General features: G+C 43.8%; 4 protein-coding genes and 1 pseudogene across 20 annotated transcripts; 4 read left to right on the top strand and 1 right to left on the bottom strand.

Moving 5' to 3' along the window:
- Positions 1–1,950: 1,950 nt before the first annotated feature.
- UBAC2 (UBA domain containing 2) lies at positions 1,951–222,047 on the bottom strand. The gene is made up of 10 exons (XM_038759511.1): positions 222,002–222,047; positions 194,395–194,522; positions 191,810–191,929; positions 191,027–191,133; positions 82,267–82,390; positions 80,216–80,263; positions 41,569–41,814; positions 19,446–19,571; positions 3,657–3,765; positions 1,951–2,339 (listed from the first exon to the last, which is right to left on the bottom strand). Exons 1-9 carry the CDS (start codon positions 222,030–222,032, stop codon positions 3,658–3,660), a joined length of 1,038 nt encoding a protein of 345 aa, XP_038615439.1. The 5' UTR covers positions 222,033–222,047; the 3' UTR covers positions 1,951–2,339; position 3,657.
- On the top strand, positions 103,113–120,222 carry GPR183 (G protein-coupled receptor 183). Its single transcript, XM_038759510.1, has 2 exons — positions 103,113–103,156; positions 119,025–120,222. Exon 2 carries the CDS (start codon positions 119,053–119,055, stop codon positions 120,136–120,138), a length of 1,086 nt encoding a protein of 361 aa, XP_038615438.1. The 5' UTR covers positions 103,113–103,156; positions 119,025–119,052; the 3' UTR covers positions 120,139–120,222.
- Positions 116,183–116,282, top strand: LOC119939881 (annotated as a pseudogene).
- GPR18 (G protein-coupled receptor 18) lies at positions 179,242–187,526 on the top strand. Its single transcript, XM_038759512.1, has 2 exons — positions 179,242–179,307; positions 185,986–187,526. Exon 2 carries the CDS (start codon positions 186,014–186,016, stop codon positions 187,001–187,003), a length of 990 nt encoding a protein of 329 aa, XP_038615440.1. The 5' UTR covers positions 179,242–179,307; positions 185,986–186,013; the 3' UTR covers positions 187,004–187,526.
- An 86,317-nt stretch (positions 222,048–308,364) lies between the features above and the next one.
- On the top strand, positions 308,365–553,847 carry DOCK9 (dedicator of cytokinesis 9). 17 transcript variants are annotated; one of them, XM_038759098.1, is made up of 56 exons: positions 373,766–374,347; positions 425,913–426,029; positions 452,046–452,135; positions 454,527–454,609; positions 456,417–456,486; positions 457,508–457,603; positions 458,332–458,466; positions 464,149–464,323; positions 465,027–465,094; positions 467,562–467,636; positions 467,739–467,879; positions 468,666–468,869; positions 469,582–469,704; positions 470,916–470,998; positions 471,290–471,412; positions 479,108–479,187; positions 479,274–479,461; positions 479,568–479,633; positions 480,982–481,074; positions 482,025–482,148; positions 482,452–482,573; positions 486,077–486,163; positions 486,689–486,778; positions 487,200–487,315; positions 487,493–487,562; positions 488,749–488,874; positions 489,387–489,458; positions 491,434–491,580; positions 492,123–492,206; positions 493,606–493,717; positions 497,079–497,257; positions 498,726–498,839; positions 500,043–500,163; positions 500,670–500,803; positions 503,355–503,469; positions 504,622–504,688; positions 506,045–506,092; positions 508,812–508,948; positions 516,684–516,799; positions 519,602–519,739; positions 519,865–520,047; positions 522,054–522,167; positions 522,587–522,802; positions 525,094–525,151; positions 527,621–527,727; positions 539,564–539,686; positions 540,646–540,759; positions 540,970–540,975; positions 541,422–541,457; positions 542,325–542,471; positions 543,739–543,949; positions 545,400–545,590; positions 546,974–547,074; positions 547,245–547,383; positions 550,624–550,631; positions 552,530–552,689. In XM_038759098.1, coding segments are annotated over exons 1-56 (6,246 nt in total). In that variant the 5' UTR covers positions 373,766–374,185; the 3' UTR covers positions 552,531–552,689. The 17 variants fall into 17 exon arrangements, with proteins under 17 accessions (XP_038615024.1, XP_038615015.1, XP_038615030.1 ...); XM_038759096.1 differs by lacking the exons at positions 373,766–374,347; positions 550,624–550,631 and adding an exon at positions 308,365–308,503 and having other exon boundaries at positions 508,881–508,948; positions 552,530–553,847; XM_038759087.1 differs by lacking the exons at positions 373,766–374,347; positions 550,624–550,631 and adding an exon at positions 308,365–308,503 and having other exon boundaries at positions 552,530–553,847.
- The last annotated feature ends 5,505 nt before the right edge of the window (positions 553,848–559,352 follow it).

Here is a 559,352-nt window from a genome sequence, read left to right as displayed (position 1 = left end):
ACTCTGTAATCTCCCCAGCGCTTAGAACGGTGCTTTGCACATAGTAAGCGTTTAATAAATGCCATTATTATTATTATTATTATCACGTGAGCTCCAGGTTGCAAGGTCGACCTAAAGTAGTTTTCTGACGCCCCCTACTGGCAGAGGTGATGGACGTGGGGAGGAATTTCCATTTTCCTCCAAGGGCTGGGCCTGCTCTGGAGGAGGTGTGCGCTGTGCACTTGTGTCTTCACAGGTGTGTGCTGTGCACTTGTGTCTTCAGAGGATCACAGCCCCATGGACCTGGGCTTCTCTGAGGCACACGCCACGCTACAGCTCCTCCTGGCCAGCCGACATGCCCGGGGAGGTCAGGGTGGAGGAGCACTCCTCCCTCTTACTTAACTCCAGGGCTTAACACAGTGCTTGGCACAAAGTATGCCCTTATTTATTTATTTATTGTACTTGTACATTTCTATCCTATTTGTTTTATTTTGTTGGTATGTTTGGTTTTGTTCTCTGTCTCCCCCTTTTAGACTGTGAGCCCACTGTTGGGTAGGGACTGTCTCTATGTGTTGCCAATTTGTACTTCCCAAGCGCTTAGTCCAGTGCTCTGCACATAGTAAGCGCTCAATAAATACGATTGATTGATTGATTAGCAAGTACCACAGTCGCTTCTCTGGGGGTAGACTGCATGGCATAGCAGATAGAGCCCAGACTTGAGAGTAAGTTGTGGGTTCAAATCCCCGCTCCGCCGCTTGTCAGCTGTGTGACTTTGGGCAAGCCACATAACTTCTCAGCTACCCCATCTGTAAAATGGGGATTAAGACTGTGAGCCCCACGTAGGACAACCTGATAATCTTATATCTACCCCAGCGCTTAGAACGGTGCTTGGCACATAGTAAGCGCTTAAAAAATACCATCGTCATTATTACTATTAATTTCTTCCTGGACATGGAAGAGGGTGGAGAGGTGGAATGTTCTCCCACCTTCTTAGTCTGCGGTTCTTTTAGACTTAGTCTTTTAGTCTTAGTCTTTTAGTTCTTAGTCTTTTAGTTCTTTTAGTCTTAGTTCTTTTAGACTGTGAGCCCACTGTTGGGTAGGGACTGTCTCTATATGTTGCCAACTTGTACTTCCCAAGCGCTTAGTACAGTGCTCTGCACACAGTAAGCGCTCAATAAATACGATTGATGATGATGATGATGGGCCCCATGTGGGACAGAGACCGTGTCTGACCTGATTTCTCTTGTCTCAGCTCCAGGGCTTAAAACAGTGCTTGGTACATAGTTAGCACTAACAAGTACCACAATTATTCTTATAGTTATTGTTATTATTAAAGCTTCCCTGGTATGCCTTCAGGGCCAGAAGATGGTGCAGAAGGGGAAGGGTCCTGGGCTGGAATTTCAAGATGGGATAATCAGTGAGGGGTTATGAAGAAAAAGGAACAAGGTGGCAGTTGGGAGACTAATAATAATAATAATGGCATTTGTTAAGTGCTTAACATGTGGCAGGCACTGTATTAAGCGCTGGGATGGATACAAGCAAATGGGGTCACAGTCCCTGTCCCACATAGGGCTCACAGCCTCAATTGACTTTACAGAAGAGGTAACTGAGACCCAGAGAAGTGAAGTGAGTTGCCCAAGGTCATACAGCAGACAAGATGCGGAGCCAGGATTAGAACCCAAGTCATTCTGACTCTCAGGCTCCTGCTCTATCCACTAAGCAACACTGCTTCTCTGTTTCTTGTGTTTCATACCCACAGACTATGGAACTCACTAATGGGATGATACTAATGGGGCTGATACTACAATGCTCACCTTGATCACATGGATCAGGAAGCTTTCTTTTTCTTGAGCGAAACGCTGGAATTTATTTTCCAAGAGTGGAGAATACCCTGTTGGATTCTATTAGAAAGTTCCCAGGCCAGGAGAAGGCTTTTTTTTTTTTGAATGAAATCAGGTGAATCAAAATGACTAAAAGAGAAAACAAGTGAATGTTTTTATTATAATGAGCATCATACGCCTAGATTTGCATCAATTTGATACATTTCTGCTCACTGTGCAGAGTACAGCCAAGTTATACCTTTCAGGGTTTTGCCCTCTATCTACTTGTTTAGGCGCTGGAAACACCATTCCCATTCCTGGTTCTGTTTCCCTCGTCAGTACCATTCCTCCCCCTATTTCCGGCCCTCTGTCTAGGACGACTGACTCTGGAAGCTGATGCTCGGCCCGTCTGCAAGGGTAACTTGGCCATCCTGGACGCCCCTCGGCTCAGGGCTGGGCTCAAAAGAGGTGGGTCCCGGGCTGGCCAAGAGACGGGAAGGGTTGTCGATCCAGGACCGCGACAGCCAGGGAGCAGTCGGTCTAGAAAATTAGACAACAGGCAGGTTGGAATATCTAGCCCCATTTTTTTTTTCCCTCAAAAATGGATGATCTATTCCGAAATCTCCTGAGGGGTCCCAATGGCAGCCACCTGGGCAATCCCAATTAACGTCCCTCTGGCCCTGCTGGGACCAGCTGATACAGCGCACATTCTCAGTTTCTTCCTGTCTTGATGGAAGTCACCCACCTCCCCTCTCGCTTTGGCTTTCTCTCTCACTTGCAGTTGATCGCTCTTTTCAAGGTTTAGGTGGCCAGGGCTTTTCTAGGATGTCAGGGCTGGGGTCCTACTTCGGAGGATATGAGAAGGAACGGCATTTGACGCTCACCCAGGTGGATTGGGGGTTGGGGGGTGTGTTGGAGAAAGGGAGAGGATTCAATCCATTTTCCCCACACTCCTTCCACTCGGGCCCCGGCTACCCTAGCAGCGTGGCTCAGTGGAAAGAGCTCGGGCTTGGGAGTCAGAGGTCATGAGTTCTAATCCCGGCTCTGCTACATGTCTGCTGTGTGACCTTGGGCAAGTCACTTAACTTCTCGGAGCCTCAGTGACCTCATCTGTAAAATGGCGATTAAGACTGTGAGCCCCGCGTGGGACAACCTGATCACCTTGTATCCCCCCCGGCCCCCAGCGCTTAGAACAGTACTTTGCACATAGTAAATGCTTAACAAATGCCATCATTATTATTATTATTATTATTACCCTAGACACTCTGCCCACACACTTGGCATGTGTAACGCACTCAATTGCCCATTGAGTTTAAAAAGGATTTCTGAAATAAACTAAAACAGTACTAAAAGCCCTTGGGAAAAGAGAAATCGGATATCGCCTACAACTCTCGTGAAAGAGCCGTACCTCTTTTCTCCATAATGATTACTGTGATCGGAGCAAAACACAGGATCAGATTTTTATAATGAAAATCGCGACAGCCGCAGCACTTGGCTGCCTGCAGAAGCCTGTACTACCGCTGCATTTCTGTATGGATTAGGGATGGCAAGTTAGTTGCCCAGTGTTGATTCCCGAGACAAAGAGACAGGTCCGATTTCTCAGAGTGAACCCAGACGACATTACGCCAGTTCAAAATGGCAAAATGATTTTAGCTCAGTCGGCTGTCACCTCCTTGAGCTTCGGGAAGAGGAGGAGCATACACCGTCCTTTTCCCAACATCGTTACGTGGCTCCTGCGGAAGGCTCCTCACCCCTGGGATGGTTTCAGGGCGGGTGACCACTTGGCTTATCCCCCAGCTTGTCACGTTGCCCCGCTCTAAAATGCCCAAAGGAGGCATTGGCTGGGTTCCTCGGTACCTCAGTGCTGGAGTAGAAAGTTGGTGGCTACGTTCAGGTCATTATTTGAAGCTCTCAGAGCCTCCAACGCATCCACCCGGGAAAATCCCATCTCCATAAGCCGGGCAACCTGCAATGGAAAACACACAGAAATATTCTTTGGTGGGTATTTGATTAAAGAAAAAAAAAAGAGACACCGTATCACATTATTTTCATGGCCCAGTGGAGATAATTACTGAGCGAGAAGCACAGAAGCCGTGTGGCCTAGTGGAGAGAGCACAGGTCTGGGAGATAGAAAGACCTAGGTCCTAATCCTGGCTCTGCCACATGTGTGCTGTGTGACCTTGGCCAAGTCACTTCATTAGGCCTCAATTCCCTCATCTGTAAAATGTCTTGGCGATTTTTTTTCCTAAAATTATTATTGTTATTATTATTGTGGTATTTATTAAGTGCTTACTATGTGTCAACCACTGCACTAGGCGCTGGGCTAGATACAAGATTCTCTGGTCGGACACCGCCTCTATATGCTGCTGACTTGTACTTCCCAAGCGCTTAGTACAGTGCTCTGCACACAGTAAGCACTCAATAAATACAATTGAATGAATGAATCATCATCAATCGTATTTATTGAGCGCTTACTATGTGCAGAGCACTGTACTAAGCACTTGGGAAGTACAAATTGGCAACATATACAGACAGTCCCTACCCAACAGAATGAATGTTGGGACTCACAGTCTATGTAGGAGGGAGAATAGGTATTGAACCCCCATTTTGCCGCTGACGAAACTGAGGCCCAGAGAAGTGAAGTGACTTGTTCAAGGTCACACAGGAGACAAGTGGCAGAGCTAGGATTAGAACCCAGGTCCTCTAACTCCTTGGCCCGTGCTCTGTCCACTAGGCCACGTGGCTTCTCTAACTGTCCCATTACAGGGCCCACTTTGCCTGTAGTTTTACTATTAAATTAACTTGGGCAGCAATTCCGCCCCTGCGGGTTTCTTACTTTTCAGTCTCCATCCGGTAGCGGTTCCTACCCTCTGTCCGCCATGAAGAGACTGAAAGCTGGCAAGACACCAGGCCAGGCCAGAATGTGACTGCGGGGGGGTGGAGGTATCTGTTGCCGTTTCAGCCCTGTTCCTTCCCTGGGCCTTTGGGGACCCCTGACTGAAAGAGATGTGCCTGGCCCAGAAGGGACCCTCCTCCACTCATTCAGGTTGTCCCTGCCCCTAGGGTGGCTCTTTGTCCAGTTTGTATTATTATTATTAATGACTGTGGCATTTGTAAAGAGTTTACTATGTTCCAAGCACTGTTCTAAGTGCTGGGGTAGATACAAGTTAATCAGGTTGGACACAGTCCCTGTCCCACATGGGGCTCACAGTCGTAAGCCCCATTTTACAGGTAAGGTAACTAAGGCACAGAGAATGGAAGTGATTTGCCCAAGGATACTCAGCAGACATGTGGCAGAGCTGGGATTAAAAGCCAGGTCTTTCTGACGCCCATGTCCAAGCTCTATCTGCTCAGCCACGTGGACAGTCAGGTTTACAACTGGTCTGTCCTCAGTCAGGTACAGATTCAGCTCCAAACACCTCCAGGTCAGGAATTTTTATTTTAGGCGGTCAGTTTCCTTCTTCCTCAGCTCTTGCTGTTGATGTGTATATGTATATATGTTTGTACATATTTATTACTCTATTTATTTATTTATTTATTTATTTATTTTACTTGTACATATCCATTCTATTTATTTTATTTTGTTAGTATGTTTGGTTTTGTTCTCTGTCTCCCCCTTTTAGACTGTGAGCCCACTGTTGGGTAGGTACTGTCTCTATAGGTTGCCAATTTGTACTTCCCAAGCGCTTAGTACAGTGCTCTGCACACAGTAAGCGCTCAATAAATACGATTGATGATGATGATGATGATGTGGGGGGCTCCAAAGTGACGCTCACGTTCAGGGGGGTCTGGAAGGGGAATGCCAAAGCTCTGAATAGGCTTCTGCAAAATATTATGACATGATTAAGCTCTGCTGTGTGTGTAGCTTCACAAAAGCGATATCAACATGTATCTGGGTGTCTGGTATATGCCGTTGCTGTCACTGGTATCCCCTAACCACCCCTCCCCCCCATTTCACCCATAACCCACCTAGCAGTAGTTATAGCAGTAATGGTATTTATTAAACTCTTTTTGAAAAACACTGTGCTAAACATAGGGAAAGAATACATGGATGAGAATTCGGTAAGGTCCCTGGCCTTCAAGAGGTTTACAATTTAAGAAGAAGGGGGTAAAGTGGACTGGGGAGGGACACATAAGGTGAAGTTACAAAAATTATAACAGAAAATGAACATAGATGAGGACAGGGCTAAACACATAATTAATTCAAATATAAGCTGTAAGGTGGTGGGGGGGCTAGAAGAGCAGAATTTCAGGCTTCTTGAGCCTCAGAGACCAAGAACTTCTCTCCCTTTTAGACTGTGAGCCCACTGTTGGGTAGGGACTGTCTCTATATGTTGCCAACTTGTACTTCCCAAGCGCTTAGTACAGTGTTCTGCACACAGTAAGCGCTCAATAAATACGATTGATGATGATGATGATGATGATGATGAACTTAAGCCAAAGTGGCCCGGCTGCGGCCTTCCTGGTGGTCTACATTCTGCGGAGGGGCCTGCCTGCAGCCTGCCACCACCACCGCCCTGTTTCTGTCCCTCCGTGGAGACGGAGCAGGGCAGGTCAGGAAGAAAGGCCCGGGAGGACATGGTGGAGGGGGGCGGAGCAGCGTGGGTTACCTCTAAACGGCTCAGTGAGCTGCTGATTTGAGAGGTTTGGCCCTTGCTGCCTGCTGCTGCTGCTGCACCTGGCCCTCTAATAATTTTGTCCCACCCTCACCCTCCCATCCCTTCTGTGTTGTTTGGGTGGCTAGCAACTCCTCCTCTGCCCGAGCCCCTCAGGAGATGGCACAGTGACCAAAATGGGGCCAGGAGAGGGAGGGAGGCTACTCCATCATCAATCGTATTTATTGAGCGCTTACTATGAGCAGAGAACTGTACTAAGCGCTTGGGAAGTACAAATTGGCAACGTATAGAGACAGTCCCTACCCAACAGTAGGGACTCACAGTCTAAAAGACTCCAGTCCTGTTCTGGTTCTATGACCTCGAGAGGCCCAGGCTGTCAGGGAGGGACTGAAGTGGTCATGGAGAGATAAGATATAAGGGTGTTTCAAGTGACTTCTCTGCACCCTTCTCGCAGCCCCTCTCTCCCTCCCCTCCCCTGTTTGGGACGGTCTCACACCCTATTAACCCCGGGACTTCTGAAGCCGTGGGGATGGACCAATCTTGACCGGATCAGGTCTAGGGCAGCGGCAGTCCTCCCCTACTTGGTCCACTCCAGTTCCATCCCACAGATTTTTAGACCCGGGAAGGAGCACCTGCAGTGCAATACGGTGGGTTTGGGCTGTGGGTGTGGGTGTGGAGGAAATACAAAGCAGCAGGGGACAGGAGGAGTAGGTAAGTTCACAGAGAGTTGTAGGGATGGAGGCTTAAAATTATTAATAATGATGGTATTTGTTAACAATAATAATTACGGTATTTGTTAAGCCCTTACTATGTGCCAAGCACTGTTCTAAGCACTGGGGTAGATTCAAGGTAATCAGATTGTCCCACATGGGGCTCACAGTCTTAATCCCCATTTTACAGATGAGGGAACTGAGGCACAGAGAAGTGAAGTGACTTGCCCATGGTCACACAGCAGACAAGTGGCAGAGCCAGGATAAATCAATCAATCAATCAATCGTATTTATTGAGCACTTACTATGTGCAGAGCACTGTACTAAGCGCTTGGGAAGTACAAATTGGCAACATATAGAGACAGTCCCTACCCAACAGTGGGCTCACAGTCTAAAAGGGGGAGACAGAGAACAAAACCAAACATACCAACAAAATAAAATAAATAGGATAGAAATGTACAAATAAAATAAATAAATAAATAAATAGAGTAATAAATATGTGCAACCATATATACATATATACAGGTGCTGTGGGGAAGGGATAAAGCGTTTACTATGCGTCAAGCACTGTTCTAAATGCTGGCTTATTAAAGGATGGACAACCACTGGAGGCAGGGGGTTGTGCGAGGAAGGTAGGGACTTGTAAGAAAAGAAAATTTTCTATTACTGGCAAAGAATGATTTTTTTTGAAATGGCTTCATTAAAAATTTTAAAAAGCTCCCGTTAAAGGTTTAGCAGTCCTGTTTTCTGATGAATTTGTTCTAAAAAACTGTCATCATATGTGCTCACCCTCATTTGTCAATGATGAGGCAATCAGTTTATGCATCGTGCCTTGACCCTCAAAGATTTTAAAAAGCATTCATTCAGCTTTAGGATTCAATTTGGCTGCATTTGTGTGCAAATAAGATCTCTCTATCTTAACTTTTACCTGCTCTAGAGCTATTTTTAACCATTCTGTTATGTCTATATGTCTGGTCTGGGTGTCCGGTTCAAACCCTGAGGTATAACTAAGAGATGTACGTGCTGGGATTATATATTAATGTCTGGCGGCTACAGCCCAAAAACCATTGAGGGAGAAAGTTAGACAGCTATGCTATCTATGAGATTTGGGCTGCTAAAAAAAAATGGCAATTTTGGAGTGGATATACACCGAGAAGTGTCTTGGCAACCTTGGTAAACTGTACTTTGCCTTGATAAACTACCTTAATGATGATGTGGGTTAGGTGAGAAATGTGTAGGTTAGAAAGAAGGTTTTTTTAAAATGACAAGCTGTGTGAAACTGACTCCGACAGACTTTGTGATAGAATCTCACGGTCCACCTTTGGTGATAAAGAAAAATGAGACAAAACCATTGTCTTTCTGGCTTTTCTCCTAATTTAGCTAGGGATTTTATATACAGCATGCACTTATTACTTGTTTCTCCTTCGCTTCTTTTCCCAGGTCTGCTTGCTACGTCTCGCAGTTCTTGGATATTACCTAATTAAGGTGTTTTCAGAAGGAAACATTCGTCTTTGTGAACAACATAATCCTGGCCCCTAACTGAAGGAGGGTGTTATACAGTGGTGGCTCTGGGAGTTTGGACACGGCATAGCTCCAGGACCTGAGAAATATGTGTCACTTTGTCATGCAACTGTCATGGCTCTGAACCTACCTGAACCTGTTCAGGAAAGGAGAAGATTGCTCTTGTTTTAGTTTTCTGGGTTTTTATTGGGGTGGGGAGGGGGCGGGAGGGCAGGATGTTGCATGAACTGTTCTGGTCAGAGGAAGGATAAACAAGGGTGTTTTTATTGCTACAGGCTGCTTCGTTCAAAGTCCCTAACCTAGATCACCTTTCTCCCAAACCTACCCTGACTCACAGCCTTCTCTGCCCACAATATTTATCTCTTTCTCTTTTTTCTTTCTTTCTTTCTCATCTTTCTTTTTCTTTCCCTCTTTCTCTTTCTTCCTCTCTCCTTTTCTTTCATCCTCTCTCTCCCTTTCTCTCTCTCTCACTCTCTCTTTCTCTGCATTTGTTAAGTGCTTACTATGTGCCAAAAACTGTTCTGGTCAGAGGCAGGATATACAAGGGTGTTTTTATTGCTACAGGCTGCTTCGTTCAAAGTCCCTAACCCTAGATCACCTTTCTCCCAAACCTACCCTGACCCACAGCCTTCTCTGCCCACAATATTTATCTCTTTCTTTTTTCTTTCTTTCTTTCTCATCTTTCTTTTTCTTTCCCTCTTTCTCTTTCTTCCTCTCTCCTTTTCTTTCATCCTCTCTCTCCCTTTCTCTCTCTCTCTCTCACTCTCTCTTTCTCTGCATTTGTTAAGTGCTTACTATGTGCCAAAAACTGTTCTGGTCAGAGGCAGGATATACAAGGGTGTTTTTACTGCTACAGGCTGCTTCATTCAAAGTCCCTAACCCTAGATCACCTTTCTCCCAAACCTACCCTGACCCACAGCCTTCTGTGCCCACAATATTTCTCTCTCCCTTTTTTCTTTCTTTCTTTCTTGTCTTTCTTTTTCTCTTTCCCTCTTTCTCTTTCTTCCTCTCTCCTTTTCTTTCATCCTCTCTCTCCCTTTCTCTCTCTCTCTCTCTCTCTTTCTCTGCATTTGTTAAGTGCTTACTATGTGCCAAAAACTGTTCTAAGCCCTGGTAGATATAAGTTTATCAGATTGGACACAGTTCATGTCCCGCATGGGGCTCACAGTCTAAGTAGGAGGGAGAACAGGTATTTAATCCCCATTTTACAGATAAGGGAACTGAAGCACAGAGAAGTTAGGTGATTTACCCAAGGTCACACAGAAGACAAGTGGTGGAGCTGGGATTTGAACTCACGTTCTCTGGCTCCCAGGCCTGGGCTCTTTCCACCAACTAGGCCACGCTGCTTTCTGTTGGCAACTTTATGTTGCCAACTTGTACTTCCCAAGCGCTTAGTACAGTGCTCTGCACACAGTAAGCGCTCAATAAATACGATTGATGATGATGATGATGATGTTGGCAGCACGTTCTTTCTGGTCTCAGCTCTACTCTCCCCATGGCTCTATCCTGGGACTAAAACTCTCTTTAGCTTGTCTTCAAACTACGGGTTTCCCACCTTGCTTCTGTATTTACTGGACCCCTCGTAATTCCACAGAGCTGCCTTTCAGTAATGGTATTTTAAAGTTTTTCCCTCTCTGACAAAAATAGCGAGATTTAAAAAGGAAGAAAAGTGACATTTTTCATGTACTTCTAAATATAACATCGTCACAGGATTAGAAATAAGAATCTTTTTGATGGTTCTAATTCAATAAAATTCCAGCCCAAATGCAGCATTGTAAAAAAAAAAATGAATATAACAAAAACCACTGCACTGCAAATGTAGTTCAAACTAAATGTTCACACTAAAATAACACACACTTTAATAATTAGAGCTACTAAAAGATTATGCATGTTTTTATTTCCTTTGGCAATTGTTTCCTACTACTCATTTTGGTAATCCATTTAGTGGAAACACATCTTTTGCTTGGTCAGACAAAACGGGATGACTAAAATGTTTCCCTTATACTGAATCCCCTCTGTAGCACCAGAAGTCATTTCCCTCTACATCAACCCTCTTTTACATGAAGAACAATCTCAGGATCGAATTTTCCTCTTCGACTTTCCGACCATGAGAAACACAGTTTTAAATCTTTTTGCTTTGCCAAAAAACTACTGAAGATTAAACAATGTCTGAAAACACTTGGAAAAAAAGAGACTGCAGAAATACAAATATACAGGTCATGTAAAATATATTTTCTGTTTCAAACATGGCCTATACCAAACAAAAAGAGATGGTATTCTAAATGTATTCTCAAGCCAATCAATGGTATTTATTGAGTGCTTATTATCCACACTGCATTAAGTGCTTGGGAAAATAATAATAATAGTAATGATAATAATAATAGTGTCATTCTGTTACGCGCTTACTACAATACAAGAGTTGATAGACATGTTCTCTGTCCATAATGAGGCCAATAATAGGACTGATTATAGTGTTAAGGTAAAAAAGTGTTCATTAATATTTCCAACATCTTTCAAACATGCTAAAATCTTCTCTCCCAACTGCATGCAGAGAACTCTTTTCCCTCACCTTGGAAACTCTAAGTTGCGCCTGAATTTAAATTATATTTTTGTTGCTTTCCTAAGGAACTTTTGGGATATGAAAATCCTTTTACTTAAACATGTTTTAAGAAAATAATTAGGCGTCATTAGTTAATGCCGGATTTATTTCCACTGTTTATTTTCTCTCTTTTTTATGGTATTTCTTAAGTGCTTATTATATGTCAAACACTCTTCTAAGCGCTGGGGTAGCTATGAGTTGATTAGATTGGACCCAATCCCTGTCCTGCACAGGGCTCACAGTCTTCTTTCTTCTTTCCCAGGAGCTTGCTTTTCTCAAAATGAAGCCCCTGATTAATTGAAAGTCATCTACATTTAAACATTTCCAACTCCTAATTCTTCCTGTTTTTGGAGTGGCAGGAAGAGGGTATCAGCCTGAAAAGGTATGAGGGAAGGGTTTTATTGCAAAAATTGCAATTCTAGCTTTCCTGATACGTGAACAGATTTCTAAAAATGTCTAGGGTGCCTTATTGGGAGCAAACCATGACACTTTTTTATGGCATTTGTTATGCGCTTACTATATGCCAGGCACTGAACTGAGCACTGGTGTAGATACAAGTTGGACACAGTCCATATCCCGCATGGGGTCACAGTCTTTAATCCCCATTTGACAGATGAGGAAACCGAGGCTGAGAGAAGTGAAGTGACTTGGCCAAGGTCACACAACAGGTAAGTGGCAGAGCTGGAACTGGAACCCAGGTCCTTCTGATTCCCAGGCTCACGCAATATCCACTAGGCCATGCTGCTTCTCTCGGAGAACAAGAAGACTACATCCTCTAACAATGTGTTTTTCTAAGAAAATGCTAACACTGGAGGGCATAAGATGTTCATATAAATGAAAACAAGTCTCCACCACAGATTGTTTGTACATCTGCTAAGCAGTGGGCCAGGGATCTGATGTTTCACTAAATTGTAAGCTCCTTGGCGGAAAGGAATGTATCTTTTAGTTCTGTTACACTTTCCCCTGCGCTGAGAACATGCACTGCACCCAACATGTAAATAAAGACAAGTCTATACCACAGATTGCTTTTCAGTTTGTTGTGAAATGGGTCAGTCCTCTGGTGGTTCGCTAGATTGTAAGCTCCTTGTGGCCAAGAACATACCTCTTGTTTCTGTTGCACTTTCTCCTGGGTTTAGTATGTGCTTTCCATTCAGCACATAAAGACAAGTCTACACCACAGACTGCTTTTAAGTGTGCTGTGTGAGCTGGGCCAGGCATTTGATGTTTTCCTAGACTGTAAGCTCCTTGTGGGCAGGCAGTGCATTGCTCGCTTCTGTTTTACTTTCTCAGAAGCAGCATGGCCTAGGCTAGGTCACAGGCCTGGAAGTCAGAAGGACCTGGGTTCTAATCCTGGCTCTGCCACCTGTCTGCTGTGTGACCTTGGGCAAGTCACTTCACTTCTCTCGGCCTCAGTTGACTCATCTGTAAAATGGGGATAAAGTCTGTGAGCCCTTTGTAGGACAGGGACTGTGTCAACGTGTCAACTGTTCAGCGCTTAGAAAAGTGCTTTGCAAATAGTAAGTGCTTAACAAATGCTGACTATTATTATTATTATTATTACTTCCCAAGCGCTTAGTACAGTGCTCTGCACACAGTAAGTGCTCAATAAATACGATTAAATGAATGAATGAACCCAATTACCTTGTATCTACCTCAACGCTTAGAATAGTGTCTGGCACATAGTAAGCACTTAACAAATACCATTATTATTATTATTCTCCTTCACTTGGTATGTGCATTGCATGCCACTACTACAACTAGGATAACATGATCTTCATGTTAGCTCATTTCCAGCTTCTCTTCAGCAAAATCACTTAATTCATGGGCTCCAATTTTCTTAGCAATATTAGCAGTGTGGCCTAGTGGGTTTAGCAGTCAGAAGACCTTGGTTCTAATCCCAACTCTGCTATCTGCCTGCTGTTTCACCTAAGGCAAGTCACTTGGCTTCTCTATGCTTCAGTTTCCTCAACTGTAAACTGGGGTATTTTTGTCCTCTCTCCAAGACCGTGAGCCTCACGTGAGACAGGGATGGTGTCCAATCTGATTACTTTTTATCTATCCCAGCACTTAGAACAATGCCTGACAATGAGCATTTAAGAAATCATCATCATCAATCATATTTATTGAGCGCTTACTATGTGCAGAGCACTGTACTAAGCACTTGGGAAGTACAAATTGGCAACATATAGAGACAGTCCCTACCCAACAGTGGGCTCACAGTCTAAAAGGGGGAGACAGAGAACAAAACCAAACATACTAACAAAATAAAATAAATAGAATAGATATGTACAAGTAAAATAAATAAATAAATAAATAGAGTAATAGAAATGCCATTAAGAAAACCAACTCCTCTTCGAATCAATCCATAAATGGTATTTATTTAGCACTAATTGTGTGCCGAGCACTGTACTAAGCACTTGCCTACAATAGAGTAAGTAGACACAATCCCTGCCCTCATGGAGTTTACCATCTAGCAGGGGAAAGCAAGCAAATTATATATTATCAATTATTTATTTATATTAATGCCTGTCTTCCCCTCTAGACGGGCAGGGAGCAGGTCTGCCAACCCTGTTGTATTGCACCTTCCCAAGCACTTAGTACAAGACTCTGCACATAGTAAGTGCTCAGTAAATACCACTGATTATTGATTAGGGGAAACAGACATTAGTGGCAATCGTTAAATGCTTACTATGAGTCCAGAATTGGATGAACAGGACATATTATATGTAGGAGAAACAAGTGAGCATACAGATCTGTACGTAAGTGCTGTAGGGCAAGAGGGAGGGGTGAGTTCCTAAATGCAAAGGGAGGAGAGAATCAAGTTCTTAAGTTGAGAAGCAGCATGGCCTATGGGCTAGAGCACAGACCTGGGAAATCCTGGGTTCTAATTCCAGCTCTGCCACTAGCCCGCTGTGTGACCTTGGGCAAGTTGCTCCGCTTCTCTGTGACTCAGTTACCTCATCCGCAAAACGGAGCTCGAGACTGTGAGCCCCATGTGGGACATGGATTTTGTCCAGTCAGAGTGCCTTGTATCTACCTCAGTGCTTAGCACAGTGACTGGCACATAATAATAATAACAATGATAATTATGATATTTGTTTGTTAAATACTGGGGTGGATCCAAGCAAATTGGGATGGACGCAGTCTCTGTCCCGCACGTGGCTCAACAGTCTCAAGTCCCATTTTACAGACGAGGTAACTGAGGCGCAGAGAAGTGAAGCGACTTGCCCATGGTCACACAGCAGACAAGTGGTGGAACCCATGACCTTTTGATTCCCAGGCCCATGCTCTATCCACTTTGCCAAGTAAGCGCATAACAAATACCAAAAAAAAAAAAAAGTTTATGGGTGACAAAATAGGGAGGGAAAATAGGATGGGGAGATGAGAGATTAGTCCAGAAGGCTTTCTGGAGGAGAAGTAGTTTGAATAGGGTTTGGAAGATGAAGAGAGGAGTGAGCTATTGGATGTGAGTTTCAAGCAGAAGAGGAGTGAGCAAGATATTAACGAGATTTTTGAGAAGGTAGTGCACAGAAATTATAAGAATAACAGTTATAATAATAATAAGGGCATTTGTTATCAATCAATCGTATTTATTGAGCACTTACTGTGTGCAGAGCACTGTACTAAGCGCTTGGGAAGTACAAGTTGGCAACATATACAGACGGTCCCTACCCAACAATGGGCTCACAGTTATGCACCTATGTACCAAGCACTGTACTAAGCGCTTGGGAAGTACAAGTTGGCAACATATAAAGACAGTCCCTACCCATCTGTGGGCTCACAGTTATGCACCTATGTACCAAGCACTGTACTAAGCGCTGGGGAAGATACCAGGGAATCAGGTCCCATACAAGGCTCAGAGTCTAAGTAGGAGAGAGAACTCCCATTCTGCAGATGGGGGAACTGAGGCCCAGAGAAGTTAAGTGAGTTGGCCAAGGTCACCCAGGAGGTACGTGGCAGAGCTGAGAATAGAGACCAGGTCCTCTGACTCTCGTCGCCCGTTCTTTCCACTAGGCCACACTGCTTCTCTTAGGTTAGTATTAGAGGAGTGAAGTGTGTGGGTTGGTCCTCTGACCTGTGCGCTTTCCATTAAGCCATGCTGCTTCCCAAGTGCTTACTATGTGCCAAGTACTATACTAAGTGTTGGGGTAGATATAAGGTTATCATGACCCACATGGGGCTTACTGACTAAGTAGGAGGGAGCACAGACAGGTATTGAACCCCCATTTTGCAGATGAGGGGACTGAGGCAAAGAGAAGTTAAGTAACTTCTCCAAGGTCACAGAGCAGGCGGAGCCAAGTCCTCTGGCTCTCAGGCATCAATCAATCAATCAATCGTATTTCTTGAGCGCTTACTGTGTGCAGAGCACTGTACTAAGGGCTTGGGAAGTCCAAGTTGGCAACACATAGAGATGGTCCCTACCCAACAGTGGGCTCACAGTCTAGAAGGGGGAGACAGAGAACAAAACCAAACATATTAACAAAATAAAATAAATAGAACAGACATGTAGAAGTAAAATAAATAGAGTAATAAATACGTACAAACATATGTACATATATACAGGAGCTGTGGGGAAGGGAAGGAGGTAAGGCAGGGGGATGGAGAGGGGGAGGAGGGAGAGAGGAAGGAGGGGGCTCAGTCTGGGAAGGCCTCTTGGAGGAGGCATGTGCTCTTCCCTATTCATTCATTCAGCCAACAGCATTTATTGAGCGCTTCCTGTATGAAGAGCGCTTCTTCTCTGAAGAAACCTTTCCTTAACCTGGGATTTGGGTGACCTCTTTTTACAATAGAGGGTGTGAACGAATCAATGCCAATATGAAATGGTACCAAAAAATGAGGCCTATTTTAGGAAAAGAAATGCTTTCCTTGAAATTGATCAATCGCATTTATTGAGCCCTTATTGTGTGAAGAGCACTGTACTAAGTGCTTGGGAGAGTACAATATAATAGAGTTAGTAGGTACGTTCCCTGCTTGCTCACAATGAGCTGATAGCCTAGAGGGGGTAGTAGATCATATTTTAACAAAATAAAATAAATAGAACAGACATGTACAAGTAAAATAAATAAATAGAGTAATAAATACGTACAAACATATATACATATATACAGGAGCAGTCAGCTATCATGTTGTCTTATAATTACTGTCATTTTTTCTCCCATAATCAGAAAGATACCAAAACAAAATGACCTTACCCTCAATGTGTCACCTTTATAACGGCTGGGCCCAGTACAGATTATTACTCATTGCCCACATGGAAATGAGACCCGCCCTTTCAGTTTTACAGTGGGTTTTTCTTTTTAGAGACATTTTCCCGCCACCAAGAGAAACGATTTTAAGAATTTGTCCAAAGGAAACATAAGCTGGAAAACCAATTCAGAACATGTGTTCCAAGGAAAATGCATTCTTAAAGTACGGCTAATTTGGTTTTAAATCTATATATGTCACCCTTCGGTAAGGTAGAGGAAACTGCTCTTCTAATCTCTTTAGATCAATGCACAACAGTTCTCTAGGTGGAGTAGGAAGAAAATGCATGCGTGTGCACGCGTGCACAACACACACAAATACACACAAACACACACTCTCTCTCTCCCCAGAAAAATTAAACTTGTTGAAATGAAGTATGTTGATGGTGGGACTGGTGCCTCAACTAATGGAAAGGCACACTCTGCTACACATTTTGGCATTCTTTACCCTTTAGTATTTTAAGCAGCATGACATAGTCGATAGAGCACAGGCTTGGGAGTCAGAAGGTCATGGGTTCTAATCCCGGCTCTGCCACTTGTCTGCAGAGTGGGCAAGTCACTTCACTTCTCTGTGCCTACATTACCTCATCTGTAAAATGGGGATTGAGACTGTGAGCCCAATACAGGACAGGGACTGTATCCAACCCAATTTGCTTGGATCCACCCCAGCACTTAGTACACTGCCTGGCACATAGTAAGCGTTTAACAAATACCATAATTATTATTATAATTATTCTTTGGAGAGCTCATTAGCCACTCACCCAGTTTGAATCGCATCAAATTCACATAGCTTGGTGTGCTTCTCAAATCTACATTTTCAATCATCACTACTCCCTTCACACTCACATTCAAATCCCAGCTCTGCCAACTGTCAGCTGTGTGACTTTGGGCAAGTCACTTAACTCTCTGTGCCTCAGTTACCTCATCTGTAAAATGGGGATTAAGACTGTGAGCCCCACGTGGGACAACCTGATCTTGTAACCTCCCCAGCACTGAGAACAGTGCTTTGCACATAGCAAGCGCTTAATAAACACCATTATTATTTATTATTACTCACTCCAGGCTCAGATCAATCAATCAATCAATCAATTAATCGTATTTATTGAGCCCTTACTATGTGAGAAATACCATACTAAGCTTACAGTGTCCAGACTGTAAGCTGGTGGTGGGCAGGGAATGAGTCTGTAATACTGTTATAGTCATTCAATCATATTTATTGAGCACTTACTGTGTGCAGAGCACTGTACTAAGTACTTAACTGTACTCACCAAAGTGCTTAGTAAAGTGCTCTGTACATGGCAAACACTCAATAAATGTGACTGACTGACTAAGCTCTTGGGAGAGTACAGTGGAGTTAGTCGACATGATATCTGGCCCTGAGGAGTTTACAATCTCTTGGGAGAGTCAGATATTTAAGTAAATTTCAGGTCGGGAAGAAAACCAAGTATAAGGATCAGTATATACATGCTGGGGGGGGGGGGGGGGGGAATTACCTTCAACCTCCACAGCAAATGTAATTTGATGTTTTACCATCATCTTAACCACATGTGAAAAACTGGAACTCCTCTTCTCTCTATCTTTCTCATCTCAGCGACATCGTTATCCTGCTTTTCCTACATACTCATCTCTGACTCTTCTCTAATGTGACATAGGGGCCCCCAAAAGGCTTCTGAAATAGCAGCATCGATTCATTTTTCTCAACTAATCTGATCAAATCATCCGTCTCCTCCAAACCCTGAAATGACATACTGCAGTCATGTATAGGAAGCTAAAAATTCTTGATTGCTAGCTTTCGACACTCTTCACTGTACCCGGGACTTTCGCTTTTAAGCCGTCGCACAAATCCTCTCCCCATCAGGAATGTCCCCACCCCCATTTTGCCAAACTACATCCCTCCTGTCCTTCAAAGCTTTCTGCAGAAAGTGGATTTTGAATAAAGTCTTCCTAGAAGAAGCCCACTTCATTTCTAGTTAGTCCTTAGAACTTCCTTCTACATATCTTTGTAGGAGTCCCTAGCGCACAGTTTTTTAAATTGCTCATTCAATTTCTTTTGTGCTGTCCCATCTCTCCCATTAGTTTGAAAGCTCACTGTGGGCAGGAAATGTATCTGTTGTTTTACTGTACTTTCCCAAGCGCTTAGTACAGTGCTTTGCACATAGTAAGCGCTCCATAAATCTGACTGAACAAATGAAGGAATTAGTTTGACAGCTCCTTGAGGGCAGGAGCCATATCAAGTTTCTTTGTCAAGTCAACTTCGTGCTCTAAAATCTGCAGTCTTCAATCTATTAATCTAGAGCTGAATCTGGTGGTTCTATGAGCTATCAATCAATCAGTGGTATTCATTGAGCCCTTACTGTGTGCAGAGCGCTGTACTAAAAGGTTGGGAGAGTGCAATATGACATAGTTGGTAGACATGTTCCCTGCCCACCACGAGCTTACAGTCCAGAGCGGGAGGAGTTGAATGAGGCTGTCAAGGAGGGCCTTGGGCTAAGGGGGATGTGTGGGGATTCGCCCACTAAACCCCCTCCAATGTGCAGAGCCAGGCGTAGCGCTGAGGTAGGTATAAAATAATCCAGTTGGACACAGTCCATGTCCCACATGGGGCTCACAGTCTTCATCCCCATTTTACAGATGAGGGAACTAAGGCCCAGAGAAGTCAAGTGACTTGCCCAGGGTCACACAGCAGACAGGTGGCAGAGCTGGGATTAGAACCCATGTCCTCCAACTTCCAGGCATGTGCTCTTTCCACTATGCCAAGCTTCTTCCCATTTTAAACTGCATATCCGCTAGTCTGCATTACCATCCCCTCTAGACTGTAAGATCCTTGTGGTTGGGGAACTTGTCTAATGTACTGACTCCCAAGCACTTGGTAGAGTGCTCTGCACAGAGTAAGCACTCAATAAATATGATTGATTGTTTTCAACGAATTGAGTCATAAGTGGAAAGTCTCTGGTTACCTGTTCTTCAGAAACCTCCAGGGGAGGGGCTGCTGCTTCTTGCCCTGATGGTGGATTATCCTGATAGTTGGCATTTCTCCTCTGGCGTAAGGAAGGAAATAGTCGATTCCAATTGATCATTCCACCCTAAAACAAGAAAAGACACGTGTGGTTGCTCTATGGAAAGAACGGGTCTGTTTTTATTTTGCTAAGCAAGACGTTATAATTGGCAGCAGAGGAAACACAGTATCATATTTCTAATCATTAAACACTTCCCAAAAATGATACAGTAACATAACCTAGACTTTAATAGTTCAGGATAATGCTAGTTTATGGCAATTCAAAAGTGAAAAGTTGCCCATTTTCCTTTTTAGTTTTGGAGAGTATACACTAAGCTTGCTGGGAATCTGCCTATGGACGACCACTCTTAAAATAGAAACTTCCAGTAGATTTTCTGCTGGGACTGTAAGTCCTAACAGGTATCCCAAAGACCTGAAAGTGTTACACAACCTGGAGGCACTCTCTGCGTACCTATCTATGGAGAGGGCTAAATTCTGATGACTACTTGCCTCAGTCAGAGCATTGGCGAAAGGCTGGAGACCGGGATACATGGCAGACAGGAATAAAGATAGTGAGCATGATACACAGAATTTAAAAATATTTATCTGCCCAGCTGATTCACCAAACGGTCACGATGAGAATGGAGAGGTTGGAGCAGAATTCCCTCCTCTATTACATTTTGAAGTGTTGCCTGAGGGATATCAGTGAGAGGAATGTAAAAGGGAAATACTGAATTCATTGACTACATCTTTGGGGGTGAGGTTTAAACAGTGCCACATTTCCATGTAAGTCAACTGCCGGGCCCAACCTGCTCTTTACACCAGACTTTCTACTCTGCCAAACTGAGTTCCATCAACCCTAGGGAGCAGGGGGAAAAGGAAACATTAGCTAGATCTAAGTCTAGGTTCCTTTTTAAGAATAATAATTAATGTTAGAGAAGTTTACCTACCCTTCCTATATATCAACTGTTAACTTTGTAGTTCCCAAACTGGATCTCTAAAAATTACCTTGGGCCAGATCTTACAAATTCCAATGTAAACAATCAATCGATCATATTTATTGAATGATTACTGTGTGCAGAGCACTGTACTAAGCACTTGGGAAAGTATGATTTAACAGAGTTGGCAGACATGTTCCTTGGCCAAAAGCAGCTTACAGTCTAGAGGATGCCCAAATAATGCCTAATTTTCAATCTTGGGGAGCTAGCTATGGGTCAGTGAACTGACCAAATAATGATGAAAGCTAATAACTCTGAAGTTTTTCCATTTAAAAATGATCAAATATGCTTCCGAGTTCTTATTCTGGCAAGACTTTAGAAAAGTTTTAAAATATAGAAATGTTTTTAAGCACTCTGCTTTCTTCTAAGATGTTTTGCTATCACTATCTCATGCTGTTGCTTAATAAAGACTTGCCATCTGTTTCCACAAACAGGAAACACCTTCACCTTCAATTTTCTTCATATGCGCAACCTCACAGACACTTGAAAAAGGGAAACAGCTTTGGTCTCAAAGAGTTTTCAAGCCTGGAAAGCTAACACAAATTTAACTTTAGTTTTTCAGAGCTCTAGATGGACCTCTCCTAAGAATGATCAGTTTGCTTTGAAGACTTTCAAAGTAAACACAAAGCATCCATTGTAAAGAACCACCAGTTCACTCTTTGCCTGAGAACAAGGCTTCAAATTGAGGAACTGGTACTCTGGAAACTTACACACTTTGAAAAAGTTGACAGAGAGAATACTGCTTTGTGACAGAATAGTTTTTCAAAGAATTTAACATGACTTTTTTGGGTGCTGTTGATCTAGCCTTGACTAGTATTAGTCTTTTTGATTCCACTGACTGTAAAGGTCCCGTGATTCTTTCCCTTTTAAGAGAAGAAAACAGTTGGACCTTCCATAAACATAGAGAAGGAAGGTCATCATCTGTTGCACAATGGTGGTGGTGAAAAAAACAATGTTTGCCTTATGTGAAAGTCTTCTGAACCCAGGGTTCAGACCTTCTCTTAGCCCTCCTTTTCCCTACTTCCTCTCCCTTCTGCGTCGCTTATGCATTTGTCTCCGTGCCCTTGATATGCACCCCTTGATAGAGAAGCAGTGTGGCTCAGTGAAAAGAGCCTGAGCCTGGGAATCAGAGGTCGTGGGTTCTAATCCCGGCTCTGCCATTTGTCAGCTGTATGACTTTGGGCAAGTCACTTCACTTCTCTGTGCCTCAGTTACCTCATCTGTAAAATGGGGGTTAAGACTGTGAGCCCCACGTGGGACAACCTGATCACCTTCTATCCCCCCCGGCGCTTAGAACAGTGCTTTGCACATCGTAAGCACTTAATAAATACCATCGTTATTATCATTATTATTATTACCTCACCCTCAGCCCCACCGACCCCCCCACATATATATATCCATAAATTAACATCTGTCTCCCCCTCTAGACTAATAGAGAATACTCTGTGGTACTGTACTTTCCTAAGTGCTTAGTACAGTGGTCTGCACAGAATAAGTACTCAATAAACAACACTGATTGACTGATTTAGGCGATGACTGAACTCAACATTCTCTTGTCATGGGCAACACAATGCATGCCTGATTTCTAGATGTAAAGATAAAGTCCCATATCAACGTACATTTCCTGTTTCATTTTTGCCTGGTGGCCACTAGGAATGAACGTGTAGATTGTTATAAGGAATGCGCACTTCCACTTTAAAGAGCAATACATTTAGACAAAATAAAAGCCTGTCCATCTATTCACTCATAAGGTGAATATTGACTCTGTCAAGACTTCCTTATCATTCATTCATTCAATCGCTTGGGAAGTACAAGTTGGCAACATATAGAGACGGTCCCTACCCAACAACGGACTCACAGTCTAGAAGCGGGAGACAGACAACAAAACAAAACATATTAACAAAATAAAATAAATAGAATAAATATGTACAAGTAAAATAAATAGAGTAATAAATATGTACAAACATATATACATATATACAGGTGCTGTGGGGAGGGGAAGGAGGTAAGGCAGGGGGGATAGGATGGGGGAGGAGGGGGGAAGGAAGGAGGATGCTCAGTTTGGGAAGGCCGCCTGGAGGAGATGAGCTCTCAGTAGGGCTTTGAAGGGAGGAAGAGAGCTAGCTTGGTGGATGTGTGGAGGGAGGGCATTCCAGGCCAGGGGGATGACATGGGCCGGGGGTCGATGGCGGGACAGGCGAGGATGAGGCACGGTGAGGAGGTTAGCGGCAGAGGAGCGGAGGATGCGGGCTGGGCTGGAGAAGGAGAGAAGGGAGGTGAGGTAGGAGGGGGCGAGGTGATGGACAGCCTTGAAGCCCAGGGTGAGGAGTTTTTGCCTGATGTGTAGGTTGATTGGTAGCTACTGGAGATTTTTGAGGAGGGGGGTAACATGCCCAGAGCGTTTCTGCACAAAGACGATCCGGGCGGCGGCGTGAAGTATGGATTGAAGTGGGGAGAGATAGGAGGATGGGAGATTGGAGAGGAGGCTGATGCAGTAATCCAGTCGGGATAGGATTAGAGATTGAAGGAGCAGGGTAGCGGTTTGGATGGAGAGGAAAGGGCGGATCTTGGTGATGTTATGGAGGTGAGACCGGCAGGTTTTGGTGATGGATTGGATGTGAGGGGTGAACGAGAGAGCGGAGTCGAGGTTGACACCAAGGTTGCGGGCTTGTGAGACGGGAAGGATGGTAGTGCCGTCAACAGTGATGGGAAAGTCAGGGAGAGGGCAGGGTTTGGAAGGGAAGATATGGAGTTCAGTTATCATGAGATTGGACCCAAATTCTTATCATATATCGACAATAATCGCATAAGCATTTTGTTTTTTAAAATGTTCCAGATGGCAAGAAATGATTTAGTGAGCATCTTGGATTACCTGTTCATTTACAACCCATTCATTATAAAATGAGCATCCTGATATATACATAGAGAGAAAATCACTAGGTTTAAAATGGTTTCATGTGGCCTAAAGTCCTTTTTAGACAAAGGTATAGGCCAAATGACTAACATTAAATTCAGCTTGCCAGTTCACTGAGAAATACCATGAAATAGCATGAATGTGGCTCCTGGTGACTCATAGAAGCACCTTGATTTCTGAAAACTGAACCTTAGAAGGTGCCACATTGACCTAAACACTCCCTCCCCCTCATCTGTGGTCCAGAGGAAAGAACATAGCACTAGGAGTCAGAGGACTGTGTCTGCTCTGATTATCCCTTATCTACCTCTGGTGCTTGGCACCAAGTAAGCACTTAATAAGTGCTACAATGTTATTATTATTCACCATCGACAATGCCAGACCATAAATTAAGAAGGAGAGGGAAAGGATGGGGGGGCGGTGATCACGCAGTTAGCATTTTTATGATTTCTATGATGTGTGACAGGAGTTAGGCATACTTAGGATGGGGAAGAGAAAACTCAGGTTTGGTTAGCTAATGTTCTTTAAGTACTCTCTTGCTCTTAATCAGTTGTAAGGACAATTGCAGGGAGAAATGGGATCAGTTATTTCCAGTTTTACCTCTAGAAGAAAAAATAGGTCCAAAGAGATATTTAGGTTAGCTATAAATATGAGCTTTCTATTAGGTTGCTAAGATACCAAGCAGCTTGCTGAAGTAGACTATGGGTCTTTTTGTTCCAGTGGAAATCTCATTACTAGGGTACATATTTTTAGGGTCTTACACCAATTTAACCCAACTGCTACCCTGTGAGGTGCTGTTTAAAGTTAGGACAAAAATCCAAATTTATGAACAAAAATTTTAAGTTTTTCTTAACATTCTGCACGGCCGAAGTGGGGCACAGATATCTGGTGGAGGAAGGGGAAACGGGAAAAGCAATGATAGGAGCAATAGCATTTATTAAGTGCTTATTGTGTACAGAACACTGTGCTAAGCACTGGGAAAGAAGACACAGGAAGGAATTAGACATGGTCACTGTTCCCCGAGGGTTTCACAATCTAAGAATGTAAGCGAGAAGGGCACATAAAAAGTGATGAAATAATAAAACACTAAAATAGCATAAAACACAAGACGAAAACATAAAACAAAAGCAAAAATCAGTAGGGGCTGTGACTAGAGGAGAACGATTTCAGGCTCCTCATGGTTAAGAGTCCAAAGCACACCCAGCCACAGTGACTGCTACAGCAGTCACCAATCTTCCCAATCTTCCTTGTGGATGCCTCATGTTGTAGGTGCTTTTCTCTTTCCCATCAGGGTGATGGAAAACAGGATGGGCTGGCATCTCCTCGGTGGTGTGGAGGAGATCTGGTGCCAGTTTCCCGGGGGAGACAGCACAGCTGGCTGTCTGTCCGGGGTTGAGGGCGACAACAACTCTGAGACTGGGCGGTGGCGGCTTTTATCAACCCATCACATTTATAGAGCACTGTTTTAAGCACTTGGGAGAGTTAAATATAACAGAGTTGGTAGATACATTTATAATAATGATATTAATGGTATTTGTTAAGTACTTACTTTGTGCCAGGCAGGCACTGTACTAAGCGCTGGGGCAGATACAAGCAAATCGGATTGGACACAGTCCCTGCCCTGCACAGGGCTCATAGTTTTCATCCCCATTTTACAAATGAGGTCACTGAGGCACCGAGAAGTGAAGGGGCTTGCCCAAGGTCACACAGCAGACAAGTCGCTTGTACATATCTAGTCTCTTTATTTTATTTTGTTAGTGTGTTTGGTTTTGTCTCCCCCTTTTAGACTGTGAGCCCACTGTTGGGTAGGGACTGTCTCTATATGTTGCCAATTTGTACTTCCCAAGCGCTTAGTACAGTGCTCTGCACACAGTAAGCGCTCAATAAATACGATTGATGATGATGATGATGATGATGATGATGAAGTGGCAGAGCCGGGATTAGAACCCATGGCCTGCTGACTCTAAGGCCTGTGCTCTATCCACTACGCCATGCTTCCTGCCCACGACAAGCTCCATGAAAGCTGGTAGTTACCTGTTGCTCTGACCAGTCCCGGCAGCCAGTCTTTATCACCACCTATGCAAGGCTAAATATATTTACGAATACTTCCAATTCTACTGCTGTTTATTTAAGTTAATTTAGGGTAGGAGGCTGGGGGAATGTGGTCCACAGCCTGGCCAGTGCTGCTGTATTTCAGAAAGGCAGCCCCTTCTGCCCGAGGAGGCTCCTATCTGGCTCCAAAAGCTTGCCCCTGGCAAACCGAGGGCTCAGGGCCACGGAGGAACAAATGTCAGTGGCAGTGGCTGCCCTTTGGCTGTTTAAACTCCCATCCTCTCTGCTCTTTAGGTGACCTTTGGGAAGCCTATGAAACATGGTAAGTCACCTATAGGTCAAAATAATTGCCCACCACTGAGAGAACGCATCCGTGGGCTGAACTGTCATTATCTCTACTCTTGGCAACAGAATCAATGTGAGTTTTGGAAAGTGACAGACATCAGACGGTTTGGTCATGTAAAAATGTATCATGCATCTTTATTTTTTTTATCCCGAGGGGCTTTCCCTTCTCCTCACATGTAAAGAGTCTCTGGAATTTCCTCGGGTTATGAGCCCCTGTGGTCAGTTCTTTCTGCTTATCTCCTGTCTAGCGCCGTCATTCTTCTCTGCCAGAGTAGAACCCTGACCTCAAACCAAGATTAGGTCATTGTTATGCTTATGTCATTGAGGCCTGGTACCCTAAATTAGTGCCTGGTACCCTAAATTAGTGCAGCTGCCGTTGAGAGCTGGAGGGGCTATCATAAAAATTAAATCCAAATTTTTGGAAACTAAAACACAATTTTTACCTGAACTGACAAAAAGTAACAAGCCGATAATGACCGCCTGAAAATATCTGTTTTCTGAAGCCCCCAAACCCTCCTACTTACAACCAGTAGGAGTAGTTGATGACATGTCACTCATTCATTCAATTGTATTCATTGAGAATTTACTGCGTGCAGAGCACTGTACTGAGCACTTGGGAGAGTGCAATACAACAATAAACAGACACATTCCTTGCCCACAATGAGCTTACAGTCTAGAGGGGGAGAAAGACATTAAGATAAATAAATTGCAGCTATGTACATAAGTGCTGTGGGGCTGGGAGGATGTGGTGAATAAAGGGAGCAAGCTAGGGTGACACAGAAGAGAGTGGGAGAAGAGAAAAAGGGGGCTTAGTCAAGGAAGGTCTGACTAAATTTCAACCTCCTCCTTTGGCAATGGAAGTAATGTCTATATGTGTGAGAGGGTCGCATCACCCAGTGTAGACGGCTAGCAGGGAAGCTGCCTCAGTCTCACTCTGAGGGGAGAAGCAGAGGCTGATATGGTGTTCAGGATCAGACTGGGCTGGTGCCAGGGAAACTGGTATAAGACCTCCTGTGAAGCCACTTCCTCACTTATGATTCTAAATGTCTCGGCTCCGCTCTTCTGCCTGACACCCACATTTCCACAACAGCAAAATAGCCTCACTTAGTTGGGGAGAGAATCTGGGCCACCCAGACTGCTTTTCAGCTAAACAGAAAAATACCTCCTCAGGGATAAAGGTCCATCAGTAAGGAGGCCAATAAGCGCAGAGGTTACGTGCTTCTTATACTTGCTGAACTCCATTTGTTGGGCTACACTAGCTTTGCCACCCCGTGCTTGGGTCTAAAGCCAGGTGTGTTTTTTTTCTTTTACATTTGCCTCATTACTGCCATTGTTCCTCCATGTTTCCCCACTCCTCAAGAACCTCCAGTGGTTGCCCATCCACCTCCGTATCCAACAGAAACTTCTTCACCATCGGCTTTAAAGCACTCCATGATAATGACAATAATGGTGGTATTCGTTAAGCGCTACTCTGTGCCAGACACTGTCCTATACAAGCAAATTGGGTTGGATACGGTCCAACAAGGGGCTGTCCCTGTCCCATGAGGGGCTCACAGTTTTAATCCCCATTTTACAGATGCGGTAACTAAGGCACAGAGAAGTTAAGTGATTTGACTAAGGTCACACGGCAACCAAGTGGCAGAGCCGGGATTAGAAGTCAGGTGCTTTTGACTCCCAAGCCAGTGCTCTATCCACTAGGCCAAGCTGTTTCTCAACTTCTTTTTGTTATTGGTATTTGTTGAGTGTACTGTGTGCCAGGCTCTGTACTAAGTACTGGGGTAGAAAAAAGCTATTTAGGCTGGACCTAGTCCATGTCCCATATGGGGCTCACAGCCTTAACCCCCATTTTGCAAATGAGATAACTGAGGCACAGAGAAGTTAAGTGACTTGCCTAAGACCACCTAGCAGACAAGTGGTGGAGCTGGGATTAGAACCCAGGTCCTTCTGACTCTCAAGCCCATTCTCTCAATCACCTTGCCCCCTCCTATCTCACCTCGCTGCTCTCAGACTATAACTCAGCCTACACATTTGGCCCCTCTAATAATAGTAATAATAACGATGGTATTTGTTAAGCGCTTACTATGTGCAAAGCACTGTTCGAAGCGCTGGGGAGGATACAAGGTGATCAGGTTGTCCCACATGGGGCTCACAGTCTTAATCCCCATTTTACAGACGAGGTAACTGAGGCCCAGAGAAGTTAAGTGACTTGTCCAAGGTCACACAGCTGACAATTGGCAGAGCTGGGATTTGAACCCATGACCTCTGACTCCAAAGCTCTTTCCATTGAGCCATGCAGCTTCTCTAATGCCCCTCTGTACCTCCATCTTGTCTATCTCACCGCCAACCTCCCACCCCTGTCCTGCCTCTGGCCTGGATCACCCTTCCTCTTCATATTCTAGACTGTGAGCCCGTTGTTGGGTTGGGACCGTCTCTATATGTTGCTGACTTGTACTTCCCAAGCGTTAGTACAGTGCTCTGCACACAGTAAGCGCTCAGTAAATACAACTGAATGAATGAATCTGACAATTACTCTCCCCAGTTTCAAAGCCTTATTGAAGGCAAAACTTCTCCAAGAGGTTTATCCTGACTAAGCCTTTTCTCCCACTTCCTTCTATGTAGCCTTTGTACTTGGACTTCCTCCCTTTAGTTACCCCTTCCTCAGCCCCTCAGCCCTTTTTCATTCATTCATCCATTCATTCGTATTTTTTGAGCGCTTATTGTGTGCAGTGCACTGTACTAAGTGCTTGGAAAGTACAATTCGGCAGCAGATAGAGACAATCCCTACCCAACAACGGGCTCACAGCCTAGAAGCGGGGAGACACACAACGAAACAAAACAAGTGGAGAGGCATCAATAGCATTAAAATAGATAAATAGAATTATATATACATACCATTAATAAAATAGAATAATAAATATGTACAAATATATACAAGTGCTGTGGGGCTGGGGGGTAGAGCAGAGGGAGGGAGTAGGGGCGACGGGGAGGGGAGGAGGAGCAGAGGAAAAGGGCGGGCTCAGTCTGGGAAGGCCTCCTGGAGGAAGTGAGCTTTCAGTAGGGCTTTGAAGCGGGTGAGAGGGTTAGTTTGGCGGATGTGTGGAGGGAGGGCATTCCAGGCCAGAGGTAGGACGCGGGCTGGGGGTCGATCATCATCATCAATCGTATTTATTGAGCGCTTACTATGTGCAGAGCACTGTACTAAGCGCTTGGGAAGTACAAATTGGCAACATATAGAGACAGTCCCTACCCAACAGTGGGGGGTCGATGGCAGGATAGGTGAGAATGAGGCACAGTGAAGAGGTTAACGGGCTGGGCTCTAGAAGGAGAGAAGGGAGATGAGGTAGGAGGGGGCAAGGTGATGGAGAGCTTTGAAGCCAATAGTGAGGAGTTTTTGCTTCATAGGAAGATTGATAGGCAACCACTGGAGATTTACTTATTTTTATTAATGTCTGTCTTCCCCTCTAGACTGTAGACTCATTGTGGGCAGGGAATGTGTCTACAACTCTGTTATGCTGTACTCTCCCGAGCTCTTAATACAGGGCTCTGCACACAGTAAGCACTCAATAAATACGATTGATTCCCTGCCTTTTAACCTACACCTTCTGGGCCCCCCAAAGCCTGTGAGATGGGGACCGGCGACGAAGAGTGGGCAGAAGCTGTTTTTCCCTCCTAGAACTTCTCCCGCACCCAATTCCGTCCCCGCAGCTTTGGCGTTCTTCGGGCGTGTAGGCTGTGAGACAGTGAAGGGATAAGTGGATTGGGGAATGCAGAAGCCATGGGTAACCAGAGTTTCAGAGTCCTGTGGAAATGCAGGGGGAGAGCCATGCTCACCCACAGGGATGGGGAATGGAAGCCAGCATGGTATGTCTATAAACCTGTTTTTGCCCACAGCTTAAGTCGGCCACACTGCTGAGTATCCCGCTGAATGCAACAGAGGAAGTAGACGTGGCCCCTGTCCTCGGGGAGTTTTCAATCTAGAGGGGAGACAGACATTAACATACCTTACATCTAAAGGTGCTGTGGGGACGGAGTGTGTAGAGCCAAGTACTAAGCATGGGAGAAAAAATACACAGGTGAAAATATCCTGGCTCTCGAGGGATCAGAATCTAAAAATAATGGAGAAGAGTGGAACTTGGAGACAGACACCTAAGGAAGGGTGAAACACTGCAAACCCCAAACAATATAAAGACAAAGACGACACGGAACGACAAGAGGGACTGAACACTGTGACTAGGGGAGCAGTGTTTTAGGTCCCCGTGAGGCCAATGATCAAAGCTGTGGTTAGGCATTGTCTTCCCAACATTATGACAGCTGGATGGGCCATGCTTAATCACCCTCCCTGCTGGAGAAGGGGGTGGGGGGAGTATGGGGAGGGAAATGGGATCTCTTTCCCACGCAGCAGACTCTGTCGAGCTATGGGCTTTCGCTGCCACTGCAGAGATGGACAGATATCTTAGTTTTATTGTTGGAAAAGATGCAGGTGGAAACCAACATTGAGGTCATCAATGCTGTGATTAACTTTGTACACTCAAATGAGGATATACAGTATATCAGTTGTGGCATAGGTTATTGGTAATCTGTTCCTTCAATTCTTCACCAGTTTATTCAAGATCAACAGTGCGTATTTTCCCATTCACTTGCCCTTTTCAAGTGAGATGGTCAGAGGGCTTTTTCGCCAGTGACATTATCAGGGCTTGGGATACATTTACCATAGGGAAACTGTTCATTAGGACTGACAATTCTAGGTAAAGTTCAGCAGGGAACATTTCTACCAATTTTGTTAGATTGTAGCCTCCCAAGCGCTTAGTACAGTGCTCTGCACAAAGTATGTGCTGAATAATAATAATAATGGTATTTGTTAAGCGCTTACTATGTGCAAAGCACTGTTCTAAGCGCTGGGGAGGTTACAAGGTGATCAGGTTGTCCCACGGGGGGCTCACAGTTTTAATCCCCATTTTACAGATGAGGTAACGGAGGCACAGAGAAGGTAAGTGACTTGCCCAAAGCCACACAGCTGACAGTTGACGGAGCCAGGATTTGAACCCATGACCTCTGACTCCAAAGCCCATGCTCTTTCCACTGAGCCACGCTGCTTCTCAGTGAGAATGAGAAGCAACATGACCAAGTGGATAGAGCATGGACCTGAGAGACAGAGGGACCCAGGTTCTAATCCTAGTTCTGCCACTTGTCTCCTGTGTGACCTTGGACAAGTCAGTGAGTCACTCATATTTATTAAGCACTTACTGAGTGCAGAGCACTGTATTAAGCACTAGAAGACACTTAACTTCCCTGTGCCTCAATTCCCTCATCTGTAAAATCTGAATTAAGACCGTGAGCCCCATGTGTGACATGTTGTGGCCAACCTGATTAGCTTGTATCTACCCCAGTGCTTAGTATAGAGCCTGGCACATCGTAAGCTTTAACAAATTTAATAAAAATAAATAAATGATTGATTGATTCATCAGCTTCCTTTCTATTTGACAGGAAATTACCTCCAACCAACATTCCTACACCAAAGGGGAAACAGCTGTCTCCTTTCACTGTCAGGAGGTTTTTAATAGCCAGGTTTAAAGCCACCAGATACTCACGTCAAATCCTGGTTGATAAGTCTAATGATCCCCCTGCACAACTGTACAGATTAAGAAGAACCTGAGGCTCTCAACGCCTCAGGAAGGAAAGGACGTGGCGTTCACAACAAGAGCTCAAGAGCGAAAAGGGAAGCAGTAAATTTTTCATAATGGCTTTACACAAGAACCAAGTTTTCCATCATTTCAGTTTTCCATCATTTGCACGTCAAAGACTATACGGCCAACCTCATCTTTGGGTTCCTTCCATTTGGGGAACGTCGGCCTGAAGAGAAATTAAGTGGTCTGGGTTTACGGGTTGAACGAATTTCCTGTTTTAAAACAATTCCCCCTCCAATTTTATACAGTGTAGAATGTGTTTCTTGTGGGTATGACTATAAGCCTCTGAGTGGAGGCTGGTCTGAGTGAGGGGGTTACTTTGATGACAGTTTCCTTCCTTTCCATAGAAGAGTTCACCTTGAAGAACTTTGCAAAAAAAATAACCAATATGCATTAGAGTGACAGCACGTGATACTCAGGCAAAGTCCTACTGAGTTATTCAGGGGCTTTTTATTCATTCATTCATTCATTCAATTGTATTTACTGAGCGCTTACTGTGTGCAGAGCACTATACTAAGTGCTTGGGAAGTACAAGTTGGCAACATACAGAGATGGTCCCTACCCAACAATGGGCTCACAGGCTAGAAGGGGGAGACAGACAACAAAACAAAACATATTAACAAAATAAAATAAATAGAATAGTAAATATGTACAAGTAAAATAGAGTAATAAATCTGTACAAACATATATACAGGTGCTGTGGGAGGTGAAGGAGGTAGGGCGGGGGGGATGAGGGGAGAGGAAGGAGGGGGCTCAGTCTGGGAAGGCCTCCTGGAGGAGGTGAGCTCTCAGTAGGGCTTTGAAGGGAGGAAGAGAGCTAGCTTGGCAGATGTGCGGAGGGAGGGCATTCCAGGCCCGGGGGATGACGTGGGCCGGGGGTCGACGGCGGGACAGGCGAGAACGAGGCCCGGTGAGGAGGTTAGCGGCAGAGGAGCGGAGGGTGTAGGCTGGGCTGGAGAAGGAAAGAAGGAAGGTGAGGTAGGAGGGGGCGAGGTGACGGACAGCCTTGAAGCTGAGAGTGAGGAGTTTTTGCCTGATGCATAGGTTGACTGGTAGCCACTGGAGATTTCTGAGGAGGGGAGTAACATGCCCAGAGCGTTTCTGCACAAAGATGATCCGGGCAGCGGCGTGAAGTATGGATTGAAGTGGGGAGAGACAGGAGGATGGGAGATCAGAGAGGAGGCTGATGCGGTAATTCAGTCGGGATAAGATGAGAGATTAAACCAGCAGGGTAGCGGTTTGGATGGAGAGGAAAGGGCGGATCTTGGTGATGTTGCGGAGGTGAGACTGGCAGGTTCTGGTGACAGATTGGGTGTGAGGGGTGAACGAGAAAGTGGAGTAGAGGATGACACCAAGGTTGCGGGCTTGTGAGACAGGAAGGATGGTAGTGCCATCTACAGTGATGGGAAAGTCAGGGAGAGGGCAGGGTTTGGGAGGGAAGATAAGGAGCTCAGTCTTGGACATACTGAGTTTTAGATGACGGGCAGACATCCAGATGGAGATGTCTTGAAGGCAGGAGGAAACACAAGCCTGAAGGGAGGGAGAGAGAGCAGGGGCAGAGATGTAGATCTGGGTGTCCAGTTTGCGGATTATCCATGCTGTTTGCTGGCTCTTCCTCCTCCCTCCTGCTTGTCTACCTTTTGCCCATTTTGCTGCTCAGTAACTCGTGGCAAAATGAAACGACATGAAATGGAAGTTATTCAATTTTGAGCAGCTTTTGGGAAAGTAAAGAGAGGCAGCTGGAACTCTTACTGAAGTGAGAATTTTTGTTCCCAAACCCAGGGACAGATTGGTCCACCAGGGTACTGGAAAATTCCCGGTTTACTGCTGTGAGCTTTATCCAACTCCAACTGCTTGCTTGTAGATAGATCTCCTCCAAGAGGTCTTCCTTAAACCCTCTTTTCCTCTTCTCCCACTGCTTTCTATGTCGCCCTGATTTGCTCCCTTTATTCACCCTCTCGCTTCCAGCCCCACAGCACTTTGTACATATTTGTAATTTGTTTATATATATTAAGGCCTGCCTACCCAGCATGGCTCGGTGGAAAGAGACCGGGCTTTGGAGTCAGAGCTCATGGGTTCAAATCCCGGCTCCGCCAACTGTCAGCTGTGTGACTTTGGGCAAGAAACTTAACTTCTCTATTCCTCAGTTCCCTCATCTGTAAAATGGGGATGAAGACTGTGAGCCCCCAGTGGGACAACCCGATCACCCTGTAACCTCCCCAGCGCTTAGAACAGTGTTTTGCACATAGTAAGCGCTTAGTAAATGCCATTATTATTATTATTACCCCTCTAAACTGTAAGCCCGTCGTGGTCAGGAAATGTCTGTTCATTGATATATTGTATTCTCCAAAGTGTAGTACAGTGCGCTGCACATAGCAAGTGCTCAATAAATTAGATTGAATGAATGGTTGCCAGTTAGAGCAGTGTGGTAACCACCCTCTCGACTGTTTCTCAAGCACTCTTGATGGAATTTTCTGAGAATGATCTTGGAGTAAATTTGGCACTGCTCATATTCCTTTATTAAATAGTATGGGTGTCTACTGGAAGCAGAGCACTATATTAAGTTCTTGGGAGAGCATAATCCAATTAAAGATTGTTCTCTGAGGAATTACTGGGAAGCTAAACAATGAGAAAGATACACTAAAGATAGATTTAGAAAACGCGCCTCTCAAATGTCTATATTTCCGAGCTTCTTCTTACTGATTGGCTTGCATATAAAATGCTCAATTTCAAGTACTTAGAACACTGCTCTATACCCAGTAAGTGCTCAATAAATATGACTGATGGATCGATTGCTTTAATAAGCAGCGTGGCTCAGTGGAAAGAGCACAAGCATGGGTTCTAATCCCGGCTCTGCCACTTGTCAGCTGTGTGACTCTGGGCAAGTCACTTAACTTCTCTGTGCCTCAGTTACCTCATCTGTAAAATGGGATTAAGACTGTGAGCCCCACGTGGGACAACCTGATCACCTTGTATCCCCCCCAGCGCTTAGAACAGTGCTTTGCACATAGTAAGCGCTTAACAAATGCCATTATTATTAGTATTAAAAGGTTTTTAAAACTTCTTAACTACAAAAGTGTGCTTTCAAGAAACCTTCAGGGCAGTGATTTAGATTTTCTCAATAATAATAATAATAACAATAATCATTATTACGGTATTTGTCAAGCACTTACTACGTGCCAGGCACTGGACTAACCGCTGAGGTGGATAGAAGCAACTCGGGTTGGTCACAGTCCCTGTTCCATGTGGGGCTCACAGTCTTAATCCCCATTTTAAAGATGAGGTGACTGAGGCACAGAAGTAAAGTGACTTGCCTAAGGTTAGAGAGCAGACAAGTGAATATATTGCAGGCCAGCAAACCATCATCTTTATCTGAACTTTCTTAAGTATCGTAAGCAGCCAGAAACCTGGAAAACATCTGAATAAAGGTTTGCTGATGTTCATCATTGAACAGTCAAAAACCGGCCGTGATTTTATTTCTCACAGTTACACAGTCTCAGATTTATACGGTTTCTGGTAATGGCAATAGGTATCTCTAGACTGTGAGCCCGTTGTGGGCAGGGACTGTCTCTCTCTGCTGAACTGTACTTTCCAAGCGCTCAGTACAGTGCTCTGCACACGGCAAGCGCTCAATAAATACAAATGAATGAATGAAGTGGCGGAGCCGGGATTCGAACCAATGACCCTCTGACTCCCAAGCCCATGCTCTATCCACTCACCATGCTGCTTCTCAAGACTTGCAATGTTGTCCTGTAGAAGATCATTTACCTCTTCTGGGCCACTGGGTATTGTCTAGAACACTGAGCCCATCACTTTGTAGGTTGAACCCCAAAGATTCAAAAGTGTTAATTCTGCTTCCACAGATTCCTAAAACAACCCTAAAAGAAAAAGCTTCTGCCGCAGGAGAACCTAGATCTCCATATACCTGTTAGCACCTCACTGATTCTTGCTCAAATCTTCTATCAACGCTTCTCCATGTAAACTGTCTCACAATACCAGTGGATCGACGCTTCTCCATGAAAACTCTACCTAACAATACCAGTGGAAATTACTGCACCTAAAGCATTGCCTTCCTCTCCAGCGCTTAGAACAGTGCTTTGCACATAGTAAGCGCTTAACAAATGCCATTATTATTATTATTTATTATTATTATTAGAGGACTAAAGCCTTGGGGAGAATTTTCTCCCCAGTCTGTCTTCTCTGGCTTAATGCTAGTAGATAAAAAGAAGAGATTCAAGATTTTCTAAGTCATTCGCTGCAGAGGATGAGCTCGTCCTAGACCGCAAGCTTGTCCTGTAGGCTGTAAGCTCACTGTGGGCACGGACTGGGTTCACCATCTCTGTTGTACTGTATTTTTCCAAGCGCTTAGTACAGTGCTCTGCACATAGTAAGCACTCAATGAATACCACTGATGATTAATCATATCCTTTCCTCAACCCCATGAGAGTGAAACTGAGCTGTGTATTGAGTCTAGTTCCAGTCTATCTATTCTATGTAGGATAAAGAGAGGATGCAGTAAGGAATCTGGAAACTATACAACGATGACTGTGGTCTGTAAGCATCCACACAAGAAGACATGTACAGAATTTGCAGAATCAGCAAGGCATTATGAATCAGCAAAGCGTATGATTTGCAAAACCTGGAAATCATCTCCCATGATAGACTGTAAGAAGCTTAAGGGCAGGGAGGCGGTCTACTAATTCTATGTACTTTCCCACGCTCTGAAAGTAGTAAGTGCTCAATAAGCAGCGTGGCTTAGTAGATAAGGCACAAGCCTGGGAGTCAGAAGGACCTGGGTTCTAATTCTGACCCTGCCACATGTCTGCTGTGTGACCTTGGGCAAGTCATTTAATTTCTCTAGGCCTCAGTTACCTCATCTGTAAAATGGGGATTAAGACCGTGAGCCCCATGTGGGACAGGGATTGTGTCTAACCTCATTAACTTGCATCAACCCCAGTGCTCAGAACAGTGCTTGATCCAAACGTGAGTGCTTAACAAGTACCATAGTTGTTATTATTATAATTAAAAACTAATGACTGATTGCGGATGGACAACGAATCTGAATCTGCTCCCGGCAAACCCTACACAAAGCCAAAGATGCACACCGAAGACACAGAGTGGGATGGTGTCACTGAATTCTGTCACCCAGATAGCACACTGTCAAACAACGGAAAGATAAACGAGGAAGGAGAAGCCTCGTGTTTTCTTACGGAGGTTAGGAGACCAAAGTGTAGCACCCACACGGCATCAAGATGCAGACCAAGCAGAAGGCATACAGGGCAAAGGAAGTTCCATATCGCTTGTCCTATCTGGATAGACCGCCATCATCTATATAAAAATACTGAACATCAAGCTCCTTATGGGCAGGGAATGTGTCTGCTAATTCTGCTATATCGTGCTCCCCCAAGCGTTTAATACAGTGCCCCTGAACAGAGTAAGCGATCAGTAAATACGAATGATTGATTGGTTGATTGATCAAGTGCCAGGACATTTTCAGAGATGGCTCTGAAGCAGAGACTGGCTGGGATGGCTGGGCCACCAGAGGGGAAAATCAATCAATCAATCAATCGTATTTATTGAGTGCTTACTGTGTGCAGAGCACTGTACTAAGCGCTTGGGAAGTACAAGTTGGCAACATATACAGTCCCTACCCAACAGTGGGCTCACAGTCTAAAAGGGGGAGACAGAGAACAAAACCAAACATACTAACAAAATAAAATAAATAGAATCGATATGTACAGGTAAAATAGAGTAATAAATATGTATAAACATATATACAGGTGCTGTGGGGAAGGGAAAGAGGTAAGATGGGGGGATGGAGAGGGGGACGAGGGGGAGAGGAAGGAAAGGGCTCAGTCTGGGAAGGCCTCCTGGAGGAGGTGAGCTCTCAGTAGGGCCTTGAAGGGAGGAAGAGAGCTAGCTTGGCAGATGGGCAGAGGCAGAGGGAGCTGGGCCGATAAAAATGTCGAGGTCTGAGCGACTGAAGCCAGAAGGGCAGTTGGAGGACAGCAAAGTGGCCGAGTCTGGAGGGAGATTTGATCAATCTATGTTATTTATTGAGCATTTTCATTCATGCATTCATTCTATCGTATTTACTGAGCGCTTGTCGTGTGCAATGCACCATACAAAGAGTTTGGAAGAGCAGACTATAACAACGAACAGACACATTCCTGCCCTTGACGAGCTCAGAGTCTAGAGGGGGAGCACTTACTGTGCAGAGCACTGGACTAAATGCTTGGGAGAGTGCAATATAACAGAGTTGGCGGACACGTTTCCTGCCCACGACGAGCTGACATCTAGAAGGGCAGATCGACATTCATTTAGAGAAAGAAATCAATTACAGGTTCAGAACCTTTTCCCAGGGGCTGATTCTGAGGATGACACCAGAGACAGTAACAAGGTGAGGGCAGAGGTCAAGTTCACAGTTAGGGTTCACATGCAGACTAGTATTTCCGCTAGTTCTGGATTCGCTTGATTAGTTCAATTAATTTTTACTGTATTTTCAACTGTACTCTGATTAATCAGCATTGCTAAGCCTAGGATTTAAAAGATATATTTAAAATATATATATAAAAACATATATATGATGGTGCTGACTTTGTTTCTTACTTTACAAGTTGATCGATGAGCAGATTTCCAGATCAGATCTGGAAAATGGGAATTAGATTGTGAGCCCCAAGTGGGACAACCTGGTCACCTTGTATCCTCTCCAGCACTTAGAACAGTGCTTTGCACATAGTAAGCGCTTAGCAAATGCCATTATTATTATTATTTATTATTATTATTAGAGGACTAAAGCCTTGGAGAGAATTTTCTCCCCAGTCTGTCTTCTCTGGCTTAACCGGGAAAACCAAGAAGTATAACAATAGTCTAGTCAGTGAGGTTCCACAATGTAGGCCTGTTAACAGGAAGACACTGTGGTTTTCTCTTGATAAAAATCCAGATAAATATCATTTCTTGTTAACTGGGTTGGTGTTTCTCCAAGAAACAAGACTCGCATAATATAAGTAGAACAAGAAAATCCAGATGGTCTAAGCAGCAATTGAGGTGAACGGGTTTCCCTCCCCAGCCCCTGGGGTGGCGGTTCCTGAAAGTCCCTGTGGTCGGGACAATTAAAGGCTAATGAACAAAAATACAGTTAGGGATACTGAGTCATGTCGATAAAGGAGGGAGTCAGAAGGTCACTTGTCTGCTGTGGGACCTTGGGCAGGTCACTTCACTTCTCTGTGCCTCAGTTACCTCATCTGTAAAATGGGGATTAAGACTGTGCACCTTATGCGGGACAAAGACTGTCTACGTGTTTTGTTTTGTTGTCTGTCTCCCCCTTCTAGACTGTAAACGCGTTGTTGGGTAGGGACCGTCTCTATCTGTTGCCGACTTGTACTTCCCAGGCGCTTAGTACAGTGCTCTACACACAGTAAGTGCTCAATAAATAAGACTGACTGAATGAATGAATATTAGCTTGTATCCTCCCAGCACTTGGTACAGTACCTGGCACACAGTAAGCGCTTAACAAATACCATAATGACAATAATTATTTATTATTGAGAAGAGAAGCAGCGTGGCTCAGTGGAACGAGCATGGGCTTTGGAGTCAGAGGTCATGGGTTAGAATCCCGGCTCCACCACATGTCTGCTGTGTGACCTTGGGCAAGTCACTTAACTTCTCTGAGCCTCAGTTACTTCACCTGTAAAATGGGGATTAAGACTGTGAGCCCCACGTGGGACAACTTGATCACCTTGTATTCCCCGCAGCGCTTAGAACAGTGCTCTGCACATAGTAAGCACTTAACAAATGCCATTATTATTATTATTATTATTATTATTAAAGTCCAAGAAGATCTGTGAGAGGAGGCAGCCTAAACCTGCAGTGAGCATGACAAATGCAAACATATGGGTTTCCAAAATCATTTTTACTCACCTTTAATGCCACACAAATACAAGCACAAATTCCTCTAGAAAAATCTGAATCTTTGTGGTTAAAAGCAAGTTGACTTTCCCTGCTCTCTTCACAAAACTGCTTGCTTACTTTTCGCTTCAGCACCGTGATTGAGGTTGGAAAAGGAAATCACACCATGAGATCAAGAGAAAAACACTTAGGGCTGAGTGACACTTTACTGGCGTGAAGCACGACAAGAGGCGTAATGGGTGAGGTGTTTGATGGTATTGACACCTGTCTACTTGTTTTGTTGTCTGTATCGCCCTTCTAGAGTGTGAGCCCATTGTTGGGAAGGGATTGTCTCTATCTGGTGCCGCACTGTACTCTCCAAGCGCTTAGTCCAGTGCTCTGCACACAGTAAGCGCTCAATAAATACGATTGAATGAATGAATGAAGGTGAGGAGACCCTAAACTTGGATTTCTTCCTGCAATGGGGTCCAGTGGCAAGGGAGAAGAGGATGGGTTTGGGAGCTCTAATCCCAGCTCTGCTACTCGTCTGCTTTGTAACCTTGGGGACTACACTTCTCTTGGCCTCAGTTACCTCATCTGTAAAATGGGGGTTAAGATTGTGAGCTCCACGCGGGACGTGATTAGCTTGTATTTACTCCAGTGCTTAGTACAGTGATTGGCGCAGAGTAAATGCTTAACAATACCATTTTTAAAAAAGCGGGGGGGGGGAAGAAGATGGGCAGTGATAGAGGCCCTGGGAGTTGGTGGCATTTTGAAATGGCAGCTATGGGTAGGGACCGTCTCTATTATGTTGCCAACTTGCACTTCCCAAGCGCTTAGCACAGTGCCCTGCACACGGTAAGCGCTCAATAAATACGATTGAATGAATGAATGAATGAATGAAGGCAGCCACAGAAAATTGTGATCATTCAAAACCACAACCCGAAAGAGGTAAAATGGCCTAGAGAATATTAACAAAGTGTGATCAGAACCAGAGCTGGTGAGAGAAAACTTTATTTGATTCTTATAACGTATATTTTTTTTTAAATCTGGAATTTGTGGGGACCTTTATTCTTTCCAGAACATTTTCATTTCAATTATGTCGCCCTCACAATACCTCTGTGAGGCAAGGAATGACCAGTATTACGACTCCTGTTTTATAGATGAGGAATTTGAGGGTCGGAGAAATGAAGAGTTTGTTCAGGAAAGCAGTGGCCCAAAGGGGAGACAAAATCGAACTTTGTGATTCCTACAGTCACGCTACTGACTATGCTCCCTTCACATACTCTCTAAAAACACTGAGAACAGCCACTCGGAAACAAATATCATCTCATTGGAATGTATACTGAAATCAGAATAATGTCTTGCAAGAATAGATAAGTTATGATTATAATAATAATGATTATGGTATTTATAAGTTATTACTGCGTGCCAAGCCCTTTACTAAGCATTGGGGTAATAATAATAATAATGATGGCATTTATTAAGTGCTTACTATGTACAAAGCACTGTTCTAAGCACTGGGGAGGTTACAAGGTGATCAGGTTGTCCCAGGGGGGCTCACAGTCTTAACCCCCATTTTACAGATGAGGGAACTGAGGCACAGAGAAATGAAGTGACTTGCCCAAAGTCACGCAGCTGACAGTTGGCGGAGCCGGGATTTGAACCCACGACCTCTGACTCCAAAGCCCGGGCTTTTTCCACCGAGCCACGCCGCTTCTCAGTGGAAGTAGACAGGAGATAATCAGGTTGGACACAGTCCCTGCCCAACCTGGGGCTCACAATCATCATCATCAATCGTATTTATCGAGCGCTTACTATGTGCAGAGTACTGCACTAAGCGCGGGGGAAGTACAAACTGGCAACACACAGAGACAGCCCCTACCCAACAGTGGGCTCACAGTCTAAAAGATCATAATCTAATAAGAGGGAGTAAGACTTAATCGCCATTTTTCAGATGAGGAAACTGAGGCACACAGAAGTTAAGTGACTTGCCCAGGGTCACACAGCAGGCAAGATTAGAACCCGGGTTCTCTGATTCCCAGGGCTGTGCTCTATTCACTAGGACCACTGCTTTCCTGGTAATATTGTAAAAATTATATTAAGGCTGAATAAAGTTCAGTCCCAGTTCTCTCTTTGTTACCAAGAAAAAACAGAAACAGTTTACTTGGGAAGTCTTTTTCTTGTCAATCACGTTAAGTCTGTTACCTGTTGCTGTCTCTGCCGTCTCATCTGGGCGATCTGAGAGAGCATAAGCTGACGATCAAGTAGTTCCATCCTTTGCTGTCTCTGGATATCTACCGTCGCGCCCATTCCGATTCTGACTTCACCGGCGGGTTCCGCGGATGAGAACAGGGGCTCGAGGGTCGAAGAGAAAAACCTTGCCATCCAGCTGGGCACCCCAAGCACTTGGTGAACTTTTAAAACGCTACTGTCGTAGCACGCACCGGAAATCTACAAGACAAAAAACCCGACAAAATAAGCAGTGGCCACCCGCTTAAGATAGGATTCATCCCCATCATCGTCATCAATCGTATTTATTGAGCGCTTACTGTGTGCAGAGCACTGAACTAAGCGCTTGGGAAGTACAAGTTGGCAACATATAGAGATTTAAGAGAGCGTACATTCAATCTCCTAATACATGAAAGAAATGTTTTTACCTTTCATTTATTTACCCTTTACCTATATTAAGCAGCGTGGCTTAGTGTAGAGCACAGGGCCGGGAGTCAGAAGGACCTGAGTTCGAATTCCAGCTCCACCCCTTGTGTGCTGGGTGACCTTGGGCAAGTCACTGAGCTTCTGTATACCTCAGTTACCTCATCTGTAAAATGGGGATTAAGACTGTGGGCCCCACGTGGGACAACCTGATCACCTTGTATCCCCCCCAGCGCTTAGAACAGTGCTTTGCACACAGTAAGCGCTTAACAAATACCATTATTATTATTATTATTATTATCTTTAAAAAAATCTACCAGCATCTGCACACATACCCTACTGTTACCCCTTCTTCTCACCTGCTCCCCAAGCAAAACCGTGGATTTGAACATTGCCTCAGTACTGGTGATTACCTTGTATCTACCCCAGTGCTTGACGCACAGTAAGCGCTTAACAAATGCCGTCATTGTGGATACTTTTTATTTATCTTCAAGGAGTTATTTTTAAAAAGTAACATTTGAAAGGGCTACTAATGTAGCTAGGAATAACAAGGATTATTGTTACACTATAATAATAGCGGAGAAGCAGCATGGCTCAGTGGAAATAATGTTGGTATTAAGCGCTTACTATGTGCCAAGCACTGTTCTAAGCACTGGGGTAGATACAAGGAAATGAGGTTGTTCCACGTGGGGCTCACAGCCTTGGTCCCCATTTTACAGATGAGGTAACTGAGGCACAGAGAAGTGAACTGACTTGCCCAAAGTCAACCAGCTGACATGTGGTGGGGGCAGAATTCGAACCCACAACCTGCGACTCCCCAGCCCGGGCTCTTCCCCCTGGGAAACGCTGCTTCTCAAAAGCCACTTGAAAAGGCTCGGCTTAGAAAAGGCACGGGCTTTGGAGTCAGAGGTCATGGGTTCAAATCCCGGCTGCGCCAATTAGCTGTGTGACTTTGGGCAAGTCACTTCACTTCTCTGGGCCTCAGTTCCCTCATCTGTAAAATGGGGATGAGGACTGTGAGCCCCCCCCCGTGGGACAACCTGATCATCTTGTAACCTCTCCAGCGCTTAGAACAGCGCTCTGCACATAGTAAGTGCTTAATAAATGCCATCATTATTATTATTATAGGAAGAGGCGAAAGGCTCTGGACGACGAATGGCCCTGGGTTCATTCCGTCCTGCAGTTCTATTTATTGAGCGCTGATGTATTTATTATTAATTACTAATAGTAACTAATTACTAATCACAAATAACAGATTCATTATTCATTAATAAATGATCAATTATCATCATCATCATTATCAATCGTATTTATTGAGCGCTTACTGTGTGCGGAGCACTGTACTAACTAGATCGATAATAATTTTTATTTATTATTACAAATGGAGTACTTATTACTCTATTTTACTTGTACGTATTTATTCTATTTATTTTACTTTGTTAATATGTTTGGTTTTGTTCTGTCTCCCCCTTCTAGACTGTGAGCCCGCTGTCGGGCTCTCTCTAGGTTGCCAACTTGTGCTTCCCGAGCGCTTAGTACAGTGCTCCACACACAGTAGGCGCTCAATAAATACGATTGAATGAATGAATGAATGAATGAATGAATGAATGAAGGAATGACTGTGCGCGGAGCGCTGCGCTCTGGGCCCCCCCCCGGGGCGAGGCGGCCAGCAGGGGGCGCGCGGCAGCGCAGGGTCACGTGGGCAGCGGGCGGGCGGCCCCTGCGCTGATCACGTGGGCCGCACGGGGGGCAGCACAGGGGCCGGGGCCGGTTCCGGCTGTTGCCGGCTTGTACTTCCCAAACGGTCGGTACAGCGCTCTGCACACGGTGAGCTAGCGACCGCTCAATAGATGCGATTGAAAGACGCCACCGTCACGTGCCGAGCGCCCGCCCTCTCCGCCCCTCCCCCCCCTCCGTGCTGGTCACGTGCCCCGCACGCCGGGATCGCGAGCGTTCACGCGCTCCCCGGGCCGCCATCACGTGGCGATCACGCGCTCCCCGGGACGCCATCACGTGCCCCCACGGCGCCATCACGTGACAGGCACGCGCTCCGTAGGCCGCCATCACGTGATGATCACGCGCTCACCAGTGCGCGATCACGTGACAGGCACGCGGTCCCCAGGCCGCCATCACGTGGCGATCACGTGCTCCCCAGGCCGCCATCACGTGGCGATCACGTGCTCCCCAGGCCGCCATCACGTGGCGATCACGCGCCCCCTACGGCGCCATCACGTGGCTATCACGTGCCCCAGAGGCACCATCACGTGGCAGTCACGCGCCCCCTGGGGCGCGATCACGTGACAGGCACGCAGCGCCCAGGCCAACACCACGTGGGGATCACGTGCTCCCCCGGCCGCCATCACGTGGCGATCGCGCGACCCCAAAGGCACCATCACGTGACGGTCACGCGCTCGCCAGGCCGCCATCACGCGGCGATCACGTGCTCCTCGGCCGCCATCACGTGGCGATCACGTGCCCCTACGGCGCCATCACGTGCTCGCCAGGCCGACATCACGTGACAGTCACGCGCTCGCCAGGCCGCCGTCACGTGGCGGTCACGTGCTTCCCAAACCGCCACCACGTGGCGATCACGTGCTCCCCAGCCCACGATCCCGTGACAGCCACGACCCCCCCCCCCGCGATCCCGTGACAGTCACGTGCTCCCCAGGCCACCATCATATGGCGATCACGTGGGCCCCCTAAGGCGTCATCACGTGGCGATCACCCGCTCCCCAGGCCGCCATCACGTGCTCCCCAGGGCGCAATCACGTGACAGCCACGAGCCCCCCCCACGATCCCGTGACAGTCACGTGCTCCCCCAGGCAGCTATCACGTGTCTTTAATAATAATAATAATAATAATAATGACGTTGTTAAGCACTTACTATTCATTCATTCAATCATTTATTGAGCGCACTTACTGTGTGCAGAGCACCGTACTAAGTCCAAGTTGGCAACATATAGAGACGGTCCCTACCCAACAGTGGGCTCACAGTCGAAAAGGGGGAGACAGAGAACAGAACAAAACATTAACAGAACAAAATAAATAGAATAGTAAATATGTACAAGTAAAATAAATAGGGTAATAAATCTGTATAAACATCTATACAGGTGCTGCAAAGCACTGTTCTAAGCGCTGGGGGGAACACAAGGAGATGAGGTTGTCCCACGTGGGGCTCCCAGTCTTCATCCCCATTTTACAGATGAGGGAACTGAGGCCCAGAGAAGTGACTTGCCCAAGGTCACACAGCAGACATGTGGGGGAGGCGCGAAGAGCTTGTGGGCTAAGATCCAATTCCATTGTTGGTGGAAGTGGCGGCCAGAAGGGACCCGGGCACAGAATAATCAATCAATCAATCAATCAATCAATCGTATTTATTGAGCACTTACTGTGTGCAGAGCACTGTACTAAGCGCTTGGGAAGTACAAGTTGGCAACATATAGAGACAGTCCCTACCCAACAGGGGGCTCACAGTCTAAAAATGATCTGTTTAGGAAAGTGGTGCGGGCCGTGGGGGGGGTGGGATTCAGTAACAAGAAAATGGGAAGGCCCCAAGCAATCAATCAATCAACCAACGGTCTCACTTGAGCACTTACTGTGTGCACAGCACTGCACCTCAGTGTTTTAACCCCTGATTAGCAACCATCAGGAGCACCAGGGAAGCAGCGTGGCTCAGTGGAAAGAGCATGGACTTCGGAGTCAGGGGTCATGGGTTCGGATCCTGGCTCCGCCACTTGTCAGCTGTGTGACTTTCGGCAAGTCACTTCACTTCTCTGGGTCTCAGTGACCTCATCTGTAAAATGGGGATGAGGACTGTGAGCCCCCTGCGGGACAACCTGATCACCTTGTATACCTCCAGCGCTTAGTGCCTTGCACATAGTAAGTGCTTAATAAATGCTATTATTATTATTATTATCAGCACGCTCTACCTTTCTGTTCTTCCCCTGGCCCGGAATGCACTCCCTCCACACATCCGCCAAGCTAGCTCTCTTCCTCCCTTCAAAGCCCTACTGAGAGCTCACCTCCTCCAGGAGGTCTTCCCACACTGAGCCCCCCTTTTTCCTCTCCTCCTCCTCCCCATCCCCCCGCCCTACCTCCTTCCCCTCCCCACAGCACTTGTATATTCATTCATTCATCCGTATTTACTGAGCATTTACTGTATGCGCTGTACTAAACTGCTTGGGAGAGTACAGTATAATAAAAAAACAGGCACATGCTCCGTCCACAATGAGCTGACAGTCTAGAGGGGGAGATTGACACTAATATAAACAATTACAGATATGTACAGACCGCACATAAGTAGACAGAAATAGTGGGGTTTTGCCTTTTTCAAACTCAGGGGTGGGAAAATCCATAACCTCATTTATGGAAGCAAACAATCCTCTCTTCCCTGTTAGGACTGGCCTAAAGTCAAAAGTACCGTACTTTGTTTTTAATAAACATTCTGACAATGTGCCATCATCTGTGTTTGGATGTACCTGTAGATCGTGAATCAAACCAAAACGCTGCCTTCACCAATTCCCCAAACTTCCTAAACTGTGAAAAACATGGTTCTTTGGATAAACACTCTGTGGATTTCAATTTTCCAAGACCTGATTACTTCTCCGTACTTGTGCCTGATCTCATCTTTGGTGGAGTAACAATCAGTTTGTAGTCTTCGTACTTGGAGGGCTCTTCAGTTCAGCATTTTAACACTACAATATGATTTCATGTATTTCTAGGAACATTTAAACACTAAACAAAGACTGATTTTAGCAGTTGATAGCAATATACTACCATGAGCAAACCTCCCCCCCAATCCCCACAGAAACCTTAAGATAATGAGAAGACTTGGAATAGAAAAATGTAAGATAAAGCATACAGGAGTTAGAGATTTGGTAAAGAGTACAAGATCAAATACTTTTATTCTTGCAAGGCAATATTTTTTCACTGACAACAAAAATTAAGATAGAATCAAGCAGAACTCTAGAAAATTCTAAGTCACTTCATTAAAAGCAGAAGATAAACTGATTTACTTTGTTCTCCGACAAAACAGCCATGGTGCAAAACATACTCTACACTCTTGTGTTTTGGCTGTGCTAACCTTTATTTAAAGATATTTTACTGACCTAGAATTCACAACGTTGTTTTTTTTCCAGTCTGGTAAAAACTAGTGGAATGGTGCCCATTTTGTTTCAATGGTACATAATGTCTGAAGAGATACTGATTTTAATAATGCTACAAAAATATCTTTTAATTATGGGCTAAACCATCCCCATATTTGTTGACTAAAAGAGAAACTGACAAAAAATGAGCAGTCATAATAGGTAAGGTTGGGGTAGAATTGGTATTTCTGTGCTATTTGAAAGAATACTAAAGGTCAGTGCAATGACCAATTAGACTCTTACCCCAAGAGTCTGCTGTTTTGAGGAAGAGACTGTTTTTATACCTCAGCTTTAATTTCATCCTAAAAGTAAATTGTAAGAAACTGTAAGAGTTCCCCAGCTGGATAAGGTAAAAAGCCACCAATTATGAGAACTACTTCTAAAACCTTAGGTCTGCATTCTGGCTTGGGGTTCAGAATGGTATTCAACTGGATTCCTTATATCGGTGAGTATTTAGTGTGTCCTTGCCATTCTGCTTTTAATTGTTTTATAACAGTATTCTTGAAGCGCTTACTATATGCCAGGTGCTGTACTAAGCGCTGGGGTAGATACAAGCTAATTAGGTTGGACGCGGTCCCTGACCCACACAGAGTTCACAGTCTCACTCCTCACTTTACTTTTATTTTTTTAGTATGTTTGGTTTTGTTCTCTGTCTCCCCCTTTTAGACTGTGAGCCCACTGTTGGGTGGGGACTGTCTCTAGATGTTGCCAACTTGTACTTCCCAAGCGCTTAGTCCAGTGCTCTGCACGCAGTAAGCGCTCAATAAATACGATTGACTGATTGATTGACTTTACTGATGAGGTAACTGAGGCACAGAGAAGTTAAGTGTCTTGCCAGTGCTCTGCATGCAGTAAGCGCTCAATAAATACGACTGATTGATTGACTGACTTTACTGATGAGGTAACTGAGGCACAGAGAAGTTAAGTGTCTTGCCTGAGGTCACACAGCAGACAAGTGGCAGAGGCAGGATTAGAACGCAGGTCCTTTGACTGCCAGGCCTGTGCTCCACCGGTCCCTGCTGATTCTTTACTTTTCATTTAACTGATCTTAGACTGGCATCTTGAAATTAGACCATTCAACTTGTCTGCTTTAAGTCACCAGAGGATCAGTCAGAATCTTTCAAAGTGACTCATGGGCTTCCTGGACAAGGACGTTCTTGTTTGCACGTCCTCTCAATCAATCAATCAATCGTATTGATTGAGCGCTTACTGTGTGCAGAGCACTGTACTAAGCGCTTGGGAAGTACAAGTTGGCAACATATAGAGACAGTCCCTACCCAACAGTGGGCTCACAGTCTCAAGTTTTGGTGTATTCCAAATTTTGCTTTCATCTCAGGGATTCCTACGTGAAGAGAAAAGGGTGTCTCGCCTCCTCCGCACTACGGTTCTCTTCTCCCCGAGGCCTCGGTCTTACCTGGCTTTTTTAAGAGCCCCCACTAAACAGTGAAACAGAAGTGACGGGTAGGCTTGCAAAATGGTTTTGGGACCGAAATGGGTCTTTACCTGGAACACCTGTTTGATCTCGCAAACACACTCTCATTTGCCTCACACCCTCTTGCTGAGGTCTCCAGGCAACAGAATTAGAACCAAACAACCCGGAGATGAGGGAAAATTCAGGGGGCAAATAACCATCTAGGTCTCTTGCCCAAGAGAGGGGCAGCCCTAAGACAAGGGGGCCAAACCAAGGAAGGTCTATAGTAGGAAGAAAAGTGAATTGGGCCTAACTCTGGAAGGAGCAAGGACCGGGGGGGAGTTTGAAGAGTCTCTGCAGGTTGGTAATTCTGTTACACTGATAGATATGAACGACCCCGTCATCCCCCAGGCCTGGAATGCCCTCCCTCTGCCCATCCGCCAAGCTAGCTCTCTTCCTCCCTTCAAGACCCTACTGAGAGCTCACCTCCTCCAGGAGGCCTTCCCAGACTGAGCCCCTTCCTTCCTCTCCCCCTCGTCCCCCTCTCCATCCCCCCATCTTACCTCCTTCCCTTCCCCACAGCACCTGTATATATATGTATATATGTTTGTACATATTTATTACTCTATTTATTTTACTTGTACATATCTATTCTATTTATTTTGTTTTGTTAGTATGTTTGGTTTTGTTCTCTCTCTCCCCCTTTTAGACTGTGAGCCCACTATTGGGTAGGGACTGTCTCTATATGTTGCCAACTTGGACTTCCCAAGCGCTTAGTACAGTGTTCTGCATACAGTAAGCACTCAATAAATATGATTGATGATGATGATGATGATGATGACCCCCGCTGCCTCCCCCCAACCATCCTTCAATAAGGGAGCAGCACTCAGCCAAGCTATAGCCTGGGGAGAGAGGGAACAGAGCCCACATATTCAATCTGTCACTAAATCCTGTCGGTTCAACCTTCACACCGCTAAAATCCACCCGTTCTTCTCCATCCAAACTGCTACCATGCTAATCCAAGCACTTACCCTATCGTGTCTTGACTTTTTCATTCAATCGTATTTACTGAGCGCTTACTGTGTGCAGAGCACTGTACTAAGCGCTTGGGAAGTACAAATTGGCAACATATAGAGACGGTCCCTACCCAACAGCGGACTCACAGTCTAGAAGGGGGAGACAGACAACAAAACAAAACATATTAACAAAATAAATAGAATATGTACAAATAAAATAGAGTAATAAATACGTACAAACATATATACATATATACAGGTGCTGTGCTGACCTCCCCACTCCAGAACTCCCTCTCACTGTACCTCAATCTATCTCCCCAGTGACCTCTAACCATGTCCTGCCTCTGGCCTGGACCACCCTCCCTCTTTATATCCGACAGTGACTCTCCCCACCATCCAAGACTTAAAGAAGGCACGTCTTCATCTTCTATAAGTGAGCGAATGGGGACCTAAGGTTTTATGGAGGAAGGAGAGTGGGAAGGAAGAAGGAAAACGAAGACGGGGGCGTGGGATCCGTCATTACTCTCGGCATCTCCTTCCGTTGCTACCAGGAGCAGAGCGGATATCCTGCAATTGAATCTGTCAAGCCTGAGACAGTAACTGTTTTCCCCACGTGCCTATCAAGATAATTTATAGATCAAATGACCGGGTGAGTCAGTTTGATTTCCAGCCATTACTTCTTTGGAAAGGCATTGACATTAAAAACTTCCCCATCATTTTTAATCCCCCGACTTGGATTTGTATGTCAAAAACTGGACCCGCCAGAGAATTGGTCTGGAAAACACACGTTGCCTCTCTTTCCGCCAAATCACGCTTTCGATTGATCTCTAGTGATTGCCCGTGACGGATTCCTTCCACTCCCCCTCGTTCCCCTCTCCATCCCCCCATCTTATACCTCCTTCCCTTCCACACAGCACCTGTATATATGTATATATGTTTGTACACATTTATTACTCTATGTTACTTGTACATATCTATTCTATTTATTTTTTTTGTTAGTATGTTTGGTTTTGTTCTGTCTCCCCCTTTTAGACTGTGAGCCCACTGTTGGGTAGGGACTGTCTCTATATGTTGCCAATTTGTACTTCCCAAGCACTTAGTACAGTGCTCTGCACACAGTAAGCGCTCAATAAATATGATTGATGATGATGATGATTCTGTAGGCAAGCGCCCATTCCTTGGGAGCTGTTCTGAGGGCAATCGGCATCTCTGTTGTAATTGGCTCCCTGACCCCCAATCGATCAATCAATCAATCGTATTTATTGAGCGCTTACTGTGTGCTGAGCACTGTACTAAGCGCTTGGGAAGTACAAGTTGGCGTTGGCAACCTCCAGACATTTTGGCTCTCTCTAGAGACCGAAAACATTGGTTGGCAGTTCGTCTAGTCCTTGAACATGGAGGAGGGCTGACACATGTCCTGTTACCACAGACTGCGCCCATTCTCCCTACCACAAATGGCACTGGAGAGTGTGGATGACTCACCACAAACCACCACTACTGCAAAAGCAACTTAACCGCATGTCCTGCTGGCGGTAGGCCATTCCTTCCCCCTTTTAATCATCCCGAGTGGCAACTGGCCAGAAGAGATGCATTGCTGTATTTTCCTGGGCACCGAGAGGAGAGGAAGCAATTCTCAGGGTGATACTCACACCTATGGCTAAAATCTCATCTTCAGAAGTGTCATCTTCAAACGAAAGGACAGCTCTATATACAGTCACAATGACCAAATTCATTCATTCAGTCGTATTTACTGAGCGCTTACTGTGTGCAGAGCACTGTACTAAGTGCTTGGGAAGTACAAGTTGGCGACATATAGAGACGGTCCCTACCCAACAATGGGCTCACAGTCTGGAAGGGGGAAATGACATTCATTATTAAACACCAGATATCATGAAAAGATCTCAGTATCTCTCTGACCAGTGGTGAAGAGATCCAACGGTATCTTGCGGTTAAAAAGAAAAGGATTATGTTTTAAGTGTGTGCAGATTGTACTTTGTGAGACTGCAAAGGAACGAGTGTTGCAAAGAGAAGTACGTTGCCACTGTTTTCTGGTTTATGACACTTTCGCCTCATAAAACCCCATGAAACTCAACTTCCATTCTCTGAATGTATAGCGTAATGGAAGCAATTTTTAGCTCAAAGTGGGTCAGAAAGAGCCTGAAATTATGGGGCTAGAATGCCAGTGCCTGAGCAGGGTCTCTTTCAGTCTTGTGCTTAGCCCTCTGGATTTGCTAAGAGATAGTTTACTCCATACCATGTACCATCAGTAATGTCTAACTGGCGGAGATCAACAGCCCATCTACCCTAGGACCCTTAAACATGGTTTCAGAGGAGGTTTGGAGGAAGGAAATGTAATAGCTGCCTTTTTTTTTTGGTATTTTTTAAGCACTTACTATGTGTCAAGTGCTGTACAAAGCAATGGTGTAGATACAAGTTAATCAGGTAGACAAAGTCCGTGTCCCACATGAGGCTTGAAGTCTTGTGACATTAACAATATTGGTAGGAATGCAGTGTTTAGCATACAAAACTCTTCCCTTTAATAAGTCATTTTAGTCCTGTTATTCATGACTTTATCCCAACTCTTTCTTGAACCTATTGATATTTTTTGCTTCAACACCTTCCTGTGAAGGATTTTCACTGCTTTGTGAAAACATGTCTGTCTTGAACCTACCTATTTCAAGCATTCACAGGACCTCCCTCACCCAACAAACTGTAGGATTTAATGAATAACTCTTCCATGTATTTATTCATTCATTTATTTATTTATTTATTTATTTATTCCATTTATTTATTTATTTTACTTGTACATATCTATTCTATTTATTTTATTTTGTTAGTATGTTTGGTTTTGTTCTCTGTCTCCCCCTTTTAGACTATGAGGCCACTGTTGGGTAGGGACTGTCTCTATATGTTGACAATTTATACTACCCAAGCGCTTAGTACAGTGCTCTGCACATAGTAAGTGCTCAATAAATACGATTGATGATGATGATGATGATGATGTATACTCACTGACCCAAAGCTTTAGAAGAGTCTACCAATTGTCCAGATATAAAAATGAGACTTATTTGCCTTTAATGCCAAGGCTACCTTTGAAACACTTCTTACAGAGGCCTTCCCTACCTAAATCCTCATTTCCCCTACTCTCTCTCCTTGTGTGTCACCTATGCATTTGGATCTGTACCCTCTATAAGGACCTGACATTCTTCCCACCCTCAGACACATTCCCTGCCCGCAAAGAGCTTAGTCTAGAGGGGTAGACAGGCATTAATATAAATAAATACATTACAACTATGCGCATTAAGTGCTGTGGGGCTGGGAGGGGGCATGAATAAAAGGAGCAAGTCAGGGCGATTCAGAAGGGAGTGGAAGAAAAGGAAAAGAGGGATCAGTCAGGGAAGGCCTCTTATAAAAGATGCGCTTTCAATAAGGCTTTGAAAGCGGAGAGAGTAATTGTCTGTCGGATTTGAAGAGGGAGGGCGTTCGAGGCCAGAGGCAGGACGTGGGCAAGAGGTCAGTGAGATAGAAAAGATCAAGGTAGGGTGAGAAGGTTAGCATTAGAGGGGTGAAGTGTGTGGCTTGCTTGTGGTAGGAGACTAGTGAGGTGAAGTAGAAGGGGGCAAGGTGATTTAATGCTTTAAAGCCGACAGTAAGGAGTTTCTGTTTGATGCAGAGTTGGATGGGCAACCATTGGAGGTTCTCAAGGAGTGGGGAAACATGGCCTGCACATTTTTGTAGAAAAATGATTTGAACAGCAGACTGTAGGATGGATTGGAGTGGGAGGAGACAGGAGGCAGGAAGCCTCCTGCAAGCAAGGAGGCTGATACAGTAATCAAGGTGGGATAGGATAAGGGCAGATTTTAGCAGCATTGTGAAGGTCAAACTGACAGGACTTAGTGATAAACTGAATATGTGGGTTGAAGGAGATGAATCTGTGCCCCAAAGGATGGTGGTGCTATCTACAGTGATGGCTGGCAGCATGGCCTAGTGGATAGAGGCTTGGAAGTCAGAAGGACAGGGATCTAATCCTGGCTCTACCACTTGTCTGCCGTGTGACCTCAGGCAAGTCACTTCACTTCTCTGTGCTTCAGTTAACTCATCTGTGAAATGGGGATTCAGACTGTGAGGCCTATGTAGGACAAGAACTGTATCCAACCTGATTAACTTGTATCTACCCCAGGACTTTGTACCGTGTCTGGCACAGAGTAAGTGCTTAACAAAAACAATAAAAAAACAACAACAGGGAAAACACAGTACAGTGAAGAAGCGTGGCTAGTAGGGCTTTGAAGGGAGGAAGAGAGCAAGTTTGGCGGATGTGTGGAGGGAGGGCATTCCAGGCCAGACGTAGGGCGTGGGTCATAGTAAGCGTTTAACAAATACCATAATAATAATCATCATTTTAATAATAATAATAATTATGATTATTATTATTATTAAAATCACTGCCAGTTTCTGGCTATTCAATGATGAACATCAACAAACCCGTACTCAGATGTTTTCCAGGGTTCTGGCCACTTCCAGCACTTAGAAAAATTCAGATAAAGAGGACGGTGTGCTGGCCTGCATTATATTCAGCAGGCCTTTTGGTCACAAAGTCCGATTTTTGAACACGGCTCATTCAGGGTTCATGGGAAACAACTTAAAGAAATCACCAAGATCTATGGCCTTTTAATGACACTCAGCTGGAAATCATTCTGTTCTCAGTCAAGCACCCACTCTGAGTGGAGAAAGAACCATACAAAGATCTGAGGGGAACTAAAACGCAAATTCAAAAGAAGGTCCTTGCCCTCAGATAGTTTATAAGCTCAAGGGGAAGTAAACACAAGTTCAAATTCATTCGTGCATGTGAAAAACCTCCACCCATGTAACCATTTTCCACTCCCTGAGGGCGGGGACCATGTCCACTAATTCTAATGACTTCTCCCAATATTTCAGTTCAGTGCTTGGCACAAAGGAGGCACTCGAAAATATTAATGACTAGTTGACTGATTGATGACTCAGAAAAATATTTAACTGGTTAAGTTTTCAGGAAGCAGAAAACAAGCACGGAGCAGGAGCCACCTACGGTTAGTCATTCCAGGTGGGGGGAACGGCAACCGATCCATCTTCCGTCCGGATGATGCCACCATTATCGTCCCTTATGTGGTCCAATGGGATCCATATGCCCTGAAAGAACTCAGGCTCCCGGAGGCCAGCAGCCGGGACCCCGTCCACTTTGGAAGCGCAGTCGAGCTCTGGGAAAATGCTGACCCTGTGCCTTCCGGGTGCCGTAAGGACTTCATTCAAGTCGGAAGGCCCATAACCTCCACTCTCTCTCTCTAGACTGTCAGCGTTCCAGACTGCAAGCTCCTTGTAGGTAGAGAACATGTTCACCCACTCTGTAGTTTTGTACTCTCCTGATTGCCCACGGTAAGCGCTCAACAAATACCAATGACTGACGAAACAATCAAGTGAGGGAGAAGGCGACAACAGTGTCTTCAAAGTGATCCAAATTCCTGAAAGCAGGTCACGCTAGTGGGAAACTCAATCGAGCTCATGGTTCCTTTGGGACACTGACAGTGTGGAGCCGACATGACGGATTAATCAGGAAGCAGCTTAACCTAGTGGAAAGAAAACTGGCCTTGGGAGTCAGAGGGACATGTGAGGGAACTGAGGCATAGAAAAATGAAGTAACTTGCCCAAGGTCACTCAGCAGACAAGTGGTAGGATTAGAACCCAAGTCTGCTAACTCCCAGGCCTGTGCTCTTTTCGCGAGGCTACAGTACTTCCCTAAATTCCTTCCCCCCTTCCCTTCCCCCTCCCGCCACCATTCCCAAATTATGAACAGCAGGTTGGTAAATTTCCTGGCAAATTTGTACCCACGATATTTGCACACCTCTTCGGGAATGAGATCTGGGTAAGCGGGATTTCCTCTTGAAACTTGATTTATAGCCTTCAGTTCTTCTAACAAGCTTGTTCTGGGCAGGGAATGTGTGTTTGTCCCTCTAGATCGTAAGCTCATCCCTCTAGAGTGTAAACTCGTTGTGGGGATGGAAGGTGTCCGTTTATTGCTATATTGTACTCTCCCGAGCACTTAGTACAGTGCTCTGCACACAGTAAGTGCTCAATAAATACGACTGAATGAATGAAGTCTACCAACTCTGTCATACTGTACTCTCAGTGCTCTGAACACAATAAGCGCTCAGTAAGTACGACTGATTGGTGGAAAGGAAGATGGCTATTTGGAGGAAACTGCTCCTGATCACTTATTGTCTGAACAAGGCCCCGGTGCTGGGCAACTGAAAACTCTGTTGAGTATTCAGTTCACACACCCAAGACTACGGTGTGAATAATCACTCAAATTTACTGAACACTTATTGGGTGCATAGCTGAACTGAAAGCTTGGGAGAGATCAATATAGCCGATACATTCCTTGCCCACAATGAGTTTATGGTCTGTCAGCAGTTATGACTCATCATCACTAATGATGGGATTAGTGCAATCAGATTTAGATATGTTGACTGAATGAAGCTCTTTAAAAAAAACTTTTTGTCCAGCTTGTGGTAAGCTGTTCTCTGCTGCTCAGTGCACTGCTAGGCCCCCTTTTTTGGAGCAGAGATCCTGCCCCGATCCATGCCCATTGCTGATTTTGCATGATCCTCAGCGGATGCATTTTTGCTACGCCAGTCCTAGCATTTTCTCCAGGAAAAGCCAAGAACATCTGCAGATGTGTTGTATATGAAGAGAAGCAACATTGTCTATTGGATAGAGCATGGGCCTGCAACTCAGAAGGACCTGGGTTCTAACCTTGGTTCTGCCACTTACCTTCTGTGTGACCTTGGGCCCTTCAATTTTCTTTGCCTCATCTGTAAAATGGGAATTGGGACTGTGAGCCCCATGTCAGTCAGTCAATCATATTTACTGAGCTCTTACCGTGTGCAGAGTACTGTGCTAGGTACTTGGCAGAGTACATTATAACAAGAACACACTCATTCGCTGCCCACCAGCTTACAGTCTAGAGGGGTTGGCAGACATTGATATAAATAAATTACGGCTATGCACATTGAGTGCCATGGGGCTGGAGGGGGGTGGTGGTGAATAAGAGGAGTGAGTCAGGGTGATTCAAAAGGGAGTGGAAGAAAAGGAAAAGACGGCTTAGTCAGGGAAGGCCTTTTGGAGGAGATGTGCTTTCTATCAGACTTTGAAGGTGGGGAGAGCAATTGTCTGTGGGATATGAAAAGGGAGGGTCTTCCAGGTCAGAGGCAGGACGTGGGTGAGAGGTCGGTGGTGAGACAGACGAGATCGAGTTCAGTGAGATGGTTGGCATTAGAAGAGTGAAATGTGTGGGCTGAGCTGTAGCAGGAGAGTAGCGAGGTGAGGTAGAAGGAGGAAAGGTGATCAAGTGCTTGAAAGCAGATGGTAAGGAGCTTCGGTTTAATGCGGAGATGGATGGGCAACCACTGGAGGTTCTTGAGGAGTGAGGCAACATGGTCTGAACATTTTTGTGGGCAGCAGAGTGTAATACGGACTGGAGTGGAGAAACACCGGAGGGAGGGTGGTCAGTATGGAGACTAATACGGTAACCAAAGTGGGATAGGATAAGTGTTTCGATTAATGCAGTAGTTTGGGTGGAGAGGAAAGGGCTGTTTTTACCAAAGTCGTGAAGATCGAACCAACAGGATTTAGTGAGGGATCGAATATGTGGTTGAATGAGAGAGAGGAATCTAGGACATTGCCAAGGTAATGAGCAATATGAGACAGGAGGGATGGTGGTGCGATCCACAGTGATGGGAAAGTCAGGGGAAGGGCAGGGTTTGGGTGGGAAGATCAGGGGTTCTGTTTTCGACATGTTAAGTTCGAGGTGACGGCGGGATATCCAAGTAGAGATGTCTTGAGGACGGGAGGAAATGCTAAATTGCAGAGAGGGAGAGCGATCAGGGCTGACGATGTAGATTTGGGTATCATTTGCATAGAGGTAGTAGTTGAAGTCAAGGGAAAGAATGAGTTCTCCAGGGGAGTGGGTGTAGTTGGAGAATTGAAGGGAATCCAGAACTGAACCTTGAGGGACCCCAAAGTTAGGGGATGGGAGGTAGAGGAGGAGCCAACCAAAGAGACTGAGAATGAGTAGCAAGAGAGATAGGAGGAGAACCAGGAGAGGACAGCGTCAGTGAAGCTGAGACTGGATAATGTTTCCAGAAGGGGATGGGTGACCGTGTTGAAGGCAGCTGAGTGGTCCAAGAGGATTAGAACGGAGTAGAGGCTGTTGGATTTGGCAAGAAGGAGATCGTTTGTGACCTTTGAGAGGGCAGCTTCTGTGGAGTGAGGGGATGGAAGCCAGACTAGAGGTAGACAAGGGGAGAACTGGAGGAGAGGAACTTGAGACATCAGGTGTAGACAACTCGCTCAAGGAGTCTGGAGAGGAATGGTAGGAGGGAGATGGGGCAGTAACTGGAGGGAGTCATAAGGTCAAGGGAGGGGTTTTTTTTAGGATGGGGAGACATGGGCATGTTTGAAAACAGTGGAGAAGAAGCAATTGGTGAGCAAACCATTGAAGACAGTGGTTAAGGAGGGAAGAAGGGAGGGGAAAAGTGATCTGATAAGGTGTGATGGGATGGGGTTGGATGTGCAGGTGGAGGGGGGACAGATCTTGAGACAAGGGAGGACATCTCCTCTTGAGATACTGCTGGGAAAGACGGGAGAGTTGAAGAAGGGGCAGGAGAGGGGAGGGCCTGGAGAGGGACAGGGGAGATTTTAAGGAGATCACACAGTGCCAATTTTTTCAATAAAGTAGGTGGCCAGGTCATCAGAGGCAAAGGATGGGAGAGGCCAGGGAACAGTGGGTTTGAGGAGGGAGCTAAATATCTGGAACAACTGGTGAGGACAATGGGCATGGGTGTCAATACGGTTGGAGAAATCATTCTGCCGGGCACAAGAGAGGGCAGAGTTAAAGCACGCAGGTATAAACTTGAAGTGGACGAGGTCGGCCTGATAGATTCCTACCAGCCATGCTCTGTGGCTTGTGCACGAGAGCAAAGGAGACAAGGACCGTGTCCAGCCTGATGATCTTGTATCTATTCCAGCGTTTAATACAGTGCCTGGCACATAGTAAGCTCTTAACCAATACCATAAAAAGCCAATCAATGGCATTTATTGAGTGTTTACTGTATGCAGAGCACTGTACTAAGCACTTGGGAGCTTACAATATGTAACAGAGTAGGTATAGACTATCCCTGTCAACAAGGTACTTAGAGAACAGGAACCTGAGGAAGATTTGATGCTAGGGCTGGTGGTTTTGCAGCATCAAGTGAACTCTCTCGTCTCTGCCAGCCAGGCAGGTAGGTAATAATAATAATAATAATAATAATAATAATAATAATAATAATAATAATAATAATGGTATTGGTTAAGTGCTTACTATGCACTGTACTAAGCACTAGGTGGATACAAGCAAATTGGTTTGGACACAGACCCTGTCCCATGTGGGGCTCACAGTCTCAATCCCCATTTTACAGTTGAGGAAACTGAGGCACAGAGAAGTTAAGTGACTTGCCCAATATCACACAGCAGACGAGTAGCAGGGCTGGAATTAGAAGCCCGGTCCTCTGGCTTCCTAGCCCATACTTTATCCACCAGGCCAGGATGCTTCCCTGCTATTTCGAGATTTCTGCTGAGTCTGTCCACTTTGTGAGCAAACTGTGGCTCTCAGTTTGGGTCAGGTCCACACCTGAGGGGAGCGGGTGTTTCAGCTAAAAGCAACGACGTGCCTTCTGGAGGTGAAGTTTGTCAGTCAAAGAATGATCCAAGGCAACTCAGCTTAGTTCCATTTTGGATACCCCGCTAACCTGGAATTACAGAAATACCCTACCTGCTGAGGCACATTTTCAGAAATAGGCTATGCAAGTGACTTTGCAGTACCAGGAAGTACCAGAGTAATTAATTAATCAATCATATTTACTGAGCACCTACTATGTGAAGAACACTGTACTAAGCGCTTGGGAGAGTACAATATAGTAACAGTATATGCTTAATGAATGCCATTATTATTATTATTATAACAACGGACACATTCCCTACCCACAGTTAGCTCATACGCCAGATGGGGAGACAGAATTGATATAAATAAATGACAGATATATATGTGCGTAAGTGCTACAGGGCTGGGAGGGGGAGTCATTCATTCATTCATTGTCGTATTTATTGAGCGCTTACTGTGTGCAGAGCACTGTACTAAGTGCTTGGGAAGTACAAATTGGCAACATATAGAGACGGTCCCTACTCAACAATGGGCTCACAGTCTAGAAGGGGGAGTTAGACAACAAGCAGCATGGCTCAGTGGAAAGAGCATGGGCTTTGGAGTCAGAGGTCACGGGTTCAAATCCCGACTCTGCTAATTGTCAGCTGCATGACTTTGGGCAAGTCACTTAACTTCTCTGTGCCTTAGTTACCTCATCTGTAAAATGGGGATTAAGAATGTGAGCCCCCCGTGGGACAACCTGATCACCTGGTAACCTCCCCAGCGCTTAGAACAGTGATTTGCACACGGTAAGCGCTTAATAAGTGCCAACATCATTATTATTATTAACAAAACAAAGACAGGTGTCAATACCATCATAATAAACAGAATTTTAGCTGTATACACATCATTAATAAAATATGTACAAATAAATACAAGTGCTGTGGGGAAGGGAAGGGGGTAGGTTAGAGGGAGGGAGGAGGGGTGAATACAGGGAGCAAGTCAGGGTGAGGCACAAAGGAATGGAAGAAAAGGAAAGGAGGCCTTAGAGGGGAAGGGCTTTTGGAGGAGATGTGCTTTGAGGGTGGGGAGAGTAACTATCTGTCAGATGTGAAGGGGGAAGGCATTTCAGGCCAGAGGCACCACGTGGAAAAGTGGCTGGTGGCGAGATAAGACAAGATCGAGGTACGTTAGCATTAGGTGAGCGAAGTGTACTCCAGCATTACCTCAAAGTAGCGCCTCACGACAGGTTGAAGCCACTGAGCTGTGTTAGTGTGTAACAACCATTTCCTTTCTAATGTGGAAAGGAGGTGTAAAGTTATAGAAATAGCTCAATATTAAACCAATCTTTTTCAACACCTCCTTTGCAAACAAAGATTCATAAATGTAGGAAACCCTGTCACCAATTAAAAACCAAAGGGGATGATGATTCACTTGTGTCTGAAAAGCAAGGTCTGTGTTTAAAAACAAATTCAGGCAACTTCAAAATCAGGGACGAAGTAGGCCAATGAATCACACAATTGAACTAGTTAAAAGCATGGCCTCTAAAGGAGCAGGACTCCTCTTCAGTTGGACAAAAGTATTGAACTGATGGAGAATAAATCATTTTATCAGGAAAAAGCGAATTAAATGCAGTGAAAGAGAACACTGTTGTCAGAGAATGTGGCACATGCATTTTAATCCCTTAAATGGCTAGTATTTATTATTAGTAATAATAATAATGATGGCATGTATTAAGCGCTTACTATATGCAAAGCACTGTTCTAAGCACTGGGGAGGTTACAAGGTGATCAGGTTGTCCCACGGGGGGCTCAAAGTCTTAATCCCCATTTTACAGATGAGGTAATTGAGGCCTAGAGAAGTTAAGTGACTTGCCCAAAGTCACACAGCTGACAAGTGGCAGAGCCGGGATTTGAACCCATAACCTCTGACTCCAAAGCCCGGGCTCTTTCCACTGAGCCACGCTGCTTCTCCAAAAGAAGATAAAGAGATAGGCTTATATCACACCAGGACACTTGCACTGTAACAATATTCTGATACAACAAAAATGAGAGGACATTTTCAAATATGCATAATGAGAGTCATAAGCTGAATTTAGGCACTTAAGGATGAAGGACTTGACAGTTCTTTGTACATATGAATTGTACCATGATACATTAAAAGAATATTTCACCAAACATTTCCATACAGGGCGTTCACTTGCCTGGACAGAAAGTGACATTTCAACACAATATGCTCCAAAAGGGGAACAAGACAGGCCATTTTCATTTTCTTTGTAGAAAAAAACAACCGGTTAAAGTGATAAAGAAAACCATGACGAGAGATATCGAATCTCTGTTAGGATAACAGTGTGAACATACAGTGTTAGAATTCTCATGTGGTGTAACTGATATTTAATCTACTAGCGGGAATCTAAAATTAGCATTAGACAAAATAACAGACCTTTCAACCACCTCCTCACCAGGAGCCTTATGTCCTTCCTTATGCTTAGCAGATTTTGTAGTTCCCCGAGGCTCCTCAGAATCAATCGATCAATTAATGGTATTTATTGAGAGCTGGCTGTGAATAGAGCACTGGACTAAGAGCCTAAGTCCTAAGGGCCGTGAAAATGTGGCAAGGGGAATGGAAAACTGCAGCTTAGTCTAGGTCATATCATTCCAATTGTTGGGATTATTTGGGTGTCTCTGCACTGTGTCCTGGAGGGTAACATCCATCTGCTCTGAGATGAAGCGGGGAGAATTCAGGCCTGCTTGGTTCTAGTTCTGGCTTGGTCCCCCATTTGAGGTTCCTGGTCACCCTAATTAGCTTATTTTGAGCCCGTTGCCTCAGTTGCCAGGGGAACATTAACACACACCTAGAAAGCCATGCAGTTCTGCTGTGGGCAACCCAGCGCCCTGTCCTTCGCACTCCCCACATGGGGCTTGAAAAGTCCCTTCTAGACGGTCAACTTGCTGTGGGCAGGGAAAGTGTCTATTTATGGTTATACTGTACTTTCCAAGCACTCAGTATAATGCTCTGTGCATAGTGAGCACTCAATAAATACGACTGACTACAGTTGGAGCAGAACATATCATCCCGTGGATACGTGTATATATGCTCGTACGTATTTATTACTCTATTTGTACATATTTATTCTACTTGGTTAGTATGTTCTGTTTTATTGTCTGTCTCCCCCTTCTAGACTGTGAGCCCGCTGTTGGGTAGGGACCGTCTCTAGATGTTGCCAACTTGGACTTCCCAAGCGCTTAGTACAGTGCTCTGCACACAGCAAGCGCTCAATAAATACGATTGAATGAATGAATCCCACCTGGTATTTCAGTTGGGGACTAATGATAATAATAATAATAATAATAATAATTATAACGATAGCATTTATTAAGCGCTTACTATGTGCAAAGCACTGTTCTAAGTGCTGGGGGGTTACAAGGTGATCCGGTTGTCCCACGGGGGGCTCACAGTCTTCATCCCCATTTTACAGATGAGGGAACTGAGGCCCAGAGAAGTTAAGTGACTTGCCCAAAGTCACACAGCTGACAGTTGGCGGAGCCGGGATTTGAACCCACGACCTCTGACTCCAAAGCCCGGGCTCTTTCAACTGAGCCACGCTGCTTCTCTGATCTCACTTGCTGAAACAACAAGGGACGAAAAAGATATCCAGAAGATACATAAAAGATCCCAGCTCTGCCACTCGTCTGCCGCGTGGCCTTGGGCAAGCCAGTTGACTTCTCGGTGCCTCAGTCACCTCATCTGTAAAATGGGGATTAAGACTGTGAACACTATGCAGGGCAGAGATGGTGTCCAACCTGATTTGTTTGGATCTACCCCAGGGCTTAGTAAAGTGCCCGGCACATGGTAAACGCTTAACAGATACCATAATAATAATAATAATTATTATTATATATGGGTAGCAGGGATAAGAATTATGGAAAGGATGTTATGAAAGAGATGCACCACCAACATGAACGGCAAGAACCAGTCCCAATTTTGTGCTGACATAAGTGCTGGGGTGGATACAGGATAATCAGGTTGTCCCATGTGGGGTTGACACTTTTAATCCCCATTTTACAGACGAGGTAACTGAGGCCCAGAGAGGTTAAGTGACTTGTCCAAGGTCACACAGCAGACAAGTGGTGGAGTCGGGATTATTACCCATGTCCTCTAATTCCCAAGCCCGGGCTCTTTCCACTAAGCCACTCCGCTTCTCATCCATACAGGTGACTTCCGTTTTGTATTGCAGTGGGCGTCTACTGGACTCAAAGCACTGTACTAGGCGCTCACCATGTGCAGAACACTGTAATATATGCAGGGCAGTGAATCAGGTGTATGGGAATATATGATAGGCCTAAATGTGCAATCCTAGACCTTGAAGAACTTACTAAAGAAGCATACTTGTGAAACAACAGTGTTTCTGTGATACATAAAAAGTAAAGAAAATTTAACAGAGTTGAGAGATCACTGAAAACCTCTCAAACCAAAATATGTCCTAGCTCAAATTCAGAGCAAGTCTGTTTCTCTATTTATTTTTAACTGAAGACTCTTTAGAATTGGGATGTGAACACACACATTCACATCCCCATGACGATGAGTCGTTATTATGTTCTTAAAACAGCATAAAAATGAAGAAGTGGTAGAGTGTAGATAGGGTACTGACATCTTTCTAAACAATCCAAAAAAACCAAAAACTTTTCAAATAAAACTGTAAGAAAAATAAACCAGGATTTTTTGTGAAAATCTAAAAAAGGCCTTTATGTGAAAAGGCTTTTAATGAGAGTATTAATTGACTGGATATTTCAAAATAATAATCAATGCACAAAATATAAATAATATAGTTCTGCATAGATGAATAATGGTCTCAAATTTTGGATTTTTTTAATGGCATTTATTAAGCGCTTACTGTGTAAGCGCTTAATAAATGCCATCATTATTATTATTACTACGTGCAAAGCACCGTTCTAAGCGCTGGGGTGGTTACAAGGTGATCAGGTTGTGCCACGGGGGGCTCACAGTCTTAATCCCCATTTGACAGATGAGGCAACTGAGGCACAGAGAAGTGAAGTGGCTTGCCCAAAGTCACACAGCTGACAACTGGCAGAGCTGGGATTTGAACCCATGACCTCTGACTCCAAAGCCCAGGCTCTTTCCACCGAGCCACACTGCTTCTCTAGATTCTCTCAGAGTGAATCAGGTCACGGCTAATAGTCTGGAGAAAACAGCCTACAATGCTGTCTGACGTATTACTGTAAACACGCTTTCAATTCAATTTCAAAATGACCAGACTTGGAGGGAAAATTGAGTAACACAGAAAGGTTTAGATACACAGTATTCGTGAGCCAATTCTATAATTAGCCCTGAGGACAAATTATGACCAGTTTTCCATGGGGAGAAGGAGCTGGACTCTCATGGATAGATTCCAAAAAATGGAACTAGAGTAATAGCATCCCTAAAGAGAATTTTTTAAATATTCCTCTTTTACATGTTCATTTACAACCTGACAGCCTGTAATCAGCTTAGTACTTGTTCTTTCCTGTGTTGTTGAAAACATGAAAGTGGACTTCTGCTCCGTAAAATACTAATGCAATTTATAAGCTTCCTTCAATTTTTAATCAATAGAAGCATTTTAAAGTTGCCTATTAGGAAATGTATTTCTAGGCCTGGAAAAATGAATGATACAGATCTTTATCCACATAGAAGAGGAGCACCCTGACTAGGAAACAAGAACTAAAATAAACTAAAGGCTGATGATACATTTCTTGAGAACAATGTTTTTTGGTCTCTATGGCAGCAGATAAAATGTCACGTGCTGTATATTTCCACCTATGAAATAAATAAATTGGCTACTATGAGGTTTCTACAATGGGGTTGAACCATAACTTGCAAAGTTCTTCCTTGAAATAACACAGGCACTGTATTACATTTACTTTTTAATTTTAAAAAGTGATGCAAAATCATTAGATTGAGTAGAACTTTCCAAAATGTAAAGAAACATAATTTATCATTTTGTCTATAAAAATTATCCTTCATTAAGAGCAAAACCAAAAAGGGAAGTCGCTCGTACTAGGAGGCATATTGTGCAAGAGGCAGCTGAAACACAAAAACTGTGGTTTCCTAAATTTCTAATTTTTAGCTTATAGTGAGTGCTTTAGGGACCAATCATTTTTTACACTTCAATAATTACCCTAAGCTAATTACAGGACACCTAGTCTTAGTATCTCACAGTAATAAAATGAGATTTCCCTGGAAGAGGCCCCAAGCAGAACATTTTTTTTTTCCTTCATAAAATTGACTGTTCAGGTCAAATTTACAAATTCATTCACTCCCCCCGATGAAAAATCATACATGGCAGCTTTATCATATATTTGCACCAATATCACAAACCCTCATTTACCTAGATCGATGATAAATAGGTATGTGCCAGAGAGTTAAAAACATGGAGTCTGGAAAGATAAGTTTAAATGAGCTTTAATGCAGACTTAACATTTAATGAAATATAGAGTAGCAGCTCATTGCTGGCAGCAGGAAATTGCTGGTAATCTTGGAATACAACCCGACTGTAAAACCCACACAAATCAAAACACACCCGGGCAAACACCACCACGGCACCTGACTGTGCTTGGAGCTCAAAATGGTCTGTAGAAATTGGGGCTCAGATAAAAAGGGACAGAAAACCAGGGGGGAACAACAGTTTGCTTTAGAAGAAAAACTGAAGACCAAAAGAGAAAATTTTTCCCGTCTTCTCCAAAAAAAAAAATCACTTCAATACACTGAAGATCAGTGGAAAGAGTACGGGCTTTGGAGTCAGAGGTCATGGGTTCAAATCCCGGCTCCGCCACTTGTCAGCTGTGTGACTTTGGTAAGTCACTTAACTGCTCTGTGCCTCAGTTACCTCATCTGTAAAATGGGGATTAAGACCATGAGCCCCATATGGGACAACCTGATCACCTTGTAACCTCCCCAGCGCTTAGAACAGTGCTTTGCACGTAATAAGCACTTAATAAGTGCTATCATTATTATTATTATTAGTGGATAAATCAGAAAACACTTCTTCCCAGAAGTTCCCTCATGGTCCACAGTCAAGGAGCTAAGTGCCCGCCTCACTCCTTTAAGAGTTCGGACACAGAACTTTGTTCCCAAGAGAATAGAACTGACCAAGTGCTACTGCAACTTTTCTTATTTATTTCATCACTACCAATAGCCACAGCCTTAATTAATTGGCCCCCTTGGTGCAGAGAACTGAACTAAGAAAATGGCAAATATGATGACGACAGTAGAGTCTTTTTATGACCTCACTTACACTCCCATCCCCCATCAGTCACGTTCCCATTGGGTCAGCAAACAAATGTGAGGCAAAAGTAGTGGTCTCTGTTCTTTATTACCCACACTTCTGATTACCCATTGGTCTAATATTGCTAGTTTCTTACTTTTTCCTGGCTTTACCCTTCCCTGTCACTCTTAGGATTTGATTTTTGGGACAAACTGTCACAAGGAATTTAGGGTTATTCTTTGGAGATTGGTGGAACTACTGTTGGCCAAGAAGAATAACTGAAAATGCAGAGGAGGTAATAATAATAACTATAATAGTAATAATGATGGCATTTGTTAAGCGCTTACTATGTGCCAAGCACTGTTCTAAGAGCTGGAGTAGATACAAGGTTTTCTGGTTGTCCCACGTGGGGCTCACAGTCTTAATCCTCATTTTGCAGATGAGGTAACGGAGGCACAGAGCGGTTAAGTGACTTTCCCAAAGTCACACAGCTGACAAGTGGCATTGCCAGGATTAGAACCTACGGGCTTGGGAGTCAGAGAAGCCACGACCTCTGACTCCTAAGACCATGCTCTTTCCACTAAGCCACACTGCTTCTCTGCTTCCCTTAATAATAATAATAATAATAATAATAATAATAATAATAATAATAATAGGCATTTGTTAAGCACTTACTATGTGCAAAGCACTGTTCTGAGTGCTGGGGAGGATATAGGGTGATCAGGTTGTCCCATGTGGGGCTCACAGTCTTAATCCCCATTTTACAGATGAGGTCACTGAGGCCCAGAGAAGTTAAGTGACATGCCCAAGATCACACAGCAGACATGTGGTGGAGTCAGGATTCGAACCCATGACCTCTGACTCCAAAGCCCGGGCTCTTTCCACTGAGCCACGCTGCTTCACTTCTTTTCAAGGAACCACTGCCATCTGGCCTATATCTGTTCCTGTCAAACAAAACAGGTCCGGGGAAGCTGGGTTAAAGAGGAGGAAGCAGTTAGGAAGAATTTTTATTTTATGGTATTGGTTAAGCACTTAGTCTGTGTCAAGCACTGTTCTAAGCGCTGGGGTGCATACAAGCTAATCAGGTTGGACACAGTCCCTGTCCTACCTGGGGCTCACAGTCTAATTAGGAAGGAGAACAGGTACTGAAGCCCCATTTTACAGCTGAGGAAACTGAGGCAGAGAGAAGTGAAGTGACTATCATACCAAGTGGTGGAGTGGGGATTAGAACCCAGGTCCTCTGGGCTCCCAGACTCCTGCTTTATCCACTAGGCCATGCTGCTTCCCTAGGTTGGTGGCATCAGTGGCAGTAGTGTCATCAAGAAGAGAGGCAGCAGTCCCCCCTGACTGAGCCCCTTCCTTCCTCTCCCCCTCGTCTCCCTCTCCATCCCCCCCATCTTACCTCCTTCCCTTCCCCATAGCACCTGTATATATGTTTGTACATATTTATTACTCTATTTATTTTACTTGTACATATCTATTCTATTTATTTTACTTTGTTAGTATGTTTGGTTTTGTTCTCTGTCTCCCCCGTTTAGACTGTGAGCCCACTGTTGGGTAGGGACTGTCTCTGTTGCCAACTTGTACTTCCCAAGCGCTTAGTACAGTGCTTTGCACATAGTAAGCGCTCAATAAATACGATTGACTGATTGATTGATCAAAAAAGAGAATCCACAAAGAAGCAAACCGGAAGAAGAAAATCAAAAGTTGTTGCAAAATGACTGATGATGCACCTAACGTGCTCTTTGCAAAATATGGCCAATCTGCCTGCTCCTTTTTGGGGGTAAAAGGAGCTAATCTAAGCAATAAGTTTGCACATTCCTCGGACTCACTTCTGGACTCTTTAGCCTCACTGTATACTTGAAACGGATTCATTCTGAGCCTGCTCTGTCTTTCCAGGACCTAAAGCTCTCCTCTGAATTGAGTCAATTCACCCTGAAGGTGAATTCACCTCACTTGCCTCTATTTCTCATTGATCCCTTCTAGACTGCAAGCTCCTTGTGGGCAGGGAACTTGTCCATCAACCCAATTTTACTGTACTTTCCCAAGCACGCTGCGCACTGTATGCACTCAATAAATACCACTGAAACGATGATGATTCTCTTCACGTCTGCACAGCCACTTAATTCACTGATTGGGACAACTGCTGGAATCACTTTCAAATCACAGAAATAAGACTGAGTCAGCAACATGGTTTGAATTATACCTCTGATCTATTTTTTTCAAGGTTTAAGGAAATAAGCATGGAAGACTACAAGCCTAAAGAACAGCTTCAGAATCATTGCCTCTAAAATGTAAGTTCATTAAGGGCAGGGAAGATGTCTGCTAATTCTGTTGTACTCTCTCAAGTGCTTAGTACAGTGCTCATGCACATAAGTGCTCAATAAATAAGACTGACTGACAGATTGCTCTCAAGATGAGCTAGAGAATTTTTCAAGATGTGCAATTTTTTCAAGATTTTTCAAGATGAGCTAGAGAACACAAGCCTTAATTTTGCAGGCAAAATGAGAACTCATTTTCTGAGGACAATAATGATATGGTCAAACACTCCCTACCTTAAGTAAAAATACATGTATTTGAAAAATTGAGAAAATACAAGCAGCCAACCTAAGTCAGTAAATGTGAGATTCAGCATAAATGAGCATGATGCAATGAAGTTCAGCATCAGGACAATCAATTTTCAGTAATGTTTACGTGTGGCTGCGGCTATCACCTCAGTGGGTCCAAGAAATTTATTGAAAACATGCCTGACTCAGTTTTCAAAAACCCATTTTTGCCTTTAACCCAATAAATAAACTCAGTGGACAACTAACATGAAAATTCAGGAGTCCTAGACGCTGTGAGATTCTGTTCCTAAGAGTCCAGTTCGAAACACCCTTCATTAAATGAGTGAAGCAGAAAAAAATTAAGTCACAAAAGGAAAAAGACATGGTTATATTGAGTTCTAATTACCATAAATGTAAAACAAAATGCAAGATGCTTGGAGCAACTGTTCACTGTTCTGCTATCAAATTTTAAAATTAGTATCAAGAATACTCATTTTTACCTACTAGGGACTAAGCACCGCTTCACGGGGCACAAGGGAATATTCAAAACGAGTTAAATCTATATGTAGCTTCTGCCCTCGACAAGCTTTCACTCCAGGATACAGAAACTGGTGAATATACAAATGTTAATTAGTAAGAGGCTCAAAAAAACCCCACAATCCTGGTGTCATCTCTTGACTTCTATCTTCCAACTCTCACATTCCAGCAACTGCTAAAACCGTTGATTTCTTCTATACGCCATTTCCTGTATCTACCCTTTCCTCTCCACCCAGACTACCAACAGCTTGACCCTAAGCTCTTGTGATTTCATGGCTGGACTCCTCTTCTAGTCTCCCTGCCTCCAGCCTCTACTGCTCCCCAATCTATACTATATGACGCTGCACAGGTCACCATTGTCATCTTTCCTCTGGATTTCTGCCAATGGCATCCCATTTCACTCTACATCACGCAAAAACTCCTCATGATTGACTTCAAGGCCCTCCACCAACTGGTCCCATTTTACATGTCCGCCCTCTTCACCCTCCACTGTCCAGCCCAACCTTTGCTCCTCTTCTCACTGCACTGGAACTCCCTCCCAAACTCATCCAACAGACTACAGCTCTCACCAACTTCAAAGTTTTCCCCAAATCCCACCTCCTCTAACAAACCTTCCCCATTTAAATGCATGTCAACCCATCAGTTACCTCTAGCAGGTCCAGATTTATTTGTACCCTCCCTCAGGGCATGACTGATTGTACTGTAAATGTATTATTTTACCTCACTCAGAAAAATATGTCTGTTTCCCCCAATTAGAAGGTAAGATCGTTCTGCGGAGGAAACGGGGTCTCGTGCTTTTGTTGTACTTTCCCGAGCACTTGGTAATAATAATAATGAAGGTATCCGTTAATCACTGACTTAGGGACAGGCTTTGTACTAAGCACTGGGGTAGAAATAAGATAATCGGGTTGGACACAGTCCCTGTCCCACATGGGATTCACATTCTTAATCCCAATTTTACAGATGAGGAAACTGAGGCCCGCTAGAAGTGAAGTGATTTGCCCAAGGTCACCCAGCAGACAGGTGGCAGAGCCAGCATTAGAACCCAGGTCCTCGGACTCACAGGCTCATGCTCTTTCCATTAGGCCATCGTACTTCTGCAGTGGTGCAGTGCATTAATAATAATAGTAATGATGGCATTTATTAAGCGCTTACTATGTGCAAAGCACTGTTCTAAGCACTGGGGAGGTTACAAGGTGATCAGGTTGTCCCACAGGGGGCTCACAGGCTTAATCCCCATTTTGCAGATGAGGTAACTGAGGCACAGAGAAGTGAAGTGACTTGCCCAAAGTCACACAGCTGACAGTTGGCGGAGCCGGGATTTGAACTCCAAATCCCGTGCTCTTTCCACTGAGCCACACTGCTTCCCCAGCATTACATCCAGTGGGTGCTCAATAAATACCTTTACTACTCTCACTACTTTTCATATTTACCAGCATTAAGGACTGATTTTTATCTGTCCTCAGTGGAAAGAGCCCGGGCTTTGGAGTCAGAGGTCAGGGGGTTCAAATCCCAGCTCTGCCGATTGCCAGCTGTGTGACTTTGGGCAAGTCACTTAACTTCTCTGGGCCTCAGTTCCCTCATCTGTAAAATGGGGATTAAGACTGTGAGCCCCCCCACGGGACAACCTAATCACCTTATAACCTCCCCAGCGCTTAGAACAGTGCTTTGCACATAGTCAGCGCTTAATAAATGCTATCATTATTATTATCTGTAAACCGGTTGTGGGCAGGGAACGGGTCTCCCGCCTCCATTGTATTGTACTGTCCCAGGTGCTTAGTACAGGGCACTGCACATCATCATCATTATCAATCGTATTAATTGAGCGCTTAATGTGTGCAGAGCACTGTACTAAGCGCTTGGGAAGTACAACTTGGCAACATATAGAGACAGTCCCTACCCAACAGTGGGCTCACAGTCTAAAAGGGGGAGACAGAGAACAAAACCAAACATACTAACAAAATAAAATAAATAGAATAGATATGTACAAGTAAAATAAATAAATAGAGGTAAGCACTCCAGAAATTTGATGGACTGATTGACCGCTCTTGCCTTGTACTCAGTAAAAAACTAATACCAGGATACCATGTTTGTTAAATGAAAGTAATGACGGCGGTTGTCCCGGAAGATGAATGCCACTCACTGAAAGAGAATTCGCCAAACGTGTTTTTCACTTTGAGGCCCTGAGTGAAACCAGACTAACTGATGAAGAAGAGCTCATTGAGCCAGGTGTTAAATGCTAAATATACTTTCTTCTGGAGAAGTCTCTGCCATCTTGTTAGCTTTGAATTTGCAGGTTTAGACGCTACTTAGTGTCATTCCTCCCAAATTTACCAAAGTGAGCACTTGATGATCTTGCTTCTAAAGTAGAAGTGCTTTTTTTTTCTTTAAATGGTATTTGTTAAGTCCTTACCATATGTCAGGCACTATAATAATAATAATAATAATGATAATCATAATGTTGGCATTTGTTAAGCGCTTACTACGTGCAAAGCACTGTTCTAAGTGCTGGGGGGATACAAAGTGATCAGATTGTCCCACGTGGGGCTCACAGTCTTAATCCCCATTTTACAGATGAGGTAACTGAGGCTCAGAGAAGTTAAGTGACTTGCCCAAGGTCACACAGCAGACATGTGGTGGAGCCGGGATTCCAACCCATGACCTCTGACTCCAAAGCCCGTGCTCTTTCCACTGAGTCACGGGTGCTTCACGGGTGTCTACTAAGTGCTGGGGTAGACACAAGCTAATCAGGTTGCCAGTCAGTCAGACAATCATATTTATTGAGCACTTCCGGTGTGCAGAGCACTGTATTAAATGCTTGGGAGAGTACAATATAACAACAGGTCGGACACAGTCTGTGTCTCCCTACGTGGGGCTCACGGTCTTAATCCCCGTTTCACAGATGAGGTAACTGAGGCACAGAGAAGTGAAGTGACTTGCCCAAGGGCACCCAGCAGACAAGCTGCGTGGCTCAGTGGAAAAGAGCCCGGGCTTTGGAGTCGGAGGTCATCGGTTCAAATCCCGGCTCTGCCACTTGTCAGCTGTGTCACTTTGGGCAAGTCACTTGACTTCTCTGGGCCTCAGTTACCTCATCTGTAAAATGGGGATGAAGACTGTGAGCCCTCCATGGGACAACTTGATCACCTTATAACCTCCCCAGCGCTTAGAACAGTGCTTTGCACATAGTAAGCGCGTAATAAATGCCATTATTATTATTTATTTATTAAGTGATGGAGTCAAGATTAGAACCCAGATCCTTCAGTACCCCAGGCCCCTGCTCTACCCACTAGGCCATGCTGTTCTTCATCAGGCCCCATATCTTTGTTCTTTTTGCTTTGTTCTGCTTTATCAGCGCTTATGTCTCAACCCCAATGAACACTAATAAAGAGGAAGAAAAATACTATAAATATTTCAGATTCATGACAATGGAGCCGCAATCTGACAAGCTGATTCTCAAAGGGAGTTTACATGGGCAGTGATGACTAAAATGTGGAGCAATGCCACAGGATGACAAAAGCTTGGAAAGCTAAATCACAATGATTTACTCCTGCTTAATGAGTGCCAAATATCAGGTTATTTTTAATATGTTTAATATTAAAATTTATTAATATTAATATTTTTAATATCATAATCAGGTTAATATGACTGATTATGATACTTGTTAAGCATTTTCTATGTACCAAGCATGGTCCTAAGCACTAGGGTGGATATAAATTACTCTGGTTGGACACAACCCCTGCCCCACATGGGGCTCACAGTGTAAGCAAGAGGGAGAAAGATTTAATCTCCATTTTACGATGAGGCACAGAGAAGTTAAGTGACTTGCCCAAGGTCACACAGCAGACACATGGCAGAGCTGGGATTGGAATCCTTTTCTGCTGCTTCTCTTCAGCTCACGATTAGCACAATCACCTTCCCCGACTCAAGAAAGAAAAAGATGCTACGGATCCATTCATTATGCATGTAGGGGAAGCAGCATGGCTCAGTGGAAAGAGCCCGGGCTTTGGAGTCAGAGGTCAGGGGTTCAAATCCCGGCTCCGCCAATTGTCAGCTGTGTGACTTTAGGCAAGTCACTTCACTTCTCTGTGCCTCAGTTCCCTCATCTGTAAAATGGGGATTAAGACTGTGAGCCCCACGTGGGACAACCCGATCACCTTGTAACCTCTCCAGCGCTTAGAATAGTGCTTTGCACATAGTAAGTGCTTAATAAATGCCATCATTATTATTATTATGTACCCAAAAGTAGCTTTCTCATTTTATCATCAGTAGGGCCTGAAAGTTGTACAGTTAATGGGACGTGACAAGGGCAGGACTATCAAATGATATACAAGCAGTGAACAAAAAGGGCAACCAAACCACCAAGATGACTCCAAGTCAAGTTCCTCCAGAAAGATGACACCTGAAAAGAGCTTTGTGATAACAAAGTAGCACCATTTTTACCTGTTCTCCTTTTTTTGATTTTCACAGGCTAAGTCTAGTCTGTTCACTGCAATGACCTGGAAACTGCACTGCCATTATACATTGTTTGGAACTACACTTCACTACATCTTTAGGGAAGCAGCGTGGCTCAGTGGAAAAAGCCCGGGCTTTGGAGTCAGAGGTCATGGTTTCGAATCCCAGCTCCACCACATGTCTGCTGTGTGACCTTGGGCAAGTCACTTCACTTCTCGGAGCCTCAGTTCCCTCATCTGTAAAATGGGGATGAAGACTGTGAGCCCCACGTGGGACAACCTGATCACCTTGTATCCCCCCAGCACTTAGAACAGTGCTTTGCACACAGTAAGCGCTTAACAAATACCATCATTATTATTATTATTATCTTTAAAAAAATCTACCGGCATCTGCACACATACCCTACTGTTACCCCTTCTTCTCACCTGCTCCCCAAGCAAAACCGTGGATTTGAACATTGCCTCAGTACTGGTGAGCTCACTGATGATGATGATGGCATTTTAATAAGCGCTTACTATGTGCAAAGCACTGTTCTAAGCGCTGGGGAGATTACAAGGAGATCAGGTTGTCCCACAGTGGGCTCACAGTCTTCATCCCCATTTTACAGATGAGGGAACTGAGGCCCAGAGAAATTAAGTGACTTGCCCAAAGTCACACAGCTGACCAGTGGCGGAGCCGGGATTTGAACCCATGACCTCTGACTCCAAAGCCTGGGCTCTTTCCACTGAGCCACGCTGCTTCTCTACTGGATGAACAGCATAACTTGTAGATGACGTGTAGATAACGAGCAGCAGCACAGCCTAGTGGAAAGAGCAGGGGCCCGGTAGTCGGATGACCTGGGTTCTAATCCTGCCTCTGTCACTTGTCTGCTGTGTGACCTCGGGCAAGTCACTTCACTTCTCTGTGCCTCAATTATCTCATTGTAAAATGGGGATTGAGACTGTGAGCCCCATCTGGGACATAGACTATGTCTAACCTAATTATCTTGAATCTATCCCAGTGCTTAATACGGAGCCTGGCATATAGAGTAAGCGCTTAACGAATACCATAAGAAAACGACACAACTGACACAGTTCAAGAGGCCGGTTATATCTTCTGAAGTGGGTTCAGGTCTCATAGCCAAATATACTGGACGACACAATGCACAATGACACAACTGACACAGTTCAAGAGGCCAGTTATATCTTCTGAAGTGGGTTCAGGTCTCATAGCCAAATATAATATACTGGACAACAGAATGCATACACACACACACACACATATTCTCCTACTTAAAGATGATGCTCCAAACCTGGTGATGAACACAAAAAGACTGTTCTGTGTCAGTGGCCATTAAACAAAATGTGTTCGCGAATCCCCAATAGCAGGCATCGTTTTCTCTCACCCAGTGTACGTACCACTGCCGAGTGAGACACTCCCATGTGCCGTACAGATCTCTGACATCGCCTTTTTGTTTCCCCGTGGTCACCACTACAGCTTCGAAGACCTTTGGTTTAGCCTGGGCTTGATAAACTGCTGTTACCAAAGTCTCTCCATCAACCTCCCACGGGACTTCTTGATTCAGTCTTCTACTACTTGCCTATTTTGGCTTCGTCGGCGAGCAAACCGCCAACGGATTGAGGGCCTTCTCTGGTCCAAGTACTGGAGTAGGGGCTTGCGAACGTACAATGATAGTAGAAGCCACCAGGCCCTGCCTCTGAAGAGCTTACAACTGAATGAGGAAGACCAGCGGGCAGCAACTTGCAAACATTCAATCATTTTTAAAGTACGCACAGAGATCCAGACGATAAAAGTAAAAGTAGGCAAATAAACACACCGAACGATAAACCTGAGAGCTACGGTAGCCAGTAAGGGGTCATGAACCCAAGTCACCTCTCACAGATTTCTTCTTGGAAGTGGTGATTCTAGTGCCATTATTAATTCCTGTGGCATTTTCGGCGTAAGGCAGGACGGCAACTCCTGAACTCAGCTGAACCTACACACGTGGAGAGACTTTCACCATCGGTCCCATCAGTTTTGACTGAAAAGAATATCCCTCACTCAGGCTGAATGTGAAAAAGCCTCCTAGAGTGAAGGATCTCTGTACCAAGCTCAAGAACAGCTCCGCTGCAAAACACCAAGAACTCTGTGTTTTTGAGCCTAAATTATGGTATTAATAAATTACTTTACACAAACTTACCAGGGAGTCATTTATAGTATTATAGTGAAAGGCAAAATTCTTTGGAAGCTAAATACTGAACAGAATTTCCAACTCGCGTAACAGTGCTGATTTCCTGAATTGATCATTACCTGCAGAAACAAGGAAGTGTGCTATTCATTACGGTAAAAGTTTACTGTAAAATGTAAGTGGGTTGCGTAGGTTTCACTTGAACCCTATCGAGGCTGGGAGCCTCACCTCCCCTGCTGCAGAAGCTGGTGGGGGAAGGGCATGAGTTTGACTTCTGAATGTCTGGAACATCATGAAGCATGTGACTTACTCTATTACTCTATCTATCTATCTATCTATTTATTTATTTATTTTACTTGTACATATCTATTCTATTTATTTTATTTTGTTAGTATGTTAGTATGTTTGGTTTTGTTCTCTGTCTTCCCCTTTTACACTGTGAGCCCACTGTTGGGTAGGGACTGTCTCTATATGTTGCAAACTTGTACTTCCCAAGCGCTTAGTACAGTGCTCTGCACACAGTAAGCGCTCAATAAATACGATTGATGATGATGATGATGACTTTTGGACCTGGGGGGACGACCCTGCCTGGAGCGGTGAGAAGCCCAAGATTACTCCCTCCTGGCAGTGATGGACAGCTGTCATCCTTATCGCTGTTCTTCTTGTATTTCTCATCTGGTGGAAATGCTGCCATTCACTGAGTAAACTGACCCTGTTACTATTTCTCTGGGTATTTTCTTCCCCTAGCGCTCTCCCATCTAGATTATATGCCCGCCACTGGTCGGAGATTTATTTCCTTACTAAATACTCGATCGATGTTAAAAAAAATCAATCAATCGTATTTATTGAGCGCTTACTGTGTGCAGAGCACTGTACTAAGCGCTGGGGAAGTACAAGTTGGCAACATATAGAGACAGTCCCTACCCAACAGTGGGCTCACAGTTTAAAAAGTTAAGAGCCGGCATGTTATTCTAAAGCAACATTACTCCTACAGCTCAATTATTTTCACAAGCAACCCCAAAGGATATTACGTTTGTCTGATAATTTTTAAAATTGACGATGTTGGTGTTAGAGTGAGAAAACACTTGAATGTTAATGTGGTTTTACCATCAACAATCTGGGGTTATAGCCCAAAAATTTCCCAGGCCTCCCCCCCCTTGTACTTAGGTCAGTCTTCCTCTCTCCCGTATTCTAGTATGAATGCAGGTGGGTCCTCAGGATTGTGGCCAATATTTATGAAAACTAAAACTCGGTTTTCATGCTCTAACCACCTTTACACACACGTGGCCGTATAATACTAACTGTGAGATTACCACAGGGATGAATGAATGTATTGCTCAATCAGTTGCTGGTATTTTCTGAGTGTCTGCTATATGCAGAGTACTGTAGGAAAGGCTTGGGAAAGCACAACTAAATAAGAGACCCTGTCCCTGTCCTTAGGCTACAATAAGACAAAGTAAATCTGATTCCCTTTGTTCTGCTCGCTCTTCCCCTTCCCTCTTTGTCTGGGTCCAGCCACAGACAAGACTTTTGCATCATCAAATTCGTAAAACTCATGTGATTTTCCTATTCGTCTTGGGCTTCACTTGACCCATTCTTCCCCTTTTGCTCCAAGCTGCTTTTTTTCAGTTCTGTTTCTATTCTGAATCAAAGTCCTTCATTCTTCTCTTCTGCTGTTTTCCGCTTATTCATCATCTAATGTAACTCTGTGATTTGCAAAAATCCCAAACCTAAATCAAGTGGATAGTCAACACCTGTATGGTGTTTAAAGATTAACTGAGCTCATCAGGCATCATCAACAGCATTTATCTAGGACCTATCTGTGTAAAGGCCACCATACTGGAGACCCAAAGGATACAAGGTACTGAATAATAATAATAATAATCATGGCATTTGTTAAGCGTGTGCCAAGCACTGTTCTAAGCGCTGGGGGAGATGCAAGGTAATCAGGTTGTCCCACATGGGGCTCACATTCTTAATCCCCATTTTACAGATGAGGTAACTGAGGCACAGAGAAGTTAAGTGACTTGCCCAAGGTCACACAGCTGATAAGTGGCGGAGCCGGGATTAGAACCCACGACCTCTGACTCCCAAGCCCGGGCTGTTTCCACTGAGCCACTCTGCTTCCCCAACTGTGGATGAAGGACTGAAATGAGTACTTACCACATGCAAAGTCTCATACTAAATGTCTACTTTTTTCAGAGCTATATATTGAGCGTCTACTGCCTGTAGAGTATTATCCTGAAGGCCAACTGGATACAGAACACTGAATGTCTAGACTGTGAGCCCGTTGTTGGGTAGAAACCATCTCTATATGTTGCCATTTTGTAATAAAAATAATAATAATAATGGCATTTGCTAAGCGCTTACTATGTGCAAAGCACTGTTCTAAGCGCTGGGGCAGTTACAAGGTGATCAAGTTGTCCCATGGGGGGCTCACAATCTGAATCCCCCCCCATTTTACAGATGAGGTAATTGAGGCACAAAGAAGTGAAGTGACTTGCCCAAAGTCACACAGCTGACAATTGGCAGAGCCAGGGTTTGTACCCACAACCTCTGACTCCAATGCCTGTGCTCTTTCCATTGAGCCAAGCTGCTTCTCTAATGATGAATTGTACTTCCCAAGTGCTTAGTACTGTGCTCTCCACACAGTAAGCGCTCAATAAATACAACTGATTGAATGAACTCGGCACCTAGTAAGTGCAGAGCACCACACACATCACTCTATCTGCACTCATTACCTACAGAGTATGGTACTGAACATCAGAAACAGTGTAGTGGGTGACTTTAGGATATGATTTGCACTCAATAATAATTATGGGATTCGTTAAGCGCTTACTACGTGCCAAGCACTGTTCTAAGCACTGAGCACTGTTCCAAGGATATGGTGACTGCTTGAAGGGAGCTGAAGGGAGAGGTAAGTGTAACCACGTTGTCAAATACAAGATGGCTGAAAGACTACTAGCATAGATGCAAATGATTTAAAAAAGAAAAAATGCAAATAAATCACTATTAACCAGGTAGACACATGAGTGTCATGATAGCTCTCTTCCTCCCTTCAAAGCTCTACTGAGAGCTCACCTCCTCCAGGAGGCCTTCCCAGACTGAGCCCCCTTTTTCCTCTCCTCCTCCCCATCCCTCCTGGCCCTACCTCCTTCCCCTCCCCGCAGCACCTGCATATATGTTTGTACAGATTTATTACTCTACTTATTTTACTTGTACATATTTTCTATTCTATTTATTTTGTTAATGATGTGCATCTAGCTTTATTTCTATTTATTCTGATGACTTGAAACCTGTCCACATGTTTTGTTCTGTTGCCTGTCTCCCCCTTCTAGACTGCGAGCCCGTTGTTGGATAGGGACCGTCTGTATATGTTGCCAACTTGTACTTCCCAAGCGCTTGGTCCAGTGCTCCGCACACAGTAAGTGCTAAATAAATACAATTGAATGAATGAATGAATGAATGAATGAATGACCAGGAAGGTGGAGTATTAGGCAAGAAAGATTTTTTCAAAGAGGTAACTTTTTAAGAAGTTTTGAAGGAGGAGAGGGACACAGTTAGGCCAAGCTAAGTAAGGGAGGATGGAGGTTAGGTGGAGCTGCATGGGGAGGGAATTCCAGGCAGGAAGAAAGGCTTAAACAAGAGGCCAGATATGGGGAAACCCCAATAAGGTACGATTACAATGAGAACTGAGAACCCAGAAAAATGCAAAGGATTCAAGAAGAACAGTTTGGTAATCATTTTAAAATTGGTAGCTGCCAAATTAAGACTTTATATTTTTAACTCTACAGTGCTGAATTTGTGTGACAAACTGATTTATTAATATGTTTGGAGAGCACAGTATTTTAAAAATGTGTTATCTGCAGGTTATTTTATTTATGCTCTAATTCGCTTTTGCCCCCACAAAATTTTCTAGACGAAACAATGATCAGAAGAAAATTACACACTTACCAGCCCACTTATGGCTACAATCCAGATATAGGTCCCTGAGGTTAAAAGCTATAAAGGAAACAAAAGAATTGATTTAAGAATGTTCTCATCGATCACTGAACTCTACAGCACATTTGTCTTCAAATGGTCCTTTAATGTAAGTACAACTAGTTCAGATTTTTTTTTACATTTTGATTCACTTCACTGTAACCGGCACTTTAACAAAGCACTAATATTAAATCGAAGTCATTTGGGGCAGGGGAGTCTTTCAATAAAGGCTGTACCTTGGCAACAGAATTAATTGCATCTAACAGTGAAGGCCAGAACCACACTTTTAACCAACTGTGACTTCTTGGGGTAACGACTACTCTTTATTCCAAGAGTAACTAGAGTGTCCATAATATCAAACACAATAAACATGAAACGAGGAGGCTCTTAAGTAAATATATTAATATAAAACTGCTGAGTTGTAGTTCTAAAGAGTTAAATAATTAAAATTAAATTAAAATTACAACCATATGCAAACTCAAATGACATTAGGACAATAACGTGTTAAAACAAAATCTTATGGTTTAAAAGAAAACTTAGGGCTGGATTAAATCCATAAAACAATGGTAGTGACGGAGCAGGAAGATATCAACAAAAGTATGAAATGAAAGAAGAAATCAGGAGGAAAAACTGCTGAAAATAGAAAGCTGCTGAAAATGGCAAGGAACTATCTAGTGGGATGAGCGAAATGAAAAAATGGAATCCTGAATGGAAGAATTTCCTCTTTCATTTTTAAACCTAGGAATTCCTAGGTTACAGAAGTCTTAGGTTAATTCCTAAACTGAGAAGCAGCAAGGCCTAGTGGAGTCAGAAGGACCTGGATTCTAATCCCAGCTCTGCCACCTGCCTGCTGTGTGACCTTGGCAAAGTCACTTCACCTCTCTGTGTCTCAGTTCCCTCAAATGTAAACTGGGGATTAAGACTGAGTCCCATGTGGGAGATGGACTGTGTCCAACCTGACTATCTTGTACCTACCCCGGTGCTTAGTACAGTGCCTGACACACATTGAGCGCTTAAAAAATACCTTCAAAAAAGGCATTTCCCTCTAAACTGTGAGCTCGTCATGTGCAGGAATGTGTCTGTTGTGATACTGTACTGTCCCAAGCGCTTAGTGCATGCACACAGTAAGCGCTCAGTAAATACAACTGAATGAAAAAGATGAAGGGGAAAAGGTGTATTTTGTTTGGGAACAAAAAGGCAGGATTGCTTTATGTGGGAAAAGGAAAACTAAGTGAATGGGTCCAATGGCAAAGGCATGGATGACATCAAAACTAACAATGAAGTTTTTAAGCTCCAGTTGATTAAGGAAACATCAGAGTCACAAATAGCAGTTAAGGGAAGGCTGGACGTCATTTTGAAATTAAGCTGTTCATTTAAGTGTACCTGGCAAGAATAAAACCCTTTAGAACTTTTCAATGCATTCCAATAAGGAGTGTTATTTAATGAGCTCACTAATTAATCACTTTCCTTTAAGTATAAGTTCCCGAAAAGCCAATGAAGATAGCTGTGACACCAGGCAGAAAAAAGTTATCATGTCTATTCATTAGAGAAGAAAGACATTGGAAAATTCACATAATTGACAAAGATTTTGTGAAGCCTGAAGGTTTAGGTATATAAAGCATTTCTGACTTGGGCATAAAGCACTGTTTCACAGCATGTTCATAATTGTTAACCCTGACAATGATTTTCCGTTTCCTACCTTTTAATACTTCTAATGTGTTTCCACATCGTAACATGATTTTTAAGGTACCTAAAGCATTACAGTCTTATGAAATTAAAATGTTTTCCACTGGTACCCTGATGAAGAGAACACTTACTGCGAAAACAGTTATCTGATTGCTTATTGACTATGAAAGGTTTCAAGAATCGAGTAGCTATTGCACTTCTTCCAGTAACACTTCCCTTAAATGTTGATAGAGATCTCAAGACCAAATTTCTGGAGTAAAACTTTGAGAGAAATGAGAAAAAGCATAAAACACTATCTTGTTACAGGGAAAGGTGAACATGTGAAAGACATACTGTACCTGAAGGCCCAAAATGTAAATCAATGTCTTGTTTGTGATGGAAAACTGGCCCAAAATTTGTGTCACTTGCATTCTTGGAATGGAGCGATAAAATGGTACAAATAGAGCAAATATGGGTCCCAGACTGTAGGAGGGAAAAAAGAAAGAAAAGTTATTAAATATAAAAAAATGGAACAATCAGAAGCATTAGCTTCTGCCCTGTCACTTCCTCCTGATTTTTAGAAATCATTGCAAAGTATTGCACAGATTTAACTGAAACGTACTTTGCTACTAGTTTCCTACACACTTTTATAAAACTAATATTGTTTTAACATTAATTTATGCAACAGAAATCTACCTTCTTGAAAATAATTTCCTAAGTGCATAAACTCATCAGTAGCCAAAGTGCTCTTTAATCTTTTCTAGAGAGCAGGACAGTATGAAGGAAAGCAGTGGAGTTAATTCCAGTTGTCTTCCTCCAGAAAAGAATGCCTCATATTTTCCTATGCTTTTAACAGTAATTTCTTTTCTCTAAATAGTGTTGAGTAAAGATAAAATGAATTAATCCTTTATTATCCCCTACTAAAACTTCACTGTAACTGGTAAAGTTACACTGGCTGGCTGATGCAGTTAGAGGTGTTATCAGAATCACTTTTTGAAACTTTTTTCCATTTGCTGTGAAATAGCTCTCTGAATCATTATACATTATTGAGAAATATGTCTTCGACAAGCTCAAAGGAATTCTCAAAAAAGAGAACACATACCAAAAATTGAACACAAGCCCACACAAACCAGACACACGTCATCACTAGTAGTGCTTGAGAAAGCTGAAAAATGTGCTTAAGTGCAAATAACTCAGTGGAACGAAAGGTAGAAAAGAGGAATAAAGCACGCTAAAACCACTTAGGAACCCGTATCAAGGAGAAAGAAGCACTAGGCATTTAGCTCAAGGGATCGGGCACAAATCTTCTTCAATAAGAAAATACCATATTTGGGTTCCTAGAAGAAAATGTGCCCAAGGCAATTGAAAAGAAATGAACAAAACAAAGTGAAGTTTTGCATGAAAATTTCTACGAAAGCAGTGGGATAAAACACTAAGAAAATTCCTATCCCCTGAGGTAACTGAGGCATAGAGAAACGAGGTGACTTGCCCAAGGTCACACAGCAGATAAGTGGCAGAATCAGGATTATTTACTATTCTATTTATTTTGTTAATGCTGTACATTTAGCTTTAATTCTATTTGTTCTGATGACTTCGACACCTGTCTACATTTTTTGTTTTCTGTCTCCCCCTTCTAGACTGTGAGCCCGTTGCTGGGTAGGGACCGTCTCTATATGTTGCCAACTTGTACTTCCCAAGTGCTTAGTACAGTGCCCTGCACACAGTAAGAGCTCAATGAATACGATTGAATGTATGATTAGAACCCCTGTCCTTCAGAGTCCCAGGACTGGGCTCTATCCACTATGCCACAGGGCTGTGCACTAAGATAACTGTCTGTTGATGGATGATTTATATTTTATAACCCTCAGCACTTCTAAGTCTGGACCCCTATCCCTTTTCAAGTGCTGCCAGAGTTCTGCTGATATCTGCACCCTAATTCACATACACACATCTTTTCCTTAGCTGCCCAGGCCTCTGCAAGTTTATCTGCCTCCCAGCTGCAGGAATAATAATAATAATGGCGTTTATTAAGCGCTTACAATGTGCAAAGCACTGTTCTAGTAATGGTAGAGCCATTCCCCACAGCACCTGTATATATGTATATATGTTTGTACATATTTATTACTCTATTTATTTATTTATTTATTTTACTTGTACATATCTATTCTATTTATTTTATTTTGTTAGTATGTTTGGTTTTGTTCTCTGTCTCCCCCTTTTAGACTGTGAGCCCACTGTTGGGAAGGGACTGTCTCTGTATGTTGCCAATTTGTACTTCCCAAGCGCTTAGTACAGTGCTCTGCACATAGTAAGCGCTCAATAAATACGATTGATGATGATGATGATGTGTGCACCTTCATGTGTATTTCCTTTTCTCCAGCAGGGACAAAAATACCTTGCCTGAGGCAATTTCTGTTCTCCCTAATAGTACACCTATTACAAATCTGTCGAGCATTTTAACATTGGGTATGCTAAAAAAAAAATAGCATGGTAAAGTGGGTAGATCATGAAATGGGGAGTCAGAAGGTTGCGGGTTCTAATCCTGGCTCTGCCACTTGTCTGCTGGGCAAGTCACAACTTCTCTAGGTCTCAGTTACCTCAATGGGGTACCGAGTGTGAGCCCCATGTGGGACAGGGACTGTGTCCATCCCAATTTGCCATAGCCACTCCAGTGCTTACTGCGGTGCCTAGCACATAGTCAGCGCTTTAACAAAAACCACAATTACTATTATTTGCTTGAATCCACTCCAACACTTAGTACGGTGCTTGGCACATAGTAAGCACTTAACAAATACCCCAGTTATTATTATTCCGACCCACAAGGTTTGTCTTAATCCCAAGCAGATACACAACCCACAGTTATTTTTTAAATACTTTGGGGTACTCCTGGTAAAGCTCTCCACGTAGTTAGTGCTCAATAAATACAATCGATTGACTTTTGTATAATGCTTTTAATCCCAAAGCCCTTACGTTACTTATCTCTTCTTTCCCAAAGCCCTTCCATTACTTATCTCATCTTTGCCCTCATATGAAGCCTGTGCGGAAGGCAGAAAGGCAGGTATTGTCATCACCATTCTGCAGATGTCAGCCAACTGCATTTATTGAGCACTTACTGTATGCAGAGCGCTGAACTAAGTGCTTGGGAAAGTACAATCGTGGCTCAGTGGAAAAGAGCCCGGGCTTTGGAGTCAGAGGTCATGGGTTCAAATCCCAGCCCTGCCACTTGTCAGCTGTGTGACTTTGGGAAAGTCATTTCACTTCTCTGTGCCTCATTCCCTCATCTGTAAAATGGAGATGAAGACTGTGAGCCCCACGTGGGACAACCTGATCACCTTGTATCTCCCCCAGCGCTTAGAACAGTGCTTTGCACATAGGAAGTGCTTAATAAATGCTAGCTTGGTGGATGTGCGGAGGGAGGGCATTCCAGGCCCCAGGGAGGACGTGGGCCGGGGGTCGACAGTGGGACAGGCGAGAACGAGGCACAGTGAGGAGGTTAGCAGCACAGGGGCGGAGGGTGTGGGCTCCTGGGATCATAATGATATTTATGATCAGCATTGGCATTTATTGAGCACTTACTGTATGCACAGCACTGTACTAAGCACTTGGTAAAGTTTAATAGAGGTGTAGACACGATACCTGCCCACAAGAACCTTACAGTCTACCGGAGTAGGTTGTAGCATAGTAGATAGTATCGTTAGCAAATGCTATTTAAATATCCTTTTAAAATATGCCTTTTTTCTACTACCCTTTAAAAGTATTATGGGCTTTCATAAGCCTGCATAAGGGTTTTGGTTTTAAAACAAGGAATAATTACGTGATTTGAAACACAGAAACTAATTTGCCTGGAGAAAATTATATTTTGTATTTATGATCTTCCAGAGTCTCTGTACATTATTCTACTTCGTAGTGGTTCTATGCTTGCCTACTAAATAGTGACTTTCTAATTAATCATCTTTGAAGTAAAATTTACATCTGCGATTGTATCACATGCAATTACCGAAGGGAATTTTTAAAGACATAACTGAAATCTCTCTCTGTTCATGAGAAGCTTTAAAAAAAATCCCTTTACTCACTGCCTATTTTGGAGAAAGATAATGGAATCCCTGCCATGACACATGTGCCGGGCACTGAACTAAGTGCTGGGGAAACGCATGTCCCATGCAGAGCCAAAAGCTGCATATCACCTACCCTCTTCAATAAGAAGAGAAAGTCATTTTTTTATATCTTCTAAAACAACTCTGCTTTCCTCTCACATAGCTCATTGAGTTGTTCCCCTCCTTCGTTTTGGGCAGATCATCAGTTATCCTGCACCCAAACTTGCACTTTTCATGAGAAATGAAGTATCTGCTTAGTAATCTCCAGATAGCAGCACAATTAAACACGTACTTGTCAGAGCAAAAATGTTTCTTCAGGGTATTATTCAAGTGTTTTCTCCATTTTACTTATGAAATGTCAGAAATTTCTCTATTAATTTCTTGTTAATCACTACAGGAGAATTTCCCTCAAGCGTATATTTATTTTAGACACAGGGTACATACATAGGCCAGTGCCTAGACACAGTAAGCACAAAAGCAACACAGACGATATTGTTACTAATATAGAAAACCCTATGACAAATATTGGCAATTCCCTATGGCAACTCTCTCACTGCAATATGCAGCAAAGGACAGCACACCTGTTCCTTCCCCAGGACAATTATACCCTTCTAAGAAGGGGGCAGCCAGTATTCTGAAGAAGAAAATGGCATGATTATGCACGGAGGCTAAACTGGGATTTTTCTTTTGTTTTCTATGAAGTTCCTGATTCACCACCCCCTTCTGTGTATCAATTCACTTGGATCTGTACCCTTTAAGCACTTGATATTCACTCACACTGCACGTACGTACATATCTTTATTATGTCCCATTTCCTCTAATTTCTTTTAATGTCTTCCCTTGTAGACAGTAAGCTCCTTTTGGACAGGCATTGAGTTCACCGACTCTATTATACTGAACTCTCCCAAGCACTAAGTACAGTGCTTTGCACACAGTAAGTGCTTAATAACAGCCACTGATGGGCTGACTGTTATGTTGCCGACTTGTACTTCCCAAGCGCTTAGTACAGTGCTCTGCACACAGTAAGCGCTCAATAAATACCATTGAATGAATGACTGGTGATGATGATGATGCTCGGAATTGCGTTAGCCTCCTAGCTACCACTGCTCACTGACTCAGGGACTGAAAGGACAGCTAACATGACTAGAAGATTGCTTTCGTAAATCATTACCAAAACCTCATAATCATCCTCGTGTATTCTGGATTATTTTTCCCTATAGGCATTCCTGACATTACACCTGTTCATGTTAAAGCTCATCTTCCAAATGTCTGCCTAGTCACAGCTTTTTGAGAGCCTCTTGATTCATTTCCATCAGGCCGGCATTTCACCACTTGGAAGAGGTTAGTGTCATTTGCAATGCTGATTTCACTACCCATTCCTTCTTCAAGATCACTTGAAAATATGAAATAAAAATATTAAATAAAACTAGTCTACACACATATCTATTTCCACTTCTCCATCCCCCCAAATTGCTATTCATGTCGTTTTCCTCATCTTGTACCCAGTTTTTGTTCTCTCCAAACTCCTAATTAACTTTTTTTTTAAAAAAAGCCTTTGGTGTAGAACTTAAACTACGGCCTTTTAAGAATCTAAATAATAATGATGGTATTTGTTAAGCGCTTACTATGTGCAAAGCACTGTTCTAAGCGCTGGGGAGGTTACAAGGTGATCAGGTTGTCCCACAGGGGGCTCACAGTTTTAATCCCCATTTTACAGATGAGGTAACTGAGGCACAGAAAAGTGAGGTGACTTGCCCAAAGTCACACAGCTGACAGTTGGCGGAGCGGGATTTGAATTCATGACCTCTGACTCCAAAGCCCGTGCTCTTTCCAAGCGCTTAGTACAGTGCTCTGCACACAGTAAGCGCTCAATACGACTGATTGATTTCCATTGAGCCATGCTGCTTCCCCATGCCGCTAAATCAATTATGCTAACTTGTTACCATTTCTCCACATGTTGTTGACTCCTTCAAACAAAACTATTAATTAATCAAGTGCATTTATTGCATCTCTCCAGTGTGCAGATCACTGTACTGAGCATTTTAGAGAGAACAGTAGACAGACATGATCCCTTCCCTCAAGGAATTCGCAATCTAAAGAGATAGATGCATTATTTCTCCTTTAACCCTTTCATAAACTTCACATCTATTTTACAAAGTTTAATTTAATGTCTATGTGTGTTCATTTTCTCTGGCCTTCCCTCCCATGCAGGGGAATCATTCAACTGCCTTCTGAACCCTGCCCTGGCACTGCTCAGTTGTGTCAACTCAACCAGCTTCGAGTGAAACTAAGTTTTGCAGAGTGGTGAAATGTCATAACTGAAGAGGACATGTTGCAGGAAAACCTTCTAAGACATCTAAGTGAGTGAATGGGAAAGTCACAAATGAATTTCAATGAGACCCTTTCTTCCCCGGCAAGGATGTCAGATTTAATTGGGGCATGACAATTACATGACAATTATTGTAAAGGGGCTCCGCCACACATATTCCTTGCACCAGGTCCTGTCCTTTTTTCAGGATTAAATCTAATACATTATTTTTCCTTGGGGATGCAAGGTCTAGCTATTGTGGACAGCCACTGTTTATCTTATTCAAAATATCGGTTCCACTGCTAGTCCAGAAGAGAAATACTACCTTTCCTTAGCAACCAAGGTTTCATCAATTACTGTTTTGAGTAGCCATACTTAACACTTTGCATGTTATTTTGGCAAAACTATGCTGTTTTGAGTAACCATGGGTCTCATGGCAACACATCAGCTCATCACCTAATCTTTTCCTCGCTTGCCAGCCCAGGGCGCCTATTTGCATTACACGTAACACCACTATGACTCTCGCTCTCTTAACGTTTGAAATTTTTACTGTGTTCTAATTGCCCTTAACTACAGTTTTACATTGAAGAGAGAACATATGATTGGAGAGCGATGAAAATGATGTTCTTGAGTTGACATTGACATGCATTGTCTGTGGGAAGGAATATTGGTGTTGACTCAATTTTAGAACCATGAGGCTACATGAAGTGACACTCCCCAGCGTAATTTGAAGCCACAGAGTCCTTAACCCTATTTGTTCCACATCCTTTTAGTCTTCCCAACCACGGTTTTGCCAGCCACAAGGAATTCCAAAACCTAACCCCAACGGTTGGCAAGAGAAAGTTTAACCATGTGAGGATAAATGAAGTCTCCCATTACCTGCCCTACTTTTGCAGGATCCTTAATTTTGTCTATTTCCTTGTCTACAATTACTGTATTTTTCCAGTTTGTGGGCAGAATTGAAGCTCTCGATTTAGCCAAAAGATCAAGTGTCTGCTGTGCTTAAGCACATTTCGAAAGTAATCTCCAGGTGCATACAAAGCATTTCACTTGGATCAGTTCTCTGGGCAGTAATTTAAATTACCTCAGAGGTTGAGGCTTCTTTCTGTTTGCTCTACGTTCACAGCAGTGAAACCTGAGTCGCTAACAATGAGGATAATTAAATAATCTCCTTTCTTAAAAGAGTGTAGAACCAAGATGGCTATCACCTCATCCTCACGAAGTCATTTGCTGGAAGTCTGTTCAGATTGTTCAGATTGACAAAGACTATCATGGCATACAAAAAAATCTCAGGCATACATAGGAATGGAGGGGAGCAATAATAAATCAATCATATTTATCGAACCCTTACTGTGTGCAGAACACTGTACTAAGCACTAGGGAGAGTACAATATAACAGAGTTGACAGACACTGGGTTGACGTTCCTGGGCACAACTCTAGTTTACAGTCTTAAGGGGCTGGGAATGTGGATGATTAGAAATGAAATGCTTAATCCTTATCTACAGCATGTTTATGTGCTGACATGCGCGTATCTCATTCATTCATTCAGTCGTATTTATTGAGCGCTTCATGTGTGCAAAGCACTGTACTAAACGCTTGGGAGAGGAACAACAACAAACACATTCCCTGCCCATAATGAGCTCACAATCAAGAGGGGGAGACAGACATTAATTTAAATAAGTAAATACGTATCTTCTTGATATGACCCCAACGACCAGCATCTTGGGCTTTTGCGGTGGTGCATCATCCACTTTGATCCCTGACTGATGGAAAAGCTGCCAGAACTTAGTGGGTGAGGAGGGGAAAACTGCCTTGGATGGCATGACAGTTTTCCAGGTGGGTCCGGGAGGATAGGGAAGGGGTAGAAGAGGAAAGGTTAAAGGATTGGATAGATAAAATGGTCCCTGGATCCAACCGGGTGCTGTGTGGTAGGGGAGGCTGCCCAGAGGTAGAATAGTTTTGAATCTGGGCAGTGAATAATAATAATAATAATGATGATGGCATTTGTTAAGCGCTTACTATGTGTGAAGCACTGTTCTAAGCACTGGGGGGGATACAAGGTGATCAGGTTGTCCCACGTGGGGCTAACAGTCTTAATCCCATTTTACAGATTAAGTAACAGGCACAGAGAAGTTAAGTGACTTGCTCAAAGTCACACAGCTGACAAGTGGCGGAGCCAGGATTAGAACCCAAGACCTCTGACTCCCAAGCCCGAGCTCTTTCCACTGAGCCAAGCTGTTAGAGAAGCAGTGTAGCCAAGGAGATAGAGCTCAGGCGTGGGAGTCAGAAGGACCTGGGTTCTAATCCAAGCTCTGCCACTTGTCCGCTGTGTGACCTTGGGCGAGTCACTTCACTTCTTTGTGCCTCAATTCCCTCCTCTGTAAAATGGGGATTAAGACTTTGAGCCCCACGTGAGACATGGGGCTGATTAGTTTGTATCTCCCTCAGGCTTAGAACAGTACCTGGCACATAGCAAGTGCTTAACAAATACCATAAAAAATGGGAATAGATCATTCAGAGTGTACTGAAGAATGAGCATTTAGAACAAAAATTGAGTGTTTCAATTGATAGTAGGATAAAGGAATCTATGGGAAGGAGCATGGCCTAGTGGCAAGAGCACGGGTTTAGGAGTCAGAAGACGTCGGTTCTAATCCCAGCCACTTGTCTACTGTATGACCTTGGGGAAGTCACGTCACTTCTCTGTGCCTCAGTTACCTCATCTGTAAAATGGGGATTAAAACTGTGAGCCCCATGAGACAATCTGATTGCCCTGTATCTACTCCAGCACTTAGAACCGTGCTTAACAAGCAGTAAGTGCTTAACAAATACCATAATTATTCTACTTATTATTATTATTACAGTGACTCCATTATTATTTCCACACCTGGGCCCAAATAATAATAATAATAATAATAATAATGACACTTATTAAGCGCTTATTATGTGCAAAGCACTGTTCTAAGTGCTGGGGAGGTCACAAGGCGATTGGGTTGTCCCACGTGGGGCTCACAGTCTAGCTGATTCTTTACTTTTTATGGTATTTATTAGGTGCTTACTACGTGTCAGACACTGTTCTAAGCAGCAGTCACAAGCTAATTAGGTCAAATGCAGTCCCTGTCATTCATTCGTTCATTCAGTCGTATTTATTGAGCGTTACTGTGTGCAGAGCACTGTACTAAGCGCTTGGGAAGTACAAGTCGGCAACATATAGAGACGGTCCCTACCCACATGACAGATTATCTAGTTTGACACTGTCCTATACACATGATCACATCTGCCTTCACAGATTTGCACACAGCCCATTCATGCAGGGAATTCACCCTTTTCCTGACTGCCCGCACTGCTGCTTTGTCAAATTATTTGGACAACTTTTTTCCGCTTAGCCACCAGTTCAACACATATGCTCATCAGCAGTCTCCAGGGAGGTTCTTGCAAGTTTCGTGTTAAATGGACTTCAAGGAGTATCGATCCCAGAAGACAAATTTCAACCCATAGTCCGGCTGAGTCATAATGGGACCTCCTCACAGGCTTGCAAATCAAGTTTTCAAACTTCAATGAAAAAATGTTCTTATCACATTAAGTGCTCTAAAATGCACTTCTATAAAATCTATTAGTACTCTTTAATCATCCCTGACTTTCCCCTAGTTCAAGATTTCTTACATTTTTGCTATTTCATCACTCAGTATCCCTTCCCTCAGTGAGTAGGACGGGGGAGTGCAGAGGAGAAATTCAAATCATTCCATTTCATTTGTAACAGCTAAAAAAGGGTTTGGGCTTATCTGCCAATATTGATCCGTATACCTCTGCTCTAACGTGAAGCTTGTGGTGGGCAGGGATCACCTCGACCAACTCTGCTATAGTGTACTCATCCAAGCACTTAGTACAGTGCTCAACACAGTAAACGCTCAATTAATATGATTAACTCCATCTCATCTCTAATATTATTGATTATGAATTGTCTTGGGCACTGCATGTAAAGCTCCTTCTCCTCAAGGGTAGGGATCATGTCTGTCTACTCGACTACTTTCCCAAATGCTTAGTTCAGTGCTCTACACACAGCAAGCACTCTGGCAATACTGACTGATTGGACTGCTTACAGGTCCCCACGGTGGAGATGAATTTTACCTAACGCAGGTTGCTTATAATAATAATAATAACGATGGCATTTGTTAAGCGCTTACTATGTGCAAAGCACTGTTCTAAGCGCTGGGGAGGTTACAGGGTGATCAGGTTGTCCCACGGGGGGCTCACAGTCTTAATCCCCATTTTACAGATGAGGTAACAGAGGCCCAGAGAAGTGAAGTGACTTGCCCAAAATCGCACAGCTGACAACTGGTGGAGCCGAGGTTTGAACCCACGACCTCTGACTCCAAACCCCGGGCTCTTTCCATTGAGCCACGCTGCTTCTCTAACATATTCCCTAGTTACAAACTTCTCTGCACCTAGTCAGCCTTTCTATAAGGAAGTCAATCTACAGTCCTCTCAGGTGTCACATACCTAGTGGTTTTGTGTCCCACCACCCATTTCTAGCTATTTTTTTTTTAGCATTACTATGTGCCAGGCACTGTACTAAGTACAGGGGCAGGTACAAGATAAACAGGTTGGACAGAGTCCCTGTCCCACACTGGGTTCCCAGTCTAAGTCAACAGATTTAATACCCTCTTTAATTATGAAGTACCTGAATAATAATAATCACCATGGTATTTGTTAAGCGCTATGTGCCAGGCACTGTTCTAAGCGCTGGGGTAGATACAAGATATTCGGGTTGGACATAGTCCCTGTCCTAGATAGGGCTCACAGTCTTAATCCCCATTTTACAGATGAGGGAACTGAGGCACAGAGACGTGAAGTGACTTGCCCAGGGCCACATAGCAGACAAGTGCTGGAGCAGGGATTAGAACCCATGCCCTTTGGACTCCCAGGCATGCTCTATCCACTAGACCACGCTGCTCCACTGAAGCATAGAGAAGTGAAGTGAATTGCCCAAGGTCACACGGCAGACCAGCGAAAGAGCTGGGATTAAAATCCAAGTCCTCCGACTCCAAGGCCTGTGCTTTCCACTAGCAGGTGAATCTTCAAAGTCACCCTAAAATCCCAACAACCTAACCATTGTCAACCCAACAGCCACCCCTAATATTTAAGTATTTTATACCTATCCTCCACATTTATGCACACATACGTGTGTGTTTTTATGTGGACATTCAATTATATCTTCAATGATTTCATCCTGATATATTTATACTACTACCTCCTGCTGTACCCTTGTTCTTCCTTCAGCTCATACTATTTGTAAATAAGTTGTTGGGTATTTTACGGCACTTGATAAGGACTTACGATGTGCCAAGCACTGAGCCAAATTTGTCCGTTTCCCCTAATCTGATCATCTTTTTGAGGGAAAGGGATGGGTATTTTGCTTCTGTTGTAATTTCCCAAGTGCTAAGTATAAAAGGTTCACAACAAATACCTCTGATGAATTAAATTTTTCCCTCTGACTGAGAAAAAGTCACAGTGTTCCAAAGCACGAGATCCAGACTGACACCAAATCCTCCTTCTAGTCCGTAAGCTCAGTTATATTGTACTCTATATTAGTACTCTTCCAAGCGCTTACTACAGTGCTCTGCCTGCAGTTATGTGCTCAGAAAATACCACTGCCTGGGAGGTGACTTGAGGGCATAGGAATACTGGGGACCTTGGAAGAAATCCAACTGGGCATTTGGGGCAATGAAAACGAAATTAGGCTGTCAACAAATTGAGAAACTGATGGCTGTAAAAATGCATACGAAAAGAAAGGGCACATGGGTCTGCTCTAACGCTATGCGTCTAAAAAAATGAAATGGATGAAATGGAATGCTTTGTAGCTAATATAACTCTAGTTCAATTGGCACCATGGAGATTTGGAAGAGGGAAGGAATGAATGTGACAATATTTTAAGGATACAGACTCTTTATGTAAGATGTCAGTGGGCAAACAAGTGGAAGGGGGCCACTATGTATGAGGAACAATGTTGGAATTTAGTGCTGCTAGTCCTGTGAACTCCACAGCAAGGATTGTGAGGAACCAAAATAACATAAATATTATTAGAAGACAAGGAGTACCTCACTTTAGTACGAACTGAAAAAGACTAAAAATATCATAGTATGACCTTCACAATATCGTTAAAATTCGCCCTTACTTCTCCATCCAAACTGCTACTACATTAATCCAATCACTTATCCTATCCCGCCTTGAATACTCTATCAGCTAACCTCCCTGCCTGTCTCCTGTCTCTCCCCATTCCAATCCATACTTCACTCTGCTGCCCGGATCATTTTTCTACAAAAATGTTCAGGCCATGTTTCCCCACTCCTCAAGAACTTCCGATGGTTGCCCATCGGTAGGTTGCCCACCTACCTCCATGCCACACAGAAACTCCTCACCATTGGCTTTAAAGTACTCAATCACCTTGCCCCTTCCTACCTCACCTTACTATGCTCCTACTACAACCCAGCCCGAACACTTTGCTACTCTAATGGCATCCTTTCACTGCATCTCAATCTTGTCTATCTTGCCACAGCCCACTCGCTTACGTCCTGCCTCTGGCCTGGAAAGCCCTCCCTCCTCAAATGCGATAGACAATTACTCTCCCCATCTTCAAAGCCTTATTGAAGGCATATCTCCTCCAAGAGGCCTTCCTTGACTATGCCCTCCTTTCCTCTTCTCCCACTCCCTTCTGCGTCACCCTGACTTGCTCCTTTTATTCATCCTCCCTCCCAGCCCCATGGCACTTATGTACATATCTGTGCTTTATTTATTTATATTAATGTCAGTCTCCCCCTCTAGACTGTAAACTCATTGTGGGCAGGGAATGGGTCTGTTATATCGTTATACTGTATTCTCCCAAGCTCTCACTACAGTGCTCTGCATACAGTAAGCGCTCAGTAAATATTAATGACTGACTAAAATGGGGGGATTATAATAATAATGATGGCATTTATTAAGCACTTACTATGTGCAAAGCACTGTTCTAAGCGCTGGGGTGGTTACAAGGTGATCGGGTTGTCCCACGGGGGGCTCAGAGTCTTCATCCCCATTTGACAGATGAGGGATCTGAGGCCCAGAGAAGTTAAGTGACTTGCCCACAGTCACTCAGCTGACAATTGGCAGAGCCAGGATTTGAACCCATGAGCTCTGACTCCAAAGCCCAGGCTCTTTCCACTGAGTCATGCTGCTTCTCAAGGATTAAGGCTGGGAGCCCCATGTGGGACATGGACTGTGTCCCACCTGATTAGTTTGTATCTACCCCAGTGCTTAGGACAGTGCCTGGCACATAGTAAGTCCTTAACAAACACTGATTTAAAAATAATAATAATACCATTGATTGACTGGGAGACAACTTCTTCTGTCAGTCAAGGTTACTGACTGAACACTCAATGTGTGCACCCTCCTATAGCATGCCCTGAGGGGTTTTACAGTGCTCTGCACATAGTAAGCGCTCAATAAATACTATTGATTGATTGATTGATTTACAGAGGAAGAATAATATGGCACAGTTCTTGCTCTCAGAGAGCCCACCCCCGACCCCAACAAGTCCCCCGTCTGCAGCTAAAGCTCTCTGGTTCCTACCCATCGTCTGGGTGCCCCTGCCCACTCTGAGGAAGTGACACAGGTAGATCAGGGGCTTTCCATCACTGGAGGGGGCTTTTACCAACTCCACAACCCCCTCACTTAGGGGTCCTAGCTGGTACCCAGTGTGGTGAAGGGGAAAAGTCCCTAAATCCACAGATGTCACAGTCTTGGCCTACATTCAGCCCCTCTAACCATCTTAAAGTAGTCTGCAGGGCAGCCGGCTGCCCTAGGGAGAAGGAAGAAGAGGACCATTTTGCTATTCATCCCCCACCTCTGACAAGTAGATTTTGATCTGGCTCTGTGCTGAAGGGATTGCTATATGCTGCCGCTTCTTTTCCTGCTCAGTTTCCAGAGCCCTGGGCCGGCGAAATGGGGGGCTCTCGGCATGCCGTCCCTTTGCTCGAAAGCTAGGGAACAGTGGCAGCAGAAGCAGAATCATTCCCTCATGCCCGGCACATGCAACTAGGCTATTCAAAATACGCAAGGGAGAGGGCATTTTCCCTGACAAGCAATCAATGAGAAGCAGAGTGACCTAATGGGTAGAACATAGGCCTGGGGAGTCAGAAGGACCTGGGTTCTAATCTAGGCTCTGCCATTTGTCTGCAGTGTGATCTTGGGCAAATTACCTCACTTCTCTGTGTCTCAGATTCCTCATCTGTAAAATGGGGATTAACATTGCGAGCCCCGTGTGGGACAAGGAACTATGTCCAACCTTATTATCTTGTATCTACCTTAACGCTTAGTTCAGGTCTTGGCACACAGTAAGTGCTTAACAAATAAAATTAAAAAAATGATATTTATTCAGTCTGCAGAAGCTGCTTCTCTGCTGTCTTTACTGGGTGAGGAGTGAGTCTGAGAGGCAGGGGCATGATGGTGAGAGCTTAATCTCCCACCTTTGACTCTTCTGTGTCTTTCTTTTTCTTTCTCTCCCTTTCCTGCTTTCTCTCTCCTAATCCTGGTTCAGTCCCATGGAAGTCCAGCCACAGATACTGTATTCCAGAACACAATACAGGATTTTATTAACACATTTCATTTTTCTATTTAATAACAATGTGTTAGATTGCTATTATTCAGTAGTGTATTTAGTAAGTTCCAGATTTTAAAAATATACTCAGTAACAAATGTATAAACCGCAAAGTGGTCCACTTCTTGGAATAAGTGAAACCCACCTGTGCAAATCATCAATTTTCACAAAATTAACTAGCCCCATGTCTGAACAATTTCTACAGGTAATTTTCTCCTGGGCCTAAACTGGGCTGTGTGAAGAGGAATATTTTTCAGATCATCAGTATTAAGAGTTTTCTTTGTGCAGAGCAGTATGGCCTAATGGAAAGAGCATAGGACTGACAGTCAGAGGACCTGGGTTTTACTCTGGACCTCAGTTCCTTCATCTGTAAAATGGGAACTTAATACCTGTTCTCCCTTCTACTTAATACTAATGATGATATTTGTTAAGCGCTTACTATGTGCCAAGCACTGTTATAATCACTGGGGTAGATACAAGTAATCAGGTTGTCCCACTTGAGGCTCACAGTCTTAATCCCCATTTTACAGATGAGGTAACTGAGGCCCAGAGAAGTAAAGTGTCTTGCCCAAAGTCACACGGCTGATAAGTGGCAGATCTGGGATTAGAAACCACGACCTCCGACTCCCAAGCCCAACTGACTCCCAACTACTTAGACTGTATGCCTCATGTGGGACCCGATTATCTAGACCCTACAACTGTACTTAATACAGTGCTTAGACACATAGGAAGCACTTAACAAATACCATTCATCACTATTATTATTAGAACCCTGTATTCCTTACCTAGGAACCGACAACAGAATCAGAAGACCCAATCCCCGGCCTCAAGAAGCACGTGGTATACCATTTCTCACTAAAATTCAATCTTTGCAGATCTGAGATTTACTTTTTCATGTTGTAGCTGATGTTTCCCTAAATGAGAACTCAGAATGCACAGATGTCCCTGAAGCTCCTCCTGACAACCATTGTACACATCTGTAAATTTTTATTTATATTATAAATAATAATAATAAATAATAATAATAATAAATAAAGCTCATTGTGGGCAAAGAAAAAGTTATATTGTTATATCGTTCTCTCCCAAGTGCTTAGTACAGCGCTCTGCACACAGTAAATTCCTGTCTAAAGCTAGGAGGTCCCTGTCCACCTCTGAGGAAATGACATGGGTCCACCAGGGGCTTTCCAATAGTGCATGGGGTTTTTGAGCTTTCCACAACGCGAACATTTAGGAAATCCAGTTGGGCTGGGGAGAGGGGGAGATGTCATGCCTGAGGCCCACAGTCCGCCCCTCTAAGCGCCCATAGGAAAGCTAACTGACTCAGTGGAGCAGGATGCAGAAGACCACTTGGCTACCTCTAGCAACTAGATTTCGGGCTCCGGCTCTGTGCTGAATGAAATGCTACTTCTACAGGGTTTCCAGTGTCCTGGGAGTTTCCAGGAAGGCAGCCTCCTTGCCAGAAAGCTAAACAACAGGAGCAGTGGCAGCAACTGCCCCTGACACCTACGGCAAGGAAGTGGGCCAATGGGAGGGAAAAGGCGCTTACTCCAGCCTTCTGCTGATGCTGCAGCACTTGACTTTGCTTCCTGAGGGATGACTCTGAGGAGGCGGCGTGAGAGTGAGGGGAATGTTTCTCATCCTTGTCTTTCTCACTGGGACCCTGTATTTCTCAATCACCCATTTCTATCTCTCTCTCTTAATCTCTCTGTGACCTGGGTGTCTCTGTCTCTCCCTTTCCTACCTTGTCACTCGTAATCGTGGCTCACCCCTATGGAAATGCAGCCACAAACACAATATTCAAGAAGAGCAGCCTGACCTACTGCGAAGAGCACGGGCCTGGGGGTTAGAGGACCCGGGCTCTCATCCTGGCTCCGCCACTTGTCCGCTGTGACCTAGGGCAAGTTGCTTCACTTTTCTGTGCCTCAGTTCCCTCACCTGAAAAACAGAGATTCAATACCTGTTCTCCCTCCTACGTAGACTGTGAGCCCCATGTGGGACCTGATTATCTTGTATCTACCCAAGCGCTTAGTACAGTGCTTGGCATATAATAAGTGCTTAATACCATTATTATTATCTTCATTATTCATATTAAGAAAATAATATAGTTTTGTTCATAAATTTTACTTCGTTGTCCTCTTCAACAGCAATGTGTCAGATTGCTAGCACTGCTAGTATTTACCAGCCATCCCTAATTCAAATTTTTAAGGGATGGCTGATTTTGAGTGCCTAAACTGCTGGAGTGGCCTGGGTATGAGTATGACCATCTGTGTGAGTCATTAATTCTTACAAAATTTAACTGGTCCATGTCCAAACAATTTTTTCAAAGGTTTTCTTTTCAACAGCTATTCTTTTCCCAGGTAGAAATTGGGAATTTGAAGGACCATATTTTCAGCTGACCAGTATTTCTGAAGGTTTGCTCTGTGCACAGCTCTGTCCAAGTACTTAGGAATCTACAATACAGTTAGTAGACAATTCCTGCTCTCTAGGAGCTTCCACTGCAATATTTCCTCCCTAAATTTCAATATTTGCAGAACTGAGACCGGCCTTCTTAATGACGCAAACTGATTCCTTGAGGCTTCTTATATAAGCTATAGTTCAGAATGCACAGATGTCACACACTTCTGACAAGCCTAGCCTCTAGACTGTAAGCTTGCTGTGGACAGGGAATGTGTCTGTTACATTGTTATACTGTATTCTCCCAAGGGCTTAGAACAGTGCTCTACACACAATAAGTGCTCAATAAATATCATTGATTGATTGACTGATTGACTGAAGCCACCATCCAGAGAACAAAAACAGACTCTCCCTCCTGGACTGTAAGCTCATTGTGGGTAGGGAACATGTCTACCAATTCTGTTGTACTGTACTCTCCCAAGCACTTAGTACAGTGCTCTGTGCATAGTAAACACTCAAAAAATACCTTTGATGATGATGATGATCCTTGGATAGAGGATCAGGAAGGAGACAAACAGAGGTTTTTCAGCAGTTTACTTCCTAAATGAAAAATTTCTCCTCTGGAATTTCCTCTGAAACGTACTGTAGGGTCAGGGAAAATTCCCAAAGCAAGACTCATAGATTTCAGTAAAAAATTACAGACAGTCACTCTCCTCTCCCTCTCGTCCATTCCTCCTCTCCCGCCAACCCAATATGAGCTTTCCATTGCCCAGAGAAACTGCATGAGGGTCACTGAGTTTTCAAAAATAATTGACATCTAGTCAATCCCTTGTCGTAGACAGAAAAATGTATCCATTATAGTGTTATATTTTACTTCCCAAGTGCTTAGTACAGTGCTCTGTAATAATGGTGGCATTTATTAAGCACTTACTATGTGCAAAACACTGTTCTAAGCGCTGGGGAGGTTACAAGGTGATCAGGCTGTCCCTCGGGGGACTCACAATCTTAATCCCAATTTTACAGATGAGGTAACTGAGGCCCAGAGAAGTTAAGTGACAGCTGACAATTGGCGGAGCCAGGATTCGAACCCATGAACTCTGACTCCAAAGCCCGTGCTCTTTCCACTGAGCCACGCCGCATCCCCACACAATGAGTGCTCAATAAAAACAGTCCATTCATTCATCCAATCATATTTATTGAGCACTTACTGTGTGCAGAACACTGTACTAAGCACATGGGAGAGTACGATATTGACTGACGGATTATGTGCTCTCACAAATCATCAAGTGATGGTGTCCTATGAGTTGTTTAATAATAACACTAATAATAGCTATTAAGAGTAGTATTATTAGTAGTAGTAGAAGTAGTATGGTATTTGTTAGGTGCTTACTATGTGCCAGGCACTGTACTAAGCTCTGGGGCGAATTCAAGGAAATCAAGTTGGACACACATGGGGTTCACAATCCCCAATTTAAAGATGAGGTAACTGAGGCCCAGAGAAGGGAGGTGACTTGCCCCAGGTCACGCAGCAGACAAGTGGCTTAGTACGGTGCTCTGCACACAGTAAGTGCTCAATAAATACGATTGAATGAATGAAAAAGTGGCGGAGCAGGGATTAGAACCCATGACCACCTAACTCCCAGTCCCTTGCTCACTATGCCATGCTGCTTCTCATTTTGCTGTCTGCCCCTTCTAGACACTGAGCCCACTGTGGGCAGGGATTGTCTCTGTTGTTGAACTGTACTTTCCAAGTGCTTAGTACAGTGCTCTGCACACAGGAAGCGCTCAATGAATACGATTAAATGAATAAATGAATGAATGAATTCCCTTCTCAAGTGCTGACGATGTGGAATGCCCATATACATTATAGGCTTCCCTGTTATGTATAAAGAACAATACTATAGCATTGATCACACGCATAATAATTTGGGGGATGGTTAATGGGGCTTGAAAAAGTTAATACTTAGGGATAATTACTGAAAATTTTTTTAACCACATCGAACTATGGATTTCAGGTGTGTTTTAGGGTTGACATTCCAATTCATTTGAAATTAACATCCCATGAAGTGGTTCTTTGGTAATGCAATGCCCACTGGGCATTTTAAAGTGATGCAGTTGGTTAAATGAAAGTTTGATCTCATAGGTCTGTGTTAATATGAGTAGTAATGTAAAGGCAACTGTCCTTAATTTAGAGCACAGGACTCAAGTGCAGATCTAAAATTTAACACTACCCTAATTCTGGTTTCGAGGGGAGGGCTGTCTCTAGAAGGGAGAATGACCTCACACATGAGTAAAGCAAAAACTGACCACAGGAGCCAGTTACTCAAAAACTTTCATTCTGCTTTTATGGCATTTGTCAAGCGCTTACTATGTGCCAGGCACTGTACTAAGCACTGGGGTAGATGTTAGCTAATCGGACTGGGCATAGTCCATGACCCATATGGGGCTCAATGTCTTAATCCCCCTTTAACAGATGAGGTAACTGAGGCATAGAGAAGTGAAGTGACTTACCCAAGGTCACAGAGCAGATGAGTGTCAGAGTCGGAATTAGAACTCAGGTCCTTCCAACTCGTGCTCTATCCACTAGACCACACTGCTTCTCCAACTATCCCTTAATTATTAGTTGTTGGATCAGTGCTACAGCATAGTTCTCTAGTGAGCTTTATACATAATAAGGAAGCCTATATTGTGCTTGGGTATTCCAGGGCTTTTACTGATTGCGGGATACGGAAATGCCCCAGAAAATAACATTTATGTGCATTTAAACCCCCCAGATATCACATTCCAAGACACTGATCAACTACAGTGATGATATTAATATTTGATCATCCAGATGAAATCAGCTTGGCAGCTGTAACAGAAGTAGGATGCATCTATAAACTAATTTAAATCTATACCAGTAATGATCATGCTAAGAAAATGATGAGATTTTAAAATAAACTTTTGTGGCTATTTTGGATTTTTAATCCTCATATTTTTAAAAAAATGACTAGGGGATAGAAAGTAGAATAACTCGCATAAATCCCTAGTCCAGGCTATAATAAATCAATCAATCAGTAGAGCACTGTACTAAGCACTTGAGACAGTGCAAAAGTTACTAGACATGATATTTACCCTCAAGTAGTTTACAATCTGGCAGGAGAGATGAACACTAAAATTAATTACAAGTAGGGAAAAATGATACACTATAAAGATATAAAGATTGTATGCATGTGTATGTTGACACCTGTTTACATGTTCTGTTTTGTTGTCTGTCTCCCCCTTCTAGACTGTGAGCTCGTTGTTGGGGAGGGACTATATATGTTGCCAACTTATACTTCCCAAGTGCTTAGTCCAGTGCTCTGCACACAGTAAGCGCTCAATAAATACGATTGAATGAATAAATGACAGTGTACCATGGCGGATGGAAGGGTAAGTAAGTGCTTAGATGAACCAGAAATGCACAAGTGACAGTTCAGGGGAATCTATAAATACTTGTGACTTAATTTTTTTTTTTAATTTTAGCTGTAGTCAGGAATAAACATATTTTGCAAAGTTCCACTTAATGAAATAAAAGCCAAAGATAAATTCCAAGGGGTTTTACTACAGTCTAAAAGTTACAGAAAATTATTTCACTTCCCTTAAGAAAAACCTACCATTAAAAATCCTTTTTCAATAAAACAAAGGATTAAGGGGGGGGGGGGGGAAAAAGAGAAGCTGATGACATAAAAGGATGCCTACGTAGTCACCCTTAAAAGACTGTAGCAAGGGAAACCTACTATGATTTGCTAAACCACGCAGCCAAGTATCACTACTACACCAAGGACAAAGAAGCCACTGACATGTAAGTACTTAAATACTTTTTGCTTTGGAAATTGAACAACAGTTTTGTAAACTGCAAAAGTCTATGAAAAAAACCCAGATATTTCTGGTGTATAGGGAAGTAATAATTTTACTGCTTGCAGAAACAAAGTGATTACATTATTCTTTTTCTGTTATCTGGCAGAGAAGTTGATTTAAGATTAACATTTAAGATGCTCTATATAAATCAATTCCGGATGGTAATCCATCAATCAGTGGTGTTTTTTGAGCACTTCCTATGTGCAGGACATTGTTCTAAGCACTTGGGAGAGTATTATTATTATGCAACTGAATCTCTAGACATGTTCCCTGCAACAAGAAACAAAAGTGAACCCTCCTCACATACCTTCCCGCCAAATCTCTCTGTAGCTCTCATGTACCTATCTTTAAACTCTTCCCCCTATTTGTTAATTTACTTTACTGTCTGTATCCCCCACTAGATTGTAAACTCCTTGAGGGTAAGAACTGTGTCCTCTAGACTGTATGCTAGTTCATTCATCCATTCGATCGTATTTAGCTGTAGGCAGGGAACGTTTCTATCAACTCTGTTATACTGTACTCTCCAAGTACTTAAAATGCTCTGCACACACAGTAAGTGCTCAATAAATACAATGGATTGATTACTCTCATACTCTCTCACACATTTAGCTTGGTGCTCTGCACAGGGTAAGCGCTCAATAAATACTAAAGACTGAAAAAGTGCTTTTCACTATATATAAATGAAGCTGATGCACCATTATGAATAATATTCAGTAGATCAATGAATCAAGAGGCTTAGAAAATATTCAGACACATCTAGGGCTTCTAAATACCTTACTCACAAAACCGTATTGCACTTGATTTAGGTTCACGAGGTAGTATAGAACAAAGGTGGCATTAATTAGAACATGGGGTGATTTTTATGCGCTTAAACACATTTAGTCCGAGAAATTCCAAAGGGAAAAATTTGGAAGCATCTTCCAAAACCCAAGAGAACATAGCTCATGGCAAGGTTGGACTTTAGGGGAAAGAAAAATGTGACAAATTCTAACATAATGTGGATTCACTGTTCCCCAAAAAGGGTCTTCTGACTCTATAAAAAAAAACCCTGGGTTTTTGAACACGGCAATGCTTCTCGTGTATTTTTCTCTTTTAATGGTATTTGTTAAGTGCATCTTATGTGCCAGGCACTACTCTGAGTGCTGGGGCAGACCCAAGATAATAGGCTGGACACAGTCCCTGTCCCACGTGGGGCTCACAGTCTTAATACCCATTTTACAAATGAGGTAACTGAGGCACAGAGATGTTAAGTGCTTGCCCAAGATCACCTCAGACATGTGGCTTTACCCGGAGAACCTAGGTCCACTACTTTCACATTGCATCAGTCCAGCATTTTGAAATGAGTACTTGAAACAAGTGGTGACTAACTCGTTTTCCCTAAAATTTTTCAGTGCAGATTTCAAAAGCCAAAAAGGTCACAATTTCTGAAAAATTTTAAATGTAAAAATATACCTCCATCTCCTTTACTGTATTAACTTACTGTAATAGATCACATGTTAAGGATTTAACACTTCTGAACTTTCTCTGGCTTTGTGAAACAGTCTTCAAGCCATCACATTTATTGAGCACTTACTGTGCCCAGAGCACTGTACTAAGCACTTGGGAGAGTACAATATAACAGATTCGGTAGACATGTTCCCTGACACAAGAAGCCAGCTGTATCAGGGGACTTTTTATTTGTTTACTAAACAAATTATAATTGTAAATTGTATAATTGTAGCCCTATCCTACACATAAAATACCAAACTGGCACAAAATGCCAGGGATGGGACTGAAAATATTCCATTAAGCCTAATTAAAGATCCGATAAAAACATAAAATCTGAAACAACTGGTATGGTCTTTAATCCATACTTTTGTTGACTGCATCAAGAGCCAATAACCTGTCTAACGGCAAAGAGCTAATGATCAAGCACTCCCTGAATTTTCTATTTCAACTGTGATTTCTTACACTGCATATAATTAAAAGTGTCTGAGTAGACGTGTTTCCACTGACTCTCCATGGAAACTTTTAAAATAAGCTTAGCTTGCGGTGATTAAGTGTCCGCGATTCCATAGTAACAAGGAACAGGGGCCAAGTCTAATTTCCACCTGTGTACTCTGTCCTTATGGTTAGCAGGTACGTGTTCTTAGGATCCTTAGGATCCCATAAGAAATGATTCCTAGATTATCTGTATGTTTATACATTAAGCCTGGATATCTATGGGAGAAAGGCAAAAGGGTGTGAGGCATTAGTTCATTCATTCATTCAACTGCATTTACTGAGCGCTTACTGTGTGCAGAGCACTGTACTAAGAGCTTGGAAAGTACCATTCGACAACAGAGACAATCCCTACCCAAAAATGGGCTCACAGTCTAGAAGGGGGAGACAGACAACAAAACAAGTAGACAGGCATCAATAGCATTAGCCAGGAGAGCAAAACAATGATACTAGTAATTATTAAGCACATAGTAAGTGCCTGGTACTGTAGTGAGCGCCTGCGTAAATACAAGATAATCAGATTGGATAGAGTCCCTATCCCAAGTGAGGCTCACATCCACGTTTTTTCAATCGTGCACAACATGACAAGAAATCCATACATTTACAAGCCACACCAATTTTTAATTGAAAAATGGCGTGTTATTCAAACCTGTGGATTTTTTTTATCACTAACGAAGAAGTTTAAGGAGGGATAAATCAACTTTGTTGATGCTAAAGTAGGCAGTCACAGATGTTAGCGATTGATTGAACTGGATGAAGTCAATGAGAATACTGAATTTACAAGAACTATATGGTGCATTCAGTCAGAGCACAGCTTGATTCTGAGTTCAGTTTTTTTGGTTATCATTATCAATAATTACAATATTAACAGTAGTAAGTGCTTAAAATAGTGTTATTTCGTGCCAAGCACTGTACTAGGCTCCAAGGTAGGTACTAAGATAGTAATAATAATAATGATAGCATTTATTAAGCGCTTACTATGTGCAAAGCACTGTTCTAAGCACTGGAGAGGTTACAAGGTGATCAGGTTGTCCCATGTGGGGCTCACAGTCTAAATCCCCATTTTACAGATGAGGTAACTGAGGCACAGAGAAGTTAAGTGACTTGCCCAAAGTCACCCAGCTGACAATTGGCGGAGCCAGGATTTGAACCCATGACCTCTGGCTCCAAAGCCCGTGCTCCTTCCACTGAGCCACGCTGCTTCTCTAAGATAATCGGGTTGGACATTGTGCCCATCCCACATGGGACTTAGACTAAGTGGGAGAACAGCTGTTCAATCCCCATTTTACAGATGGGGAAACTGAGGCACCTCTAGACTGTCAGCTCATTGTGGGCAGGGAATGTTACTGTTTATTGTTGTATTGGACTTTCCCAAGCGCTTAGTACAGTGCTCTGCACACAGTACACGCTTAATAAATATGATTGAATGAGTGAATGAAAAGTTGAGTGACTTGCCCAAGGTCACCCAGCTGGCAAGTCTGGATTAGAACCCAGGTGTAGTAGTGTTTATTTATAGTATTTATTAAGTACTTACTGTTTGCAGAGCTCTGTACTACGCACTGAAAGAGAATCACAGGTGGGAATTAAACACAGCCCCTGTCCCTCATTCTCTGACTCCCAAGCCTGTGGCTCTTTCTACTAGACCACACTACTTCCCTGATGTACTAATGAATTATATTACTTAAGGTCATGATGTAATTGCAGTGGCGCTAAATGTGAACAGCTCAAAAATCATGTAATTAATTACAGTCAGCTTCAATTACAACTGCTAATTGATTTACGCCTCGTAGCAGACCCCTGCTTCACAGAAGCAATGTGGTCTAGCGGAAAGGGCACGGGTTTGGGAATCAGAGGACCTGGATTCTACTTCTGGCTCCTCCACTTGTCCGCCGGGTGACCTTGGGCAAGTCACTTAACTTCTCCGCACCTTGGTTACCTCATCTGTAAAATGGGGAGTGAGACACTGAGCTCCTTGTGAGATATTTTGTGAGCTATGGATGGTATCCTACCTGATTAGTTTGTATTTACCCCAGCACTTAGTACAACGTCTGGCACACAGCCCTCCAAAAATCCAAAAACTTGAGGCACTCAGTTACAGAACAAAAGTCCGGTAGTTCATGTGTGCTAGCTAATGAGACTCTTTTCATTAATCGATCAATGTTATTTATTGAGCACTCACTGTATGTACAGGACTGTGCTAAGCGTTTACTGTGTGCTCAGCACTGTACTAAGAGTTGGTGGACACGTTCCCTGCCTATAGTTCTCAGGAGAGACACATCATGCAGTCAAATGGCCGCCTGTTGGATGCTCCTTAATTAGGGACATTAATTGAGGACTTTGGCAACCCGCCAACAGATGATCATATATCTTTCCCCAAACTCTTTCATTCTTGGTTCAAATACGTAAGTCCACTTTGGTTCGCCTCCATGCTTTTATCCTTTTCTTCCACTGCTGATTTCTCTTCCTCATACAACTGTCAATGTTCCTCATAGCTCAGCTTCTGTTTTCTTCAGTTGCTCACCACGTGGAATTTCAACTCTCACTATCCTTTCCAAATCTATACGTCTAGTCTCCATCGCTCACCTTCCCTCCACTCAATATGCCCCCATTTCTAAGTTGACTCAATTTGTTTATCCACCACCACCCCAAGCATAATTTCTAAACCTTGACCACTTTAAACTCTCCTCTTAATAAATCAATCATATTTATTGAGCACTTACTGTGTGCAGAGCACTGTACTAAGTGCTTGGGTCCTCCAAACTTCACCCTAACAATAGCTCCCTGCCCTCATGCTATGGGAAACCTTGAAATGTTCTTTTATTTCATTTTTATTTGTCCCTCACAATGCATCTGACACAAGTTGAGAAGCAGCATGGCCTAGTGGATACTGCACAGGCCTGGAAGCCAGAAGGACTCGGGTTCTAGTCCTGGCTTTGCCCCTTGTCTGCTGTGACACCTTAGGTAGGTCACTTCACTTCTTTTTGCCTCAGTCACCTCATCTGCAAAATGGGGATTAAGACTGTGAGCCCAAGGCGGGACAACCTGATTACCTTGTATCTACCCCACTGCTTAGAACAGTGCTTGGCACATAGTAAATGCTTAATAAATACCATAATTATTAATTATTATTATAACCCAAGCAGGCAGAATCATGACTAGAACTCAGGTCTCCTGGCTCCCAGAGGAGTGCACTTTCCACTTCATAATAACAGTAATAATGATAGCATTTGTTAAGCGCTTACTACGTGCAAAGCACTGTTCTAAGTGCTGGGGGCATACAAGGTGATCAGGTTGTCCCACCTGGGGCTCACAGTCTTAATCCCCATTTTACAGATGAGGTAACTGAGGCTCAGAGAAGTTAAGTGACTTGCCCGAGGTCACACAGCAGATATGTGGCGGAGCTGGGATTTGAACTCATGACCTCTGACTCCAAAGCCCGGGCTCTTTCCACTGAGCCATGCTGTTTCTCTTGATCAAAAGAAGTAGTTATAATTCTAAAAAAAAATCTCCCTGAATGAATTGATCAATGTTCTCTATTGAGCACTTATTGAGTGAAGAGCACTGTACTAAGCAGACACTATCCCAGCCCTTAAGGAGTTCCCAGTCCAGATGGGGAGAAAGACATTGAAATAAATTACTGATATGCATATAAGTGCTGTGGGCCTGCAGGGCTGGTAAATATTGAGTGTTTAAAAGGTACAGGTCCAAGTGCACATGACACATAGAAGGGAGAGACATATCTAACCTACACAAAATCAAATAATCTTTTTCAAACATTACTGGACCCCATATAATGCTCTGCTCACAGTATTCACCTGCTCAATAACCACTACTGACTAATCATCACAATCCTCAACAGACTCCAGGGACATCCTGCTGCCACTTCTATCAAATTTAGACTCCTAAAATGTGCTCTGCACACAATAAGGGCTCAGTCAATAAATGTCACTGATTTATTGATTAATAATAATAATATTAATGGCATTTATTAAGCACTTACTATGAGCAAAGCACTGTTCTAAGTGCTGGGGGGATACAAGGCAATCAGGTTGTCCCACGGTGGGCTCACAGTCAATCCCCATTTTACGGATGAGGTAACTGAAGCACGGAGAAGTTAAGTGACTTGCCCAAAGTCACACAGCTGACAATTGGCGGAGCCGGGATTTGAACCCATGACCACTGACTCCAAAGCCCGTGCTCTTTCCAGTCAGCTTCAAGATTCTCTATCTGCTGGGGAAATGCGTGCATATGCGCATGTGGAAATCTTTTTCATGAGAATTTCCCTGCTTCTTATGATTCCTCCATTATTTTCATTCTTCCACATACTCCTATACACGATAGCAGTTCAAAAAAGAACCTGAAAATCTGAGCATGGGTGAAAGAATAGGAGGGAAAAAACACATGGAAATACGAAACTGTATTACAGATTTGAATGCTCTGTTAATTTAAAATTTTAGGATTTTCTTTTCTTGATTTATGTGAATGCTTGGTTACTACCAAGAAGCTAGCTTACCCCAACCCTCAATTATCTGATTTGTTTCGGCCCCAGTTAATCAGGAATATCTTCTTCCTGCCGTATTCCCTTTAATCACTGCCTGGACCTGGAGTCTCACGGAAGAGAAACTTACTTTATAAGTCTAAAAACATCTAGCTAGCATGACAGGCTCCAGCTGTGGGCTCTGTGCCGGATCCCATGTCGCTGTTTCTGGATTTCCCAGTCCTGCCACCACTATGCTGGAGTCCCACACCAGTATTTCTGGTCCCACCAGAACTCTAAATAATAAAAATAATTGCGGTATTTCTTAAGCGCTTACTGTATGCCAGGCACTGTACTAAGTACTGGGGTGGATACAAGCAAATCAAGTTGGACACAGTCCCTGCCCCATGTGGGACTCACGGTCTCAATTCCCATTTTTCAGGTACAGAGAAGTGAAGTGAGGTTACGCAGCAGACAAGTGGCAGGGCTGGGATTAGAACCCATGACCTTAGGACTCTCAGGCCTGTGCTCTATCAACTAGGCCATTCTCTCCTCTGGCTTTCTCTCCTTATAGGCCAGGGGCAGGATGGGGGTCTCAAAATGGTGCTGTGGGATCTTGGAGGGGTAGACACGGTATCTTAAATCTGGAAGACGTACTGTAGCCACGCTGTGGCTGCAGCTGACAGTTGGGTTCCTGGCTACACCCAGATCACTTCTCCAAATTCTCACTTCTCCTCCTTACCCCGCCCCAGACCGTAAGCCTACTTAAAGACATCACTCATGCTGAATCTAGTGATCCATTTCCAGGCGCTAGTTCCTAAATCAGTGGTTCCACTTTACGATGTAAAACTCAGTTTGAATACAGCTTAACGTTACTTCACGAATCAATCACATTTACTGCGTGCTTACAGGATTCGGAACACTGTACTGAGTGCTTGGGAGAGTACAATAGAACAATCCTCAAATGATTTTTCATAAATTTTACACCACTCCCCACGTGCGTTTGCAGTTGTACGTGCGACCTGACACAACATTCAAATTCATGTCAACATGTGCGGTTATGCAAATGTGAGCCAGTAACATCAAAAGAAATCTTGGGTTATCTCCTACAATCAGTATCTCCTCTAGTGCCCAGGGACAGCTTTCCTAACAATCATACACACCTCTCCAACCACACGACAGCTCAGCGCTTAACAAATGCCAACATTATTATTATTATTATTACCATGTGTTCTGCTCCAAAGCCACTGGCCAGCTATTCTCACAAACATATATCCCTCCCCACCACCCCCACACAACCACATCCGCAAATTCCAGAGTTTCACGTTTCACTGTATCAAAATGTTTCGGCCACAAGCTATTGCTACAGACATAAAGAATTTGATGGGGGTAACAGTCATATTAGCTAATACTGCCCTCCAAAGCAATAGAAGATACAGCAGGAGCTAAGTTCCAGATAATTTCTGGGGTAACTGTCAGAGAAAAGGGCTGAATCCCAGTGATTTCAGAAGACCAACGTGGTTTAGTGGGAAAGAGCATGAGCCTGAGAGCCAGAGGACCTGGGTCCTAATCCCAGCTCCACCACTTGTCTACTTTGTGACCTCTCGCAAGTCACTTAACTTCTCTGGGCCTCAGTTTCCTCATCTGTAAAAGGGTGATTCAATGCCTGTTCTTCCTCCTAATTAGTCTTTCAGCCCCATGTGGGACAGGGACTGAAACCTGCCTGATTAACTTGTATCAACCAGTTAGAACAGTGCTTGGTAAATACCATTATCATTATTATCTTCATTGATAATAATATTCTTAAGTGCTATCTGGCAAGAAAAAATGTAAACGTGGTTGATGAATGTTTACAGTGTCTATTATGTAGATTCAAAATTTACAATCCAGCTCATATTTAAATTCTGACTGAACAAAATCCATCACCAACAACATTTAGGTCCACCTGTAACCTGACATGAAGACCTCTCACATTATCATATACTTCAAAAAAATCAACTTATTGTAAAAATAATAACAAATACAACACTTATTAAGCACATACTCTGCCCTAAGGGTAGACACAGGATAGAATCAGATCGGGCAGTCTCTTTCCTCCTGAGAGAGGGAGGGAAGGTAGACATTTTAGGACCCCTAAACAGCTGTGGAAACTGAAACACAAAGAAATTCACCAACTTATCTATGGTCACACAGCAGGCCAATGACCGAGCTGGGACTAGAATCCAGGTCTCTCGATTCCCACTTTCTCTCCTAGGCCCCAGTGCCTCCCACTCTAAGGGGTTACACGCTTGATGTTCTTCAATCTTATTGTCATTCCTCATTTCCTACAATTTCCTTATTCACAAGACTTCATAAATATTCATGCTGCTCCTCTCATTTATTTCCATAGCATTTTATTAATTGGAAACAATCGTACCGCCAAGAACTTCTGACTCTTCAGCCCAGTCATCAGACTAATAAAAACCAACTCAGCCAGCATGAATTCAAATTTCAATCCCATCTTTTATTCCAAATGTCCAAGACAGAATGGTCTCTCCTGAAAAGTGGAACTCCAGAATTGATTTCTGTCACTCAGGCCTCCAAATTTTCCTACATCTCTCCTTCGATCTGGCCCGCTCCAATCTAATTTTCATGGCACGCCATGGAACTTGTACTTCCCAAGCACTTAGTACAGTGCTCTGCATACAATAAGCGCTCAATAAATATGACTGAATGAATGAATGAACCAGGACCCTTTCAGCCTAGGTAAAATAAGTCCTCCCACTTAAATGGGAGAACTAGGAAAGATAGAAAATGGATTGGGAAGGTGAGCAATCAAGCTGGAATAGCAGAAGAGACAGGGAAAGGCTTTAAACAGAAGAGATTTATTCAAATGTTGATTCTGTCTTTGTTCATTCATTCATTCATTCATTTAATCGTATTCATTGAGCACTTACTGTGTGCAGAGCACTGTACTAAGTGCTTGGAGAGAACAATTCGGCAACAAATAGAAACAATCCCTAACCAACAACAGGCTCACAGTCTAGAAAGGGGGACACAGACTACAAAACAAAGCAAAACAAGTAGACGTGCAAAGTCACGGAACGATATCCCGGGGTTATCAGGATGATAATTTTCAGTTTCCTCTGACAGTGAATTTGGGATTCAGCTTTCTGCAACCTCTACATTTACAACCAATGGATCTGAGGAGCTACTTCACTCATGGCAGTCATACCTATTTCACTATGCATGAGCTACTTTTCTATATTGTTGCAACCTATGAGTCCAAAACAACTGAATAAAATCATTTGAGGACAAACAACAAACATTTTTTGAAAACTCAAAGAGAGCTAAAAGAGTGACTGTATTTTAAAAAGGAAAAAAAGGCTGATCAATCTTGTCAGTTTAACTTCTGGATCTGGAAAAATGCTTGAAAAAAAACCCAAACCACCCTGAGATAAATGTAAATGCAAAGAAAAACAAATTATTTCAGGTAGCTCTGAACATAGCTATGAACGGACTTTGCTTTGGGGGATTTATCTTAGTTCCTTCTATGACAGAGAGATAGGATCTGATGGGCCATGATTAAAACAACATATGCAATCCAGCTTGAATTTAAGAGAATTTATGATTCTTTCCCGCACATGATACACTCTTCTATAAACTGGGAAAACAGTATCTAGCTTTAGATGATAAAACTGTTAGAAAGGTATCACAGTCACAGGAGTTTCCTATCCGGGGAGTGGTTTTCAAATAAAACCAAGTTAATAGGGTGAACATACGGAAACAGCATGGCCTAGTGAATACACCACAAGCCTAGGAGTCAGAAGGACGTGAAGTCTAATCCCACCTCTGCCACTGGTCTGCTGTGTGACCCAGGGCAAGTTCTTCACTTCCTTAACTTCTCTGTGCTTCAGTTACCTCAACTGTAAAATGAGAATTAATGCCTGAGCCTCTTGTGGGACATGGACTGTGTCCAATCTGATTAGCTTGCATCTATCCCAGAGCTTAGTACAGTGCCTAGCACGTAGTAAGCCCTTAACAAATACCACAACAAACACAAAACAAAACAAAAAACAAGCAGCGTGGCTCAGTGGAAAGAGCATGGGTTTTGGGGGCAGAGGTCATGGGTTCAAATCCCAGCTCTGCCAATTGTCAGCTGTGTGACTTTGGGCAAGTCACTTAACTTCTCTGGGCCTCAGTTACCTCATCTGTAAAATGGGAGGAAGACTGTGAGCCCCCTGTGGGACATCCTTATCACCTTGTAATCTCCCCAGCGTTTAGAACAGTGCTTTGCACATAGTAAGTGCTTAATAAATGCCATTATTATTACTATTATTAAGTGTTGTTCTGAGGGAGTTCCATCAATAATATGGCTAACAGGGACTACTTCACATAGAAGTACCAATCAATCGATAGTATTTACTGAGCATTTACTGTGTGCAGAGTACTGTACTTAATGCTTGGGAGAGTACAACAGAGTTGGTAAACATGTTCCCTGCCCACAACAGGCTTACAGTTTAGAAGGGGGATATAAACATTAATATAAATTAATGGGAAGCAGAGTGGCTCAGTGGAAAGAGCCCGGGCTTTGGAGTCAGAGGTCATGGGTTCAAATCCCGGCTCTGCCAATTGTCAGCTGTGTGACTTTGGGCAAGTCACTTCACTTCTCTGTGCCTCAGTTACCTCATCTGTAAAACGGGGATTAAGACCGTGAGACCCCGTGGGACAACTTGATCACCTTGTAACCTCCCCAGTGCTTACAGCAGTGCTTTGCACATACTAAATGCTCAATAAAAGCCATCATTATCATTATTATAAATTGCAGGTATGTAGTTAAATGCTGTGAAGCAGAGGGAGCAGTAAATAAAGGTGCAAATCCAAATGGAAGGGCGATGCAGAAGGGAGTCGGAGAAAAGGAAATGAGGGTTTACTCAGGGAAGGCCTCCTGGAGGAGGCTTTCAAAGTAGGGAGCAAGATCATCTGTCAGATATGAAGAGGGAGAGCATTCTCAGCCAGAGGCAGGATGTGGGTGAGAGGCTGGTGGCAAGTTAGATGAGATCAAGGTACAGTGCGCAGGTTGGTATTAGAGGAGCAGTGTGCGCAGGCTGGGAAATCAGGGAGGTAAAGGTAGAAGGGGGCAAGGTGACTGAGTGCTTTAAAGCCAACTGTAAGTGTTTTTGTTTGACATGGCAGCAGATAGGCAACCACTGGAGGTTCTTGAGTAGTGGGGAAGCATGAACTTAATGGTTTTGTAGAAAAATGATCCGGGCAACAGAATGAAGTATGGACTGAAGTGGAAAGAGACAGGAGGTGAGGTTGTCAGCAAGAAGGCAGATACAGTAGCCAAGGCAGGTTAGGATAAATGCTTGGATTACGGTGGTAGCAGTTTGGATGGAAAGGAAAAGGCAGATTTTAGCAATGTTGTGAAGGCTGAAGCAACGGGATTTGGGTAGAATGAGAGAGGAGAATATAGAAGAACGCCAAAGTAAAGGGCTCGTGATACAGAGTGGATCGTGGTGTGGTCAACAGCACTGGGAAAGTCAGACGAAAGACAGGGCTTGAGGTGGGATGATACGGAGTTCTGTTTTGGGCATGTTAAGTTTGAGGTGTCAGTTTGAGGAGTGGGGAAGCATGAACTTAATGGTTTTATAGAAAAATGATCGGGGCAACAGAATGAAGTATGGACTGAAGTGGAAAGAGACAGGAGGTGAGGATGTCAGCAAGAAGGCAGATACAGTAGCCGAGGCAGGTTAGGATAAATGCCTTGGTCAACGGTGGTCAACAGTGTTGAAGGCAGCTAAGTAGAGATGTCCTGAAGTCAGGAGGAGATGTGAGACTGCAGAGAAGGTAAGAGATCAGGACACAGAGGTGTAGATTTGGGAATCAGCTGCATAGAAGTAGTAGTTGAAGCCATGGAAACGAATGAGTCCTCCAATGGAAAGGGTGTAGATGGAGAATAGAGGGGGACCAAGAACTGAGACTTGAGGGACACCCACAGTTAGGCGGTGGGAGGCAGAGGAGGAGCCAGTGAAGGAGCCTGAGAAGGTGCGGCTAGAGAGATAGGAGGAGAACCAGGAGGGGACAGTGTCGGTGAAGTCAAGGTTAGATAGTGTTTCCAGGAAAAGAGGGTGGTCAACAGTGTTGAAGGCAGCTAAGTGGTCAAGGCAGGTTAAGGTGTGGTAGAGGCCACTGGATTTGGCAAGATGGAGATCACTGGTAAACTCTGAAAGGCTGGTTTCTGTGCAGAAAAGGGGGCAGTAACCATATTTGAGGGGGTCAAACAGAGAACTGGAAGAGAGGAAGTGGAAACGGCAGGTGTAGACAACACGCTTAAGGAGCTTGGAGAGGAATGGTAGAAGAGAGATGGGGTGATAACTGGAGGAAGCTGGGGGGCTTAAGGGAGGATTTTTTTCAAGGTAGTGGAGACATGAGTATGTCTGAAAGCAGTGGGGAAAAAGCCACTGGACAACAAACAGCTGAAGATGGCAGTCAGGGAGGGAAGAAGGGAGAGGCCAAGTGCTCTGATAAGGAGTGCTTCGGCAGCACATATACTAAAATTGGAATGATACAGAGATTAGCATGCCCCCTGCGCAAGGATGACATGCAAATTCGTGAAGCGTTCCATATTTTTTTCCTCCCTTCAAAGCCCTGCTGAGAGCTCACCTCCTCCAGGAGGCCTTCCCAGACTGAGCCCCCTTTTTCCTCTCCCCCCCATCCCCCCACCCTATCTCCTTCCCCTCCCCACAGCACCTGTATATATGTTTGTACAGATTTATTACTCTATTTTACTTGTACATATTTACTATTCTATTTATTTTGTTAATGATGTGCATCTAGCTTTATTTCTATTTATTCTGATGACACCTGTCCACATGTTTTGTTTTGTTGTCTGTCTCCCCCTTCTAGACTGTGAGCCCGTTGTTGGGTAGGGACCGTCTCTATATGTTGCCAACTTGCACTTCCCAAGCGCTTAGTACAGTGCTCTGCACACAGTAAGTGCTCAATAAATACGATTGAATGAATGAATGAATGAATTAATGAATGAGTGAAGGGATGGGTGGGAGGTGCAGGTGGAGGGGGTGGATTTTGAAAGGAGGCAGGAGATCTCCTCTTGAGATTGTGCTCAGACAGATGAGAGTGTTGAAGTAGAAGCAAGAGGAGGGACAGACTGGAGGGGAGTGGTATTCTCATTTAGTTCTTTCATTCAGTTGTATTTATTGAGCACTTACTGCGTGCACTACACTGCACTATATTAAGCACTTGGGAGAGTAGTTATAGCAACAGACGCATTCCTGCCCACAATGAGCTCACAGTCTAGAGAGTATACAAATGACCCCAGATTAGGGGCGGGGCCGGGGTCTAGCGTCATGGAATACAGGATCAAAATGCAAAGGGGCCTTGATATATTGGAGAGGAGGTCAGGAACCAATACTGTTTTGTGAAATTGTGTCAATAAGGGCGTAAAGTGGTATTCCACGTGAAAAGGGAAAAAAAAAAACCCCAAAACTGAACAAATGCAAGATAAAAGTTAAAGGAATGGAATTATTCTGCTTTGGACGAGAGAGCTAAAAGGCAATTTAATACTGAACTTGTATGAAGGACTCTTACTCTGAGGATGGTGGCAAACTGCCCTTAAACTGCTGCATGAGGGATTTAGATTCATTCTAAGGAAGAATTTTCTCATATGAAAACTTTTTAATTATCGGCACACGGACTATCCTCTGGAGTTGTTTCTCTTCTTTCAGGCCTAAATCCCTTTCCGAAGGAAGATTTTCTAATTCTATACCAGAAGTGTCTAAGTGCCAGGATCATACTCCGCTGATCCACTTCCACTGTGAGGTGATCAGCTAAAATACTGGGGGAAACAGCCAGGGACTAGAGCATGCTAAACGCCTCTCTCCCTCAGGGAAAAAACTAGAGCTCTTCAACTGAGTGGTAGGCCTGACCCACCAAAGGCCTGGAGACTGTAAGCTCATATGCTCCAGGAAGCAGCATGGTCTAGTGGGTGACAGCACAGATCCGGGAGACGGAAGGACCTGGATTCTAAACCCGACTCCGCTACCTGTCTGCTGTGTGACCTTGGGCAAGTCGCTTAACTTCCCTCTCACTTATAAAACGGGGATGAAGACTGTGAGTCCCACGTACGATAGGGACTGTGTCCATCCTGATGAGCTTGTACCTACCCCAGGGCTTGATACGTAGTAAACACTTAACAAATACCATCATCATTATAGGCAAGGGACGTGCCCACTAATTTTGTTGCATTGTATTCTCCCAAGCGCTTGGTACAGTGCTCTGCACTTAGTAAGCTCTCAATAAATACCACGGATTGATTGATTGGAGACAAGCCTATTGCTACCCTGGGAGGCACTGCATTTGGGTACAGGCACTGTATTCCAGATCCTCCCATCTGGAATGTGCACGGAAAGTGGCCCATCTCCGACTCTACTGGTTGTTGGTGTTTCGTTCAATGATCTGATGGAAATTTACAGCAGCCAACAGTGACCCGAGGACTCTTTTTGAATCCTCTTGATTGCTTTCCTCGTCCCACTTTCCAAAACAGCATGTTTATATGTACTTATCTACCAGATTAGGATCTCTGTACACGAGGTTTTGGGGACATTTTCCAGAGGCTTGAGAAATTTGCCTTTTAAAGTATTTTGTAAATATGAATACGAGGAGAAACCTACTCTTTTGGCAAGGATTTTTTTAAAACTGAAACATAGTCAAGAAGTCATAAACTTACAAAAACTCTGTGGCAGTATGTTCTGTTTCCTATGTTATTGTGGCAATAACTTATCTATCATCCTTCTGCAGTTTTATCCAGTACATGCATGTTCAATTTCTTTTTCCTATTTGTTCATTTTAGAGATTGTAAACACAACCCCCAGTTCTTCACAAGGTCACCCGTAAGTCTTGTTTTTCAAACTTAGTTGGTTAACACAAATCAGATCACTGTGGTTTAAGTTCACACTTCACCGCACGTTATATATCTGCCATTTCGTTTCCTGATCATACCGATGCTGTGTTCCCCTGAAATGCAATTAAAACCAAAGTCCTCTGCTCACTGGAAATTTGGGGAGCTCCGTGTTTGATTTTATTGATTCCGTCAAAGGGGATTTCTGAATGTGAAGCTAGTGCTTTCCCTTAACCTATCTGAATCATTACATTCCCCCGGCTCGCTAAATTATGATTAGCAGTATGACAGATGGTTTGTAATCTTTATTTTTGTTCCTGACGTCCACTTTTGCCTACCAGGATGTTTCATCATGGTAAAAGCGCTCTTGGATTGGTACCAGAAAGATACCTTCCGATTAGCGGCAGTTGATGTTCGGTTAGCAAATTAAATACTCCTTTTCATTATTCTTCCTAGAGAACCAACAACCAGACCGGATGTGAAAATGGCTAATGAATTCACGACACCCTTTATAACTCAATCACTTTTAACTGCTGCGGCAAACAGCTGTGACTTTTACGTGCACCAAAGAACTGCCAGGATCCTAATGCCTCTGCATTACAGCGTCGTTTTCATCATTGGACTCTCGGGAAACCTACTGGCCTTGTCTGTTGTATTTCAAAACAGGAAGAAAATCAACTCGACCACTCTATACTCGACAAACCTGGTCATCTCTGACATACTCTTTACCACGGCCCTGCCCGCTCGGATAGTCTACTACGCATTAGGATTCGACTGGCAAATTGGTGAAGCCCTGTGTCGAATAACTGCTCTTATATTCTACATTAATACGTACGCAGGTGTCAATTTTATGACCTGCTTGAGTATTGACAGGTTCTTTGCTGTCGTCCATCCTTTGCGCTATAACAAAATCAAAAGGACTAAATATGCCAAATGTGTGTGCATATTTGTCTGGGTTCTGGTATTTAGTCAGACACTCCCGCTACTTGTGCATTCCATGTCAAATCAAGAGATTGACAGGATTACATGTATGGAATATCCAAACTTTGAACAAATAGACCACCTCCCCTGGATTCTCCTGGGCGCCTGTTTTATAGGGTATGTGATTCCTATTGTCATAATACTAGTCTGCTATTCTTGCATCTGTTGCAAACTCTTTGAAAATACCAAACAAAACCCACTCACGGAAAAATCGGGAGTAAACAAAAAGGCGCTCAACACCATCCTTTTAATCATCGTCGTGTTTATTGTCTGTTTCTCGCCTTACCATGTGGCAATTATTCAACACATGATTAAGAAGCTTCGGCTTTCAGACCATCTTTCGTGCAACGCTCAACAAACGTTCCAGATTTCCCTCCACTTCACGGTGTGCCTAATGAACTTTAATTGCTGCATGGACCCTTTCATCTACTTCTTCGCGTGTAAAGGATATAAAAGACGGGTTATGAAAATACTGAAACGTCAAGTCAGTGTTTCCATTTCAAGTGCTGTTAGATCAGCACCTGAAGAAACTTCACGTGAAATCGCTGAAACGCAAATGATGATTCAACCCAGGTCTTTAAATGGATAGTAGCGAAGGATAAAATTGGGGGCTTTCTGTAAATACTATTTAAGAGGAACTTCACAAAACTTCTTATCAGTGAACTGTCAATGAATGAAGCCAATGAAATAATATTGGATACAGTGGGGGTTTAGATAAGAAAAATTCAGTATACCTCACATACAGACCTTTATGTGGAAAAGGTAATACTGAAGTACATTTAAAAACAATTACTCTGTGATATGTGACAGAGCTTGTGTGATCCTCTATGTGAAGTAAAATTAAAAAGAGTGGACAGTTGTGCACAAAAGAGATGTCAAAAATATGGAAGTTATTGTGTTGCAGCAAATTTAAAGTGTTTCCTATTGATCATTTGGACAACTACAACTTGATAATTCAGGGCTTAATTCATATCATCTGGTTATGAAAGTCCAACATGAGACTTTCGGGAAAATAGGATTCCAGAACTAGATATTAAAACTTGGAGTAAAATGCCATGTTTTGGATCCGAAAAGCAGCACGGCGTAATGGATAGAGGATGGGTCTATGAGTCAGAAGGTCATGGGTTCTAATCCCAGCCCAGCCACTTGCCTGCTGTGTGACCTTGGGCAAGTCGTTTCACTTCCCTCAGTTACCTCATCTGTGAAATGGGGATTAAGACTGTGAGCCCTATGTGGGATGGGGACTGTGTCCATCCTGATTAGCTTGTATCTACCCCAACGCTTAGTGTCTGGCACATAGTAGGCGCTTAATAAACACCACCATATACTGCAAGCCCATTTTACCTCAAAAGTTGGGTTTCTGTCTGAAAAACAATGTTCACCTCTGCTTGAACTTTCACATTCTTAACTAGGACTTCATTAAAGAGAAAAAGAAAAAAATCGACTTGTCTGAAAATGCATTAAAGTCTGCACTGAAAATTCTGCATTGTAAATGAACAGCTCACCATGAAACCAACTTGGAGCATCTCTATTAATCTCAAATCATGAAGCCGTGGACCATTATTATCAAAAGCTTTCTAACGGAAATAGACTAAATTGAAAAATGGAAATTGAAAAAAACCTGAACTTCCCCCAAATGGACCCCATTTTATCACTGAGGGAATCTGTGTCTTTTTAACTGGAAAAACATTCATATTGTAATAAAACGCCTTTAAAAACATCTTTGTGTGTGTGTGTGTCTCTCTCTCTCTCTCTGTTGGAGGGAACTACAGGCAGGGACACAGACCTGAGCAATATGGCCTTGGCGGCAGAAGAGTAAATAAAAAATCGGAAACAACCACCTTCTTACTTGTTTAGTTCTCTATCTTACAGAGCAAATGTTTCAGCATTAGTGATACTTCTGCCAGGAGTTACCATTTGTATAAAAGGGACATGTTTATTTAGGTGATCCCTTACACTGATGTTGCAATTTACGCACTCATTTGGGCTCTTTTCTTGGGCATTCAGCCTATTGACAAATCAATCAATCAATCATATTTATTGAGCACTTACTGTGTGCAGAGCACTGTACTAAGCACTTGGGAAGTACAAGTTGGCAACATATAGAGACAGTCCCTACCCAACAGTGGGCTCACAGCCTAAAAGATAAAGGTGGAAATGGATCATTACAGATTTCTTCTATGTCCCTTGGTTGGGGGAATTGACAAAGGAGATCAGAGGGTGATGCACGACTGATAAAGGACCAAAGACGTAAGTACAGAATGAACGAGAGAAAGCAGGAGACTCTCTAGACTGTAAGCTCACTGTGGGCAAGGAAGATGCCTACCAACTCTCCCAAGTACTCTGTATAGTGCTCATAAGGTTCTCCTTACATATCAAGCTACTTGATTGAGAAAGCTCCCAGCATAATGTATTCTTGGAGTTTGGGCTAAAAAAAAAGGAGCATCTCCCAAATATTTTTCCAGTCCCTAAAATTTTTCCAACTGATTTCACAATAAGACTTTTATTGAGACAACACATAGGATGGCAACCCCAAGATGTCTAATTCCAATGCAAATGACTGTGGTTCCATTTTTATTAGAACCCTTCCTTTTCCCAAGCCTAGTTTCTTTCAAGCCCGACCTAATTATTCCCGAGGTCTTGGCCCATGGACCCACGTAAATTTCTAAAACTGAATTGACTTCAGCCCAGCTATGTTTGCTATGGAAGTGATATAGAAAGGAATAGAGAGGAGTTTGAGACTCTAGACGAAACTCAAGTTCCTGGTTTTAACTGTGTTTTTACTGTAACATTCCTGGGGCATTCTTTTTTCAAGCTTTTTAACTTTTTTAGAGACAGTTAGGGTTAATCATCATAATGTAGCCTGGTATGAAAATACCCAATTTTTCCCAAAATGTTGGCCTTTTTTTTACTTCCCTGGTTCAGAAGCTCCCTTCAACAGTGCTTAGAAGAGTGCTCCAGCGCTTAGAACAGTACTTTGCATACAATAGGTGCTTAATAAATGCCATCACAATTATTATTAATATTAAAAGGAGCCATGGTCAAGGGCAGACCCCAGGTCACTGCCTGTTCAGGAGAGGTGTGGAGAAGCAGCATGGTGTGGTGGATAGAAGACAGGCCTAGGAGTCAGAAGGTTCCGGGTTCTAATCCTGGCTCCGTCCCGTCTCTGCTGTGTGACCAGGGGCAAGTCACTTCTCTTCTCTGTGCCTGTTACCTCACCTGTAAAATGGGGCTGGAGACTGTGAGCCCCACATGGGCCAGGGACTGTGTCCACCTCAATTTGCTTGTTCATTCTCCAGTGCTTAACACTTGTGTGCCTGGCACACTCCAAGTGCTTAACAAATACTATTCATTCATTCAATCGTATTTATTGAGTGCTTACTGTGTGCAGAGCACTGTACTAAGCGCTTGGGAAGTACAAGTTGATAACATATAGAGACGGTCCCTAACCAATAGCAGGCTCACAGTCTAGAAGGGGGAGACAGACAACAAAACAACACATATTAACAAAATAAAATGAATAGAATAGTAAATATGTACAAGTAAAACAAATACAGTAATAAATCTGTACAAACATATATACAGGTGCTGAAAACTCCTCATCCTCGGCTTCAAGGCTGTCCATCACCTTGCCCCCTCCTACCTCACCTTCCTTCTTTCCTTCTCCAGCCCAGCCCGCACCCTCCGCTCCTCTGCCGCTAACCTCCTCAATGGGCCTTGTTCTCCCCTGTCCCACCGTCGACCCCTGGCCCACGGCCTCCCCCTGGCCTGGAATGCCCTCCCTCCGCACACCCGCCAAGCTAGCTCTCTTCCTCCCTTCAAAGCCCTACTGAGAGCTCACTTCCTCCAGGAGGCCTTCCCAGACTGAGCCCCCTCCTTCCTCTCCCCCTCCTCCCCCTCCCCATCTCCCCACCCTGCCTCCTTCCCCTCCCCACAGCACCTGTATATATGTTTGTACAGATTTATTACTCTATTTATTTTACTTGTACATATTTACTATTCTATTTATTTTATTTTGTTAATATGCTTTGTTTTGCTATCTCCCCCTTCTAGACCGTGAGCCCGCTGTTGGGTAGGGACCATCTCTATATGTTACCAACTTGTACTTCCCAAGCGCTTAGGACAGTTCTCTGCACCCAGTAAGCGCTCAACAAATATGACTGAATGAATGAAAGGAGGTAGTGATAGTGACAGGGGCAGGGACTCCTGGAGTTAGATTCCCCCCCACCCCCAATCTCATAGACTGGGGGAAAGAGAGAGGACTCTGCGCATGCTCTGGCAGGCCTGTCTTGAAAATAATAATATTAATAATGATAAGGATGATCATGGTATTTGTTAAATGCTTACTATGTGCCAGGCACTGTACTAAGCACTGCGGTGGATACAAGCAAATCGAGTTGGACAGAGTCCCTTGTCCCATGTGGGACTCAAGGTTTCAATCCCCTTGTCCTTCTTTCTTCGGCCCAGAGCACCCCTGGCAAGTGAACTGGGAGGGGAGGAGAAGCAGGGATGGATGAGAGCAGGAAAAGAGAAGGGGCTGAGCTACAGAGTTGAGAGGGGGCAGCAGGAGAAAAGAGAGGGAATAATAGAGGAGGTTGCCTAGGGGTACTGGAAGAGACTGGGAGGAACAGAGTAGGGCTAGAAATTGCAGCAGGCAACTGAAGCAGCCAAACTGAAATAGAGCAGTAGGGAATTTGGAGACACATGCCATTTGGCCGGGTAGGGGGGGAGGAGGGGTGGCGTGGGGAGAGAGAGAGAATGAATGAATGAATGAATTGGGATAAAATTAGCTAACCTGAAAACAAAATTCACACTGAAAAACAAATTAACTCTATGGAAAAACATCATCTTATAAAACGTCATATTAAAATACATCATTTAGTTGATTAATGTAATGAGTCTGGGTCACATTCCTCGTTTCTTCCTACTTTTTCAGGTAGCTCCTCAAAATGCAGAGCTTCCTGGCTACTGGAGAGGACCACAGTACAACCAAGGCAGAAAAGTTCTAAATTATCCAAACTATCCATCAACTTGTACTTCCCAAGCACTTAGTACAGTGCTCTGCACACAGTAAGCGCTCAATAAATATGATTAAATGAATCCATCATACTCAATAAATTGTATTTACTGGGCATTTACTGAGTGGAGCACTATACTAAACGCAGGGGAAAGTACATTACAACACACTTGCTAGACACCCTCCTTGACCACAATGAGATTACAGTCTGGCAGGAAGACAAGCATAAATATAAATAAATGAATTACGTTTATGTCCATGAGTGCTGTGGAGCTGAGGGAAGGGTGAATGAAGTGGGCAAAGCTAAGTTTAAGGGGAACACAGAAGGAAGTATACTTAAACCTTTGGAATAATTTTACCACAGAAGAAATGTAATCCCTATAAGAATTCAGAGTTTTTGTGAAAATTAGGTTTTCTGTAGTAGTAAAGATATTTACTGAGCATGGAATATTTACTGAGTACCTACTAGTGCACTGGAATAAAAATTTAGGAAAGTAGAACAAGAAGCAAGAGACATCATTTCTTGCCTTAAGAATCAGTCAACCAATCAATAACACTTATTAAGCACTTACTGTGCGCGGAGCACTGTTCTAAGCCCCTGAGAAAGTAATCAATCAACCCTACTTTCTAAGTGTTGACTATGTGCAGAGCATTGTACTAAGCACGTGGGAGAGCACAAGGTACGATATAAGCTTACACTCTATTTCCATTGTGTGTGGGTATGTTGTTTTACTAAAATGTGATTCTTCATGTCTACCCACTCCAAAATCTCAAATGGTAATACGTTCCTTTCGATCCATCAGTCATTAGCATTTATTGCACAGCACTGTATTAGTACTTGGAAGATTACAACGGACAGAGGAGATATAATTTCTGTCCTTGGGGAGCATACCCTCTAGCAGGGAAGACAGACATTTTATTTTTCTAAAATAAAAGACAGGTATGAGGAAGCAATTGCGCTTAATGACATGGACCTAAGTCCTTCAGGGGTTGGGTGAAGGAGTGAATACTCAAGTGCTCTGGTGTGAGCTAAATTCCAAAGTGGCAAATTAGGGGCATAAAGGGTGGAACAGTGGGAGATAAATTCCTCTTCACATCAAGCAGAAATTTCTTAGCACTAGTTTTAAGGCTCTCTCTCTCCTCCTAACCCACTGTCATCTCCCATTAGGCCCCAGTTGGCACTCTCCATTCCTCCCAAGATAATGTTTAACTTGGATAATTCATTTGCTCCCATGCCTTCAACTAACATGGATGATTCCCAAATCTACCTCTCCAGTTCTGACCTCTCTCGACCTCTGCAATCCTGAATTTCCTGCAGCCTTCAGGACATTGCTACCTGGATGCCCCTTTTTTTTTTATGGCATTTATTAAGCGTTTAGTATGTGCAAAGCACTGTTCTAAGCGCTGGGGTGGATACAAGGTAATCAGGTTAATCTTAATCCCCATTTTACAGGTGAGGTAACTGAGGCTCAGAGAAGTGAAGTGACTTGCCCAAGGTCACACAGGAGACATGTGGCGGAGCCGGGATTTGAACCCATGACCTCTGACTCCAAAGCCCGTGCTCTTTCCACTGAGCCATGCTGCTTCCCTCTTGATATGTCAAGCTAAACATGCCCAAAACAGAACTCCTCCTCATTCCACCCAAATCCCATCCTCCCCCATCTTCTCCATCACTGTAGACAACACCATTCATTCATTCATTCAATCAAATTTATTGAGCGCTTACTGTGTGCAGAGCACTGTACTAAGTGCTTGGGAAGTACATGGCAACATATAGAGACGGTCCCTACCCAACAATGTGCTCAAAGTCTACTCCCTTCCTTACTCATTCATTCATTCAATCGTATTTATTGAGCGCTTACTGTGTGCAGAGCATTGTACTAAGCACTTGGGAAGTACAAGTTGGCAACATACAGAGACGGTCCCTACCCAACAATGGGCTCACAGGCCCATAACCTTGGATTTACCCATGACTCATCCCTCTCATTCCACCCACATATTCAATCTGTCACCAATCCTGTCGGTCCCACCTTCACAATATCACTCATCACTAAAATCTGCCCTTTCCTCTCCATCCAAACTCTGATCCAAACACCGATCATATCTCGCCTTGACGACTGCATCAGCCTCCTTTCTCTTTGAACCACCAGCCTCCTGGCTCCTGTCTCTCTCCAGTCCAGATTTCGCTTTGCTGTCTGGATTGTTTTTTCTTAAAAAAAAAATTCAGTCTATATAATAATGATGGCATTTATTAAGTGCTTAATATGCGCAAAGCACTGTTCTAAGCACTGAATAATGGCATTTATTAAGCGCTTACTATGCGCAAAGCACTGTTCTAAGGGCTGGGGAGGATACAAGGTGATCAGGTTGTCCCACGTGGGGCTCACAGTCTTAATCCCCATTTTACAGATGAGGTAACTGAGGCATACCTCCTCACTCCGCAGGAACTTCCATTGGTTGCCCACCCACCTCCACGTCAAACAGAAGATCCTTACTTTTAAAGCACTAAATCAGCTCACCCCCTAATACCTCGCCTAGCTGATCCTACTACAACCCAGTGCAAACACTTCACTCCTCTAATGGCAATTTATTCACTGTACCTCCATCTCATCTATCTCACCACCTTGCCCATGTTCTCCCTCTAGCCTGGAAATCCCCTCCTCTTCATATACAACAGACCAACACTCTTCCCACTTTCAAAGCTTTACTGAAATCACATCTCCAAGAGGCCTTCCTTGATTAAGGCCTCTTTTCCCCTACTCTCTCTCCCCTCTACATTACCTTGCACTTTGATCTTTACCGATTAACCACTTGATATTCACCCCACCCTCACGCCCACGGCACTTACGTGCGTACCTGTAATTTATTTTAACGCCTATCTCTCTCTCTTGATTGTAAGCTCCTTGTGGATAGGCAACATTTCTAAAAACTCTGTTGTAATCAAAGAATCAGTGGTATACATTGGTGGTATACACTGGTATATAGCAGTGGTATTCATTGAACCCTAAGCACTTGGGAAAGTACAACTGCGCATAGTACAGTGCTCGGCATACAGCAAGTGCTCAATAAATACCATAGGTTGATTAATTATACATTCCTTGGGAGTGAGGACCAAATTTTTTACTTGCACTTTAATCTTCCATGCTCGACAGAAGATTATGCTCGATAAATACTACTGAAATGTATATAAAACCACGTAACGCACCCTACTTGAAGACAGTGAAGACCTTCATATCCCAACAGTGAAAAATGGGAGGTAGGAAGTGTTTTTTAAAAATTTAGTAATTAAGCAGGTTCTTTTTTTGAAACAATACTGCATTTCAGGAGACCAAAATGTTACTCCCATCATAGTATAAAAATAATAGGTATGATATGCCATGTAGGGCCACTCTCCCTTGCCCTACAGAATCATGACCTTCTAAACCTTCTTCTAGACTGTGAGCCTGTTGTTGGGCAGGGACCGTCTCTTTATGTTGCCGACTTGTACTTCCCAAGCGCTTAGTACAGTGCTCTGCACACAGTAAGCGCTCAATACATACGACTGACTGAATGAATGAATAGGTGTTTTAAAAGGGGAAGCACAGAGATTAAATTAGACTTTAAAAATTCCACTGCTAAACATTTTTATCAGTTCCCCAGTTGTTTAAATTATTCTATAAAAGGTAAAAACCTTTTTTCTTTTCTACATTTTATTTCCAGAGAAAAAGTATTTAGTTGAAAAATGAGGAAACTAAAAGTCACAGAATTTCCTGGGCCAGTCCCATACCCCTAGGAAACGGCCTGGTCCTTTTAGAAAAAAAATATCTGAAATAGTTACTTTGGGGTTCATTACTCAAAACTATGATTTTTGCTTTAACAGGAAATTTAAAAAATTCAGCCTACTTAACAATGCTCCCCCATGACATTCATCTCTGAAAATCTAAGACTTTCCTCTCACAAAGAAATACGGTAGTTGTAATGTTCATGACATTAAAGTAGTTTGGGACAATCAAAACAAAAACCCCACTTGGTTTCTGAATCAGGTACAGACAATTCTTAAGAAAAAATATGTCACAAATTGAAACTACATGAGGCTGCGTAGCTGAGATTTGCCAACCTTTAAAAAAAGGAGCACTTTAATGTCACTTATTTCTTGAGAAATTTCACAATATTTAGTTCCTTAAGAACTACATAATAATAATGATGACATTTATTAAGCGCTTACTATGTGCCAAGCACTGTTCTAAGTGCTGATAGCCCTCGTAAATTCCTATATTAACCTGCAGATATAATCCAATGCCATAACTTGGACAGTAACCAGAGAGCTCCCCACTACCCTCTCCTTCCACATTACACCTGGTGATGGTGTAAATCATCATCACTTACAACAGGCATTAATTTTCAACCTTTTTAGGTATTTAAGTGAAAACTAGTCAAAGTCTAATTCTGATGATAACCCCAGGAATTGAAAGAAACGATAGCCCACAGAGTGCCAGGCTTTCTGTTGCTTCAAGCTGTTGATCTCTCTGAGGGACTGGGTTCTGCAGTGGGGCCCTCTCCCCTCCCCACAGCACCTGTATATATGTATATACGTTTGTATGTATTTATTACTCTATTTATTTTATTTGTAAATATTTATTTCATTTATTTTATTTTGTTAATATGTTTTGTTCTCTGTCTCCCGCTTCTAGACTGTGAGCCCACTGTTGGGTAGGGACCGTCTCTATATGTTGACAACTTGTATTTCCCAAGCGCTTAGTACAGTGCTCTGGACACAGTAAGCGCTCAATAAATACGATTGAATGAATGAATGAATGAATATGCAGACTGGAATAGCCGTATTTCTTGGCGAGGAACGACGAAAACAATTCAACATCACACTGTTAGAGCAAAGAGCTGAGAAACAGTGGACCAAATTGCATGGTATTGCCACAGTCTCCTATCCTCCTGCTTCAATCCTGTAGTAGCCCTTCCCTCCGCCCATCTCAACCAAACCAATAAATCATCAGGAGAGAAGCATCTTGACCAAGTGGACAGAGCACGGGCCTGGAAATCAGTAGGACTTGAGTGTTAATCCCTGCTCTGCCACTTCTCTAGACTGTAAACTCATTATGGGCAGGGCACGTGACTGCTACTTCTGCTGCACTGCACTCGCCCAAGCACTTAATATAGTGCTCTGCACATAGTAAGTGCTCAATAACTTGACTGATTGATTGACCTGGAAGCCACTTCACATCTCTGGACCTCAGAGCATACTGAGAAGCCATGGTTTCTCTGATAATTCTTCAAGATGCAGGAAGCTAAGTCAACCTGATTTTTAAACTTTGCACTTGATTTTAGTTTCCAAAATTATGAAAACTATTTCCCCAATTTTTCAGAATGACAGAGAGTCTAGGTTCCAGATGTTGGTTTTTTCCTTTTTTTTTTGGTTTTTTAGCATATTTGTTAGGCACTTACTATGTGCCAGGGACTGTACTAAGTGCTGGGGTTACTTCATTTGCAAAACGGGGATAAAGACTGTGAGCCCCACGTGGGACTGTGTGCAACCTGATTAACTTGTATCTATCTCAGTGCTTAGTGCATTGCCTGGCACACAGCAAGTGCTCGGCAAGTACCATAAAAGAAATCAATCGATCAAAGGTATTTACTGAGTGCTCACTGTGTGCACAGCACTGTACTTAGTGCATAAGAAAGACAAGGGTGCCTCTCTCCCCAGCACATAGAACAGAGCGTGACACATAATAAAGCAGTAAACAAATACCATAAAAGCAACAACACTGCCCTAGCAACAAGTCAAATTACAAACAATGGAGCATACTGAGAAGCCATGGTTTCTCTGATAATTCTTCAAGATGCAGGAAGCTAAGTCAACCTGATTTTTAAACTTTGCACTTGATTTTGTTTCCAAAGTTATGAAAACTATTTACCCAATTTTTCAGAATGACAGATAGTCTAGGTTCCAGATGTTGCTTTTTTCCTTTTTTTTTTTATCATATTTGTTAGACACTTACTACGTGCCAGGGACTGTACTAAGTGCTGGGGTAGATACAAGCTAATCGGGTTGGATACGGTCCATATCCCATGTGGGGCTCACAATCTTAATCCCCATTTTTTGAATAAGGTAGCTGAGGCACAGAGAAGTAACTTGCCCAAGGTCACACAGCAGATAAATGGCAGAGCCAGCATTAGCACCCAAGTCCTCTGACTCCCAGGTCTGTGATGATGATAATAATAATAATAATGATGGCATTTATTAAGCACTTACTATGTGCAAAGCACTGTTCTAAGCGCTGGGGAGGTTACAAGGTGATCAGGTTGTTCCACAGGGGCTCACAGTCTTAATCCCCATTTTACAGATGAGGTAACTGAGGCACAGAGAAGTTAAGTGACTTGCCCAAAGTCACACAGCTGACAATTGGCAAAGCCAGGATTTGAACCCATGACCTCTGACTCCAAAGCCCGTGCTCTTTCCACTGTGCCACACTGCTTCTCCAAGCACTTTGGAGATCACAAGACTGTGATCCTTCCACCAGACCACATTGCTTCCCACATTTCTTCCATTATCTTTGCTATCTTCATTATCAAGAATGAAGATACAAGATTCAAAGATCCTGAATGAAGATACAAATGAAGATACAAAGATTCGCTTTGTACAAGATTTTTGAAAACTTGGAGCCAGTACCTTAGAGAAATATTTCCCAAAATGCAGTCACTGCAGAATTTCTTTGTAGCCATAGATATAACAGAGACCAGACGGACAGAGACAGGATGAGAGACAAAGATCAAAAGACCAGAGACCATGAGGCATTGAGAGACAATAACAGAGTTAGCCTGCTATAAAAATATTATAACTTTCAAGAGTTTTTGCACATTTTTCCCAATTATGGTGATATTTGCTAAGTGCTTACTATATGCCATGCGCTGTACTAAGCGCTGGGGTGGATATGAGCAAATCAATCAATCAGTCTTATTTATTGAGCGCTTACTGTGTGCAGAGCACTGTACAGTAAGCGCTTGGGAAGTACAAGTTGGCAACATATAGAGACAGTCCCTACGCAACAGTGGGCTCACAGTTTAAAAGGGGGAGACAGAGAGCAAAACCAAACATACTAACAAAATAAAATAAACAGAATAGATATGTACAAGTAAAATAAATAAATAGAGTAATAAATATGTACAAACATATATACAGGTGCTGTGGGGAAGGGAAGGAGGTAAGATGGGGGATGGAGAGGGGGACGAGGGGGAGAAAAAAGAAGGGGCTCAGTCTGGGAAGGCCTCCTGGAGGAGGTGAGCTCTCAGCAGGGCCTTGAAGGGAGGATCAGCAAATCAGGTTGGACACGGTCCCTGTTCCACATGGTGCTCAGTCTTAATCCCCATTTGCCCAATGAGGAAACTGAGGTAGAGAGAAGTGAAGTGACTTGCCCAAGGTCACACAGCAGACAAGTGGCAGAGCTGGGACGAGAACCCAGGTTCTTCTGACTCGCAGGCCTGTGCTCTGTTCTTTAGACCACGCTGCTTCTCAATCACAACTTTCAAAACGCAGATGCCTGCCACTTTGGAACTGTTCATCTAAAACAACATAAGGGATATAAGTGCTTGCACAACTTTAAGGCCCTCACTGTTAAATTACCACGTGTCAGAGGGATCTGAGGATTTCCCCATTTAATAATAATAGTAATAATGACGATGATGGTATTTGTTAAGCACTTACTATGTGCCCGGCACTGTCCTAAGCGCTGGGGGAGATACGAGGTAATCGAGTTGTCCCACGTGGGGCTCACGGTCTTCATCCCCATTTTACCGATGAGGGAACTGAGGCCCAGAGAGGTGAAGTGACTCGCCCAAGGTCACACAGAGGACAAATGGCGGAGCTGGGATTAGAACCCATGACCTTCTGACACCCAGCCCCGTGTTCTGTCCACTATGCCGTGCTGTTTCCCTTAACAGACTCAGTCAACGGGATCTGGTGACTCTGCCCTGCCTAGTATTTATTTCTGTGGTTGACAGCCAGGTTCTGCTAAGTGAGGTGGAAATGCATGATTGGTTTACAATTAGGAACATATGAACTGAAAATAACAATATCTTTAACACTTAATAATAGTAATAATAATCGTGGTACTAGTTAAGTGCTTACTATGTGCCAGGCACTGTACTACGCACTGGGGCGGATACAAGCAAACAGGGTTGGACACAGTTCCTGTCAATCAATCAATCAATCAATCATATTTATTGAGCGCTTACTGTGTGCAGAGCACTGTACTAAGCGCTTGGGAAGTACAAGTTGGCAACGTATAGAGCCAGTCCCTACTCAACAGTGGGCTCACAGTCTAGAAGGGGATAATAATGATGATGGCATTTATTAAGCGCTTACTATGTGCAAAGCACTGTTCTAAGCGCTGGGGAGGTTACAAGGTGATCAGGTTGTCCCATAGGGGGCTCACAGTCTTAATCCCCATTTTACAGATGAGGTCACTGAGGCCCAGAGAAGTGAAGTGACTTGCCCAAAGTCACACAGCTGACAATTGGCAGAGCTGGGATTTGAACCCATGATCTCTGACTCCAAAGCCCGGGCTCTTTCCACTGAGCCACGCTGCTTCTCCTACATGGGCCCACATGGGCTCCTAAGTCTGAATACCCATTTTACAGATGAGGGAACTGAGGCACAGAGAAGACAAGTAACTTGCCCAAGGTCACCAGTTTATTACTCTATTTATTTATTTATTTTACTTGTACATATCTATTCTATTTATTTTATTTTGTTAATATGTTTGGTTTTGTTCTCTGTCTCCCCCTTTTAGACTGTGAGCCCACTGTTGGGTAGGGACTGTCTCTATATGTTGCCAACTTGTACTTCCCAAGCACTTAGTACAGTGCTCTGCACACAGTAAGCGCTCAATAAATACGATTGATTGATTGATTGATTGACAAGTGGCGGGCAGAGAAAGGATTAGAACCCAGGTCCTTCTGATTCCTGGGCCTGTGTTCCAACCACTAGGCCAAGCTGCTTCTCTACTTGCAATGTACCCTCCAGTAGTGAAAGCGGTGATTCTTGGTTCGAGTTTGAGACCATCTCCTCAATTTCCATTCCTCACAAATAGTTCACATTTGGGGCTGTCTACAAATAATAACTTTACTACCAGAGACAGAGAGCAGGAAACAGGGGTGCATCTCCATCTATAGTTCCAGCTTCACATTAAAGCCCTGAGAATATGAAATCAAACCAGGGTTTACCGGAGAGAATGTGTCTGTCATAATTTTGGGGTTTTTTTTTGCTCTATTGTTTTCTGTTTTTATGATATTTTAAAAATGTTTAACGTGTGTCAAGAACTGTTCTAAGTGCTTGTTTTAACTACAAGTGAAATCAGGTCAGACCCCATCCCTGTCCCACATGGGGCTTACAGTCTAAGTTGGAGGAAAGACAAGTATTAAGCACTTGGTACGGTGCTCTGCACGCAGTATGCGTTCAATAAATACGACTGAACAAGTCAAATCCCCATTTCACAGTTGAAGAAACTGAAGCACAGAGAAGGGAAGTGACTTGCCCAAGGTGAAACAGCAGGCAAGTGGCGGAGCCGGGATTAGAAACCACATCCTCCTACTCCCAGGCCCTTCCTCTTTCCACTAGGCCATTTTGCTACTCTAATAATTCAAATAGGCCACATGGCTATTCCTGGCACCTGGGGCCCCTCAGAAGCCTGAAGTCTCACACCTAATCTGGGACTTCAAATTCTTGAAAGAGCCCTAGATTGTTCCCTGCCCAGGGAACATGTCTACCAATTCCACTGTAATGTATCACAACTATATTTCTGTACTCTCCCAAACACTAAATATAGTGCTCTGCACGTAAGTAAGAACTTGACAAATACCACTGATGACTGACTGATTGGTATTGGGAACATATGGTCTATAGGGTGGAGTCTATTTATTATTACTGTATTTTACTTGTACATGTTTACTATTTATTTTGTCAATGATGTGCTTCCAGCTTTACTTCTATTTATTCTGATGACACCTGATCACATGCTTTGTTTTGTTTTGTTGTCTGTCTCCCCCTTCTAGACTGTGAGCCCGTTGTTGGGTAGGGACTGCCTCTATCTGTTGCCGACTTGTACTTCCCAAGCGCTTAGTCCAGTGCTCTGCACACAGTAAGTGCTCAATAAATACAACTGAATGAATGAATGAGACCAATCCACCCAAACCTCAAACTACATATTTTTTATGGTATTTCTTAAGCACTTACTCTGTGCCAGATACTGTCCTAAGGGCTGGGGTAGATGCAAGCTAATCAGGTTGGACAGAGTCCACGTCCCACACGGGGCTCACAGTCTTAATCCCCATTTTTAATAATTACGTATTTGTTAAGTGCTTACTACGTGCCAAGCACTGTTCTGAGTGCTGGATGATGTAACTGAAGAACCCCTGCCTCTGTAAGGTTTTCTCATTTGAGGATGACCAAGGGTCATGTTAGACCCTTGAGTTTGCTCTGGTGTCTGACCCGGATCCATCCCTAAAAGGTAGGCTGCCATTTTGAAGGAACTTAGCCTTGGTACATCATCATCATCATCAATCGTATTTATTGAGCGCTTACTGTGTGCACAGCACTGTACTAAGTGCTTGGGAAGTACAAGTTGGCAACATATAGAGACAGTCCCTACCCAACAGTGGGCTCACAGTCTAAAGGGGGTACAGCAGTTGGACTTGATATGTCAGGTGTTCACTCAATCAATCGTATTTATTGAGTGCTTTACTGTGTGCAGAGCACTACACTAAGCGCTTGGGAAGTACAAGTTGGCAACATATACAGTCCCTACCCAACGGTGGGCTCACAGTCTAGAAGGCGGAGACAGAGAACAAAACCAAACATATTAACAAAATAAAATAAATAGAATAGATATGTACAAGTTAAATAAATAGAGTAATAAATATGCACAAACATATATACAGGTGCTGTGGGGAAGGGAAGGAGGAAAACACTCCCTTCCTTTAGATGTTTTCCATTTAGTAATTTTTTTAAAAAAAAACTTCTGAAGTCTCTGTTAAACTGTAGGTCTCCTGCTGGGCTCCCACTAAACTGGAAGGCCCATGAGTTCGGGCATCCTTTCACACTTGCTCCGAACTCCAGTGATTAGAAAATCAAAGGCTCATCCCGGCCTGGAACGGCCCTCCCTCCTCAAATGCGGCAGACGATTACTCTCCCCCTCTTCACGGCCTTACTGAAGGCACACTTCCTCTTAGAGGCCTTCCCAGACTAAGCCCCTCCTTTCCTCTTCTCCCATTCACCATCATCATCATCAATCGTCTTTTTTGAGCGCTTACTGTGTGCAGAGCACTGTACTAAGCGCTTGGGAAGTACAAGTTGGCAAAATATAGAGACAGTTCCTACCCAACAGTGGGCTCACAGCCTAAAAGTACTTACTACCATTCCCCTTCTGCGTCGCCCTGACTTGCTCCCTTGGTTCTTCCCCGCTCCCAGCCCCACAGCACTTATAATAATAATAATAATGACATTTATTAAGTGCTTACTATGTGCCAAGCACTGTTCTAAGCGCTGGGGAGGTTACAAGGTGATCAGGTTGTCCCGCGGGGGGGCTCACAGTCTTCATCCCCATTTTACAGATGAGGTAACTGAGGCCCAGAGAAGTGAAGTGACTTGCCCAAAGTCACATAGCTGACAACTGGTGGAGCCGGGATTTGAACCCCTGACCTCTGACTCCAAAGCCCGGACTCCTTCCCCTGAGCCACGCTGTTTCTCACTTATGTGCACCTCTGTCATTTAGTTATTCGTATTGATGTCCGTCTCCCCAGCTCTAGACTGTGAGATCGCTGCGGGCAGGGATTGCGTCTGTTTCTTGTTGTATTGTACTCCCCTAAGCGCTTAGGATAGTGCTCTGCACACAATAAATCTGATTAAATGAATGAATAACAAAACCCTTTCACTCAACGCCTCATTCAGAAGGATGGCAGTGGGAGGAGGGGAGAGTAGGGGCCCTTGGGTAGGTTAGGCAGAGGTGGAAGGGCAGGGAAGGTGGAGCGGGCTGAGGTGGCAGACAATCAGAGGAAGTTGGGCAGAAATAAAGGAGGGAACTATGTGGGAGAGGCCGCCGCCAAAGCGAGTGGGCAGAAGTGGTGTGGAAAGAAATCGAGGTGAGCCCCGGGGGCGGTGGCTACAGTCACGGCAGGGGCAAGGAGTGGACAGGCAGCATGGCCTAGTGAAAAGGGCACGGGCCTGAGCCCACTGTTGGGTAGGGACCGTCTCTATATGTTGCCAATTTGTACTTCCCAAGTGCTTAGTACAGTGCTCTGCACACAGTAAGCGCTCAATAAATACGATTGATGATGATGGTGATGGAGTCGGAGGACCTGAATTCTAATCTTGGCTCTGCCACCTGCCTTCATCAAGTGACTTCTCTGGGCCTCAGTTACCTCGCCTCTAAAATGGCGATGAAGACTGTGAGCCCCACGCGGGACATGGCGGTGTGTGACCCAATTAGCTCATATAATAACGTCGGCATTTGCTAAGCTGTCTCTATATGTTGCCAGCTTGTGCTTCCCAAGCACTTAGTACAGTGCTCTGCACACAGTAAGCGCTCAATAAATACGATTGATTGATTGATTAGGCGCTTACTATGTGCAAAGCACTGTTCGAAGCGCTGGGAGGATACATGGTGATCAGGTTGTCCCACATGAGGCTCACAGTCAATCCCCATTTTACAGATGAGGTAACTGACGCTCAGAGAAGTTAAGTAATAATAATAATAATAATAATAATAATGGCATTTATTAAGCGCTTACTATGTGCAAAACACTGTTTGAAGCACTGGGGGGATACATGGTGATCAGGTTCTCCCACATGAGGCTCACAGTCAATCCTCATTTTACAGATGAGGTAACTGACGCTCAGAGAAGTTAAGTAATAATAATAATAATAATAATAATAATAATAATGGCATTTATTAAGCACTTACTATGTGCAAAGCACTGTTCTAAGCGCTGGGGAGGTTACAAGGTGATCAGGTTGTCCACGGGGGGCTCACAGTCTTAATCCCCATTTTACAGATGAGGTAACTGAGGCTCAGAGAAGTTAAGTGACTTGCCCAAGGTCATACAGCAGACATGTGGCGGAGCTGGGATTCAAACCCACGACCTCTGACTCCAAAGCCCGTGCTCTTTCCACCGAGCCATGCTGCTCGACAACCGTAGTGCTTAGTACAGTGCCTGGAACATTATAAGCACTTAAGAAATATCTTTAAAAAGAAAGACAAGTCAAAGAGGACTGTGGTAGAAGCAGCGCGGCTGAGAGAAGCAGCGTGGCTTAACGGATAAGAGTGTGGGCCTGGAAATCAGAAGGACTTGGGTTCTAATCCCAGCTCTGCCACATCTGCTGTGTGACCTTTGGCAAGTCACTTAACTTCTCTGTGCCTCAGTTACCTTATCTGTAAAATGGGGATAAGAGTGCGAGCCCCAGGTGGGACAGAGCCTGCACCCAACCTGATTAACTTGCAGCTACCCCAGTGCTTAGAACAGTGCTTGGCGCATAGTAAACACTTAAGAAGTACCATAATTATCATTATTATTATTATTATCCAGAGAGAGCTGACCAAGGTGGGCTTAGTGGAAGATGCAGGAGAATCAGTAAAAGACTAGGCTTCCCCGCCACTTCTCCCTATAGCCTCTGTAATAATAATAATAATAATAATAACAATAATAATAATAATAATAATAATGGCATTTAGTAAGCGCTTACTATGTGCAAAGCACTGTTCTAAGTGCTGGGGAGGTTACAAGTATGTTGCCAACTTGTACTTCCCAACCGCTTAGTACAGTGCTCTGCACACAGTAAGCGCTCAATAAATACGATTGATGATGATGATGATGGTGATACAAGGTGATCAGGTTGTCCCACAGGGGGCTCACAGTCTTCATCCCCATTTTACAGATGAGGTAACTGAGGCACGGAGAAGTTCAGTGACTTGCCCAAAGTCACACAGCTGACAATTGGCAGAGCAGGGATTCGAACCCATGACCTCCGACTCCATAGCCCGTGCTCTTTCCACTGAGCCATGCCGCTTCTCTGTAGGCCCGGCTCACTCCCCCGCCCTCAGCTACAGATTGCTAACTGCACCTGGCCTGCATTAATAGAAGGGACTCTCCTTCCCCGGCCACCGCTACTTTAAACTTTCAAAACGAGCATCTGGCTTCAAGAAAATTCTTACAGCATCATTTAATGCATGTGGTCAATCTTGCAAGCGGGTTCTAAGAGACGTGGTTAGCGTTTTGAAATTTTTTCTTAGAATAACATGGAGATCTGAATCTGAGATCTTTCAAAAGGCAGAACTTTCCAATGACAAACACGAACAGGAAGTGAATTTTATTTGCAATTATTTCACTTAGTTCCCTACACCAATCAAAGCGTGGCCCACTTTCCTTCAACCTTGATAATCACCCTGAATGATTTAATCACCCTGAGCATTTTTCTTAAATCTACTAAAAACAAGTAGTGACATCTTGTACAAGAGGTTACCTGAAAACCTTCCACCACTTCACTTGATCTAATAGTTTATAGCAACACTGCATTATTGCCTGAATAAGGCTTTTCTCCTCCAACTGGCCATTCTGAGACACAGAACTTTAAACACTTCATGCTCTCTCAGGAAAAACTGACAGTTTCAATAATAGCTATCACAGCAACTTATTCTAAAAAAGCAGAAATGAAAACGGATGTTATGACTTAATAAGTTATTATTAAATTCCAGCCCGCGACCAAGTTGCTTTAAAAATTAACCCGAGTGGGGCCTCATTAGATTGTAAGATTGGGAATCTTAAAAAAAAAAAAAGTCATCTGCATTTATCACTATCCCCTGATATCAGCAAGCTTGCTTACTGCAGGTCCCATGAAAACAGGGTCTCACACATACTACCATCAAACTCACCTCTTAATTAAAAAGCACGTAAGCTTACTTCTCTCCGTTGAGAGAAGGACAGCCCAGATAAAATCTGAGACAGAACACACTTCCCTATCACTGAACTTTGGAGGTGTGGTGGTGGTGGTGGGGGGAGTCCATGAGGCAAAGCATTTTACAAGATTCATTTTTAGACTTTGAGCCCACTGTTGGGTAGGGACTGTCTCTATATGTTGCCAACTTGTACTTCCCAAGCGCTCAGTACAGTGCTCTGCAAACAGTAAGCGCTCAATAAATACGATTGATTGATTGACTGATTCATGGGTATAACAAGATGCCTTCGAATAGGGCCAATTATATTAGAAATGCCCGGACTGGGTTCCCAAAGAGCTCACAATTCCAACGGACAGAGAAGCAGCATGGCATAGTGGATAGAGCACGGGCCTGAGAGTCGGAAGGTCATGGGGTTCCAATTTATTTATTTATTTTATTTGTACCTATTTATTCTATTTATTTTATCTTGTTAACATGTTTTGTTTTGTTCTCCGTCTCCCCCTTCTAGACTGTGAGCCCGCTGTTGGGTAGGGACCGTCTCTATAGGTTGCCAACTTGGACTTCCCAAGTGCTTATTACAGTGCTCTGCACACAGTAAGCGCTCCATAAATACGATGGAATGAATGAATGAATGAATAATCCACCACTGGTCTGCTGCGTGACCTTGGGCAAGTCACTTCACTTCTCTGTGCCTCAGTTATCTCATCTGGAAAATAGGGACTGAGACTGTGAGCCCCACAGGAGACAGGGACTGTGTCCACCCTGATTTGCTTGTATACACTCCAGTGCTTAGTATGGTGCTCGGCATGTAATAATAATAATAATAATAATAATAATGGCATTTGTTAAGCGCTTACTATGTGCGAAGCACTGTTCTAAGCGCTGGGGGGGATACAAGGTGATCAAGTTGTCTCCCGTGGGGCTCCCAGGCTTCATCCCCATTTTACAGATGAGGTTAACTGAGGCTCAGAGAAGCAAAGTGACTTGCCCAAGGTCACACAGCAGATATGTGGCGGAGCCGGCATTTGAACCCATGCCCTCTGACTCCAAAGCCCAGGCTCTTTCCACTGAGCCATGCTGCTTCTCTGTAGTAAGTGCTTAACTTATACCACAATTATTATTATTATTATTACCCTTTCCAGTCAAACTGAATTCTTTTTTGATTTTCCCATTTCTCAACCTTTCTGGTTTACTTTTATTGACAGTTATACAGCTGTAGATGCTCTCTAGTTGTTCGCAACGTGGAAGGGAACAAATCCCACCTGGTTATGGGTCACCATAGGACCCAACCACTGAGGCAAGAATGGCAGCTTCTTCCCCTCCCATCAACTCCCAACTCATAACTGAAGCTGCTGTCCTCCCCCATTTGCTTAGCAAATTTTAATTTCCATCTCAGTCTAATGCTGCGTGGCCTTGGGCCGGGTCCCTTCGCTTCCCCGGGCCTCGGTGGCCTCGTCTGGAAAGTAGGGACCGTCTATGTTGCCGACTTGTACTTCCCAAGCGCTTAGTACAGTGCTCTGCACGCAGTAAGCACTCAATTAATACGATTGAATGAATGACTGAGCCCCCTCCTCCCCCTCCCCCCGCCTTACCTCCTTCCCCTCCCCACAGCACCTGTATATATGTTTGTAAGTATTTATTACTCTATTTTATTTGTATATATTTATTCTATTTATTTTATTGCGTTAATATGTTTGGTTTTGTTGTCTGTCTCCCCCTGCTAGACTGTGAGCCCGCTGTTGGGTAGGGACTGTCTATGTTGCCAACCTGTACTTCCCAAGGGCTTAGTACAGTGCTCTGCACACAGCAAGCGCTCAATAAATACGACCGAATGAATGAATCAACTGCTGTTTGAAGATTCCCTTCCCGAAGATTCAGTCGTAAATAAGATGAAGCTATTTTCAGGAGCGGACTCTATCAGGGGCAGTGTGACAGGAGCGAAACCTCCGGAGGAAGGCCTGAGACGGGCAGGAACACAGCCAGACAGGGATGACAAAATCAGAGACAGGCAATTCCATCTGCTTCCTTGCTGGTCCCCCTCCCCCTGACCCCACCTCCCGTGTCTCCTGACCTCAGATGTCCCATCCTTGTTCCTGAAACGCTGCCCGGAACGCATCTCTGCTTTCCTCAGGACCCTCTGACGGCGGCCCATCTCTCTCCACAGCAAACAAAAACTCCTGGACATTAGTTTCATGGCTCTCCACCATAAGCTCTCCTCGCTGGCAAAATCCCCAGTCAAACTGAATTTTTTTTTTGATTTTCCCATTTCTCAACCCTTCTGGTTTACTTTTATTGATAGTTATACAGCTGTAGATGCTCTCTAGTTGTTCGCAACGTGGAAGGGAACAAATCCCACCTGGTTATGGGTCACTATAGGACCCAACCACTGAGGCAAGAATGGCAGCTTCTTCCCCTCCCATCAACTCCCAACTCATAACTGAAGCTGCTGTCCTCCCCCGTTTGCTTAGCAAATTTTAATTTCCATCTCAGTCTAATGCTGCGTGGCCTTGGGCCGGGTCCCTTCGCTTCCCCGGGCCTTGGTGGCCTCGTCTGGAAAGTAGGGACCGTCTAAGTTGCTGACTTGTACTTCCCAAGCGCTTAGTACAGTGCTCTGCACACAGTAAGCGCTCAATAAATACAACTGAATGAATGAATCAACTGCTTCATTCCTCTTAAGCCTACCTCCCTGAGAAGCAGCATGGTGCAGCAGATAGAGCACGGTCCTGGGAGTCAGAAGGTCATGGGTTCTAATTCCGGCTCCGCCACTTGCCTGCTGTGTGACCACTTCACTTCTCTGGGCCTCAGTTACCTCATCTGGAAAATGGGGATTGAGACCGTGAGCCCCACGTGGGACAGGGACTGTGTCCAACCTGATTTGCTTGTATCCACCCTTCTAGTCTTCTAGACTGTGAGCCCGCTGTTGGGTAGGGACTGTCTCTATGTGTTGCCGACTTGTACTTCCCAAGCACTTAGTACAGTGCTCTGCACACAGTAAGCGCTCAATAAATACGATTGATTGATTGATTGATTGATTGATCCACCCCAGTGCTTACTACAGTGCCTGGCACATGGTGAGCACTTAACGAATACCATAATTATTACTATTAGCTCCTAGGTATTCTTCACTCTCGATGCCCACTTCCAACCCCTTGCTTACAATGTCTTCTTTCTCATTTTTTTAATGGCATTTAAATGCTTACTATGTACTAAGCCCTGGGGTACATACAGGACAATCAGGTTGAACATACTCCATCTACCGCCAAACTTGCAACGTTTAGTACAGTACTCTGCACACAGGAAAAGCTCCATACATACCACTGATTGACAGTGGGCTGAGCTGAAAGCTCCTCTGAAGATCGCAAGCGACTTCTTCTTTCGTCGTCTTCCTCATGGTATCTGTTAAGCGCTTACTATGTGTCAACCACTGTTCTAGGTGTTGGGGTGGGAACCTATTCATTAGGTCAGACACAGTTCCTGTCCCTCATGGGGCTCACAGTCTAAATAGGAAGGAGAACAAGTATCCCCTTTTAAGAGTTGAGGAAACTGAGGCACAGATTAGTTAACCACGGTTATATGGCAGTCAAACGGCGGAGGCAGGATTAGAACCCAGGTCCGCTAACTTCTAGGCCCATGCTCTTTCCACTAGGCATCCTCTCATCCAACTGCTACAGTGCTCAGCAAAAGTAGGCGCCCAATACAGTGCCTTGTATACTAGACTGTAGGCTAGTTTAGTCTCCCAAGTGCTGGGTAATAATAATTATGGTATTTGTTAAGCGCTTACTATGTGCCAGGCACTGTTCTAAGCACTGGGGTATTACTATTACTATTATTTTCATTTGTTAAGCGCTTACTATGTGCCAAGCACTGTTCTAAGCACTGGGGGAGATACAAGGTGATCAGGTTGTCCCACGTGGAGCTCACAGTCTTCATCCCCATTTTACCGCTGAGGGAACTGAGGCCCAGAGAAGGGAAGTGACTTGCCCAAAGTCACACAGCTGAGAAGTGGCGGAGTCTAGATTAGAACCCATGACCTCTGACTCCAAAGCCCGGGCTCTACCCACTGAGCCACGCTACCAGGTTGTCTCACGTGGGGCTCACGGTCTTCATCCCCATTTTCCAGATGAGGTAGCTGAGGCCCAGAGAAGTGAAGTGACTTGCCCAAGGTCACACAGCAGACAAGTGGCGGAGCCAGGATTAAAACCCATGACCTTCTGACTCCCAAGCCCCTGCTCTATCCATTAGGCCACACTGCTTCTCTGGTACAGTGGTCTCCACATAGTAGGCACTCAATAAATATCATTGGATTGTTTGGCTGTACCCGGTGTGTACCACACCACACACGGGAGGCACTCAGTCTATGCTGTGGAAATTGGTAACGCTTTCAGTCGCATCTGGGCCACGTGCCCACGGTTGTGGATTACCCATTTGCAACAACCACAGAGGATTTCTGGAGGCTTCCCCGCCACGGCCACAGTGCCGTAGTCCTAGATGAGACGGAAACTTTCGAGCAATGGCCTGGGAGGACTTCGAACTCAGCGGCGATGGCAGTGGCAAAGGCAGCTGCCCCCCAACCCACCCTGCTTCTCCTCTTGCTTACCAAGACACCAACAAGCAACCCCGCTAGCCATCACTGGGATCCGAGAAAACGTCCCCCAAATTCAACACGATCCCACGGGGTGGATGGCCACTTTCCCTAAAGTCCAGTTGCTATGGTCACTGTACAAATCCCCTGCACTTTCAAAATCATTTTTCCAAAACAAATTTATTAATGGTACTTGTTAGGCGCTAGCTCTGTGCCAGGCCCTGTTCTAAGAAATTAGAGCCAAGCTAATCGGGTTGGAAGAGTTCCTCTTGCCACCGAAGCATACTGAGTGGAGCATCTGTCCCAAATCCATAGCAAAGAGGTATATTCTTTATAATTGTTAACTGTCATTAGTGCTATCCATGCCACAATACCCACATCCTCTGCAAAGCTGTTTGTAAGCTACCATCATCCGGCTGACTCTTGGCTTCAAAGCATCCAAACTTCGAGGGCTTATGAAGTTGTGCTATGACCACCACCACTCCACTTAGTGTCCCATTTCTATCAAATATCAGAACGAAGACGAAATAACACTGCCAATGTTCTCACCAAGTTGGTAACTCAAGTGGAAGGACGTTAGAAGGAGCTATGTTCCAGGCTTGCCATTCGTGTACATAGCCGTAATTTATTTATTTTTATTAAAGTCTGTCTGTTTCCCCTCTAGACTGTAAGCTTGGTGTGGGCAGGGAGTATTTCTACCTACTCTGTTGCACTGTACTCTCACAAGAGGTGAGTACTGCGTGCTCTGCCCACAGTAACCACTCAATAAATACAATTGGATTGAATTCCCACCTCTAAAGAGGTTAGGGAATCACATTAGTCTCCAGTAGAACCTTGTTCCCCACTACTAGGGTATGCATATAAAGAGTTGGGCTTATTTGCTTTCTCAATTTCTCAATAAATTTTCTTTATTTGCTTTTTCAGACTGTGAGCCCACTGTTGGGTAGGGACTGTCTCTCTATGTTGCCAACTTGTACTTCCCAAGCGCTTAGTACAGTGCTCTGCACACAGTAAGCGCTCAATAAATACGATTGATGATGATGATGATGACTGTCTCTATATGTTGCCAACTTGTACTTCCCAAGCGCTTAGTACAGTGCTCTGCACACAGTAAGCGCTCAATAAATATGATTGATTGATTGATTGATCATTTTTTTCCCAGCAAGCTCAGAGCGGTGGTCACTGCCCCTGCCACTGGCTTCCCAGGAATCAAAAAGTACCCTAACCTCTCCCCAGAAAATGTGGCCCTGGGCCTCCCAAGAGAAAGCTTTAGATGGTTTGTAGTTCCCAGGATGGCAGTCCAACTCCTATTTCTCTGTCCTGGGCCTATATCCAAAACCCTCCACTCTGGGCAGAAGCAAAACATGTACTCAGGACAGCCACCTTACTCTCTGAAGTTCCTCATTTCTCCAGTCAGGGTGTTACTTTAAGCAACAGGAGACTGTAATCTTGTGTAACCTTGAGGCACCAAAATATCTTTCCTCTTAAGCGTCCTCATAATATGCTACTGCGAGATCCCACCTTCGAAGCAGTGTAATATATATATTACACACATACACACACACATGCACACGTGTTGAGTCTCCTGTGGAGACCCAATGGACAAACCTCAATCGTCGGGACCAAGAACTTGTGAGAAGGAACTGGTTATAGCGAAAGTGGTTTGTGCAGTTCCCCTCACCCTCTCTTTTCACGGCCAGCCATTCCGCCACAGAGCGTGGAGGTCAAAATCCTCAAACCCTGCCATTTCCCCAATCTCTAATTTATATTCAAGTCTATCTCCCTCTCTAGACTATAAAGCTCCTAGTGGGCAGGGAACATGTCTACCCAATCTATTGTCTTGTACTCTCCCAAGCATCGAGCACAATGCTTTCCACACAGTAAGCCCTCAATAAATACCATTAATTGATAGGTGGGCTAGGGAGGGTGCGGCACATTGCCAAGTAGAGATTTTACACATGCAGATTCTATTTATGGCAAGAATGACTGCCACATATTACCGACATGTGCAAGGGCCCATAATCAATCACTGGCATTTATTGAGTGTTTACTCTGTGCAGAGCACTGTACTCAGCACTTAGGAAAGTACGATACGATAGAGTTGTCAGACATGACCCCTGCCCACAAGGAGCTTACACTTTAGCGGGAGAGACAAACACGAAAATAAAAAAGGAAAAGGGAAATTGGCAGTGTGTGAGCTCACTGTGGGCAGGGAGTGTGTCTGCTTAATGTTATACTGTACTCTCCCAAGCGCTTAGTACAGTGCTTTGCACACACACAGTAAGAGCTTATTGAATACAACTGAATGAATGAGTACCAGTGTGCTGCAGGACTGAAGGTGGGGTGACAAGTGCTCAAGGGGTGCAGACAGTGCCTGGCAAAGAGTGAGTTCTTAAATACCACAACTGTTATCTGGGCGCCCAACCCGACAGGCAATGATCACATTATTATTATTACTATTATTATTATGGTATTTGTTAAGTGCTTACTATGTGTCAAGCGCTGGGGCAGATAAAGATTGGACACAGTCCATGTCCCACATCATCATCATCATCAATCGCATTTATTAAGCGCTTACTATGTGCAGAGCACTGTACTAAGTGCTTGGGAAGTACAAATTGGCAACATATAGAGACAGTCCCTACCCAACATTGGGCTCACAGTCTCCCATGAGGTACAGAATCTAAGATGGGGGGAATAGGATTTACTTCTCATTTTACAGTTGAGGAAACTGAGGCACAGAGAAGTCAGGCAACTTGGCCAAGGTACACAGCAGGCAATTGGCAGGGCCAGAATTAGAACCCAGTTCCTCTGACCCTCAGGCCCATGTTCTTTCCACTGGGCCATACTGCTAGCCACTGTGGTCAGTTTTACCCTGCCCACATTAACCTTCTATTTCACAGAATGGTTGCCTGGTCTGGCAGCCTCTTGGAGCTCCCATCATCATCAATCGTATTTATTGAGCGCTTACTATGTGCAGAGCACTGTACTAAGCGCTTGGGAAGTACAAATTGGCAACATATAGAGACAGTCCCTACCCAACAGTGGGCTCACAGTCATGGTGGCTTTTCAGCCAGAAATCTTTACCATTGCTGGCCGAGTCCCAACTAGAAGCAGCACCGCTATAATTCGGGCTCTGCTTCCCAGAGCCATCTTCGTTCTGCTGGTTTACCAGCAGGCCTACAGCAGATGGAAAAGTCAACCTCAAGCCGTGATCTGAAATTCTGTATTGCCAATTTCCACAGACAAACTCAGAGTGCTGAAAAGGAGGGGCAGGAATCCTGCAACTTCACTCTACTTTGTTCTCCGGGCCCCTTCATACTCATCAATCGTATTTACTGAGCGCTTACTGTGTGCAGAGCACTGTACTAAGCGCTAGGGAAGTACAAGTTGGCAACATATAGAGACAGTCCCTACCCAACAGTGGGCTCACAGTCTAAAAGACTGTACTCGAGACTGTAAGCTCGTTGTGGGCAGTGTCTACCATCTCTGATTGTTCTAAGTGCTTAGTACAATGCTCTGCATGCAGTAAGAGCTCAATAAATACCATTGATCAATTGATAGTAATTTATTTCCTGGTAATCTCCTTGTGGGTGGGGAATGTGTCTACCAACTCTGTTGTTGTGTACTCTCCCTAGCGCTCTGTGCAGTAATTGTTCAATAAATACCATTCACTGATGACCCTCTTGATAGCTTATATCAGCCCTTCAACTGCCATCAACTACTCTGCCAACGGTTTCAATGGGTCCCAGTCTAACTGACAATCCCTGCCTATCATTGTCTAATACCTAATTACCTGCCGCAGGCATTCTGACTAGGAATCAGGGTCAGCTGTACTTTAGAAGAAATCCAGTTCTTTGCTAGAGTTACAGACTTAACATCTCCTCTCTTGATATTCCGATCCACGCCTTCGACCACTCCCTCTCTGTTGAATGCAACTCCCTCACCCACCTCGTCCTTCCACTGATCATGAACCAGCCCCTTGGCTCTGGATCACCTCCCAAGTATGCTTTTTTTTCATGTATTTGCTAACTACCTACTATGTGCCAGGCTAATCGGGTTAGACACAGTCCCTGTCCCACACGGAGCGCTCACATCCTCTGCCCCTGCACTCATGTGACTGAGCCAAGCTGCTAGAAGTCTGGGCACCAGGCTCACTTCCTCCTCTTCCCATTCATCCTTGCTTTGCTCCGTTCTCATGCCCACTCCACCAATTATTCCCAACCTTTAACAACCTTTCAAATCCTCCAGTGCTGCCCTCGACCTTCCCATCTCTCTCTGTGCCTTGCCAATTAATTTGCTGACAAAATGGAAACTATCGGCTGTGAACTTCCCAATTCCCTCTCACCCCCAAATCCACTCTCTCATCTTTCTCAATTGGGTTCCGAGGGATTCCCAGTCTGTTCTCAAAATGTAACCCCTCTACCTATTCCTTACACCATCCACTCTCCCCTTCTAAACACATTTATGCCATCTCTTCTTTCCCCGCAACTGTCATCTTTAACCACTCAGTCGCTGATAATAATAATAATAATAATAATAATTGTGATATTTGTTAAGCACTTACTATGTGCCAGGCCCTATACTAAGTGCTGGGGTATATACAAGGTAATCAGGTTGGAAGTTAAGCGACTTGCCCAAAGTCACAAAGCTGACAACTGGCGGAGCTGGGATTTGAACCCCTGACCTCTGACTCCAAAGCCTGTGCTCTTTCCACTGAGCCACGCTGCTGATGGTTCCTTCCCTCTCCAAACATGTTCACATCTTCCCAGTACTACATAATACCTCTCTGGATCCCACTTCCCTGCTCGGATTCCTGTCCAATCTCCTTGTACACATCTCCTGCCTCAGCTTCCTCTCTGCCAACTCCCTTGCACCCCGTCCCTCCGCTGACCCCCCCAGCCCCAGCCTGTAGCCCTGGATCACCCTCCACAGTACAAGTACACTTCCTCTGCTCACATGCTCATCCTGTGAAGTGCCAGTGGTTCTAATCCAGACATCAGGTTGACCTTGCCAGCCTCAAACTCACCCTCATCTGCTACAACTCTGCCCACTCCTCTGCCCAGCAACACTTCTCCTCCCTTACCTCCTTCCAGACCCACTGCCCCCCATGCCAACTGTTTTTGACTTTCAACTCCTTCCTTCAACCCTGAGTCCTTCACCTTCCCCACATCTCTTGCCTCTGATGACCTTGTCATCTATTTCACTTATGCAATTGCAACTCTCAGGTGTGAATTTCCTAAAATGTTCCTTCACCTCCCCAGTCCCACCCCCATCCTACCTACTCTTTTCTCCTTTTGGGCCGTGTCCTTGGGCGGGGAAATCTCCCGTCCCCGTTTCAAAATCTACCACCGTGACATGCGCTTCCAACCCCATCGTCTCACATCCTGTCAAAACGCTTACGCCTTCCCTTCTTTCTCTGACCTCCATCTTCAATCACTCACCCTCCAACAGTTCCATCTCCATTCCTTTCAAATATGCCCATGAAGCCCCAAAGCTTAAACCCTCCCTTAACCCCAATGCACCCTCCAGTTATCACTCCATCTGCTTCTTACTATTCCTTTCCAACCTCCACAAATGAAGTATTTTAAACCCACTGCCTCTTACTTCCCCCTCCTCCAACTCTCTCGGACCCCCTGCAATCTGGCTTTTGCCTCCTCCACTGCAATCAAACTGCTCTCCCCAAAGTCACCAAAGATCTCCTCCTTGCTAAATTCAATGGAATCCACTTCATCCTAATCCTCTTTATCTTCCTTCCCACCACGATTTCACACTGTGGACTACCCCCTCCTGGAAACGCTATCTAAGCCTGGATACGCTGACAATGTCCTCCCCTGTTGCTCTTCATTTGTCTCCGACTTCTCCTTCTCTGCCACTCACGTCCTGTCTGAGTGCCTCAAAGCTCAGTTCTGGGTTCCCTTTTATTCTCTATTTACACCCACTCCCTTGGAGAACTCATTCATTCCCTTGCCTTCCACTGCCATACCAAAGCAGATGATTCTCCAGTCTACAACCCTGCTGACCTCTCTCCAGCTCTGCCACCTTGCATTTCAACCTGCCTTCGGGACATCTCTACTGGCATGTCCTGCTGACACCTCCAACTGGACATATCCTATACTGAATTCATCTTCCTACATAAGCCCTCTCCCTCCCACCTCTTGCTCATCACAGTTTATTCATTCATTCATTCATTCAATCGCATTTATTGAGCGCTTACTGTGTGCAGAACACTATACTAAGCGCTTGGGAAGTATAAGTTGGCAACATATAGAGATGGTCCCTACCCAACAGCAGGCTCACAGTCTAGAATGACACCATCACCTCCCTCCCTGCCTCACAAATCTGAAACTTTGGCAATATTCCTGACTCATTTCTCTCCTTCACCCCATATATTCAGCCTGTCACCAAATTCTATCAGCCTATCTTCACAGCATCTCTAGAATCCACCCTTTCCTCTCCTCACAGACTGTTAGTTACCACCCTTGTCCAATCACTTATTACATCCTGTCTCGATTACCACAATGCCCTCCTCGCTGGCTTTCCTGCCTCTAGCATCTCCCCACTCCAATACATATTTCACTTTGCTGCCTGTAACGTTTCCAAAAATAAAACTCTGCTCACAGTTCCCCACTCCTCCAACACCTCCGATGACTGCCCGTCCATCTCCAAGTCAAATGGAAACTTCTCACCAAGCAGCTCTCTCCCTCTTACCTATCCTCACAACTCAGCCTGCGTTCTTGGCTCCTCTAACATCAACTATTCGTTCTGTATCTCGAGTTTGTCTTTCTCACTACTGAACCCTTGTTCAAGCTCTCTCTCATGTCTGCAATTCCCTCACCTTCATGTCTGACAGACCACCACTCTCTCCATTTTCCAAGCTCAACTAAAATCCTATCTCCTCCAGGGAGCCTTCCCTGACAAACCTCTCATCTCTTCACCCTATTTGCCTATACCTTTGGATCTGTATCCCTTAAGTCCTTTGATACACACCCCACCCTCAAAGCACTTACCTACATTTTCTTATCCTCAGTTACTTCCCCTACCTGTCAGTTATTTTAATGTCTGACTCGCCACCTAGACTGTGAGCTCCTTGAGGGTAGAATTCGTGCCCACCTACTCTATTGTAACTTCCCAGTCAGTAATAATAATTGTGTTATCTGTTAAGTGTTTACTATGTTCCAAGCACTGCACTAAATGCTGCGACAGATACAAGATAATTAGATGAGAAGCAGCATGGCTTAGTGAATACCGCACGGGCCTAGGAGCACTAAGAATCTGGGTTATTATCCCGGCTCCATCACTACTCTGCTGGGTGACTTTGGGCAAGTCACTTCATTGCTGTGTGCCTCAGTTACCTCACCTGTAAAATGGGGATTAAGACTGTGAGCCCCATGTGGGGCAGGGATTGTGTCAAGCCTGATTAGCTTGTGTCTACCCGAGGACTTAGTACAGTGCCTGCACACAGTAAGTGTTTAAAAAATAACATAAAAAAGCAGCATGCTTTGGACCTTAGGCCTGGCTCAGTTCTTAACTGGCATACTGCAAATGTCTATAGGGAATACTCATAATAAAACAATTCCCTTGAATGGAACTGAAGCAAAGACAATTAACCCTACTCATAGCATAACCCAATTTGTACTTTCCAAGCGCTTAGTACACTACGCTGCATACAGTAAGCGCTGAATAAATACTATTGAATGAATGAATGAACCCACTGATTAAAAAGCCCTTCCTGGCTCTTCTCAACTCCTATAGTTAATGTATTAGGAGTTCAATCAACTTTAATAAGTCACACTGGCGCTGGAAAAGAGACAGTAACACCCACTTGATGCATAAGTCATCAAAATGTGTTTCACGCCAGGAGCTTGGGGAATTTAGAACGATTCTTAAGTTCACTTCAAGGAAGATAATAATAATAATAGTGGCATTTATTAAGCGCTTACTATGTGCAAAGCACTGTTCTAAGTGCTGGGGGGGGATTTACAAGGTGATCAGGTTGTCCCACGTGGGGCTCACAGTCTTAACCCCCATTTTACAGAGGAGGGAACTGGGGCACAGAGAAGTTAAGTGACTTGCCCAAAATCACACAGCCGACAAGTGGCGGAGCCGGGGTGATAAGATTTCTGAACTAAAAGCAAAACAGAAAGCCCCAAAAGGAAAATACAGGAAAATGAAAGAACAACATGACCCTAGGTGACAATGACAGTGTCAAGGGTGGAACTTGTGGGCAGGAATGTGTCTGTTTATTGTTTTATTGTACTCTCCCAAGTTCTTAGCACATAATAAATACAATCGATTGAATGAATAAACAACCTTGCAGCTGTCCAGCCCTGGAGTCCTTACGCTCACGATTTGAGATGTTGGGAGGGAGTTTGGAAGCAGTGTGGTCTAGTGGAAAGAGCACAGGGCTGGGAGTCAGAGGACTTGGGTTCTAATCCTGGCTCTACCACTTGCCTGCTGTGTGACCTTGGGCAAGTCATTCAACTTCTCTGCACCTTAGTTTTCCCTTCAGTAAAATGGGGGATATCTGTTTTCTTTCCTACCTAGACTGCGAGCCCTATGTGGGACAGGGACTGTGTCTGATCTAATTATCTTGTATTTACTCCATGCTTGGCACGTAGTATGAGCTTACTGTAAGGACTTATTACTATTAATTAGTACTTCTATCGTTACTGAAAGGATTGCTGGGGTTCAAAGATTTCCCCTCCCACTCTCACCACCCAGGGCCCATCATCAAATGCCAGCCCAGCTTAGTACAGTGCTCTGCACACAGTAAATGCTTAAAAATTACGATTGGATGAATGAAGAAATAGTAGAGTATGTCCTGGTGGAAAAAGCCCAGGATTGGGAGTCGGGAAAACCTGGATTCCAACTCCAGCTCCGCCACTTGCCTTCTGGGTGACCTTGGAGAAGTCAATGAACTTCTCTGGGCCTCAGTTACCGCATTTGAAAAATGGGGATAAAATTCCTGTTCTCCTTATCCCTCAGATTGTGAGAGCACCATGTGGGAGAGGGACTTTGATCTGATCATCTTGTGCTGAGCACAGTGTCTACCACATGATAACTGCTTAACAAAATACCACGATTGTTATTGTAATGGCTGAAAGATTTCTGGAGCACCCATTTGGAGTGAGACACTTTTACTGGGAGCCCTGAAGCCAGTGAAGGAAGGAATATCACCCAAACTCTCCATCATTCATTCATTCATTCAATCATATTTATTGAGCTGCTTACTGTGTGCAGAGCACTGTACTAAGTGCTTAGAAAGTACAATTTGGCAACAGTTGGAGACAATCCCTACCCCACAATGGGCTCACAATCTAGAAAGGGGGAATTACAGCTTAGCGGATAGAGCATGGGCCTGAGGTCCTACTGCAGGCTCTGCCACTGGTCTGCTATGTGTAGCCTTGGGCAAGTCACTTCATTTCTCTGTGCCTCAGTTACTTTATCTGTAAATCAGGGATTAAGACTGTGAGCACCATGTGGAACACAGACTGTGTCCAACTTGATTTGCTTGTATCTACCCCAGTGCTTAGAACAGTGCCCGGCACAGAGAATGCCCTTAATAAATACCATAAAAAGAGAAAAAGTCTAAATTAGCTGGGGACTTGAAACCTTATCTCCCAACTCAAGGAACACAAGATACTAACATAGCCACAAGTCTCCCACACTGGATGAAGTGGATGAAGAAAGGTGCAAGGAACCTTGGAAAATATTTAAAATGTTGGAATATCTCTGCTAGTGAAATGGGAACAGTGGAGAAAGCCAGCGTGGCTCAGTGGAAAGAGCCCGGGCTTTGGAGTCAGAGGTCATGGGTTCAAATCCCGGCTCTGCCCCCTGTCAGCTGTGTGAGTTTGGGCAAGTCACTTCACTTCTCTGTGCCTCAGTTACCTCATCTGTAAATTGGGGATTAAGACTGTGAGCCCCATGTGGGACAACCTGATCCCCTTGTAACCACCCCAGCGCTTAGAACAGTGCTTTGCACATAGTAAGCACTTAATAAATGCCATTATTGAGAAACAGCGTGGCTCAGTGGAAACAGCATGGGTTTTGGAGTCAGAGGTCATGGGTTCAAATCCCCATTCCGCCAATTGTCAGCTGTGTGACTGTGGGCAAGTCACCTAACTTCTCTGTGCCTCAGTTCCCTCATCTGTAAAGTGGGGATTAAGACTGTGAGCCCCCCGTGGGACAACCTGATCACCTTGTAACCTCCCCAGTGCTTAGAACAGTGCTTTGCACATAGTAAGCGCTTAATAAATGCCATCACTATAAAAGGGAGAGCAGAGTACGTGGGAGAAAGGTCAGAGGCTCACACTCCCTTTGAGCAGCAACTGTCTTCAATGTAGCTCTGTTTGGTATATTTCAAAACGCCTAGTATGGTGCCATGAACAAAGCGGGTGTTCAATATATGTCAGGAATAATGATAGGTCATGATAATTCATAACCCCGGCTCCACCACTTACCTGCTGTGTGACTTTCTAGACTGTGAGCCCACTGTTGGGTAGGGACTGTCTCTATATGTTGCCAACTTGCACTTCCCAAGCGCTTAGTACAGTGCTCTGCAGACAGTAAGCGCTCAATAAATACGATTGATTGAAGTAAGTTACTTCACTATGCCTCAGTTCCCTCACCTGTAAAATGGGGATTGAGACCGTGAGCCTTATGCGGAATAGGGACTGTGTCCAACCTGATTAGCTTGTACCTATCGCTGCGTTTAGTACAGTGTCTGGCACATGGTAAGTGCTTAAATACCATTAAAAAAAAAAGAAAATGACTGACTGCTGGAACTGTTGCGACCTTGTACTGAACATGTTCCGAACACAAACAAGAAGTCCAAATTCCACACAGGGCCCAAGTTATTCCATGTGGAGCCAGGTTTTGGAGTGGCCCCTAAGATTCAGGGAGAGGCCCCCGGAAGATGAAATGGGTATCCTAAAATGATCTCCGTCTTGGTGCAGCTGAACTAATTCAACAGCCATAATTCAGCATGGCCTACTGAAAAGAGAAAGGGCCTGGGAATAAGAGGACCTGGGTTCTAATCCCCGCTAGCAGCTGGTCTGCTGTGCAACCTCGGGCAACTCATTTAACTTTTCCGTGCCTCAGTTACCTCATCTGTAAAATGGGGATTAAGACTGTGAGCCCCAGGTGGGACATGGACTGTATCCAAGCTGATTCACCCCCATCTATCCCAGGGCTTAGTACATAGTAAGCGCTTTGCAAATGCCATTAAAAAAAAAATTCCACGCCAATCAAAGGACATGCTTGCAGACAGTTCAAACTGCATCCAACAAATTGGAGTTGCCCGTAGGAATTCCAAAGTGACCTCGTCCAGGTTTATTTACGCAAATGGCTGGTAAACTGAGAACAGCATGTCAACTGGGTTTTTTTTTTGTTTTTTGTTTTTTACAAAAATTGTAAAATTGACAATTGCCCAATACAGTCATCTAGTGGTTGACAGTTAAACTGCAAAAGAAACGCTAACGAAACCACAAACCTACAGACCGCTCTGTAAAACTCAGCTTCATCAAGAAAAAATAAAATATAAATGTCCTTTTAGGATTCTCATATTTTTTGCAAGGTTAAGTTATTATAGAATTCACAGCTGTAAAAACAAACTGTCACCTCCAAGAAATTGAGATGTTCTGGCTCCAAGGATTAATAATTGTGGTATTTATTCATTCATTCATTCACCATATTTATGGAGCGCTTACTGTGTGCAGAGCACTGTACTAAGCGCTTGGGAAGTACAAGTTGGCAACATATAGAGACGGTCCCTACCCAACAGCGGGCTCACAGTCTAGGAGGGGGTGACAGACAACAAAACAAAACATATTAACAAAATAAAATAGTAAATATGTACAAGTAAAATAGAGTAATAAATCTGTACAAACATATATACAGGGTGGCTCAGTGGAAAGAGCCCGGGCTTTGGAGTCAAAAGTCATAGGTTCGAATCCCGACTCCGCCACATGTCTGCTGTGTGACCTTGGGCAAGTCACTTAACTTCTCTGAGCCTCAGTTACCTCATCTGTAAAATGGGGATTGACTGTGAGCCACACGTGGGACAACCTGATCATCCTGTATCACCCCCAGCGCTTAGAACAGTGCTTTGCACATAGTAAGTACTTAACAAATGCCATCGTTATTATTATATATACAGGTGCTGTGGGGATATGTATATATGTTTGTACATATTTATTACTCTATTTATTTTACTTGTACATATCTATTCTATTTTATTTTGTTAGTATGTTTGGTTTTATTCTCTGTCTCCCCCTTTTAGACTGTGAGCCCACTGTTGGGTAGGGACTGTCTCTATATGTACTTTCCAAGCACTTAGCACAGTGCTCTGCACACAGTAAGCGCTCAATAAATACGACTGATTGATTGATTGATTGATTGAGGTAGGGCAGGAGGGATGGGGAGGGGGAAGGAAGTAGGGGGCTCAGTCTGGGAAGGCCTCCTGGAGGAGGTGAGTTTATTAATGCTCATTATGTGTCAAACACTGTACACTAAGTGCTAGGGTAGATACAAGGTAAATAGAGAGAACAGGTACTGAATCTTCATTGGGCAGACACAGAACTGAGGCACAGAGAAGGTCACAGCAGATAAGTGGCGGAGCCAGGATTAGAACCCACGTCCTCTGACTCCCAAGCCCAAAGACTTTCACTAGAACACACTGTCCCCTTGTAGTTATGTGGTCATGATTATTCACATTTATTGAGGTCCAACAGCTGTACCAGCTCTTATTGGTGGACACAGAAATGACTTTGGGAACATACATAGAAAGATTTTATGAAAACAGTTCCAAGCCACGAGGGGCTCATTCATTCATTCATTCATTCAATCATATTTATTGAACGCTTACTGTTGCAGAGCACTGTACTAAGTGCCTGAAAAGTACAACTTGGCAACAGAGACAACCCCTACCCAACAACGGAAGGGAGATAAACAGAAACAACTGAAAGCCGAACCACGTACTTTCGATATACTCAAGTGTTACACTGCGAGAAGCACCAATGCCTAGTGGAGTAATCATAATAATGATGATGGGATTTATTAGGCGCTTACTATGTGCCTGTTCTACTGTTCTACGTCCTGAGGTAGATACAAGGTAATCAGGTTGCCCCACGTGGGGTTCACAATATTAATCCCCATTTTACAGACGAGGTAACTGAGGCACAAAGAAGTGAAGCGACTCGCCCAAAGTCACACGGTGAACAAGCGGTGAAGCCGGGATTAGAACCCACAACCTGTGACTCCCAAGCCTAGGCTCTTTCCACTAAGCCATGCTTTTTCTCTTAGTGGAAATGAGCATGGGCTGGGAGTTAGAGGACCTGGGTCCTCATCCCAGCTATGCCAACTGTCCCCTGGGTGATCTTAGCGAGTCACTTACCTTCTTTGTGCCTCAGTTACTTCATCTGTAAAACGGGGATTGCAGAGCACTGTACTAACTGCTTGAAAAGTACAACTTGGCAACAAATTGAGACAACCCCTACCCAACAACGGAAGGGAGATAAACAGAAACAACTGAAAGCCGAACCACGTACTTTCGATATACTCAAGTGTTACACTGTGAGAAGCACCAATGCCTAGTGGAATAATCATAATAATGATGATGGGATTTATTAGGCGCTTACTATGTGCCAAGCACTGTTCTACATCCTGAGGTAGGTACAAGGTAATCAGGTTGCCCCACGTGGGGTTCACAATATTAATCCCCATTTTACAGACGAGGTAACTGAGGCACAAAGAAGTGAAGTGACTCGCCCAAAGTCACATGGTGAGCCAGTGGTGAAGCCGGGATTAGAACCCACAACCTCCGACTCCCAAGCCCAGGCTCTTTCCACTAAGCCATGCTGTTTCTCTTAGTGGAAATGAGCATGGGCCTGGGAGAGGACCTGGGCTCTCATCCCAGCTATGCCAACTGTCTGCTGGGTGACCTTAGCGAGTCACTTACCTTCTTTGTGCCTCAGTTACTTCATCTGTACAATGGGGACTGCAGAGCACTGTACTAAGTGCCTGAAAAGTACAACTTGGCAACAAACAGAGACAACCCCTACCCAACAACGGAAGGGAGATAAACAGAAACAACTGAAAGCCGAACCACGTACTTTCGATATACTCAAGTGTTACACTGTGAGAAGCACCAATGCCTAGTGGAATAATCACAATAATGATGATGGGATTTATTAAGCGCTTACTATGTGCCAAGCACTGTTCTACGTCCTGAGGTGGATACAAGGTAATCAGGTTGCCCCACGTGGGGTTCACAATATTAATCCCCATTTTACAGACGAGGTAACTGAGGCACAAAGAAGTGAAGTGACTCGCCCAAAGTCACATGGTGAGCCAGTGGTGAAGCCGGGATTAGAACCCACAACCTCCGACTCCCAAGCCCAGGCTCTTTCCACTAAGCCATGCTGTTTCTCTTAGTGGAAATGAGCATGGGCCTGGGAGAGGACCTGGGCTCTCATCCCAGCTATGCCAACTGTCTGCTGGGTGACCTTAGCGAGTCACTTACCTTCTTTGTGCCTCAGTTACTTCATCTGTACAATGGGGACTGCAGAGCACTGTACTAAGTGCCTGAAAAGTACAACTTGGCAACAAACAGAGACAACCCCTACCCAACAACGGAAGGGAGATAAACAGAAACAACTGAAAGCCGAACCACGTACTTTCGATATACTCAAGTGTTACACTGTGAGAAGCACCAATGCCTAGTGGAATAATCATAATAATGATGATGGGATTTATTAGGCGCTTACTATGTGCCAAGCACTGTTCTACGTCCTGAGGTGGATACAAGGTAAACAGGTTGCCCCACGTGGGGTTCACAATATTAATCCCCATTTTACAGACGAGGTAACTGAGGCACAAAGAAGTGACTCGCCCAAAGTCACATGGTGAACAAGTGGTGAAGCCGGGATTAGAACCCACAACCTCTGACTCCCAAGCCCAGGCTCTTTCCACTAAGCCATGCTGTTTCTCTTAGTGGAAATGAGCATGGGCTTTCTCATCCCAGCTAAGCCAACTGTCCACTGGTTGACCTTAGCGAGTCACTTACCTTCTTTGTGCCTCAGTTACTTCATCTGCAAAATGGGGATTCAATCTCTGTTCTCCATTCCACTTGGACTGTGTGGACCAGGGACCATTTCGGACCTGATTATCTTGTATTTTTCCAAACAGAACAGTGCTTGACACACAGTAAACACTTCACAAAAACAATTATTATTCTTTTGTTAGAGTTAGTAGGTTAATGGGTTAGAGAAGCAGCGTGGCTCAGTGGAAAGAGCGCGGGCTTGGGAGTCAGAGGTCATGGGTTCAAATTCTGCCTCTGCCACTTGTCAGCTGTGTGACTCTGGGCAAGTCACCTAACTTCTCTGTGCCTCAGTTAACTCGTCTGTAATATGGGGTTTAAGACTGTGAGCCCTACGTGGGGCAACCTGATCACCTTGTATCCTCCCCAGAGCTTAGAACAGTGCTTTGCACATAGTAAGCATTTAACAAATGCCATTATTATTATTATTATTATTATTATTATTATATTACTCAGTCTCCTCATCGGCCTCTCTGTCTCCAGCTTCTCCCCTCTTCAGTCCGTACTCCGGCTCAGATCACCTCCCTGAAATAAGATTCAGCACACATTTTTCCAGTCCTCTAATACATATGATCCATCAATCGTATTTACTGAGTGCTTATTTCATGCAGAGCACTGCACTACGTGCTTTGAAGAGTAAAATACTGAGAGCTCACCTCCTCCAGGAGGCCTTCCCAGACTGAGCCCCCTTTTTCCTCTCCTCCTCCCCATCCCCCCCGGCCCTACCTCCTTCCCCTCCCCACAGCACCTGTATATATGTTTGTACAGATTTATCACTCTATTTATTTTACTTGTACATATTTACTATTCTATTTATTTTGTTAATGCTCTGCGTCTAGCTTTACTTCTATTTATTCTGATTCACTCATTCATTCAATCACATTTATTGAGCACTGTACTAAGCGCTTGGGAAGTACAAGTTGGCAACATATAGAGACGGTCCCTACCCAACAATGCGACTTGACACCTGTCCACATGTTGTGTTCTGTTGTCTGTCTCCCCCTTCTAGACTGTGAGCCCGTTGTTGGGTAGAGACCGTCTCTATATGTTGCCAACTTGTACTTCCCAAGCACTTAGTACAGTGCTCTACACACAGTAAGCGCTCAATAAAGACGACTGAATGAATGAATGAGTGAAAATAGAATATGCAGACATGGTCCCTGCCCTCAAGGAGTTTGCTTTGATAAATATCAATCAATCCATCGTATTTATTGAGCACTTACTGGGTGCAGAACGCTGTACTAAGCACTTGGGAGAGTATGATATAACAGTTGGCAGGGGGAGACAGACAGTCATACTAATAATAAGAAATAAATAATGATGGCATTTGTTAAGCGCTTACTATGTGCAAAGCACTGTTCTAAGCGCTGGGGGGGATACAATGTGATCAGGTTGTCCCACGTGGGGCTCACAGTCTTAACCCCCATTTTTACAGATGAGGGAACTGAAGCTCAGAGAAGTTAAGTGATTTGCCCAAGGTCACACAGCAGACTTGTAGTGGAGCCGGGATTCGAACCCACGACCTCTGGCTCCGAAGCCCGGACTCTTTCCCCTGAGCCACGCTGCTTCTCTTAATAAACTCTAATAAACTTAATCAACTCTAATAAACTGGAGATAGGCACTTAAGTGCTGTGGGGCTGAGGGAGGGGTGAGTAAAGGGTGCAAATCCTACGGTGATGTAGAAAGGCAGTGGGAGAAGACAAAAGGAAGGCTTAGTCTAGTGAGGAAGACAAACATTTGCAAACTATAGGCAGGGGAAAGCAACGGAGAATAAAGATATGTCGACAGGTGCTCTAGGGTCCGGGGTGGGTGAGTTTCTAAGTGCTTAGGGGGTCCAGACTCAAGTGCTTGGGTAACGGTGAAGAGGTGAGAGATTAGCCAGGGAAGGCTTCCCGGAGGAGACGTAGTTTGAAGATAGGGAGAGTAGTGGTCTGATGGGAGGGGAGAGGGATTTCCAGGCAAGAGGGAGGATGTGAGCAGGAGGTCACATTTATTAAGGACGACTGAAACCAGGAGTAGGACGAACAATGAGATTGAAGACATCACTTCGAAAAGAACCAAAGCATCAGGAATTGGTAAGCTGTATAGGATGGACTACAGCTGAAGAATTATATTCATGTAGTGATGATCATCAGATAGTGAAATGGAACTTGTTAACTAATGAGACCGTTCTAGTAGTCAAGCTTCCAGATGATATCTATCCTGTAGATCTTCACTGGTTTCCCAAGGCTACCGGTGGAAAGAAGCAGACACAAGCAGAAAGTTTTGTTCTCACAAATTCTGAGGCTGCCACAGATGTGTGATCGTGACAAATCACTGCTAGGAAAATGATCCGAGCCCACAGTCTGCGTTTGCTTTGAAATTATACCGTGGATTTCTGACCTTCACCGTCTCATGCCACAGAACCACATTTCTCCTGAAGGAGGAGGACAGAATGTCTGTTTTTGTATGGTATTTGTTAAGCACTTACTATTCTATTTATTTTATTTTGTTAATATGCTTTGTTTTGTTGCCTGTCTCCCCCTTCTAGACTGTGAGCCCGCTGTTGGGTAGGGACCATCCCTATATGTTGCCAACTTGTACTTCCCAAGCGCTTAGTACAGTGCTCTGCACACAGTAAGCGCTCAATAAATACAATTGAATGAATGAATGAGGTCAACGAGAGAGACGAGGCCCGATGAGATGCTTGATACTAGAGGGATTCATTCATTCATTCATATTTATTGAGCGCTTACTGTGTGCAGAGCACTGTACTAAGCGCTTGGGAAGTACAAGTTGGCAACATATAGAGACGGTTCCTACCCAACAGCGGGCTCACAGTCTAGAAGGGGGAGACAGACAACAAAACAAAACATATTACTAGGATGTGCGAGGGCATAGGTGACTGTTTAGGACCAAGGATTCAAAACACTTAATGTGGGGCTTTGACGAGAGCACTCGAATTCTGGAAAATGGGTAAGAAAGAACAGCAGTTTCAAAACCGTGTTCAAATCCACTTTCTGTTAATCGTAGCCAGAATGTTTGGGGATCTAATAGAACATGAATGCCCACTGTCCCTTTCCTTTATGTCCCAATTATTCTAAAGCTTTAACTCCCTCCTGAAGTCCACAGGGCCCCCCACTTCATGTCCCAGATGACTCTGCCAATTATTTTGGGGAATTCTGAGTGTTTGCTTTGTCAAATCTCCCTTCTCAGAGTGTGCTGGGGAGTAGAGGTAGAAAAACAAAGGTGTAAGTGGGGTGAGGGAGCAGGGGAGTGGAGAAAGCAGCATGGCTCAGTGGAAAGAGCCCGGGATTTGGAGTCCGAGGTCAGGGGTTCATATCCCGGCTCTGCCAATTGCCAGCTGTGTGACTTCAGGCAAGTCACTTCACTTCTCTGGACCTCAGTTCCCTCATCTGTAAAATGGGGATGATGGCATTTTTTATTAAGCGCCTACTATGTGCAACGCACTGTTCTAAGCGCTGGGGAAGTTACAAGGTGATCAGGTTGTCCCACCTGGGGCTCACAGTCTTAATCCCCATTTTACAGATGAGGGAGCTAAGGCACAGAGAAGTGAAGCGACTCGCCCAAAGTCACACAGCTGCCAAGTGGTGGAGCCGGGATTTGAACCCATGACCTCTGACTCCAAAGCCTGGGCTCTTTCCACTGAGCCATGCTGCTTCTCTAAGGATGAAGGCTGTGAGCCCCCCGTGGGACAACCTGATCACCTTGTAACCTTCCCAGCGCTTAGAACAGCGCTTTGCACACAGTAAGCGCTTAATAAATGCTATCATTATTCTTCATTATTAAAGGAAGAGAGCTGACTGCCTTAAAGGTGACGGTCAAGAGTTTCCGCTTGAGGCGGAGGTGGATGAGCAACCACTGGGGGTTTTTGATGAGTGTTTTAGAAAAATGATAAGTAAAGTATGGACTCGGGAGAGGAGAGGTTGGAGGCAGGGAGGTGAGGGAGGATGCTGTTGCATTATGACTGCCCTTCGCCCTCTGATTCAAACCAAAAAACTCCATTTTACACAATCTCTCTTTTCTCGCTCCTCCCGAGTTCACTGTCTTTGCTCCTCCTAAACCCACCTCTTCATTTATTCATTCAATCGTATTTATTGAGCGCTTACTGTGTGTAGAACACTGTACTAAGCGCTTAGGAAGTACAAGTCGGCAACACATAGAGACGGTCCCTACCCACCAAGGGGCTCACAGTCTAGAAAGGCGGAGACAGACAACAAAACAAAACTTAGAGAAGCAGCGTGGCTCAGTGGAAAGAGCCCGGGCTTTGGAGTCAGGGGTCATGGGTTCGAATCCCGGCTCTGCCAATTGTCAGCTCTGTGACTTTGGGCAAGTCACTTAACTTCTCTGGGCCTCAGTTCCCTCATCTGTAAAATGGGGATTAAGACTGTGAGCCCCCCGTGGGACAACCTGATCTCCTTGTAATCTCCGAAGCGCTTAGTACAGTGCTTTGCACATAGTAAGCACTTAATAAATGCCATCATCATTATTATAAAACATGTAGACAGGTGTCAAAATCAAACAAGAGAAGCAGTGTGGCTCAGTGGAAAGAGCCTGGGCTTTGGAGTCAGAGGTTATGGGTTCAAATCCCGGCTCTGCCACTTGTCAGCTGTGTGACTTTGGGCAAGTGGGCCTCAGGTACCCCATCTGTAAAATGGGGATGAAGACTGTGAGCCCCATGTGGGACAACTTGATCACCTTGTAACCTCCCCTGCGCTCAGAACAGTGCTTTGCACATAGTAAGTGCTTAATAATAATAATAATAATAATGTTGGCATTTGTTAAGCGCTTACTATGTGCAAACCACTGTTCTAAGCGCTGGGGTAGATACAAGGTAATCAGGTTGTCCCACGTGGGGCTCACAGTCTTAACAATAATAATAATAATAATAATAATGTTGGCATTTGTTAAGCGCTTACTATGTGCAAAGCACTGTTCTAAGCACTGGGGTAGATACAAGGTAATCAGGTTGTCCCACGAGGGGCTCACAGTCTTCATCCCCATTTTACAGATGAGGGAACTGAGGCTCAGAGAAGTGAAGTAACTTATATATGTCATCATTAATTAAAATCACCAGAATAAATGGAATTAAAGCTATATGCACATCATTAACAACATAAATAGAATAGTAAATATGTACAAGTAAAATAGAGTAATAAATTTGTACAAATATATATATACACAGGTGCTATGGGGAGGGGAAGGAGGTGGGGCGGAGGGGATGGGGAGGAGGAGAGGAAAAAGGACCTCTTCACGTCTTGCTGTTACCGCAGCCACCTGCAATCCCTCGACCACACTGTTCCTCTGGCCCTTCCCGCCCCAAACCGCAACCCTTCTAATAATAGTAATAATAATAATAATTGTGGTATTTGTTAAGTGTTTTCTATGTGCCAAGCACTGTTCTAAGAACTGGAGTAGTTACAAGGTAATCAGGTTGGACACAGTTCTTGTCCCACATGGGGTTCACTGTCTGAATCCCCATTTTAAAGATAAGGTAACTGAGGCACAGAGAAGTTAATGACTTGCCCAGGGTCACACAGCACATAAGCGTGCAGCGTGGCTTAGTGGGAAGCAGCATGGCACAGTGTATGGAGAACAGGTCTGGGAGACAAAAGGTCATGGGTTCTAATCCTTTCTCCATCCTCCACTTGTCTGCTGTGTGGCCTTGGTCAAGTCACTTGACTTCCCTGTGCTTAGTTACCTCATCGGTAAAATGGGGATTAAGACTGTGAGCCCAATGTCCTAACCAACTTGCTTGTATCCACCCCAGCGCTTAGTACAGTGCCTGGCACATAGTAAGCGCTTAAATACCACAACTATTAAGTGGTGGAGTGGGATTAGGCTAGGCCACCCCCCTCAAATCCCCCTTCCTCTGACAAGTGTCCCTTTCATTCATTCATTCAATCACTCGTATTTATTGAGCGCTTACTTTACTGTGTGCAAAGCACTGTACTAAGCGCTTGAGAAGTACAAGTTGGAAACATATAGAGACGGTCCCTACCCAACAGTGGGCTCACAGTCTAGAAGGGGGAGACAGACAACAAAACATATTAACAAAATAAAATAGAATAAATATGTACAAATAAAATAAATAAATAGAGTAATAAATATGTACAATGGAGAGAGGGAGGTGGGGGAGAGGAAGGAGGTGGCTCAGTCTGGGAAGGCCTCCTGGAGGAGGTGAGCTCTCAGTAGGGCCTTGAACGGATTGATTGATTAATTAATTAATCCCACCATTCCGAGTGGAATCAACCCAACAGCCACATCAAATCCTATTTATTGATACTCATCCTCCTTCCCTAGGCATATATGCAGCTCAACTGTACATTCAGTTATCTATTCTGATTCCACTATTGTAAACATTTTGACAGATATTCCCTCCATTATCATGTAACTCCTTGCAAGTAGGGAACGTGGCAGGGGATGCAGTTTCCCAAATACATTTTACTGAATACACTCAAAAGACACCATCACTATTTTTCCCAGAAACCAAACTCTCCCCAGCACTGTTTTCAATCAAATAGAACAGGAAAGTAGGACTTTTATCGCAAGAATGGAAAGTGTTTAGTTGCGCTCCTTCGGGAAGGAAATAGTCACCCAGAAACACCTCAGCCCAAAGCGTTTCAGCTGCTCCTTACTAACTGAGAAGCAGCACGGTCTAGTGTCTAGAGCACGGGCCTGGGTGTCAGAAGGACCTGGGTTCTAATCCTGGCTCCGCAATTTGCCTGCTGTTTTACCTTGGGCAAGTCATTTCACTTCTCTGAGCCTCAGTTCCCTCACCTATAAAAAGGGGATGAAGGCTGTGAGCCCCATGTAGGACATGGACTCTCTACCGCAGCACTTAATACAGTGCCTGGCATATAGCAGGAGCTTAACAAACACCATCTAAAAAAACAAAAACAAACTGCAACAAAAATTTCCAGTTGCCCAAGTTTTCCATCTGGCTTCCTGTTCGTCAAATATTGCCAGAGTGCTGGATCCTTCATTCCCATCTGGTGAAAATTTGCATGGATTTACAGACGTGCAGTAATCTCAGCTGCAATAAGAAGAAAACTTGAAGACTTACTTTCTCTGAGAAGACGGTTCTTATTGTGACACTGCTGTTTAACCTCGGAGCGAAGAAAAGAAGCTCGGCTTCCCTCTATCCCGACCCCAACCCGGAGCCGAGCCTGTCCGGATCCCAAGGCTTGTTCATGGCGGAAAAAGAAGATGGGGAAGAGAGGGGGAGAATAGCCTATTGAGAAGGGCACAGCCCTGGGAAACAGGAGGCCCAAGTTCTTGACGCTGTTCTGCAACCAGACTGCTGTGTGGCCCTGGACAAGTCAGCTTGGCTTAGTGGAAGAGCATGAACTTGGGAGTCAGAGGTCGTGGGTTCTAATCCCGGCTCTGCCACTTGTCAGCTGTGTGATTTTGGGTAAGCTGCTGAATTTCTCTGTGCCTCAGTTAACTCACTGTAAAACGGGGATGAAGACTGAGCCCACGGGGGACAACCTGGTTACCTTGTACCCAGCGCTTAGAACAGTGCTTGGCACATAGCAAGCATTTAACAAATACCATCATTATTTAACCTCCCTGGGCCTCATTTCCTCCTCTTCAAAATTATAATCCAACACCTGTTTTTGCTCCCCTTTTACACTGTAAGCTCCAAGCGGAAAAGGCACTGTATTCATTCTGATTCAAACTAAACACGTCCAAAACGGAACTCCTCATCTTCCCACCGAAACCCTGTCCTCCCCGTGTTTTATTTATCATTGTAGACAACACCGCTATCTTACTTCACGAGCCCGTAATCTTGGCATTGTCTCGACTCATCTCCCTCATTCAACACACATATTCAATGTCACCAAATCCCGTCGGTTCAATCCACCCTTTCCTCTCTATCCAAACTGCTACTACACTGACCCAAGCCTTTAGATCCCACCTTGACTCCGGCATCAACCTCCTCGCTGACCTCCGTGCCTCCGAGGTCTTTCCCCACTCCAATCCATATTTCACTCTGCTGCCTGGGACATTTTTCTTAAAAACTGTTCAGTCCACATCTCCCCACACCTCAAGAACCTCCAGTGGTTGCCCATCCACTTCAGCTTCAAATGGAAACACTTTAGCATTGGCTTTAAAACACTTAATCAGCTTGGCCCCTTCTACCTTTACCTGGCTGATTTCTTACTACAACTCTGCCTGCAAACTTCGCTCCTCTGACACCAACCTACGAACTGAATCTCAATCTTGTCTCTCTTGCTGACAATTCCTTGTCTATATCGTCTGGACTGTTAACTCCTTATGAACGTGTCTACTAAATCTGTTATATTGTACTCTCCCAAGTGCTCTGCACACTGTGCTCTGAGCACAGTAAGTCCACAATAGATACCACTGAGATTGACTGATGATCTTGGGCTGGAAAATACGACCTGTAGACCAGTGCATAGAGCAATCTTCATTACTGCCAAATTGATGCCAAAAGTTACAGTTTTTCCCATGTAGATTCAGGTCAGAAAAGGAGGTTTTTATTGGAAAATGATATTTCAGTCAATCAACCAACCATATTTATTATTTACTGTGTGCAGAACACTGTTCTAAGCACTTGGGAGAGTACAACTGAGTTGGTAGACACGTTCCCTGACCACAACTAGATTATGGTCTAGAGGATAAGCTTAATAATAATAATAATAGTATTTGCTAAGTGCTTACAATGTGCCCAGCATTGTTCTAAGCGCTGGGGTAGATAAAAGGTAATCAGGTTGTCCTATATGGGGCTCACAGTTCCTAATCCCCATTTTACAGATGAGGTAACTGAGGCACAGAGAAGTTACAGTCTAGAGTACTGAGTGCTTACTCAGTGCAGAGCACTGTCCTAAGTGCTAGGGAGAAAACAGTTGAGACCTTACGCTCATTTTGGGCAGGGAACACCTCTACCAGACTGTGAGCCCACTGTTGGGTAGGGACTGTCTCTATATGTTGCCAACATGTACTTCCCAAGCGCTTAATACAGTGCTCTGCACACAGTAAGCGCTCAATAAATGCGATTGATTGGTTGATTGTATTGTACTCTCCCAAGCGTTCACAGTACAGTGCTCTGCATCCAGAAAGTGTTCAATAAATATCACTGACTGAAAAATAAAGTACACATGACCCCCGTGGCTGAGAAGCAGCATGGCTCAATGGAAAGAGCCAGGGTCTTGGAGTCAGGGGTTCAAATCCCGGCTCCACCAATTGTCAGCTGTGTGACTCTGGGCAAGTCACTTCACTTCTCTGTGCCTCAGTTACCTCATCTGTAAAATGGGGATTAAGACTGTGAACCCCCCCGTGGGACAACCTGATCACCCTGTAACCTCCCCAGCGCTTAGAACAGTGCTTTGCACATAGTAAGCGCTTAGTAAATGCCATTATTATTATTATTATTATTATTATTATTATTATTACTGTGGTTGAGGTGATATATCTTCCCACTTGGCGATAGTGTCCCCTTAAACTGTTTCCTCACAGATAATCCTCTAGGGTAGGTAATTAACTAATTCAAATAAACCACACAACTCCAGGAGCCCTGGCTTTTTGACACAGAGGCTTAAGTATGCATATCAAGGGTGGAATGCAAATCAGAGGCATTCTGGAACCACCAGATGATGACTCAGTTTACTTCATGCATAAATCAGAGAGACTTAGCCAGTGGTATACATTTGTTCAGGCTCTTATGAAATCTCCTGATTCCATTACTCCCTCGTTTCCCTAAATCCAGAGTAGCACCTGCATGACCATTCTCCATCAATCAATAGTATTTACTGATCACTTGCTTGCTGTGTAGAGTATTATGCTAGGTGCTTGGCAGAACAATCAATCAATCAATCGCATTTATTGAGCGCTTACTGTGTGCAGAGCACTGTACTAAGCGCTTGGGAAGTACAAGTTGGCAACATATGGAGATAGTCCCTACTCAACAGTGGGTTTACAGTCTAAAAGATAAAAGAATAAGATAAACAGAGTGGGTAGACATGTCCCCACACCACAATGAGGCAACATGGCCTAGTGGAAAGAGCACAGGCATGAGAGTCAAAGGACCTGGGTTCTAATTCCGACTTTGCCAACTATTTGCTGTGTGACCTTAGGCACGTCACTTAACTTCTCTGTGCCTCAGTTTCCTCAGCTGTAAAATGGCGATTAAATACCTGTTCTTCCTCCTACTTAGACTGGGAGCCCCATGTGGGACAGGGACTGTGTCCAACCTAAATAACTTGTACCTTCCTTGGCGCTTAGAACAGTTTTTGACACATAGTTAGAGCTTAACAAATACCATGAAAAAGAGCTTGCATTCTAGAGAGGGAGACAGACATTAATACAAAAAGATAATTTGTCCTTCTTTATAAGGGCACTCCCACTTGCTAGTGAGATTTGCCCCTTTTGGTCCCCAGTTCTACTCTCCGAATAATAAAAATAATAGTGATACTAATTGTGATATTTTAGTGCTTACTATGTTCCAAGCACTGTACTAAGTGCTGAGGTAGATTCCAGATAATCAGGATGGACACAGTCCCTGTCCCACATGGGGCACACAATGTAAGTAGGAAGGAGAGCAGGTACTGAATCTCTAATTCACAGATAAAGAAACTGAGGTCCAGAGAATCAATCAATCAATCGTATTTATTGAGTGCTTACTGTGTGCAGAGCACTGTACTAAGCGCTTGGGAAGTACAAGTTGGCAACATATAGAGACAGTCCCTACCCAACAGTGGGCTCACAGTCTAAATGGGACTTTCTCTAAAAGAGAAATGAAGTGACTTGCCCAAGGTCACACAGCAGGCAAGTGGTGGACAGGGGATTAGAACCCAAGTTCCCCGGCTACCAAACAGGTTATTTCCACTAGGCCACACTGTTTCCCCATTAACTATTCTACCTTTATTCAATATTTTTCAATTCAACTCAATCATATTTACTGAGCGCTTACTGTGTGCAAAACATTGTGCTAAGTGCTTGAGAGAGTGCATTATAACAATCAACATCTCTAATAGCTACACCCTCCTAACCAGCCCGACCTTCTTCTTCTTTTTTTTTTTTAGTGATGCTTGCCAGCCCAACCTTCTTCCATATTGTTTTTTTTAGTGATGCTTGCTAAGCGCTTACTATGTGTCAAGCGGTCTACTAAGTCCTGGAGTAGATACAAGATAATCAGGTTGGATACAGTCCCTGTGCCACATGGGGCTCACTGTCTAAGTAAGAGGGAGAACAGGGCCAACTTGTACTTCCCAAGCGCTTAGTACAGTGCTCTGCACACAGTAAACGCTCAAATACGATTGATGATGATGATGATGAACAGGTATTGAATCCCTATTTTATAAATGAGGAATCTGAGACACAGACCCAAGTGCCTTGTCTAAGGCCACACAGCAGGGATGATGCAGTAGAATTAGAACTTGGGTCCCCGACACCCCAGGACCATGTTCTTTCCACTAGGCCATCCCTCAGCATAATTTTCCAGTTAGGATATCAATATTTACTCTTCCCTCTCCTCCATTACCCCTCCAAAACTCCAGCTCTAAAATCATTCTCTAGACTGTAAACCTGTTAAGGGCAGGGAACACGTCTGCTCATTCTATTGTACTGTACTCTCTCAAGCGCTTAGCACAGTGCTCTGCACAAGCTAAGCACTCACTAAATACCACTGACTGATGGATCATTGTGATCACATTCCTCAAAACATTATTTTCGCACACGTTCTTTAAAGAGGGCGATAGTCTAAAAATCCCATTAATGCAGTCTAAAAATTCTTCTAATCACCTCACACCATAGGGATATAGCTGTAACTATTTTTAAAAACAGCTGGCACGTTTTCTTGCTTTACCAATTGACTATGTAGAAAAATAGTTTAAAAAGAATGGTTTCAGAATGATGGTATTGGGCAACTATCTGTAGAGGGCACCACAGGCATAGTATATTTTTTGGTGCTACTGTTTCAGCAGGCTGTGAAATGTAATTTCATGCACAATTAAATATGTTTGAAGTTCCATGTTCAAGTAAATTACTTCAAGTTGTAAGAATTTCTATTTGCCAAATCTGACTGAGTGGCAGACAAGTGGATAAATATAAATAAATAAATACTGTTAAAGTGCATTTAAACTATAGGATTGACTCTTTGCCCGCCAACTACTTCGGGATTTCATTTCGTTTGGCTTTTTTTTTAATGGTATTTTTTACACACTTACTATTTGCCAGGCACTGTACTAAACCCTGGGCTAGATACAAGTTAATCTGGTTGGACACAGTCCACGTCCCACAAGGGGCTCACAACCTTAACTCCATTTTAAAGACGAGGTAACTGAGGCCCAAAGAAGTTAAGCGACTTGCCCAAGGACCCACAGCGGATAAGTGGCAGAACTGAGATTAGAACACAGATCCTTCTGATTCCCAGGCCAGTGCTCTCTCCACTGGCCCACACTGCTTCTCTCTTTCTGGCTCCCCCATTTGTCACATTAATCTTATTATTAGCTTCCCAAGAGAGTGAATGCAAATTGGGAGATGTGGACCAAGAATAAGGCCTACCAGAATAACCACAGATAGAGGGTTGAAGGCAAAAAAAAATATGGTGAAAGAGCCCAGCAAGGGTGAGCCAGAAAGGAAAGGGGAGAACCAGGAGAGAATTGAATCAGGGAAATCAAGGTTACACAGAGTTTCTAGGTTTCAAGGGCAGCTGAGAGGTCGAGAAAATTTCGAACAGAATAGAACTGTTAGATTTGGCAAGCACAGTGGCTTTTTACTGTTGCTTAATGTTCATACTTTCCTTGATGTATGAAGATAATGCTATGGGCAGAGTGGCCAAAAGGATGGCCTCTTCCCCACACGTAAGTTTTATGCCACTCATTCACTTCTTCCCCCTCATCCCAGCTCACATTCTTCATTCCTCTCAACCTAAATCAATGAATGCTTAACAAGCACTTAGTTTGTGCAGAGCACTGTACTAAGCACTTAGGAGAATACAAAAAAAAATTCTCTACCCACAAGGAGAGTACAATCTAGAGGAGGGGCAAAGACATCAACATAAATCAACAAATGTTACAGATGTGTAGGTAAGTACTGTGGGTTGGGTGACTAACAAGGGAGAGGGAGTAGGGGAAAAGAGGGCTTTAATCAAGGGTAAACTATTCACTCAACTCTCCAACCTCTGACATCTGCTCCTTAAGGGCACAGTCTGTCTACTGATTCTGGTGTACTCTCCCAACCACCTAGTACAGTGTTTTGCATAGAGAAATCACTCAATAAACACTACTGATTGATTGACTGATCATGTCTATGGCCAAACACCTGCCTTGAATTGCCTCCCTCTTCAAATCTGCCGTATCCCAGTTCTCACCACCTTCAGAGCCCCGAAACCCCATTTTTTCTAGGGCCTTCACTAAATCCAACAGGCGATTATGGTAGAGCCTAGAGTCTTAGATGTACTTTAGATGGATCTGAAAATAAACTTCATCTGGGATGTCCGAAAGGCGGGCAAAGGAGCAAAAAGAGAAAAGAGGGTGGGGAGGAGCTGTGTGTGCTATTTTCTGACATACATTTACCAGCAAAAAGGATTGTCCCCAAAATACCACTTCCACCTCTCCCAAGCTATTTTGTCCAGTTCTCCTTCAGACCAAATAACAGTCAGAGTTTCTTTCTTCTCCATGTTAACGAAGGATTTCCACATGCCAGAACTCTATTAAGTGCTTGGGAGAGTACAACAGCACTTATAACAGTGCTCTGCACATAGTAAGCGCTTAATAAATGCCATCATCATCATCAACAGAATTACCAGACACATTTCCCACCCATAATAAGCTTTCAGTAATGCCAAATACCACCTGACACGTGGCAATCCTTCGCTAACATGGAAAAGGAAGAAAACTTGTTGGTAGTCCTAGAAAAGACCGATGTCAGAATGTGGCTTTGACTTTCAAAATGAGTCAAAGTTCTCAGAGGACACCAGTGGCCTGCTGAGAGAATGTGAAGATTCTCAAACCGGTCATAGTTTCCAAGTGTTCAGGGTGGTAATGACCTTTCTAACCTGTGACATGTACATAAATACCCCACCAAAGAGCAAATAAAAATGCATAAACATTTCATACTGTACTCTCCCAAATGCTTACTTGGTAAGAGCTCAATAAACACCTTTGATGATGAAGGTATTCCTCATTCCCTTCAGTGAAAAAATGACTCAGGAGTTGGAAATCACACTGGCTTGCTCCCTTTATTCATTTCCCCCGGCCCAGCCTCACAACACTTACGTACATATCTGTAATTTTATTTATTTAATGTCTTTCTCCTCCTCTAGATTGTAAGCTCATTGTGGGCAAGGAATATGCCTGTTATATTGCTTTATCGTACTCTCCCAAGTACTTAGTACAGAGCTCTGCGCCCAGTACAGCTGCATCCACTCAATAAATGCGACTGACTGACTGACTCTGAATCTTTTGGTTATGGTACACTATGAAGGTAAAGGTGAACTTGGGGTGGAATACTGAGTGGAAAAGTGAAGCAGCATGGCCTTGTGGAAAGAGAATGGGCCTGGGAGTAAGAGGTCATGGGTTCTAACCCTGACTCTGCCATACGTCTGCTGTGTGACCTTCGGCAAGTCAGTTAACTTCTCTGTGCTTCAGTTACCTCATCTGTAAAATGGGGATCAAGACTGTAAGCCCCATGAGGGACATGGACTGTGTCTAACCTGATTACCTTCTATCTACCCCAGTGCTTAGAACAGTGCTTGGCACGTAGAAAGTGCTTAACAAATACCACAATTGTTGTTGCTGTTATTATTATTATTATAATAAGGCTTTCAGAGGCAAAATGAGGTGAGAAAAATGGGAGTGGGGGAGAGGAAAAAGGGGAGGAGAAGAAAAAGGAAGGGGAGAATAAAAAGGTGAAAGGCTGAGGGGAAGAGGGAAATGAAAAGAGGGAAAAATTGAGAGGAAAGTAACGAAGAAAGCGCTGTAAGGGATATGAGGAATATCTCTTATTGGTACTGAAATCAATTCCTCAATGCAGGTTCAACTCTCATTTGGCTCCAGACAGGAAGACTCCATCATCACTACCAGTCTTCCAAGGGATTCTTTCACCCTCTGTACCCAGTAATAATAATAATAATAGCATTTATTAAGTGCTTACTATGCGCAAAGCACTGTTCTAAGAGCTGGGGAGTTTATAAGGTGATCAGGATTGTCCCACAGGGGGCTCACAGTCTTAATCCCCATTTTACAGATGAGGTAACAGGCACAGAGAAGTTAAGTGACTTGCCCAAAGTCACAGCTGACAATCAGCAGAGCCGGAATTTGAACCCATGACCTCTGACTCCAAAGCCCATGCTCTTTCCACTGAGCCACGCTGCTTCAGTAGGTATAAATCCTCAACAAATTCAAACATAACTGCCTGCAGTGGGGTGAGCGTGCACCTTCCCTTCACCCACTGGCACTGCAGCTGCCCCCACCACTGCCTCTTCCTTAGTCATTTGAAAAGCAGACCCCGTTTGTGACTAGAGAAGCAGCGTGGCCTATTCATTCATTCAATCGTATTTATTGAGCACTTACTGTGTGCAGAGCACTGTACTAAGCGCTTGGGGAGTACAAGTTGGCAACATACAGAGACGGTCCCTACCCAAAACAGGCTCACAGTCTAGAAGGGGGAGACAGACAACAAAACAAAACATGTGGACAGGTGTCAAGTCATGAGAATAAATAGTGGAGAGAGCACAGCCTGGGAGTCGGAAAGACCTAGGTTGTCATCCTGGCTCCGCCATTTGTCTGCCGTATGACCTTGGGCAAGTCGCTTCACTTCTCTGTGTCTCAGTTCCCTTCCTCAGCTGCAAAATGGGGATTAAGACTGTGAGCCCTATGTGGGACAGGGACTGTCCTACCTGATTTCCTTGTATTCACCCCAGTGCTTAGAACAACGCCTGGCATGGAGTAAGCGCTTACCAAATGACACAATTATTATGATTACTATTATTACCCCCGATTGGGGCACATGGGAACAAACCACCGGACTTTCCTGCCACCCACGGGGGCTGCGTTCAGCGCATACACTGTGAGGTCTGTTAAGGCTCTCTCTCCTGCTCCAGCCCACCACCCACGGAGGCACTTAAGCCCTTTGCCCAGTGAACTGTGAAACATGTCCAAAGTAGAACTCCTCACCTTCTCACTCAAACTCTGTCTTCCCCATGACTTTCCCATCACTGTAGACAGCACCACCTCCCTGCCTCACAAGCCAGTAACCTGGGCATTAACCTCAACTCATCTCTCTCATTCAACCCACATAATCAATCTGTCACCAAATTCTGTCAGTTCAACCTTCACAACCTCGCTAAAATCTTCCCCCTTTCCTCTCCATCCAAACTGCTACCACGTTAATCCAAGCACTTATCCTATCCTGCCTTGATTACCGTATCTGTCTCCTTGTTGACCTCCCTGCCTCCTGTCTTTCCCCACTCCAGGCCAAAATTCACTCAGCTGCCCATATTTTCCTACAAAACCATTCAGTCCACGTTCCCCCACTCCTCATGAACCTCCTGGGGTTGCCCATCCACCTCCACATAATAATAATAATAATGGAATTTGTTAAGCGCTTGCTATGTGCAAAGCACTGTTCTAAGCGCTGGGGAGGATACAAGGTGATCAGATTGTCCCACATGGGGCTCACACCCCCATTTTACAGATGAGGGAACTGAAGCATAGAGAAGTTGTGACTTGTCCAAAGTCACACAGCGGATATTGGCAGAGCCGGAATTTGAACCCATGACCTCTAACTCCCAAGCCCAGGCTCTTTCCATTGAGTCATAAGCTCTTTATCATGGGCATTAAAGCATTTGATCACCTTGCCCCCAGCTAACTCACCTCACTGCTCTCCTACTACAATCCAGCCCACACACTTCACTCCTCTAATGCCAGCCTACTCGCTGTACCTCCATCTCATCTGTCTTGCCACCGACTTCTCGGGAATGCCCTCCCTCCTCGCCTCCGACATATGATTACACTCCCCACCTTCAGAGCCTTATTAAAAGCACGTCTCCAAGAGAATCTGATTAGGGAAGTGTCATTTTTCAAGAGAATCAAAATGCATCTGCATCACCTTCTAAAATCTCAGAGGGGAAAACAGCAGACTGAAGTAAAATGCAAATAAGGGAAGCAGCGTTGCTCAGTGGAAAGAGCACGGGCTTTGGAGTCAGACATCACGGGTTCAAATCCCGGCTTCGCCAATTGTCAGCTGTGTGACTTTGGAGAAGTCACTTCACTTCTCCGGGCCTCAGTTCCCTCATCTGTAAAATGGGGATTAAGACTGTGAGCCTCACGTGGGACAACCTGATCACATTGTACCCCCCAGCGTTTAATAAATGCCATTAAAAAAATACACAATGAGAAAATTATCTGGAATTATTATACGAGATTTAAAATTGGAATCCAGGCAGAGAAATATTTTATTGGTTAGAGATCCAAAACTAAGTCCTCATTTCCTCTTCTCCCACTCCCTTCCACGTCACCCGTGCATTTGGGTTTGCACCCTTTACTCATCCCTCCCTCAGCCCCTCAGAAATTATGTACATATCCATAATTTATTTATAGTAATCTGTCTCCCCCTCTGGACTGTAAGCTCACTGTGGGCAGGGAATGTGTTTATCAATTCTGTTATACTGTACTCTCCCAAATGCTTAATATGGTGTTCTGCACACAGTAAGCGCTCAAAAAATACCACGGACTGATGGAATTGCATGGAGAGTGCGGGAGATGGTGGGGGCGGCAATGGGTGGGATGGGCTAGAGGAGGCTGTTCCCCGCTGTAGAAGGGGACAGATCCCACTCTGCACATAGTAGGCGCTCAATAAATACCTCTGATTGATTGATTGATCACCCCAACATGATTGAGGCAAACCAAGAGTTCTAGCTTGCCCTGCAACACAGTAAGGATGATGGCAATTCCACAGGTAGACCACATTTGCCAACAAGAGGGCAGAGAGGGCAGACAGTCAATTGCATTTATTGACCACTTACTCCGTACAGAACACTGTACTAAGTGCTTGGGAGCGTGAGCACCCCCTTCTACACCGTGAGCCCTTTGTTGGGTAGGGACCGTTTCCATAAGTTGCCAACTTGTACTTCCCGAGTGCTTAGCACAGTGCTCTGCACACAGTAAGCGCTCAATAAATACGACTGAATGAATCTAACAATATAAACAGACACATTCCCTGCCCACAGCGAGCTCGCAGACAAGACTTCTCAACTCCACTGCTGGTTCTTTTGGCTCTAATGGAAAGGCTAGCTAACGCCAGAGACCACTCCTGTCCAAAATGCTGACAGGGTGAAAAGCCAATGTATCACTGCCATGATTCTAAGGCCATGGTGGGTGGGCTATCACTCCCACCCCCCCGGGGTGGCAGTTGTCCGAAGACAGGTGTTTTAGTCTAGTTTTAAAGGTCAAAGACGTGTGGTATCGCCTACTTATATAAAGCTTCCTATTTAAAAGTGCTGCTGTGAAACCAGCTGACCTACATCACTTCCACCTTAGCTCCTGCTAAGAAGTCTCTTAACTGCTGCTGATTTGTTCTGAAAGAGACTGTAAGCTTGTTGTGGGCAGGGGACATTTCTACCAACTCGACTATACTGTGCTCTCCCATGTTCTGCATACAGCAAATGCTCAATAAATACCATTGATTCTGGAGAGAGAGAGAGAGAGAGAGAGAGAAAGAGAGAGAGAGAGAGAGACTATGAATTAGAACTGTCTGTAATAAAATCAAAAAATGTCTGCCACTAAAACAAGAAAGAGGTGTGAGATTAAGAAAATATGAATGTTAACTGAATTGCTATTACAGCGTTTAGTACGGTGACTGGCACATACATCATGCCTGGCATCTAGCAAGCGCTTGCCAAATACCACTAAACTTTTTAAAAATGTAAATAAAAGGAAAAACAAATGAAAACCAATGGTTCCCATTCTATAAGGAAACAAAATCATCTTGGGCAAAAAAAGTGAGTGAAAACTTTCATTCTGAGCCCAGACTTCCCTTCCCACCAATCTCCTCTCCTATTTCTGGATATCATGTATGGAGTATGCATTGTACATACAGTATGGAGCATGTACTGTAAAGAATTCCTCCTCAAACCCTTTTCCGCTCTTGTTTATATCTTTCAGCGAAGACAGGGTTTTTTTTTTTTCCTAAAAAAGAAAAACCATCCACAGGACAGGGACGATCTATCTACCCTTAGTCTTCCAGTATTTAGGCCCAGAAGAAAAAGTTAGAATAGAGGGGAGGGGTAAATCAGCAGATGCAAAGTGGAGAAAGAAGGAAGTTGTTCGAGGGTGGTTTTCAATGCTTATGCAACAAAGCCAACCAAGGAATAAAGTAAGAAGAAGGCATACAAATTTCATGAGTGTTTCCTAAAAATATTTGCAATGTTGGTTTTCCGTTTTTATTTATAAAGGAAAGCAAAATAAGAGTTAATTTTAGATCTCTACCAAAATATTTCCCTATTTTGATTCCAATTGTAAATCTCATAGAATTAACTCCAGATAACTTTCTTTTTTGCTATCTGCATTTTACTCTGACCAGCCTGCTGTTTTTCCCCTGAGATTTTAGGAAGTGATGCAGGAGCACTTTGATTTTTTTAAAAACTGTATTTCACTAATCAAATTATCAGCTACAGTATAAGTTGTACATTTAAAGAGGCCTATCTTTTACTTTTCAGAAAACACATTCACTCAAATTTTCTTTCACTTTTCACGCTTAGTACTTGTATTTGGCTACTAACCATCAATTAGCTAGGTGGGTCTGGGTTAAGTATGACATTTACAATAGAAGCGATGAAAACCACATCCAGAATAAAGTCTTGAACACAAGGAACCTTATTTCAAAGAACATTTCCGGAGAGAGGGTGGAAATGCTAGTGACAACTAAGCCAAATAAGACGTACAGCCCTGCACCTCGTGCATGAGAAATTTTTTTTTAAACTAGGGAGAGAAACCAGAAGTAAGATGTAATAATCATTTCCTCACTTTAACACTGAAGGAGTGAAGAGCTGTTTTAGCACCGGCTAAAACAAACAGTTGGAGAATGGTTTATCGTTAACAGAGCTGAATATACTCCCAAAATGTACGTCCCTGGAATAATTTCTGAAAGGAGAGAAGGTAAGGTATATTTGACCAACTCACTACAGCTTTTAATAAGAATTGACAAAATGAGTAACTTGAAAAATGCTGAAGATTGCCGTGACATTCTACTGACCCTGGTGTACCTATTTTAAGGCTCTAAAATGCATCTACATGTTATTTTATATGTAAATACATGCATATACTTTAATCACTAACAAGCTTCTACTTGTTGAAGAGATATTGACAATTCCAAATGAAGATGAAAAACTGGGTTGTAAAATTGAGGTGGGCAGGGAAAACTTTAATTCCTAGCTACATCATCATCATCATCATCAATCGTATTTATTGAGAGCTTACTATGTGCAGAGTACTGTACTAAGCGCTTGGGAAGTACAAATTGGCAACAAGAAGAAAGTATTCTGAATTCTTTAATTGATGGACCAGAGTTGCTTTACTTCAAACTCCTTATTGAACTGAAGCAGTGTGGCCTAGTGGAGAAGTAACAGCCTGATAGACACAGGCTTCTAATCACAGCTCTGCCACTTGCCTGCTGTGTGACCATGAGCAAGTCAGTCAACTGCTCTGTGTTTCACTTGTAAAATCTGTAAAATGGGGATTAAATACCTGCTCTTTCAACTCAGAATGTGAGGCAGCGACTGTGTCGGACCTGATTATCTTGTCTCTACGCAGGACTTAGTACAGTGGTTGGCACAGAGGAAGCACTTAAATGCCAGTATTATTATTATTATCATCAATGTTATCATTATCATCATTATTATTACTGCCGGAAGCAGCATGGCTCAGTGGAAAAAGCACGGGCTTTGGAGTCAGAGGTCGTGGGCTCAAATCCCGGCTCCGCCAATTATCAGCTTCTCTGTGCCTCAGTTACCTCATCTGTAAAATGGGGATTAAGACTGTGAGCACCCCCGTGGGACAACCTGATCATCACCTTGTAACCTCCCCAGCGCTTAGAACGGTGCTTTGCACATAGTAAGCACTTATAAATGCCATCATTTTATTATTACTGTTATCTGCAATTCGCAAAATACAGAAAACAGGAGTCTCACAAATCACAATTTGAGCTGATGTGAAAATAAAGTCCATTTCAATATTAATGGAATGTATTTAAAGTGTCAACACTTTTTGAAAAGTCTATAGATTTATGGGCTTCTAGTCTGTAAATGTTAACAAACGGTGTGAAATGTATCTAGTGGCTAGAGAAGCCACTGTATTTTTTTTAAAGTGATTTACTTATAAACCCATAGGACAGAGTTGAAGCGAATCCTCAAGACAATCAGACCAATGCTAGAGGTCAGGTAGAACCTGAGGTAGAGTATTTCTTTCCAAGTTTCCCATTAAACGTCTTTAACTCAAGCATTGTGCTATTTTGCCAGCCGTAATTCTACACAATGGTTTAAGTTCTCAGAAACTGCTCAACGTTAGTGACCACGCTTGGCAGAATTTGTTGGAATTTTCACTTTTTATTAACCTTCCAACCTTACTCACGCTGATCTCAGAGGTTCATGATCTTATCAAACTCAGAAAATATTTACTACCTAAATGGTAACTGTTTCACTGAAATTACTGCCAGACCTAGAATTACATCTACCAAAAGAAAAGAGAAAAACACTGAGCTCCATGTCATAATCAGTATCTCTGATCTCTTCCTGCCCCAAAGCAATCCTGGTTGTCTTGCTCATCCCACAAATTCTGAAAGCTGCTGTAGATTTTTCTACATTGTGTGACTGAGTTGGGCAATGGTAAATTAAGGCCAGGTTGTAGGTCTGCCCACAGTGGAGCTTTGGAGGGAGCTGGGGGCTCGGAGGGGGGAAACTCTTGCTCCCTTGGATTTCCATCTGTGAGGGTGAAGTGTGAGAGTGAAGCTATTTTCCACCTTTAAGGCCTGTGGTCTGGACGCCCACTCTCTCGCTCCCTTCAGGTCTCGACCAAGGTGTGAGGGCTTTCAAACAGGGCTAAAAAGACCTACAGTCGGATCTTCCTGACCCACTAGATCTTCAAAGTCAGACTGTCACTCCCAAGCCATCCCCCTGGTTCATGTCTTCAAGCTGTATCCCTTCTTTCATTCTGTCCTTTCTCCGGTACAAGTTGGTAGCTCCACATCTGTCTGCACTATTCTTTTCTTGATTGGAAAACAGTATGTCACAGGGATGTCTTCTGCTAAGTGGCAGACCACTGCGATTTAAGGTAGGAGACTTGGTTTCTAGCTCCTGTTCTCTCCTCAACTGTGTGTCACCTTGGAAGAGTGATTTCCCCACTCTGTGCCTCCAGCTGTACAATGGGGATCAAAACACCTCCCCATCTCTAGCTCCAGGACTGGGAGCTAGTGAAGTATGTGGTCCAGTGGAAAGAACACGGGCCTGGCAAGCAGAGGACCTGGGTTCTAATCACAGCTCTATCACTTGCCTCCTGGGTCACTACTTCTCTGGGCCTCAGGTTTCCTCTTCTGTAAAATGGGAATTCATTACCTCTTCATTTTCCTATTTAGACTGTGAGCCCAAAACACTTGTTTTGCTTTGTTGTCTGCCTCCCCCTTCTGCACTGTGAGCCCGTTGTTGGATAGGGACCATCCCTACATGTTCCCAATTTGTACTTCCCAAGCGTTTAGTACAATGCTCTGCACCACAGTAAGCGCTCAATAAATACGATTGAATGAATGAATGAAAATTATGTCCCACCTAATCAGTTTATACCTACCACAGTTCTTGACACACAGTAAGCACTTAAAGACTATAATTATTATTATTATAATATAGGATATTGATCAATTTGGACCATCTAATTTTATCTACCAGTACTTTACCATTTATCACAAAATGCTAGCACAGGGTGATAGCACAGCTAAACATCTGCATGATCATCTTCTCGGAGTAGAAATGAAGTTAAGGAAGACATTTTCTTTAGCACATGATTTCAGGAGGATGCCCTCTCGTTCCATTTTTAAGTCACATGCTCTTAGTGCTGTACCATGAATGATAAACATTTAGGGCTAAGATCTGGTTGACCGACAGCATTTACTGGTTCTTAATGACCAATCCTTTAGATTTCACATATCCATCAACCAAAGCACCGTATATTCTGCTCACATATGGCCAGGAATCTGCTAGTTTTGATAGAGGGACTTTTACATTGCTTGCTTTTCATCAGTGTTGATTTCTCTGAGCTTATTTGTAGTGCAGGTCCAATCCCACAATGATTCTAAAACACCAAATGTACAGTTCGTCCTCAAAATGCAAATCATTTTAAGCATCATAATCTCAAAATTGTTCAGTTTTTTAAAAACGGTATTTGTTAAGTCATCATCATCAATCAATTGTATTTACTGAGCGCTTACTGTGTGCAGAGCACTGTACTAAGTGCTTGGGAAGTACAAGTTGTACTTGCACAACTTGTACAACAAGTTGTACCAGTTAAGTGCTTACTAGATGCCAGTCACTATATTAAGCACCAGAATAGATACAAGCTCATCATGGAACAGTCCGTGTTCCACATGGGGCTCCCAGTTTTAATCCACATTTTACAGATGAAGCAACTGGAGCCCAGAGAAGTGAAGTGACTTGCTCAAGGTCATACAGCAGACAACTGGCAGAGCTGGGATTACAACCCAGGTCCTTCTGATCCCAGATCTGAGCTCTAACCACTGGACCATGGTGTTTCTAATTGGAGAACTGGAACTGGGGAAGACGTGCTCTGTATCTGCCTGTAATACTAACCTCCCCAGTGCTTAGAACAGTGCTTTGCACGTAGTAAGTGCTTAATAAATGCCATTATTATTATTATTATTATTATTATTATTATTATTATTATGAGGTCATCAAGACCTTCATTTCAAAACTGTAAGGGAACTCTTCTTAGCACCCTCCATTTCCCTTCCTCAGTGAGCAGTTTAGCCTTGTATCCTGTCACCAGAGTAAAAGGTTCTTGTCTGCTAGGGTTTGGAGAGGAAACCGCTTTATAACAGACCACTCAACACTGTGGGAGGCAAGGGGTGATTTTGAAAAGAATTGCCTATGGAAAATTCAAGTTTAGTGTCCGATATCTATGTAGGACAAATCTAACTTTAATCAGCAATCAGTGAGTGGTATTTACTGAATACTTTGCCCAGAGCACTGATTTTTGTGTTTCCTTTATTATTTGCAAGTCTATTTTCATTTACATAGAATTAAAATAACCCAGAGTAATCATTCTTGCTGCTTAATGTCACAACATTGGAGGATGGGAAAATTTCTATTAAAAAGCTATCATCCAGGTTGCAACCATTTTAACCAGTTCATCACGTGCTAGCAGGAATCCTTTAGGAACATGAAAGTTGATGAAACATAATGATGATTTAATGAAGGTTACATATTTAGCATATATTAATAAGTGCTCAAATTATATTTTTCGAGTGGGAAAACCTTTCATTCAAAATGATAAATCAGTGATGTTTGAGTGCTTACTGTGTGCAAAACACAACGAATAAACTTGAGAGAGTACAGTACAGCTCTAGACTGTTAGCCTGTTATTGGGTAAGGATTGACTCTGTTTGTTGCCGAATCGTACTTTCCAAGCACTTTGTACAGTGCTCTGAACATGGAAAGCACTCAATAAATGACTGAATGAATGAATTAGCAGACATGAGCCCTATCTCAAGGAGATTACAATCTAGTGCGGGGAGACAGGCAGTAAAATAAATCAGACAGGAGGAAGTACTAAGAGTATAGAGATAAAAATATAAATACCTCAGGGGTTGCCTGAGTGGCACACAAGTGCTGAGAGGCACAAGGGGAAAAGGAGGATAAATAGGATGGGGAAATGGGAGATTAATCAGGGAATACCTCCGGGAGGATATATGATTTCCAAAGGCCTTTGAAGATGGGGAGAGAAGTGAAGTATGGACTAGAGAAGGAAAAGACTAAAGGCAAGAAGGTCAACAGGAAGCTGATGTGACAAATATGAGATGATATGCTATTTATGGTATAATAAATAGGATATGACAAATGTCCAGCCCAGCAGAGTGGCAGCAGAAATAAAGAGGAAAGAGCATATTCTAGAAATGTTGTGGAGGAAGAACTGACAGGGCTTTGGGCCAAAGAGTGGGAGGAGCCAAGTAAAATGCCATTAAAACGGGCCAGAGTGCCAGGGAGGATAGTGGTATCATCAACTGTGACAAGGAAGTTAAACAGAGGAGAGGATTTAGAAGAAAGAATAAGTTCAGCTTTGGACACTTTGAGCTTTCAGTATCAGCAGGACATCCTTTTTTTATGGCATTTGTTAAGCATTTGCTATGTGCCGGACACTAGACTGAGCGCTGGGGTAGATACAAGATAATCAGATTGGGCAAAGTCCATGTCCCACATGGGGCTCACAGTCTTAACCCCCATTTTACAGATGAGGTAACTGAAGCCCAGTGAAGTTAAGTGACTTGCCCAGTGCCACACAGCAGACAAGAGGTGAAGCTGAAATTAAAACCCAGGTCCACTTACTCCCAGATCTGTGCTTTTCCCACTAGGCCATGCTACGTATAAAAAGGCAGGAAGAAATCTTCAAGAAGAAGAAGAAGTCTTCAGGGGAGGAGAGAGGTCAGACACAGAGAGGTAGATTTGGGAGATAACAGGATAGAGGTGGTAACGGAAGTCTTGGGAACACTCCTAAGGGAATTAGTGTACACTGAGAAGAGAAGGAGACCTAGAACTGAACCTCTGGGATAATCACAGTTTAGGAAGTGAGAGGCAGAGCAAGATCACACAAAGGAGACTGACACCTGTTCCTCTTTAGCAGAGTGATTAGTATCCTCACCTGTCATGAGCGAAACTGGGTTTTGTTTTCCCAAGGAGGCAAACTTTTATTAATAATAATGATAACAACAATTTTGGTATTTGTTAAGCCCTTACTATGTGCAAAGCACTGTTCTAAGCACTGGGGAGGTTACAAGGTAATCAGATTGTCCCACGTGGGGCTCACAGTCTTAATCCCCATTTTACAGACGAGGGAACTGAGGCCCAGAGAAGTTAAGTGACTTGCCCAAAGTCACCCAGCTGACAATTGGCAGAGCCGGGATGTGAACCCATGACTTCTGACTCCAAAGCCCGGGCTCTTTCCACCGAGCCACGCTGCTTCTCTACAAGTACTCTGGAGAAGTACTGTGGCCTAGTGGACACAGCGTGGGCCAAGACGTCAGAGGGCCTGGGTTCTAATCCCACCTCTGTTATTTGTCTGTTATATGAGGTTGGGCAAGTCACCTAACTTCTCTGGACCTCAGTTACCTCAACTGTAAAATGGGGATTTAGACTGTGAGCCCCATCTGGGACACGGACTGTGTCCAATCTGATTACCTCAGTGCTTAATACGATGCCTGGCTCATAGTAAAATGCTTAATACTATCAAAAAAAAAGAGCATGGGCTTGCGAGTCAAGAGGACCTGGGTTCTAATCCCAGCTCCACCGCTTGCCTGCTGTGTGACCTTGGGCAAGTCATTTAACTTCTCTGTGCCTCAGTTCCCTCATCTGTAAAACGGGAATGAAGACCGCGAGCCCCATGTGGGACAACCTGATTTCCTTGTATCTACCCCAGCACTTAGAACAGTGTTTGGCACATAGTAAGCGCTTAACAAATACCATAATTATTATTATTATCATTACTATACTCCAAATAAGAGATTCATTAGAGATATTTTAAATGAATCTCATTCCTCATACTATCCTTGATGTTTTTCAGTTTCTAGTTATGCTTTTTGAAGAAGAAGATGGCCAGCCAATGCAATCAAAGTCAGTCTATGTTTTCTGACAACTCCCATCCAGAGGAATACAAAATTGCGGCACTGATCTTCTACAGCTGCATCTTCACAATCGGATTGTTTGTTAACATCACCGCCATATGGGTCTTCAGCTGCACGACGAAGAAGAGGACGACGGTCACCGTGTATATGATGAACGTGGCACTGCTTGACTTGGTTTTCATCCTCTGCTTACCCTTTCGCATGATCTACTATGGGAAGGGAAACTGGCCTTTTGGAGATGTTTTCTGCCGGATTATTGGAGCCCTCACCGTGTTCTATCCAAGCATTGCCCTCTGGCTTCTGGCTTTCATCAGTGCCGACCGGTACATGGCCATCGTGCAGCCCAAGCACACGAAAGAGCTAAAGAACATAAGCAAGGCTGTGCTCGCCTGTGTCGGAATCTGGATAATGACTCTGGCAAGCACAACTCCATTACTCTTTTTATACGACGATCCGGACAAAGATCCGTGCACCTGTCTGAAAATGCTTGATATCATCCACTTAAAAAGGATTAACATGCTCAACTTCACTCGGCTCATTTTCTTTTTCCTGCTTCCTCTGTTTATCATGATCGGATGCTACTCCACCATCATCCACAGCCTCATCCATGGCAGGAATTCTAAGCTGAAACCAAAGGCCAAGGAAAAATCCATACGGATCATCATTACTTTGATCGTGCAAGTTCTTGTCTGCTTTGTGCCCTTCCATATCTGTTTTGCTTTCCTAATGCTGCACGGCGGAGAGAACAGGTTCGATCCATGGGGGGCCTTCACCACGTTTCTCATGAACCTCAGCACGTGCTTAGATGTTATCCTGTATTACATTGTTTCTAAACAATTCCAAGCTAGAGTAATCAGTGTCATGCTCTACCGTAATTATCTCCGAAGCGTGCGCAGGAAGAGTTTTCGATCAGCCAGTTTACGGTCCCTGAGCAACATCAACAGTGAAATGATTTAAGAGCCCGCGGACGTTTTTTTAGCGAATTTAACAACTGAAGCCTGAAAGATGTTCCAGTGAGAAGTACATAAAATCCACCGCATTATAAGATTACCTCGATGAGGAAAAACTTTCAAAATAAGACTTATCTTCATCTTACAATAAAGCCAAGTCTTCCTTGTGATTTCAATTACCATGTTCTATTCACTACTTTCTGGTGTCCTGGCAAGTGTGGAGAGGAACCAAAGACAGGAGACGTCATCTCTACCACCTGAGGTTCCCACTGATCTGTTTTTCTCATGCAGACAATCTTAATTTCTAAGGGTTCACCTTGAATCCACTTTCCTTTCCCATATTGAAGCTTGGGAATGCCGGCCTGGGAGGCTGATATGATTTTTCAAGCTCTGGCTTGGGTGAGCTGGAGAGTTGTACTCTGGACCACAAATTCTTTGCTTCACATTTGTTTCCTAGCCCTTGGCTCATTCTTACGGGGCCTCTCTCCCAGATTCCCTCTGTTTGACGACAACCACATAACACCCAACCTGAATTTCTGCCCTATAAATGAAGCATGACATATATATATATGTCATATATATATATATATATAGGTTTACTCCTCTGCCTCAGTGATGAAACATAGCAGGGTGCCTGTCTAAAAATTAACGAGATTATCTCTCTGTAAAAGGAAGCCCCAGATAATATTTCTGAATATTGAGAAGTCGGAAAGGTAAATCCCCTATACTACAAAAAAACACTTCTCTCACTACAAAGCAACCAACTTTTATTAGGCTTGTGGATGCCCTGAAAATATTTTTCAAGAAATACAAGTTCCTCTGGACAAGAAGGTAGTAGATATTTTTTTCCAAGAATAAAATACAACCATGTCTGTTTTTATGGTACAAGCTGCTTACACCACATAGTATACAATATAGGAACATATTTCTAGAACTATTGGAAAAAGATCAAGTCATTAAATTTGCCCCACAAAAAATTGCTTTCCCATGCAAAAAAAAACAACCAAAAGAATTTAGATATGCTGTTTAAATTTAATCTGCAATTCTGAATTCAGCCTTGGAACAAAAATTCACAAACTTTTGGACTGTGTCCAATCTTATTAGCTTGTCTCTATCCCATCGCCTAGTACATAATAAGTACTCAACAAGTACCATAAAAGAATTTAAAAAAACTAAGAGATAAATTTAAAATAATTGAAGCATTCATTATTTCATTCACGTTCCTGTATTTACTATCTCTCTCTCTCCTTCCATTCTCTTGCCACTTGCCCCTTTGCGTTGCGATCCCACTGTATCATATGCAGGTGAGTAAACAATGGTTGGATTACTGTACTGTACTACCTAAATGGGAAAATTTAACCGAATACCACAGTGTTCATAACAGAGCCTAGCCAGTGATGTCTCGGTACCGAACAACTGCCTTTGAGCCATTAAGGATCTTTTCCTTCTTATTTTTCGTGAAAACAAAAGACACTTGGGACTTCAAGGATAATTCTGATTCCAGAATTGGAGTCTGATGGACTCAACTGAATAAATTATGTGTTACATTTCCTTTGCAGTTTCAGTTTCCCCCGAAGTACTGGACGAGGTCGCACATTTTTTAACAGTAGACATTCTAAACTCAAGGCCGGCTACACATCAGCGTAGCGTGAGAGGTAAGCAATGACCTCAGCCTATTTCCCAATAAATCAGGCACACCAGGGGTGGACAATGACTTGAACCTGAAAGCCTTTTAGCACATCAGTTGGCACAACACACAAAGTATTTGAACCCAAGACTTAACAATCAAATGATTACGGCTTTTATTGGGTACGGAATCTTTCATGTAGCGTTCACACACTTTACCACACTTATAACTTTGCCATCAAACTGGATGTGGACACTGCCTTGTGACTGATGCTATTATGTATCATTTACTTTCTAGCACATAGTTGTGGCTGAATGGAATGTACACCACGCAATCAATCGGTGGTATTTGTTAAGCGCTTACTGTGTGCAGAGCACTGTACTAAGTGCTTGGGACAGTATAATACAGAGTCGGTAGATGCAGCCCTATGGTGGGCTTATGGTGCCCACCCCTGATATATGGGAACAGGAATTTTGAAGTCAGTTTTCAAAACTGAAATCATGCCGAATCTTCAACACTTGTAGAATATGAAAGATAGGGTGGCTCTGTTCTAAGATGCTTCTCTGATACCCTCCGTGATGTTCCTGACTGGTGCTCATAATTCCCTGACAATGGGACTGGGAGTCAGAGGTCATGGGCTCTAATCCCAGCTCAGCCATTTGTCTGCTGGGTGGCCTTGGGCAAGTCATTTCACTACTCTGGACCTCAATTACCTCATCTGTAAAATGGGGGCTAAGACTGGTAGCCCCAAGTGGGACAGCGACTGTGTCCAACCTGATTAACTTGTATCTACCCCAGCAATTAGAACACTGTTTGGCATAAACTAAGCACTTAACAAATACCATAATTATTATTAAATCCATACTCAAGGAGCAGTGACCTGCATTCCACTGCCCCAGGTGTTAGAGAATAAATTCCCATTCATAGGATAGGAAAACTGGATTTTTTTCATTTTTGTTTTCTAAATTCAAAGCTAATTCTTAGGGATTTAACCCCATAGAAAACAACTTCATGGGGAAAATTCCCCAATAGAAACTCAACCCACAAGGAAAATTCCAATCTAGAAAAAATAAAAATACACAAACGTTGTGGGCAGGGAGCATGTCTACCATCCCTGTTGTACAGTACTCTTCCCAACGCTTAGTACACTGCTCTGCACAAAGGAAGCACTCGACAAATACCACTGATTGATACAAAATGGTTTTCTACATGGCAACTTTCCATGCAATCGGGGACTACGCCAGCCAATGTGGAGAGTTTTGATTTTTTTAGTAGAAGAGGACATACATCCTGCTTCTTCTTATTCCAAATGTGATGATGATAATAATAATTGTATTTCCTAAGCACTTACTATGTGCCAGGTATTGTACTAAGGGCCGGGGTAGAAACAAGGTAATTGCGTTGGACACAGTCCCTGTCCTACGTGGGGCTCCCAGTCTTAATATCCATTTTACAGATGAGGAAACTGAGGCCCAGAGAAGTGAAATGACTTGCCCAAGGCCACCCAGCAGGCAACTGGTGGAGCCGGGATTAGAACCCAGGTCCCCTTGACTCTGGGGCCCGTGCTCTCTCCACTAAGCTACGATGCTTCTCTTGGCAGAAAGCAGGATTGAGCCCTGAAATTGGGGAGGGGGGGAAGGGAGGGGTTCCTGCATCACCCAGCAATCCTGCTCAGGTTCCCTCAGGACTGCATTCATTCATTCATTCATTCAATCGTACTTATTGAGCGCTTACTGTGTGCAGAGCACTGTACTAAGCGCTTGGGAAGTCCAAGTTGGCAACATATAGAGACGGTCCCTACCCAACAGCGGGCTCACAGTCTAGAAGGGGGAGACAGAGAACAAAACATATTAACAAAATAAAATAAATAGAATAAATATTTACAAATAAAATAGAGTAATAAATACATACAAACATATATACAGGTGCTGTGGGGAGGGGAGAGGGCCCCACTGCAGAACCCAGTCCCTCAGAGAGATCAACAGCTTGAAGTAACAGAAAGCCTGGCACGGCTCCGCAGACTTCACTGCAGGTACCCCTTAAAAGGTGAGCCCCCTTTTAGACTGTGAGCCCACTGCTGGGTAGGGACTGTCTCTATATGTTGCCAACTTGTACTTCCCAAGCGCTTAGTAAGCACACAGTAAGCGCTCAATAAATACGATTGATTGATTGATTAAAACCGAGGGGGCAAATCAATGTTTTCAGTCAGTTCTATTTTTAGAGAACATTGAAAAAGTGAGCAATATTCAGGAACATTCTTCACTTTGACACATTATCCCGTGATTTTACTTCCTCCGAAAAGCTCAAATCATTTTTAACACTTGACGCTTGGGCAGAGGAACCCTTCCACCCATCCCTATTCACGCGGCCCTAAACCGAGCCGAGCCACGAAGAGTCACTTACAATCCAGAAGGCAGACTGCTGGCCGGGACCCCAAATGAATAGTACAGTGCTTCTGCGAGGATCAAGTCAAACAAGGCTGACAGAATCCAGGAACCCAATAAAAAGGACTGGAGAGGCAGAAGAAAATGAGAGAATTTCAAAAACATGAACTAGTAAGTTTGTCTGGATCTAATTTAGGTATACTTTCAAACGTCCAACTTTTTTTTTCCTATTAAAATAGACTATGCAGACTTTTGGCACATGGCAAATGTCTTGGGTAAGTATAGTTTCTAAATGCGTTGAGATCACGTATCTATTTATATTATGTCAACCTGAACAGCCATCTAACATAAAAAAAAAAACTAACAACTAGTCGGCCTGTCAGTCAACTGTATTTATTAAGTGCTTACTGTGTGCAGAGCGCTATAGGAAGCAGTTGGGAGAACGGAATATAACAATATAACAGAGTTTCCCTGCCCAAAACGAGCTTACAGTCTAGAGATGATAAGACAAGATAACTAGACTAGATGAGACTCTCTCCACTTAAATTCAAGAATCAGTAAGACAGCTTTAATTATATTTGCTGCAGTCAAAAAGCTGTTCAACTATTTAAGTACCTGGCTTAGAAAAAAACCCTTGTTCCTTTATGTTATCTTTAACCTGCATTCTAAAACATCACCTTCAAGAGTCACATCAAAAATGTGATTGTAATCATACTAGAGAAACTATTCCATGGAAAATTAAACAGACATAATTTCTGTAATACATAATCAAGCCAAGAGTCAATATAAACGACAAGCTTACTGCAAATTTTCTGCTGCCGTATCTTCTTTCAAATATCCGAAAGTTATAAATGAGCAGGCTGCTGCAGAATGTGTCCTTCAAATCAAGACAAATGATTCTTCCACTTATCAATCTCCATATCTACAAAGAGAATAATAATAATAATAATGGTGGTATTTGTTAAGCACTTACTATGTGCAAAGCACTGTTCAAAGTGCTGGGGAAGATACAAGGTAATCAGGTTGTCCCAAGTGGGGCTCACAGTCTTAATCCCCATTTTACTGATGAGGTAACTGAGGCTCAGAGAAGATAAGTGACTTGCCCAAAGTCACATGGCTGACAAGTGGCAGGGCCGGGATTAGAGCCCATGACCTCTGACTGCCAAGCCCGTGCTCTTTCCATTGAGCCAGGCATAAGAAAAGAACCAGGATAGTTCAGTTTCTTCAGTTTCCTTAAATAAACTGGTTACTTGGAACTTAGATAGCCCATATTCTCGACAACTAATAGCAAATCAATACAGTAAAATATAAGATTCAACTCACATTTCTGCTCCCTAAGCTACAGGGACAATTGTTTCAGATAAACCATCTCCTTTCAGGAAGCACTAAGATGCAAGTTAAATTTTTTTTTTTTTTTTTGGTAGGGGGCATTTTATTTTTTTGGTAATTCTCAGAGCTAACACACACTACATCAAACTCCACCCAACATTCCTGGCTCTGGGAGGAGAAAAAGTGAAATGATTTCATCAAATATGAAACAAAGTTTTGGAAAACGATTTTCCTTTATTGCTGAACTAAGTTGTACCTAAGCGGTTATCATTTAGGACTACAAAGTCCAAGAACATACTTCCTATGCAATTTACCAGAATGACGGCTTAAATAAGGAAGCTAATGAAAATCTAAAAATCTCCTTCAATATTCGTCTACAGGCACTTCAGTGTTGGGCTTGTCACAAAAATAATATTGAAAGCAAATGAAGTTGGTGACGGATGGTAAGCAGAAAGATTGGCAAACAAGGAGGGACAAATGAAATGGAATGCACCGTTTCTTCTTGGTAGAACATTAAGAAAATGCCCCAATTCTTGTGGTTCCCAAAGGAGGTGATTTGCAAACTCATACAAAGCCACTTTAGATTAGAACAGAGTCCCATTAAGCCCAGTGTGGGCAGGGATTGTCTCTCTTTATTGCTGAATCGTACTTTCCAAGCATTTAGTACAGTGCTCTGCACACAGTAAGTGCTCAATAAATACGACTGAAGTGAATACTACTTTACTCCATCCATCAGAATCTATCATTGAAGGAATATCTTGTGAGCCGGTTTCACTGACCACATCTATGTGACCTTTTCAAGAGATGTCAGAATCCACATAGTTCCCTTTTGCTTATTGCAGCAAGAGGTTTTTTTTCTTGGTACTTCCAAATTGATACAAGATGGTGTTTGATCCATTCTCATTCCCCTCACTTCCCTGTATCAAAGGGGAAGACTACTGACAATTGAAACAGAAATATGCTGTCTTTAGCTCAAGTACCACATTTCTTCAGTTCCATATTTCTCACTAAGCCAAATTTAAAAAGGTCACTGCAACAATTACTTCTATTTACAGAATTTGCTTTGGGAATCAGTAACTTCTGAACATTCTTTCTTGATATCATTGCTTACAGCAGCTTTTTTTAAACAAATTTTAGGGTCTGAAAAGGCATTTGTGTCCATGTACAATTGAGATCAATTTGAATAATGATGATAATAATAATAATTGTGGTACTTGTTAAGTGCTTACTATGTGCTAGGCACTGTACTAAGCGCTGGGGTGGATACAAGCAAGTCGGATTTTCCTCCCATCTCCCATCAGCCTTAATATTTATTAATTCAGTCTTTCAACTGTATTTATTGAGCATTTACTGTGTGCACAGCACTGTACTAAGCGCTTGGGAGAGTACAATATAACAATAAACGACACATTCTGTGCCCACAGTGAGCAGAGGCGGAGACAGACAGCCTACAAATTAACTCCACCAAGCCAATGCAGTAATACACAGGAAATCTTGATAATAAGGTTGGCCCATAGGGAGACCTTCCTTAAAACCCAAGGAAACAAAGACATTACAACATGACCTTTTCATTATCATTAAATATGAGCAATAATTCTTTACAATGAGGTTGAGCCTGTGTTACCGGCAGGAGGTCTATTTTTATAAGCTTAATTTTTTCTGGCAAATTCCTCACCTGAAAATATGATCCCGATACGGTAAATGTGCTACATTTATTTCCTAATAATAATAATAATGGTATTTGTTAAGCGCTTACTATGTGCCAGGCACTGTACTAATTTTCTAGACAACATCAGTCACTTCCCTTGAAAAATGATTTGCTAATAGTAGGTAACTGGGACAATACTGTGATACCTGCTCATGTAGGCTGTTTCTATGGACCGTGTCTAATTGAAAAACTGCAAATAGCAAGCTATTAGATCCCAAATAATCTTGGTACCATAAAGGAGGAAGCCCCAGAGCCCTGAACAAATTGCAAATTCATGGCCCAGCCCCACTTCTTCATTATTTTGCCCTCCTTCACACATTCCCTCTTGAAAAGTGCAGCAAAGTACTTACCTGAAAATCATCCTTTACAGCACGTAGATTATAAACGAAGTACTTCTGGTAATGTTGAAGGAGCAGTGTCAATAAAATGGACAGGGCACTTGGAACTAACAGGAGGCTCTTCGACAAAGGTGCCTTATCTTTAGGAGAGAAAAACAAAACCATCTATCAGCATCATTTTTCTTGACATCTGAAAATCGAGTTAGTGGCTAACGTATTTCTTGTAGCTACACTTTATTTTCCTTATAGAATGAAATTACAGCATTTCTTTCTAATTAAGTCAGGTCCCAACACCACCCTCAATATCAATTTTCTACTCCAACACCCTAAAACCCCACCCCACTACACCTGTGAAAGATCTATTAATCTTAGGAGTCAAGAAAAATTCACCTTCCCAGTCCCTCGATCGATGGCATTTATTGAGTACTTACTGTGTGCAGAGCACTGTAATAAGCACTTGAGAGAAAGTACAATATAACAGAGTTAGTGATGAAACATAGCAGGGTGCCTGTCTAAAAATTAACGAGATTATCTCTCTGTAAAAGGAAGCTCCAGATAATATTTCTTAATATTGAGAAGTCAGAAAGGTAAATCCCCTATACTACAAAAAAACACTTCTCTCACTACAAAGGTCCTTCTAACTCCCAGGCCTGTGCTCTAGACACTAATCCATGCTGTTTCTGATTCATTCATCCATGAATACATCATGGACATTATAATAATAATGGCATTTATCAAGCGCTTATTATGCACAAAGCACCATTCTAAGCGCTGGGGAGGTTACAAGGTGATCAGGTTGCCCCACAGGGGACTCACAGTCTTAATCCCCATTTTACAGATGAGGCAACTGAGGCCCAATGAAGTCCAAAGTCACACAGCTGACAAGTGGCGGAGCCAAGATTTGAACCCATGACCTGGGACTCCAAAGCCCGTGCTCTTTCCACTGAGCCACGCTGTTCGGCTTGTGCATCCCACTGCCTTATGCATTTCTACTCCCAGATGAATCCGGTGTACTTGAAGAGTAATGGACAGATAAGGAGCAATTTATGGGACCTGCAGGCAATGCAAATCCTCGCACTTGGCCAATCCGCCAGTTCACAATTCATGCGTGTGTGCTTCTCCGTATGGGTGGATGTGTTTGCGTAGGACCAGAAGGGCACATACACATATATTCCTTGACCATGGGAGAGAAGCAGTGTGGCTAGAACACAGACTGGCTGTCAGAAGGACCTGGGTTCTAATCCTGGTGACCTCGGGCAAATCACTTAACTGCTCTGTGTCTTGTTTCCCTCACCTGTAATGGGGATTAAGACGGTGAGCCCCATGTTGGGACACGGACTGCGTCAAACCTGATTATCTTGTATCTATCCCAGCGCTTAGTAGAGTAACTGGCACACAGAAAGCGCTTAACAAATACCATTAAAAAAATAAAGACCAAAGTCAAAAGACTTGGAGTACTTTCGAGGCTTCTCCTGGTCAAGCAGGACCTGAAGAATGACAACGTGTCTGTCAGTAAACCTTTCTTCCCCTTCATCCACCAGCTCATAATGTGAACCAGCTATCAGGATTACAGCACCAGAATAACACTAATAACAATAATGATGGCATTTATTAAGCGCTTACTATGTGCGAAGCTCTGTTTGAAGCGCTGGGGAGATTACAGGGTGATCAGGTTGTCCCACGGGGGGCTCACAGTCTTCATCCCCATTTTACAGATGAGGTAACGGAGGCACAGAGAAGTTACGTGACTTGCCCAAAGTCACACAGCTGACAAGTGGCAGAGGTGGGATTTGAACCCCTGACCTCGGACTCCAAAGCCCGTGCTCCTTTCACTGAGCCACGCTGCTGCTCGTAATAAATAGCACCATAAATAGAATTACTCCGTGAGACTTGACTTTCACACAAGCACACAACAGAACCTCCAGGAATGATGAGTGCATGTTGGACACTGGGAGATATTTAGGCCCTCGTGGAAGTTTGTGTGGTGCGTGCAATATTTTTGTGATTCTTCACGGTCTCTACATGACTGTGAGTAGACAAAGCAGTGAGAATGCTGTCCTATGCTTTAAAAGTGAGTAGAGAGTATCTCCATGTAGATGCTTTTCTCAGTTTCATCCCAAATATGGCACGAACCCTTCAGTTATTTCACCAGAGAAAGAATTCAAATTCTTAGATGCCCACTTCCTCTTAATGCCTGGGCATAACAGTGCAGGTGACACCAATATTCAAGAAGTGTTACACAGGCTACTAATTTAAGGGTAAGTTGTGCCTTCCACATTGCAGGTCTGGCTATTTACTTGGTCCTGTTAACCTAATTAAATGACATTTTCAGATCCTGGCAGCCCTGATTGTCAGAGCTCACTGTGGGCAGGGAATGTGTCTGCTGTTGTACTGTACTCTCCCGAGCGCTTAGCTCAGTGCTTTGCACATAGTAAGTGCTCAATAAATACAACTGAATGAATGAATGAGATCACAACAATGCACTTGGCAAATGGAATGGCATCAGATTTTAATTGCCTCTTGCTTCAGGTGAAAAAATGAGTAGGTGATTTTGTTTCAGAAGCCTATGTGTACGACCAAAAAACCTTCCCCAGGTTAGCACTTTTTGACCTTTATCATCATCATCAATCGTATTTATTGAGCGCTTACTGTGTGCAGAGCACTGTACTAAGCGCTTGGGAAGTACAAGTTGGCAACATATAGAGACAGTCCCTACCCAGCAGTGGGCTCACAGTCTAAAAGGGGGGGGGGGGGGGGGGCGGAGGGGTTGAGCTTTCTCTCTTTCATATCAATCAACTGTATTTACTGAGTGCTTACTATGCGCACAGCACTGTAATAAGTGATTGGGAGAGTTCAATGCAAAACCTCCGTCACCAAAACCTGCTGGTTTCACCTCCACAACATCGCCAAGACCCACCCTTTCCTCTCCATCCAAACCGCTACCTTGCTGGTTCAATCTCTCATCCTATCCCATCTGGATTACTGCATCAGCCTCCTCTCTGATCTCCCATCCTCCTGTCTCTCCCCGCTTCATTTTATACGTCACTCTGCTGTCCAGATTATCTTCGTACAGAAACGCTCTGGGCATGTCACTCCCCTCCTCAAAAATCTCCAGTGCTTCCCTGTCAACCTACGAATCAAGCAAAGACTCCTCACTCTCGGCTTCAAGGCTGTCCATCACCTCGGCCCCTTCTACCTCACCTCCCTTCTCTCCTTCTGCAGCCCAGCCCACATCCTCCGCTCCTCTGCTGCTAACCTCCTCACTGTGCCTCATTCTTACCTGTCCCACTGCCCACGTCCTCCCCCTGGCCTGGATTCCCTCCCTCCACACATCCGCCAAACTAGCTCTCTTCCTCCCTTCAAAGCCTACTGAGAGCTCACCTCCTCCACGAGGCCTTCCCAGACTAAGCCCCCTTTTTCCTCTTCTCCTCCTCCCCATCCCCCCTCTGTCCTACCTCCTTCCCCTCCCCACAGCCCTTGTACAAATCTGTAGAGATTTATTACTCTATTTTACTTGTACATATTTACTACTCTGTTTTATTAATGATGTGCATATAGGTATAATTCTATTTATTCTGACGGTTTTGACACCTGTCTACATGTTTCGTTTTGTTGTCTGTCTCCCCCTTCTAGACTGTGAGCCCGTTGTTGGGTAGGGACCGTCTCTATATGTTGCCAACCTGTACTTCCCAAGCTCTTAGTACAGTGCTCTGCATACGGTAAGCGCTCAATAAATACGATTGAATGAATGAATACAACTGAATGAATGAATGAATACAACAGAATTAGCAGACACATTCCCTGCCCATAATGAGCTTAGAATCTAGAGGGATAAGCAATAATATATAATTTAATGATTCACTGATTCATTCAATTGTATTAATTGAGCGCTTACTGTGTGCAAAGCACTGTAAGAAGCACTTGGAAAAGTACAATATAACAACAGACACACTCCTGCCCACAATGAGCTCACAGTCTGGGGGGGCGTGGGGAGATAGACACTGATATAAATAAGTAAATAGATAAATAAATACATTACAGATAAATTAAAGATATGTACATAAGTGCTGTGGAGTTGGGGTAGGGTGACTATCAAGGTCACAGAGTCATTTTCACAGGCTCAAAATCCATGTGTAGCTCTGAAGATGAAGACACAATTGATTAAGAAGAATCAACTTAGCACTAACTGTTACTTTGGAAACAGCTTGGACTATCACGCCTTAGAAATTATTATTTTAAATAGGCTGCTTTAAATCCCAAACCCTACTAGTGGAAAACCAACTCCTGAGACTGCCACACTATCTGTTCTGGTTTTTCCAATCTTAACAAACACTGGGAGATCTAAACTTAAAATTCTTACTTGGGCAAAGCGAAGCTTTTAATCCTCACGGTGACACTGAAAAAGTGTATAAGGGGCTGCAGTGACTGTTATTCAAATTAATTTCTATTGGGTGATCATCACTTCTACAGCAGGGCTATCACTGTGGTTTGTCTTTTTGTTTTTTTTTTAAACTTAGTGAAGTACACAAAAATAGCCCAGCACCATTTCCTCTAGGTGTGGTTTTAAAATCTGAATTGAAACATACTAAAAAATGGTTTTAAACCTTCCTCATCAGGTAAAGGTATTATGAACAAATTTAAGATATTAAAAAACACATGCATTATGCATCCACATGCCAGCCAAGTAAGCTTCCCCACACTTTCATTCATTTAGTAGTATTTATTGAGCTCTTACTGTGTTTAAAGCACTGTACTAAGCACTTAGCACTGTACTTGTCCTCTAGACTGTAAGCTTGTTTTAGGCAGGAAATGTGATTCCTTCTCATGAGGAGTTTACCATCACAGCAGGAGACAGATATTACAATAAACTGCATACAGGGAAATAGTGGAGTGTAAAGGTATGACATGTACATAAGTGCTGTGGGGAGCTAGGAGACGTGATCTGACCTGGTTATTAAAAAAAAATGGTATTTATTAAGCGCTTACTATGTGCCAGGCACTGTTCTAAGCTCTGGGGTGGATACAAGCAAATCAGGTTGGACACAGGTTGGGCAGGGAGGAAGTTAGAGCAAAAGGAGCGAGTTGGGGGGAGGTGGAGCTGAGGAAAATGGGGGCTCAGTCTGGGAAGACCTCCTGGAGGAGATGAGCCTTCAGTAGGGCTTTGAAGGGAGGAAGTGTGATTGCTTGGTGGATTTGAGGAGGGAGAACATTCCAGGCCAGAGGTAGGACGTGGGCCGGGTGTCGACGGCGGGACAGGCCTTTTAGACTGTGAGCCCACTGTTGGGTAGGGACTGTCTCTATATGTTGCCAATTTGTACTTCCCAAGCGCTTAGTACAGTGCTCTGCACATAGTAAGCGCTCAATAAATACGATTGATGATGATGATGATGATGATGACAGGCGAGAACGAGGCCCATTGAGAAGGTTAGTGCCAGAAGAGCGGAGTATGCGGACTGGGATGAAGAAGGACAGAAGGGAGGTGAGATAGGAGGGGGCGAGGTGATGGAGAGCTTTGAAGCCAATAGTGAGGAGTTTTTGCATGATACGGAGCTTGATAGGCAACCACTGGAGATTTTGGGGTGGGGGGGGGGGGGTGACAATCAATCATATTTATTGAGCGCTTACTGTGTGCAGAGCACTGTACTAAGCGCTTGGGAAGTACAAGTTGGCAACATATAGAGACAGTCCCTACCCAACAGTGGGCTCACAGTCTAAAAGGGGGAGACAGAGAACAAAACCATACTAACAAAATAAAATAAATCGAATAGATATGTACAAGTAAAATAAATAAATTAATTAATAAATATGTACAAACATATATACATACATACAGGTGCTGTGGGGAAGGGAAGGAGGTAAGAGACGTTTCTGTACAAAGATAATCTGGGCGGCAGAGTGAAGTATAGACTGAAGTGGGGGGAGAGAGAGGAGGTTGCGAGATCAGAGAGGAGGTTGCGAGATCAGAAAGGAGGCGGATGCAATAATCCAGTCCGGATAGGATGAGAGACTGTACTAACGTGGGAGCGGTTTGGATGGAGAGAAAAGGGCGGATCTTGGAGATGTTGTGAAGGTGAAACCGGCAGACAGGTGTGTGGCCTTCCCAGACTGAGCCCCTTCCTTCCTCTCCCCCTCGTCCCCCTCTCCATCCCCCCATCTTACCTCCTTCCCTTCCCCCCAGCACCTGTATATATGTATATATGTCTGTACATATTTATTACTCTATTTATTTATTTATTTTACTTGTACATATCTATTCTATTTATTTTATTTTGTTAGTATGTTTGGTTTTGTTCTCTGTCTCCACCTTTTAGACTGTGAGCCCACTGTTGGGTAGGAACTGTCTCTATATGTTGCCAACTTGTACTTCCCAAGCGCTTAGTACAGTGCTCTGCAAACAGTAAGCGCTCAATAAATTCGATTGACTGCTCTTTCCATGCTGATTGATTGACAGCAGTCATATTGACAGAGTACTGGTTCTCTGAGAGCAGGTCCTTATGTCCAAGGGGCCACCCTGATGGCAGGGCTTTTGGGGCTCCAGACTCTTTCTTTTCACCACACTGAATTCTGCTGTAACTACAGCACAGAGAAGTTAAGTGACTTGCCTGTGGTCACACAGCAGACAAGTGGTGTGCTCAGACAAGCAGAGAAGCAGCGTGGCTCAGTGGAAAGACCCTGGGCTTTGGAGTCAGAGGTCATGGGTTCAAATCCCGGCTCCGCCAACTGTCAGCTGGGTGACTTTGGGCAAGTCAGTTAACTTCTCTGGGCCTCAGTTCCCTCATCTGTAAAATGGGGATTAAGACTGTGAGCCCCCTGTGGGACAACCTGATCACATTGTAACCTCCCCAGCGCTTAGAACAGTGCTCTGCAAATAGTAAGCGCTTAATAAATGCCATTATTATCATTATTATTATTATAAAGCCACACTGCTTCTCTCAGGGTGAATAAAAGCCTTATGGCCCCACTATAGGAAGTAACTGCTTGTTCTGTTGGTAAATTTCACTCATTCAATCGCATTTATTGAGCACTTACTGTGTGCAAAGCACTGTATTAAGCGCTTGGGAAGTACAAATCAGCAACACATAGAGACGGTCCCTACCAAACAACGGGTAGGAGGAGGACCACAAAACTGAGTCCGTCAAAGGATAATTCCTCTAAACTATAAAATCTACAGGAATCAAGCAACTAAATTTAAGGTGCTAATGATTACATAATGAGTGAAATAGACGCCATTAATGCAGTGACTGTGGCCCACAGAAAGCTTGCTAGACCATGTTTACCATCTTGTTTCGGGAACTGAACTGTCCAGATCACTGCAGGACTTTGATACAGTCCTAGAAACTTCACCCCCCAAATTTCAATGTGATAAAAAAAAATCAATCCATCGTGTTCACTGAGCACTTACTGCTTGCAGGGCACTGTACTAAGCGCTTGGGAGAGTGTAACACAACAATATAACAGATCCAATCCATGCCCACAACGAGCTTACAGTCTAGAGGGGGAGAGAGACATTAATGTAAAGAAATAAATTAAGGATATGGACATAGTGCTGAGGGGTTGGGGAATAAAGGGAACAAGTCAGGACAACACAGAAGGGAGTGGGAAAAGTGAATAAGAGGGCTTACTAGGGGAAGACCTCTTGGAGAGGATGTGCCTTCACTAAGGCTTTGAAGCGGGGGTACAGTAATGATGTGTTGGATATGAAAAGGGAAGGCATTCCGGGACAGAGGCAGGACGTGGGCGAGAGGCTGGCAGCGAGACGGATGAAATCGGGATACTGTGGGAAGGCTAGGATAAGAGGAGCAAAGTGTGCGGGCTGGTTGTAGTAGGAGAGTAGTGACATGAGTTAGAGAGGGGCAAGCTGATTGAGTGTTTTAAAGCCAATGGTAAGGAGTTTCTGTTTGATGCAGAGGTGGATGGGCAATGAGTGGAGGTTCTTGAGGAGGGAGAAATCACGGACTGAATGTTTTGGTAGAAAAACGTTTCAGGCACCAAAGTGAAGTATGGAATGGAGTGGAGAGACAGGAGGCAGGGAGGTCAGCAAGGAGGCTGATATAGTTATCAAGAGAGGGATAGGCTAAGTGCTTGGATTAACAAAGTAGCAGTTTGAATGGAGGGGAAAGGATAGTTTTGAACAATGATGTGAAGGCTGAACAGACACACTTGTAATATATGGGCCCAATCCCTCCAGTTAACAGCAATTCTGTGAATCCAAACTCAGCCACGTCCTGAGGCAATGATGTAATTATATCTTTTTTCCTTACAGGATGTTTGCTCCTGTAAGGAAATCAAAATCAATCAAAATTGTTCCCTTCCACTCCAACCCATAGCCCTTAACCAATTTTTGCATCACTACAGACTCAGGTTTCAGTGGGACAGGTAGTACTTGAAGTATTCACCCCATCTTGCCGGCAGCAGCCCCGCTAGAACAAATAAACCACTGAGCTCACGCTCTGGTTGTCTTCAGAGATACCCCCGCAAAAAACCTTCTGGGGTTGACTTTAAAGACCTCTCTAGGTGACCAAAATATAAACTCACTTGGTTTCTAGAAACAAAACTCTATTAGGTTGTTTTTAGGGCAACAGCTTGGCTCACTTGCCTGCCACGTGGCCTTGGGCAAATCACTTGACTTCTCTGTGCCCCAGGTTCCTCATCTGTAACATGGAGATTCAATAACTGTTCTCCTTCCTATTTATTCATTCATTCAATCGTATTTATTAAGCGCTTAATATGTGCAGAGCACTGTACTAAGCCCTTGGGAGAGTACAACACAACAATAAACAGTGACATCCCCTGCCCACAACTAGCTCACAGTCTAGGGGCGGGAGACAAACAGCTATACAAATAAATAAAATTACAGATATATACATAAGTGCTGTGAAGCTGGTGGGGGCGGGTGGGAAGAGCAAACGGAGCGAGACAGGGAGACACAGAATGGAACAGGCAAAGAGTAATAGAGGGGCTTAGTCTTAGCGCTTAGTACAGTGCTCTGCACACAGTAAGCACTCAATAAATACGACTGATGATGATGGAAAGCCCCAGACTAAGGAGATGTGCCTTCAATAAGGCTTTGAAGGGGTTCACGAGGGAGGGGGATTGTGTCCGGCCTGATTGTCTTGTACCTATCCCAGCGCTTAGTACAGTGCTTGGCACATAGTAAAGCCCTTAAAAAACACCACAACCATCAATATTATTATTGTTGTTGTTTTTACTACCAATCCACTGGTTCCACCCATTGCCTAAGAGGGCTGGGCATGACAAGTTCAATTTCCTCAAACCTCTCCTTTGCTCAACAGCCTGGTGGCAACTAGGAACTACTAAAAATTGGCTATTCTCTAAATCTGCAATTAGCACTATTCAAATTATCTGTGGGTTTATTTACCTGCTACCTTTAGTTCCCATCTAACTCCAATACTGGTCAGTTGGGAAAATCGCTTTAATCTTACAATATATATTGGATTACTTAAAAGAAAATAATACAGAAACAAAAATACTTGACTGAAAGGTAAACTTAATAGATAATAATAATAATAATAATAATGGTGTTTGTAAAACGCTTACTATGCTCTGGGCTCGGTACTTAGCACTGGGGTAGATACAAGTTAATCGGGTTGGACACAGACCCTGTCCCACGTGGGGCTCAGTCTGAATCCCCATTTTGCAGATGAGGAAACCGAGGCCCAGACAGGTGAAGTGACTTGCCCAAGGTCAAACAGCTGACAAGTGGTGGAGCCAGGATTAGAATTTAAGTCCTTCTGATTCCCAGGACCATGCTCTGCCCACCAGGCTATGCTGCTTGATTCATTTGCTTGTATTTATTGAGCGCTTACTGTGTGCAGAGCACTGTACTAAGCACTTGGAGAGTACAATTCGGGAACAAATAGAAACAATCCCTACCCAACAATGGGGCTCACAGTCTAGAAGTGGGGAGACAGGCAGCAAACAAAGCAAAACAAGTAGACAGGCAAAGTCACGGAACGATATCCCTAAGTTGACAGGATGACAATTTTCCAGTTTCCTCTGACAGAAAATTTGGGATTTAGGTTTCTGCAGCCTCTACATGTGCAACCAATGGATTTGAGGAGGTACCTCACCCATGGCAGTCATACCTATTTTACTGTGCGTGAACTACTTTTCCATATAGGTAATGGCAGCGCTCAGCCCCACAGCTTTCAGAGCTGGACTCCCTGAATGACCCTTCCTAAGTTTCTGACAAGACCCGTGAGAGAGTTTCCAATCAGGACTGAAAAAGCCCCCAACTACGGCTTCCTGGTATAATAATAATAATAATAATAATTGTGGGATTTGTTAGGCACTTGCTATATGCCAAGCACTGGACAAGATACAACTCAACTGAACCACACAGTCCCCGCCGTCCAAGGGCCTAGTAGAGAGGGAGAGGGAACAGGTGCTTAATCCCCATTTTACTGAGGAGGTGAGGCACGGAGAAGCGAAGTGACTTCCCCAAGATCACACAACAATTAAGTGGCAGAACCGGGATTAGAACCCAGGTCCTCTGATTCCCAGGTTTGTGCTCCTTCCATTAGGCCACCTGCTTCTCTATCAGCTCTTTGAAACCTGTTCCCTCCTAGTCCTCATCCCTACTAAAATCCTTTGAGCCCCAGGGCTCAAAGTGCAAGGTGACATACGGCTTTCTACTCAAATTGTTATTAACGTTACAAAAATCCTCATTGACACTGGCAAATCCTAATGCTTAGAAACATGCACTTCTCCTTTCTTTCAGCACACACTTTCCGGGCTTGGGGGCCGGTATACAGTATAAAATGTTCAGTTACGATTTGCAAGTTGCATTTCCTGTTTTAATTTTTAATCGGACATTTACTACAGTAAATCACATGATGGGAGCGGAAGTTCACTGAGGTCTTGAGGAGGAAAAAAAAAGGGAGAAAAATCTACCATCCTTAAGAGATGATTTTATTCTGGCCCCATTTCCCTTTGAAGGCAGCATTCTCTCCTCTGTGGCAAACAAGGGAAATACCCTGGGGAATCAGAAGGAAGTGAGGAGAAGCCCAGTAGATTAGCTCCAACTCCCTATTTGCCTCTGCCAAATACAGCCATATGTGTTCCAAAGTCCACAACTGCCACCAAGCTCCAGAGTCTATTCAGTTATGTGTCTCTTCCTCCAGAACCAGGCCAAAACACCAGGGAATGCTTTACGGATGTGGGTGAAAAGCAACAGATTTGCTTGGCAACCAAAATGAATCTGAAAACCAATCTGGATCCTCAGAACGACTAAAGGGATTGTTATTATCATTATTATTAATAATAATGATTAACAAACATTAATGACAATAATGGTGATAGCAATAATAATTAGGGATGATAATAATGGTGTTTAGTGATGATGATGATGGCATTTATTAAGCACTTACTATGTGCAAAGCACTGTTCTACGTGCTGAACAGTTTTTACTATGTACCAAGCACTGCACTAAGCACTGGGGTAGATATAAGATAATCAGATCCCCCATGGGGCTCACAGTCTAGGTAGGTGGGAGAACAGGCTTTGAACCCCCATTTTGCAGATGAGGGAACTGAGGCACAGATTAAGTGCAGTGACTTGCCCAAGGTCACAGAGCAGGTAAATGGCGGAACCAGGATTAGAACCCAGGTCCTGAACCTTGCTTCTGGGAAGGAGAAACACAAGCTACGTGAAGCAGGTATCGAGGCCCGCAGAACCACCAATACTGGAGACGCATGATGTTCCTGAATAAAGACTGTAACTTTAATACTAATTCACCCTTGATCCAAAGTACAATAAAGGGTTTAAATGTAACAATTCCATTCTGTTCGCTGTTGGGTAGGGACTGTCTCTATATGTTGCCAACTTGTACTTCCCAAGCGCTTAGTACAGTGCTCTGCACACAGTAAGCGCTCAATAAATACGATTGATGATGATGATGATGGCTCTGGCATGTATAGCCTCTAGTGGGCTGTGCGTCGCACACCCTGGCCTCCAAACACGCACCTTAAAAAAGCATCAAAAGTGACAAGACCAATGCTCATTTGTCATTCTCAGCAAGGGACAACACCACAAATGGGACATTACATTCTAGTTTTCCAGGGATCATCTTGGTTTTCGCAGGCTGCCTCTGGCTGTTTTAGAAAATATTCCAGAGTTGGGTCTGTCCTCGTTAAACTGGTCTTGTGAAGAACCTTGGGTACTCTTCAAATGCTAGAACTTCCAGTTTGGACTCCATCCCAGGATTCCTCAGTTTAGTTCCCTGGACATTCTGGGATTGGACATTTGAACCATTTTTTTTTTTAAATGGTATCTGTTAAGCATTTACTATGTAACAGGCACTGTACTAAGGGCTGGTAGTAGATAGAAGATAATCAGGTTGGACACAAATGGAGCTCACAGTCTTAATCCTTATTTTAAAGATGAAGTTACCGAGGCCCAGAGATGTGAAGTGACTTGCCAAAGACCACACAGCAGATACGTGGCAGAGTCAGAATTAGAACCCAAGTCCTCTGATTCAGATGGCTCGGGATCTTCCCACTAGGCCCACTTGCTTCTCTGTAATTGTTCTGGAGACGGCATACAAGCTTGGAGTAATGTCATGGTTTTCAATAAAAACAATACGGTCAGACAAATTATGAAGCAGTTTGTTCTGATATGCTATCACCATTTTTATTTATATATAAAATATATAAAATATTTATTTTATTTTGTTAGTATGTTTGGTTTTGTTCTCTGTCTCCCCCTTTTAGACTGTGAGCCCACTGTTGGGTAGGGACTGTCTCTATATGTTGCCAATCTGTACTTCCCAAGTGCTCAGTACAATGCTCTGCACATAGTAAGCGCTCAATAAATACAGTTGATGATGATCACCAGATACGCCGGATAAACATCTATCGGTCAAACTGTGTCTGCAGACATATGATATTCACAAACATAAAGCAAAACCCAATACACCACAGAATAGACGTTAGTTTCGCAAACATCTGCACAGAGGACTCATTGCACACGAGTCACTCCCTCAGTGCTCAAAATTTTCTGACCCTAACCTCAAAAGTCACATTTTAATAAATAATTCAGTAAATAAATGTTTCTCCAATTTCTGGACTAATGTGTAAAGAAGTACAGTGAATCAATCATTGGTGCCTTCCTGTCTTTAGCCGTAAAGTCAGGAAGTGGAACAAACACACAACCCAGGTAGCAATCAAATGGAAAGTAAAAATACCAGCCCTCCTTTCCGCAATAAAACTTCCCACCTCTGAGAATGAGGGCGGGTTTAGAACAAGTGTGAACAAAATGTTGAATAAAACAAAAAATGGAAAAAAAAACTGCACTGAGCTGAACAAAAATAGCCCCAAAACCCAGTATATGGACAAACTAGCAGTTTTTCGGTCCCCAAGGTCTATTTATATAATCCCTAGCGTACATCAATCCTATTCAAAGCCTTACTGAAAGCACATCTCCTCTAAGAGGCCATCCAAGACTAAGACCCACTTTTCCTCATCTCCCACTCCCTTCTGCATCACTTTGATTTGCTCCCTTTGCTCTTCTCCTCTTCCAGCCCAAAAGCACTTATGTACATATCTGTCATTTTATTTTTTGTATTGATGTCTGTCTGCCTGACTCTAGACTGCGACCTCGTTGTGGGCAGGGAATGTCACTGTTTATTAGTGTACTGTACTCTCCCCAGTGCTTAGTACAGTGCTCTGCACAGAGTAAACTCTCAATAAATATGACTGAATGAATGAGAAAGGAAAGATGTGCTGGAGTCTGAGCACTCTGGCTGTAGGAACAGGCGTAGGCACAGCAGCAGTTATTATTATTAGAATATTATTATTATTAAGCACTTACTATGGGCCAGGTACTGTTCTAAGCACTGGGGTAGGTACAAGTTAATTAGGTTGGACACAGTCCCTGTTGCACTTGGGACTCATGGTCTTAATCCCCGTTTTACAGATGAGGGAACTGAGGCAAAGAGAAATGAAGTGACTCGCCCAGGTTCCCCCCCCCCCGCCTAACCTCCTTCCCCTCCCCACAGCACCTATATATATGTTTGTACAGATTTATTACTCTATTTTCCTTGTACATATTTACTATTCTATTTATTTTATTTTGTTAATATGTTTTGTTTTGTTGTCTGTCTCCCCCTTCTAGACTGTGAGCCCACTGTTGGGTAGGGACCGCCTCTATATGTTGCCAACTTGGACTTCCCAAGCGCTTAGTACAGTGCTCTGCACGCAGTAAGTGCTCAAAAATTACGGATGAATGAATGAAATGGCAGAGCTGAGATTAGAACCCGGGTCCTTCTGACTCCTAGGCCTGGGCTCTATTCACTAGGCCACACTGCTTCCCTTTCTGTCACAACCCTCTGTGAGCCTTGGTCTCCTGATGCTATTTGTCTCTGATCAATCAATCAATGGTACATATTGAGTGTTTACTATGTGCAGAGCACTGTACTAAGCACTTGGGAGAGCACAATACAATAGAATTAGCAGAAACATGAAGCCTCTGGGGAAACATACACATTTTTGCACATGGCTGGGTACGATGCAGGTATATAATTACTTGCTCCCTTGGTTCTTCCCGCTTCCCAGCCCCATAGCACTTATGAACATATCTGTAATTTATTTATCTGTGTTGACGTCTGTCTTCCCTCCTCTAGAATGCAAGCTCTTTGTAGGCAGGGAATGTGTCTGTTTATTTTCACACTGTACTCTCCTAAGAGCTTAATACAGTGCTCTGCACACCGTAAGCGCTCAACAAATACGACTGAATGAATGAATGAATAAGTGCCCCAGTTTGAGATCTCTTGCATCCCTCTATGTCTGTGCATTTCCTGTCTGGATATGCGTCCCAGACTACATATAATTATGGTCGACTTTTGTGCTCACAGGTATATATGTCTGCATACCCCAAATTGGATTAGGAGGATGGAACAGTGTTACATTTGCCACCCATTATCAAAGGGTTGAACTGTCACATGGTTTATTCTTGATAGTCACTCTTCTGGCTACTCTCTGGCATGATTTAAGTGCACAGCCAAACCTTTCAAGGCCTGCCCACCAGGCAGATGAAAAGTGCGGTGAGAATTTCGAGGGACTGTTCTCTAAAGTTTCATAAAATATGAACTAAAAAAGGGGTATCAAACAGTTAATTGATTGTGAGCAATATTTATGCTCTGGTTTTTATAATACTTTGAGATATCCTGTGCATTCATTAAACACCCTTCAAGATCACCCAGACTCTGCAAACCCTAAAAACACTACTTATGATTAGCAAAAGCAGTTTACCTAGTAGAGGGGGGCAGCAAGAATACACTAGGAGGTCAGTAAAGTACTTAAATTAGAGACGGGGGAGTAATGACATATATGAGATGCGTACGTATCATTGGCATAAAAGGACTGGGGTGGCTTCTGGGGAATATAAAATGGAGGGGAAGAGAGATTACTCAGGGAATAACTCTAAGACACATGATCTCAGAAGGAGTTTGAAGGTGGGGGTTTTAATAATAATAATAATAATGTTGGTATTTGTTAAGCGCTTACTATGTGCAAAGCACTGTTCTAAGCGCTGGGGTAGATACAAGGTAATCAGGTTGTCCCACATGGGGCTCACAGTCTTCATCCCCATTTTACAGATGAGGGAACTGAGGCCCAGAGGAGTGAAGTGACTTGCCCAAAGTCACACAGCTGACAAGTGGCGGAGCCGGGATTTGAACCCACGACCTCCAAAGCCCGTGCTCTTTTCCACTGAGCCACGCTGCTTCTCTACTGTCTACTCTACTGTTTTACTGTCTGTCAGATGTGAAGCGGGAGGGAATTGCAGTGAGAAGCAGCCTAGTGGACAGATCTTGGGCCTGGGAGCCAGAAAGACCTGGGTTCTAATCCCTGCTCTGTCTGCTGGGTGACCTTGGGCATGTCACTTCACTTCTCTGTGCCTCGGTTACCTCATCTGTAAAATGAAGATTAAGCCTGGGAGCCCCAGGTGGGACAGGGACTGTGTCCAACCTGATTAGCTTGTATGTACCCCAAGCTTAATATACACCACAAAAAAAGTGGAGGGGGAGGATGCGAGCAAAAAGCTTGTTAAAGGGAAAAATAAGAACAAAGCACAGAGAATAGATTATTTTAAGATTAATGAATATCAATGAATGAGGTGTAGTGGGAGAAGAGAGAATCATTTGGGGCAAGACAATTGGGCGCTTTAAAACCAGTGAACAAGAGTTTCTGCTTGATGCAGAGAGAGATGGGCAAGCACTGGCGTTTTTTGAGGCGTTTGTATTTGTACACGGGGGTCATTTTAGAAAAGCGATTCAGGCAGCAGACCGAAGTACAGACAGGAGCGGAAAGAGACTGGAGGTGGGGAAAGGCCGGCACTGAGGCAGATGACTACAGACAAGAAGGAACTCTTCCCATCAGTAGGATCGTTTTTTGAACAAGAAGGGCAGCTCCACATAATCTTCATTAGAGGCTACTCTAAGTTTAAGATGTGCCATTTCCTCTCTTTGTCTAACTGATAATAAACTCCTAAAGAAGACATGAGCAATGCCCAGCATCTGGGTCAGCGAGGGGAATGCCCACTGGGCATTCTATCTGGTTCATCAGCTTCTAGACAAAACTTGACCAACAACCCCCAGACCACCATCCTATGTCCAATACTAGTTCTCACACCGTTGATCCCTTCTGTCTCCCCTTCCTTCCCTTTGAAGGGCAAGAACACCAGGCAGCATGGGCAGGGGAAAGTTAGGGTGGGACAGGTCAATCAACTGTATTTACTGAGCGCTTACTGTGTGCATACAGCACTGTACTGAGCGCTTGGGAGAGTACAATATATCAGAATTGGTAGACATGTTCCCTGCCCACAGTGAGCTTGTAATAATAATAATAATAATAATAATGGCATGCATTAAGCGCTATGTGCAAAGCACTGTTCTAAGCGCTGAGGAGGTTACAGGGTGATCAGGTGCTCCCACGGGGGGCTCACAGTCTTAATCCCCATTTTACAGATGAGGTCACTGAGGCACAGAGAAATTAAGTGACTTGCCCAAAGTCACACAGCTGACAATTGGTGGAGCCGGCATTTGAACCCATGACCTCTGACTCCAAAGCCTGGGCTCTTTCCACTGAGCCATGCTGCTTCTCTTAGTCTTGGGGGGGGAGACACATTAATATAAATCATGGATATGAATGAATTGTATTTATTTTATTTTTTTTTTTTAATGGCATTTATTAAGCGCTTACTATGTGCAGAGCACTGTTCTAAGTGCTGGGGGGGATACAAGGTGATCAAGTTGTCCCACATGGGGCTCACAGTCTTTATCCCCATTTTACAGATGAGGGAACTGAGGCCCAGAGAAGTCAAGTGACTTGCCCAAGGTCACACAGCAGACACGTGGTGGAGCCGGGATTCGAACCCAGGACCTCTGACTCCAAAGCCCAGGCTCTTTCCACTGAGCCACGCTGCTTCTCGAGCACCTTGGGAAGTACAAGTTGGCAACATATAGAGATAGATGGTCCCTACCCAACAGCGGGCTCACTGTTTATTGTTGTATTGTTCTTTCCCAAAGCGCTTAGTACAGTGCTCTGCACACAGTAAGCACTCAATAAATATGACTGAATAAATGAATGAACCTCTTGATGGCTGCAACCAAACTAACATACACCTTGCACTTTCCCCAATTCCTCTCAAAATGTTGAGGCGACTAAATAAAGATTGCCAGTGTCTGTTCAGGATCTGAGATACTATCCTATCAGCCCAAAGTTGCTGCTGCTGCCAAGGACAAATGAAAATACTGTATACACTACGTAATAAATCACTTTCAAAGTCATCTGAAAAATAACAAGAGTTTTAAAATGAGGGTCACTGTACTCCTACTTGAGTCTTTACTTGGGTTTTTTTGAAGTTTCGAGATCTATCAAACCATTTGCTTGGGGTTGTTCAAAACCTAATTTCGGGGATCAACTTTAGAACCGAGTTACATGCACAAAACACAGGGCTTTAAAATTCTCAGAGTAAATCTGCTCATCTGAAATGAATAATTGTTCAATTGTGAATGCTCAAATGCCAAGCTTGCCTTATGAGTAGCCAGAGTTGCAGTTCTCCAACAGTTCTATCCCTCATGTTTAGAAAATCTCTTCTGAAAGTGCTCAGTAAGATCCCGTCAATGGTATTACTTCACATAACTCGTTGTGGGCAGGGACTGAGTCAGACAACTCTGCTGTACTGTACTCCCCCAAGCACTTAGTACAGTGCTTTGAACTTAAGTGCTCAGTAAATAACACTGATGATGATCATTGGGAGATATTAAAATAACTCCAAGACCACTACTCAAACTCAATATGCTACTTATAATAACCTGATATCCCGGCTCTCCCCACTTGTCTGCTGTGTGACTTTGGGCAAGTATCTGTGCCTCAGTTACCTCAAGCACTTAGTACAGTGCTTTGCACTTAAGTGCTCAGTAAATACCACTGATGATCATTGTGAGATATTAAAATAACTCCAAGACCACTACTATATGTTGCCAATTTGTACTTCCCAAGCGCTTAGTACAGTGCTCTGCACATAGTAAGCGCTCAATAAATACGAATGATGAGATGATACTCAAACTCAATATGCTACTTATAATAACCTGATATCCCGGCTCTCCCACTTGTCTGCTGTGTGACCTTGGGCAAGTATCTGTGCCTCAGTTACCTCATCTGTAAAATGGAGATTAAAACTGTGAGCCCCGCATGGGACAACCTGACTACCCTGTATCTGCCCCAGTGCTTGGCACATAGTAAGCGCTTAACAAATACCAATTAAGAAAAAAAGAGGAAATTTTGCTTAAACTGTATTTAGTATAAGTGCTCTCAGATGGTTCGGTCAGATTCAAAATTCCCTCTGTGTGATCCTATAACTCCTCACAATACCACCAATACATTCACAACAGGTCAAATCCCCAATTCACACTGTAATGCTGACAGTATTAATCAACAGTGACCGTGAAGTGCTTTGAGATCAACAGAGGGAAGGGTCATAAATCAATAAAATGAGAAGTTATACACAAGCCCAAATGCAAATTCTTCTAGACTGTGAGCCCACTGTTGGGTAGGGACTGTTTCTATATGTTGCCAACTTGTACTTCCCAAGCGCTTAGTACAGTGCTCTGCACACAGTAAGCGCTCAATAAATACAATTGACTGATTGATAAATTTAATCTGTACTGTACTCCCCCAAGCACTTAGTACAGCGCTTTGCACTTAAGTGCTCAGTAAATAACACTGATGATGATCACTGGGAGATCATCAATCGTATTTATTGAGCGCATACTATGTGCAGAGCACTGTACTAAGCGCTTGGGAAGTACACATTGGCAACATATAGAGACAGTCCCTACCCAACAGTGGGCTCACAGTCTAAAAGATATTAAAATAACTCCAAGACCATTACTCAAACTCAAAATGCTAGTTATAATAACCTGATATCCTGATATCTCATAAATTTATGAGAAGCAGCGTGGCTCAGTGGAGAAGAGAATGGGCTTTGGAGTCAGAGGTCATGGGTTCAAACCCCGGCTCCACCAATTGTCAGCTGTGTAACTTTGGGCGAATCACTTAACTTCTCTGTGCCTCAGTTACCTCATCTGTAAAATGGGGACTGAGACTGTGAGCCCCACGTGGGACAACCTGATCACCTTGTAACCTCCCCAGCGCTTAGAACAGTGCTTTGCACAGAGTAAGCGCTTAATAAATGCCAGCATTATTATTATTATTATTTACTGCCAGCGAACTGGAGACGCACGATGTTCCTGAATAAAGCCTGTAACTTTAATACTAATTCACCCTTGATCCAAAGCACAATAAAGGATTTAAATGTAACAATTCCATTCTGTTCTCTTCTACTTAGACGTTCGTAATATCAAGGATATCTACTATTATGATTCCCATGCTGCTGTCGCAAGTTCACTAGCACAAATCTACGAAGTTTTAACAGCTGGTAGGAAATTATGGGCTGAGGAATTTAAGTGTTTCCACATCACTGCTAAGTCTCTGGAATGTTTCTAAGGGAAACAGTTCATTCCTTTTGAGAGACTCAATCCTGGTACAGCACCAAACGAAGGCTGAAAAACAACTGAAAGACTATCCTCTTCTGCCCTCTGCCTGATTTTTTAGGTTTATTGTTAGACACTTCTCAACAGCGGCTTACTTAGCCTTCTTCCTAAAATAGCACCTTGACCTTGAAGGGCCATTTTATTTTTCCAAACGACTTTCACATCAACCCACTTATCCTCATTTTCCCTAAATTTGACTTGACGAAGAGATAGTCCTAAAATGTGGATTCCCCCTGCCCCTCACCTTTGTCCCCAGCCTCAACTAAGTCGAGCTGCAGACCCCCTCGCTTGCAATCCATTCAAGGGACAAATACCAACATTTATTATTATTATTATTATTATTATTATTATTATTGTTGTTGTTATGGGACCTACTGGACTGTCAGCTCCCCGTGGGCAGGGAACATGTCCACCAACTCCGGTGTATTATACTCTCCTAAGCACCCGCAGAAGCAGTGTATTTTAACGGATACATCACAGGCCTGGGAATCAGAAGGACCTGGGTTCTAATCCCAGCTCTTCCGTGTGTCTGCTGTGTGACCTTAGGCAAGTCATTTCACTTCTCTGACCCTCAGTTACCTCCTCTGTAAAATAATAATAATAATGATGGCATTTATTAAGCGCTTACTATGTGCAAAGCACTGTTCTAAGCGCTGGGGAGGTAACCAGGTGATAAAGTTGTCCCACGGGGGGTTCACAGTCTTAATCCCCATTTGACAGATGAGGTAACTGAGGCACAGAGAATAATAATAATAATAATAATGGCATTTATTAAGCACTTACTATGTGCAAAGCACTGTTCTAAGTGCTGGGGAGCTTACAAAGTGATCAGGTTGTCCCATGGGGGGCTCACAGTCTTAATCCCCATTTGACAGATGAGGTAACTGAGGCATAGAAAATACTAATAATAATGGCATTTATTAAGCGCTTACTATGTGCAAAGCACTGTTCTAAGTGCTGGGGAGTTTACAAAGTGATCAGGTTGTCCCACGGGGGGCTCACAGTCTTAATCCCCATTTGACAGCTGAGGTAACTGGGGCACAGAGAAGTGAAGTGACTTGCCCAAAGTCACACAGCTGACAGTTGGCAGAGCTGGGATTCGAACTCATGACCTTTGACTCCAAAGCCCAGGCTCTTTCCACTGAGCCAAGGCTGAGTGCCCCAAGTGGGACAGGGACTGTGCCCAACCTGATTAACCTGTATCTACCCCAGTGCTTAAAACAGTGCTTCCCAAGCACTCTGGACTTCCCAAGCGCTTAGTACAGTGCTCTGCACACAGTAAGCGCTCAGTAAATAATAATAATAATAATATATAAATAATAATAAATAATAATAATAATAACTGAAAGAATGAACAGTGCTTGGCACCATAGTAAGCGGTTAACAAGTCCCATAATTATTATTTTATTATTATTATTAAGCACCTGGTATAGTGCTCTGCACATTCATTCATTCAATCGTATTTATTGAGCGCTTACTGTGTGCAGAGCACTGTACTAAGCGCTTGGGAAGTACAAGTTGGCAACATATGGAGACGGACCCTACCCATAGAAAGTGCTCAAAAATTGCCATACACATAACATAGAAAGTGCTCAAAAATTGCCATCGATTACTATTGATTCAAGGGTCCTTAGGGTGACCCAAAGAAGCAGCGTGGTTCAGTGGAAACAGCACCGGCTTGGGAGTCAGAGGTCCTGGGTTCTAATCCCGGCTCCGCCACTTGTCAGCTATGTGACTTTGGGCAAGTCACTTCACTTCTCTGGGCCTCAGTTACCTCATCTGTAAAATGGGGATGAAGACTGCGAGCCCCAAGTGAGACAACCTGGTTACCTTGTCCCCCCACCCCCCCAACACTTAGAACAGTACTTGGCATGTAACAAAGCGCTTAACAAATGCCATCATCATTATTCATTCACTCAATCGTATTTATTGAGCGCTTACGGAGTGCACAGCACTGTACTAAGCGCCTAAACCCAGTAGGTTTCCAGAGAAGGCTGTCCCTCTGAGGCCTATGCCTGCCCTACAGCCCTTGAACTCGGAGGGCCATTTGATTTTTCCAAACGACTTTCACATCAACCCACTTTTCCTCATTTTCCCTAAATTTGACTTCACAAAGAGGTAGCCCTAAGGTGTGGATTCCCCCCTGCCCCTCACCTTTGTCCCCAGCCTCCATTAAGTCGAGCTGCAGACCCCCTCGCTTGCAATCATTCAGTCATACGTACTTATTGAGCGCTTACTGTGTGCAGAGCACTGTACTAAGCGCTTGGGAAGCACAAGTTGGCAACATATAGAGACGGTCCCTACCCAACAGTGGGCTCACAGTCTAGAAGGAGGAGGCAGGGAACAAGACAAAACAATCCATTCAAAGGGCCTTAGGGTGACCCTCTAGACTGTCAGCTCCCTGTGGGCAGGGAATAATAATAATAATAATTTTGGTATTTGTTAAGCGCTTACTATGTGCAAAGCACTGTTCTAAGCGCTGGGGGGGATACAAGGTGACCAGGTTGTCCCCCGTGGGGCTCACACTCTTCATCCCCATTTTACAGATGTGGTAACTGGGGCCCAGAGAAGTGACTTGCCCAAAGTCACATAGCTGACAGTGGGCGGAGCCGGGATTTGAACCCATGACCTCTGACTCCAGAGCCCGGGCTCTTTTCCACTGAGCCACACTGCTTCTCTAACATGTCCACCAACTCTGATCCATCCATCAATCGTATTTATTGAGCGCTTACTGTGTGCAGAGCACTGTACTAAGCGCTTGGGAAGTACAGGTTGGCAACATATAGAGACAGTCCCTACCCAACAGTGGGCTCACAGTCTAAAAGGGGGAGAATTATTATGTATGATGTATTATTATAATAATAATAATGGCATTTGTAAAGCGCTTACTATGTGCACAGCACTGTTCTAAGCGCTGGGGGGGATACAAGGTGATCAGGTTGTCCCACGTGGGGCTCACAGTCTTAACAATAATAATAATAATAATAATGTTGGCATTTGTTAAGCGCTTACTATGTGCAAAGCACTGCTCTAAGCGCTGGGGTAGATACCAGGTAATCAGGTTGTCCCACAAGGGGCTCACAGTCTCCATCCCCATTTTACAGATGAGGGAACTGAGGCTCAGAGAAGTGAAGTGACTTACCCAAGGTCACACAGCAGGCATGCAGCAGAGTCGGGATTCAAACCCATGACCTCTCACTCCAAAGCCCGTGCTCTTTCCCCTGAGCCACGCTTATACTCTCCCAAGCACCTATAGAAGCAGTGTGGCTTAGTCAGTCACTTCACTTCCCTGTGCCTCAGTTCCCTCATCTGTAAAACGGGTATGAAGCCCGTGGGACGATGATTTGTGAGCCCACCTTTTAGACTGTGAGCCCACTGTTGGGTAGGGACTGTCTCTATAGGTTGCCAACTTGTACTTCCCAAGCGCTTAGTACAGTGCTCTGCACACAGTAAGCGCTCAATAAATACGATTGATTGATTTGTGTCCAACCAGATTAGCCTGGACCTACCCCAGGGCTTAGAACAGTGCTTGACAGAGAGTAAGCGCTTGACAAACACCACCATCATCGTTGAATTTACTGAGTGCTTACTGTGTGCACAGCACTGTACTAAGCGCTTGGGAATCCCAGGGCAGATCCCTGCACAGCCCTAATCAATGGGATTGATTGACCACTTACTACTTGAGGAGCATCAACCAATCGCACCTACTGAGCACCGTACTAAGCGCTTGGGAGCGTGCAACAGAATCAGCAGACTGCATTCCCTGCCCACAAAGAGTCCTTACTATGCGCAGGGCACTGTACTAAGCGCTTGGGAATGCCAGGGCAGAAATGAGCGGTCCAGAACGGCCGTGCCAGACCGTCCGCCTCCGACACGGCCTTTCTCTGGGCCGGGCACCTGACGGAGCCCCTGGGGGGAAGCGGTGCCCACTCTGCCCACTCAGTGCTATCTATTGAGTGCTTTACTACATGTAGAGCACTGTACTAAGCGCTTGGGAGAGGACACAAGAATTTGCAGACGCGTTCCTTGCCCATAACGAGCCTGCACAGCCCTAATCAATGGGATTGACTGACCACTCACTACTTGAGGAGCATCAACCAGTCGCACTTACTGAGCACTGTACTAAGCGCTTGGGAGCGTGCAACAGAATCAGCAGACTGCATTCCCCGCCCACAAAGAGTCCTTACTATGCGCAGGGCACTGTACTAAGCGCTCGGGAGAGGACACAAGAATCTGTAGACGCGTTCCTTGCCCATGATGAGCCTGCACAGCCCTAATCAACGGTACTGATTGACCACTTACTACTTGAGGAGCATCAACCAATCGCACTTACTGAGCACTGTACTAAGCGCTTGGGAGCGTGCAACGGAATCAGCAGACTGCATTCCCTGCCCACATAGAGTCCTTACTATGCGCAGGGCACTGTACTAAGCGCTTGGGAATCCCAGGGCAGAAATGAGCGGTCCAGAACAGCTGCACCACAGCAGCCGCCTCTGACATGGCCTTTCTCTGGGCCGGGCACCTGTCGGAGTCCCTGGGGGGAAGCGGTGCCCACTCTGCCCACTCAGTGCTATCTATTGAGTGCTTTACTACATGTAGAGCACTGTACTAAGCGCTTGGGAGAGGACACAAGAATTTGCAGACGCGTTCCTTGCCCATAACGAGCCTGCACAGCCCTAATCAATGGGATTGACGGACCACTTACTACTTGAGGAGCATCAACCGATCGCACTTACTGAGCACTGCACTAAGCGCTTGGGAGCGTGCAACAGAATCAGCAGACTGCATTCCCTGCCCACAAAGAGTCCTTACTACGCGCAGGGCACTGTACTAAGCGCTTGGGAATCCCAGGGCAGAAATGAGCGGTCCAGAACGGCCGTGCCAGACCGTCCGCCTCCGACATGGCCTTTCCCTGAGCCGGGCACCTGACGGGGGAAGCGGAGCCCACTCTGCCCACTCAATGCTATCTACTGAGTGTTTTACTACATGCAGAGCACTGTACTAAGCGCCTGGGAGAGTACACAAGAATCTGTAGCCACGTTCCTTGCCCATAACGAGCCTGCACAGCCCTAATCAATGGAATTAATTGACCACTTACTACTTGAGGAGCACCAACCGATCACACTTACTGAGCACTGTACTAAGCACTTGGGAGCGTGCAACAGAATCAGCGGACTGCATTCCCTGCCCACAAAGAGTCCTTACTATGCACAGGGCACTGTACTAAGCGCTTGGGAGACTACACAAGAATTTGCAGACGTGGTCCTTGCCCATAACGAGCCTGCACAGCCCTAATCAATGGGATTGATTGACCACTTACTACTTGAGGAGCATCAACCAATCGCACTTACTGAGCACTGTACTAAGCGCTTGGGAGCGTGCAACAGAATCAACAGACTGCATTCCCTGCCCACAAAGAGTCCTTACTATGCGCAGGGCACTGTACTAAGCGCTTGGGAATCCCAAGGCAGAAATGAGCGGTCCAGAGCGGCTGCGCCAGAGCGTCCGCCTCCGACATGGCCTTTCTCTGGGCCGGGCACCTGACAGAGGAAGCGGAGCCCACTCTGCCCACTCAATGCTATCTACTGAGTGCTTTACTACATGCAGAGCACTGTACTAAGCGCCTGGGAGAGTACACAAGAATCTGTAGACACGGTCCTTGCCCATAACAAGCCTGCACAGCCCTAATCAATGGCATTGATTGACCACTTACTGCTTGAGGAGCATCAACCAACTGCATTTATTGAGCCCTTACTATGTGCTGATCACTGTACTAAGCGCCTGGGAGCGTGCAACAGAATCAGGAGACGCGTTCCCTGCCCACATCGAGTCCTATGTGCACAGCACTGTACTAAGCGCTTGGAAGCGTGCAACAGAATCAGCAGATGCGTTCCCTGCCCACACCGAGTCCTTACTATGCGCAGAGCACTGCAGTAAGCGCTTGGAAGCGTACAACAGAATCAGGAGACGCGTTCCCTGCCCACACCGAGTCTTTACTATGCCCAGGACACTGTGCTAAGCGCTTGGGAGCGTGCAACAGAATCAGCAGACGCGTTCCCTACCCACAGAGAGCTCTTACTATGCGCGGAGCACTGTACTAAGCGCTTGGGAGCGTGCAACAGAATCAGCAGACACGTTCCCTGTCCACAGAGAGCTCTATGCGCAGAGCACTGTACTAAGCGCTTGGGAGCGTGCAACATAAACAGGACACGCGTTCCCTGCCCACACTGAGTCTTTACTATGCGCAGGGCACTGTACTAAGCGCTTGGGAGTGTGCAACAGATTAGCAGATGTGTTCCCTGCCCACAGAGAGCTCTTACTATGAGCAGGGTACTGTACTAAGCATTTGGGAGCGTGCAACAGAATCAGGAGACGCGTTCCCTGCCCACACCGAGTCTTTACTATGCGCAGGACACTGTACTAAGCGTTTGGGAGCGTGCAACAGAATCAGCAGACAAGTTCCCTGCCCACACCGAGTCTTTACTATGCGCAGGACACTGTACTAAGTGCTTGGGAGCGTGCAACAGAATCAGGAGACGCGTTCCCTGCCCACACCGAGTCTTTACTATGCGCAGGACACTGTACTAAGCGCTTGGGAGCGTGCAACAGAATCAGCAGACGCGTTCCCTACCCACAGAGAGCTCTTACTATGCGCAGGGCACTGTACTAAACGCTTGGGAGCGTACAACAGAATCAGGAGACGCGTTCCCTGCCCACACCGAGTCTTTACTATGACCAGGCCACTGTACTAAGCGCTTGGGAGCGTGCAACAGAATCAGCAGACGCGTTCCCTGCCCACACCGAGTCTTTACTACGCACAGGACACTGTACTAAGCGCTGGGGAGCGTGCAACAGAATCAGCAGGCGCTTTCCCTGCCCACAGAGAGCTCTTACTATGCGCAGGGCACTGTACTAAGCGCCTGGGAGTGTGCAACAAATCAGGAGACACGTTCCCTACCCACAGAGAGCTCTTACTATGCGCAGAGCACTGTGCTAAGCGCTTGGGAGCGTGCAACAGAATCAGCAGGCGCGTTCCCTACCCACAAAGAGCTCTTACTATGCACAGGGGCACTGTACTGAGCGCTTGGGAGCGTGCAACAGAATCAGGAGACGCGTTCCCTGCCCACACCGAGTCTTTACTATGACCAGGACACTGTACTAAGCGCTTGGGAGCGTGCAACAAAATCAGCAGACGCGTTCCCTGCCCACAGAGAGTCTTTACTATGCGCAGGGCACTGTACTAAGCGTTTGGGAGCGTGCACCAGAATCAGCAGACATGCTCCCGACCCACAAAGAGCTCTTACTATGTGCAGAGCACTGTACTATCTTTACTATGCGCAGGACACTGTACTAAGCGTTTGGGAGCATGCAACAGAATCAGGAGACACGTTCCCTGCCCCCAGAGAGCTCTTCCTACGCGCAGGGGCACTGTACTGAGCGCTTGGGAGCGTTCACCGGGATCAGGCGGCGCGTTCGGTGGCCATCGGGAGCCCTTCCCGTCGGCAGAGCAGTGTACTAAGCGCCCGTGCGGGGGGCGTTACTCACAGAGCCCGCTGGAGCCGGTGCTGGTGAACATGGTCCCGGGGGGGGGCCGGAGGGGAGTGCGCGTGCGCGCGCGGGGGATGGAGCGCGCAGGCGCAGACTCGCCCGGGATCCGCGCGTTCGCAAGACTGCCCCCCTCCACCGCCGAGCCTCACTGGGCATGCGCGCCCCCAACGGCGCATGCTCCGTTCAACGCGTCGGGGGCGGGGGGCGGGGCGGGCGTGTCTCCTGGTTGCCCTAACGACCAGGGCGTGGCTGGGATGGACGTGGAGGGCGGGGGGGGCGGGGCCCATCCGGGCACTTTTGCCCATCCGGGCACTTTTGCCCATCCAGGCCCCGCCCCATCTCCTCCCTCTTTTTCCTTCCATCGTCTTCACGCGGTGTCCATCCGCTTCCATCCCAAATTCACAGGGTTTTCCCACGGCCCCTGGACTTTCCCGCCCTTCGATCCCACCTTCTTCTTCCCTTCTCCCCCATCCTTCCGAGGAATCAATCGTATTTATTGAGCGCTTACTGGGTGCAGAGCACTGGGCTAAGCGCTTGGGAAGTACAAGTTGGCAACATACAGAGACGGTCCCTACTCAACAGTGGGCTCACAGTCTAGAAGGGGGAGACAGAGAACAAAACCAAACATACTAACAAAATAAAATAAATAGAATAATAAATATGTACAAACAAGAATCAATCAATCAATCGTATTTATTGAGCACTTACAGGGTGCAGAGCACTGTGCTAAGCGCTTGGGAAGTCCAAGTTGGCCACATAGAGAGACGGTCCCTACCCAACAGTGGGCTCACAGTCTAGAAGGGGGAGACAGAGAACAAAACCAAACATACTAACAAAATAAAATAAATAGAATTGATATGTGCAAGTAAATAGAGTAATAAATATGTACAAACAGGAATCAATCAATCATATTTATTGAGTGCTTACTGTGTGCAGAGCACTGGACTAAGTGCTTGGGAAGTCCAAGTTGGCCACAGAGAGACGGTCCCTACCCAACAGTGGGCTCACAATCTAGAAGGCGGAGACAGAGAACAAAACCAAACATACTAACAAAATAAAATAAATAGAATAGATATGTGCAAGTAAAATAAATAAATAGAGTAATAAATATGTACAAACAGGAATCAATCAATCGTATTTAGTGAGCGCTTACTGGGTGCAGTGCACTGGACTAAGCGCTTGGGAAGTACAAGTTGGCAACATGTAGAGATGGTCCCTCCCCAACAGTGGGCTCACAGTCTAGAAGGGGGAGACAGAGAACAAAACCAAACATCCTAACAAAATAAAATAGAATAGATATGTGCAAGTAAAATAGAGTAATAAATATGTACAAACAGGTATCAATCAATCATATTTACTGAGCGCTTACTGGGTGCAGAGCACTGGACTAAGCACTTGGGAAGTACAAGTTTGGCAATATAGAGAGACCATCCCTACCCAACAGTGGCTCACAGTCTAGAAGGGGGAGACAGAGAACAAAACCAGACATACTAACAAAATAAAATAAATAGAATAGATATGTGCAAGTAAAATAAATAGAGTAATAAATATGTACAAACAGGAATCAATCAATCGTATTTATTGAGCGCTTACTGTGTGCAGAGCACTGGACTATGCGCTTGGGAAGGACAAGTTGGCAACATCTAGAGACAGTCCCTACCCAACAGTGGGCTCACAGTCTAAAAGAGGGAGACAGAGAACAAAACCAAACATACTAACAAAATAAAATAAATAGAATAGATATGTACAAGTAAAATAAATAGAGTAATAAATATGTAGAAACAGGAATCAATCAATCGTATTTATTGAGCACTTACTGTGTGCAGAGCACTGGACTAAGCACTTGGGAAGTACAAGTTGGCAACATAGAGAGACGGTCCCTACCCAACAGTGGGCTCACAGTCTAAAAGGGGGAGATAGAACAAAACCAAACATACTAACAAAATAAAATAAGTAGAATAGATATGTACAAGTAAAATAAATAAATAAATAGAGTAATAAATATGTACAAACACATATACATATATACAGGTGCTGTGGGGAAGGGAAGGAGGTAAGATGGGGGGGGGGGGATAGGAATGCCCGCTCTAGAAGTAGTGTAATCAGAGCAGAGTAAAATAGTATCTATCTTGTGACAATTCATTCATTCAATCGTATTTATTGACCGCTTACCGTGTGCGGAGCAATGGACTAAGGGCTTGGGAAGCACATTCATTCAGTGGCTTTTATTGAGCCCATACTGTGTGCAGAGCACTGTACTAAGCGCTTGGGAAGAACATTCATTCATTCATTCAATCATTTTTATTGAGCGCTTAGTGTGTGCAGAGCACTGTACTAAGTGCTTAGGAAGCACATTGATTCATTCATTCAATCGTTTTTATTGAGCCCTTACTGTGTGCAGAGCACTGTACTAAGCACTTAGGAAGTACATTCATTCAATCGTATTTATTGAGCGCTTACTGTGTGCAATGCACTGTACTAAGTTCCTGGAAAGTACAGTCATTCATTCAATCGTTTTTATTCATTCAGTCATTTATTGAGCGCTTAATGTGTGCAGAGCACTGTACTAAGCGCTTAGGAAGTACAAGTTGGCAACATATAGAGATGGTCCCTACCCAACAGCGGGCTAACAGTCTAGAAGAAGAGTAATGGCATTTATTAAGCACTTACTATGCGCAAAGCACTGTTTCAAAAGCTGGGGATGATACAAGGTGATTAGGTTGTCCCACGAGGGGCTCACAGTCTTCATCCCCATTTTACAGATGAGGGAAACTGAGGCCTAGAGAAGTGAAGGGACTTGACCAAAGTCACCCAGCGGACAATTGGCGGAGTCGGGATTTGAACCCATGACCTCTGACTCCAAAGCCCGGGCTCTTTCCACTGAGCCACGCTGCTTCTAGCAAGTTGGCAATATTATAGAGACGGTCCCTACCCAACAGCGGGCTCACATTCTAGAAGGGGGAGACGGAGAACAGAACAAAACATATTAACAAAATAAAATAAATAGAATAAATATGTACAAGTAAAATAAATAGAGTAATAAATACTTACAAACATATATACAGGTGCTGTGGGGAGGGGAAGGAGGTAAGGTGGTGGGATGGGGAGGGGAAGGAGGGGGCTGGTTTCAAAAGGATTCAAAGTAAAACTTCTAGAGGGGAGAGACCTATTTAACAAAAACAGTGATATTAAGCAGTTACAATGCAGATCAATCCTTCCTTCCTCTCCCCCTCGCCCCCCTCTCCATCCCCCCAATCTTACCTCCTTCCCCTCCCCACAGCACCTGTATATATGTATATATGTTTGTACATATTTATTACTCTATTTATTTTACTTGTACATATCTATTCTATTTACTTTATTTTGTTAGTATGTTTGGTTTTGTTCTCTGTCTCCCCCTTTTAGACTGTGAGCCCACTGTTGGGTAGGGACTGTCTCTATATGTTGCCAATTTGTATTTCCCAAGCGCTTAGTACAGTGCTCTGCACATAGTAAGCGCTCAATAAATACGATTGACGATGATGATGATTGAGTGCTTACAGTGTGTACAACACCGTACTAATTGCTTGGGACAGTATAATGCCACAGAATAGATGCAATCCCTGCCCTCAGTGAGCATTCATTCATTCATTCAATCATATTTACTGAGCGCTTACTGTGTGCAGAGCACTGTACTAAGCGCTTGGGAAGTATACGTTGGCAACATATAGAGACGGTCCCTACCCAACAGCGGGCTCACAGTCTAGGCTCACAGTCTAGATTCATTCAATCTAGTTGGAGAGTCAGATGTTAATATAAATTACAGGTGAGGGGAAGCAACAGAGTCTAAGAATGGGAACGTAAGTGCTGATAAGTGGTGATAAGCTGAATACCCAAGTGCTTAAATGGTACAGACTAAGTACAATCAGGTCAGACACTGAACCATCAGGGACCACATTCTAAAGGGGAGGGAGAACAGGTATTTAATTCCCATTTTACAGATGAGGAAACGGAGGTAGAGGTCGAGTGACTCGCCCAAAGTCACACAACAGGAAAGAGGCAGAGCCGGGATTAGAACTCAGGCCTCCTGACTTCTAGTCCTGTGCTCTTTCCACTAGGGCATGTTGGGTCTCTTAGCTAGAATTAGTCTGAATTTTATAGCACTTTAAAGAGACATTCAGGCCAGAATTTACTCAAATTATTGCGTTTTAATCTACCATTTCTGATCTTTTTCCATAGTATGCTAATGATTAATGATTGTTATATTTGTTAAGCACGTTTTGTGTGCAAAGCACTATAATGAGTACTGGGGTTTAGACACGATTATCAGTTCAGACACAGTCCCTGTCCCATAAGGGGCTCGCTCTAAAATGTTATAAAAGGGGTTGGCTCCCGGACGCGAGCCTCCAAGCCTCACCCCTTGGACCCCAGAGCCACAATAAAATAATGAAGCTACATTGCAGGGAGGACTCTTAAGAAGGTAGTGGCTGATGCCTTTTCTCAGTTGGCAGATAGGAGCAAGTAGAGTTTAAAAGATATGCTTCTGAACCAGTCATTTTCTCCTTGAGAAAAAAGATGCAGACGATGGGCCAAAAGACTTTGGTAAAGTTAAGATTCGACCAGAGTTTTTCTATGCTGGGCACTTGGGAAAAACTTGGATTTCCCTTCCCCTTCCCTTCCCTTCCCCACAGCACCTGTATATATGTATATATGTTTGTACATATTTATTACTCTATTTATTTTACTTGTACATATCTATTCTATTTATTTTATTTTGTTAGTATGTTTGGTTTTGTTCTCTGTCTCCCCCTTTAAGACTGTGAGCCCACTGTTGGGTAGGGACTGTCTCTATATGTTGCCAATTTGTACTTCCCAAGCACTTAGTACAGTGCTCTGCACATAGTAAGCGCTCAATAAATATGATTGATGATGATGATGATGATGATTTCATCATTTTTCTTTCTTTATTTCTGGAATTTTTTCCAGAATAATTTATTATTATTATTATTATTATTATTGGAGTTTATCATTTTTCTTTCTTTATTTCTGGAATTTTTTCCAGAATAATTTATTATTATTATTATTATTGGAGTTTATCATTTTTCTTTCTTTATTTCTGGAATAATAATAATAATAATGGCATTTGTTAAGCGCTTACTATGTGCAGAACACTATTCTAAGCCCTAGGGGTGATACAAGGTGATCAAGTTGTCCCACGTGGGGCTCACAGTCTTAATCCCCATTTTACAGATGAGGTAACCGAGGCTCAGAGAAGTTAAGTGACTTGCCCAAGGTCACACAGCAGATGTGGCGGCGGCGGGATTCGGGCCCATGAGCTCTGACTCCAAAGTCCGGGCTCTTTCCACTGAGCCACGCTGCTTCTCTGGAAAAGAGAAGAACCACTGGAAGAGGGCAACAACCAGAATAATACCAGCTACCAGAGGTACCAGTGTCTCTGGGGGCTCAGCTAGGAGATGCATCAATCCATCAATCAATCAATCGTATTTATTCAGCACTTACTGTGTGCAGAGCACTGTACTAAGCGCTTGGGAAGTACAAGTTGGCAACATATAGAGACAGTCCCTACCCAACAGTGGGCATCAGCCGTAGCAAACTTGTCCAAGGAAGTGGGTAGTCAAATTCCAAGATGCTAAGGAGAAAAGGAGTAGAAAGGGAAGAAAAACAGGCAGTGTGGAGTTGCCAACTTGTACTTCCCAAGCGCTTAGTACAGTGCTCTGCACACAGTAAGCGCTCAATAAATACGATTGATTGATTGATTGATAGTAGTAAGACCACAGGACGGGAAGTCATCATCATCATCAATCGTATTTATTGAGTGCTTACTATGTGCAGAGCACTGTACTAAGCGCTTGGGAAGTACAAATTGGCAACACATAGAGACAGTCCCTACCCAACAGTGGGCTCACAGTCTAAAAGTCACCTAAAAGTCAGGTGACCCAAGCTGTTGTCCCAGCTCTGCTCTTTTTTTAATAGTATCTGTTAAGCGCTTGTTTTGTGTCTCGCACTGTACTAAACGTTGGGGCAGATACAAACTAATCAGGTTGGACACAGTCCATGTCCCACATGGGGTGCACAGTCTCAATCCCCATTTTTCAGATGAGGGAACTGAGGCACAGAGAAGTGAACTGACTTGCCCACGGTCACACAGCAGAGAGGTGGTAGAGCTGGGATTAGAACCCACATCCTCTGACTCCCAGGGCCGTGCTCTTTCCACTGGGAATGCTGCTTGAGCCCCATGTGGGATGTGATTAGTTTGTATCTACCCCAGCGCTTAGCAAGGTGGCTGGCACATAGTAAACGCTTAACAGATGCCATTTAAAGAAAAAAAAAAAAACTATCCAGCTTCTTAAACCTGTCTGTTGATCTGTCTGCCTGTCTCCCCCAATAGACTAAGATCGTTATGGGAAGGGAACGTTTCTGCTAATTATGTTGTGTTGTATTCTCCCAAGCACAGTGTTCCATACATAGTAAACACTCAACAAATCTGATTAATTGATCGATTAAGCCATGTCAAGAGCAGAAGGTCCTCACAAAAAAAGAAGTCCTCACGAAGGCTGCCCCAGGCCCCTGTCGAGTTGGATTCAATCAATCAATCAATCAATCAATCGCATTTATTGAGCACTTACTATGTGCAGAGCACTGTACTAAGCGCTTGGGAAGTACAAATTGGCAACACATAGAGACAGTCCCTACCCAACTGTGGGCTCACAGTCTAAAAGGGGGAGACAGAGAACAGAGCCAAACATACCAACCAAATAAAATAAATAGGATAGAAATGTACAAGTAAAATAAATAAATAAATAAATAAATAGAGTAATAAATATGCTCTATTCATAAGCGTCCCTAGTTAATCCCGGGCCACCAGAGTGGAAAGACTTACCACCAAGAACGTAAATAGTCAGAAAGCTCAGTTAACTTCAAGAATTTTCTTTTCAGGACCTCCACCAAAGGGGATTTCTGTGCAGGGGGTAGAGAACCAAAGAAACAGGGGTCTTTCCCATGGTCTGTTTTGGACGTGTGCATCGTAGCACATGTACTAATTAAGATTGCAACATGGTTTCTATTAGAATCCATTGTCTTTCTCTTACTGGCAACAACTAGAAGAATATTTTCTTTTAGAACTGAGAGGGACATGGGAAAAAAATCATTCCAACATGCATTCAAATTTTAGGGCATTTTCCCAGGGATTGAGGAAATAGAGAAAATATTAAAAAAAAACCAAATGGCAAGGTTTTTTTTTCCCACATCTCCTCACCAAATGCCCCTGCCTTGAAGAGGGAACTGGGTTTCCTGGACAATTATCATCATCATCATCATCAATCCTATTTATTGAGCTCTTACTATGTGCAGAGCACTGTACTAAGCGCTTGGGAAGTACAAATTGGCAACATATAGAGACAGTCCCTACCCAACAGTGGGCTCAGATGGATAGCCTGCGCAGAGAGATGGTTCTTGAGTCTTGAATTAACACAGTGATCAATATTTTAAAATGTTGCACTGAATATTTGCGATTGCTCTTCTCACTGCCGCGCATCCAGAAGTAAGGTGGAGCCCGAGGCTGAGGACCAGTAAAGATGGACATCTCTCCGAGTGGAATTTGCTTCCAATTAATCTAAAGGTTGCAAGCACAGTAGGAGAAGCGCTTAGAACAGTGCATTGCACATAATAAGCGCTTAATAAATGCCATAAAAAAAAAAAAGAAGCAGCGTGGCCTGATGAAAAGAGCTCTGGCCTGGGAGACTGTGAGCCCGCTGTTGGGTAGGGACCGTCTCTATATGTTACCATCTTGTACTTCCCAAGCGCTTAGTACAGTGCTGTGCACACAGTAAGCGCTCAATAAATACGATCGAATGAATGAGTCAGAGGACCAGACCTCTTAATTCTGGCTCTGCCACATGTCTGCTGGGTGAACACGGTCAAGTCACTTAACTTCTCCGCGCTTCAGTTTCCTCATCTGTGAAATGGGGATTCATGACCTGTCCTCCCTCCCCCTTAGCCTGGGAGCCCTGTGTGGGGCAGAGACTGTGTCCAACCTGATTATCTTGTATCTATCCCAGTGCTTGGTACAGTGCTGGGCATAAAGTATGTGCTTATCGAACACCACAGTTATTAATAACTGAGTAATGAGAGTCTTCAAAATTATAAAACAGTGGGCTAGAGGGACTTCGGAGCAATTGAATTGGACCATTCCGTTCAGGATTTTTCAAGCCCAGGATGCTTTGGATTTCTATTTCAAAATATCAATTAATTAATATTAATAATGCCATTTATTAAGCGCTTACTATGTGCAAAGCACTGTTCTAAGCGCTGGGGAGGTTACAAGGTGATCAGGTTGTCCCACGGGGGGCTCACAGTCTTAAATCCCCATTTTACAGATGGGGAACTGAGGCCCAGAGAAGTGAAGTGACTTGCCCAAAGTCACACAGCTGACAATTGGCGGAGCCGGGATTCGAACCCGTGACCTCTGACTCCAAAGCCCGGGCTCTTTCCGCTGAAAATATGACTGGATAGCGACATTTTTTTTAATGGCATTTGTTAAGCACTTACTATTTGTCAAGCACCGTCCTAAGGGCTGGGGTAGATACCAGCTAATCAGGTTAGGCACGGTCCTTTTCCCACGTGGGCCTCACAGTCTTAATTTCCATTTTACAGATCATCATCAATCGTATTTATTGAGCGCTTACTGTGTGCAGAGCACTGTACTAAGCGCTTGGGAAGTACAAATTGGCAACATATAGAGACAGTCCCTACCCAACAGTGGGCTAGATGAGTATCACAGAAAAACGAAGTGACTTGCCCAAACTCACACAGCGGACGAGTGGCAGAGTCGGTTCCCTCTGATTCCCGAGGCCCGCGCTCTAACCATGGTCTCACCCCAGGCAGTGTGTTACCTTCTGACTGGTCAGAATAATAATAATAATAATAATAATAATAATAATAATAATAATAATAATAATAATAATATATTATTATTATTATTATTATTATTATCCCAACCACGGTCTTGGGAAGCAGCGTGGCTCAGTGGAAAGAGCCCGGGCTTTGGAGTCAGAGGTCAGGGGTTCAAATCCTGGCTCCGCCACTGTCAGCTGTGTGACTTTGGGCAAGTCACTTCACTTCTCTGTGCCTCAGTTCCCTCATCTGTAAAATGGGGATTAAGACTGTGAGCCCCCTGTGGGACAACCTGATTACCTTGTATCCCCCCAGCGCTTAGAACAGTGCTTTGCACATAGTAAGCGCTTAATAAATACCATTTTTATTATTATTATTATAACATTCCTGTTAACCTACCTACTCACAAATATGGTGAGTTCTTTTCAGGAGGACTAGATCGGAATTGGGCTTGCTGATCAGAATCATTAATTAATTCATTCATTCAGTCGTATTTATTGAGCGCTTACTGTGTGCAGAGCACTGTACTAAGCGCTTGGGAAGTACAAGTTGGCAACATATAGAGACGGCCCCTACCCAACAACGGGCTCACAGTCTAGAATACTGACCAGTCAGAGGGTAACACAGTGCCTGGGGTGAGAAATTAAGATTCTTGGAGAAGCAAAATACTCCACATTTCACTCATTGCTTTTCATATAGAGACGGTCCCTACCCAACAACGGGCTCACAGCCTAGAATCAGGGTGGCTCAGTGGAAAGAGCCCGGGCTTTGGAGTCAGAGGTCATGGGTTCGAATCCCGGCTCCGCCACATGTCTGTGTGACCTTGGGCAAGTCACTTAACTTCTCTGAGCCTCAGTTCCATCATCTGTAAAATGGGGATTAATCAATCAATCAATCGTATTTATTGAGCACTTACTGTGTGCAGAGCACTGTACTAAGCACTTGGGAAGTACAAGTTGACAACATATAGAGACAGTACCTACCCAACAGTGGACTCACAGTCTTAACTTCTCTGTGCCTCAGTTCCCTCATCTGTAAAATGGGGATTAAGACTGTGAGCCCCACGTGGGACAACCTGATCACCTTGTATCCCCCAGCACTTAGAACAGTGCTTTGCACATAGTAAGCGCTTAACAAATGCCATCATTATTATTATTATATAGAGACAGTCCCTACCCAACAGTGGGCTCACGGTCTTAACTTCTCTGTGCCTCAGTTCCCTCATCTGTAAAATGGGGATTAAGACTCTGAGCCCCACGTGGGACAACCTGATCACCTTGTATCCCCCCAGCACTTAGAACAGTGCTTTGCACATAGTAAGTGCTTAACAAATGCCATCATTATTATTATTATATACAGTCCCTTCCCAACAGTGGGCTCACAGTCTTAACTTCTCTGTGCCTCAATTCCCTCATCTGTAAAATGGGGATTAAGACTGTGAGCCCCATGTGGGACAACCTGATCACCTTGTATTCCCCCAGCGCTTAGAACAGTGCTTTGCACATAGTAAGTGCTTAACAAATGCCATTATTATTATCATTATTATTATTATTATTAGCTTTGCACATAGTAAGCGCTTAACAAATACCAACATTATTATTATCATTATTATTATTATTATTATTAGAATACTGACCAGCCAGAAGGTAACACAGTGACTGGGGTGAGAAATTAAGATTCTTGGAGAAGCAATTTCACTCATTGCTTTTCAGCGAGCGGCACATACAGGATCAATTCCTCTCTCATTAGAAAAGCAATAAGCAATTAAATAGTGAAGTGGAAGAATAAGGAGTTTTCCCCTGCCCGATGATGATCCGATCACAGGCTAAAATGCAAAACTGGAAAGCTGAAAGACAACACCTAGGAATCACCCGCAGGTGGCTCTAGCAGCCACCCCTCCACTGCTAATGATGGCATTTATTAAGCGCTTACTATGTGCAAAGCACTGTTCTAAGCGCTGGGGAGGTTACAAGGTGATCAGGTTGTCCCACAGGGGGCTCACAGTCTTCATCCCCATTTTACAGATGAGGGAACTGAGGCACAGAGAAGTGAAGTGACTTGCCCAAAGCTGACAATTGGCAGAGCTGGGATTTGAACCCATAACCTCTGACTCCAAAGCCCGGGCTCTTTCCACTGAGCCACGCTGCTTCTCGCGAACTGCAAATTCTTGGACCATTTGGGAACAGGGATTAGTCAAAATTGACCCAAGCTTCACTTTGGAATACCTCTCTGTGGCATCGAAGTCAATTACTGCCATGAGGCTCCGGGATGAAAATGAAAAGAACAGATCGTGAGAAAGGACAGTTGACTACGGCAATGCTAAGGAGTACCACTAAGACAATTAATAATAATAATAATGACATTTATTAAGCGCTTACTATGTGCAAAGCACTGTTCTAAGCGCTGGGGAGGTTACAAGGTGATCAGGTTGTCCCACAGGGAGCGCACAGTCTTAATCCCCATTTTACAGATGAGGGAACTGAGGCACAGAGAAGTGAAGTGACTTGCCCAAAGCTGACAATTGGCAGAGCTGGGATTTGAACCCATAACCTCTGACTCCAAAGCCCGGGCTCTTTCCACTGAGCCACGCTGCTTCTCGCGAACTGCAACCATTTGGGAACAGGGATTAGTCAAAATTGACCCAAGCTTCACTTTGGAATACCTCTTTGTGGCATCGAAGTCAATTACTGCCATGAGGCTCTGGGATGAAAATGAAAAGAACAGACCATGAGAAAGGACAGTTGACTACGGCAATGCTAAGGAGTACCACTAAGATAATTAATAATAATAATAATGACATTTATTAAGAGCTTACTCTGTGCAAAGCACTGTTCTAAGCACTGGGGAGGTTACAAGGTGATCAGGTTGTCCCACAGGGGGGGCTCACAGTCTTAATCCCCATTTTACAGAGGAGGGAACTGAGGCACAGAGAAGTGAAGTGACTTGCCCAAAGCTGACAATTGGCAGAGCTGGGATTTGAACCCATAACCTCTGACTCCAAAGCCCGGGCTCTTTCCACTGAGCCACGCTGCTTCTCGTGAACTGCAAATTCTTGGACCATTTGGGAACAGGGATTAGTCAAAATTGACCCAAGCTTCACTTTGGAATACCTCTCTGTGGCATCGAAGTCAATTACTGCCATGAGGCTCCGGGATGAAAATGAAAAGAACAGATCGTGAGAAAGGACAGTTGACTACGGCAACGCTAAGGAGTACCACTAAGACAATTAAAAATAATAATAATAATGACATTTATTAAGCGCTTACTATGTGCAAAGCACTGTTCTAAGCGCTGGGGAGGTTACAAGGTGATCAGGTTGTCCCACAGGGAGCGCACAGTCTTAATCCCCATTTTACAGAGGAGGTAACTGAGGCACAGAGAAGTGAAGTGACTTGCCCAAAGTCACACAGCTGACAATTGGTGGAGTCAGGATTTGAACCCATGACCTCTGACTCCAAAGCCCGGGCTCTTTCCACTGAGCCACGTGTTTTCGTAAAGTTAAAGAGGTCCAGTAGCTGAGGCCAAGATAATAGAATGGGCTGCCCCAAAATTACATTTCTTCAAGAGAAAATCACAGATGTCAGAGCAGTGACAAAGCATTTCAAGAAAATGTCCTCATGCAGAAACCTTCTCAAAGCTCCAGCTCCCTCCCTCCCTGCTCTCACACACCACTTGACAAAGTAAGCCATTGGCCCCCCAAAGACCACGTACTTGATCGTGCTGGTGATTTTGAGCTTTCGGATGCCGGGCGTGGGGAACTGACAGAAGTTCAGGTAGGAAATGTGCTGCATGGCCTTGTCGAACCGGTCGACGTCATCTCCCTCCAAGGTCAACACTGACTGGCCGGGGTTTGCTTGGATCTGAAATCATTCCAAGGTGACAGGCAGGATGAGCGGTGTTCTAAAGAGCAAGACCTTCCAACAGACAGCAAACAGTCGGCACTGCTTATGGCGACGGGATCGGAGACCCTAGAAATCCTGGCACCTTATACTCAAACTGGGCCCAGGACCCCAAGAGGTTAAATCAATCATTTTAAAACACTTTACTACCTTAAACCTGGCACCAAAGGAAAAGAAGAGGAAAACACGGCGAGCCTGGAGAGGAAGATAGCAGCTCATTCAGGCACTGCTGTTCTTCCACAGTGTGACCCAGATGTAGGGACTAATGCATCAGCCCTTTTACCCTCGCTGGGGTCCCTCCCTGAGGCTGACCGTGGATCTGAGGGTGAATACTGCCTTAGAGCAGCATGGCCTAATGGAAAGAACACAAGCCTGGGTGTTGGAGGACTTGGCTTCTAATCCTGGCTTCACCACTCACCCCATCTCTAGACTGTAAACTCGTTGTGGGCAGGGAATGTGTCTGTTCACTGTTGTACTGTACTTTCCCAGGTGCTTAGTACAGTGCCCTGCACACAGTAAGCACTCAACAAATATGACTGACTGACTGAATGAATGCTGTGTGACCTTGGGCAAGTCATATCCCGAGGCCTCATTTCCCTCACCTGCAAAATGGGGATTCAATAGCTGTTCTCCCTCCTACTTAAGACTGTGAGCCCCATGTGGGACCTGATGACCCCTCCTCCCCCTCCCCTTGGCCTTACCTCCTTCCCCTCCCCACAGCACCTGTATATATGTTTGTACGTATTTATTACTCTATTTATTTGTACATATTTATTCTATTTATTTTATTTTGTTAATATGCTTTGTTCTCTGTCTCCCCCTTCTAGACTGTGAGCCCACTGCTGGGTAGGGACCGTTTCTCTATGTTGCCAACTTGTACTTCCCAAGTGCTTAGTACAGTGCTCTGCACACAGTAAGCGCTCAATAAATACGATTAAAAAAAATAAAATAAAAAAAAAAAGAAAAATATCAGCAAGGTATTACAGAGTCAAGCACTCAGAGCTGGAGGTAGCATACCCTATGCTCAGAAGCTTTTGAGAAATACCATTTCACATATTTTTTTTCTGATTCTGTAACATACATCTGCAAGACTGCTAAACTTTCCAGGGTAGATGAGCCCACTGTTGGGTAAGGACCGTCTCTATATGTTGCCAACTTGTACTTCCCAAGCGCTTAGTACAGTGCTCTGCACACAGTAAGCGCTCAATAAATACGACTGAATTGAATGAAAGCATCTAAAGTGGGGTAATCACATTAACCCTTGCCTTGCCATCCAGAGTGCTTATCAGATAGGGCACCATCAATGAGCACATTAGTTATTTTTCAGGCTTTAAAGGAAATATTTCAAAAATCAAATTCCTCTGAGTAGTTCTGTTTGGGCTTGCATGATCCCAGTGCCTGAATGCGATTCAGGACAAATGTTTGACCTTTTCACAATTCCAGCATTTCTTTAGCCATGTCCCGGTGGCACTGTCATCAAAGGAGAAAGTGTATTTCAATTTCTGTTCCCCCAAATACAAGGACAGAAACCTTGCTTTTCTAAGGAAATGCCTATAGTCTACAGACTCAATTTTGAATATATTGATGTTCTCAAGAAGGTGAGGTAGATTTTTGTATTGTATTGTTCCCTACTGCTAAGTTAACTACAGTGAGAGTTAATTATTTTGGCAGTTATAAAGTAAAAGATGATGAATTAAATGAGAGTTTGTCATGTCTCAGAAGGAAATGAAAAGTACCCCAAACACTGGCTGTATTTGGAGTTAAACTTGCCCGTGAAGAATTCATCATGTCTCTGCAGTCAGTGTATGCCAGAGTGTATCAGTTGATCATATTTAATGAGCGCTTATTGTGCGCACAGCACTATGCTATACATTTGGGAGAGTAAACTATAACAGAGCTGGTAGACACATTCCCTGCCCATAACAAACTTACATCTAGAGTGTAGTTAATAAGGATGTATTTAAGCCCTGCGTGGATCTTAAAACCTCCATCAACATCTCTCAGAATCTTTGGAAACACTCTACTATACAAATTTCAGGGAAATAGAAGAGATCTGGGATTTCTCCACCTCTCCTGGAATAGATGTGCTGTTTGAAAGATTTTCTTTAAAACATAGTACATCAAATAGTATTCGGTCATCTATGACGCTGCCACATCCTTGCTGACCCTCTAGAAACAGATTTCTTTCATACCAAAGACTCATTAAGCAGACTGGATAGAGACATGGATGTCATTTAGAGGGTTATCTGTTTTTACTCAGATTAGAAGCTTAAAATGTTTGTATCTTTTTATGGCATTTGTTAAGCATTTACTATGTACCAGAAGCAGCATGGCTCAGTGGAAAGAGCCCGGGTTTTGAAGTCAGAGGTCACGGGTTCAAATCCCAGCTCCGCCACTTGTCAGCTGTGTGACTTTGGGCAAGTCACTTCACTTCTCTGTGCCTCAGTTACCTCATCTGTAAAATGGGGATTAAGACTGTGAGCCCCACATGGGACACCCTGATCACCTTGTAACCTTCCCAGCACTTAGAACAGTGCTTTGCACATAGTAAGAGCTTAATAAATGCTGTCATTATTGTTATTATTATTATTATGTACCAGACACTATGCTAAGTGCTGGGGTAGATACAACCTCATCAGGTTGGACACAGTCCATGTCCCACGTGGGGCTCACAGTCTTAATCCCATTTTACACATGAGGTAACTGAGGCACAGAGAAGTGAAGTGACTTGCCCAAGGTCACCCAGCAAACACGTGAGAGAGCCGGGATTAGATCCCAGGTCCTCTGACACCCAGGCCCGTGCTCTTTCCACTAGGCCATGCTGCTTCTCTTTCGATCTCCCTATATGATTTAACAATATGTCTGTGAAGCCTAGACTGATTTCCTGGTTTCCATGAAACGGTTATTAATTAGAACTTCCCGTGCACCTCCGCACTTAAAAATCTGATTCTTTTTTGTTTCTGATTATAAATGTAATCAACTAGCTTCCTAGCTTAACTTGGGTTAGTTACACCCTTTCCTTTTAGCATAAAACTAGAAAAAAAAACAATGGGTAAAACTCATCCTAGCTTGGAAAATGGGAAAAGCCCCTTCATACTTCCTGTCTTTTGGTTTTATTGCTGTGTTTTCCCTGAATCACTGCAACAGTGTATTAAAAAAACCTTCGAATTAACAGAGCAGAGAACTTGCCTGTCTCCATCACAGTTTCCGAGAAACTGTGGCATTTTCACCTCCTTCTATTTACTCCTTCCAAGACTTTTAAGGGATTTAAGCATTATAAACTTATAATGCTGACCGTAGACTGTTAAATCCTTGTGGGCAGGGAACGTATCTGCCAACTCTGTTGCAGTGTACTCCCCCGAGCGCTTAGTACAATACTCTGTACATAGGAAGCACTCAGTAAGTGTCATTGCTAATGATAATGCTGATTAGGTGTATCAGAGATACTCAGCAACCAAAAGTCTCACTAGGAAGATGGGGTAGATACTGTGCTCGGAAGGTGACGAGTCCAGACTTGGTTAAAAAGATGGATCTCATGGATCTGAGCCTACAGAGATGTTTTTTTTTTTCCTTTCTGTGATATAGGAGGAGCTACGGACAGCATGTACCTGCAGGTTGGATCTGATTACTATCTGCTTCCAGCTTCTAAAAAGAAAACACCTGGGCATGAAGGAAAGGAGAAATCAATTAAGGAATAGAAGAACCAGTGGCAGAGGAAAAAGCCGAGGAAGAGGAAAGGAGAGGTAGGAAGAAAATGCAGAAAGGAGACTCCACGGGGGGGGGAAGTACTACGTTTTCCATGAAGTCGTAGGAGACTCTGTGACTGCCTTGGCTTCTTACGCACCATGAATTAACACAGTTGTTGCTTCCACACACCCAGAAATGATTTCTCTGAAGTGGGAATGCTAGATGAGGAACATACACCCATATACCTATGCCAGCGTCCCTCTTCCCTCTCCCTTCCTGAAGTTTCCATCAACCCTTTGAAGGTGGGGCTCAGAAGAGTGGCCACTCATCCAGTTTTATACAGGTCAGTCCTGTTTTCAAGTGGTTTGTCTCATCATAATTGACAGCATCACCATCCTCCACATCTCCAAAGCCCACAACCTTGGCCTTCTCCCTCCCTTTCAACCGCCATCCGTCATTTGTCACTAAATCTCGTCGGCGTTTCCTCCGTGATATTTTCAAGATCCTCACCTCCTCTCCATCCAAACGGCCACCACGCTAGTCTACGTTCCTCTCATTTTCCCACTTGACTGTACTGCAGCGGTCTTCTCACCGGTGTGTCTGCCACTAATCTCTCACTACTCCAGCCTTTTCACTGGTTTTTCTGCTGCTAGTCTCTCCCTACACTGCACCAGCCTTCTCACTGGAGTCTCTGCTACTAGTCTCTCCCTTCTCCAGTTCATTTCCTAGCTGACAAATAGTCCACACTTGGCTTAAATCCTTTCATTAGGTGTGGATCCACAATCCCTGCTCTCTCAGGGCTTCCAGCTGGTGCTTCAAGTGGGAATTTCTCCTTTTGTTGTAGGCAGGGTCAGCTATGTCACTTCTTACTGTTGCCACATTATCAATCAATCAGTGATATTTGTCGATCACTTACTGTGTGCACAGTACTGTACTAAGCGCTTGGGAAAGTACAATACAACAGAGTTGGTAGACACATTCCCTGCCCACAGCGAGCTCACAGTCATTGCTGACTTCAGGCTTCAAGGTGGCTTCAGTGAAATGAAACTCAACGTGGATTTCAGTTTGGATTGTATCTGAAGGTGGTTTTTGGCAGTAGTGACATAAGGACCCTGGAGCCCGTTCAGATTTTTTTACGGCATTTAGTAAGCACTCACTATGTGTCAAACACTGTTCTAAGTACTGGGATAGGTACAAGTTTTTTAGATTGGACACCGTCCCTGTCCCGCACGGGGCTCCCAATCTAAGTAGGAGGGAGAACAGATTTCACGGTTGAGGAAACTGAGGCCCAGAGAAGTGAAGTGACTTGTCCAAGGTCACACAACAAGCAATTGGCAGAGCCAGGAGAAGAACCCAGGTCGTTCTAACTCCCAGGCCTGTGCTCTTTCCCCTAAGCCATGCTTCTTTTCTGTTCACATGGGGGGTCCTGCCCTCTCTACGGTCCCATCTTTAGCCACTGTTGTGGACGTCAGGGAGGCCAACCATCACGTTTCCTCCAAATATCCCATAATCTATCAGAGAGTGAATACTGGGACCACTGTTTGGACCTAGTAATGTTTTTGCTCACGAGCTTATGGGGAGCAAGCGAGCAGAATTTTAATGGACTCTTTTTAGAGAACCTTCTTGTAGAATGTCTTTTCATCACTGGCACAATCCCATTTTATAGGCCTTTTGTCTCTCGGGGACCTAGGCAGTGCTCTGCATGAGAAAGCCCCCGGTAATACCAATCATGATGATCATCAATGCATTTATTGAGTGTGCAGGGCACTTGGGAGAGTCCAATGTAACAGACTTGGTTTGGTTTTTTTTATCATTTTTTTAATTGTATTTGTTAAGTGCTTACTATGTGCCAAGCCCTGGGGTAGATCCAAGCTAATCAGTTTGGACACAGTCCGTGTCCTACATGGGGCTCACAGTTGGTAGATACATTCCCTGCCCACAGTGAGTTTACAATCTAGAGGATGATGCTAATGAGGATGATGTCATTGTAGCATTTCTGCCGACAAAGCAGAACCAAAGAGCAGCCCTTCCCTTTCTCCCGGGGTCTCCTGATAGTTAGGGGTCCTACCAACCCCTACCCCTCAATAGGTTACACTGGTAGTAAGGCCTTGATTTCTATCTGTCTAAAAAGCTAGAATGTCCACCATCATGAGGTTTGGGGTGGCAGGGCACATGTCTGTTTACTGTTACATTGTACTCTCCCAAGCACTTAGTACAGTGCTCTACACAGAGTAAGCGCTCAAATTATAACTATCATAATTATGGAATTTGTTCAGCGCTTATTGCATGCCAGGCAATGTACTAAGCACTGGGATGGCTACAAGGCAAACACAGTGGACATGTGGGGCTCACACTCTCAATCCTCATTTTACTGAGGTCACTGAGGGACAGAGGAAATGAAGTGACTTGCCCAAGATCACACAGCAGACAAGTGGTGGAGCTGGAATTAGAACCCAAGACCTCCTGATTTCTAGGCCCAAGCTCTATCCACTATTCTATGCTGCTTTGGAGAAGCAGCGTGGCTCAGTGGAAAGAGCATGGGCTTTGGAGTCAGAGGTCATGGGTTCAAATCCCGGCTCCGCCAACTGTCAGCTGTGTGACTTTGGGCTAGTCACTTAACTTCTCTTTGCCTCAGTTCCCTCATCTGCAAAATGGGGATTAAAACTGTGAGTGCCCCGTGGGACAACCTGATCACCTTGTAACCTCCCCAGGGCTTAGAACGGTGCTTTGCACATAGTAAGTGCTTAACAAATACCATCATTATTATTATTATTATCAATATGATTGACTGAATTAATTAATTAATTAATTAATGTCTTCATTCATTCACATCTTCATATAGATGGAAACCCAAGGCAATTACTGACTGGTTAATCTGACTCAATACTTCTTCATAGGGAAGGGCTTGCAGTAAGCGATGAACCAAATAGACCAGAACACAGGCATGCTATAAAACCAGGCAGGTAAAAGCATGTGCCCCAAAAGAATGAGTAAGGATGATGGATTTTTGCTAATCTTAAAAAAAAACCCAACTGCATTGGCACAAGGAATAAAAGTAGCATTAAGTATATTGTTAACATTCAACCAAGTATTCCTTTGCCCAAGAGCAACATCAAGTCAGGTTTTCAATTCGGTAATGACACACTGTAAATGGAAAGGAATAGAAAATGGGGCTGTTTCAAACTTTTTTTTTTCAGAAATGTTAGACAGCCTGTGGATGTGATGGAAACATTTTGTTTGTGTGGTTTCCAGCGGTTGGTATATGTTGCCAACTTGTACTTCCCAAGCGCTTAGTACAGTGCTCTGCACACAGTAAGCGCTCAATAAATATGATTGATGATGATGATGATGGTAGTAGTAAAGGCAAAGGTATATAATGAGCACTCATTCCGTGATATATGCTTTATTAAGTATTTGGGAAGCATGAGCAATATTCCCTGCCCACAAGGAGGTTACACTCTAATTCATTCAGTCGTATTTATTGAGCGCTTACTGTGTGCAGAGCACTGTACTAAGCGCTTGGGAAGTACAAGTTGGCAACATATAGAGACGGTCCCTACCCAACAGCGGGCTCACAGTCTAGAAGGGGGAGACAGACAACAAAACAAAACATATCAACAAAATAAAATAAATAGAATAAATATGTACAAGTAAAATAGAGTAATAAATACGTACAAACATATATACATTCATCGCTCCAATGGGAGCGATGAATAAAAAAAATTTACAAATAGGATAATTGAAATAAATAAAGGTATGCATAAGGGCTCTGGGAAGGAATGAGCAGTGATAGTAATCATACTAACATTATTACTACTAATTATAATAATAACAATAATGGTATTTCTTAAACAATTACTGTGTGCAGAGCACTGTACTGAGCGCTGGGAAAGAATACACATTTGGGAATTAGACTCGGTCCTTGACCCTTGTGTGACTGACAGTCCAAAAAGGGCATCACATCTTCTCCTTTTCACCTACCTCCCTGGGCCGGTCCTCACTTTTGGACACTTGAATGGAATGAGAGATATGTAAATAGCAGATATGGCTGGTGGGTAGATGTGGTTCGGTGTATTGGGTGAGGTTTATCGCAGGAGGTGGGGTTTTATGAGGGCTTTGATTATGGGCAGAGCTGTGGTATGTTGGATTGGTGGGGAAGGCGTTGCTTTTACCCTCTGTAGGTTTGGGCTAGATTCCCAACCACACTGATCCCTGGCCTCCAACAAGGTCTGAAAGCTCTGAGCAAGGCTGAAAAGACCCCAGTCCTCACTCATTAGCCAGTGTTCCACTTCCAAACGCCATCCCACTTTTCCCAACCTTAAGGGGCCTTACCTGTATATATGCTTGTACATATTTATTACTTTATTTATTTATTTATAATAATAATAATAATGGCATTTATTAAGTGCTTACTATGTGCAAAGCACTGTTCTAAGCCCTGGGGAGGTTACAAGGTGATCAGGTTGCCCCACGGGGGGCTCACAGAATGAACCTGAGCCCACATCAACCAAGGGACGCTTTAGAAAGCTAGGAAGACAAATTGCTGAGGATGGAAGATTTATTTCACTTGTACATATCTATTCTATTTATTTTGTTTTGTTAGTATGTTTGGTTTTGTTCTCTGTCTCCCCCTTTTAGACTGTGAGCCCACTGTTGGGTAGAGACTGTCTCTATATGTTGCCAACTTGTACTTCCCAAGCGCTTAGTACAGTGCTCTGCACACAGTAAGTGCTCAGTAAATACGATTGATTGATTGATTGTACAAACATATATACAGTCTAGAAGCACTGTACTGAGCACTTGGGAGAGTGCACCACAAGAGAATTAGCAGACACATACCCTGTCTACAATGAGCATTCAGTCTAGAGGGATTACGGTGCAGTGCTCTAAGGATTCCCATCCTGTGAACATTAGTGCTCTCCAATATTTACCGTTGATCTCTGATCTAATTCCCCCTACTCTTCCTGCCCCTCCTTCCCTGTAGCCATCGCTACCACCTTCTTTGTAGGAACAATAGGGCTTTGTGGAAATTGACTAGGGAAGAGATCCAACTGATTCAATTTCCTCTTTCAGCAACTTTTATTATCATGGCCTACAAGGAGCTGCTGACTCTTGAACTGCCCTTCGTCTAAACTATGCCCCTTTGCTTGTAAGAAGCCTTAAATGTGGAAAAGACCAGCCCTGTTGTAAATACCCACGTAAGGCCTCTCTTCTCCACTTCCAGTTCCAATTTAGAAGTTTCCAGGATGATCATCTATGATCATTGATCGCTTGATTAAGGAGCCACTGGCCTTGTCTTCATAGCCCAAGACAAGCGGGACAGCGGGGCCTCGAGGATACAGTAACAGGCCTGGGACTCAAGAGGCCCTGAATTCTAATCCCAGTCCACTACTTGTCTGCCGGGTGACCTTGGGTAAGTCACTTCTCTGTGCCTCAGTTACCTCATCTGTAAAATGGCGATTGAGACCGTGAGCCCCAAGTGGGACATGGACTGTGTCCACCTGAAGCACTCATTCAAGGGAGTTTTCCTCTTTTACCTAGCTAATTCTGGCCTAGTGGGGTTTGGGGTGGGTTTTACCTTGCCTTCTGGCCTCATATTGACTAGGGAGACCAGCAGATTCCAAATGATATTGGGCACACTGGTATATCTGTATTATTTATAAATATTTATTTATTTGTTTATCTTACTTGTATATATCTATTCTATTTCTTCTATTTATTTTATTTTGTTAGTATGTTTGGTTTTGTTCTCTGTCTCCCCCTTTTAGACTGTGAGCCCACTGTTGGGTAGGGACTGTCTCTATATGTTGCCAATTTGTACTTCCCAAGCGCTTAGTACAGTGCTCTGCACATAGTAAGCGCTCAGTAAATACGATTGATGATGATGATGATCTGTACAGGTACCAAGGCATGGGGTATATTTGGGCACAGATGTTTCCGACTGTATAGTACGGTATTCCGATGGTACTGCTCACGTATTTCAGCCTCATTAATTATGGATGGAATGAGAAACTAGATTGAAGGGAGCTTTCTGGCTGAGACATTAGGTAGATAAAATACAGTCATGGTTATTGGTAGGGAAGTCATTTGGAGCAGTGAAGGAGAATGTTTGCCTGGTTTTCGCAAAGTATGTTTTGTAATCTTCAGGAAGTAGACCACGTTAGTGGAAAGAGCATGGTCCTGGGAGTCTGAGGACCTGGATTCTAATCCCAGCTCTGCCACTTGCCTGATGTTTGACCTTGGGGAAGTCACTTCACTTCTCTGTACCTCAGTTTCTTTGGCTGTTAAGTAGGGATTAAACACCTGTTGTCCCTTTCACTTAAACTGTGAGCCCCATGTAGGACAAGGACTGTGTCTTACCTTATTATCTTGTCTCTTCCCCAGTGTTTAAAATAGTGCAGGCACATAGTGAGCACTTAACAACTACCACAATTATTATTACTATTAACAGTAGTAATGGTGTTATCATTATCATTAGGATTTCACTGGACCCATTATTCTAAAATACACGGTAGTCATAGGCACCTGCAATTCTTTCAAATTGGCAGTTCCTACATAATATTCTTGGAGAGTTGCCCCTCAGCTTCAGAGATGACACTTCACTGATGGTGAAGTTCATATTTGCATGTGTGTGTGTTTGTGTATTTGTGTGACTCACTGCACGCACAGGGTCACTGAAGGACCCACAGCCCCAGCCACAAAGTGCACAATAAAATACTGCCCTTTGTCGTGTCATAGTGTGCGACGTTCACAGTGCCTGATGCTATTTTCAGTTTTGTTTCCTTATCTCTTGATTTTTATGAATTGCCTGGTCACAAAGAGCTGCTCCTTTCTACACTGCAGTGCACCATGCTGGTTTATCTGTGTCACACAGAAGCAGCGTGACCCAGTGGACACAGCATTGGCCTGGGAGCCAGTGGGCCTGGGTTCTGATCCTGGCTATGCCACTTATCTGCTGTGCAGGTCTTGGGCAAGTCCCTTCAGTTCTCTGGGCCTCAGTTACCTCATCTGTAAAATGGGGACTAAGACTGGGAGCCCCACGTGGGACAGGGACCGTGTCTAACTGCATTATTTTATATCTCCCTCAGAGTTTAGTACAGTGACTGGCACATAGTAAGTGCTGAACAAAGACCATTTAAAAAAATAATGATTCCCAGGACTAAGGTGGGATGCAACTTAGCTTTGTATTACTAAATGTTATAAAATGTCACCTCTGGCCTTCTTTAGGTTTCCCATTTGCAGCTGACCGTAGAACACCTATTTGGATAACCTGTTGTTGTTCATTCTCTTCATGTACCCCACCCGGGGTAGCTCTACTGAAGTGATCATAGTGTCAAAACTAGGAGACTGACTATGTTCCAGAATTTCATTGTCATTCATTCAATCGTATTTATTGGGCGCTTACTGTATGCAGAGCACTCTGCTAAGCTCTTGAAAAATACAATTCTGTACCCCTTGCATCAGTGTCTGAAGCCAAACAACTACATGTCCAGCCAGGGATGTCTTTTTCTTTAATTTTATTTGTTAGTCTCCCCTCCTCCTCTACAGTCCCTTTCTCTTCAGCCCTGTCTTTGTCTCTCTCATCCATCCTAGCAGTATCACAAGGGATCTTCCTTCTTCTCTCAAATTCTACCCCCAACACAGGTGCTTCAGACGGCAACCCTTCTCACCTCGTAAAAGTAATTGCCCTCAGCTTTCTTTCCTCCTAACCCCTCATCTTCACCCCTCACTATCAGATGGCTCCTTCCCCACTGCTTTCAAGCATGCCCATGTCTCCCCATCCTAAAAAAAAGCAAAATCTCCTTTGACCCCCAGCTCCCTCGAGTTATCGGCCCACCTTCCCCCTAACATTTCTCTCCAAACCCCTTGAGTGAGCTGTCTACACTCTCTGCCTTCATTTCCTCACCTCCAATTCTCTCTTTGACCCTCTCCCATCTGGCTTCGCTCCCTCCCGCTTCTTTTGGAGCTCTGCCTTCTTACAGGGCTGCTCACCCACGGAGGCACTGAGAGCTTCTGTGTTGGCCTTCATCCCTATTTCTGAGACACACACTGATTTATGCACCGGGGCTGGGTTGAGTCAAACAGATGGCACGTATCCCTCAGTTCAGTTTTAAGGAGCTCAGCAGTGATCTGCCAGTCTTAAACCAATGACGGTGCCCAGGGAGACTGTAGAAGGTAATTCTGATCCATAGACTCTACACTTGGATAGTTTTGTTTGCTGAATTGGAAGCTATATTTAGTGTTTGAGTTATTCATTCATTCATGCATTCAATCGTATTTATTGAGCACTTACTGTGTGCACAGCACTGTACTAAGCGCTTGGGAAGTACCACTCGGCAACATATAGAGACGGTCACTCCCTCTTTCTTCTATGTGCCTGTCCTCTTGCACTTGGGAGCCCTGTGTGGACCCGGGATTATAACAATAAGAATTATGGCATGTGTTAAGCATTTACTATGTGCCAAAGCACTGTACTATTCAGTTGTTCATTCAATTGTATTTATTGAGCACTTACTGTGTGCAGAGCACTGTACTAAGCGCTTGGGAAGTACAAGTTGGCAACATACAGAGACGGTCCCTACCCAACAGCGGGCTCACAGTCTAGAAGGGAAAAAAAGGATTTAATATCAACGCCCTTAAGTGCACAAAATCGATGCGAAGTAACGACACTTCAAAATTCAGTGTGTAAACTTTGAATTATCCTTGCAGTTTGATGATAAATTCACTGATTTGTACAAGATTTTTTAAAAATACAGAAATCTAAATGGAAGTCCGTGTTAAACTGCAGAGTCATTAAAGCCACAACCACATCACCAGAGTGTACATTAAAAGGGAAAATCATATTAACTTATCACAATGAGCAGCGTTCCCATAGACATCTCTGAGGCTTTGAATCACCCTATTCTAAACCCTGCCTGGAAGGGAATGTCTTCAACTGCGATGACAGGTTTTTCAATTCTGTAAACTCGTCCTCTGGACTGTAAACTTGTTATGGACAGGGAACATGTCTGTTAAATTTTGTTGTAGTGTACTACATGCTGCAGTAGATATAAGGTAATCAGGTCAGACACCATTCTGTCTGAATTGATTTTCTCGTAATGATCCCAGCACTTAGTATAAGGCTTTGTACATTGGACGCACTTAATAATTCTTAGTAATTATAAATGAATCATGGGCAGAAGTCTCTCATCAGATCTTCTCATTGACCTTCGCTAAGTCCTTAAAGGTTTGCAGGTTCACTGTTTCGTTTGGGATTGAGTTTGTAATCACTGCTCCTTGGGAAAGGTTTTGCTGCACGATTCTGGATGAAGAAATGCAGCTCCCCAGGAAAGTCACACACCAAGTGTGTCTCCCCTAATTTACCGTTCCACACTCTTCCCCTACTATAAGCTAGCTCACACTCTTTGCTCCTCCCTAACGAACTTTCTAACCTTGCTTGGCTTTTAAATCGCCCTATTTTTTTAAGGTATTTGGAAAGTGCTTACTTTGTGCCGAGCACTTAACTAAGCACTGGGGGAGATACCAGTTCATTAGGTTGGGCACAGTCCATGTCCCACATGGGACTCCCAGTCTTAAAATCCATTTTACAGTTGAGGGAACTGAGGCCCAGGGAGTAAAGTGACTTGCCTAAGGTCACAAGGCAGACAAGCGGCGGAGTCAGAATTAGAACCCAGGTCCTCTAACTCCCAATCCCATGCTCTTTCCACCAAGCCACGCTGCTTCCCTTCTCCAACCACTTGTTTATGTCCTTCCCTCTGCAGGGAACTCCCTCCCGGCTGAAATCTTGCAGACTATGTCACTCCCAACTTTTAAGTCTCTCAGAGGCCATATCATCGCATTATCCATCCTTAGCATTCAGATGTTTACTTATCTTGGAATTTATTCCATTTATTCACCATTTCTTCATTTTTTGCTCTTTGTAATTTCTGCCGGCTCATTCCACCCCTCTTCTCCATTAGAATAATCTCCTGGAGGGCAAGGCCTTGGCTTTTAGTTTTGTTGTATACTCCTATGCATATGTTGCCAACTTGTACTTCCCAAGCGCTTAGTACAGTGCTCTGCACATAGTAAGTGCTCAATAAATACGACTGAATGAATGAATGAATTTAGAACTGCACTTGGTAAGTGCCGATGCTGATGCCGAGGCAATGGAAAGATTCTAACTTCCTGAGAGATCACAATTTTGCAGCTCCTTTTAAGAGTGATGAAGAATTTAAGTCCAACCTGCAACTCTGACAGTCCTCCCTAATGTTAGAGATAAAATAGTGATCGGAATAATAAGGTGAGGCCCAGACAAGTGACTTATCTAAGGTCACACAGCGGACAGAGTCAGGATTAGAACCCAGGTCCTCTGACTCTCAGGCCTGGGCTCTTTCCAAGTGGTCACACTGCTTCCAGAATTGTTCTTTTCAGTGAATGGTGGCCCTGCCCACCTACCTACTCACCTGTTGCAGGCCATGCTGTAGCAGAAATACAACGGGCAGGGACAAGGGCGTACCAGCGGCACGGGGCAAACCACGAGCACTATAATCAATTCCTTCATGTTTAAGGATCTCAGGCCTGAAGCCTCAGGACCAAAGCTCATCTGTGTTTGACGGGAGATTCCACCATCATCATCATCACCGTCATCAACATCATCGTCATCATCTTAAAAATAATTCTCTAAAGGTTCATAAGGACTAACATCATCCAGACCATGGAAATGTAGGCTTATATTGTCATCATGCCAACTTGTACTTCCCAAGCGCTTAGTACAGTGCTCTGCACACAGTAAGTGCTCAATAAATACGATTGATTGATTGATCTTAAAAATAATTCTCTAAAGGTTCATAAGGACTAACATCATCCAGACCATGGAAATATAGGCTTATATTGGGAAGCTCTTGAAAATCCTCAACAGATGCCTTGAGATATGAATATATGTTTGTATGTATTTATTACTCTATTTTATTTGTACATATTTATTCTATTTATTTTATTTTGTTAATATGTTTTGTTTTGTTCTCTGTCTCCCCCTTCTAGACTGTGAGCCCACTGCTGGGTAGGGACCCTCTCTATGTGTTGCCAACTTGTACTTCCCAAGCGCTTAGTCCAGTGCTCTGCACACAGTAAGTGCTCAATAAATACGATTGAATGAATGAATGAATGAATGAATAAGGTCACGAGGTGGAAAAAAACACTAGAAGAGGATGAACAGTGACCCATTAAAATATGTCAAGCTGATGAAATAAATTCGTTAATATGTAATGGATGGGAAACAATAATAGGCGAGGTTATGGGGTGATCCAGAATTGGTTTGAGGCGTATCAAATAAGAAAAAGCACAACAGTGGAGTGACAACAGAAAGGATATTACATGGGAAAAAATATGTCAGGCACAGAAATGTCTGGCATTTGGAACAAAGAAAATATCAGTTCCTGCTAAGATCAATAGAGATACTTTACATTAAGAATATGAGTACCAGAAAGAAGCAGCATATACTATCCAAATGATAGCAGCATACTTATGCAATTTATAGTGGGCAAGGAAAGAAAACAGCAGAATGAGCAACCGACTCTGGAAAAAAAAACTGGAGGAAGGAAGTCGCAGGTTAAAAATGCGAAGGGAAAGCATAAGGAATAAATGACTGTGAAGGGAGGAGAAAATAGAAGACAAAGACTTATGTAGACTGTTGAAACGTTTTAAGGTAAACAAAATTAAAATATGAAAAAAAGCTACAATGTATTATGAAGGGAATGTGTTGCATTAGTACACTCTTAAGAAAGGAACAAAAGAATTACTGCAACAGAGGGCAGAGCAGAAAGAAAAGCGACTGAACAAAACTTGACACAAGTCCACCTGCAAATCATTTAATGACTTGGAGCAAGGTTCAGGTTAGGAGTAGCAGGACGCTATCAATGCCGAGACACCTCTTATCTTTTTTTTTATGGTATTTGTTAAGCACTTACTGTGTACCAGGCACTTAAGTAAGCTCTGGGATAGCTAGAGCTAATTCATTCATTCATTCAATTGTATTTATTGAGCACTTACTGTGTTCAGAGCATTGTACTAAGCGCTTGGGTCGGCAACATATAGAGACGGTCCCCACCCAACAATGGGCTCACAGTCTAGAAGGGGGAGACAGACAACAAAACAAAAAATGTTGACAGGTGTCAAAATTATCAGAACAAATAGAATTAAAGCTATAGGCATATAATAAACAAAATAAATAGAATAGTAAATATGTACAAGTAAAATAAATAGAGAAATAAATCAGTACAAATATATACAAGTGCTGTGGGGAGGGGAAGGAGGTAGGGCGGGGGGATGGGGAGGAGGAGAGGAAAAAGGGGGTTCAGTCTGGGAAGGCCTCCTGGAGGAGGTGAGGTCTCAGTAAGGCTTTGAAGGGAGGAGGAGAGCTAGCTTGGCGGATGTGGGGAGGGAGGGCATTCCAGGCCAGGGGAAGGACGTGGGCCGGGGGGTTGAAGGCAGGACAGGCGAGAAGGTGGTACAGTGATGAGGTTAGCGGTGGCAGAGGAGCAGAGGGTGCGGGCTGGGCTGGAGAAGGAGAGAAGGGAGGTGAGGTAGGAGGGGGCGAGGTGATGGAAAGCCTTGAAACAGAGAGTGAGGAGTTTTTACTTGATTTGTAGGTTGACAGGCAGCCACTGGAGATTTTTGAGGAGGGGAGTTACATGCTAATCATGTTGGACACAGTCTCTGTCCCACATGGGCTCACAGCCTTAATCCCCATTGTACAGATGAGGTAACTGAATCACCGAGAAGTGAAATTTCATTAATTCATTCAATCGTATTTATTGAGCTCTTACTGTGTGCAGAGCACTGTACTAAGTGCTTGGGAAGTACCAGTTGGCAACATATAGAGACGGTCCCTACCCAACAGGGGGCTCACAGGCTAGAAGGGGGAAATGACTTGCCCAAGTCTTCACAGCCGACAAGTGGCTGAGCCGGGATTAGAATTTAGGTCCTTCTCATTCTCATCAATCAATCAATCGTATTTATTGAGCACTTCCTGTGTGCAGAGCACTGTACTAAGCGCTTGGGAAGTACAAGTTGGCAACATATAGAGACAGTCCCTACCCAACAGTGGGCTCACAGTCTAAAAGTCTAAAAGTCATGCCTGTGCACTATCCACTAAGACACAGTACTTCTCTTACCTCTTCAGGTGGGAGTCCCTTTAGAGCAAAGGAGAATGGAGTATCTTTGGCAGCCACGTTGTACTCAACATTTTTTCCATTTCCAGAGCACAGGACAAACTAAACAAACCTCAGCTGGATTTCTGATCTAGCAACCCGGGCCCAGGGAACAATGTCTAGGACTTACAGGCAGTTTCCCAACTTTAAAGGTCAAACAGTCACAACCTTAGGCCTGCCTTGACAAAAATGCAGATTTTTCCCTCTTTTCTTCTGCCCAACTTGGTCTTTAAAATTCCCGCCGATGGTACTGGACATTGAAGACATTTGCCTCCAGGTAAGTGCCACTAAGAATAATAATAATAATAATGGCATTTATTAAGCGCTTACTATGTGCAAAGCACTGTTCTAAGTGCTGGGGAGGTTACAAGGTGATAAGGTTGTCCCACAGGGGGCTCACAGTCTTAATCCCCATTTTACAGATGAGGTAACTGAGGCCCAGAGAAGTGAAGTGACTTGCCCAAAGTCACACAGCTGACAATTGGCGGAGCCGGAATTTGAACCCATGACATCTTACTCCAAAGCCTGTGCTCTTTCCATTAAGCCACGCTGCTGCAACTTCCCTTTTGCCTTAGTTTCCTTTTGTCTTTTTTCCCCCCGCACTTTACATTCTTTCTGTTTTCCACACCTGCAAGCACAGGCCTAATGGCCAAATTTTCACCAGGTGCAATGCCATAGTTACTGAATTTTAGTAAAGTATAAAAAATTTAAATTTATTAGCAATCAATCCTATTTATTGAGCACTAACTGTGCATCATTGTTACCTGTCTAATAATAATAATGTTGGCATTTATTAAGCGCTTATTATGTGCAAAGCACTGTCTAAGCGCTGTCTGCCCTCAAACTGGACACAGCACTGAATTTTGGGGAACAGTGAACTTCAAGCAGTCGCTGTAACTTTTACCGAATGGCAAAGTTTTTGAGGATTCTTCCTGTCACCTATATAGCAGTGAATCTAACAGTATTTTAAAGGAACATTTTTTTCATCCATGATGCTTTCTTCATTCATTCAGTCATATTTATTGAGCGCTTACTGTGTGCGGAGCATTTCTTGTCCTCTTTCATCACGTTTCCATATTTAGAACAGGCTTAGAATGCTATTTTTGAAAGCCACAGATCTTTTCAAATGGTACTGGTGAACCTAGAACTGCAAACGGGTCAATCAATCTCAGAGATTTAGAGGACCTGAACTCCTGTGACTGCACATAGGTAAACTGCCCACACCCCACTTATGTACCCATCCAGGTACATTTATAAATTTATATTCATGTCTGTCTCCCCCGTTTAGACTGTAAGCTCACTTTGGGCAGGGAACATGTCTTCCAACTCCCTAGTGTTTAGTACAGTGCTCTGCCCACAATAAATGCTTAATAAATACCATCGATTGCTTGATTGCAGAGGAAAGTTGATTATGTAGTTGTTTGGCTTCAGAGACTGATGCAAGGGTACAGAATTGTACTTTCCAAGCGCTTAGTACCATCCCCCCCATCTTACCTCCTTCCCTTCCCCACAGCACCCGTATATATGTTTGTACATATTTATTACCCTATTTATTTATTTTACTTGTACATATCTATTCTATTTATTTTATTTTGTTAATATGTTTGGTTTTGTTCTCTGTCTCCCCCTTTTAGACTGTGAGCCCACTGTTGGGTAGGGACTGTCTCTATATGTTGCCAATTTGTACTTCCCAAGCGCTTAGTACAGTGCTCTGCCCATAGTAAGCGCTCAATAAATACGATTGATGATGATGATGATGCTCTGCATACAGTAAGCGCTCAATAAATACAACTGAATGAATTAGCTCCATTTTGGAAAAACATGCCTCATTTCTCTGTGTTGTGTTCTCTACCAGAGCAAGAATATGAGTACTTGTAAAAGATTTAATTTACCCTTTCAAACTCCAGCACTTTGCTGAGGGAACAACTTTTCATTGTGAGCATGGGGATGAATTTGGGGTGGGGCTTTTACTGTCAGCTCATTTTGGGCAGGGAACGTGTCTCTCAACTCTGCTGGATTGTTCTTTTCCCAGGCACTTCGTACAATGCTCTGCAAGCATTGTAAATACCATAATATTATGTACCATAATGGTACATAATAAATACCATTAATTGATTCATTGATCAATTTTGTTCTCTTATTGCCTGTATTTCCTTCACAAGACCATTCCGGTGATTTCTTGTCATATCATCTAAGGCCAACACTCAGAAAGTCCACTTTTCCTTTTTCAAGCACTGTTTTTTTGATAACTGTGGGTTTTTTTTAACCATATTTAAGTTCTTACTATGTGCCAGGCACGGTGCTAAGCACTGGGATAGAGACAAAGTAATCAGGTTGGACCTAGTCCTTGTCTCACACTGGGCTTCCAGAAGCAGCATGGCTCAGTGGAAAGAGCACGGGCTTGGGAAGTCAGAGGTCATGGGTTCTAATTCATTCATTCAATCATATTTATTGAGCGCTTACTGTGCGCAGAGCACTGTACTAAGCGCTTGGGAAGTACAAGTTGGCAACATATAGAGATGGTCCCTACCCAACAGTGGGCTCACAGTCTAGAAGGGGGAGACAGAGAACAATACGAAACATATTAACAAAATAAAATAAATAGCATAAATATGTACAAATAAATAAATGGAGTAATAAATGTGTACAAACATATATACAGGTGCTGTGGGGAGGGGAAGGAGGTAAGGGGGGGAGGGGACGATCCCGGCTCTGCCTCTTGTCCGGTGTGTGACTTTGGGAAAGTCACTTAACTTCTCTGTGCCTCAGTTACCTCACCTATAAAATGGGGATTAAGACTGTGAGCCCCTCGTGGGACAACCTGATCACCTTGTATCTCCCCCAGTGCTTAGAACAGTGCTTTGCACATAGTAAGAGCTTAACAAATGCCATTATTATCATTATTATTTTACAGATGAGGTAACTGAGGCACAGAGAAGTTAAGTGACTTGCCCAAGGTCACACAGCAGACAAGTGGCGGAGCTGGCATTAGAACCCAGGATTGTTAGGCAGGGTAGGCCTTTCCCATTTTTAGCTATGCCTTGGCTTCACCCTGTCGCCCCCTCTGACATTGTGAAATAGCTGAATAAATTATTGAACGTACAAATAAAACTATGCATATTTACTTGGCACGCTTGATTATCATGTGTGATTACCTTGTGTAATTACCAGGGTGAAACCAAACCTGCCCATTCCAGAGTTAGAACGCGCCCTGGAAATTTTTCCCAATATTTGGAAGCTTGCAAATACATTAATACAATAAACACATCTGGATGAATCCTAAATCTAATCTAACATTAGCAAGAAAAAGCATTACATCTCCCAACTTTTCACGAAGCAAAATTTTTAACCTCACACCTCTGTGGAAAATGTTATTTTTGCCCGTGGCTGCAGGAAACCGTGTCTATTTCCCTGCTGCACTATCTCTCCACAGGGCTCTCCGTTCTCCAGAATCCATTCTTTTGTCTGCCAAAAGACTTATTTCTCCCTCCTATATTGCCACCAAATAGCAACACCTCTCTTAAATTTCCTTTAGGGCTCGGTTTGGGTGGGTTGAAAGCCACGAGAATTTCATTGCCTTAAAAGAACAAAAAGTTCGCTTAGGCGAATCGTGTGGCCTATAGTCGGAGGAGTGAAAAGGATTCTGCATTCCACCTCTGCCTCACAGTGTTATCTAGCCCAGGGCACAACATTTAACCTCTCTATGACTCAGGTCCATATTTATCAAAAAGAGGTTATATAATACTGCCTCAGTATTATACGAGGGTGAATGTACAAATAAGTATTAAGCATGTTATACCGTTAACAATCCTAAGATTAAAATCAATCAATCGTATTTATTGAGCGCTTACTATGTGCAGAGCACTGTACTAAGCACTTATAATGGCATTTATTAAGCGCTTACTATGTGCAAAGCACTGTTCCAAGCGCTGGGGAGGTTACAAGGTGATCAGGTTGTCCCATTGGGGGCTCACAGTCTTAATCCCCATTTTACAGATGAGGGAACTGAGGCCCAGAGAAGTGAAGTGACTTGCCCAAAGTCACACAGCTGACAATTGGCGGAGCCGGGATTTGAACCCACGACCTCTGACTCCAAAGCCCGGGCTCTTTCCACTGAGCCACGCTGCTTCTCTAAAATGATGCAATTAAAATGATGCAATGGTCTTGGGTTTTACAGCATTTTCATTTATTTTTGACTTGGACTGTGAGAGTCTAAGAGTCTAAGACTTCTTTTAGACTGTGAGCCCACTGTTGGGTAGGGACTGTCTCTATATGTTGCCAATTTGTACTTCCCAAGTGCTTAGTACAGTGCTCTGCACATAGTAAGCGCTCAATAAATATGATTGATGATGATGATGATGACGATTAAATGATAGCCTTGCCCCAGTCACTCGGCCCTCGGGATGAGCGCAGACGGGAATTGAACTCCACATGGGCCCGGTTGAAAGGAGCCCAGGAGAGTTTAGATAAGAAGACTGGTTTTATGTTTACCCCAAATAATAATAATGATAGCATTTATTAAGCGCTTACTATGTGCAAAGCACTGTTCTAAGCGCTGGAGCACTGTTCTAAGCTCTGGCCGGGGGAGCCATTTCTGGAAAGCAGGCTTAAATGGGGAAAGAGAGTAGGTTCAGTCGGAGCTCTTCTCTACACTGTGAGCTCATTGTGGGCAGGAATGGGTTTTTTTTGTTGTTATACTGTACTCTCCCAAGCGCTTAGTACAGTGCTTTGCGCACAGTAAGTGCTCAATAAATATAATTGAAAAGAAAAAGATAGCAAAAGAAAGGAAACAGGACAGGGAGGGGAAAAAGGAAAGACGAGAGATGAGGAGGGATCCAGAGAGTGGCAGAGAAGGGAGAGTGTGATTAACCAAGTCTTCCCAGTTGCTTCTGCCATCACTGGAGAAGCAGCGTGGCTCAGTGGAAAGAGCCCGGGCTTTGGAGTCAGAGGTCGTGGGTTCAAATCCCGACGCCACCAATTGTCAGCTGTGTGACTTTGGGCAAGTCACTTCACTTCTCTGAGCCTCAGTTCCCTCACCTGTAAAATGGGGATTAAGACTGTGAGCCCCCAATGGGACGACCTGATCACCTTGCAACCTCCCCAGCGCTTGGAACAGTGCTTTGCACATAGTAAGCGCTTAATAAATGCCATTATTATTATTATTATTATTACTAGGCTTAAGTGGCAAGGGAGGTTGACTTGGCGGCTACTTCAGCTAAACTAGCCTATCATTCTCTGGTGTTTACAACCCAAATACTTGCCAGGGCAGCCACAGTCAATTGCGTTTATTAAGCGCTTACTGTGTGCAGAGCACCATACTAAGTCCTTGGGAGAGTACAATATAACCATGTTAACGGAGCTGGTAAACATGTTCCCTGCCCACAGTGAGCTTATAGTCTGGAGAGGGAGACAGGCATTAATATAAACAAGTCAGTTACAGATATGGACAAAAGTGCCGTGGGCCTTAAGGAGAGGTGAATGAAGAGAGAGAAGCAGCGTGGCTCAGTGACAAGAGAGCAGGCTTAGGAGTCAGAGGTCGTAGGTTCTAATCCTGCCTCCACCACTAGTCAGCTGTGTGACCCTGGGCAAGTCACTTCACTTCTCTGTGCTTCACTGACCTCATCTGTCAGATGGGGATGAAGACTGTGAGCCCCGCGTGGGACAAGCTGATCACCTGGCATCCCCCCCCCCAGCGCTTAGAACAGTGTTTCACACATAGTAAGCGCTTAACAAAAGCCATGGAGAGAGAGAAGAGAGAAAATCCAAATATGGGGGTGATGCAGAAGGGAGTAGGAGAGGAGGAATTGAGGGCTTAGTGAGGGAAGACTTCAATCAATCAATCAATCAATCAATCGTATTTATTGAGCACTTACTGTGTGCAGAGCACTGTACTAAGCGCTTGGGAAGTACAAGTTGGCAACTTATAGAGACAGTCCCTACCCAAAAGTGAGATGTGACTTCAGTAAGGCTTTGAAGTCAGGTAGAGTAATTATCGGTTGTATTTGAGGAGGGAGGGTGTTCCACGCTACTACTATTATTACCATCCGGCCCGGTGCAGGTAGTGGAGGTAACAGTGCTCTGCACATAGTAAGCGCTCTATAAATACGATTGATGATAATAATAATAATAATAATGGCATTTATTAAGCGCTTACTATGTGCAAAGCACCGTTCTAAGCGCTGGGGAGGTTACAAGGTGATCAGGTTGTCCCACGTGGGGCTCACAGTCTTAATCCCCATTTTAGAGATGAGGGAACTGAGGCACAGAGAAGTTAAGTGACTTAACCAAAGTCACACAGCTGACAATTGGTGGAGCTGGGATTTGAACCCATGACCTCTGACTCCAAAGCCCACGCTATTTCCACTGAGCCATGCAGCTTCTCTATATCCACCTTGTTAGGTTTGGACTTTCACATATTGCTTTTTCCAATCTGGAAAAATATCTGCAAGAAAATTTCATATCCTAATCCAGAAAAGAGTGACGGAAAATGTTTCAAATTTTAAGAATAAACTCTACGTATTCATACATTTTGTCCATTGATACCTGCAGTGTTGTTCTGTATTGGATTTTGAAAGAATACTGCTGAAATCTGATACCATACGTACACGTTTAATCTTCACTGAATCCTGAAATTCAATTAGCACACCACCCAGCATTAAAATAAGGTTGTGGGGGGCGGGGGTGAGGGTGGTATCTACTGCCCCCTCAGCTGCTCAAACTGAACCATCATCATCATCATCCATCGTATTTATTGAGCGCTTACTGTGTGCAGAGCACTGTACTAAGCGCTTGGGAAGTACAAGTTGGCAACATATAGAGACAGTCCCTACCCAACAGTGGGCTCACAGTCTAAAAGGGGGAGACAGAGAACAAAACCAAACATACTAACAAAATAAAATAAATAGAATAGATATGTACAAGTAAAATAAATAAATAAATAAATAGAGTAACAAATATGTACAAACATCTACGAAGGATTCTTAAATAAAGTTTGCCAGGGTAGTTCGGGGAATTCCTACCTAAAGTCCGTACGTCACAATTCAACCGTCTAAAGTCGCTATTGGGTTTGACTTACTTTTTCATGGAAAACCAGACATTGAATCTTTTACTGCATCTTTCTGGCTTGATGAGAAATGCATCGTTCGGCTGCACTGAAATCCCCGAAAAGGTCCCCAAATGGGCCAGTTCAGTCACAATGGTGGGGTAGAAGAGGGGCCTGAGGTCTTCATGGAGGAGGAGGAGGAGGAGGCAGGGCAGTATCTCCCCACTCCTCCCAACCGTCGGGCCACTATCACTGTCACCGTGGTTGTTAGGTCCCTTCGAGCCCCCCGACCTAATGAGTCTTTGGGCCTTTTTGGGGGGTGGAGAGAACCCCCTGCCCTGGATGACAGTCCCTCTGAACATGGGATGTCTGGTTTTCCATGAAAAAGTAAGTCAGCCCCAATAGCACATTTAGAAGACAGAATTGAGATGAACAGACGTTATGAACTACTTTGGCAAATTTATTTAAGAATCCTTTGTATCCTTCTTGGTGCTCTATTGGAAAATCTGACCACTTTTAAAACCTGTGGTCATAAATCTTCCATTTGTTCAAATTATTTTAGCAGGCCCGCAACTCTAAAATTGGCTCTAGCCTTGAGTCAGTAGATGAAAATCCAGTTTGCCCATGGCCAATACACCGTAAGTGAAATATTTGCCTTAAAAATATTCTCCATCAGACGGATGAGCACTTTACCATACAGTTTAAGATTTTCACATCATGTTTACGTGACCATTATCACCCCAGCGATTTATTACGCTCACTACTGGGGATCGAGCAGCGTACCAGGTGCTGGAAAAAACATTAATGAAATTTAGCACGTATGGTTAGTTCCCTCCAGAAGCTCGTAATATAATCAACCTTAGAAAAATATCAGTGCTTGCCAAGCAACACCTAATAAAATTCAGTTCAAACAGGCAAGAATTCCTCCAAATTCAACCATCAGCTCAGGAACTCAGAGGTTTCAATTTTTCCCAAAGATCCCAAAATGCAGCTGTATGCGTCATCTTTTTTTATTGTTGTTTGGAATCCCCACTCCCTTCCTTCTGATTTTCCAAAGGTTACCCATTTCTTGCGTAAATACAGCCCCTCCTAAACATTGAATACTAATATTAATGATGGTATTTGTTAAGCACTTTCTATGTGCCAAGCACTATTTAAGTTTAGACTCCCCCGGACTCCTTTACATTCTGATCTCAACCGTAGAAATAGCAGGTGAAGATTTATTTCAGTTGTTACAGATTTAAGTTGCCGATGATGGCTCAATCTTTTCCTCAAGAGATATCTTGGAATGGCCTCTCTCTATTTTTCGATAGTCCTCTTCCAGTGTCTCAAACAAACAAAAATCATTCCTCCCCTTTTCCTAAAATGCAGCATGGCTTAGTGGAAAGATCATGGGCTTGTGAGTCTGAGGGTGTGGGTTCTAATCATGGCTCTGCCACTTGTCTGCTGTGTGACCTTGGGCAAGGCACTTAACTTCTCTGTGCCTCAGTGACCTCATCTGTAAAATGGGGATTAAGACTGTGAGCCCCACATGGGACAACCTGATTACCTTGTATCTACCCCAGTGCTTAGAACAGTGTTTGGCACATAATAAGCGCTTAACAAATACTATAATTATAAATTATTATTATTAAAACTTTAATCTCTCACTGATTTCATTTTTCTTTCAACTTTATAACTGGAAGTAGTGCTAATATAAGTTTGATATGTTTACCAAATGAAATCTTTATTACTCTATTTATTTATTTATGTATTTTACTTGTACATATCTATTCTATTTATTTTATTTTGTTAGTATGGTTTTGTTCTCTGTCTCCCCCTTTTAGACTGTGAGCCCACTGTTGGGTAGGGACTGTCTCTATATGTTGCCAATTTGTACTTCCCAAGCGCTTAGTACAGTGCTCTGTACACAGTAAGCGCTCAATAAATACGACATTGATTGATTGATTGATTGAAATCTGGTCCTCAGATTAAGCAACAACTTCATATGCAGATCCACGGGCATATGTTCGGCTTGAGGTCTATTGATCTTCCATATTTTTTCATGATTACCCTACTTCTAAAGCCATAACATATCCTGCCTGCCCTTTCCAATTAGAGGACTCCCTCCTCATCGGTCTCAATTCTATTAAATATAGAACAGTTTCACAGTTAGGTCAACAGCTCCTTTTTTAGGTGTCGATTCGACTAAACGTACTAAAAGTAGGTTATGTCCTATTTCTCGAAGGGGAAATATGGACATTTAGGAAGACAGTGCAGGAAGATGTTTAAATAGAATGCTGTTCATTCCACCCACCCTTAGCTCTTTTGCGTTTTATTCCTAGCATCAGAATTTATGTAAACATATATTGTATTTATTCATCTACTTATCTGTATATTCAGTTATTTATTCCACGATTTCAGCCTAATATAACTGTACTCCTTGCTGCTTTATCCTTATTTGTCATTCTGCTTTCATTACTGTCTGTCTGCCCCGTTCAGTTGTTAGCTCCTTTGAGAGTAGGAAATGTGTGTCTTACCACTGTTAAACACTACCAATACACCACTTAGCGATCAATCTATCAGTCAGTCATATTTATTGAGCGCTTACTGTGTGCAGAGCACTGTACTAAGAACTTGGGAGAATTCAATATAACAATAAACAGAGACAGTCCCTGTAGGTACTCAGGAACAGATCAACCAAACATTAAAAACGTGAACACTGGAAGAAATGACCTACCATTCATTCATTCAATCATATTTATTGAGTGCTTACTGTGTGCAGAGCACTGTACTAAGAACTTGGGAGAAGTCAATATAACAATAAACAGAGACAGTCCCTGTAGGTACTCAAGAACAGATCAACCAAACATTAAAAAAGTGAACACTGGAAGAAGTGACCTACCATTCATTCATTCAATCATACTTATTGAGCGCTTACTGTGTACAGAGCACTGTACTAAGAACTTGGGAGAATTCAGTATAACAATAAACAGAGACAGTCCCTGTAGGTACTCAAGAACAGATCAACCAAACATTAAAAAAGTGAACACTGGAAGAAATGACCTACCATTCATTCATTCAATCATATTTATTGAGCGCTTACTGTGTGCAGAGCACTGTACTAAGAACTTGGGAGAATTCAGTATAACAATAAACAGAGACAGTCCCTGTAGGTACTCAGGAACAGATCAACCAAACATTAAAAAAGTGAACACCGGAAGTGACCTACCATTCATTCAATCATATTTATTGAGCGCTTATTGTGTGCAGAGCACTGTACTAAGCGTTTAGAAAGTCCAATTCAGCAACAAATGGAGACAATCCCTGTCCCCAGCGGCTACCAGTTGGAAGTGGGTAAAAGACTGTGGATTTAAACAGATAAAAATTGAAATTCAGGAAAAACAGTAATTTTAGAGGTCAGCTGCTTCATGAAAATAACCAGGGAGATGAGCTGTGGGCATAAGGAGAAAATGGAAACAACCCCTAATATAAATCAGTTCTACTTCTTCATCTGCACAATGGGGATTTAATGCCTGTTCTCCTTCCTACTCAGACTGTGAGCCCCATGTGGGACAGGGACTCTGTCCAACCTGATTAACTTCTGTCTACCCCAATGCTCAGAACAGGGCTTGACACATAGTAAGCGCTTAAATACCTGTCCACATGTTTTGTTTTGTTGTCTGTCTCCCCCTTCTAGACTGTAAGCCCGTTGTTGGGTAGGGACCGTCTCTATACGTTGCCGACTTGTACTTCCCAAGCGCTTAGTACAGTGCTCTGCGCCCAGTAAGCGCTCAATAAATACGATTGAATGAATGAACGAATGACCCGAACATAGACTTCCTGCTAACTCAATGGGTGATTTTTCACCAAACCTCCTCCCTCCATTTACCTTTCCCACCTCAGATGCGTTCTCCCGTCATTCATTCATTCAATCGTATTTATTGAGCGCTTACTGTGTGCAGAGCACTGTACTAAGCGCTTGGGAAGTACAGGTTGGCAACGTCTAGAGATGGTCCCTACCCACCAGCGGGCTCACAGTCTAGACGGTGGGGACAGACAACAGAACGAAACATATTAACAGAGTAAAATCAATAGAATAGTAAATATGTACAAGTAAAATAAATAGGGTAATAAATCTGTACGAACATCTATACAGGTGCTGCAAAGCACTGTTCTAAGTGCTGGGGGGAACACAAGGAGATGAGGTTGTCCCATGGGGGGCTCCCAGTCTTCATCCCCATTTTACAGATGAGGGAACTGAGGCCCAGGGAAGCTTGCCCAAGGTCACCCAGCTGACGTGGGGGAGGCGCGGAGAGCTTGTAGGCTAAGATCCAATTCCATTGTCAGTGGAAGCGGCGGCCAGAAGGGACCCGAGCACAGAATAATCAATCAATCAATCAATCAATCGTATTTATTGAGCGCTTACTGTGTGCACTGTCACATACTAATATTGCCTATTTTCTATTGCTGCGTCAACCCCCACTTACCTGAGCCGGTTCTCCCAATTCCACATAAAGGTACAACAATTACACAGGCAGCGGGCCGGGGGCACAGCCCATGACAAGCCATGTCCCTGGGCCACAAGGAAACACTGGAGGATAACCTCACGGAAAAACACGCCTCTTTTGCTATCCTACTGAATCACCACAAAGAGGAGGTACGTACAGCACATCCTCTGCTTGCTCATTCCCTTTCCATCTGCCTCTAGGTGTGTGTCAGTGTGGATGTGGCCAGTTGGCACAATTGGACGTTCAGCTTTCACGCCCTCTCTCTATTTCAGCGTTTTATGTCTACTGGAGGTACTGGCAATGGCGATCGATCAAGGGAGTCACGGTGTTTATAGTCCCACCCTGTGGGTTAGTTAAATAAGCACTTCTCTCCTTCTACAGCCCAGTCCGCACCCTCCGCTCCTCCGCCGCTAATCTCCTCACCGTACCTCGTTCTCGCCTGTCCCGCCATCGACCCCCGGCCCACGGGGGTCATCCCCCGGGCCTGGAATGCCCTCCCTCTGCCCCTCCGCCAAGCTAGCTCTCTTCCTCCCTTCAAGGCCCTGCTGAGAGCTCACCTCCTCCAGGAGGCCTTCCCAGACTGAGCCCCTTCCTTCCTCTCCCCCTCGTCCCCCTCTCCATGCCCCCATCTTACCTCCTTCCCTTCCCCACAGCACCTGTATATATGTATATGTTTGTACATATTTATTACTCTATTTATTCTACTTGTACATATCTATTCTATTTATTTTATTTTGTTAGTACGTTTGGTTTTGTTCTCTGTCTCCCCCTTTTAGACTGTGAGCCCACTGTTGGGTAGGGACTGTCTCTATATGTTGCCAATTTGTACTTCCCAAGTGCTTAGTACAGTGCTCTGCACATAGTAAGCGCTCAATAAATATGATTGATGATGATGATGATGATAAGTCATCTTGCCTGAATTTATTACTTCCAGAATAAGAAGTGACTCAAAAGATCACGTCCTTGAAAGCGTTGTGAAGACCAGAGGCTCTTGGCACCGGAGCCCATAGCTCTGAGGCACGGTGTGGCCTCGTGCAAAGTGCACGGGCCTGGAGATCAAGGGCCTGGGTGCTCATCCTGGCTCTGCCACTTGCCTGCTTTGTGACTTTGGGCAAGTCATTTTTTACTTGTACATATCTATTCTATTTATTTTATTTTGTTAGTGTGTTTGGTTTTGTTCTCTGTCTCCCCCTTTTCATCATCATCATCAATCGTATTTATTGAGCGCTTACTATGTGCAGAGCACTGTACTAAGCGCTTGGGAAGTACAAAGTGGCAACATATAGAGACAGTCCCTACCCAACAGTGGGCTCACAGTCTAAAAGGGGGAGACAGAGAACAAAACCAAACATACTAACAAAATAAAATAAATAGAATAGATATGTACAAGTAAAATAAATAAATAGAGTAATAAATATGTACAAACATATATACATATCATCATCATCATCAATAGTATTTATTGAGCGCTTACTATGTGCAGAGCACTGTACTAAGCACTTGGGAAGTACAAATTGGCAACATATAGAGACAGTCCCTACCCAACAGTGGGCTCACATAACTTTTAGACTGTTAGCCCACTGTTGGGTAGGGACTGTCTCTAAATGTTGCCAACTTGTACTTCCCAAGCACTTAGTACAGTGCTCTGCACACAGTAAGTGCTCAATAAATACTATTGATTGATTCTTGGTGACTCAGTTTTTTCATTCATTCATTCAATCGTATTTATTGAGCCCTTACTGTGTGCTAAGGCACTGTACTAAGTGCTTGGAAAGTACAATTCAGCAGCAAATAGAGACAATCCCTATCTGGGGATTTGTAAATAATATTAATAATAATAATGTTGGTATTTGTTAAGCGTTTACTATGTGCAAAGCACTGTTCTAAGCTTTGGGGGAATACAAGGAGATGAGGTTGTCCCATGTGGGGCTCACAGTCTTAATCCCCATTTTCCAGATGAGGGAACTGAGGCCCAGAGAAGTGAAGTGACTGCTCAAGGTCACACAGCAGACATGTGGGGGAGGCGGGATTCGAACCCGTGACCTCTGACTCCCAAGCCCGCGCTCTTTCCACTGAGCCACGCTGCTTCTCTAAGTAAAGCACTTACTATGTGCCGGGCACTGTACTAAACGCTGGAGTCGATACAAATTAAGCAGACTGGACACAGTCTTTGTCCCACATGGGGCTCACAGTCTTAATCCCCATTTTCCAGATGAGGGAACTGAGGCCCAGAGAAGTGAAGTGACTGCTCAAGGTCACACAGCAGACATGTGGGGGAGGCGGGATTCGAACCCGTGACCTCTGACTCCCAAGCCCACGCTCTTTCCACTGAGCCACGCTGCTTCTCTAAGTAAAGCACTTACTATGTGCCGGGCACTGTACTAAACACTGGAGTCGATACAAATTAATCAGATTGGACACAGTCTTTGTCCCACATGGGGCTCACAGTCTTAATCCCCATTGTACAGTTGAGGTAACTGAGGCACAGAGAAGTGAAGCCACTTGCCCAGGGTTACACAGCAGACACGAGGTGGAGGCGGGATTAGAATCCAGGACCTTCCACTCCCAGCCCCATGCTCTATCCACAAGGCTGCTTTCCAATGCCTGTTCTCTTTTCTACTTATACTCTGAGCCCCGTGTGGGTCGGGGACTGTGTCCAACCTGATAAACTTAGAACAGTGCTTTACACATAATAAACATTTAACAAATGCAATAATAATCTAATTGCGCCTCTCTGTGTCTCGATGCCGGTCAGACCAGCTGCCTTCTATAATTCATTCGACTCCCAGGATTTCAGTGGGCGTTTCGAAAACATGCCTGCTGAAGATTTAGACCTACAGGGTTGGAAATGAAAATGGCACCTCAACTACAATGCTAGCTTTGCTCTACCAACCCTACAAAGATACACACAATAATGAGGTGAAACAGAATCCAGATAACCGTGCCAGGAAATAAGCACTTCAGATACAATCTGCCCTTAGCTTGGGGCAAAGATTAATATGTTTTATCCTTACGCTCCGAATAAGGAGTTTCACTGTCCTGATTCAGTAGTCCTTAGTGGGTGTCTCTTGGGGGACAAAAAGAAATAACTACTCCCATAGTGTCAGGTGATTCTAAAGACTGGACTGGGCCTGCAAACCGTTTTTTTTAGGAGGGTAAGAAAAAGTGCATTATTCAAGTTTAAGGTACTAGGGCCATAAGTATTAGAACGGTGGGTCGGGGACTGTGTCCAACCTGATGAACTTAGAACAGTGCTTTACACATAATAAACATTTAACAAATGCAATAATAATCTAATTGCACCTCTCTGTGTCTCGATGCCGGTCGGACCAGCTGCCTTCTATATATTCATTCGACTCCCAGGATTTCAGCACATAGTAAGCGCTTAATAAATGCCATCATTATTATTATTATTATTATTATTATTTTAGATAACCTTCCTGCACAAATTCAATCAATCAGTCATATTTATTGAGCGCTTACTGTGTCCAGAGCACTGTACTAAGCGCTTGGGAAGTACAAGTTGGCGACATATAGAGACAGTCCCTACCTAACAGTGGAAATTCACTCAAAGCACGCCAACCCAGCTCTAACCCCACCTACGCACATTCCACTGTAATTGTCATGTGTACTACTATGTATAGGTGTACGCATGGACATCAGTCAGTTTACTGTGTTTTTACAATTTACTGTATTTACTGTGTGCAGAGCTTGTTTTAAACACTTGGGAGAGTATTCATTCATTCCATCGTATTTATTGAGCTCTTACTGTGTGCAAAGCACTCTACCAAGCACTTGGGAGAGTACAGTATAAGAACAGATACATTTATTTTGTTAGTATGTTTGGTTTTGTTCTCTGTCTCCCCCTTTTAGACTGTGAGCCCACTGTTGGGTAGGGACTGTCTCTATATGTTGCCAAGTTGTACTTCCCAAGCGCTTAGTACAGTGCTCTGCACACAGTAAGCTCTCAATATATACAATTGATGATGATAATATATTCCTGCCCATAAGGAGCTCACAGTCTAGAGGGAGTACAATACAATACAGTCTAGAGTATAATACAGGAGAGTTGGTAGACATGTTCCCTGCCCACAAGGAGCTTAAGGTCTAGAGGGAGAGATAGATATCGATCAATCAATCATATTTATTGAGTGCTTTCTGTGTGCAGAGGATTGTATTAAGCGCTTGGGAGAGTACAATATAACAGAGTTAGTAGACACGTTCCCTGCCCACAGTGAGCTTACAGTCTAGAGGGGAAGGCAGACATTAATACAAATAAATTCCCGATCTGTACATCAGTGCTGTGGGGCTGGGCGATCATCATCATCATCATCAATCGTATTTATTGAGCGCTTACTATGTGCAGAGCACTGTACTAAGCACTTGGGAAGTACAAGTTGGCAACGCATAGAGACAGTCCCTACCCAACAGTGGGCTCACAGTCTAAAAGGGGGAGACAGAGAACAAAACCAAACATACTAACAAAATAAAATAAATAGAATAGATAGGTACAAGTAAAATAAATAAATAAATAGAGTAACAAATATGTACAAACATATATACAGGTGCTGTGGGGAAGGGAAGGAGGTAAGATGGGGGGTGGAGAGGGGGACGAGGGGGAGAGGAAGGAAGGGGCTCAGTCTGAGAAGGCCTCCTGGAGGAGGTGAGCAGAAGCAAGTGGGAGGAGAAGAAATGAGAACCTAATCAGGGAAGACCTCTTGGTGGAGGTGTGCCTTCAATAAGGCTTTGATGGTGGGGAGAGTAATTGTCTGTCCACCATGAAGAGGGAGGGCGTTTCAGGCCAGCAGCAGGAGGTGGGCGAGAGGTAGACAGCGAGATTGATGAGCTTGAGGTACAGCAAGTAGGTTAGTGGAACAAAGTGTGCTGGCTGAGTTGTAGTAGGATTGAGTGCTTTGAAGTCGATGGTAAGGAGTTTCTCTTTGATGCGGAGGTAATTAAAATAAATTATGGATATGTATGCAAGTGCAGTAGGGGCTGAAGGTGGGGTGAATATTAAGTGCATAGGTGAAGTAGAAGGGAGAGTAGGGGAAATGAGAGATTAGTTGGGGAAGCCTCCTCATTGACTCTCCTCTCAGTGAGTACTAGTAAGAGTAGTTTCAGCAGCAGTAGTAGTAGTAGTAGTAGTAACAGCATTTATTAAAAATACACAGGGGTGAATTAAACACAGTCACTGTCCCTCCAGGGGCTCACAATCTTACATACCTTAGAAGAATAAAGCCTGACTGACTAGAACCAACGATTTTATTTGACTAAGGAAATGATTGTATGTACTGAATGACCAGAGATTAGTCGACATCTAGCCAGAATCAGGTAAAATACCCCACCAACACATCTGCCAACTGCAAATTGAAATTTCCCAACCACAGATGGAAATTTCCACATGCCACTAATGAGCAAACGTGGCATCAATAATTCTGTGTACAGGCAATTTGTTCACCAGCCTTTTTAAGAGTGCTCCTTTACTTCCTAAAAACAGCGCTTGACACATAATAAGCATTTAACAGTTCAGATGAAGGTTGGAAGAGAGAATAATAATACTAATAGTGATATTTTGTAAGCTCTTTCTCTGTGCCAAGCACTGTACTAAGTGTTGGGGTAATCAATCTATCTATCAGTAGTATTTATTGAGCACTAACTGTGCAGAGTACTGTACGAAGCACTTAGGAGAGTTCAATTCAAGTTGGTAGACACGTTCTCTGACCACAACAAGCTTACAGTCTAGAATTGGAGACAGATATAAATTTAAAAAAATTATAGCTATGTCCATAAGTGCTGACTAGAGGGGGAGACAGGCCTTAATACAAATAAATAATTTATAGATATGTACATAAGTGCTGTAGGGCTGGGGATGGAGTGAATACCAAACACCCACAGGGTACAGAGCTAAGTGTAGATAAGATGCAGAAGGGAGAGTGAGCCGGGAAAAATTAGTGATAATGGGATTTATTGAGCACTTACTACGACTGTTCAAAACACTGGGGTAGACGCAAGATAATCAGGTTGGACACAGTCCCTATCCCACATTGGATTCACAGTCTGAGGAGAAGAGAGGACAGGTATTGACTCCCTTTATCCAGATGAGGAAACTGAGGCACAGAGACATTAAGCGACTTGTCCAAGGTCACACAGCAGACAAGTGGAGGAGACAAGTAGAATCCAGGTTGCCTGATGCTGAAGCCTATGCTTTTTCCACTAGACCACACTGGTTCTCAGCTACCAAGAAACAGAATGAGAAAGAACATCACTTCTGTTGGACTAATACTGTCTGTCCGCTGCAGCAGGGAATAGCGATAGGCGTGTGGGGGGCCGAAAGGTGAGCAAACATCTTTCCCTCCTCAAACAGCATGAGAGCGGCATGCCCTAATGGAAAGAGCATGGTCCTGGGAGTCAGAGGACCTGGGTTCTAATCCTGCCTCCGCCGCTCGTCTGCTGTGTGACCTCGGGCCAGTCACTTCTCTGTGCCTCGGTTACCTCATCTGTAAAGTGGGGATTCAATCCTCCTCCCTCTTACTTAGCCCGTGAGCCCCATGAGGGACAGGGACTGTCATCATCATCATCATCATCATCAATCGTATTTATTGAGCGCTTACTATGTGCAGAGCACTGTACTAAGTGCTTGGGAAGTACAAAGTGGCAACATATAGAGACAGTCCCTACCCAACAGTGGGCTCACAGTCTAAAAGGGGGAGGCCGAGAACAAAACCAAACATACTAACAAAATAAAATAAATAGAATAGATATGTACAAGTAAAATAAATAAATAAATAAAGAGTAATAAATATGTACAAACATATATACATATATACAGGTGCTGTGGGGAAGGGAATGATCTTTTATCTACTCTGAATGATCTGTACCCTTTGGGTGTTTCGTATTCACTCCATCCTCAGCCCTACAGCACTTATGTACATATCTATAAATTATTTATTTGTATTAATGCCTGTCTCCCCCTCTAGTCAGCACTTATGGACTTATCTATAATTTTTAAAAATTTATATTTGTCTCCTATTCTAGACTGTAAGCTTGTTGCGGTCAGAGAACGTGTCTACAAACTCGAATTGAACTCTCCTAAGCGCTTAGTACAGTACTAAGCACAGTGCTTAGTAGAGTGCTTGAAACATAGTAAGCATTTAATAAGCATCATAATTGTTATTATTATTCTCCCACTACATCCCAGCTCACATTCCACATTCCTCCCAAACAAAATTCCGCTCCCATCTCCAAGGTTCTTGCCTTTCTCTCTACTCAAATCTTCTCAACCACCACCTTCTACCTCACCTGCACATCCTCCTAAAAGGCCACCTCCTCCTGGAGGCAGTCTCTGACTAATCCCCAACTTCTTGGACAATCCATCCCATCAGTTGCTTTGGCATTTACGAGTACAGGTACTTCCCACAACACAATTATGACTTGTTCATCAAGAATGAGGGTGTCCCGTGAATGGCTAAATCGGGAGCTATATTTTCCCCTAGATTGGAATATTACAAATTGGGTTCCGTTGCAGAGTCTCTGGAAAAATAATATGGAGCTCTTTTATTTTTCTTGACTGTTACATTAAGCAATGGAAAAATAATATGGAGCTCTTTTATTTTTCTTGACTGTTACAGAGAAGCAGCGTGGCTCAGTGGAAAGAGCCCGGGCTTTGGAGTCAGGGGTCATGGGTTCGAATTCCGGCTCCGCCACGTGTCTGCTGTGTGACCTTGGGCAAGTCACTTAACTTCTCTGAGCCTCAGTTACCTCATCTGTAAAATGGGGATTAAGACTGTGAACCCCACATGGGACAACCTGATCACTTTGTACCGCCCCCCAGCGCTTAGAACAGTGCTTTGCACATAGTAAGCGCTTAACAAATGCCAACATTATTATTATTATTATTATTATTATTAAGCATCACTAAACATTCATATAATCTTTTTTTAAGATCATTTAAAGCATCATAGTATTAACTAAATGAAGGGTTATAATATGACAATGAATATTTGCTAAAGGCTGCAAAAGTAGAAGCTCATTCTTTCGACTGGAAGAGGTTTTTCTATTTTAGTGAAGAATTTGTCCAGTTCGTATTGAACAACGGACTTCTTCTTAACTTCATTAAAAAAAAAAAAACTTTGTAACTCCTTCCGAACCCTCTTCACACCTTTGAATTATTTCCATCAGGGTCGACTTTAATAATCTCTGTAAATTCGTCCGCTTTCTTGAAAATAGAGTCAACACTTCTTAATCCCCAAATCTTGGTTGGTGGTGGAGCATAATTGTAAGATGCCCAAAACGGTGAAGAAATTATGCTCCACCACCAACCAAGATTTGGGGATTAATGAATTGCAGGTATTGTGGGGTAAAATATGAAACCATAATGGCTTTATTGCTGGGTTGTGTGCATCATGGGGAGGCTGCGACCTGAGTTATGTCTATATACCAATTTCTTTTAATTTTGTTATTTCCCCCTTACTTTTGTTTCTACCAGTTGCATCAATCAATCAATTGTAATTATCGAACGCTTACTATGTGTAGAGCACTGTACTAAGCGGCATAATTGATTTCTTATTTCCACTGTGTGTAAGCAGCATGGCTCACAAGAAGCAGCGTGGCTCAGTGGAAAGAACCCGGGCTTTGGAGTCAGAGGTCATGGGTTCAAATCCCAGCTCTGCCAACTGTCAGCTGTGTGACTTTGGGCAAGTCACTTAACTTCTCTGGGCCTCAGTTACCTCATCTCTAAAATGCGGATTAAAACTGTGAGCCCCCTGTGGGACAACCTGATCACCTTGTGACCTCCCCAGCACTTAGAACAGTGCTTTGCACATAGTAAGCGCTTAACAAATACCATCATTATTATTACACAATCTGTATCTTGTTGCCTTCTCCATGGTAAAGTTCACAGAGGCAGCGATGATGTCTTCTACTCAAACACCACACTGCTAGGGACAGTACAGAGTTCTGTCCTTTAGAAGGTGCTCAATTAATACTGATGATGATAATTGTATTTGCTAAGCGCTTGCTACGTGCCAATCAATCAATCATATTTATTGAGCGCTTACTGTGTGCAGAGCACTGTACTAAGCGCTTGGGAAGTACAAGTTGGCAACATGTAGAGACAGTCCCTACCCAACAGTGGGCTCACAGTCTAGAAGGGGGAGACAGAGAACAAAACCAAACATATTAACAAAATAAATAAACTAAATAAAATAAATAAGTACAGTGCCAGGCACTGTACTAAGCGTTGGGGTAGATAATAATAATAATAATAATGGCATTTATTAAGTGCTTACTATGTGCAGAGCACTGTTCTAAGCGCTGGGGAATTTACAAGGTGATCAGGTTGTCCCACGTGGGGCTCACAGTCCCCATTTTACAGATAAGGGAACTGAGGCCCAGAGAAGTTAAGTGACTTGCCCAAAGTCACACAGCTGACAAGCGGTGAAGCCGGGATTTGAACCTATGACCTCCGACTCCAAAGCCCGTGCTTTTTCCACTGAGCCACGCTGCTTCCCTACAAGGTAATCAGGTTAAATGCAGTACTTGTCCCACCTGGGGCTCACAATCTTAATCCCCATTTTACAGATGGGGTAACTGGGGTACAGAGAAATGAAGCGACCTGCCCAAGGTCACCAGCAGACAAGTGGCGGAGCTGGGATTAGAACCCAGGTCCTACTGATTCCTAGGCCCGTGCTCTATCCACTAGGCCACACTGCTTCTCTGTTGATGATGTTGATGATGACAATAATAATAAGGTGGAATAAGAGCAGAAAAAGCTGGCCCAGTCATAAGGTAGCATTGTAATTCTTTCAAATTAGAGTAGGAAAGATTGAACGGAAGGCATTCAAGAATCAAAGTACTCCAGCTCAACAATTGAGGTGTGGCTCCGTGGTTGGCAAGCAGCTGATTGCCTCTCCCCCACTGCAGGAGCGGGGCCAAGGGGGAGTTTATGAATCTGCTTCCTGCCCTCCTTCCCCGGCAGGGCCTGGGCCCAAGGTTTGGTGACTGAGGGGCTGGATCCCGTCCAATTTTCAAGGAGGGAGTTTCAGATGTGGGAAACACCCAGAGAAACTCTCAATGCCTTCGGCCCGTGGCAAGTCGGGAGTCATCGCTAAGCCATTTAGGGAAAAGCAGGAGGAGTTAGAATGATGGTGAGATGGCAAGGATTTGTTAGTAGGGATTCAGGGCTTAGACTGCTCCCCATACACGTGACGGCACGGACCGTGTATGAAACGGCATGAACTGTGGAGACGAAACGACCCCCACCTTCCTTTCATTTAATGGTTTTCCAAGATTCTGTTGCACCCCTTGCCCCAGCGACAGCGTAGCTGGCGAGGACAAGAGCACGCAAGTGGTGCTGCACAAAACACTAGCACGATCACCATCTCTTCTGCACAAGTTCTCCATCTCCTGAAGCCTAAGAACTGAGTCTTCTCTGACGGCCTCCTTATTATCCCCTTCTTCCTTTTGAAGAAAGAGGGAGCAAAATGGGACGAAGAGGAGAGAAGCCCCCCCCCCCACCCCACCCAAACTGTTGGGAAAATAACAGAGGGACCAAAATGGCACGGCTAGGGAAAAGCGGCAACATCTCGGTCCCAGGACTGGGAAAGTCTGGCTTGTCCTGGGATCGTGACATTTGAGTAAGTCAGACCTACAACCTGTCCAACCTAAGGCTCGATCTCTGTTTGGTGTTATGGGGAAAGACTGTGAGACTGGTAGACCAAATTGGATTATCACACATATCCGGCTGATAGTGGAAATTCCAAAATGAAAATCACACCTTGCAACCATGCACCTTGAAGGACAGAATACAAATGCAATATATATGGTATTTATGTCCCCGAGTAGTGATTAGATTAGCTTTACCACTGACTTCTTCATTCATTTCTCCTCCTGTGTAGACACTCGGTTACACAGCTATTTTTTGAAATAGGACAGGATTCTCTTTCCTGGATTCCTCCATTCTCTGCTGCATTCACACAGCAGGATTCTACTTGGAGTAAAGGGGATGCCCCATTGCTAGCTTTAAAATACCCTCTCTCTCTCTTTGCCAAAGAATAATGGTGGGAGGTTAGGGTCATTTTTATTTTAGGCTGCTATACCTAGCCTACCATCATTGAAAACTGGAGAAAATGTTTGCTAATTCATTTGTGTGAATCTGGTTTCTTGCCATTCCACTTAGGCATTCCCACGGCTGGGGCGGGACCGTCTCTACATGTTGCCAACTTGTACTTCCCAAGCGCTTAGTACAGTGCTCTGCACACAGTAAGCGCTCAATAAATACAATTGAATGAATGAATGCCAAGGCTCTATAGAAGCTGGATGTGCACAGGGAATGTGTCTGCTAATTCTTTTGTGTTGTACTCTGCTGAGCGCTTAATACAGTTCTCTGCACATAGTTAGCACACAATAAATACCATTGATTGATCTCTAAATCAGACTAGCATATCAGTCATAATAATAATTATTATTAATAATAATCATATTTATTGAGCACTATACTAAGCACTTGGGAGAGTACACTATAACATCAAACATATTCCCTGTCCACAACAAGCTCACATTATTATCATCATCATTGTATTTGTTAGGTGCTTATTTTGTTTCAAGGACTGGGGTAGATACAAATTAATCAAGTTGGGCACAGTCTCTGTTCCACTTGGGGCTCACATTCTTAGTTAGGAAGGAGAAGAGGTAACACAAATCTTATCTAAACCAGAACCACCCAGGAGTGGAAATAAGTGTTTCGGACCGGTTCTTCTTACCGGCCTGTGTAATTACCGCTTTAAGGCATTTTAAACAAGAAGGACAGGGCATCAGAAACAGTGGACACAGAAATAGAAGTTGATAATTGGAACAATACACATCTGCTAAGCTAAAATGCTTTAAGTCCTGAAGAAAGTAACGGAGGTAAGGCGAGTGAGGGGGAAAGAAAACCTCAGTTAGGAATAACCTCTAGGCAGTGTCCATTTTTCACTAGCCCAAATGGCTCTCCTCTTTGAAAGGCCAGTGGCACATTTGTGCACCTGAATCTAATGCTTTTTCTCTTTGCCTGTTCGGCAGTGGATTTAATTGCTAAAATATTGGAACCTTGAATGTGTAAATGAAGAATAGGTGGAGTTTAACAACTTCCTCCTTTCTCCCTCCTTGAGGAGTCAGGCAGGTTAAGGCAGGAAGTTCAGTCATGAGGGGAAGGAACTCTCGTTAACTGTTGCTTTCCTGTGTAGCCTGAGGATGAGGCAGGGAGAAGGGGAGTCTGTGGTTGTAAGGTCTGTAAAGTGGGGGTCAGATTGACAGGGTGACCTCCCGCAGGAAAATGTTTTGTTCTAAAAGCAAAGTATCTTTAGGCTTTTGTGCTTGAAAAAAAAACCAAACAAACAGGAGGGCAAATTTACCGAATATGAAGTCTGGGACAAGCTGTCTTCGGACACATTAGGGTCACACCCACTTCACAGATTCCGATAACTGAGTTTCTCTGTGCAAAAGCCTGGGAATAAATATTTGGTTGCAAGTGAACGTTTTCTGGGCAGCCTGACAAAGAAATACGTCTCTAGCCACTAAGAAGGCCGGTCTGTGTAGATTTTTTTTTCCATCTCATAACAGAAGTCTGTATTTATCTCTTTCATTTATAATAAATCAGTTCCTTTCTGTTTTCCCAGTGATTCAGTCTTCCGCTAGAGCCAGGTTTTTGTCCTCTTCCACATCCCTGGGCAACCGATCCAAGCCCAGATAATAATAATAATAATGATGATGGCATTTGTTAAGCGCTTACTGTTCTAAGCGTTGGGGGGGATACAAGGTGATCAGGTTGTCCCATGTGGGGCTCACAGTCTTAATCCCCATTTTACAGATGAGGTCACTGAGGCTCAGAGAAGTGAAGTGATTTGCCCGAGGTCACGCAGCAGACATGTGGCAGAGTCGGGATTCGAACCCATGACCTCTGACTCCAAATCCCGTGCTCTTTCCACTGAGCCGCACGGATCTCTGCCTGCCATTCGATAGTCCAGCCTCAGATCAACTCCATGGCGGAGGGAGCTGCCTAGGCCGTACCGAGCTTGTTCTCCAGAGATTTCTTAGTGGAAGCCCTTGGAGGGGTCATTTGTATGTGAGCCCCCGGGGTATTCCTCAGTAGCAGTGTGGTCTAGTGGAAAGACCCAGGGCCTCGGAGTCGGAAGCCCTGGGTTCTAATCCTGCCTATGCCACCTGTCTGCTGTGTGACCTTGGACAAGTCACTTGGCCTAGTAGAAAGAACCCAGGTCTGGGAGTAGGAGGACCTGGCTTCTAATTCCCGCCCCGCCGCTCGTCTGCTGTGTGATCTTCGGCAAGGCACTTGGTCTAGTAGAAAGAGTTTGGACCTGAGAGTCAGAGGACTTGGGTTCTAATCCCTGCTCCACCCCCCGCCTGCTGTGTGACCTTGGGGAAATCGCTTCACTTCTCTGTGTTTTAGTTCCCTCGTCGGCAAAAAGGAGATGCAAGGCCTGTTGTCCCTCCTACTTGGAGTGTGAGCCCCACGTGGGGCTTAGACTGGGGGACCTGACGATCTTGTAGCTACTCCAGCGCTTAATACAATGCATGCCAAGGAATATAGTAAGCGTTTTACAAATATCACGGTTAAGGAGGTTGCAGACCAGTGGAACAGCAGGAGAAAGGGGACGGAGGTAGGAGAGGTTAAAGTAAGATATAGCTAAGAGGCCAGCTTGGGAAGAACAAAGAGAGTGAGCTGCGGAGAAGCGGGTGAACTGATCTGACCTGGAAGATGGGGAAAGGTGGTGGAGAGCTTTGAAGCTGATCACGAAGAGTTTTTCCTTGTTGAGGAGGGATACAGAAAGCCGATGGTGGTGGTGTACCTCGTTCCTCGTTCCTCCTCCTCCTCCTCATCAATCGTATTTATTGAGCGCTTACTGTGTGCAGAGCACTGTACTAAGTGCTTGGGAAGTACAAGTTGGCAACATATAGAGTCAGTCCCTACCCAACAGTGGGCTCACAGTCTAAAAGACTCATTCCTCACTGTACCTTATTCTCGCCTGTCCCGCCGTTGACCCCCAGCCCACGTCCTCCCCCGGGCCCGGAATGCCCTCCCTCTGCACATCCACCAGTCTAGCTCTCTTCCTCCCTTCAAAGCCCTACTGAGAGCTCACCTCCTCCAGGAGGCCTTCCCACACTGAGCCCCCTTTTTCCTCTCCTCCTCCCCATCCCCCCCCACCCTACGTCCTTCCCCACCCCACAGCACCTGTATGTGTTTTTGTACAGATTTATTACTCTATTTATTTTACTTCTACATATTCACTGTCCCGGGCCTGGAATGCCCTCCCTCTGCCCATCCACCTAGCTAGCTCTCTTCCTCCCTTCAAGGCCCTGCTGAGAGCTCACCTCCTCCAGGAGGCCTTCCCACACTGAGCCCCCTCCTTCCTCTCCCCCTCCTCCCCCTCTCCATCCCCCCCATCTTACCTCCTTCCCTTCCCCACAGTATAAATATGTTTATACATATTTATTACTCCATTTATTTATTTTACTTGTACATATCTATTCTATTTATTTTATTTTGTTAGTACGTTTGGTTTTGTTCTCTGTCTCCCCCTTTTAGACTGTGAGCCCACTGTTGGGTAGGGACTGTCTCTATATGTTGCCAACTTGGACTTCCCAAGCGCTTAGTCCAGTGTTCTGCACACAGTCAGCACTCAATAAATACGATTGAATGAATGGTGGTGGTGGTGCGTGTCGGGGTAGGGGTTTGAAGGGAGATGTGAAATGAATGCCACTTACCAGAAGATGATCCGTGCAGCGGTGTGCGGAATAAATTGGAGGAGAGAGGCTGGAGGCAGGAAGAACAGTAAGGAGGCTGACCTAGTGGCTAGAGCATGAGCCTGGGAGCCACAAGGTCATGGGTTCTAATCCCGGCTCAGCCACTTGTCTGCTGTGTGACTTTGGGCAGGTGACTTAACTTCTCTGGGCATCAGTTCCCTCATCCCTCGTGTGGGATGTACACTGTATCCAACCCGATTAGCTTGTATCTACCCCAGCGCGTAGTACAGTGGCTGGCACGTAGTAAGGGCTTAACCGATAACATAAAAAGTAGAGTTTCAGAGGAAGCGATTTAGGTTGTTGCAAGACGTGAACAATATAAAGGACCAAAATGTCCATGCCCTGGCCACATTAAGATTGATTACCTGAAATAATGCAACAGTCTTTTGGCACTCACTTCAAGGGAGGCAGATACAGTCTTTTAAGGTCAGTTCTCTGACAGTCTGGAGAGGAGGCTGACTTTCAACCTATGCATTATGGTCTCAGTTTAATTTGGCAAGTTTATCCACTGTCATCAGTTTCAAAACAAAGCAAGTTACTCCTTCAAAACATCTCTAAAAAAAGCCCTTTGTATTTCTAAAGCTGCTTTCTATTTGGTTTCAAAAGAGCTGAAGGCGAAAGCACCAGGATTTTAATTACTTTCTAATCTTACTGTGTATGCGTCTATCCATCTGCCTTTACATGTCTACCTCCCTTCTTCTCCATTAGATAAAATCTTTCTCACCCAGAAGAGAGAAGCTCTTTCTTTGCTCTTCCCCAGAGTAAAATAACCATCTATTCCACCCCCAGTTACCCAGTCGGGGAGCTAGCCACGGTCCAGGGGCCTGCAGGGGTAGCTGGAGCCAGAAAATCAATCAATCGTTTTTATTGAGCACTTACTGTGTGCAGAGCACTGTACTAAGCTCTTAAAGTAGGCGCAGAGCCCGCCAGCACAGGGTCTGGAACTGTATGCTATCGGGACGCTGGGCTGTGTTGGGGGGTACGTGAGGCTGTGGAGTCTCCCCTCCCCACCCCCCTGGCCTGCCACTGCCTGCCAATATTATTATTATTATTATATTGTATTATATATATTATAGAGAAGCAGCGTGACTCAGTGGAAAAGAGCCCGGGCTTTGGAGTCAGAGGTCATGGGTTCAAATCCCGGCTCCGCCAATTGCCAGCCGTGTGACTTTGGGCAAGTCACTTCACTTCTCTGGGCCTCAGTTTCCTCATCTGTAAAATGGGGATTAAGGCTGTGAGCCCCACGTGGGACAACCTGATCACTTTGTAATCTCCCCAGCGCTTAGAACAGTGCTTGGCACATAGTAAGTGCTCAATAAATGTCATCATTATTATTAATAATCATAATAGTATTCATTATTATTAATAATAATCATCATAATAATGGTATTTTTAAGCCCTTGCCAGGCACTGTTCTAAGTGCTGGGGTGGGCAGAGTTGATCAGGTTGGACACGGTCCCTGTCCCATATGGGGCCCACAGTCAAAACTGGAGGGAAGAGGATCATCATCATCATCATCATCTATCGTATTTATTGAGTGCTTACTATGTGCAGAGAACTGTACTAAGCGCTTGGGAAGTACAAATTGGCAACATATAGAGACAGTCCCTACCCAACAGTGGGCTCACAGTCTAAAAGGGGGAGACAGAGAACAAAACCAAACATACTAACAAAATAAAATAAATAGAATAGATATGTACAAATAAATTAAATAAACAAATAAATAGAGTAAAAAAAATATGTACAAACATATATACATATATACAGGTGCTGTGGGGAAGAGAGGGAGGTAAGATGGGGGGATGGAGTGGGGGGGATTTAATCCCCAATTTACAGTTGAGGAATCAGTGGTATAGGGAAGCGAAGTACCTAGCCCAAGGTCATGGAGTTGGACACGGTCCCTGTCCCATATGGGGCCCACAGTCAAAACTGGAGGGAAGAGGATTTAATCCCCATTTTACAGTTGAGGAATCAGTGGTATAGGGAAGCGAAGTACCTTGCCCAAGGTCATAGAGCAGGCAAATTTCAGGATTAGAACTCAGGTCCTCTGCCTCCCAGGCCCAAACACTTTCCACTAGACCATGCTGTTGCCCACTTGCCCGCTGTGCGACCTTGGGTAGATCACTTCACTTCTCTGGGCCTCCATTCTCTCATCTATAAAATCAATCAATCAATCAATCAATCAATCGTATTTATTGAGCACTTACTATGTGCAGAGCACTGTACTAAGCGCTTGGGAAGTACAAATTGGCAACACATAGAGACAGTCCCTACCCAACAGTGGGCTCACAGTCTAAAAGGGGGAGACAGAGAACAGAACCAAACATACCAACAAGATAAAATAAATAGGATAGAAATGTACAAGCAAAATAAATAAATAAATAAATAGAGTAATAAATATGTAAATATTTATTACGTAATTAATAAATTAATATTAGTAATAATGCTAATAAATTGGTATTAATAAATATTTATTATGTAAATAAATATGTAAATAAATAAATAAATAAAATGGAGAATGAATACCTGTTCTCCCTCCCTCTTTGGTTTTGAGCCTCGTACGGGACATGGGTTGTGACCGATTTGATTATCCCATATCTCCCTCAGCACCTAGTACAGTGAGCACATAGTAAGTGCTTAAATACCACAGACGTTATTGTCAACCGGGCAGGCATGTTAACTGCCACCACCTGTGGTGATGGGAGCAACAGGCGCAGTGAAGAAGCAAAGGCCCTCCTGACTACTCATTCATTCACTCAATCGTATTTATTGAGCGCTTACTCTGTGCAGAGCACTGTACTAAGCATTTGGGAGAATACAAAATAACAATAAACAGACACATTCCCTGCCCACAATGAGCTTACAGTCTAGAGGGGGAGACAGACATTACTATAATCAATCAATCAATCGTATTTATTGAGCGCTTACTGTGTGCAGAGCACTGTACTAAGCGCTTGGGAAGAACAAGCTGGCAACATATAGAGACAGTCCCTACCCAACAGTGGGCTCACAGTCTAAAAGGGGGAGACAGAGAACAAAACCAAACGTACCAACAAAATAAAATAAATAGAATAGATATGTACAAGTAAAATGAATAAATAGAGTAATAAATATGTACAAACATATATACATATATACAGGTGCTGTGGGGAAGGGAAGGAGGTAAGATTGGGGGGAATGGAGAAGGGGACGAGGGGGAAAGCTATAAATAATTATAGGGCTATAAATAATTTACAGATATGTATATAAGTTCTGTGGGGCTGGGAAGGGGGATGAATAAAGGGAGGATGTCAGGGTGATGCAGAAGGGAGGGGAGAAGAGGAAAGGAGGGCTTAGGCCGGGAATGCCTCCCGTGGGCAGCGGGATCCCTCGGGAGAAGGAGAGGGAGGCGGCAGTGGTGTCTTTCTCCTCGGTGGAGTGTGTCCAGTGAGAACCCGTCACCGCCCCTGAGCACGAAAGAAACCCTTCCCCACAGCACCTGTATATATGTATATATGTTTGTACATATTTATTACTCTATTTATTTATTTTCCTTGTGCATATCTATTTATTTTATTTTGTTAGTATGTTTGGTTTTGTTCTCTGTCTCCCCCTTTTAGACTGTGAGCCCACTGTTGGGCGGGGACTGTCTCTATATGTTGCCAATTTGTACTTCCCAAGCGCTTAGTCCAGTGCTCTGCGCACAGTAAGCGCTCAATAAATACGATTGATGATGATGATGATGAATGGCTCCCTGGCACGGCGGTCAGGGAAGTCATGTAAAGGCACAGGTAGTTCCGCTCTACAAATCACCTTCCTCTCCCCAGCTCTTCGAAGGCCGGCTGTCCAAAGCGCTTCATCCCTCGGGGATGGTCCTACCAATTCCTTCTGCTTGGCTCTGCCCAGGAAATGTATATATGCGTGGCGGTCCGTGTTTGTGGGTTAATGTGATGGTGTCCTAATGTCTATTCTGGAGTATATGTGGCTGTGTCTGCGTGAGGGCCAGCGTCTGGCTTTGCCTCTTTCTGTCTACTTGGGTTTGTCATCCTTTGTTTCTTCGTCTGTTTCTTCCTCCTCCAGCCTTTCCTCCACCCCGCCTGTACTTAGACCGCTGACCCTGCAAACCCTGCCATCCTGCCTCGCTTTAAGATCCCAAAAACGCGGTCAGTTTCATCCAAGAAGTCCCGGAGTCGAAGGGGGCGGTGGAGAAGGTTGATCCGGAACATATGCAGCATGTTAGGATCTGGTCATGCTGAAGCTGTTTTTCCTCACTGGAAAAATTCTAAGGAAACCCTTCTATTTAGGAAAATATTGCGTCTCACGTTGTGGTTGGGATTTTTATACGCCCCCCCAAATTTAAAGATATTTAGAGAAGCAGTGTGGCTCAGTGGAAAGAGCACGGGCTTTGGAGTCAGAGGTCATGGGTTCGAATCCCGGCTCTGCCCATTGTCAGCTGTGTGACTCTGGGCAAGTCACCTCACTTCTCTGGGCCTCAGTTACCTCATCTGTAAAATGGAGATTAAGACTGTGAGTCCCCTGTGGGACAACCTGATCACCTTGTAACCTCCCCAGCGCTTAGAACAGTGCTTTGCACATAGAAAGCACTTAATAAATGCCATTATTATTATTATTAAAGAGACTATGCTTTATTTGTTTTTTTCCGCTAAAAACAGATTAATAAGACTGTTCTCCTATTCCTCCTCCTTTCTGGATCACCTATGCACTTGGGTCCTTAAGCATTTGATATCCCCTGAACCCCCAGCTCCACAACACTTGTGTATAAGAGAAGCAGCGTGGCTCAATGGATAAGAGCCCAGGCTTTGGAGTCAGAGGTCATGGGTTCAAATCCCTGCTCTGCCAATTGTCAGGTGTGTGACTTTGGGCAAGTCACTTAACTTCTCTGGGCCTCAGTTACCTCATCTGTAAAATGGGAATTAAGACTGTGAGCCCCCCGTGGGACAAGGTGATCACCCTGTAACCTCCCCAGCGCTTAGAACAGTGCTTTGCACATAGTAAGCACTTAATAAATGCCGTCATTATTATTATAAATATCTTCATACTCACCCATTCCTCCATCATGCATTTATTTTAATGTCTGCCCTCCCAACTAGACTGTAAGCTCCGTGTGGGCAGGGCACGTGTCTATCATCTCTCTACCAAGCACCTAGTACACTGCTTGCCGCACAACAGGTGCTCAGTAAACACCACTGATTGATAAATGCGTCCTGAAAGTGTAGAAAGCCTGAGAGTTCCCTTTCCTGAGACGCTTTTTCCTAGTGAGACACATCAGGGTGGCTGGCATATGAGCACACTTGTTCCTTCTGCACATGCCAGTACCTAGTTGATTCATTCAATTCATTCATTCATTCATTCAATCGTATTGATTAAGTGCTTACTGGGTGCACAGCACTGTACTAAGCGTTTGGAAAGTACAATTCGGCAACAGATAGAGACCATCCCTACCCAAAAATGGGCTCACAGTCCCCCTTTTAGACTGTGAGCCCACTGTTGGGTAGGGACTGTCTCTATGTGATGCCAATTTGTACTTCCCAAGTGCTTAGTACAGTGCTCTGCACATAGTAAGCACTCAATAAATACGATTGATTGATTGATTGATTGATTGATTAGAAGGGGGAGACAGATGACAAAAAAAAAAGCAAGTAGACAGGAGTAGTAGCCCCCTCCCAACTCCACCCCACAGATGCTTTTCTGCTTCTGGGGGAGTCAGCAAGGTCCCCTGCTGAGTCTAGGCCAGGGGTCCCAGAAAAATAATCCAAACCACCCCGGTGGGAAAGCCCCATCCTGGCAGAATCTTCCAGAGGATTCCCCATGGCGGGTGATCAGTCAATCAATTAATCAATCAGTTGTATTTATTGAGCGCTTGATCGGACCCTCCCGGTGAGAGACTCCATGGCTGAATCAGAGAGCTTGGGGTCTCTGAGGGCAGTGGGTGCCAGGAGGGAAAGGAGGGAAGCAGAAGAATGCAGACCTAGCTCATGAACAAATTCTTTTGTTTTCCGTATCATCATCATCAATCATCAATCGTGTTTATTGAGCGCTTACTATGTGCAGAGCACTGTACTAAGCGCTTGGGAAGTACAAATGGGCAACATATAGTACAAATTGGCAACATATGATTTGCCAATTGTGATTTGCCAACATATAACTCCGTATCTGGAGTTAGGCCCTTGAAATCCTGATGCAAACACGCAAACACCTATTCATTCATTCATTCAATCGTATTTATTGAGCGCTTACTGTGTGCAGAGCACTGTACTAAGCGCTTGGGAAGTCCAAGTTGGCGACATATAGACAGTCCCTACCCAACAACGGGCTCACGGTCTAGAAGGGGGAGATAGACAACAATACAAGTAGACCATCAGAATAATTAGAACTATAGCTTATTCATTCATTCATTCAATCGTATTTATTGAGCGCTTACTATGTGCAGAGCACTGTACTAACCGCTTGGGAAGTACAAGTCGGCAACATATAGAGACGGTTCCTACCCAACAACGGGCTCACAGTCTAGAAGGGGGAGACAGACAACAAAACAAAACACGCAGACAGCTGTTTGTGTGTACGGCACTGTACTAAGCACTACAGAGTACGCAACTTAATATATCAGACACATTCCCTGCTCACAGTGAGCTTACAGTCTAGAGGGGGAGACAGACGTTAATAGAAAGAAAGAAATTAAGGAGATGTAAGTAGATCCTTTGGGAAGGGCATTAATTCTCCGAGTTCTTGGCATTTCTGCCTGTGCTTAAGTGCTTCCTAATAAGAATAATGATAATTAGGGTACTTGTTAAGTGCTTACTATGTGCCAAGCAGCACTAGTCTAAGCTCTGGGGTTCAGGTTGTCCCACGTGGGCTTACACTTTTAATCCCCATTTTACAGGCGAGGTAACTGAGGCACAGAGAAGTTAAGTGACTTGCCCAGGGTCACGCAGCAGACACGTGGCAGAGCCGGGATTAGAACCCATGCCCTCCGACCTATCTGGCCCTGATTCTTTCTCAACAGAGGTGCAGGTGAAGGGGAGCTGGCTCCAAGCCAAAGCAGAGGCTGGGACTCTCAGCTCCTCAGCGACTCTGCCCGCACGGTACCCAACCCGGCTGAGTCCTGCCAGCCTCGCCCTTCGGCTGTTTCTTCTTATCAGAAGCAATCTGGGGACGGGGGATCATCATCAATCGTATTTATTGAGCGCTTACTGCATGCAGAGCACTGTACCAAGTGCTTGGTAAGCACAAATTGGCAACATATAGAGACAGTCCCTACCCAACAGTGGGCTCACAGTCTAAGAGGGGGAGACAGAGAACAAAACCAAACATACTAACAAAATAAAATAAATAGAATAGATAGGTACAAGGGATCGACTCTGGGGCCTCTGACAAGAAGTACAGGTTGTGGCGGTGAGGAAGGGAGGTGGTGGGAGCTAGAGAGAAGAACATCTTCTCTTCAAAGCCTTATTGAAGGCCCATCTTCTCCAAGAGACCTTCCCCGACTAAATCCCACTTTTCCTCATCTCCCACTCCCTTCGGCGTTGCCCTGACTTGCTCCCTTTGCTCTTACCCCTTCCCAGCCCCAAAGCACTTATAAACATATCTGTCATTTTATTTATCCCTTTGCTCTTCCCCTCTCCGAGCCCCAAGGCAAAGCAGCGTGGCTCAGTGGAAATGGCACGGGCTTTGGAGTCGGGGGTCATCGGTTCGGATCCCAGCTCTGCCAATTGTCAGCTGTGTGACTTTGCACAATCAATCAATCGTATTTATTGAGCACTTACTGTGTGCACAGCACTGTACTAAGCACTTGGGAAGTCCAAGTTGGCAACATATAGAGACAGTCCCTACCCAACAGTGGGCTCACAGTCTAAAAGGGGGAGACAGAGAACAAAACCAAACATACTAACAAAATAAAATAAATAGAATAGATATATACAAGTCACTTAACTTCTTTGTGCCTCAGTTCACTCTTCTGTAAAATGGGGATTAAGACTGTGAGCCCCCCGTGGGACAATCTGATCTCCTTGTAACCTCCCCAGCGCTTAGGCCCTCGTCGCCCTCTCCATCCCCCCCCCCGTCTTACCTCCTTCCCTTCCCCACTGCACCTGTGTATATGTATATATGTTTGTACATATTTGTTACTCTATTTATTTATTTATTTTACTTGTACATATCTACTCTATTTTATTTTGTTAGTATGTTTGGTTTTGTTCTCTGTCTCCCCCTTTTAGACTGTGAGCCCACTGTTGGGTAGGGACTGTCTCTATATGTTGCCAACCTGTACTTCCCAAGTGCTTAGTACAGTGCTCTGCACACAGTAAGCGCTCAATAAATACGATTGATGATGATGATGATGACAGTGCATAGTAAGCGCTTAATAAATGCCATCATTATTATTATTATATCTGTCATTTTATTTATCTGTATTGATGTCTGTCTCCCCAACTCTAGACTGTGAGCTCGTTGTGGGCAGGGAATGTCGCTGTTTATTGTTGTAATGTACTTTCCCAAGTGCTGGTTACAGGGCTCCGCATACAGTAAGCACTCAATAAATATGATTGAAAGAATGGTTGAACATCTATTAACTGTGCCTCCCCCTCCAGCTGCAGATGGGGCTGCACAGGGGCAAAGTCTTAGATCAAGGAGTAGCCTTCAAGTTTGCAAAGCACCCAATTAGTGACTCTAAAAAGACTATTTGCCTCCAGCGGGTCACCCCTTTCTCAAACAAAGCCCAAAGCCCAGTTATTTTGTCTAGAGTGCCTTTCTTCTTTGACTCGTTTGTGGCCTGTGCACTTTTAGACTAAAATATCCTCGGGGAACCGCATGGCATAATGGATAGAGCATGGGGCAGGGAATCAGAAGGTCATGGGTTCTAATCCTGACTCTGCCACTTGTCTCCTGTGTGACTTTGGACAAGTCACTTCCCTTCTCTGTGCCTCAGTTACCCCATCTGTGAAATAGAGATTGAGACTGTGAGCCCCACATGGGACAGGGACTGTAGCCAACTCAATTTGTTTGTATCCACCCCAGCATTTACTACCAGCTCTTAGAACAGTGCTTTGCACATAGTAAGTGCTTAATAAATGCCATTATTATCACAGTGCCTGGCACATAGTAAGAGCTTAACAGATACCACTGTTATTATTATTATTCTATTGAGAAGCAATGTGGCCTCGTGCAAAAAAATCGGGCCTCGGGGTTAGAGGACTTGGGTTCTAATCCAGCTCTGCCACTTGCTTGCCATTTGACCTTGCACTTAATTTCTCTGTGCCTCAGTCTCCTCACCTGTAAAATGAGGTCTAAATTTCTCTCCCCCTTAGACTGTGTGTCTCAAGAGGGATGGGGACTGTGTACCTACAGTGCTTGGCACGTAGTACGTGTTTAACAAACACCACCAGTATTCTAGTTGCTGTCTGAATCTGTCTTGCATTTGAGACAGTAGGGATACTAAAGAGAGGGGTTGGATTGTTTCCCAAGGCAGTGCCTCACCACTTAAATACTACTGGTGGCTGATTTGTATGCAACATCTAGCACCAAAATATAGACAGATTTCAAAGCAAGCGGGAGTAGGAAATGATGCTGTAATTATTTCTTCACACTTAAGGATGGGTAATGTCGGAACGAATAAATTCTTCGGCGAGGCTCATTCATTTATATGCAAAGTGCTGATGTACACTAGAATTAGATCTCATCCGTACCACCCACCACATTTTCATCATTCATTCATTCATTCAATCGTATTTATTGAGTGCTTACTGTGTGCAGAGCACTGTACTAAGCGCTTGGGAAGTACAAGTTGGTAACATATAGAGACGGTCCCTACCCAATAATGGTCTCACAGTCTAGAAGGGGGAGACAGACAACAAAACAATACATATTAACAAAATAAAATAGAATAGTAAATATGCATAAGTAAAATAAATAGAGTAATAAATCTGTACAAACATATATACAGGTGCTGCGGGGAGGGGAAGGAGGTACGGCGGGGGGGGTGAGCGGGAGAAAAAACCTCACTGCAGACCTCACGTACAAAGAACTCACGGCAAACGATCCCTGAGTACAAATCAGGAGTTTCCCTAATGTGTTTTAGCTACTGTTCCCTAGGCTGACGTTTACCTTGGTGCTTCTTCAACCACCTTTTGATTTCTTCTTTGAATTGAGCACTCTCTTTCATTAAGCCGCAAAGCATTTCCATGCTGATCTCCCAAAACCTGGATTTCTATGTCATCGACCAGCGAGCAAAGGGTTTCAGCAGCGGCCAGGTGACACCCGGGCTAAGGTTGGCCAATCCATCTTCTTTCACACCCTAGAGACAACAGTAATTGTCCTCAAAAATCTCCAGTGGCTACCAATCAATCTGCGCATCAGGCAGAAACTCCTCACCCTGGGCTTCAAGGCTGTCCATCCCCTCGCCCCCTCCTACCTCACCTCCCTTCTCTCCTTCTACTGCCCAGCCCGCACCCTCCGCTCCTCCACCGCTAATCTCCTCACTGTACCTCGTTCTCGCCTGTCCCGCCATCGACCCCCGGCCCACGTCATCCCCCGGGCCTGGAATGCCCTCCCTCTGCCCCTCCACCAAGCTGGCTCTCTTCCTCCCTTCAAGGCCCTGCTGAGAGCTCACCTCCTCCAGGAGGCCTTCCCAGACTGAGCCCCTTCCTTCCTCTCCCCCTCGCCCCCCTCTCCATCCCCCCATCTTACCTCCTTCCCTTCCCCACAGCACCTGTATATATGTATATATGGTTGTACATATTTATTACTCTATTTATTTATTTATTTATTTTACTTGTACATTTCTTTCCTATTTATTTTATTTTGTTGGTATGTTTGGTTCTGTTCTCTGTCTCCCCCTTTTAGACTGTGAGCCCACTGTTGGGTAGGGACTGTCTCTATGTGTTGCCAATTTGTACTTCCCGAGCACTTAGTACAGTGCTCTGCACATAGTAAGTGCTCAATAAATACGATTGATTGATTGATTGATTAATTGAAGACAGTGCCCGACCTTGCAAGTGGCCCCTGCGACAATTCAGCAAAGGTCTGAACCTCACTTCACCTCACCTTACCTCATGGCAGCACAGGGCCACGGCTGCTCCGTTATCACCGGAGTGCAAAGCTTTGCCCTCCAAAGAGTGAGAGGGAGACTCAGCCAGGAGAGGGAGGATGAGGCGGAAGTGTGAATGAGGCCTTTCCAACTTTCAGAACGCCGGAAAGCCGGTAATAATAATAATAATAATAATAATAATAATGTTGGTATTTGTTGAGCACTTACTATGTGCCAAGCACTGTTCTAAGCGCTGGGGTAGATACAAGGTGATCAGGTTGTCCCACGTGGGGCTCACAGTCTTAATCCCCCATTTTACAGTTGAGGTCACTGAGGCCCAGAGAAGTGACTTGCCCAAAGTCACACAGCTGACAATCGGCAGAGCCGGGATTTGAACCCATGACCTCTGACTCCAAAGCCCAGGCTCTTTCCACTGAGCCGTGCTGCTTCTCCGATAATAAATACAAATATACAAATACAATAAATAAATAATAAAAATATAAAAGCAGTGTGGCCTAGTAGATAGAACATGGGCCTGGGAGTTGGAAGGACCTGGGTTCTAGTCCCAGATCCACCACCTATCATCTACTTCGTGACCTTGGGCAAGTTACTTCACTTCTCTGGGTCTCAATTGCCTTATCTGCAAAACGGGGATTAAGGCTGTGAGCCCCATGTCGAATAAGGACTGTGTCCAATCTGATTACCTTGTAATAATAATAATAATAACAATAGTAATAATGGTATTTGTTGAGTTCCTACTATGTACCAGGCCCTGTACTAAGCGCTGGGGTAAATACAAGCAAATCGGGTTGGACACGGTCCCTGTCCCACGTGGGGCTCACAGTCTCAACTCCCATTTTACAGATGAGGTACCTGAGGCACCGAGAAGTGAAGTGGCTCACCCACGGTAGCACAGCAATCAATCAATCAATCATATTTATTGAGCACTTACTGCGTGCAGAGCACTGTACTAAGCACTTGGGAAGTATAAGTTGGCAACATATAGAGACAGTCCCTACCCAACAGTGGGCTCACAGTCTAAAAGACAAGTGGTGGAGCTGAAATTGGAACCCATGACCTTCTGAATCCCAGGCCTGTGCTCTATCATCATCAATCGTGTTTATTGAGTGCTTACTGTGTGCAGAGCACTGTACTAAGCACTTGGGAAGTACAAATTGGCAACGTATAGAGACAGTCCCTACCCAACAGTGGGCTCACAGTCTAAAAGGATCAGACCTTTGCTATCCACTGTGCCATGCTGCTTCTCTACTTACCCCGGCACTTAGAACAGTGCCTGGCACACTTAACAAATAACATAAAATAATGATAATTTTTTAAAAAATAATGATGGTATTCATCAGGTTGTGAACTCCACGTAGGACAGTAAATGTGTTTGATCCATTATTCCAAGGCTGAAACAGAGGTTGGCACATAGTAATTGCTTAATACTCTATTTAGCCCCCTCATAGGTGACCAGATACCCTGCATAAATAAGGTGGGACTGTCACGGTTTGGGGGGTTCAGTTCCACCACTGACTAAGGGTCCTACGGACCAACCACAGCGGCAATTACTGTTGCTGACAATGAAGAAGCTAAATATAAGAAGCTGACAATGAAGAACCTGTATATATGTATATATGTTTGTACATATTTATTACTCTATTTATTTATTTATTTATTTTGCTTGTACATATCTATTCTATTTATTTTATTTTGTTAGTGCGTTTGGTTTTGTTCTCTGTCTCCCCCTTTTAGACTGTGAGCCCACTGCTGGGTAGGGACTGTCTCTATATGTTACCAACTTGGACTTCCCAAGCGCTCAGTACAGTGCTCTGCACACAGTAAGCGCTCAATAAATACGATTGATGATGATGACGATGAAGAAGCGGAGGAGGAAGAGGAAGAATCATCTTCTTCAGCGATGACCATCACCAGCATCATCCTGGCTCAGTCAGCATTGCTGGACCAGGATGGATGGAAGTTTCTGGTCTGGCTGGAAACGCACAATTAATCATCATCATCATCAATCGTATTTATTGAGCGCTTACTATGTGCAGAGCACTGTACTAAGCACTTGGGAAGTAGAAATTGGCAACATATAGAGACAGTCCCTACCCAACAGTGGGCTCACAGTCTAGAAGGGGGAGACGGAGAACAAAACCAAACATGCTAACAAAATAAAATAAATAGAATAGATATGTATAATCAATCCATCGGTGCTATTTACTGACCGCTTTACTGTGTGCAGGGCACTGTACTAAGAGTTGGGGAGAGTACAATACTACGGAATTAGTAGACATGTTCCCTGCCCACAACAAGCTCTGGTCACATAGGAGATTTCCATCCTCGGTCAGGAAGAGGCAAAAGATACCTGCTACTCAGCCCTGTCCGCAAAAGGCAGGAAGCAGCAGAGGAGGGAGAGGAGAAGGAGAAGAAAGTACGCTTCCCCCCTCCCTATCCATATCTCTCATCTCTCCTTTCTCTGTTTTTCTCTTCTTTGATGTCTTCCAGTCATGAGTTTCCTCCACTCTCCCTCTCACCAACCGAGCTCTTCCTACATCTTTGTTTACTGTCCCGTCCTTCTCAGACGCTTCTCAAGCAGCTCTCCCCTCTGCTTTCTAAACCTACCTCCTCTGCCTCCGACCCTTTCCCTTATCACCATATCAAAACACTGGAGCTCACTTTTCTTCCCTCTCTGACAGCCACCTTTAATTTCTTCAACAGAGAAGCTGTGCAGCCTAGTGGATAGAGCCCCGGGCCTGGGATGCAGAAGGACTTGGGTTCTAATCCCGACTCCACCACTCGTCCGCTGTGTGACCTTGGGCAAGTCGCTTCACTTCTCTGTGCTTCTGTAAAAATGGGGATTAAGACTGTGAGTCCCACATGGGACGGGGATTATCTTAATATCTACCTCAATACTTACTACATTGCCTGGTACTCAGGGCTTAACAGATGCCATTAAAAAAAAAACAGAAAGAAAAAAAAAATGGAAAAGAACCTAAACTGTTGCCTCTCTGATGGCTTCTTCCTCTCTGACTTCAAACATGCTCATATCTCCCCATCTTAAAAAAAAACACCAAAGCCTTTTCTGGCTGCCGCTCCTCATTCATGCTATACCTACCACCTCATCTCCCTCTCCCATTCTTGTCCAAATTCCTCAGTTGGTTTGTTTGCAGCCTCTGCCTCAACTTCTTTCTCCTTTTTGACCTTCTAAAATCCAGATTCCACTTCATTCCACTGAGACCTGCTCCTTCTTGCCAAATCTGACAATTAGTCCATCCTAATCTCCCTTGACCTCTTGTCTGCCTTGGACGACCCACTTCCTTCTCCTGTAAATACCATCTAACATTGGTTTCTTTAACCTTTCTGCTCCTGGGCCTCCTGGCCACTTAAGACATACCTCTCTGGCTGCTCCTTCAGTCTCTTTGGCTAGTTCTTTCTTTTCCTACCACCCTTTCCTTAAATGTGGGTCCCCTTTGGGCCATCCTTTCAATCTAAACTCTCTTGAGGTCATCGTCCGCTCTCATGGCGTCAACTATCACTTCTAACATGGATGACTCCCAGATCTACTTCCTAGCCCCAATCACTCTCCTCACCAATCCTTCATTTCCCACTGCCTCCAGGGTCATCTCTAGATAGACAGCAACAATAATAACAATAATGATGGTATTTGTTAAGCACTTATTATGTGCCAAGTATGGGGGGGAGATACAAGGTTATCAGGTCGTCCCGTGTGGGTGCACAGTCTTAATCCCCATTTTACAGATGAGGTAACTGAGGCACAGAGAAGTGAAGTGACTTGCCCAAAGTCACACAGCTGGTCAGTGGTGGAGCCAGGAGTAGAACCCATGACCTCTGACTCCCAAGCCCGTGCTCTTTCTACTAAGACACGCTGCTTCTCTAATTATAGATATTCCACCTGCACCTCCAGTTCAATATATCCCAAGCTGAACCTTCATTTTTCCTCTCAAATACTCTCCTTCCCCTAATTTTCCCATCACAGTTGGCATCACCGCCATTCTCCTTCTCTCTCAAGTCTCCACCCCAATAATACTTATGTACATATCTTTATACTTGGTTCCTCCCCCTACCTGAAAATCGTTTTAATGTCTGTCTTCCCTGCTGTATTCCAAATTCCTTGTTGGCAGGAAAGAGCATGGACCTCAGAGTCAGCGGACCTGGGTTCTAATCCAGGCTCTGTCACTTGTCTGCTGTGTGACCTTGGGTTAGTCACTTCACTTCTCTGTGGCACAATTTCCTCATCTAATACATAAAAATAATAATAATACCTGTTAAGCACTTTACTATGTGTCGATCACTGTACTAAATACAATACGGTCAGGTTGGACACAGGCCTAGTCCCAAGTGGGGCTCTGAGTCTGATTAGTCTGAGTCTAAATATGATTGATTGATTGATTGTACGTATGGCAAAAAGAAGATGCGCAAGGATGACACGCAAATTCGTGAAGTTTTCCATATTTTCCGCCAACCTAGCTCTCTTCCTCCCTTCAAGGCCCTACTGAGAGCTCACCTCCTCCAGGAGGCCTTCCCACACTCAGCCCCCTCCTTCCTCTCCCCCTCTCCATCCCCCTGCCTTACCTCCTTCCCTTCCCCACAGCACCTGTATGTATGTATATATGTTTGTACGGATTTATTACTCTATTTATTGATTTATTTAACTTGTACATATCTATTCCATCTATTTTATTCTGTTAATATGTTTTGTTTTGTTGTCTGTCTCCCCCTTCTAGACTGGGAGCCCACTGTTGGGTAGGGACCGCCTCTATATGTTGCCAAATTTTACTTCCGAAGCGCTTAGTACAGGGCTCTGCACACAGCAAGCGCTCAATAAATACGACTGAATGAATGAATGAATGAATGAATGAATTAGGGGAGAGAACAGGTAATATCATCATCATCATCATTCATATTTATTGAGCGCTTACTATGTGCAGAGCACCGTACTAAGCGCTTGGGAAGTACAAATTGGCAACATACAGAGACAGTCCCTACCCAGCAGTGGGCTCACAGTCTAAAAGGGGGAGACAGAGAACAAAACCAAACATACTAACAAAATAAAATAAATAGAATAGATATGTACAAGTAAAATAAATAAAAATAGAGTAATAAATATGTACAAACATATATACATATATACAGGTTCTGTGGGGAAGGGAAGGAGGTAAGAAGAGGGGGGATCACCTTGTAACCTCCCCAGCGCTTAGAACAGTGCTTTGCACATAGTAAGCGCTTAATAAATACCATTATTATTATTATTATTATTATTATGAAGACGGCGATGAGGGCAGGGGCCTCCTCGCAACCATGTTCCCTTCTACTTAGACTGTGAGCCCCTTGTGGGACTGGGACTGTGTCCGATCTGCATCTACTGTATCTACCCCAGAACTTAGTATAATCAGTCCATTAATCGTATTTACTGAAAGCTTGCCGTGTGCAGAGAAGTGCTCCATAAATATCATTGATCTGATCGATGATTCTCAGCTTTCGTTCCTGTCCCACGAGAATACGCCTCGGGTTCTTCCTCACGGCTACCTCGCCGTCTCCTGCACCACTCTCCCAGACTGGTCATTTCCACCTGCGGTGGAGGTCGGCTCCCCCAAGACGGATACCAACTGCCGGATGACTTTTCCCAGCTGCTTAACATTCCCTCCAAAATGGGACACGGAGACAGCCGAGACAGACTGGAGAATCAATAGGAGATAGGAGAATCAATAGTGGAGATGAAGTGTGGCTCAGTGGAAAGAGCCCGGGCTTTGGAGGCAGAGGTCATGGGTTCAAATCCCAGCTCTGCCAACTATCAGCTGTGTGACTTTGGGCAAGTCACTTCACTTCTCTGTGCCTCAGTTCCCTCATCTGTAAAATGAGGATTAAGACTGTGAGCCCCCCGTGGGACAACCTGATCACCTTGTAACCTCTCCAGCGCTTAGAACAGTGCTTTGCACAAAGTAAGCACTTAATAAATGCCATTATTATTATGTGTTGGCTACCATAGCAGGGGGATGGGAGAGGATTAAAAGAAATATGCCAGGCTGTGGAGGTTTAGGAGCCCGAAACTGAAACTAGAGGTCCCAACCCCTGAGGGCCTGGGGTGGGGCCGGAAAACTCCTGCAATTCCTGAGGGTCAGAGGCCCAAAGACTCTCTTTCTGCAGCAAGGCAGTGAATGGTATACTGCAGAAGCAGGGTGGTCTAGTGGAAAGAGCCTACTGAGACTACTGGGAGTCAGAGGACCTGGGTTCTAATCCTGGCTCTGCCACTTATCTGCTGTGTGACCTTAGGCAAGTCACTTCACTTCTCTGGACCTCATCATCTGTAACATGGGGATTACCAGGAGCCTCATGGGAGACATAACCTGTGTGCAACTGACTAGCTTGTAATAGTAATAATAATAATAATAGGAATGATGGCATTTGTTAAGCACTTACTATGTATCAGGCATTCTACTAAGCACAGGCGTGGATACAAGCAAATCGGGTTGAACACAGTCCCTGTCTCGTTTAGGGCTCCCAGTCTTAATCCCCGTTTTTCAGATGAGGTAAATGAAGCACATCATCAATCGTCATCAATCGTATTTATTGAGCGCTTACTATGTGCAGAGCACTGTACTAAGCGCTTGGGAAGTACAAATTGGCAACATATAGAGACAGTCCCTACCCAACAGTGGGCTCACAGTCTAAAAGGGGGAGACAGAGAACAAAACCAGACATACTCACAAAATAAAATAAATAGGATAGATATGTACAAGTAAAATAAATAAATAAATAAATAAATAGAGAAATAAATATGTACAAACATACAGATGAGGGAACTGAGGCACAGAGAAGTGAAGTGACTTACCCAAGGCCACAGAGCAGACAAGTGGCAGAGCTGGGATTAGAACCCATGACCTTCTGTTTCCCAGGCCCATGCTCAATCCACTACACCATGCTTAGCGTGGCTTAGTGGAGAAGAGCCCGGGCTCTGGAGTCGGAGGACATGGGTTCAAATCCCGGCTCTGCCACCTGTCAGCTGTGTGACTTTGGGCGAGTCACTTCACTTCTCTGGGCCTCAGTTCCCTCATCTGTAAAATGGGGATGAAGACTGTGAGGCCCCTGTGGGACGACCTGATCACCTTGTAACCTCCCCAGCGCTTAGAACAGTGCTTTGCACATAGTAAGCGCTTAATAAATGCCATTATTATTTATTATTTATTATTATGCTTGTACCTATTATGGTGTCCGGCACATAACAGTTGCTTAACAAATACCATAAAAAAGTATAGTAAATATAGTTCTTGATTTTGAAATGAGAAGGGGCAGAAATAGCGTGACTAGATTTTTTTTCCAAGGGAGATGAGGCAGAGAGCCAGCGGGTTGAACATGTGTGTGAAGGAAGGTGAGAGAAGGGGGAAAGGGGACAGGAAAGGGGAGGGAGGAGAGGGAAAGAGAGAGGCAGAAAGAAGGCTCATTTCTCATTCATTCATTCAATCGTATTTATTGAGCGCTTACTGTGTGCAGAGCCCTGGACTAAGCGCTTGGGAAGTCCAAGTTGGCAACATATAGAGACGGTCCATACCCAACAGTGGGCTCCCAGTCTAGAAGGGGGAGACAGACAACAAAACATATTAACAAAAGAAAATAAATAGAATAAACACGTACAAATAAAATAAATAAAAAATGAGGTAACTGAGGCACAGAGAAGTGACTTGCCCAAAATCATTCATTCACTCAATCGTATTTATTGAGCACTTACTGTGTGCAGAGCAAGTCACACAGCTGACAATTGATGGCGCCAGGATTTGAACCCATGACCTCTGATTCCCAAGCCCTTGCTCTTTCCACTGAGCCACGCTGCTTTAAACCTGGGTACAACACTCTCCTCCGGCCCACAGGCCCGGTTCTCTGCGAGCGGACCCTGCTGCGATGACCTCTCGCTCCCATTCCTGCCCTGGCATTGCCCTCTCTCGGGCTCACTGCCCCATTTGCTCCTGGATCTAGCTGGCGCCAACCGTCGCTGCCAACCGTTGCTGCCTTCCCGCTGACTGGGAGCTTTGACAAAATGGTTTGAGAACTTGTGCACAAGTTTTTCTTCCCCGGTCCCCTGCTCAGGGGTCTCTTCCTCCCTTCAAACCCCTCCTCCAGGAGGCCTTCCCAGACTGAGCCCCCTCTTTCCTCTCCGCCGCCCCATCCTCCCCGCCCTACCTCCTTCCCCTCCCCACAGCACCTGTATATATGTTTGTACAGATTTATTTTACTTGTACATATTTACTATTCTATTTATTTTGTTAATGATGTGCACCTAGCTTTACTTCTATTTATTCTGACGACTTGACACCTGTCCACCTGTTTTGTCTTGTTGTCTGTCTCCCCCCTCTAGACTGTGAGCCCGTTGTTGGGTAGGGACCGTCTCTATACGTTGCCGACTTGTACTCCCCAAGCGCTTAGTACAGTGCTCTGCACACAGTAAGTGCTCAATAAATATGATTGAATGAATGGGAGAGGCAGGGGGCAATCCAGTTCTGGGGCCCCTCGCTCTGAGCCAGAAAGGCAGACAGCAGGTCTGGGCACGGATTCCAAGTCAGGAAGGAAACACCTCTATTCCGGGGCCACCATGAATCAGTGAGACAGATTCATTCATTCGATCGTATTCACTGAGCGCTTACTGTGTGCAGAGCACTGTACTAAGCGCTTGGGAAGTTGGCAACATATAGAGACGGTCCTGCAGATGGTCGGAATGTAGACTGGGGCTGGAAAAGCACTGGGATCGGGCAAGTTGGTCACCCAAAGTATAAATTGTGTCCAAGTAGGGTCTGCAGGGAGGGATACCTATAATAGGAGGGGCTGTTGGCATTCAGTGAGGTGCCAGAACTCCCAGGCCCCCACAGCCAACACAGAGTTGGGCGTGCTTAGAAAAAGACCCCAGAAAAGTTGGAGAGGGGGAAGCCAGGGAGCTTGGTGCCAGTACTCTCCGTCCCCCGCTGTGAACGGAAGAAAAGGCACTAACTAGGAAGGGTGTGTGAGGGTGGAGGCTGCCGTTGGCTGACTTCGAAGCTCAAACTTTGAACTTATGCCACCAAACGAATGCTGCTCTGGAAAGGCGTTGAAGGGTGTGTATCATCATATCTAAAAATTCGAGCTTGGATTTATTCATTTCTCCTTGAAATGGTCCATTTTACATTATTTCTAATAGCACTTCCTTGTATTTATAGGGGACAAGCTTGAGAGGTCCCAAGGGTTTCACTGTTTTGCTTTCATTGAGTACACACAATACGATATCCCTTTCAGACGGCAGGGGGTAGGGGCGAGGAGGGTGGAAGGGAGTTCAATGGCAGAGGAGGAAATGGAGGCAGGGAGAGAGGCTCCTTTTCCTCTGTGTCCGTGGCCCAGCCGGGAACGGAACTCGGGTTTCCCAAATCCCAGTTGGAACCAGAAATCCCAGTTGGGAACGATTCCAAAAACATCCAAGCCCTTCATCCAGAACCCAGGCCCGGGCCGTGGAAGACTGCAGCGTCCATGCTGCCTGTCGGAGAAGAGCAGCCTCGGCTCTTACAGCCCTCTGGACTGTAAGCTCGTTGTAGGCAGGGAATGTGCCTGTTTATTGTTATATTGGACTTTCCCAAGTGCTTAGTGCAGTGCTCTGCACACCGTCAGTGCTCAGTAAATGTGATTGAATGAATGGCTATAGAACAATCTTCCAAGCCCCCGTGGGGGATAGGCGGTTGGCCCCACCTCCGCAGCTTGGGCTAGCGCCAAAGAACAATTCCCCCTTGTCATGATGTGCCGCCCAAACCAGGAGACATGGGAAGCGGACGCCTGGTCCTCAACTCCTTGGGACAGGAGAGAGGATGCATCTGCCTCTTACAACTTACTCATCCCTCTGTCCTGGGCCATGGGGTGGGAAGGAGGGAGAAGAAGGCAGGGAGGAGGGAGAGAGGTGGGAAGGAAAAGGGGACATGAGGAGAAAGTGGGGAGTGAGGGGGAGGGGGAGTGGGTGAGTGGGGGCAGAGAGAGTGATAGTGGGGAGGAAGAGAGAGTGAGAGAGTGGGGAGGCAGAGAGAGTGGGATGAGATAGGGGAGAAAGTGGGAGAGGAAGAGAGGAGTGAGGGAGAGTGGGGAGAAAGAGTGAGAGAATAGGGAGGGAGAGAGAGTGGGATGAGAAAGGGGAGAAAGTGGGAGAGGAAGAAGGAGAGAGGGAGAGAAAGGAAGAAAGAGAGGTTGCATCTAAATCGAGGGAGAGGGTGAGATGGAGAAAGGGAGAGGGAGAGAGAGGGAGGGAGAAAGAGAGGGAGAGAGGGAGAGGAGAGAGAGAGGGAGAGGGAAGAATGAGGGAGAGAGAGGGAGGGAGAGGGAAGAAGGTGGGAAAGAGAGGAAGAGAGAGGAGGGAGAGAAGCAGGGAGAGGAAAGAAGGAGGGAGAGAGAGGAGGAGAGAGAGAAGAGGGGGGAGAGAGGGAGAGGGAGGAGGAGAGAGAGAAGGGGGGAGAGAGGGAGTGAGAAAGAGAGAGGAGGGAGAGAGGGAGGGAGAGGGAAGAAGGGGGGAGAGACAGAGAGAGAGAGAGGGAGAGGGAGAGGGAGAGGGAGAGAGAGAGAGAGAGAGAGAGAAGGGAGAGGGAGAGAGAGGAGGGTGGGGGGAATGGGGTCAATTTGAGCTCCGGCGCCTGAGGCCGGCGGGGCAGGTAAGGCGGTTGACAATCAGCCGGGGGAGGGGGGGGAGGGGGGGGGACAGGCGCCCACCAGGGCCACCTGCCAAAGGGGCCGAGCATGCGCCATGGTCATCGCATGGGCCCAGTGTGGCCTCCTGCAAAGCCAAGACTGCCTTTTGAGCGACAGAGGGGCTGGGGCAAGGGCTTTGATGTCTACCTACTTAGTGATCGAAACCAGAAAGGGCATGGGCTCTTTTTAATAATTAAAGATGGGAGGGGCCTGGGAGGGCAAGAAGTCATCAACGGTCAGCAGACTTTCTGGATCAAATTTCCAACTTCCTCCAGGGCCGGGGCCTTGTTACTACTGTCCTTTGTTCCCAAGAACCCAGAATCGTACTTTATAGAGACGCTCGATAAATGGCAATAAATGATGATGATTAATTTTCCGACGCTCAGTTGGGGTGCCATAGAAGACAGGTGAGAGGAAGACTGCTGATGGAGAGCAGAGGGGAGTTTTTTTTTCTTTTGTGAAAAGGAATGGTGCCATCGGAAGGTTTTGAGTAATGGAATGACACATTCTGAAAGGTGTATGGAGGATAGATTGACACGAGAGGAAACTGGAGGAGTCCGATGCAGGTGGTCGCCTCTAGCCTTTATCCTACTTTCCGTCTTCGTGCCCATTGTCCTCTCCTTCCCTTCTTCTCCTGCTGCTCTCAGCCTGAATTTGCCTCTCCCTCCTCTGGGTTATCCCCTGGCAGCAGGTGCATCCTTCTACTGTCTTCCTTCCAACATTCAGGACCCTCTTTCCTGCCGAAGCAAAGGGTCCAGTGATGAAGTTGCTACTGGCGGAAACCTTCCTGGCCTCTTTCCTCCTGCCCTTTTCCCTTCCAAAGGCTGCCACTTCTTCCTTTCCTCCTTCTTCATTTCTAGTGGTTGTTATAGGCAGCAAAGCCGGAGGACAAAAGATGCTAAAACCCGGTGGATAGGCATTTTGCCTATTCGGGGATTTTGAATCACGCTTTATGTCCTGCTGGCATCCAATACAGTAAATGTTTCAAATAGTAATAGAATACTGTAATACCGTTATGCCGCTTCCCACACAGGCTGGCACCTCCTCATCTTGGCACAGTGTGGGCAGATTTCATTCTTGATTCTTTGCACAGAAGTACGTACACACACACACACACACACACACACACACAACTCCCTGGAAAGCAGAGGAGGGGAGAATCAATGTACCCACTCACCTTGGCCTTTACAAAGTAAATGCTTTTCTTTGTGGGAAGTTTACTTCTGGGTCCCTGAGATTCTTTCCTATCTCTCTAAAACTCACCGGCAGCTCCTGGGTTCTTAGAGACACTGAAAAGAAATCCTAGTTTGCTGCCCTAAACTGTAAGCTCCTTGTAGGCAGGGAATGTGTCTGTTATATTGTACTCTCCCAAGCGAGTGATCTGTGATCAGCACACGGTAAGCGCACAGTAAACACCACTGACTGATTGATTGCTCCCCTCCAGAGTTTCTGCCTGTTCCCTCCTCAAATCCAAACAGTGATACTAATTGTGGTATTTGTTAAGCACTTAATGCAGGCCGAACACTGTTCTGAGCACTGGGGTAGGTACAAAGACTGTGAGCCCACTGTTGGGTAGGGATTGTCTCTATATGTTGCCAACTTGTACTTCCCACGTGCTTAGTACAGTGCTCTGCACACAGTAAGCGCTCAATAAACACGATTGATGATTGATGATACAAAATAATCCGATTGGACACAGTCCCTGTCCCATACAGGGGTCACGGTCTAAGTGGAAGGAGAACAGGTATTGAATCCCCATTTTAGTATGTTTGGTTTTGTTCTCTGTCTCCCCCTTTTAGACTGTGAGCCCACTGTTGGGTAGGGACTGGCTCTATCTGTTGCCAACTTGGACTTCCCAAGCGCTTAGTACAGTGCTCTGCACACAGTAAGTGCTCAATAAATACGATTGATGATGATGATGATGAGGTAAGGAGTGGGGGGCCCAGTGAGGAGGTTAGCGGTGGCAGAGGAGCAGAGGGTGCGGGCTGGGCTGGAGAAGGACAGAAGGGAGGTGAGGTAGGAGGGGGTGAGGGGATGGATGGACAGCCTTGAAGCCCAGGGTGAGGACTTCATTCATTCAATCGTATTTATTGAGCGCCCCTTCTTTCCTCTCCCCCTCGTCCCCCTCTCCATCCCCCCGTCTTACCTCCTTCCCTTCCCCACAGCACCTGTATATATGTATATATGGTTGTACATATTTATTACTCTATTTATTTATTTATTTATTTATTTATTTTACTTGTACATTTCTATCCTACTTATTTTATTTTGTTGGTATGTTTGGTTCTGTTCTCTGTCTCCCCCTTTTAGACTGTGAGCCCACTGTTGGGTAGGGACTGTCTCTATGTGATGCCAATTTGTACTTCCCAAGCGCTTAGTACAGTGCTCTGCACATAGTAAGCGCTCAATAAATACGATTGATTGATTGATTGATACTAAGCGCTTGGGAAGTGTAAGATGGCAACATATAGAGACTGTCCCCACCCAACAGCGGCCGCCCTCGGTCAATCAATCAATCAGTCGTATTTACTGAGCGCTCACTGTGTGCTAAGCACTTGACTAAGCGCTCGGTCCAGCCAGGCGCGTGCGCATGCTCCAACCCGGCCCCGCCCCCTCAGACAGACCACGCCCCTTACAGAGACCACGCCCCCTCCGCAGCGGGCGCTCTCGACCCAGTCGCGTACGGCCCCGCCCCCCAGACAGACCACGCCCCCGCAGGCCCCGCCCCCTCCGCAGGGGGCGCTCTCGGCCCAGCCGGGCGTGTGCACGGCCCCGCCCCCCAGACAGACCACGCCCCCACGCAGGCCACGCCCCCTCCACGCAGCGACCGCTCTCGGCCCAGCCGGGCGCGCGCACGGCCCCGCCACGCCCCCTCCACGCAGCGGTCGCTCGTTCCGGCCGGGCGCGCGCACGGCCCCGCCCCCAGACAGACCACGCCCCCCACGCAGACCACGCCCCCTCCGCAGCGGCCGCTCTCGGCCCAACCGGGCAAGCGCACGGTCCCGCCCCCTAGACAGACCACGCCCCCACGCAGGCCACGCCCCTCAACGCAGCTGCCGCTCTCGGCCCAGCCGGGCGTGCGCACGGCCCCGCCCCCCAGACAGACCACGCCCCCATGCAGGCCCCGCCCCCTCTACGCAGCGGCCGCTCTCGGCCCAGCCGGGCGCGCGCACGGCCCCGTCCCCATGACAGGCCACGCCCCGGGCCACGCCCCCTAAACAGGCTCCGCCTTCATCATTATCATAATCATCATCATCATCAATCGTATTTATTGAGCGCTTACTATGTGCAGAGCACTGTACTAAGCGCTTGGGAAGTACAAATTGGCAACACATAGAGACAGTCCCTACCCAACAGTGGGCTCACAGTCTAAAAGGGGGAGACAGAGAACAAAACCAGACTAACAAAATAAAGTAAATAGAATAGATATGTACAAGTAAAATGAATAAATAAATAGAGTAATAATAAATAAATAGAGTGATAATAAATAAATAGAGTAATAATTTCTCGGCTTCACGCAGAGGCCGCTCTCGGCGCTGTACTAAGCACTGTGTTAGATACAAGTCATTCAGGTTGGACACAGTCCATGTCCCACATGGGGCTCACGGTCTTAATCCCCATTTTATGGATGAGATAACTGAGGCAAAGAGAAGTGAACTGAATTGCCCAGGATCACACAGCAGACAAGTTGCGGAGCTGGGATTAGGACCCATGTCCTTCTGACTCCCAAGGCCAGGCTCCATCCATTAAACCACACTGATTCTCACTTGCAGACTGCAGTTTCTGGGCATTTATTTCAACAATAAAAATAGAAGACACAGTCCCTGTGCCTTTAGAAATTTACAACCCACTACCATTTTCACCCAAAATGTCAAGACCGCATACCCACCCACTTCCTCCTGTCCCAAACAAATGCGAAACGTTCTGCTGAAATGTTCCAAAGCCCTTTGTCTGCTTAATAGCCGAACTCGGCCTGAAACAATCCTAAATTTCAAAGATGAAATAATCTTAGGTTTACTGCTACTTTGATTCAAAATAAACCCACTTCAGGAAATAAAGTTCAAGCACTTTTTACATCAGGGCCTATGAGGGACCAGAGAAGTTCTCAGTGTCCAGAGTGGTTATTTTGGCACCTGATTTGGAAAGCTGCATCCCCACCCTGCACACATACTCTATTCTTTTGGCAGTTGGTGGAGGCAAAGGTTAGCCAATGCCTAAGAGTTACGCAAGCCCAATGTGCTTACAGGGTCCACTTACCAGAATTTTCTGGAACAGCGTGCGTGCCAGCAAGGCCGCCTGCTCTACAGCAAAGATTTTAAATTACAGCTGCAAGAGGTCACACTCAGTTCACCTATAAAAGGCCCCGACCCCTAGATAGACCCCGCCCCAGGCATGCCCCCTACATAATAATAGTAATAATAATGATGGTATTTCTTGAGCGTTTACTATGTGTAAAGCATTGTTCTAAGCGCTGGGGAGGTTACAAGGTAATCAGGTTGCCCCACGGTGGGCACACAGTCTTAATCCCCATCCTACAGATGAGGTAACTGGGGCACAGAGAAGTGATGCCCGTTTACTTGTTTTGATGTGTATATATCTATAACTCTGTGTTGATGCCTGTTCACTTGTTTTGAGGTCTGTCTCCTCCCTTCCAGACTGTAAGCCCGGTGTGGGCGATGATTGTTTCTCCTTATTGCTGAATTGTACTTTCCAAGCCCTAAGTACAGTGCTCAGCACACAGTAAGCGCTCAAGAAATAACGATTGAATGAATGAATTAATTAATGAATGAAGTGACTTGCCCAGAGTCACCCAGCTGACACTTGGCGGGGTCGGGATTTGAACCCATGACCTCTGGCTCCAAAGCCCGGGCTCTTTCCACTGAGCCACGCTGCTTCTCTACATAGGCCATGTTGCCAACTTGTACTTCCCAAGCGCTTAGTACAGTGCTCTGCACACAGTAAGCGCTCAATAAATTGATGGTAGGCCAGTCTGACGCGTGCACAGTCCCCGCCCCCGGACACGCCCCTACAGCGACCACGCCCCCACTGCTGCGGTCATCATCATCATCATCATCAATCGTATTTATTGAGCGCTTACTGCGTGCAGAGCACTGTACTAAGCGCTTGGGAAGTACAAGTTGGCAACATATAGAGACAGTCCCTACCCAACAGTGGGCTCACAGTCTAAAAGGGGGAGACAGAGAACAAAACCAGACTAACAAAATAAAATGAATAGATATGTACAAGTAAAATCAATCAATCAATAGAGTAACATATGTACAAACATATATACAGGTGCTGTGGGGAAGGGAAGGAGGTAAGATGGGCGGGGGTGGAGAGGGGGACGAGGCAACAGATAGAGACAGTCCCTACCCAACAGTGGGCTCACAGTCTAAAAGGGGGGAGACAGAGAACAAAACCAAACATACTAACAAAATAAAATGAATAGAATAGATATGTACAAGTACAATAAATAAATAGAGTAACATATGTACAAACATATATACAGGTGCTGTGGGGAAGGGAAGGAGGTAAGATGGGGGGGGATGGAGAGGGGGGCGAGGCAACAGATAGAGACAGTCCCTACCCAACAGTGGGCTCACAGTCTAAAAGGGGGAGACAAAGAACAAAACCAAACATACTAACAAAATGAAATGAATAGAATAGATATGTACAAGTAAAATAAATAGAGTAACATATGTACAAACATATATACAGGTGCTGTGGGGAAGGGAAGGAGGTAAGATGGGGGGGGATGGAGAGGGGGACGAGGCAACATACAGAGACAGTCCCTACCCAACAGTGGGCTCACAGTCTAAAAGGGGGAGACAGAGAACAAAACCAAACAGACTAGCAAAATGAAATGAATAGAATAGATATGTACAAGTTAAATAATTAAATAAATAAATAAATAGAGTAACATATGTACAAACATATATACAAGTGATGTGGGGAAGGGAAGGAGGTAAGATGGGGGGGGATGGAGAGGGGGACGAGGCAACAGATAGAGACAGTCAATCAATCAATCAATCAATCGTATTTATTGAGCGCTTACTATGTGCAGAGCACTGTACTAAGCGCTTGGGAAGTACAAAGTGGCAACACATAGAGACAGTCCCTACCCAACAGTGGGCTCACAGTCTAAAAGGGGGAGACAGAGAACAGAACCAAACATACCAACAAAATAAAATAAATAGGATAGAAATGTACAAGTAAAATAAATAAATAAATAAATAAATAAATAAAAAAATAAATAGAGTAATAAATATGTACAACCATATATACAGTCCCTACCCAACAGTGGGCTCACAGTCTAAAGGGGGGGAGACAGAGAACAAAACCAAACATACTAACCAAATGAAATGAATGGAATAGATATGTACAAGTAAAATAAAATAAAATAAAGTAAAACAAGTAAAACAAGTAAAATAAAATGTACAAGTAAAATAAATAAATAAATAGAGTAATAACTATGTACTCGCGGAAGACCTCGCCCCCTACACAGGCCACGCCCCAACGGCAGAGGCCGAGTGCGCATGCTCCGCCCCGGACACCTCCCTTTAGACAGACCCCGCCCCCAGACACGCCCCTTACACAGGCCACGCCCCCATGGCAGAGGCCAAAGCGCGCACGCTCCGCCCCCCGGACACGCCCCTTTAGACAGACCCCGCCCTCAGACACGCCCCCTACGTCGGCCACGCCCCCTCCACAGCCGCCGCTCTCTGTCCAGCCCGGAGCGTGCACAGACCCCGCCCCCGGACACGCCCCTTACATAGGCCACGCCCCCACTGCGACGCTCACTCGCCGTCCAGTCGGGCGCGCGCGCGCACACCCCGGCCCGGACACGCCCCTTTAGACAGACCCCGCCCCCAAGCGCGCCCCTACAGCGACCACGCCCCCACCGCCGCGGCCGCTCTCGATCCCGCCGGGCGCGCGCAAGGCCCCGCCCCGGGCACGCCCCCTACGTAGGGCACGCCCCCAGCGCAGCGACCGCTCTCCGTCCAATCGGGGGCGCGCGCAAGGCCCCGCCCCCTACATAAACCACGCCCCCTATCGAGGCCACGCCCCCACGCCGCGGCCAGTTTCGGTCCCGCCGGGCGCGCGCACAGGCCCCGCCCCCCCCGGCAGCCCACGCCCCCTCTCCATTCATTCATAATCATCATAATAATAATGATGGTATTTGTTCAATCAATCAATCAATCGTATTTATTGAGCGCTTACTATGTGCAGAGCACTGGACTAAGCGCTTGGGAAGTCCAAGTTGGCAACATATAGAGACGGTCCCTGCCCAACAGTGGGCTCACAGTCTAGAAGGGGGAGACAGAGAACAAAACCAAACATATTAACAAAATAAAATAGAATAGATATGTACAAGTAAAATAAATAAATAGAGTAATAAATATGTACAAATATATATACAGGTGCTGTGGGGAAGGGAAGGAGGTAAGATGGGGGGATGGAGAGGGGGACGAGGGGGAGAGGAAGGAAGGGGCTCAGTCTGGGAAGGCCTCCTGGAGGAGGTGAGCTCTCCCACGGGGGGCTCACAGTCTTCATCCCCATTTTACAGATTCATTCATTCAATCGTATTTATTGAGCACTTACTGTGTGCAAAGCACTGTACTAAGCGCTACCCAACAGTAGCACTACCGAACTGATGAGGTCACTGAGGCGCAGAGAAGGAGAACCGGTCCCTCGTTCTCGCCTGTCCCGCCATCGACCCCCGGCCCACGTCCTCCCCCGGGCCTGGAATGCCCTGCTCCCTCTGCCCATCCGCCAAGCCAGCTCTCTTCCTCCCTTCAAGGCCCTACTGCGAGCTCACCTCCTCCAGGAGGCCTTCCCAGACTGAGCCCCTTCTTTCCTCTCCCCCTCGTCCCCCTCTCCATCCCCCCGTCTTACCTCCTTCCCTTCCCCACAGCACCTGTATATATGTATATATGGTTGTACATATTTATTACTCTATTTATTTATTTATTTATTTATTTTACTTGTACATTTCTATTTTGTTGGTATGTTTGGTTCTGTTCTCTGTCTCCCCCTTTTAGACTGTGAGCCCACTGTTGGGTAGGGACTGTCTCTATGTGATGCCAATTTGTACTTCCCAAGCGCTTAGTACAGTGCTCTGCACATAGTAAGCGCTCAATAAATACGATTGATTGATTGATTGATTTTGTTCCCCGTCTCCCCCTTTTAGACTGTGAGCCCACTGTTGGGTAGGGACTGTATATGTTGCCAACCTGTACTTCCCAAGCGCTTAGTCCAGTGCTCTGCACGCAGTAAGCGCTCAATAAATACGATTGATGATGATGATTGATGATTTGAACCCATGACCTTTGACTCCAATGCCCGGGCTCTCTCCACCGGGCCACGGGCTCTGCGATGCAATGCAGAGTGAATCAATCAATCGGTCCTATTTATTGAGCTCTGCACATAGTAAGCGCTCAATAAATACGATTGATTGATTGATTGATTGATTGACTGATCGAGCGCTTACTGTGTGCAGAGCACTGGACTAAGGAGGGGTTCAGGCGTGAGCAGTGTAGGCCCGCCCCGTGCCTAGAGCCCGCCCCCGGGGCGGTGAGCATGGGGTGGACGGGGCTCGGAGCTGGAGGAAGAGGAGGAGGAGGAGGAGGAGGAGGAGGAGACGATGATGATGTCGCAGCAGGCTCCGGGGCCGCCGGCCGAGACTCGGAAATTCACCCGGGCGCTCAGCAAACCGGGCACCGCGGCCGAGCTGCGGCAGAGCGTGTCCGAGGTGGTGCGGGGCTCCGTCCTCATGGTGAGTACCGGCACCGGGCCAATCAATCATCAATCAATCGTATTTATTGAGCGCTTACTGTGTGCACAGCACTGGACTGAGCGCTTGGGAAGTCCAAGTTGGCAACATACCAACACTGGGTTCACCGTCCCAAAGATAGTCCCGGGGCAGGCCCGGGACAGCCCACCTTCGCCGTGACTCCAATGCGAAGAGCCCGGGCTTGGGAGGCGGACAAAAGCGGTTCGAATCCCGGCCCCCGCCGGTTGGCGGCTGCCTGACTGTAATGATGGCATTTGTTAAGCGCTTACTGTGTGCAAAGCACCGTTCTAAGCGCTGGGGAGGTTGCAAGGTGGTAATGATGGCATTTAGTAAGCGCTTACTATGTGCAAAGCACCGTTCTAAGCGCTGGGGAGGTTGCAAGGTGGTAATGATGGCATTTAGTAAGCGCTTACTATGTGCAAAGCACCGTTCTAAGCGCTGGGGAGGTTGCAAGGTGGTAATGATGGCATTTAGTAAGCGCTTACTATGTGCAAAGCACCGTTCTAAGCGCTGGGGAGGTTGCAAGGTGATAATGATGGCATTTAATAAGCGCTTGGTATGTGCAAAGCACCGTTCTAAGCGCTGGGGAGGTTGCAAGGTGGTAATGATGGCATTTAGTAAGCGCTTACTATGTGCAAAGCACCGTTCTAAGCGCTGGGGAGGTTGCAAGGTGATAATGATGGCATTTGTTAAGCGCTTGCCACGTGCAAAGCACCGTTCTAAGCGCTGGGGAGGTTGCAAGGTGGTAATGATGGCATTTAGTAAGCGCTTACTATGTGCAAAGCACCGTTCTAAGCGCTGGGGAGGTTGCAAGGTGATAATGATGGCATTTAGTAAGCGCTTACTATGTGCAAAGCACCGTTCTAAGCGCTGGGGAGGTTACAAGGTGATAATGATGGCATTTAGTAAGCGCTTACTATGTGCAAAGCACCGTTCTAAGCGCTGGGGAGGTTGCAAGGTGATAATGATGGAATTTAGTAAGCGCTTACTATGTGCAAAGCACCGTTCTAAGCCTTGGGGAGGTTACAAGGTGATAATGATGGCATTTAGTGAGCGCTTGCTATGTGCAAAGCACCGTTCTAAGCGCTGGGGAGGTTACAAGGTGATTATGATGGCATTTAGTAAACGCTTGCAATGTGCAAAGCAACGTTCTAAGCGCTGGGGAGGTTGCAAGGTGATTATGATGGCATTTAGTAAGCGCTTGCTATGTGCAAAGCACCGTTCTAAGCGCTGGGGAGGTTACAAGGTGATTATGATGGCATTTAGTAAGCGCTTTGCTATGTGCAAAGCACCGTTCTAAGCGCTGGGGAGGTTACAAGGTGATTATGATGGCATTTAGTAAGCGCTTGCTATGTGCAAAGCACCGTTCTAAGCGCTGGGGAGGTTACAAGGTGATAATGATCAATCAACCAATCATTCAATCGTATTTATTGAGCACTTACTGTGTGCGGAGCACTGTATTAAGCGCTTGGGAAGTACAAGTTGGCAACGTATAGAGACAGTCCCTACCCAACAGTGGGTTCACAGTCTAAAAGGGGGAGACAGAGAACAAAACCAAACATAGTAACAAAGTAAAATAGAATAGATATGTACAAGTAAAATAAATAAATAAATAGAGTAATAAATATGTACAAACATATATACATATATACAGGTGCTGTGGGGAAGGGAAGGAGGTAAGATGGGGGGATGGAGAGGGGGGACGAGGGGGAGAGGCATGATGATGGCATTTGTTAAGCGCTTACTATGTGCAAAGCACCGTTCTAAGCACTGGGGAGGTTACAAGGTGGTAATGATGGCATTTGTTAAGCGCTTACTATGTGCAAAGCACCGTTCTAAGCGCTGGGGAGGTTACAAGGTGATAATGATCGCATTTAGTAAGCGCTTACTATGTGCGAAGCACCGTCCTAAGCGCTGAGGAGGTTACAAGGTGATAATGATGGCATTTGTTAAGCGCTTACCATGTGCAAAGCACCGTTCTAAGCGCTGGGGAGGTTACAAGGTGATTAGGTTGTCCCACGGGGTCTCACAGTCTTCATCACCATTTTACAGACGAGGGAACGGAGGCCCAAGAAGTGAAGTGACTTGCCCAAAGTCCAACAGCCGACCGTTGGCGCAGCCGGGATTTGAACCCCTGACCTCTGACTCCAAAGCCCCGGCTCTTTCCACTGAGCCATGCATGGTAGTTGAATGAATGAATGAATGAATTGTCAGCTGGGTGGCTTTGGGCAAGTCACTTCACTTCTCCGGGCCTCAGTCACCTCATCTCTACAATGGGGATGAAGGCCGTGAACCCCACGTGGGACAACCTGCTCACCTTGTAATAAGACTAATAATAAAAATGGCATTTATTAAGCGCTTACTAGGTGCAAAGCACCGTTTTAAGCGCTGGAGAGGTTACAAGGTGATCAGGTTGTCCCATGTGGGGTTCCCCACATCCCCATTTTACAGACGAGGTCACAGGCACCGAGAAGTGAAGTGGCTTGCCCTAAGTCACACGGCTCACAAGTGGCGGAGCCGGAATTTGAATCAATCAATCAGTCGTATTTATTGAGCGCTTACTATGTGCAGAGCACTGTAGTAAGCGCTTGGGAAGTACAAATTGGCAACATATAGAGACAGTCCCTACCCAACAGTGGGCTCACAGTATAAAATTTGAACCCATGACCTCTGGCTCCAAAGCCCGTGCTTTTTCCACGGAGCCACGCTGCTTCTCTGTAACCTCCCCAGCGCTTGGAACAGTGCTTGGTACGTAGTAAGCACTTAATAAATGCCACTAGTATTATTAGCGTGGCTCCGGGAAATTGCAACTTCCACTTCTTCCTCCCCTGTCTGGCCCTCGTGGGCCTGGAATCTCCCCTGCCTACCTCCCCTCCCCCCAGTGGGACATTTCCTGGAATCAGTCAATCAGTCAGTCGTATTTATTGAGCAATTACTGTGTGCAGAGCACTGTACTAAGCGCTTGGGAAGTACAAGTTGGCAACATATAGAGACAGTCCTTACCCAACGGTGGGCAACTCCAGCGCCCCTCACCCGCTCTCCCTGGCCTTCCAGGTTGGCACGGGGCACACCTGCCCCTTTCCTCATCCCGGCTGGGTTAGGTGACCCTAGATTGGTCACCTGCAATTTGCAAGTGCTCCCAACCCCTCTAGCAAGAGGGGAGAGCTCCGCATGGCTAGCCATCATTCATTCATTCAGTCGTATTTATTGAGCGCTTATTGTGGACTAAGCATTTGAGAAGTACAAGGCGGCAAGCTTTAACTTTATTTATGACGATTTTGACACCTGTCTACATGTTTGCTTTGTTGGCTGCCTCCCCCTTCTAGACTTTGAGCCCGTTGCTGGGTAGGGACCGTCTCTGTATGTTGCCAACTTGTACTTCCCAAGCGCTTAGTCTAGTGCTCTGCACACAGTAAGCGCTCAATAAATACGATTGAACGAATGAGTGAATATAGAGACGGCCCCTGCCCAACAACGGAATCGGATTGGGGGGTCAGGAGACCTTAGGCAAGTCACTTCTCTGTGCCTCAGGTCCCTCGTCTGTATTATGGGGATGATTAATAATAATAATAATGATGGCATTTGTTAAGCGCTTACTATGTCCCCTTATAGACTGTGAGCCCAATGTTGGGTAGGGACTGTCTCTATATGTTGCCAATTTGTACTTCCCAAGCGCTTAGTACAGTGCTCTGCACATAGTAAGTGCTCAATAAATATGATTGATTGCGAAGCACTGTTCTAAGCACTGGGGAGGATACAAGGTGATCAGGTTGTCCCACCTGGGGCTCACAGTCTTAATCCCCATTTTACAGATGGGATAACTGAGGCCCAGAGAAGTTAAGTGACTTGCCCAAAGTCACACAGCTGACAATTGGTGGAGCTGGGATTTGAACCCATGACCTCTGACTCCAAAGCCCGTGCTCTTTCCAGTGAGCCACGCGGCTTCTCTGGTATTTGTTAAGCGCTTACTATGTGCTGAACACTGTTCTAAGCACTGGGGTAGATACAGGGTCATCAGGTTGTCCCACGTCGGGCTCACAGTCTTCCATCCCCGTTTTACAGATTCATTCATTCATTCAGTTCAATCGTATTTATTGAGAGCTTACTGTGTGCGGAGCACTGGACTAAACGCTTGGGAAGTACAAATCGGCAACATATAGAGATGGTCCCTACCCAACAACGGGCTCACAGTGTAGAAGGGGGAGAGAACAAAACATGTAGATGGGTGATGAGGGAACTGAGGCCCAGAGAAGTTAAGTGACTTGCCTAAAGTCACACAGCAGAGAAGTGGCAGAGCCGGGGTTAGAATCCACGACCTCCGACTCCCAAGCCCGGGCTCTTTCCACTAAGCCACGCTAAGACTGTGAGCTCTGTGTGGGATGGGGACTGTGTCCAAACTGGTTAGTTTAAAATAATAATAATAATGATAATAATGGTATTTGTTAAGCGCTTACTATGTGCTAAGCATTTTTCTACCCCATCTCTTGGAGTGGTGCTTGGCACATAGTAAGCGCTTAACAAATACCATTGTTATTATTATTATTAAGAGAGCCATTGGGTGGGGAAAGGGGCTTGCTTGGTGGACCTCAAAACTAGCACAGTATTGTGAGATGAGAGACGCAGGAGTTTCAGCATGAGGAGGAGGAAGAGCCACTTTTTAGGGGATAGAAAGGTGAAGTTAATGTTAACTTTTCCCCACTCTGACGGTGAAGGTGCTCTATCAATAAATTGGAGTAAAACTATGAGCCATTTGAAACTGCAGTAACCCGTCTAGGCTGATGATCCGGTATCTGCCCCAGCGCTTAGTAGAGTGCTTGGCACATAGCAGGTGCCTAACATATCGTGATTATCATTATTGTTATTATTAGGCTGGGCCTTAAAATGCAGGCACTTTTGAGTAGTTTCCAGTTTGTTTTACATCGCATCTCGTTTGTGAACCAGTTTGTTAAAATGCATTTGGAAACTCTTCGCCACTCATCCCATGTATCGTTAAAAAAAAAGTATTTTGATTTGTCTGAAAGGAGCATGTGTGCGTGTTCTGTGTTAGGACAGATTGGAAGTCTCATATAAAGATGAGGACCCTTGGGATTTCAATCACGGTGGGGGGAGTTTTGGTAGAAGCAGTATGTACAGGATGTTTTTAGTGGTTTCAGGGTTCTTAAGCCATTTGGGGAGAATTGCAGAAAAAAAGATATTGAATGCTCGATGTGGTAAAAATGAAAGATGTCACTTCACTCGTTTTTTGTGTTCAGTTTTCTCAGGTCACAAGGTAAAAGCCATTCTGTTTTTCTTCTAATTGGCAGCTTCACCAGCTCTGGGTTCCATAAGCAATGTTATTTCAACCTGTTAACTCCACAGTAAATCATTTTTTCCCCTTCTGTAACTTCACTGACAAATTTGTTGATGACTGGAAAGAGGAAAAAAGGGGTGGAGAGAGAAGTAGAATAAACTTAGTCACCTCTTTCATAACTTGTTGTTACTAAAAGCAATACAAGTGTGTGCTGAAGTAGTTCAGCTCCACGTGGAATCACAGCAGCCAAGTCAAACTGCTGTTTAAAAAAAGCCAAATTGCTGTTCCGCTTATAGATGAGTGTCCATAGCCTTCTCTTTTCTACTGTGAATTTATACACATCTATAATATTTTCCACATGGTTGAAGATGACATTATTGGCAGCGTTTGCTCTTTGTGCGCATAGGTGCGTGCGCACACGTAAAGATCTGATGACACTTTGAAGGTGTATTTGTTTTCCGTAGATTTCAATGCTGGCTTCTGGTGTCATGGTTCACCTTTCTCCAAGCTCTCAAAGTGGTTCCTTTTGCTGATGAGGATCACCCTGCTTTCAGCAAGTATAGCCGGCCATGAGTCTGCAGGGCCAACTTGAGTATGAGGAAAGTTGTCTATTTCCAAGCCTTCCAGCAACACGGAAAGCTGTGTTCCAGCAGAAACTAGCACTGTTCCTGCAGCTCCAGTTTTCTTCCAATCTCTTGACTCCCCTAGGATTTGTTAGCTGCACCTGGTATCTCTCCCCCCCCCCCCCCCCCCCCCCGTTTTCTTCTGTTCTTCCTGAACTGGCCCTTGCCGCTCTGCTTCAGTGCTCCTCAGGAAGCCATGCAAAGGTGCCACAACATTTGCTTTGCACATAGTAAGCGCTTAATAAATGCCATTATTATTATTATTATTACTATTAGTAGTAGTAGTATTATCCCTCCTGCAACTCTAGTTCATTTAGTTTTTTGTTATATTGTACTCTCCCAAGTGCTTGGTACAGTGCTCTGCACAGAATAAGCGCTCAGTAAATACGACCGAATGAATTTAGGAGACTGCTGAACGTACACAGGGCTGACTACTTTGTCGGAGGAAAACCTGCTGGGCAGGACTAAATCTCCCTCATGAGATCAGCACAGCGACTGAACTCAGTTGATGCTGGCAATATTAGTCAGCATCAGGCAGATTCCAAAAAAAAATCTATCAGCCCATGAACGTTTTTACTAGTTCTTCCCACCCTTGGCAGTTTCCATTACAGTGATGTGTGTTTGCTGTCAGAGAGGCCAGAGGTCTTGGGGCCTGTGAAAACTTGCATGGCTGGGTTCTGCATCTAGTACAATAACCATACCATAAGGCATTAGAAAAGATTTGGCATGTTTCATAATAAAAAGAAAAAAGTCTAATTTTTGTGGCTTATAGTAAGTGAAAGATGGAGAAGTACGTACTTAATGCTGTTTTAGTGTTCAGTTCTGAATCCGTAAATCACATCTTTGATGTAGAGAGCAGCGTGGGCACAGGCCCGGGAGTTGGGGGACCTGAGTTCTAATCTTGTCTCCACTTGCTTGCTCTGTGACCTTGAGCGAGGCACATCTCTTCTTTGTGCCTTGGTTTTCGCATCTATAAAATGGGGATGCGATGCCTGCTCTCCCTCCTACTTGGACTGCGAGCCCGACGTGGGACAGGGTCTGTCTGACCTCATTATCTTGTACTTAACACGTGACAAATACCATTATTATTGTTATTACTATCAAGTATTACTAAATTACCCAACAATTGTGGTGAAGAAGTGATGTATAGCTTTCCAAGACATTTAAGACACCGTGTGTAGTTGTCTTGACCATTGATAGAAAAATAAATATAGGTCTGTAGACTTTTTTCCCTTCTCTGAGCTCAGTGTTAATGTTATGACATCTGTCTGACACTGTTTTATGAGCTACACTGCACCTATATGAGTACAGTATAAGTCAGCTGTCTAGTTTCTTTTAGAGATTTGATCTACACGTGTTCTGCTCTAGAAATCTGCCCCTCTGCACTGGCCTCTGCCGTTCCATTCTCCTCAGAACATCTCATGAAATAAAATGAAATAAGCTAAATCGAGGCTGAATTCATCTCTGTCGTGGTGGAGGGGGCAAGTAAGAGTTGGTTATGGGAGGTGTCTCTTTGAGCCTTGTTTAAATAACTTGTCTTAATAATGATAATAATGATGTTTGCGAAACACCAAGTCAAGCACTATTCTAAGCGATAGGGGAGATAAAAGGTAATTAGGTCAGATGCCATCCCTGTCCCACCTGGGGCTCATGGTGTAAGGAGGAGGGAGAACAGGCATTCATTTATTCAGTCGTATTTATTGAGTGCTTATTGTGTGTAAAGCACTGTACTAAGCGCTCGGGAGAGTACGATACAACAGCAGACACATTCCCTGCCCACAACGGGCTCACAGTCTAGAGAGGGAGACAGACATTAAAATACATAAATAAATAGGTGTTGAGTCCCCATTTTGCAGATGAGGAAACTGAGGCAGATAGGGGTGAAGTGTCTTACCCATGGTCATAGCGCAGGCACGTGGTCCTCTGACTCCCAGGCTGTGTTCTTTCTACTAGGCCTGGCTGCTCCTTTACTTATGGTAACAGGGAAATAGGAACAGTTTGGATAATAGACCTCATTATCTCTAGGCCTCATTTTAACTAATAACCCTCCTTCTTAATCAACCCCAATGAAACCTCTTAAGAGAACTGCTGACAAGGAGCAAATTTTGCTTAATGTTTATCTACATCATTTCCCTGTCTTTTCTGGGGAAAGTATTCAAAACCAAAATGACAAATACACAGGCAGAATAGGAGGGAATGAGCTGATCCGGATTAATTCACCAGCCTCTGGAGATGGTTCAGAGGTAAAACACCTAGCAAGGTGGCCTCCTGACTTCTCCTCTTGAACTCTTTAGCTGAGGTGGGGGGTTTTTAATGGTGTCAGTTAAGCACTTACTATGTTCCAGGCGCTGTTCAAAGTGCTGTGTTCTTATTTTTCCTTATAGAAGCTTTTTGCTCACATCCTCCTCCTCCCCTTTTTTATGGTTTTTATCAAGGTAATCAGGTTAGATCTAGTCCATGTCCCACATGGAGCTCACATTCTTAATCCCTATTTTACAGATGAGGTAACTGAGGCACAGAGAAATTAGATGACTTGCCAAGTTCACTCCCCAGACAAGTGGCAGAGCTGGGGCTAGAACCCTTGTAGACCGTGAGCCCGTTGTTGGGTAGGGGCCGTCTCTGTATGTTTCCAACTTGTACTTCCCAAGCGCTTAGTACAGTGCTCTGCACACAGTATGTGCTCAATAAATACGATTGAATGAATGAATGAACCCAAGTCCTTTTGACTCCCAGGTTATCATGCTTCTCATGATTTAGTAGTGTGATTTAGTAATGGGGCAGAAGAATGACGGACATCTGGAATTGTCGATCTAATGTATTAGCTTTTGAAATGAGGAATTTTGTCGTGGTGAAAGATCCCCAGGGCACAGCCCGTGCCACCCTGAAATACGGGGACCCTGAGTGAAGAGTAAGCCTTGCGACTCTTGCGTGTTCAGAGTCAGCCAGCCAGCCAGCCCTCCCACTTTCTCCCACGTTTTATTAGGAATGGGCCAGTGTGGTGGGAGTGCTGATAATCTGTGTCCACACCAGTGCTTGATGCAGTGCATGGAATGTAGTATGAGGTTAACAAGTGCCACAATTTTAGTTCTTATTATTATGGTTATCATCATTATTACTTTACCCTCAACCCTAAGCCGAGGTTCTGGGGCAGTGGGAGAAAAGAGAGAGAGCTGTGTAGTGAGAACTTCAAAATATTTTTTTCTACTCTTCCTGACTTGAGAGTAGCAGGAAGATCTGTGAGTCTTAGCCCTTGAAGGTCGTGTGCTCTTATGGTAGCTGAAGGGTCACTGCTCTCTAGCAAATGCCACCATATTGTTTGAGCCTTTTGTCATTGGCTGCTCCAGTGCTTTCCAGCCTATGCCCCGGGCTCTGCTCTAAAGGCTTTGGTGCCCGCTTTTACCCTTCATCCCATTTCCCCTTTGTTCCCAGAGGGATGTAAAGTGGGTGAATATTTTTGTCAGGTGCTTGGGCCAAGGTTTCAGGTGCTGCTGGTATGGCTGTCCTTACAAACCCATGTGAATATGTTAACGAGGGCCACCCGATTGAAACAAGCTTTTAAAATGTGACGTATTGATGAAATAACCAGAGAATTCAGTGACCCAAATTGATGCGTGGGTCAGAAACCGGGACGTAGTTATTGAATCCCTCTAAGATTCAGCCTTTGAAAATCAACCACCCTGCCTTCTAGTTTTGGATTTTTAGGCCGGGATGGCCAGAGGTTTTAAGTGATGTACGCTAATGCCATTATGAAACCAAGGGCTTTTTTTCCCCCTTAGTTTTGACCTCTTTAGTAAAAGTGGGGAATGACGATTGATGCTTCATTATCCCCGGGCAGTGGTGAACCTGGGGACAGATCAGGCTTAACTTTTGGGAATTTTTTCAAATTTAAAGTTGTCTCTGCGGTGTTTTTCTCTGGGAATAGCCATCCCAAGGAAATCCGAAGAGACCATCCCCAAATACTAACTTTAAACATATATATTCATTCATTCATTCGTATTTATTGAGCGCTTATTGTGTGCAGAACACTGTACTAAGCGCTTGGGAAGTACAAGTTGGCAACATATAGAGACGGTCCGTACCCAACAACGGGCTCACAGTCTAGAAGGGGATGTGTATAAATAGGATGTGACCCCCACGTCTCCCCTGCCCCCTAATTGTATTGCTCCCCAGGGCGACGGCAGAAGTGGGAACTGACCATGATTCCCAGATTTGGGATTTTAGTCCATGGGAATCTAGTCCCTTAGCTGTGGCACAACGGGTGACTCTACCTAGTTAGCACATGTGGACTTGGCATCACCTCAGTAAACTTCTGGATATGAAGTGTCACAGCCAAGTAAAATTTTGACCATTTATTTCTAGTTCTCTGTGGGATGGGTAGCCTTCTTCTCCAGCTGTTAGGCCCAAATTCTCCATTCTGCAATAGTAGTAATTAATAATAACCATTTGGACATGTAGAACACTTTTTTTCCCTCCAAAGTGCTTTTGCATCAACTCCACACTAAACTCTAAGCTCGTTATGGGCCGGGAGCCTGTCTGCTAATTCTGTTGTATCATACTCTCCCAGGCGCTTAGTTCAGTGCTCTACACCTAGTAAGTGCTCAATAAATATGATTGATTGTCGCAGTGATTCTCACTGTTCAGAGCAAGTGTTTGAGAAAAGTGTTTTTATGCCCATTTAACAGGTGAAGAAACTGAGGCACAGAGAGACTGTGATTATCTGAGAACACGCAGCAGGTCATTGACCAAGTCACTGCTAGATCCAGGCCTCCGGTTTGCCAGGTGGTGCTCTTTCCACTAGATTACCCTGCCTTGCTACTTTCCATCAGTGCTTGGCACATTGTAAGCCCTTAACAAGTACCATAATTATCATTATTATAAATAGAATTGGAGAGCTTTCTTCTAGTTTTCTCGGGCAGGTTAACATCCAGCAGGAATGGTTTATTTTGTTGAAAGTATCCCTTGTTACCTTTCTTTGCCACTGGCTACATCCATCCTTGAACATTTTCAGTTTACTCTTGACCAAAATGTGTGTCAAATTCCCCGGTGTCTTAGTCACAGACTTAAGAAACAGCACTTACGTACATATCTCAAGTGCTTAGTGCAGGGCTGTGCATATAGTAAGCACTCAATAAATATGATTGATTATAAATTATATTAATGACTGCCTTCCCCCGAGACTGTAAGTTCATTATGGGCAAGGGAATGCATCTGCTAATTCTATTATATTGTACTTTTTCAAGTGCTTAATATGGTGATCTGCACATAGTAAATGCTCAATAAATACCATTGATTGACTGATTTTTATATTTTGAGCAAGCCTTCAGGACAGTGCTTGTATGTATTTAGTTTGCAGTGTATTAATTTCCAGGTCAATTTCATACAGTTACAATTACAAACTTTTAAAAGTTTAGCTTTATAAAAAGTTATAAAGGTCAGTAAAGTCTGGGACCTCCGTCTAATTTGTTGAGCTAGTTTGTAAATAAATGTATTTACTCCTGAAGAGCTCAGTGTCTTGAAAGTTCTTCTGTGTGTATAAGAGTAGTGTAGTTTTTTTTTTCTTATTTCGGGCTTGATGGTGTCATTGTGGAAAACTCACTCTCAACAAGAAACATTTAGAAATTAAATTTTCCCTCCCGGCCTTATATTCCAGCAGATTAGTGAGAAACTGCAGAAATATGATCCGATTTGATTTTTTTTCAAAAGTGGGGTCTTCATCTCTTTCTTTAATTGAGGATCTGGCAGCAAATTTCGTCTTTGTAATTTTCTGGATGATCTAGTATAGAAGTAAATCTTTTTATGAATGACTCAGCTTTTTTGTGTGTCATGGCAGGTATTTCTTCTCAGATTTTTTTTCTACTACGTATAGCACATTACAGCATGGAAGATTGGATAGTTGATTCCAAATCCCATTTCTCTCTGCATTGGAAATCATTCCAGGCCATCTATACTCCCTATATTCTGTAGTCTTTTTTTTTTTTTAAAAAAAAGGAAATAATGTATTTTAAAGGGATAGGTGTACATCAAGAATTAGAAAATACCTGAAGTAAATGTCCCTTTAAAAGGTAGACAGAATCCTCTGTTTTCATTGTATTCAACTGTCATAGCACAAACAAATAGCCTTTACCATCAATACAGTACCAAACTACCTTGGTGACCCAACTTAGGTGCTTGGTGAACAAGACTGTAGTATGTATATATTTGGGTTAAAAAGTTCTTTAGGTAATATTTACAAGAATGATGTGTGCTTGACTGTAAACCACCGATATTTTAGTGATTATAAAATCAGTCGTGTTCATTTGAGTAATTTACCTTTTGGACTACACTACTTGGGTTACAATTTAAAATCAACCTCCCAGTTAAACGTTTGATTTAACCAAAGTAGGTCGATTTGTCAGCCAAGGGTGTAGAGGGGAGCACTCCGAAGAGTCCCGAAGGTAATGGAACAGCAGCCTGAGCGGGGTTGAGGGGGAGAGGAAGTGAATCCAGTTCACACCACCGCTCTTGCCTCCCCAAAATTTGTGCAGCTGCCCGGAGCTAAATATTAAGCAGCTCCACAGCCCCAGAGAGCCAGCTTGAGCTGCTTCCCGTCCACCTCCCACACTCCCAGGGATTCCATCCGCTCCCTCTAACCTGGCTCTGGAGTGGGTATCTGGATAATAATAATAATTATTATGGTACTTGTTAAATGCTTACTATGTGTCAAACACTATTCTAAGCACTGGGGTAGGTACAAGTGAGTCGGGTGGGACACGGCCCCTATCCCACATGGGACTCACATTCTTATCCCCATTTTATAGGTAACTGAGGCCCAGAGAAGTTAAGTGACTTGCCCAAGGTCACAATCAATCAATCATATTTATTGAGTGCTTACTGTGTGCAGAGCACTGTACTAAGCGCTTGGGAAGTACAAGTTGGCGACATATAGAGACAGTCCCTACCCAACAGTGGGCTCACAGTCTAGAAGGGGGAGAAGAAGCAGCTTGGCTTAGTGGCAAGAGCACGGAGCACCGAGGTTGTGGGTTCTAATCCCACCTCCGCCACTTGTCAGCTGTGTGACTTTGGGCAAGTCACTTCACTTCTCTGGGCCTCAGTTACCTCATCTGTAAAATGGGGAGTAAGACTGTGAGCCCCACGTGGGACAACCTGATAACCTTGTATCCAACCCAGCGCTTAGAACAGTGCTCAGCTCATAATAAGCGCTTAACAAATACCACTGTTATTATTATTATTATTATATTATTATTATTATTATTATTATGTGGAGAAGCTGGGATTAGAACCCAGGTCCTTCTGACTTCCAGGCTCATTCTCTTATCCATTAAGCCATGCTGCTTCTCTAAAAAAAAAAATAATAATTATGGAACTTGTCAAGTGCTTATTATGTGCCAAGCACTGTTCTAAGTGCGGCGTAAATACAAGCTAATCAAATCTTGGGAGTGCAGGGGTTCAGGCCAGCCATAGGTCAAACCCTGGAGAACGGTCATTCAGTTTGGGTTTTTTTTTGTTTTTTTTTGGTTAATGGCATTTGTTAAGTGCTTACTATGTGCCAGGCACTGTACTAAGTCCCTGAGAAGGTACAAGCTAATCAGGTTGGACACAGGCCATGTTCCCTATGGGGCTCACAAATGAGGTAACTGAGGCACAGAGAAGATACCCAGGTTATTCTAATATATTACAGTTCTCAAGTTTTCAGTTTCTTTGGAGGCATCGTGGCGTAGTGGAAAGAACGTAGGCCTGGGAGACAGAAGACCAGGGTTCTAATCCCAAATCTGCCATTTGTGTGCTTTATGTCCTTGGGGAAGTCACTTCACTTCTCTATTTAACTTCTCTCTGGTCTGGTTGATAGAGCCTGGGGCTGTGAGCCAGAAGGACTTGGGTTCTAATCTTGACTCCACCTCTTTTCTGCTGTGTGACCTTGGGCAAATCAGTTAGCTTCTCTGTACCTCAGTTCCCTCAACTGTAAAATGGGGATTATGACTGTGAGCCCCATGTGGGACAGGAACTGTGAACAACCCAATTTGCTTGTATTCACCCCAACGGTTAATACAGTGCCTAGCACATAGTAAGCATTTAACAAATACCATTATTATTAATAATAATAATCTCTGTGTCTCAGTTTCCTCAACTGTAAAATGAGGTTCAGTACCTGTTCTCCCTTCTAGTTAGATTGTGAGCCCCATGTGGGAGAGGGACTGTGTCTCATCTAATTAACATATACTTACCCCAGCGCTTAGAACAGCATTTGATATAGAGTAAGTGTTTAGTAAATACCACAGTCATTATTTGTGGGTAGAGATGCCTAAATATTTGTAGTTTATTGAGACCACTTTCAGGTAGTGCTTGATTTACACTGTTTAAAGTTCCTACCAGTGGCACTTGTAATGTATATTAACTTAACCCGTTTTTACTTTACAAATCTCTGGTTTTTTGACATCACAACACTGCTTTATGGCACCAGTCCCTCTTACCACCCTCAGTACTTTATCAGAGGTGAAAATTTGAAGGGGGAGAGGGTTGTGTGGAGTGTTAGACCCCAGAGAATGGGAAAGGAGCAGCTATCCTATTGCCAGACGGAGTCATCCAGGAAGGTAGGCATGTCCGAGCCGGCTACCCTCTCAAAGAATCACTCTGACTCATTATAAATGTATTTAGGTAGTTCTATTGTCTATGATTGAGTATACAATTTTGAATGATTTTAGTAAGAAGAATAGGGCAACTGATCTTGGTCCAGAAACCAAACCCATTAATACCACTGTTCTTAGGAAAAAATTGATTCCAACTTAACACCATTCTGACTTGATGCGGTTTTCCATGAACCAAGTGTGTTGTAAGTGTGAGGACTGGCTGTGTTAGTTTGTGATGCCCTTGTAATTATCAGGGTTAGTGCTCCTTTAAAAGATGAAATTGCTCTTTTTTGACATTTTCCTGAGAAAATGAGTGTTGTATATTTTGCTGATATCTCTAACTTCTCCATGTGCAGTTAATCTTTTTAGCACACTACTTAAAAGGCAGAAGAACAAAGATATCAGAAGTGACATTTTTCCCTACTAGATTTAAAATGACGAATGCCAACCCGCTTGCTGAAACAGGCCCAGATTTCTGAAGGGCCAAGCGATGTGTATAAAGTGGAGGGTGGGAGGAGAGACAAGAAAATCTAGATAAACGCTGCTGGAATGGGGAATGTCTTATCTCATCAGCTATAGATCCTAAGCTGGCATTTTAATGTGCATTTCCTGCAGAGCTGGGATGTGGATGAAGAGAAGGCTGTTATACTTTTGGCCTCAGTCCCCTGTGGGATTTGGAGTCTTAATTCTGCATGCTGGAAACTTGCCTTTGGGTTCCTGCCCAAATTCCCCTTCCTCCTGGGACCTTCTGAAACTGAGGGAGGGTTGGGAAGCTCATCGTGACGGGGAATGGGTCTGCTTATTGTTATATTGTACTCTCCCAAGTGCTTAGTACAGTGCTGTGCACACGGTAAGCACTCAATAAGCACTCCTACTCTATCCTAATCCTCCTCGGCCTCTCAGCTGCCTTCGACACTGTGGACCACCCCCTTCTCCTCAACACGCTATCCAACCTTGGCTTCACAGACTCCGTCCTCTCCTGGTTCTCCTTTTATCTCTCCGGCCGTTCATTCTCAGTCTCTTTTGCGGGCTCCTCCTCCACCTCCCATCCCCTTACTGTAGGGGTTCCTCAAGGATCAGTTCTTGGTCCCCTTCATTCTCTATCTACACTCCCTTGGTGAACTCATTTGCTCCCACGGCTTCAACTATCATCTCTAGGCAGATGACACCCAAATCTACATCTCTGCCCCTGCTCTCTCTCCCTCCCTTCGGGCTCATGTCTCCTCCTGCCTTCGACATCTCCATCTGGATGTCTGCCCGCCATCTAAAACTCAATATGTCCAAGACTGAACTCCTTATCTTCCCTCCCAAACCCTGCCCTCTCCCTGACTTTCCCATCACTGTTGACGGAACTACCATCCTTCCCATCTCACAAGCCCGCAACCCTGGTGTCATCCTCGACTCTGCTCTCTCGTTCACACCTCACATCCAATCCGTCACCAAAACCTGCCGGTCTCACCTCCGCAGCATCGCCAAGATCCGCCCTTTGCTCTCCATCCAAACCGCTACCCTGCTTGTTCAGTCTCTCATCCTATCCCAACTGGATTACTGCCTCTGCCTCCTCTCTGATCTCCCATCCTCCTGTCTCTCCCCACTTCAATCCATACTTCACGCTGCTGCCCAGATCATCTTTGTACAGAAACGCTCTGGGCATGTTACTCCCCTTCTCAAAAATCTCCAGTGGCTACCAGTCAACCTACGCATCAGGCAGAAACTCCTCACTCTCGGCTTCAAGGCTGTCCATCACCTCGCCCCCTCCTACCTCACCTCCCTTCTTTCCTTCTACAGCCCGGCCCACACCCTCCGCTCCTCTGCCGCTCACCTCCTCACTGTGCCTCGTTCTCGCCTGTCCCACCGTCGACCCCTGGCCCACGTCCTCCCACTGGCCTGGAATACCCTCCCTCCGCACATCTGCCAAGGTAGCTCTCTTCCTCCCTTCAAAGCCCTACTGCGAGCTCACCTCCTCCAGGAGGCCTTCCCAGACTGAGCCCCCTCCTTCCTCTCCCCTTCCTCCCCCTCCCAATCCCTCTGTCTTACCTCCTTCCCCTCCCCACAGCACCTCTATATATATATATATGTTTGTACATATTTATTACTCTATTTTACTTGTACATATTTATTCTATTTATTTTATTTTGTTAATTTTTTTGTTTTGTTGTCTGTCTCCCCCTTCTAGACTGTGAGCCCACTGTTGGGTAGGGACCGTCTCTATATGTTGCCAACTTGTACTTCCCAAGCGCTTAGTACAGTGCTCTGCACGCATTAAGCTCTCAGTAAATACAATTGAATGAATGAATGAATAAATACAATTGAATGAATGAGCGAGTCTTCCGCTTAGCTATGGAGGGCCAGGGTCTTCTCTAGGGTTACTAGCTCCTGCTCCTGAAGGTCTGGCCCTGACTTGCCCCCAAGGAGACCTTTAGATTGTAAGCTTGTTGTGGGCAGGGAGTGCGTCCGCCAACTCGGTGATATTGCACTCTCCCAAGCGTTTAGTCCAGTGCTCTGCACACAGTCAGTGCTCAGTAGATACAGTTGATTGATTCAATGTGATATTCAGTAGTGTGGTAGGTGTTCCCTCTCCCACCAAGCAAGTGAACTGAAAAGCCAAACAAAAAAGAAGAATTTCTCCATCTCCACTCACCTCCTCCAGGACCTGAGGGGAAGGGAGTGAGTTCAAGATTGCCTCAAGGTTTGGAAGGAGCCCCATGTTTCCATGGATTGGCTGAGGGTGGGGTGCCATAACCCCTGAAGCGGAGGGCAATGGTCAAAGGTCTACTGCCTTTTATTTAACGGTTGGGGAAGTTCATTTTGGGTCTTGTCTTAATTTCCCTTTGGTATTTTACATGTCTTGTGTTAATTTCATTCAGTCGTGTATATTAAGCGCTTACTGTGTGCAGAGCACTGTTTTAAGCACTTGGGAAAGTACAATACGACAATAGTGACCATCCCCGCCGGTAACGAGCTCACATACATATGTAAATGACTCCTTCCTTTCCAAAGATGATGCCAATAGGTATCCTCTCCCAACAATTCATGGGCAGATATAGAAGTATAAAAAAGAATATAGAAAGCCAGCACGGGTTTTGACAGATTGATATTCTGAGTTTGGTAATCAGGCAGAGCATTAAGCACTTGTGATGACTTGTTTAAGGAGAAAGATTTAAATGAGGCCAAGTTCTGGAAATCTGTGGGGTGGTTGGGTTAATTTCTAAAAGAAAATGGACAAAATGTTTGTCAGTTAAAGTTGGCTTGGACAATTTCAGAAATAGTTCAGTGTTTGCCCAAGCTCTTTCTGGGTCGAGACTGTGTAGCTTGTTTATTCTGTACTTCCCAAGTGTCTAGTACACTGCACTACACCAAGTCGGTGTTAAATAAATGTTACTACTGCTACTAATCATGCCCGTATTCAATATATGTTACTACTGCCACTAATTGCACCTACATGGAGTGAACTGGTAACAACTGAGATTTCCTGGCTACAGAGAAGAACCAATCCAGAGGAGGTTTTGGGTGAAGGGAGAATGCTTTGAGACAAGGTGGAAATAAACTACAAATGGAGAAGTGATGATAGTAATAAAAATAATAACCGTGGTATTTGTTAAGCACTTAATATGGGCCAGACACTGTACTAAACACGGGGGTGGATTCAGGCAAATTGTGTTGGACACAGTTCCTGTCTCACATGGTGCTCAGAGCCTTTATCCCCATTTAACAGTTGAGGTAACTGAGGCACAGAGAAGTGAAGTGACTTGCCCACCACCACACAGCTGACAGGTGGCGGAGGTGGGATTGAAACCCAGGTCCTTCTGACTCCCTCCCAAGTCTATGCTCTATCCACTAGGCCATGCTGCTTCTCTTAGGTCAAAAGTTAAGCTTGGGGGCTGCGTCAGCATCAGGAAAAAGGGAAAGTGTTTCACAGGTTTGAATCACGAACATGCTAGGACCTCCGTGTCCTCCTCCCCTGTAGTGACCTTGGTCATTGGAAGTGGTGGCGTGCCACGGAATATGGTGGTGTACTCGGAAAATGGCGGTATGCCACGGAATATGGCAGCGTGCCATGGAATATGCTCGCCAAGAGTTCCCATACTAAGGTTTTAAAGTTTCGTGGGGCTCAACTCTTTATATTGCCGTAAGGCCTGGACCTATTGTAGTAGACACTCCTGACTTCCTGTAGGTTCGTGCACATCACCTACAAACTGTACCCACCATCAAATGGACAGGATATTCGCCCCACCCCAAACTCCACAGCATTTATGTATATACCTCTAAATGCTATATTGTTAATTATTTCTTCATCATCATCAATCGTATTTATTGAGCGCTTACTATGTGCAGAGCACTGTACTAAGCGCTTGGGAAGTACAAATTGGCAACATATAGAGACAGTCCCTACCCAACAGTGGGCTCACAGTCTAAAAGGGGGAGACAGAGAACAAAACCAAACATACTAACAAAATAAAATAAATATTCATGTTGATGTCTGTCTCCCCCTCGAGACTGTAAGCTCGTTATGGGCAGGGAACGTGTCTGTTAATTCTGTTGTGTTCTCCCAAATTCTTAGTACAGTGCCCTGCACCCGGTAAGTGCTCAATAAATCCGATTGATTGATGGCGGGATAAAATGATTATCGGTCAGGTAGCCGTTACTGAAACAATACTCACAGCCAGCCAGCTTTCCTAGGTAAAGCAGATTGGAGTGGGATCCCCAAGTACCTGCTGTAGGGTCGACTGATTGGGCCTTACACAAGCCGGGTGGGGAAAATGATCTCTGGCGAGAGGTAATGAGCAGAATCTCACATTTTAATATGGAACATTATTAAAGAAATTGCTCATGTACAGTGTCTCTAGGGAGTGGAAGGGCACAAACCACACAGCCTTCATTTAGATCAAAAAGTGAAACTGCTTTGGGAGGGATTAAAATATCCTTAACCGTTCACATGTGAGCTGAGCAGAAAGAATGAAAGCCAGTTTGACAGTTTTGCATATCGGCGATCCTGAGCTCTCCCAGCACTCAGGAGAGTGCCAGGATTCAGGAGATGCTCAATAAATACCCCTGCCTGATGGATCGTGGCCCAGCTCCAGTGCGAAAGGTGAAGCGGCGGGCTCCTAAATATTCTCTCGCCTTCAAGCGGACCAGAAAAGCACCTGGAAGTCCGTGAGTGCCATAAGGAGCCGCAGGCCATATGTCTCCAGTGGCCCTGAGCAACCTGTCTTTTAGTTCACAGCACTGAAGAAGCTGTTCTCTTACTAGGACCCTCCTATGAGCAGCTAAAGGTAGGCATTGTTCTCCTGCCCTGGGATTATGCTCAACACATTCTAGGATGTTGGGCAGAATGCAGTTAACCTAGCTGCTGCAGTTGTGTGAAGCTCTCATCCTATTTCTTCCCTAAGACTAGTGCCGGAGGCTGAGGTAGGGAAGGACCAGAAGTGACCCTTGACCAGACCAAGATGATCGGTTTTTCTTTCACGTATGAAGTGCTGTCTAAAAGGAGTCCTCAATCCACTTCAACGGTCCTCCTTGTCAGGACGTTCTTTGTTGTATCCCATTCAGGTTCTCAGACACTCCTCTTCATGAAACGGGAGGCAGCGTGGCCCAGCAGAAAGACCACAGAACTGAGAGGCAGGAGAGGCAGGGCCTCGGGCTGCATTTGGTCCGGTGTGTTGGCACCAATGTTCCTTCAGTCAGGACGGACCAGGTTGCTGCCTGCCTCAGGTAGGCAGGGACTTAGGAGCGGTCACCTTAGAAGCAGTGTGGCCTAGTGGGTGGAGCGGGGCCCGGGTGTCAGAAGGACCTGGGCTCTAATCCCGGCTCTGCCGCCTGTCTGTCGTGTGACTTGGGGCAAGGCCCTTAACTTCTCTGGGCCTCAGTTACCTCATCTGAAAAAATCGGGATTGAAGACTGTGAGCCCCGTGTGTGGGACGTGGACTGTGCCTGATCTGATTAGCTTGGGTCTACCCTACCACTTTATACAGTGCCTGGAACACAGTAAGTGCTTAACAAGTACTTTAAAAAAGAAAAAGTTGCCCATTTTGGGCATCTATTCTATTTATTTTATTTTGTTAGTATGTTTGGTTTGTTCTCTGTCTCCCCCTTTTAGACTGTGAGCCCACTGTTGGGTAGGGACTGTCTCTATATGTTGCAAACTTGTACTTCCCAAGTGCTTAGTACAGTGCTCTGCACACAGTAAGCGCTCAATAAATACGATTGATGATGATGATGATGAACGTGATTGTATAGGACGATGGGAGTCTCTGATGGTGCTGTCAGCTTGCTCATCTCCCTCATGCTCTGTCCTGGACTGCAAAGACGGGACTAGGTGTCCCTTAGGCTGGATCCCAGTCTGGCTCCTCAGGTCATGTTGGCTCCTGTTCGTCTTATAGTAATAATTAATCGTAATAGTGGTATATATTTTAAAGCACCTGTTATAGGCCAAGCTGAGTACAAAGCACCGCGTTAGATGCAACATAAACAGATCAAACACAGTCCCAGCCCTACATGGGCCTCACAGGCCAAAGGAGAGGGAGAAGAGGTATTTTATTCCAATTTTTACGGATGAGGAAACTGAGGCTCAGAGAAGTTAAAGGGACTTGGCCAAGGTCACCCAGCGGGCAGGTGGAGGAGCCGGGATTAGAACCCAGGTATCCCGTCTCCCAGGCTCCTGCTGTTTCCACTAGGCCACGCTTTCTTCCCAGACAGGCAGTCACCTCCTGGGCGTTTGTGAGTCAGGATGCTAAGCGTGCAAGCCAGACAGCAAGTCTCACTGCTGTTTTTGTACATGCAGGCGTGCGCGCACATCCACTGTTTTATTCTGAGCAAGAGGAAGTTTTGCTTGACATTTAAGGTCTGGGTGGCCCATCCTCTGCCAGCTACCTTGAACACCTGGAAGTAGATTGGGGAGGTAATAATAATAATAATAATAATGATAGCATTTGTTAAGTGCTTACTATGTGCAAAGATACTGTTTTAAGCGCTGGGGAGGATATAAGGTGATCAGGTTGTCCCACGTGGGTCTCACAGTCTTCATGCCCATTTCATAGATGAGGTAACTGAGACACAGAGAAGTCAAGGGACTTGCCCAAAGTCACACAGCTGACAAGCGGCGGAGCCGGGAGGAAGGGTCAGGGGAGGCAGTCCTTTGGTTCCAGCGCATTTTTGAGAGAGGATGACTAATGTTTCCGCTGATGCCTCTCCAGACCGCTTTGGCTTGATGGTCCCACCCAAACTCCAAAGGTCAAATCCCTGATAGTCCCTAGCCCCGCCTGGCTGCGTAGCGCCTCAGCTTCTTTATCCAGACTTTATTTTCTGCCTCTTGGAAGATTTTATAAATAGCACCCAGGGTGCACAACACCACACCTATCCTGCGTGGAGGAGGACAGATTGAACCATGCACACTCTTGGAACCTTTGAAAAATCTTGGCAGGGCAGGAATCTACGGGAGATGGTAGAGGTGAGAGGTAACTCTGGGTGCCACTGGAGACCTGTTTCTGGCTACTGGGGCCTGTTTTTCTTTTTTAGCTCCTTCGGGAGTAATCCCTTTTAAAGTGCCCTAGAACTATTTCTGCCATAAATTCTTAAGCCCATAGAATGGCACTTATAACAGTACTTGGCTAAGCATAGGCTTTCGGTAATATGGATGACGATGATATTTCTGCTAATACTGCCAACTCTCATGGTGCCCTGAGATATAGCTCTGCTCAGGTGAAAGTGGTTGAAGCCTCCCGGTTAATGGAAATCCCCAGTTGGAAGCCAGTGGACTCTCAGTGAGAGTAGCCAATCAGCCTCAGCTTCCTCGCCCATCTCTGTAGCCTGGGGGCAGAGTTTGGCTGTACTTTTTCCTTCTTTTCAGGGATGTTTCCTCTCTTCTCATTCAGCAGTGAGAAAGCAGGAAAGCTAGTTTTCCTGTACTGGGTAGTGAACAAAAAACAGGCGTCAGATGGAGATATCCTGCTCTGGAATTCATGGAGAGCTCAAATCTGAGAAATCTGCTGGGGACTTTCTCTGTCCCCGAGGACAGCAGGAGGCAGAGGAGAAGACGGGAGTAGGCGCCAGCCCCAGCCGACGGAGATCCTATTTTATTTGTGGTGATTTAGAAATCATGCCGGACATGTACAATAGGCTTTCTGACAGAAACGCTTGGCATTTAGAACCATAACACCGATTCCATAAGCCAAAAACGTGTACAATCCTGAGGCTTCCCGCGAGGTTACACTGAGGTGACAACGGAGCTCGGTGAAATTTAAAAGCAGACCTAAGACATTTTAACTAAGGTCATATATTTGAACATTACGTTCGATGATAAAATATTGAGTATGATTTGCCAGTGGGTAAGAATTTTGCTTTCTGAGATGATAATAACAATAATTGTGATATTTATTCAGTGCTTACCATGTGCCAAGCACTATACTAAGAGCTGGAGGCAGATACATAATAATCAAGTCCCTTATGGGGCTCACAGTCTAAGTAGGATGAAGAGCAGATATTGAATCCCCACTTTGCAGATGAGGGAACTGAGGCACAGAGTTGCGGCTTGCCCTAAGGTCACCCAGCAGGAGGGTGGTAGAGCTGGGATTAGGACCCGGCTCTGTCCCCCGTAGTCGAAATAATCGCTTGACTGTTGCTTCTGAGCTACAGAAACACCTCTGGAGGTTTTGGTGATCCCTGGCCCTCTCATCACCATCCATAATGGAGAAGGTGTGGGAGGGGGCGGACGGGAAGAGGAGCCAAAAGGTATCATGATTGCACAATGAGTAACTCGAGGCCAGTACTCGTTGCTCCGTCTCCCCGTGTCTGCTGCCTCTGAGAGTATCAACATTGACATTAGCATTTATTGAGTACCTACTGTGTGCAGACCACTGTACTAGTTGTATAGAGAAGATAGAACAGAATGAATAAAATAGAATATGCACCCTTGCCCGCTAGGGGCTTCCAGTCAAGTGGGAAAGATAGGTGGTATAATTCATTCATTAATTCAATTGTATTGAGCGCTTACTGTGTGCAGAGCACTGTACTAAGTGCTTGGGGAGTACAAGTTGGCAACATATAGAGACGGTCCCTACCCAACAACGGGCTCACAGTCTAGAAGGGGATGCTATCTGACGGCTTCTAGCTGAGAAGGTGCAAATAGTACTTGTACATATCTATTCTACTTATTTTATTTTGTTAGTATGTTTGGTTTTGTTCTTTGTCTCCCCCTTTTAGTCTGTGAGCCCACTGTTGGGTAGGGACTGTCTCTGTATGTTGCCAATTTGTACTTCCCAAGCGCTTAGTACAGTGCTCTGCACATAGTAAGCGCTTAATAAATACGATTGATGATGATGAAATAGGCATACATATTAGACCCAAGCAAATAAGTAATAGATACGTAGTATGAGTACCAAGGGGACCAATGGGGTGATTTATCAAAGGAAAATGGGGAGATTTACCAAAGAGGGTCCCATGGAGGAGCTGACTTTTCAGGAGGACTTTTAAAGAGGGGGAGAGAGTGGTGGGTTGGCAAATCTGCCTGGAATGCCCTTCCTTCTCAGAAGGTCAGGGTGTCAGGTACGGTGGGGTCAAGGCAGAATCACAGAATCGTGTCAATGGCCCCTGCCCTCAGTGTCTGCCACTGCCTTCACCTTCCTGTTGTGACCAGGGCGTGGTCCTGCCAATTCCAGAAACCATTTCTGCCCTCCTCCTGGGTTGTCGGATATATGCAAGCTGTGATAGGGAAATTGGAAGAAGAGCAGTCCTTTTTGTTACTTGGGTTTTTGTTTTGCCCTGCGAAATAATCTAATAACTGTGCAGATCTCTTAGGATTGAAAATCCAGGACTCCACAGCTGACCAAATTTGTAGTTTATTCCCAGTTAAAGAAAATCCATTTTAATTTTCTTCAAACTCAGTGAAATTCATGGTAATTAGTTCCCTACTTTCCAAATACAATACGTCCTGGTTATGTAATTTAGGTAATTTTGTGCAGCCTGGGATAGCGCAAGGGTCCTTATCATGGGCATAATTCTTTTGCAGTCCATTTCAGTTGTTGTTCCAAAGTGGGACTGGAGGTTGTTTATGGGGACTTCCGAGTTTTTGTCTCCATCTTTTCGTTTTTATATTTTCGTTCAATTTGCTGTGCTATCTGGTGTGTTGTTTATAAAATAAAACACCAGTGCATTAGGGTGACCTGTGAGGGTATGAAATGTTGCTTCTGGGAGATGCTCTGAACAGGTGAGGCTCTGGTGGACCTCTAGAAATTGTTTTTTTATTTATATTCATTTCTTTCTCCCTGCATGGACTGCAAGCTCGTTATATTCTACTCTGTTATGTTGTATAAACTCCGTTATATTGTACTGTCCCTGGTACTTAGTACAGTGCTTTGCACACAGTAAGTGCTCAGGAAATACAATTAATTCTAAGTCAGCTGTTGGACAAACTAGATCACCTCATAATTCCTTCACACAGGTTTGGCTTGCCTGGATCATAGGGGATTCAAGGGATTGGTTGTTTTTCAGTTAAGATTTTCAGAATTTTAAAGAGTAGCAGAACAGCCAGTTGTTTGTGGTCATTTATTAAGTGTTCTTAGAAAATTAAACAAAATCCTGCCTTCACCCTCCCCCCATCCATGAATTTTCTTCCCTTTGGAAATGCAGGTGTCACTGGAGTTTAGGTGGGAAGTAAAGGTGGAAGAGAAGCAGTGTGGCTCAGTGGAAAGAGCACGGGCTTTGGAGTCCGAGGTCATGGGTTCAAATTCCGGCTCTGCCAATTGCCAGCTGTGTGACTTTGGGAAAGTCGCTTCACTTCTCTGGGCCTCAGTTCCCTCATCTGTAAAATGGGGATGAAGACTGTGAGCCCCCATTGGGACAACCTGATCACCTTGTAACCTCCCCAGCTCTTAGAACGGTGCTTTGCACAGAGTAAGCGCTTAATAAATGCTATTAAAAAAAAGGAAATTTACCTTCCTAGAAATTGATCCCAGGCTTTTGCTTTGATACAGTTGTTCTTCTAGGTTTTATAGTGACAAAAAAAGTAAGCAACTCTACATTGTGTTTGAAAGGTGGCATTTAAGAAGCCTAGCACCATCTGTTGAAGCCATTTTTTTTTTTTTTTTTCAGTCCAGAATCAACCTCATTTCTACAACCAGCTGGTGTGTTCCTCGTTAGTAATAACTCGGCCTGGCTTGTGGTATCTGAAGAGATCCGACCACACAGTGCTATCTAGCTCTAGGCTAGGTAACAGCTTGAAGCTCCTAGGTTACAGTAACTGATACTGACATGTCACTGGCAGTCTTCTAGCATGAATGCAGCCATGGGCCCTCAGCTGTCATTGTTCCTTCCTACAAGCGGGTGTCAGATGGAGAGAACACTGTCAGGCTTGGGTGAAAGTCGACCTTGGGTCCCAGGGGATTTTTCAGAAGAAATGGATTTTATGGTATCCCTAAACTAACAAAAAGGCAGCATCCCAGAGAGCTGCGAATTGAACCCCATCTGGAGAATCTAATATCCCGACAATCGTCCTAACCCCCTCTCCCTCCTCTCCCTCCCCAGGCTAATCAAAGATTGCACAGGGACAGCCTGGACAGTTCCCATTTCCCTTCCTCCCCTTGCCATCCTGGGTTTTCTCCTCAGCCAAATTGGAGCCAAGGAAAACAGCTGCTGACTGGCACTTGGTCAGAGAACAGAGGAAATCTGTGCCCCTTCTGCGAGCTTCCAGCCCATTTCTGGGAGGGAGACATCCAGGGGAGCCGCCATGGTGTCCGGATGATGTTGGGAGTGGTGTGGCCTAATGGATAGTGCGTGGGCTTGGGAGCCAGAGGATCTGGGTGCTCATCCTGGCTCCGCCACTTGCCTGCTGTGTTTCCTTGGGCGAGTGCCTCAGCTTTCTCCTCTGTAAAATGGAGATTCACACTCGTTCTTCCTCCTACATAGATCATGAGCCCTATGTGGGACAGAGTCTGTGGTCGACCAGATTAACTTGAAATCTACCCCAGTGCTTTGAACACTGCTTGACATATAGTAAGTGCTTACCATATTATGATTATAATTATTATTGGTGTTGTTAGGAAGGGATTTCTGTTTCCAAAAACAGAATCAAGGGATGAAAAAATGCCCATGCCCGATCAGTGATCTAAACATTTCTTATGAGATGATTTCTTTCTTCTTCCAAAAACTCTTGCCGTCTCTTCTACCTATTCCTTTTCTTTCAATTTCCTCCTTTCCTCTCCACCCCTTTTTTCCTACCCTTCTTGTCCCTCCAGTTTTCCTTTCTCTTTCCCTGCTTCTCTTTGTGTTTTCTTATTTCCTCTTTCTTTGCCTCGGTCCAAATCTAGCTCTCTAATCTTCTGCCTTTTCTGACCCCCTCCACCTCAAACTAGGTACCTATGTCCTAGTATTTTTTGACTTGCCTCCTAGTGAATGAAGCATCAGTGATGATGGGTGGGTGAAGATGCAGTGTCCCATGGAGAACGATGGATGAGGCACGGTCCTGAGATGTCAAGAACCAGAGAACTTCCGCAGGGGAATTGATTATAGTGGTAGCAGCATGTGCTTTACCACTAACATTGTTTACATTCAGTTCACTCAATCGTATTTATTAAGTACTTTGTGCAGACCACTGTATTAAGCGCTTGGGAAAATACAATACAGCAATAAAGAGCGACAATCCCTGCCCACAACGAGCTGAAAGTTGTGACCCCACCAATCATGTTCCCGTCAGGACTTGGGTTTTGAGCAAGTCGGTGGGCAGGGGTGCAGCATATTGAGAATTGCATGTGTGGACAGGGCACATGTTGACCAACTGTTATGTTGTACTCTACCAAGTGCTTAGTACAGCACCCTTCACACAGTAACGCACAGAAAATGCAACTAATAAATACAATTGATCGATTGGTCTTCACCCCTAATAACCAGTTATGGGCAGAATAGGGGCTAGGATCCAGGTCTCCTGATTCGCAGAGCAGTGCACTCTCCACTGTCAGTCAGCCAGTTGTATTTATTGAGCGCAACTGTGTACAGCGCTTAGAACAGTGCTTTGCACATAGTAAGCGCTTAATAAATGCTATCATTATTATTATTACAGACCACTGTACAAAGCACTTGGGAGAATACAACAGAATTAGAAGACACTTCCCCTCCCATAATGAGCTTAGAGTCTAGAGCAGGAAACAGATATTAATATAAATAAATAAATGACAAATATGTACATAAGTGCTGTGGAGCTGGGAGGCAGGATGAATAAAGGGAGCAAGTCAGGGCGATGCAGAAGGAAGTGGGAGAAGTGGAAAAGGAGGGCTTAGTCAGGGGAGGCCTCTTGGAGGAGATGTGCTTTCAATAAGGTTTTGAAGTGGGGGAGAGTAATTGTCTGGCAGATATGAGGGGGAAGGGCATTCCAGGCCAGAGGCAGGATCTGGGCGAGAGGTCAGCCTTGAGACGTGATTGAGGTGCAATGAGACGGTTAGCATTAGCGAAGTGAAGTGTACGGGTTGGGTTGAAGTAGGAGAACGGACCAATGACAGAGCTAAGCGCACATTAAACCTGTATCTCCCCTTCATTTTAAAATGTCTGTGGGGAGAAATGCTTTACAAGTTATTTAAGGCATGTGTAGTTGGTATCTATTGGCATGATGGTGAGACAGACAAGATCGAAGTGCAACGAGAAGGTTAGCGTTCGAGAAGTGAAGTGTGCGGCCTGGGTTGTAGTAGAACAGACCAGTGGCAGGGCTCAGCGCACAATAGGCCTGTATCTCTCCTCCTTTTTAAAATGTCTGCAGGCATAAATGCTTTACAGGCTTTTTAAGGCATGTGCAGTTCATATCTATTGGCATGATGAAGTGGGCTTAAGGGAAGACTTGATAAAGCAGCATTTCCTTTCAAGCAAATCAAATGAAAATCAGATAAGTGATTGAGTTAAGATGGGCTGTAGAAATCCAGTCTGTGAGAGCTGTAGACAGCTTAGAACACTTTCCACATAAAACCATCAGTATTGCCAGTATTGAGTTAGACCCAAGTCCCCATCTAATCAGGACTCCGACTGGCAGAGGCACCAAGATGCTCTGAGGAACTGTGTGTGGGGACTGCTCTGCGAGACCTAGGGGTCGACCATCCAGCACTACTAGCTTTCCCTTCTTCATCTCTATCTTTCCTTCTAGTATGAGGCCCACCTAACAGAATTCATTGGCGGCATTCAACACTGGGTCACTGAGGTTGAGCTTCGGTTGTGAGTTGAGTTTCTCAGTTGCGGGCTAGTACGCACCCTTAGTTTTACCCGGACTGCCAATTCGCAGCACTTCGCTGTTTGGGTATCCTGATGTTATCTGTACTCCTTACTTTCCTATCCAGTGCAAGTTGGGTTGAAGTGAGCATGGCATCAGTGCTAGGGGGTTGACAAGAAGGTCTGGGTTTGAGGGGTGGGAGGTGAAACGTAGCGGTTGTAAAGTTAGTTTCTAAAAATGAAGGCAGATTTAGAAAGGGATTAAGTTCAACGATGGTATTTAGTTTGACACAGCACCTGTATATATGTATATATGGTTGTACATATTTATTACTCTATTTATTTATTTATTTATTTATTTATTTTACTTGTACATTTCTATCCTATTTATTTTATTTTGTTGGTATGTTTGGTTCTGTTCTCTGTCTCCCCCTTTTAGACTGTGAGCCCACTGTTGGGTAGGGACTGTCTCTATGTGTTGCCAATTTGTACTTCCCAAGCGCTTAGTACAGTGCTCTGCACATAGTAAGCGCTCAATAAATACGATTGATTGATTGATTGATTGACTTCATGCTGAAATGCAGATTTTACCCTTGTCACAAATTTTCCATTCAGAGAGTTGAACAAGATGTGACTGAAAGAGAGTTTCAGCTTGTAAAGCAAGAGTGATGATCAAAGACATGTCCACTGCTGTTTTGGAGGCTCAGAGAACCTCCTCTGGCTGTGGAGGGAACCCACCCCCTCAGTATAGGGTCTTGGAGTCCACAACATTATGTTCTGATTCAAGAAAGGAATGGTCAAGCCTGGTTGGGGCTCAGTAATTTTGGCTTCTTTCTAAGATAGCACCCCAGGCCAGGGAAATGCAACCTCTGGCTTCAAAGCCATAACAGCCTCTTTTTGGCACATAAAATAATAATGATAATGGCCTTTAAGTCAGGGCAGGGAAGGAGGGGGCCACTTAAACCACTATCGAGGCCCTCAGGCTAAGTGGGGTGGCCTTGCCGACAAAGCCACCGCACTCTACTTCAGATCAATCAGTATTTATTGAAGAGTATGCTGTGTGCAGCGCCCTGTACTAAACACTTGGGAAAGGACAGTAGAATTAGCGGACATGATCTCTGTCCTCAAGGAGCTTATAAGTCTAGCAGCACTAAAAAAAATGACAGTAAGACGAAAAAGGAAATAGGTATATGAGTTAGTCCTTATAGGGTATAGGGAGAAAAGTACTATGAAAAGCTGTACTTAGTGCTCAGTTGGGGCTAAAGAGCTGAACAGGGCAGTGGGGAAGATGTTAATGGGGGAGAGGAGAAATCAAAAGGGCACTGTACTTTTCAGGTTTCAGAAGGGCATAGAAGGTAGAAGCGTACCTCTCAACTCTGTTAGATTGTATTCTTCCAAAGCGCTTAGTACAGTGCTCTGCACACAGTGAGTGCTCAATAAATATGATTGATAAGATAGAGACAGATACGATAATAATAATAATAATAATGGCATTTGTTAAGCGCTTACTATGTGCAGAGCACTGTTCTAAGCGCTGGGGATGGATACAAGGTGATCAAGTTGTCCCACGTGGGGCTCACAGTCTTAATCCCCATTCTACAGATGAGGGATCTGAGGCTCAGAGAAGTTAAGTGGCTTGCCCAAGGTCACACAATAGACATGTGGCGGAGTTGGGATTCGAACCCATGACCTCAGACTCCAAAGCCCGGGCTCTTTCCACTGAGCCTCGCTGCTTCTCGTTCTGGCGGATTGGAAGTGGAAGGGAATTCCTGGAAAGGGAGGGCATGACGAAGTGGTTGATGGCAGGAGAGACAAGAACGAGGCACAGGAATGATGATAATCACTAGTTCTCAAGCTGTCAGTGGCTTGTGTAGGGCATCACAGGGCGATGAGAAATCCACCAGCATAAACTTCATTTGTAAAGCCTCCAGTTATATGTAATTATATATTAAAAGTTACTTATTAATGTCTGACTCCCCTCTAGACTGTAAGCTCATTGTGGGCAGGGAATGTGTGTGTTGTACTTTCCCAAGCACTTAGTAGAGTGGTCTGCACACAGTAAGCGCTCAAAAAGTACCAATGATGATGATGAAGTACTTGAATGTTCAATTCAGTAAAAATGTATGCAGAAGTTCAGGGGTAGGGTTTTAATTGCCAAAAGTGTAGAGATGGAAGATGGCTATTTAAGAATTGAGTTGCTAAGAAGTAATTGGGGAAGGCGCGTTGGAGGAACGGGAAAGTGAGAAGAGAGCTCTTGTCTGCCTGATTGGGGAAAGGAAGGAGTTCCAAGCTGGCGGAAAAATGTGAGCCAAAGGATGGAGATGGGAGAGGTGAGAGCAAGGTTCAGTTAGGGAGTTGGCATAGGAGGAACAAAGAAAGCATGTTGGGGAGTAGAGGGTAAAGTGGGCTGGCATGTAAGATGAGGAAGAGCTTTGGCAATGATCCCAAAAAGATTTTACTTGATACAGAGGTAAATGGGAAACCAATGGAGAGTTTAGAGGAAAAAAAAATAGGGTACTTGTTAAGCGCTTACTATGTGCCAAGCACTCTTCTAAGCACTGGGGTAGATACAAGTTAATCCAGTTGGACACAATCCATGTCCCATATGGAGCTCACAGTCTTAATCCCCATTTTACAGATGAAGTAACTGAGGCTCAGAGAAGTTAAGCGTCTTGCCCAAAGTGACACAGCCCACATGTAGCGGAGTGGGGCTCGAACCCAGGTCCTCACTTCAAGGCCCATGCCTCTTCCCACTAAACCGTGCTGCTTCTCTAGATGGAGATGAGTAGTGCTTCAAGAAGATGATCCATGTAGTGGTGTGGGGTAATAGATTGGTGGAGAGGTAAGAAGCAGGGAGACGAACGAGGAGGCTGATTCATCATCATCATCATCAGTCGTATTTATTGAGCGCTTACTGTGTGCAGAGCACTGTACTAAGCGCTTGGGAAGTACAAATTGGCAACATATAGAGACAGTCCCTACCCAACAGTGGGCTCACAGTCTAAAAGGGGGAGACAAAACCAAACATACTAATAAAATAAATAGAATAGATATGTACAAGTAAAATAAATACCGTGCTTTTAGAAGCAGAGGTTTGACCAGGATAGCTGCTGTTTGGGTGAAGAGAAAGGGCAGGTTCTGGAGACGTCGTGTACAAAGAAATAGCAGGATTTGACAGCAGGGTTAATGGAAAAGCCACAGTGAAGGATGACTCCAGGTTTGTGAGCTGCTGGGACAGGGAGGTTAGCGGTGTTGTCAGCTGAGAAGGGGAGGAGTGAGCTTGCAGTGAAAGCTCAGTACTGTTTTAGATATGTTGAGTTTGAGATATCGTTGGCAGGCCGTCCAAATGGAGGTGTCCTGAAGGCATCTCATTTGAGGCATGAGAACTCACTGGCCTAGAGAACCTTAGTTAGTGTTAATAAATACCAATGATTGATTTATTTTAACAGAATCTCTCACCCTGCCCAGTTTCACGTAGCTGAGACACAGAAGGTTGTGAAAGGATCTTGTTTTCCTTAATGATGGTAGCACAGAAGGGCGGGACCCATTCATTCTTCAGCACCAAAGTAATTTTAATGCACACTTCATTGGGCTAAACACTGTCTTGGATGCTGGAGAAAATATATTGAAAATTAGAGAATGGGATCTTACTAACATACCCGGCGGATAACCCCTTAGGAGGAAGAAAGAACTCTTTGAAAATATGAAGAAATCTAAAAGAACACATAAACAATCATAAGGAATTTTAAAACAGGTAAAGGAGTGAACAACAAATTGCCCGCCAGGATCTTGGAAATTTTCCCATTTTCCTCCTGTCATCGTAAATGTGTTGAAAGCTGGCTCTTCCTCTAGATTGTAAACTCTTTATGGGCGGGGAGCATGTCTACCAACTTTGTTGTTACCCTCTCTAAAGCGCTTAGGACCGTGTTCTCCATACTGAAAGCACTCAATAAGTACCATTGATTGATTCTAAATGTTCTTTACAGTTCCCTCCTCCTTATACTGTGAGGCCTATGTGGGACAGGAATTGTGTCCAGCTTAATTGGTATCTACCCCAGTACTTGGAGCAGTTCTTGACACATAGTGTGTTAAACAAATATAATAATAACAATGCAACTTGGAGGTGGTTAGAGTTATAGACATGGTACAGCCTCTTCCTTCTGGGACAGAAGTCTAACAATGTTCCTGGACAGCTACAGCTTTCTAACATTAAAAGATGGGGAGATACAGGCAGGAGGGATGAGGCAGGGCGACTCATTTGGGGCTTGAAATAGTTTATTTTTTGAAAAGGCCCTAAATCCTGTCTGGGCAACAGGACTATTTTTTCAGGTAGGTGGGAGCCCCAGTGCGTTTTCAGCTGAGGTGTGTGAGGGTGGGAGGGGGCAGTGGGTTCTGGGGAGGGGAGGCCAGTTCTGTGTGTGTGAGACAGAGAGAAGTACCGAGATCCTGAGTTCACATGACCATGACCCTGACATAGATGAGCATCTCCTGCTAATCTGTTTCACTAATTGGGCAGACTATACAAAGGTGCTTAATACTATTACTGGTGGTGAAGAATTTGGCTAGTTTTACTTGACTAGCACTCTTTTCTGTTTCTTCTTAAACCACCCTGTCACCAACAAATTCCTTCTGAACTTATCTGCACTACTCTCTCCTAGAGGGACTTAATCATCTTTATAAGTTCATCCACTTTCTTAAAAATTGAAGTAAAAACTTTTAATGGTAAAATTTTAACTTGTAGAGAAACCATGATTTCTTCTACTCTTTCCTTATCTTGCAATGATGCATTAGATTGCTTGGTCAGGATCTTGTTGGACAGTTGTTATGAATGAGATGCACTTAGCTTATTCATGAAATTTGTATCTTAAGTTGCTTCTCCAGTTCAACAGCTTCCTTGATTATCTGCTCAGGGACATCTTCTAAGATAATCTGACACAGTGTGTGGGTGTAATTTACTCCAACATCCATTTAGTTTTATTTCATGGCATTCGTTAAGCGCTTACTATGTGTCAAGCACTGTACTAAGCACTGGGGTAGATGAAAGACAATTAGGTTGGACACAGTCCATGTCCCACATAATATTAAAAATAGTAATGTTGGTGTTTGTTAAGCGCTTTCTATGTGCCAAGCACTGTTCTAAGTGCTGGGGTAGATACAAGGTAATCAGGTTGTCCCACGTGGGGTTCACAGTCTTCATCCCCACTGTACAGATGAGGTAATAACTGAGGCACAGAGAAGTTAAGTGATTTGCCCAAGGTCACACAGCTAACAAGTGCCTTGAGCTGGGATTAGACCCCACGACCTCTGACTCCCAAGCCCAGGCTTTTTCCACAAAGCCATGCTGCTCACTGTCTTAATACCCATTTTATAGAAGAGGTAACTGAGACCCAGATAAGTGAAGTGACTTGCCCAAGGTCACACAGCAGACAAGTGGAAGAACTGGGGTTAGAACCCAGGTCCTTTTGACTCTCGGGTCCGTGCTTTATTCACTAGGCCATGCTGCTTCTCAAAAGACATTTTCTTTGTTGTTGGTGGTGTAATCACAGGCCCAGGAGTTGGGGAAAAGACAGGAAGGGATTTTCCAACTCTCTGGATCCGTTACCAGAACAATTGCAGAGGAGGAGGGACATTCTGGGAGAGCTGTGTCCATGGTGCCTCTGTGGGTCGGAGACAACTCGACACCGTAAGACAAAACAAGACAAGAATTTGACTGGAACGTGAAGGCCACTGTGGTGGACGTGTTAGGTGAAGAATCAAATAATTTAACTCACATCCCCAAGGTGGTTAAAGCTATGACTGGTTGTAGTCAGGGTTAATGAAATCTTGTTCTCCCTAAGGATGACTCCACAAATTGGATTTGCTAATAAAAACAGAAAAATAAAGGCAAAAAACATTGAACAGTAGTCCTCTGCAAAACCTTCACTAGGATGACTCAGAGTTAATACTTGGAATGAACGGGGTAGTTGCAAGTTGAGCATCGAAACTCAGGTTCAGAAAACACAGATGACGGCAAACAAAGCAGAAAAGTTCCAATGGATTCTTCCAGGAGGTGCTCTTTGGGTGGGTCACTCTTGTTTTGTCTCTTCCGTATCTCTGTGCTCATCGCCCCTTCCTGCATGGCTCAGGCCCACAAGCAATATCCACTGAAGGGCTGAACAAGTTCCACAAGATGCTTTACACTGAGACTGGTTACTCTGGTTATAGTGCTTTGTTACTGTTGAATTGTAATTCAGCAGCTGAGGGAAGGGGTTAATGCCTCGGCGACTAAATCTTTCCCCCCTTTTAAAGTCTCAAGTAAATGATTCGCTTCCTTTAACCTTATTTTAATTCAGCATTTTGGGTAAAGCATGACTATTTAATGGTTCTTTTAAGCGCTCACTATGTGTCATGCACTGTAGTGCTTACGTAATGAGGTTGGACACTGTCCCTGTCCCGCATGGGGCTCACAGTCTTAATCAGAGGGAATGACCTGAAGCACAAACTCCTCTTACCCAAAGCAAGTTCTCGTTTACCCCTTGGTTCAGGGTCAGCAGCAAGCCCTGCTTAGTCAGTGAAGAAATAGGGAATTCTAAGGATACCTAAGCACTGAATTGCACAGTGCTGACTCAGCCCACGAGTGTTAGCTAGTTGCCCAGATTTTTATTGTTAAGTGCCGTCGAGTTGTTTCCGATTCATAGAGACTCCGTGGATATACTTTCTCCAGAACGTCCTGACCTCTGCGGTAATCCGCAACATTTCTGCTGGTTCTTCTGTTATCATTGTTATGGTCTCTATCCGTCTAGCTGCTGGTCTGCCTCTTCCACATTTTCCCTGGAATTTTTTGCGGGCAAATTCTTCAATGCCCTTAGGAAGGTGAAGCAGTGTTACCTAGTGGATAGAGCACAAGCCTGGGATTCAGAAGACCTGTGTTTTAATCCCGGCTCTGCCACTTGACTACTATCTTGTGACCTTGGACAAGTCACTTTACTTTTTTGGGCCTCAGTTATCTCATCTGTGAAATGGGGACTCAATACCTGTTCTCCCTTCTACTTATACTGTGTCACTTGGGACCTGATTATCTTGTATTTACCCCGGTGCTTAGTACATTACTTGGCACACAGTAAGCAATAAACGAATACCACGGTTATTATGATGATGATTTAATTCAGTGAATGGTCAAGAGGAAGATTTGCCAGTTCTGAAAATTAGTGCCACGAAGGGATTTCGAGCATAACTAACTAAAGTGGATTAGGTCAAATTTTTGATTATTTCTTTTCCTTTTTAGTACTTTTGTAAAATATACATAGATTTCTCCTTGCTTCCTAGAAAGATTAGGGGCAGGACGAAAGAGCTAATGACCTGAGGGAAGAAACCAAGTGTTGGGCCTTTCAGTTATTTGTTGTGCTTGGGTTTCTTGGGTTTCTAGGAGTAATGCCGGCTTGTTTGAAAAAAAAAAATGGCAGGTCCCCCCTCGTTACCCCACTTCTTCCAGTCATAGTAAGGAAATAAGAGTAAAGAGAAATCGAACTGCATTTATGTCTAGTTGAATCTCACATTTCCTTTCGCCGTTACACCTGGGGTGGCTTCTGGGGTTGATCTAGAGCCCTGCTTCTTGATCTCTGTCTAATGAAACTAACATCTCAAGTGAGTCAGGGTGTGGCAGGGGTCAGATGAAACTTGGTTGAACGACAGGCTCTCCGCTTCCCATTGCCTGTGAGGTAGTGGTTTTTGGGTGATACCGTCCAAGAAAAGAGGGCCGGCCCCAGCCGAGCTCGTGTGGGAGTGACACGTTGGGTTCCCTTTCCCCATTTCTTTGTCTTTGGACTTCCTCAGGATGGATGGAAGTATGGCCTTTGGTGGACGTGTGGTGGGATGTAAGCTCGTTGTGGGCAGGGAATGTGTCTGTTGTTATATTGTATTCTCCCAAGCGCTTAGTACAGCACTCTGCACACAGTATGCACACTCAATAAATATGATTTAATGAGTGAATGTAATCTGAGGTTTGCCTGAACCCCATTTCTTCTTACCTTAGAACATCTGTTGGAGTATTGTTTTCAATGGTAAGCACTTAATAATAATAATAATAATGATGGTGATGGCATTTATTAAGCACTTACTATGTTCTAAGCGCTGGGGAGGTTGCAAGGTGATCAGGTTGTCCCACAGGGGGCTCACAGTCTTCATCCCCATTTTACAGATGAGGTAACTGAGGCTCAGAGAAGTGAAGTGACTTGCCCAAAGTCATACAGCTGACAAGTGGTGGAGCCGGGATTTGAACCCATGACCTCCGACTCCAAAGCCCGGGCTCTTTTCACTGAGCCACGCTGCTTCTGTTACTTCACTTACTAAGTGTTGGGCACTGAAGTAAGCACTGTTGTAAGATACAAGCTAGTCAGGTCGGACACAATCCATGTCCCACCTGGGGCTCACAGTCTTAATCCCCAATTTTACAGATGAGGTAACTGAGGCGCGGAGAAATGAAGTGACTTGCCGAAGGTCATCCAGCAGACAAGTGGTAGAGCTGGGATTAGAACCCAGGTCCTTCTGTCTCCCAGACCAGAGCTCTATCCACTTGACCACGCTGCTCCTCCTGTGTTATGCTGTTGTCCACTCTCCTCACGCATCCCACCCTGCAAAGACCTTACGTGAAGAGCATTGCTTCAATCCAGGTGGCCTGACCTCATTCCAGGAGCTCAGTATTTGTTACCCCATCGTGCTCCGTGAGAGAATGGCATTTGATGGCATTGGCAGAACTGGTTGGAAGGAAAGGATTGAGATAGGAGGGTGGAGTAAGGATGCACTGCTTTTGGGCAATTGGGTCAGCCACAAGCGGAAAACAGATTACTCTGGCGTGCAACAACCAGAAAGTAGAACTTGGTAAAATGCTTGTGATGGAACCGCTATACTGGTCGAAGTTAGAGCTGAAATTTGTGGCCAGCCTTCTGAGAATTCTTGAACGAGTTCTCCTTAGGGAGAACAGATCCTTTAGAACTTCCATAACAATGAGTAGTGGTGTGTTTTTTTTGGTTACATCTGCATGCTGAGAAAGATGTTTAGTGCATAAAATAAGAAGAGATTTGTTCACAACCCCTGAAACAAGTAGACTCAGCGGGAATAGCAGCTGTTCATTTTAATAATAATGGTGGTATTTAAGTGCTTACTATGTGCCAGGCACAGAGCTGAGGTGGATACAAGCAAATCAGGTTGGGCACAGTCCCTGCCCCACATGGGGCTCACAATCTTAATCCCCATTTTACAGATGAGTTCATTGAGGAAGAGAGGAGTTAGTTGACTGCCCAGTTTCATCCGGCAGACAAGTTGCGGAGCTGGGATTAGAACCCAGGTCCTTTTGAGTCCCAGGCCCAGCCTGTGCTCTATCCACTAGGCCACTCTGCTTCTCTGCATCTTTAGGAAGCATCTGCTGGGATGTCCTTTACCACCAGCTTATTCCTACATGTAGCAAAAGTGCCTCTGATTGTGGGGTTAGCAAGTTTGTAAAGAGATGGTTAAAGTTCTAATTCACGTGATAAGAGACTGCATAAGCTTCTTAGGAAAGCTCAGAATGACATAGCTGCCTTATAAACCACTAGTAATCCATGTTAGAGATTGAAGCAGTTTACAGTTTTGCCTGGATTGGAGATAAGTCTGTAGATTATTTTAATTTGGGGCAGCTACTAGGAAGAGTAGTGAAGGCAGTCAGTGAACCCAGTTTGACAGTAAATTGACCTTTGCATAACTTTCTATAGAGTGCTAAGCAGTTTGACTGGGTTTCTTACAGACCTGGAGAGGGAATTCAGAATGGCTTGGAGGATTCAGTAAAGCCTGCTTAGGAACCCACCTGCGCACCAAACCACTCACCTTAATGGCCAACTTTTCTGAATCCCTACTTAATTTTCTCCTGACATAATTCATTCATTCATTCAATCATATTTAATGAGCGCTTACTGTGTGCAGAGCACTGTACTAAGTGCTTGGGAAGTACAATTCAGCAACAGACAATTCCTGCCCACAACGGGCTCACAGTCTAGAAGGGGGGAGACAGACATCAAAACAAGTGCTTATCAAAACAGTACATATAAACACATCATTAATAAAAATAAATATAATTATAAATATGTACATATGTACACAAGTGCTGTGGGGCGGGGAGGGGGGTAGAGCAAAGGGAGCAAGCTGGGGCGTTGGGGAGGGGGAGAAGAGGAAAAGGGGTGCTCAGTCTGGGAAGGCCTTCTAGAGGAGATGAACTTTCAGTAGGGCTTTGAAGGGGAGAAAGTGTGGTAGTTTGGCGTATTTGAGGAGGGAGGGCATTCCAGGCCAAAGGTAGGACTTGGACCAGGGCTTGATGGCGGGACAGGAGATATTGAGGCACAGTGAGAAGGTTAATACCAGAGGAGCGGAGTGTGTGGACTGGGATATAGAAGGAGTAAAGGGAGGTGAGGTAAGAAGGGGCAAGATGATGGAAAGTTAGGTACTGCCTTTGCTAACATACTTTTTTTCCCCTGGGAAAATTTCAGAATCATAAAACACAAAGAATGAATTATGAAGGGATCATTTCCTTCAGAAGTACTCACATCGGGGATAATTTCACATTCTAAGCCTGAATTTGTCTGTGTCGTGTCCCTAATGCAACCTTGGACAGCCTGCAGACATCATCAGTTGTCAAGTAACCCTCTCAGAGAGGGCTGTAGCCCCGTATCTCTGGAGCTGTTGTTGGTCATTGTTAGTCATGTTCACCAGCTATTTCAGAACTCCTGCTGTCCTCACGGTGGATTGCGTAGTCCCCGCAGACATTCCTTTGCTTTTGGCTGTGTTAACCTCCTCCCTAATGGGGTGAGTTGGGCCTTGTGGGCAAGAGACAGCTACTCTGCATATAGCAATTTCAGCACAACATTGACACTTCTGATTCTGTAAATTGATTTTGTACAGTAAGTTGATTATTATTCAATTACAGTAGATAAATTTACTGACAGTAGATTGATTTTGCACATACAGTTTTTGGATGCACTTAAAGATGTGCTGCACCCCTGCCCACATACGTGTTCCTTGCACTTGACCGGCAGTGATGAGACATGAGAGTAGCATTGAGCAAACAGTGTATGGGCTTAGGACTCAGAAGTATCTGGTTTTTAATCTAGACTCTGCCACGTGTCTGCTGTGTGGCCTAGGGCAAGCCACTTCATCTGTGAAGTGGGAATTAAGACCGGGAGCCTCATGTGGTCCTCTAGGCTATGAGCTTGTTGTGGGTAGGGATTATCTGTCTTTATTACTGTATTATTGTACTTTTCCAACTGCTTAATACAGTGCTCTGCACACAGTAAGTGTTCAGCAAATGCGACTGAATGAATTGAATGAATGACATGGATTGGGTCCAACCTGATTTGCTTGTATCAACCCTAGGGCTTAGTAGAGTGCTTAGCACTTAATAAACACGTGACCAATACCATAAAAAAAATTGGCTTGTCACAACTGGACAGGCTATCTGTTTAAGCCAGAGGAGGGATAGCCATCATTGACACCAAACGCTCTTCAGTGTCTTGCTCAGTGGAGGTGACCATCTTCCTTCTGTCTTAAAAACCATTTTTCTGGTTGGCTTTTGCTTCCCCACTGAATTTTTTTCTCCTCATTGAGTGTCTTTTGGTTGCTCTGCTGACTACTTTGTCAGTGGTACTTATTGAGCACTTACTGTATACAGAGAACCACACTAAGCATTTGGGAGAGTCCAATACAACAGAATTAGCCGATATGTTCCCTGTCCATACCAAGTTTACGGTCTAGAGGCTATGGTGCATGTCTTAGGGACTGTTGAGTCGTAGGAATCCTGAATTACGGTGCAAGGTCAGTTCTGGGGTCACTCTTTGCCCACCCCCCCCCCCCCCCCCAGCATTAGAGGATATCTGAACTATTCCTGTCCAAAGGAACCCAAATGCTGTTCGGCTTTGAGATGAGCATAAAGTGAGTCTATACTTAGAAACCATCTGTCAACAGTATCCATCTGTCGCAGTATCCACTTTTGTGTGAAATTATGGGTGAACTCCTTTTGGAAGTCTTCTGAGAAATTTTTCTTAGAGAAATGCAATTGAGATTGTGCTTTGTATCATAGGCGTGCTGTTGAAATTATAAAAGAAGAGAAAGATGCTTGAGGAAATTCAGAAATGACCGAGTTTGCAGTTTAATGCCTTTTTTGTGTTAATAGTTGCAAACACATTAACCCCCAAGCAGTTTAAATGAAAAACATTTATTTCCTCCTGTGAGTCATTCTCGATAAAAATAATATAGACTTTAACCTGAATGTGGAAACATTTTAACACACACAAATTATGGGGTTTATTCTGCAAGGTGACACTTGGTGACTGTTCCGGGATATTTTCTAGATATTGGACATTTGACTAAAGTCATTTACTTTGTGGATTAATCAGTTAATAAATTGCTGAACTTCAAAAAGAAGGCAAAATAATGGAATATATTTGGTCCTTTGCTCAAACAGATGTTTTAAAATACATGTTCGTATGGGTTTCTTTAAAGGATAAATTAAAAAAAGATGACTCCAGACACTGTAGGCCAAACACTTGATGTAATAAATGAGACAGTACTGGTCCTGCTTGGGAAAGTCTATGAAAGAAATTATTTTTAATGTTCAAAAACGAGGCAGGAATAAAGTAGGATAAAATTAACAAACAAACCATCTTCTTTTTTTCGAAATCACATGGGCAATTCAGTTGCAACAGCATCTCAACTTTAAAACGATGATGCGGAACACTGGCCATTTTTATGCGAGAGAAGGCAGAAATCTGAAAAAGCAAGCAAACAAAAAACATGAAATTGTCCGAGGAGGAACAATTGGGAATTTCCCTTCTGAGATTTCATCCTTGGGCTCGACCCCTGCTTTGTCAGGGCTGTGACGATGGATGTGACTGGATAGCACTGGACCAGGGGTGCCATTTTTTTTAAACTCTTGTGTTCTCGTGATTTCTTCGGATTTTCAGTTTTAGAGCACACCTGGGAGTGGGAGAGGCCCTTGCAGCTTCAGACTGAACTGTTGTAGACTAACGAATGGCTCTTGCAAATCTGCTTTTTCACATTAAGAAGTAAGTAGAAATGCCAGCAGCAATTATAGCCTTCTCCCTTGCCTGATGATTCCCAATCTGGGCAGCCTAGAAATAAAGGCTCTCCCAGCCCTGAAGCCAGGGAATTTGAAGGCGGTGGGGGTAAGGGTTGGGGGGTGGGTATGGATGAATCAGAAATTCCACCTGACCACCAGGTGGGTGGATTGATGTCATGGAGCCTTGGGCAGACTTGTAAGCCGGGCTAGTGGTTCGGGTTCTTGACACATTGCCCTGGCTTGTCTGGGGGAAGTCCTTGGCACTGAGAATGAGATTTTCCCATCGGAATGTTCCTACCCAAAGAATAGGAACTGCTCAAATAGAGACTTGGCTATTTTCATCCCCGAAACAAACGTATAATGAATCTCTATATAGCTCGTACGTATTTATGGTTTTAATGTACGGCTGGCCTTCACGTTTGAAGCTGACCTTTCTGACAGTGTGGGTGAATAATAATAATAATGGCAGTTATTAAGCGCTTACTATGTGCAAAGCACTGGTCTAAGTGCTGGGGAGGTTACAAGGAGATCAGGTTGTCCCATGGGGGGCTCACAGTCTTAATCCCCATTTGACAGATGAGGGAACTGAGGCACAGAGAAGTTAAGTGACTTGCCCAAAGTCACACAGCTGACAGTTGGCAGAGTGGGGATTCAAACCCATGAGCCCTGACTCCAAAGCCTGTGTTCTTTCCGTGAATGCCATTTAGAAAAAAATCCATTGCATCCTGTGGCCATAAAAATATAGTCGGATGCCTATTCGCATCTTTTCCTTTAGGAATGAGTAATGCGTCTTTACAGTCATTCATTCAATCATTTATTGAGTGCTTCCTGTGTGCAGAGCACTGTATTAAGTGCTTGGGATAGTACAATATAACGATAAACAATGCCCACAACGAGCTTACAGTCTATCCACCCCAGCTCCTATCCACCCCAGCGCTCAGTACAGTGTCTGGCACATAGTAAGAGCTTAACAAATACTATCATTATTTATTATTATATATAGACTTGCCCAAACTCCGGGTGTTGTTGAAAGACACTGCAGCAAGCCAAACACGGTGCCTGTGCTTCACAGAATTTTCAGTTAGGGTGGACTGCACAATTAGGATAGCTAAGACATGGCTGGAGTTCGCAGTTGTGATGATGAACCACTTTGAGCCACCCCCACCCACCCTTCTGATCCCAGCAACCCACCCGGTAGGGTGGATGATGACGGTAAATATGCAGTCTGTGATTATGGACTGGAAGATGAATTCTGTCGATTATCTCTGTGTACTCTAGACTGCGAGCCCATTGTGGGCAGGGATTGTCTCTATTTCTTGCTGAATTGTACTTCCCAAGTGCTTAGTACAGTGCTCTGCATACAGTGAGCGCTCAATAAATATGATTGAATGAATGAGTACTCTCAGTGGGAGACATGGCGTCCCCACTAATAATAATAATAATGACAGTAATTCCAGTATTTATTAAACACTTCATGTGTGTCATGCTGATGATTGCTGGGGTAGATAAAAGATGATGAGATCAGTCCCAGCCCCTGTCCCGCACAGGGCTTATAACCTAAGAGGTAGGGAGGGGAACACCCTGTCACTGTTATACAGATGAGTAAACCGAGTCCCATAAAGAGAAAGCGACATAGCTGGAATTAGAAGTCAGATATCATGATTCAGTCAATCAGTGGTATTTATTGAGCATTTAATGTGTGCAGAGCACTGCACTAACTGTTTGGGAAAATACTGTACAACTGAGTTGGCAGACACAATCTCTCCCCACAAGGAGTCCACATCTAGAGAGGGAGACTTGCAGCCGCATTCTCTTTCCATGAAGTCATTCTGCGTCCCCATTCCTTCACCTGCTTTATAACTGTTGTAGAAATAATCACCGACTACTAGACGATAAGCTCTTTGAAGGCAGAGATTGTGTCTTCCAACCGTGTTGTGCTCTCCCAAGTGCTTAGTAGGTTGTCCTTCCAAGGCTCTCAGTAAATACAATTGATGGATTAGCATCTGTCCACAAACTATGGCCTGTCCACAATACTTGATTGGGAAAAAAGAGGCCCAAAAGCCACTCACATCCCAGGGAGCACTCTCTTCTTGGGTGAGGGCAAAAGAAAAACATACTTTTGGGCCTCAGCTAGAAGCTGCCCAGAAGTTTTAATAACTGCTGCCACCTCATAATAGCTGCCCTAATTGCTTCTGTGATGCAGTCAGTTCTTCCAAGACATGTGTTTCTATTGATCGATCAATCAATCAGTCATATTTACTGAGCCCTTACTATGTGCAGAGCACTGTACTAAGCACTTGGGAGAGTACAGTATAACAATAAGCAGACACATTCCCTGCCCACAACAAGCAGTCCAAATTGCGTTGTAGACTGTAAGCTTATTGAGGGCAGGGAACGTGTCTCTCTGCAATATTGTTATATAACTCCACTTATGTATATATATTCCTATATGTGTATAGAGGAATGACAGAACAATGTTTCAGAATCAGGGGATGGTAGTCGAGCAGCACCGATGTCCATATCAGTAATTTTATTTATACTAATGTCTGCCTCCCCCTGCAGATTGTAAGCTCATTGTTGTCAGAGGATGTATCTGTTCATTCATTCATTCATTCATATTTATTGAGCGCTTACTGTGTGCAGAGCACTGTACTAAGTGCTTGGGAAGTACAAGTTGGCAACATATAGCGACGGTCCCTACCCAATAATGGGCTGCCATGTCTGTCCCCCCCTATAGATTGTAAGCTCATTGTTGTCAGATGATGTATCTGTTATATTCCTATATTGTAGTGTCTGAAGCGCTTAGTACAGTGCTCTGCCCCCAGTAAGCGCTCAATAAATATGATCGATTGGATAGAACACAGCGTAGGAAGAAGCAGTTGTGCTCACACATAATAATAATGATGGCATTTGTTAAGTGCTTACTATGTGCCAAGCACGGTTCTAAGCACTAGGGGGGATACAAGGTGATCAGGTTGTCCCACGTGGGGCTCACAATCTTAATCCCCATTTTACAGATGAGGTAACTGAGGCTCGGAGAAGTGAAGTGACTTGCCCAAAGTCACCCAGCTGACAAGTGGCGGAGGTGAGATTAGAACCCGTGACCTCTGACACCCAAGCCCGGGGTCTTTGCACTGAGCCACATGCACATGGCACGGGTCAAGGCATGAGCATCCTGATGTAGATTTTTCTTAATATGGCGTTCGTCAAGCTCCCTTTCCCCATCCCCCTTTTATAGGCGAATTGAGTGTGATCTCTTGCAGCCGTAATTTAAAATCTTTGCTCTAGAGCAGGCAGCCTTGCTGGCATGCACGCTGTTCCAGAAAATTCTGGTAAGTGGACCCTGTAAGCGCACTGGGCTTGCGTAACTCTTGGGCATTGGCCTAACCTTTGCCTCCACCAACTGCCAGAAGAATAGAGTATGTGTGCAGGGTGGGGATGCAGCTTTCCAAAGCAGGTGCCAAAATAACCACACTGGACACTGAGAACTTCTCTGGTCCCTCATAGGCCCTGATGTAAAAAGTGCTTGAACTCTGTTTCCTGAAGTGGGTTTATTTTGAATCAAAGTAGCCGTAAACCTAAGATTATTTCGTCTTTGAAATTTAGGATTGTTTCAGGCTGAGTTTGGCTATTAAGCAGACAAAGGGCTTTGGAACATTTCAGCAGAACCTTTAGCATTTGTTTGGGACAGGAGGAAGTGGGTGGGTATGCGGTCTTGACATTTTGGGTGAAAATGGTAGTAGATTGTAAATTTCTAAAGGCACAGGGACTGAGTCCTCTATTTTTATTGTTGAAATAAATGCCCAGAAACTACAATCTGCAAGTGAGAATCAGTGTGGTTTAATGGATAGAGCCTGGCCTTGGGAGTCAGAAGGACATGGGTCCTAATCCCAGCTCTGCAACTTGTCCGCTGTGTGATCCTGGGCAATTCAGTTCACTTCTCTTTGCCTCAGTTATCTCATCCATAAACTGGGGATTAAGACCGTGAGCCCCATGTGGGACATGGACTGTGTCCAACCTGATTAACTTGTATCTACCACAGTGCTTAGTACAGCGCTTGGCAAGTAGTAAGCACTAAACAAGACCATCCCAGAAAAAAATGTGAACTCATACACATCATCATCGTATCAGTTGAAATCACGTTGTACTGCTTTAGGCTACCACAGTTAATGCAGTGCCTCTTGTTATCTTGTACTCTCCCAAGCATTTAGTACAGTGCTTTGCACAGAGTAAGTGCTCAATAAATACGATTGAATGAATGAATGAATTTATTCAGGCCTCTTTTAATTGAGGAAAGAGGAAAAAGGGATGTGTATATAAGTTAGTGTTTGTTATAAGATAGGAAGGGGTGTACATAAGTGCAGCAGGTGGTTGATTATTATGGTGTTTGTTAAGTGCTTACTATGTGCCAAGCTCTGTTCTAAGCACTGAACAGTGGTTGTGAGTATCCTAATTCATAGGTGACACAGACGGGACGAAGTTGCAGTTCGGGATTAGGGATGAATTGCAGAAGGCCTCCTGGAGGAGATGTGATATCATAAGGGTGTTGAAGGTGGGGAGAGCTGTTGGAATGGGGAGGGAATTTTAGACCGAGGGAAGGGTATGAACAGGAGGTAGGCCGTGGGAGAGAAGGTATGGATGTGCAGTTAGTAGAGGTGCTTTGTGGGGTACTGACCTCCAGGTCAGGGAGAAGCCCTGGGGATCTGGAAATGGCAGCTCATATGGTTCCCTGGGAAAGTTCCAGTCTTATCTCCCAGCAGGAAATCCCCTTTTCTGCTTGGAATGGGTAGCACTGAGGAGTGGCAGATTAAAGGGAGAGGGGAGTGAGTTGTTCCTGTCCCCTGATATTACCCATTCAGCCATCTGCCCAGCACTCTGTCTCTCTCTTATCTCTGCTAAAGGTCTGTCACCTGGAACCTTTAGTTGACTCAGATCTTGTCTTATCTGAGGTGCTGCCCCATTCATTGCCTCCTGCCCTCTTCCTGGATGCGGGAAAAAGCTGGGCCTGGGAGGAGTAGAAAATCTCAACTTGCCGGTAAATTGGCTGGAAAAAGTGGTTTGGTTTCATGGCGGCCCCATTTTCAGAGAGATTTGATTTGGGGGATAGATAATAGGATTTGAGAGTAGCGAACATGTACCAATTGCCAAACGAGCCCTTCAAGACGGGTCAGTGCAGTTAAGCCACTAGATGGAGCTTGCCGTTTGAGGATGTTCAGGGTCAGCAATATCCAGTTCTTTATAAACAGGAAAAAAATATAAATAGCATCAAGTATAGTGTTGGTATTCTCATTCAGCCTCAGGGCTCTTCACCCGTCCTTTTATCTATCGCCTTTCTTCGGATTCACCGCAGCTCATCCTCTTCACTCCTCCCAGCTAAAATGCTGTCATGAATCTCCCCCACATCTGTTCCTCAGTTGCTTTTCCTTCCTGGAACTCACCTTCAAACCCTCCTTTATAAAAGGCCACCTCCTTCAAGGAGCCTTTCCTTACTAATCCCCACCTTCTTAGCATCTTATTTATTTTAGTAGTTTTAGTCCCCACAGCACTTATGTCCATATCCGTCATTTATTTATTCATATTAATATCCGTCTTCCACTCTAGACTGGTAAGCTCCGTGTGACAGGAAACGTGTCTACTCACTCTGTTATAGTGTGCTCTCCCGCGTGCTTAGTACAGTGTACTGCACACAGTAAGTGCTCAATAAATGCGATTGCTTCCTTTGCAATCATCTGATTTTTTTACTATAACACTCTTATTCCCAAAACACTTTCACAGTACTTAGCTCTGTTCTGTCCTCACAATATCCCTGTTAGGTGGGGAAAGATAAGTATTATTATTGGTATTTTGTGGATGAGGAAACTGAGGCACAGAGAGGACAAGAGGCTTGCCCAGTCACATAGCAGGCACGTGGAAGAGCTGAGCCTAACACCTGGCTTCTCTGACACCCAATCCCATTCTCCTTCCATGCTTCCTCTCCAACCAATTTGCTTCAATTGTGCCCTTAGTGGTTGATAAATACTGTTGGTACTATTTAGTAGTATCATTGTTGTTGTTATTATTATTATTATTATATTTAAGTGCTCATTATGTGTGAGGCACTATTCGAAGCTCTGGAGTAGATACAAGTTAATCAGGTAGGACACAGTCCCTTTCCCATTTGGGACCCACAGTCTAAGTAATTGCTAATTGCCTCCTGGTGTGTTTTTTTTTATCATGAATAAGTGTGTTCATGCTTTCTTGCAAGTTATGATGACAATTAGAGTTCCCTTGTCTTTTCCATTAGAATGCTAACTCCTTGAGGCCAGGGACTACTTGTACCTGCACGTTTGCCCAGCCCAGTTCTCTGAGTGCACTAGATGCTCACTAAATGCTATTATTGATGATGTAAATGTTACCTAAATTCATTAACCTTGTTTAGGTTATAGTCAAACTCTACAGAAGACTACTGTTTTCATAGTCCAGTGTCTAAAGCTAGAACATTTAGTCAAACCTAGTTGTTTGTACATATGTTCGTGAAACATAGTGACGTCCTAGACTCCTGGCATCTGTTACAGAATGTTTAATAAAAGTGAAATTGTAATTATTTTTTCAGACTCACACACCAGATGGGAACACGTAAATTGGGCATTTCTAATTATTGAAGAATTAAAATATATTTCTGCCAATTAAATTACAGTTTTTGTGGTGTGCCAGGTAGATTGGAGAAAGATAAATTCATTTGAAAACATTCAGCTGTGATTTGGGAAGATTGTAGGGTTCTGATCCATGTACTTACCATATCCTGCCTTGACTATGCATTAGCCTTCTCGCTGACCATCTGGCTTCCTGTCTCTCCCCACTCCAGTTCATACGTCACTCTGCTGCCCAGATTTTTTGCCTAAAGAACTATTCAGTCCGTATCTCCCCATCCCTCAAGAAACTCCAGGGGTTGCCCATCCACTTCCGCATCAAACCGAAACTCCTTACCATCGACTTTAAAGGAGTCACCTCTCCTACCTTACCTCATTGATTTCCTATTGCCACACAGTCCACATATTTTGCTCCTCTACCTACAACTTACTCAATGAACCTTGATCTCATCTGCCTCCCACCAACCCCTCACCCATATCCTCCCTCTGGTCTGGAACTCCCTCCTCCTTCATATTTGACAGATCACCACTCTCCCCACCTTTAAAGCCCTGCTTAAATCACACCTCCTCCAAGAGTCCTCCAACTAAGTCCTAATTTTTCCTACTCCTTTTCCCATCTGTGTTGCCTGTGCAGTTGGATCTGTCCCCTGTAAGCATTTGATATTCACCTAACCCTCAGCCCCACAGCATTTATGTGTCTATCTGTAATTTATTTTCATGACTGTCTTGCCTTCTAGACTATAAGCTCCTTGTAATAATAATAATGATTGTGGTATTTGTTAAGCACTTACTGTGTGAAAACCACTGTTCTAAGTGCTGAGAAAGATACAAGGTAGCTAGGTCTTAGTTATCCCTGGTCTGGCCCTTACAGCACTCATACTCGAAGTAGGAATTGAATCCCCATTTTACAAATGGCATAACTGAGGCACAGAGAAGTGAACTGACTTACCCAAGGCCATAGAGTAGGAGAAGCAGCATAGCCTAGTTGAAAGAGCACAGGTCTAGGAGTCAGAAGGATCTGGGTTCTAATCCTGGCTCTGCCGCTTATCTGCTGTGTGACCCTGGGCAAGTCACTCACTTCTCCCTGCCTCAGCTACCTTATCTGTAGATTGGGGATTAAGACCGTGTGCTCCATGTGGGATGGGGACTGTGTCCAACCTGATTAGCTTGTATCTACCCCAGCACTTTGAACAGTGCCTGCCACATAGTAGGCGCTTAACAAACACCAGGCACATGGCAGAGCCGGGATTAGAAGCCACGACTACCATCTCTGTTGTATTCTACTCTCCCAAATTCTCTGTACCCAGTAAGGTCTCAAGAAATAGCACTGATTGATTTAAACCTCCCTTGAAATCCCTCCTCCTCCAGGAGGCTTATTCCTGCATTGATTTTTCCTCTTCTTAACACCTGTCCTTCCAACTACCTGATCACTTATTCACTCAGCCACCTATGACACTTTTGTGCATGTTGTCTCACATCTTCTACTAATTAGGCATTCATACCCCATCAGGTTTTTTACTTTTGTTGCATGCTCCTACCTCTTAGTACTCTTCACACGTAGACATTCAGTAAATACTCTTGTTTAATTTTAATTGGCATGTGTTTTGGGATGTAAGTTATCTATAAGTTTGGTCATTTAAAAATATCAAAGACAGTTTTTTCCTGGGGTGATTTCTCTACAAAATCCAGAATTTCCTTGGGCAACCCGTGATTAGATTTTTCTTACCTTTGGTCTGTAGTCTTCTACCTTTAGACGGTAAGCTCCTTTGAGGGCAGGGCTCGTGTCTACCGTCTCTATTGTATTGTAGCCTCCCAAGCCTTTAGTACAGTGCTGTGCACAAAGTGCTCAGTAAATACCATTGATTGATTGAGAGGATTTCCCCTTCTTCAGGTTGATTTTTAGTATGTTATGAGGTGTAGATTTAATTGGGCAAAACCCAGGGCTTGGTGTTATAATCACTGTGTTTATTACCTAGGTCCTCAAAGGCCTTTCAGCACAGAGATTTCAACCCCTTTTTCAGCCAGACAGGCAGCTGGCTAATAAGAAGATTTTCTGTGAGCCGAGGCCATCGGCTTCTCAGCGTGCAATCCCCACAGCTTAGTGAAGTGTTCTTGCCTGACATGCTACCCATAGGCTGCTAGGATGGAGCGGAGGAAGGAAATCTGGCTTTGCCCTCTTCCAGGAGCCGCTGGATCCCCGCTCATCTCTTAGGAAGGGGTGAATGAGTGGTTCATTTGTGTTTCCCTTCTGTCACCCAGAAGCAGCAATAGGGGCTAGGCCACCGCTAACTGCACAAACCAGTAGTTCTGTTTGTCTCCCTGGCGATCTTAATGGAAGCTAATTAGCCTTTGCTGCCAATGAGGGGACTCTGTCTGCCGTAGCCAGCGTGTAGGAAGAGAGGAGTGGTCTGCGAGAAGAGATTTCTCGTGGTTTCCCCAAAGGGCCTTCTGACTGTTCTCGGTCATCCACCTGACAGGAGGAGGAGACTTGACCCTTTCTCCCATCGGCTTGCAGCCCACAGGCTGGTTCTTGTTGAAACTTCCCGCGGGTGGAGGAGTGGGCAGAGAACACTATTGCAACTGGTTGCTAGATTGCTGGAGGGCCAATCTTCGAACGGGGCTTCCAAATGTAATTTGTGGCCTTGGAGAAAATAAGCAGGACCTTGTGGTCTTCTTGTGGCAATGACAGCCACTATGTTCTTCTTGGAAAGAAACCTCCTGGGTCAGGATTTTAAGAATACACTTGTCATTGAAGAGAGTCTCTAGGGCTATTTTTCTAACTTTATAATTGCATTCAGATTATGAAAAGTCATTCCCTACTTAAAATCGGGTTTCAGTCTGGAAAAGAACCATCATCATCATCAATCGTATTTATTGAGCGCTTACTGTGTGCAGAGCACTGTACTAAGCGCTTGGGAAGTACAAATTGGCAACTTATAGAGACAGTCCTTACCCAACAGTGGGCTCACAGTCTAAATGGGGGAGACAGAGAACAAAACCAAACATACTAACAAAATAAAATAAATAGAATAGATATGGTGGAGAGATGGGCATTTTCAGGAGTGCCAACTGAGTGTGTCATTGTCAAAGTTGCCTACCCGCTGCCCCTTATTAACTGCCATTTCCACTGTGCAAATGAAACATTTTTGGGAAATGGCAAAGCTTTTTCACCCTTCAGCCTTCCCTTATCCCAGCAGATGCATAGGTAATTAAATTAAGATATGGTAAATTATTATCTTGAGCCTTTCCCCCTTGTCTAAACTGTCATTTCTCACACTTTGTTGTGAAAGCAGCAAAATTGTTTGAAGCGAAAAATGTAGAGAAAAAACATTGGCGTTAGGGGCGGAGTGAAGAAAATAATTCATATGTCAAAAGGGGTTTGGGTAAATTCATGGGGGAGAGTCTGTAATGGATTACTGAGGGGAAATTAAGACTGTAGAAGGAAACATTAGGGAAGCGCCTAGCCACGAGAGTGGACATCCAATAAAGTATCCATCGCATGGTTACTTCATGGTTACCAGGTGCTGGTTTCAGTGTCCTGGGCTGGATGGACCATTGGATCACTGATCAGTTTTCTCTTAAAGTTGAATGTTTTGGAGATTCAAGGAAAGATTAAACTTTAAGAGAAAAGCATCAGTTTACATAGAAAATAAATAAATTATACCTGCGAGTGATGATACACCAAATTAAAAAATCCATGCTACTTTTCATTGCTATATTTTGATATTCCTGACTTCGCTGTATTTCCTCATGTTAAAGAGTATCCCATCTTTCTTCCTTCAGGCCAGCAGTCAATGCTTGATTCTCTAGGGTTTGTTTATCTGGTTGTAGATTATCCAGGCCTTTTGTTGCTTCTCCCCTTTCCCACCTTTACCTTCTGCTGCTTGCCTTTTGACCTTTGCACCGATTGTTGTGCTTCAAGCCTATAGCATGCAAAGTTCAGATGAGGAAGCAGACCTTTAGGAAGCTAATTTTCAGGCTACATGTCAGCTTTGGTAAAATGTTTGGTGGGTTTCAGAGGTAAACATTGCTTGTAAAGGTTAACTGTCATTTTCTCTGCAGATTTCATTTATCCAGGGCATCTTCTAGATTAGCAGTAGACAACTGCAGATTGATTTGCAGTAGAGCGCTGATTTTAGAAGCTTAATAAACAGTTTGGATGAGGATAATTACTGTCAAAATTCCCCCTTATTTTCCAGGAATGGAATCTGAGACATCGTACCCCTGCGTGAGCAAATGTCAGGGTATAGGTTTGCTCTGTAGTTGAATTTTATTAACTCCTGTAACAAAGCTAAAGATGTTCAGTCCTCATCAGTGGTATTTGTTAAGTGTTTACTGTGTTCAGAGCACTGTAGAAGCGCTTGGGAGAGTACAGTCCCACAGAGTTGGCAGATGTGTTCCCCACTCACGACGATTAATGTAGTTAATATGTCAGAATTCCTTGCTTGACTAATGAGAGATGTATTAGAAAGAATTGGATTGTTATGTTTCCCTTAATGCCCATGGTTCACTTAATGGCTTATATCGAGATGCTTTTCTGGTCTGGAGGGATCCTTTCTTTTTATTAGATCCTGTTGCTTCTACTCCGTGTTTAAATATTGATTGTGTTGCTGAATTTATGTCCATCATGATACTCAACACTGATACAATTTTTCTGTTTTACATAGCTCACTATTCTCAGCAACTTCAAAGCCTGCATTGTTTTCCTAGTGTAGGGAATGGCTGGGAATTTTAAGCTGTTTTTCTTTCCCTTTATTAGGTATGAAACAATCATTCCCTAGTATACTAAATAATGTTTTTAGATAGCCATGTCTTACTTGCATGATGTCTTTTTTTTCTAGTAAATTATCTTGTACAAATATGCTGAGGGTCAGTTTTACAGACAAGAAACATTTGTTCTTATGTAAACTTAGCTTCTAAGTCTCAATACGGCAGTATTATATTGGTCAACCAGTAGGAACATGGGATATAATCCTATCAATGTGTCTGGAGTGCTTTGTGACATTGTAACACCAGAGATTGAGGGGAGGCCCTGAAGGTGAGGAGGTGTCCAACCTGATTACCTTGTATCTACCACAGTGCTTTGAGCAGAGCTTTGCATATAGTAAATGTTTAACAAATGCACAATTATTGCCATTATTATTATCATTATTATTATGGTTGGGAAGTATGAAGGCAAGAAATTTTAGACTTTTTTTTTTTACTACCCTAAAACCCAACCATGTGATAGGGGATGAGTGTTTTTTGGATATGTGCAATCTCCAGGGGGTTCATAGCTGTGGTATATTACAGTTTCTAATTACTCATTCCATATTAAAAGGGTCAAAATGGCTATCCATCCCAGTATGTCTCAGGCACAGAGAAGGGCTTCTGCGTAACTTTGCAGTGGCTCTGCTTTTTAGCTGAAGGAGTGGATAGATGACGGGGTGCGGAGGAGATTTTTGACTGTCCGACCTCCCTAGAATTGCCCTGGAGGAGATAGGATAGGCTCACCGTCTTAATCCCCATTTTACAGATGAAGTAACTGAGGCACAGAGAAGTGTGCCAGGCACTGTACTAAGCATTGGTGTAGATACAATCTAATCTGGTTGGACACAGTCCAGGTACCACATGGGCTCACAGTCTTAATCCCCGTTTTACAGATGAGGTAACTGAGGCACAGAGTAGTGAAGTGACTTGCCTGAGGTCACACAGCAGAAAAGTGGCAGAGCTGGGATAAGAACCCAGGTTCTTCTGATTCACAGGCCTGTGCTCTATCCCCTAGACCGTGCTACTTCTCTCAGAAGTTCTCTGCTTCCCTGCCTTGGGTAATTTGCTTTGCTCTTTTGTTTTTCTTTCAGTGCTTCATTTAAATCTGGGCTGCCATCTGTCCTAATGCGCAGTGTGTTCTTTTTGTAACCTCTGTGCCACGAGAAGTAGCGTGGCCTAGTGGATAGAGAACGGGCTTGGGAGTCAGAAGGACATGGGATCTATTCCCTAATCTTCCCCTTCTCTGCTGCATGACCTTGGACAGGTCACTTCACTTCTGTGTGCCTCAGTTACCTTATCTGTAAAATGGGGTTTAAGACTGCGAGCCCCATGAGGGATATGGACTGTGTCCAACCTGATTGGCTTGTATCTGCTCCAGCGCTTAGAGCAGTAAGAGCTTAACAGAGAAGAGCTTAACAGAGAAGCAGCGTGGCTCAGTGGAAAGAGCCCGGGCTTTGCAGTCAGAGGTCATGGGTTCGTATCCCAACTCCACCACTTGTCAGCTGTGTGACTTTGGGCAAGTCACTTCACTTCTCTGGGCCTCAGTGACCTCAACTGTAAAATGGGGATAAAGACTGTGAGCCTCCCGTGGGACAACCTGGTCACCTTGTAACCTCCCCAGCGCTTAGAACAGTGCTTTGCACATCGTAAGCGCTTAATAAATGCTATTATTATTATTATTGTTATTAACAGCTACCATAAAAGAATTATAAGCTTGTCAAGGATTTTGAGAGATCACCCTGCTCAGCTTCCCACCTCCAGGGAAAAAAGTCACTTGGTGGTATTTATTGAGCCCTTACTTTGTGCGGTGCACTGCTCTAAGCACTTGGGAGAGTGCAGTATCAATCAATAAATAATATTGAGCACTTAACTGTGTGCAGAACACCCAATCCATTGCCCAAGAAGACTGAAGCCTTTGTAAACTAATCCCTCTTGGCAGCATCTAACACTGGGCCCAGGAGCAGATTCAGTGAATTCAGTTGTTCCGTTCAAAGAAGGTTAGACTAACTTCTGAACTTGGCCTTATAGAAATTCAGCTTTCATTATCAAATGGACGGCTAACTGTTCAAATGGCTAGATGAAGGCTATTTAGGTTTCTTTTGAGTTCAACCATCTGTAAGATCCAGCGATGATAAGGGAGGTTGCCTAGGAAATGGACCTCTCCCACTAAGCATCAGTCAACTTTAGATAGAGGGTATGTAGCTCCGTGGGCGCTTCCAAAAAAGAAACCCAACTACCATAGTTAGGGTGAGAAAATCTTTTGAAAATAAACCCATTTAAGGATCTATTCTTGCTGCCAGCATAGGTTTGTCACCAGGGGATTATCTCTCCAGCCCATCTCTTCTGAAGTTTCATCTTTTTGGGCCCAGAACATGGGGGAAATAATGTGCCCACTACATAAGTTTTTCTTTGTTAACCATACACATCCTCTCCTTTGAGAGAGGATCTGTTCTTAGGAGCCTTTGGATATAGGTACCGAGAGTTCTGACGGCATCAAGAAGGAAGCAGTTTTAAAGGTGATGGGATTTATGGGCACAAAGTCCATGTCACCTGTGGAAGATATATTGCAATTCCATTCTGCTGATGGTGGCCAGTGTTCAAGGCATTCTTTTTTGTTCAGGTTCCACAAGTAACTCTGCTGTATTGTAGTTTCCCAAGGGCTTAATGCAGTGCTCTGCACACAGTAAACACTAAATACCTCTAGACTATAAGCCTGTTGTGGGTAGGCAGTGTGTCTACCAACTCTGTTATATTCTCTCAAGTGCTTAGTACAGTACTCTGCTCACAGTAAACACTCAATAACTATGATTGGTTATGATTGATAGGTGCAGTTTAGCATAAATGGTAATTGTACCCAAACACCAACACATTAGGTGGTGAGCCAGTGACATCCTATTTTTGCCTGCTTTTGCTGTTGACTGCCCTGGAAATACCGCTTGCCGAGCTGTGGCATGGCAGAAGTGCTCTTGCGCCCTGGTGCATGGCTCTCCTGGGCCTGGGCTAAGTGCTCCCTCCCTGTGAGCAACACTCACAGACTTGCCCTACAGCTTCTGCCCCTTGGGCCCCTAGTTTTGGTACATAGTAAGCAGTTAGCAAATAACATTATTCTTGGGCCCCTAGTTTTGGTGCACAGTAAACTGTCCTGATCCCAGCTCTGCCACTTGTCTGCTGTGCAACCATGGACAAGCCGCTTCCCTTCTCTGTGCCTCAGTTACCTCATCTGTAAAATGGGGGTTAAGACTGTGAGCCCATGTGGGACGAGGGACTGTGTCCAACCTGATTAACTTGTATCTACCCCAGCGCTTAGAACGGTATTTGATACATAGTAAGCACTTAACAAATACCATTATTATTATTATTGTTGTTGGTGGTGGTGGTGCCCTAGTTTTGGTACATAGTAAGCAGTTAACAAATATTATCATTGAGCCCCTAGTTTTGGTACATAGTAAACAGTTAACAAATATTATTTGGGGGGTCCCTGGTTTGGGTATGTAGTAAACAGTTAAGAGATGATATTGTTGGGCCCCTAGTTTTCTGGTAGTTCTCCCCTAGCTGATTCCAGTTAATACTAATAATAATCCTAATGATGGTATTTGTTAAGTGCTTACTATGTGCAAAGTACTGTTCTAAGCACTGGTGTAGATACAAGGTAATCAGGTTGTCCCACATGGGGCTCACAGTCTTAGTCCCCATTTTACAGATGGGTAACTGAGGCCCAGAGAAGTTAACTGACTTGCCCAAAGCAGCGTGGCTCAATGGAAAGAGCACAGGCTTGGGAGTCAGAGGTCGTGGGTTCTAATCCCGACACTGCCACTTGTCAGCTTTGTGACCTTGGGCAAGGCACTTCACTTCTCTGTGCCCTCAGCGGTAAAATGGGGATGAGGACTGTGAGCCCCACGTGGGACAACCCGATCACCTTGTATCCTCCACAGCGCTTAGAACAGTGCTTTGCACATAGTAAGTGCTTAATAAATGCTATTATTACTTAACAGCTGACAAGAGGTGGAGGCAGGATTAGAACCCGTGACTTCTGACTCCCAAGCCCGGGCTCTATCCACTGAACCACGCTGCTTCTCTAGTTACTTAGGGTGGACATATTGATTCATTCAATCATATTTATTGAGTGCTTACTGTGTGCAGAGCACTGTACTAAGCACTTGGGAAGTACAAGCAGCGTGGCTCAACGGTAAAAGCACGGGCTTTGGAGTCAGAGGTCATGGGCTCAAATCCCGGCTCCGCCGATTGCCAGCTGTGTGACTTTGGGCAAGTCACTTAACTTCTCTGTGCCTGTTACCTCATCTGTAAAATGGGGATTAAGACTGTGAGACCCCTTGGGACAACCTGATCACCTTGTAACCTCCCCAGCGCTTAGAACAGTGCTTTGCACATAGTAAGTGCTTAATAAATGCCATCATTCATTATTACAAGCTGGCAACATCTAGAGACGGTCCCTACCCAACAACGGGCTCACAGTGTAGAAGACATGTCCCACCTGCTGCAGTGTCTTCTGCAATCCTTTTATTCCTGGAGTAGCCCTTGTGGGCAAGTGGCCCGCCTCAGTCTCGTCTAGTCACTCCAGAAGAAGCCGTCACGTGGCTCAGTGGAAAGAGCCCGGGCTTTGGAGTCAGAGGTCATGGGTTCAAATCCCAGCTCCGCCAATTGTCAGCTGTGTGACTTTGGGCAAGTCACTTAACTTCTCTGTGCCTCCGTTACCTCATCTGTAAAATGGGGATGAAGACTGTGAGCCCTCCAGGGGACAACCTGATCGCCTTGTACGTCCCCAGCGCTTAGCACAGTGCTTTCAACATAGTAAGCGCTTAATAAAGGCCATTATTATTATTATTATTATTATTATTATTATTATTATTATTATTCAAGGTGGTATGCCAATCTGGGGCTCTCTGGAGTGATTGGTGACAGCACAATTCATCCACCAGGTGTTATCCGAACACCTCAGAGCAAGAACGGCAGGTTAACAGGTATTATCAGGAGCAGAGATCATCTTGTATACTTGGTCATTCATTCATTCATTCGTATTTATTGAGCGCTTACTGTGTGCAGAGCACTGTACTAAGCACTTGGGAATTACAAGTTTGCAACATATAGAGACGGTCCCTACCCAACAGTGGGCTCACAGTCTAGAAGGGGGAGACCGACAACAAAACATATTAACAAAATAAAATAAATAGAATAAATATGTACAAATAAAATAGAGTAATAAATATGTACAAATGTTCATTCAGTCGTATCTATTGAGTGCTTACTGTGTGCAGAGCACTGTACTAAGCGCTTGGGAAGTACAAGTTGGCAACGTATAGAGACGGTCCCTACCCAACAGTGGGCTCACAGTCTAGAAGGGGGAGACAGACAACAAAACATATTAACAAAATAAAATAAATAGAATAAATATGTACAAATAAAATAGAGTAATAATTATGTACAAACATTCATTCAATCATATTTATTGAGCGTTTACTGTGTGCAGAGCACTGTACTAAGCGCTTGGGAAGTACAAGTTGGCAACATAGAGAGACGGTCCCTACCCAACAGTGGGCTTACAGTCTAGAAGGGGGAGACAGACAACAAAACATATTAACAAAATAAAATAAATAGAATAAATATGTACAAATAAAAGGAATAAATATGTACAAACATATATACATGTATACAGGTAATAATGATGGCATTTGTTAGGTCATCTGACTAGCTGCCCTTCACACCTAACGACAGTGCTACTGACAGTGAAGTTCACCTGTCGGGGACAAAAATAGGCAGATGTGCATCCCAGAGTCCCAACCACCGTCTTTGTTTGTGCTGTCACTTTTTTTATGGTATCTGTTAAGCACTTACTATGTGCCAGACACTGAGTGCTCAGGTTGATACAACCTATTCAGGTTGGACACAGTCCATGTTCCTCCTATATGGGGCTCACGGTGTTTATCCCCACTTTACAGATGAGGGAGCCGAGGCACAGAGAAGCTAAGCAACTTACAAGTCCGCAGCAGACAAGCGGTGGAGTCGGGATTAGAACACAGGCTATTCATTCATTTATTCAATCATATTTATTGAGTGCTTACTGTGTGCAGAGCACTCTACTAAGCGCTTGGGAAGTACAAGTCGGCAACATATAGGGACGGTCCCTACCCAACAACGGGCTCACAGTCTAGAAGGGGGAGACAGACAACAAGACACAACAGCTTTACTTGTACATATTTATTATTCTATTTATTTTGTTAATGGGCTCACAGTCTAGAAGGGGGAGACAGACAGCAAGACACAACAATTTTACTTGTACATATTTACTATTCTATTTATTTTGTTAATGATGTGCATATAGCTTTAATTCTATTTGTTCTGACGGTTTTGACACCTGTCCACATGTTTTATTTTGTTGTCTGTCTCCCCCCTTCTAGACTGTGAGCCCATTGTTGGGTAGGAACCGTCTCTATATGTTGCCAACTTGTACTTCCCAAGTGCTTAGTACAGTGCTCTGCACATAGTAAGCACTCAATAAATACGATTGAATGAATGAATGAATATAGAGATGGTCCCTACCCAACAATGGTCTCACAGTCTAGAAGGGGGAGACAGACAAGACACAACAATTTTACTTGTACATATTTACTATTCTATTTATTTTGTTAATGATGTGCATATAGCTTTAATTCTATTTGTTCTGACGGTTTTGACACCTGTCCACATGTTTTATTTTGTTGTCTGTCTCCCCCCTTCTAGACTGTGAGCCCATTGTTGGGTAGGAACCGTCTCTATATGTTGCCAACTTGTACTTCCCAAGTGCTTAGTACAGTGCTCTGCACATAGTAAGCACTCAATAAATACGATTGAATGAATGAATGAATATAGAGATGGTCCCTACCCAACAATGGTCTCACAGTCTAGAAGGGGGAGACAGACAAGACACAACAATTTTACTTGTACATATTTACTATTCTATTTATTTTGTTAATGGGCTCACAGTCTAGAAGGGGGAGACAGACAACAAGACACAACAATTTTACTTGTACATATCTACTATTCTATTTATTCTGTTAATCATGTGCATATAGCTTTAATTCTATTTGTTCTGAAATGTTTTGTTTTGTTGTCTGTCTCCCCCTTCTAGACTGTGAGCCTGTTGTTGGGTAGGAACGTCTCTATATGTTGCTGACTTGTACTTCCCAAGCGCTTAGTACAGTGCTCTGCACGTAGTAAGCGCTCAATAAATACGATTGAATGAATGAATGAAAAGTAGACAAAACAAATAGACAGGTGTCAATACCATCAGAATAAATAGAATTATAGCTATATGCACATCATTAATAAAATAGAGTAAATATGTACAATAAAATAGAGTAATAAATATGTACAAATATATACAAGTGCTGTGGGGACGGAAAGGGGGTAGGGCAGAGGGAGGGAGGGGGGCGATGGGGAGGAGGAGGAGAGGAAAAAAGGTGGGGACTCAGGCAGGGAAGGCCTCTTGGAGGAGGTGAGCTCTCAGTAGGGCTTTGAAAAGAGGAAGAGAGCTAGTTTGGCGGATGTGTGGAGGGAGGGTATTCCAGGCCAGAGGAAGGATGTGGGCCAGGGGTCAGTGACAGGACAGGCGAGAACGAGGCACAGTGAGGAGGTTAGCGGCAGAGGAGCTGAGTCCTTCTGACTCCCAGCCCATCCTCTATTCACTAGGCCAGGCTACTTCTCTTTTGTTGTTTGCTGTGCCCAACTCTGTTTTCTCTGTAATAAACCACTGAAGTGAGGTCTAAAGGGATTGCGAGGAGACTTCACATGTAAACAGTGAAGCCAGCGGCATCACTCATGGAGGCAAATTGCACCTGCCTGTGGTAGTTCGGTTTGGCTCATAATAAAAATAATAATTGTGGTATTTAAGTGCTTTTTGCCAAGCACTATGTTAAGCACTGGGCTAGAAACAAGATCATCAGGTCCAATGCTGGTTGTGTGTAGGGAAAGACACCACCCTATTTTTACACTGTCAGAATTCCCCCAGGCATTCAGGGCACAGTGCTGAGTGGATCCATAAAGCATCACTGAGGATTCATTACTCTTTGATGGTTAAAGCTTGAGGCTATTTGCGAAACTCCACCTGTATGGGTAGACAAGTCCTGAGGGAAAGTCATAGTCATCACACTAAAAATGTTAAGGTCTTTGAACAAATCAGGCAGTGATAGTTGCGCACTCGCTGTGTGCAGAGCTCTGTCGTAAGTGCTAACCGAGGTTGAACATAGCCATAATAATGGAAGAAATTGGAGAGTGGAAAGTCAGAGATAATTCCAAGATTGAAAGCTTTGGAGGGCGGATGGGACTGGTGTTGACTGAAATGGGAAAGTTAGGTGGAGGAGTAGATCTGGGAGGGAAGTTAGGTTCCGTTTGGGATGTATTCATGTTAAGGTAAGCTTCTCCTCTAGACTGTAAACTCACTGTGGACATGGAACGTATTGTACTCTTCCCAGCACATACTAATCATTCAAATACCATTGATGGTAAGGTACTTGTTCCTGCCTGAATGACTCTAGGGCTTTTGAAGATCTCAGCCTTTTAAGTTTTCCCAGATGATTAGAAGTGTATTTGGACACCAACTTCCAGATTTCTGGTTGTGTCCTTGAGAGGTTCGGTGTAGAATACGCTAAACTTGACTGGACACGGTACACAAACCAGGCCTGCTCCATTGGTGAAGGAGAAGGGATCTGACAAGGCTCCTCCAATTCAGATTCAGCCAGCTGTATCACTGTGGTGTGGTTTTTAAGATTTTGATCAACTTTTCAGATTGGCCACACCAGGTCTATTAATGGGTGTCAAATTCTAGGCAGGCTGCTTGGAGGTCCCAATTAGATTGTTCTCCTTCATTAAATTGTAAGCTTCCTGAAGGCATTCTAATATACTCTTCCAAGGTCTCCGGAAATCCTCATGTGTATTCCCATTGTTCCATATGATAGGAAGAGCCTAGGAAGCTGACTTAGTGGTGGGAGAAGGAATAATAATAATAACAATGGTGGTATTTGTTAAATGTTCATTATGCACAAAGCATTCTACTAAGCTCTGGAGTTGGTACAAGCTAATCAGGGCAGACATAATCCCCTTCTCACATGAGGCTCATGTCTAAGTAGGAAGGAGAACAGGTATTGAGTAGCAGGTCCTCTCCCTGCTTTAGAGCTCAGTGGGATACCATTACTTCTGAGGTCTTTGCCATGATTCATGGCTACGACTGCATTGGCAACATCATCAGATGTTGGTGCAGCAGCCATGTCTTCTCATACTGGTGGGCAAATTATTCTCCATGGAGCGTTATCCTCAGTGGTGGAAAGCGTGTTAAGGGTTTCATGAAGGATTATTGCAGTTTCTTGAAGATTCCTTTTTTGTTTGTGATAAATAATAATAATTGTGGTATTTGTTAAGCACTTACTATGTGCCTAGCACTGTTCTAAACTCTGGGGCAGATACAAGGTAATTACGTTGTCCCACTTGGGGCTCACAGTCTTAATCCCCGCTTTAAAGATGAGGTAACTGAAGCACAGAGAAGTTAAGTGGCTTGCCTAAGGTCACACAGCAGACAGGTGGCAGAGCTGGGATTCGAACCCACATCCTCTGATTCCCAAGCCCGTACTCTTTCCATGCTAAAGCTGTCTCTAGTCTTCAGGGGTAGTGGTGGTGTGTTGGGGTCCATGTGCCTTCTTTAGAGACAATGATGATGGTAATAATAACAATAGTGATATTTGCTAATTGCTTACCATGTGCCAAACACTATACTAAGCGCTGGGGCAGACACAAGATAAACAGAATGGATAGAGTCCCTGTCCTACAGGGCACTCGCAATCTAAGGGGGAGGGAGGTCTTAGCTCTGATACTGCAGGTGATCTAGAAGAATAGTCCAGAGCTGATGAGAATGACTCCAAAATCAAAAAACTATTTGCAGCAAATCTAGTTAAATATCCATGATGTTACAACCCCAGGTAAAAGAATGCTTATCAAAGTCACATCAGATTAAACAGTACATTCGAAGAAGCATTTATAACAAATGGAGGTAAACCGAAGATGAAGAGATACAGGACTAAAATAATATTAATGAGAAGCCTGTATTAGATGGTGAACAGTGGTTAGCACAACTCTGATTTTCCGATGTTTTCCTTGAAATAAGAGTCAGTGGAACAACCATAGTCATGGTGGTGTTTATGAAGCACTGTACTCTTGCTCCCTCAACTGAGAAACCTCTACTGAGAATACTCTATGCTAACTGGGGTTGATACAAGAAAATCAGATGAGATACAGTCCTGGATGAGGCTCACAGTCCACAAGGGAGGAAGAGCAGGTATTTTATCCCCGTGTTACAAGTGAGGAAACTGAGGTACAGAGAAACTTGTCACTTGCCCAAGGTCAGACAGCAAGCAAATAGTGGAACCAAGGCCAGAACCCGGGTCTCCTGACTCCCCGTGCTCTTTTCTTCAGGCCCCGTGAACACCTGAGGAAATTCCGTGTCTGCTCTTTCCAGTCCAGAGCACCCATTTCATTTTTAGTGGCAGAGTACCTTGATCTTGAAGGATCATCGGATGGAAAAGGTTTCTCAGTTGAGGGAGCAAGATTTTTACTGAAGATGAGATGAATTCACAATTTCCAGGTGACTTTCAGCTTACTCTGTTCTTCCCCTACTGGAAATCTCACAGCTTTGCAGAAACGGAATTGTCCTTTAGGTTGGAACAATTGGCTTTCTTTTTCTCTTCAAGCCAAGAAAACCACCAGTGAAGCCAGGATTGGGGTGAGCCTCCTTGGTTAAATCTGCAGGTACCTGGGAGCCTTGGGCAATGAGAATAAGGGGTGGTTTGCGGGGGGTGGGGCAAGGGGAAAATTTAAAGGTGTTTGGCCATTCTTCTTTCCTCGCTTCTCCCGGGAAAATTGTGGACTAACCTGAAGGCCACAGGAAGATAATCAAGGATGTCTGTGCATCCCTATCTGCTACTCTATGGACTGCAGTGAGGCTCTTGGGAATTCTGCCTTTGGGTTTTCTGGAATATGAATGTCAGAGACTTTGGGAATGAACCCTGGTACCTAGTGGGCGGAGCAGGTTAGCAGTACACCTCTGATAGAAGGTCTGAGACTGCCACCAGAAGGGTTGCTTTTGTAATAAACTAGGTTTTATCATCAGTCAATGGTATTTAGCGTTCACTATGGGCAGAGCACGGGACTAAGCGCTTGGGAAAGCACAATACAACAGAATCAGCAGACTGGTTCCCTGCCCGTAGTCAAATATAAATGATGCAAGCGAAATGGTCCAAACTGCTAAAATTTAGGTAGTGAGTTTTTTGCTTTTAAGGTTTCCCTGTTTACTTTGGTCTGCAATATATATCGGCTGCCCTTTTTAGGGACAGAAGCTGCTAAATAAGAATGGGCCCAATCAGGACCCTTAATGAGCCCTAGTGATTGTGTCAGGAACATCACTGCTGGTCATTCAAGCGCTTAGTACAGTGCTTTGCACACAGCGCTCAATAAATGCGATTGAATGAATGAATGAGTAACCTGGGCTCAGTGACTCCATTGCGTCCATCCCACCAAAGATATCTAGGCGGATGCTGAAAATACTAACCGGGTTAATTGGAATCATTAGTATGTGTTCATGAAATTTTAATATAACTGTTTCATAGGGTGGATGTTAATTTGAACTGAACAGTCAGTCAGCCAGGCTCCGTTTTGCATGACTGATAGGAACTAAAGAAGAGAGAGCAAAGTTGCTAACCACACCCTTCTCTAAAGGGGAGGTGGGGAGGTGGAAAGAAGTTAAGATTGACATAGCAATCTTGTGCTCCCTTGTGGCTTGCCGTCAGCAAGCTGTTAGCAATACGGGCAAAAAGGTTGCTTGAAGTGTGTTTCAATAGGTTTCCATAGCAGCCGTCGTCTTAATGATTTTTGCACATTTGGGGACTTTTGGGGGGTTTCTTTTCCGTATTAAACACAGATCGACTATTCAGGTCAAGGAAAGAAACGTTCGTGAGTGCAAATGCTCTGCTAGGCATTCTGGGAGAACTGTTTCTTGCAGCAGATGAAGACTCTTTGTGCCTGGCAGCAGCATCTGCAGCAGGGTATCTGTCTGGCACTGTCTTTTCATTTCGGAAATGTTCTGAGGCTCAAAGATCCCTCTCGGCCATTTTTCAGTAACCCCATGGAAACCGTTTTCTTTTTTGTTCTTTGCTAACACCAGTGATGGCAGCATCTTTGGGGAAGAAATTCCATTTAAAGCTTTTCTTGCAGCTGAGGTGTGTCATCTTGTTTTTCCATCACCCCTCCTGTTTCACACTCTCGGGCTGAATTTGAGTCAGACCCTCTGGGCTGAGAAGGCTTTTCCTACGGCAGCTAAGAGCGTTCACTCGCTTGAGGTACCCAAAACGGGGTGGCTCGAAGAAGGTTCAGGCAGAGGGTATCCCAGCAGAGCCAAGGAAGATGCCGTGGAGAAGGGGCGAGGATTGCTAGAGATGTGAATTTCTACACATTGGGAATGGGTTGTACGACGAGTGTGATTCTGTTTAAAGGCATCCGCACGGTTTTTGAAAGGAACTGTGCTTATATGTGCAAACAGCAAGGAGAGAATAATGCCTTTGAATATACGGCACACAGTTGGATGAGAGAAGATTCGGGATTATTGATCCATTCGACTCTGGTAATTGCTGGTTTGCTTAATTGGCATGTAGTTCAGGGATGGACGGTTAAATGGATTGCTTTTTTTTCATAATGTAAATTATATTTTAACATCTACATATGTTATCCTGTGTAAGTTTTTAATGGCTGTAAGTTCAAATTGGATTTGCATGTAGTATAGCATGTCACATATTAAAGCATGTCTCCAAATACCTTGAGTTCTCCAGATCAGACATATATAAAGCAGAGACTTAAATGGCATTTCAAATGAATATCTATTTACACGTGGACACATTTATATATAATATATAGATGTAGATATAGATTCATATATACACTATTCCCTTAAATGCACACCTGAAATTACTCTGGAAATAAACCCTTTGCAGATTTTCTTTTCTTTACAGTCACTCATCCCTAAACTGCAATGCTTTGTGAGAGAAAAAGGGATTGGCAGTGGCTCTGGATCATTTAATGTCTGAATGGCTTGGTCTTTCAATTTTTCCATTTTTTTTTTCTTTCTTCTTTGAGGCTGTCCTCAGTCTTATCTTGCATGTGAAGAAGAAAGGGTTCAAAGGGGGACTATGAAAGAAAGACACCAAGTCCTGAAAATATGCATAATTGATGGATTTGATGGATTTTTAAAAGCCCACAGTATTTGCACTTTTATTGCCATTAGCCTTTGAGGTGAACTATGTCCAAGGAAACTTGGTTTGATGCAAGACCTGAGGATTCCTCTTCCTCGAATAGTGCAGAAGCCATGATGCATTTAGTTTGAGAGATGAGAAGGCGTATACTGTCTTGGGGTGTGCCGCTTAATATCTCTTTCACAAGTGCAGTGCTCCTAGAGAATCAATATTCAGATCTCCTAACCAAGTCTCTTCACTTTCTCCTCCTCCTCCTTCTCCCTTTCTGACATATCCTCTAAGCTTCTCCCAGCCCTTCCTGAAATGAAGGGGACAATAATGAATAAATAAAAAGTGAGAAAACAATAACTTGCCTTAGAAATAAACATTCTGTAGAAGCATCTCTCAAAAAAAACCCCCTGAAATCTTTCTGTTCAGGCCATGAGATTGCAATCTGAGGACTAAGTATCAGTTTTAATGTATCGTAGGTTCTTCAATAACCTATTTTACATCAGTTATGCAGAAGACACTTTATCTTGTACAGTTTCATGATGGTAGCAGTCATAATTAGAAATTTGAACAAATGTGCTGAAGTCTTTTAGGAAGAATTATATCATTGTAGACCCAGAACTTTTGGTTATATCTTGATTTGGATATATTGTAAATTGCCATTTATATATTCATTGTTGCCTTGGGCAAAGAAGTAATGGCTTCAGGAAAAGAAATTCTGTCTCTGGACCGTTCAGCATTCAGCCTCAAGTGGAAACATGCTGTCATTTCCCTTGTCACAACCATCTGCCCACTGCATTTTATATTTTTTGATGATGCTACCCAGTTCTGCGTTTGTTTTCCTACCCTGTTACATTTACCCCCCTCAGTGCCAAAGTAATAATTGTGGTATTTGTTAAATACTTACTGTGTGCCAAGAACTGGGAAAGCGACAAGATAATCAGATTGGGCACAATCCTTGTCCCAAATGAGACTCCCAGTCTGTTGAAGGTGGAAAAGGTTAGGAATCCCCATTTCACAGGTGAGGAAACTGAGGCACAGAGAAGTGAAGTGGCTTGCCCAAGGTCACCCAGCAAGCAAGTGGTGGAGCTGTGATTAGAACACAGGTCTTTCTGACTCTCAGGCCTGTGCTCTTTCCATTAGGCCACACTGCTTCCCACCTAAGATCTTGTATTTTGGGGGCACAGTAGTATGTTAAACAGTACATTTCATTTTGGTAGAAGGGATGAATGTGGTGTATCTTTAGGATTATGGCAGGCATTTTCTGAATGTCTCTACCTGAATTTTAATATTCTCTGTGTATGTTTCACATGCATAGGGATGAAGAGAAAATTGATGTTGGGTTTGTAAGTGACAGTGTAAATATTGGTTGTGTAGAGAAACCTAAGCCAAAATGAGCCTGACTGCTGAATGGCCTTGAGTGTGTCTCAGTTCACAGAGAGATGTGATATCTCTGGGGCAGGGAAGGGTATTTTTTTGCATTCTTTCTCCTTAACATAACCCCAGGCCTCTCTCCATGGAATTGAATTAGTTAAATGTTTTAACAGTTCTTCAGAGACTTGGGGCAAGGTTTGAGCTTTGACTTATTTAGCTTTAGGGAACTTCCTTGGGATCCTTTCTGAGGATTTGGGGATTGTTCCTGGAATCAGTCAGACTGTCTACTGTGGTTGGGGGCGTGGGGGAGCAGGGATGGGGACTTTTTTTTTTTTCCAATGGTATTTAAGAGCTTACTATGTGCCCGGTACTGTACTAAGCGCTGGGGTCAATGCAAGCTAATTAGGTTGGACATAGTTCACGTCCCACATAGGGCTCATAGTCTTAATCCCCATTTTAACAGATAAGGTAACTGAGGCCCAGATAAGTCAAGTGACTTGCCCGAGGTCACTTAACAAATACCATCATTATTATTATTGTTATTATCAACAGTCAAATGCCAGAGTTAGGATTAGAACCCAGGTCCTTCTGACTCCCGGGCCTAAGTGCTATCCATTTTTTCCATTCTTACTCATTTCAGACATTCAGCAATTGTAGGGGCAATGGCAGTTATGATAAAACCCAGACCTAGACACAGCTGCATCCTTAGCCTGTCAAAGACCCTTTGAATGGATGACATTCCCCACCAGTGTTCAGTCTGGTGGGCAGTGGAGGAAATCCTTAGTTTGAACCACTACCTTCTTTATTTTGTGAGTGCATTAATCCCCAGAAGCAGAGAGGTACATGCATGCTGAAGTAGATTATTTTATGCCATAAAGATTGCACAGGAAAGGGAGGTTGTCGACTCATCCTGCTTCTGGTAGCGTTGACCTCTGCGGAGCATGAAGCGGTCAAACTGTGTGGGTGTTGTGGGGAGGAGGAATATGTGGCCAGCCCATACAGCTGGTATTTCAAATGAAACTTCTTTTGTACTTAAAAATGAGTCTGAGATTCATTTCTCTGTCGCCATACCCTCTGTGGACAAGGCAGGTCCATTTCCTCATTCTCAAGAGTGAGTTACCCTCTACTCATCTCAGATTAGTTTTTAATTGCTGGAAAACAAGAGGTCAGTTTCCTTTGTCTTGTCAATACCAAATGCAGACTCTCCCTTTAATACCGAGCCCCACGTGGGACAACCTGATTACCTTGTATGTGTCCCAGCACTTAGAACAGTGCTTGGCACATAGTAAGTCCTTAACAAATACCATTATTATTACTGATGCTCATTGAGCAGTTGAGCACATAATCTGCTGAACACAGAAGCTGGGTTCTTAGATTTCATTTAATTTTAACTTTCTTTTCTGGCTATTGAAATTCTGAAATAGCCCGCTTGGAGGGACTGGAAAAAAATGTTATTATGGTTGGTAAATTCTGTGCCCTCTAATGGTTATCTCTGTTGCTCATACTCACTAATTAGAGAAATAAGAAATGAGTGACATTTTCTAGAAAGAAAGGAGTGAAGTCATTTCTTTGGCTATGCTTGCTCAGTATATTAATATACTTATTTTCAGAAATAATCAAAGTACTTCCCGAGTCTTATTTTTCAGATAATATTGGGAAGAAACTGACCCACTCACATTTCCAGCACACCCTTGGGCTGAAGAAAAGAAACTCCTTATCCAAATATCATCAGGTCACTTGCAGTTCAGCTGCAGATGAACAGGAGGAAGGCCCATACATTGCATATTTTATTAAAAGGAAGGATTATGTGTTCCCCTTAAAACAGCAAACAGCCACATGAGCGATCTGTGATTAAAATATTTGGGTTATAATGGTATATTTTGAATAGAAAGATTTTGGCAGGTACAGAGGAATGAACGTACTTTGGAGTTTCTTTTCTTAGCCAAATGCAAGCCAAGGTCTCTACTAGCAAATCAGTACCTTTTCACTTGAAGCAGAATCTGTAATTGATCTTCTAGACTGTATACTTGATCTGTTAACTCTGTTGTATTGTGCTCTCCCAAGCGCTTAGTACAGTGCTGTGCATAGAGTAAGCACTCAATAAATGCCATTGATTGATTGCTTGATTGATTGAAAAAGATTCATGCTTGACAGCTGCATCCTCAAGCAGTGGCAGGATTTGTGTCTACGCCATTTGGCCCGGCCGTTCCCTGGAAACAAGGGAGGCTGGAGAAAATATAAGCAGAGATGCAGCCAAGGTTTCCAAACAAAGTGCATTATCGTATGGAGGAAATTGATCCATCTTCATAAATTACATTTACATTTTTTGGTCACTTTCCAGATGCTGAGAGCAGTCCCCAAGAAAATGAAGTCTAACTTCCTTTCTGTGCAAGTAATTATAATATTAATGTTGCACTCTCTCAAGTTCTTAATATAGGGCTCTGCACACAGTAAGCGCTCAAATACGATTAATTGATTTATCAGTGCAGAATTGTACCTTTGAACATTTGGGAAGAAGATGGGGTTTTCTTCACTTGACAAAGAGACCAATAGATGTGCTTTTTATACTTGTCTGTCAAGATAAAAACCAGTTCTCAGTTTGGTAAACAGCTGGATCATGCAGTGGATGTGAGATCAACACCTGCAGAAAGCTCAATTATGTTACAAAAGCATCAGAGTGAATTTAGGACTCTGGAGTGCCAAGGAGATGGTCTCACTTCTTTCTGTAACATTTCATATTTAGAAGTGGCATGAAGTAGTGTTAAGGTAAGGTGGTGATATAGTTAACCCTGTTTTTGGAGGACTTACTGTGTGTTATTGTATAAGTTCAGCCATTCGATCAGTCAGTGGTATACATTGAGTGCTCACCGTGTGCAGAGCACTGTACTAAATGCCTGGGAGAGTACATACTGTAAGTGCTCAATAAATATCATTGATTGATTGATACAATATGTAGAGTTGATAGACAAGGTCCCTGCCCTGGAAGAACTTACAATTTAGAGTTGTAATAAGGATGGATTAAAAGCAGTTTTAATCTTTTGTGATTTCAAATTGTCCCGTCCCTCTCCTCCCTTCACCCAGGGAAAGTGAAGATGGATGGTGTTTAATCAGGGGCAGGTGACACAAAGACAACTTGGAGAAACCGGTCTTAATCGGGTCTCAGTGAAGGCAGATTCAGTCCGGCAATGTGGGTCAATACAGTGGTGGTGATAATGGAGGAAGTGCATTAACAGGACTGAAGAACCAAAGCGAAACTTTCTGGAACTCTCTGGAATCCAGAGGGCCATTCCTGGGTGACCATTCCTAGCCTGGCCTAGAAGATGAGATTGAGGAAAGGAGGCAGACAAGTGAAGGGCTTCAAGGCTCAGTGTTTCTGGGATATGCAATTCTGGTCATGGTGTCTGAGGAGTGGGCTACTTAATGGCAAGCCTACTAATTCTATTGTACTTTCCTAAATTTTCAGAACAGTGCTTGGCACACAGTAGTTGTACAGTAAATACTATTGATTGATTTTGCTGCATATATTAGGACAAAAATGTCCCACAAAGGGTTGGTGTGAAGCCCCCAGATCTTTTCAGTCAATCAGTTGATGGTATTTACTGAGCACTTACTATGTGCAGCGCACTGCACTAAGCGCTTGGGAGAGTACAGCCCACCGGCTGGGTCACAAAGAGGACATTTATCACAGCAGTGGCCCAGGGGCCTGTAGGAATCAGTGCCTGGGAGCTGATTAAGCCCTTTCCATGGTTTGGTCAAGTAATTGAGCAAAAGCGAGCGAATCCTTTGGCTCCTGAGGGCCTGGCAGTGTCCTTACATACCATAGCATAGGAACCAAATGATTCTAATCCCTGCTCCACCACTTGACAGCTATGTGACTGTTGCTAAGTCACTTAACGTTTCTGCCTCAGTTTCCCCACCTATAAAATGGGTGATAAATACTTGTTCTCCCTCTCACTTAGACTGTAAAACCATGTGGGACAGGGAGCATGGCTAACCTTAATTTATAGGTACTGCAGCACTTATACAGTATTTGGCAAATAGTAAATGCTTAACAAATACAGCAACTATTATAATTACAAATAAACCCATGCCCTTGCCTTGTGCCTTCTCATCTTCATCACTGAACATAGATTGTATGTACTTTCAGGGTGCACCGCATTGTACTAGACTCCATGGGGCTTTCACAATTCAGATTGTTGCACCCTTCTCCGATGGAGAAGAAAAATCCAAATATAAGTACCCACCCAAGAATAGACTACATACAGATTACACCCAGAATACAATTTATTGGGAAATAAGCAGTTCTAAGGGCAGATTAGGTCCATAACAGGTGGAAAAACAGGCAAAATATAAATCATTTGAGTAACGTACGTGACCAAGTGAACAAGGCCATGCGTGCAAGTTCTCACATATACCATCATTTTAAGGGGCTTAAAATGTGGTAGTTAAAAGTATAGAGCTATTGGGGTGCCCAGGGTAAGGTCTGCTTCATTGGGTTTTACGGATGGAGGACATTCTGTTGTACTACTCCCCCCCAGTGCTCCCTTCCTCCTGTCTCTCCCCACTTCAGTCTATACTTCACACTGCTGCCCGGATCATCTTGGTGCAGAAATGCTCTGGGCATGTTACTCCCCTCCTCAAAAATGTCCATGGCTGCCTGTCATCCTACGCATCAAGCAAAAACTCCTCACTCTCGGCTTCAATGCTCTCCATCCCCTCACCCCCTCCTACCTCACCTCCCTTCTCTCCTTCTGCAGCCCAGCCCGCACCCTCCTCTCCTCTGCCGTTAACCTCCTCACTGTGCCTTGTTCTCGCCTGTCCCGCCGTCGACCCCCAGCCCACGTCCTCCCCCTGGCCTGGAATGCCCTCCCTCTACACATCCGCCAAGCTAGCTCTCTTCCTCCCTTCAAAGCCCTACTGAGAACTCACCTCCTCCAAGAGGCCTTCCCAGACTGAGCCCCCCTTTTCCTCTCCTTCTCCTCCCCACCCATCCCCCCGCCTTACCTCCTTCCCCTCCCCACAGCACTTGTATATATGTTTGTACAGATTTATTACTCTATTTATTTTACTTGTACATATTTGCTATTCTATTTATTTTGTTAATGATGTACATTTAGCTTTAATTCTATTTGTTCTGCCGACTTGACACCTGTCCACATGTTTTGTTTTGTTGTCCGTCTCCCCCTTTTAGACTGTGAGCCCGTCATTGGGTAGGGACCGTCTCTTTATGTTGCCGACTTGTACCTTCCAAGCGCTTAGTACAGTGCTCTGCACACAGTAAGCGCTCAAAAAATACGATTGAATGGATGAATGAATGCTCTGGACATAGTAAGTGCTCAATAAATACCATGATTGATTGATTGAAAATGGCTTTTGGGTGGCTTTTCCACACTAGGACTGACGGATAAGAAAAGGTGGGTGTGTGATTGGGGCAGGGGGCTGGGGTGGGGGGACCTTCCAGGACTTGCTGAGGGAAGTTTCAGCTCTGAGGGAAAAGGGAAGGTGCTGGGGTGATTAAGGCTGTGAGCCCTTTGTGGGACAGGGACTGTGTCCATCTGGATTATTTTGTATCTTCCACACTGCTTAGTGCGGTGTCTGGCACATAGCGCTTGACAAATACCATTATAAAAAAAAAAAGACAGCCCCAGCCCTGTAGGGGTTCCTTTTCCATGAAACCACAGTGGTTTGTTAGAAACTGACCCTGGCATTGTGTTTCTGTGTTCCTGGGGCAGCCCCCTCCAGGAATAATTGAGATGAGTGTCGAAAAAGCCAAATGAAGTGTGCCTTTCCTGCATCCCGTGGAGAGGTTATTTGAAATTAAAAGCAAAACAAGAGGAACTGGCTTTCTCTTCAGTCTGATTGCAGAACATGAAAAATGTCCAGGAACAAAAGCCTACCAGGTCTTACTGTCTCAGTTTTGAATCACAAGAGATTGTATGCGAAGGGAAAAGTGCTGTTATGTCGGTGTTATCATAACTCTGCTTGCAAACTTGTGCAATATTTTGGGTAATTAATTACCTTTGGGCTACTTTGCCTTACCTCAAAAAAGTAGAAAATAATTGAGATGTAACACCCTCTTTCTAGTCTTCTAATTAAATGTAGATCTTTATTTTAAAAGCTTTACTTTCCCTTCACTTCTTCCCACATCTAATTTCCCTTCCCTTTCTGAAATGGACATAATATTCCTATTTTGGCAAAGAAGAAATTATCATGAATCTTTTATGACTGCCTCCCACAATGCTATTTAGAATTTTTATATGCTGGTGGTAATTGAAGTTTAGTTTTAACTTTATACTCCTAAAATTTAACTACCTTTTGAAACTGTGCTGATTGTTTTAGAACGATTTGGGCCAGTGTCCAAATTGTAATCTCTGGTGACTCTGTTTTAAACAAATGGAAATTCTGACAATTTGTGCAGATGCTTGTTTATATAAAAAAAACCTGGGTGATGTCCAAAAGTTCAAGAAAACAGTAATAGTTCTAATGTCAAAAGCTAAAAACAGTCTGTACCTTTACAGAAGTTGAAGTTACCCCAAGATTTGAGAGTGTGGCTTTTTGAAAATGTTGATTCATTTCCATCTTTTGTCCTTCTTGAAAAACCTTGGAATATTTTTGTGTTGCAGATGCTGTACCCTGAAATCTTTGGCATTGGATAAGATATAATATGACTAAAAGTAGCTAATTAAAACCTCCAAAAATGTCAGATATTCTCCAATAAGGATGGTAGTTTAGAATTTGAGAACTTGTTTCTTGGCGGGTGTGAATTTTGCTGAAATTTATAAGCTGGGATATCTTTGCTCTTCATATTAAAAATGTTACTTCAGAATCCCCTCCTTGGCCATATTCATGTTTGAGCAAGACTGGCTACTGAAGGTAAGCCAGTGTCCTCTCCCTGTCTCCACGCTTTTCCCCTCTTCTCCGATCTCTTCTGCTCTCTATCCCTCCCCTCCCTCTTTCCCCCTTTCCCCTCTCCTCCCATGCCCCTTATTTTTCCTTTCTTTCAAAACCCCCTCCCTTCTTTCTCCCCTCTTCTTCCTTCCCCTCTCCCCCCCACTTCTCTTCCGTTTCCCCCCACACCCTTTGGGCCAACACTCATCTAGGAAGCCTGAATATACAGATTAATTACGAGTAGGAAGGGCTGGAGGAAGCTAGGGAATTGCCATATGGGGTTTCAGAAAAGTCATTTATTTCCCAGATTTGTAAGCATATGGGTTGTTTGTGAGATTCTGTATGGTGTGCGTGTGTTGACTTTGTTCTTCTGAAGCTAGTACCAGTTATAATCATGATTGAAACCGGAGGCCTCTTCATGATGCTGTTGATGGGAAAACTGACCGAAAGGAGAGAGCTATGGTTCTTTTGTCGGGCCGCCCGCCCCTCCATCCTAGGCCCCTATACCGCTTGCGCCTGCACCTCGTCCTTCAGGGTGGACAACTTGCCAACCTTTATGGAGTCCCCATTCACAGACTGTGAGAGGAGGTTAAAATGGAAGCGAGGGGTCTCCCAGAGGACTCCTGATGCAGGGCGGGGTGCCTCAGGATGAGGGTGGCGAGTGCTGTGTGGTCTCAGGAGCCTGGACGGGGCCTGGGCAGGATCTGTAGCCACAGCCTCTGCCCTCAGGAAGCCTCCATTTCAGTCAGTAAGATGGGCCGCACTCGCGCAGGCGTGACTGGCCGGTTGCCTCATCGTGACATGGTTGCCGTCGGGGTTGCTCCTCTCCTGGGCTTGTACAGTCAGAAGGAGTGGGTGGGGCGGCCGCTGGCTCTGTGGGAAGCGAGGTGCAAATTGTTCACCCCTCCACAGGAGGAGAAGTGAAAAATGATTCATCTGGGGAGCCATATTCTACTGCTATTGAGTGATCCGACTGGGTGGTCCCGGCTTGTTGTTTTCTCTCCATCCCTCCAGTGAGCACCGTGCCTCTGTGTTGAACATACCGATCCTGGGAAGGGCCTGGCAGATTGAGGGAAGGGAGAGCATAAAGGGGTGTGGAGGTCCGGGCCCCAGGACTGTGCTTTCCTCTGAAGATACGTGGACAGCTTTACCGTCATTATTCTCATGGGTTTCTTCAGCTGGGTAGTTCTGCACAATGCTATAGGCACAGATGCTGCTGAGCTCCACTGCATGTTGGGCTATTAACTGAATTGACCTGTTTCCAGCAACTTTTCACAAATAGTAATCTCACACCAGCCCTTTCACATTCACCAGGAGACCTATTTAGCTTTATTTTTGTTGTTCAGAAAGGAATTCTGAGCCAGGTTACTCAAATGGTTTCTGGAGTAATGTAGGACGCCTTTCCCATTAAAGCATGGTTTTCTGTTTTTGTGAGTTTTTGGAGGGTCTGAAGCGAATATATTTTTGGGTGCAGGCTGGGTGTTGTCTCTGTTTGTTCTTTTGTACTCTCCCAAGCGCTTAGTATAGACTGTGAGCCCACTGTTGGGTAGGGACTGTGTCTGTATGTTGCCAACTTGTACTTCCCAAGCTCTTAGTACAGTGCTCTGCACACAGTAAGCGCTCAATAAATACGATTGATGGATTGATTAGTATAGTGCTCAGTGAACAATAAATACCACTGATTGATTGAGTGTGGTATTTTTCTCCGAGAAAGTGGCCTTGTGCTAGCCCCTGATTGGTCTGGAAGCTCATCCGATTGACAGATATTTACATGCGCTGATGGCTCCGCACTGCTTTCTCGCTGCACTTCCCGCTGACTTGAAAACTATTCTGATGCCCTTTTCCTTCAACCCCTTCCCCTTCTGATGTTCTCCGTCATTATCCTAATAATAACAATAGTGGTATTTATTAAGTGCTTACTATGTGCCAAGCACTGTTCTAAGTGCTGGGGTAGGTACAAGACGATCGGGGTGGACACAGTTCCTCCCACATGGGGCTCACAGTCTTCACCCCCATTTTACAGATGAGAGAATTGAGGCCCAGAGAAGTTAAGTGACTTGTTCAAGGTCACACAGCAGACATGTGGCGGAGCTGGGATTAGAACCCGTGTCCTCTGACTCCCAGCCCTGTGTTCTTTCCACTAGGCCACGCTGCTTCCCCATCCTGCTGTCATCCCAGGATGATAGCATGTTGCATATTAGGGACAGGATTGGGTACTGGGGAACATTTCACCCTGCAGTCTATCAGAAGGACTCTAATATTAGAGTTTTCTGGATGGGCACTGAGGAGGACTAGGAAAGACTTTCTTACCTTTCAAGTGTTAGGATGGTTATGGCAATTTGTAACCAAGGACTGTTTACCTGGATTAGTGAGGTGCCTGAGGAAAGTTATTTTTATCGCTTAAGTTTAACTTACTTTCCATGACATTCTTCTATTTTATGTGTTGTCCTCCCCTCCTTAGATATTGAGCCCCCTACATGCCAAGAATGGCATCTGAATTGGTCTGCTTGAGGTTATCCGAGCAGTTAATAATGATAATAATAATAATGGCATTTATTAAGTGCTTACTATGTGCAAAGCATTGTTCAAAGCACTGGGGAGGTTACACGGTGATCAGGCTGTCCCATGGGGGGCTCACAGTCTTAATCCCCATTTTACAGATGAGGGAACTGAGGCTCAGTGAAGTTAGAGGAGCAGCATGGCTCAGTGGAAAGAGCGCGGGCTTTGGAGTCAAAGGTCATGGGTTCGAATCCCGACTCCCCCCATGTGTGCTTTGTGACCTTGGGCAATTCACTTAACTTCTCTGAGCCTCAGTTACCTCATCTGTAAAATGGGGGTTGACTGTGAGCCCCACATGGGACAACTTGATCACCTTGTAACCCCCCCAGCGCTTAGAACAGTGCTCTGCACATAGTAAGTGCTTAACAAATGCCATTATTATTATTATTATTATTATTATTAAAGTGACTTGCCCAAAGTCACACAGCTGACAATTGGCAGGGCTGGGGTTTGAAACCATGACCTCTGACTCCAAAGCCCATGCTCTTTCCACTGAGCCACGCTGCTTCTTCTAAAGTTAATACAAAACCTTGCACATTAAGTGTTTAATTCATGTTAGTAATAATGATAATAATAATAATAATAATAATAATAATCCATCTTCATGGCTTACCCCACTAATAATATCTTGGTGATTAACTGGTTTACACTACATTGTGGGTGGTAAGCACACGGAATTCATCACCAGAGGTTGTGTGGGTAGAGACTATCAAAAGGTTCTAGAAACGGTCAGAGGAATTCATGTTTTCTAGATCCCTAACTGGTTACTGAGGGAAAAGTTTGGGCTATGGAAGCAGACCTCAATGATCACGGGCTTCAAAGAGGTCACCCATCACCTGGTTCTTCCCAGAACCCTCTGTAACCCTGTCCAACATGGAGCCTAGTCTGTCCTAGTTTGGTGTTTCCTATCTTATTTAGCTCCAAATGCAGGCAAAAAAATGCTCTCAGAAATACAACAGACCCAAACCAAAATAGTCACTGTTACACAGTGGTGTTTTGGATTTTATGATTTCTCTATCTCTGGTGTTCAGATTTCCTAAAATGCACTGCCCTTTGAGCGGCTGCTGGGCGCCCGCTCACACCCCGAGTTAAGCAGGTGTGCTGGTGGAGAGTGTGCCAGCTGAATGCACCCTGCCTCTGTGGTTGCCAGCGAGTCCAAATCTCTGTTTTCCGGTAGAGAGGTTGTGTGGAGGTGAACCCTTCATGCTTCTTTCTCTTTCACATTCTGGCAGATGAACTGAGCCAAGAGTTTGGACAGCGTGTAAACTCTGAACTAAGTCTGAACTAAGTTGAGTGTCGGCAAGGTGAAAACTCTGAGACCGTTGACAGTAGAGACATACTCTATATCTGTTAGAGCCTTTAAGTCCAAACAATTCTAGTCACTGTTCGCGCAGTAGGCCGAAGATACCTAGTTCTTCTGAAATAGGGGAACTGTAATGCATTCTTTCAGAACCTTGAATTAAGAAGCAGCGTGGCAAAGTGGAAAGAGCACAGGCTTGGGAGTCAGAGGACCTGGGTTCTAATCGATCATATTTATTGAGCAGAGAACTGTACTAAGCACTTGAAAGGGTGCATTATAACAGAGTTGGTAATAAATAAATAAATACGATTGATTTTGAGTTGGTAGGCATGTTACCTGCCCACACCAAGCTTACAGACTAGAGGACTAATCCTGGCTCTGCCACTTGTCTGCTGCGTGAATTCACTTCTCGGTACCTCAGTTCCCTCGTCTGCTAAATGGGGATTCAAAACCTGTCCTCCCTACTCTACTTAGACTGTGAGCCCCGTGTGGGCCCAATTATCTTGTAACTACAAGATGACGGCATAATACAAGACAAGACCCAAGTGCTTTATACAGTGCTTGGCACATAGTAAGTGCTTAAAAGTATTATTATCAACATTATCATTAATAAGGAAATCTCATTTCTTGAAGCACTTACCCGGCTCTGATGAGTCTGATGCTGGGCACAGTCGTTTGATCTGGGAAGCAGCGGATTCTCTTGGAATGAATCTGGTCCTGGGACCCACCACTTGCCTGCTGTGGGAACTTCTCTGTGCCTCAGTTTCCTCATCTAAAACATGAGGATAAAATACCTTTTTTCCCTCCCTTTTCAACTGTGAGCCCAGTTGGCAACAGGGGCTGTCTGATAATTTAAAGTCTACCCCAGCATCTAACACAGTGCTTGGCATAGAGTAAATGTGTAATAAAATCCATCGTTGTTATCTGACCCAGCATTGCACCATGGCTAGCTTGTTGGACAAATGCCAGCTATTTCTGGCAGAACCGAGCGTACCAGAGAAGCCTCCGCAACCTGTTCTACAGTGGTTGCAACCAAAAAGCAGCTTGGACTAGTGGACAGAGCACGGGTCTTGGGAGTCAGAAGGACCTGGGTTCTAATCCCGGCTCTGCCACTTGTCTGCTGGGTGACCTTGGTCAAGCCATTTCACTTCTCCGTGCCTGTTCCCTCATCTGTAAAATGGGGATTAAGACTGGGAGCTCCAGGTGGGACATGGACGGTGTCTAACCTGGTTAGCTTGTATCCACCCTAGTGATTAGTACAGTGCCTGGCACATTGTAAGCGCTTAACAAATACCATTAAAAAAAAAGTGGGCAAATCCTGGGAGTCATCGGCCATACTTGTCACCAATTGATACAATTTTGAATGCAGCACCTGATCTCCCTTTGTCTGACTTTTTCCATTCATAAAATAGAGTACTAATACTTGGTAGAATAATATTTCTTTTGTAGCTACCCCATATTTGTCAAAGCAATCATTCAGTGAGTGCTTACCAAGTTCAAAGCACTGTATGAAGCTTTTTGGAGAGTATAACAGAAACAAGGCATATAATCCCTGCCCTCAAGGAGCTTACAACCTAATGGGCAGGGGTGGGGTGCAGGGGGAAGAGAGCGTTTCTGCATGTACTTCAAGGTCCCCAACTAGCTCCTCCTTGCCAAATCCAGTGTATCTCTAACTTAGTCCTTCTTGACCTCTCAGCTGCTTTTGGCACCGTAGACCAGTGTATCTTCCTAGGAACACTCTAATCTTTGATTCACTGCAATGATTCTCTCTTGGAGTACCTCCTACCTCAGTGGCTGCTCTTCTTCAGTCTCTTTCTCTCCTTTTTCTTTTAAAAATGGTATTTGTTATGCGCTATGTTCCAGACACTGTATAAGCCAGTCAGGTTGGACACAGTCTCTGTCCCACATGGGGCTCAAAGCCTTAATCCCCATTTTACAGATGAGGTAACTGAGGCCCAGGCAAGTGAAGTGAATTGCCCAGGGTGACACAGCAGATAGGTGGCAAAGCCGGAATTAGAACCCAGGTCTTCTACCTCCATAGGTTTGTGCTTTTTCCGTTAGACCACACTGCTTCCCTTCTGTCTTTTGCCCTTCCTCCCCTACACCTGTGGTAGGTCCTCCCTGTTGTTTTCTCTTTAAATAATTGCCCTTTTTATTAGAAGAAGACTCTAGGTATATACTTGGTGAAACAGCTGATGTGGAGTCCAGTCCCAACCATATATGCACACACAAAAAGCTTCCTCGTGTCAGACAGTGATGCATAATGTTTGCAGGGGTTGGTGCTGTTTTCTCTCTTGCCAGCTTGTCTCATTCCAAATGGGGAGTAGTGAGAGATTTGGATAATTGCCACAGTCAGTTCTTTCGCTGTTCTTGTTACTCATAGTTTACCCACTCCCATGGTTCTGTTACCACCTCTGACTCCAGGAGGGTAACTCCCAAATCTCTCTCAGAAGCCCCCCCTGTTACTTCTTCTGCTGTATCACTTATCCTCGTGCCTCCAGGACACCTCCACATGGTCAGTCCACTGACATCTTAAGCCTAGTATGTTTGAAACTAAACATCTCATCCTCTGTCCCAGATCCACTCCTCTGTCTAACTTTCTCATGACAGTTGGCAGCAGTGTTAGCCTCCCTGTCACTGAAGCCTACCATGTTGGGATTGTCTTCACTCTTATTCAGCTCTCATGTTCAGTCTGTCACTGAATCTGGTCATTTCTGTTGGTCGTTTCTTTCCTTCTCATTTCTCCAACCCGCCTCTTCTTCCCCACTCAGCTGGCCACCGTCCCGGTTTAGGCCCTCAACGAATCCCGACTGGACCACTGTATGAGCTTCGACCCTGGATTCCCTGCCTCTAGCTACTCCCCTCTCACGTACATACTTCATAATGTTGCCTGGATTATCTCTAGACTGTAAGCACATTGTGGGCAGGAAACGTGTCTACCGACTCTGTTGTGCTCTCCCAAGCGCTTAAGACAGTGCTCTGCCCATACTGATCACTCAATAAATACCGTTGATGATGATGGTCTTCTTTCTTCCCAAGGAGCTGCAAACTATAGTTCTTGACTAAAACTTCTGCTTAAATTATATAATACGATAGAAGAAGACCATCTTGTTTCTTTTCATTCTTCAGAAGTTTTTAATGATTATCCATCCTTCCCTGCAGCAAACAGAATTTCCTGACTATTGGCTTGACAGTCCTTCAGCTCTCTCATCTTTATCAATCCATTATCTTCTCCTACTACCTCCCAACTTGCACTCTCTGTTCCTCCCAAGATCACCTTCTCCCTGTGGTCTGTTCTCGACTCTGGAAACAGCAACTGCCTGGTTGGCTTCCTTTCTCCTGCCTGGAACGCCCACCTCCTTCAAATCTTCCAGACTGTAGCTTTGCCTACCATCAACGCCTTTCTGAAATGGCATATCCTTCGGAAGGCTTTCCTTGATTAATGATGAAATTGGAATCATTCAAAACACCGTATATTCATCGTAGGGATGAGGGTCAGTAATCTGGGATAAATAATTTGCAAACTCAGATGCTGTTGAATCTCTCCATGACTTGAATCTTTTGGTGGAAAATATTGATAGAAAAAGTGAAAATAATTACCTTTTTATGTCAACCTACTGGAGGTGCAGTAAGTGTGTGTTTGATCTGTCATTGTCTTTCTGTTTAAGGAAGTTCATTAGGTAGCATTTAGAGAAGCAGCATGGCTCAGTGGAAAGAGCACGGGCTTTGGAGTCAGAGGTCATGGGTTCGAATCGTGGCTCCGCCACATGTCTGCTGTTTGACCTTGGGCAAGTCACTTCACTTCTCTGAGCCTCAGTTACCTCACTTGTAAATTGGGAATTAAGACTGTGAACCCCACATGGGACAACCTGATCACTTTGTATCCCCCCCAGCGCTTAGAACAGTGCTTTGCACATAGTAAGCGCTTAACAAATGCCAACAGTATTATTATTATTATTATTATTATTATTATTATTATTATTAAGTGCCTACTAATACTATCCAAAAACTGTACTAAGTGCAGGGGAAAAAATGAGAATCAGACATGGTACCTTGTCCCCAAATAGCTCATAATCTAGTAAGAGAAATGAGGAGCACAGGGAAGGAGATTTGGTGTTACACCCTTAATCAAAACACTAAAACAGCAAAAGAGAGGAGGATGACAAAACAAAAAAATGGCAAGGCCCATAAGGCATTGTGATTAGAGGAGCAGAGTTAGACTGTAAGCTTGTTGTGGGCGGGGATTTTGACTGTTTATTGTTGTATTGTACTCTCCCAAGTGCAGTGCTCCTCACACAATAAGCGCTTAATAAATACGATTTAATGAGTGATTCCTCATCGCTTTAGAGTCCAGCAGTCAAAACAGCCCCAGCCACTTTTACGTTCCAAAGGTAAAAACAGATACTGCTCCTGGTTCTTCACCTTAGCTGGCTGGAGAAGGGACTTCTGAGAATCCCAGTGTGGTGGATAGGCTTTTCCACACAGCAGCCTTAGTGGTTAGTCAATCAGTTAATAAACGGTATTTATTGAGCGTTTACTGGTTGCAGAGCACTGTGGTCAAAGACCGTCTGGGGCCTGATGCTGCACTGCTGAGGTTGAATCTTTGCCTGTAATATTTTGTTAGTGATCTAAAATTGGCCAGGGGAATCATTAAAATATTTCAATCTTTTCTCCCCTTCTAGTAGTCATCAAGAGACCGTATAACCTCTGCAGAATAAGAGGTATTTTGGCACGGAAAAGCCTTCTCTCGCTCTGTTTTAAGATTTTTAAAAATGTTATTTTTGTAGCAGAATCTTTTTGGTATTAACTGGATACCTGATATTACAAGAGGCATATGGAACGTCAGAATTTTCCACCCAGCAATACCCATCTCCCCTTTAGGGTCTTTCTGGTGGTAGGTCTAATGCTAGATTTTCAGTTTGATGGGAGGCAGGAATCAGGCTGGTGGGTTTCCCAGGCAGGATCAATATCACGGAGACTCCCCGAGCACTTTCTTGATGGAAAGGTCTGCCAAGCCACCCCTTTCATGGGATGGAGGGGAAAGGAGGACTATTGACTAATAATTGTAGTGTTTGTTAAGCGCTTACTAACAAATTAGTTAGTGTGCTTCCGATGTAGTTTGTCAAGGTTCTACTCTGGTAGCAGATTTCTTAGAATAATTTATTTTATGCAGCTAGAATGAAAAATATCCTGTTTCCAAGGAGCTGCAAATTATAGTTCTTGACTAAAACAGCTGCTTAAATTATATAATACAATTGAAGATTTCCTATTTCTAGGGAACCAAGAACTTTACAAAATTGTTGGCCTTCAAAATACCTTTTTATTTTTGGTGAGCATATACTATATTCTGCGGCCAGGCCGTCGAAAGGTGTAAAACGAGACCCAGCTAAAATTTCTAGATGTGTCCAGCCTTCCATTCTGACTTTTTCAGGAAAACCTAGGAAATGAAGGCTCAGATGCTGGTTTGGAGTTATGACAAAGACTGTTTCATCCAAACTCCTCATTCTCGGCTTCAAGGCTGTCCATCACCTTGCCCCCTCCTACCTCACCTCCCTTCTCTCCTTCTACAGCCCAGCCCGCACCCTCCACTCTTCTGCTGCTAACCTCCTCACTGTACCTCATTCTCGCCTGTCCCACCATCGACCCCGACCCACGTGCTTCCCCTGGCATGGAATGCCCTCCCTCCACACATCAGCCAAGCTATCGCTCTTCCTCCCTTCAAAGCCCTACTGAGAGCTCACCTCCTCCAGGAGGCCTTCCCAGACTGAGCCCCCTTTTTCCTCTCCTCCTCCCCATCCTCCCCCAGCCTACCTCCTTCCCCTCCCCACAGCACTTATATATAATTGTACAGATTTATTACTCTATTTTACTTGTACATATTTACTATTCTATTTATTTTGTTAATGATGTGCATATAGCTATAATTCTGTTTGTTCTGACGATTTCGACACCTGTCTACATGTTTGGCTGTCTGTCTCCCCCTTCTAGACTCTGAGTCCGTTGTTGGGTAGGGACCATCTATATGTTGCCAACTTGTACTTCCCAAGCGCTTAGTCCAGTGCTCTGAACACAGTAAGCACTCAGTAATATGATTGAATGAATGAACTTGATGCACGATTTTTGTCTGTCAGGTAGTTGTATTTATTGAGGGCTTACTGTGTGCAGATCACTAGACTAAGCGCTTGGGAAAGTACAATCTAACAGTATAACAGTCTAACGTGGTGCCATTTGTTTAGGTCTGCAAACAGTAGGTATTCAATAAACGGTATTAATTGACTGGTTATAAGGGCAATGTTGGAAATGGTAAAGTGATGGCACCCCCCCCGCTCTAAACTCTAAGCTCGTTGTGGGAAGGGAGTGTGTCTGTTCATTGTTATAGTGTACTCTCCCAAGCCTTTAATACAGTGCTCTGCACACAATAAGCGCTCAATAAATGCGATTGAATGAATGAATGAATGAGTGAACACCACAGTTGGTAGGTCATATTCATTCAATCGACATATGCTTGTCGTTGAGCTGTATCCAGTAGCGGTGATGGGTTGCTCTGAGCCATCCTCTTTCTGCTGCCCAGTCCCTCTAAAGCCGACAGCATGCATTATTTTGGTTGGGGAAAGGATGAAGTCTGTGAATGTCCTCCCTGCTGGACACTCCTCTTATTTATGTGCTGTGGTTGAGTGATGTACAACTCTCTGCTCTTCAAAACACCAGAGGTCACAAAAAGAGGTTCACTGAGGAAGTGCTGGTGGTAAAAGAGTGAAGGAGTGGGAAATGGAATTGTGTAGGGACTGTTAAGAACAGGCGATTTAAGCAAAGAGTCAGAGGGACGGGGAGCCAAAAGCCCCCTCCCCTGCTCCTATTTTGGGGCCAAGGCTGTGGAAGCTAGCGGCAGAGAGGACCCGCCAGGAAATTGAAAATAAGTGAAGATAATGGATTCTTCAAAGCAACTGGGCTCCCAAATAAAATAAGGGCCCTGGTGGAGCAGCCCGAGGCTGTTTGGGGAAAAGGAAGTGATAAGAAAATATTAGTAATGTGGAAACACTGCCAGATCAATTTTAGATGCGTAGCTTCAATGCTTATGAAAAGGTGCATGGAGAGAAAAAGAACACATATGCTGATGTGTGTGCGAATAAGAGGCATTATTGGTCAAAAAACAACAGAATGGTGTTTTCATTTTGGAAGATTGGAGAGTATTTTCCACCATTGTCCCTCATAAACACTAAAGAGGATGCATGTGCAGGATGTTACTTTGGCTTTGTATTCCTCCAGTGAGGAGAGAGGGAGGGGAAATCCTTGGAAAACAACTTTTACCTATTGCAAAACATAGTCCTTCTATGGAAGTGGAACATGGCTTTCCCCTTTTTTATGGCTTTTTTTTTTTAATGTAGGATGCCATTTAGAAACCTGTTGAGACAGGTGAGAACTCAACCGGGAAGTCACTGCCCCCTAGACCTTTTGGAATTTCTGTATGGTGTCTGGGCGGCCACCATCAGATGTTTGTCCTGGAATTGTAGCTTGCTGGTGCTGTAGACTAGCTCTGATATATTATTTCTTAGGAAACTAGACTGCTAAGTGTTTCACCCTCCGATCACAGTGCTACAAGCGCTTTGACCCAAGAGTCATGTCAGTGAAGTTTTGCAGAATGTCTTCAGATTGATCTAGTCGCTTCACTTCTCTCGGAGATTTGAGGAGAGGTAGGATGGGGCAAGCTGACTGAGTGCTTTAAAGCCAGTGGTATGGAGTTTCTGTTTGATGCAGAGCTGGATGGATGGGTGGATGGATAGGTTTGATGCAGAGGTGTTGGGCAGGGAAATACTGACCTGGGATGTTATTCGGTGAAGACGCAGGCCCTGGCCGTGGGATCACATAGGCAGGGCTAACCTTTCGCTGTGCCTTGATCTCACCTATCTAGCTGCCGGCCCCCGGCCCACATCCTGAGTCTGGCCTGGAACGCCCTCCCTCCTGAAATCCGACAGACAAGTCCTCTCCCCCCACTTCAGAGCCTCCAAGAGGTCTTCCCAGGCTAAGTCCCTCTTTTCCTCTCCTCTCCCACTCCCTTCTGCGTCACCCTGACTTGCTTCCTTTGCCCTTTCCCCCTCCCCAGCCTCACATCACTTAGGTATATATCTGTCATTTTATTTATTTGTATTGTTGTCTTTCTCCACTCCCCCCACCCCCCAGACTGTGAGTGCATTGTGGGCAGGGAATGTCAGTGTTTATTGTTGTAGTGTACTTTCCTTAGCTCTTAGTACAGTGCTCTGCACACAATAAGCACTTAATAAAAGCACTTAATAAATGCCATTATTATTATTCATTCATTCCATCGTCTCTATATGTTAACAACTTGTACTTCCCAAGCGCTTAGTACAGTGCTCCGCACACAGTAAGTGTTCAATAAATCCGATTGAATGAATGAATGAATTGCTGTTTTGTTGTCTGTCTGCCCCCTTCTAAACTGCGAGCCCGTTGTTGGGTAGGGACCGTCTCGATGTGTCGCCGACTTGTACTTCCCAAGCACTTAGTACAGTGCTCCACACACAGTAAGCGCTCAATAAATCCGATTGAATGAATGAATGAATTGATGTTTTGTTGTCTGTCTTGCCCTTCTAGGCTGCGAGCCCGTTGTTGGGTAGGGACCGTCTCTATATGTTAACAACTTGTACCTCCCCAGCGCTTAGAACAGTGCAGCAGCGTGGCTCAGTGGAAAGAGCACGGGCTTTGGAGCCAGAAGTCATGAGTTCAAACCCCGGCTGCACCACTTGTCAGCTGTGCGACTTTGGGCAAGTCACTTCACTTCTCTGGGCCTCAGTTACCTCATCTGTAAAATGGGGATTAAGACTGTGAGCCCCCCGTGGGACAACCTGATCACCTTGTAACCTCCTCAGCACTTAGAACAGTGCTTTGCACATAGTAAGCGCTTAATAAATGCCATTATTATTATTATTTGCACACAGTAAGTGCTTAAGAAATGCCATTATTATTATTATTATTATTATTATTAAATATGGTGGAATGAATGAATGAAAAGTGAGAAGGCGTCTGATAGCAGAGAAGGTGGGAACAAATTTGGTGTGCCGGCAAGACTGCCAGGCCGTTCTTAAACCAGATTTCTCTAGCTCGGTTCACAGCTATTCTGTAAACAAGTAAGTTCTGCTAAACTAACACTGACTTGCTTAAGGAATGAGCAAGTAGACTGAGGAGTGGCCGGAAGTGGGTGACATTCATCAATAAGCCCACAAGAAATAGGAGCCTCAGTGCCAAGGAGGCGAGAAGGGTGATGGCCTCCTAAGGGTTGGGACTGGAGCCACAAAGCCTTATACCTCCTCCTGCAGCTTTTTGGGCCAGCCCAGTTTGGCTGGAAAATGTGACCAGTTACATGGTGGCTCAACCAACCAATCCATTGTATTTATTGAGCACTTAATGTGTCAGAGCCCTGTGTTAAGTGTACAATATTATAGAGTTGATAGACAGGTTCCCTGCCCACAGCGAGCTTACAGTTAGGTTCTTGGTGGCTTAAGTGTCATTTTGCCACCTTCCCTGAAAAGAGCCCAGTGTGCCCCCACCCCTTTCCTTACACTTCCTTCACTCAGGGGCACCAGACCCTGGGTCTGGATCTCTCTTCCCTGCCCCTTTCCACCCGGCTCCCAGTGATCATCCATTCCGAATTAACAGTTGACACTGTCAGCGTGAAGAGAGATTGGATACCTCAATTTGGGCATGGGTGTTGTATCGTACTCTCTCCCGTTGTTGGGTAGGGACCATCTCTATATGTTGCCAACTTGTACTTCCCAAGCGCTTAGTACAGTGCTGTGCACACAGTAAGCGCTCAATAAATACGATTGAATGAATGAAGTGCTTAGTACAGTGCCCTGCACACAATAAGCACTCAATAAATGGCACTGATTGGTTTGATAGAGGTGGGCACAGCATGGGTGGAGTTGAATCCCTACTGTGCGGTCAGGCACTCTGAGGCTGGATTAATATTCATTCATTCAATCGTATTTATTGAGCGCTTACTGTGTGCAGAGCGCTGTGCTAAGCGCTTGGGAAGTACAAGTCAGCAACTTAATTAATACCGCCAACCCCTGGGAGCTAAATCCCTTTCATCTTTCAGATGGTGGTCAAATGCCATTAGCCAGAGTTGTCCAGAAGGGAGGGCCAATTGGACCTATTGCTCCAGGCCCTGGGCAGAAGTAATAGTAATAACCGTGGTATGTGTAAGCACTGTATTAAGCACTGGGGTGGATACAAGCAAATTGGGTTGCACACAGGCCATGTCTCGTGTGTGGCTCATAGTCTCAATCCCCATTTTACAGATGAGGTAACTGAAGCACAGGGAGGTGAAGTGACTTGCCCAAATTAACTGAGGCACAGGGAAGTTTAGTGACTTGCCCAGGGTCACCCAGCAGACATGAGGCGGAGCTGGGATTAGAACCCATGACCTTCTGACTCATGCTTTATCCACCCCGCCATGCTAGAGCATCTTCCACCCCCCCATCAAGGAGGTTACCAGGCAGATGCTGCCACACTGGGATCCTGTGCAAAGCTGTGCCCCCTCAGCCATGTGCTGTGTACCTTAGATATATTTCTCAAGTCCAGCCAGGCCACCCTGGTTCCCCTCGAGTCTCTCAGGAGCTGGGCTCAGTTTGTCGGCCACACGCACAGCCGGGTTTCAGGCCTCCTCCACTCTTATGGGTGTGCTGCCACTACAAGAATGGACAGCACACAGGGATAATAATAATAATAATGGCATTTGTTAAGCACTTACTATGTGCAAAGCACTGTTCTAAGCGCTGGGGAGGTTACAAGGTGATCAGGTTGTCCCACGGGGGGCTCACAGTTTTAATCCCCATTTTCCAGAAGAGGTAACTGAGGCCCAGAGAAGTGAAGTGACTTGCCCAATGTCACACAGCTGACAGTTGGCGGAGCCGGGATTTGAACCCATGACCCCTGACTCCAAAGCCCGATCTCTTTCCACTGAGCCATGCTGCTTCTCTAAATAATAGTAGCATTTATTAAGCGCTTACTATGTGCAAAGCACTGTTCTAAGCGCTGGAGAGGTTACAAGCTGATCAGGTTGTCCCTCTTGGGGCTCACACTTAGCCCCCATTTTCCGGATGAGGGAACTGAGGCACAGAGAAGTTAAGTGACTTGCCCAAAGTCACACAGCTGACAATTGGTGGAGCCGGGATTTGAACCCATGAACTCTGACTCCAAAGCCCATGCTCTTTCCACTGAGCCACGAGGGATGTGTCTGCCAACTCTCTTGTGTCAGTCTCTCCCCAGTGCTTAATACGGTGCTCTGCCCGCAGTAAGTACTCAGTAAATCCCATCGATTGACTGATGGACATTTGCACATTCCTGCCGTACCGCACCTGCTCAGTCCTGGCACCTTCAGAGGCTCCTTGGCGTTAGTTTGGGCTGCGCCAGGTGACCACTGTTTAGCTCGGGCTGGGCTTCACCACCACCCTCCCCCAGCTGAGCCATGGGCAGCGTATGCCCTACTGACTTGATGGACTGACTTGATGGACTTTATGGACTGACTTGATGAAGACTGTCCCTCCTCCTGCCAACCACAAGCTCCCTTGCTAGTCCTCAGTGATCCACTCAGCCCATAACCCTTCTCTCTCAGATTATTTTGCATGGAAAAACTCCCATCCGTCTCATCCCCTCTCCCCTGCACTGGCATCCGCCCACGGGGTATGGCTTCCCTTGCCAACCTGAATTTGGCCACAGAAGCCCCCTCCCGCCCCCATTCACCTCACAGTTCTTGTCAGGGGGTCAGAAAACCCAGTGAACTCTTAGGTATTTCTCTTGCCTGGAGAGAGGGGACTCACCAAGAGCAGCAGGATTCATTAATCAGAAAGTGGGGAAACAGGTCCGGTGGCTCAAGAGGCTTTGCAGTTGGACAGGCCAGAAGATTAGGGTTCCAATCTCCTCCCTGCCTTTAGCTCCCCCTGTGACCTTTGATCAATCAGTTACCCGCTCTGCGTCTTAGATTTCTCGTCTGCAAGATGAGATGCTATTGCCAAGTTCCTCTCCCCAGTGTTATGCGGAAGAAATGAAAAAGGATTGGAGGACATTTGATGCCTAAGTGCTGTGGAAATAATGGGAGGGTGGGCAAGTGGCTCTTGAGGTACCTGACAGCCCAGGAAGGCGTGATCCAAAATAATTCAGCTGGATATAATAATAATGGTTTTTGTTAAGCGCTTACTATGTGCCAAGCACTGTTCTGAGCACTGGGGTAGATACAAGGTAATTAGGTTGTTCCACCTGGGGCTCACAGTCTTAATACCCTTTTTACAGATGAGGTGACTGAGGCACAGAGAAGCAAAGTGACTTGCCCAAAGTCACATAGCTGACAAGTGGCGGAGCTGGGATTAGAACCCATGACCTCTGACTCCCAAGTCTGGGCTCTTCCCACTAAGCCACACTGCTTCTCTGGATATCGGTGGCAGAAGTTTATAATCTGGGTTGCCAACACATAGCCCCCAAAGGGACTCCACTGTCACATTAGTCTGCCCACCAGTCCCCTCTGCGTGCACTTTTCTCCCCCCATCCCCTTTTAGAATGTGTAGCCGTGTTAGCCGGGCTCAATCAGTGGATCCATCGGTGGCATTTATTGAACGCTTAATTGGGTGCAGAGACTGTCTCCCTTTCTTCCCCCCTTCTCCTCCACCTCTTCCCCAGCCTGTGAATATATGGCTGCCCAACTGAATAGGGTCACAGCAAAATAGGAATCCAGGGGAGAGAGAGAGGATGCACAGTGAACTGAGGACCCACGAATCTAGGAGTGGAGGGCTGTCCTTTATTTTTGGCCCTACCCCTGTACTGGGCAGCCAGCCCACATGCCACTTAGGCCGCCTGTCAAACTTTGGCTTTCCAGTTAGTTTTGCCTGGGGAGAGGGAAAACATCTCGCTGTTAATAAGCGTTTGTGTGGTAGACACAATAAGGCCTGCCTTTATCAGAGGAACAGCCACCCCGTGTATTGGATCATTTTTGGTTTGTTTTCATCTGGCATGGAAACGGGTTCCTCCCATTTCCAGAGCAAGCCTACACCCCTCGGAGGCCGGCCTCCGTCCGTCCTGCTTTCCCACCACAACAGCGTCCGCACACGGCAGCCCCGGGAGTCCAACTAGCCCAGCGTGTGGGACGGACCGTGCCTGGGAAAGAGCCTCCCTCGCATGGGCTGGATAACCGGCGTGCGATTGGCTTGGATGCCCAGGACCCTGAGATTGGAAACATTTGCAGATAGGCCAAGGTTTTTCTCTGGCTAAGAATGCAGGCCAGAGCAAATGCTAGAACTCTTAAAAAAGAGCTGGTGATCGAGTCTCCGTTGCAGTGCAAAGATGCAGCCCAGGGGGAAGCTGAAGCAGAGAGCCCGGTAGAAGTGCTGGTAAGGGAGCCTATTTGTCCAGTTTTGTGCCTTTCTTTTTCCCTAAAGTATCTCCATTCTCTTCAAGTTTCTGTATTTGACTCTTAAATTGAATTTCAGAGCTGTGTCTGTATTGAACTTGCTTGTGACTAATGCAGGTGTGGGGGTTGCTAAATCAGTTCCTTTAGTTCCTCTTTGATGTTTTTTTTTTTCTTTTCAGTTCAGAAATATTTACACTTTAGTGATCTTGGTTTCCAGGATTCTCCTTTGTAAAAGAACAATAATACATTGTTCTGAGGGTTTCACCCCACCTAGTTGGAGTGTAGCTAAATTTAAACTGCCTGCTCTGTAGCGTGCTCTAGTGCTGCACTCACGTGTGAGGCTGAAATATGGAAAACAGTTGACTGTGTTCTTCAGAAGGATAGAAAGCCTTCAATAAGAAGCATTTTCTCCATTGGGAGCTTTCCAGAGCAGAAGAGTTGCAATTTGAAGGTTCTTCTTTCCTCCTGCTTGTCACCTAAAGTTAGTCACAAACTGAGAACTCGAAGAGACTAAAGTTTTCCCCACACCCAGTGAAGATTTCTGTTGACTGGATTAGTTCAAGCATTTTCAGCAAGGAAAACTTAAAACACGTTTGTGGGGTTTCTGAGGGAGGAATGTGGAAAAATGGCCAGAGTGGTGTTATCAGTGAGTAGGCTGTGCCCCTTCTGCTGGAATGTCTTTGGGACAATAAAGGCATCGTGTTTTCTAAGCCGAAATCCACCAACATGCCTTAGTGAAAACAATTAAGCTTTTCACAGTTTAACTGAAAGGACTGTTGCACAAGTAGTTATCCTTTTCACTGAGTTGTCAGAAATCCGTCACTTTTACAGCTGTTGGATTAGTAAGGCACACTGATGCTTTTTTAGTGTTACAAGTGCTTGATACAGTGCTTTGCACACAGTAAGCGTTCAATAAATATGATCGAATGGACAGTTAAGGTATGCATGTGGCCAGTTACCTGAACCTAAGTCTTCTTTTACCGGGCAACAGTAATTGAATCGCAAGCGAAACTCTCCTCTCTGATGACGTTAGATTGTACAATATTCTATTTTCTTAGAAACGGCTATGTTTTATGGCAGAAGCCAGTACGATACTCTGATCCAGTTACTATTCAGGTTTTGGGCTTCTTTTTTTCCCTCATAAATCAGAGTCCAGCTTTGCTGTGCTGAGAATTCTAGAGCGAATGACTGGCTATTTTATGCTCTTCTGCTAATACAGTAGTTCATCTCTCAATGGAACTGATGAATGGCTATTTTTCAGCCGGGACAAGCCTTTGTTGTCAGAGCTTGTGATTTCTCAGAGGAAATTCTGTGGTTTCTGTTCCCTGGTGAATAATTTCAAAAAAAATATTTTGACAGTGGTGGCCCCAGATGTTGAGAAACATTTGCCCATCCAAAGGTGTAATTCACCTTAACTGATGCGATGTAAAACTGAAGTTCCCGGTGGATTACATTTCTGCTGTGTCTTTGTAGGCATTAAATTTGTTTCCCTGCTTTAGCACCACACTTTTCCATGCTGGCAGATGTCAAAGATAAGTAAGCTTTATGGGATCGTGTCTATTAAAATTGTGCTTTGCACATAGTAAGTGCTTAACAAATACCATCATTATTGTTAACTCTATTTTATTGTGCTTTTCCTAGCATTTTGCAAGGTGCTTTGCACCCAATAAGCATTCAGTAAATACTATTGATTGACAGTCTATTATTTTAAAGTTTTGCTCTTTTGTTTTTCAAACCAGTTTTTAGCCTTGCTTAGTGTTTTTAATGAGAAAACCTTCATTGGAAATTTCCTCTCGAACTTTTCTTCACAGTACCACCTCATGCGTATTTCAGGCGAAAGGATTATGAAGGTGGAGTGCCAAGAGGGGTGTATGATGGGAAATGATGTGTGTGATTCTGGACCGAGCTGGCCCAGCAGGACACTGGGAAATTCTTGATGGGGGGCATGGGTCAGGGAGGATTGTGTGGGTCATGTCTGGCTCCCGGGAGCCCTTGCTCGCCCGGAGTTTGGCGTTGGCAAGGAGGGACTCGGAGATCTTCCCCTCCCTCCCTTGGTTGCTTCCCGCTCTCACACTGGGATTTCCTGGGGAGAATTTTGGAGCCAGTCCGGAGTCTGTACAGACCAGTTTGCAGCTAGGTGATCGATATAAGAGGAGGAAGAGGAGGGTGAGACATTTCCATCTCAATTCTGGGCTCTATTCCAAATGTATTGAAAAGCTCCTCTGTGGGTGATGGGCGATCCACCACAAGGTACACTCCAAGGTCATGCTTCCGCCTTGGGGGCAGAAGACTTGGGATTCCATCATCGGGGGTCAACTTCCGGATTGGTTTGTGGATGCTCAATAGCACATTCCTGTGGGCTACTGCCATTGTTTTATTTAACATCTTGAAAAGAGTTTGGACTTACTGTAGGAGTCCTGCAGTCTGTAGGTATTGTTGGGATTGTGGAACATCAGTAGCCAGAATATAAGTGCTTGTTAACCTTGCCTCTTCCTCTGAGAGGGTCAAGAGTGAACTAATCAGACTATGACCCTAAAAGCCCTTCAAGGTGTTGTGCTAATAGTAGCTTAAACCCAATGGCCACCATGTTTTTGCTGAATAACTTATGAAGCAGGACAGTGCCTCTTAAAGGGCAATTAATTGTTTATGATGTTGCTTTCAGCATTGTGTCTCCAAAAAAATAAGGTTAACTAATCAATTAGAGGACATTAAGTTAAGTATTTGCTGACATACCCAAGAATTAGAGCAGAGGTGCCCTAGACCTGGGCGGTTGCACCTTCTCTGTCAGCCATTGCCTGCCATCTTCTACTTTTTGCCTTTTGAGCCTCCTTTTTTCATTTCCCCAGGCTCTCAGATTCCCTCCCTTCCAGATCGGCTGGCACCCTCCAAAAATATCCCCTGTGTCCTATAGATCCAGCATATTTGTTTGTTGCAGTAGCTCCTCCTCTGGCACTTTTTCAGGAGGCCCGGTGGCAGGGAAGAGTTGGGGTCGACAACGGGTGGCTGAGTAGCCGAGAGGAGTGCACTTCCCTGGATCTGGCCACTGCCGTCCCCGCAGTCTTCGGAGGCGTGGTGACAGGGAGCATGGAGAGACAGAGTAAGGCTGGGAGCCATCTCCAAGCCACCTCGGCCCCCCAGCCCTGGCTCTGTTCCTGTTCTGGTGGCTATTGCTGCTTCTCTTCCCCATTGCCAGGGTGCATTGCTGGGGTTCCTTCCTGGAAGGGGCTGCCAGCATCAGATATCCCCCCACCTGGGGAAGAGACCTCAGCATCAGTCACAGGAGAAGCAGGGATGGAAGTGTGGAGCTGGGAGAGGCAGAGAGACAGCAGTAGCAGACCTGGGCTGGGGAATGGAGGGCGTAGAGAGAGAGAGCGAGAGATGGATGGATGGATGGATGGATGGATGATAGGACGTGTTTGAAGGTTTTTTTGTCTCCCTTTTTCTTCCTAGATTGTAAGCTCCCCGAGGGCAGGGACCTAGTTTTCTTACTCTTGAACTCTCAATCAAGCAGTCATATTTATTGAATGCTTACTGTGTGCAGAGCACTGTACTAAACACTTGGGAGAGTACACTATAGCAGAGTGGCTAGTTACGTACCGTGCCCACAGCAAATTTAGTATAGTGCTCTGAGGAAGCACTCAGTAAATACTATTGATTGATTTGTTTTGTCTCTATTTTCTTTCCTCCTCTCTTTCTCCCCTTCCATCCCCATTTTCTTGGTCGCCTTCTCTTAACCCCCTTAATCTGAGGTCTGCGGTCCCTTCCCCTTTAAAGCCCTTTCTTTTGGAAGCCCTACCCACTGTACCACTTTCAGCGCAAGAAAATCTGGTCATTGTAAAGCTGAATCCCCCTTCGGCAGTCTTGGTCTGTGTGACTCTGAAAGATTGTCTTTCTTTTCTCCTGGGTTTTCAGTAAGTTTAAAATTTTTGCCCTTCATGGCAATATTTTTGGTCTAATTTTGAAAATAAAATGTGCACAAAAAAGGAGTGATGATGCCTACGAAATGAATAAGCACTCCGCAGTTACTTGAATCTAAAATTCCATTTTTAAAGGAGTAAACAAAAACCAGGAAAAAGAAGCAGGACAGTGGGCACAAATGCGGGATGAAAAAGACAAAAAATTAATCTCATTAGTGAAACGGAATTGTCAGTAATAATCCTAGGTAAAGGCTGTAGCTTCTGAGAATAGCTACCAAAACCTGTAATTTGAAAGGAGTGGAAAATTTATTAAACAGTTTTTAATGAAAATCATAGCGTTCCTAAATCAGGTTCCTTATAATGCTCCAGAAGGCTGTGTTTCCTTCAGGCACAGCATTTTCTATGAATAGCACCGAAAGGCTTCCTATGATTTTAATGTAGTTGCATTTTAAAGAGGAGGAGATATAGGTAAAGGAAGATGAAGTTACCAGCTGGATTCACAAAGAGACTCAGGTTTTCAATTTTGGCTTCAGGTTTCCTGTCCTGAGTTACTTCACTGGACCTACATGACTCTTGGCGTATAATTTGGCTTTTGCATTCGGTAAGAGCCTGAAAATTAGTTTAGGTTTTCAATTTTAACTATTGGTTGATTGATGCAGTAGCAAAAGGGAGAGGTGAAATGGAGAGTCTGGAAACAGTACAAACTGAAGTAAGTTGGCAGCAGGGTTTGAAGTTAGCTGTCTGGAAACAACTGGGCACAAGTAACAAGAAAGGACTCTCAGGAGACTGAACAGATGGAACTTCACAGGTTTGAGGATTTTGTTGTCTCTGCTTTGCTGGAACTTAAGGAGCTGGAAAGTATAATTTGGCATCACCATTTTAGTGCTGGAAATATCCTGCTCCCTGATGTTTTCCCCTTCTTTCTCTTTGAATATGTAGCAGTTTGGCTGGAATATTGAAAGATACTTCACCTAGCAAAGGAAACCACGAGTCCTCCGTAGGAGTTAGGGGAAAAGAATGGATTATAGTGCGGGGAAAAAAATTGATGTCCCATTTAAAAGTATTTATTTTAAAGTGTAGGAATCCTTAGAGGAGATCTTCCTTTTCATCCATTCAGTCATATTTATTAAGTGCTTACTGTGTGCAGAGACTATACTAAGTGCTTGGAAAGTACAATTCAGCAACAAAGAGAGACAATCCCTGCCCACAATGGGCTCACAGTCTAGAAGGGATTCCTCCTCCTCAGCCCCCGACTGCTGCACACAGAACGATTCGCTGACTTACTTTTTTTAAAAAAAAATTATTGGTTTTATGGTACTAAGAAGTTTTACGAAGTTCCAGGTACTGATCTAAGTGCTGGAATAGATACAAGCTACTTTGTGACTGGACCCTGTTTCTGTTGTGTTTGGCTTAGAAACCACAAATTAGCTCCCCTTACGTTGAAATTGGAGAGGTTAGAGGATAGAGTTATCATCATCAATGGTAATTATTAAGCTCTATCCTAAGCACTTGGAAGAGTAAAATACTAAGAGTTGGTAGACACGTTCCTTGCCCTCAGTGAGCTTCTCATCTAGGGTTCTTCTGGGACCGAAATGCTGTGGCCTGGGTTGGGCCATGCAAGCTTGAAAGTATGGGATCTGATTGATATTGATGTACATATTGGATACTGATTTCTAATAATAATTGTGGTGTTCGGTAAGAGCGTACTATGTGCCAGGCCTGTACAAAGCACTGGGGTGGATACAAGATAATCAGGTTGGATAAAATCCCTGACCCTCATGAAGCTCACAGTCTTAGTAAGAGGGAGTTCAGGTGTCGAGTCCCCATTTTCAAATGAGGAAATTGGGGCCCAGTGAAGTGACTTACCCAAGGTCACCCTGCAGGCAGGTGGTGGAGCTGGAATTAGAGCCCACATGCTGCAACTAAACAGGCACGTGCTCTTTCCACTAGGCAACACTGCTTCTCTCTTTCATTAGGGCTTGTGGGACCATTCTCAGTGCTGGGAAGGGGGAGCAGGCATGGAGAGGTGCATACATGCAGGGCTTCATGTATGTGTGGGTATCCCTGTGCCTTATGGGCTACATGGCATGTTAAATAGAGCCTGGGCCTGGGACTCATAAGGTCATGGGTTCTAATTCCAGCTCTGCTGCTTGTCTGCTGTGTGACCTTGAGCAAGTCACTTCACTTCTCTGTGCCTTAGTTGCCTCATCTGTAAAAAGGGGATTGAGACTGCGAGTCCCACGTGAGACAGTGACTGAGTCCAACCTGATTTGCTTATATCCGCCCCACTACTTAGAACAGTGCCCGGCACCTAATAAGCACATAACAAATACCATAATTATTATTATTACCTAATACACAGAGACCTGAGCTTACACACTGGGTAGCATAGCATTTGTAAGGGCTCGTGGCCTGCCTAGCAGGTGGCCCAAGGAGACATTGCCCAAGGGAGGCCACAGTGGTTTCTAAATCATCTGTTCATTCATTGTCATATTTATTGAGCACTTACTGTGGATAGTGACTATGCTATGAATAGTGTAGGTACTTAATTACTATTTATATGTTTCATAATGGAAGTTGGAATCTGCTGGGGTTTTTTTTTTCCTCATTGACATTTAAGGAGTGTAGAAATAAGTGGTGGATTTTTTTCAGTGCAATTTTTGGATGAACTTCTTCGTTCCAGATTGTCCTTAAATTTTCTATCCATGTTTGGCCTCAGTGTAACATTCTTACATATTTATATTGACAACATTGAAGAGCTAGATCTAATAATAAATAATAATGATGGCATTTGTTAAGCGCTCACTATGTGCAGAGCACTGTTGTAAGCGCTGGGGAGGATATAAGGTGATCAGATTGTCCCACATAGGGCTCACAGTCTTCATCCCCATTTTACAGATGAGGTAACTGGGACACAGAGAAGTTAAGTGACTTGCCCAAAGTCACCCAGCTGATGATTGGTGGAGCTGGGATTTGAACCTATGACCTAATACATACAGAGCAGAACTTCAGAGGCAAAAACTTGTTTCCACCAACTAAAAAGACATCACAAGAATCCTCCTGTTTTGCCCTTTTCGCTTACAGAGGAGCTTCTCCCTTAATCTCAGTTTGGATTTAGAGCCCCGGGAGGCACAGTTTCACGGTTGACCAAGTACAGAAAAATATTTAAAACAATGTACGGTTCCTCATACTGCTTTCACCTTTGATTCTCAGTGAAGTTTGGAATTCATTTCTGCTCCGTCTATAATTTTCTCTAGTGAGCCTAAAACATCTTTCTGATTTATAGGTACCTGGGCCCTCTTACATAATAATGACATTCAAATACATGTTAACGATAATTGAGCTTTATCACTTAGAGAATTAATCCTAGCCCACACCCCCGCACCCAACATGGGAGTGGAATTTAGTAGATTTATCACTTCATCACCCAAGATCGGTCTTCTTTTTATAGTACTACATCTGACCACCAGTAAACTCCCACTCAGAATAATAATTAAATAACCTAACAGATGTCAATCTCTTAATTTTGAGTTAAAGCTCAAGAGGTCGTAAACTTAAATATGTTTTGACAGTCTGATACTGGTTAGTGTACTCATTTTAGAAGGACCCAGATCCCCAAAGAATTGAAGATTTTTCATAGGGATATGGGAAAATGGGACCGCCTCTTATTATCCAGATGTACTGAGGAAGTTCAAAAAAATACTCCTTTTGTGCATATTCCAGCTTCTACAATTCAGATTTGTGGCGAGATGGCGGAAAACATGGAATATATTTCTCATGCCTCTTTGGGAAGCTGACACTGATGAATAAATCAGTCAGCAGTATTTACGGAGCGCTTACGGTGTGCAGAGAGAGCAATGTACGTACAATACAGTGAAATTGGTAGATGTGCTCACAGTCTTCAGGGGGAGACAGACATTGAAATAAATTACAGGTAGGGAAAGAGTAGAGTATGATAATCCTGCAAGTGCTGTGGGGGTGAGGAGAAATCAGAGGGATGGAGAAACTCAACACCACCTCAGCTGTGCAAGCATAACATTCAGACATTCAAGCGCTTAGTACAGTGCTCTGCACACAGTAAGCGCTCAATAATTACGATTGATGATGATTCAGACAGCTGTAGAAGAAGAACTGAGGGAGTCAAATGTGAATTTGCAGCTGTGGACCCCACTTTGCTGGTTGGAGCCAGGGCACAGTACCAATGGAAAAAGCTTGCCAGCATGGAAAGAGCCCGGGCCTGGGCGTTACGAGACCCTGGATTCTAACCACTGGCCTGCTGTGTGACTTTGAGCAAGTCACTTCACTTCTCTGTTCCTTTATCTCTTCATTTGTAAAATAGGGATTTAATGACCTGTTCTTCCTCCTCCTTAGACTGCGCAAGCCCCATGTGAGACTTGCCTGATTATCTTGTATCTACCCCAGCACTGAGTACAGTGCTTGCATCTAATAAGGGCTTGATAAAAACAATTATTATCAATTTATATTATTTTCTGACTTGAATGGGACAGATCCACTAATAGGAGCACCTCTAACAGGCAGGCTCTCTGCTTGATGGGGTGGGAATGGTCAAGCACCAGCAAGTTGACTAAATTTTACGATTGGAATGTTGGACTCCAAGTTATCAAAAAGGGAATTTTCTTTCCAGTGAGCTAAGGGAATCGCCTGAGAAGACCAAAGAAACATTTTAAGACTAATTGAAGGTAAATTTTAAAATGTGCAGTCCGGAAAAATCCTTGTTGGCACTCTTAATTGGTTGCAGGAAAATAGATTAAGTGAAAGAGCTAGAAGAGATATAGTTTCCCATAGGAAAAATATGAAGTGCATTAATTCATTCCCATGATCCCCAAAATTGGCGAAAGTAGCATATAGATTTTTTTTATAGTGACTAGAGAAGCAGGCTCAGTGGAAAAAGCACGGGCTTTGAAGTCAGAGGTCATGGGTTCAAATCCCGGCTCCACCACTTGTCAACTGTGTGACTTTGGGCAAGTCACTTAACTTCTCTGGGCCTCAGTTCCCTCATCTGTAAAATGGGGATGAAGACTGTGAGCCCCACGTGGGACAATCTGATCACCTTGTAAATTCCCCAGCGCTTAGAACAGTGCTGTGCACATAGTAAGCGCTTAATAAATGCCATTATTATTCTTAAGATGCAAACATAATTGGCCCCATTAATTTATAGGATTAAATAATGATGAAACTATGTATCAATAATAACAGATTATAGATTTTTTTTAAAAAAATGCATATTTTTATATGTAATTACAGGAAGAAGCAGTGTGGCCTAATGGAAAGAACACAAGCCTGGGAATCAGAGGACTAGTGATCTAATACTGGCTCTGCTACCTGCCTGCAGTGTGTCCTTTTGTGAATCACTTAACTTGTCTGTACCTCAGTTGGGGGTTCAATATCTGTTCTCCCTCCTACTTAGACTGCGAGCCCCATGTGGAACAGGGGCATATGTCCAACCTGATTGTCTTGCATCTACCCAGCACCTAATATGCCACTATTATTATTTTTATTAGTGTATATAAAATACAATTATTGTCAGTATCAAAAGATACTGACTTAGAGAAGCAGCTTGGCTCAGTGGAAAGATCATGGGCTTTGGAGTCCGAGGTCATGGGTTCGAATCCCGGATCTGCCACATGTCTTTTCTGTGTGACCTTGGGCAAGTCACTTAACTTCTCTGAGCCTCCGTTACCTCATCTGTAAAATGGGGATTAAGACTGGGAGCCCCATGTGGGACAACCTGATCACCTTATATCCCCCCAGTGCTTAGAACAGTGCTTTGCACATAGTAAGTGCTTAGCAAATGCCATTGTTATTATTATTATTATTATTAAAAGATGATTTGATATTCATTTGAGTCTATAAGTAATAATTATGGTATTTGTTAAGCACTTACTATGTGCCAAGCACTGTTCTAAGTACTGAATAATAATGTTGGTATTTGTTAAGTGCTTACTATGTGCCAAGCACTGTTCTAAGCACTGAATAATAATGTTGGTATTTGTTAAGTGCTTACTATGTGCCAAGCACTGTTCTAAACGCTGGGGTAGATACAAGGTTATCAGGTTGTTCCACATGGAGCTCACAGTCTTCATCCCCATTTTACAGATGAGTTAACTGAGGCACAGAGAAGTTAAGGGACTTGCCGAATGTCACACATCTGACAAGTGTCAGAGCTGGGATTGGAGAAGCAGCGTGACTCAATGGAAAGAGCACGGGCTTTGGAGTCAGAGGTCATGGGTTCAAATCCCGACTCCGCCAGTTGTCAGCTGTGTGGCTTTGGGCACGTCACTTAACTTCTCTGTGTCTCAGTTACCTCATCTGTAAAATGGGGATTGAGACTGTGAGCCCACCGTGGGATAACCTGATCACCTTGTAACTTCCCTAGCACATAGAACAGTGCTTTGCACATAGTAAGCGCTTAATAAATGCCATTATTATTATTAGAACCCACGACCTCTGACTCCCGAGCCCGTGCTCTTTCCACTGTCAGAAACATCAGAACATTATCATCAGTGCTATTTATTGAGCATCTACTGTGTTCTAAGCAATGTACTAAGCAATTGGGAGAGTAAAACAGGAGACACATGATTACTACCCTCCTGAAGATTACAGTCTATCGAGGGAGACAGACAAAGGAGTTATTTACAGATGAGGAGCACTGGAAGAATAACAAGGATATATCAGGAGATAGTATAAACGTATCAGGAGGAAACAGTTGAATAAATATTTGAATATGCAAATAAATATACAAATGAATATCCACATAGGTATGTGACTGTCAAAGATGGGATAAAATGTATGAATGACGTTGGGGTGAGGTGATCTCAGTGTTCCCAGAAGAGGTGGGATTTTACTCACTGTATCTTGATCTTGTCTGTCTCACCACCGACCTCTCGCCCTCTTCCTGCCTCTAGCTTGGAATGCCCTCCCTCTTCATATCAGACAGACAGCCATATGTTGCCAACTTGTACTTCCCAAGCGCTTAGTACAGTGCTCTGCACACAGCAAGCGCTCAATAAAAACAATTGAATGAATGAATGAACCACTCTCCGCACCTTCATGACCTTATTAAAAGCACATCTCCTCCAAGAGGCCTTCCCTGACTGAGCCCTCAATTTCCTCTTCTCACACTCCCTTCTGCATCACCTTTAAACTTGGATTTTCAACCTGTATTCTCCCCTCCCTCAGCCTCACAGCACTAATGAACATATCCATGATTTATTCATATTAATGTCTGTCTCCTCTAGACTGTAAGCTAGTTGTGGGCAGGAAACATGTCTACCAACTCTGCTATGTGGTGCTCTCCCAAGTGCTTAGTACAGTACTCTGCACACAGGAAGGGCTCAATAAATACGACTGATTGAATGATTGATTAGGAAGACTTTGGCTATGAGGGAAAACTGTAATCTGGGTGGCATTCTCCTCATCTGCAGCATCATCTTCCAAACCAAGGACATTTGCTACTTGTACTTTCCAAGCGCTTAGTACAGTGATCTGCACACAGTAAGTGCTCAATAAATACGATTGAGTGAATGAATGAATAGGAACTTCAATGCAGAACACAGCAGCTGGGTATGTTGGTGCCTGGCAGGTGTGCAGCTGGTTAATGTATGCCCAACACACGCTATTCTCAGCACATGCATTAACAAAGCGGGCCCGCTATTCTGAAATGCAGAAATGTTGAAAGGACCACTGGTGTTAAAATTCTATAGCCCTCTCGTGGAACAGTGCTCGGAGAAGAGCATTAGAACGAGAAATTGCTATAAACAAACAAAGCATTTTGGGGGTTATATTAGTCCTTGATCACACCACACTGAGCCTGGACCATTGTTTCCCAAAATGCTTTGTTTACAAAGTGTTATTGAGCATGTTAAGTCTGATATTAATTGAGGGAATTGGAGAGGAAAGAGTGGCACACACCGTAAATGAAGAATATTTTGCCGCTCTTCTCAGGGGACGTTTGCCCGAACTCCTGCAAACTTTGCCAGCTCCAACTACCTCCTGGAAATAACAGTAAATCAGTGGTTTGATCAAGCTTTTACTGTGTGCAGAGCACTGTATTAGAAATACTCGGGGAAGTACAATAGAGTTGGTAGAAACGATCCCTGCCTACAAGCATTTACAGTCGATGCCTACCTGTGCCCATTAGATATCTCTACTGATGACCACCATATTAGTCGGAAAATAACGTAACCAAACAAGACCCAAAAAGTTAGCCCATATGAAGAGCCAGGCTGACTCCTGGGGAGATTTTGGGCAGGGATTTGGGCAGTCGAAGCCTAGGGTGATTTGGGTCAGTTCTTACTGGGACTGATGACAGTTTTACATCTCTTGAAAAATTCAGTTCAGGAGATCAAGACAGACCTTTACTATGGAGATTCAGGTGATAGTTTGCTCTGACAGATAAGAACTGCAAGGAGAAGATGTGCATTCATTCAGTCACATTTATCAAGTGCTTACTGTATGGAAAGCACTGTACCAAGCGCTTGGGAGAGTACAGTACAACAACAGACACATTCCTGCCCACAGTGAGCTGACAGTCTAGAGGGGGAGACAAGCAATATATGTAAATCAATCAATGAATCAGTAAATTACAGATATACACATGTGGGGTTGGGAGGGAGGATGCATGAAGGGAACAAGTCCGGGTGATGCAGAAGGGAATGGGAGAAGAGGAGAGCTTAGTCAAGGAAGCCCGCTCGAAGGAGATGTTCCTTCAATAAGGCTTTGAAGTTGGGGAGGGCAGTTATCTGTCTGATAGGAGGGAGGGCATTCCAGGCCAGAAGTAGGATGTTGACGTACGACACCCACACAGAGCAATCCCTGCTGGACAGGACATGCATTAGTGCTTAACACATGTTTTCTGGAATTAAATCAGGGTCTGTGACTTGCGCACAGTCAGGTAGAGGTTCTCTCGGAGCAGGAAGAGAATCCACAAGAGCTTCCAGTTTACAGCTGTCTATGCTGTAACAAATATCTCTGTTGATGACTTTGTTAGTGAACCGCTAATAACTTCTGTGCCATTAAGTGCTTATTACGTGCCGAGGTAGTGTGTTAACTGTTTGAATAGGTCAAATATAATCACTTCAGACCTAATCCCTGCCCCAGATGGGGCTCTCAGTCTATAAGGCAGAGAGAATAGGTATCATATCCCTTTTTTATAGTTGGGGAAACTGGCACAGAAAGGTGAAGGACTTGGCCAGGGTCTCACAGTAATTAGTCTAGTGGCAGAGCTGGGACTAGAACCTGGATCTCATAACTCTCAATCAATCAATCAATGGGACTTATTGAGAACTTACTGTGTGTGAAGCACACCCGTGTGCACTTTCCCTTAGATCATGTCACCTCCCCTTACTGAGGAAAATAAGTAAAACTGTAAGATGAAAATAATTTCAAGGGATTGCAAATTCTTTCTGACAGCCACCATTGCATATTAGAGTAGTGAAAACATGCATATTTTTAATGTATGAAGCAGTACCCAAAGGAAGAACATTTTTCGTTGAGGACCTTGACTTCTCATCCTGCCCCCAGGAAGGTTTAGTTGTGGAGTGATATGCCATTTGCCGCAGTGAATTCCGAACATTGTTTTTTTCCTCTCCATAAACCTCATGTGCATACAGGGATAGTGTAGTTCCAGTTCCTTCCAGCCATTGCTGTTCCATGGGCAATGGAAAAAGAGTGATCGGGTTGGCACTTCCCCAACATGCTGGAATTTTAGTGTGGTGGGAATTCCCTTCTGGGTTTAAATGTGCATACATTTAAAGCAGGTGTGTTGCCAGTTCACCATGTGGAAGTCTGCACGTTTTGTTTTCAGGACTAGCGTATGCCTGAACATTGAGTGTGCTCCGGTTATTTTTGGGAAATACAAGTTAGATACCGTTTAGGCAGAGTAATAGCCTAAAAGAAATGAACTACTTTGCAAGCCCCTAATGCTTTTTTTTTTTCCAAGTCTTCATGTTTCTTTCTTGGCATTCTTGCCCGAGACTTTCTAAAAATAACTGAATTTATATACACATTTGTGCAAAGACTTGTAGGTCATGGTACTCAAGGGGAAAAAGAAGTGGAGAGGGGGAAGTGGGAAAGAAATAACCAAGGCTAGATCAGAAACAGAATGAATTATACAGTTTTGTTGATGGCATCTGCTGTTAACCTTTCACATTTACTCAAAACGATGGGCAGAATTTGAACTCCATGCTCTTATGTTTTCAGGTGGTCATGAAGCATAAGCATTGCATTTGTTCACTAGCTCGCTCTCTCTGCATGTGCACATGCTTTACTTTCTCTCTTCCCCCTCCCCTACCCGCCTAAGCCCCATTTCTCTCTCTCATTCTCCTTCTCCCACCCTTCATTCAACACCATCAAGAAGACGCTTCGGGCGTAATGTTTGTGAGGAGAATTGTTCCAGTGGACTTTCTTCCTCACGTGACTCTCTGGGCACAAGGCATGCAGTAATACTTTCACAGCCCTATCTTGTCTCCCTGTCTTCATTAGCATTCTCCACAGAATCCCAACACTGCCCAGCTGACTCTGTGGCAAACAGTTGTCTTTTTGTGGTTTGGAAAAGCTTAACACTAACACTTAAATTCCAGAAAGAATACTTACTATCTGTTGATATCTTAGATTTTCCAAAGGATGTGATAGCCCTTTTCACCACCATCTCTTTAGTTCTGTTGACTGTTTCAGCAGAGATGGTCGCTTTCAGAAGGGATCAAAATGCACGATCCATGGAACCAAGCTAAATGGTGGTTTGGGGATTGTGGAAGATTAAAAATCCTTTGGGCCTCAGGTTGTGGTCTGAGCCTACCTCTGGAGGCTGGGGCTTGGTATGGTGGCTGCAGGGAGGGAAGGAGGTACATAATAATAAGGAATGGTATTTGTTAAGGACTTACAATGTGTCAAGCACTGTTTAGTGCTGGGTAGGTACAAGCTAATCAGGTTGGACGCAGTCCACCTCCCACATGGGGCTCACAGTCTTAATCAGCGTTTTACAGATGAGATAATTGAGGCATAATAATAATAATAATAACGTTGATATTTGTTAAGTGCTTACTATGTTCCAAACACTGTTCTAAGGGCTGGGGAGGTTACAAGGTGATCAGGTTGTCCCACGTGAGGCTCACAGTCTTCATCCCCGTTTTACAGATGAGGTAACTGAGGCCCAGGGAAGTGAAGTGACTTGCCTAAAGTCACACAGCTGACAAGTGGAGGAGCCGGGATTTGAACCCATGACCTCTGACTCCAAAGCCCGGGCTCTTTCCACTGAGCCACACTGCTTCTCTGGAGAAGCATAGAGAAGTTAAGTGGCTTGCCCAAGGTCACACAACAGACAAGTGGCAGAGCTGGGATTAGAACCCAGGTCTTTCCGACTTCCAAGCCTGGGCTGTTTGCATTAGGCCAGCAAGGCTAATAGACTGTGAGCCCACTGCTGGGTAGGGACTGTCTCTATATGTTGCCAACTTGTACTTCCCAAGCGCTTAGTACAGTGCTCTGCACACAGTAAGCGCTCAATAAATACGATTAATTAATTGAAGGGCAGCAGCCTGGACTTTGGCTCCGTGTTCCTTCCCGGTAGCTCTGGCTTCAGAGTGTTCCCTTCCCTGCCTGCCCTGTGCTGGTTCTCCCCTTCCTCCGGAGAGCACTCAAGAATACCAGACACCTTTTTGTTGATCCAGAATCAAGCAGCGGGATTTATTGAGAAGCAGCGTGGTCTTGTGGATAAAGCACGCGACTGGGCAGCAGAAAGACCTGGGTTCTAATAAGCTGGGTGACCTTGGACAAGTCACTTCACTTTTCTGGGCTTTGGTTACCTCATCTGTGAAATGGAGATTAAGAGTATGAGCCCCATGTGGGACATGGACTGTGTCCAACCTGATTAACTTGTTTCTACCCCAGCATTTAGTACAGTGCCTGGCACATTGTAAGTGCTTCATCATCATCATCATCAATCGTATTTATTGAGCGCTTACTATGTGCAGAGCACTGTACTAAGCGCTTGGGAAGTACAAATTGGCAACATATAGAAACAGTCCCTACCCAACATTGGGCTCACAGTCTAAAAGTGCTTAACAAATACCATTAACAAAAATGGAGTGTTTACCATGTGCGAAGCTTTGTACCAAGTGCTTGGGAAAGTAGTACAACAGAGATGGTAGACACGATTCTCATCAGCTCCCACAAGGAGTTTACAGTCTGCAGGGGTTAGATTATTCATTGTCAGTCAGTCGTATTTATTAAGTGTTTACTGTGTGCAGAGCACTGCACTAATTGCTTATGGATAGGAGAAACCGAATATAAGAGTATTTATATAAGTACTGTGGGGCTGGGGTGAGTATCAAAGTGCTTATGGGCTACACAGCATGCAGTAGAAGCCACAAATGTATACTGTGTTTCTTAAACTACATTACTTAGGTTCCACAGGGGTCATGATAAGGGGGCACATGGAAAGTTTCTTTGTGGAAACTCACTGAGTGGCTGAACATGTGGTAGGGTGGACCCCTGATGTACTTCTGATGCTCCAAAGTGCTTAGAACAGTGCTTTGCACATAGTAAGTACTTAACAAATACCATCATTATTATTGGTATTTATTATTATTATTATTATTGTCAACTTGGGAGACACTGCCTTTGAGCCACAGCACTGAACATGAGCAGCCAACTGTGCTTAAAATAAAAATACCCCAAGTAAAGGCAGCCAAGGTCCTGTTCGGCCTAGATCTTCCGGACTGCCTGTTCTAAAACTGGATCAATGGCCATCTTAGCTTCCACCTTTGAGGAAGGAGACGGAGTGACAGAGATTCTACACTCTTTAACCAGAGGTGGATTTTGCCTAGTTGCAAATTTTAGATGCAGTGTCTACTGGGGCAGTGGTTCAGTGATATCTTTTTCTCACAGGGTGAGTGGGAAAATTCCCTTAGCCTGACTGGCTTTTAGGGAGCCATGTCACCATCCAATGGCAAGGTTTGACATTTTAAATTTGGGTGGATGTTTTTCCCCCTGCAGCATAAAAATGAATTCAACACTTGAGTAGTGTTTTTCTGTAAATAAGTAGAGTTCCACAAGTGAGTCTTCGCTTCAGTCATAATCAAAACACCAGCATTTTGCAGAGAGAGAGGGCGTGTTTTGAAATGGTTAGTGATGATAGAGGAGTGGTACTCCTCGAATTCTTTGGGACCTTACAGAGGTTGGTCCCTGGTGCCTTAGCGTGTTCAGGAACAGCGTTTTTTACGTTGGCTCCCAGACCTGATGTCAACTAAAGTTCTTTCCCCTTTCAGTTTTTATATAGCTTTTGTATCAGCATCAGCTAATGTATGAAATTAAGGGGGCTTAATTCTATGCCCCCTTCTCGACTTTTGAAAGGAAATTTTGTCAAGCGAAGTAGTCATCTCTCTGCCCTCCCACCCCAACCACAGGCTTTTGTGATCAAAATGGAGATGGCTTTATGTTTCTATTCTCTTATTTCCCCCAAACCTGGCGTATCTGAGGGAGGAAGAAAACCAATGGAGGTAGACCTTGTCTTTGAAGTTGAGGTAGGATCCCCACAATCTAAGCTCCTTGCCATTGGGAATGTGAAGTGGACAAGGCAGGGGCTGAGACCTTTCCCTCTCCCCCTTCCTCCCTCCTCCGCCATTGCTGGAGAAGCCTCATCCTCCCAGGGGGAGTGGGACAGGCAGATGTAAGCTTCTTTTGGGCAGAGATCGTGCCTACCAATCCTGTCACATTGTTCTTTACCAACACGTAGTAATGATAATAATAATGGCATTTGTTAAGCGCTTACTCTGTGCAAAGCACTGCTCTAAGCGCTACAATGCTGTGCATATAGTAAGCACTCGGTAAATACCACTCATCAATTGATTGGTCGATTATCCCTTTAGCGACTCCGGATGAGCGGTTCTCTGTTGACCAGTGAGGAGCCCGGGGCCCGTTCCCTCCCAGCGGCGATTGTTCTGTCGTACTGGTTCTCAGTTTGTCTATCGTCCTCCCTGTTTTGCAGTAGTGAGCCCCTGTGGTCCGGGAATTGAAGCTGATTCCCTCACCCTATACCATTTCCTTGTGCTTAGAACAGTCCCTTGAACAGAGTGAGCACTTAACCAAATGCCAGAAACAAATCAGCAACTCGGAACCTAAGCGAGTGGAGAGCCAAAGTGCAGTGGATTCCCCCACCGCTCCCAGAGGTCCCTCTAGGAGGAAGACAGCCCTTTTGGGGTCAGGTGAGCCCCCCATTCCCCGTGACCTCCTTTTTGGGTTGGAAAAGAACAGACTGCCTCTGCCTTGCACCTCTTTGAGGTCAGTAGCGTGTGAGCAGGTTGTGGATATTTGTTGGCCTGTTTCTGTGCTGTGGGCTAGCGGGACTTGAGCTCATCCTCCTCACTCCCCCGCAACGCCTTCCCTCTGTGTCGACATCACCTCCCAAATCTGCAGGGCCTCCCCTTCCCTTCCTGCTCTCTCATCCCCTTCCATGCCTTACAATTTTGAGAAAGGCTTCTGGACAGCCCCTGCTGCAGGCCTTTCACCCGGCCAACCCAGACTGTCGAGCAGTACGTGCTTCAGTCTTTTCTCCGACTCCTCCCTCTGTTCTGTCCACACTCATCCCACTCTGTCCTTACCCCCTCCCCTGATTCCAAGCCTTTTCCTGTCTTACTCCATGTTCCTGGTACCCCCAATTCCCAGAGCTTTATGCAGACATCTCTCTCCCTGACCCGTGTGAGGAGAGCCTAAAATCCCACTTCCTGCTTAAAGCCTTCCTCCTCTGACATGTTGGAGGTTCTTCTTCCCGTCCTGTGTTGCACTGCCTCTCCTACCACGAAATGAGGAACGGCATGGCCTAATGGAAAGATTAAGGTAATCAGAGGACCTGGGTTCTAATCCTGGCCCCGCCACTTGTCTCCTGTGTGACCTTGGGCAAGTCACTTTGCTTCACTGTGCTTCAGTTTCCTCATCTGTAAAATGGGATTAAGACTGTGAGCCCCATGTGGGACCTGGACTGTGTCCAACCTCATTAGCTTGTTTTTAGGCTAGTGTTTAGTACCGTGTCTGGAACATATTAATTGCTTAACACATACCATAAAAAATGCCGATATTCAACTCCCTCCATTCTGTATCAAGTAAATATCCATCTGGTTCTTTATTTTAGGGTTTGGCCTTCAGTGACTTTGTTTTCTTCATTTGAGGTACAGTTTCCTGTAGGTTTTGTCTTTTGTTTGAACTTCCTTGGGTACTTCCCTTAAGCCTGCATGGCTTAAGATTGAAAGCTCCTACAGAGCAGGGATGGTCCAGTGAGCCAATCTTAGCCCAGAAACCCCAGGTGGCAATCACTGAAACGTGCTCCATAGCTTCCTGCCTTTTTGCATTTTTTTTCATTTAAGTGAAACAAATGGTTTTTGATAGCAGAGTCTACCTAGAGTCTGTTCCTGTGTATATCCCGTCAGTAAACTTTCCAAAGGCACCTGTTTAGAAATATATATTCATATAGCAAATCCATATTTGTCTGGAAAAAATGGATTCACCAAACATTACCTTGGGCAGTCATTGTCCATTTGGAAATTATATAACCCAGTTTTAATCAAATGAAGGAGGAAGAAGCCAAACATAAGCCTTCAAAAATGAAATTAAACAGACGAATTACGCAGCTCTCTCCCCGGCGAACTCAGAAATGTGAATGAGTAAAGGAGGGGTTTATCTTTTAAAAAGTGCTCCCCGTGAGAGAACAGGGAGTTAGAGTCAGGAGTTCCTGGCTTCTGTCTTCATTCTCTCTTTGGGCCTAACTTCATCGTCATCTTAAGCTTGTGTATTACACTTAAGTCCCTCCCAAAAGTCTTGTAAAATTCCCTATGTATTTGTAAAGTGTTACATAAAAATCGAACATTATTTGGCATTATCTTTGATTTTTGTAACTCACGTTGTCAAGCCCAACTTTGACTATCTTTGCTGAAATGGAGTTTTTTGTTTTGTTTTGATTTGTTTTGTTTTGTGTTTTTGTTTGCTAGAGCTCAAGTTCTTTGGGCATTTTGAAGTTTGAGAATTTTTCCCAGTGTAATTTGATAATTGTGGAATTTAAGTGCTTAGTTTGGGTCAAGCACTGTACTAAATGTTAGGTTAGATACAAGAGAATAAGATCAACCCCTGCCCCACATGGGGCTCACAGTTCTGGGTGTGAACAGGAATTTAATCCTCATTTTACAGATGTGGTAACTGAGGCACAGAGAAGTAAAGTGACTTCCCCAAGGTCACACAGCAGACAAGTGGCAGAGCCAGGATTAGAACCCATGTCCTTTTTACTCCCAGGCCCGTGCTCTATCCACTAGGCCACACTCTTCTCTTCCTTTAAGTTTCTTACAAAAAGCAAAGACAGTCCCCAGCCCTAATTTCCGCCAATGTCAGTGATAATGATGTTGATGATGATGGTATTTGTTAAGTGCTTACTATGTGCCAAGCACAGTTCTAAGCACTGGGGTAAATACAGGGTAATCAGGTTGTCCCACGTTGGGCTCACAGTCTTACTCCCCATTGTACAAATGAGGTAACTGAGGCACAGAGAAGTTGTGACTTGCCCAAAGTCACACAGCTGACAAGTGGTGGAGGCGGGATTAGAACTCATGACCTCTGGCTCCCGCCCAGGCTCTTTCCACTAAACCACGCTGCTTCAAAGGCATTCCCTGGACCTTTCCGATAGCATCAATTCATGACATACCGAGGGCACAGTGGTCTCTGCTGCCAGAGAATCTTAAAGAAATATTCTAATATCTCTGTCAGCCGTCTTGCAGCATGTGTTCCTGCCCACGGGAGTATATCCCATTAAGGAAGTGTGGATGGCTCTGGGGAAGACGTCAGCCGTGCTCTATACGCAGACCAGGTGCGGGTCCTGGTAGTATCCTTTTCCCTTCTGGCCTCCTTTTCAAAACCCTCAATAAGCATCCTGTATTCATAGGCAGCCCGAAGTTGGTCGCTGTTGCTAGTGCCACTCTGGATATGATGCTCATCCTGGGTGAGGAAGGGTCTAGAAAAGGGTCTAATCTGTATTTTGGGGGGGGTCAGGTTGGAAGAGACTATTTTTCAATGATGCTCAGGCCCTGGGTGGAATCCTGCCTTTGGTTTTGTCACCCAAAGATACCAGCGGGGCTGTTTATAAAGAATAGTAATTGGAATGATAATTGCAGTATTTGTTAAGTGCTTACAGCGTGCCAAGCACTGTACTAAACCCTGGAGTAGATATGAGATAATCAGGTCCCACGTAAGGCTCACGGTCTAAATACCAGAGAGAACAGATTTTTTGTTTTTCAATGGTATTTAATAAATAATAAATAATAATGGCATTTGTTAAGCACTTACTATGTGCAGAGCACTGTTCTAAGTGCTGGGGGGATACAATGGGATCAAGTTGTCCCGCGTGGGGCTCACAGTCTTAATCCTCATTTTACAGATGAGGTAACTGAGAGCACCGTTCTAAGTGCTGGGGGGATACAATGGGATCAAGTTGTCCCGCGTGGGGCTCACAGTCTTAATCCTCATTTTACAGATGAGGTAACTGAGGCTCAGAGAAGTTAAGTGACTTGCCCAAGGTCACACAGCAGACATGTGGTGGAGCTGGGATTCAAACCCATGACCTCTGACTCCAAAGCCCGTGCTCTTTCCACTGAGCCATGCTGCTTCACGTATTTGTTAAGCACTTTTGCCAGGCACTGTACTAAGCGCTGGGGTAGATACAAGCTAATGCAGTTGGATACAGTCCAGGTCCCACATGGGGCTCACAGTCTTAACCCCCATTTTATAGATGAGGTAACTGAGGCACAGGGAAGTTGCCCCACACAGCAGATAAATGCCGGGATTAGAATTTACATCCTTTTGACTCCCAGGGCCACACTTCATCCCCTAGGCCACACTAATAAAGGGAACTGAGGTACAGAGAAGCGAAGTGTCTTGCTTAAGGTTGCACAGCAGACAAATAGTGGAGCCAGATTAGAACTCAGGTCCTCTTACCCCCAGGCCCGTGTTCTTTCCACTAGGCTAGGAATAGAAAACTAGGAATTCTTTCTAGGGGAGGTTTCTCATAGATTGGGGATGAGCAGACAGTGTCATAAAGCAATCTTTTTTGTCAGAAAAATCTGGAGTTCCCTCTAATGAGAAAGGAGTAACAGTATTTATAATAGTACTTATTGAACGCTACTACGTGAAGAGCACTGTACCAAGAGCTGGGAGAGACTACACAGGTGGGAATGGGACAGGGCCTTTTATTTGTTCATGGGGGCGGGGGGAGAAGATGGTTGGATGAAGAGCCATACTGATGTCTAGTGAATAAAGTCTTGCATAAATCTGAGTGTGTGCCCATTCATTTTAGCAGTAAAAAAGAAGAGGAAGCACTTGGGGCAAAGCTAAATGAACCCATTCTGTGACATAGTAGGAACAGTGTTCTCTGTTCTGATTCTCCTATGGAGTCCTAGCTGTTGAAATTCTAGTGTCCACTGTTTGTAGAAACAGTTTTAGTGTTTGTTTATTTTGTTTTTATCATGAACATCTTCCTTGTTCTTAAGAAGACTGTGCATCATGGCATTTAACCAATCTCCCTCTCCGCTCTCTGCCTAGCAAGAAAAGAGCTTTCTCCTAATTGATTATTTTCAGAATATTACATTTTACATTTAGTCTTTACTTAGGGTTTTGGAGAAGCAATGGAATATCTATTTGTGAGCTAGGCAGATTGAGGCACTCTCATCATGTACTTCTGTGACCTTCCCAAGTTTTCTTCATGAAATATGAATATTTGGGCCTGGTTTGGATCCCTAAACATCCAAAGTCCTTGAATTTTCCCTATAAATATTTAAGGTTGTTATCTAGTATACGGGTAGCACTAAAGAAGGTCAAGTGTTCTGGATGGACCTATAGTCATGCTTATTTATTATATACAACATTTTTGTGTGTGTGCATGTGTGTGTGTGTCTATGTATGTTCACAACCCATAAACACTGATATACCTCCCTTGATATATAATTCTTAAAGTTATATTAATTGCAAAGCCGATATCTACTACACTAAGCAGATGTCTGTTAAGTGTTGTTCAATTTATTCTTTTTTTGTGGTCACATGTTAAATATTCAGTGTTTCACATCTTGGTTTTAGACAGAGGTCAGCCAAAAATCATGTGTGTTTCTTACATTCTTGAGTGCCCTGGTGTGATTGTGAAACTTATGTGATACCAGTAAGGTTTCCTTGAGATAGGGATACTTAGACTTTTGTGATCATTTAAGAGAGAGGTTGAGGAGATAATTATAACTTTAGTCATGTTCAACAGTTAACATCGCTGAAATGTTCAAAAACAGTTTCAAGAAACAAACTATGGAAGCATACTGCTCTATTTAAAAAATCTACTAACCTAAAATGTTTACTTATTCTAGTGTGTTATATTAATAGGTTTTCTAATTCTTCATAAGCTCATTCTTTGAAAGTTACTGCTTGTCCCGAGGAAGCCCATATAGCAACTAATAACTTTTCAATCTAAGAAACCTGAAATTCAGAGAAAAAAGGTTAATGTAGTTACTTGCTCTGCTCTCCTTTTCCCTTTGTTTCACCTCTTCTCTTTATGTTTAACTCTTGGAGACTGTGTTTTGGAAGAGAATCAAGCAAGATGGCATAAAAACTGGAAGAGGACTCTTAGGGTCTGTCATTTCTGCTTTTTGGTACAGTCATATCAATCAATCAGTTGTATTTATTGAGCGCTTACTGTGTGCAGAGCACTGTACTAAGTGCTTGGGAAGTACAAGTTGGCAACATATAGAGACGGTCCCTATCCAACAGTGGGCTCACAGTGTAGAAGGGGGAGACAGAGAACAAAACCAAACATATTAACATATGAGCATCGAAGAGTATAGGTTTGGGTTTGTATAGATTTATGTTCTTTGGTGATGGATATAACATAGCTGTAGGTGGGAAATACAAAACTCTGTAATGTAGGTGTGTAATGTAGGTGTAGTGATATGATAGAGAAGCGGCGTGGCTCAGTGGGAAGAGCCCGGGCTTTGGAGTCAGAGGTCATGGGTTCGAATCCCGGCTCTGCCAATTGTCAGCCGGGTGACTTTGGGCAAGTCACTTCACTTCTCTGGGCCTCAGTTACCTCATCTGTAAAATGGGGATTAAGACTGTGAGCCCCACGTGGGACAACCTGATCCCCTTGTATCCCCCCCAGCGCTTAGAACAGTGCTTTGCACATAGTAAGCGCTCAATAAATACGATTGAATGAATGAATGAACGAATATGATGTCACTACGTGGCTGGAGGGCAGAGGAGGAAAAAAGAAAAGGGCAGTTCAGGCCGTCACACCTTCCCGGTCAGTCCTACACAATGGATGGAGGGAGTCTCCATCTCAGAATCTATTCTGGGTACCGAACCTCCAGCTCACGACGCCAGAAAGAAGAGACGAGCTGGGTTGGCTCCCATCCTCCCATTCAGGCTGTGACAGTTGGCTTTAAAAGCGGGCTGGGTCTCTGCCAAACCTGGGAATAGAACCACGAGAGTTTTGACCCATCATCTGGTGTCTGCATTGTCAGGTGGGAAGAACAGTGCTTGGCACATTGTAAGCGCCTAACGAATACCATTATTGCTATTATTATTATTATTTTCCATGGACAGAGAGGCTTCCCCCTAGTGCCATCAGCTGACACATGAAGGAAGGATAGAAAGATGATGGTATTTAAATGATGAGCATTTGGAAATGGCAGCGTAAGGATAGACATTGTAGACATGCATTCGTTTTGCAGCGCATTCCCGGCATACCTAGAGAAATGGCCACTGCGGGGTAAGAAAGGAAGCCTCTGGAAGAGACCTTATCCATACGTGTGAGATCCAGACCTCTGGTCGCCCTTATTCTTATAATGCTTATGACTTTTTGTGATCCAGAAATCATCATCATCATCATCAATCATATTTATTGAGCGCTTACTATGTGCAGAGCACTGTACTAAGCGCTTGGGAAGTACAAATTGGCAACATATAGAGACAGTCCCTACCCAACAGTGGGCTCACAGTCTAAAAATCAGAGGAGAACGTGTGCCGGAATGCCAAGGAACCTTGCTACTTTTCAGATTGCTGCCCTCTCTGAATGAAAATAGTAATTATGGTATTTGGTAAGCACTTACCATGTGCCAGGCACTGTATTAAACACTGGAAAACCTTGGTTTGCTATAGCGCTTTTATTACCAAAGTACTCTCACCTGAGTTAGTTCATCTCCACCCTCACAACAACCCTGTAGGGAGACAAGGCAGGTATTATTACCCCCATTTTACAGATGGGAAACTGAGGTACGGAGAAGTTAAGTGACTCACCCATGGTCACCTGGCAGGCTATTAGCTCAAACTCGAATCAGGGTCTTCCGGCTTCTAGACCGGCGGGCAGCCGCTTTGCCACACCGCATCCTGTGTGCATCACGTAACTTTCTAGATTATCCTACAGAAACCATAATGATTTGCAGTGTGTCTTATATATTATTTCTCTTTGTGTCTCCTAGGCGAAACCAAAGCTAATCGAGCCACTTGACTATGAAAATGTTATTGTTCAGAAGAAGACGCAAATCTTGAATGATGCGCTAAGGGAGATGTTACTTTTTCCCTACGACGATTTCCAGGTAATGGCTTTTATTTTGCTAAGCTTTTGAAATTGAATAATAGTCTTGAGAAGGAATGTCAGAAGATAAAAGTGGAGAATCATAGATCATATTTTAGAGTGCTTTAAGTCCTTCAGCAGTGTATTTGGGCAAGTCATTTATTTTTAGAAAAGTGTCTCCTTTTAACCATGACGAAAATCAAATATCAAAAGTAGTTCAGGGAGCAAGGGTGTGGTTCTTTGTGAACGCCCTTTTGTGTATTGTTTGTCCTAAATGGATCCTGTTGAAAACATAAGGACTCCGACGCCTAATGAAAGATGAGTATAATCATCTACTTGCACGTGAAACCTACCACGATCATTCACATTAACGACTGGAAGATGGTTTTCATAATCCTGGATTTCTTGGCTGCTTAAGTGGAAACCCTGATACACGAGGCTGTTGTTCACCAGCCACACCCACTATTGAGGGTAGTTGTTTCTTAGTTTTTGGTGATGCTCATGCCAGTCGCAGTGCATGTTTTCTGAACTGATGAGGTCTTAAGAATAGCCTCGTGTTTACCTACCCTTAAATCTTTGTTAAGCAGGGGGATAAAACAGCCAGGTTTGGAGAGCCTTCTGAGTCATGAAATGAGCATTTTAAAAGCCCCGTTTTCTGGTGTCAAGCCTAGAGCCTATGAGTGCGAATTTCCGGTGCGCCTGCCTTCTGGCTTCTCCCTCTCCTGCAAGGCTGAGTCAGACCCCAGAGACTGTAGTATCATTGAGCTGCATCGGAATTTGTGAACTCTGGGTTTCCTTCAGGTTTTCCCCCTCCATGGTTTGCATTTTGGAGGTTCGGCCCAAAGCATATGCATGAAGACTAGTCTGTGGGCACAGAGTGCCTCCGGGCTACCTGGATAGTGGGAGTATGTCTCACATCTGAACCCATTTTTACTTGTACTTCAGGGTGTTGGTCAGACATCGACCACACCAGTGCCTAGGGAGAGAGAGTCTTGTTACTAAAACCGTCCTCTACAACCAAGGAGCTGAATGAATGAGCTGAATGAGCTGCAGAATGAGCTAGGTGGTCTTTCTATCAGCTGTTTAGTGCTCTGTTCAAAGCACATTACCCAACTGACAATAAAAATAGACAAAATGGTCAAAATCCACATTTCCTAGCCTATGTATTAATCCACAGACAATGCATATGAAATGTTCCCCGGGCATCTGCCTCACTTCCGATCTCTCTCCCACCTTTTGGCTCTTCTCTTGAATGTCCTCCCTCTTCATATCTCATTCACTCCCATGACTTCAACTATCATCTCTACGCTGATGACACCCAAATCTAAATCTCTGCCCCTGCTCTGTCTCCCTCCCTTCAGGCTCGTGTCTCCTCCTGCCTTCAAGACATCTCCATCTGGGTGTCTGCCCGCCATCTAAAACTCAGTATGTCCAAGACTGAACTTCTTATCTTCCCTCCCAAACCCTGCCCTCTCCCTGACTTTCCCATCACTGTTGACAGCACTACCATCCTTCCCGTCTCACAAGCCCGCAACCTTGGTATCATCCTTGACTCTGCTCTCGTTCACCCCTCACATCCAATCCATCACCAAAACCTGCCGGTCTCACCTCCACAACATCGCCAAGATCTGCCCTTTCCTGTCCACCCAAAGTCGTACCCTGCTGGTTTAATCTCTCATCCTATCCCGACTGGATTACTGCATCAGCCTCCTCTCTGATCTCCCATCCTCCTGTCTCTCCCCACTTCAATCCATACTTCACGCCGCTGCCCGGATTCTCTTTGTTCAGAAACGCTCTGGGCACGTTACTCCCCTCCTCAAAAATCTCCAGTGGCTACCAGTCAACCTATGCATCAGGCAAAAACTCCTCACCCTTGGCTTCAAGGCTCTCCATCACCTTGCCCCCTCCTACCTCACCTCCCTTCTGTCCTTCTCCAGTCCAGCCCGCACCCTCTGCTCTTCTGCCACTAATCTCCTCACCGTGCCTCGTTCTCGCCTGTCCCGCCGTCGACCCCCAGCCCACGTCTTCCCCCCTGGCCTGGAATGCCCTCCCTCCACACATCCGCCAAGCTAGCTCTCTTCCTCCCTTCAAAGCCCTACTGAGAGCTCACCTCCTGAAGGAGGCCTTCTCAGACTGAGCCCCCTCCTTCCTCTCCCCCTCCCCATCCCCCCCGGCCTTACCTCCTTCCCCTCCCCACAGCACCTGTATATATGTTTGTACATATTTATTACTCTATTTATTTTACTTGTACATATTTACTATTTTATTTATTTTATTTTGTTAAAATGTTTTGTTGTCTGTCTCCCCCTTCTAGACTGTGAGTCCGCTGTTGGGTAGGGACCGTCTCTGTATGTTGTCAACTTATACTTCCCAAGTGCTTAGTACAGTGCTCCGCACACAGTAAGTGCTCAATAAATACGATTGAATGAATGAATGAATATCTGACAGGTGACCAGTCTCCCCACCTTCAAAGCCGTGTTAAAATTATATCTCCTCCAAGGGTTCTTCCCCAACAAAGCCCCCATTTCCTCTTCACCCTCTCCCTTGCACTTGGATTTGTACTCTTTATTTACTTCTCCCTCAACCCTCATGTACATATCCATAGTTTGTTTATTTATATTAATATCTGTCTCCCCCTCTAGACTGTAAGCCCATTGTGGACAGGGAACCAAATACCAAGCGCTTAGTACAGTGCTCTGCACCCAGTAAGTGATCAATAAGTACAATTGCTTAATTGAATGCCTTGAGTGTGCAGAATACCACCTTTGGGCTTGTTGTCTGCCTATTTTTCCAGCTTTTCTGCCTTATTTAGCTGTCCCCTATGCTCCCCTGCTCTTTTCTTGGAGTTTCCCAACCCATCCTAGCCCTGCATCCTAGATAAAAGTTTGGGGATCGTTAAAGATATTTTAAAGACAATTTTCTAGAACAGTTATGAAAATGTTCCACTTAACAAATAACCTTCATTCCTTCCCCCTATTTAAAGGCCTATGTTTGTAATCGCCAACGTCAGTATCCCTCCTGTGACACAGGCACAGAGAGGACGAAGCTGTTCGCCAAACCCCCACAGTCTTTGGGCAAGACTGGGAGCTATAGCTAGCAGCAGCAGCGTGGCTCAGTGGAAAGAGCACGGGCTTTGGAGTCAGAGGTCATGGGTTCAAATTCCGACTCCGCCACTTGTCAGCTGTGTGACTTTGGGCAAGTCACTTAACTTCTCTGTGCCTCAGTTCCCTCATCTGTAAAATGGGGATTAAGACTGTGAGCCCCCCGTGGGACAACCTGATCACCTTGTATCCCCCCAGTGCTTAGAACAGTGCTTTGCACGTAGTAAGCTCTTAACAAATACCATCATTATTGTTAACCGCTCCATCCCTTTGAACCAGAAAGAGAAGCAGCATGGCCTAGTGGAAAGAGCACAGGCCTGCAAGGCAAAGGACCTGGGTTCTAATCCTGGCTCTGCCACTTGACTGCTGGCTGACCTTGGGCAAGGCACATACACAAAAAAGGGGACTGGAGGTAATGCTGAGGGAGAACCAAATTAGGATGCGGCCTGAGCGGGCTGCCTTCCGCCACACCCCCAATCCCATCCAGCTGGCTCGGACTATCGGCTGGAGACGAGATCATAGTCGTGGTCCTGGAATAGCTGTGATGCAAAATTAAAACAGTGGGACAGAACCATCTCCGTGCCACTTTGTGGCCCTGGGTTGGTGGCCCCCGCTGCCTCTGTCTTAGCTACATTGTTCAGGTGGCCAGTTTGGGGCTGGTGCTGGAACTGCCGCTGCTTCTGCTCCTATAGCAGCTCTGGAAGAGCAGCCCTTCCTGCCCCTCAGAGGGTCACCCAGGTGTCTGAGTAGACTGGGGACAACCAGGGCAAGTGGATGGCTTGGCCTCTCTGGACTCCAGGAGCTCCAGGAGTGTGTGGCTCACTGTGGCCAACTTGTACCAACTTGCCAACTTCTACTTCCCAAGCGCTTAGTACAGTGCTCTGCACACAGTAGGCGCTCAATAAATACGATTGATTGATTGATTGATTGGAGCTCGGACATGGGGAGGAAGGTAATGGCAACAGTGGAGGAGGAGACCGAGTAGCAGGGAGAGGGTGTTTGTTTTATCAAAACCCTTCCCCTATTCTGTTTCCTCCACTTTGTCCATTCCTGTCTCTTTCCACTTTCCCCTTCTCTTCTTCCCTGTCTCCTCTTCAAGCCCTGCCCTAACTTCATCATTCAGAATTAAAAGTGGGTGCATGGGACAACTAATTCTTAATAATTTTGGAAGAAATACCTTTGCTAAATGACACTATTAATGACTCTTCTTACCAACCCATCAATCAGTGGTATTTATTGAGTGCTTATTATGTGTAGAGCACTGTACTAAGCCCTTGAGAGAGTACAGTACAACAGAGTTAGCAGACCTGTTCCCTGCCCACAACAAGCTTACAATCTACAGGGGAAAATAATAATAATAATAATGACATTTGGTAAGTGCTTACTATGTGCAAAGCACTGTTCTAAGCGCTGGGGGGATACAAGGTGATCAGGTTATCCTACATGGGGCTCACAGTCTTCATCCCCATTTTACAGATGAGGTAACTGAGGCTCAGAGAAGCTGTGACGTGCCCAAGGTCACACAGCAGACATGTGGCGGAGCCGGGATTAGAACCCATGACCTCTGACTCCCAAGCCTGGACTCCTTCCACTGAGCCATGCTGCTTCTCTAACCCCCAGGGAATCTTGTGACCTAGCAGACATCCCTTCCTTGGACTCTAAGTTCCATCCTGTAGAATGCACTCATGTTTCCTGTCCTCAACCAGTCTAATAAGAATGTAAATAAGTGATTTACAGTTTATAATTTAAGGATGTGTACATGGGGTTTGAGGGTGGGGAAAATGTCAAATGCCCAAAGGGTTGTTCTTGTTGTTCTTGATGGGATGTTCCTGCTGGAAAATGTATGTCCCTAATAGGTCATTTCATACTGCCCACTAAGGTAAAAGACTTCCCAAACTGTGTGATAGGAAAAATGGACTATACTACGGAAAAATGTAGTCCAAACAGTGGAACACTTGCAAGATTGTTTTCTGCAAGTGGATCTGGCGTAGGTTTTATTTTGGTTATGCAGTAGAAACAGACACTACACATGCTGAATGTTGACCTATTCTTCTGTCGACGTCTTCGCAGAAGGGAAAGACTGTCAGGAGGTTCATGGACCATGAGTGGACTCAAGAGTGTGTGCCCCACTGGGTTGATTAGCACAGGCAGGGAATTCTCTGGAAACATTTTGTACATATTTATTACTCTATTTATTTATTTTACTTGTACATATCTATTCTATTTTATTTTGTTAGTATGTTTGGTTTTGTTCTCTGTCTCCCCCTTTTAGACTGTGAGCCCACTGTTGGGTAGGGACTGTCTCTATATGTTGCCAACTTGTACTTCCCAAGCACTTAGTACAGTGCTCTGCACACAGTAAGTGCTCAATAAATACGATTGATTGATTGATTGATTTGGCTTTCCCAACTCCAAATCACAAACTTCTGTTTGTGGTGCATAGAGATGTGCCTTTTAGTTTTCCCCTTGTACCTGAGGAGAGTCCCTGTTATAAACTCCTAGGAATATGAGAAATGGCTCCTTCCACAGCTCTTGGGGAGAGGAAGAAGAGAAATGGCTCAGGTCTAATTTCCATGGAGCCAAAGACTCGTGGCTGCTGTGTGACCTTGGGCAAATCACTTCACTTCTTTGTGCCTTAGTTCCCTCATCTGTAAAATGGATATTTGACTGTAAGCCCCATGTGGGACCTGGTTATCTTGTATCTACCCCAGTGCTTAGCACAGTGCATGAAACATACCACTATTATTTTTATGATTATTATTGTGGAGGTGGGTGGGGAGGAACTGGAGAGGATACTTCTTTGATAATCAAAGCCAAGAAACGTGCAGCCAGGGGTGCAGTGCTGAAGCTGGAGAGAGCCAAGGGTGTGCTGAACGCCACCAAGTGAGAGACTTGTACTCATCACTAAAGGAGCTTTATGGCTCCTTATTCAGTGTTACGGCACTCCCATCACAGTGGAAAAATGAAGGCTTAACGGCAAGAACAATCAGCATGGCTCAGTGGAAAGAGCACAGGCTTTGGAGTCAGGGGTCATGGGTTCGAATTCTGGCTCTGCCAATTGTCAGCTTTGTGACTTTGGGCAAGTCACTTACGTTCTCTGTGCCTCAGTTCCTTCATCCGTAAAATGGGGATGAAGACTGTGAGCCCCCCGTGGGACAACCTGATCTCCTTGTAACCTCCCCAGCGCTTAGAACCTGGCTTGAATGGATCTGGGGTCCCTGTGTTGTCTGTATATATGAATATATGTTTGTACATATTTATTACTCTATTTTACTTGTGCATATTCATTCTATTTTATTTTGTTAATATGTTTTGGTTTGTTGTCTGTCTCCCCCTTCTAGACTGTGAGCCCGCTGTTGGGTAGGGACCGTCTCTATATGTTGCCAACTTGTACTTCCCAAGTGCTTAGTACAGTGCTCTGCACACAGTAAGCGCTCAATAAATATGATTGAATGAATGAATGCTTTGCACACAGTAAGCGCTCAATAAATACGATTGAATGAATGAATGCTTTGCACATAGTAAGCACTTAATAAATGCTATCATTATTATTATTACAATGGTCTCCTGAGCGTGTCTTCCGCTATTGAAGAGTAAGCCTGTAGAAAAATCTCCAGTGGCTGCCTGTCAACCTACGAATCAAGCAAAAACTCTTCACTCTTGGCTTCGCCCCCTCCTACCTCACCTCCCTTCTCTCCGTCTACAGCCCAGCCCGCGCCCTCTGCTCTTCTGCCACCGCTAACCTCCTCACTGTACCACCTTCTCGCCTGTCCTGCCTTCAACCCCCCGGCCCACGTCCTTCCCCTGGCCAGGAATGCCCTCCCTCCACACATCCTCCAAGCTAGCTCTCTTCCTCCCTTCAAAGCCCTACTGAGAGCTCACCTCCTCCAGGAGGCCTTCCCAGACTGAGCCCCCTCCTTCCTCTCCCCGCCATTCCCCCCCGCCCTACCTCCTTCCCCTCCCCACAGCACTTGTATAGATTTGTACAGATTTATTACTCTGTTTATCTTGTCCAAATTTACTATTCTATTTATTTTGTTAATGATATGCATATAGCCTTAATTCTGTTTAGTTCTGACAATTTTTACACCTGTCTACATGTTTTGTTTTGTTGTCTGTCTCCCCCTTCTAGACTGTGAGCCCGTTGTTGGGTAGGGACCGTCTCTAGATGTTGCCAACTTGTACTTCCCAAGTGCTTAGTACAGTGCTCTGCACACAGTAAGCGCTCAATAAATACGATTGAATGAATGAATGAAGTAGTGTTGCCTAGCAGAGAAAACACGGGCATGGAAGGCAGGAGATCAGGTAATAATAATAATAATAATGATAATGTGGCATTTGTTAAGCACTTACTGTATATGCTAAGCATTGGGGTAGATACAAGATACTCAGATCCCCATATGGGGTTTTAGACATGGCTCTGCCACTTGCCTGCTTTGTGACCTTGGGCAAGTCATTTAATGTCTCTGTGCCTCAATTTTCTCTTCTGAAAATGGGGAGTCAATACCCTTTCTCTCTCCTACTGAGGCTATGAGCCCCATGTGTGACTGGACCTGTGGCTGATCTGATTAACCTTTTACCCCAGTGCTTAGTGCAGTTTTGTGGCACATAAGTGTGTAATAACTACCATAAATCTTCCTCTTCTTTTTTGTCATCTTCTTCTTGGATACGCAGTGGAGGGTTCTTCTAGCGCATTGAATAACATAAAGAATCCCCAAAGATTGACCCCAAAATGACAATGATAGTAAAGTGTTTAAAAGGGGCAAAAGTCTACATATTTCTCTTTTACTTATTACCTGGAAATGTAAAAAGGTAAAATAAAAGTTGTTCGTAGTTGTCAGCACCAGTTACTTAGGGCAGATTTAGTAAATGATTTGTTGACAGTTCTGAAACAAAATGCTAAATTGAGTTATTGATACTATATATGATTTTTAATATATGCCCCATTAATGCTGCATATATCAATTTTATTCATTGGCTGCCCAGTGATTAGTTATTTGGGAGAACTCTGAAGAGTTTTCAAATTTGGAAACTTTAAAATCAGATGGATATTCAGAGTCTCTCAGCATTGTATTGAAAATTGTGGCTAATCCATTTCCCCTTAACATCCTGATTTTTATTTCCCCTCTTGCTCCTTTCCTCTTACTTACAAGAGGCAGATAATGATCTTAAAACTACTGACCTCAAAAGGAAACCCTGCCCTGCTACTTACAAAGCCTTGGAAGTCCCCAAACCCATTTCCTATCTGTCCCTTTGAAAATGAAGCATTCACACCACTTTTGTAAGATGCTGCCAGAAGATCAGGACACTTGGCTTTTGGCTTTCTCTTTAAACTTATTCCTTTATAAGTTCCTCGAAGCCTCTCTCTTTTGGAATTCAGTGGTCTACAAAATAACTTCTTGTTTCATTGTTTTTCGGGATAGCTGACATGTCTGGAATTGGATTAGGTCCCCAAACCTGGAAAAGCCATTATCTGAATTGATGCTGCCTATGGAAACCTTCAGTTTATATCTCTGACTAGCTTTTTTCGTACAGAATGCTAGTCCAGAAAATCTATAGGTTGTAAAGTAGATTAAGGGTAAAATTTAAATTGTATATTATAAATTATTCATCAATGTCTGTCTCCCCTTCTTAATTGTAAGTTGGTTGTGGGCAGGGAACGTGTCTACCAACTCTGCATTGTATTCTCCAAAATGCTGTTGAGTGCTCTGCACATAGTAAGCATTCAATAAATACCATTGATAATTGAGAATAATGGTAGAGGACATTTAGCTGATTGTCAGGAATAGCTAAGAAAAATGTTTTTTCCCCCCAAAATAGCAAGGAAAAGATGAGTTGCAGAGCATATGGCAAATTAGTTTCGTAAGTAAGTTCAAAAATGCTTTAAGGCAGTTATGAAGCATCTAACCTGCCCTTGGAAAATTCTCCCACAGTAAAATTAGTGAAATCAGCATTCTTTTCAGAATGCTTATCAGTTGTTACTTGATTTGGGCTAGTAGACCAGTGCTCTTCTTAAATTGCTGAGCAACTCCTTTGAAAAGGGAGAGACTTAAGCCAAGTTTTAGCCTGGATTTGCAAGACTATTGGTCTTTCCGTTCTCGGAGAGAGAGACTTTTTTTTCATTCAGTTGTATTTTTTGAGCACTTGCTGGGTGCAGAGCACTATGGTCAGCCTCACTGGAGAGTCTTATTTCTCAGAACACTCTGTTTAGTCCTTCATCAGTGTAAGAAGCGGAAACTAGCCTAATTACTGTCCAGCAGACAAGTTTCCAAAATACAGATCTGATAGAAACGAATAAGTGAATGAAAGACAAAGATCAGTTGCGCAGAGGGCTTGTAAAGTGGATCAGGCTTGGAGCGGGCTGTTTGCAGGAGAAGGGCTTGGCACTGGGTTCTGGCGGATGGGCAGTGGATCCCCAAGAGAAGGTGGTGGCAGCGAGAAAAAATGGGAGTTAACGGGGGTCGGCCGTTCGAGGTGCTACATTGTGGATGTGGTGGTTGAGCAGCAGGAAGCCGACCAAGGTCACCACAAGACCGTGGGGAGAAAGTAGGCAGATGGCGATGCCATTGATCCAGAAGTTGGGGGAAGGTTTAGGTGGCTTCAGTCCAAGTGATGAGGGTCATGTATTTTGAGATATTTTTCAGACAATGAGAGAGCTGGGTTGATGCCAAGAGGCTGAGGGAATGGCTTTGGTAGTCAACCGCCTATGGATGATTGTCAAACGGCATTCAGAGGGGGAGATGCATAGGGAGCGGACAGTGCCGGGAGGGAAAAAGGGGTTCCATGTGAGCCAGCTCTAAGCAGTGCTCAACCCCCTAGCAAAAAATGGCCAAGCTGCTGGTTCAAACATAGCAAGCTGATTTTCGTATTGTGCACCTAATCTGCCGGGGATTAATCAGTTTCACAATGCACATAAATTCTCTGGCTCCTTCTCCCCTTGCCCTCATGCTTCCTGGCCCAGCCTTAGGATTCTGCCACTGGGCAGGTCCACTTGCTTGTTTCAACCTTGATGAAACAGCCCTATTTAGGGCTCTTGTGCACATGTGTGTGTGTGTGTGTGTGTGTGTGTGCACGTGTCTGGGTTTGTGCACACACAGATGTCTGGGGCAGTGAGGATGTATCCTTAGCGTATGTCCAGTGCCAGAAGTACATGGATAAGGGAGAGTTCTACATCTGTTTTGCATTAGGTCTGGAACATGTAGCGTTCTGGCTTTCCCAGTGTTTGAAATGGAACTTTGGACTTGGTCCAAGGAGCTGAAATGCAACCCCGACAAAATTGTAGCGATGCTGATAGGCCAAGGGGGGGATTTGGATCAAGTGGTCAAAAGGGCAGAAGTAGCCTATGTGACAGATGAAGGAGTAGGGTGCAGTGGGGCCATTTGAAGTGCAGTTTGCTGTACAGATCATTAATTATACATCATAAGTGCCCTATGGCCTAAATAATGGTGATGGTTCACCAGAGGCAGCCTCAGAGCGACTGGGGCCTCCTAAAGCACCTAGAAACGTGGTCTTTTCTTCAGTAAGGTTTAAGGTTTCATAAAGACAAGGCAGACCCTTGACAACAAATGAGAAGCAGCGTGGCTCAGTGGAAAGAGCACGGGCTTTGGAGTCAGAGGTCATGGGTTCAAATCCCGGCTCCGACAGTTGTCAGCTGTGTGACCTTGGGCAAGTCACTTAACTTCTCTGTGCCTCAGTTACCTCATCTGTAAAATGGGGATTAAGACTGTGAGCCCCCTGTGGGACAACATGATCACCTTGTAACCTCCCCAGCGCTTAGAACAGTGCTTTGCACATAGTAAGCGCTTAATAAATGCCATTATTATTATTAGATAAGGCAAGAAGTGGCACCCTCCCAGCACACTTGCTTCCCTCTTCTCTCACCTGGCCTTGTGACTTCATGGAGACAATTTCTGCATGGGGATCAGAAGGAGGGAGTTATGTTGTGTTAATGGGAAGAAGGTTTCCCTAGTTGTTGCATTTTTTCTTTACTAGTATTTGTTTTTTTAAATGGTATCTCTTAAATGCTTTCTACGTGCCAGGCACTATACTAAGCACTGGGGTTAGATAGAAGCTAATTAGGTTGGACACGGTACTTGTACATATTTATTCTATTTATTTTATTTTGTTAATATGTTCTGTTTTGTTGTCTGTCTCCCCCTTCTAGTCTGTGAGCCTGCTGTTGGGTAGGGACTGTCTCTATATGTTGCCAACTTGTACTTCCCAAGAGCTTAGTACAGTGCTCTGCACACAGTAAGCGCTCAATAAATACGATTGGATGAACGAATGAATGAATGTTCCACATGGCGGTCACAGTCTTAATCCCCATTTTACAGATAACTGAGCCCCAGAGAAGTGGACTGACTTGCCCAAGGTCACACAGCGAAGAAGTGGCGGAGCTGGGATTAGAATTCGGTCCTTCTGACTCCCAGGCCTAGCAGTGTGGCTTAGTGGGAAGAGCACGGGTTTGGGAGTCAGAGGTCGTGGGTTCTAATCCCACCTCTGCCACTTGTCAGCTGTGTGACTTTGGACAAGTCACTTAACTTCTCTGTGCCTCAGTTACCTCATCTGTAAAATGGGGGTGAAGCCTGTGAGCCCCACGTGGGTCAACCTGACTACCTTTTGTCTACCCCAGTGCTTGGCACATAGTAAGTGCTTAACAAGTACCATCATCATCATTATTCCAGCGCTAAGAACAGTGCTTGGCACATAGAAAGCACTTAACAAATACCATCATTATTATGATCCACTAGACAACACTGCTTCCCATTTTGAAGGGTGCTCTATCTGCTTCACCCTGCAATGTGAAGGGTACTCTCCCAAGTGCTTAGTACACAGTGCTCTGCAAACGTGAAGCACTCTTTAAATCCCACTGATTGATTGACTGTTGGTGCCCTGGAGCCTTGGTGCAGTGACATCTGTTGCCTTCTAGGGACCATGTGAACTGGGTGGGGCTAGCTATGGTCATCACGGTGAATGGCATTGGGAAGTTTTCTGCATTCTGGTAGAAGCCGTGCTCTCTAGGACAGATGCGGTCTGCAACCAGGGGAGGGGAAGTTGAGTGGAAAAGATCAGAAATGGGGAAAAGGAGATCTCTGGCCAAATAAGAAAATTTTATGTGTGTTCCATTTTGCCTTTTTCACCATTGTCAGTGGTATTTATTGAGTGCTTCATGTGTACACTTGGGGGAATACAAGAGAACAGAGTTGGTAGACACATTCCCTTCCCACAAGGAGCTGAGGAGCTTACATGTAATGAAGGCAAGCAGAAGTTATTTACAAATAGTGAACACAGGAGGAAAAGCACTAGTGTGATTATTAGCAACCAAAGTAGGCAAAAAAGCTAGATTAAATGAATAATAAATGCAAATTTTAAAAATGTATATGCAGGTCTAAAAACTGTGCTTATGGGGTTGAAACCTCACCTGCCCATAAAATCATCTGGCTCATGACACATCATCATCTCTCTCTCCTCACCTTTAATTTGATTTCATGCGTTTTTATCTCGTATCTAGTAGTAGGACGGGGAGTGGTATTTACAGTCTTCTAGACTCTAAGCTCACTGTGGGCAGGGAATGTGTCTGCCAACTCTGTTTTAAGGTACTCCCCCAAGTTTTTAGTACAGCACCCTTTCAAGCAAAAAATGCTTAATTAATATGATTGATTGAGGGCTGATTCAGTGCACTGCATGGTATTAAGCACTTCACATTTCTGGATTTCTTCGCAGTCACAGTCTTCAGGGCAACCTTGTGAAGTAAGTCAAAGTACCACTGTTTTAAGCCTACCTACGGATGACTCAAAAAGAAAAAGAATAGATTTGATTCGACTTAGCAAGGCATGACTGTAGACCAAATATTTTCATTCAGCTCTCATTTGGGAGCCTATAAAGTTTCTACATTGTCTGCTTGGCCCTACTCTGGTTCACACTTCCACTGACTTCTCTCTGCTGCATTCTGCACCTATGCTCAAAAAGACACTTCTCAGGTGTGAATTGCCCACCTGGATCAAGGCTTTTGATTTTCAGAGTGATGTTCAGTTGAACTTGAGGGGTGGTTTTCACTCTCTTCCTCCAAGAGCCAAAGTGGACTCTCTTTCCTAGTCCTTTTATGATGTGAAACTGTGCTTTCTCTGGAGATGTCCGGTAAGCAACTGGCTCACGAGAACGAGGGGGACCTTGTGGGTCAGGCTGCCTGCCAGAGTTTCTGCTTCACCCCATGACATGGGAACGCCCTGAGAGAAAGTCAGTGTCTGTGGGTGTTGGAACCTGATTCAGTCATAAGCAAAACCATATTCTGTGTCTTGAGACAAATGAGCTTGGCAGGATTTTGGAACGGATCCTCCACACTAGTCTTTGCAGTGAGGATGAGTGGAATTCCTGTAGTTATTCAGTGTTAGTGTTCAATACTTACCATGTATGAAATGGTCAATCTGCAGATGTTTTTCTTGAAGTGGTTTCAGGTTGACACTGTTGACAACTGTACTGACACTTGACACACTTGCGATGATGCAGTTTGGCACGGTGTTTAGCGCACAGCGCTGTCAAACCATATGTCTAATGTGAGCATATAACACTGAGGGATTACAGAACAATTTGAATGCAGACTACACCCTTTTGGCTGAGCTGCACAATCGGTGGAGGGATCAGACCATCAATCTCTGGGAAAATCATTCCTTATTTCATTACCTTGTCCCTCTCTTCTTGAAGGTCTGCTCTGAAGAGGATCCGTAATTATTTGTCTTGCATTTTTGTGACTCAGTCCCTTCCTCTCTACGGGAGTGGAGTTTTGTTGAAGCTGGACTGCAGTTTGAATCCCACTTTTCTCAGAATGGGAATGAAGCCTTCCTATTTTGAGGTTCATTTGCTTTATGTAGCTTGCAAAACACATTTTATTTTTACAGGTTCCAGTTTCCAGTTACAGTCCTTATGAGATAGGAAGTTGGGTGTTTTAGAACCACAAAAATGGAAGGCACTCAATACGCCGTGCTCAGTGATTCACAGCGGGCTTCTTGGTGCTAAGGCAGGAGATCTTTTCATCGAGAAACCAAGTAGCAAAATGGCAATTCCAGACAACAGAACATCAAAACAGACATGAGCCCCAGCTTCCTCTCTCAGGAGCCTCATGTCAGGAGCCTTCTTCTCTAAAGCAACACAAAAATCTGTTTACAGGAGGTCTGTATGGACTCAGAATCCCAGTTCTTTCTCAGAAAAGCTAATCAAAACAAGTGTCCTTCCCTTTGATGTTTTCTTGCGATCCAGGAAGTGACAATCTCCCAGCTTTTTATAGCCCACTCCTGTCTAGAGAAGGCCACCCCACTCAATTCCAGTCCCTTCTTTTAAGTGAGTGTCCTATTTAAAAACAAAACCCCACCAGTCCTGTTTCAGAAAAGTAAAACTGGTGCCTGGAGGCAGAGATTCTTGAAGGGGTTTCTCCACCTGGCTGGAGAAAGCAGATCAGTTTGAGTTTGACAGCCCCCCTTTTTTTTGTTTTTTATGATATTTGTTAAGCACTTACTATGTACCAGGCACAGTACTAAGCACTGGGGCAGATACAAGCTAAGAATGATAATAATAGTAATAATGATGACATTTTTTAAGTGCTTACTATGTACCAAGCGCTGTGAACACAGTCCATGTCCCACATGGGGTTTGCAGTCTTAATCCCCATTTTACAGATGAGGGAACTGAGGGAACTGAGAAGAGAAGCAACTTGCCCAAGGTCCCACTGCAGTGAAGTGGCAGAGCCAGGATTAGAACCCAGGTCCTTCTGATTCCCAGGCTTGTGTTCTATCCACTAGGCCATGCTGCTTTTCGTGAAGATACTTCCCCCCAAAACAATTCCACCATCCCTCTTTTACTGTTAATAATAATAATGACAGCATTTATTAAGCACTTACTATGTGCAAAGCACTGTTCTAAGCGCTGGGGAGGTTACAAGGGGATCAGGTTGTCCCACGGGGGGCTCCCAGTCTTAATCCCCATTTTACAGATGAGGGAACTGAGGCCCAGAGAAGTGAAGTGACTTGCCCAAGGTCACACAGCAGACATGTGGCAGAGCCGGGATTCGAACCCCTGACCTCTGACTCCAAAGCCCGGGCTCTTTCCACTGAGCCACGCTAAGTGTAGGTGTGTGTCAACGAGGCAGACTCATCCCGAGTGGTGGGGTATCTTATTCCCTGAGCCAATTAAATGGTACCTTAGATACCTACTCTACTAGTATTGTTTGTTTGATGGTACTTATTAAATGCCTACTAGGTGTTAAACACTGTTCTTAGCTCTGGGGTAGGTACAAGATAATTAGGTCAGACACAGTCCCTGTCCTGCATGGGGTTCCCAGTCTTAAGTGGGAGGGAGAACAGGTATTAAATCTCCATTTTACAGATGAGGAAAACTGAGGCACAGAGAAGTTAAGTGACTTAACCAAGGTCACACACTTAGCAATTGGCAGACCAATTGGCAGAACCAGGATTAATAATAATAATAATAGTAATAATAATGGTATCTGTTAAACACTTACTATGTGCCAAGCACTGTTTGAGCACTGGGGTAGATACACGTTAATCAGTTTGTCCCACTTGGGACTCATCAATCAATCAATCAGTCGTATTTATTGAGCGCTTACTATGTGCAGAGCACTGTACTAAGCACTTGGGAAGTACAAATTGGCAACATATAGAGACAGTCCCTACCCAACAGTGGGCTTACAGTCTAAAAGGGGGAGACAGAGAACAAAACCAAACATACTAACAAAATAAAATAAATAGAATAGATATGTACAAATAAATTAAATAAATAAATAAATACAGTAAAAAAAATATGTACAAGACTCATAGTCTTAATCCCCATTTTACAGATGAGGTAACTGAGGCACAGAGAAGTGAAGTGACTCCCCCAAGGTCACACAGCAGACACGTGGCAGAGCCAGGATTAGAACCCAGGTCCTCTGACTCCCAGGCCCAAGCTCTTTCCACTAGGTTCTGTTCTCTGTCTCCCCCTTTTAGACCGTGAGCCCACTGTTGGGTAGGGACTGTCTCTATGTGTTGCCAATTTGTACTTCCCAAGCGCTTAGTACAGTGCTCTGCACATAGTAAGCGCTCAATAAATACGATTGATTGATTGATTGATTGATTGAGAGCAAACATTGAGGGGCCGATGGGGCAGCCATAAGTCCTCTTCCTACCTCCTAGGAGCAAGATGAGCACTGGCCAGACCTGCCAAAAGGCCAGCTGGGCAGGGGTGACCATTTTCTCCTCAGCCTGGTCAACAACCTGAGGGTGAGTTCAGGGGTCTTCGCCTCTGCTGGGGATTGGGGCTGGGAAGGAGACTCTTTTTAACCAACCCCCCTACCAGCACCCAGGAATCACAAGGATCTTTGTGCTTTTGCTGGGCACAGTCTGGACTGCTTTTGCATCCTCCCATCCCCGTCGAGAGCAAGATAAATATTCCTTTTCCCTTGAAGGCCCATCTTCCAAAGCCCCACATCCTCATACTGCATCTGTCAAGTTCTACCCCAAGTTAACCTGTGCTCTTAAACCGAAAAACTGGGCCCAAGTCAAGGGCCAGTGGCCTGTGGAGATTATCTTCCCCAAACGTTCATATAATCAAAACCTGGGTTGGTTGGTTGGTTCTTGGGAAGGGGAGAGAGGGAAGTTTCTCTGCCAGCGGTGGTGACTGTAAGCAAGCGGGCTAAAACCAACGCTACAATTAGCTGTCCCGTGCTATTTTACCATTCGTGTTTGGGAAACAATTACATTGAGTTTGAAAAAAGATTTGATTTGCATTTATTGCTCAAAAATCCAATCGTTTTCTAGAGCTGAGCTAAAAATGCTTTGATTTCAGCTGTAGGATGGACACACCAACTTCACCGGGAGAGTCAAATCCAAAGTTTACATAGAGTAGATTTGTCCTGCCTTCCTGGCGTGAACCCTGAGGAATAACTGCCTTGGGTTGTTTTAAACAGTAAAGGACTATTAATAACCATTTCTGTGAACTACGGAGACTGACAAAAAATCATTTGGAATGTACTAAGGCATTATATGCTTCAAACTGAATAGATCTCATGTGCTTTTCTGCCAAGTTATTTGCTGCTTGTTTTTCACAAGATTTCCTTCCCAGTAAATAGGCCCAGAAATACTTTTTAAAATTAGCTTTAATTTTCAAATTCCTGTCACACTTCTTGGTGGAAAGTGATTTGTAGCTTTCAAATATCATCTGGGTGGAACAAAGTCAGCGAATTTGTTGATTCTGAAGCCAGTAAATTGCAGAATTGCTCACACTCTTCAGCTGTCCTCCTTAGTTTAGGCTTTTTTCATACTTTTTCTGCTTATCATACATCTCTGCTTTTAAAAGTGTGAAGTGGTAAAACCCGGAAAATAGAAAACTTTTATTTAAATCTCACCATGACAGAGGGTTTTGGGTTTCATTAAGCATATCTGGTTCTGAATTGGGCCTCTCGTATTGAAAGCAAGTTATGGAACTAGCTTCTCTGTACCGGTTACCTCATCCGTAAAATGGGGAATAAGACTATGGGACAACCTGAATACATTGAATCTACCCCATTGCTTAGAACAGTGCCTGAGACATAGTAAGTACCTAACAAATACCATAATAATTATTATTATATTATTATTAATAGGATTTTCACATTCATTCAGTCAGTTGAATGTATTGAGCACTTACTGTGTGCAGAGCACTGTAATAAGCAGCTTCATTCATTCTGTGGATTCATTCTGTGGATACAAGGGAGTAAATTCCAGCAATTCCTTAGGGCGATTTCCAAATTCACCTTTCAGAATAACCTACAAGGTCAGCAGTTGAGAAAATGAGTTTTTGGACTATCTACTACACGTATTTCTCCTCCAGATTACACCTAGTCTGAAATGTGTAAACTAAAACATGTAGTTTAAAATGTGTAGACTAAAATTGACTTTGGCATAGAAGAAATGTGAAACAGTACAATAGTACAAAAAGGTCATGTTCTTTACTGCTTAATTTTGTGGAAGTTCCAGTTGCTCAATTGATGACATTTGTTAAGCACTTACCATGTGCAGCTCTGTAACTCAGCACTTGTGAGAGTACAACCACATTCCTGGCCCACAAGGAGCCTCACAGCTTACAGGAGGAGGCTCCAGGAGCTTTAGTATCTGATGTCTTTCAGCCAAACAAATGTAGAAAGTCCGGGGAAAGATTTAATCCACAGTCATGGGTTAATGGTGAGAAAAAGCTTGTTGAAATTGAGTATTACTTGTTTAAGATGAAGGCCACCCTATCATTTTATTTTTAGAGTTTGGGCCTTGAAGTAAACCTCTTTCGACTTCAGTATTAAAAACATTAAAAACATGAATTTATCTTGCTTGTTTTTTCTCTCCTTGTTGAGCAGCTAGGAAAAAATATAATCATAGTGGAGGGATAACAACTTCAGCTCGATCAAGTCCCTCCTATGACCCACCTGCAGAATTTCAGGGAAAATACCGTCGAGGGAGAGCCTTGCGTCTCAGGGCTTTGCCATTTTCCCCTGCCCACCATTTTAGGGTAAGAGTGGCAACAGTAAAAAGAGCCCGGGAATAATGAAGATAATAATAATACTCGTCCCATTGTTTGTACGAAGTGCTGGGGTAGATACAAGATAATCAGGTCAGACACAGTCCCTGTTCCACATGAGGCTCACAGTAGGAGGAAGAACAGGCATTTCATCCCATTTTACAGATAAGGAAACCGAGGATGGAGAAGTGCCTTGCCCAAGGTCACACAGCAGCAACGTGGTTACACCAGGGTTAGAATTCAGCTCCTTTGCTCTTTCCACTAGGCCACATTGTGTCTCCTGTGGAATCACTTTGGAAAAGGACCAGGTGCACCTGCCTCTCTTCAGAGAGTTGTATGTCTGTGAGAGTGATGGCTGGGTTGTAGCCTGGGCACCAGCAAATCATGCCTCAAAAGTGTGGAAGCGTGGATCTCTCTCCCTTTCACTCTGCAGACAGATCACCTCCCGCCCCCTCCAGCTCTCCAGGAGGTTCCAGCCAGGAAGGGCTTTGTTCTGGGGCTTGAAACGCTGGCAGTCACCCATAGGAAAGGAGCCATGAGCCTGCTTAGTCCCCCTGCTGCTGCCCACCCCATCCATTTTCTACCTGGTGACAGGAGGACCTGAAGTTGCAGCCTAGGGTGGCTCCAGGACGGGAGTCAGTGACCAGGGCTGGTGCCGACGAAGCCCAGCCGAAATTCTCCAGGCCGGCCACACCCAGAGTTCAGCGGCAGCCCCTGCGTCATGGCACGTTGGCAAATGCAAGCAGTGCTGGCATGTTTACGCTTTTTCAATCACTTGGCTTTAAAGGAAATAGCAAAGACCTTCAATTTTAGAAGAATAATAATTATGGTATTTATTAAGCGCTTACTATGTGCCAAGCACCCTTCTAAGCACTAGGGTAGATACAAGGTAATCAGGTTGGACACAGTCCCTGTCCCCCATGGGACTCACAGTCCTAATTATGCCTTTTACAGATGAGGTAACTGAGGCCTAGAGAGGTGAAACTCCTCACCCTCGGCTTCAAGGCTGTCCATCACCTCGCCCCCTCCTACCTCACCTCCCTTCTCTCCTTCTCCAGCCCAGCCCGCACCCTCCGCTCCTCTGCCACTAATCTCCTCACTGTGCCTCGTTCTCGCTCGTCCCACCGTCGACCCCCGGCCCACGTCATCCCCCTGGCCTGGAATGCCCTCCCTCCACACATCCACCAAGCTAGCTCTCTTTCTCCCTTCAAGGCCCTACTGAGAGCTCACCTCCTCCAAGAGGCCTTCCCACACTGAGCTCCCTCCTTCCTCTCCCCCTCCTCCCCCTCCCTATTCCCCCCACCTTACCTCCTTCCCCTGCCCACAGCACCTGTATATATGTATATATGTTTGTACGTGTTTATTACTCTATTTATTTTATTTGTACATGTTTATTGTAATTATTTTATTTTGTTAATATGTTTTGTTTTGTTCTCTGTCTCACCCTTCTAGACTGTGAGCCCACTGTTGGGTAGGGACCGTCTCTATATGTTGCCAACTTGTACTTCCCAAGCGCTTAGTACAGTGCTCTGCACACAGTAAGCGCTCAATAAATGCGATTGAATGAAAGTGACGTGCCCAAGGTCACACAGCAGACAAGTGGTGGAGCTGGGATTAGAACCCATGACCTTCTGATTCCCAGGCCCGTGTCCTATCCACTACGTCATGCTGCTTCAACAACAACAACAATAATAATAATGTTGTATTATTATAGTAATAGATTATATCATGTTATTATAATATTTGTTATTGTTAATAATAATAATGATAATAATTGTGATATTTGTTAAGCACTTACTGTGTGCGAAGCACTGTACTAGGTGCTGGGGTAGATAGAAGAAAACTGGGTTGGACACAGTCCCTGTCCCACATAGAACTCACAGTCCCAATCCCCGTTTTACAGATGAGGTAACTGAGACACAGAGAAGTTAAGTGATTTTTCCAGAATGATTTTGGCAGCATATTCCCGGCAAGATCAGAATGTCCTTGTGGGCCCAGGGCCTTTCTCTTCTCCTTTTGGAGAGACTCTGCCATGAAAGGATTCTCCAGTCTTTTTGGAATGTTGACTGGTGACAAGAAATGGAGATTCCTTTGTTTCCGCACAGTCTGCTCGGAAAAAGCCATCGGGGACTTTCTCGCTGGCCAGTCGGTTCTTGACCTTGTAACACTGAAAGGGCATCTTCAAAGTACAATTGCTAGTTTGTAAAACCCCGGAAGTCCTGAATAAAACAGGATGGTGATGCATGCCAGCGAGTAGTGATACCAAAGATTTGTCATTCCATAACATACAGAAAGTTTATTTAATAAATCCTCTCTAGTGGTGCACTGGTCCAATTCATTACGGTTTGGAAAAACGATTCAATTGGTGTATTTTCTTCCAGCCTCCCCAAGTCATAGTCTTACTTAGGGGCTCATTTTAATCTTGCACTTGCCCCCAGTTGGAATATTAGGAAAGGATAATAACAATAATAATAATAGTATTTGTTAAGTGCTTACTATGTGCAAAGCACTGTTCTAAGTGCTGATAATGCCCAGTGAAGAAGGATCCTCTGAGTTCTAGTGATTCCACACTCTTAGCACTATTTTATTCATGAAGGAACTAAGATGTAGGGATTTAGGGTTGTTGACCTAGATCCCGGGGGTTGTGCGAGTTTTGCATTAGTTAAAGAAATGAAGAAAATATTTCTGCTCCCATGCTCTTGTCAAGGTTTTCAAGATTTTGTTTTGAAAGTACCGTACGTTTCCCATCTGGGTACCTCTGTTGCAGTGATTTTTCAGTCACCCTTTCCACCCACCCCAACCTCTTCAGTTGGGAAATCCCCTGGTGACAGGGAGAGCAGCTCTAAAACACCAGAAGCAGACTGAAGTTTTACAGATTTTTTTCTTTGTATTAGAGTAGGTTAGCTGTCAAACACATATTAGTAAATGGATCGTTCTCCTCTTCCCCTAGTAAGGGAAACCCTCTAGACTGCTTGTTGTAGGCAGGGAGTGTGTGTGTTAATTGTTATATTTTACTCTCCTGAGCACTTAGTACAGTGGCTCAGTGGAAAGAGCACCGGCTTTGGAGTCAGAGGTCATGTGTTCAAATCCCGGCTCAGCCAATTGTCAGCTGTGTGACTTTACTTTGGGCAAGTCACTTGACTTCTCTGGGCCTCAGTTACCTCGTCTAAAATGAGGATGTAGATTGTGAGCCAGCCCCCCCGGGACAACCTGATCACCTTGTAACCTCCCCAGCGCTTAGAACAGTGCTTTGCACATAGTAAGCGCTTAATAAATGCCATTATTATTATTATTACAGGCTCTGCGGACAGTAAACACTTAATAAATATGATTGAATGAATAAGAACTATTTATTTTATTCTAGTATTTGTTTCCAGCACTGCTGCATGCACTGAGGTAGATATAAATTCATCCAGTTAAATACAGTCCCTGCCCCACATGGGGCTCACAGCTTAAGTAGGAGGGAAAACAGGTACTGAATCCACTTTTTTACAGTTGAGGAAACAGGCCCAGAGAAGTTAAGTGACTTGACCAAGGTTACATGACAGGTAGGCAGAGACGGGGAGTCCCAGGCCCGTGCCCTTTCCACTAGACCATGCTGCTTCCCTACTGTACTGTAAGGACTGTCAACATGCCCTGGTTTATCTAAGGGTCTTCGTCTAAGTTCCACTGGATGGGGCTTCAAAGACTTTCCAGGGTCTGAAAAGTGGTGCTTTTCTGTCAGTACAATCAGTCAATCAATCAGTCATATTTATTGAGCGCTTACTGAGCTTATTGAGCGCTTGATGGTATTTATTAAGACCTTATTAGATGCTAAACCCTTTTCTATGTGCTGGGGAAGAAACAGGATAATAAGAATAGGCACGGTCCCTAGATTACCACAGGACTCACAGTCTAAGAGCAAGGGAAGAGGAGGTATCTCCATTTTACAGACAACACCAAAGGCACAGAGAGGTTGTGACTTGTCTAAGATTGCACAGCAGGCCAGTGACAGAGCTGGCATTAGAACCCAGGTCTCCAGGACTCCCAGAGCTACTCTCTGTATACCCAGTCACGCTGCCACTTATCTTTCAGATCAAGGAGGAACACAATTTAGTCTGCAGGGTGAATTTAGTCTGTGGGCTAAATTCATTCCCATAAACTATTTAATCCAGCCCATGGCCCCTCATTTTGCAGCTGAAGTGGCTCCTGCCTGAACGACACATTTAGCAACCTCCCAGCACACTGTGATTCCAGGAAACTTCAGGAACAGCCGCACAACAGGGATTCACGAATGTCTCCCCGGCTGGATCCAAGCCCGGGAGGAGCCGCCCCAGAAAGGGATAGCTGCAATTCCACTAGATTGTAAACTCCATGAGGGCAGAGATTGGGTCTTCCAACTCTCCCAGGAGCCTAGTGTCATGCTGTGCACCCAGTAAACGCTCAGTAAAGCAGCAAGGTTTAGTGGATACAGTGCGCATTTGCGCGTGCATGCGCTTGGGATTCAGAAGGACCTGGTTCTAATCCCAGCTCCACCATTTTTCTGCTCTGTGATCCTGGGTAAGTCACTTCACTTCTCCAGGTCTCAGTCACCTCATCTGTAAAATGGGGATTAAGATGGTGAGCCCCATGTGGAACATGGACTGTGTCCAAGCTGCTTTGCTTATGTGTACCCCAGTGCTCAATACAGTGCCTGACACATAGTAAGCACTTCACAAATACCACAGTAAGTACCATATACTGATTGACTGAATTCCAAACTCTGAAACGAACCCTATCCTAACCCTCTGCTCTCTACTGTTAGCCCATTGGACACTTAGAAGGAGGCTCACCCCTGCTTTAAAGTAGTAAAGTCTTTCTCCCTTTCTCTACATTCTGACCATGATGAGAAAATTTTATACCACTAGGTCTGGACTAGCTGCCACTAGCTGACTCCATAAAGATCTACTGATCAGTTAATTAGTTAGTATTTATTGATCACTTACTATGTGCAGAGCACTGTACCAAGTGCTTGGGATAATAAAATGCAACAAAATTAGCAGACACGTTCCCTTCCCATAATGAGCTTATTGGTGGCACTGATTTCCTTTTCCATGTGAATTGGGCTTCACAATTGCAGTGAGTCTTGCTTGCTGCTACATGGGCTATTGGGAGCCTGAATTTGGGAATATGGTACTAAAGTGATTTAATAACAAAATGTACTTTGTTTATTAAGGTGTTTTAATTTGCTTAAGAAAATAAATAAAGAAAATAAATCTATGCATAAAATTATGAGAAAGGGATGTTCCTCAAGAGGTTACATAATTATATGATCATCGTACCTCTAAATGTCACCAGAATTCTTTTACAGCAGTGTATAGAAAGGCGGAGCAGAGGAAGGATGGGGCGGAAACAGCCAAAAGATGTCATACTAAGGAAGTCAGTCACCTCTGAATAGCACAAGACTGACTTGTTTGTTTGGTTTAGGTCATTTGTTAGCACTTCCTGTGTGCCAGGCACTGAACTAAGTCATAGGGTAGATACAAGCTCTTCAGGTTGAACACAGACCTTGTGTCTCATGGGGCTCACAGTCTTAATCCCAATTTGAGGATGAGGCAACTGAAGCACAGAGAATTGAAGTGATTTAGCCAGGGTGACACAGCAGACAAGTGGTGGAGCTGGGATTAAACATCAGGTCCTTCTGATTCCCAGGTCTGTGCTCCATCTACTTGTTGCTGTAGCCTGTCCATTGCCTGGTCTTGGGAGTAAGGAGGACAAGAGGAGGGGAAGTTCTCCTGACATGTGGCATCTCATGAGCACCTTCAGTGTCATCATCAATGGCATTTGCACCCCTACTGTGTTCTGAGCACTGAACTAAGTGCTCATGAGGGTTAACAGACAATCTGTGACCTCGAGGATTTTACCATCTAGCAAAGAAAACAGACGCTAAAATAATTTATAAGTAGGAGGGGGAAGTTGCTATATTTAAATGTTTGCATATGCATGCTGGTGGAGGAGGAAGTGGGGTTGGGTTTTTGAGTCCTTGGCAGGTGTGGACTCAGGTGCAAAATCAGTCAAAGGTATTTATTGAGCACTTAGCATGTGGAGCACCACACTACGCTTGAGAGAGTACAAAATAATCAAGTTTTAGTTGGTACAAGCCAATCCCTCCCCACAAGGGGTTCACAATCCAACGGGGGAAGACAGACATGAAAATAAATTGCAGAAAGGGAAAGCAGTAGAATATAAGGATGTAAGGATCATCATCAATCGTATTTATTGAGCGCTTACTGTATGCAGAGCACTGTACTAAGTGCTTAAAAAAATCTTAGATTGACTTTTGTTGTTTGGCTGTATAACTCCATTTTGAATCATACAGCTGGCTAGTCAGTGATTTTTCTTTTTTTGGGCGGTCTCAGCGTAGCTGCATTCAAGGATTTTAGGCGTATGTACAAAAATAGAGATACTTATACCTGGTATTGATATTCTTTCAGGTAGAGATACTGAAATATCTCTGATACTGAAATAGAGATATTTTTACCTGGTATTGATATTCTTTCAGGTATTCTGTCTTACCTCCGTCTTACCTCCTTCCCTTCCCCACAGCACCTGTATATATGTATATATGGTTGTACATATTTATTACTCTATTTATTTATTTATTTTACTTGTACATTTCTATCCTACTTATTTTATTTTGTTGGTATGTTTGGTTCTGTTCTCTGTCTCCCCCTTTTAGACTGTGAGCCCACTGTTGGGTAGGGACTGTCTCTATGTGATGCCAATTTGTACTTCCCAAGCGCTTAGTACAGTGCTCTGCACATAGTAAGCGCTCAATAAATACGATTGATTGATTGATTGATTGATTATTCTTTAAGGATATTTACCTAAGTGCTGTGGGTGAATATCAAAGTGCTTATACAGAGGGGAGTGCGGATAGGGAAAATGAGGCTTTAGCAATACAGTGGCAGGGAAGAAGGGTGAGGAGATGATTAGTTAGGGAAGATCTCCTGAAGGAGATGTTAATTTAATAGGGCTTTGAAGGTGGGTAGAGTAGTGATAAAGGGGAAGGAACTCCAGGCAGGAGAGAAAGAATGAGGACTATGGTGAGAGAAATAAATGAGAATGAGAAACAGTGAGTAGGTTGACATTAGAGGAGCCAAGTGTGTGAGTTGCACAAAACAGCTGGCTTTCTCTTCAGTTCATCCATGATGGATCAGTTAATCAATCGAATTTATTGAGTGCTTACTGTGTGCAGGGCACTGTCCTAAGAACTATGCAGTTCTGAAGTCTCAGGTCCAAGGCTCATCTAGTATTCTCAACGGGAGACTTCCTCATCGTCAGGTGCTTATTTTGGAAGTCTTACTTTCATGCTGTTTTCATTTGCTGTTACCTTAGAGTTTCCATTTAATTGAGAAGACTGTACCTTGTGCTCTTATTAACAGACGGCAATTTTGAGGCGACAGGGTCGGTATATTTGCTCCACTGTACCTGCCAATGCAGAAAAGGAGGCTCAGAGTTTGTTTGTAACGGAGGTAAGTGTTTCTGTTATATTCCCTACACACGTGGCCTTTGAGGTCTGTTGATCCCCAATTTTTTTTTGGCCAGTTATGTTTTCTGTGAATTGTTACTGGTCGTCCATAACTTGTAGCACATTTGTGGGAAAAGTTGAGTCAATTCAAGTTCACAACTCATTTTCAGAGTGTGCAGAGCCTATAAATTCACATTAGCATTGAGCACTGCCAAATGATAAGCCTGAATTATGAAGCATCCCATAACTAGAGTAAGTAATAGGCTTAAACTGAATGTGTCAGGAGTATTTTTGTGTAATTATTACTCCTTGCCCACTTGCCTAGAGCATAAAGAAAAAGATACCAGAAGAAAACTGAGGGAGTGAGGAATACGAAGAGACAGAAACCATCTTTCATTTCAGCATTGTTGGTGGTGTAATAGATACTGGGGATGGATGTTGATTCTGGCCTGTGTCTATTGCATATTGTACTAATTTTGCAGAGAAATCAAATATACATTTTCTTGTCAAGAACGAGCAAATTAAATGGCTCATTTTTAGCGAGTTCTTCCAGTGGTAAAATCCAGAATATCAAGGCATTTTTCCCTTCAATAATCACGGATTCAATGGTTAATTGACATTTTCCTGCTTATGTTTCTGTACAGTTGTCCTGTGCATCACCAGATATTTAATTCAGTGGAATTTTGAATTCAGTGGAAAATACGTTAGACACATTTAACCAAATGTTTGATTGTGGTTGAAATTTGGGGCATGTGAAGTTTGACTGAATTCTAAATTTGGCAAAATTCCCTTCCTGGGAATAATTTCCTGATTACTGCTTTTCTATTTGATTTCTTCCATTGTGACCCCTACTAAAATTATCTTATGCAAGCACAACATTTTATTAAAAATACTATATTGTTTTTATCTGGAAAATTCAAATTGGTGTCCTTCCCAGGAAATAAAAACAAAATTCACACGTGAAAATTCCTGTGCTTTTTCAAATTGCTTTCACTTCTGCACAGTCCAAGATAGCAGTGAGAGTGGTTATTTGTGATTATGTGGTTATGTGTGATAGCAGTAAGGGTGGAATACAGGGACACTTTCTAGTTTCAGTGCCTTAGCTTAGCTTTAAATTTTGTTGAATCATAGAAATACAAAAGTTAGATCATTTTACAATGTTTCTTATTGCTTTAGTGGGTAATTAAATAATAAAATACTTCCCATTTAATTCTGAGGGTGCAGACCTTTTACTTCTGTATGCAGATTGGCTCCATATTTCCAGTGAAATGATTGGATAATTCTTTAGTTGGGCAATTCATGTTTTTTATGACTTTAAAAAAAGTCATGCCCTGAAATATTGCATGGGGTAGAGTCTTAATATTTAGTTATTTTAAAAACTTAGGTATTCATTCTTTCTTTTTGTACTGAATGCTCCTTTTTAAGAGTTTCTCTTCCCTTCCTTCCTTGACTTCTGCAATGCAACATTTCATAAATCTACAGGAATTAGGTCAGTGCTTTGCATTGAGAATCTAAAGAACCATCATATTTTAAATAGCATATTTCATTTACTAAGAGGCACAGAGTAGAAATTTCAGAATATAGAATCCCATTTGAAAAGAACAGATGTAACATAAATCTGGATCTGTGCCCTATGTTGAGTTTTGAAATTATTTCCCCTGGAATGCTTAGTGGTCCTGTCTTGCTATTGGGAGGACCATATTCTGCAGTCGATGGATGCTAATTGATGTGTGGGTGTGCCGGACAGGATGCCACTGTTAGAGTTGAAAACATCCAGTATCACAAATAGTCTAAGTGAAATGTATTTGGTTATATTGGCTGGGTGTTAGAATTGTGGTAATGGATAGTGCATAAACCAAGAAAATTAAATGACCGTCCCAGAATATTTAAAATGTAAAACCTCTCAGTCTCACATCCTGTCTCCTGAGAACCCTATCTTACATTAAAAAGAAAAAACAAAGCATCAACAACGGACAGTAAGAGAATAGACTAAAGTCCAACTTTTCACACCTCTGATAGTATTTGCCTTGAATGTTTGATAAAATTATTGGAAACAATAGCCCCTAAATGGTTTTTGACATTTTATAGTTAAATAGGTTAAAATTCTTTGGTATATTTCAGTGTAACATATAAACGGTTTGAAGCCCCGTTTCATGAGCTGATTGATGTACTGAAATGGAACCAAGGGGTTGAAAGAGAAGGGTAATACACCTGAATCTATTATTATTCTTATTATATTTGTTAAGTGCTTTCCATGTGTCTTTCACAGTTCCAAGCACTGGGGTAGGTACAAATTAATCATATTGGACACAATCCGTGTCCCACGCAGGGCTCACAGTCCAAGTAATCCAGATTATAGTTTGATAGATTTTTTTTTTTCCTCCCACTGACCTAGTGCATCAAAACCTACAACTCAGACTGGCATATCGTAAACTATAAATATGAAGACTACTCTGGAGAGTTTCGACAGCTTCCAAAGTAAGTAACCATCTGCTATGCATTCCATAATGGGAAGGTATGGAGAAAATAGTCATATATCAAAGGTGTGGCAAAATGTATTCATTACCATGAGTGGTCTATGGACCTCTTTCTCCCAGAGATCTTGCTTGGTATATTCCACCCAAAATTGGTGTTCCCCTTCTTTCTCCTCAATCAATCAATCATATTTATTGAATGCTTACTGTGTGCAGAGCAATGTACTAAGCGCTTTGGAGGATGCAGTATGACAGAATTGGTAGACATGTTTCCTGCCCATAAGAAGCTTACAGTCAAAAAGGGGAAACAGCATTAATGTAAACAAAATACACATATGTACATATGTGCTGTGGGGCTGAGTCGGGGAGAATAAGGGGTGTAAGTCAAAACGCAAGGTTGACGCAGAAGGGAGTGACCCCGGCCCAATTTTGAATGTTGTCGCAAGTACTGCAGTCAGTAAGAGTTGAAAATAATCTTGGTAAGGAAGCCAGGGACATTCTGCTCAGTTTACAGCAAAAATGCTTCATAGTTTGTTTAAGGTCAGTAAAATGCTGGTAACCTGTTTTTCATGGCATGCGTTACTAAAATTTCAATTGTAACTTCTTAATTTTGGGTGGATTTCCTGCTCGTACTGCAGCCCATCCCGAATGACAGTTTGCCATATGAAACATTATTCATCTTTTTTCCACTGTGTATTAAATTGAGTCCTGGTCTAAATAATTGCTATTCAGTCCTTTAAAAATCAAGGACTCTTAAATGGAAATAGAATTAAGTTGATTTCTAGGATTTTCTGTGTTCAGATATATACGGTCCTTGTTTTGGGGTAGTCCTTTCCTCCTTTATTTTCTTATCCCTTTCCTTGCCACTCCTCCTCCATCACATTCATTTATTCCTTCAGTCGTATTTATTGAGTGCTTACTGTGTGCAAAGCACTGTACTCCTCACTGCATCCCCAGTCTCACTGCATCGCTTCACCAGAAGAAAGCAAAGGACTTCTTCGTGTTGGGCCGCGGTAGTGGTCATTGGTATCTTGGGTTCATTGGTGTCTTAGGTGCAAATTCTAATAAGGGGGCTTATGGGAGCTCTTCGTATATTTAGGGTTCGTCTGGATCAGAGAGGATTAAGATATTTTGGCATGACACCTTACAGTAGGGAATTATGAGTACATTTTTACTTAAATACAGTGCAGATTGCAGGACAGATACAAAAGAGTGGATCCATCCTCTTCTCCTCTTCCATCTTGTTTGTGTGCCTTTGGGTCATTTTACTGCTCCGTCAGGGAACGCCAGGGAATAAGAAAGGAAGAGAAAGGAATGGAAGCCTCAGTCAGTCCACTTTCTTGCTGGTTAATAATAGTAAGTGGTTGGATTGTAGATGAGGCTAACCCTAATAATGATGATGATATTTATTAAACACTATATGATTAGCATTGTGCTAAACACTGGGATAGTCATTGAGCAATCATATCATACACTTTCTCCTCCAGAGGGCTTACAATCTAAGCAGAAGGGAAATTGCATATCTTATATGCACTTTGCTAATGAAGTCACGCAGCAGACCAGAATTGGGATTAGAACCTGGTCTTTTGACTCCCAGTTATGAGCTTATTCCATTAGGACTAAAACAAGGTTTGAGTGTTAGCCTTTGATTTTACTATGTTGTTACTTATGGCACTGTAGAGTTTATCCTTTTGTTAGTGGGAAAGTTTCTGTGTGAGAAGAGCAGGCTGGTGAAGGTGTTTAAAGAAAGGAAAATGAAGTGACTAACGTAATCACGACAGTCAGGATTTCTCTTTCTTTTTCCTTTAAAGCAAAATGGTCAAATCAGATAAGCTTCCAGTTCATGTCTACGAAGTTGATGAAGAGGCTGACAAAGATGAGGTGAGTTAGTAGCACAGTCCCGTGTTGGATGAAGAGGAATCTTTTTAAAATGGGTCATTTCTGTAACCCTAGTCACTTATTGCAACCCATCTCAGAAAAACACCAAAGGTATCTTAAAAAAGATAGTTACAGTTTTTTCAAGAAAAACCTTATGGAGTCATTTTGTGCTGATTTGCAAAAGTCGTGGTTTTGTTTTCCATATTAGAAAATGGTCCTAGTTGAGAGAGTTGAAGGATGTTTAAATAGAGCAAGGAGGTTAAGGTAATGCAGAAACACTTAGAGTTATTACAGGCAAATAAAACCCAACAACTTTGTGGCTTATTTCTGTCTTATCCTTTATCTTCTCTCAGGTTCATGGGGGTGATATTAGATAATAATAATGATAATAATAATAATAATAATAATGGCATTTATTAAGCGCTTACTATGTTAAAAGCAGATGCTATTATGATACTGCCAACTCGGGGTGGAATCAATCACCCACCTATAAACAAATTTTAAAAAAACTATTGTAGCAAATTTTCTCTGAAAAATATCCGTTATTGGCCGACAGAAGGGTGAGCTCACATTGTTGAGTCATTTGTGAAAGCATGTAGAATTTTCCTAAAACGTGATAATACAGCATTTAGCCCTGGGTGACAATTATGAGACGAGGAGGTCCAAAAGCAACACGTAGGAGTCAAACCACCTGACTCTTTTGTTAACTAAAAGAGAAGGATAAAATATTTGAAAAGAGCCTTCATGTGTCCTATTTTGTAACCCTTCAGTCAGTCAGTGGTGTTTATTGAGTGCTTACTGTGTGCAGAGCACTAAACTAAGCCCTTTCCTTCCCTCCTCCTGTTCTTTACCCTCTCTCTGTTTGGCCTCCCAGTTCCTTCTCCATGGCCTTTTCCCCATGTATGCTGGAATCATGGAATGTCAACAGTTCAGCATAGAGTAGTTTTCCTTGTGTCCAAGCTCCCGGCAAATAATCCTATTTAGAGGGAGAGATTCTGTCATGTTCTGTTTGCCCCTTACCTAGGATGCAGCTTCCCTTGGATCTCAGAAAGGTGGCATAACAAAACACGGATGGCTCTACAAAGGCAACATGAACAGTGCAATAAGTGTCACAATGAGGGTAAGGTGATAAATGATCCTATTATCTGTTTTTTATCCTGATAAAAGAAACAATACGTATCGCTACAGTCACACTTAAGTTCATGGGAAATGTCTCTCTATTACCTAAATACTCTAGGAGATGCAGGTCTGTTCCTTGGTTTGGGAGGACGGGGGGCTATGATTTCTTTCTTTTGTGGGAGAAAAATACATTAGTTCTGCTATAATGTGTATTTTCCTTACACCTTTTGGCTGGAATGCCATTGAGGAATTAAGGGAGTGTTCTTCCAGCAAGCCATGCCTGTATGGATAGAGCATGATGTAGGGTTGGAATAAACATTTGGCTGTATGCATGTGACTCCTATCAATTTCTCCTTAATGAGTGGTTCCTCAGGAACATAGCTCTTGCACTGAAGGAGAACTGACGGTTTTGGAAAATAGTAACTATTAACTTTCCTTTGTTAATTTTCAAACTAGATCTCCTCATTCTCCATATGGGTATTTAGATTAAAAACTCCATTTTATGGGAGAGGAAAGTATTCAAGAGATTAAGTGGGTTTGAGTAACTGTTCCTCTCAAGATAGGAATTGCATTCAGAAGTTAAAGGTTCTTGAACCTGCAGTCAGGAGTTGTTCATTTGGTTTTAGAGACTTCTGAAATAGGCATTATGTGCTTTTAGCCACTATCTTTTGGGATCCGTTTTACTTTTCCATTCTGAAAGTGTTGATATGTTTTGTTTTTTTACCCCAGTCATTTAAGAGACGGTTTTTCCATTTGATTCAACTTGGTGATGGGTCCTACAATTTGAATTTCTACAAAGATGAAAAAATATCCAAAGAGCCGAAAGGATCAATATTTCTGGATTCCTGCATGGGTGTGGTTCAGGTAAATGGGAGATACTCATGGTTTCGGTTTCTCGTAATAAAAACGTGGGTTATGTGCATAAGAAAGAACTATTATGTAGAAGTCTTCCAAAAACGATAGACCTGTGTTATAGGAATACCTAATGGGACCATGTGACTCATACTACTACAGTGGAGTGTTGTGCAAAGAGGCAAAACTGCAGGCCTACAGAATCCCACATGCTTTGAAACATGGTAGTAAATTCTTGGAAAAAGGCAACCAGCTGCAGCCAGCATTCTCTCTTGTTTGACATTGTTTTTTGCCCTAAAGTAATTTTTGCAAGAAACTGATTGCTTCCAAATATCTCCCTGGGAGCTGCCATACTCTGAGGTTCTGAGGTACTGGTATTGTCTGGTCTCTGGAGCTTCCAAACTCCTCCTTTTTCCTGTCCTGTCCTTTCCTTACCTTTTTCCCTCCCTCCCTCCATCCCTCTCCCCTCCACCCTCTCTCTCTCTTTCTTTCTTTCTTAAACACAGTAATAAGTGCTGGGGTAGATTCAAGGTAAACAGATTGGACAGTGTCCCTGTCCCATGAAGGGCTCACAGTCTTAATCCCCATTTTACAGATGAGCTAACTGAGGCCCAGAGAACACAACCAAGGAAAATGTGTGTGAACATGATGGTTGGGACTATAGGTCCTTTATCCACCTTTTTGACCACATTTGCACCGATAGGTAAATCTCCCTGTCTGGGCCCGGCTATCTAAGTTACTCTGATGAAGTAACAGTAGCAGCAAAATTAAATCCCAGGAGAAACAGCAACCCTCTCTCCAATGAGGGCAGATTCCCCCAAACCCAGAATCAGGTGCTGAACCCTCCATAGCACCCCATACTCCTCTGCACTCTGGCTCAAATAGATCAAGCCAGAATAAGCAGCCACCCAGCACAAGCCCAGCCCAGTAAGACCAGGCTACTCCCAGCACATTAGGAAGCAGTGTGGTCTAATGGAATGAGCACAGACCAGAGAGTCTGAGGTCCTGGGTTCTAATCCCGGTGCTGCCACTGTTTTTTTTTGGATTTTTTAAGGGTAATTGTTAAGCACTTACTGTGTCAGGCACTGTACTAAGCAGTGGGGTAGATACAAGATAATCAAGTTGGATACAGTCCATATGATGATGAAGGCATTTGTTAAGCGCTAACTCTGTTTCAAGTGCTGTTCTAAGCACTGGAACGCTGTTCTCATAATAATAATAATGATGGTATTTGTTAAGCGCTTACTATGTGCAAAGCACTGTTCTAAGCGCTGGGGAGGTTACGAGGTGATCAGGTTGTCCCACAGGGAGCTCACAGTTTTAATCCCCGTTTTACAGATGAGGTTACTGAGGCACAGAGAAGTTAAGTGACTTGCCCAAAGTCTCCCAGCTGACAGTTGGTGAAGCTGGGATTTGAACCCATGACCTCTGACTCCAAAGCCCGTGCTCTTTCCACTGAGCCATGCTGCTCATGGGGCCCACAGTCTTAATCCCCATTTTACAGATGAGGGAACTGAGGTAAAGAGAAGTTAAGTGACTTGACCATGGTCATACAGCAGATAAATTCTAATCACACAGCTCTTCCGTGTGACCTGGGTCAAGTCACTTAACTTCACTGTGCCTCAGTTTCTTCATCCTCATCTGTAAAATGGGGATTAAATCCTAGTCCCTCTTACTTAGACTGTGAGTCCCATATGGTAAAGGAGCTCATTCTTCTTTCTACCCCAGCACTTAGCATAGTCCTTGGCACGTAGTAAGTGCTTAGCAAGTACCATTTAAAAAAAGTACATGACCTGTGTTTGGGGGTCATATTTTCTTACCTTTCAGAGCTGTGTTCTCAGGAGCCATCCCGTTGAGTTGCTGCCAGTCCCTGTAAGGATTGTGGAGCTGGGAGGCATACGCACAGCCAATCCATCCCACTTAAAGCAGAGTGGGGCCATTGTATTTAGCATAGCACAGTGTTAGTACGCTCTACAAATGTGGAATCCATTTATTTGCCTGGAGACAGGGAGACGGAGAAGATCAGTCTGGGCTAATCCTTAAATTGGTGAAAATGGGGAACATGCCCAGTTTCAGAATGTCGTTTTCTGTTGCTGCTCAAGGTGTGGGTTTGAGGCGCTAGCAAAACTACCAGCCATGTACACGTTGCTACCTACCTACTTCTTGGCGACATCCCTCTAGATTGGTGCCTGCCTGGTAGTGTTTACAACTGCACCAAAAAGAAAGGCAAGGAGGAGACTGAGCCTGTGGCGACATTCAACTCCCTCAGTAACCTCGCTAGCGAGAACCAGGCTCCTCTGCCGATCCAGCTGACCTCTACATAGTCAGTGAGCAGCTCTGATGCAGCAACTTTCCTCGAGCTGACATGGCAGATGACTTATTTGAAAACACAGGAAGCATCAGCAACCTAAAATAATTATCCTGAGTTTTTGTACGATTGCTTGGTATGTAAGCTTCTTGTGTGGGATTTGGGTAGTAGGAGCCACCTAGATAACCATAATAATTGCAACCCTTCCAGCTCCTTGAGTTGGCCCTCACAATGTTAACTGGGGAAAAAAAGTTGGAAAGGAAACATAGAGTAAGCTTTTTGGCCTCAGGACTATTGCAGGAGGGCCTTGGAAGAGTCAGAAGAAATCAATCTGGGTTACTTTAGTTAGACAAGAATTTACGTTCCATCACTTTTAATAAGGCACAAGATGTTTTTTTAGGCAGATAGTTCCGCCCTCCCCTGAGTTGGTGGGGTGTTCAGTTGTCCCCTGGAGTCCAGAACTAAATGCAAGAAAATAACCTTAATGGAGAGCTTTTTGCTCTTCATCCAAATTCTTTCCTTAAGGTTATGTGGAGGGTTTTGGGGAGGGAGAATTTTTGAAAAATTGTCTAAGGATTCCAAAGTTGAGAAAATAATTTATTCTTCAGGAAAGACTAAAAGAGCCTTAAGTACTTCACTTTTTAATGTCTAAATACTCTGTGTCTCGTAAGTAAACTAGCTTTGTAAGTGTCTTCTCATTTAAGGAGCTTTTTTTTTGCTTTTGCTTTTCTTCTACCTCTGTGAGCAGAGGCAGCCGGTGAATGTTACAAACAGCAGTACTGCTGATGCTAAAGGGAAGTGGAGGAAACTTCATTGAATCTGTCTCCCCCTTCTAGACTGTGAGCCCGCTGTTGGGTAGGGACCATCTCTATATGTTGCAAACTTGTACTTCCCAAGCGCTTAGTACAGTGCTCTGCACACAGTAAGCGTTCAATAAATACGATTGAATGAATGAATGAAACTATTGATCCATAATATTGGTCAACTAAGGGATCCAAATTATACCAAATCAGGTTTAGTTAAGTATTTTCTTTCTGAAATGTACATAAGTACTTCTTTTGGGTAGTAAAAATTTTGAGCCTAGGTTAGAGGGATTCTGCAAGAAAAATCAAAATTGTGGAGAGGAGTGTGTGTGTGTGTGTGTGTGTGTGCGCGCGCGCGCCTGTTCACATCTTACAACATGGAAACACCAGCTGCTGTGTGCCACAGGAAATGTCAGAGCTATGTAGTGACTCCCCAAAGGCTGTAGCCTTCAGCGCTTAGAACAGTGCCAGTGCTTAGACCAGTGCTTGGCACATAGTAAGTGCTTAACAAATGCCATCATTATTATTATTATTATTATTTCTTGGAGGATTACTATTTACCAGCCATTTTTATTTTAATCGGCTTCTCACAGACACTGCTGAATATTTCTGCAACTAAACATTTCAAGAAAAGAATTGTTTTGCACACAAAGAACACATGCTAAATCACATAACTCAGTTCTTAGAAGTAGTAGCTGTGGATTAAGAAATTCCTTCAAAATGAAAAGTTCTATATGAAAGTGTGTATATTTTAAAGAGTAGATTTAAATTAAATATTTTGAATTTAGGAATTATCATTTTAAAGTATCAGACTTGACAGTGGCTAGAGGTCACAGTTATGACTTTGTGACTTTGTAAGGGCTTAATTTGTGAAGGCTTGATTTCAGTATGAAGGGGCACATCTTACAACTTTATGCCTTTTAACATATGCTGCTCTGTGTGCAACTACTGAGAGTTCTTTTATAATGGTATTTGTTAAGCACTGACTATGTGTCAAGCATTGTACTAAGTGCTGGAGTAGATACAAGTTTATCAGGTCAGTCACAGTCCCTGACCTGCATGGGGCTCATTGTCTAAGTAGGAAGAAGAACAGGTATTAAATCCCCATTTTAGAGTTGAGGAAACTGAAACCCAGAGAAGTTAAGTGACTTGCTAAAGGTCCTACAGCTGGCAAGAGCTCTATATATGTATATATGTTTGTACGTATTTATTATTCAATTTTATTTGTACATATTTATCCTATTTTATTTTAATATGTTTTGTTTTGTTGTCTGTCTCCCCCTTCTAGACTGTGAGCCCACTGTTGGGTAGGGACCGTCTCTATATGTTGCCAACTTGTACTTCCCAAGCGCTTAGTACAGTGCTCTGCACACAGTAAGCACTCAGTAAATACAACTGAATGAGTTAATGAATGAAGAGCCAGAGTCAGGTCTTCCGACTCCCAGACTCATGCTCTTTCCAGTAGGCCATGAATCTGGCAGCCCGTTGTTAAATTAATTTAATTTTAAAGCACTTCAGATTGACACTGGGAATTTTGTTTAAAAAGGAGTCTAACTTTTATTTTAAGGTACGTCTATGCCATCTTGTGTGATTCTTTACATCAGCAAAGGTTTTTGTTTGCTCTGGCTCTGACCATTCAGTCTCTAGAATATCTCCATTGGGATGACTCACAACACCTTAAACTCAGTGTGTCAAAAATTGAACTAATAATAATAATAATAATAATGGCATTTATTAAGCGCTTACTATCTGCCAAGCACTGTTTTAAGTGCTGAGGAAATTACAAGGTGATCAGGTTGTCCCACGGGGGGCTCACAGTCTTCATCCCCATTTTACAGGTGAGGTAACTGAGGCAGAGAGAAGTTAAGTGACTTGCCCAAAGTCACACAGCTGTCAATTGGTGGAGCTGGGATTTGAACCCATGACCTCTGACTCCAAAGGCCATGCTCTTTTCCACTGAGCCACGCTACTTCTCATCTTCCCTGATAAACTTTCTCCTCTTCATAATTTCCCATTACTGTCAAGAGCATCACCATCCTGTATGCCCTGACATCCTTGTGGTCATCTTTGATTCCTCCTTGGTATTTACCTTTCCTGTTCATTCGGTCTCCAAGGGTCCTTTTTCCCAGGACTGCCTGTTGCCACCCTTATTCAAGTTCTCGTCACCATTTTCTTCTATTACAGAAACTGCCACCTTACTCCCTGTCTCCAGTCCCTTTTTTCTTTAGATAATCCTGGTCTGAATTATCGTCCTCTAACACTTAATGAAACACATCATTTCCCTCCTCATAAATCTTTGGTGGCTCCGCAGTGCTTCACTCAATCGGTTAATCATAAATGGGCAACTGTACTTGAGATGTTGTTTGAGATGATGTTTGAAAATTGAGCATCAGTTTAACACATTGAACTAGAAATTTACTAGAAATACACTTTTTTGTAGAAAGTATAATATGGATTAATACATTTTATCTACAAAGCTTCTGCTGACAAGTACTTTATCATCCATCACCAGTAACTGGGTGCTGGGAAGTTTTATTTCCAATTTAGATGTCTGAGACTGGAAAAATGTATTTTTCATTTTAGAACAACAAAGTAAGACGATTTGCTTTTGAACTCAAGATGCAAGACAAAAGTAGTTATCTTTTGGCAGCTGACAATGATTTGGACATGGAAGACTGGATAACAACTCTAAACAAAATCCTGCAACTCAACTTTGAAGCTGCAATGCAAGAAAAACGGAATGGAGAATCTCATGAGGGTAAGTTATTTGTGTTTCTGTGGTTGCACTAATATATCTCTGGTGTCTGTTAAGAGTGGGATCATTTTTACTAGGTCTTTTATACTCTCCCATACACTCAGTACTCAGTGTTCTGCTCTCAATGTGTGCTACTGCTATGGTTTGATTTAATGATTGATTAGTGTACAGTTACTTTCTTTATCATTTGTTCCTTAATTGTAGTATTTGTTAAGCATTTACTAGGTGCCAAGTACTGTACTAAGCCCTGGGGTAGATAGAAGATAATAAGGTCCCACATGGGATTTCCAAATGAGGGAACTGAGGCATAGAGAAGATAAATGACTTGCCCAAGGTCACACAGCACACATGTAGTGGAGCCGGATTAGAACCCAGATTCTCTGACTTCGTGGCCCGTACTCTTTCCACTTGGCTATGTGGCTTCTTGTGCCTTATAACGCCACACAATTTTATAACAAGGAAAATTTGGTCTCCTTGGGTTAGGAGACGTTTTCGGGATCTTTTTGCCCATCTCCATTGTCTAGGACTTGCAAGTCTAAGGAACAAAATGTAGTTGATTAAATTGGTAGGTGAAAGCCAGTTCTTTGTTCTTCTCTGTTAATGTGTACTTGGAAATAAAGTGACTAAAAAGGCAGTTGTGTTCATGTATCGGTTTGAAATGAAGCCTTTTGAATGATCAGTGATCCTATTGATTTGTTTTTCTCAGATGATGAACAAAGCAAACTGGAAAGCTCATCTTCTGGTCTAGATAGCTACCTGCCTGAACTTGCCAAGGTAACATATTCTGTTAAAGTCAGCGTTACAATGCAATAAAATTGAAATTCTGTGTCAGTTCATTTATTGGAGGCTAGAATTACCCCTGTGACACTGAATACCACTTAGTTCGTCATTTCCATACTTTTATTTCCTTACCTCAACACTATGGTTTGCCTTAGTGTTGCTACAGTATGGAGTGCAACAGTTATCCAGAAACGCACAACATTTGAAATATTTTTCTCTAGTATCAAACTGTTTGTGAATGTCAAATTGTCCCCAGGAGATTCTGATAAGGGCTTCTGGCAAAAATGTAGTGTTGTCTGACCACAGTGCTCTGCCATTATTAGTTAATAATGCAAATGATCTTGCTGTGGGGTATATGAACTTTGTTATTGGGCACCTGGATCATCCTACTGAGGGAATGCCCTGTTTTATAATCTCTCACAGACAGAACCTTATGGCTGTGCTTAAATGGGGAGAAAATATTTAAAAAATTGGGTTCTTCTGCCAGCCGGTGTTTCTAGGCTATATGACTGGCACCTTTGCTCATAATGTAGTGTGATGGAACTCAAAAATGGTAGGTAGGGTTGGGATTGTGTTGTTGTTAATAATAATAATTAATAATAATAATGGTATTTGTTAAGCGCTTACTATGTGCCAAGCAATGTTCCAAGCATTGGGGTAGATACAAGGTAATCAGGTTGTCCCACGTGGGGCTCATAGTCTTATTCCCCATTTTACGGATGAGGTAACTGAGGCACAAAGAAGTTAAGCGACTTGCCCAAAGTCACACAGCTGATAAATGGCAAAGCTGGGATTAGAACCCATGACCTCTGACTCCCAAGCCAGTGCTCTTTCCATTAAGCCACGCTGTTTCAATAGGCTCACCTTCTCCTTCCAATTCCCACCTGTCTGTTCTCTCTCAGTTCTTAGAACTGTGTTCTGCACTAAGTGCTTAATAAATACTATTACTACTATTACTACTTTCCCTTTCCCTAATTTAGAGAAGCAGCATGGCATAGTGGATAGAGATGGGCCTGGGAGTCTAAAGGTCATGGGTTCTAATTCCGGCTCCACCACTTGTCTGCTGTGTGACCTTGGGCAATCCACTTACCTTCTCTGGGACTCAGTTACCTTATCTGTAAAATGGGGATTGAGATTGTCAACCCCACATGGGACAGGGTCTGTGTCCAACCCAATTTGTATTCACCCCAGTGCTTAATACAGTGCCTGGCACATAGTAAGCACTTAACAAATGCCATAATAATAATAATAATACCCAACCAATAACTGGCCTCAGTTGAACCACTCCTTACCTCACTGGCAGCCTCTGACATGTATGTGTCAATCATCCAGATGTCAGAGTTTCCCATCATCAATCGTATTTATTGAGCGCTTGCTGTGTGCAGAGCACTGTAGTTCCCAGACAGGAGTGAACTACTGATCAGTAGTTGCTTGCCCCCGAAATACATGATCTGGTTTGAATGGTTCAGTCCAAAACATCATTAGGTATTAGCTTAGCTTGAGGTCTTCCTGGCCAAATATTGGGTTCAAGCCGGACTTTTCATGGGAAAGATTATCTTCAGAAGACACCCTTTTCCCATGAAGACACAGCCAGTAGTAAGAATCAAGCCAACAGTGTTGAGTTTCTGCAACTCAGAAGAGAAGAAACGTATTCCTTTCTGAGAAACATATTCTTTTCTGACCTATAAACTCTTTCAAGCTGTCTGCCTCTTGCAAGCCAGACCCCTTTTTCCGATCTCATGCTTCAAATAAGCAGTTAGCACCTGGGCTGGCACAGAGCCTTAGCTTTATTTGAAGTAAACATTACTTTCCTCAAATAGATCCAAAATCTGCCACAAAGGCCAAATGGTTAGGCCACTTGATGTTTTGAGGACTTGGGTGTTTTCCCAGTGTCATTTTAGCACCTGCCTATTATAGCTAATTGTAGTGTCACAAATGTTCCTTCCTGCCTCCTGGAAATTTAGTTTGGGAGGTTCCGTAGCTTGAGGTTTTTCTTAATTTTCTGGAATATCATTTTCCCCTTTTCTTATGGCGAGGAGGAATGTTCCTCTGCTTCGAGCTCATTTATTAATAAATAGGAATGCTGAATACTGCCCTCCCCTCAAAGCAAGTTCATGAATTTTCTGTTTCGGGTTTCAGAGTGTAAGAGTAGGTATTCATTGCACATTATGTAATGTAGTACTATCTATAAAGTGACCGAGTGGTGGGAAGCAGTGTGGCCTAGTGAAAAGAGCATGGGCCCTGGAGTCATAGGACCTGGGTTTTAATCCTGGGGCTGGAAGAGTTTGGAGATGAACATGCAATGATGATTTAAGAGAAAATGAAGTTCTAGATGGTCTTTATTCCATTCAATCCACTAAGCATATGATGTTAATCTTCAAATTTTTCTTAACAGTTTCTATGGAAATATTGTAAAAAAAAACCACCCAATATTTAATTTCACTCTTCTTATTTTGAATAGAGCACCAGAGAGGCAGAAATCAAACTGAAAAGTGAAAGCAGAGTTAAACTTTTTGTCTTGGATCCAGATGCCCAGGTGAGAAGTGCTTTTGTCTCTGGGTGATTGACACCCAAGAGAAGAAGTTGTTTTTGCTTTTATTTCAAAATGGGAATGTAATCATTTTGTTTTCTTTTAAAGAAACTTGACTTCTCAGGCATTGAGCCAGAAGTGAAACCATTTGAGGAGAAATTTGGGAAGCGGATCCTTGTGAAGTGCAATGACTTGTCTTTCAATTTGCAAAGCTGCGTAGCTGAAAACGAAGAAGGACCCACAACCAATGTAAATGCTTTGGAAAGGAGGGGGAAGAGGGATGTGTCGATTATATTTTATATGAGGAACCATCAGGTGCAAACCAAGCTTTCAACATTATCAGCAAGTTGCAGCCAGTTTAGCTGAGACATATGAATTCCTCTAACCAAGCCTGGGAGAACAGGGTGTTTTTAATAGTGAAAGTGTTTTTGGGCTGTTGCTTGACGTTCTCGGAAATCATTTGTTTTTTTATTCATTGATTGTTCCAGCAGAACACTACTATAATTTGTCGGGGAAATACTAAAGAACAAAATGTAGTAGAAGTGCCTGCCTAATCTATTTGAATATAAAAATTTTCCCAGTACACCGAGTTCTTTCTTATCATTCAGATAACTATGGAAAACTATGTCTCACTTGTGCTAACCATTACATTACAGTAGTGAGATAAAACATTTTTTGGTCAGCTAAAGTAGGAAAGCTTTTCACAGCCTGAACGATGATGATTCCCCCTAGGCTGTGGGGGAACATAGCTTTTGAAATTAGTTGTTTAGAAAAATTCAGTGCCAGGGATCAAGGATGGATTTGTAGAACATCCTTTCAGATTAAGGGAGTACTCTCCCCTCACAGTGTTGCCTCTTCCTTGTTTGTGTTGAATGGGTTTGTGTTGGTTTGGTAGGGAGCATGTCTACTAACTCCGTTGCAGTGTACTCTCCCAGCGCTTTTTACAGTGCTCTGTGTACAGTAAATGCTCAATAAATACCACTGATGATGGTGATGATAATTCCTCATGGATTTTTGTGTTTCGATTTTGTCCAGGTAGAGCCATTCTTTGTCACCTTATCGCTGTTTGACATAAAGCACAACCGGAAGATTTCAGCCGATTTTCACGTCGATCTAAATCATTTCTCAGTGCGGCACATGTTAGCGAGCTCACCGCAGCATATGACAAACGGCAGCGGGGATGGCTTCCACAGGATCCAAGGCGTCATCCCCGAGATCATGCTGCAGTACCCAAAGCAGGTACGGGAGAGTTAGCCGGCACTATCTGTGTCAATCTTTAGACAGCAGTTATGAAAAAGGTGGGCCACCGTAATTAGGGTTGAATCAGAAGTGCCAGCTTTTCATTTTGATTGTAAACTTGTTTCCTGCCTTTCTACTTTGATACTTACAGTGCTCTGCACACAGTAAGCACTCAATAAATACGATTGATGATACTTTGAGCCCCAAAGATGTAAATTCATTCATTCATTCAATCATATTTATTAAACTCTTACTGTGTGCAGAGCACTGTACTATGCATTTGGGAAGTACAAATTGGCAACGTACAGAGATGGTCCCTACCCAACAACAGGCTTATGCCGTTATTTTCCCTATCCCTTATTTACTGTAATGTTTATCTCCACCTGTAGACTATAAGCTCCTTGTTGGTGGGGATCCTGTCCATCAGTTCAGTTGAACTTTCCTAATTGCTTTGTACAGTGCTCTGCACACAGTAAGCTCTCCCTGAATAAATAGCATTGATTGATTGATAGATCGGTTGCTCCCATCTTCCCCAGCTTCAAGTGGACAAGTAATTCTGTAACTGACCTGGTAAACTTTGAATAAGTCAGCCAACTTTCCAGACATCTAATTTTAAGTTAGAGGTCTGTGGGTAGGTGATTGCTTTAGAGAGTTTTGTGAAATCGATATGAGTTTTGCAGATTGACGTTTTAAATCTGTGTTCATAATTCAGGGAATATTCTCCATCACATGCCCACATCCTGATATATTTCTGGTGGCTAGAATTGAAAAGGTTCTACAGGGAAGTGTTACCCATTGTGCCGAGCCATATATGAAAAGTTCGGATTCTTCTAAGGTATGATATAGTTTAAGCTTTGTGATAAGGAATGCCTATAAAATGAGTTAAAGCGTCATACGACTTTAGATGTACCTTACTAATGTCCCAGAAAAAAACCTGAAACTAAAATTATCTTGTTTATTTATTAAGGAAGTAAATTTCTTACGACTGCATGAGTATGAAGCAGCGTATGAGAAGCAGCGTGGCTCAGTGGACAGAGCCCGGGCTTTGGAGTCAGAGGTCGTGGTTCAAATCCCGGCTCCGCCACTTGTCAGCTGTGTGACTTTGGGCAAGTCACTTAACTTCTCTGGGCCTCTGTTACCTCATCTGTAAAATGGCGATTAAGACTGTGAGCCCCCCGTGGGACAACCCAATCACCTTGTAACCTCCCCAGTGCTTAGAACAGTGCTTTACACATAGTAAGCGCTTAATAAATGCCATCATTATTATTATTTACAAACTGGGTGTTTTGGTTTGAGCGCTTAATAAATGCCATCATTATTATTATTTACAAACTGGGTGTTTTGGTTTGAAATGCAGATTGTGAGCCCCATGCAGGACAGGGACTGTGACCAACCTAATTAATGCGTAGTTATCCCAGCTCTTAGAACAGTGTTTGACACATAGTAAGCGCTTAACAAATACTATAAAAAGGAGCTGGGGGGCTTTCCATAAAATACTAATCCCTGCTAAAAACGTTCAAGATTTGCAAGTAGCATATGCAATTTCTACACTGCATCTTCTCTAGTAATCCTATTCCTAGAACCTAAAATGTTGTATTTTACGAAATCATCATTTCAAACACAAATCTTGGTTTAAAATTATTCAGCTTGATTTTTTCAGCTGATTAAATCTTTGTTGTTGGAGGTGGAAAATGTTATTTGTGTCGAATTAGCAGAGCCCTGAAATGAGAAAATCCTTCCCTGTTTGGATAATTAATACCCAGAACATTCCGATGATCTTCAGGTCTCAGCTTCGCAGGTTCTGCCCCATCTACTTTTCTAAATTTGGCCACAGGTATTAGAGCTGGAACCTGTTATCTTCCCTTGATAAAACATTAGACTGATGTCCTAACAGTGCATGAAACTGATTTTCATTTTCTTCCTTCCCTCACGCTATTAAGACTATAAAATCCATTTTTATAGGAGTTAACAGCTGTTATCGAATTTCATTTTTCAGTCACGTTTTGTTATTTTTAAATCTCATGTCTGTATCTTCGTCTCCTCCAGGTTGCACAGAAGGTGCTGAAAAATGCTAAACAAGCGTGCCAGAGATTGGGGCAGTTCAGAATGCCCTTTGCTTGGGCAGCAAGGTAAGAAGATTTGCTGCTTTTTGTTTTGAAAAGGTATTTATTGACTACTTCAGGTCACTAGCTCATTGTGGCCTGGGTGTTAAGGGTATTAGCTGCTCACTGGTCCACACTACATAATTTCATGTCCCTAACTAACCCTTGCTGAAGATTTTCACAAGAAAGTGCTATTTTATGTCCACATGTGATCCAATTCTCCTGCAGTATTAATTTTAATCTAAATTAGCTGTTAATTTATGAATCTATCCTAGTCTTCTTCACCCAATGTTTAGAAATACTGCTTTCTTTTTTTAGGACTTTATTTAAAGATTCAGCTGGCAATCTTGACAAAAATGCCAGATTTTCTGCACTCTACAGACAAGACAGTAATAAGCTATCAAATGAAGACATGCTTAAGTTGTTAGCCGACTTCCGAAAGTAAGTTTATGTTGCTGATTTGTTTTAACTCCTTAGAGAAAATGTAGGAGAAACAATTCCCGGGTGGAGGCACAGAAGGTCTTTGGTAAGAATGTTATAGTTGTATTTCTGCCTTGAGCTTTTTTCTTTCTAGGCTTGATCTCTTTGATCTCCTCCCTCACTTGAGGCTGTAGGTATTTTTTGTCAGTGCTTAGAACAGTGTTCCATACAAAGTAAGCACTTTGCTGGTACTATAAGTGTGTAGTATTGGGAAACACAGTTTTTGGAATTAGTTTCTTTGAATAATTCATTGCCAGAGAACATGGATGGATTCCTAGAATATCCTTTCAGGTTAAGGGGATACTCTCCGCTCACAGTGGTGCCTCTACCGTGTTTGTGTTGAATTGGTTTTGGTTGGTTTAGTAGGGAACATGTCTACCGACTCCATTGTGCTGTACTCATTCAATCCCTTTTTATGGTGCTCTGCACATAGTAAGCACTCAGTACGGTGACGATGATGATTTATTAGTCCCGATGCTTTTGAACCACCATATTGGCTGTAATTCTGTAGGACTAATCTCTGTTGGAGCCTAATGGATATTAGTCAACTGGTGGAGTCTTTGGAGGAACTAGGTAAGTTTAGTTGGTGATAAATCATGAATTATCATCTTGTTCCCTTTCTGACACTGTCAGGAAATTTGAACCTAAGGCAGAGGGAATCCTCCCCTGTTCCCCATCTGCAAATGACAATCTTGGCAACTGGACACTAGTCCAAAACAGCTCCATGTTATCTGACAGCCAGCAACACCCATCAAGTGACTAGAGTTGTAATTCTATTTATTCTAATGTTGTTGACACCTGTCTACTGGTTTTGTTTTGTATTGTTGCCCCAATCTGTCCCATTGTTAGGTAGGGACTGTCATAATATGTTGCCGATTTGTACTTTCCAAGCGCTTAGTATGGTGTGCAGAGCACACAGTAAGCACTCAATAAATACAATTGAATGAGTGAATAGAGCTGAGTTCTGCGCTCCCTGCAGAACCTTGACCCCTGGCAAAACAGCCCCCTCTCTGCCAAAAGACCCACCGAACCCAAAAAAACAAAATGACAAAAGACCCCATAGAGAAGAACACTCTTAGAAAAGCCCAGAAAGAAATCTGCTCTCGGCTTCCATTTTTGTCTCCGTGGGTCCTATGGGCACTGCCCAGAGGGCTGAATGATGTTGGTCACTTCCTCCTCCCACATAATCCGATGGGCTGGCATGGTATGCCCGTGTGTGTTACATGCATTTTTCATGATCATTCAAATGAGTCTCTCGTTTGGTAAAGCTAATTATTTTTGCCACTGTGCATGCCTGGTAGTCAGAGTCAGGGCACAGGGCACAGGTTAACTCCTGGAGGAGTTCCTAATCAGTGCCCAGTTGGCCCCAGCAAGTGTCTCTCGGTGTTGCGTCGAGGTGTCCTCAGCTCTTTATACAAAATCCTGCTGTCATCTTGGGGAACTGGTTCTATTAGAAGTGAGTACCCGCTTTTTTTAATGGTATTTCATTCATTCATCCAGTCGCATTTATTGAGCACTTACTATGTGCAGAGCACTGTACTAAGCGCTTGGAAAGTACAATACAGCAATAAAGAGAGACAGTCCCTGCCCAAAATGGACTAACAGTCTAGAGGTATTTGTTAAGTGTGTACTGTCTGCCAGGCACTGTACTAAATGCTGGGGTAGGTGATAATAATTAATAATAATAATGATAGCATTTATTAAGCGGTTACTATGTACAAAGCACTGTTCTAAGCCCTGGGGAGGTTACAAGGTGATGAGGTTGTCCCACTGGGGGTTCACAGTCTTAATCCCCATTTTCCAGATGAGGGAACTGAGGCCGAGAGAAGTTAAGTGACTTGCCCAAAGTCACACAGCTGACAGGTGGCAGAGCCGGGATTTCAACCCATGACCTCTGACTCCAAAGCCCGGGCTCTTTCCACTGAGCCACGCTGCTTCTCGCTGCTTCTTGTACCTCATTAGGCACAAGCTAATGAGGTTGCTCACAGTCCATGTCCCTCATGGGGCTCACTGTCTTAATCCCCATTTTACAGATGAGGGAACTGAGGCGCAGAGCAGTTAAGTGACTTGCTCAAGGTCACACAGGAGAGAAGTGGCAGAATCAGGTTTAGAACCCAGGTCCTTCTGGCTCCTAGGCCCACGCTGTATCTCATAGGCCACACTGCTTCTATGTTGAGATGACCTCCTTCCATAAAAGGCATCTCAGCATTATCCCTATTCTTCCCAACAAGAGTCAGGAATCTATATTGATAAAAAATGAGGGTGGCTTCTGGATTAGTCACCTGATTCATTTTTGTGGAGAAAAGGGAGTTGGTAGGAGTTGTCTGAATCCTAAGGTTGAGGGAGTGGGAAGATTCCATTGTGGGCAGACTCAAGGCCAAAGGACCAGCAAATTAGAGAAGTCTCTGAACATTCAAGTGCATGCTGTGGTTTCCTTGCGTGCTTGTCTGTTTCATTGTGTGCTTGTCTTCCATTTAAGAAAATACTTTGGGAATTCTGGTGACCCCTGAGGCCACTGTCAGCTTTTTGGGGTTCCTGTGTAACAAATGTTTTATAGGATTTTTAGTTCTAGATCTTTAGCTTCCTTTCCCTCTCTCCCTCACTTCTCATCTCCCTCAGCTGCCCCAGAAAACTGATAGGAGCATCAAGTTTGAATCAGGAGAAAAACAGTCCACCTAAACCGTTTCCACACAGTACACATCCTCCTCCAACCTAAGAAAACGGTTTTAGAAAATGACATTCCAGCAGTTTGGGATGCATCTGTTTTACATCACAGTGCAGCTTCAGCAGTGAAACTGCTTCAATCATGTGGCAGGGCTGTTAGACACTGGAATGGGTGTCTGAGGGAGGTGGTGGTGGAATCTCTCTCCAGAGGTCTATAAAAACCAGAGAGGCTCTTCTTCTGGGTTGTGGACCAGTGCTTCCAAACGTATGACTCTTCTCTTCGTAATTCGTAATCTTTTCCCCGCTAAGCTTGTGGGTAACAGCAGCATGGTCTAGTGGAAAGAATGCAGGCCTTGTAGTCAAAAGACTGGGTTCTGGTCTCAACTCTGCCTCTGTGCCTCAGTTTTCTCACCTGTCAAGGCCAATTCATTCATTCAGTCGTATTTATTGAGCGCTTACTGTGTGCTCTGCTTGGGAAGTACAATAATACCTCACTACCTCTGAATGAAGGGTGTTAATTGAGATCAGTGATGTAAAATTTATTTGAAAAAAGGAAAGCACTGTAGAGGTTAGTGATGATATTATTATTATTATTATTATTATTATTATTATTACTACTACTACTACTACTGTCATTAAATGGGAGATTCTGTTTTTCCTGTCAAAGTCCCAGAATGAGCTACAACTATTTTACCAGGCTTCTCTCCCTCCCTTTTCCCGTTATGGGTTCTTGAGCATGGGGTATGAGCTGTAAAAAATGGATTTGAGTAGCAAGCGGCTGAGGAGCCATTGAATTGGACTCTTTGCCAGTGTGCGACAAGAGCAGCATTTGGGATCATTTCAAATTGCCTTTGGTTCAGGACACCATAAAAGCCCAAGCTGAGGTTCTTCCTGCAGAGAATGCCTCCTTCATTTTGCATGTTTCAGGGCCATTTCCCTGTGAATAGTCTGAGGCAGATTTCTAATTAAGCTGAAAGTTGTCTGAAAAGTCAGGAGGTTGGAAAACATGGCAGTGACAGGAGACCATTCCAGGAGCTGCATTTTGGAATGAGAATCCTCCAACCTGAATGTTTTCTCTCCCTCTCCCGCCCCCTCTCCCTCTCCCACTCCCTTTCCCTCTCCCCCCACAAGAGGATTGGAGGGGGAGTCCCTTAAATGTGTCTCTTCCCAATTTCCAGCTGTCCACTGCATACTGTTTCATCTTCATTTCTGTGGGGAATAGTTTGCAGTTTATAGCTTGGGCATACAAATTGGCAATGGAGCTAGCCCTTCCTGGGTTCCCACATTGTCTTAAAATGCCACTTAATATGGAGCAAGGAACATTTTCTGACTCCATACCAAATGCCAAAGCCTCAAAATTTCATTTTTACCCTGCCCGTTTCTTGGACATGGTTCCCAAATAGCAATTTTAAAGACTTCAGAGTACTAGGCATATGTAACGGCAGTTTCTTCCTCAGCTCTTTAACAACTTGGACATGTGTATTTCTGGTGACATTTATATTTTGTACTACATCAAGGAGAACAGACTCTGTAGTCAGTGATCTTGGGTCTGTTGGTTAAGGTTTTGTGTTGATCCCACCCTGAGGGGAATAGGAAAATCGCATCTTCTCCAAGAGATCTTGACCAATTAATCCCTGTTTTCCCTTACTCCCTCTCCCATTAGCATCACCTGTGCATTTGGCTCTGAACCCTTTGCGCACTTTATATTCACCCCACCCACAGCTCCTGCGCACATATCCATAATTTATTTAATATCTGATAACTCCTCTAGAATGTAAACTCCTGGCAGACAGGAAACGTGTCTTCCAACTCTTACTGTTTGGTATTGTCACAAGTGCTTATTAGTACAGTGCTCTGCACACACAGTAAGCACTCAAGAAATACCATTGATTAAGCACATTTTTCTTTCCCTCCTCTCCTCTGGATCTCGAACCTCTATTCTCCTTGCTATCCTTCACTCCTTATGTACACCTCTGCATCTCATTTTCTCCTCCAAGTCTCTCCCTCCCACTCACCCCCCAATTCCATACTTGTCCCTCCCTCTCTTCTAAACCGAGTTGTTGTGTGTCAATCCTATGTTACTGCAAGAATCAGGAGCAGCTGTGGTGGCAGAAAGATCATCATCATCATCATCATCAATCGTATTTATTGAGCACTTACTATGTGCAGAGCACTGTACTGAGCGCTTGGGAAGTACAAATTGGCAACATAAAGAGACAGTCCCTACCCAACAGTGGGCTCACAGTCTAAAAGGGGGAGACAGAGAACAAAACCAAACATACTAACAAAATAAAATAAATAGAATAGATATGTACAAATAAAATAAATAAATAAATAGATCAGCAGTGGAGCCTATGTGATGCCCCAGCCGGTGGCCACATGATTCAGCATCCGTGGCAACGATACTGTGGCCCACCTTGCCACCTTTGAGAGGGGCTGCAGAGGCAGGGGGAAGGGAAGGAGGGAGGGAAGGGGATTCTCTGCTCTCTGCTTCCTCTCCCTTAGAAAATGAGGAGGATGTGATGGTGGAAAGGGAGGAGGAAGAGGCTAGGAAGAGGAGAGGGAACTAATTATCAGCTTGCACCACCGTAAATCAGACGTTTGGGCTGGTTTTCAGCCCCAGAGGTCATTGATGACCAGTAACATTTTCCATAAGAGTTGGGAAAGAAAGGCTTTTTACTGCCTCTTTGATCTAATTTTTTGAGGAGATGGGTTTCATAATCAATACAAACCTGTCTGAATTTGCGTGAAAATCACATGTTCTTTAAACCATAATTTCACAAATCATGTAATTCAAAAGTGACATGAATGGATTTGTAGACATATGATTTTTATCGTAAAAGTGCTTCCACTGATTTCAGTCCAGTTATTCTTTAAGATCTGGAAAATTATCCGAAATTTAAATTGTGGCTCCTCTCTTGCTTCCCAGATCTTCCTCTATCACCCTCATCTCCACTGCCACACTCTATTTGGGGATGGAATCCTCACAGTTTGTGATTGCTTTAGAGCATCCACTCAATTAGTTATTAAAAACCTATCGAAAAACTTTCCTGTGAAGAAGGATTGCCCAAGCCCCATTCCTGGAGAAGAATATAGGACAAGGTAATGAGGGAGATGGTGATATAGAATGAGGATGTGGAGATTGAGACTACAGAATCAGAAAGTTTGGTAAGGGAGAGAAAGAAGAGTATTTTTTATGATATTTATTAAGCACTCAATATGTGCCAAGCACTGTATTAAGCACTGGGGAAGATACCAGCTAACCAGCTATTCAGGTTGGACACAGTCCAGGTCCCAAATGGGTCTCACCGTCTTAATTCCCATTTTAGAGATGAGGTAACTGAGGCATAGTGAAATTAAGTGACTAGCCCGAGGTCATAGAGCGGGCAAGTGGCAGAGGCGAGATCAGAACTCAGGTTCTTCTGACTCCCATGCCCGTGCTCTATCCACTAGGCCACCTTGCTTCTTGACTTCTTGATCTCCAGTAAGAACTGGCAACCACTTTCTTGAGGCTCTAGTAAATGCAGGCCCAGGCTGAAGGGGAGTCCGCTGGCTGCCCAGATGCCTGGTAATAGTAATAATAATAACTGTGGTGTCCACCTATGCTGCAATAGAAACTCCTTACCATTGGCTTTTAATCAGGTCTCCCAATCCTACCAAACTTCCTTGATCACCCACTACAACCCATCCCACACACTCCACTCCTCTAACGTCAACCCAAGCTCTGTACCTTAGTCACATCTATCTCACCAACAACCCCTTTCCCAGGTGCTCCCTTTGGCCTGGAGCTCCTTTCCCCTTCATATCCAACAGTTCATCCCTCTCCCCACATTCCAAACCCTCCTTACATCACATTTCCTCCAAGAGATCTTCCCAGACTAAGACCTCTATTTCCTCTGTCTGCCCACAGCCAAGAAATGCTTGGTGCTCTTTCCAGTAGGCAACAGTGCTTCTCAACATGTCCAGTGCCTGGTTCAATTTCAGATTCAATTTCACTTTCACTGAATAAACTTTCTTCAGAATTTTTCTGTGCAGGGTTTCAAAACATTCCTCTGAAAAAGTGGGACTGTAGCTTTTAAAGGATGCAAATGATGTAGCTCTTGTTGCCAACTTGTACTTCCCAAGTGCCTAGTACAGTGCTCTGCACACAGTAAGCGCTCAATAAATACGATTGATTGATTGATTGATTGATTGTCAAAACATGAAAACTTAAAAATGCTTACAGTTCCATTTTGATTCTGATGAGAAGACGACCCCGATGTTGTTCTAGGGAAGGAATTTCCAAAATTTCATCCTGGGCTTATGAATACACACAGGTAATGTCCAGAGATCCCTTGCCTGCTTTCTGATCTTAAGAGCTGTAGGTAGGAAGATTGTACCACGATTCTTTAGAGAATGAACCTTTAAGATGCAGTATTGCTTTTTGGCGCAAATGTATGTTTTAGTGGCCTTTGCCCAAAGAGTGAGACTAGTGTATAATTATTATATGATATGTAAAGAAGTCATATAATATAATCCTTGAGAAGCTTGTAATATTCAATTCTGGGCTCTTTATTTGCATGTACATCTTAATCTGTAGGCATGAAGTTCAGATAAGCACCCTTTTTGTCTGATCTATATGCCATACCAAAGTGGATTCTTGAAAAATGGAAATATATCAGTGGTTGTGGTTTTAAAAAATAAAATTCAGAAATGTAAAATTAGTCTTGAAATAGGAGTTTATTCCTGCTGGGAAATTTTTGAAATAATGTCAGTTGACACAGTAAGTGCTCAATAAATATGACTGAATGAATGAATGAATGTTCAGTTTAGTAACTGTTTTGTTTCTCCAGTTTTTTGGGTTATGCCTACATACATACCTACAGTTCTGTACAAATATATAATTTTAAATGTGGACTGCTGCCTTCTCCTCACAGAACTTGGGCAGAAGCTCTGCCAGACCTGAATTATTTTTAAACAGTTTTATAACCATTCTCCTTCTTTTGTTTGTAGACCTGAGAAGATGGCCAAATTACCAGTTATTTTAGGCAACTTAGACATCACGATTGATAACTTTTCCCCAGACTTTCCTAGTAAGTGTAACATTTGCTGGATATGAGTAAACTTTTGATTTGTTTGTTTTTCACTTCAATTTTGCTTGTTTTTAATATATTTCCAGATTATGTTAATTCATCATACATTCCCGTGAAACAGTTTGAAACCAGTTCCAAAACAGTAGTCACTTTTGAAGTAGAGGAATTTGTTCCCTGCATTCCGAAACATACTCAACCTTTCACCATCTACAATAATCACCTTTATGTGTATCCAAAGTACTTGAAATATGATGGTCAAAAGTCTTTTGCAAAGGTAAGTGGAAAGAAACCCAGCTCTGAATTCTCCTTATTGACTCTAGTTATGTTTAGAAATTTGCTTTGACATGTCCTAAACACATGCCTTTTTACTCTTGCTTTAGGCCAGAAACATTGCCATTTGCACTGAGTTCAGAGATTCAGATGAAGACGATTCTCAGCCTTTAAAGGTTGGTTTTGATTTCTGCGAATTCATAGTGGGACATTTGTGTGTATTTTAGGGGACAGCATAATGCCCCCATAAGTTATCCTTACGTTGCCCATCATTTTCATAGGGCTTGGATCCAGTCGTTATATTCTGGTCGTTGTATTTCCACACCAGGGGGAAATGGCTACATTGGCCAGAGCTTCCCTGCTGAAGTGCCATTGTGGTCTGGTGTGCTGTAAGACTCTTCACAGGGTGCCCCACCAATCAATCAATCAGCCAGTTGTATTTATTGAGTGATATGTGCAGAGCACTGTACTAAGCACTTGGGAGAGTATAATGTAGCAGAGTTGGTAGATACCTTCCCTGCCCACAGTGAGCTTACGGTATAGGGGATGAGCTTGTTCCCTGGCTACCATCCTGGGATTCTATACCCTTAGCCAAGGAGGGGAAATCCAAAGAAATTAAAAGATAGCATCTTTGTAAACCATCAGGCTTGACCTGATTTAGTACCACCGCCCCTTGGATTTCCTTGTACTTGCATAGAGAATACAAATTTGGAAAAGGGGAAGGAAGATGAGTTTTCCACGAGCACGCACCCAACAGTTTTAGAGGTCGGTAAGAACTGGTTAAAAAGAGGTTGGGAAGGAGTGTGATAGATTACTGTATTTGAACAGTCCTCTAGGTGTGTCCAGTGCCACTTCCTAGCCCAAGGCCATTTAACAATAAAAATAATCAAATGAAGAATGGGGGGTGGTGGTGGATGTGTGTGTAAGTGTGTTTGTGTGTGCGCGCATGTGCCAGGGGAGGGTTAGGGAGATGATTCAGAGGTGTACTCTTGGGAATGAAATAAACCTTTCAGAGTCTAGTGCTTAAGGGTTTTAATGGTTTAAGCCCAATCACACGAAAGTCATTCCAAATAAATTGTGTTCACCTGATATGTGAAGAATAGCAGTTCCTCTTAAGCAGGTGATTGAGACTTGGACACCTTAAAATTAAATGATGTCCTCAGGGAAACATTTTAGGTCACAGAGTAGGACAATTCATGAAAGGGTCATCATTCCTCAGTCCCGCTATAAGGAAAGTAGGGATTGATCTCTACTCGTGAATGCTTTTGTTCTCATCACAGCATTAGCCATTTCATGCTGAGTCCCAGAAAAAAGAGGATTATCTGACAAGTCACTCCACCCCACTCCCCTCTCTTTTTTCCTTGATTTAATTGGCTTTTATTTCTTTAAGCAGCCAGTTTCATTCCCAGTAACTCAGTGCTCAGTGTTTCGGATTTTCTTTTTCAGGTTTAACTTCTCTGGCCCAGTAAGCCAAGGAAATGCTAAGTGTTTGACCATTTCCCTGTTCTATCCTGTTGTTTTTAGTGCATCTATGGCAGACCCGGTGGGCCAGTGTTCGTAAGGAGCTCTTTTGCTGCTGTTTTACACCACCACCAAAACCCAGAATTTTATGATGAGGTTCGTTATTAAATCTGTTTTCAGTATTTCTGTGTGCCTTCCATTTGGCATAATAAGAATCCGTGTCTAACATGCTTTTCTGAAATCATTTCAGATTTGAAATATTTGTTTTCTTGACTTTGTGTCAATTCTGATCTATGGAATTTTTTTACTTGGGAAATTGAATACAGTTAATTGATGGTATTGTTTTATTGCCCTATTAACAATACAAGTATTTCAAGGTCTAGTTCTGATGTAGTCCATGTGTGAGTTAGACTTACTAGACTAGACTGTAAGCTCATTGTGGGCAGGGAATTTGTCTGTTTATTACATTGTACTCTCCCTAATGCTTAGTACTGTGCTTTGCACACAGTAAGCACTCAATAAATGCGATTGACTGACTAGACCCTCTAGACTGTAAACTAAACTCTAAAATCACTATCAACTCTGTTATATTGTACTCTCCCAAGCTTAGTACGATGCTCTGCACAAAGTAAGTTCTCAGTAAATACGATCGATTAATCGATGTGTTTTCTAATTCGGTTCCAAGTTGATTTTCTTAGAGCTGTTTTTAAATTCTGTTCCAAGTTGAGGTGGTCCATACTTTCTGCCTTTTTCTTATCAATGACCAAATCATCCATTTTTCTTCTGGTATGATTCATTCAAGCAAATGTCTTTGACTTGTATCATTTATATGAATCATTCAGTCAATCAGTGGTATTTACTGAGTGCTTATTGTATGCAGAGCACTATACTAGTGTTTAGGAGAGTACAATACAACAGAGTTAGTAGACATGTTCCCTTCCCACAGTGAGCGTACTGTCTATAAGGGGAGCACAGCTGTATGTTTGTGCTTTGTCTAATATTTTTAGTAGTAGCAATAATAATGATTTTGGTAATTGTTAGTATTAAAAGTGCCTTCTTTTGTTCATGTCAGAAAAATCAATCAGAGTATTTAATCTTCCTTTCAGGTCAAAATAGAATTGCCCACACAGCTACATGAAAAACATCACTTATTGTTCACGTTCTTCCATGTTAGCTGTGATAATTCAAGTAAAGGAAGCACAAAGAAGAAGGATGTTGTGGAAACACAAGGTTTGGTCCATCAGTTCTTTCTGAATTAAAATATTTTCAAATTAGATGCACAAAGTGTAGTTTACAGGGCAAATTTGGGTTTGGTGTTTTAACATCAGACTTCCTTGACTGAACTATATAATAATTTTCCAAAATATTAATGATATTCATGGCTCTTAACCCAAGGTTGGAGAATAGTAAATTTGGAAATATCTATGCCGAAGATATTTCTTGGGCCTGGGATTTTTTCTAAACTTTTTTTTTATAAAAACATTTTCATTAAATGTTTTTAACAGTATATGTATTTCATTTCTTTTCTTCTAGTTGGGTACGCTTGGCTTCCACTGCTGAAAGATGGAAGAGTTGTAACCAACGAGCAGCACATTCCTGTAACAGCTAATCTTCCACCTGGCTACCTTAGCTACCATGAGCTTGGAACAGGAAAGGTGCGGGAACTCAATATTGTACCTTCCCAAATCACCAGAAAACATATTTAATAGTGTAGTTTTGGGGAGGTGTTGATTTTGGTTTTAACTGGTCATTTTCAAGTTAAGGGTTTTATTTGTTTGGCTTTTTAAAAAAATAAAATAATGCTGACCTAAATTGATTTCGGTCAGCTTATATTCAGGATTTATAATAATAATGATGTCATTTATTAAGCGCTTACTATGTGCAAAGCACTGTACTAAGTGCTGGGGGGTGTTACAAGGTGATCAGGTTGTCCCATGGGGGGGCTCACAATTTAAATCCCCATTTTACATATGAGGTAACTGAGGCACAGAGAAGTTAAGTGACTTGCCCAAAGTTACACAGCTGACAATTACTGTGAACCCACTGTTGGGTAGGGACCATCTCTATCTGTTGCCAACTTGTACTTCCCAAGCGCTTAGTACAGTGCTCTGCACACAGTAAGTGCCCAATAAATACGATTGAATGAATGAATGGGCGGAGCTGGGATTTGAACCCATGACCTCTGACTCCAAAGCCCATGGTCTTTCCACTGAGGCACACTGCTCCACATTTTGAATATATAAGGAAGCATGCCCCTTGGCTACTGCCTTTAGAAATGTATGGCCCTTTTGAAAAGCAAGTGATTTTCAGGGAATTTATTTGACATTCCAATTTATTTTTCACCACTGATCACACTCAGGCAAAAAACTGAATGATTATAGGAAAAGAAATTGACTCCTTTATCTAAAATGTAGTAAATTCATGAAAAGAAAGAGATGGAAGGGTCCTCTGTATACTGTCCTTGTGGACAGCCATTGTGTCTACCATATCGATTGTATTATCCTCACCCAAGCGCTTAGTACTGTGCTCTGCACAGAGTAAGTGCTCAGTGAATACCATTGATTGATTGACTAATTGATTGTCACTGAGGCTGACTTCCTTAGAGAGGACATGAATGATGGGAAGATGCTGACTTTCTGTTCTCTCTCTGGTTGCTAGTGCATTTTGGGGGATTGCTCCTTTGGTACCAAAACTTTGTACCTTCACAATTGTGAATCTGGTTTCACTCAGTTATTTTTTAGAGTGCCGCATCTTAGTGAGGTCCACCTTCACAACATCGCGAAAATCTGTCCTTTCCTCTCCATCCAAACTGCTACCAAGCACTTATCCTAGCCCACCTTCGTTACCATATCAGCCTCCTTGCTGACCTCCCTGCCTCGTCACACCACTCTCCAGTCCATATTTCACTCCTCTGCCCAGGTCATTTTTCTTCAAAATGTCCTGTCCACTTTTCCCCACTTCTCAAGACCCTCCAGTGGTTGCTCACCCACCTCCACATCAAACAGAAACTCCTTACCATTGACTTTAAAGCACTTAATCACCTTATCCCCTCCTACCTCACCGCTACTCTCCTACTGCTCTTTTACGACCCAGGTCTCACACTAAACTACAGCTCAGCCTGAACCCTCCACTCCTCTGCCGCTAACCTCCTCACTGTGCCTCGTTCTTGCCTGTCCCGCCATCGACCCGTGGCCCACGTCCTACCTCTGGCCTGAAATGCCCTCCCTCCACACATCTGCCAAGCTAGCTCTCTTCCTCCCTTCAAAGCCCTACTGAGAGCTCACCTCCTCCAGGAGGCCTTCCCAGACTGAGCCCCCCCTTTCCTCTCCTCCTCCTCCCCTCCCCATCGCCCCCCCACCTTAACCCCTTCCCCTTCCCTCAGCACTTGTATTTATACATATTTATTACTCTATTTTATTTGTACATATTTATTACTCCATTTTATTAGTGATGTTGCCAACTTGTACTTCCCAAGCGCTTAGTACAGTGCTCTGCACACAGTAAGCGCTCAATAAATACGATTGATGATGATGATGATGTGTATAAGTCTATTTATTCTGATGGTATTGACACCATTCTACTTGTTTTGTTGTCTGACTCCCCCTTATAGACCGTGAGCCCATTGTTGGGTAGGGACCATCTCTATATGTTGCCGATTTGTACTTCCCAAGCGCTTAGTACAGTGCTGTGCACGCAGTAAGCACTCAATAAATACAATCGAATGAATGAATGAATGAAACTAGACACAGTAGAATGTCTACATACATCTACAGCTCTATCCATGGGCATATCATTCGATTAAACAGTGGTATTTATTGAGCACTTACGGTGTGCAGAGCACTGTACTAAGCGCTTGGGAGAGTACAACAGAATGGCTAGGTATGTTCCCTGCCCTCAATGAGCTTACAGTCTAGAGAGGGAGACAGACATTAATATGAATAAATAATGTATCGATATATACATAAGTGCTGTGGGGCTTAGGATACGGTGAATGACGTATCCTAATGGTACGTACAGTTCTAATGGTAGCTGTTTTGAAGTGAGTACATATCAACCAGTGTGTCATGGTAACAATAATAATTGTGGTATTTGTTAAGCGCCTGGTATATGCCAAGTGCCGTACTAAGTGCTGAGATAGAGCAAGTCTCCGGGCCTCCCGGGTCCGTTTGGCCCCGGAGCCTGGGTGAGTCTCGGGCCGACTAGGTTGGGGATGCCCAGAGGTCATGCTTATCCATCGGGAACTTCCTCTGGTCTTCCTGGGCCTCCTGCTCCTGACCCTCCTCCTCCCCATCCCCCCCGCCCTACCTCCTTCCCCTCCCCACAGCACCTGTATATATGTTTGTACAGATTTATTACTCAATTTTACTTGAACATATTTACTCTTCTATTTATTTTGTTAATGATGTGCACTTAGCTTTAATTCTTTTTGTTCTGACGACTTGACACCTGTCCACATGTTTTGTTTTGATGTCCGTCTCCCCCTTCTAGACTGTGAGCCCGTTGTTGGGTAGGGACCATCTCTACAAGTTGCCAACTTGTACTTCCCAAGCGCTTAGTACAGTTCTCTGCACACAGTAAGCGCTCAATAAATACGATTGAATGAATGATTGAATATATTAATAAGTTCAGGCACAGTCTCATTCCCACAAGGGGCTCACAGTCTAGAGGACAGGGAGAACTGGTAGTCCATCCCCATTTAATAGATGAGGAAACTGAAGCCCAGAGAAGTTGTGGTTTAGCCTGAGGTAATACAGCAGGCAGATGGCAGAACTGAGATTAAAACCCAGACCCTGTGCCTCTGACCATATCCTTTTCACTGGATCATGTGGTTTCTCTAAAGAACTATGCTAAATTACTTTTCCCATCATAAGTGTTATGGATGACAGAAGAAGTCAGTTCTTCATGGTGAATTCATGTGCAATTGCCATATATTTTATGGTAATGACACCTTTTCCGTGGGAAGAAAGACAGTGTTTTTCCTCTGCATATAAATGAGAACATAGGGGTTGCAGTGGCTAATGAACACTGCTAGGAAATGATCGAGCAGTATTGTTTTAAGAAAAAAATGTACTTAAATTTGGTATGAGAAAAACATTCATTTGCCTAGGTTAAGGTGCTAATGCATGTTGATGCTTCATTGTCATCCATATTTTTTCAGCATTCTGGTCCAGAGTTTAAATGGGTGGATGGCGGCAAGCCACTGTTAAAAATCTCAACTCATCTAGTTTCTACTGTGTACACCCAGGTAGGTGACAGAGTGGGGAAGTGAACTGGAACTGGTGAAGCCAAGGATTTGTGGACGATTTCCCTCATCATTATTTATGCAAACCTTGTGGCTACTGGGCACTCTGCATTGGGAACTTGTTTTGGAAGAAGTAAACAGAAAGTGCGTGGATTATTATCCGTCTTGTGATAAAAAAGGCAAAGACTTACCAATGGAGCAAGTTCAATACTTGTCAGAAGGGTTTTATTATTTTTAAGGTTTTTAAAGCTGCTAAATGTATCTTAGGAATTTAAATACTTCAGCATCAGTTTCATGGTATAGTTAAAACATGCGGATCTCATATGGCAAAACATTTAGATTTCTTACATGAGGGAGAACTGCTTCATCGCATGCATTATTGGTAACTGAAATCAAAAAGTGGTAGGCTATAGCGTGCCCTAATTAAAGACCCTTTAGTTCACTAATAACTTTCCTTTCCTCAGGGTAGCAAATGCTCACTGGCATTAATCGTTAGGTTTCCATTGTATGTGTTTCTTTTTTTTAAAGGATCAGCATTTGCATAATTTTTTCCAGTACTGTCAGAAAACAGCATCTGGTGCTCAGGCCTTAGGAAATGATCTCGTGAAGTATCTTAAGGTACTCGCTACTTTGCTTCTTTGAAAAGTTAATAATTATTGGGATTTGATGGGTTCCTTCTTTGTCTGGGGACAAGAAATACTATGTCTTGGATTTGAGAAGCTAGAAGTGAGTAGGGTGAGGAATACATAGGTGAGGAATACATAATTGTGAGTGTGTGTGTATGTGTGCGTGCGTACATGTGTGCTCCAGATATTGGGCAGAGGTATGGACGGTAAACAGAGACTCGTGGTGACTTTGAAGGAATCTAGAATTCTGCCTCCATTCAACCCTTATTATTCACATTTCCCATCCACTGTCCAGGGGAACTGGTGTGTGCGAATCCCAGAATTATTTGTCGCTGCTAACAGGAAAAAAGTTGCATTGGAGTTAAAGTGTTTACTCAAGAAATAAGAGATCCTAAACTTTTCCCTGTCTATAGAGTCTTCATGCAATGGAGGGCCATGTGATGATAGCTTTCTTGCCTACTATACTGAACCAGTTGTTCCGAGTTCTCACCAGGACTACTCAGGAAGAAGTAGCAGTCAATGTGACAAGGTAGAAAATATAGACTACTCGTAATGGGGCAGATTCGGGAATGCACTCTGCTTTTCTGGGAGGTTTTAGTGGTCATTTTCTAATTGGCTAAAACTCTGTGTTTTGTATAGCGCCTATGACACTTTTGGCCCCTTTAAGAGCTATTACAAAATACCAATGAAATGTTTGTATTACTAGGGTTATTATCCATGTTGTGGCCCAGTGCCATGAAGAAGGATTGGATAGCCACTTGAGGTCATATGTCAAGGTATGTAATTAAAGTGTCATTGTTTTTCTAGGTGTTTCTGCTTCACTTGGTTTCACAGATCCTAGTGTTCCCATTTTTTTTCCCTTTTGCTAAGAATCCTTTTGACATTTAACAAAATGTTTTTGATGTTTTTCCCGTCTGTTAAATCTTAACTTTCCCTCCCTTAATTCCCTATAGTTAGTAGGGAGGTTTTTCCTAACAATATTTTCACACTTTCCTCACCACCACCTCCCAGCCATCTCCCCTGCTGTTTTCCCACCTATGGTAAAAACCATTATCTCTTTGCTGTACTTCAGTCTGAGGCACCACTATAATTTCCTTTTTTCTTTCTCCTTTCATGGTATTTGTTAAGTGCTTGCCATGTTCGAGGCACTGTTCTAAGCTCTGGGGTCGATACAAGTTTATCACATTGGGCACGGACCCTGTCACACACAGGACTCACAGTCTTAGTCCCCATTTCACAGATGAGGTAACTGAGACACAGAAAAATGAGGTGACTTGCCCAAGGTCACCCAGCAGACATGTGGCAGAGCCGGGATTTGAACCCAGGTCCTTCTGACTCCCGGGCCCATGCTTTATTCTGAAGGTCATGCTGTGTACTCAACATGTACCACTGTACATGTCCCCCTCGTCCCCCTCTGCATCCCCCCATCTTACCTCCCTCCCTTCCCCACAGCACCTGTATATATGTATATATGTTTGTACATATTTTTTTTTACTCTATTTATTTATTTAATTTATTTGTACATATCTATTCTATTTATTTTATTTTGTTAGTATGTTTGGTTTTGTTCTCTGTCTCCCCCTTTTAGACTGTGAGCCCACTGTTGGGTAGGGACTGTCTCTATATGTTGCCAATTTGTACTTCCCAAGCGCTTAGTACAGTGCTCTGCACATCGTAAGCGCTCAATAAATACGATTGATGATGATGATTCTTCTTCTCTCTTGCTCCATCTCTTTCTGGCTCTCTCACTCTTTCTCTCTCTATCTCTTTCTTTCTTTCTCTCACACATAAACACACACATACTCCCCTCCACCCCCCACCCACCAACTCCATTGAATCCTTATACAAACTATGTCAAGACCCATTCGAGGAAACAATGAGTTGTAATGTACTCAACCTCAAGCGTGTGTATTTGGAATATTAAAACATCCTTTTTTCTCCCTCCTTCCCATCTTCTCCTAGTATGCTTATAAAGCTGAACCATATGTTGCTTCCGAGTATAAGACAGTACACGAAGAACTGACCAAATCCATGACGACAATTCTGAAACCTTCCGCTGATTTTCTTACAAGCAACAAACTACTTAAGGTATGAAGCCTATCTTATGCCATGGGGCTGTGCCCTTGGACATGCCACTTAATTGACTTTAAGGTCTGCCCAATTGGCCGCCACATTCGGGGATCTGCCCATGCTCTGCTCCTTCTCTGTCCCTCCACCACCTGTGAAGGTCCACATTCAACCCCAAGGTTGTCGATGGACTGAGAGGGTGGGGGGCTGGGGGGAGAAATTCCTCACTCCCAACCCCAGATGTGTTGATGCCATGGCGCATTTTAGGGATTTTAGTTCCCAAAGCAAGCTTTTAACTCTGTGACAAAATCCCCACTTACAGTAGCTTGGCACTAAACACAGAGGTGCCTCATGCCGACTTGTATCTAAAAAAGATTTTTCTTACAGCCCTGCTTCAGGCAACCTATATGTCAGCGTGCTGACAAAAAATTCTTGCTGAGGGTGACTGCAGTTGTATTCAGAAAAAGGAGATTTAGAGATGATAGCAAGTATTCTTGGCAGATTTTCAAAGCACTGTACTTTTGTCTTTTCAGTATTCATGGTTCTTCTTTGAAGTTTTGATAAAATCCATGGCTCAGCACATGATAGAAAATTCCAAAGTAAAGGTATGTAGCCCTCGTGCCAAACTCCTATCAAAAGTTGGGAGGTGTGTCTGTCACTCTGTGTATCTTTTTCTCATCATGCCATAATATCTTTAAATTTGGTGGAATAGCAGAAGAGGTAATCATGTGTCCATCTTAAAAACACTTTAAAATATGAGTTGTATAGCCAAACTATCTAAATGTGGTTTTTAATGGTATTTGTTAAGCACTTACTGTGGGCCAGGCACTTTGCTAAGCACTGGGGAGGATACAAGCTAGACATTTTGGTCACAGTCCATGTCATTCATTCATTCATTCATTCATTCATTCAGTCGTATTTATTGAGCACTCACTGTGTGCAGAGCACTGTACTAAGCGTTTGGAAAGTACAATACAGCAATAAAGAGAGACAGTCCCTGCTCACAATGGGCTCACAGTCTAGGGAGGGGAGACAGACATCAATACAAGTAAACAGGCATCAGTATAAATAAATAGAATTATAGATATATGTGCTGTGGGGCAGGGGGAGGGGAAGAGCAAAAGGGGTGAGTCAGAGTGACATGGAAGGGAGTGGGAGCAGAGGAAAAGTGGGGCTCAGTCAGGAAAGGCATTGAACACAATGCAGTCTAGACTAATTCTTGTCTTTCAGTGTTATTCAAAAAATAAAATTGAATTCCTTCGTTAATTTGAAGAATATTTTTATCCAAAAATTGTCTCCCATAAAATAAATTCCTGCTTGAAGGTCTGTGCTTCTGTGTCCTAATTGGCATCAGTGTCCTCCTGCCTGCTGATTGACAGATTCAGCCCTGGCTGAGGTTTGGCAGGCCTACCAGCAGCCTGAACAATCAATCCATCAAAGGTGTTTATTGAGTGCTTACTATGTGCAGAGCACTGTACTGAGCGCTTGGCAGAGTAGCATACAAGAGAATTAGCAGACATGTTCCCAGTCCATAATGAGCTTAGAGGCTAGAGGATGAGCTCACAGTCCGTGCCCTAATGGAAAGAAGGCATCTGTCCAGTTGGGATGGACATTTTTACTTATCTGGAAAGCAGGAAAGAGCTTCGGTATTTGTATGAGTTGCAGGGGAGGAAGGAAGGGTGTGTATGTGCGTACTTCAATGACAGCAAAGGAAAATACTTTTTTAATGAATTTATGTGTGGGGACATTATTGTCCTTCTCACCTGGTGCAAAGTCAAAAGTGAAAATAAGAATTTGGAATCTTTTTCATGTTTCACCTAAATAGCTTTTTGTGCCTGCAAATAACATTAATGTTCCCTATATATAATACCTTTAGTGTAGGCTTACTAACAACAGGGGGGAAAAAAACAATTTGATATATATGTATGTTCATGCATCATGTATATGTCTTAGACTCTTACCCAACATTTATAATACCTTTAGTGTAGGCTTATTAACAACAGGGGGAAAAAACAATTAGATATATATGTATGTTCGTGCATCTTGTATATGTTTTAGACTCTTGCCCAACATTTAAAAGGAGCAAAAGTTGGAAACTTGAGAGTTTAGTTTAGGCTATGACAGCTTAGATAATTCTGATTGCTATTACTTGGGTAGTGGATTTGTATAGTAAATGTCCTCAAAATAATGCTGTGAATACTTTTCTGGTGATATTTCATCAAATTGAAATGAAATAGCTTGATAGTCTTTTAAATTTGTTGCACCAATTTTCTATCTTTGTTGTAAAGTTTCAAAGCAATGGAAAGCTCTCATATACCCCGTTGGCCCTGGTTCACATTTTTTCATTGCTTGAAAATGGGATGAGGCCCTTTACTGGAGCCTCTTATGGATGTAAATGTAGCAATCCCTCTGCTATTTGAGAGAAAATAAACTTCTTAACAGAAATGTGATTTTATCTCAGTACTTCAGTTTCACATAAGAATGTTATTAGAATATTTATGCTTTTGAAAAGCATGTCTCATTATTTGTCTGTTGATTCAAATTTAAAGTGATGAATTTTGTTTTGAATATCTTTTCTAGTTATTGAGAAACCAGAGATTTCCGGCTTCCTATCATCATGCAGTTGAAACTGTTGTGAACATGCTGATGCCACACATCACACAGAAATATAGAGATAACCCAGAAGCGTCAAAAAATGCAAATCACAGTCTTGCCGTCTTTATAAAGGTACAGTCAGCTACCGAATAATGATAGCTTGAATGGAGTCTTGCTATTCATTAGGCTCAATTGCAATTGTCACAAGTTTCTTTTCCAGTTGATACACTGACTGCAAATATAAGCCTTATTATGAGTGAGTTTGGATGCAAAATAGATGATTTCTAAATAATCCGGTTATGGGTTTTTTATTCTCAGCTATACACACAATGAAGGCCTCTAATGCATACTAGGTTGTACTTTAAGGGAGAACCTTGAAGATATATATATTTCTTCTCACAATTCCCTTCCAATCAATAATGAAACAGCATCTATTTCCCCTCTTCCACAGTGCAAGATAAGAAATAATAATATATTACAATGTATGCATGTGTTAAATTATTTTTATGATACATCGTTGTTCTATAAGTTGTCACTTTTTTAACGTTCCTCAATTCTATTTGTAGCAAATGTTTGCTACAAATTAGTGATTGAAAAAGAATTGTTTAAATGGTTTTCCCAGTTACTTTCCCCTCTTAGAATTGCTTTTGGATTATTTTTCTTTCTCACTACAGAGATGTTTCACGTTCATGGACAGGGGCTTTGTTTTCAAGCAGATCAACAACTACATTAGCTGCTTTGCCCCCGGAGATCCAAAGGTAGTGTGCATTTCTTGACTTTCTTCAGTTAGTTTTATCAATCCTACTATCCCTAACATTTGTTCAGTGCTTATAATGTGCAAACATGGCACTAAACTGCGGAGGTACTCAAGAAAATCAATTTAGACCTGGGTCCTGTTTCACGAAGTCTCTTAATCGAAATGAGATGGACAGGCACTAGACCAATGAGGATATATTCCAACTGCAGTTCAAAACAAGTTAAAATACAAGGACCAAAAAAGTACTACTTGGAGGAAAGAATCTTGGGGTTCTTCATGGCTTCAGGTTGAGCAATTCTAAAATACTGCCATGAGCTTCCCAAGGTTCTGCATCCCGAACAGGGGCTACTGTGCTTCTGGGGGGATTATTTAGTTGGCTGCCAGTTTTGGATAGGTGGGGAGAGGCTGGACTGGTCAATTAATCAATCAATCGTATTTATTGAGCACTTACTGTTTGCAGAGCACTGTACTAAGCGCTTGGGAAGTACAAGTTGGCAACATATAGTGACAGCCCCTACCCAGCAGTGGGCTCACAGTCTAGAAGACTGGTCATCATGTAGGCTTATTGTGGATCCCAGAGCCCAGAAGTATAGGGATGGTTTGGGTCATGTGGGCCCAGCTTGTACTCAACATCCCCCGCACCCAAATTCCCCCAGTTCTTTCATAATTCGCAGCAAAATTTTGTACCACACCTGGCTCCTCTGTTAATATTCAGCTTTGTGATTGTAAAAGCATCAAGACTCTCTGAGTGTTTGAGCCCAAAGTGTACCAGCCCAGAAAGAAATAGACAATGTGTGTGTCAGCTGGGGACACTTGTGACACCCTACGAAACCCATCATGCTGTCTGGAAAGCTGTCCAACTTTAATGCTTAACTTGTGTTGGGACATACTGGGCTTGGCCTGGGATCAGATGGTCCTCGTAGGTTTTCAAGCCACAGAGGGCCCTGCTCTTAAGGAGTTTACAGTCTAGTCTGAGCCAGTAGAGCTCTACAGCCCATGGCAGCTCATTTCTCTGGCTTCTCCGCAACTCCCTCTCAACTCTCAAGAAAGGAGGCAGGTTTGGGACAGTCCGGGGTTTCCAGCTTGGTTGCTGTGGCACCTCTCCTGCTACAGATGAACTGCTGCTGGATATGGAGGACGATGGAGATCTCAGCCCTCAGGGCTTCCCACACCACCCATCTACGCAGCCTCAAAAACCTTGATCCAAACAGCGTTGCAAGGCAGCGCTTGGGGGTGGTTTCGGATGGTTTCGTGTCCCACAGTTCTCAGGTCTAGGTGGCTCAGCAAATGAACCAGACACAAAGACACCATTTCCAGTAAGTATCCCATACTTAGGCCCATGTGGGAAGGGCAGCAAATTGCCGAGTATTGTTTTTCATGACGAACCATTGTCTCTGCAGACTCTTTTTGAATTCAAGTTTGAATTTCTTCACGTTGTATGCAATCACGAACACTACATTCCTTTGAATTTACCGATGCCATTTGGAAAAGGCAGGATTCAGCGATATCAAGGTAAAACTACTTTTAACTGTATTTTGGTTTTATCTTTTTTAAAGAAATGTCCATTTATCTTTGCCAAGAACAATAATTTGTCCAAGCATCACTGTCAGGCTATGTTGAACATTAAAATTTCCAGATAGATGTTTGAGGAAAGCATTTTTCCTTTTCCTATTAAACTACAAAGAGTTTGCTTCTTCTGAAAAGCTCTGAAATGTTATAACTAGCTTTCAACTGCAGAAATTTAGCCCATGGATAAACTGACAGTGTAACTAATTTATGTTGTAACTTTTCTTTCTTACATAAACAATAAGAAATCTGTGTACTTACAGTAGCTTTTTTGTTTGTTCCACTTTGTTTCTTTTTTGTGAATTAGCTTTACTTTCATCAACTGTGGAGTCGTTTGACACTCCTGTAGGTAGGTGCGGGATGTAATGCTTCCTCCTTCTTCCGTTTTCTTCCTCCAAAAAGAATGCAAGATACTGGTATCTACTGGCTCCATTTCCAAGTCATTAAGACGTACCCTGACCCTCTTATCCAGTTTTTAATTTGAGGCAGGCTAGTGTATGTACCTAGGAGCCTTTCTGAAGCCCTCTCTTTATGGCGATAGGGCCTCAAAAGCATCCTTCTAAAGACAAAAGAAAATCTCAAGTTTTCTGTGCCTCCCCGTGCATCCAGTTTGTGCATGTGCCATACCCTGCAGCACGAGAGTCACTGTCATGTGGCTTCTATATATGTAGTTTAGGATTTTTGCTTAGATAATAGCCAGCTCTTTGACCCTCTTGTAGGTAGGTGTGGAATATAATGCTTCTTCCTTCTTCAATTTTCCTTCTTTGAAAAGAGTGCAAGATACTGGTACATTCCATTTCCAAATCATTTAAACATTTCCTGCCCCCCCCACTGCCCCTTATCTAGTTTTCAGTATGAGACAGTCAAGTGTATGTAACTAAGAGCCTTTCTGAAGCCCTGTCCGTGTGGCAAAAGGGCCTCAAAAGCAGCCTACTAAAGACAAAATAAAATTTCCAGTTTTCTGTGTCACCCCGTGCATCCAGTCTGTGCGTGTGCCTTGCCCTGCAGCACCAGAGTCACTGTCATATGGCTTTTATATATATATATCATTTCAAGGTTTTTGCTGAGAAGATAGCCAGCACTTTCCTTAGGTTTGAAAGGATCAAGGTTGATAGGTGTGTCTTTTCTCTTAGATGGTGGGACCTTATTAGTTAAACTCTTGATTAAATAATGACTAGTGTGACATTGTAGACCAGTGGTCTTTGTTCCTCAAGCCCTGATAAGTGTCTTAAAGAGAACCGAGCGTCCTCTCTCCGCCCTGCCTCTCCGGGTGGGAGAGGGGCTGTGCCTAACATTCCTCCTGCCCAGCCCCCAAGGCTGCAGCCTAGCAGATGCAGCCTAACAATCAATCAATCAATCGTATTTATTGAGCGCTTACTATGTGCAGAGCACTGTACTAAGCGCTAAGAGGACGTCTAAGGTAGGGTACCTGTCCCTTAGGCCGCCAAGAGCATCAACATGGAATTCATTTGAGAAGCAGCGTGACCTAGTGGATAGAGCCCAGGCCTGGAAGGCGGAAGGACTGGGTTCTAATCCTGCCTCAGGCACTTGTCTGCTGTGTGACTTTGGCCAAATCACTTCTCTGGGCCTCAGTTACCTCATCTGTAAAATGGGACATGGACTGTGTCCAAACTGACTAGCTTGCGTCTACCCCAGTGCTTAGTTCAGTGCCTGGAACATAGTAAGTGCACACCGAATACCATAAAAAATAGACTTCTAATTGTTACTTAAACAAAGATCAGTAATCTCATGTTACAGAGAGGAAAACCTGACAAGCCAGAATTAGAATTCAGGCCCCCCAAAATGATGTGTAGATTGCTCGATCACTTACCTAGACACAACTGCATATTAGCATTTCTCTCTCCATCTTTGCTTTATAATGTCACAGATAGGGGCCCAATTTTTTATTTTCTAGAAGACATACTGAACATCTCTGGCACTTAGTTGCCACAAAACTATTGAATCGGGTCTCACATATACTGATTCTCACACATGCTTCAGACCTAATTTAATTCAGAGCAACTATTCTCCCTGTGGTGTGACTGAGAGTCCCACTGATGTTCTTATCATTTTTCACAAAGGAAAGAAGAAAGCTATTCTGACAAGTAGTAGAATTTCCCATTCCTCCTTCCTTGATCAACACATTTCTCACATCTTAAATCCACCCCTTTGAATGGGACTAGGATTGAGCAGTTAGAGAGAAGTATGGTTGAATGTGCGAGCAATTATACTTTCCTCAAGTCAGGTGCACGTTCATGCTGTTGGTGGTTGCCTGCTTTGTTCCTCGAGGGCTTGGCTCAAATTCAGAAAGAAGATGTGAATTGTTGCCATTACCTAGGCAGCAGGATTGCTTTCATCCTTCCTGGAAGATGAACTTTTGATTAATATCTGTTATTACATTGCTGAGGTTTTTGTTCTCTTTTGGGTGTGTTTTGCATGTTTTTGCTTCGACTTCTTCCGTTTGTTTTTGACCTGTTTTTAGATTGCAATAAAACAGTAAAGGGAATGCTTATTTCCGCTTTGGACATATTCAATCAAATAATGGTTGGTATTTATTGAGTGTTTACAGTGTATAGAGCACTGAATTAAGTGCCTGGGTGAGTATGCTACTATAGAGTCGGTAGGCATGATCTCTGCCTTCAAGGAGTTTAGATGAGGAGGTTACAGTTGATTCCTTTTGAAGATGTTTTAATTCAGTAAAGCACCTAGGTAGCAATAAAAAAAGTTAAGGATTAAAGGACGAGATCCCAGTACCCAATTGAAAACAGGAATTGTGTGTTTTAGAGATGAACTTCACAAAGTAGTACATTTTAGGAATCAATTCTGAATTGTATGACTGTAATGGCCAAAATACCGTCTTCTTATTTTCATTTGCTGTACACCCCTGCCAAAAGTTTCATTAAAAAAAATACTTCAGGTTTATTATCTACTGCACTGCATTATCAAATTCTACTTTTTGAAAGTTGAATCTAATTCAACACAGAAAGGTTTCATTAAAGAGCTATGGTAAGCTAAAGGTATTTTGCTCCAAATACGTCATCCAAAAGAAAGTTGGTCATGCTTTGATTGTCAGTAAGATTTTTATTTCTAAAAGAAAAGTCAACATGCAGCAAAATTAATATATTACTAGAGCACTGTTTGGCCTATTCAGACCTCCCACGTTTGAAGCTAAACTTGGTTAGCCAGGCCTGTTCATTTGTCTTAGCCATCTGAGCTCGAGAGAGGTTTGGACAGGCACGGCAGGAATACGTTTGATCTTGTTGATTAAAAAAAAACAATATTTATTTCGAATGCATTCTTCTTTTAGATCTGCAGCTTGACTATTCACTAACAGATGATTTCTGCAAGAACCATTTCTTGGTGGGACTGCTCCTGAGGGAGGTGGGCAATGCTTTGCAAGAGTTTCGAGAGGTCCGGCAGATTGCAATCAGTGTGCTGAAGAATCTGATGATAAAGCACTCTTTTGATGACAGATACTCTTCGAGGGTGAGTTTTCGGTGAAACAAGAAAATGGGAATTTACAGATACTCGTATTTTTTCGCTGTCTTGAAGCCAGTGATATTTATAACCTTACGGGTGGAATAAATTGAACTCCAAATGGCCATATGTGAGCCGGCACCTCTGCTTTCCACATTTGCCTGGGCCATTTCATCCACCTCTCTCGAGCTCTAGGCTTCTCATTCTCTCCATTAGGCCACCTGTCATCCTCCCCATCTTTTGTTTCCTGGGTCCAGTCTCAAGGAATTGGGGCAGGGAGGCCTGTCACTATTAATTGGGGGATATACCTGGTGATGTAGCTGAAAGAGGCAAGTGCTGATCAAGGCCCAGTGAAGAGGGGAGGAGACAGGTGAGTCAGACACAGGACGACGCATTTAACAAATACCATTCAATCGTATTTATTGAGCACTTACTGTGTGCAGAGCACTGTACTAAGCGCTTGGGAAGTACAAGTTGGCATCATATAGAGACGGTCCCTACCCAACAGCGGGCTCACAGTCTAGAAGGGGGGGACAGACAACAAAATAAAATGTATTAACAAAATAAAATCAATGGAATAAATATGTACAAGTAAAATAAATAAATAGAGTAATAAATATGTACAAACATATATACATATATATAGGAGGTAAGACAGGGGGAGGGGGAGGAGGGGGAAAGGAAGGAGGGGGCTCAGTCTGGGATTGTACCATAAAAAAGAGGAAAAGAAATCTGACAGTCCCTGTATTGCGCCTGAGGAATTGAGGGTGAATTGAAATGTCCATTGAAAATCCAGTGTGCACTACCCATTGCCCCCACCCTAAGCACTGATTGCACTGCTTTGCTCCCTAAAAGCACTTAGAACAGTGCTGTGCCTACAGGAAGCGCTCATTATAGGACCCCCAGGGCAGCATCCTGTATCCAGTAGGGTCTCAGAGCAATGATCTGCACACAGCACCTGCCCATTCCAGTGCTGTGCATCCAGTGGGTGCCCAACAAATACCTTTGATAATTAAATACCATTTATTCTCCCTCACATCACAGTCTCTCCTCTGTTTGTTTCTGTCTCTCCCTTGGACTCAGCTGTGTTTAATGACTAGCTTTTCCTCTTTGATGGTACATCTTTGGATGTTGTGCTTTTGGGAATGGTCTAGACCTGCCTCTGTTTCGCATGTGGTACTGCTTATTCCTCTTTCTCCTCTACGTTGCAAGTTGCCCCACTAAAAGCCACCCTGCCACTTCCTCTCCCTTTTCCACTCTTTCTGCTTGTCCTGGTTTTCTTGCCCAGTTGGATTCTGGACTTCCCATTCCCCTCTCTCTCCTCTGGAGTGTTTAATATCTTTGCTTTCTTTTTGCTTGCTCTACGGTTTCTTATTTATAGGTACATAATGTGTATATGAAAAGAACAAGCACTGTTTACTAATCTGAAAACGATCCCATGGATCTGTGAACCCAAAGTTCTGCATCTTTGTTTCAGAGCCACCAAGCCAGGATAGCTACTCTATATCTACCTCTGTTTGGCCTGCTAATTGAGAACGTACAGCGAATCAATGTGAAGGACGTCTCACCTTTCCCAGTTAATCCCAGCATTGTGCGTGAGAATTTTCATGCTTTGGGTACTTCAATAATGTTACGCTACATGCTACTGTTATGATTCATGCCTTTGTTTCCCAAGAATATTAAGAAACATTAAAAAAAAAATAAAGGCAGCATTCCAAATGGAAACAAACCGTGTGTCCTCTAAAACTATCGGATTGCAGACGGTTCTAGATACCAAGGAGAATGTGGAAGAGTGCTGGGGATGGCAAAATGCGGGGAGGAGGAGTGTAGAAGGAACGGTGGGAGGAAACCCAAATAATCCTGGGAGAGAAAATGTTTGATTGGCCTGTCCCTGGGAATGTACAGTAAGGCCCTAGTAGAGTAGCTAGTCTGCTTTCTCTCTCCAGACATCACCTCTGCCATGTGGTGGTCAGGAGAGAGAGAGGGAGAAGGAGAAAGAAAGGAAGAAAGAAAGAAAGAAAGAAAGAAAGAAAGAAAGAAAGAAAGAAAGAAAGAGAGAAAGAGAGATAAGAAAGAAAGAGAGAGAAAGAAGAAAGAGAGAAAGAGAGAGCAAGAGAGAAAGAAAGAAGAAAGAGAGAGAGAGAAAGAAAGAGAGAAAGAGAGAGAGGGAGAGAGAAAGAGAAAAAGAAAGAAAGAAAAAAGGAAAGAAAGAGAGAGAGAAGAAAGAAAGAGAGAGAGAGGAAGAAAAAGAGAGAGAGAGAAAGAAGAAAGACAGAGACAGGGAGAGAGAAAGAGAAAAAGAAAGAAAGAAAAAAGGAAAGAAAGAGAGAAAGAGAAAAGAGAGAGAGAGAGGAAGAAAGAGAGAGAGAGAGAAAGAAAGTAAGAAAGAGAGAGGGAGCGAGAAAGAGAGAAAGAAAAAAGGAAAGAGAGAGAAAGAGAGAAGAAAGAAAGAGAAAGAGAGAAAGAAAGAAGAAAGAAAAAGAGGGAGAGAGAGAGAAAGAAAGAAAGAAACAGAGAGAGAAAAAGAGAGAGAGCCAGAGAGAAAGAGAGAGAAAGAAAGAAAGAGAGAGAGAAAGAGAGAGAGAAAGAAAGAGAAGGAAAGAAGAAAGAGAGAAAGAGAAAGAAAGAGAGAAGAAAGAGAGAGAGAGAAAGAAAGAAGAAAGAAAGAGAAAGAAAGAAATCAATCAATCATCCCCTGCTTAGTGAAGCATATGTCTTCACCCTCCCTGAAGTCCAGCCTGGAAATCGTCCCCGTTCAGTCATTGTTCCGGCTTTGTCTCTTCTTGTCTGGCAGAGTGCAAAGGAGGAGCCGCTCACCCTGCCGATTGCAAATCCATTGGTAACGCCGCAAAAATCAGGAAACACCTTGGACAACAGTCTGCACAAAGATCTCTTTGGCGCCATCTCTGGCATCGGTGATGCATTTTCATCTTAGCTCTCGTTTTTGTGGGTTTCGCATACCACAGACATTTTATGCCCAGTCGAGCCCAGTTTTGTATGGTTTCTGCGCCAGGAAGAAGCCCGTTTGTACATTGCCTTTTTGTCTGCATAAATGGATCTTTTTCTTTTGAATCATTTGGGGGAAGAGAAGCCCTCATCTGTAAAGTGGGGATTGAGACAGTGCCTGGCACATAGTAAGGGCTTAAATACCATAAAAAAATCATTGTGGTATTTGTTAACTACTTACGTACTTGCTGGGTCAGATCTATGGCCCTTCCGGCCCGGATTTTGTCTCTCACAGTGGCCTCAGAATGTTTGGTTACCTCTGTCAGAGATGGAATTCTGGGCCAGGAGGACCACTGAACGGTAAAGCTGATTTACGGGTTGCCAAGAAATGCTTTAGAAATTGGCCTGATCAGTGCAGTACTGCGTACTCTCAAGGATTTCTTACTGCCGTCTTCTTCATTTTATACTTCCTCAGCAGCCCCGTACACAACGTCAACTCCAAATATTAACTGTGTGAGAAATGCTGATTCCCGGGGGTCGCTTATAAGCACAGATTCGGGGACCAGCCTGCCAGAGAGAAACAATGAGAAAAGCAATTCTCTTGACAAGGTAATTTCTTTTTTAATGACTTTGGAATGGTTCTTCACATCTGCCAAGCCTAGCTCGAGGTCCCATGTAATTACCAAAGAGAACTGGTTAAATATGACTATTTAGCCTGCTTGGCTGGACGTGGATGGGGCTGTCCTCCCTGAAAGCGAGGTCCCTTCACTGAAAGTCACTCTGCTCTGATCTGCTGACTTTACAGCTGCTGGGAACCATTTGAGGTGGCTCCTCAGATTGCTTCTCCTGGAAAATACCTAATGGTAGAGGGAAATCCTTAATCCTAGCTATTTCCAAATGAATTAGAAGAAATGAATGAGAAGCAGCGTGGCTCAGTGGAAAGAGCCTGGGCTTTGGAGTCAGAGGTCAGGGGTTTTCAAATCCCGGCTCTGCCAACTGTCACCTGTGTGACTTTGGGCAAGTCACTCTGTGCCTCAGTTACCTCATCTTTAAAATGGGGATTAAAACTGTGAGCCCCCCCATGGGACAACCTGATCACCTTGTAACCTCCCCAGCGCTTAGAACAGTGCTTTGCAAATAGTAAGCGCTTAACAAATAGCATCATTATTATTATTATGAATTTCTATGGCTTATAGATGCTTTCTGCCGCTTCTGCTGAAGAGCAGATAACCAATTCTCAGTTTTCTCACTCTGAGCAGGTAGGTGTCATCTTCCACCAGAGACCCCAGAGGAGTAAGGGAATTTTATCCTTGACCATCTGGACTAGGGGCTGGCTGAGAGCCAGGTCAAGAACATAGCTTTTCCCGCCTTCCATTTCAGCACTCTTAATCGTACTTATTGAGTCCTCACTGAGTGTAGAGCACTGTACTGAGCGCTTGGGAGAGTACAATACAACAGAATTAGCAGACATGTCCTGTCCCCTAGAATACTCAGCCTAAGGAAGCATCTCAGGTCCAAAGTACTAGGTGTTTTAAAAGTAGGGATGAAAATTCTGACTTGAACCTGGAAACAGACTTTCCCATTCTTTTCTTCAGAAGAGGTCTGTGGGCACATTCATTCATTCAGTCGTATTTATTGAGCGCTTACTGTGTGCAGAGCATTGTATTAAGCGCTTGGGAAGTCCAAGTTAGTAACATCTAGAGACGGTCCCTACCCAACAGCGGGCTCACAGTCTAGAAGGGGGAGACAGACAACAAAACAAATTAACAAAATAAAATAACTAGAATAAATATGTACAAATAAAGTAAATAAATAGAGTGATAAATACGTACATTCATTCATTCATTCAATATCATTTACTGAGAAGGTGGAATTCTCAGTTGGCCTGTCAGTGGCAGGCAACTGGCCTTTGAACTTAGTTCCAGGAACTTGACAAACCTCTTTGCTCCTCTAGCAATCGGGGATTGTAATTCGGGACTGGGTTGTAGAAGGGTGACTTCTTGGAAGTACAAGCTTTTGGGCAGGCGAGTGTCGTGACTTGGTGTTTACCTTTTCCTCTTGACCCTGACATGCCTTCCGGTGGCAGAGGGAAGAACTTCTCCGAAGGCATTCCACTTATTTTATGCGTTGTAATGGAAAGGGGGAAGACAGTTGCCAATCAGCAAAGAAAAAACGTATCACCATGGATTTTTCAATTCTGACCGCTCCGACTGTGCCAGAGAAAATATGGCATACTGCACTTTCACTTCAGTTGCAAGAAGTATTTGGCTCTTGTAGTTTCTGTATTAATGACGATGAGTTTAATGATGCTTTTGTCTGATCAGTTTTGCCACCAGTTTGCCCCAACATGTCCTCTGTGTGCATAATAAATGTGGAAGGAAATTAGCCATCAAACAACAGTATTTTTTAAACTTCCCTTTTGTAATGATTTCAGACTTGGGAAAGCATTCATGATATGAACAAAGATATGATCGGGACCCCTTAGGGCATAGGATGGAGGAAGATTTGTCTTTTAAAAAATTATCAGTATGTTCTCTCTGCCTTTAGCTGCTCAGTGGCAAAATTGCTAAGCTTTCTCGTTGCAGTTTTAATATTTGCAGTGTTCAGCTAAACTGATGATAAATTGATTGCATCAGTTTAGACTTGATGCAGTGATGTTCTGCTAAGAATCATCTCTGAATCTTCTCAGGGTCTGCAGACCAAATCAACTGACTTAATCACTTGCTTGTAGACCATGCTTGCTGCCAGTACAGTGGCAACATCAGAGCTCTTATTTGCCATGTCTGCATCAGTATTTCTCTCAGAATAGTTGTTTGTTCTGCCTTGCCTTCTTACACTTCCTTTCAGCATATCGCTCATTTCTTTGCATGAGATCTGCCATGTTCTAGGTTTCTATTAGTAATGCTAGGTACTCGGAAACCTTGGAGTGTGGGTGCCTTTTTCTGAGTTACCTTTAAGGGACACGTATAAAGAGAAACTGAGGCTGATGTGGAGTAACGTTTGGGGGCGGGGGGGTATGCCTGGGCAAGCATAGCTTCGGAAAAATCATTTCTAGAATCTTCCACTTTGAATGACAGCTGTTATTTCCCAAGAGTATGAGCAAGTAGAATTGTGACAGGATTTCCAAAGCCACAGTATAACTTGCCCGTTTTGCTTTCAGCATCAACAAAGTGGACCATTGGGGAGTTCTGTAGTACGATGTGACAAACTTGACCAGTCAGAGATTAAAAGCCTACTGATGTGCTTCCTTTACATTTTAAAAAGCATGTCTGATGGTAAGCAAAACTTGTCTGATGCTAATCTGTGATGTATTTGATAAGACTTTGAAAAAGATTAACTAATGCCGAAATACAAACCTAAATTCCTGGTTGAAATCAATGTAAGTTTACTATTGTGGAAGAAAATGTGGGTCCTGCCTTGTGGCAATGGATGGTTGCCTGCCATTTAAATTCAGACTTATAAAGAAGCACGGGGAATTTACTTCTAAGTCAGAAAGGGAACAAATAAGCAATTATTCAATCAGATGCATTTATGAATGCTTACTGTGTGCAGAGCACTGTACTAAGTGCTTGGGAGAGTATAGTATAACAGTATAACAGTTGGTAGACACGTTTCCTACTCAGAACGCACTTACAGTCTAGAGGTGTAGATAGACAGTAATACAAATAAATAAATTACAGATATGTACATAAGTGTTGTGGGGCTGAGGGAAGGGTGAATAAAGGGAGCTAATCCAAGTGCAGGGAATCGGAGAAGAGGAAATGAGGGGTTTAGTGAAGGCATCTTGGAGGAAATGTGCCTTCAATAAGGCTTTGAAGATAGGGATAGTAATTGTATATGAATAAGTGAAATCAGAGATGTGGGTTTCCTCCTGCACAGCACAGTGAGATCCTTCATTCGCCTATCCAATCTAAGAATCCGCAGGTTTGGTTTATGTCCATAGGGATGGGGAGGGAGGAGGGACGGGGTAAGAAGGCGAACCAGGAGGGGGCTGTGCAGAAGGAAGCAAAAGAGAAGCTGACATTTTTATTCTATGCATCCCCTCAGTGTGAAAAGTAGACCTCACAAAAGATACCAAAAATATGAATGATCACTCCTCCCCCTCCCCCCGCTGCCATTACTTAGGGAAAAAATAAATTTTTCATCAGGCGCCTGTTCTTTGTAAATAGGGCAAATGCTATTTTTGTAACATGGTAATCTATCTTGTAACTGAATAGTTCATGAAGGAGCTATGTAGACTTTTGATTTTAGTTGTGACTACCATTTAAATACAGTAAAATAAACATTTTTGTTTAAAGTGCTGGCTCTTAAAATAAATGTGTTAGTTGAGCGAGTTTCATAATAAGGACCGTTAATTGTTTTCTTGAGTACCTTATTGATAATATGTCAACATCCTTGAATTGACCAAAAAATGCCTTATTTTCTAGATGCTTTGTTTACCTACTGGCACAAATCATCAACATCTGAACTTATGGATTTTTTCACGATATCAGAGTGAGTTGTTTCATGTTTTTCAAATATTAAAACTTTCATCCATCATACCAGCATGCTGGGGCTTAGGGGTGGGGAGGCAGTCAGATTCTCAAAATAATGAGGGGCTTAGGGCAAAGGAGCAGGTGGGAGGAAGAAGAAGAAGAAAAGGGTGATATATTGGGGAAAAAGGATTCATAGAATAAAGGAGTGACAAACTCAGAGGTATCAAAATTACTGTCAATGACCCTAGAAAAGCACAGTTGGTTCATTAATCACTATTGTAGTTGCGTACAGGAGCAATCAATCCATAGTATTTATTGAGTGCCTACTGTGTGCAGAGCACCGCAGTACTTGAGAGAGTCCCAAAAGAGGCAGAAGACACAATTCATGCCCAATTCCGGGAGTTTACAATCTAACAGGGGTGACTGACAAAAATTAATTTACAAATAAAAGGACAAAGTGCTCAATAGTAAAATGTGTAAATTGCTTTGTATCAAAGTGCAATGAGATGTTGCTGAGATGAAGGGTAGGACATGACCTGGGGGGAATGAAAATTAACCGGGGACAACCTCCTGTGGGAGCTGGGGTGGGAAATTTCAGAAGAAGGGGAGAATGATGTCTGTAGGGTGTAAAAGGTGAAGAAATTCCAGGCAGTGGGGAATGTTGGAGGCAGGAGAGGCAAGAGCAGGGCACAGTAAATAGAGTAAATGTCTCCTCCTGTAGTCTTTAAGTTCGTTGTGGGTAGGGAACATGTCTACTAACTCTCTTGTATTGTACTCTGCACACAGCGCTCTTCACACAATAGGCATTCAATAAATACCACTGATTAGCTCGAGAAGAATAAAGCATGTGAGCTGGTGTACAGTGGGAGAAGAGAGTAGATAAGAGGAAGAAAGCCGAGTGCCTTAAAACCAGAAATTTCCATCTGAAGTAAAAAAGGTCAGGAGGCCAAATTGTGAGGTTCCTGAGGGGACATGTACCGATCTTTCTGTATATCTAAAAAGTCACAGTCAGTCAGTCATGCTTATTGAGAGCTTACTGTGTGCACAGCACTGTACTAAGTGCTGGGGAGAGTACAGTATAACAGGCACGTTCCCTGCCCACGACGAGCTTACAGGCTAGAGGCAAGCTTACATAGGGCCCAACAGGCTGCTCTTCCACTCTGGGACGTCAGTAGAGCTTCATTATTGGTAGAAGACACTGAGAAGGTCTGGATTTGGAAGTTCCCTCTAGAGTGTTTTAGATGGGGAAGAGGTTGGTAGGTTTTGTTCAAGGAGGAAATTTCTAGAATGAATTTTCACCTGCCTAGAGGATGGAAGCTAGGAAATAATGATCTCCCAAACTTTCCCTAATACCTTCTCCATGTATTATCTGCAGAGTGTGCTTGCATCAGTTCCAGTACATGGGGAAGAGATATATAGCCAGGTACTGTGTAATGTTTACATTTATCTTTTTATTTGCTGATGTCAGTATTGAATCTCATTCTGCACATCCTCCCCACTTCTGGATTCATTAAGGGAGCCTGGGCCCTGGGATATTTTCACACAGCACAAACTCATATTGGAAAGACCAAAAAAAAAAAAAAATCAGCCACTAAAATGAAATGCTCTTCAGCATCAGCCAGTTCCAGCCCTTTGCCTTCTGACTTGTCTCTGGGCCTCTCTCTTGGCAAGGTGCTTCTAGGTGGCTAAATGCCGCATTGTTAAGATTGTGCTTAGCTTCCTACCTAGCTTTTTCCATGTGTTTTCTCCTCTTTTTTTTTTGACTCCCTTTCTCCTGCTCTCCCCTCTATGCTCTCCACACCCCTCACTCCTTCCACTGCCGCTTTGTCCCCTTCCCACCCACCATTTCTCCCCTCCCGTTGCTCCCTCTACCCTCCTTCCACTCGTTCTCAGTCTGCTTTCCCTCTCTAGCCAAGCCCCATGATAAAATCATGTTTCACCTGTCCTCGCCAACTATTTTGACCTCACCCTGGCTTTCTTTAAAGGAAAATTTAGGCTGATTCTTTGTTAGACTGAAACACTCCACTCAAGTACTTTCCCTGACCCAGACAACTTACTGCTGACTTCTAAATCTCTCTTGCCTATTTCTCCTCTCAGAGCTGCCTACTCTTCCTCTTTTGCCCCTCAATCAGACTTACTGGCCTGCTTGGTTCATATTTGCATATTCTGAGGCAAAGCTGGGCCTTGAAAAACCATCTCCAGGCAATCCTGCTTCAGAGACTCTTCCTTTGTCCCTTAAGGTTCCATGTGCTCTTGTGGGGTTCAGAATTCACTTGCGTGTTTTGAGGATGTCTTTAGTTAGGGGCAATTATTGTGTCACCATGGCATTTCTCCTCTCTGCAGAATCACTCTTTTTGTGTTCGTGAATAAACGGATATGAATCTGGACTGTAAGAAAAGACTTTAAATTGTATTTTCACCAAGCAATATTTTTTCTCCTGTGTTCTTCAATATGTGAATATATGCATTATAGTTCAAAAGAGTGGGAACAGTATTTTAATGGAATTTCCTATTTCAGTGTGAATTTCATTTGTTTGTATTTCCATGCCTCTCTTTCAAGGTGATTTAGGAACCAGCTAGGGTCCTGTTCTGTGTTAGCAAAGGTGTATATGTTGAGAAGAAGGAAACAAATTGCATGGTGATATCTACTTGTTGCCCTTTTTCTGATAATAACCATTTATTTCCAAATAGTGTGTTTTATCTGGAAAATTGAAGCCCCTCTAACCTGAACTATTTTATTTAAAACACACTAGGGTTCTTTAATTGATATTTCTGAAGAACAGAATTTAGGTATGCATATAGAGTGTTTATAAAGTCCTTGACACCTTACTCACCTAATTTCATGCCCCTTGCTATTTTCTCTTGAGGCTGCACAGAGAGAGCAATTTGTGTAATTTGGTCAGTAAAAGCTGTCATCTCTATTAAGCAGCAACCTCTTGATAATATATTTGTGATCCTCCAATCTAGTATTTATTGCTGCAAAATCTGAGAGAAGGCTAGGGAATCAGAATTTTTCAGAATTTATAAAGCAGTTAGCTCTTTTCATTCTGTTACCCAACTTTAAAATTATCGCACAAACCTTTTGAGGACTTTATAAACACTTGGTAGCTCTGCAGATGCATACAAATGCCCTTGGTTTTGCCAGTAATAAAAATGGGAGTATGGAAGTGGGTTGGGGGTTTTATGGAATGGGAAGGTGCTACCTAATGGTCGTTCGATCTGTATTGCATGTTCAAATTACTGACTTGTGTAACTGAAAGTGGGCAAGCCCTTTTCATCCTCGGTAGCCCAGCTACACAAGTTCTGTATCCACTCTTAAATTGGCTCTGTTGAAGTCACCCAACTGCATGTTCTCTGAGAGTAAATGCATGTTCTGTTGTACCATACAGAATAACCCTGAGGAGAGGTGGTTGGCTGAGGGAACAGGGAGATTTGTAATTCCAGCCCTGGTTTTCATTTCTCATCAGCTCTGGTGGTGGTACACAGTAGGAAATTAGCCTGTTCTGATTGCTAACCCAGATCACTTTTCTGTTTTCTTCATTTGATTGCTGACAAGTTTAACAAAATGTATGGCTCTTCTCCCTTTCTGCCTGGGTAAGCCACAGGTGTTCTCTGTCTGTCTCCCCTGCCACCCCCTGCTCTATTGCATGTTTGCTTCACGGATTTTTCATGCCTCAGTTTCCTCATTTGTTTTTTAGCCGTTAGAATACCACGTAACTAAAAGACGTTGAGCAGTCCTCCAGTGTGATGATTGATCAGTTGTCAGGCTTAATCCTGTAATTGTGCACTGAGAAGACCCTCCCTAAAAATTCTTGCTGAAATGTCATATTTAAAGAGCAACTGCTAATTTGCATATGTGTACAGAGGTATACACAGAATATCTACTTTGGCTTTCTCTGTGTGTTTTTTATTTGTTTTTTTGTTGGTTTTTTTCTTTTAATTTTTTTGTCAGATGTTTTGCTGTGGTGCTTTGGAAAGCTGATGCCTAGTCTTGTTTATGGCTCCACTAAGCCATAGATCGGCTACATTAATAAGTGTGTGGCCGGTTCCATCCATGCTATAACTGCTTCACTAACGCTCCCTGTCTTGGCGCCGTATAACCTGTCTAACTTTTGCTTCTATCCCATTTCACCCATCTTGCAGGAACCAAGAGGGGTTGGGACCCATAGTTCATGATCGAAAATCTCAGACATTGCCTGTTTCCCGTAACAGAACAGGGATGATGCATGCCAGATTGCAGCAGCTGAGCAGCCTGGATAACTCTCTCACTTTTAACCACAGTAAGTTCCATGATCCACCATCGTAACAGCCCTCCATCTCACCCGGGACCATAACACAGGCTAGGCCTAGGCCATGCCAGAGCACATCACAAACTTCCTTTTTTTTCCAGGTCGGAGCCACTAGGCCGGAGAGAGCTCATCACCTCAGTTTCTTGCGCTGCAGTACAGCCGTACAAATCTAGCAGTTACATAATGTGGAGCACGATCAACTACGGCCCTAAACAGACTAGGCTGGGCAGGTTTTCAGAAAATAAGCTACTCCAACAGCCAGTTGTTCTTTTCTTGAATTGTAAATGAGTATTCCTAATGCCTGAAGCAGCCTGTATCAGAATGTTCTTCATTCCCCAAAGGAGAAGTAGAGTTTGTGGTACAGAGGGGAGGGTATCGCACATAGATTCTCACTGCAGACCTGGGTCATATAATGTAACCCCATCTTGGGGTCTTCCTGCCGGGGCGTGTAATTGATCGTGTCTCCATATTCTGCTTTGTCTACTGGAAAGATGTTTTAATCCTTCAAACCTCTGTGAAAGCCAAACCCGTGAATCGATTTGTGTGGATGTGGGAAGTGCCCAATAACAAAGTGACTTTTTCTGTGTTTTCAGTGTGAGAAAGATATCAAGTGTGCTTGGAATTTCTGTAGACAATGGTAAGACTTAATCAGGTTGAAGTCAGCTTGTAAGACGGCTTCATCTGTCAACAGAAATCTTTTTGTTCCTCTTGCCTTCCTAACTACGGGGCTTTCTAACTTTCAAAAGAAATTCTACCAAAGGGGCGGGGGGTGCATTTATCAGTTTGTGGTTATTGAGCCTCAAAGGGTTGGTTGCAGGATGCTGTACTAGCCACTGTTTCCCCCCCACACACACACACACATACCAGAAAGTACATTTTCCAGCTTCTCATGTTTTCACCAGTTAGAAAGTCATAAAGTATCTGATTTATTCCTGCAGCATGATGAGGACTAATATATCGTCTTTAATCGTTGCCTTTCAAGTTACTGGTTTGTCTGCGTGGTTGCTGCCATCTATTTTTCAAAGCATGGCTCTACAGCACCCTTGTGTGTTGCGTTTAGTTGCGGTAGTCGTGATCTCCAGAAATTGCTTGCTATGCTTCTTGTTTTAGCAGTGGGATCGGTGCTTCAAATGGCAGTATTTTCCCACTGCTCCAAATGACAGGAATTTCATTTGCATGTGCATACCTGCTTCGTTCTGAACACAGGCTAAGAGTAAAGATGCACAATTCCCATTCTTATATTCCAGTGTCCGCAAAGTTGAGAAGTAGGGTGGAAGTAGTAGGGCCTAATAGATAGGAGCACAGGCCTGGGAGCCAAAAGGACCTGGGTTCTAATCCTGGCTCCACCATGTGTCTGCTGTGTGACCTTGGGCAAGTCACTTCACTTCTCTGTGCCTCAGTTACCTCATCTGTAAAATGGGGATTAAGACTGTGAACCATAAGTGGAACATGGACTATGTTCAACCTGATTCGCTTGTATCTATCCCAGTACTCAGTACAGTGCCTGGCACATAGTAAGCACTTAAGAAAAAAAGTATCTGCAGAAATTCAGTTATCCACAGGCTGAGAGGCAAAGAAGCCAAATCCCACTTTCCCACTCCCAATCAATCATATTTATTTATTAAGCGCTTACTGTATGTTCTCACTTGGGAGAGTACAGTATACCCGGACCACAGGAGAATTAAAGTTAGGTGTCAGTCTACATTCTGCTATTATCACTTCAGTCTGATCCAGAGTGAATTTGGAAATTTTAAAATACATGTTTTATGCCATTTCCATTTTACCTTCAATAGGACTTAATGCTGTGTCTTTACAAAGTATGATTTTTAACATTTGAAAAACACAAGACCCTCCCTGATATGGTGCTTCCTTTTATTTAAGAAACAGAAAATAAAAACTACCCTTGATATGGAGAGCGAACATTGTGTATCAGTAATATGTTGGTTTACTTGAGAAACCTATAATCCAAATAGAATACAGTCTTTTGCTGAAAATCCTGAGTTTGTTCAGCAGTTATGAAACAGAGATAGGCCTCTGCTTCAAAGGCCTAAAGCCCAACATGAAAACAAGAAGTCTGATGGATTTGTGCATAAACAAAAACCCCAATCCATTCAAACAGAAGGTCGTTCTTCCAATGTCAGTGTTCCTGGCATTACTGTTTGTGTTGGAAGGGAAAGACTGCTGAGTGAACCCTGATGTGGAGCTGTAGTAGTAATAGGATTTATTTAGCACTTACTGTGTGCAGAGCACTGCGTTAAGCTCTGGGAGAAAATGCACAGGTGGGAAGTAAACACGGTCCTTGTCCCTCATGAAACTCACAGTCTGTGACAGAATTTCTGGATGAGTGTTTACAATCTCTTATTTTTAAGTCTCGTACTTGGAGCTATAACTCTGAGAGGTTGGTTTCCAAGGACTTTCTCTCTCTCCTCAAAACATTCTCTGTAGCGTTCATCTCTCCTGCCCAACACCTAAATTTTCGTACTCTGATCTGTTTCCACAAGAGAATGCATCCAGTTTCAGTACTCCATCTAGGGAGAACGGTAAACGGTGGCAAAATTTCTCAAATTGTCACTTACGGCTTCACAGTAGAATTCCAGCACCTTTTTTGTGAACAGGTAGTGTCAAACTTGTTTTTCTGCCTGGGCCCTTTTGATAAATAGATTGGGTCTTCCCCAGTGAAACCAGTCTGCCTGTCTGTAGATAATGGAGGTGGGTGTATGGGTCGAACATTGCAGAATGGCTTTGATGGCAGGTCATTCCTGTGTTTCCACACCTCGTGCAGTTTGTCACTCTTCTTCCATCCCTGCCCAACCTGAATTCAGATTGGATTCCAAAGAGCTTAGGAAATCTATTTCAAAGGTTCAACATAACATCTGCCCAGGAAAGGTAGCACTAAAAGTACTTTCAGGGTATAATTTTATATAGATGAGTGATTTTCCAGCTTGTTGTCTCATGCAAGTTGATCTAAAATTCTTACAGTGATTTACAATTTTTTTTATGGATTTGCTCCTTAAATTCAGTTTTTTACATGAGAGTTTTTTAGAATGAGCAAAGCTGCTCCACATAGACACTTCAGCAAATGAGAAAGCACCAAAAGCTTAGCCTGTGGACCTTTGTCAGTATCATTCATTCATTCATTCAGATGTATCATTGACTTCTTGTCAGTGATCACTCTTGCTTTCTAGCTTCATCAATCTGCTATCCACTTTCTAATTCTGTGTTTTGGGGTGGCTGAAGCTTGTCCCTGTCTTCATTTTAAATATAAAATCATTGGTTCAGCAAATAAAAAGTAATAAGCCCAATGTCTATGAATGTATTCTGTATATAGAGTACCTATATACTTACATAAGTGTGTGTATTGGAAAAAAAATATCTTGTGCCAGCATGCCCTGGGAATGTTTGTAGCCATCGTGCTTCTCAAGGAAAAACTACAGCCTTGATAATGTAGGACAGTTCCTTCTATTGGCCCAACCTTTCTGGAGTTGCAGGTATATCCTGGGAGATTTTTTCTGAAGGTACTTGGGCCCAAACCAGATTCAAATTGAGCTTGGATGCCCGGGCTTTGGAGTCAGAGGTCATGGGTTCAAATCCCAGCTCCGCCAATTGTCAGCTGTGTGACTTTGGGCAAGTCACTTAACTTCTCTGTGCCTCAGTTCCCTCATCTGTAAAATGGGGATGAAGACTGTGAGCCCCCTGTGGGACAACGTGATCACCTTGTAACCTCCCAAGTGCTTAGAACAGTGCTTTGCACATAGTAAGTGCTTAATAAATGCCATCATTATTATTTTTTAGACTGTGAGCCCACTTTTAGACTGTGAGCCCACTGTTGGGTAGGGACTGTCTCTATAAGTTGCCAACTTGTACTTCCCAAGCGCTTAGTACAGTGCTCTGCAAACAGTAAGCGCTCAATAAATACGATTGATGATGATGATCTCCCATCCACCATTAGGACCGATAGATTACAACTAATTAGTCAACATAGTGACTAATTCAGTAGGGACTCTCAGTGCCTACGGCCCGTGGGATTGCCACACATGCATTGGAACCCTGGTCACACCAAGTACTAGCCCCTCAGGAAGAAGTAAGTCCTGGACTCCCATTTATTCATGATGGGGCCCAGGCTGGACCTGGTTCCCATTCCAGGAGTCTTTTTATGAGTCAGGCAATGCTGAGCTGAATCAAAAATTGGTGGCCTATACAGTAAAGATCTGAATGGGTCACAGGACACTAGTCTAGACCCAGGTCTACCCAAGTCAGGCAAAGGATGACTGGGCCCCTCACGATGCTTAGAAGGATATGTATTTCCTTGTGATAACTTCCCTTATTTCTGTGTACGATATTAAATTGGTAACATTTAGATGTACAATAGTTACTCACTGTGCACTGGTCTTTAAGACTCATTCTCATTTGCATGGTGAATTTAGGCCCCCTTTCGGCAATGTGAAATTTGATCACTTCACGTGGATTCACTTTCACTACCTTTCCTCATACTCTCTCCCCACCAAACCAAATGGCAGGTAAATGTAGGCCATATGTACCAGTTAAGTGTAGAGCTGTCATTGTATGAGGGACATGGAGTAGATGTTGAGGTCGTTGACCAGTATCATATTGTCATGTAACCTCACGTTACCGAAGGCATTCCTCTTACCATCCATTGACAGGAAACAAAAATTAGGCAACGGTTGACATCTTTGATGTGACTTTAGAAATGAGGGCCATTGCTGCTGGAGTTATTGCAATTATTTTTAAAGGTATTTTTTTATGTGCTTACTATGTTCTAAGTGCTGGGGTGGATACAAGAGAATCAGGCCGGGGGGCACAGTTCCTGACCCACATCCCACATGCAGGAGGGGAGAGCATGTAGTAGGTGGGAGAGCAGTAGTATTCCCTATTGCCTCCCCAATTCCCACCAATCAATCGATCAATCTGTAAAGCAGCGTGGCCTAGTGGATAGAGTACAGGCCCGAGAGTCAGGAGGACCTGGCTTCTTATCCTGGCTCTTCCAGCTATGTCTGCTTTATGATCTTTGGCAAGTCATTTAACTTCTCTGTACCTTAGTTACCTCATCTATAAAAATGGGGATTAAGACTGTGAGCTTCATGTGGGACAACCTGATTAGCTTGTGTCTACTCCAGCGCTTCGTTCAGTGGCTGGCACATGATAAGTGCTTAATAAGTACCACAAAAAAATCTGTAATGCCTCAGCAATCATAGGAGTATGGTAATACACCAGGCTCTTCTTGAACCAAAAAACATCAACTACGGCACCCGCCCTGTGTGCCTGGCTGTTAGTACAACCTCTGCATAGACACTAACCTGGTTCAACACAACATGACTTGAGCTCTGGGTCTAAGTCAAGGTCTTGACATCACACGAGAAAGCAAGGATAATGTTGGAAACATCAGAAAGGCCTCTGAGCTGACATAGCTTGATGTGAGGGTAGAAAATACATCTGCAAACTGCCTCAGCCCAAATATTGAAGTGGATAGACTTTTTTTTTTGGATGGTGTTATTCCTGCAGTTGTAAGTATCTAGGTGGTTATGCACTGCAGAGTTTGCAAGCCCCAAGTACATGCCTCTGAGTAATATGTAGTAAGTAATTACTAGTGGGCTTACTGGATAGAAATGTAGAGCAAAATTGATAATTTTGCAGAGGGTGCTTTTTGAATATCGTATTTTCCCCCCAGATCATCTTGGGGTGGGATCTGGTAGGTGATTTTGGTGGAGAGTGACAAAAATAAGATTGTTAAAGCCCTAGATGCTTAGTGGACATAGAAAGGTCTTGGTAGGAAGATGTGGAGGAGATGGGAGACGAGAGGCAAGCTGAGCATCCACCAAGAGTCAATCATTCATTTATTCAATCATATTTATTGAACACTTACTCTGTGCAGAGCACTGTACTAAGCACTTGGGAGAGTACAATACAACAATAAACTGACACCCATTGTAGGGCTAAGGAGGTCAAATGCCAGTCAGAGAGCAGGTACTACTGCCACTTATTCCCCAGCTAGAGTTTCTTGAGGATCCGAATTCTAAATTTTCACCTCCAAACCTCCATAATAAAGGAAACAAGCCAGTACCAGCACAAGACGTTACGACTAATCACCACTTAATCCAGGTGAAACTGCCCTCTGATGACTGACAACTAGTCCAAAAGAGGTCTTTAGCCCGGTGTCAACAAGTGAGGTTCGGTTGGTCTGATGGCAGGCACTGTGTTTCATTATCTAAATTGGGTGTTTTTGTCAAATCCGTCATGCTATGACATTAATCCTTAATTTCCATTTTTCCTCTTTCATTTCTCTCCTCTATGCTTTCTGAACCGTTTTCATAATACAAAATGACTCTATGGCTTCTGCAGCCAACTGCAATGAGTATTAGTGGAAAAAAAAAGTTTGGATTTTATTTTCTGTGGAAAGTCTCTTGCAATAGCCAGTAAAAAGGAAGTTAGAACAACACAGGAGAAGCCAGAGTGAGATATATCACTGAAAACAGATCTATAGTGATTACATTGCGTTACAGAAACACAAAATTTCAAATTTGAAACAGAGCTTTATGGAGCAGATGAACATTGGAAGAAAGAATATTTGGGATTTTGGTCATCTAAAAAATTGCACTTTATATTAAAATGTTTCATTTGAGCTGTTCAGATGAATGTGAACATTTATTCAAATTTCAGATTTGTTTCCTAATGGCATTCTCTTCGTGTTAAATGTATCATGTGATTTCATCATGAATACATGTCAGAGAGGCAGCAAAATCCTTGTGATCAGTGGAAGCTGGAGTCCTGGATTCTGTGCCCAGGTCAACAGCGACGCACTAGACGACTGTGGGAAAGTCCTTTAAACTCTCTGTCCCATGGTTTCGTCATGTTCCATTTAGTATTTCGTTTTACATATTATATCTTGCCTACTCACCTCACTTGGAAATTGTGAGAGTCAAGTAGATATAGTAATATTAAGCAATGAGAAGGTAGTATATCATAGTGCTAATATATAATTATTTCTTTGCAGTCTAGAGCACCAAAATTTTCTTTGCATCACTCAGTGTGTTTCTGCTAATATATGCCATTTCATAGTTTCATTTCTCAAATTTCCAGTCAACTTATACATTCACCTTAATGCTGTTTTTATTCACAATTGGATGGGAATCACGTGCACTTGTTTCGATTGCATTTATATCATGAGCTTAAACTCACAAGTAGCCTTTTGTTTCCTCAATATGCCTTTTACTAGAACTTACCTTTCTGCTTTTTTTAAGACGAGTTTGGAGCACTAGAGAGCAGTGCAGTCAACACTAAATTGTTCATCATAAAAAAAAACATTTTTAAGCAAAATCCCTAAGCCCCACTTAACCCAAACTTTCAGCATGTTCCACTACCAAACATTCTATGGGCCCTTTTAGCAAGTTGCCAAATTCATTAACTGAAACTTCTCCTTTCTGTGCCTCTGATGGAGGTGTAATGAGTAGTAATAGTATTTATTAATAAGCATTTACAGTGTGCAAAGCACTGTACTGAGCACTGGGAAAGACTACTCAGGTGAGCTTTAGGGCGTTAGTGAATGATGAAATAGACCAAAGGAGAGGAAGGAAAATGGTTGGCTGGGACAGTCAGCCCCCGAATAATCAAAAGTTCACTGTTCTTTCTCTGTACTTAGGCATAGTGTGAGTCTTAATGTTCAAAAGGCGTTTTTGTTGTTGTGGTAACACGTGCATTGTAATTTCTCCAGGCTACGGCCACTCAGATGCGGACGTTCTTCACCAGTCTTTACTTGAAGCAAACATTGCTACTGAAGTTTGCCTTACAGCTCTGGACACTTTATCTCTGTTCACCATGGCATTTAAGGTTTGTTTTGCTCCGGGCACTTTAATGATCCAATTTCATCTTTTCAAATTCATTCATTCGACAGCACCTGGCCAAAAAAGATTTGTTTCAAGTTGAAGGGCTCCAGCCACTGCTTTTGTATTCGAGTTCTGTAAGTCATTCAGGGTAAATCAAACTCATAAATTCTATTAAGGAGACCGTTCCGCAGATATTAACCCATATTCTCCAAAATACTTAAGCTTACCTTGTTAATGTGAGATGCACAGAATCAAAGGAAAAGTAGTCCCTGGAGACAATTAAAGCAGGTCTAGACAATGTATTAGGAAGTGTACAAGAGGAAACATTTTTCCTCTGCCCCTTCTAGTATGATAAACCAGATGACCTCTTAACTTCTTTGATTCTCTGTACTCATCTTAATGTGACTAGAACAAACAGTGTGGATTTCACTTTAAGTGGCTACAAGTGATTTTCTAAACAGTGCCAATGAGTTGCTATTAATTTTGCCTCTTGATATGTCTATTTTTGCCCCCCAAATAGATGAATTTAGCAATATTTGGAATAGAAGAATGGCACACATTTTTCAATGGAAAGTTTGGGGATTGATATTGGGGTTACCCCAGCTCAGTGAATCCTGATTCATAGACGGTGAACAGGCAGCACTCTTGAAGTAATTGCCAATTCTAGTTCTTCGGTCACTCTGGCAGTGAGCTAAATGGACTCTACCTTGCTGTTCAAATTTAATACCATTGGTAGTAGTAGTAATAATAACAACAATAATTGACATTTGCTAATCATTTGCTATGTGACAAACATTAAGTTCTGGGGTAGTTGCAAGATAAGCAGATCAGACTTAGTTCCTGACCCACAAGAGAGTCACAGTCTAAAGGAGGAGGGAAGTGTAAATTAGATTTAACAATATAAATTATTGAAAACAAGATTTTCCCTTTGGGTTGTGTGGGAAAAGTTAGCATTGGTAGACTGTAAATTTGCAAACTCTTTAAACCTTCCAGAATATGTTTCATTCATTCAATGGTAAATCTTCATCCTTGAACCCAAACCTGTGGGTGAGGATGTGAAGTCACAAAGGCCAGGTGTTTTGTCTCAGGCCTTACAGTCTAAAGGGCAGGGAATAAAACTGGGCTTGCTATGCTGTTTTAGTTTAAAATCACATTATAAATAGGTAACTGTGTTGTAAAATATTTCTAGCTGTGTTCATATTTGTTTTAACTAGACTTTGGCCTTGAGATTAGAAGATTGGCTGAAACAAAAGCAGCAAAACACTAGAGAAAAATATAACCATACGTATCATTATCATTGTTTCCTATAATATGCAGTACTTACTGGGCCCCTACTATGTGTGGGGCACGGTACTAAGCACATGGGAGAGAATTAGCATACATAATCCCTGCCCTCAAAGGTCTAAAGTCTTGGGGAAGAAGGGAACTAATCTCTCATCTCCATACTCTTATTTCCCCCCCTCTACTATGTCACCTTTACAGCTGAGCCCTCATCCCTCTAAGCACATCAGTTCTTTCCCTACTGCCTCCCGGGGTCATAACACGTGGTGGCTTCCCCCTACATGTAATATATTTTAGTGTCTGTCTCCCTTGCTGTAAGATCGCCAAGGGCAGAATTCAAGTTTACGAACTCTCTTGAGCTCTCCCAAATGCTCAGGACAGTTGCTCTGCACAGAGTAAGTGCTTGGTAAATGCTAGTGATTGAAGGGGAAATAGACCCAAAATGATTTGCAGATAAAGAAACAAATGAATATCTACTTGCCGGCCGTATGGGGCACGTCATTTGACTTCTTCGTGCCTTAGTTTCTTCATCTGTAAAATGGGGATTAAACTCCCCTGCAGGCTGTGAGCCCCATCTGGAATAGGGACTGTGTTTGAGCTGGTCATCATGTATCTACCCCAGCACTTGTTATGGTGTTTGGCACAAAGCAATCACTTAAATACAACAGTTCTTCATATTATTAGTCCTATAATTATCATCCATTTTTGAGTCATCTCAGATAAGTCTAGCAGTTTTCATTAGGCCTTCCAAGCCCAACCTATCTGATGTTCAGGTTGTTTTGGCAACAGAATTTCCACCCGACTCATGAGAATGAATCAAGGTTGGTACACTTGAATGAGTGGCTGACTCAGGTTGATTGCTACCACCATCTTTTCCATATTATGGCATTTCAGTTAACGTTGTCTCATAAGGGTGCTGATAAGACCAGCTATAAGATGGCGACAGCAGCTGCAAGAACCTGTAGCTGAGGTGGGTGATAGACTTTTGTTGCCAGTGACTACCTAACCGTTAATTCTTGGTCTCTGGCAGATTTCCTCAACGGCTTAGTAAGGCTGTATCTGCCTAACTGAAGGCAGCTGCCTTGCTTGAGTGAACTTATTCAGTTGACATATCACTGGGTCAATGATCAGCATGTATTAACTTCTTTCTACATTGTATTTGAAAATTTGCTATGACTCAGATCAGTGCCGATGATGAGAATTCCCATGTATGAATATAACTTAGGTCTTCAATTAATAAAAGGCCACATCGTCTGACTTTGTCTACGTATTGGTTGCGTTCAAGTCAGTCTGTTTTTGCAAACATCAGAAGTGCTCTAAGCAGTGCTGAAGATAAACTCCTAAAAGTACTTTGGAAGCATTTCTCCCTTTCAAGTGAAAATATAAAGGATTAGAAGATTGCATTAAACGAGGTAGTAAATTTACTCATTACATTTTCATTTCGGACAATGAACTTGCAAATGACCAACATTACATAAAGTGGCTGAGGAGTCTTACTAACTAAACTGTGAATGTCTGTTTCAAGAACCAGCTGCTGGCTGATCATGGACACAATCCACTGATGAAAAAGGTTTTTGACGTCTACCTTTGTTTTCTTCAAAAGCACCAATCTGAAACTGCTCTGAAAAATGTCTTCTCGGCCTTAAGATCGTTAATTTTTAAAGTAAGTAGTTGTATAGAAGCAATAAAGGAAATGTTTGCCCTGTAGATAGTTTCATCTCCTAAGTGAAACTGAAGGGAGACTTTCCTAAGGATAAATTTTGAATGGGTCTGTTTGCTTCCTTACAGTTTCCGTCTACATTTTATGAAGGGAGAGCTGACATGTGTGCTGCATTGTGCTATGAAATTCTGAAATGCTGTAATTCCAAACTGAGTTCTATTCGGACTGATGCCTCACAGCTGTTGTATTTTTTAATGAGGAATAACTTTGACTACACAGGCAAGAAGTCCTTTGTAAGGACACATTTACAGGTGGGTGTGATTTATCTTTTCTGTACAAATTCAAGTAGCTTGTATAGTGCTTCTTTACAGCTGGAGATTTGGACTTCCATATTCAGTAATCTGTAACTCCTTTTATATATACAGATTTGTTTGACAGTGTATTATCCTAGCAAAATATCATCTCAGCTGATACCAAATGTTATTATCAATACTTGCAGTATTCATTAAGTGTTTACTATGGGCTAAGCACTGCATTAAGCACTGGGATGAATACAAAATCAAATTAACCCTAAAAGAAGCCCTAGTGGGGGAAGACAGCCACCTATAACAATAAGAATGTTACAAACAGTAAATTAACAAATCACCAGTCCAAATTCAGATTTGTCAAAGGTAAAACTGAAAAGATGTGGGAATTTAACTATTGGATAGTTGAAGCTGAACTGATTGAAAATTAATTTCTCAGTTAATCAATCAGTTATATATATTGAGCACTTAACTGTGTGCTGAGCATTATACTAGTGCTTGGAAGAGTACAATATAACAGATTTGGTCGATATGTTCTCTGCCCACAAGAGGTTTACAACCTAGAGAGTGGGAGAAAGACCTTAAAATAAATTACAGATATTTAGAAAAGTGCTGTGAAGCTGAGTGTGGGGTGAATAAAGGGGACAAATCCAAGTGCAAAAGCGACACAGAAGAGAGAGGGAGAAGGGGAAATAAAGGCTTAGTCAGGGAAGACCTCTTGGAGGAGATGGTTTTTAGGGCTTTGAAGGTAGGAAGAGTGATAGGTCTGTCAAGTGCTTTAATGCCAATAGTGAAGAGTTTCTGATTGATGTGGAGGTGGATGGGCAACTGCTGGAGGTGCTAGAAGGAAGGGGGATGTGGACTGAAGTGTTTTTTTAGAAAAATGATCAAGGCAGCAAATGAAGTATGGACTCAAGTGGGGCAGGACAGGAGGCAAGAAGATCAGCAAGGAGGTCGATGTCGTACTCAAGTGTTTGGATCAAGGTGGTAGCAGTTTGGATAGAGTGGAAAAGGTAGATTTTAGTAATATTATAAAGGTAGAACCTACAGGATTTGCTGACAGATTCAATTTTTGGGTTGAATGAGAGAAATGAGTCTAGGACAATGCCCAGATCGTAGACTTGTGATACAGGAGGTGGTGGTGCCGTCCACAAGTGTCTACATTGACGGGAATGTTAGATTGTTAATTTCTCAAGCATGCTTCTTAGAAGAAAAGAGGTGAAACATGCCATGCTATCTTTGACTCAAATTTCAAAGGAACTGCTGACCCTCCTGTTGGTCATAACTTAAGTCTGCTGTGTGTAGGGCCTGTTCCAGGCATGAGTAAAATAGTTGTGTTCTCACAGATCTGAGCATCAAAGGACCTGAGGCTAGTCCCAGCTCTACTACTGGCCTTCCGTGAGATTTGGGCAAATCACTCTGCCTGTCTGGGCCTCTTTGCCCAGCTCTAGATTTGTGGATGATAGTGCCTGCTTCTCTCTGCCTCATTGGGATACTTTGGAGATAGAATGAAATAAGTAATGAAACTGCACTTTGGAAAAATATGGAAAACAAACTCACTATCATTATCATCCTTACTATTGTAATTATTCATATTATCGTTGGAAGAAATTTTTTATTAAAAAACCTCACTGACTGAGGTGGCCAAATTTTCATCCATGCCAAATATCAAGGATTAGAAACTTACAGTGAAGTAAAAAAAGTACAAGTAGCAATAATCATTCAGGTAAAAATGATTTTTCTAATTTCCATTCTTGCGTGTTCTGGTGATGACTATTTCCTTGACAAGTGTACTGTTTTTGTGTACTTTGTGGCCTTCTATAATGATTCTATAGAAAAGAAAGCATATTTCAAACAATTTTGTTTCCTTAAAATAATATCCTTCTCTTAAAATAGTCCACCAGTATTCCCATTGCTCTGTTCTCCTGCAGCTTAGCAACTGAACATATACTTACTTTTTAAAATGGAAGTTAGAATGTGCATTGTCAAGATCATGTTTGTGTCTCTTTCAGGTTATTATATCCGTAAGCCAGCTGATAGCAGATGTTGTAGGAATTGGAGGAACAAGGTTCCAACAGTCTCTTTCCATCATTAATAATTGCGCCAACAGTGATAGGATTATTAAGGTGAGTAATATGTGTGTTCACTCCTCAGCAGAAGTCTAGACTAGGGAGTGGAGGAGCACTTAGTCTCCAGTCAGTGCTCTGGTGCGTTGGCATGCTAGCAGAGAAAAAAGCAACGTGGCTTAATGGATAAAACACAGGCCTGTGAGTCAGAAGGACCTGGGTTCCAATCCCGGTTCTTCCATTTATCTGCTGTGTGACTATGGGCAAGTCACCTTACTTCTCTGTGCCTCAGTTACCTCTTCGTAAAGAGGGGATTCAGACTGCGAGCCCCCTGTGGGACAGGGACTGTGTCCAACCCGATTTGCTTGTATCCACCCCAGCACTTAGTACAGTGCCTGGCACATAATAAGTGCGTAACAAATGCCACTTAAAAAGAGGAAAAAAAAAGTAACTCACGTGTCATCTCACTGTCGTTTCAGCACACCAGTTTCTCCTCTGAAGTGAAGGATTTGACGAAGCGGATCCGCACCGTCTTAATGGCCACGGCACAAATGAAGGAGCATGAGAATGACCCTGAAATGCTAGTGGATCTCCAGTACAGCCTGGCTAAGTCCTATGCCAGCACTCCAGAGCTCAGGAAGACTTGGCTGGACAGCATGGCAAGAATTCACGTCAAAAATGGGGATCTTTCTGAGGTAATCTCATGCCAGAGACTCTGGGTTTTAGTGACAGGTAATTAAATGGATTCTGTTTCACCTGTTCTCCCTTCCCACTCAGATTTTGAGCCCTCTGTGGGACAGAGACTGTGTCTGACCTACAAAGTTTGGCACCTAGTTAGAGCTTAACAAAACCCATCATTATTATCCCATGATTTAATCCACCGGTAACCAGTTTTAGAAATGTATTCTCCAACAGTTCAGAGCTATCTAGATGAGGCATCAGAAAAGCAAGGATCCGATGGATGCAGTCAACTAATAATGATACTGCCAAGCTTCACAGATAATATTCAATCAATTGTATTGAGTGCTAACTGTGTGCAGAACACTCTACTAAGCGCTTGGGAGAGTACAGTATAACAGAGTTAGTAGACACATTCCCTGATCACCATGAGCTCACAGTCTAGAGTAATTATAATAGTAAATGAAACAGAGTAATTAATGATCAGGGTATTTAAGTTTTTGTATGTGCTGGGCACTATACTAAGTGCTTGGGTAAATACAAGGTACAAGATAATTGGGTTAGACACAGTACTTGCCCCACATAAGGCTCACAGTCTTAATACCCATTTTAAAGATGAGGTAACTGAGGCACAGGGAAGTTAAATGACTTGCCTGAGGTTACACAGTAGACAAGTGGCAGAGCCGGGTTTAGGTCCTCTGGGTAAATACAAGATAGATGCAAGAGTCCTTCAGGCCCATGAGGGAAGTATTATCAACTCTATTCACATTCAACCTTGCAAGCATGGGGCAAATCTAGCCACAAGTTGGAAAACACCTCATTTTCTCAATCAATCAAAGATATGTACTGTGAGCCCGTTCTTGGGTAGGGACCGTCTCTATATGTTGCCAACTTGTACTTCCCAAATGTTTAGTACAGTGCTCTGCACACAGTAAGCACTCAATAAATACGATTGATTGAATGAATGAATGAACACCTACTGGGTTCATTCCATCAGTCGTATTTATTGAGCATTTACTATGTGCAGAGCACTGTACTAAGCATCAGGAAGAGTACAGCAACAGACACATTTCCTGCCAACAATGAGTTTTCAGTCTAGAGAGGGGGAGATAGACAGTAATAAAATAAATATATTATGGATATGTACATAAGTGCTGTAGGGTTGGGGCAACCTCAGTTACCTCGTCTGTAAAATGAGGATCAAGGCTGTGAGCCCCATGTGGGACAGGGACTGTGTCCAACCTGATTTCCTTGTATCTACTCCAGCACTTAGACAAGTGCTTGGCACATAGTACGCGCTTAACAAATACCACAGTTTGAAAAAGGAACCATGTTAATGCACTAGGCACATTTTGAGGACAACCAGAGAAAAACAGCAACAGAATCCACACCTCTGTACTAATCATTTAGGAGAGTTTCTGTTACCTTGAGGCTCGTCCTTGTATGATTGGCAGCAGTGAGTGTCCATGTTTGAGCAGGTCAGCAGTGAAGCAGAGGCTCATCACTGAGATGCTACCCTGAGGAACCCTGTCTTTTCAGGCATTCCAGTGGCCCCAGAGGGCCCTAATTTAGTACTGCTTGGCCTTCAAATCTAGATTCTAGTCATGCCCATATTGCCTGTAATTCAAGTTCCGTTCATATTAAGATTCAAAATGCTGTCTTCCCTGTGAATGTGTCTGCAAGAGCTAATCCCCTTCAAAATTCTTGTAGACATTTATGGACTTCAAGAAAAATGAGTCAGTTGAGTTGAAACTGAATTTTCAGCATAGCCTCAGAGCCAGAATTATTTCCCTGCTTCTTTTTCCGTCTTCAAGAATCTCCTTTCCAGTTCTGGCAGAGAAGGATTCCTCCCTCCCTTTCCCACCCCTGTGTGACTTGTTTCCTGAAGTGGGCAGGGAATGTGAATGCCAATTTTATTGTAGTGTACTCTCCCAACTGCATACTACAGTGCTCTGCCCACAGTAAGTGCTCAATAAATACCACTGATGGATTGATTGACTAGGAATTTAGCAGAGGTTTTGAAGCCTGCAGCTTTGGACATGGTTAGCAGCCTGTGGTTTCGGAATAGATGGGTCTGTCCTTTAGAATTTGACTCCCTGTTTCCATTCTATAGTTCTAGTTAGCATCTTTGTTACCTTGCCGCCACGCATGTTCCCCTTCGAGTCAAAGATGAAATGACCTTCAGGGTTTGAAAGCAAGGATTGGCATTTTGAAGTCCTGTGCAACTTCATTTTTCCACATTCCTCTGTATTATTCCTTTCAACCACATGCTATATAAATGACGTTTCTAATGTGTTCTGTTTTACAGGCAGCAATGTGCTATGTGCATGTAACAGCACTGGTGGCCGAATATCTCACCAGAAAAGGTAAGAGATGATTTTCGGTCTTCAGAGAGGCTGATGGGTGACTCCAGTTTTTCAAGAGGCAAGGGGTGACAATCCCTCCTTTCCACAATTCCCCCCCGGCCCTTTTGTGATGGTCGCTGACTTCCAGTAGGCCTATTGGCCCTAATTTGTACTTCCCAAGCGCTTAGTACAGTGCTGTGCACACAGTAAGCACTCAATAAATACGATTGATTGATTTAGAATGACACATTTTTAGGAGGATGGCAATTTTTCAGGGAAAAAAAATTTAAATCTAAAACCTTTCCTATGACTAATATAACATTCCAGTGCACATTTATTTTTTCAATTAGTGTCTGTCCCCTACAAACTGCACGGGTATCCTGGAGGGCTCAATGTGGTGGGATTCTTCGTGTGACTTAGTGGTCCCGGAAGTGAGCACTCCCAAAGAGAGCACTGTCTCATAACTAAGGGCAACAGGAGATAATAGTAAAAATAGTAATAATTATGGTATGTGTTAAGGGCTTACTATGTGCCAAGCACTGGGGTGGATACACAGTAATCAGGTTGGACACAGTCCCTGTTCCACATGGGGCTTGCAGTCTTAATCCCTGTTTTACAGATGAGGGAACTGAGGCCCAGGAAATGACTTGCCTAAGGTCACACAGCAGACTAGTGGCAGAACTGGGATTAGAACCCTTGAATTTCTTACTCCTAGTCCCATGCTCTATCCAGTAGGCCACACTGCTTCTGTGGGAGTCAATGCCACTCGCTCTCTAGGGGAAGGTGCAGGGCCAAATCTGCCCCTGGCTGTGACAGTGCTAGTTGATGTGCTTTGCCCACCAAGCTCCCGCTCTGCCCCATCCTGATACAGTTCATCCTGGCTAGCCAGTTTGCCCCTTTGTTGCCCCTTGATTGACCCTAGACCTTGCTGTAAGGCCTGAATTAAATCCGGCAGTTTTCAAGAGCTGACCGTCTGCCACTGTTGAAGATGTCACTCGAGGGGGCCAGTGACCTGAACTTTATAAGAGGAGATTTGGAGACTCAGTTATTTGAAGAGAAGAAACAGTTCTTAATGCCTTATAACTCCAGCCCGACCATGAATATTTTCTACCTTCTCAAGTCCCAATAGCTGGAATTGTCTTCTTAGCGTGGAGTTCTTCTCTTCAAGCTTTGCATGGGAGGAGTTTGCTCTCTCTCCATTCTTGTCCCCTTTCTGTGTACTATAAATAGGCAATGTAAGTGGAACTTTTAACTAAAGCGATTTTTAAACGGTTTACAATCATGGAAACAACAATTATAAAGAAAGGTGAAGAAACTGGGGGTGGAAACTAACTGGTAAAAATAATAATTGTATTGTTAAGCGCTTACTACGTGTCAAGCACTGTTCTAAGTGCTGGGGTAGATACAAGGATCATCAGGTCCCACATGGAGCTCACAGTATATGCAGGAGGCAGAACAGGTATTGAATCCTCATTTTGTAGATGAGGGAACTGAGGCCCGGAGAACTTAAGTGACATACCCAAGGTCACAAAGTAGACAGGAAGTGACATTCATTCATGCAGTCGTATTTATTGAGTGCTTTCCATGTGCAAAGCACTGTACGACACTTGGGGGAGTACATGATAACAACAAACAGACACTTTCCCTGTCCACAACAAGCTCAAAGTCTAGAGGGGGAGACAGACATTAATTATGTACATACATAAATATTTACTTATTTATGCTGAGCTGTACTTTCCAAGTGCTTAGTACAGTGCTCTGCACATACGACTGAATGAATGAAGGAATAAATAAATAAATTGCAGATAATATATATGTGCTGTGGGGTTGGGAAGGAGGATGAATGAAGAGAGCAAGTCAGGGCGACGCAGAAGGGAGTGGGAAAAGAGGAGAGAAGGGCTTAGTCAGGGAAGGCTTCTTGGAGCTGTGCCTTCAATAAGGCTTTGAAGTGGGATGGCGCTGGGATTAGAACCCAGGTCCTCTTAGTCTCAATCGGTTAAAGGAGCAGGAAGGGAAGTAAGAATTGACACTGGCTTCCTCTCTTAAATGTGTGCGCGGAACACTTGAAAGGCAGTGTTGTGGGCAGGCCACCTTGATTTCCACCCCCAGGACTCCAAGGGAACTTCGGGGGGCTAGAGCCCTCAGCGGGGACTATTCCGGTAGCCCCTATGGCTCTGGAGGCAAGTTGGAGGAACAGCGGCATCTGCTCCGTCTCCCATGAGGAACAGCCGGCTGGCAGCCATGCTCCAGCCATACAAGGTGGTCATCCCACTGCTGCTGGGAGATTCCTGGGGTGTTACTTAGAGTTGAATCCGCCCGGCCGCTGCCACGAATCTGGGAACGGAAACAAGCACCGAGACCCCGGGGTTGCCCCCGGAGCCACGAGGCTGGAAGGGACCCGGGGAGGCCGCTCGGTTCATCCCTCCACCCGCCTTCAGATAGCTGATGTTGAAGCTAAATCCCTAAAAAGTTCTCTCTTGCATTTCCCAGGCATGTTCAGGCAAGGGTGTTCAGCCTTCAGGGTCATCACGCCAAATATAGACGAAGAGGCCTCGATGATGGAAGACGTCGGGATGCAGGATGTCCATTTTAACGAAGTGAGTGGAAATGTTTCTCGCTAGTGTTTCTTGGTTTTTTGCCTGTTTTACATTTATATTCTCCCTTTCGCTATATGTGGTTCTCCTGCCTACCAAGTCCTGTCTTCCCTGGGAGCAGCCAATACTAAAAGAAGTGATCAGAGAGATAAAGCCCACTTTTAAAAAATGGAAAGCCAACTTAAACCATTAAAACAGGAAAGCCCTAATATTCTAAGATATCAGGACATCATTACACTTGATTAAACTGTAAATTCCTTGAGGGCAGGGACCATCATCCTCCCTGTCTCAGAAGCCCATAACCTTGACATTATCTTCGACTCATCTCTCTCATTCAACCCACATATTCAATCTGTCACCAAATCCTGTCGGTGCTACCGTCACAAATTTTCTTCTCCACCCAAACTGCTACCATGTTAATCCAAGCATTTATCGTATCCCACCTTGAATACTGTTGACCTCCCTCCCTCTATCCCACCTTGAATACTGTTGACCTCCCTCCCTCCTGCCTCTCCCAACTCCAGTCCACACTTCATGCTGCTGCTGGAATTATTTTTCTACAAAAATATTATTTTTCTACAAAAATAATGTCCCGTCCATGTTTCCCTACTCCTTTAAGGAGTTGCCCATCCACCTCCACATCAAACAGAAACTCCTTACCATCGGCTTTAAAGCTGTCAGTCACCTTGGCCCCTCCTACCTCATCTCGCTCCCCTCCTACTATAATCCAGTCTGCACACTTTGCTCCTCTAATGCCATCCTACTCACTGTACCTTGATCTTATCTATCTCGCCACCAACCTCTTATTCACATCCTGCCTCTGGCTTGGAAAGTCATCTCTCTCCATATCTGACAAGCTATCTCTCTTCCCCCATCAAAGCCTTATTAAAAGCACATCTCCTCCTAAAGGCCTTCCCCAACTTCCCTCATTTTTTCTACTCCCACTCTGTCCTCCGTTGCCCTTAATAATAATAATGGCATTTATTAAACACTTACTATGTGCAAAGCACTGTTCTAAGCACCGGGGAGGTTACAAGGTAATCAGGTTGTCCCACAGGGGGCTAACAGTCTTAATCCCCATTTTACAGATGAGGTAACCGAGGCCCAGAGAAGTTAGGTGACTTGCCCAAAGTCACACAGCTGAGGAGTGGCGGAGCCAGGATTTGAACCCATGACCTCTGACTCCAAAGCCCGTGCTATTTCCACTGAGCCACGGTGCTTCTCTACCACTCTGCTGCCCTTGCACTTGGACTTGCACCCCTTAGTCAGCCTTCCCTCAGCCCCACAGCGTTTATGTACATATCTGTAATGTATTTATTTTTAGTAATATCTGTCCCCCCATCTAGACTTTAAGCTCAATGTGGGCAGGGAACGTGACTACCAACTCTGTTTATTCCTTATTCTCCCAAGTGCTCAGTACAGTGCTCTGCACCAGTAAGTGCTCAATTAATACAATTGATTGATTGATTGCTTTTATTCTCCCAAATACTATTAAGCAGCAGTGATTGGTTAAAATACAGTTGTGAAATTAAAGAACAATTTGAAGAACAAATGAAGGTAATATATTAATAAGACTGTAAGCTCCTTGTGGGCAGAAATCATGTCTATCAACTGCATGGTACTGTACTCTCCCAAGCTCTTAGTTCAGTGCTCTGCACACAGTCAGCACTCATAATAAATAACATTGATTTATTGATTGATTAAAAGGGCATTTATGCTAGTTCCACACCAAAGGTTTAGAAAAACACAAAATGGAGAAATCCCAGTATTGGAAGGGATGGTCTGTCATGGACAGAAGAGTGGCTAAGAGGCAGGAAACAGAGAGAAGCATAAATGGTTACTTTTCAGGATGGAGAAATAGTGGGGGCTCTCAGAGATCAGTGTTAGGAACAGTTTTGCTTTGCAACTTCATAAATGATAAAGAAGAAGGAGGGTGCAAGTGAAATCTCCAAGCGGGCAAGTAATGCTAAGCTCCTCAGGGCAGTGAAAGGCCATGCAGGTGGACATTGCAGGAAGGCCACAGAAAGTCGACAGATGGCTTTCAGCGTCACCTAGGGTAAACCAGTGTATTTAGGGAAAAATAACCCAAGGTCCAGCTAATTTATAGTGAGCTTTGAGCTGTCAGTTCTGACTCAGGAATGCAGCCTCAGAATCACTGTCGACTATTCCTATATACCATTGGTCCGATAGAAGCCCAGCAAGCCAACCGATTGCCGGACACTGTTAGAAAGATAAAACCAAAAAGGCAAATTTTGCTACTGTATCAAACCATGATTCACCTACTTTTAAAGTACCACAGGCAGTTCTGGTCACTCTGTCTTTCAAAGGATTCACTCAGTCTCAGAGATTCAGAGGAGGACAGTGAAGGTCATCAGGGGGTGGAGAAGCTTTCCTATGAGGACAGATGAAAAGGTTGGGGATTATTTAACCTAAAAGAACAGAGGCTGAGGGGATTTGAATCTGCGATATCATGAAGGCTGTAAATAGGGAAATATAATAATAACAATTTTTTAAAATGTGGTATTTGTTCAGCGGTTACTATGTGCCAAACCGTGTACTAAGCACTGGATACCGTATTAAGTGCTGGCAAACATGAAGTGGTTCACCACGCCGGGACGTATTGAAGCTGGAAAATGGCAGGATCCAAAACAACAAAAGAAAACCCTCAGCAAATCGGGGTCCAAAGTACAGCTTGAATATAGTGATCTCGTTGGGTAGGAATCCCCAAACTAACTCTGTGGCAGAGCTCAATGTGGAACTTTGAAAACAGGGGACAGGAAACAGAACTTTGGTGGAAAATTGTTAATAGAAGCCACTCTGAGATAATCGAACCTGCAGCCTCAGGACATTTTTATCAGTTATTTGTCAAACTGTCTTTATCCTTTTCACCCAGCATAAAATTAGTAAATTTTTAACAAAGTCCAGAGGGCATGAAATTCTGGAGTGATTAGAATCTGACTGGAAGTGGGATTGTAAATGTGTTGTTCATGTCTTGAGCAGGCAAGAGGATGGAACCTAAGGAAGTTGGTGTACAAACAGAGCCAAATAGCCCAAGCGATTTGTTGGCGTAACGTCTCTTAGGAAAATTGCCTTTTCCTGAAAAATCCTGGGTGGGAAACAGTGTCTTTGGGGAAAAGATTATGTGAAAGATAATCCTCTTGTCTGTAAACTCCCTGTGGGCAGGGAATATGTTTACCAACTTTGTTGTATTGTACTATCCCAGGCATCTAATACAATGCTTTTATACAGAAGTGTTCAATAAATACCACTGATTGATAATTGGTAATTAGCCAAATGATGCAGAGTGCTGATGACTGCTAATGTGTTCACTGTCATTCATTTGTAAGTCCCCACATAGAGCTCTTCAAAGTAAGGCAAGGGACTACGTGAGATTAAACTTGGCACACAATAGGGAGTGCAACTTAATTTTCAGAGATAATAATAATGATGATGATGATGGCATTTGTTAAGCACTTACTATGTGCAAAGCACTGTTCTAAGCACTGGAGGGGATACAAGATGATCAGGTTGTCCCACGTGGGGCTCACAGTCAATCCCCATTTTACAGATGAGGTAACTGAGGCTCAGAGAAGTTAAGTGACTTGCCCAAGGTCACACAGCAGACATGTGGCGGAGCCGGGATTCGAACCCATGACCTCTGACTCCAAAGCCCGTGCTCTTTCCACTGAGCCACACTGCTTCAGAGATATTAAGTTCTGTGGCTCCAGGTTAAGGGAACATTGTCTTCTTTAGAGGAAAAAAGGCATGGAAATAATAGAATGTATTTCTGACCAGTCTACAAGCTTCTTGAGGGCAGGGATCATGTCCGTTGTACTCTTCCAAGCGCTTACTTCAGTCCTGTGCCCAGAGTAAACTCTGAGCTCCATAGGGATCATCATAATGATAATAATGGTATTTGTTAAGCGCTTACTATATGCTAGGCACTCTGCTAATTACTGGGGCGGATACAAGCAAATCAGGCTGGACACAGTCCCTGCCCCATATGGGGCTCACAGTCTCAATTCTCATTTTACAGATGAGGTAACTGAGGCATAGAGAAGTGAAATGATTTGCCCAAGGCCACACAGCAGACAAGTGGTGGAGCTGGGATTAGAACCCATGATCTTCCAGGCCTGTGCTGTAACCACTATGCCATCCATGCTGCTTCTCCCATCATGTCTACCATACTCTTCTAAGCACAACTCTGTTTCATTGTGCTCTCCCAAGCACTTAGCATAGTGCTCTGCACACAGTAAGTGCTCAGTAAATACTCTGAGCTAGTGGAAGGACAGTAGGCTTTCCTAGGATGGGTTTCAGCCCCTTTTTTTGAGCACGTTTCATCACACTAGGCATGCTGCCTATCCTAGAATCCTGTTCATTGTTCTACATAATTACACCATGTCTCTGTCACAGCCTCCTTTCATTAAATAATTTCTGCCTGCAAGTCACAATTCTTCATTGTCATTAGAGATGTGTGATGCTAATCACATGCAGTCTCTATTCTCTCAGAGCTTATAACCTGGAATGAGGTGACATTTAAATAGTCTCCAGGAGAAAGATAGCAATCTGGGTCTCCTTCTGGGCAGGGAATGTGACTACCAACTCTGTTGTTGTGTACTCCCGTGGGTGCTTAGTACAGTGCTCTGCACACAATAAATGCTTAATAAATATGATTGATTGATTGATTGAACCTTCACAGCCAGAGTTCTTAGGCACCAGGAACCCTCCCCCTTCCTCCCCACAGTCCATGGCTACCTCAGGCCCATTGAAGTGGGGTGTGGAGAGAAGCCCTTATTTCACGGGGAGGTAAAATTTAGAGTATTGGGAAATTGTTTCCAACTATCTAGGCCCCAAGGGAGGCAGAGAGTTGTGACTCTTTTTGTGGTATTTATTAGGTGCTTACTATGTGTCAAGCATTCTTCTAAGCACAATTAATTGGAGCTCACAGTCTAAGTAGGAGGGAAAATAAGTATTGAGTCCCCAATTTAGAGTTGAGGAAACTGAGGCACAGAAAAGTTAAGTGACTTGCCCGAGGTCCCACAACAGACAAACGTTTGGCGGAGCTGGGGTTAGAACTCAGACCCGCTGATTCCCAAGCTTGTATTCTTTCCACTAGGCCACCCTGTTTCTTTCTGCAGGTGTTCAGACATTTCATTCTATAGTAGTCATTTTCTTTGAGTTTGTGACTCAGGGCTGTTGGATTATTTTATGCAGTGAGTTTTCCTATCTCTTTTTCTACCCTACCTTAGAAAACGAGCTCCTTGAGGACCAGGGATTGTGTTTTGTAATCTCCCAGGTTCTTAATGCTGAGTTTGAACTGGAGAAAGAACTCAATAGTCACCTGCAGTGATGGTGATAATGAAGTCAGGTATAAAAAAGGATAGAAGAACACCAGAAAAAACTGAAGGACTGCTTTCATCAGGCACATTTTACAGCCTCAGTGATAGGCCAGCAAGATTGATGCTTGGGGCAAAGGGATGCCTTTTTAAGCAAAGTGCAGTGACTTACCCTACAAAACACCCCCTGTGTGCCCAACCTCCATGTGGAGGTGGCAGCATGGAGGAAAAAGGGATGGAAAGACCAAAATGGCAGAATCTACTCGAGTAACAGGGTCCTGGAGCATTGTGACATGGCCAGTAGTGACTGAGTGGTGGCCAAGAGCCAAGGGCTGTTGATGCCAAGTTACCTCGTTACCTAACGATTGTAATTTGGCCTTATGGTGGTGCTTCTCACACTGGAGTGGTCTCAGAAATCATCACCTAATAGGAATTGTGGTATTTGTTAAGCACTTTATGTGCCAGGCTGGGGTGGATGCTTACAAATTGGGTTGGACACTGTCCTGGTCCCACATGGGGCACACAGTCTCAATCACCATTTTACAGATGATGTAATGAGGTACAGAGAAGTGAAGGTACTTGCCCAAGGCCACACAGCAGAAAAGTGGTCGGTGGGGATCAAACAGAGATGGGCTTAAATGCTTTCAAGCATAAAGTCTGATGGCTTTAGAACCATGGACAGGCCCATGCTCTGTCCACTTTGCTTAGTGAAGAAATGAATTAAAGGAGAGGAAAGGACTCATTCCCTCTTTCCAGTTTCTCACTGACTGAGCGGATGGGGAAGAGTGGTCTCTGTGGGGTAGGGATTCGTAGTACTAATTTCATCCACATGAGTATTCATTGTGTGCAGAGCACTTTGCTGAATCTAGAGCACCACTAGGCACTTGGAGTATATAATGAAAGTAGAAGTCCCAGATACCTTCTCTTGAGGATTTTACATTCCTAGAAGCAGAGATCATGGGATGGATAAAATACAATCAATCCATCGGTGGCATTGAACATTTAATGTGACAGAGCACTATACTAGCTCTTGAGAGAGTACAGTAAAGGTAGTAGTTGCAATCACTTCCCTCAAGGAATTTACAGTATATGCAAATATATGACAAGTGCTCGGATCAGTATGGAAGCAGTTTGGATTGAAAGGAGGGGGCAGATTCTAGAGATGTTGTGAAATCAGAACCCACAAGATTCAGTGACTGAATATGCAAGTTGATATGCAAGAGATAATTCAAGGATGTAACTTGACAGAAGCAGCCTGGCTCAGTGGAAAGAGCCCGGGCTTTGGAGTCAGTGGTCGTGGGTTCAAATGCCGGCTCCACCACTTGTCAGCTATGTGACCTTGGACAAGTCACTTAACTTATCTGGGCCTCAGTTACCTCATCTGTAAAATGGGGGCTGACTGATCACCTTGTATCCCCCCAGCGCTTAGAACAGTGCTTTGCACATAGTAAGTGCTTAATAAATGCCATTATTATTATTATTAATGACATGGTTAAAGGCTTGTGAGACAGGGAGTATGGTAGTGTTGACATCAGTGTAGAGAAAGTCATAGAAGAAGGTTTAGGACATCACATTTGAAGTGGGCAGGGGGCATTGAGGGAGTGATTTCTGAAGGTGGGAGGAATTGCAAGATTGCAGAGAAGGCGAGGGTTTGGGGCTGGAGAGGTAGATTGGGGAATAATCACCCCAGAGATGGTAGTCGAAGCCACGGGAATGATTGTGTACTTCCGGGGAGCAGGTGTCAATGGAGATGAAAAATAGTCAGCCCTTTAGACCAACTGAATGGACCCACCAAGGTCCTGTAGGTTGTAAGCTCCTTGTGGGTAGGCATCACAGCTACCAACACTATTGTAACGTACTTTCCCAAGTGCTTAGTACAGTGCTGTGCATTTAGTAAGTGCTCAATAAATGCCATCGATTTACTGATGTCCTAGGACTGATCAGTCAGGGCAAAAAGGAAATGAGAGTCAAGGCAAGCGTTCATCCTGTAGGGTTTGAGGCCACTGCAATAGGTGAAACATCTGTAGGGGTAGAGGTGGGGTGAGTGAATGTGCTTCACGTAATAAATTGTGATGAAGAAGAGTCCAGTGCATCTGAACAAGGAGATATTTCCTAGGTTGTACTAATTGCACGAAAAGGGTACTTTCCAAATGCATGAAATGGATTTTATGGTTTTGTATAAAGCTATTAAAGTGTTGTTCCTTACAGTTCTCTGCACTTGCCTGCAATTAAGCAGTAAAAAAGAACACTAATTTAAGTATTAAACAAGGTGGTAAAGCCATCAGACTTTATGCTTGAAAGCATTTAAGCCCATCTCTGTTTGATCACTGAAAGCACAAGTTCCAGTGCGTTACCAGGATTGTTTCCTGTTTGGGAAAGAAATGATCTTGGGAAAACCTGGTTCACAAATGGTTTTTCTGCAGAGTGTCTTTCTCTCAAGTTTCCATTCTTCATTTTTCTTCCTAGAACCGATACCCACAATATTTCAACTCAGTCAATCAATGGTACTTGCTGAGCGCTTACTGTGTACAAGAGTATTTTACTAAGCGCTTTGGAAAGTACAGTACAGTAGAGTTGATATACATTAACCCTGCCCACAAGGCGCTTACAAGGTCCTGGTGGAGGCAGACATTAAAATAAATTATGGATAGACAAACTAGAGTGCTTAGGGCTAGAGTAAGAATTCAGAGTGCTTAAAAGGTATACAGCCAAGTGCCTAGGCAACAGGGAGAGTAAGGGAAATAAGTGCCTAATCAGGGAAGGCCTCTTGGAAGAGATGTGACTTTAGGAGGGTTTTGAAGGTGGGAAGAGTGGTAAACTGTCAGATATGAAGTGGGAGGGAGTTCCAGGCCCAAATGAGGACATGGGCGAGGAATCGGCTGATTGAGTGCCTTAAAGCCAATTCATTCATTCATTCAGTCGTATTTATTGCACTGTACTAAGTGCTTGGGAAGTACAAGTTGGCAACATATAGAGATGGTCCCTACCCAACAGCATGCTCACAGTCTAGAAGGGGAGAGAGAGACAAGACAAAACATATTAACAAAATGAAGTAAATAAAATAAATATGTACAAGTAAAATAGAGTAATAAATATGTACAAACATATATACAGGTGCCGTGGGGAGGGGAAGGAGGTAAGGAGGGGAGGATGAGGAGGGGGAGGAGGAGGAGAGGAAGGAGGGGGCTCAGTCTGGGAAGGCCTCCTGGAGGAGGTGATCTCGCACTAGGGCTTTGAAGGGAGGAAGAGAGCTAGCTTGGTGGATGTGTGGAGGGAGGACGTAGGCCGGGGGTCAATGGTGGGACAGGCGAGAATGAGGCACAGTGAGGAGGTTAGCGGCAGAGGAGCAGAGGGTGCGGGTTGGGCTGGAGAAGGAAAGAAGGGAGGTAAGGTTGGAGGAGGCGAAGTGATGGACAGCCTTGAAGCCGAGAGTGAGGAGTTTTTGCCTGATGCATAGGTTGATTGGTAGCCACAGGAGATTTTTGAGGAGGGGAGTAACATGCCCAGAGCATTTCCGCACAAAGATGATCCAGGCAGCAGCGTGAAGTATAGATTGAAGTGGGGAGAGACAGGAGGCTGGGAGATCAGAGAGGAGGCCGATGCAGTAATCCAGTCAGGATAGGATGAGAGATTGAACCAGGGAGATTGAACCAGGGAAGGGAGGGAGATAGAGCAGGGGCAGAGATGTAGATTTGGGTTTCATCAGCGTAGAGATGATAGTTGAAGCCGTGGGAGTGAATGAGTTCACCAAGGTAGTGAGTGTAGATAGAGAACAGAAGGGGACCGAGAACTGACCCTTGAGGAACCCCTACAGTAAGGGGATGGGAGGGGGAGGAGGAGCCCGCAAAAGAGACTGAGAATGAATGGCCGGAGAGATAAGAGGAGAACCAGGAGAGAACAGAGTCTGTGAAGCCAAGGTTGGATAGCATGTTGAGGAGAAGGGGATGGTCCAGAATTAATGAAGTAGGAGGCCAGATCGTTGGGGGTGAGGGAAGGAGGAGGGGGAGAAACAGGGGGCCTGAGAATGGAGTTAAATGTACGGAAGAGGTGATGGGGATGATGGGCGTGGGTGTCAATAAGGGAGGAGAAATAGTTTTGTCCAGCAGAGGAGAGGGCAGAGTTAAGGCAGGAAAGGATAAACTTGAAGTGAACGAGGTTGGCATGGTGTTTAGACTTTTGCCAGCAGCGTTCAGCAGCTCAAGCATAAGAGCGAAGGAGGCGGACAGTGGCAGTGATCCAGGCCAAAGAAAAGGAGTTTCTGTTTGATGGATGGGCAGCCACTGGAGGTTTTCAAGGAGTGGGGCAGGAGTGAAGTATGGACTAGTTGAGATGGGATATGACAAGTGCTTGGACCAAAGAGAGTGGTCCGCGTAAGGTAAATGCTAAGTGTTTGGGGGATAGAACTGTAGGGATTTGGTGACAGACTGAATGTGTGAGTTCAAGGACAGAGAGAAAAGTAGAGGATAATGCCAAGGTTGCAGGCTTTTGAAACAGGAATGATGGTGGTGGTGTCTACAGTGATAGAAAAGTTCTCCCATCTCCCATCCTCCTGTCTCTCTCCGCTTCAGTCTATACTTCACTCTGCTGCCCACATTATCTTTCTACAGAAATGCTCTGGGCACGTCACTCCCCTCAAAAATCTCCTGTGGTTGCCTCTCAACCTTCCCATGAAGAAAAAACTCCTCACTATTGGCTTCAAAGCTCTCCATCACCTCACCCCCTTCTACCTCATCTCCCTTCTCTCCTTCTCCAGCCCTGCCTTCACACTCCGCTCCTCTGCTGCTCACCTCCTCACTGTGCCTCGTTCTCGCCTGTCCCGCCGTCAACCCCTGGCCCACGTCTTAACTCTGGCCTGGAATGCTCTCCCTCCACACATGCGCCAAACTAGCTCTCTTCTTCCCTTCAAAGTCCTACTGAGAGCTCACCTCCTCCAGGAGGCCTTCCCAGACTGAGCCCTCCTTTTCCTCTCCTCCTCCTCCACGCCTCCCCATTGCCCCCCCGCCCTACTCCCTTCCCCTCCCCACAGCACTTGTGTATATTTGTACATATTTATTACTCTGTTTTATTAACCATGTGTATATAGCTATAATTCTATTTATTCTGATGGTATTGACACCGGTCTACTTGTTTTGTTGTCTGTCTCCCCCTTCTAGAGTGTGAGCCATTGTTGGGTAGGGACGTCTCTATATGTTACCGATTTGTACTTCCCGAACACTTAGTACAGTGCTCTGCACACAGTAAGCGCTCAATAAATATGATTGAATGAATGAATGAATGTTTATTCAATGTTAAAGTTGGGAGGACTTGGGGAAGATGAGTTCTGTTTTGGACATGCTAAACTTAAGGTGCTGGCAGACCGTCCGTGTAGAGCTGTCCTGAAGGCAGGAGGTAATGTGAGGCTGCAGAGGAGAGAGATTGGACCATTCATTTGCTAAGATTTAACCATTTATCTTTTTCCATTTTTTGTTCTTTGGCATTCGTAATGCTGTAACTAATTTGGCAGTTCCATTTAAAGTGAGGGCTAGAATCAGAAATGTGTGTGAATTTTCAGAACTTGTATTACAGCAGACATATGACCCAGAGATTCTTTCCATTTTAGCCTTGAACACAACATATATCTTTCCATAATCTCAGAACATTTGAAGAGAACTATACTGACTGCTGCCTGTCAATCCAGATTGGGTCACTTCTTCCTTTCATTGAAATCACATCCCTCCTGCCCATTGGCCCTCTTCATCAGAGTTGGTTAAACAGGGAAAAGATTGCATCCCTCTGCCTCTCGTACTTGTCAATCCCTACAGACAGAAAGTGAACATTCTTAATAATAATAATAATAATAACTGTGGTATTTAATGCTTCATATGTGCCAAGGGAAAATCAGGTCCCACATGTTGCAGTAGAAGGGAGAATAGGTATTGAATCCCCGTTTTGCAGATGATGGCACTGAGGCACGAAGAAGTGAAGTGACTTGCCCAAAGTCACACAGCAGGTAAGTGGCAGAGCTGGGAGAAGAACTCAGGTCCTCAGACCCCCAGGCCTGTGCTTTTTCCACTAGACCGTCCTGCCTCACCCAAATCCCATAGAGAGGGAGAGGTAGCGATGTAATGGCCTGAGAGAATGGTCCTTATCTAAAACTAAGTTCCATTTACTGGGAGCTGCAGAATTTGGTCACACCGAGAAGACACTAAAAGAAAATGGCAGGCTTGCTTTTAGTTAATGTTTTGACTTGCCTCTGGGTTGGGCTGATCAGGCCCAAGTCGCCTTGTGTGCAGTCAGCCACTAAATTTGAACTGTGTAGACAGCCAGATTGATTGTTATGATTTTAAATTATTTTTTTAAACCCTCAATTCTGAAGTTTGCCTTTAGGCCCCGTATTGACCAACAACACAGGTTTATCCTGGGTAGTTTTAGCCGTAAATTATTCCGTTGAAGTTATTAACCAGCTGTAGAGAAATAAGTAAAACTTTGTAAAAAATGCATCTTCTTGTGTCTCCTCCAAACAGGATGTGTTGATGGAATTGCTAGAGCAGTGTGCAGATGGGCTCTGGAAAGCTGAACGCTATGAGCTGATTGCCGACATCTATAAACTTATCATTCCCATTTATGAAAAACGCAGGGATTTTGAGGTATATGATTTTAGAGTTTCTGTTTTTGCGAGCACTAAAAATCTACCATCTTGTCATTTGAATGTTCTAAAGATATTTAAACCCAGTAATAACAATCTGTATTCTTACAAATGAAAATTTTATACAATTCAAAAATGAATTATGAATTTTTCATTTTTGACTGTCTAGCTTTTAGGAACATGTCAACAGGTGAAATGGATGGCTTAAGATTTGTTATGTTCAGTTTACATAGAGGAGTTATTCCTTTATGCAAACCATGGCCATTATTATTGACATTACTTTCCGCTTCTAAAATGACAATTCATTTAGTAAATATTTTAGAAAAGTTTTAATGCTAATGCGTTTGAGTAAACTGAAATGAACCTCTTCATTATGGGATATCAGTTTTCTCTTTGAAAAGCTCTCAGGTTCTCATTTTAGATTTAGCTTGTTTCTTTTCCATGAGGGATTTTACTATTGAAAGAGCCTCAAGTCTGCAAAATCCCCGTGACTGAATTTCACTTGAGAATAACTCCTTAGTGATTTAAATAAAAGCTAAAAAAGAATCACCCACACTTTGATTTTTTTTCTCAAAAAAATGAGAAAACTTTAAAGGGGCAAGGATCCTGCCTGTCTGTTGTATTATACTCTCCCAGGTGCTTAGTACACTAGTCTGCACACAGTAAGTGCTCAATAAATAACTATCGATTGATTAAAGCCATTTTTTAAGCCATTCACTTTATATATTGTCCTCCATCCTAACAACAGCTTTTTGCAAATTTTCACTGCTTTTTGGATAGAAAACGTCATTCTGTACAAGTCAACAGCCAGCTGTTTCAGTATCTTCACAGATAGGCTCCAGGGAGAGCCGGTCTCTAAGTCATTGCTTGTTGTTACATATAAGGTTAGAGAAAATTTTAAAAATTCTAGTCTTTGCATGAAACAGAGAGGGGAAAAAATGTTCTCTTTCTTGTTGCCAGAGGCTGGCCCATCTTTATGACACCCTACATAGAGCATACAGCAAAGTAACGGAGGTCATGCATACTGGCAAGAGATTGCTTGGCACGTATTTCAGAGTGGCATTCTTTGGACAGGTGAGCAAACCCCGAACCTTTCCGCAAGCTGGCGGGCATTCCGAAAAATGTTTTTAAATGATGCCGAGCACCTTTTTCTTCTAAGTGCTGCTTGGACACATAATCATCTGATGTGATGAATTTATTGTGTCTGTGATTCTTATCTTCCTCAGTAAACTTTCTACTTTTTTTTTCCTTTCTTCCTGTCTTTTCTTTTATTACTTTCTTAAGGCAGCGGTAAGTTCTCTTTCTGTCAAACATCTCTAGCCGTATGTGAGAGCCATTATTTGTGGTGTGCAAGTTGGCTTTTCAAAACCTCCGTGTCCCTAGACCTTATTGTAGTTTTCAAAATAACATTTGATTCCAATTTACAGAAATAAATCACCTGCTTTCTCTATGCGTATGTACTGCATGTCCTAAACCAAAATTCAGAATTTGTGGCTGACTTTGTGTCTATGACATCTTCATCTTTTGTAATACCATATCTTCATTGTATATTGACCAATGTAATATTTCCCAGAACCCATGGGGAAAGATTTTTCTTGCTTAATTCTAGTTTTAACCTACACTTCTCTAACGTTATTAAATTGAACAGTTGGTAACCAATTGTGAAAAGGGGTGTGCGTTACTATGAGCAGTGTGTAACCTTCAATTTATTCTGTTGTCTCTTATAACTTTTATAGCAATACCAGTTTACAGACAGTGAAACAGACGTGGAGGTAATTACAGTCAATGCCTACAAAGCAATAATGCAGTAAGAAGTACTGCATTAAACTCCTATTTTGGTGTGGGCATTTTTGTTAGCCCAGCCTGCATTTTTTTTTCTTTTTTTACGTGCGCTATGTTCTTTGCCCTTGTTTTGTCTGTTTCATTCTAGGACTGGGATATTTATTTTTGAATATACCATTTCAAATCTTAACCCCGATTTGGCTTTTGGTTTTCAAGGAGTAACCTGTTTCACCCTCCATGGATTGAGGAATATTTTAGTATTTTTCAGTCCGCCGAGACTGATTGCAAAAACAGATGAGAAACAGTGACATTTCCCAAAGATTTCCAGGTGTTTTATACTGGAATAAACTGCATTTGAAATAGGGGCATCATAACTCTTCTCTGGACATGGATTTGTTTTACTGAAATTGTGAAATCTGTCTTGAAAGGACAGGCTGGCAGAAGGATTCTGCCCATCACATTAGGAGACCACTAAGCCACCTTGGGTGAGGAATCTGGAATGTGAAACAGGAATGAAGCCAAGCACTACAGCTGAATGTGAAAGTGCAGTTTTAATCCAGGACCTTTAATTGTTCAGACTGTGTGTGTGATTTCAGCACCCCTTGAATAAATCTGTAATGGTGTGTGCTTTCTTTACCTCTGCACCCATGCTGTAGCTGACCTTCACATTCTTATTTTTCTACCCCTCTCGGAGCCTGTTTGAATGGCGTTTTATTTTGAGACTTTTTCGTTTGAGCCCCAATAATCAACCAGTACATGGTCATTGCAGTTCTGTTGGTAAAGCGTAAAGCACACTCCTGAAGTGTTAACCGTTGTTCAGTGTCATGAAACAGCTCTAACTCAGGTTTGCTTGGCAGGGATTCTTTGAAGATGAAGATGGAAAGGAGTACATTTACAAGGAACCTAAACTCACCCCTCTGTCTGAAATATCCCAGAGACTTCTTAAGCTTTACTCAGACAAATTTGGTTCTGAAAACGTCAAGATGATACAGGATTCTGGCAAGGTATGGCTGATTTGGGCTAATAATAGTAAATGCCATTATTACTGTTGTGTTGTCTACGTGCCAAACACTGTGCTAAGTGCTGGAGTATATACAAGATGATTAAGATAATTAAGGAGCAGCGTGGCCTTGTGGAGGGAGCACGGTCCTGGGAGTCAGATGACCTGGGTTCTAATCCTGGCTGCACTGCATGCCTGCTGTGTGATCTTGGGTAAATCACTTAACTTCTGTGCCTCATCTGTAAAATGGAAATTCAGTGCCTGGTCTCCATTCTGATTTGGATTGTGAGTCCTGTGTGGGGCAGGGACTGTGCCTGAACTGATTATCTTGTCTCTTCCCCAGCACTTAGAACAGTGCTTGATACAGAGTGAGCACTTAACAAATATTGCAATTATCATATATAATTATTAATTAAATTAATTAGTCCGTGTCCTACATCAAAAAGGGAGAACATGGTTTTTTTTAATTCTCATTTTACAGGAAACTGAGGCACAGAAAAGATAAGTGACTTGCCCAAGGTCATCCAGCATTTAGACTGTGAGCCCACTGTTGGGTAGGGACTGTCTCTATATGTTGCCAATTTGTACTTCCCAAGCGCTTCGTACAGTGCTCTGCACACAGTAAGCACTCAATAAATACAATTGATGACGATGATTGATGATCCAGCAGGCAAGTGGCTGAGCAAGGGACCAGAACCCAGATTTCCTGACTCTCAGTCAGTCCCTATCTTCCCCTAGGCTATCCTGCCTCCCTTAGATAAATTCCCTGACCGTGAACATTAACATAATAAATGTAGTTTTGTTTCAGATCATGCAAGAACTTATCCTCGGTCTAATTAGCTGTATAAAATAATATCTGGAGCAAGAGCAGCCGGGGCCCAAAAATGCATATCTAGAGAAGATATTAACCTCCTCAAGAATGTTACTGTGTCTAGTCAATAACCCTCCCCTGGAAAGCATGCAGACCTACCACGGCACCCCCCACACTCAAAATCCCCATCTTTCAGTGGGTTTTTCTTTCTTTTTTATCATCAGTAGGAGAGAGTTGAGATGTTATTTCATGAACTGCCGTGAATTGTATGTTACAGCTAAGATGACACTATTTGGACAAACTGGAGGCTTCAATTTCCAGTCCTGTCTACCCTACATACCTACAGTGTTTCAGAGCCAAGCATTTACTTTGCAAATCTAACAAGATCAGTTTTGGGAACAGGATACAATTTCCCTTTAAAAGTCAGCCTCTTTCTCTTCCCTCCGCCCTCCATATGTAGGTAAACCCTAAGGATTTGGACTCCAAATATGCCTACATCCAGGTTACACATGTAATCCCATTCTTTGATGAAAAGGAATCGCAAGAGAGAAAAACAGAGTTTGAAAGGACACACAACATTCGTCGCTTCATGTTTGAAATGCCTTTCACTCAAACAGGCAAAAGACAAGGTGGAGTGGAAGAGCAGTGTAAAAGGCGCACGATTCTCACAGGTGGTGCTTTGCTTTATGCTTATTCTCTTTGTGAGGGTGGGGATACCCTTTCCTTTGTTTCTTCTGGGTTTGGGGGGTGAGTCTGGCAAAGATTGAATGAATGAATTTGGAGAGGATGTGGAATGAAGGTTGTGTTGTGTTTTCATTTAAAATTTCATAGGAACAATATTCTGCTTTGGGAGAGGATTGCTGAAGAAGTCCATCGTTTTATATTGGGGATTTTTTTCCAGAAAGTTCCAGTTTTGTTTTGACAACCGAACCCCACAAATCCATCTCTTGGGTCCAAGTGTATTTTTTGAGTTTCTATAAAAAAGGCTGTTTCCCCTCATTTTGGATGCTTCTCAGCCCAAGAGAATGGATGGAGTCTCCTATGGGTTTGGGGGTTTTTTTATTACATTTTTTAAGCAGTTACTACGTGCCTGGCACTGTACTTAGTAGATACAGGCCAATCAGGTTGGACACATTCCCTGTCCCACCTGGGGCTCACAAGTCTTATCCCCGTTATACAAATGAGGTAACAGAGGCACAGAGAAGTGAAGTGACTTGCCCAGGGTCACATAGCAGACAAGAGGCGGAGTCAGGATTAGAACACAGGTCCTTCTGACTTCCTGGCCTGTGCTCTACGTGGTAATAATAGTGGCATTTCCCGCAGGGTTCCATATGTTGAGGACGACCCTGTGTAAGTGACCATGCAGCAAGTCTTCTCCTTGCTCTACAGAGCTCAGGTGGCCATCAGAGAAGCAGCGTGGCCTACTGGAAAGACCACAGGCCTGAGAGTCAGAAGCACCTGGGTTCTAATCCAAGTTCTGCCAATCTCTGGCTGTGTGACCTTGGGCAGGTCACTTGAACTTCTCTGTGCCTCAGTTTCCTCAACTGTAAAATAAAACTAACTGTTCTCTGTCCTATTTAGACTGGGAGCTCATGCAGGACAGGGACAGTGCCTGGCCTAATTAATTTGTACCTACCCCAGGGCTTAGAACAGTGTTCAGTATATAGACAGTGCTTAACAAATATCACCCCCCCCCCCCCCCCACCAAACTCAGATCCTAGAGCTCTGCCATTTTCCTTGGCTCTGGCAGAGTGGAGAGCCTTGTCTTCAGGGGTTGGCAGGTTACACAGAACACCCTCCTAGACTGCGGAAGGAAGACTGGGGAGGTCAAAGTGCTCTTGCCATCTACTTTAGATTCTGCTTTGTCCATGGGGAGGTGGTGCCATCTCTACTCTTCTTTGTGCTATGGGGGTGGGCACAGGTCCATAGACATTCTTCAGGGAGAGAGAGCTTGACCAAAGGGACAAGGGAGAGCACCGCATGCAGGATGAATAACATGGCACATGGTGAGCAGGGAGGGAGGCTAATGGGAGGATAGATCCATATTTGTAAGTATTCATGATTTTACCAAATCTTTTTTTTTTATAACTCCATATGTGAACCTATCTCCTTTTCAAGCAGCAATCCACTGCTTCCCGTACGTAAAGAAGCGCATTCCTGTGATGTACCAGCACCACACAGATCTTAACCCAATAGAAGTGGCCATTGATGAGATGAGTAAGAAAGTGGCCGAGCTGAGGCAGCTGTGTTCCACAGCTGAAGTGGACATGATCAAGCTGCAGCTCAAACTACAGGGCAGTGTCAGTGTGCAGGTGAGACCCCAGCTTCCTTCCACCAAACACAATCGATCAGTGGAATTTATTGAGCGCTTACTAGGTGCAGAGCCATGTACTAAGCCCTTGGGAGAGTTCAAACTCAGAGCTGGAAAAGTTGTTTTTCATGTTAATCCCTCTGCTGCTGTAAGAGTCTAGCCTTTGCAGTTCCAATAACTTACTGGGCCAATCTGCTTTTTGATTGTGCCCTCTCCTAAATTACCAATGTCAGTGGAGAGCAGGAGAGTGATGAGAAGAAACAGGTCCCTTTGGGGACGTACATTAACTCTCTGTAAGCCTTATGGCATTGAACAAAGTCACCAGACTCATGCAGAGCGCTACCTCTAGTTTAAGGAGATCTCATCTAACGGTTATGAAAGCCATGCATGTCTCTTGCTGAAAGTTCCCAAGTAGCATTTTCCCCCAAATGAAACGAACATTAACCGTACCATCTCCCTAATAGCCTCATACCTGTGATTATTACAAAGAGGTTTCCATTCATACATTTCTGCTCCTAGCCCATTTTCCTCTTTCATCTCTTAATCTTCCCTCTTTCTGAAGCCAGGAAGAGAAATAAATCACTGGTCGCTGAAAAAGGAGAGTTTTCCAAACTTTTGCCTTGAATGAAACAATTAATTTTACGTATTTGAACAACGAGTGTTGCTCTAAAAGGGATCAAGGGAGCTGCTTGATAATCCCTGAAATATATATGAGGCAGTCATAAGAGTTCACAGACCTCCTTTGACCCAAGGGGACCTATTCTTTACCAAGAAATTGGCAAACAGATCAAAAATTCTCAACCCACTTTTCACACATCCCTTCCACATTCATCTCTTTCTCACTCTCACCTACTTGCCCCTCCCACATCAGGACAACTTTACTCTAGTGAAAAGCAAAGCCATAGATCACAAGAACTAAAGAAATTACAGGCTCAAAGTGTAAGTGGTGAGTCAGGAAGGCCAGAGGAGTGGGGAGTGTGGCAGAGTGTCAGGGGACTGGATGTGCTAAGAATATCCCCGGGGAGATGTTTAAAAGGCAAAAGGTAATAATAATAGTAAAAAAAAAAATCAACACACCCCTGACTAAGGTACCTAATTTTGAAAGGTCTGTTACATGTTAAATAGCCTCCAGTTCATCCTGATGAGTAAAGGAGACACATTCCCACCAAGGGGTTTAAATCCCAAACCTAAAAACTTGGTTTATATTAAAAGTCTACTCAACAGCTAGGTTACGAGGGGATCACCAGGCCATTCCAAGCATCTCCTGGCATCAAATCCAGTCAGTTTTACTCTCTTTATTAAGACAATAGAACTGTCGGTTCTGGGGAACATTGTGGGTTTATCCCATTATTGAATTTAATAACAATTCTTTTCCCTTCCTTAGGTTAATGCCGGCCCTCTGGCCTATGCCCGGGCCTTTTTAGATGATGCCAACACAAAAAGATACCCTGACAACAAGGTGAAGCTTTTGAAAGAAGTTTTCAGGTACTGTAGTGTGATCTTCTTTGTGCACATCTCAGACATTGGAACCTGGGGAATTCATTTTTCGTTTTAATAAAGAATAAATTATCAGAGCACCACCTGCCCAGTACTTAAAATCACTTTGGGTTGTGCCTCGTATCCTGTCTTTACCTCTCTTTCCTTTTGCATTTCAGACAGTTTGTTGAAGCTTGCGGCCAGGCTTTGGCAGTAAATGAACGGCTCATAAAGGAGGATCAGTTGGAATATCAGGAAGAAATGAAGGCTAACTACCGGGAAATGGCAAAAGAACTTTCGGAAATTATGCATGAACAAGTAAGCCCAAAATCCCAACCCCAAGACAGCAGGAAAAAAATAGCACTTAGAGTTCTAATAGTTAGTCGAGGCTTCTAATTGAACTCCATACTCACATGGGAAGTTTTCCTAAAACCTCTCCATAAACTGCCCTTTTAGAATGAGTTTAGGTTCCAGGCATGGCATCAGCAGGCCTTCCCCTACTTAGCCCATTGCTTCAGGATTGAGTAAAGGCTATTAATTACTCTAACTGCATAGCTGAGCTTGGTATTTGAGCCTGAATGGGTATAAACTCTCCAGGTCTTTGTTTCAGAGCGATCTTACTCTGTCACAGTCACTTTACCAATTCATAAAGAAAATGGTACATTGCAGATTGGCATGAATAAAAACCTACCATCACACACCTAATTCATGCCTTTTATAGTTCTGAAAAATTCACCTGAAAACCCCCTTGGTTTTGTCAAATTCCTGCCACTCACTCCTCAGAGGCAATGCCTCCTCCTTTACCTCAGATTTGATTTTGTGCTCTGCTCCCTCACAACCCCGGCCCCACGCTTTCCGATTTCATTCTCTGAATGAAAGCAGGTTCTTTTGTTCCCTGTACATTTTTGTGCCTCAGAGTAACCTGTTTAACTAACTGTGTGCCTTTCCTCTTTGGTTTTATTTTCCTGGAAATGCTCATACTTTGGTGAATCCCTTCAGCCCTCTGGTTGAGCCAGAAGCTGTCCAAAATCTTGCTTACTCCCTGCTGGCCCTCTGAGGATGATAGAATGATAGGTGAACGGACAATAATGGTTTACTTGAGGAAGAAAGTAAGGATGCTGAGGGGACCAGTTAGAAGGGTTTAAATATATTGCCATGGTAAATTCATGGTAATTATCAGAAGGAAAAGTTACAGTTGTGGTTGGGTGTTTAGAAGGGCGACGAGCACACTTCCTTCAGGTGACCTTTGGTACCACGATGAGACAAAGTTCAGGGCTAGATGGATCATGTAGCTGAACCAGCAGATCATTTCTTATGCCTGAATGTTTCTTTGCGGCTTTAAAACAAAACCTAGAGCAACTCATCAATCTGGATTTTAAAGGGATCTAGCCATTCCTCTAGGATGTTGATATATATATATGTATACATGTATATATATATATATATATATATATATATATATATATAAACATAACATGTTTAGGGGTGTTCTGGTCCCCTATTCTTCTAACTTACACACACCCTTGGGAAGCTCATCCACTCCCAGAGCTTCATTGATCAACCTGCATGTAAATGGCTCGCAAATAAATCTGCTTCACCACCCTTGGCCTCAAGGACAGCTCAAGAATGGATATCCTCTGGCACCTCAAGGTTGTTGCGTCCAATCCGAACTCCTCGTCTTTCCTCGCAAATCCTCTCCTCCCCGTCTCTTAAGCTTGTAACGCTGACATTATCTTTAGCTCCTTCCTCTCATTCAAATTGTTTATTTAATCTTGTCAGTTCATCCTCCGCCATATTTCCTGAGTCAATCCCTTCCTCTCTGTCCAAGCATCCACTGCACTTTCCCTATCCTGACTGTGACTACTGCATCAACTTTGCGAAGAGCAGAAGGGACTTATCATTTTACAAGTTTTATGAGTGCCCCCACTATGCTTAGATCCATTTTTCTAAAATGTCCTTCTGCCCAGGTAACCTCACTTCTCAAAATCTCTAATGGTCACCCAGTCCTTTCTGCATCTAACAAACTGCTGGCTGTGGACATTAAGCCTCAATCAACACCTTCCCTCTTAAGTATCCAGTGTTCTCTGCTACCTCATCTCAGCTCACATACTGTGTTCCTCTCAAAGCTATGTTACCCAGTGTGCTTCATCTTATCCTTCTGCCCCTGACCTCTTCTTCATTCCTTTCTCTACTGACAGGAACTTCCTCTCCCTTCACATCTGTCAGACCAATCCTTCCCCCACCTTCAAAGCCCTGAAATCACATCTTCAGTAGGCCTTCCCTGATTCATTTCTATTCTCCCCACAGTCATTACAGTACTCTGGTTCCACTCAAGTTCACAAAAGTGCTCCCACAGCACTTAAGTACATATCTCTGTTACTGTCCAAGCTTGGCAAACACAAAATGCACGCGTCATGACAAAGTAGACCTACCACAGATGGTACTTGGGCTTTTTGGACAATTTGGTCAGCCTGAAAAATGTTTTGATATCACAGTTGAAAACAAGAACACTCACTAGCAATGAGGTTCTGGATTGAAGGTAGTTCACCAGGACTAGGGCAATGGCAACCCAAGCAGCTCTCCTGTGTTGACTACTGTGGAAAGAGTGAATGACTGTGAGCTCACTGTTGGGTAGGGACTGTCTCTATATGTTGCCAACTTGTACTTCCCAAGCCCTTAGTACAGTGCTCTGCACACAGTAAGCGCTCAATAAATATGATTGATTGATTCCGCCTGTCAATCAATCAATGGTATTTGAACATTCAGATACCGATTGATTGATTGTGTGCAGAACACTGGGCTAAGCACTTAAGAGTTCAGTAAAGTAGGCACATTTCTTCCCTCAAGGAATTTACAATCTAGCTGGGTAGACATAAAAATAAATTACAGGTAGTATAAAGCTATGTACTTATGTACTGCGTGGATCATGCGTTTCATTCATTCATTCAGTCGTATTAAGTGCTTACTGTGTGCAGAGCACTGTACTAAGCTCTTGGGAAAGTACAGTACAGCAATAAAGAGAGAGACAATCCCTACCCTCAGTGAGCTCATAGTCTGGGGACAGGGGGGTGGGGAGACCGGCATCAATATAAACAAATAAAATTACAGATATATACATAAGTGCTATGGGGATGGAGAGAGCAAATCAGGGTGACGCAGAAGGGAGTGGAAGATGAGGAAAAGTGGGGCTTAGTCTTGGAAGGCCTCTTGGAGGAGATGTGCGTTCAGTAAGAAGGGGAGAATCATTGCTTGAAGAATTTGAGGAGGGAGGGCATTTAGGTGCCTCAGAGGTGAGGCAGTAGGAACTGAAAAGTAAATGGTCTGTAATTTATTTTTGTGCCTGTCTCCCTTGCTAGATTGCCAGTTTCTTGAAGGCCGGGAACATGTCTATTAATTCTGTTGTATTTTCCTTAGCATTTAGTACATAGTGATTGAGATAAATAGTCATTTAATGAACACTGACTTTATAACACAGATTTCAACTCCGGGGCTTATTTTTGCAACTTTAAGAGAATGTCTCAACTTTTTGTCTCTTTTCTCCTATGCAACCATGGCCAGATGGGATGGTAATGTTGTTTGTTTTCACTCTGTTTTCTAAACTTTAAAGTTGCATTCACCAGTAGTGAATTAGTAGGCATCTTGCTCCTGCTGAAATTTTGGCGTTGGGGCTCTTTTGAAAAAAAAAAAAAAAAAAAATCCAAGAGGACTACCGAAATACTACCCAGGAAATGGAAAGAGGGTGGGGCTTTCCAGGGGCACAGTTAGCTCTTGGAGAGAAAGAACGGGTCAGTGTCCCCCAGAGAGGGATACTGGATCAGGGCAATATTGAAAAATTTGAGCAGGGAGTGGAAGGATTTTGAAATGAAGAAAAAAATTTCAAGGGAAATTCTCCCTACACAGAGCCCAGGGTGGGGGCAGCGGGGAGGTGGTGGTGTGGGGGGAGTGTACAAAATAAGCACAGTGTTTTCTAACTGCAGCCTTAACTCCATCCCAATAATAATAATAACGATATTTATTAAGCACTTACTATGTGCCAAGCACTGTTCTAAGCACTGGGGTAGATACAAGGTAATCAGGTTGTCCCACGTGGGTCTCACAGTCTTAATCCCCATTTTATCAATGAGGGAACTGAGACACAGAGAAGTTAAGTGGCCTGCCCAAGGTCACACAAGTGGCAGAGCCGGGATTAGAACCCACCTCCTCTGACTCCTAAGCCCGGGGTCTTGCCACTAAGCCTCGCTGCTTCTCTTAATAATAATGACAATATTTGTTAAGCGCTGACAATGTGCCATGTACTCTTCTAAGCACTGGGATAGATGCAAGGTTATCAGGTTGACCCATGTGGGGGCTCACAGTCTTAATCCCCATTTTACAGATGAGGAAGTGAGGCACAGATAAGTGATTTGCCCAGAGCACACAGCTGACAAGTGGTGGAGGTGGGATTAGAACCCGTGACTTCTGACTCTCAAGCCTGTGCTCTTTCCACTAAGCCACGCTGCTTCCCTGCTCCACCTGATGGCACTGGCCTTGTTCCGAACAAAAAGGGGATCATCAATCGTATTTATTGAGCGCTTACTGTGTGCAGAGCACTGTACTAAGCGCTTAGCACTGTACTAAGGGAATGAGGCGTGTGTGTGTGTGTGTGTGTCTTTCTAGCTAGCAGTGCTCAGCAAACGAACAGGTTGCCTCACTGCCTTGAACTCCTGCAAGGAAGCTCAGGGCTCTGAGCATCTGGATATGACCAACAGGCCGAGGTTTTTCCCAATTTAGTTGCTTAGTTGCTGGCATTGGAATTCCATTACTTTTAATTAAGCCTTTTGGCCTAGCTTTTTTTTTTTTTCTTAATCTTTCTGCTGTAGTTGGGAGCCCACTCCCAGCCTGAAGTTCAGTCTCCCTGGGAGTGGAGGTGTACGTATGGGGCAGCGGGATGGAAAGGAGCAGGGAAAGCATTAAAGTTGCTTTCTGCTCTAAAGAGGACGTGAAAGGAGGAGATTTAAAAGGTTCATATCTGGAGAGAGGAATTCCAAAAGAGAGAGGAGAGAGGAATTCTGCCCTCAACCAGAAACACCTTGGTCCAGCACAGGTTATGCAGCAAGGTTCTCCTTCGGCCAGCATAGGAGTACCTTGAGTTGGAACCTGGAAAAATGTGATTATGAGCAGGTGTAACCAGGTGCCTGTACAGCAATTCCCCCAAGTTCTCACCCCCCAAAAATAAGATGGCTAACCTGCTTCTGTCAACAGATGACAAAAACAACATTCATTTCCCAGTGCTGGGAGAGTGGACTTTCCTTCGCCAGAGTAAAAAAATGGGGTTGACAAAAAAAGCTTGAAACCAACATTTCCAAAACACAAATGGGGAAAAGTTTATATCAGGTGGAATATTCGGAGCATTTGTTTGGGGCAGACGTAAATCAATTTTTAGTAAAAATATGTGTGTGTATCTATTTTTTTTTCCTGTTTCAAGATTTGTCCAGTAGAAGAGAAGGCCAGTGTTATACCTAACTCACTTCACATCTTCAATGCCATAAGTGGAACGCCAACAAGCACAACCGTTCACGGGATGCCCAGTTCCTCTTCAATTGCATGATCGTTTCTTGTAACAGAAAGTAACTTTTCTTAGATCGCCATATGTGGTTCTGCTTTGTCATTTGCAAACTCAGGTTGATTTCCAAAACTAGGTCTGGATATGTGCAAGATATAGTAAAGACTGGTGACACACTTAGGTCTGGGGATGGGGAGGGCGGTGAGGATAGGAAAGGAGCAAAAAAGTTGTTTCATAGTAGACTTTATAGAATAAGAAGGTGCACATATTTTTTTAAATTCCACTGGCAATATTCAAAGTTCTCCTTATAGCTTAAGAAATGGGTGCCAGAGTTAATTTCTCTTCCTTAGAAGTAGTATTAAAGTGAATGGCACATGTAAGCAAGTATTGTGGAATGTATGTAGCAGTGAACGTAACACTGAAGTTAAAAATTTAGTTAGCCTTATCTTGTGGGGCTAAACTTGCACATCTTGAATATATTAAGTATTCTTTATTTTTTTCCTGTGGCACATTCAGGTTGAGTACAAGTACGAGAACTATTTTTGTGCCTAGATATTCACTAGTTTTTGATGACTTAAGGGAACTGACACTTGTAGTTTTTGTACCAGTGAATGAGAAGGTTTAGTGCTGTTTTATACGTATTTACTGGCATTTAGAAAAAAGTATGTGAGCGGTGAGTCAAGCGGTTAATAACCAAAGGTCTGTATTAATAAACACAATTATGCTAAAATTTAAATAGTAAAACAAATTGATATGTACATATTGTTTGTTAATGCAGTCCATCCCAAAATCCTGTACATATGTGTATTTCATTTCTATACATTTTTAATTCTCATACCAGCTTTAATCTTTCCACTTTAAGTTTGTGATCAATTTGTGCTATTCCAAGTACATGCTCTATTTGACTCTACAGCTTGTTTACTCTTGTACATAAATACGTGCAATATGAAGATGTATACAGTCTTTGCTATGTTAGGTTTATACACTGTTTTAAAAAATTTCATCCTTTTGCCAAAGTGATGGAGCGTGGAATGGGTGATCATAATTCCTGTGGTAAATGGTGGTGTAATTTAAAGCTTTTACCATGTTATTGTTCCTTTTAAACATTAATTTAGTAATTTTATATTTGGGAAAATGAAAGGTTTTTAATTTTATTTAACTGGAATCACTGACCTGCTGTAACTAAACATCTGTACCCCATCTGAATTAAAAATACCATTGCTGATTTCTCTGCCCTGTATACTGAGTTTGACAGTATTTGATGATTTATGTTCAGGTGGGGCTTCTGAAGGATCTCCTGGCTAACTATGAAATTATTGGCAAGAAGAGTAGAGAAGAATAGAGAATAGAGAAGAAGAATAGAGAATAGAATAGAGAAGCAGCGTGGCTCAGTAGAGAAGCAGCGTGGCTCAGTGGAAAGATCCCGGGCTTTGGAGTCAGAGGTCGTGGGTTCAAATCCCAGCTCCGCCAACTGTCAGCTGTGTGACTTTGGGCAAGTCACTTCACTTCTCTGGGCCTCAGTTCCCTCATCTGTAAAATGGGGATGAGGACTGTGAGCCCGGCGTGGGACAACCTGATCACCTTGTATCCCCCCAGCGCTTAGAACAGTGCTTTGCACATAGTAAGCGCTTAATAAATGCCATTATTATTATTATTATTAATAAAAAAAATCTCTATGGTAACTCGGTTCAGACTTTTCCAAGTTTTACCCAACTGTAGAGCAGGTCTCCCCTCTCAGGGTCGCATCTGGAGAGTTTCCAGTACTCTACCAGTCTCGGCTACGGGAGAGAGAGTCAAGCAGAGGCATACCCATTCCATTCCTAGCTTGGGCAGTGACTAGTGGAAGGCAATCCACTACTAGTCAAAACTCGCCTGTGCTTGGCAGCAGTGGTATGGGAGACAATCGAGGGCAGAGACTTAAGTTTACTGCGCAGAAGGAGGCAATGGTAAACCACTTCCTTATTTTTACCAAGAAAACTCCATGGACACACGACCATTCCTTGAGAGAGGCTGGGACTTGAAGTGCCAGGGAGTGCGACTCCCATTTTGATTCCATATATCAACAGCATTTAAGATTTTCCAGTCAAGTTTTTCCCCAAACTTCCTTCCCATCACAGGAGGCTCTGCCAAGGTGTAGGAAACCACAGAAGACAGCCTGGTCAAAGGAGACAATCAGGATGGCCACAATGACTCAGAGTTCAAAAACAAGTGGACTCTGTTAACTCGATCATTCATTTTAATCAAGCTACAGGCAGCTTCTCTTCCTTCCATGGGTTTGGGCAATAGTTGAGGACATGATTGAAAGTACTCTAATGTTTACATCTTCTCCATCTCACCCTTCACTGCTGGATTCTTGCCTACAAACAGCATTAATTGACAGATTTTACTGCTTCACCCCTCCTTTCCCGACCCCCTCGCCTCCTTCAACTCAATGGTGGGGTGCTTCTTGCCTTTCCCCTCTACTACAGTCCTGTTTTCTTGCCTGGGTCTCTACGTGAGGGGAATTACATGGTACTTGATTCATTCTTTTGATTTTCCATCTCTATCTTCCCACTTGTATGTTCTTTCCCAGTGCTTAGAGCAGTGCTCTGCACACAGTAAGCACTTAATAAATAGTATCGCTGTTGCTGTCATCAGGTTTCCTCTTTTCCTGAGTGCACTCCAAAGTAAAAGACAAGAGCAATCACCTAGACGACAAGGTGACAGGAGATCTTGGCACTGACCCAGGGGTAAGAAAAAACTGAGTGTAAGAAATCATGGCAGCCATCCAAGGGAACCAAATGGAATATGATCAGTAGTGATTCAGGAGAGAGCAAGGTTGCCTTGCTCCCTACCTTCCAATGTTAGCCTTTGCTCTCTTTCCTAGATTTGCCAAATGATGCTCAGCAGTAACAAGGTGCCACAATCTAAAACATGATATATCCCGAAGGAGCCCCCTCTTTCTTAGCAATCTCACCTTTTCTACTGCTCACCGTGGACATCTTTCCCTGTCTGTCTTTTGATTCAACCAACAAGAGGGGCAGAGACTAGTGTATTCCTGACACTTCAGTGATGCTTTTTTCTGGAGTAGTGTCAATTGCTTGCTGCGTGAACTTGGGAAAGTCATTTAGCTTCTCTATGGCTCAGTTTCTTCAACTAAAGTAGGGATTAAATCCTACTCCCTCCTACTTAGACTGTGAGCCCCATGTGGGACAGGGACTGTGGCTGACTTAATTAACATGGCCCCACACCAGCGCTTAGAACAGTGTTTGACACACAGAAAGCGCTTTACAAATACTGTAAGAGTATGTAGAGGGTGGGTGTCAGTCCCGATGATCTGAAGTCATTTTCACCACGCTGTGGCATATCTGTTTGGGGTGCTTCCTGAAGACATCCATGACAGAGGTGAGAACAGGAGAACTAAAGTGGTGGCCAGGATGAGGCCTAAGCAACCTTTCTATACCTTTCTCTAGTTTGGGTCCTTGCTCTCCTTTCCCTCCTAGTCTGTTAGCTCACTGTGGGCAGGTAATGTGTCTGTTTATCACCGTATTGTACTCTCCCAAGTGCATAGTACAGGGCTTTGCACACAGTAAGCCCACAGATACGACCGAGTGAATGAATGTCCCAACCTTGAGCACCTGGCCTCTTTTCCACAGGAATTGGAATGCTGAGCCCTTACATGACAACATAAAATGCCCACATTCAACACCCTGTAAAACCTACAGGACACCTCGTAGGCTGGTCAGGTTACGTCCCACGGGAAAAGGGAAGAGCATGCCTGTATGCTTGGGAAACGGATCATCCTCTTGCTCAGCTAGAAGTTGCTATTGCTGAGTTTGAGGAAAGATCATTTTTCCCACCTGTTGATTACACAGAACCCCTGGATTTGCATTCATACAACTGGTTGGTCTCGTTGGTCACACTACTTCAAACTCCCCAGGGATGACACCTGCTTGTTACTGCCGCTCCCAGCCCATTATCAGGAATGGCAGGGGGCAAAAGAGCCCGAAAAGGGTGCTTCCCAAGGGAAACGTCAATCCAAGGCCATTGGATTATATTTGGGGTCCTTGTGGCCCAACCCAGGACTGACCACACTGTTTGTTCTTATTTCCTGAACAAATGGAAAGGGGAGGAGTACAGTCTGGAAAGTTTTTGATGTAGGAATTTATAATGGAATCGCAGATCTGGGAGGGAACTGGAAAGGTAAACTAATGGATTCTGCAAGTCCCAGGAAGGTCTTGATCTGAATCAATTGATCAATCGATGGCATTTATTGAGCAGGCACTATGTCCAGAGTTCTATGAGCACTTACTATGTCCTGAGCTCCCCTTTTGTGGTCAGGGAATGTGTCTACCAACTCTGTTACATTATACTCTCCCAACCGCCCAGTATAGCACTCTGCACACAGTAAGTGTTCAATAAATACCATTGATAGATTGATATGATATAGCTCCCAAATCGACCAACATCTTTCCTGCTATGCAATCTCGCATTTCCTATTGCCCCCAAGATATCTCCACTTGGATGTCCCGCTGGCAACAAACTCAATATGGATAAAATTGAATTTTTTTTACAGTATCTGTGAAGTGCTTTCTACGTGCCAGGCACTGTACTAAGCCCCCGGGTAGATATAAGATAATTAGGTTGGACACAGTCCCTGTCCCACATGAGGCTCACAGTCTCAATCCCCAGTTTACAGCTGAGGTAACTGAGTCACAGAGAAGTGAAGTGACTTGCTCAAGGTCACACAGCAGTCAAATGACTGAGCCAGGATTAGAACCCAGACCCATCTGATTCCCAGGCCTGTATTCTCTTCACTAGGCCATGCTGCTTCTTCACTCCTTAATCCATTCCTCTTCCTAATTTTGCCCTCTCTGTCAACATCACCACCATTCCCCACTGGTAGAAGTTCACAACCCTGATGTGAACTTGGGGAGGAAACATAGCCTAGTGGAAAGACCAGTGGGAGTCAGATTGATAGGATCTAATTCTAGTTCTGCCAGTAGCCTGCTATAAGACCTTGGGCAAGTTACTCCATTTCTCAGTTTCCTCATCTGGAAAATGGGATAAAATACCTGTCCTCCCTCCCTCTGAGAGCCTCAGGCAGGACAGAAACTATGTCTGATCTAATTATCTTTTATCTACCAGATAAAAGCAGAGTGTTTAATAAAATCCAGGTACATATCCCTTTTCCTTCTTCCTTGCACACAGTAAGCACTCAAAGAGAGGGTCTGGCTTTGCAGCAGTGAAAGTGGGTAGCGGGGCTCTAGTGTTCGGTCTAGGTCATGGTGTGTAGGGAATTTGTCTACTAATGCTGCTGTTTGTATTCTCCCAAGCGCTTAGTACAGTGTTCTACATAAAGTACTTAATAAATTCCACTGATGGATTGATTCTCCTTTCCGGTCTCGCTGGCCCCTTTGATCAAAGACACTCCAGCCCTCCTGATGGTGCCTTGCCCAGCTGTCTATTCTCATTTACCAGCATTCCCCAGTTAAGTCTCAGAATGGCCTGGCCTCCTGAGGATGGACAGCCTTTCCCATTTCACTTCCGTGTTGGGAGACTTCTCCTACCTTTCTATCCTGTGGACCAAAGGGCTAAACTCTTATCACGAACTTGAACCCTTGATTGGACTCAGGGAAGTTAGGGCAGCTATCTCGATTACTAAATGCTAGAGCTAGCTTAGTTTTCTGGTGCTGATAATGGCCTGGATAGTCACGGAGGTGACCGATCGATATTTTTACCCCACTTTACAGATGAGGGGACTGAAGCACAAAGAAATACCATAAGGTCATCACCAGGACCAGAAAGTGGATTGTGACCCTGAGATCAGGGCTCTTTTCCAGTCAAAGCCATCCTAAAATCACGTCTCCTCCAAAGGCCCTTCCCTGAAGTCACTTTGCATCTTTGTGCCTCTGTTCCCTCATCTGTAAAATGTGCAATCAATACCAGTTCTCCCTCCTACTTTGACTGTGATTTCCACCTGGAACCTAATTAGCTTAAATGTGCAGTCAATACCAGTTCTCCCTCCTACTTTGACTGTGATTTCCACCTGGAACCTAATTAGCTTAAATGTGCAGTCAATACCAGTTCTCCCTCCTACTTTGGCTGTGATTCCCACGTGGAACCTAATTAGCTTGTCTCTACCCCAGTGCTTGGAATAAGTGCTTAAACACTCCAATTATTATTATTAATATTATTACTATTATTACTGTCTCCCAGAGACAGGAGACTGTACCATATAGTCCCCCCATCCCCATGTTAATTCTACCTTTAGGAGTTTATAAACTTGAGAAACCACTTTTCCAGATTTAAGGAAACATTACAAAGCATTTGATTTTTTTTATTTTGACGTCACCTAATACTAGTATTTATTAAGTACTTACTCTGTACCAAGCACTGGGCTAGACCCTCGGGCAGAAATACATGTTCATCAGTTTAAAAATGGTCCCTATCCTAGATGCCCAACATCATAGAGCAGGACTGCAACTCAGCTCTTCCGACTCCTAGGCCTGTGCTCTTTCCTCTGGACCATGTTGCCCCCCACCCCGTTTCATTCCTGAACAAAAACTTTCCCATTCCTGTTCCTGGAATTGACTTGACCTTCCTGGAACCTGTTCAAGTCTTCTACCGGCTTGGAGTACTCTCTGAGGGGAAAGGGGGAGAAAGAGGCTTCTTTAAGGACCTGCAGGTTTCTCAGCATGTAGAACTTTCTGTGAAAGTGTTAACCACGGTGACCTGTAGAGTTCCCAAAAGGGGGTCAGGAAGC

This window comes from Tachyglossus aculeatus, chromosome 17, assembly GCF_015852505.1.
Source record: "Tachyglossus aculeatus isolate mTacAcu1 chromosome 17, mTacAcu1.pri, whole genome shotgun sequence".
Classification (NCBI taxonomy): domain Eukaryota; kingdom Metazoa; phylum Chordata; class Mammalia; order Monotremata; family Tachyglossidae; genus Tachyglossus; species Tachyglossus aculeatus.
The sequence above is the reverse complement of the archived record's forward strand: the minus strand, read 5'-3'. Positions and strand labels throughout refer to the sequence as shown.

Excerpts from the sequence above, each read along its gene's own strand:
- GPR183 (XM_038759510.1), top strand. The coding sequence starts at position 119,053 with ATGGCTAATGAATTCACGACACCCTTTATAACTCAATCACTTTTAACT.
- GPR18 (XM_038759512.1), top strand. The coding sequence starts at position 186,014 with ATGGCCAGCCAATGCAATCAAAGTCAGTCTATGTTTTCTGACAACTCC.
- UBAC2 (XM_038759511.1), bottom strand. The coding sequence starts at position 222,032 with ATGTTCACCAGCACCGGCTCCAGCGGGCTCT. Across the intron at positions 41,815-80,215 it reads TTGTAGCCATAAGTGGGCTG|ATTTCCGGTGCGTGCTACGA; the intron begins GTAAGTGTGTAA and ends TTTGTCTTGTAG. Across the intron at positions 3,766-19,445 it reads TGGAGGTTTCTGAAGAACAG|GTTGCCCGGCTTATGGAGAT; the intron begins GTAACCAGAGAC and ends TTTCCATTGCAG.
- DOCK9 (XM_038759085.1), top strand. The coding sequence starts at position 374,186 with ATGGGTTGTACGACGAGTGTGATTCTGTTTAAAGGCATCCGCACGGTT. Across the intron at positions 479,188-479,273 it reads CTTTTCCCCAGACTTTCCTA|ATTATGTTAATTCATCATAC; the intron begins GTAAGTGTAACA and ends ATATATTTCCAG. Across the intron at positions 547,075-547,244 it reads CTTTTGAAAGAAGTTTTCAG|ACAGTTTGTTGAAGCTTGCG; the intron begins GTACTGTAGTGT and ends TTTGCATTTCAG.